At 42.5% G+C, this 500000-nt stretch overlaps 10 protein-coding genes across 22 annotated transcripts in view; 6 read left to right on the forward strand and 4 right to left on the reverse strand.

Annotated features, from left to right (window-relative positions):
- Nucleotides 1–44499, reverse strand: part of nsd1a (nuclear receptor binding SET domain protein 1a) — a 61096-nt gene extending 16597 nt beyond the window's left edge. Inside the window, exons 1-14 of one of the 2 annotated variants that reach the window (XM_061899768.1) lie at nucleotides 44342–44499; nucleotides 43447–43605; nucleotides 34125–34918; nucleotides 26557–26698; nucleotides 22405–22577; nucleotides 16981–18658; nucleotides 16787–16911; nucleotides 11240–11471; nucleotides 11071–11168; nucleotides 7809–7901; nucleotides 7533–7730; nucleotides 7346–7438; nucleotides 892–1015; nucleotides 603–803 (exon numbers count right to left, since the gene is read on the reverse strand). In XM_061899768.1, the coding sequence (XP_061755752.1) occupies nucleotides 603–803; nucleotides 892–1015; nucleotides 7346–7438; nucleotides 7533–7730; nucleotides 7809–7901; nucleotides 11071–11168; nucleotides 11240–11471; nucleotides 16787–16911; nucleotides 16981–18658; nucleotides 22405–22577; nucleotides 26557–26698; nucleotides 34125–34901 (3934 nt within the window). In that variant the 5' untranslated portion in view covers nucleotides 34902–34918; nucleotides 43447–43605; nucleotides 44342–44499. Of the gene's footprint in view, nucleotides 1–602; nucleotides 804–891; nucleotides 1016–7345; nucleotides 7439–7532; nucleotides 7731–7808; nucleotides 7902–11070; nucleotides 11169–11239; nucleotides 11472–16786; nucleotides 16912–16980; nucleotides 18659–22404; nucleotides 22578–26556; nucleotides 26699–34124; nucleotides 34919–43446; nucleotides 43986–44341 lie in introns of those variants that run through there. The other variant, XM_061899769.1, reaches the window with a different exon arrangement.
- A 4640-nt stretch (nucleotides 44500–49139) lies between these two features.
- LOC133552539 (UPF0461 protein C5orf24 homolog) lies at nucleotides 49140–54605 on the reverse strand. Its single transcript, XM_061899770.1, has 2 exons — nucleotides 54405–54605; nucleotides 49140–54263 (listed from the first exon to the last, which is right to left on the reverse strand). Exon 2 carries the CDS (start codon nucleotides 54251–54253, stop codon nucleotides 53597–53599), a length of 657 nt encoding a protein of 218 aa, XP_061755754.1. The 5' UTR covers nucleotides 54254–54263; nucleotides 54405–54605; the 3' UTR covers nucleotides 49140–53596.
- A 3967-nt stretch (nucleotides 54606–58572) lies between these two features.
- atp5po (ATP synthase peripheral stalk subunit OSCP) lies at nucleotides 58573–65063 on the reverse strand. The gene is made up of 7 exons (XM_061899773.1): nucleotides 64956–65063; nucleotides 64608–64658; nucleotides 64417–64527; nucleotides 62915–63044; nucleotides 60346–60458; nucleotides 60181–60267; nucleotides 58573–58845 (listed from the first exon to the last, which is right to left on the reverse strand). Exons 1-7 carry the CDS (start codon nucleotides 65046–65048, stop codon nucleotides 58735–58737), a joined length of 696 nt encoding a protein of 231 aa, XP_061755757.1. The 5' UTR covers nucleotides 65049–65063; the 3' UTR covers nucleotides 58573–58734.
- A 7283-nt stretch (nucleotides 65064–72346) lies between these two features.
- Nucleotides 72347–92979, forward strand: LOC133552540 (serine/threonine-protein phosphatase 2A catalytic subunit beta isoform-like). 2 transcript variants are annotated; one of them, XM_061899772.1, is made up of 8 exons: nucleotides 72353–72509; nucleotides 72598–72716; nucleotides 72784–72993; nucleotides 75899–76072; nucleotides 76144–76233; nucleotides 83895–84056; nucleotides 92383–92501; nucleotides 92618–92979. In XM_061899772.1, the coding sequence occupies exons 2-8, from the start codon at nucleotides 72615–72617 to the stop codon at nucleotides 92688–92690; spliced, it is 930 nt and encodes a 309-aa protein (XP_061755756.1). In that variant the 5' UTR covers nucleotides 72353–72509; nucleotides 72598–72614; the 3' UTR covers nucleotides 92691–92979. The 2 variants fall into 2 exon arrangements, with proteins under 2 accessions (XP_061755755.1, XP_061755756.1); XM_061899771.1 differs by having other exon boundaries at nucleotides 72347–72716.
- Nucleotides 92980–106236: 13257 nt separating this feature from the next.
- LOC133552551 (serine/threonine-protein phosphatase 2A 55 kDa regulatory subunit B gamma isoform) lies at nucleotides 106237–188586 on the forward strand. 2 transcript variants are annotated; one of them, XM_061899791.1, is made up of 11 exons: nucleotides 106237–106384; nucleotides 106584–106892; nucleotides 119016–119172; nucleotides 153841–153938; nucleotides 154162–154327; nucleotides 163056–163168; nucleotides 164392–164569; nucleotides 170279–170443; nucleotides 174063–174232; nucleotides 185713–185804; nucleotides 186599–188586. In XM_061899791.1, the coding sequence occupies exons 3-11, from the start codon at nucleotides 119091–119093 to the stop codon at nucleotides 186894–186896; spliced, it is 1362 nt and encodes a 453-aa protein (XP_061755775.1). In that variant the 5' UTR covers nucleotides 106237–106384; nucleotides 106584–106892; nucleotides 119016–119090; the 3' UTR covers nucleotides 186897–188586. The 2 variants fall into 2 exon arrangements, with proteins under 2 accessions (XP_061755775.1, XP_061755776.1); XM_061899792.1 differs by lacking the exon at nucleotides 119016–119172.
- Nucleotides 186910–188586, forward strand: LOC133552552 (uncharacterized). The gene is made up of 2 exons (XM_061899793.1): nucleotides 186910–187713; nucleotides 187786–188586. The coding sequence occupies exons 1-2, from the start codon at nucleotides 186910–186912 to the stop codon at nucleotides 187825–187827; spliced, it is 846 nt and encodes a 281-aa protein (XP_061755777.1). The 3' UTR covers nucleotides 187828–188586.
- A 13684-nt stretch (nucleotides 188587–202270) lies between these two features.
- Nucleotides 202271–238499, reverse strand: wfs1b (Wolfram syndrome 1b (wolframin)). Of its 3 annotated transcripts, none has more exons than XM_061899780.1 (10): nucleotides 238096–238499; nucleotides 222112–222428; nucleotides 220038–220114; nucleotides 219802–219946; nucleotides 219565–219738; nucleotides 214900–214980; nucleotides 209507–209664; nucleotides 209183–209422; nucleotides 208997–209115; nucleotides 202271–205792 (listed from the first exon to the last, which is right to left on the reverse strand). In XM_061899780.1, the coding sequence occupies exons 1-10, from the start codon at nucleotides 238149–238151 to the stop codon at nucleotides 204280–204282; spliced, it is 2880 nt and encodes a 959-aa protein (XP_061755764.1). In that variant the 5' UTR covers nucleotides 238152–238499; the 3' UTR covers nucleotides 202271–204279. The 3 variants fall into 3 exon arrangements, with proteins under 3 accessions (XP_061755764.1, XP_061755762.1, XP_061755763.1); XM_061899778.1 differs by having other exon boundaries at nucleotides 209507–209667; nucleotides 238096–238496; XM_061899779.1 differs by having other exon boundaries at nucleotides 209183–209419; nucleotides 209507–209667; nucleotides 238096–238486.
- On the forward strand, nucleotides 238119–303221 carry jakmip1 (janus kinase and microtubule interacting protein 1). The gene is made up of 21 exons (XM_061899781.1): nucleotides 238119–238507; nucleotides 261480–261787; nucleotides 264516–264848; nucleotides 265046–265207; nucleotides 266968–267180; nucleotides 267441–267596; nucleotides 267692–267838; nucleotides 269229–269399; nucleotides 275549–275608; nucleotides 276344–276472; nucleotides 276588–276716; nucleotides 279473–279556; nucleotides 284802–284864; nucleotides 292317–292415; nucleotides 293067–293168; nucleotides 293248–293301; nucleotides 293368–293433; nucleotides 294249–294317; nucleotides 296601–296678; nucleotides 298725–298934; nucleotides 303006–303221. Exons 2-21 carry the CDS (start codon nucleotides 261632–261634, stop codon nucleotides 303150–303152), a joined length of 2628 nt encoding a protein of 875 aa, XP_061755765.1. The 5' UTR covers nucleotides 238119–238507; nucleotides 261480–261631; the 3' UTR covers nucleotides 303153–303221.
- Nucleotides 303222–304837: 1616 nt separating this feature from the next.
- Nucleotides 304838–346687, forward strand: LOC133552543 (trichohyalin-like). 4 transcript variants are annotated; one of them, XM_061899774.1, is made up of 18 exons: nucleotides 304838–305643; nucleotides 305866–306031; nucleotides 306133–306246; nucleotides 306361–307068; nucleotides 310158–310556; nucleotides 313772–315037; nucleotides 315899–315985; nucleotides 319596–319751; nucleotides 325527–325643; nucleotides 328212–328331; nucleotides 331733–331789; nucleotides 331856–332311; nucleotides 336479–336682; nucleotides 336743–337355; nucleotides 340609–340739; nucleotides 342689–342742; nucleotides 342841–342949; nucleotides 345516–346687. In XM_061899774.1, exons 3-18 carry the CDS (start codon nucleotides 306214–306216, stop codon nucleotides 345521–345523), a joined length of 4518 nt encoding a protein of 1505 aa, XP_061755758.1. In that variant the 5' UTR covers nucleotides 304838–305643; nucleotides 305866–306031; nucleotides 306133–306213; the 3' UTR covers nucleotides 345524–346687. The 4 variants fall into 4 exon arrangements, with proteins under 4 accessions (XP_061755758.1, XP_061755759.1, XP_061755760.1 ...); XM_061899775.1 differs by having other exon boundaries at nucleotides 336797–337355; XM_061899776.1 differs by lacking the exon at nucleotides 315899–315985.
- A 52700-nt stretch (nucleotides 346688–399387) lies between these two features.
- Nucleotides 399388–500000, forward strand: part of LOC133552547 (Kv channel-interacting protein 1) — a 110297-nt gene continuing 9684 nt past the window's right edge. Inside the window, exons 1-8 of one of the 5 annotated variants that reach the window (XM_061899785.1) lie at nucleotides 445852–445946; nucleotides 446028–446089; nucleotides 447602–447712; nucleotides 489342–489466; nucleotides 489561–489630; nucleotides 493015–493085; nucleotides 493170–493277; nucleotides 498712–498816. In XM_061899785.1, coding sequence (XP_061755769.1) covers nucleotides 489365–489466; nucleotides 489561–489630; nucleotides 493015–493085; nucleotides 493170–493277; nucleotides 498712–498816 — 456 coding nt within the window. In that variant the 5' untranslated portion in view covers nucleotides 445852–445946; nucleotides 446028–446089; nucleotides 447602–447712; nucleotides 489342–489364. Of the gene's footprint in view, nucleotides 399674–437346; nucleotides 437526–445851; nucleotides 445947–446027; nucleotides 446090–447601; nucleotides 447713–452016; nucleotides 452484–489341; nucleotides 489467–489560; nucleotides 489631–493014; nucleotides 493086–493169; nucleotides 493278–498711; nucleotides 498817–500000 lie in introns of those variants that run through there. The other 4 variants (XM_061899787.1, XM_061899783.1, XM_061899784.1 and 1 more) reach the window with 4 other exon arrangements.

The raw sequence follows: 500000 nt of genomic DNA on the forward strand, positions 1-500000 counted from the left end.
CTTTTCTCTAGTGACTCAAAGCGCTTTACATAGTGAAACCCAATATCTAAGTTACATTTAAACCAGTGTGGGTGGCACGGGGAGCAGGTGAGTAAAGTGTCTTGCCCAAGGACACAACGGCATTGACTAGGATGGCGGAGGCGGGAATCGAACCTGCAACCCTTAAGTTGTTGGCACGGCCGCTCTACCAACCGAGCTAAACCGCCCAATCAAAAAACGGGTTATAAACGTGACCGTGGAAAAAAATTCACCCAAAATGTATCCAATAAATATTTAAACCACAAATAATTGTTTTACATGTAGATTATAATCATAATATATCACCTTTAAATAAATGGTAAATGACTCATATGACCTTATACAAAAAAGAAAAGTTCAAAAAAATAAGCCATTTTTTTTAGCAATCACTTTTCCAAAGTTTGTTAGTTTTGTCGTTTTCTAGCGCCACAGAAGCCATGACGTGGCGCTCAGTTGCTGACTCCCACCCATGTCAAGACATTTTGCTTTCAAACAATAAAAGCATGGAGTTGTGTGAGAAACTTCAATTCCATCCAGCTTATATGGTCAAACTTTTGGGGTTTACCAACAGCGCCGCTTCTTACCTTTGGTACAGCAGGAATTGAGAGGATTGGTGATGTGACACGACAGACACACATGTAAGGGGCAGCGAAAGGTTTTGTTATGTGGCTGCGTGGCAGAGAAGGTCATGATGCAGTCGGTGTGATAGAACTTCCCGCACAGTGGGATCATGCACCGCTTCACACCATTGTCAGACTTCTTACACACAAAGCAAGTGAGAACGCCTGTAAAAAAAAAACGAAACAAAGAAAATGATGCGCATTCAGTTGATTAAAGACAAACATATTCATGGCAAAAATTAGGCGCACCCACCTGAGGTGCATTGTTGGCAGCGGAACTTTCCCTTGGGCGCCTCAGAAAAACCAATGCACTGTGGGTGAAAGGCTCCATAGCAGTGGCCGTCACAGAGCAGAAGGTCTCCGGTTCTCTCACACACCTACACAAATGTATCATAAGACACATGGTCAAGTGCATCTTAAAATAATGTATACCGTATTTCCTTGAATTGCCGCCGGGTATATAGTATGCGCCTGCCTAAAATTACTGCCGGGTCAAACTCGTTTCGCAAAATAATTAGCATATACCTCGAATTAAAAGCGTTACTAAAACGGCCTTCTTTCATCTCCGTAATATCGCTAAAATTCGCTCCATTTTGTCCACTAAAGACGCTGAGATCATTATCCATGCGTTTGTTACGTCTCGTCTCGATTACTGTAACGTATTATTTTCGGGTCTCCCCATGTCTAGCATTAAAAGATTACAGTTGGTACAAAATGCGGCTGCTAGACTTTTGACAAGAACAAGAAAGTTTGATCACATTACGCCTGTACTGTATATACCTTTATATACATATATACATACATATATACCTGTACTGTATATACCTTTATATACATATATACATACATATATACCTATACTGGCTCACCTGCACTGGCTTCCTGTGCACTTAAGATGTGACTTTAAGGTTTTACTACTTACGTATAAAATACTACACGGTCTAGCTCCAGCCTATCTTGCCGATTGTATTGTACCATATGTCCCGGCAAGAAATCTGCGTTCAAAAGACTCCGGCTTATTAGTGATTCCTAGAGCCCAAAAAAAGGCTGCGGGCTATAGAGCGTTTTCCGTTCGGGCTCCAGTACTCTGGAATGCCCTCCCGGTAACAGTTCGAGATGCTACCTCAGTAGAAACATTTAAGTCTCACCTTAAAACTCATCTGTATACTCTAGCCTTTAAATAGACCTCCTTTTTAGACCAGTTGATCTGCCGCGTCTTTTCTTTCTCCTATGTCCCCCCCTCCCTTGTGGAGGGGGTCCGGTCCGATGACCATGGATGAAGTACTGGCTGTCCAGAGTCGAGACCCAGGACGGACCGCTCGTCGGGACCCAGGATGGACCGCTCGCCTGTGTATCGGTTGGGGACATCTGTACACTGCTGATCCGCCTCCGCTTGAGATGGTTTCCTGTGGACGGGACTCTCGCTGCTGTCTTGGATCCGCTTGAACTGAACTCTCGCGGCTGTGTTGGAGCCACTATGGATTGAACTTTCACAGTATCATGTTAGACCCGCTCGACATCCATTGCTTTTGGTCCCCTAGAAGGGGGGGGGGGTTTGCCCACATCTGAGGTCCTCTCCAAGGTTTCTCATAGTCAGCATTGTCACTGGCGTCCCACTGGATGTGAATTCTCCCTGCCCACTGGGTGTGAGTTTTCCTTGCCCTTTTGTGGGTTCTTCCGAGGATGTTGTAGTCGTAATGATTTGTGCAGTCCTTTGAGACATTTGTGATTTGGGGCTATATAAATAAACATTGATTGACATTGATTGATTGATTGAATTTCCGCCAGGTCAAACTCGAGTGACACTTCACCTGTCATCATTTTCAAAATGGAGGAGGCTGATTTCAATAATTTGAAATCGCATAAAAGGGAAGAAGATTAAGAGCTATTCAGTAGGATTTAAGGTCCAAGCTATTGAATATGCTAAAAAAAACAGTAAGCAGCTATGTTTTATTAATATACCGTAGCCGCGTGTGTCAAATATGAGTCATTAAATGACTCCCGCCTCCTGGTGGTAGAGGGCGCTAGTGATCCTTCTTGCAACTACTCGGCTGCAGAAGAAGTGACAACAAGCAGCAAGTTTATTTTTATTTTTTCCCTTTCGCTTGCACTTTTAACATGGAGGATTACATATCTAAAATGAAACCGTTTTCTAAACTGGACTTTCAATCGAAGCAGAAGGTAATAAAGTAAGATCTCCATCGAGACAGAGAGACTTTTAAAACTGAAGAAAGATAAGGAAGACTTATATAAACAAGTTATCGATGCTTTTGATCAGAAGGAGCTGCGCATGGACTTCATTTATAAGTAAAGGTAAGACCATAATAAAGTTGTTTTTATTAAATGTGCTTTTCATGATGGTATCCTTGCCCTTTTGTGGGTTCTTCCGAGGATGTTGTAGTCGTAATGATTTGTGCAGTCCTTTGAGACATTTGTGATTTGGGGCTATATAAATAAACATTGATTGATTGATTGATCCTTACATCACACTCAAATTTTTAAGAGCAGGCCTAAATTTACCGCATGCCTTTGGTAGGTGCCGGAGTGAGAAGAGATTTTAAAATAATTAGCGCATGCTTGCCTTTACCGCGTGCCTTTGGTGAACACCGGAGTGAGAAGAGGTTTTAAATTAATTAGCGCCCCCGGCGGCAATTCAAGGAAATACGGTAAGTATAAAAAGGCAAGATAAAATGTTTAAGTCGGCACAAAGAAAATAAATTTAAAAATCCACTGCAGCCACGTACAAGATCGTTACTTGACAGATCATCTCCCTCACTCAGCCGCTCTGACTCAGAATGTTATAGACGGGAAGAAACAAGCGGCAGTAAACGGTGTGTGTGGAACGTTGTTCGTAACGTCTTGACGTTTGTTTACTGGGATGGTCACTCGTCTGTAACTTAATGGCTAACTTTGTCAGTGTTCTGAATAACAACACTAGCTAATATGTTTTGTCATATCAGTGGATTGAACCCAGAATAGGTGACAGCATGCCCAATTATCAGTGAGCTTGAGTATCAGATTTGAGAGGTATCACTCCTATTCATTTATGTTGGCCAAACGGTTGCAGTGAACAACATTGTGTTGTTGGAGAAGAACAAATGTGTGTATTAGACTCCATCCTAATTGGCCAAACTGTCTTGTGCTTTAAACTGATAGTAAAAGGTAAACATGTTTTTTTTGGGGGTTTTTTTTTCGTTATTTCGTAACAGTTCGAGATGTTACCTCAGTAGAAGCATTTAAGTCTCACCTTAAAACTCATCTGTATACTCTAGCCTTTAAATAGACCTCCTTTTTAGACCAGTTGATCTGCCGCTTCTTTTCTTTTTCCTCCTATGTCCCCCCCTCCCTTGTGGAGGGGGTCCGGTCCGATAACCATGGATGAAGTACTGGCTGTCCAGAGTCGAGACCCAGGATGGACCGCTCGTCGGGACCCAGGATGGACCGCTCGCCTGTATCGGTTGGGGACATCTCTACGCTGCTGATCCGCCTCCGCTTGAGATGGTCTCCTGTGGACGGGACTCTCGCTGCTGTCTTGGATCCGCTTTGAACTGAACTCTCGCGGCTGTGTTGGAGCCACTGTGGATTGAACTTTCACAGTATCATGTTAGACCCGCTCGACATCCATTGCTTTCGGTCCCCTAGAGGGGGGAGGGGGGGGGGGGGGTTGCCCACATCTGAGGTCCTCTCCAAGGTTTCTCATAGTCAGCATTGTCACTGGCGTCCCACTGGATGTGAATTCTCCCTGCCCACTGGGTGTGAGTTTTCCTTGCCCTTTTGTGGGTTCTTCAGAGGATGTTGTAGTCGTAATGATTTGTGCAGTCCTTTGAGACATTTGTGATTTGGGGCTATATAAATAAACATTGATTGATTGATTGATTTGTGCTGCTTCGCCTGTCACTTTTCCCGACGGTGTTCCGGTAAGACGTGCCCCCCAATGGAATTCATGCAGCTCCTGTCAGTATGCGGAAATGTACTGTAATTGCGCATTAAAGGACTATTTCACATTTGTACAATCGGTACATTAAATAATGCTATATTTTGTACTTTAATGTACATAATTGACACTAGGGGGACGGCGTGGCACGGTTGGGAGAGTGGCCATGGCAGCAACTTGAGGGTTCCTCGTTCGATCCCCACTTTCTCCCAACATTGTCACATCCGTTGTGTCCTTGATCCTGATGGGTTGTGGTTAGCGCCTTGCATGGCAGCTCCCGCCATCAGTGTGTGAATGGGTGAATGTGGAAATAGTGTCGAAACGCTTTGAGTACCTTGAAGTTAGAAAAGCGCTATACAAGTATAACCCATTTACTAGGGGTGTAACGGTACACAAAAATTTCGGTTCGGTACGTACCTCGGTTCAGAGGTCACGGTTCGGTTCATTTTCAGTACAGTAAGAAAGCAATAAAATATAAATTTTTTGGTTATTTATTTACCATCCATCCAACATATTCCGCCTATCCGAGGTCGGGTCGCGGGGGCAACAGCCTAAGCAGGGAAACCCAGACTTCCCTCTCCCCAGCCACTTCGTCTAGCTCTTCCCGGGGGATCCCGAGGCGTTCCCAGGCCAGCCGGGAGACATAGTCTTCCCAACGTGTCCTGTGTCTTCCCCGTGGCCTCCTACCGGTTGGACGTGCCCTAAACACCTCCCTAGGGAGGCGTTCGGGTGGCATCCTGACCAGATGCCCGAACCACCTCATCTGGCTCCTCTCGATGTGGAGAAGCAGCGGCTTTACTTTGAGTTCCTCCCGGATGGCAGAGCTTCTCACCCTATCTCTAAGGGAGAGACCCGCCACACGGCGGAGGAAACTCATTTGGGCCGCATGTACCGTGATCTTATCCTTTCGGTCATGACCCAAAGCTCATGACCATAGGTGAGGATGGGAACGTAGATCGACCGGTAAATTGAGAGCTTTACCTTCCGGCTCAGCTCCTTCTTCACCACAACGGATCGGTACAACGTCCGCATTACTGAAGACGCCGCAGCGATCCGCCTGTCGATCTCACGATCCAGTCTTCCCCCACTCGTGTATTTATTTACCAAATTTGCTAAATATTCCAAAAGTATTTTTCTTAGTGGAATATTTGATGTGAAGTAATCGGAACTGTTTTGAGCAATGACAGTTTGAAAGAAAAAAAGACAGCTTTGTTTTATTGCTCAACGTTGCAACTTTTTCTAAATTACATTTAATATTTAAGGTTTTTTATTTCACTTTTCTTTATGTTTTTGTTGATTTTAATAGTATTTTTAGAATCTGCCGTGGGCCTCTAAAACATTAGCTGTGGGCCGCAAATGGCCTCCGGGGCACACTTTTGACACCCCTGCTATAGATAATAAAAAATTTAATCTGATAAATCTATGGGTAAAAAGCAGAGCCTGGAGATGCATGCGGGTTTATCCTAACTCTCTCGCTCTCGGCCCCTCCCTCAAGAATGCTGCTGCTTCTTAACTCTGAACGTACATTGAAAAAACACGCAACCGTAACTTAAAATGCCAGACATTTGAGGCATTTAAGAAACTCCACCCGGACAGCCCCGCAAAAGAGGACTTATCCGGTGAAAAGAGGAGGTCTGGTCAGTCTATCGTAGCCCGGTCGCTGCTAGTATGCCGTGTGTTGTGCCTAGATGTGCATTGTTTACACAACGTGCAGCATGCTACTTAATATGTCCGTGTGGAAACTCGTTCGGTACACCTCCGAACCGAACCGAACCGAAACCCCCGTACCGAAACGGTTCAATACAAATACACGTACCGTTACACCCCTACCATTCACTACAATGTATGACTAAGTCAAGAGGGGTCAATTTCTGAATGTGGCCGGTTTGTATAAAGCCAAGCAAAAAGTCATTACATAATAAAAGAATACAGCTAAAACCCGTAAAGGAAAGCCACAAAATGTTGATAAGCCAGTGTGCAAAAAAGTAAGGTAGTACTTGAAATCTGATCTTTACGATGACCTTTGACATGTTAGTAAAGCTTTGGTTTCAAACTTATTACTGATGTTATCGTGGTCAGCGGCCAGGAAACACTTGAAAGAAAAATGCTTGAAAACAAACAAAAAAAAAAGACCTGCGTGTTCTTGTCTTTCATGATGATAGTGAACAATAGGGAAAATTCCCAAAAAAAGTGCAGTACCCCTTGAAGTCGAGAAAATGTAAAATAATTTCAGGCCCCTCTATTACGTTAAGAAATTACCAATATAATAAGTTTACATGTTTGTTTGTGACTTAAGTGTCATTTTCTCTCTTAAAGTCCAAAAATTAAGCAAAGAAAAGTAACACAGCAATAGATCTTGTTTATTTTCTGCACTACCTCAGATAGAAGCGTGTTCGCATCGTTTCTTTTGTAACGTTTATAATTTAACGCTGTGGTTCTGTTAACTGCTGCATGTTATAAACTGAGTTTTAACTCTGTCCTCCTATTCTGGGTCAGTACCGCCTATCAAGCAAAACCTTTTGGCTTGTTTGGGACTCAGCAAATAACTATCAATAAGTAATTGACCATTTGCCAATTCATTGTAAGACTTTGGGACTATATGTAACCCACAAATGCTAGCACGTCTTACAAATGATTTTAAGCATATTATGATTCTTAGGTTGGGTATGAAACATTACACCTGACCCGCTGTCCTGGCTTTCCCTTACATGGTTGTATTTGATTTTAGATCTTTCATTGTGCAATTTATAAATATTCATAAGCATCATCTCACCTGACAGACATTTTCCTTTAAGGAAGTAGCACTTATTTTCCCTTTAATATCCACTTGGGAAGACAGGCTGTCAGACAAACTGTTAGAAAGCACCTGTAGAAACAGAGACATTGCATTAAGTGTCCATCCTAAACAACAGATGGTCACACTACAATACGAAGTGAAAAAGACGATACGACATGTTCACCTCAGTTTTAAGATTTTCTGTGTTAAGTTTCTCTTCAGTGCTGCAGGGTGTCACTTTGTTCTCCTGTTTAGGGGACTTTGGTTCACAAGAGACGGGCAGTGTTTCGGGAGTGAGATCTCTGGTGTCCTCTTTGGCCTCGGAAATTGGAGAGGCAGTAGATTTGCTGGGGACAGGTTTGTCTTTCTTTAGGGGTTCATCCTGTCCAGAACAAAATGTAAATTTCTTTGAGATTGTGTATGTATATGCTACATTTGAGAGTTTAGGAGAAATACTGACCACGTATTCTTTAAGTTTGTGCTTTGGAAGTATCACAGTTTTCTTGACCAACACTTTTACTTCAGTTAAAAGTCCAAGGGGGCACTTTGGCTCCTGCATGGAAATGTGTTAAATATCACCCATCAAAGACTTTCAAATACAATATGGGGCACATTAGACTTGAACATTACATCCATCACCCATCAGATTATGATGGGATACAATCATGGTAACAATAATAACACTGAAACTGAAGATTGCTTAGACATTTACTTGTGACTTTCACCAGGGATAAGGGGAAAACAGTCAATAAAGCACTTTTGAACCAACATTTAGTGACATCGTTTTTTTTCCACATTCACAGCGACCCCCCGCGATCCCAAAAGGGACAAGCAGTAGAAAATGGATGGATGGATACTGTATTTTTCTTCTTCAGATTTTGTGCAATATATTACTCACTAATTTAGTTGATAGATAATAGAGTGTTATAACTTTGTTAAGTGCAGTGGTTAGGGTTTGTCATCCTATAAATTTGGACGATTCCTGTTCCAATTCCACGTTTCGATTCAAATTCCCAACGATTCTTGATAAAAAAAAATGTAAGAGGCAGTGTCAAATGTTCACTATGAATGTCTCACATAGCTATTTTCAACTACCGTAAAAGTCGCTCCGGAAAATGCATAATAAAGAAGGAAAAAAACATATATAGGTCGCACTGCAGTATAAGTCGCATTTTTTGGGGAAATTTATTTGATAAAACCCAACAACAAGAATAGACATTTGAAAGGCAAATTAGAATAAATAAAGAATAGTGAACAACAGGCTGAATAAGTGTAGGTTATATGAGGCATAAATAACCAACTGAGAAGGTGCCTGGTATGTTAACCTTATATATTATGGTAAGAGTCATTCAAATAACTATAACAAATAGAACATGCTATACGTTTACCAAACAATCCGTCACTCCTTATCGCTAAATCCCATTAAATCTTATACGTCTAATCTCTTACGTGAATGAGCTAAATAATATTTGATATTTTACGGTAATGTGTTAATAATTTTAAACATAAGTCGCTCCTGAGTATAAGTCGCAACCCCGGCCAAACTATGAAAAAAACTGTGACTTATAGTCCGAAAAATACGTTATAGTATATAAATATCAAACCTTTGAGCTTGAATATAAATGTTATGAAGTTCCTTGCCACAATAGTGGAAGACAAAAATATAAGTACAATTTGGGAGATTAAACTATTGATCATATACTGACACTACCTTTGGTTTAAACTAGAGATGTCCGATACTAATCGAACTGCCGATAATTGTGTTTTAATAGGGACATCGGAAATGATCGGTATCGGTTTAAAAAAGTAAAAATAATGACATTCTAAAACACCGCTGCATGGAGTGGTACACGGAGGTAGGAAGAACAGAGCATGATGAACCTTAACGGCACTGCTTTTGCGTGCCGGCCCAATCACAAAATATCTACGTCTTTTCACACACACAAGTGAATGCAATTCATACTTGGTCAACAGCCATATAGGTCACACTGAGGATGGCTCTATAAACAACTTTAACACTGTTACAAATATGCCCCACACTGTGAGCCCACACTAAACAAGAATGACAAACACATTTCGGGAGAACATCCGCACCGTAAAGACCTAAACACAACGGAACAAATACCCAGAACCCCTTGCAGCACAAACTATTCCAGGACACTTCAATATACACCCCCCGCTACTCCCTACCCCGCCCACCTCAACCTCCTCAAGCGCTCTCTGGGACGGTATGTTCCAAAAAAATAATACACTTTGTGACTTCAATAATAGATAGGGCAGTGCCATGTTGGCATTTTTTCCGTAACTTGAGTTGATTTATTTTGGAAAACCTTGTTACATTGTTTAATGCATCCAGCGGGGCATCACAACTAAATTTGGCATAATAATGTGTTATTTCCACGACTGTATATAATCGGTTGATATTGGAATCGGTAAGTAAGAGTTGGACAATATTGGAATATCGGTAAAAAAGCCATTATCGGACATCTCTAGTTTCAACATAATTTATGGATTGATACATACTCCCCTTTGCGAATGGTCGACAGTGGCTACTAAAGAGCAACCCAACAGTTGTTATATTATCATCCCTCTAGACCATGAGTGTCAAACTCTGGCCCGCGGGCCAAATATGGCCCGCCGTGTGATTTAATTTGGCCCTTGAGGCAATATCAAATTAACATTACAGCTGGCCCGCCGTTATTACACAGCAGCGGTGCCGCTGTAACACCGCAATTTCTCACACTTGCCAATGCTCCCGAAGTTTAGTGCCCCTCCCGAAAATCTCTCAGGGCAAGCATTCTCCAGATTTTCACCTGGACAACAATATTGAGGGCGTGCCGTAAAGGCACTGCCTTTAGCATTCTCTACAACCTGTCGTCCCGTCCGCATTTCCTCCATACAAACAGCGTGCAGGCCCGCTCGTATAATATATGCGGCTATTACACACACATAAGTGAATGCAAACATACTTGGTCAACAGCCATACAGGTCACACTGAGGGTGGCCGTATAAACAACTTTAACACTGTTACAAATATGCGCCACACTGTGAACTCACACCAAACAAGAATGACAAACACATTTCGGGAGAACATCTGCACTGTAACATAACATAAACACAACAAAACAAATACCCAGGACCCCTTGCAGCACTAACTCTTTCGGGACGCTACAATATATTTTGATATTTACCTCAGAAGGCTGCAGATAGAAAAGAGGCATTACATTCGTATTTAAATTTTATTTGAAAAGACATTGATATATTTTTTAAATATTATTATTATTATTTGAAGCTCGATTTTGCATGTCACTATAAAGTTACTGTATATAAGCTTTGCTTGTTCAATGTTCAATGCAAAACTTGTTTGGGTCCCTATTAAAAGGTTAATTTGTTCAACCTTGGCCCGCGGCTTTGTTCAGTTTTAAATTTTGTCCCACTCTGTATTTCAGTTTGACACCCCTGCTCTAGGCTCTTATTAATCAACCTTACTTTCTGTTGTAATACAGTTCCATCTACACTTCTTAAACTTCTCTAAACAGTGAATTATTGTGTTGTTCCAAGCTATTTTATAGGCTAGTTTCGCAATTAACAAAGTGATAGCACAACTTAACAAATCGCAAGCCACATTTTTTGCAAAGAGAGATTTTATAACACATCCGTACTGGCTACAATCCCACCTGTGGCTAGTGAGTACGTATGCACAAACGTCGGACACCGCTTACCTCCTTCTTCACAGGAACAGAGACTTCTTCAATGGTACAATCCAAAACTTTGTGCGACAGCTTCCGAGGCCTCTTTCTTTCTGCTGTTAAGTCTGTAACTAGGGGCAAAATAGTTTTTTTTTAGTAACCAAGAACGTGATGAACAGACTTGGTTAAAACACTGAATTACCAGAATTGAGAGGTAGATCAGCTTCTTTGGCTGTGTCAGTGTCTAAATGGGGCTGACTTGTGGCTGAGGATGAGGAGGGCCCTTCAGGGGGACATTCATCTTGAGATGGATTATGCGATTCTGTTGCCGCAGGTGCAGAGGGCGCTATTGAGGGTGACAGTGAGGTAATGGTCTCCGGTTTGATGTTGGTATCCGGGTGCAGCGATACAATTTCACCGGTGTCACTAGGATCCTGAGACACAAACATGTTTATTTAACAACATTCATCAATCTGACCTCTGACATCAACTATTTTAAGCATAGCAATGCTGAAATCCGAATTTCAAGCTATACAATAAGCAAATTAGGAGACAAGCTCAAAATTAGCTAATGAAAAGCAATCTGTTGGTTTTGCCTGATATCGTTCCAAATGAGTGGGGGTTTTGCATTGACTGAAAATAAACCCTGAATGGTTTAAGAAGATTGGTTGAAAAGGCAGAGAGCTGCAAAAGGGAAAATGAACAAAAGCAATGGAACAGCAGACCGTGACATCTAATATGTAAGACAATATGATCGATAAATACTGTGTGAACATTACACTTTAATCTCAATTTACAAACCCCACTATTTACAAACTTTTAGATCGAACAATGTCTGTGTAGGAACGCTTCATTCATTCATTTTTTTTGTGTCCCGCCAACAGACTAAAGCATTTTTGGGGAGGCGGAGCCCTTCACAGTACACTATTAGTCACTATTAGGGCGGTTTAGCTCGGTTGGTTGAGCGGCCGTGCCAGCAACTTGAGGGTTGCAGGTTCGATTCCCGCTCCCGCCATCCTAGTCAATGCCGTTGTGTCCTTGGGCAAGACACTTTACCCACCTGCTCCCAGTGCCACCCACACTGGTTTAAATGTAACTTAGATATTGGGTTTCACTATGTAAAGCGCTTTGAGTCACTAGAGAAAAGCGCTATATAAATATAATTCACTTCACTTCACTTCACTTCTTAGAGCTTCAGCATGTGTGCCTTTTATGTGGGTTTTTTGTCACCTTTTGATAAGTTTTGTCAATTTTGCTAACTCAATGAGTCCTACAAAGACAACAGACTAACATGGAAAAAAGGAGTGAATCACTGTGCGGTTAAGGAAAAAAAGACTATTTGCGAGGAGTAAATCAATGGCACTCACAAGTGAATTGTGAATTAGTGAATTATATTTATATAGCGCTTTTCTCAGGTGACTCAAAAGCGCTTTACATAGTGACACCCAATATCTAAGTTACATTTAAACCAGTGTGGGTGGCACTGGGAGCAGGTGGGTAAAGTGTCTTGCCCAAGGACACAACGGCAGTGACTAGGATGGCATAAGCGGGAATTGAACCTGCAACCCTCAAGTTGGCGGCACGGCCACTCTACCAACCGAGCTATGCCGCCCCACTAAGTATGGAAGAATGTACCATAGCAAGTTTTAATTGAGATGATATCGGACTTTTCTGGAAAAAACGCAAAACCAGACGTATTTCACAGCGGGAGAGAAGGGCTACTCTTAGCCAGCGGCGCCTCTTTCACGGCGCCAACCCCCTGCTGTCCCTCCGTCTTTTCCCGTCAGCTCCTCCTTTGCCAATAGTAATGTACATGGATTTTACTTTTTTAAATGTCGAATATTGTAGAAACATGCTTGTAAAAGTAAAGGATTTTTGTTATTTCTGATCGTTTGTGAGGGCACCAAACGGTCTTGTGTGTGTGTGCACGTGTTTGGCAGAGCAGCTTGTTGATTTGACTTGTTAAGAAATAAATAGTTGATCCATCATCTTCTTGTTATGATTGATATACAGTACTGTGTAGCACTTAACATGTTCAAAGTGTACAAACTTCTCTAAAATATGGACTTTTGTCGAGGCTGAAACTCATTCACATTTAAATAGTTTCTTAAGTTAGAGTACCAATGGTTGTCTCACACACACACTAGGTGTGGTGAAATCCGTCCTCTGCATTTGACCCATCCCCTTGATCACGCCCTGGGAAGTGAGGGGAGCAGTGGGCAGCAGCAGTGCCGCGCCCGGGAATCCTTTATGGTGATTTAACCCCCAATTCCAACCCTTGATGCTGAGTGCCAAGCAGGGAGGCAATGGGTCCCATTTTTATAGTCTTAAGGAAAAATTTGCTTCATTATACGAATTTTTCGATTTACAAACCCTGTGAAAGAACTAAATTGAGGTTCCATTGTACATAAGTATATGCAGTAAATAATAGGATGTGACTCCGACAACAACTCAATTAAATCCGATAATGATTCTAGGGGCGCCAATTCCATTTAGAATTGATTCTCGATTCATATTCACAATGTATTATCTAGTATATAAATTAGAATGAAACCTTTAGAAAACATGCCAGAGGACGCAGATGTATGATGTGTAACATGCCTGGGCCGAAAACCATCCATCCATCCATCCATTTTCTACCGCTTATTCCCTTTCGGGGTCGCGGGGGGCGCTGGCGCCTATCTCAGCTACAATCGGGCGGAAGGCAGGGTACACCCTGGACAAGTCGCCACCTCATCGCAGGGCCAACACAGATAGCCAAAAACCAATAAGTCAATTATCCATCCATCCATCCATCCATCATCTTCCGCTTATCCGAGGTCGGGTCGCGGGGGCAGCAGCCTAAGCAGGGAAGCCCAGACTTCCCTCTCTCCAGCCACTTCGTCTAGCTCTTCCCGGGGGATCCCGAGGCGTTCCCAGGCCAGCCGGGCGACATAGTCTTCCCAGCGTGTCCTGGGTCTTCCCCGTGGCCTCCTACCGGTTGGACGTGCCCTAAACACCTCCCTAGGGAGGCATTCGGGTGGCATCCTGACCAGATGCCCGAACCACCTCATCTGGCTCCTCTCGATGTGGAGGAGCAGCGGCTTTACTTTGAGTTCCTCCCGGATGACAGAGCTTCTCACCCTATCTCTAAGGGAGAGCCCCGCCACCCGGCGGAGGAAACTCATTTCGGGCGCTTGTACCCGTGATCTCATCCTTTCGGTCATGACCCAGAGCTCATGACCATAGGTGAGGATGGAAACGTAGATCGACCGGTAAATTGAGAGGTTTTCCTTCCGGCTCAGCTCCTTCTTCACCACAACGGATTGATACAACGACCGCATTACTGAAGACGCCGCACCGATCCGCCTGTCAATAAGTCAATTAATCGACAAAATTTAAATCAACTTGAAAACTTCGATACATTTTTATGTGCGTGTGTGTTTCCTTCATCTTTTCCAAACATGGTGCCAGAAGTTTCATTCACTGCATTGCTCTCAGCACCGGAGTGTGTTCGTTCAATAGCAGAATTACATGACGTAAACCTTCTTGTCAGTCAGCTGCAATCATTGCCTCTGTGAGTGGAGGCAGGACTGCTTGCTTCTGACAGCAACAGGACCTCTCTAGTTGCAATTTAAAAGCACAGCAATGTAACAAAATTTTGAGGGAAAACTGATGATTGTAAAGTCAGTTTTACTGTTGTGGGAATATTTTGACTTCAAACCGAGCCAATCAACACAGACAAACGAGCCAATATGCCGAATTTACAATGCCCAACTGGGTAAAAATACTGCACTTGAAGATATTCAAAATTAAAGTGCATTTTTTGCAAAGTGGTGCGTCACTACATAAACGGTGTCCCATCACATTGCTGAAGATGTGTTTGCAGTTCTAACAGTAGGGAAAAAAACAGACTTAAAAAGCTGCTGTAAATAAATGATAAATAAATGGGTTGTACTTGTATAGCGCTTTCCTACCTTCAAGGTACTCAAAGCGCTTTGACACTACTTCCACATTTACCCATTCACACACACATTCACACACTGATGGAGGAAGCTGCCATGCAAGGCGCCAACCAGCATCCATCAGGAGCAAGGGTGAAGTGTCATGCTCAGGACACAACGGACGTGACGAGGTTGGTACTAGGTGGGAATTGAACCAGGGACCCTCGGGTTGCGCACGGCCACTCTACCACTGCGCCACGCCGTCCCACATATAGTTAACTTGTTGTATTAACTTTGCAGTCACAACTATTTTGCCTAAGAAAAACTGAAGTTTCTGCGGACACTTAAAAATTCCTATTAAACCAAGCAGTTTTTTATATTTTGCTCTTTTTGTGGTTTTATTAGCTAGGGATTTTAGTACAGCTAAAGTTTTGTTTTACAGAACATTGAAGATTATATTTTACATTTCTTATATTTCGTAAAAACATTTCATTTGTAGGCCATTTCTATTTACTATTTTTTAATGTGAATTAAACTTAATTTAAATAGTTACTTGGTTACTCATGCTAAGTATTTCTTTCAATAAAACTAAAAAAAACAACTACGCATGTTTTCCTTTGACTTAGCATAAACTTACTTTACGGGGAAAAATATTGCGATATATGCTGTGTATCGATATCCAGCCAAAATACACCATGATATGAGTTTTGGCCCATATCGCCCAGTTCTACTCTCAGCTAATTGTTATGCTTTAAGCTGCTTGAAAAAATTTGAGTTACAGGCATTGCCGCCAATAGTTGGCATAGAAAATGTCAAAAGGAACCTCGTAAGTTTCGCCCAAAACATCTGGCCTTACTCATGAGCTATAGCTCACAGCTAAAATGGACTTCATTTTCCCAAGCATGGGACGGACCAAAGTGAGTGAACGGCAGTGCTAAGTGAAGCGATGCTGTTCATTGATTTAAAGAAAGAAATCATCAAAAACACAACCAAGCGTGTTGCCAACTTAAAGTAATTTGAAGCAGAATAGTCTAACGCCAGCCAAGAATGTTAATATAACATCCAAACGGGGGACATTTATCCATGAAAATATGGAAATACTGCTGATGGTGTGTTTGATGGAAAAGTAGCTTGAAGGAGATAGTGTAGAAATCTGCTCTACAAAGTAAATGCTGTACATTATTAACGTAATACAACATGTCTGTCTATCTGTGTTGGCCCTGCGATGAGGTGGCGACTTGTCCAGGGTGAAATGCCTTCAGCCCGATTAGAGCTGAGATAGGCGCCAGCACCCTCCGCGACCCCAAAAGGGAATAAGCGGTAGGAAATGGATGGATGGATGACCTACTGTAGTTAGTAGCACATATTATATATTTTCTATACAAAATCAAAACATTTGTTTTCCTTTTTAAAGGCATGTTCCATATTAAAATTGTGCTGTTTTGGGGATGTCAAGCAACAATGAAATTGATTTCAATGGGAGACGTTGACTTGAGGTACACGAATTATGACTTAAGAGCTCTGTCACAGAACCAATTGAGATACTACTGTACCAGGATTTCCACATAAGTACGTCTGTCAATCTGTGACTTCACAAATAGCTCGCTGTTAAAAAGACTGCAAAACACAGGGCAACTAATACTTCACATGAACCTTAGGATTTGACACTCCGACATTGTTTAACTAGAGTATCCAACAATGTAACACAATTTCAGACAGTCAGAAATGAGAAACATTGCCATAAGTCTCCTGTAAGAATTAGGTAAATACTTATTGTATTTACAACATGTTCAAATTGTACAGAAAACAAAATTGCAACATCTTACCGCATCAGACAACTCCAATGTGTGTTTCTTGTTTTTCTTTATCGGGGTAAATATTTGTTCATATTCCTCAGTGGACTCCAGGAGCCTTTTTGTTGGTTTACGGAGGCGTTTGTTCTCCCAATTTCCTGTGTAAACACAAAAGGTTTGGTATTTTTTAAGCAATCTCCTGTATGCAGCAGCAGTTTGCATCTCACCGGTTGCAGTGCTCGACTCAGAGAAAGAGTTGTTCTCTAGCTGCCTCTCAGGTTCCACGAGAACATCTGGAGATGTTTTTAAAGTGTCCGATCCGTTCATCTCAAAATTTACGCCGGCCACGTTCTCCTCGACCAGCTGCCAGCGTTTCTTTGGGGCCAAGGGGGATTCTGTGATCTTGTCGAGGTAGTTGGCGGTGGGATCATCCGCAATGGGGTGTTCGGATCCAGCTAAATCAGCGTGGCCACTGACAAACTCCCTGCCGAAAGCCAAGTCGGCCATGTTACAGGAAGGACCAGGTCGTTGAGGCTTCAGTTTGGCAGGGAGTCTCTGTTTCCTCCGTTGTTTGTCTGCGTTCCCCATGTGTAATGCAAAATCTTCGCCATGATAAGTGTCTGCTGACATGATAGATTTTGTCTTGGACTTAGTTTTTACCTTCGAAAATTCTCCTAATTGTCCAAACTCCGTTTTGATGCCTTGGCTGACGGAAGACCCCCGCAGTGGATCGGCCCATGTAGGAGAAGGCATAACCAGCGGTTCCTCCTTGATGAGGTTCGGGGATGGTGGAACAAGCAGAGGCCTACCTTCTTTCTGTCTGGTGTCATGCATGTCTTTGAGGAGCATGAGGAATGTACTGAACTTATAATTAGAATCGGGATGAAATGAGTTCCCCTGGGAGTCGGTGTTGTCTTCCACAAGCGACTTAAAGGTGATTTCCTTCATATCCTGGATAGCGTCAATGGGACACAATGCAGAGGACGACGACGACGGGTCCGAGCTAACATTCTCGGTCTTAATTCGAACCGGTTGTGTAAAGGAGACACCCTGGCCTAAATTTGAGCCGATCGTGATTTTTTTCGTGTCTGGTTTCCTCGTACGCCTCTTTGGAGAGATGTGATTTACAGTGAAAGATCGATCAGAGATTGAATCCCAACAGGGAGACTTTTTAGTTTTTAACCGAGCTGCATCACTTGTGGTTTCGGTACGACAATCAGAGGTGGGTAAGGCCAGGTCATCTTGGAGATCATCCTCTTCCCTTGTTTCAATGGCTCTTATGAGGCGACCACTAGCATGAAGGCTTGTGCTACACCCATGTGCTGTTTCTTCTTCATCCATTGCCTGATTTCTACAGTCCAAAGGGACACCCCTAATAACACTGGCAGAATGATGAATTTGTGTGACCGTTGTTTTTACTTGACTGTAAGGTCCGTCTAGTTCCTGCAATGGGGGAACTGCACTACGTTTTGGACAATGTAACACGGGAACTGATTCCAGATCTGTATAGGGCGAGTTCTGTGGTTCTTGTTTCGGTGTGTGGATTGTTGTATAAAGGTCCATTGTGTCCTTGCTGGCTAAAGACTCTTGTGACCCACTGATAATATGGCCAAATATGTCCGACAGACATTTCTTTTTCTTTCTGCAGGTTTTTTTATTCAACGGCGTGTCTGCAGAGTTTTTGAATACTTGTTGCTCATGTCCCCTGGGGGGTGGGAGCAGAGTTGCGTCCAGACTGAAAGAAGGGTGCTCCTGCTGTGTGTCAGGATGGAGCGGGCGGAGTGCAAGCTCCTCTCCATTGAGAGACATTCCAGGCAAACACTTAGCATTAAATTGTTGAACGGAGCAGATCCGCTCAGCTTCTGCCACACTGACGTTCCACGCAGACCGCAAACTTTTGGGTATCTGCAAAGGGCAGAGAAGACAAAATCATGCATATTACGGTGATAGGAGATTGTAAATTGCCCATAGGTTTTGATTGATTGATTGATTGATTGATACTTTTATTAGTAGATTGCACAGTTCAGTACATATTCCGTACAATTCACCACTAAATGGTAACACCCCAATAAGTTTTTCAACTTGTTTAAGTCGGGGTCCACGTTAATCAATTCATGGTACAAATATATACTATCAACATAACACAGTCATCACACAAGTTAATCATCATAGTATGTACATTGAATTATCTACATTATTTACAATCTGGGGGGTGGGATGAGGAGCTTTGGTTGATATCAGTACTTCAGTCATCAACAATTGCATCAACAGAGAAATGTGGACATTGAAACAGTGTAGGTCTTATTTAGTAGGATATGTACAGCCAGCAGAGAACATAGTGAGTTCACATAGCATAAGAACAAGTATATACATTAGAAGTACATTTGAGTTGTTTATAATCCGGGGAGATGGGATGTGAATGGAGGAGGGTATTAGTAAAGTGTTGAAGTTGCCTGGAGGTGTTGTTTTAGAGCGGTTTTGAAGGAATATAGAGATGCACTTACTTTTATACCTGTTGGGAGTGCATTCCACATTGATGTGGCATAGAAAGAGAATGAGTTAAGACCTTTGTTAGATCGAAATCTGGGTTTAACGTGGTTTGTGGAGCTCCCCCTGGTGTTGTGGTTATGGCGGTCATTTACGTTAAGGAAGTAATTTGACATGTACTTCGGTATCAAGGAGGTGTAGCGGATTTTATAGACCAGGCTCAGTGCAAGTTGTTTTACTCTGTCCTCCACCCTGAGCCAGCCCACTTTGGAGAAGTGGGTTGGATTGAGGTGTGATCTGGGGTGGAGGTCTAAAAGTCACCCGACTAGCTTGTTCTGGGATGTTTTCGGAGTCTAGATTTGAGGGTTTTGGAGGTGCAAGCGTAATGGAAAAAGGGTTGAATGAGAGTTCCAGCTAGAATCCTCAAGGTGCTTTTGTTGACCAGAGAGGAGATTCTGTAGAGGAATCTCGTTCTTTGGTTGACCTTTTTGATCACCTTGGTTGCCTAGGTGTGAATGGTTGTTTGTCTACATGTGCCCTGTGACTGACTGGCGAGGCAAACATTTCAGGAAGCAGCCCGTTTTGCACAAAGTCATCTAGGATTAGGGACGGGAATCGAAATAAACGGTTCTCTTTTAGAGCTAGTTCCCAGTGTAGTTGCCAATTTTTCAAACGATTCCTTATGAAATTCAACTACTTGGTGCGTTTGCAAACAGCTAAAATTATGTACAAAGCAAACTATAACCTGCTACCCAAGAATGTAAAACAATTATTTTCAACAAAAGGAGAAATATAAACACAGAGGAAAATGTAATTTAAAAGATTTGTATGCTTGTACAACACTTAAAACCCTTAGCATATCCGTATGTGGAATTAAATGATGGAATGGATTAACTAAAGCAATCAAACAAAGCACCAATATGATTCAGTTTAGGAGACTTTTCAAACTACAAGTGTCCACAAAGTACACAGAACAATAATTATGATGAACATCATGAACCCCTTTTTTATTGAGACAAAGGCTACTTATGCATTTAATATCAGCTTGTATATTATTTATTTATTGTTCACTGTTCTGTTACAGAGAACAAGAAAATTGGATAAAATTGCTATGGTATGAAAAGGGGTAGGATTAAATAAGATCTGCTTCTTCCTACTCTGTATCAAAACAACTGGGAATATATGTGATGTATTACATTATATAGTATGCATGTTTAAAATAAACTGAAACTGAACTGAACGATGCCAAAGATTGGGATGACGTTATTCCGTAACGTACGTAGTGATGTCAGATGTCAAAATAGCTTGGCTCCAAGTTCCATATTTATACAGCCAGAATTACTTTTAACCCCGCTCTCCCGGTTTCAGTCTGCTCCAACGTCTCACCCTTCCTTCGTGCTGGCTTCTATAAGCAGCAGTATATTTAGCTTCAAAGGTATAAGGTTGTAAATCCTCATTTGTCCAAAAATAGTCTGCCATGATTAGAAAACACTTTTGTTTGATTCCGGAAGTAGGAACACACATGTTGCTGGAAGTCAGATGTGCGCTGCTATGGAAACAGAAAGCAATGCGTGGAATAAATCTGTCCCGGTAATTATTAAAATGATAAAAATACGGTACATATTGAACATGTTACATATTGTTATGAACGTGTCTGTTACTACATTATATATAGACTTGCTTGCTGGAGGGTTTTCAAAATTGTTGGAGAGGGCTTTGAAGGCTACAACGGTGACTCTTTCAAGCGTTTCATCTTTAAAATATTCAAAACCAAAAAAAAAAATGTGTTCGTCTCTCCTAATGATTGTAAACGATAGGAAAAATTCTCAAAAAAGTGTAGTTTCCCTTTAAAATCTCACTGTTAGCTTTGTAAGGTCATGTTAACTCTATACTAAACTGATGCTAATCCACCTTTTTCTTCCTTTTTTTACCAAAATAATCAATAATAGAAACACTAAGGCAGGGGTGCCCACACTTTTTCTGCAGGCGAGCTACTTTTCAATTGACCAACTCGAGGGGATCTACCTCATTTATATATATCATTTATATTTATTTATTTATTTATGAAAGAGACATTTTTGTAAACAAGTTAAATGTGTTTAATGATAATACAAGCATGTGTAACACATATAGATGTCTTTCTTTCACAAAGACAAGAATATAAGTTGGTGTATTACCTGATTCTGATGACTTGCATTGATTGGAATCAGACAGTAATGATGATAACGCCCACATTTTCAAATGGAGGAGGAAAAAAGTGGTCCTTTCTGTACAATACCACATGAAAGTGGTTGGTTTTTGGCATCTAATTCATCCAGCTTCCATACACTTTACAAGAAAAACATTGGCGGCAAATTCCGTAGCTTGCTTGATTGACATTCACGGCACCCGAGGGTCTTGTGAGATGACGCTGGCTGCTGCCAGTTCATTATTATGAAAAAATGACAGAGAGGAAGGCGAGAAACACTTTTTATTTCAACAGACTTTCGCGCCGTCCCTTCCGTCAAAACTCTAAAGGCCGACTGCACATTTCCTATCTTCACAATAAAAGCCCTGCTTCATGCTGCCTGCGCTAACAAAATAAGAGTCTCGGAAAGCTGGCGTGCACAAATGATGTGCACGCCAGCTTTCTGAGGGATCGCTTGTGCACGCCAGTTTTCCGAGACTCTGTATTTAGTTAGCGCAGGCAACATGAAGCAGGGCTTTTATTGTGAAGATAGGAAATGTGCAGTCGGCCTTTAGAGTTTTGACGGAAGGTACGACGCGAGAGTCTGTTGAAATAAAAAGTGTTTCTCGCCTTCCTCTCGGTCATATTTTCATAGTAATGATCTTGCAGCAGCCAGCGTCATCTCACAAGACCCTCCGGTACCGTGAATGTCATTTAAGTGACGTCTTGGTGAAGATAGATGATCACTACATTTTAGGTCTATTTTTTTTAAAAGCCTGGCCGGAGATCGACTGACACACCCCCCACGGTCGACTGGTAGCTCGCGATCGACGTAATGGGCACCCCTGCACTAAGGAATCAAATTGTAAGTAGAATCGAAAGTGGAATTGGAACAGGAAAACTATCAATTCCCATCTCTAGCTAGGATGAGATCAAGCTCACCGGTGCCCCAAATGAGGACAAGCAGTATAAAAAAATGAATAATGTGTATTGTTACCGTGTACTTGTAGTCTTTCTCCTTCTGCTTGCCTCGCCGCCGAAGCACGGGCAGGTCGTCAAACTCATAGAGTCCATGGAAAGGAAAAATGGCGTTCCCGGGGACCCAGGCTGACTCCACAATCTCTCCAATGGTCACCAGAAAATACATGCGACAGGGACGAGGACTAGGAACTGGGGCAAAAACAAAATATTGATTTAAATACCGTCAACCTGCTTCCTATTAAAGATATATCTGTTTACGGTCTTCTTTTAATTGATTTGATTATAACAAAAATAATATAAAATGAAGTCTCCATGAAGAGACTTTCAAACAAAATTGCAAAGACAAAAATCACTCAGAAGACAACAAAAAACAAGGGGTGAGTCTGAAAAGAAACATAAGATTATGATGTCCTGCCCTATCACTCGGATCACCTTATTTCAAAACCAAAATATATATTGTACATCATGTTTGAAATACAATTGCCAGACTGATTATTACATGCACCAACACAAGACACAAGAACACAAAAATATACAAAAGACTGTATAGCTAAAACACACACAATAATGCAGTTGGGATGAAATTTCACCAGAATTAAAATGTGACAATAGTATTTTAGAGAAAAAGCTGTCTCGTGAGAGGGGTTAGTGCGTCTGCCTCACGATACGAAGTTCCTGCAGTCCTGGGTTCAAATCCAGGCTCGGGATCTTTCTGTGTGGAGTTTGCATGTTCTCCCCGTGAATGCGTGGGTTCCCTCCGGGTACTCCGGCTTCCCCCCACTTCCAAAGACATGCACCTGAGAATAGGTTGATTGGCAACACTAAATGGTCCCTAGTGTGTGAATGTGAGTGTGAATGTTGTCCGTCTATCTGTGTTGGCCCTGCGGTGAGGTGGCGACTTGTTCAGGGTGTACCCCGCCTTCCGCCCGATTGTAGCTGAGATAGGCGCCAGCGCCCCCCGCGACCCCGAAAGGGAATAAGCGGTAGAAAATGGATGGGATGGATGGACTGGACACGCAAAATGGATTGGAACCAGATCTAGTAAGATCCAAATACTACGTGCTAAACAGCGTGCGCAACCTAGTTGTTTGACATGTGTGATCTACAAAGACCGTGTGTACAATTGATAACAATTGCAAAATTGGTGCAGCCTTATTTAATTGAGGTTTTTATGTGTACTCCATGGCTTTCACCATTGAGACACTTATATAATGCACATTTCTGCTCATGTTCTCATGCTCCTATCTGTGGCGTTTTGCCATGTTTTACCATGAATTGACTAACGTGGACCCCGAATCAAACAAGTTGAAAAACTTATTGGGGTGTTACCATTTAGTGGTCAATTATAAGGAATATGCACTGTACTGTGCAATCTACTAATAAAGGTCACAATCAATCAATCAATTGAAACATGCAGCAGGCATGCACCACTTTTTCTGGGTGTTTTAGAGGCAGTCCTGCAGTGCATTTACAACAGAACCCGCTCAAGAGTGCTGAAGGGACGCTTCGGGAGATGCTGGTACCAACTGGGAACAAGCACTAGAATGTCCCAGATGCAAGAAAATGGATATTGCAATACGTTTTTTTTCATACAGAAAATATGTTAATGATTAAAAGGAATGTCATGGAAAAAATGTCAGCAGACCCTAAAACACACTAACTGAATTTGTTTTAATCGGTCCCTTAAGTCATCCAGCTACTAAACTATAAAATGATAATGCTAAATGGACGATATGTCTTATATTTTTTTGTTTTTGACAGTCCGTATGTGTTGACTAGCATTCGTAGGACGGAGTTGGAGCGCTATCCCCTCCTGTCTCACAGCTATTTCTGCACAATTGCCAGTTTGCATGCACATTTCAGACATGCTTATATATATACACACAAAACATGTCCCGCAATACAGTTTGAGTCTTGATAAATCACGGTGTGTGTGATAAATAATAAAATTTGAATTTTCCCATCCCAGTATTGTGACCGTTCTGATGATCAGCATATATTCACCACATTCAAGAACACGGACTTGCTACCTATTTGGATAACTTAAGAGACACAATCCTCTGCGCATGAGCTTAGTAGTTCAGCTTCAGAATCCCAATCAGGTTTATTTGGCCAAGTATACTTGCACATACAAGGAATTTTGTCTTCAGCAGTTGTTAGCTTTCTAAACATACAACAAATAGACAAGTATACATTCACTGGGCAAGCAAGTACTCGAGGAGAATACTTTACAGCAAGACGTACTAGTCACCTATCAACATTATATACAAGACTATGCAAGATTTAGTTTTTAATTTTCCTGATCGAACTCTCCTGAAGGGATCAATAAAATACTATTCATTAGGGGTGTAACGGTACACAAAAATTTCGGTTCGGTACGTACCTCAGTTTAGAGGTCACGGGTCGGTTAATTTTCGGTACAGTAAGAAAACAACAAAATATAAATGTTTTGGTTATTTATTTACCAAATTTGTAAACAATGGCTTTATCCTTTTAACATCGGGAACACTATAATAATTCTGCCCACGATAATCCACATTAAACTGCTTCAACGTGTTGCTCAGATTAAATAAAATGACAAAACTTTTCTTCTACATATAAAAAGTGCAACAAACACTTTCAGGTCAACTCATCATGCTTAATTTATTACAGCATTTGGGAAGCCTGTTGATTTTTATTATGTAAATGTTATATTTGTATCAACATGTGATAGCAGGGACCCTGCCATTCAAAAACTGCTACATTACTAATGATTAATGTAACTATAGCTGAAAAAATAGCACAATAGCAATAGGAGAGACTAATTCATCCCTGAACATCATGGAGTTCATGTAGGCTTTATGATGCACTTACATTATTTTATCAACTATCAGAGACAGAAACTTTTCATTTAACATAATGTCTTTTCTTGCTGCTTCAACACACCTCAATCAACACACACACACACAGACAAACACACACACTAAAATGAGCTAACGTTACGCTAAAAGCTAACTAGCCTTCACCTAAAGCCAGGACTGCGAGTGAGAAGGTCAAAGCGCTCATAGTGATGTTGGTAGTAGTTGACTCGGAAGTGTTTAGTATAATTTGGGGAGAGTCCGCTGCTCACCTGCTAAACCCCTATCTGCTCGACGCTGAAACACTGACTACATGCGCTCTGAATGCGCACTGCTGATTGGCTGTTACCGCTACGGTTGTAACCATTCAGATGGTTGTGTGGGTGGGACAATGCTGGGTGCTGTGCAGGAGACAGAGGTACAACGGAGCAGAGCAGCTTATTAAGACTTTAGCATAGGCGGCTACTTCATATGTTCATGTGGAAACTTGTTCGGTACTCCTCCGCACCGAACTGAACCCCCCGTACCGAAACGGTTCAATACAAATACACGTACCGTTACACCCCTACTATCTATCTATCTAGTGCAAAGTACAAATATGTGCATAAGAGAGATATATTGTGTGCTATATCTTGTGTGCTATCAAGTTTGCACATGTTTTAGTACACGCAAACCTTTTGTAGATCAGTCACTGGGTGTTCTGCATACAGATAAAACAGAGCTAGCAAACAAAGCTAGCGAATAGAACACGCAGCAGGCTAAACTCTTGATGAAGGATACAACAGAGAAGCACTCCGGACACACTGAAATGCTTCCCGCAGCAACAAGATCCCACTACAGCAGCCCAGAGATAAGACAAAACAGCCATATCACTGACGCACTTGACAGCTGTGATATCGACTCTCTTTCAAAAAGCTATTGAATTATTTTACTTTGTGTTAACATTCATCATCTTTTATGTGTCTTAATTGATGGAATACGTTCTGCAGTTAAAAGCTCATGCATGCAAAGACTTCCAAGTGCATCTGCATTGTTTTTTGGACCCAGCCAAATTAAAACAATGTTTTCTCGTCCAATCAAAAACCTTGGCGAGGTAGATTACCTAAAATACAGGGGTGCTTTTAGATTATTTTTTTTTAACCATGACTTCCCCCTCCACCCACCCGCACACACAGTACATGCAGGTCGGGATGCCCTTGGAATTGTCACAACCTCACATGGCGCCCCTGCTTGGAATTATTGTTAAAATCTTGTCTCGTTCTTGGGAACCCAATATTTTTGTACTCTCCCGTCTTGACAAAACAACAAGAATGTTTTAAATGAAAGCTTACTTTTCATCTTGGTGTGGAGGCCCAGTTGAGGGTCGCAGAGAACTCGGCATGGCCACCAGGGCCGTCTGTTGAACTTAGCCCATACCACATCGCCTTCCACATGTTGCACCGATGGAGCAAGTCTTTTCTTTGGGCTGTTGGACTGAGCAAGAGAATGACACAATTAACATTTAACACATTTGATCTAGAATGGGATTGTGCTGAAAATGTTTATTTCCACTCCGGGATTAATAAAGTATTTCTGATTATGATTCTGATAATGTCCTAACTGACCAGAGAAAAGCATTTTTTTTTAGGGATGCACCGATTAATCGGTAACCGAATATATTCGGCCGAATATGGCAAAAAAAGACACATTCGGCCTTCGGTGGAATGAGTTAAAAACAAGGCCGAATAGTGGCGTGTGACGCAAGTTTTTGATGCGGTGACGCAATCAACCAACGTGCAGTGACGTTGGGATATGTTGTGTACCTGTATAAGTGTATGAGGTTACAAGCACACACTTATTGAGATTTAGTGGGGCCTCTGTTTACATTATTAGCCTGTTGTGTAGGCTACCTGTATAAGTGTATGAGGTTACAAGCACACACTTAATTGAGATTTACTTGAGCCTTCTGTTTACATTATTAGCATATCTACTGTGGCTAAGCAGACTTTTGCCAAAAGGACAATAATTCATTTGTTGTGGGTTTATCCACTTTAATGCACTTTATTTTTTTTGGGGATGCATATTTTGTTTGAAGGCCTAATATAAATGAAAAACTGTGCTTTATTTGAAAAGCAAAGACTACTGGAATATTTAAAAAATGTCAATATTCAATAAAAAATTACTTTATTTGAAAAACATGTGTAAATATTTATTCTAGGCTATTTATGCAATATTAAAAAAATTGTGAAAAACTGCATTCATTCGGTATTCGGCCAAGCGTTTAAATTTTATTCGGCTTCGGCCACAAATTTTCATTTCGGTGCATCCCTCATTTTTTTTATTGAAGATGTATACCGTATCAGGCAGGGGTTTCCAACTACCATCACTATTAGGGCTTCTTTGACATAAAGAAAAAAAGAGGTTATGAATGGCAACATTGTAAATGCAGTTCATTTACAACGCCAATGATATTGTGTGTTAGTCTGTCAACAAATAGTGGCATAATGCCTGAATACGAAGGTTGTGTAGTTTACCCTTTGGTGAGCTACTCAAAATCAGGTGGTGCTCTACAGGTCACAGGTAAGTCACAGGTAAGACCCCTGGAATAGGGCTTTGTGCATTTATTATGACTTTACGGTATACCCTTTCATGTGGCGTTATGTTTAAACAATTCATATTGTCCAAAATTCTGAGTTTTGGCGATTTTTGTGTTGAATAGCTACCTTTAACTGGAAATGACGTACCGTCTGCAGACGTGTGAGCTGTAAGTTTGATCATTTACTTTTCTTTCAGCAAGGAGGCTAACCTACCACGATGTTGCTTTTTAAAAAAGTGGCTGTAATGTTAGCACTGTCACTCACATAGCTATCCGTGAGGGCCTCATCAGTGCGTATTAACCAATCAATCAATCAATGTTTACTTATATAGCCCTAAATCACTAGTGTCTCAAAGGGCTGCACAAACCACTACGACATCCTCGGTAGGCCCACATAAGGGCAAGGAAAACTCACACCCAGTGGGACGTCGGTGACAATGATGACTATGAGAACCTTGGAGAGGAGGAAAGCAATGGATGTCGAGCGGGTCTAACATGATACTGTGAAAGTTCAATCCGTAATGGATCCAACACAGTCGGAAGAGTCCAGTCCAAAGCGGATCCAACACGGCAGCGAGAGTCCCGTTCACAGCGGAGCCAGCAGGAAAAGTCTAAAAACTAAATTGTCCTACATGTACATCATCAAAATTGATATTGGGACCCCCTTAGGAGCCCAGTAGTTACTGACAGTGGTTTTGGTAGTTTTAAGCCAGTAATTTCCAGGAGTTATCTAACCCTCTGAGACATGCTATCTTAGTGTTGCTACAGTTTGTGACCTATCATCGCACCCCTAATGTTACATTGATGTATGTGATATAACGCATCTATTAAAGGCCTACTGAAATGAGATTTTCTTATTCAAACGGGGATAGCAGGTCCATTCTATGTGTCATACTTGATCATTTCGCGATATTGCCATATTCTTGCTGAAAGGATTTAGTAGAGAACATCGACGATAAAGTTCGCAACTTTTGGTCGCTAATAAAAAAGCCTTGCCTGCACCGGAAGTAGCAGACGATGTGTGCGTGACGTCACTGGTTGTAGAGCTCCTCACATTGTTTACAATCATAGCCACCAGCAGCTAGAGCGATTCGGACCGAGAAAGCTAAAAATGTCCCCATTAATTTGAGCGAGGATGAAAGATTTGTGGATGAGGATAGTGAGAGTGAAGGACTAGAAAAAAGAAATAAAGAAAAAAAATAAAAAAGTAAAAAAAATAAAAATAAAGGCGAGGGCAGTGGGAGCGATTCAGATGTTATTAGACACAATGACTAGGATAATTCTGGAAAATCCTTTATCTGCTTATTGTGTTACTAGTGTTTTAGTGGGATTATATGGTACCTGAAAGTCGGAGGGGTGTGGCCACCGGTGTGAAGTGAAGTGAATTATATTTATATAGCGGTTTTCTCGAGTGACTCAAAGCGCTTTACATAGTGAAACCCAATATCTAAGTTACATTTAAACCAGTGGGGGTGGCACTGAGAGCAGGTGGGTAAAGTGTCTTGCCCAAGGACACAACGGCAGTGACTAGGATGGCGGAAGCAGGAATCGAACCTGCAACCCTCAAGTTGCTGGCACGGCCACTCTACCAACCGAGCTATGCCGTGTGGTGACCACCAGTGTCTCTGAGGGAAGCCACGCAGCTGCAGGAGGACGCAGGCTCCGCTCATAACTACGGTAAGAGCCGACTTATTACCACAATTTTCTCACCGAAACCTGTCGGTTGAAATATGGTCGGGAACCACGTTCGCTTGACCGCTCTGTTCCATAGTAAAGCTTCACCTTCGGGAATTTTAAACAAGGAAACACCGGCTGTGTTTGTGTTGCTAAAGGCAGCTGCAATACACCGCTTTCCACCTCCATCTTTTTACTTTGACTTCTCCATTATTAATTGAACAAATTGCAAAAGATTCAGCAACACAGATGTCAAGAATACTGTGTAATTATGCGATTGAAGCAGACTACTTATAGCTTGGATCGGGCTGGAAAAAAATGTCTGCTACAACCGGTGACATCAAACGCAAGCGTCATCATACCGCAACGTTTTCAACAGGACACTTCGCGGGAAATTTACAATTGCAATTTAGTAAACTAAAAAGGCCGTATTGGCATGTGTTGCAATGTTAATATTTCAACATTGATATATGAACTATCAGACTGCATGGTCGCTAGTAGTGGGTTTCAGTAGGCCTTTAAGTGTAGAGTTACAGTGTATGTGTAAAAAGTGGACAAAATTGCTTCTTGGAGCCACACTGTGTCAGACACACGTGTAAACAAACAGTTCATTAGCATAAGAGCTACACACACTAAAAATAACATATTCTCAGTGGGACTAACAAGCAATTTAAGCTGTCTGAATACCAGAATCAAGGCCAGATTTTGGACAACCTTCTTGAAATGCGCTTTTGTGGGACATCTGAAACATATTTAAGATAAAGTACAGTAGTGCCGCAACTAACGAGTGTTCAGGGATACAAATAGTCACTCTGGTGCTTTACGTCGCGATCTCCTTGCCCGCCCTTGAGTGAAGTAGTACTGTCCACAGTCCACAGTTAGAGATCGACATAATCCGCGCAGGAGAAGAAGCAGATGACCAAATATAGAGAAACAAGCCATTAAAAACATGTCCAGGAACCTCACTCTGCATCACACAAGCCACAGCCAGCGTTTGTGGCATGCAGCCAAAAGCATCCAGACAACAAACATTTCTCTATTAAACCATGGAAAAACTGCCAATGCTGTTTGACGTGTTTCAGTTTGTCCCGTCTCCGGACTCAACCGGACAGTCAAGCATTACCTTTTGTACACAGACACAGTACATAATATTTGCGGTCACCATGAATTGATTTACGTGGACCCCGACTTAAACAAGTTGAAAAACTTATTTGGGTGTTACCATTTAGTGGACAATCGTACAGAATATGTACTGTACAATCTACTTCTAAAATTTTCAATCAATCAAAATCTCTTGACGATTTCCTAGTTAGTATTGTTACACGACGGAGAAGCAGTCTGTAGACCACACATACAAAAGTCTGCTCCCCAAGGTGAACGTTCAAAAGAATTATTACATTATTTTCTAACATAACTGTAGTTCTTTGTAGTACATGCTACTTTACTGTTTTTCAATCAGTATGTCTTATTTAAAAGTTTGTTTTTAATTTTAAATGACATGTTACATGTTAAAATTGTGGCATTTTGGAAGGGCCAAGCACACAGTTAATAGTGATTTTAATTAACTTCAATAGGAGGGGCTGGTTTGAGATACAAGTGCTTTGAGTTTAGAGCTCTGTCGTGGAACACATTGAGCTTGTAAGTTGAGGTACCACAGTTGTTGAATAAAAGCATAATAGTATTGGACGTTTGAAGGAGTCTTATTATGCAAAACCAACTTTTCTTAGCTCTTGGCACCCGTTTATGTATTTGAGATCACCATAACTCGGGAAAATTTTAATCCAAACCGTGGAGGCCTTTCGGAAATATTAAAACACTTTTTCCTTAGTTACGTTGGCGAATATCTCTTTATATGGTAGCGGTTTATCCGTAAAGCTTTGTGCAAGTCTGACATTTTTATTCGATTGTAGTCAGTAAGTTCGCTATTTTACTCTAACCTCTTGTTTTGGGGCAGACTGTCTCATACAAACATGCTAAAATCCTCTGCTGTTGCCATTACTAATGAAAAGTAGGGCAAAGATCTAACTCATATCTGTTGGAAGACTCTATATGGAAGCGCTAAAAACTACAACATGGCGGACAGGGTAGAGACACAGTCCAGGGTGGATTGGCCTTGAGGAGGGCCTGGGCACATATAAATAAGATTGCCCTGACAAGACAGCCAGAAAGCGGCTAAAAGATGATCTATAGAACAAAATGTATGCAAAACTTTAACCATATTACCACCATAACATGTTATGTGGACCTTGAGGAAATGTTTTAGATCATAATTATAACCATAACATGGCACCTTTAAAGGCCTACTTAAACCCACTACTACCGACCACGCAGTCTGATAGTTTATACATCAATGATGAAATATTAACATTGCAACACATGCCAATACAGCCGGTTTAGTTGAATAAATTACAATTTTAAATTTCCCGTGGAGTTTCTTGTTGAAAACGTCGCGGAATGATGACGCGTGCGCGTGACGTCACGGGCTGTAGAGGACATAGTAGCGCAGCACCATTTGTGGCAATTACACAGTATTCTCCACATCTGTGTTGCTGAATCTTTTGCAATTTGTTCAATTAATAATGGAGAAGTCAAAGTAGAAAGATGGAGGTGGGAAGCTTTAGCCTTTAGCCACACAAACACACGGTGTTTCCTTTTTTTACATTCCCGGAAGTGAAGCTTTACTATGGATCAGAGCAGTCAAGCGAACATGGTTCCCGACCACTTGTCAACCGGCAGGTTTCGGCTAGAAAATTGTGGTAAAAAGTCGCCTCTTACCGGAGATCAGTCGAGCTTGCGCCGTCCATGCAGCTGCCGTCGACTTCCCTCAGAGACTGGCGTCAAGACACCCGTGGACACGCCCCTCCGACTATCAGGTACTATTTAATCTCACTAAAACACTAGCAACACAATAGAAAGATAAGGGATTTCCCAGAATTATCCTAGTAAATGTGTCTAAAAACATCTGAACCCGTCCAAATGCAATCGCCTTTTTTTTTAGTCCTTTGCAATCAATATCATCATCCATGAATCAAATCAATCAATCAATCAATGTTTATTTATATGGCCCTAAATCACAAATGTCTGAAAGGACTGCACAAACCACTCAGACTACGACATCCTTGGAAGAACCCACATAAGGGCAAGGAAATCTCACACCCAGTGGGACGTCAGTGACAATGATGACTATGAGAACCTAGGAGAGGACCACAAATGTGGGCAACCCCCCCCCCCTCTAGGGGACCGAAAGCAATGGATGTCGAGCGGGTCTAACATGATACTGTGAAAGTTCAATCCATAGTCGATCCAACACAGCCGAGAGAGTTTAGTTCAAGCGGATCCAAGACAGCAGTGAGAGTCCCGTCCACAAGAAACCATCCCAAGCGGAGTTTGATCAGCAGCGTAGAGATTTCCCCAACCGATACACAGGCGAGCGGTCCATCCTGGGTCTAAACAAGCGGTCCATCATGGGTCCCGACTTTGGACAGCCAGTACTTCATCCATGGACATCGGACCGGACCCCCTCCGCAAGGGAGGGGGGGACAGCGGAGAAAAAGAAAAGAAGCGGCAGATCATATGGTATAAAAAGGAGGTCTATTTAAAGGCTAGAGTATACAAAAGAGTTTTAAGGTGAGACTTAAATGCTTCTACTGAGGTAGCATCTCGAACTGTTACCGGGAGGGCATTCCAGAGTACTGGAGCCCGAACGGAAAACGCTCTATAGCCCGCAGACTTTTTTGGGGCTATAGGAATCACTAATAAGCCGGAGTCTTTTGAACGCAGATTTCTTGCCGGGACATATGGTACAATACAATCGGCAATATAGGATGGAGCTAGACCGTGTAGTATTTTATACGTAAGTAGTAAAACCTTAAAGTCACATCTTAAGTGCACAGGAAGCCAGTGCAGGTGAGCCAGTACAGGTATATATGTATGTATATATGTATATAAAGGTATATACAGTATAGGTATATATGTATGTATATATGTATATAAAGGTATATACAGTACAGGTATATATGTATGTATATATGTATATAAAGGTATATACAGTACAGGCGTAATGTGATCAAACTTTCTTGTTCTTGTCAAAAGTTTAGCAGCCGCATTTTTTTTTTTAATCTTTCATCCTCATTCAAATAATGGGGAAATTGTTGTTTTTTCGGTCCAAATAGCTCTTGCTGCTGGAGGCTCCAATTATAAACAATGTGAGGACATGAAGAGCCCCCACCCTTGTGACGTCATCGTCTGTGACTTCCGGTAAAGGCAATGCTTTTTTTATTAGCGACCATCGTCGATGTTCTCTACTAAATCCTTTCAGCAAAAAAATGGCCACATCGCGAAATGATCAAGTATGACACATAGAATGGACCTGCTATCCCCGTTTAAATAAGAAAATCTAATTTCAGTAGGCCTTTAAGTAGTATAGCTCAAATTTAAGTACATAAGCAAACTGGTCTGAGACCATAGACATGAAGAAAAAATAGCAAAGTGTGTCCTTGCATGGAGTTCTGTTTTTAGAAACTTGCTAAAATGACAAACTGAGCACGGACGAGGAAGGCAGCATACATAAAGGCCTCGAAAAGTAACTGGAATAATTGTTACTATACTTCCTGAATTGTTAAAAAAAAATCAGCAATGTTTGCAACTCACATTGGAGTTGGTGCCAGCCGGTGAAACAATCCCTGGTTCAGGAGACGCAAGCTCTCCATCACTTTCTGATCCTTCGTCCATGCTCCACCCGTCTCTCATGGTGATGTCTGGAAGTGCGCTGGGGCTCAGAGTGGGGTTGAGCTCCGATATAGTTTTGGACATGAGATTAAAAACGGTAGGTTTGTAAGTCCTTTTGTCCGAGCTCGAACAGCTCGGCGTTCTTGAGCTGGCAACAGTGTGTTCCCATGTCCGGTGAAAGGGGATGAAGTTCTCGCTGGGTTTGTGCACCCCCTGCTCATGCTGCTGCTTAACCTCGCCACTGTCAAACAGCATAGAGCCAAAATGCAGGTAGCCGTTGTTGGTGGGAGAACATCGCTTTCGGCCGTCCGGATTGTGAGTGGGGAAGCCGATTCTGTGGACAAGTGGCAGAGATTCGAATGAGTCCGTGTCACCGTTGCATGGCGAGGTAGGCAGAAGGACCGACGGCGGCTCAAACTCGTCGTCGTCATTGTCACTGATTGGGCTTGAAGAGTGCAATATGTTCCGATCATGGAAGTCCGCCTTTCTGACTCTCACGTTAAAGTCATGCAGCCTCTTCAGCGGGCTGTAAGAGTTGGGCCGCTCCGATTGTATTCCCAAGGGCTGCTCCGACCCGAGCCTGGCCTTGCCGCATTGACTCCTGTAGGAACTGCCCATGAGGCCATTGTGCGGCCTCGGCTCCGGCTGGCCGGGGGAGCCGAACGCCGAGCGAAAAGCCGGTCTGTAAGACTGACTCATGTTGTCATGGCTCGGCCCTGTCAGGAAAGAAAGGGGGGCGGGGGGGAAAAACATGCCGTTTTAGTTGCCAAAAGTGTAGACCAGGGGTTTTCAAACTTTTTCCACTGAGGGCCACAGACTGAAAAATCTAAGTATGCCATTTTGATATTTTTCTTTTTTTAAAAGCAATACAATAGTTGTTGTTTTTTTAGCTTTATGGCTTTCCAAAAGTCTGGTCCCCGGTCTCCGGAAGGGTCTCAGTCATAAAAATGTTAGAAATAAAGTCATAAATTATTTTTCTTTTCATTTAACGCTTGAATCTCGAGATCAACTTCAGGTCTGTCTGTCATTGTAAAAAAAATTAAAATTGTGTTTTTTATGTTTACGGCCTTTATGTAAAAACCTTTATTTATATGGCAAACAAACTATGCAACATTTTCCCCCTAAACATTTCAAAGTGGAATACCGTATATCCTTGAATTGTCACCTGGGGCCGGAGGCGCTAATTAATTTAAAACCTCTTCTCACTCCTGCGCTTACCACAGGCATGCGGTAAAAGTAAGCATGCGCTAATTATTTTAAAACCTCTTCTCACTCCGGCACTTACCAAAGGGATGCGGTACAAATTTGAGTGTGATGTAAGCTTGGACCTTAAATCTTACTGAATAGCTCTTAATCTTCTTCCTTTTATGCGATTTCAAGTTACCGGTATTGAAATCAGCCTCCTCCATTTTGAAAATGATGACAGGGGAAGTGTCGCTCGTGACGTCACGAGTTTGACCAGGCGGTAATACTAAGCATGCGCTAATTATTTTACGAAGCGAGTTTGACCCGGCAGTAATTCAAGGCAGGCGCATACTATATGCCCTGCGGCAATTCAAGGAAATACGGTATTTGACGTGAAGTAATTGGAACCTTAAATAGGTCAATAATTCATAACCAAAAAAAAAAATGAGTGTTGAAAATAAGCCAAATGTATATTTATATTTTTTTACTTTTAACGCTTAAGTCTGTAGATCTCTTGATTATAAGATTTTATCATTTTTCTCATACTTTTTTGTTTGTTTGATGCCCTTTTTGTGTAAGAAAACTCTGTTTTGCACAAAATATGCAATATTATCCCTCCAAAATATTTGAAAGTGAAATTGTTCCAGTGAAGTAATTGGAGCCTGTAGCAGGTCAATAAAAGTCCGCATGGCAGCTTTGTGTTATCAGTGTCAACATTGCAACTGTTTCTTGATACATGTCACTGTTTACTCTTTTATGTTTTACATTTTTATTATAGTATTTTTTAGAATGGGCCGGGCTTCACGGTGGAAGAGGGGTTAGTGCGTCTGCCTCACAATACGAAGGTCCTGAGTATTCTGGGGTTCAATCCCGGGCTCGGGATCTTTCTGTGTGGAGTTTGCATGTTCTCCCCGTGAATGCATGGGTTCCCTCCGGGTACTCCGGCTTCCTCCCACTTCCAAAAACATGCACCTGGGGATAGATTGATTGGCAACACTAAATTGTCCCTAGTGTGTGAATGTGAGTGTGAATTAGAGATGCGCGGATAGGCAATTATTTCATCCGCAACCGCATCACAAAAGTCATCATCCACCCGAACCAACATTTTATCAAAACCACAACCGCCCGCCCGTTGTTATATATCAAATATAGACGATGCAAGGCATTAGTGAGGTTAGAAAGTGTAACTCCCTCCAAATAGCACGGACACAATGGCTTTCTTGAACTGATTTATTTGAAGGCTTCCTTTCCCTTCAAATTCACCGTGAAAACTATAATAAATAAAGCACGTTACAAACGTAAAAATAATAACATGCGCAGCATGTTGATCAAACATTTTACCAAGTAAATTACCAACAAGGGCTTCACGGTGGAAGAGGGGTTAGTGCGTCTGCCTCACAATACGAAGTTCCTGCAGTCCTGGGTTCAAATCCAGGCTCGGGATCTTTCTGTGTGGAGTTTGCATGTTCTCCCCGTGGTTGATTGGCAACACTAAATTGACCCTAGTGTGTGAATGTGAGTGTGAATGTTGTCTGTTTATCTGGGTTGGCCCTGCGATGAGGTGGTGACTTGTCCAGGGTGTACCCTGCCTTCCGCCCGATTGTAGCTGAGATAGGCGCCAGCGCCCCCCGCGACCCCGAAAGGGAATAAGCGGTAGAAAATGGATGGATGGAATTACCAACAAATGACAAACAAATACCTTGTTGGCCATACCCGGAAGTAGCTTCCTTACATCCGTCGACAGACCAAACGAGACACTTCAAAATAAAAGTATGCCCACATACTGTTTCAAAGACTGCTGCTCGTTTTTCGTATGTGGGTAACAACATTTAACTATTTATAAACGGTTGATTTATATAGGCTAGCAAGGTAAAGTGTTGTACCTGACAAGTTTGGGCTACCTTCGCTTCTGCAGCCTTCATCAGAGGTGTCACGTGACGTTGTCTGTGACGTGTTACATGGATTGTACCGTCAAGTGTTGTCAGGTACAACACTTTACCTTACTAGCCTATATAAATCAACCTGTTATAAATACACATCAGTAGGCTAAATGAACCTCTTCAACATAACATTTAACTATGTATATTAGAGATGCGTGGTTTACGGTCACAACCGCGGAGTCCGCGGATAAACCGCGGGTCGGGCGGCTGACATGACGAAAAAATTGATTTTAAATAGATTCGGGCGGGTGGCGGTTGAACCAATTCGGAAATATATATATTGTAATAATCCCAGGAATGTAGGCTCATACAACTTCTTCGTTTGTCTTGTCTTTATTGCACAAGATGTAATACAACCACACAACAGCTCTCATGTCTCTAACGCTTTTCCCGGGAGAACTTGAACTCTTACTTCCTGTTGACAACGTCACTTCCCTATCTCTCCCGGAAGTCCCGCCCCCCAGCCAAAGTCATTGGCTAACACCCCGTAGCCAGCCGCTACATTATACATAGTTAAATGTTATGTTGACGAGGTTCATTTAGCCTACTGACGTGTATTTATAACAGGTTGATTTATATAGGCTAGTAAGGTAAAGTGTTGTACCTGACAACACTTGATGGTACAATCCATATAACACGTCACAGACAACGTCACGCTAACATCACGTGACGCCCATGATGAAGGCTGCAGAAGCAAGGTAGCCACTTTACCTTACTAGCCTATAGAAATCAACCGTTTATAAATAGATAAATGTTGTTACCCACATACGAAAAACCAGCAGCACTCTTTGAAACAGTATGTGGGCATGCTTTAATTTTGAAGTGTCTCGTTTGGTCTGTTGACGGATGTAAGGAAGCTACTTCCGGGTATGAGTACACTTTTTTTTGATGTAATGAGAAGGGTGAAAGACTAAAAAGTATCACAAGGACTTTAAGCGTTTGGGCTATAAGAGCCACAAGATCACAATTTCCTCCTAAAAGAAGCATGCAGGCCAACGAGGTATTTGTTCGTCATTTGTTGGTATTTTATTTGGTAAAATGTTTGATCCACATGCTGTGCATGTTATTATTTTTACGTTTGTTACGTGCTTTATTTTTTACAGTTTTCACGGTGAATTTGAAGGGAAAGGAAGCCTTCAAATAAATCAGTTCAAGAAAGCCATTGTGTCGGTGCTATTTGGAGGGACTTACACTTTCTAACCTCACTAGTGCCTTGCATCGTCTATATTAGATATATAACAATGGGCGGGTGGCGGGCGGTTGTAGCTTTGATAAAATGTTGGTTCGGGTGGATGGTGGGTGGATGACCACTTTAGTGATGCGGTTGCGGATGATATAATTTCCTATCCGCTAGGGGTGTAACGGTACACAAAAATTTCGGTTCGGTACGTACCTCGGTTTAGAGGTCATGGTTCGGTTCATTTTCGGTACAGTAAGAAATCAACAAAATATACATTTTTTCGTTATTTATTTACCAAATTTGTAAACAATGGCTTTATCCTTTTAACATTGGGAACACTATTATAATTCTGCCCACGTTAATCCACATTAAACTGCCGCAAGTTGTTGCTTTGATTAAATAAAATGAAAAAACCTTTTTTCTACATATAAAAAGTTTAACATTGAAACTGTTCAATGTCAACTCATCATGCTTAATTTATTACGGCATTTGGGAAGCCTGTAGTTGACTTTTTTTATGTAAATGTTGTATTTTTATCAACATGTGATAGCAGGGACCCTGCTATTCAAAACTAGGCCGCTACATTACTAATGATTCATGTAACTAGCTGAAAAATAGTACAATTGCAATGGGAGAGACTATTCATCCCTAAACACAATGGAGTTCAATGAAATAACAGACAGACAGGGCTTTGCTGCCCCTAAAACACGCACACGCACGCACACACACACACACACACAGAAAAATTAGCTAACGTTACGTTAAAAGCAAGTTAGCCTTCAACTCAAGCCTATACTGTGAGCGAGCTGAGCAGCAGTTTAAGTTTCTAGAAGGTCAACGGGCTCATAGTGATGTTTGTAATAGTTGTGACTGGGAAGTGTTTAGTATAATTTGGGTAGAGTCCGCTCCTCTCCTGCCAGACGAATATCTGCTCGACGCTAAAGCATTGACTACATCGCTCTGAAGTCTGAAAACGCACTGCTGATTGGCTGTTACATCGCTCTGAATACGCACTGCTGATTGGCTTTGTATGTAACCAACCAGATGCTTGTGTGGGCGGGACAATGAGGCAGAGACAGAGGCAGAAAGCAGAGCAGCTTGTAAAGACTTGATGATGATGATGATGGATTAGATTTATATCGCGCTTTTCTATTGTTATATACTCAAAGCGCTCACAGAGAAGTTGGAACCCATCATTCATTCACACCTGGTGGTGGTAAGCTACATCTGTAGCCACAGCTGCCCTGGGGTAGACTGCGTGGCAGCCAGTTTGCGCCTATGGCCCCTCCGACCACCAACAATCATTCATTCATCATTCATTCACCGATGTGAGCGGCACCGGGGGCAAAGGGTGAAGTGTCCTGCCCAAGGACACAACGGCAGCGATTTGGATGTCAATAGGTGGGAAGCGAACCTGCAACCCTAAGGTTTCTGGCACGGCCGCTCTATCCACTACGCCATGCCGCCTCGAACTTCTGCTTCCGAACTTGTTCGGTACGCCCGCGTGCCGAACCAAAACCCCCGTACCGAAACGGTTCGATACAAATACACGTACCGTTACACCCCTACTATCCGCGCACCTCTAAAGTATATATATTTCCGAATGGTTCAACCGCCACCCACCCATTTTTTCGTCATGTCACCCGCCCGAGACCGCAAATCGTGCATCTCTAGTGTGAATGTTCTCTGTCTATCTGTGTTGGCCCTGCGATGAGGTGGCGACTTGTCAATCAATCAATCAATCAATGTTTACTTATATAGCCCTAAATCACTAATAAATGATAAATGGGTTGTACTTGTATGGCGCTTTTCTACCTTCAAGGTACTCAAAGCGCTTTGACACTACCTCCACATTTACCCATTCACACAGATTCACACACTGATGGAGGGAGCTGCCATGCAAGGCGCCAACCAGCACCCACCCGTTGTGTCTTGCTCAGGACACAACGGACGTGACGAGGTTGGTACTAGGTGGGATTTGAACCAGGGACCCTCAGGTTGCGCACGGCCACTCTCCCACTGCGCCACACCGTGTCTCAAAGGGCTGCACAAACCACAACACGAAGCACTACGACATCCTCGGTAGGCCAGACTTGTCCAGGATGTACACCGCCTTCCGCCCGATTGTAGCTGAGATAGGCACCAGCGCCCCCCGCGACCTCAAAGGGAATAAGCGGTAGTAAATGGATGGCTGGATGGGCCGGGGGCAGAGGTGGGTAGAATAGCCAGAAATTGTACTCAAGTAAGAGTACTGTTACTTTAGAGATTTATTACTCAAGTAAAAGTAAGTAGTCACCCAAATATTTACTTGAGTAAAAGTAAAAAGTATGTTGTGAAAAAACTACTCAAGTACTGAGTAACTGATGAGTAACCTTTTCGTTTAATAATTACGGCAACAAATAATGCACAAAAACAAGAAATAGCAATGAGCAAATTCAGAGCCAGGAATATCTCTTAAGCAACTAAAACAATAATATATATTAAATAATAGTACATTAAAATAAAATAAAAAAATGGCACATTGAGCCACAATAACTTAACAGCACCAAAGCCTCAGTAGGCGTTGATTGATTGATTGAAACTTGTATTAGTAGATTGCACAGTACAGTACATATTCCGTACAATTGACCACTAAATGGTAACACCCCAATAAGTTTTTCAACATGTCGGGTTCTACGTGTGACGGTCACGTGACCGCCAGGCTCTGTTTGATTGGTCCAACGTCACCAGTGACTGCATTTGATTGGTGAAACGCAGGCATGCGTAGTTCCTACTTTCAAAGCGTGTCTGACAATATCAAAACAAACAAAGCGTGCATTAACAGATCGATAAAAAAAAGTAGCGAGTAGCGACCTGATTGCAGATAAATGGAGCGTAGTAAAAGTAGCGTTTCTTCTCTATAAATATACTCAAGTTAAGGTGGGCAGCCTCAGGGTGGAAGACAGAGTAAAACAACTTGCACTGAGCCTGGTCTATAAAATCCGCTACACCTCCTTGATACCGAAGTACATGTCAAATTACTTCCTTAACGTAAATGACCGCCATAACCACAACACCAGGGGGAGCTCCACAAACCACGTTAAACCCAGATTTCGATCTAACAAAGGTCTTAACTCATTCTCTTTCTATGCCACATCAATGTGGAATGCACTTCCAACAGGTGTAAAAGTAAGTGCATCTCTATATTCCTTCAAAAGCGCTCTAAAACAACACCTCCAGGCAACTTCAACACTTTACTAATACCCTCCTCCATTCACATCCCATCTCCCCGGATTATAAACAACTCAAATGTACTTCTAATGTATATACTTGTTCTTATGCTATGTGAACTCACTATGTTCTCTGCTGGCTGTACATATCCTACTAAATAAGACCTACACTGTTTCAATGTCCACATTTCTCTGTTGATGCAATTGTTGATGACTGAAGTACTGATATCAACCAAAGCTCCTCATCCCACCCCCCGGATTGTAAATAATGTAAATAATTCAATGTATATACTATGATGATTAACTTGTGTGATGACTGTATTATGTTGATAGTATATATTTGTACCATGAATTGATGAACGTGGACCCCGACTTAAACTAGTTGAAAAACTTATTCGGGTGTTACCATTTAGTGGTCATCCATCCATGCATTTTCTACCGCTTATTCCCTTTCGGGGTCGCGGGGGACGCTGGCGCCTATCTCAGCTACAATCGGGTGGAAGGCGGGGTTCACCCTGGACAAGTCGCCACCTCATCGCAGGGTGGGTGTGAATATTGTCTGTCTATCTGTGTTGGCCCTGCGATGAGGTGGCAACTTGTCCAGGGTGAACCCCGCCTTCCGCCCGATTGTAGCTGAGATAGGCGCCAGCGCCCCCCGCGACCCCGAAAGGGAATAAGCGGTAGAAAATGGATGGATGGATGACCACTAAATGGTAACACCCGAATAAGTTTTTCAACTTGTTTAAGTCGGGGTCCACGTTCATCAATTCATGGTACAAATATATACTATCAAACAAGTTGAAAAACTTATTCGGGTGTTACCATTTAGTGGTCATCCATCCATCCATTTTCTACCGCTTATTCCCTTTCGGGGTCGCGGGGGGCGCTGGCGCCTATCTCAGCTACAATCGGGCGGAAGGCGGGGTTCACCCTGGACAAGTCGCCACCTCATCGCAGGGCCAACACAGATAGACAGACAACATACCATTTAGTGGTCAATTGTACGGAATATGTACTGTAAATAATAAATGGGTTGTACTTGTATAGCGCTTTTCTACCTTCAAGGTACTCAAAGCGCTTTGACACTACTACCACATTTACCCATTCACACACACATTCACACACTGATGGAGGGAGCTGCCATGCAAGGCGCCAACCAGCACCCATCAGGAGCAAGGGTGAAGTGTCTTGCTCAGGACACAACGGACGTGACAAGGTTGGTTCTAGGTGGGATTTGAACCAGTGACCCTCGGGTTGCACACGGCCACTCTGCCACTGCGCCACGCCGTCCCTGTACTGTGCAATCTACTAATAAAAGTATCAATCAATCAATCAAAGTAAAAGTATGTTGCATAAAAAATACTCTTAGAAGTACAATTTATCCCAAAAGTTACTCAAGTAGACGTAGCGGAGTAAATGTAGCGCGTTACTACCCACCTCTGGCCGGGGGCCATTAAGAAATTAGCTGGGGGCCACAAATTGGCCCTAGGGCCGCACTTTGGACACTCCTGGTGTAGTCAGATGGTATCTGGGCACTACACACAAGAGCAAAGCCAAGCAGATTCTGTGCATGACACCTTCCATTCATAAAAAACAGAGACAATAGAGAGAAAGAAGCTGTTGTGGGGCCATGGAGGAGGCTGTGGAAGGAGGTGGTGACACCGACACACACAAGCAAGAAGGAGGAAGCCATACTCTGATCGAAGGTTATAAAAAAAAAAAAAACTCACCTTATGGTGATCGGTCACCGGGAAACCAATTGGTGATTGTGTAGCACAAAGCAAGTGTTTGTGCGCAGCTGTGCACAATCCCAGCAGCAGCGGTCCCGAGTAGGCCGAGGCAAGGCGCTCATTCTCTGCACCACCGGCCCTTTCCACCAAAGTGCCACTCTAGGAAGACAACAAAAGTAGCACTTCTGATAACATACAACAATAATTTAAAAATAAAAAAATAAAAAAAAAGGGTCGGTGCGTGACGGCGACGCTCGTCAGCGAGCCATCGGCGGTTTCCCCCACCCCCTGTGGAACTGCTAGCTTATTGACTACATGATCCCCGCCTGCTGTCGAGGTGCTGGCCTCCGGTTTGTGTTGAAACAAGCCCGGAGAGCGACCGAGTGTGTGGGTGAGCTGCTAGCCAATCAGCACCCGGTCTGCACGGGGCCGTGACACCCAAGCCTTGCGCGCGCACACGCACACACATTGAAGGCGCGCGCACGCACACACACAAACTTGAAGGCGAACTCGCGCACGCGCACCCAGGTAACTCACTACGACATAAAATAAGATTTAATAAGAAAACGAAAGCTCTTGTTACTTCCATGAGTGTCCCCCACGCTGCCCACACTCGAGGCCCGTATGTATGTATGTGTGTGTGTGTGTAATTTGGACAAACAGCGGCCGCCATGTTGCTTTCCCAACACGAAGTCAGGAGAGAGGCCCGCTTGGCAACACACGACAAAAAAAAACAAAAAAACAAACCAATAATTCATAAATGGTCGACATTTGCCGAGTTTAAGTAGGTATTCGTCGAGTTTGGTTTCATATCCAGACAGGTTTGAACGCGCCAACTGCAGAAAAAGTCCATGTCGGGCCCGCAAGACGAGACAAAGACAAGGAGACAACTTACCTCCATTCAGATCTATTTCACACGCTATGGTTCACTACTAAAACCGGCTGGTGTCTTTTTTGTTATGTTTGTTGTTTATGAACTTTATCATCGCCACTTGCCAATTACGTCGTGTTGGTTATTTTATGGTTAGTTCGATGTAATTAAACAAGGTTTTTCTTACAGGGTATTTGTTCCTTTTTTTTTTAAAACGGGCATCGTGGCCCCCTGGTGTTCAAAACTAGAAATTGCACCCTTTTAATTTCACAAAAAGGGGCATATTTTTTGTTCACTACCTTAATCCATCCATCCATCCATTTCCTACCGCTTATTCCCTTTCGGGGTCGCGGGGGGCGCTGGCGCCTATCTCAGCTACAATCGGGCGGAAGGCAGGGTACACCCTGGACAAGTCGCAACCTCATCGCAGGGCCAACTACCTTTATTTAGGAACTAAATATTAGGGGTGTGGGAAAAAAATCGATTCTAATACAAATCGCGATTCTCACGTTGTGCGATTCAGAATCGATTCTCATTTTTTTTTAAAAACGTTTTATTTTTATTTTTTAAATTATATATATATATATATATATATATATATAATATTGTTATCAATCCAACAAACCATCCATCCATCCATTTTCTCTCGCTTATTCCCTTTGGGGTCGCAGGGAGGGCTGGTGCCTATCTCGGCTACAATCGGGCAGAAGGCGGTGTACACCCTGGACAAGTCGACAGACAATATTCACACTCACATTCACACACTAGGGACCATTTAGTGTTGCCAATCAACCTATCCCCAGGTGCATGTCTTTGGAAGTGGAAGGAAGTACCCGGAGGGAACCCACACATTCACGGGGAAGATATGCAAACTTCACACAGAAAGACCGAGCCCGGGATTGAACCCCAACTACTGAGGACCTTCGTATTGTGAGGCAGACACACTAACCCCTCTTCCACCGTGAAGCCCTCCAACAAACCAATACACAGCAATACCATCCATCCATCTATCTATCCATTTTCTACCGCTTATTCCCTTTGGGGTAGAGGGGGGCGCTGGTGCCTATCTCAGCTACAATCGAGTGGAAGGTGTGTACACCCTGGACAAGTCCCAAACTCATCGCAGGGCCAACACAGATAGACGGACAACATTCACACTCACATTCACACACTAGGGACCATTTAGTGTTGCCAATCAACCTATCCCCAGGTGCATGTCTTTGGAGGTGGGAGGAAGCCGGAGTACCCGGAGGGAACCCACGCAGTCACGGGGAGGACATGCAAACTCCACACAGAAAGATACCGAGCCCGGGATTGAACCCCGGACTACTGAGGACCTTCGTATTGTGAGGCAGACGCACTAACCCCTCTTCCACCGTGAAGCCCTCCAACAAACCACTACACAGCAATACAAAAACAATGCGATTAAATTCCAAAACCAAACCTGAGCCAGCAACACTCAGAACTGCAATAAACAGAGCAATTGAGAGGAGACACAAACACACGACACAGAACAAACCAAATGTAGTTAAACAAAAATTATTATTATCAACAACAGTATCAATATTAGTTATAATTTCAGCATAGCAGTGATTAAAAATCCCTCATTGACATTATCATTAGACATATATAAAAATTAAAAAAAATAACAAGTGTCACAGTGGCTTACACTTGCATCGCATCTCTTAAACTTGACAACACAATGTGTCCAATGTTTTCACAAAGATAAAATAAGTCATATTTTTGGTTCGTTTAATAGTTAAAACAAATTTACATTATTGCAATCAGTTGATAAAACATTGTCCTTTACAATTATAGAAACTTTTTAAGAAAAATCTACTTCTCTGTTAGCATGTCAGCAGACTGGGGTAGATCCTGCTGAAATCTATGTATTGAATGAATAGAATCGTTTTAAATCGGGAAAAAAATCGTTTTTGAATCGAGAATCGTGTTGAATCGAAAAAAATCGATATATAATCGAATCGCAACCCCAAGAATCGATATTGAATCGAATCGTGGGACACCTAAAGATTTGCAGCCCTACTAAATATGATTTAATGTTGCCTTTATTCATAACTGAAGTTATCTTAGCAGATTTGAAAATAAACTTTTTCTGTATATGTCTCAAGCTGCTGCCTCTCCTATACGTTCACACCAGTGATTCTCAACCATTTTTCAGTGACGTATCCCCTGTGAACATTTTTTTAATTCAAGTACCCCCTAATCAGAGCAAATCATGTTTGGTTGAAAAAAAAGAAATAAAGAAGTAAAATACAGCACTATGTCATCAGTTTCTGATTTATTAAAATGTATAACAGTGCAAACTATTGCTCATTTGTTGTGGTCTTTCTTGAACTATTTGGAAAAAACTATATAAAAATAAGTGATTCAAATATAAATAAAGATTTCTACACAAAGAAGTAATCATCAACTTAAAGTGCCCTCTTTGGGGATTGTAATAGAGATCCATCTGGATTCATCAACTTAATTTTAAACATTAAAAAAAATAAAAAATCTTTAACATCAATATTTATGGAACATGGCCACAAAAAAATCGAGCGGCAACACTGAATATTGCATTGTTGCATTTTTCCACAGTTTATGAACTTACCTTCATATTTTGTTGAAGTATTGTTCAATAAATATATTTATAGAAGATTTTTGAATTGTTGCTATTGTTGGAATATTTAAAAAAAACTTTCACGTACCCCTTGGCATACCTTCAAGTACCCCCAGGGGTACGCGTACCCCCATTTGAGAACCACTGTTTACTCCAAGCCTGGACAATTATTTGACTCGGGGAGCCAGATTTAGATAAAAATCTGTGTCTGAGGGCCAGTATATCTTTCTTTAGGAACACTAACACAAAACCTCACAATAATGATTGGAAGCGAAAAACGTTATGACAGACCGCCTTAAAAAATGGAATGGAATTTGACATTTTTTTACTGAATGAGACACCCAGAATGTACATGAAAATAAAGAATGTGGGATTTACAATATTATCTATGAAGGATAAAACACTGAATATTGACAACATATTTTAGAATCAGCCGAAACACAACCAAAATGCAACAAACATAGTGAAATATGAACGCGAAGGGTAAAAGTGAAGTGAAGTCAATTATATTTATATAGCGCTTTTCTCTAGTGACTCAAAGCGCTTTACATAGTGAAACCCAATATCTAAGTTACATTTAAACCAGTGTGAGTGGCACTGGGAGCAAGTGGGTAAAGTGTCTTGCCCATGGACACAACGGCAGTGACTAGGATGGCTTAAGCGGGAATCGAACCTGCAACGCTCAAGTTGCTGGCACGGCCACTCTACCAACCGAGCTATACCGCTTACATTTTGAGCTATCTCATAGTGACCAAAGTAACTGATTAGATGACCATAGTAACTAATTGGATGACCATTGGAACTACTGTATCATGCAGATTCCAAGCATTGAAAGACTTAGTATCGTTGAACACTTAAGGTCATTAGAAAACATCACTGTGCATTATAAACTACTCAGTGGCTTAGTGGTTAGTGCAGGGGTGCCCATTACGTCGATCGCGAGCTACCAGTCGACCGCGGGGGGTGTGTCAGTCGATCGCCAGCCAGGTTTTTAAAAAAAATAGACCTAAAAATGAGTGATCATCAATCTTCACCAAGACGTCACTTAAATGACATTCACGGTACCGGAGGGTCTTGTGAGATGACGCTGGCTGCTGCAAGATCATTATTATGAAAATATGACCGAGAGGAAGGCGAGAAACACTTTTTATTTCAACAGACTCTCGCGCCGTACCTTCCGTCAAAACTCTAAAGGCCGACTGCACATTTCCTATCTTCACAATAAAAGCCCTGCTTCATGCTGCCTGCGCTAACTAAATACAGAGTCTCGGAAAACTGGCGTGCACAAGCGATCCCTCAGAAAGCTGGCGTGCACAGCACTTGTGCACGCCAGCTTTCCGAGACTCTTATTTTGTTAGCGCAGGCAGCATGAAGTAGGGCTTTTATTGTGAAGATAGGAAATGTGCAGTCGGCCTTTAGAGTTTTGACGGAAGGGACGGCGCGAAAGTCTGTTGAAATAAAAAGTGTTTCTCGCCTTCCTCTGTCATTTTTTCATAATAATGAACTGGCAGCAGCCAGCGTCATCTCACAAGACCCTCGGGTGCCGTGAATGTCAATCAAGCAAGCTACGGAATTTGCCGCCAATGTTTTTCTTGTAAAGTGTATGGAAGCTGGATGAATTAGATGCCAAAAACCAACCACTTTCATGTGGTATTGTAAAGAAAGGACAACTTTTTTCTCCTCCATTTGAAAATGTGGGCGTTATCATCATTACTGTCTGATTCCAATCAATGCAAGTCATCAGAATCAGGTAATACACCAACTTATATTCTTGTCTTTGTGAAAGAAAGACATCTACATGTGTTACACATGCTTGTATTATCATTAAACACATTTAACTTGTTTACAAAAATGTCTCTTTCATAAATAAATAAATATAAATGATATATATAAATGAGGTAGATCCCCTCGAGTTGGTCAATTGAAAAGTAGCTCGCCTGCAGAAAAAGTGTGGGCACCCCTGGGTTAGAGTGTCCGCCCTGAGATCAGTAGGTTGGAGTTCAAACCCCGCCCGAGTCATACCAAAGACTATGAAAAAAAAATGTGACCTATTACCTCCCTGCTTGGCACTCAGCATCAGGGGTTGGAGTTGGGGTTCGGATCACCATAAATGATTACCGGGCGTGGCCACGGCTCCCCTCAGAGTGTCCCTTTAACATTAATGGGTCTTCACATACACTAGGAGAAGAAACCAATTCCGCAAAGATTTCATTAATTTATTTTCAAATCCAGTAACATAAACTTTAAGTGATTGACACATAACGGAGTTCATATTCAAGAGTAAACAATGTGTTTTATTATTAAACTGGCTCAAACTAACACGCACGAGAACACCAATACAACAATGTATCCCACCAGACATCCTCCATACTGTATCAGCTACAACATTATGACATGGGATCCAATACAGGAGCGTTTTAAAAAATAAAAATACAACTACAAAAGATGAGAGAAACGTGTCATTCATCCATCCATTTTCTTCTGCAGTTTCAGTTGGGGTGCTTCAAATTCCCCCAGCCCACCTCCTCTAGTCCCACTGGGCTGTGGGACATCGTCCCTGTGATGTGTCCGAAAATGGATGTCCGACTCTGGATCCCTCCTGGATGATCTCTCCAAGTGTGAGTAATATTTGCAAGACGTAATAACCACATACTAACACAGTCAGTGGTGATGAGAGTTAATAGTAAAACATGTAAAAAAAAAAGTGAAAGAGATCTTGGTCCAATGTGCCGAGGTGTTGAACAATACATTGACAACATGCTGCCGAGTGCATGTTTGTGAAAGGGACTTTGGTCACGTCAACAAGACTGCACTTCAAGGTGGGCGGCTCGATCCAAATATGGATATCAAAATGTATTGGATGACGATGCCATCGATGTTTTTCTGTTGTCTTCTGTTTATTTTATTATTATTTTTACATATGTTCAAATATGTATTCATAAGGGCTGTCAAAAACAGAGTAAACTCATGAGATTAATGATAAAAAAAATAGTGCGTTAATCATGTATAGACGCAGATGAATCAAGCCATTAAATGGACCTTTTACCGTAACTGTGGATGGTTACACAAAAGGGTGTTACACGGTCAGTACAAAGATAAGTGAAGAGACTCCGACTCTTGTGCTCGCTGGTGAATTTCACTCTAAAACAGTGATTCTCAAACTGTGGTACGTGGGCTCCATCGATAGTGGTATGCCAAATAATCACTTGTTTAAATATTCAAACAGTGTTACTGTTCAAACTGTGTGTAATGTGGCCAAACATATTGAATATCCTTGTTAAATAAAACCTCTGCCTTGTTTTTAATGATTATTTAGGCCTACTACGCTACTGTATTTTCATGTACGTCATTATCGTGGTGCTTGGCGAGCCACGTGTTTTCTGAGGTGGTACTTGGTAAAAAAAAGTTTGAGAACCCTCCATCCATTTTCTACCGCTTATTCCCTTTCGGGGTGGCGGGGGGCGCTGGCGCCTATCTCAGCTACAATCGGGCGGAAGGCGGGGTACACCCTGGACAAGTCGCCACCTCATCGCAGGGCCAACACAGATAGACAGACAACATTCACACTCACATTCACACACTAGGGCCAATTTAGTGTTGCCAATCAACCTATCCCCAGGTGCATGTCTTTGGAAGTGGGGGGAAGCCGGAGTACCCGGAGGGAACCCACGCATTCACGGGGAGAACATGCAAACTCCACACAGAAAGATCCCGAGCCTGGATTTGAACCCAGGACTGCAGGACCTTCGTATTGTGAGGCAGACGCACTAACCCCTCTGCCACCGTGAAGCCAAGTTTGAGAACCACTGTTGTAAAAAAAACACCCTGACTGGACTTTAGATACAACGTTAATTATTGAACATCCATCATTATAGAAGGCCTACTGAAATAGAAATGCATATTATTGGCAATTTATAATGTGCTAGGCTACCAACTACCAAAAAAATTAATTCAAGAGTACACGTTGGAACTTTAAGGATGTATGAAATGATTTAGGAAATGGTTAAGGATCTAAGAATGTGGAAATGTTACTAATGCTGTACCTTATTATCTTACATGTACTGTATTGGGACCCCTGCTTATAAGCTATTACAGCTTCCTGGGAGAACTTACAAATCATATACAGTTGTTAAGTGTATGGACTTTTGTAATGTTTTGTAAATAAAGACATAGGATCATGCCGGGCCATCAAGTAAAATATTAGACAAAATCTGTGTGACATTCTTACAATAAAATGGCATGTGTGTCCAAGTATTGGGGTCTTTTTAAAGTTTAAATTATGCAAGCAAGTAATAAATTGTGATTAATCCAAATATAAAATTGGGGATTAATTTGACTAAAAATGTTATCATTTGACAGCACTAATATTTATGTTGATTACAATGTAAGTGAATATGTTTTCTACACGAACTTGAAGAGCCAATAGCAATTTTTGCTTTTGTTGTCACTCAATTGTACATAATAAAATTGATACAATGCATTATTTTGTTTATATTGCTAGACTGCCTTATATTGTTGAATTAAAGGCCTACTGAAAGCCACTACTAGCGACCACGCAGTCTGATAGTTTATATATCAATGATGAAATATTAACATTGCAACACATGCTAATACGGCCTTTTTAGTTTACTAAATTGCAATTTTAAATTTCCCGCGAAGTGTCGTGTTGAAAACGTCGCAGTATGATGACGCGTCGTTTGACGTCTCAGGTTCATTATTTTCCAGCCCGATCCAAACTATAAGTAGTCTGCTTTAATCACATGATTAAACAGTATTCTGGACATCTGTGTTGCTGACTCTTTTGCAATTTGTTCAATTAATATTGGAGAAGTCAAAGTAGAAAGATGGAGGTGGGAGCTTTTATCCTTTAACCACACAAACACTGTCGGCGGTGTTTCCTTGTTTAAAATTCCCGAAGGCGAAGCTTTACTATGGATCAGAGCAGTCAAGCGAACATGGATCCCGACCAAATGTCAACCAGCAGTTTTCGGTGAGAAAATTGTGGTAATAAGTTTGCTCTTACCGGCGACACGAGCGGAGTTTCCAGCAGCGTGACTTGCCACAGAGACTCTTGAGTCAACACACGTACCACACCCCTTCGACTTTAGGTACAATTTAATCCCTCTAAAACACTAACACTATGGGAAGATAAGGGATTTTCCAGAATTATCATAGTAAATGTGTGTAATAACATCGCCTTTTTTTTTTCTCCTAGTCCTTTAGTCTCAATATCCTCATTCACGAATATTTCATCCTCGCTCAAATTAATGGGAAAATTGTCGTTTTCTCGGTCGGAATAGTTCTTTCTGCTGGAAGCTCCCATTAAAAACAATGTGAGGACGTGAGGAGCCCTCACCCTCGTGACGTCATCGTCTGCGACTTCCGGTAAAGGCAAGGCTTTTTTATTAGCGACCTAAAGTTGCGAACTTTATCGGCGATGTTCTCTACTAAATCCATCCATCTTCTTCCGCTTATCCGAGGTCGGGTCGCGGGGGCAACAGCCTAAGCAGGGAAACCCAGACTTCCCTTTCCCCAGCCACTTCGTCTAGCTCTTCCCGGGGGATCCCGAGGCGTTCCCAGGCCAGCCGGGAGACATAGTCTTCCCAACGTGTCCTGGGTCTTCCCCGTGGCCTCCTACCGGTTGGACGTGCCCTAAACACCTCCCTAGGGAGGCGTTCGGGTGGCATCCTGACCAGATGCCCGAACCACCTCATCTGGCTCCTCTCGATGTGAAGGAGCAGCGGCTTTACTTTGAGTTCCTCCCGGATGGCAGAGCTTCTCACCCTATCTCTAAGGGAGAGGAAACTCATTTCGGCCGCTTGTACCCGTGATCTTATCCTTTCGGTCATGACCCAAAGCTCATGACCATAGGTGAGGATGGGAACGTAGATCGACCGGTAAATTGAGAGCTTTGCCTTCCGGCTCAGCTCCTTCCTCACCACAACGGATCGGTACAACGTCCGCATTACTGAAGACGCCGCACCGATCCGCCTGTCGATCTCACGATCCACTCTTCCCTCACTCGTGAACAAGACTCCTAGGTACTTGAACTCCTCCACTTGGGGCAGGGTCTCCTCCCCAACCCGGAGATGGCACTCCACCCTTTTCCGGGCGAGAACCATGGACTCGGACTTGGAGGTGCTGATTCTCATTCCGGTCGCTTCACACTCGGCTGCAAACTGATCCAGCGAGAGCTGAAGATCCCGGACAGATGAAGCCATCAGGACCACATCATCTGCAAAAAGCAGAGACCTAATCCTGCGGTCACCAAACCGGAACCCCTCAACGCCTTGACTCTACTAAATCCTTTCAGCAAAAATATGGCAATATCGCGAAATGATCAAGTATGACACATAGAATGGAGCTGCTATCCCCGTTTAAATAAGAAAATCTCATTTCAGTAGGCCTTTAAATGTCAATTTGTTCCACCTATAAGTGTGTCAATACAACTATATTTACGTGTTTGCCTAAATTATTCGTACTGTAATCATGATTGACAAAAGAAAGGTAAACATCACAAAATCATTCGGTGATCTTGGAAAAACGTCAGAGTAAAAAGTATCGGCGATATTGTCTGGTATTATATCGATCCCAATGACTGTGGTATCGCCCACCTCCGATGCACAGTGACAATATGGTCAGGACTCTTCAGCGGTTGGCTAGTTGGTGTCGGCCGCTTTAACAAGAGGCCCACACAAGTCTCTCTTCTCCAGCATGGAATAGTCAAGCAGCGGAACATCGCAGGCGGTGAATTCCAGTTTGTTAGGACTGGTGCAGATGCTGAAGTCTAGTTTCTTGGCAGCATCGCCCCCGTGTTCCTGCACCTTGAGCCGAGCCGGGCTCTTGACGCTACCCGGGGGCCGGCCAGGACTCACCTTATACCCCGCAGCTCTGGTTGTACCCACAGGCCTGCCGGGGCTGGTTTTAAAGCCAGCGGCCCTCGTGGTCCCGGGTGGACGCCCAGTACTGGTGCGGTAGCCTGCTAACTTCGTGGTCCCCGGCGGCCTGCCTCTCTTCCCCGACTTCCCTTTAGCTGTGTTTTTCTTGGCGCCTGCAGCCGCCTCCGTGTTGGTTCTCAGAGGCTGAAGATGAAAGGGATTCTGGGTATCGTGGAACTGAGCTGGCATCATCCCCTTGTGCATGCTCTGTGGCAAAGGGGCCAAGCCTGCGAGCGACAGGTGCAACCCAGACGTTGTTGGGTAGAACTTGTTGGACTGGAGGCTGTATAGATCAAAACAGCTTGCAGGGTGAGAGTCCTCTGCAGGTCCACTCATACAGTAGTCGCTGCTGCTGCCACAGGTCACGTGATGCATCATTTTCGGTTTTCTGTGGGGTGTGTACCAAAATAACACCAACACCGATGTTACACACTGACTGAGTATTGCCACATAATGTCAATGGAACTTAGTGAGTTAGCTCATATAACAATATAAACATTTTTTTTTACAAAAACAACGTTAACCGTACCTCAGTCGATGGAGGACAATACGCGAGAAAAGGGTAATGTCGCGTGGTCAACAACTGGCATGTCTGCTAACTACGGCCAGGCGTCCGCCATCGGAAGGGAGCGACGTTCGCATATCTTTTATTCCTTCAGGCTGTGGGCGAGAAGATGAGACAGGAAGCCATTTTTTGCCTAAAAAAAAAGAAAAATCAATGGAACAAGATGCGTTAACCACGCATGCGCGTAAATCTGACTTCCGGTGGGGAGGATGAACGAAGAGTTCTATTACAACGTTGCATTGGATTTGGAATAAAAATGCGTGCGTTCATTTACAGCAGGGGTCACCAACCTTTTTGAAAGCAAGAGCTACTTCTTGGTTACTGATTAATGCGAAGCGCTACCAGTTTGATTCACACTTAAATAAATTGCCAGAAATAGCCAATTTGCTCAATTTACCTTGAATTGCCGCCCGGGCGCTAATTAATTTCAAACCTCTTCTCACTCCTGCGCTTACCAAAGGCATGCGGTAAAAGTAAGCATGCGCTAATTATTTTAAAACCTCTTCTCACTCCGGCACGTACCAAAGGCATGCAGTAAAAATTTGAGTGTGATGTAAGCTTGGACCTTAAATCATACTGAATAGCTCTTAATCTTCTTCCCTTTATGCGATTTCAAATTACCGGTATTGAAATCAGCCTCCTCCATTTTGAAAATGATGACAGGGGAAGTGTCACTCGTGACGTCACGAGTTTGACCAGCGGGTAATACTAAGCATGTGCTAATTATTTTGCTAAGCGAGTTTGACCCGGCAGTAAATGGGTATTTCTGTCAGTCATTCCGTCGTACATTTTTTTTTCTTTTTACGGAAGGTTTTTTCTAGAGAATAAATGATAAATGATAAATAAATAAATGGGTTGTACTTGTATAGCGCTTTTCTACCTTCAAGGTACTCAAAGCGCTTTGACACTACTTCCACATTTACCCATTCACACACACATTCACACACTGATGGAGGGAGCTGCCATGCAAGGCGCCAATCAGCACCCATCAGGAGCAAGGGTGAAGTGTCTTGCTCAGGACACAACGGACGTGACGAGGTTGGTTCCAGGTGGGATTTGAACCAGTGACCCTCGGGTTGCGCACGGCCACTCTCCCACTGCGCCAAAAAAACACTTAATTGCACAGTTTACAAGAGGAGAAAACACAAAAAAATGAAAATAAAAATTTGAAACATAGTTTATCTTGAATTTCGACTCATTAAAATTCAACATTCAACCGAAAAAAATTAAGAGAAAAACTAGCTAATTCGAATCTTTTTTTAAAAATAAAAAAATTAAATTATGGAACATCATTAGTAATTTTTCATGATTAAAATTAATTTTAGAATTTTGATGACATGTTTTAAAAAGGTTAAAATCCAATCTGCACTTTGTTAGAATATATAACAAATTGGACCAAGCTATATTTCTAACAAAGACAAATCATTAATTCTTCTAGATTTTCCAGAACAAAAATTTTAAAAGTAATTCAAAAGACTTTGAAAAAAGATTTAAATTTGATTCTACAGATTTTCTAGATTTGCCAGAATAATTTTTTTTGAATTTTAATCGTAATAAGTTTGAATAAATATTTCACAAATATTCTTTGTCGAAAAAACAGAAGCTAAAATGAAGAATTAAATTAAAATGTATTTATTATTCTTTACAATAAAAAAAAGAAAATACTTGAACATTGATTTCAATTGTCAGGAAAGAAGTGGAAGGAATTTAAAAGGTAAAAAGGTATATGTGTTTAAAAATCCTAAAATCATTTTTAATGTTTTATTTTTTCTCTAAAATTGTCTTTCTGAAAGTTACAAGAAGCAAAGTAAAAAATAAGTGAATTTTTTTAAACAAGTGAAGACCAAGTCTTTAAAATATTTCTTGAATTTTCAAATTCAATTTGAGTTTTGTCTCTCTTACAATTAAAAATGTCGAGCAAAGCGAGATAAGCTTTCTAGTAAATAAATACAATTTAAAAAATAGAGGCAGCTCACTGGTAAGTGCTGCTTTTAGAGCTATTTTTAGAAAAGGCCAGCGGTCGACTCATCTGGTCCTTACGGGCGACCTGGTAACCCCTGATTTACAATATTAAATTAAACTTTTCTCCTTATGGTTATAGACGAAAAATGAAAATAATAGAAAAGGAGTTCAACAACTGTTGGTGATGTCAATCAAAACCCAGCATTATGTTTTTAAAATGTTTGATACAGCTTTTATAAACTGGATGTCAATGAATTGCACAGGTCGAAAATGCAAATAAGGACATTATTTTACATTACAACATTTTTCCTAGAAAAAGGATGGATTTACCCACCTCCAACAACAAAGCAAAACTGCAAACCCCAACAAAGAATTCTATTCACAGGCTCCTTCTCAACATTTGTGTTTGAGAGATTTTCTTTTTTTGTCCACCTGCAATGAGGTGGCGATTTGTCCAGGGTGTACCCCGCCTACCGCCCGAATTATAATCATAATACCATGAATTGATTTACGTGGACCCCGACTTAAAGTTGAAAAACTTATTGGGGTGTTACCATTTAGTGGTCAATTGTATGGAGTATGTACTGTACTGTGCAATCTACTAATAAAAGTTTCAATCAATCAATCAAAACGCAGCTGAGATAGGCTTCAGCGACCCCCCGCGATCCCAAAAAGGGACAAGCGGTAGAAAATGGATGGATATCTTCCAACATTGGATTTATTAAAATCTGTTAGAGATCAATCCGGAATGTGTCTGACCCTGCTCTTCTTTAGATAAGGACAAGTCTATACTTTGTCAAGCATTTAAACCAGGGGTCGGGAACCTTTTTGGCTGAGAGAGCCAAGAATCCAAATATTTTGAAATGAGTCGAAACAAATGTTAGCTTCAGAATAACATTGTTATTCTGAAGCTAACTGTGGAGGGGGCGTGGCCTTTAGGCCTGCAGCGAAGCGGGGTGTTGCTAGGAGCGGACTCGAAATCAGCGACAGGTGCGTAGATGGCCCACCTGGGCCTTGTTATCTAATCACCTGTCGCGCTGTTTATAAGCAGCAGCCAGGAGGAGAGACGGGGTTGGGGATACAGCCAGAGTGCGAGCGAGAACGGAAGAGAAAAATAGAAAAAGACAATTGCTGGAAAGCAACTGAGAGACTTTTTGAAAAATAAAACAATATCGTAACCCTGAAACAGGCTCTCATGTCGGTGCTTGGTGGTCTGAAGAAACCCCAGGAAGGCAAGCCCCACACTAACCAATAATAAATAACTTTTTACCATTCACGCAACTTCTTGAACAGGTGCGGTAGAAAACGGATGGATGGATTAAAAATGCATGAGAATGTTTTATATTTTCAACATTTTTAACACTGTGATTACAAGTGGAATTATTCATTACTTATCGTGTTGAGCAATGTCAGCTCAGATATATCCGAGAGCCAGATGCGGTCATCACAAGAGCCACATCAGGCTCTAGAGCCATATCTGGCTCTAGAGCCATAGGTTCCCTACCCCTGGTTTGGACAAATGTTTTCTTTGGCAGCTGCATCTATCAGTTTTGAAATTTGATTGAAACGTTTATTAGTAGATAGCACAGTACAGTACATATTCCGTACAATTGACCACTTAAATAGTAACACCCCAATAAGTTTTTCAACTTGTTTAAGTCGGAGTCCACGTTCATCATCCATTTTGAACCGCTTATTCCCTTCGGGGTCGCTGGAGCCTATCTCAGCTACAATCGGGAAGAAGGTGGGGTTAACTCTGGACAAGTCTCCACCTCATCGCAGGGCCAACACAGATAGACAGACAACATTCACACTCACATTCACACACTAGCTCCAATTTAGTGTTGCCAATCAACCTATTCCTAGGTGCATGTCCTTGGAAGTAGGAGGAAGCCGGAGTACCCGGAGGGAACCCACATCGTCACAGGGAGAACTTGCAAACTCCACACAGAAAGATCCCGAGACCGGGATTGAACCCAGGACTACTCGTATTGTGAGGCAGACGCACTAACCCCTGTCCACCGTGCTGCCCCCACGTTAATGAATTCATGGTAATACAGGTTATGGTCTTAAACTTTTTCACATGGAAGGTTAAAACCTAGAAAGGACAGCAAAATACAAACGTTACCCAGGAAAAAATAGACAGGTATAATAAAACACAAAACAACACTTTTATCATGGAGAGCGTTTATTAAAATCCATAGGAATTTAAGGACAAACACTGGCTTTCTGCAGCAACTGCAGTGCTAGAACAAATATCAATTTACATTTATCAGTGATATTTCTCCTGATGGTCACTTCCAAAATGGATCCAAGATGAAGTCCACAGGACTTAAGATTCTTTCATGAGCTTGGTCAACTTCTGAATCTTCGTCTTCGTGGACATGTCCACGTACTTGTCGCCGATACTGACAACCATGCCGCCCAGGATTGATGGATCAGACTGTTAGGAACACGACATTTTAAGTCAAATCATACATAGTAGTTTAAATAAAAGGCAGACCATAGCTACGTACTATTAATCTGATTAAAAGCAGACCTGGGCAAAATGTGGCCCTTTATGATTTTCAATCTGGCCCATTGGACGTTCTACATTTTTTTTTTTTACCTTTAACATCAAAACTGTCAACACCATTATAATTTGCAGGGCTGTTTTTAAATGACCGTAAGTCTTGAACTACAGAAAGTATTTCAATGGCCGAAATCTGCGCTTTTGGGTGTTGTACGAGTTATTACAGTAGCTCAGACGAGGGTTTGTTTCCAGAGCAGCTAGCCTGAAACGCATGTGTCAGAAACAGATGCAGAAGCAGATTTTTTTGTGATATCATATTGTAGGTGTTCATTACACTTTACATTCATATTTTGCTGTTTTTTTTTAAAATATTTTTGTTGTGTTGGCAACACTAAATTGGCCCTAGTGTGTGAATGTGAGTGTGAATATTGTCTGTCTATCTGTGTTGGCCCTGTGATGAGGTGGCGACTTGTCCAGGGTGTACCCCGCCTTCTGCCCGATTGTAGCTGAGATAGGCGCCAGCGCCCCCCGCGAGCCCGAAAGGGAATAAGTGGTAGAAAATGGATGGATGGATGGATGTTGTGTTTTGCTTGATTGTAAAAGATTAACAACTATCGAGGAGCTGGTCTGAGAAGAAAGGAGCGACGTTCATATTCTGTTAATATTCAGTGTTTTATTGTTCATAGTTAATATTGTAAATCCCACTTTCTTTATTTTAATGTGCAATTTGTGTGTCCAATTCAGTAAAAAACTGTAAAATTCCATTCCATCTTTTTGAGGTGGTCTGTCATAACGTTTTTAGAACTCTATTGGACATTGTGACTTTTGGTATTAGTGTTCCTGATAAAAGGGGGCCCAAACACACATACTGTACAGCAGATGTTTACACATACATCTTGGCCCCCAGACACATTTTTTTCTCACAATGGTAACCCCAACCCCGAGTCAAAATATTTGCTCAGCTCTGCCTTACCGGAATAAAATAGCTTCATGTAAACACGCCATTCGATCACACGTTTGGATCAAAATTTAATTCCGATCGAGACGGGTGATTTATGCCGATAGTCCTAAAATTTGGCTCAGAAATTATCCTTACTGCGCATGTCTTTGATGTCAGCTATACTTTAATAGTCACGGAATGAAGCGATTGCCTTGCTGCTGTCTCCCCCGTATATACTGATGCACTGTATAGCCCGGAAAATATGGTAATTCAAATTGATGTGTGAAAAAAGTAGACAATGGGATCTTTAAAACTAAAAATTGTACCTTGGTTTCCAGCTTGATCGTTTCACCCTTCTGAATAAATCCATTGAGTGCGACTTTCAGCTCCGCAAGACTAGCCTGATCCAAAGGCTGAAATGATACAACATTGAGTAAATTGGACAGGGTGACGATAAAGACTAAAAAGACAGCAACATTTGTACGACATACCTGAGCAGTGGTAACGGTGCAGCTCACCTCACCGCGGTGTGCACTCATCATCTTGCCGAAAGCAGCGATGACGTCCCCAGTTTTAGTCAGACGACCATTGTCGGCTAAAACATCTGCAGAAACGGACAATATAATCGATTAACACTACATCTAAACAAGAATGCAAGGCATACATGTTAAAAGGAGACTGAAGCATCTAAAGCCTGTGTCAAAGTCAAGGTCCGCGGGCCAGATCCGGCCCACAAATGAATTATATGATGGTATTTGATCAGTATTAGAACCGGCCCGCAGGCCACAGACGCCGGCTGCCGTTTTACATGCACCAATACTCCATCAGTGTTGGCGCTAGGTCCCAGGGACCCCATCAAGTCCAAAAAATGGGGTCCCACAGTAAATTTTGGGGGATCCCACTTCTTTGTAACCGTTTTGAAAACAAATGATAAAAGTATGCATTATCCTGTTATATCTCACATTCCATATTGTGTTTTGGAAAAAGGTGGTCATAAACATTATTTAATTTATTAAAAATAATAATACAAAAGACAACACATTTTTATGCATAAGTAAATCTATTCAGTTAGAAACATTCATTTACTTTCTTCTTTCCTACATTGATCTAAACTTTACCGCTGCCAGTATTTTTTTCTATATTTTTATTGTAATATTTTCAGAATGTGTTTGTTCTATTTTTGGCCAAAGTAGGACAAAGAAAACAATTTGAAGTGGTCTTTAGTTTTTAGTAGGGGTGGGCAAATTAATGCGTTAATTATGAGTTAACTCATAAATCTATTAACGCCGACAATTATTTTATCGCACATTTGCGTATGTTGTTTACATGCTTTTATTTTGTTAACGCCTTTTCTTAACAAGATGGCGTCGCCCGGCGTCAAGGGGCTCTTGGTAAAGATGGAACATTTGGCAAAAATACCGGACAATTCTGCAAATTTCATGGCTGGCTTACAGCGTGGTCACTCCGGGATCACTTACGACCGCCAGACAATTCTGGATGTGGATAGATCGGGCCGTTTTGGACTGAATGACGCGTACTTGCTAGACCGGCTAGCTAGCATGGGAATACTTTGCCGGCTACATCCAGCGGCCTGTGAAGCAGCGGAGTATATGTGTTGTCTGTCTATTTATGAATAATGCAGACCAGGAGTGTTGGCTGAGTTCTTAACGTTTGCTTTCAGAGCGTGCATATCACAACATACAAGATGCCGTCATGGCGACACAACCTATACCGGGCTACCGCGCATGCTCCTCACTCCTGTTGCATGCTGGGTAGGGTAGTTCTTTTATTCCCTGGCTCATAACATCACAATATAGTACCATGTATATGATGCGTTCAGTTTATCAAAGCACCAAGCAAAGTATCGGAAAATTCCCATCATATCAATTCCTAGATATGGTCATAATTATTTTAAGTGCACTACGCAGAATAAACACAACATTATTAATATTGCTACTACGGATAATTTGATCAAAAATTCCCTAAAACAGCCCACTACCTATAATATAGGTTTTTTGAACATAAGATCCCTGATAAAAAAAATGTTTCTGCTGTTACCTCAGAAATTGCCTGTTCAGATGTTATGATTGTGGCTCAGAGATTTGTATGTAGATTATATTTATTTTCCATAACAAACAGGATAACTTAAATACCCTGGTAGTGGCAATAAGCTTAAATGTTTGTATTTACATTTTTTGAAGTTATTTTCATAAAATATGCTATTTAACTGCTACTGTTTAACAAGGACTGATTTAAATTGTGTTTGCACAACAAATGTTTTAGCGCTTTTGTTCATGTGGGAGAATATTCCAATAAAGGTGCACTACACACTACTTTTGAATTCATTATTGGGCTTTGCGTATACAATGCAGTTAATCACGATTAATCGAAAAATAGTGCGATTAACTTCGATTAAAATTTTTAATCGTTGCCCAGCCCTAGTTTTTAGTTTTGATGCCATGATTTTAATAAGCCGGCCCGTGTGTGCACAGATTTTCCTCCATGCGGCCCCTGAGCTAAAATGAGTTTGACACCCCTGACCTAAAGGATTAGTAACTCTGCAAGTGTTTTTCTCATTTTATGTAGCATTCCACCACAAAACCACTGGTCAATAAATGAAAATGAACTCGATAACAATAAGTTTTCTTCATCTCTGGCTTTCAAACAGGGTGCAAGAGGGTTCACTTGGTGCATATATCTCGGCACCTGGGCGCGTTGAATAAATTCTACAATAAACGAGCAGAGTGAATTAGGGCTGGGCGATTATGTGATTGAGATCGATGGTTGTGTGGAGCAGCTGTTAGCAAATATTACAGCGATCAAACATGGCAGAAATGTCTGTTCGAAGAAGAGGGAAAAAAAACTATTTTTGGTATACTCCTGCACGGAAAAATCTGCCTTTATAGACCATGATCCTGTGTGTGTCTGTGAATGTATGTGTGTACGTTTGCGTGTGTGTGTGTGCACAATCATCCCGTTAAAAGTTTGGACGCACGACTATATATATCATCCTGCAAAATTCCATACTGGCCCAAGCCTATGTACTGCGTGACAACTCACTAATGAGGTTCATGGTGATCGGGGAGGCTTTGGCCTTTGTAAGGGCATCGGCGAAGATCTTCTGCTTGATGCTACGCTTCACAATAGGGTTCATTACCACACTGGAAAATTTAGGATCCTTGATGAGGGTCTGTGGAACAAAAAGTAAAGACACAGTAAAGACACACGCACGCACAAGCATGCCTGAATACAAAAAATTGGTACCGGGCCGCAGAAGAGTTTTTTATTCATTTTTATAAAAAATAAAAAATAAAAAAATGTTTTTTAAAATTTATTAAATCAACATAAAAAACACAATATACACTTACTATTAGTGCACCAACCACAAAAACCTCCCTTTTTAATGACAAAAATGTCCCTTTTTCATGACAAAGAAAAAAAAAAAAAAAAAAAAAGATTATTGTGAGGTAAAGACACACGCACGCACAAGCATGCCTGAATACAAAAAATTGGTACCGGGCCGCAGAATAATTTTTTATTCATTTTTGTAAAAACAAACAAAAAAAAAAAAAAAAATTGTTGTTTTTTTATTTATTAAATCAACATAAAAAACACAATATACACTTACAATTAGTGCACCAACCACAAAAACCTCCCTTTTTAATGACAAAAATGTTCCTTTTTCATGACAAAGAAAAAAAAAAAAGATTATTGTGAGGAGCAGAAACTGGAGCCTGTTCATGCCTACCGTCAAGCATGGTGGTGGTAGTTTTATGCGCTGGGCCTGTTTTGCTGCCAATGGAGCTGGTGCTTTACAGAGAGTAAATTGGACAATGAAAAAGGAGGATTACCTCCAAATTCTTCAGGACAACCTAAAATCATCAGCCCAGTGGTTGGGTTTTGGGCGCGGTTGGGTGTTCCAACAGGACAATGACCCCAAACACATGTCAAAAGTGGTAAAGGAATGGCTAAATCAGGCTAAAAATAAGGTTTTGGAACTGCCTTCCCAAAGTCTTGACTTAAACGTGTGGATAATGCTGAAGAAATTCACTAGAGGTGGGAATCTTTGGCCACATCATGATTTGATTACGATTCAGGAGCTACGATGCAATTATTAATCGATTATTGATGTATATTATTGCTGTTTTACAAATCATTTTTGTTTCACCAAATGAAAATTTATCACCTACAATTTTTAAAAACAGTGCATTTGTAAAAATGAATTAGCATCAGATTTATTCAATTCATGGAAATGTGTGCAATTGGGCGACATAGCTCGGTTGGTAGAGTGGCCGTGCCAGCAAATTGAGGGTTCCAGGTTCGATTCCCGCTTCCGCCATCCTAGTCACTGCCATTGTGTCGTTGGGCAAGACACTTTACCCACCTGCTCCCAGTGCCACCCACACTGGTTTAAATGTAACTTAGATATTGGGTTTCACTATGTAAAGCGCTTTGAGTCACTAGAGAAAAGCGCTATATAAATATAATAAATATAATAAAAAAAAAAAAACAGCAATTCAAGCGGACATTCAGACCAAATCACCTTCACATCCTTGACTTACATTTACTTTACCCAGCTCCTGTTCCACTTGGTCCAGTTTCTTCTGCTTGCTAGCAGCTGAGAACAGAGCTATGGCATAACGGCCCTCCACTCCATAGACCTGAATGGGAGGCTTGAATAGGAAAGTAAAAAAATCAAAAAAACGGTCATTTAACAATTCAATAGGGTGTCATGTTGTATATCATGTTGTACCTTAACCAGCTTGGTTGCAGGTCGGACAACTGATGTGCTAAACTGGCGGGCCTGCAGAAACAAATCGCATAACTTTGACATGAAACAATACGTAGGGGAGAGAGTACACATTTAGTTTGGGAAAGGGACAAGCGGTAGGAAATGGATGGATGCATTACTGCTCGCTGCTAGGCTAACACTTTAGCAGTCATTCAAGTGCAACGCCGCGTGTGTTACTCATGCATGTCAAAGTCGACAGAAGGTTCCCCGGAAAGGTTATGGCGTGTTAGACGGACTTTGCAATATACAAATATAGACTTTTAACTATTTTAAACGTGACAAAATTGGTAAAATCATTGAACGTGTTACCTGCTGTCCTAGCATGAGTGCTGCCATTTTCTCCTCCAGCTGTCTTGAGCAAAAGTATCGAGTGCGCATGTGCACGGGGAGGAAACTGTTCATGGGTCATGGGTAATGTAGTCCTAAAGCAAATCTATTAGATTTAGTCTAGCGCTTCACGGTGGAAGAGGGGTTAGTGTGTCTGCCTCACAATACGAAGTTCCTGCAGTCCTGGGTTCAAATCCAGGCTCGGGATCTTCCTGTGTGGAGTTTGCATGTTCTCCCCGTGAATGCGTGGGTTCCCTCCGGGTACTCCGGCTTCCTCCCACCTCCAAAGACATGCACCTGGGGATAGGTTGATTGGCAACACTAGTGTGTGAAAGTGAGTGTGAATGTTGTCTGTCTATCTGCGTTGGCCCTGCGATGAGGTGGCAACTTGTCCAGGGTGTACACTGCCTTCCGCCCGATTGTAGCTGAGAAATGGATGGATGGATAGACCAGAGGTCACCAACGCAGTGCCCGCGTGCACCAGGTAGCCCGTAAGGACCAGATGAGTCGCCCACTGGCCTGTTCTAAAAATAGCTCAAATAGCAGCACTTACCAGTGAGCTGCCTCTATTTTTTAAATTGTATTTATTTACTAGCAAGCTGGTCTCGCTGTGTTCGACATTTATAATTCTAAGAGAGACAAAACTCAAATAGAATTTCAAAATCCAAGAAAATATTTTAAAGACTTGGTCTTCACTTGTTTAAATAAATTCATAATTTTTTTAACTTTTGCTTCTTATAAGTTTCAGAAAGACAACCTTAAAAACCTTTTAAATTCATTCCTCTTCTTTCCTGACAATTTAAATCAATGTTCAAGTATATGTATTTATTTTATTGTAAAGAATAAAAAATACATTTTAATTTAATTCTTCATTTTAGCTTCTGTTTTTTCGACGGAGAATATTTGTGAAATATTTCTTCAAACTTATTATGATTAAAATTAAAAAAAAAAAAAAATTCTGGCAAATCTAGAAAACCTGTACAATCAAATTTAAATCTTATTTCAAAGTCTTTTGAATTTCTTTCAAAATTTTTGTTCTAGAAAATCTAGAAGAAATAATGATTTGTCTTTGTTAGAAATATAGCTTGGTCCAATTTATTACATATTCTAACAAAGTGCAGATTGGATTTCAACCTATTTAAAACATGTTATCAAAAATATATATTTATTGTGAGAAATCATTGAGATGATCAGTGTATCCACAAAGATAAATATCATTAATTATTAATAATAACATCGAGTTAAAGGTAAATTGAGCAAATTGGCTATTTCTGGCAATTTATTTAAGTGTGTATCAAACTGGTAATCCTTCGCATTAATCAGTATTCAAGAAGTAGCTCTTGGTTTCAAAAAGGTTGGTGACCCCTTGGCATTCAAATTTGAACTTGACAGTACAGATAAGAACGGAATTTCGTTGCATTAGTTCATGGTAGTGCAGGATATAGATAGATAGAGATAGATGGATAGTACTTTATCTATTCCATCAGGAGAGTTCCTTCAGGAAAATTACAATTTTCAGCACAATCCCATTCAAGATCAGACAAACATTACAGGGAGACAGAACAGGATCGCTATAAGGTGCAGATATGAAATAAATAGATTACTGTACAGATAAATTGATGGATTGATTGAAACTTTTTTAGTAGATTAAACAGTTCAGTACATATTCCGTACAATTGAACACCCAAATAAGTTTTTCAACTCGTTTAAGTCGGAGTCCACGTTAATCAATTCATGGTAATATATTGCACTTGTGCATATGCATCCAGGTATATGGATGTATGTTATATTGTCTTTTATATTCCGGCGAGTTAATCCAGTTTTGGGGGGAATTGAGAGGATGCATTTAAGAGTTATACGGGCTGGGGGAAGTAGCTGGAGGTTCTGCTTCAGAGGCTGCGGAACCTCTTTCTTGAGTCTAGCAGTGAAGACAGTCCTCAGTGGTGGGTGGGAGGAGTCTCTGCAGATTTTTTGAGCCCTGGTCAGGCAGCGGCTTTTTGCGATCTCCTGGATAGGAGGAAGAGGAGTCCTGATGATCTCCACTCTCTGGAGAGACTTCCAGTCTTAGGCACTGCAAGCGACAGTCCAGACAGAGATGCTGTTGGTCAGTAGGTTCTTTATAGTGCACCTGTAGAATGTGGTAAGAATGGGGGGAGGGAGCTGTGCTCTATTCATCCGATGCAAAAAAGTGCATGCGCTGCTGAGCTCTTTTTACAAGAGCTCTGGTGTGTAGGGACCAGGTCATATATATTGTCAGTTATCTGCACCCCCAGGAACTTGGATTATGATAGTACAGTAGATAAAAGCATTGCTACATAATTAGATTTGTAAAAAAAACAACAACAAAAACTCTCCCAGCATTGTTTGGATCGCACGCGAGCTACCACGGTGTCTACCAAAACGTTTGATTTCACAGACATTGTAATTACGTATGTTCTTTTATGTACATTTAACGTGTAGATCCTTAGCCATATTATATGTTTCTATCGTTGTGAAAGCATAGTTTGTGTTCGAGGTTCCACTGCTGCTAACCTTAGACATTTTATAAGTAGACGCAGCATCGAGCACTACTGCCTACTGGCGCTGACGAGACGCGGGGCCGCCATCTTGGAGTGGTGATCCGCTCCACTCAGTGCAATTCATTTGGCAGGAGCAATGAACTGTCAGCGTGTTTAGTTCATCTTATCTCACTGAATACCACTCATTTTCACGCGGTTGGATGTCCGAGATCAGAACTGGGAATATAATCCCAGAAAGGGCGGGGGAAAAACGGTCAGCTATTTTTAAATTGAAGAAACAATGTGATTAGGTTATCCATCCATCCATCCATCCATTTCCTACCACTTATTCCCTTTGGGGTTGTGTGTATATCCTACATAAACAATGTATGAATATATTAGATATCTATATATCTTAAGGACCTATAGACTGTATCTCTGTTGCTAGTGCAGCAGATAGTTTATCCTGTCTTGACACTTTGTATTGATATTTTCTATTACATTCTTCCCTTAAATGATAATGTTTACAGTGATTGTTTTGCATGTATTTTTTATGTACAGTATGTCGCTTTGGATACAAGCGTCTGCCAAATACTTAAACATAAACATATACAATGACCTGAAAGTCTTTATATCGGGGAAAACCACCAATCTGTTTCACTGGATTCAGACTAAAAACTAATTCTGTTTACACCAACAAGATTAGTATTTGAATATTGTTACTTGAAGACTTTTTCCTGGTTACAATTATACTGTTAAGAAATGATTGTGTTATACTTTGCCTAAAATGAGAATGCATCATAATCAGTGGCGGCTGGTGAATTTTGTTTTAGGTGGGGTTGAAAGTTTGTAAACCAAACCCCTGTAGGGGGTCATCCTCCCCCAAAAGCATTCGGACAAAATAGTGAAGACAAAATAAAACATTTCATAGGTTTGCAGAGAACTATATACAATATGCACACTGAAGGCATGATCCCACCATAGGTTTGCAGAGAACTATATACTGTATATGTATTATATAAATATTGAATATGTACTTCTCAACTCTGTGGTAATATTCTTTTCACAAAATACAACCAGTAGCACGTTAATGTTAAATCTTACTTGTGAAATGTTGTTCGAAAACTGTTCGAGAATTTGCTTACAAATTGGTGACCCTCGCCCCATCCTTGTTTGTGAATGACTTAGCATTTCATGGAATCAATCAATCAATGTTTACTTATATAGCCCTAAATCACTAGTGTCTCAAAGGGCTGCACAGACCACCACGACATCCTCGGTAGGCCCACATAAGGGCAAGGAAAACTCACACCCAGTGGGACATCGGTGACAATAATGACTATGAGAACCTTGGAGAGGAGGAAAGCAATGGATGTCGAGCGGGTCTAACATAATACTGTGAGAGTTCAATCTATAATGGATCCAACACAGTCGCGAGAGTTCAGTCCAAAGCGGATCCAACACAGCAGCGAGAGTCCCGTTCACAGCGGAGCCAGCAGGAAACTATCCCAAGCGGAGGCGGATCAGCAGCGCAGAGATGTCCCCAGCCGATACACAGGCGAGCAGTACATGGCCACCGGATCGGACCGGACCCCCTCCACAAGGGAGAGTGGGACATAGAAGAAAAATAAAAGAAACGGCAGATCAACTGGTCTAAAAAGGGAGTCTATTTAAAGGCTAGAGTATACAAATGAGTTTTAAGGTGAGACTTAAATGCTTCTACTGAGGTGGCATCTCGAACTGTTACCGGGAGGGCATTCCAGAGTACTGGAGCCCGAACGGAAAACGCTCTATAGCCCGCAGACTTTTTTTGGGCTTTGTGAATCACTAATAAGCCGGAGTCCTTTGAACGCAGATTTCTTGCCGGGACATATGGTACAATACAATCGGCAAGATAGGCTGGAGCTAGACCGTGTAGTATTTTATACGTAAGTAGTAAAACCTTAAAGTCACATCTTAAGTGCACAGGAAGCCAGTGCAGGTGAGCCAGTACAGGCGTAATGTGATCAAACTTTCTTCTAATGTTATTTCATCAAAACGAGAAAATAGATCTATCTATCTATCTATCTATCTATCTATCTATCTATCCATCTATCTATCTATCTATCTATCTATCTATCTATCTATCTATCTATCTATCTATCTATCTATCTATCTATCTATCTATCTATCTATCTATCTATCTCTCTCTCTTTACACATATATATATATAATATAGGGACGAAGTGGCGCAGCTGCTTTTATACCCAATCATGGCACCCACCTGTTCCCAATTAGCCTGCACACCTGTGGGATGTTCCAAATAAGTGTTTGATGAGCATTACTCAACTTTATCAGTATTTATTGCCAACTTTCCCAACTTCTTTGTCACGTGTTGCTGGCATCAGATTCTAAAGTTAATGATTATTTGCAAAAATAAAAATGTTTATCAGTTTGAACATCAAATACGTTGTCTTTGTAGCATATTCAACTGAATATGGGTTGAAAATGATTTGCAAATCATTGTATTCTGTTTATATTTACATCTAACACAATTTTCCAACTCATATGGAAACAGGGTTTATATATATATATATAAAAGATAAATGGGTTGTACTTGTATAGCGCTTTTCTACCTTCAAGGTACTCAAAGCGCCTTGACACTACTTCCACATTTACCCATTCACACACACATTCACACACTGATGGAGGGAGCTGCCATGCAAGGCGCTAACCAGCACCCATCAGGAGCAAGGGTGAAGTGTCTTGCTCAGGACACAATGGACGTGACGAGGTTGGTACTAGGTGGGGATTAAACCAGGGACACTCGGATTGCGCACGACCACTCTGCCACTGCGCCACTTCGTCCCTATATTATATATATATATATATATATATATATATATATATATGTGTGTAAAGAGAGCGAGAGAGAGCGATAGATAGATGGATAGATAGATAGATAGATAGATAGATAGATAGATAGATAGATTTTCTCGTTTTGATGAAATAACATTAGAAGAATTGTTACAACGTGTAAATGGAATAAAACAAACATGTTTATTTGACCCTCTTCCTGGGAAACTTATCAAGGAGCTCTTTGTATTATTAGGTCCATCAGTGCTAAATATTATAAACTTATCACTAACCTCGATCCTGAACTCATGATAAACTACCGACCGGTGTCTCACCTTCACTTTATTTTGAAAATCCGAGAAAAAATTGTTGCAGAGCAGCTAAATGAACACTTAGCGTCTAACAATCTATGTGAAACCTTTCAATCCGGTTTCAGGGCAAATCACTCTACTGAGACAGCCCTCGCAAAAATGACTAATGATCTATTGCTAACGATGGATTCTGATGAGTCATCTATGTTGCTGCTCCTCGATCTTAGTGCTGCTTTCGATACCGTCGATCATAATATTTTATTAGAACGTATCAAAACACGAATTGGTATGTCAGACTTAGCCCTGTCTTGGTTTAACTCTTATCTTACTGACAGGATGCAGTGCATCTCCCATAACAATGTGACCTCGGACTACGTTAAGGTAACGTGTGGAGTTCCCCAGGGTTCAGTCCTTGGCCCTGCACTCTTCAGCATCTACATGCTGCCGCTAGGTGACATCATACGCAAATACGGTGTTAGCTTTCACTGCTATGCTGATGACACCCAACTCTACATGCCCCTAAAGCTGACCAACACGCCGGATTGTAGTCAGCTGGAGGCGTGTCTTAAAGAAATTAAACAATGGATGTCCGCTAACTTTTTGCAACTCAACGCCAAAAAATGCTGATTATCGGTCCTGCTAGACACCGACCTCTATTTAATAATACAACTGTAACATTTGACACCCAAACAATTAAACAAGGCGACTCGGTAAAGAATCTAGGTATTATCTTCCACCCAACTCTCTCCTTTGAGTCACACATTAAAAGCGTTACTAAAACGGCCTTCTTTCATCCCCGTAATATCGCTAAAATGCGCTCCATTTTGTCCACTAACAATATGTGGTCCTCTCCAAGGTTCTCATAGTCATCATTGTCACCGACGTCCCACTTGGTGTGAGTTCTCCTTTCCCATTGTTTGTGTGTTTTCCTTGCCCTTATGTGGGTTCTTCCGAGGATGTCGTAGTGGTTTGTGCAGCCCTTTGAGACACTTCAATCAATCAATGTTTACTTATATAGCCCTAAATCACTAGTGTCTCAAAGGGCTGCACAAACCACCACGACATCCTCGGTAGGCCCACATAAGGGCAAGGAAAACTCACACCCAGTGGGACGTCGGTGACAATGATGACTATGAGAACCTTAGAGAGGAGGAAAGCAATGGATGTCGAGCGGGTCTAACATGATACTGTGAAAGTTCAATCCACAATGGATCCAACACAGTCGCGAGAGTCCAGTCCAAAGCGGATCCAACACAGCAGCGAGAGTCCCGTTCACAGCGGAGCCAGCAGGAAACCATCCCAAGCGGAGGCGGATCAGCATCGCAGAGATGTCCCCAGCCGATACACAGGCAAGCAGTACATGGCCACCGGATCGGACCGGACCCCCTCCACAAGGGAGAGTGGGACATAGAAGAAAAAGAAAAGAAACGGCAGATCAACTGGTCTAAAAAGGGAGTCTATTTAAAGACTAGAGTATACAAATGAGTTTTAAGGTGAGACTTAAATGCTTCTACTGAGGTGGCATCTCGAACTGTTACCGGGAGGGCATTCCAGAATACTGGAGCCCGAACGGAAAACGCTCTATAGCCCGCAGACTTTTTTTGGGCTTTGTGATTTAAGGCTATATAAATACACATTTTTTTCCATAAATGTGGCCACCGAGTCAAAATAATTGCCCAGGCCTGCACTAGGGCCAATTTAGTGTTAAATGGTGGGCAGTTCCGAGATTTGTCCAGCAGAGGGCAGGCGACGCGTCAACTCCAAAACACATTAAGGCACGTTAACTGTTAGCATATTTGTGAGAGAGAGAGCACGTCAGGCTCACATACATTTAATGATGTAAAATACGAACACACGATGACAAAATCCCCCTTTGAAGTGATGACGCCGGGGTAGATATTAAATGAATTATACATGCAGTCTGTTAGGACGTAGCTAGGCCGACTCATGTGCTCATGCTTCTCCTTTGGGATTTGAAAGGAGGCCTCACATTAAACATGGATGACAGGTCAGCCAGCAAAGAGTTGGAAGGATGGATCGAGCAACTCAATGCGTGCAAGCAGCTCAGTGAAAACCAAGTCAGGGTGCTCTGTGAAAAGGTAAGGTCACATCAAACACACCTTGCATCTTGGCGTCAACAACCCTGCTGTGTTGACTTGTGTCAAGGCCATAGAGATCCTGGAGAAGGAGTCTAATGTGCAGGAAGTCCGATGCCCAGTGACAGTCTGTGGAGATGTTCACGGTCAGTTTTATGACCTCATGGAGCTTTTTAAGATAGGCGGGACCCCTCCAGACACCAACTATCTCTTCATGGGAGACTATGTTGACAGAGGCTATTACTCAGTGGAGACAGTGACACTCCTGGTTTGTCTGAAGGTACACAACCTCTGCATCACACTGAGGCAGACCTGGGCAAATTTTGGCCCCGGGGGCCGCATGATGTCATGAGATTTTCCTATTTAAACGGGGATATCAGGTCCATTCTATGTGTCATACTTGATCATTCTGCGATATTGCCATATTTCTGCTGAAAGGATTTAGTAGAGAACATCGACGATAAAGTTCGCAACTTTTGGTCGCTAATAAAAAAAGCTTTGCCTGTACCGGAAGTCGCAGACGATGTGCGCGTGACGTCACGGGTTGTCGATTTCCTCACATCCTCACATTGTTTATAATCATGGCCACCAGATGTTAGAGCGATTTGGACCGAGAAAGCGACAATTTTCCCATTAATTTGAGCAAGGATGAAAGATTCATGGATGAGGATAGTGAGAGTGAAGGACTAGAAGAGAAAAAAAAACAGACGAGGGCAGTGGGAACGATTCAGACGTTATTAGACACATTTACTAGGATAATTCTGGAAAATCCCTTATCTGCTGATTGTGTTACTAGTGTTTTAGTGAGATTATATAGTCATACCTGAAAGTTGGAGGGGTGTGGTGACCACCAGTGTCTCTGAAGGAAGCCATGGAGGAGCCAAGAAAGTCGCAGCTCCGTTCATGTTTACGGTAAGAGCCGACTTATTACCTCAATTTACTCACCGAAACATGTGGTAGAGAAACATGTGGTAGAGAAACATGTTTGCTTGACCGCTCTGTTCCATTGTTTTTATTTTTCCCATTTTTGTTGTGTTTCGCTTGATTGTAAAATATGTCGATCGAGAGGGGGTGTGACGTTCATATGTTGTCAATATTCAGTGTTTTATCGTTACTAGATAATATTGTAAATCCCACATTCTTTATTTTCATGTACATTCTGGTTGTCTCATTCAGTAAAACATGTTTTAATTCCATTCCGTTTTTTTAAGGCGGTCTGTCATAACGATTTTAGCATTCAATCAGAAATTATTGTGAAGTTTGGTATTCGTGTTCCTAAAATTAGATATACCGGCCCCCAGACAAGTTTTTTTCTCAAAATTTATTACGATATTTCAGATTGTAGGTGGGTTTATTTTTTTAATCTTTCCCATTTTTGTTGCGTTTCGCTTGATTGTAAAATATGTCGATCGAGAGGGAGTGTGACGTTCATATGTTGTCAATATTCAGTGTTTTATCGTTCCTAGATAATATTGTAAATCCCACATTCTTTATTTTCATGTACATTCTGGTTGTCTCATTCAGTAAAACATGTTTTAATTCCATCTGGTTTTTTTAAGGCGGTTTGTCATAACGTTTTTAGCATTCAATCAGACATTATTGTGAGGTGTTGTATTCGTGTTCCTAAAAATAGATATACTGACCCCCAGACCGTTTTTTTTCTCAAAATGTATTATGATATTTCAGATTGTAGGTGGGTTTATTTTTTTTATTTTTCCTATTTTTGTTGCGTTTCGCTTCATTGTAAAATATGTCGATCGAGACGGGGTGTGACGTTCATATGTTGTCAATATTCAGTGTTTTATCGTTCATAGATAATATTGTAAATCCCATATTCTTTATTTTCATGTACATTCTGGTTGTCTCATTCAGTAAAACATGTTTTAATTCCATTCCGTTTTTTAAGGCGGTCTGTCATAACGTTTTTAGCCTTCAATCAGACATTATTGTGAGGTGTTGTATTAGTGTTCCTAAAAATAGATACACCGGCCCCCAGACAAGTTTTTTTTCTCAAAATGTATTATGATATTTCAGATTGTAGGTGGGTTTATTTTTTAAATTTTTCCCATTTTTGTTGCGTTTCGCTTGATTGTAAAATATGCCGATCGAGAGGGGGTGTGACGTTCATATGTTGTCAATATTCAGTTTTTTATCGTTCCTAGATAATATTGTAAATCCCACATTCTTTATTTTCATGTAAATTCTGGGTGGCTCATTCAGTTAAACATGTTTTAATTCCATTCCGTTTTTTAAGGTGGTCTGTCAAAAAGTTTTTAGCATTCAATCAGACATTATTGTGAGGTTTTGTATTCGTGTTCCTAAAAATAGATATACCGGCCCCCAGACTGTTTTTTTTCTCAAAATTTATTATGATATTTCAGATTGTAGGTGGGTTTATTTTTTTTATTTTTCCCATTTTTGTTGCGTTTCGCTTGATTGTAAAATATGTCGATCGAGACGGGGTGTGACGTTCATGTGTTGTCAATATTCAGTGTTTTATCGTTCCTAGATAATATTGTAAATCCCACATTCTTTATTTTCATGTACATTCTGGTTGTCTCATTCAGTAAAACATGTTTTAATTCCATTCCGTTTTTTTAAGGCAGTCTGTCATAACATTTTTAGCATTCAATCAGACATTATTGTGAGGTTTTATATTCGTGTTCCTAAAACTAAATATACCGGCCCCCAGACAAGTTTTTTTTTCTAAATGTATTATATTTCAAATTGTAGGTGGGTTTATTTTTTCTATCTTTCCCTTTTTTTTGGCGTTTCGCTACATTGTAAAATATGTCGATCGAGACGGGGTGTGACGTTCATATGTTGTCAATATTCAGTGTTTTATAAGTCATAGTTAATATTGTGAATCCCACATTCTTTATTTTCATGTACATTCTGGGTGGCTCATTCAGTAAAACAACTTGAAATTCCATTCCGTTTTTAAAGAGAGTCTGTCACGTTTTTAGCATTCAATCAGATATTATTGTAAGGTTTTGTATTCGTGTTCCAAAAATCAGATATACCGGCCCCCGGACACGTTTTTTCCTCTAAATTTGGCCCCACGGGGTCAAAATAATTGCCCAGGCTTGCTGTAACATAACAAAATGTGGAAAAAGTGAAGCTCTGTGAATACTCTCAGGAGGCACTGTAGATTTCTCTGGCTACTTTCATTTTGCCTCACACAGGTCAGGTTTCGTGAAAGAATCACCCTTCTGAGAGGGAACCACGAGAGCCGACAGATCACATACGTGTACGGCTTCTATGACGAGTGCCTGATGAAATACGGAAACGTCAACGTTTGGAAGTACTTTACGGATCTTTTCGATTATCTGCCCCTGACTGCGCTGGTGGACAACCGGGTGAGAGTCTCTCGTGCACATTCCAGGCAGTGACATCATGTGATGTACGACATTTCGCTCTTCTCTTTTAGATTCTGTGCCTACATGGAGGATTGTCTCCTTCAACAATCACACTGGAACACATCCGAGACCTGGATCGCATGCAGGAGGTTCCTCATGAGGTACAAATGTCCTGTTCAGTGGAACTTCTTAAAAATCAAAACCGAAACACCGATCCTCCAATTTGTTGTGTAACGTAAATGTCTGCGTCACTTTTATTAACAGTACAGGTAAAAAAAAAACACTTATTTATTTAGTTACAAGTCAAGTCAGCTTTATTTGTCAATTTCTTTACATGTAGGACATACAAAGGAATCGAAATTTTGTTTCGCACTCTCCCAAGCGTAGACAAAAAGAAAAGAAAACACAACAGTAAAGTGCAATGTAAATATGTCTACCTACTAAAATAACAATATAAATATATAGTTCCTGTTGTTTTTAAATAGGATATGGCTGTAAACAATGAGTGTTTCATCAGTAGTGCAAATACTTGTGATATAGCAGCAGATGTGTGCAATTTTGCATAGTCGTTTTTTTCTGTGGTTCATGGGGTTTAGAGTTCAGGTTGTTCCAGGGAGGGGGATTTCAAAGTCCTGACAGCCTGTTGGATCGGGCGGAGATGGGGAGAGAGAGTTCAGCAGCCTAACAGCCTGGTGGTGGAAGCTGTTGGTGAGTCTGGTGGTGCGAGAGTGGAGGCTCTTGTATTGTCTTCTAGACCAGGGGGGTCAAACTCAAACACAGAGTGGGCCAAAATTTAAAACTGAACAAAGCCGCAGGCCAAGGTTGAACAAATGAACCTTTTAATAGGGACCTAAACAAGTTTTGCATTAAATATTGAACAAGCAAGGCTTATATAACTTTAGTGACATGCAAAATCCAGTTTCAAACAATAACAATTAAAAGAATATCAATGGCATATCAAATAAAATGTAAATAAAAATGCTATGTCTTTTTTTCTATTTGCAATCTTCTGAGGTAAATATCACATTTTTTCCACAGGCTAATAATACATTTTAAAATAAAATAACAATAATGAATGAACCAAACATTCATTCAAAATGCATGAATAAAACGTTAATTATTGGTCAGTTTGCTGGAAGTTTCCCGGAAGTGTTAGTGCTGCAAGGGTTTCTGGGTATTTGTTCTGTTGTGTTACGGTGCGGATGTTCACCCGAAATGTGTTTGTCATTCTTGTCTGGTGTGGGTTCACAGTGTGGCGCATATTTGTAACAGTGCTAAAGTTGTTTATACGGCCACCCTCAGTGTCTAATGATAACGTCAATGAAGGATTTTTAATCACTGCTATACTTAAAATTATAAATAATATTGGTTACTGTTGTTAATATAAATTTTTGTTTCACTACTTTTGGTTTGTTCTGTGTTGTGTTTGTGTCTCCTCTCAATTGCTGTTTATTGCAGTTCTGAGTGTTGCTGGGTCAGGTTTGGTTTTGGAATTGGATTGCATTGTTATGGTATTGCTGTGTAGTGGTTTGTTGGATTTGGATTGATGATAAAAAAAAAAAAAAAAAAATTAAAAAAAAAATCTATTCTGAATCGCACAACGTGAGAATCGCGATTCAAATTCGATGCGATTTTTTTCCCACACTCCTAATATATATATATATATATATATATATATATATGTGGCGACTTGTACAGGGTGTACCCCACCTTCCGCCCGATTGTAGCTGAGATAAGCGCCAGCGACCCCAAAAGGGAATAAGCGGTAGAAATGGATGGATGGATGGATGGATATATATATATATGTATATATATATCCATCCATCCATCTTCTACCGCTTATTCCCTTTGGGGTCGCGGGTGGCGCTTGTGCGTATCTCAGCTACAATCCGGCGGAAGGCAGCGTACACCCTGGACAAGCCGTCACCCCATTGCATATATATATATATATATATATATATATATATCCATCCATTTCCTACCGCCCACGACCCCAAAGGAAATATATATATATAATATATATATATATATATATATATATATATATATATATATATTCATTTTATTTGGCATTTATTTATAAAAACTAGAATAGAATGGACTTCATTGTCATTATATTTTCATATAATGACATTAAGGACTCCAATTTAAGGTGCGGTATCCATCCATTTTCTAACCCTTTTTCCCTTTTGGATATGCGGTGGGCGCTGGTGCCTATCTCAGCTACAATCAGGCGGAAGGCGGGATACACCGTGGACAAGTCGGCACTTCATCGCAGGGCCAACACAGATAGACAGATAGTGAGAACAAATATGGGATAAAAATAAATTACACAAAATGTAATAAAGAATTTAAATAAACTGACTGCTATCCAATACAAATAATAAGGAATCATGTACAATATACAAAATACTGTACAACATACAGAACAAGACAAGAGTACCGGAGTAATAACAATCAGTTATTATGTATTGCACTCGAAGGGTAATATTGCACAGTAGGGTATTAGGGTAGGATATTGTATAGGGTAAATAATAATAAAACCATGTCTATTAACCAAATTTCTTCTGCGCCTAGGAATTTATTTCCCGAGTTTGTAAACGGTAACAAAAACGACACAAAGGTGTTTAGATATTAAAAAATGTCGATCCAACCACTGTAGTGTGGACCACATACTAATTATGATATACTTGGTATCATTAGTGGAGATATTTCTATCGATTTTTCCACCTTTGTTTACGTTCAAGAGCTACACCTTGCGGTTAGCGGTTATCATATCCTCCTACGGTTTGGAGTATAGCGTGTTTTGCTTTTTCTTGAGATTGCTGACTTTGAAGTGGCTTAGCCTTTGGCAAGAATGCTACCATGTTTTGTCGAACCGGTCATTCGACAACAGCTTGTCGCTGTCAAGTTTGCAGACATGGCTAGTTGGGCTGCGAATCTTTGGGTGTCCCACGACTCGATTCGATTCAAAATCGATTTTTTTTTTTCAATTCAACACTATTCTCGATTCAAAAACGATTTTTTCCCCCGATTTAAAAGGATTCTCTATTCATTCAATACATAGATTTCAGCAGGATCTACCCCAGTCTGCTGACATGCTAGCAGAGTAGTAGATTTTTGTAAAACGCTTTTATAATTGTAGAGGACAATGTTTTATCAACTGATTGCAATAATGTAAATTTGTTTTAACTATTAAACGAACCAAAAATATGACTTATTTTATCTTGGTGAAAATATCGGACACAGTGTGTTGTCAAGTTTAAGAGATGCGATGCAAGTGTAAGCCACTATGACACTCTTATTCTTTTTATTTTATTTTTATAAATGTCTAATGATAATGTCAATGAGGGATTTTTAATCACTGCTTTGCTGAAATTATAACTAATATTCATACTATTCATTTTTTGTTTCACTACTTTTGGTTTGGTCTGTGTGGTGTTTGTGTCTCCTCTCAATTGCTCTGTTTATTGCAGTTCTGAGTGTTGCTGGGTCAGGTTCGGTTTTGGAATTGGATTGCATTGTTATGGTATTGCTGTGTATTGTTTTGTTGGATTGATAAAAAAAAATACTAAAAAATCGATTAAAAAAAGAAAAAGAGAATCGATTCTGGATCGCACAACGTGAGAATCGCGATTCAAATTCAAACCGTTTTTTCCCACATCCCTAATGGCTAGAATATGTCATCAACACACATTATCCCAACATAAATATAGTATTAAAAGTTGTATCGTATAATATATGTTATTTGTATCTTATATATTGCGCAACCCTATGTCACAACTATAAGCTAAGCAAAACGGTGTTTGATGCACAGATTGTCAAATATTATTCATTTTGGATTGTTAGCCCTTCCTGTTGGGGTTGCAGAGCTTGAAAGCTCAGTCTGACTCCATGTCTTGACTCCAGAACTACTCATCTTCTTATACTCCCCGTTTATAGTACAGGCCAAAAGTATGGACACACCTTCTCATTTAATGAGTTTTCTTTATTTTCACGACTATTTACATTGTAGATTGTCACTGAAGGCATCAAAACTATGAATGAACACATGTGGAGTTATGTACTTAACGAAAAAAAGGTGAATTAACTGAAAACACATTTTATGTTCTAGTTTCTTCAAAATAGCCACCCTTTGCTCTAAATACTGCTTTGCACACTCTTGGCTTTCTCTCGATGAGCTTCAAGAGGTGTTCACTTCACAAGTGTGCCTTATCAGGGTTGATTAGTGGAATTTCTTGCTTTATCAATGGGGTTGGGACCATCAGTTGTGTTGTGAATGAGAAGGTGTGTCCAAATGTTTTTTGGAGGTGTAAACTCTATTAGAGTAACTGTCATAATTTATACCTTATTTTTTTAACATTCAGTAAGAACTAGAGTTTATTAAGTAAAATTAAACATTGTATTAACTAGGGCTGGGCAACGTTTAAAAATTTTAATCGAAGTTAATCGCACTATTTCTCCGATTAATCGCGATTAACTGCATTGTATACGCAAAGCCCAATAATGAATTCAAAAGTAGTGTGTAGTGCACCTTTATTGGAATATTCTCCCACATGAACAAAAGCGCCAAAACATTTGTTGTGCAAACACAATTTAAATCAGTCCTTGTTAAACAGTAGCAGTTAAATAGCATATTTTATGAAAATCAACTCCAAAAATGTAAATACAAACATTTAAGCTTATTGCCACTGCCAGGGTATTTAAGTTATCCTGTTTGTTATGGAAAATAAATATAATCTACATACAAATCTCTGAGCCACAATCATAACATCTGAACAGGCAATTTCTGAGGTAACAGCAGAAATTTTTTTTTTATCAGGGATCTTATGTTTAAAAAACCTATATTATAGGTAGTGGGCTGTTTTAGGGAATTTTGGATCAAATTATCCGTAGTAGCAATATTAATAATGTTGTGTTTATTCTGCGTAGTGCACTTAAAATAATTATGACCATATCTAGGAATTGATATGATGGGAATTTTCTGATTGTTTGCTTGGTGCTTTGATAAACTGAACGCATATACATGGTGCTATATTGTGATGTTATGAGCCAGGGAAAAAAAAGAACTACCCTACCCAGCATGCAACAGGAGTGAGGAGCATGCGCGGTAGCCCGGTATAGGTTGTGTCGCCATGACGGCATCTTGTATGTTGTGATATGCACGCTCTGAAAGCAAACGTTAAGAACTCAGCCAACACTCCTGGTCTGCATTATTCATAAATAGACAGACAACACATATACTCCGCTGCTTCACAGGCCGCTGGATGTAGCCGGCAAAGTATTCCCATGCTAGCTAGCCGGTCTAGCAAGCACGCGTCATTCAGTCCAAAACGGCCCGATCTATCCACATCCAGAATTGTCTGGCGGTCGTAAGTGATCCCGGAGTGACCACGCTGTAAGCCAGCCATGAAATTTGCAGAATTGTCCGGTATTTTTGCCAAATGTTCCATCTTTACCAACGCCATCTTGTTAAGAAAAGGCGTTAACAAAATAAAAGCATGTAAACAACATACGCAAATGTGCGATAAAATAATTGTCGGCGTTAATAGATTGATGAGTTAACGCGTAATTAACGCATTAATTTGCCCACCCCTAATATTAACGTAATACATGAATTATGGGGGAAAAGTAAGATTTACTTATGTTTCCTCATACTATTTAAATGTTTAATAGTTGTACGTACATAAACCTAAAAATATTACATAAACATTACTCTGAAAATCTAGTGTTTTGAAACGCATGCGCACAGCACAACAGGCTCTGGCCGACTGGCTCTGCTCCGGCCGTCAGGATCACTTCACAGAGCACTGCAAGGTGGCATTATGGGTAATTCTTATCTCGCGTTTATAATGTGTTACCGAGTCGATGTTTATCAGAAATGTATTTGGTGTGGGTTCACAGAGTGTGGCGCATATTAGTAAGAATTTTAAAGTTGTTTATATCACAACCGTCAGTGTAAAAGGTATGGCTGTTGAGCAAGTATGCATTGCAATCTCGTTTTGGAAACAGCGAAACGTATGCTTCCTTCCAGCACGTAGACAGCACGGTGTAAAATGGGGCGCGATGACATGCTGAAGAACAGTGGTCCCAAACCACCGTGCTGTGGCCACAGAATAATTGTTGGTTAAAGTCCTTACAATTACACTAATTTTTATCCTGCACGCCATTAAAAAGCGCAGGAGTGAGAAGAGGTTTTAAAATAATTAGCGCTCCGATGGCTATTCAAGGAAATATGGTATATAAAATGTACTTAAAGGGGAACATTATCAGCAGACCTATGTAAGCATCAATATATACCTTGATGGTGCAGAAAAAAGACCATATATTATTTTAACCGATTTCCGAACTCTAAATGGGTGAATTTTGGTGAATTAAACGATTTTCTGTTTATCGTTCTTTTTGCGATGACGTCAGAATGTGACGTCGCCGAGGTAAAACAGCCGCCATTTTCATTTTCAACACATTACAAACACCGGGTCTCAGCTCTGTTATTTTCCGTTTTTTTTGACTATTTTTTGGAACCTTGGAGACATCATGCCTCGACGGTGTGTTGTCGGAGGGTGTAACAACACTAACAGGGAGGGATTCAAGTGGCACCACTGGCAAGAAATCTGCCGCCAGACCCCCATTGAATGTACCAGAGTGTCTCCACATTTTACCGGCGATGCTAAGACAGACATGGCACAGAGATGTATGGATAACCTGCAGATGCATTTGCAACGATAGTCAACAAAATCACAAAGGTGAGTTTTTTTTATGTTGACTGCCAACTAATCGATGCTAACATGCTATTTACCGGCGGTGCTAAAGCAGACATGGCACAGAGATGTATGGATAACCTGTAGATGCATTTGCAACTATATTACGTTTCCTTCCACCCACATTTAATGCCAAACAAACACTTACCAATCGACGGATTTAAGTTGCTTCAGTGTCAAAAGATGCAAAAGTCCTGATCGTTTGGTCCGCACATTTTACCGGCGATGCTAACCCAGCTATTCGGCCATGCTATGGCTATGAATAGCGTCAATAGCTATTCGCTCAATAGCTTCAGTTTCTTCTTCAATATTTTCATATTCCAACCATCTGTTTCAATACATGCGTAATCTGTTGAATCGCTTAAGTTGCTGAAATCCGAGTTTGAATCCGAGCTAATGTCGCTATATCTTGCTGTGGTATTCCCATTGTTTGTTTACACTGACAGCACTGTGTGACGTCACAGGGAAATGGATAGTGGTTTCGAAGATAGCGAAAATAAGGCAATTTAAAGCTTTATTTAGGGATATTCCGAGACCGGTAAAATGTTGAAAAAAACTTTAAAAAATACAACAAGCCACTGGGAACTGATTTTTATTGTTTTTAACCCTTTTGAAATTGTGATAATGTTCCCCTTTAAAATGTTGAGTAAAATTATGTTCCTGCCGATGAAAAATAAGTAGACTTGACTTAATTTGTTTAGATAAATATAACTTAAAACTTGGATATAATTAAGTAACTGTTACTTAATATCTTCACAACTGTTATGTTATATGGTAAGTAGAATTGACTTGATACTGGCAAGGGTGTGTTACTTGATATTGCAATATTAAATTTTACTTAAATCATTTGCGTGCGAATACAATCATTTTTCAAAGTAAATCTTATGAGTTATTTTTTTCAGTGTGGATCTAAAACTTAGGCTGCAGTTTTCTGGGTGAATCTTTCATTTCAGAACAGGTCTGATTTGAGGGGATTCTTGTTTTTTTATCATTCGTTTTATATCCTTTACATGTGAACAGCAAACCACACTTTTGTCCACCTTTTTTTTTTTTTAACTTAGGGTCCAATGTGTGACTTGCTGTGGTCCGATCCAGATGACCACTATGGATGGGGCGTCTCTCTACGTGGCGCCGGTTTCACCTTCGGCCAGGACATTTCAGAGACTTTCAACCACGCCAATGACCTCAGTGTGATTTGTCGAGCCCACCAGCTGGAGATGGAGGTGATCATTTCTGATACTGCTTTTATGTTGGATGTTATATTTGCTCACAATGTCATGGCTTATACAGTATCTCCTGGAAGTGTTTACACTCCTCAAATGACCCAATCTGGACATGTGAGGCGTACTCACTTGTGTTGCCAACTGTTCAAGCAGTAATGTTTGTGTTGTGTCTCATCTACTCACCAGTCTTGGAGGATGTTCATTCAGTCTCATTTTGTAGAAAAAAGGCAGATCAATCAATGTTGACCTATATAGCCCTAAATCCCGAGTGTCTCAAAGGGCTGCACAAGTCACAACGACATCCTCGGCTCAGATCCCACATCAGGGAAAGAAAAAAAACTCAACCCAATGGGATGACATTGAGAAACCTTGGAGGGGGGAGAGATAACAGACAGACACAAAACTACAATAATTTCAAATGTCAACTTTCTAGCTTTAAGAAACACTAAAATGAATCAAGAATATCGATTGTGGTGGTCAGCAATAGTTTAGTTTTTTTTTAAGCAGAGTAAAATAATTACTCAGGATCCGCTTGAGATGGTTTCCTGTGGACGGGACTCTCGCTGCTGTCTTGGATCCGCTTGAACTGAACTCTCGCGGCTGTGTTGGAGCCACTATGGATTGAACTTTCACAGTATCATGTTAGACCCGCTCGACATCCATTGCTTTCGGTCCCCTAGAGGGGGGGGGGGGTTGCCCACATCTGAGGTCCTTTCCAAGGTTTCTCATAGTCAGCATTGTCACTGGCGTCCCACTGGATGTGAATTCTCCCTGCCCACTGGGTGTGAGTTTTCCTTGCCCTTTTGTGGGTTCTTCCGAGGATGTTGTAGTCGTAATGATTTGTGCAGTCCTTTTGAGACATTTGTGATTTGGGGCTATATAAATAAACATTGATTGATTGATTGAATTATGGAATCACCCTATATATATATATACAGTTGTGATCAAAATTATTCAACCCCCACACAATTTTGGTGTTTTAGCAAGTTGGACATTTATTCCGTATTTCGTTTATAGTCATATCAAATAAAGATGTGTCAAATAGAAAAATGCATCTTAAATTGGAACACTGTATTTATAAAAAAAAAAAAAAAAAGGACATTTTTCTTAATATCTCATTGACAAAATTATTCAACCCCTTGAAGATCATAACTCTTAAGAACAGAATTCGAATAAGGTATTTTTAATCAGGTGTAGAAAACACCTGTAGATGTGATTATATATATATATATATATATATATATATATATATATATATATATATATATATATATATATATATATATATATATATATATATATATATATATATATATATATATATATATATATATATATATATATATATATATATATATATACGATACCACGTCATCGATTGGAAAATGTATTTTTAGACAATGTGATTTGCCTGAGCGGCTAGGAGACTCTGAGAGTAACAAGCGGTAGAAAATAGATTAAAAAGGACAGATTTAAAAAAAAATAAAAAAATTTTTATTATCTTGTGACTTCCCGCGGGCCAGATCTGGAACGCTGGCGGGTAAGCCAGCCGCGTATTTCTTTAATCTCCGGCACTTAACTTTGTATGACAGGGGTCCCCAAACTACGGCCCGCGGGTCAGATCTCGAACGCTGGTGGGCCGGATCTGGCCCGGGGGCTGTAGTTTGGGAACCCCTGCCATACAAAGTTAAGTGCCGGAGATTCAAGAAATACGCGGCCATGCAAAAAAATTTCTGAGGAGGGGACCTTAAACGCTGGTTTAGTGTGGCCGAAACGGGACTTAGGCTAAACAATTATTTGTTTAAGGGGGTCAAACGACTTAGTGTAGACGAGGCCTAAACAGAAAAACAAGGTGAGAATGTGTTACGTAAAAGTAATGAAAGTCATATTCAGTGATGAACCACAAATCTGCATTGGGCAAAGTGATGATGTTGGAACTTTTGTTTGTTCTTGTTTTAATGAGATTTATGAAGACGACTGCCTGAAGAAAACATGCAAATTGTCACTGAGGATATGTGGCTACATGACTCTCACTATTATGTTAAATCCACTATGGACTGGACTCTCACTATTATGTTGGATCCACTATGGACTGGACTTTCAAACTATTATGTTAGATCCACTATGGACTGGACTTTCAAACTATTATGTTAGATCCACTGTGGACTGGACTCTCACACTATTATGTTAGATCCACTATGGACTGGACTCTCACTATTATGTTAGATCCACTATGGACTGGACTCTCACTATTATGTTAGATCCACTATGGACTGGACTCTCACTATTATGTTAAATCCACTATGGACTGGACTCTCACTATTATGTTAGATCCACTATGGACTGGACTCTCACTATTATGTTAGATCCACTGTGGACTGGACTCTCACTATTATGTTAGATCCACTATGAACTGGACTCTCACTATTATGTTAGATCCACTATGGACTGGACTCTCACTATTATGTTAGATCCACTCTGGACTGGACTCTCACTATTATGTTAGATCCACTATGGACTGGACTCTCACTATTATGTTAGATCCACTATGGACTGGACTCTCACTATTATGTTGGATCCACTATGGACTGGACTCTCACTATTATGTTGGATCCCCTATGGACTGGACTCTCACTATTATGTTAGATCCACTATGGACTGGACTCTCACTATTATGTTAGATCCACTATGGACTGGACTCTCACTATTATGTTAGATCCACTATGGACTGGACTCTCACACTATTATGTTAGATCCACTATGGACTGGACTCTCACTATTATGTTAGATCCACTATGGACTGGACTCTCACTATTATGTTGGATCCACTATGGACTGGACTCTCACTATTATGTTGGATCCCCTATGGACTGGACTCTCACTATTATGTTAGATCCACTATGGACTGGACTCTCACTATTATGTTAGATCCACTATGGACTGGACTCTCACTATTATGTTAGATCCACTATGGACTGGATTCTCACTATTATGTTAGATCCACTATGGACTGGACTCTCACTATCATGTTGGATCCACTATGGACTGGACTCTCACTATTATGTTAGATCCACTATGGACTGGACTCTCACTATTATGTTAGATCCACTATGGACTGGACTCTCACTATCATGTTGGATCCACTATGGACTGGACTCTCACTATTATGTTAGATCCACTATGGACTGGACTCTCACTATTATGTTAGATCCACTATGGACTGGACTCTCACTATTATGTTAGAGCCACCATGGACTGGACTTTCACAATATTTTGTCAGAACCACTCGATGTCCATTGCATCCGGTCAGTCTCGAACGGCCCACTGGGTTTTGAGTTTTTCCTTGTCCTTATGTGGGCGCTGATCTTCGGATGTCGTTGTGGCTTGTGCAGCCCTTTGAGACACTTGTAATTTAGGGCTATATAAATGAACATTAATTGATTGATTGATTGAACTAATGGCAACTCTATCTACTTCAGTGTTTTTCAACCTTTTCTAAGCCCAGTCACATTTTTTTTCATTTAAAAACTCTCGAGTCACACCACCAGCAGAAAACATTAAACAGGAAACTCAACAGCCGATATTGACAGTCAAAAGTCGTTCTCGCAATTGTCGCATATGAATTCAAACCATAACCAAGCATGCATCACTGCAGCTCTTGTCTCAAAGTAGGTGTACTGTCACCACCTGTCACATCACACCCTGACTTATTTGGAGTTTTTTGGGGTTTTCCTGTGTGTAGTGTTTTAGTTCTTGTCTTGCGCTCCTATTTTGTTGTTGATTTTCATGTCATGTACGGATGTACTTTGTGGACGCCGTCTGCTCCCCACGCTGTAAGTCTTTGCTGTCGTCCAGCATCCTGTTTTTGTTTACTTTGCAGCCAGTTCATTTTAAGCTTTGTTTTGCACAGCCATCCCTAATCTTCAATGCCTTTTCTTAGCAGCACTTACCTTTTATTTATTTTTGGTTTAAGCATTAAATACCTTTTTACCTTCACGCTGCCTCCCGCTGTCGTCTGCATACAGTTGTGATCAAAATTATTCAACCCCCACACAATTTTGTTGTTTTAGCAAGTTGGAAATTTATTCCGTATTTGGTTTATAGTCATATCAAATAAAGATGTGTCAAATAGACGACTTAAATTGTAACACTGTATTTTACAAAATACCAAAAAAGGACATTTTTCTTAATATCTCATTGACAAAATGATTCAAGCCCCTAGTTCCATGCATCTTTAGTACTTAGTAGAACAGCCTTTGGCAGTAATGACATCCTTCAAAGGTGATACATAAGCGGACACAAGCTTCTTGCAAGCATCTACAGGTATTTTAGCCCAAAGGCCTCCAGTTCATTCATATTCTTGGGCTTGTGTGCTGCAACTGCCTTCTTCAAGTCCCACCACAGCTTTTCTAGAGGATTTAGGTCTGGCCACTGTGAAGGCCACTCCAGACTCTTCCAGCACTTCTTCTGCAACCACTCTGATGTTGATTTGGAGCTATGCTTGGGATCCTTGTCCTGTTGGAAGGTCCAACGTCTCCCAAGCCTCAGCTTCCTCACTGACTTCATGACATTTGCAGCTAATATATCCTGCTAGGAAATAGAATTCATAATGCCTTGAACGCGCTGGAGATTCCCGGTACCTGAGGCAGAGAAACAGCCCCAGAGCATGATTGACCCCCCACCATGCTTAACAGTAGGCAAGGTGTTCTTCTCTTTCTAAGCTTCATTTTTTCTCCTCCAGACATAACGTTGATTCATAGGCCCAAAGTGTTCCAGTTTTGTCTGATCACTCCATAGAACAGTTTCCCAAAACCTTTGGGGTTTGTCCAGATGATTTTTGGCATACTGGAGTCTATTTTCTTGTGCCTGGTAGTCAGAAGTGGGGTGCGCCTAGGAGTTCTGGCATGGAGGCCTTCATCTCGTAGTGCATGCCTTATTGTCTGGGACGAAACCTGCGTTCCCCCCTCTGCAATGTCCTGTTGTAGTTCCTCAGCTGTTACCTGGGGGTTTTTCACACAGCATCCTCTTTCTACCACGCCCAGGTAGTGCTTCCACTGGGCCTTTAGCTTTAAACTTGCGAAATATGCTCCCAACTGTGTCTCTTGGAATGTGTAATGTCTTTGCTATTTTCTTACATCCATATATCCTTTCTTATGAAGAGAAATGACCTCCTCTCTTGACTTCTTTGACCACTCCCTGGACTTCACCATGTTGCAAATACACCATTGACCATCTACAAGAAGCTGAGCGTCACAGTCTTTTTCAATCCGTTTAATTGTTGCTCGTTATGGTTGTAAACACATATACAGGTGTTTTCAACACCTGATTGAAAAGACCTTAATCAAATTCTGTTCTTAAGAGTTATGATCTTCAAGGGGGTTGAATAATTTTGTCAATGAGATATCAAGAGAGATGGCACTGTTTGGTATGTTACAAAATAAATTGTTGTAATTCAAGTTGCATTCGTCTATTTAATGCATCTTTATTTGATATAAATGATAAATGGGTTGTACTTGTATAGCGCTTTTCTACCTTCAAGGTACTCAAAGCGCTTTGACACTACTTCCACATTTACCCATTCACACACACATTCACACACTGATGGAGGGAGCTGCCATGCAAGGCGCCAACCAGCACCCATCAGGAGCAAGGGTGAAGTGTCTTGCTCAGGACACAACGCACGTGACGAGGTTGATTCTAGGTGGGATTTGAACCAGTGACCCTCGGGTTCCCCACAATTTTGGTGTTTTAGCAAGTTGGACATTTATTCCGTATTTTGTTTATATGACTATAAACAAAATACGGAATAAATGTCCAACTTGCTAAAAATACGGACATTTATTCCGTATTTTGTTTATATGACTATAAACAAAATACGGAATAAATGTCCAACTTGCTAAAACACCAAAATTGTGGCGGTTGAATAATTTTGATCACAACTGTATTGTGATCATTACAAACCATGTTCCCGACATCTACAAAGCAATGAAATACCTGCTGCCACCTACTGATATGGAAGAGTATTACACGGTTACTCCGCCGATCTCTAGACAGCACCGACACTCAACAATAGCACATTTGCGGATTATAATTACTGGATTACAAAAAATATTTTTAACCCAATTAGATGAAATTACATAATCTCCCATGGCACACCAGACAATATCTCACGGTACAACAGTGTGCCGCGGCACAGTGGTTGAAAAACACTGCTCTACTTGATCTGAAAATGTAACTAGTTTCTGACTACAATAACTGATATTCTCGATTTATTTTAGTGTTTCTTAAAGCCTGAAAGTTGACATTGAAAATGATTATACTTCTGTGTCATGTCTGTTGTGTTCTTTTTTTTTTTTTTTTCTTCGACTGAATGAGATTCTCTAGGACCGGTGATGACGTGGCGCGGTTGGGAGAGTGGCCGTGCCAGCAACCTGAGGGGTCCTGGTTCGATCCCCACCTTCTACCAACCACGTCACGTCCGTTGTGCCCTTGAGCAAGACACTTCACCCTTGCTCCTGATGGGTCGTGGTTTAGGGCCTTGCATGGCGCAGCTCCCGCCTTTAGTGTGTGAATGTGTGTGTGAATGGGTGAATGTGGAAATAGTGTCAAAGCGCTTTGGGTACCTTGAAGGTAGAAAAGCGCTATACAGGTGCTGTTCATATTATTAGAATATTATGAAAAAGTTGATTTATTTCAGTAATTGTATTCAGAAGGTGAAACTTACATGTTATATCAATTCATTACACACATAGTGAAATATTTGAAATGTTTATTTCTTTACATTTTGATGATTAGTACTGACAATTACTGAAAATCCCAAATTCAGTATCTCAGAAAATTTGAATATTAGTTACGACTAGTACCAAAAAATATTTTTTAGGAATGTGGGCCAACTGAAAAGTATGAACATGGAAAGTTTCAGCATGTACGGCAATCAATACTTAGTTGCAGCTCCTTTTGCCTGAATGTCTGCAGCAATACGGCATGGCATGGAGTCCACCAGTCTGTTGCACTCCTCAGGTGTTATGAGAGCCCAGCTTGCTTTAATAGTGGCCTTCAGCTCTTCAGCATTGTTGGGTCTGGCATCTGGCATCTTCCGCTTCACAATTCCCCATAGCTTTTCTATGGGGTTAAGGTCAGGTGAGTTTGCAGGCCAATCAAGAACAGGGATACCATGGTCCTTAAACCAGGTACTGGTAGATTTGGCACTGTGTGCAGGTGCCAAGTCATGTTGGAAAATGAAATCTTCACCTCCGTAAAATTGGTCCTCCGCAGGCAGCATAAAGTGTTGTAAAACCTCCTGGTAGACTGCTGCATTGACCCTAGACCTCAGGAAACACAGTGGACCAACACCAGCAGATGACATGGCACCCCAGACAATTACCCATTGTGGAAATTTGACACTGGACTTCAGGCAACGTGGATTCTGTTCCTCTCCTGTCTTCCTCCAGACTCTGGGACCTTGATTTCCAAAGGAGATACAAAATTTACTTTCATCTGAAAACATAACTTGGGACCACTCAGCAGCAGTTCAGTCCTTTTGTCTTGAGCCCAGGCGAGACGCTTTTGACGTTGTCTCTTATTCAAGAGTGGCTTTACACAAGGAATGCGACAGCTGAAGCCCATGTCTTGCATACGTCGGTGCGTGGTGGTTCTTGAAGCACTGACTCCAGCTGCAGTCCACTCTTTGTGGATCTCCGCCACATTTTTGAATGGGTTTTGTTTGACAATCCTCTCCAGGGCGCGGTTATCCCTCTTGCTTGTACACTTTTTTTCTGCCACATCTTTGTCTTCCCTTGGCCTCTCTATTAATGTGCTTGGACACAGAGCTCTGGGAACAGCCAACCTCTTTGGCAATGACCTTTTGTGTCTTGCCCTCCTTCTTTAAAGTATCAATGGTCATCTTTTGGACAGTTGTCAAGTCAGCAGTCTTCCCCATGATTGTGTGTCATACAGAACCAAAACGAGAGACCATTTAAAGGCTTTTCCAGGTGTTTTGAGTTAGTTAGCTAATTAGAGCGTGGCACCAGGTATCTTCAATATCTGACCTTTTCACCATATTCTAATTTTCTGAGATGTTGAATTTAGGGTTTTCATTGGTTGTCAGCTATAATCATCTCCTTTTTGGCAAAAAACACTTGAAATGTATCAGTCTGTTTGAAATGAATGTATACATTCTACAAGTTTGACTTTCTAAATGGAATTAATGAAATAAATCAACTTTATCATGATATTCTAATAACATGACCAGCACCTGTACAAGTATAACCCATTTACCATTGTTCCGTGACCAATGTAGGCTGATCATGTGACTCTCATCATTCAGGGCTTCAACTGGCACCATGACAAAAACGTCGTGACCATCTTCAGCGCCCCCAATTATTGTTATCGCTGTGGCAACAAGGCGGCGATCATGGAACTTGAAAACACACTGAAATGCTCCTTGTAAGTCACACCTTTTCTTTCCTCACGTAAATATGTTGGCTATGTGGCGCAAGTGAATCAATAAAGACACTTCCTGATTATAACACCGACTGACAAAAGATGGCTTTGTTTGCCAGCCAACAGTTTGATCCCGCCCCCCGCAAAGCAGCGCCCCAAGTGTCATGGCGATCTCCGGACTACTTCCTTTAAAGATCTAAAGCTGGTGGCTACACACATCAACTGGGGAGCCGGCGCTGAAAACAATCTGATTGGCAAAACAAATGGGAGGAACAATCAGAAATCTTTTCTGTTTGTGCGGTATTCACTTTGCAGTCACACAGTGCATTATTGCAATGCTTGTTGCCAACAACAGCAATATTCAGTATATTCTGTTTTGCAGGCACAAATACACTAAGTGGAAGACAAAGGCTTCATCAATAAATAGTTTGTCTATCGTGTTAAAATAAGTGCTAATATAAATAAAACTGCTCTAAATGGGTTATACTTGTATAGCACTTTTCTACCTTCAAGGTACTCAAAGCGCTTTGACACTCTCCCCACATTGATGACGAGGCCCTAACCACGACCTAAGACGGGGATCGAACCGGGAACCCTCACTGCCGCTCTACCAACCGAGCCAGGCCATGTTTGCAAGCCTTAAAAAAAGCATTTGTTTTGAGTAAAACTCACACGGATGCATTATTTCAGGCATTATTAGCCATTTTTTATGTGTGGTTTAGGAGTTATGTTTAAATAATGAGTGTGGCAGTTACACTGTCATTATGAGTAAAACCTAATTTTTGTATTTGTATCCTTACCAAAATGTCTGATTCTAGTAAAAGTCACATAGATATAATATTACAGTTAATTTTTGACAGTGCATGTTTTATGTTTGTATAACTTTCAGATATAGTATGACAGTTATACTGTCATATTGAGTAAAAAAAAAAAAAACTTGTGTCTTTGCAAACCTTACAAAAGAAATTGTTTCTAGTAAAACTCACAAAGATATATTTCTTTACGCATTTTTAGCCATTTTGCATGTTTGGTTTAAGTGTTAGAGTGGGGCAAAAAAGTATTTAGTCAGCCAGCGATTGTCATCATTTTAAGTGGGAGAACTTGCACAGAGGTCTGTAATTTTCATCATAGGTACACTTCAACTGTGAGAGACAGAATGTGAAAAAAAAATCCAGGAATTCACATTGTAGAAATTTTAAAGAATTTATTTGTAAATGATGGTGGAAAATAAGTATTTGGTCAACCATTCAAAGCTCTCACTGATGGAAGGAGGTTTTGGCTCAAAATCTCACGATACATGGCCCCATTCATTCTTTCCTTAACACGGATCAATCGTCCTGTCCCCTCAGCCCCAAAGCATGATGTTTCCACCCCCATGCTTCACAGTAGGTGTGGTGTTCTTGGGATGCAACTCAGTATTCTTCTTCCTCCAAACACCACCAGTTGAGTTTATACCAAAATGGATACATGGATGATACAGCAGAGGATTGGGAGAATGTCATGTGGTCAAATAGAATTTTGGTACAAACTCAACTCGTCGTGTTTGGAGGAAGAAGAATACTGAGTTGCATCCCAAGAACACCATACCTACTGTGAAGCATGGGGGTGGAAACATCATGCTTCAACTGGTTGTAGCAAAACTCACATAGATTCAATAATATTTTAGGCATTTTTAGACATTTTGCATGTTTGGTTTAGGAGTTGTGTTTGAAAATATTTTCATTGCTTTTTTCGCATTATCTCATGATTCTAAGAACATTACTGTCATATTGTGTAAAAAAAATATTTTTTTATGTTTGCAAGCCTTAAAAAAGCATATATTTGGAGTGAAACTCAAGAATATGCATTATTTCAGGCATTATCATGTGTGGTTTAGGAGTTATGTTCAAATAACTGTCAGATTGAGTGTGGCAGTTATACAGTCATGAGTAAAACCTAATTGTTGTATTTGTAAACCTTACCAAAATGCCGGAATGTAATAAAACTCACATAGATACAATAATGCAGGCACTTTTAGACATAATGCATGTTTGGTTTTTGAGTTATCTTTTTATAACAGATTTTTTTTTTTTACACCTGAAATAAGTCGACGACTTCAGCCCAACAGGCCAAAAGTTTGGACACACCTTCTTATTCAATGGGTTTCTTTATTTTCATGACTATTTACATTGTAGATTGTCACTGAAGGCGTCATAACTATGAATGGACATGTGGAGTTATGTACTTAACAAAAAAAAAAAATAGTTTTATATTCTAAATTTTTCAGACTAGCCACCCTTTACTCTGATTACTGCTTTGCACACTCTTGGCATTCTCTCCATGAGCTTTAAGAGATGGTCAATTGAAATGATTTTCACTTCCCAGGTGTGCCTAAATGTTCAGTACTTAAATGTATAAACCAGGGGTGTCCAAAGTGGGTGTCATATATATATATATATATATATATATATATATATATATATATATATATATACACACACACACACACTTAAGAGTCAAAGCAAGCAGGGACCATTTCAGTTTTTATCACGTATTAGGGGTGTGGGAAAAAATCGATTCGAATACGAATCGAATCAAATACATTGTGCGATTCAGAATCGATTCTCATTTTTTTTTTAATCGTTTTTTTTTTTTTTTTAATCAATCCAACAAACCACTACAGAGCAATACCATAACATCCATCCATCCATCCATCTTCTTCCGCTTATCCGAGGTCGGGTCGCGGGGGGCAACAGCCTAAGCAGGGAAGCCCGGACTTCCCTCTCCCCAGCCACTTCGTCTAGCTCTTCCCGGGGGATTCCGAGACGTTCCCAGGCCAGTCGGGAGACATAGTCTTCCCAACGTGTCCTGGGTCTTCCCCGTGGCCTCCTACCGGTTGGACGTGCGCTAAACACCTCCCTAGGGAGGCGTTCGGGTGGCATCCTGACCAGATGCCCGAACCACCTCATCTGGCTCCTAGCTCCTAACAATAACAACAATGCAATCAAATTCCAAAACCAAACCTGACCCAGCAACACTCAGAACTGCAATAAACAGAGCAATTGAGGAGACACAAACACCACACAGAACAAACCAAAAGTATTGATTGATTGATCTGCAAGCAAGACTTTCTCGTGTGTGTGTGTGTGTGTGCGTGTGCGTGCGTGCGTGCGTGCGTGCGTGTGTGTGTGTGTGACTGATAGAAAATTTGGCTGCTGTTGGATTTTTGATTGACGTGATATATATATTTTGCAATCATAAAATAGTAACAAAGAAATAGTCTTGACCATGCAATCATTTAAAAACAGTTCATATGTTGTAGTATTGTTTATATCTTAAGCGTGTTCCTGCACCTCCAAATCCGAGTCTATGGTTCTCTCCCGGAAAAGGGTGGAGTGCCATCTCCGGGTTGGAGGGAAGCTCTACCCCAAGTGGAGGAGTTCAAGTACCTAGGAGTCTTGTTCACGAGTGAGGGAAGAGTGGATCGTGAGATCGACAGGCGGATCGGTGCGGCGTCTTCAGTAATGCGGACGTTGTACCGATCCGTTGTGGTGAAGAAGGAGCTGAGCCGGAAGGCAAAGCTCTCAATTTACCGGTCGATCTACGTTCCCATCCTCACCTATGGTCATGAGCTTTGGGTCATGACCGAAAGGATAAGATCACGGGTACAAGCGGCCGAAATGGCGGGTCTCTCCCTTAGAGATAGGGTGAGAAGCTCTGCCATCCGGGAGGAACTCAAAGTAAAGCCGCTGCTCCGCCACATCGAGAGGAGCCAGATGAGGTGGTTTTGGGCATCTGGTCAGGATGCCACTCGAACGCCTCCCTAGGGAGGTGTTTAGGGCACGTCCAACCGGTAGGAGGCCACGGGGAAGACCCAGGACATGTTGGGAAGACTATGTCTCCCGGCTGGCCTGGGAACGCCTCGGGATCCCCCGGGAAGAGCTAAACGAAGTGGCTGGGGAGAGGGAAGTCTGGGCTTCCCTGCTTAGGCTGCTGCCCCCGCGACCCGACCTCGGATAAGCGGAAGATGATGGATGGATGGATGGTTTTTGATTTTTTATCAATCCAACAAACCACTACACAGCAATAAGTGAAGTGAAGTGAATTATATTTATATAGCGCTTTTCTCTAGTGACTCAAAGCGCTTTACATAGTGAAACCCAATATCTAAGTTACATTTAAACCAGTGTGGGTGGCACTGGGAGCAGGTGGGTCAAGTGTCTTGCCCAAGGACACAACGGCAGTGACTAGGATGGCGGAAGCAGGAATCGAACCTGCAACCCTCAAGTTGCTGGCACGGCCACTCTACCAACAGAGCTATACCGCCCCATAACAATACCATAACAATGCAATCAAATTCCAAAACCAAACCTGACCCAGCAACACTCAGAACTGCAATAAACAGAGCAATTGAGGAGACACAAACACCACACAGAACAAACCAAAAGTATTGATTGATTGATCTGCAAGCAAGACGTTCTCATGTGTGTGTGTGTGTGTGTGTGTGTGTGTGTGTGTGTGTGTGTGTGTGTGTGTGTGTGTGTGTGTGTGTGTGTGTGTGTGTGTGTGTGTGACAGAAAATTTGGTTGCTGTTGGATTTTTGATTGACGTGATGTATATATTTTGCAATCATAAAATAGTAACAAAGAAATAGTCTTGACCATGCAATGGTCCGGTCCGATAACCATGGATGAAGTACTGGCTGTCCAGAGTCGAGACCCAGGATGGACCGCTCGTCGGGACCCAAGATGGACCGCTCGCCTGTATCGATTGGGGACATCTCTATGCTGCTGATCCACCTCCGCTTGAGATGGTCTCCTGTGGACGGGACTCTCGCTGCTGTCTTGGATCCGCTTTGAACTGAACTCTCGCGACTGTGTTGGAGCCACTATGGATTGAACTTTCACAGTATCATGTTAGACCCGCTCGACATCCATTGCTTTCGGTCCCCTAGAGGGAGGGGGGTTGCCCACATCTGAGGTCCTCTCCAAGGTTTCTCATAGTCAGCATTGTCACTGGCGTCCCACTGGATGTGAATTCTCTCTGCCCACTGGGTGTGAGTTTTCCTTGCCCTTTTGTGGGTTCTTCCGAAGATGTTGTAGTCGTAATGATTTGTGCAGTCCTTTGAGACATTTGTGATTTGGGGCTATGTAAATAAACATTGATTGATTGATTGAATCATTTAAAAACAGTACATATGTTGTAGTATTGTTTATATCTTAAGCGTGTTCCTGATGTGGCCACAATTCCACCTTGAAGGTATGTTTGGACGACATTGCTGTCTCACTTTGACAAATTCTGAGCAGGAATTATGATGTTTTTTTCCCCCCCGGCAGGCTAAAGAGACTTGGATGGATGCTACAGTAGAAAAATGACTTCTTTTCCCTGAGGGTCAGCCAATATCTCTGTTGCTCTCCTCAAGATGAACTGCAAAGTGAGGTAAACACTTGTTTCAATTGATTAAAATGATATTTGATAGTGTTTGTGTCACTCTAATAAGGTCCATTTCAGAACTACAAATATGGCATGTTCGTGTATCTGGAAAGTATTCCCCGCACTCCATTTTTTGGAGTGCTGGGAATGGAATACATTTGTTTTTGTCCTTAAAATTCTGCTGACAATACCCCTTTTTTTTTTTTTTTTTAATGAGCAAAAGTTTTAAAACTATTCATGTACATACAGTAAGTAGTCCCAGCACTTTGTTGATGCACCTTGTATCTTTGGGCACTTTGACCCTTTCCTCTTTTCTGAAGCTCGGACGATGAAGTGAAGCGAATTATATTTTTACAGCGCTTTTTTTCTCTAGAGACTCAAATCAATCAATCATCATTCAATCAATGTTTATTTATATCGCCCTAAATAACAAGTGTCTCAAAGGGCTGCACAAGCCACAGACATCCGAGGTTCAGCGCCCAGATTTTTTTACCGAGTCACCTTGTTTTATTATTTGGTTGTCAAATGTTAAAGTTGCTTCACGGTGGAAGAGGGGTTAGTGCGTCTGCCTCACAATACGAAGTTCCTGCAGTCCTGGGTTCAAATCCAGGCTCAGGATCTTTCTGTGTGGAGTTTGCATGTTCTCCCCGTGAATGCGTGGGTTCCCTCCGGGTACTCCGGCTTCCTCCCACCTCCAAAGACATGCACCTGGGGATAGGTTGATTGGCAACACTAAATGGTCCCTAGTGTGTGAATGTGAGTGTGAATGTTGTCTGTCTATCTGTGTTGGCCCTGCGATGAGGTGGCGACTTGTCCAGGGTGTACCCTGCCTTCCGCCCGATTGTAGCTGAGATAGGCGCCAGCGCCCCCCGTGACCCCAAAAGGGAATAAGCGGTAGAAAATGGATGGATGGATGGATGTTAAAGTTGTATTATTAAATAGAGGTCGGTGTCTAGCAGGACCGATAATCAGCATTTCCGTTTTTTTTGGCGTGGAGTTGCAAAAAGTTAGCGGACATCCATTGTTTAATTTCATTAAGACACGCTTCCAACTGACTACAATCCGGCGTGTTGGTCAGCTTTGCTGTAAAGCTCAATACTGACGCAGATTTGAGTACTTTCGGCAGGCCTCGCGGTGGCTTTGCAGTATTTTCTGTTTTATACATTTATTTATATGTCATCTCCTTTCTGCTCTAAGCTGGAGGAGGAGAGGCAACAAATGAACAAGTGACCACATGGAAGGACTGACCATTTATCAATACAATAATGTTGTGTTTTCTTTCCCTCTGGCATTGAGTAATAGTAGATAATAGGGTTTAATGGCCTAGTCCTTCAGTGCAGCTGGATATGGTGCAATAATGTGTCAATATTGTCATAATCATGCTTCTCCTGTACGGCTACACAGCTTACCTTTTTATGGCCCATGTTTCTGTTTGTTTCCCCCCCCCCCTCTGGCTGATGCCTTAATTCCCCAGTGATGTAGAAAAAAACACTCAACCTCCTACCTTTGAGCCATAGTGTCATTTCATCACCATTCTGTAGTGTAAAATGATCGCCAGTTATTGCTCCCTTCTCCCAAATATGTCACGCTGGTGGGAAATGAGAGGGACTATTTACCCATTGGTGACATGCACGCCTCTTAACATGGTCCACATTTTCTTTAATGCAGCTCTCCCTCTGGTGACGCCAATGCTCGGGGGCTTCTGATTATAATCTGCGTTTCTCCTTGTCCCCTGGGACTTTTGCTTTTATGTGGCCAGCCTTGGTTGTTGTGAAACCCCTCTTTGAAGGATTACCACGCTGACAGCATTTCATGTGCTAATATTGTTAGCCTGGCTCTTAATCACCTTATTGATGAGTAGTCACAAAATAATACCATTTTAATTTCATACCTAGCACCAACCTCGTCACGTCCGTTGTGTCCTGAGCAAGACACTTCACCCTTGCTCCTGATGGTTGGTGGTTGGCGCCTTGCATGGCAGCTCCCTCCATCAGTGGGTGAATGTGGAAGTAGTGTCAAAGCGCTTTGAGTACCTTGAAGGTAGAAAAGCGCTATACAAGTACAACCCATTTATCATTTATTTAGTATAGTCAAGATGTTTGCGCGATTAATCAGAGAAAAGCGCTCGCTTAGAGTAGGGGTCGGCAACAAAACATTGAAAGAGCCAAGAAACAAAACTGTCTGGACCCGCAAAAAATGAAGTCTTATAATGAAGGCAGGGCTTCACGGTGGAAGAGGGGTTAGTGCGTCTGCCTCACAATACGAAGGTCCTGCAGTCCTGGGTTCAAATCCAGGCTCGGGATCTTTCTGTGTGGAGTTTGCATGTTCTCTCCGTGAATGCGTGGGTTCCCTCCGGGTACTCCGGCTTCCTCCCACTTCCAAAGACATGCACCTGGGGATAGGTTGATTGGCAACACTAAATGGTCCCTAGTGTGTGAATGTGAGTGTGAATGTTGTGTGTCTATCAATCAATCAATCAATGTTTATTTATATAGCCCCAAATCACAAATGTCTCAAAGGACTGCACAAATCATTACGACTACAACATCCTCGGAAGAACCCACAAAAGGGCAAGGAAAACTCACACCCAGTGGGCAGGGAGAATTCACATCCAGTGGGACGCCAGTGACAATGCTGACTATGAGAAACCTTGGAGAGGACCTCAGATGTGAGCAACCCCCCCCCTCTAGGGGACCGAAAGCAATGGATGTCGAGCGGGTCTAACATGATACTGTGAAAGTTCAATCCATAGTGGCTCCAAGACAGCAGTGAGAGTCCCGTCCACAGGAAACCATCTCAAGCGGATCAGCAGCGTAGAGATGTCCCCAACCGATACAGGCGAGCGGTCCATCCTGGGTCCCGACGAGCGGTCCATCCTGGGTCTCGACTCTGGACAGTCAGTACTTCATCCATGGTCATCGGACCGGACCCCCTCCACAAGGGAGGGGGGGACATAGGAGAAAGAAAAGAAGCGGCAGATCAACTGGTCTAAAAAGGAGGTCTATTTAAAGGCTAGAGTATACAGATGAGTTTTAAGATGAGACTTAAATGCTTCTACTGAGGTAGCATCTCGAACTGTTACCGGGAGGGCATTCCAGAGTACTGGAGCCCGAACGGAAAACGCTCTATAGCCCGCAGACTTTTTTTGAGCTCTAGGAATCACTAATAAGCCGGAGTCTTTTGAACGCAGATTTCTTGCCGGGACATATGGTACAATACAATCGGCAAGATAGGCTGGAGCTAGACCGTGTAGTATTTTATACGTAAGTAGTAAAACCTTAAAGTCACATCTTAAGTGCACAGGAAGCCAGTGCAGGTGAGCCAGTAGAGGTATATATGTATGTATATATGTATATAAAGGTATATACAGTACAGGCGTAATATGATCAAACTTTCTTGTTCTTGTCAAAAGTCTAGCAGCCGCATTTTGTACCAACTGTAATCTTTTAATGCTAGACATGGGGAGACCCGAAAATAATACGTTACAGTAATCGAGACGAGACGTAACAAACGCATGGATAACGCATGTCTATCTGTGCATGTCTATCTGTGTTGGCCCTGCGATGAGGTGGCGACTTCTCCAGGGTGTACCCCGCCTTCGGCCCGATTGTAGCTGAGATAGGCGCCAGCGCCCCCCCGCGATCCCAAAAGGGAACAAGCGGTAGAAAATGGTTGGATGGATAATGAAGGCACCATATGACTAAAGGTGGCATAGTTCGGTTGGTAGAGTGGCCGTGCCAGCAACTTGAGGGTTGCCGGTTCGATTCCCGCTTCCGCCATCCTTGTCACTGCCGTTGTGTCCTTGGGCAAGACACTTGACCCACCTGCTCCCAGTGCCACCCACACTGGTTTAAATGTAAGTTAGATATTGGGTTTCACTGTGTAAAGCGCTTTGAGTCACTTGAGAAAAGCGCTATATAAATATAATTCACTTCACTTCACTAAGTGTCTATATTAGCTATAATAGCTAGGCTGACCATAATGTGAAACCCACAAAAGAGGACACACACACACACACACATGTATATATATATATATATATATATATATATATATATATATATATATATATATATATATATATATATATATATATATATATATATATATATATATATATAGGGTGGAATACCATCTCCGGGTTGGGGAGGAGACCCTGCCCCAAGTGGAGGAGTTCAAGTACCTAGGAGTCTTATTCACGAGTGGGGGAAGAGTGGATCGTGAGATCGACAGGCGGATCGGTGCGGCGTCTTCAGTAATGCGGACGTTGTATCGATCCGTTGTGGTGAAGAAGGAGCTGAGCCGGAAGGCAAAGCTCTCAATTTACCGGTCGATCTACGTTCCCATCCTCACCTATGGTCATGAGATTTGGGTCATGACCGAAAGGATAAGATCACGGGTACAAGCGGCCCAAATGAGTTTGGGTCTCTCCCTTAGAGATAGCGTGAGAAGCTCTGTCATCCGGGAGGAACTCAAAGTAAAGCCGCTGCTCCTCCACATCGAGAGGAACCAGATGAGGTGGTTCGGGCATCTGGTCAGGATGCCACCCGAACGCCTCCCGAGGGAGGTGTTTAGGGCACGTCCAACCGGTAGGAGGCCACGGGGAAGACCCAGGACACGTTGGGAAGACTATGTCTCCCGGCTGGCCTGGGAACGCCTCGGGATCCTCCGGGAAGAGCTAGACGAAGTGGCTGGGGAGAGGGAAGTCTGGGCTTCCCTGCTTAGGCTGCTGCCCCCGCGACCCGACCTCGGATAAGCGGAAGAGGATGGATGGATGGATGGATGTGGTTTATATACTGTATTTGTGAAGCTGGGTGGGTTTTGTGGAGCACTGTGCGGAACCAAAGGCACCAGCGTGTGTGGAACCCATCAGTGGGTTAAGTCCAGATCGAGGGAAGGCAGGCATTGACGGCATGCTCAGAGGAAGTCAGATAAACAGTTCTACTTGTGTCCTACTGTGGCGGGGGTTTAGTGCCTTGTGGCCGTCGTCCAGCACTAGTGATGGCACCAACTGTTACTGGCAGCCACAATAATGTGTGTGTGGGGGGGGGGGGGGAGGTTGTGTACTAATTTGAAGTGATTCCCGGTCTGCTGGTGCTTTGTTGGACTGCAATCATCAACCTAATAATGAGGAATTTTCACGTTATCAATTTTGGCAGAAATATACCCAGCGTACAGACACCTGGAAGTTAAATGTAAGGGTTTATGTAGGCAAGGCAACTTTATTCGTGTAGCACTTTTCATACACAAAGCAGACTCAAAGTAATTCACAGACAACAAAGTAAAATGAAAGAAAATCAATCAATCAATCAATGTTTACTTATATAGCCCTAAATCACTAGTGTCTCAAAGGGCTGCACAAACCACCACGACATCCTCGGTAGGCCCACATAAGGGCAAGGAAAACTCACACCCATTGGGACGTCGGTGACAATGATGACTATGAGAACCTTGGAGAGGAGGAAAGCAATGGATGTCGAGCGGGTCTAACATGATACTGTGAAAGTTCAATGTACTATTATTTAATATATATTATTGTTTTAGTTGCTTAAGAGATATTCCTAGCTCTGAATTTGCTCGTTGCTATTTTTATGTTGTTGTGCATTATTTGTTGTCATAATCAGGTTACTCAGTACTTGAGTAGTTTTTTCACAACATACTTTTTACTTTTTCGCAAGTAAATATTTGGGTGACTACTCCTTACTTTTACTTACTTTTATTATCTTCCACCCAACTCTCTCCTTTGAGTCACACATTAAAAGCGTTACTAAAACGGCCTTCTTTCATCTCCGTAATATCGCTAAAATTCGCTCCATTTTGTCCACTAAAGACACCGAGATCATTATCCATGCGTTTGTTACGTCTCGCCTCGATTACTGTAACGTATTATTTTGGGGTCTCCCCATGTCTAGCATTAAAAGATTACAGTTGGTACAAAATGCGGCTGCTAGACTTTTGACAAGAACAAGAAAGTTTGATCATATTACGCCTGTACTGTATATACCTTTATATACATATATACATACATATATACCTGTACTGTATATACCTTTATATACATATATACATACATATATACCTATACTGTATATACCTTTATATACATATATACATACATATATACCTGTACTGTATATACCTTTATATACATATATACATACATATATACCTGTACTGTATATACCTTTATATACATATATACATACATATATACCTGTACTGGCTCACCTGCACTGGCTTCCTGTGCACTTAAGATGTGACTTTAAGGTTTTACTACTTACGTATAAAATACTACACGGTCTAGCTCCAGCCTATCTTGCCGATTGTATTGTACCATATGTCCCGGCAAGAAATCTGCCTTCAAAGGACTCCGGCTTATTAGGGATTCCTAGAGCCCAAAAAAAGTCTGCGGGCTATAGAGCGTTTTCCGTTCGGGCTCCAGTACTCTGGAATGCCCTCCCGGTAACAGTTTGAGATGCTACCTCAGTAGAAGCATTTAAGTCTCACCTTAAAACTCATTTGTATACTCTAGCCTTTAAATAGACCTCCTTTTTAGACCAGTTGATCTGCAGCTTCTTTTCTTTCTCCTATGTCCCCCCCTCCCTTGTGGACCATGGATGAAGTACTGGCTGTCCAGAGTCGAGACCCAGGATGGACCACTCGTCGGGACCCAGGATGGACCGCTCGCCTGTATCGGTTGGGGACATCTCTACGCTGCTGATCCGCCTCCGCTTGAGATGGTTTCCTGTGGACGGGACTCTCGCTGCTGTCTTGGATCCGCTTGAACTGAACTCTCGCGTCTGTGTTGGAGCCACTATGGATTGAACTTTCACAGTATCATGTTAGATCCGCTCGACATCCATTGCTTTCGGTCCCCTAGAGGGGGGGGGTTGCCCACATCTGAGGTCCTCTCCAAGGTTTCTCATAGTCAGCATTGTCACTGGCGTCCCACTGGATGTGAATTCTCCCTGCCCACTGGGTGTGAGTTTTCCTTGCCCTTTTGTGGGTTCTTCCGAGGATGTTGTAGTCGTAATGATTTGTGCAGTCCTTTGAGACATTTGTGATTTGGGGCTATATAAATAAACATTGATTGATTGATTGATTGACTTGAGTAATAAATCTCTAAAGTAACAGTACTCTTACTTGAGTACAATTTCTGGCTACTCTACCCACCTCTGTTCACTGCACACCGTAGGACAGTGGTTCCCAACCTTTTTTCAGTGATGTACCCCCTGGGAACATGTTTTTAATTCAAGTACCCCCTAATCAGAGCAAAGCATTTTTGCTTGAAAAAAAGAGATGAAGAAGTGAAATACAGCACTATGTCATCACTATGTCCCAAGTGGAGGAGTTCAAGTACCTAGGAGTCTTGTTCACGAGTGAGGGAAGAGTGGATCGTGAGATCGACAGGCGGATTGGTGCGGCGTCTTCAGTAATGCGGACGTTGTACCGATCCGTTGTGGTGAAGAAGGAGCTGAGCCGGAAGGCAAAGCTCTCAATTTACCGGTCCATCTACGTTCCCATCCTCACCTATGGTCACGAGCTTTGGGTCATGACCGAAAGGATAAGATCACGGGTACAAGCGGCCCAAAGGAGTTTGGGTCTCTCCCTTAGAGATAGGGTGAGAAGCTCTGTCATCCGGGAGGAACTCAAAGTAAAGCCGCTGCTCCTCCACATCGAGAGGAGCCAGATGAGGTGGTTCGGGCATCTGGTCAGGATGCCACCCGAACGCCTCCCGAGGGAGGTGTTTAGGGCACGTCCAACCGGTAGGAGGCCACGGGGAAGACCCAGGACACGTTGGGAAGACTATGTCTCCCGACTGGCCTGGGAACGCCCCGGGATCCCCCGGGAAGAGCTAGACGAAGTGGCTGGGGAGAGGGAAGTCTGGGTTTCCCTGCTTAGGCTGTTGCCCCCGCGATCCGACCTCGGATAAGCAGAAGATGATGGATATATATATATATATATATATATATATATATATATACACATACATACACATAATCACATACATACACACATGTATGTTTGCTTTTTATGGTGGAGGTGTGGACCAGGAAAAAACATTTGTGTGTGTGTGTGTGTGTGTGTGTGTGTGTGTGTGTGTGTGTGTGTGAGACCCCCATTAGTCTCATGTACACCCGCTCTATGTCCAGTTAATAGCTCCTTAAAGGACACTGTCACTTCCGCCACTCCTGATCTTTTATAACCTGTGGTCAGGCAAGGTTCCCCGCTCCCTCACCATTGGTCGCGCTAAGTAGTGGGCGTGGCCTGGTTTGATGCATCGCGCTCACACACACCATCTCCTACGCTCGCTCGCTTCCTCTTTGACTCCCTCCCCCTCTCGCTCTACCTTTTACTCCGCCAGAGTGCCGACTGCAGCAGGACCAGCCGCCTCGCCGCCTCAACAAGAGACGTGTGTGTTTTTTCCAGTAGGATCTTCCCAGGGTTTCCTGGTTGCATTGCAGAGAGTGCAGGTGTGTGTGTGTGTGTGTGTGTGTCCATGCTTGGGAGTTTACTGCAGGAACATCATCACTGCGGAGAGAGACACCAACCAGCAGCTCATCTCCCCTCCCCCCACCCCTCCCCTCCTCTCCTGTAGCATCCATATGTTCATACACTCATTATTCCTCTGCATTTCCCCGGGATTCAATCAAGTTTCCACCCCCAATCTAGGTTGACGTCTGGGCGCTGTCAGGACCCTGCCGCAAGCTTTTGGAGCCATCCCAGCCCAGCCCTTCATCCTGGTCTGCTGTAGGATGACTGCGCCCCTGTGCTGACGAGGTGTCTGCAAGTAGCAGTGATGGGCGTTCTGCTGGCCGGCGTCCCCACAACCCCCTCAGACACCGCTCCGCCAGCGCCACCGCCGCACCGCCCCCCCAGGACGGGCGCTCCCCTCAGCCCCGCCGATGGGCGAAGACACTGACACGACCCCCACGCTTAACCACCCCGGCTTCCTCCCCGACCACAACTATGTGACTGAAGGTAAGTGATGTCATGTGCGTTTTGTGCAGGGCTGTCAGAACTTTTTGACTTGGGGACCAAATTTGGGGCGGAAGTTGACTGCCCGTAAAGTAACAATGTGTATGTATACAGGGCGGCATAGCTCGGTTGGTAGAGCGGCCGTGCCAGCAACTTGAGGGTTGCAGGTTCGATTCCCGCCTCCGCCATCCTAGTCACTGCCGTTGTGTCCTTGGGCAAGACACTTTACCCACCTGCTCCCAGTGCCAACCACACTGGTTTAAATGTAACTTAAATATTGGGTTTCACTATGTAAAGCGCTTTGATTCACTAGAGAAAAGCGCTATATAAATATAATTCACTTCACTATACAGTGTGTGTGTGGATATATATATATATATACATATATATATATATATATATATATATATATATATATATATATATGTGTATATATATATATATATATATATATATATGTGTGTATATACACACGTATATATGTGTATATATTTACATATATATATGTTTGTTTATATATATATACACACACGTGCATACATATGTATGTGTATAATATATTTATGTACATCTGTCTTTATGTGTGTATCTATGTACAGCATGTATGTATATGTGTGTGTGTGTATATATGTATGTATATATATATATCAATCAATCAATGTTTACTTATATAGCCCTAAATCACTAGTGTCTCAAAGGGCTGCACAAACCACTACGACATCCTCGGTAGGCCCACATAAGGGCAAGGAAAACTCACACCCAGTGGGACGTCGGTGACAATGATGACTATGAGAACCTTAGAGAGGAGGAAAGCAATGGATGTCGAGCGGGTCTAGCATGATACTGTGAAAGTTCAATCCATAATGGATCCAACACAGCAGCGAGAGTCCCGCTCACAGCGGAGCCAGCAGGAAACCATCCCAAGCGGAGGCGGATCAGCAGCGCAGAGATGTCCCCAGCCGATACACAGGCAAGCAGTACATGGCCACCGGATCGGACCGGATCGGACCCCCTCCACAAGGGAGAGTGGGACATAGGAGAAAAAGAAAAGACACGGCAGATCAACTGGTCTAAAAAGGGAGTCTATTTAAAGGCTAGAGTATACAAATGAGTTTTAAGGTGAGACTTAAATGCTTCTACTGAGGTAGCATCTCGAACTTTTACCGGGAGGGCATTCCAGAGTACTGGAGCCCGAAATGAAAACGCTCTATAGCCCGCAGACTTTTTTTGGGCTCTAGGAATCACTAATAAGCCGGAGTCCTTTGAAGGCAGATTTCTTGCCGGGACATATGGTACAATACAATCGGCAAGATAGGATGGAGCTAGACCGTGTAGTATTTTATACGTAAGTAGTAAAACCTTAAAGTCACATCTTAAGTGCACAGGAAGCCAGTGCAGGTGAGCCAGTATAGGTATATATGTATGTATATATGTATATAAAGGTATATACAGTACAGGTATATATGTATGTATATATGTATATAAAGGTATATACAGTATAGGTATATATGTATGTATATATGTATATAAAGGTATATACAGTATAGGTATATATGTATGTATATATGTATATAAAGGTATATACAGTACAGGTATATATGTATGTATATATGTATATAAAGGTATATACAGTACAGGCGTAATGTGATCAAACTTTCTTGTTCTTGTCAAAAGTCTAGCAGCCCCATTTTGTACCAACTGTAATCTTTTAATGATATGTATATATATATACATATGTGTGTGTGTGTATATATGTGTATAATATACAGTATTTATTTATATCTGTCTTTATATATGTGTATATATGTACAGTATGTATGTATATGTATATATATATACATATTTGTGTGTGTATTTATGTGTTAATATATGTGTATTTTAATGTGTATGTATGTTTATGTATGTATGTGTATACATGTGTGTTTACATATGTATGTATGTATGTATGAATTGATATAAACATAATGGATGTATAATTGGTAAGTAATATAATTGGATATTAAAAGTATGTGGGAGTTTTGCAATCAGTCAGAAATATCAAGCAGCGAGGATGTAGAGGAATTGTTTTGCATTCTTCCCGTCATGCATTGGAGGGGATTTAAACAAGTGTGATTTTGAATGATGTGTTGTGCTTTGACATTTTTTTTCTAAAATGCCCACACAGGTCAGTGAGCACAGTGTTGACACTTTGTGTTAGTTTGTTTGCGCAGTGAGTGGGAAAGGTTGTATGGATTGAGTTATATACTGTAAATAAAAAGGCTGAGTGTATATTTCACTTGAAAGTGCAATAATATCCACAAGATCTTAGTAAAGGTGCAGAGATTATACTGGCAGGTGTTTGTAATTAAATTGACAGCACCCTGTGGGTTGGGTTATTTATTATTATTTATAAGTTGAACAGGTCGGTGGGCCACAGTTTGGGCAGCCCTGTAGTAATGTAATACTTACATAGTGTGTGTGAGAGGGTCAGGACTGCCCCCTGATCTTCGTGTAAATCCGCCTTGACTGGTGAAGTGCTGACAAAGCAGCAAAAGCCGTACAAGCCCAATTTACAAAATGGACTTCCAGCCAGGGGCGTCGCCAGACATATTTTGAGTAAGCATGTGTGAGTTGAGTGCTTCTCAAATGGTTTTATCTTCGGGAAGAAAAACATTTTTCCATATCATCAAGTCGTGAGCCAAATTTTTAAATCATTCAAGTTTATTTCACAGAAAAATAGCACTGTAGACTTGTCTTGTTCATCGGTGCGACTTTGACTAAAATAATCTTGTTTTGAATGGGACCGGACCCCTTCCCTTGTGGAGGGGGTCCGGTCCGATGACCATGGATGAAGTACTGGCTGTCCAGAGTCGAGACCCAGGATGGACCGCTCGTCGGGACCCAGGATGGACCGCTCGCCTGTATCGGTTGGGGACATCTCTACGCTGCTGATCCGCTTGAGATGGTTTCCTGTGGACGGGACTCTCGCTGCTGTCTTGGAGCCACTATGGATTGAACTTTCACAGTATCATGTTAGACCCGCTCGACATCCATTGCTTTCGGTCCCCTAGAGGGGGGGGGGTTGCCCACATCTGAGGTCCTCTCCAAGGTTTCTCATAGTCAGCATTGTCACTGGCGTCCCACTGGATGTGAATTCTCCCTGCCCACTGGGTGTGAGTTTTCCTTGCCCTTTTGTGGGTTCTTCCGAGGATGTTGTAGTCGTAATGATTTGTGCAGTCCTTTGAGACATTTGTGATTTGGGGCTATATAAATAAACATTGATTGATTGATTGATTGATCTCAACGCTGCTGATCCGCCTCCGCTTGGGATGGTTTCCTGTGGACGGGACTCTCGCTGCTGTCTTGGATCCGCTTTGAACTGAACTCTCGCGGCTGTGTTGGAGCCACTATGGATTGAACTTTCACAGTATCATGTTAGACCCGCTCGACATCCATTGCTTTCGGTCCCCTAGAGGGGGGGGGGGGGTTGCCCACATCTGAGGTCCTCTCCAAGGTTTCTCATAGTCAGCATTGTCACTGGCGTCCCACTGGATGTGAATTCTCCCTGCCCACTGGGTGTGAGTTTTCCTTGCCCTTTTGTGGGTTCTTCCGAGGATGTTGTAGTCGTAATGATTTGTGCAGTCCTTTGAGACATTTGTGATTTGGGGCTATATAAATAAACATTGATTGATTGATTGATTGATCTCAACGCTGCTGATCCGCCTCCGCTTGGGATGGTTTCCTGTGGACGGGACTCTCGCTGCTGTCTTGGATCCGCTTTGAACTGAACTCTCGCGGCCGTGTTGGAGCCACTATGGATTGAACTTTCACAGTATCATGTTAGACCCGCTCGACATCCATTGCTTTCGGTCCCCTAGTGGGGGGGGTTGCCCACATCTGAGGTCCTCTCCAAGGTTTCTCATAGTCAGCATTGTCACTGGCGTCCCACTGGATGTGAATTCTCCCTGCCCACTGGGTGTGAGTTTTCCTTGCCCTTTTGTGGGTTCTTCCGAGGATGTTGTAGTCGTAATGATTTGTGCAGTCCTTTGAGACATTTGTGATTTGGGGCTATATAAATAAACATTGATTGATTGATTGATTGATCTCAACGCTGCTGATCCGCCTCCGCTTGGGATGGTTTCCTGTGGACGGGACTCTCGCTGCTGTCTTGGATCCGCTTTGAACTGAACTCTCGCGGCTGTGTTGGAGCCACTATGGATTGAACTTTCACAGTATCATGTTAGACCCGCTCGACATCCATTGCTTTCGGTCCCCTAGAGGGGGGGGGGGTTGCCCACATCTGAGGTCCTCTCCAAGGTTTCTCATAGTCAGCATTGTCACTGGCGTCCCACTGGATGTGAATTCTCCCTGCCCACTGGGTGTGAGTTTTCCTTGCCCTTTTGTGGGTTCTTCCGAGGATGTTGTAGTCGTAATGATTTGTGCAGTCCTTTGAGACATTTGTGATTTGGGGCTATATAAATAAACATTGATTGATTGATTGATGGTTTTGTCACCAGAAAAATGGCTACAGCTAAAGCATCTGGTTTTGTTTCCAGAAAAAATAGTAACATTTCTGTATTTGTTTTCAGAAAGATGGCTGAAAATATCGGGTTTTGTTGCCTCATTTAGATTTAAAAAAATATATATTTCCATGTCTGTCCTGAGTCCTCCTCCAACTTGTTAGTCGGTTTGCCTTTTGCTAAAATACTCACTAATAGTCACTAGAAAAATGGCTAAAAATATCTGGTTTTGTTGCCACAATTGGATTTTTTTCTCCTGAAACTTTTTTTTTTTCATGCACACATGTGACTGAAAATGACACACAATCCACTTTTATGTCGCGACCCAGCAGTTGGGAACCACTGGTCAACTGTATAACAGTTACTGTAATATTTCCATGTCTGTCCAGAGTGATTGACCACTTTGCAAAAATGAAAAAGAGACATTACAGTTTACTTCTCAGAAAATGATTCCCTGAACAGACACACAACAGTTGTTCATTTATTCTACTACTGTGGCTTTATTGTTTTGTGTATATTTTACAGTTTTGTGTATCTGAAATAGGATTAGCCACATTGCCATAAATGGAAATTAAATAATATAAAAGAACCCAGAGATGTAGGGGTGCTTTATTTTTTTGTTTTACTTTTGTAGATGTTAAATTTGCAGATGATTACTGCAATAAATATTTCAAAAAGATTCATTGCTCTTCCTTTTTGCTTTTACCAGTAGCAGTTTAGAAGTCTGGAGTAAAAAAAGTGCACAAGTAGGTCAAATGCATGAGTTAATTTCAGGTGGTTCATCAACGATCCATACAACATCATCTGATATGATTTCATAGTTTTAAGCACTATTTATGTATTTTTTATGATAAATAAGTGCTAAAAATGTTTTTGCTTGCGCGCTTTGCACGCTCACATGAATTATTTGTGCCCCAGGTGTGCCCCAGGTGTGCCCCAGTACAGTATTAGGTCTAGTGACGCCCCTGGTTCCAGCATGGATCTCTTATGTTTGGGCGAGGCAAAGGTCAGAGAGTTTGTGTGTTTTTTTTAAATTCCCAAACACAGGTGCATCGTCTCCTCCCAAACGGTCAAATTGAATAGGTAGCATATCAGATTTAAAGACGGGGGCCAGCTGCACACGCACCAGATTATTTAGTTTGCTGCTCCCCCACACACGTTCAAAGGACTCCGGCTTGTTAGTGATTCCCAAAGCCCAAAAAAAGTCTGCGGGCTATAGAGCGTTTTCCGTTCGGGCTCCAGTACTCTGGAATGCCCTCCCGGTAACAGTTCGAGATGTCACCTCAGTAGAAGCATTTAAGTCTCACCTTAAAACTCATTTGTATACTGTAGCCTTTAAATAGACTCCCTTTTTAGACCAGTTGATCTGCTGTTTCTTTTCTTTTTCTTCTATGTCCCACTCTCCCCTGTGGAGGGGGTCCAGTCCGATCCGGTGGCCATGTACTGCTTGCCTGTGTATCGGCTGGGGACATCTCTGCGCTGCTGATCCGCCTCCGCTTGGGATGGTTTCCTGCTGGCTCCGCTGTGAACGGGACTCTCGCTGCTGTGTTGGATCCGCTTTGGACTGGACTCTCGCGACTGTGTTGGATCCATTATGGATTGAACTTTCACAGTATCATGTTAGACCCGCTCGACATCCATTGCTTTCCTCCTCTCCAAGGTTCTCATAGTCATCATTGTCACAGACGTCCCACTGGGTGTGAGTTTTCCTTGCCCTTATGTGGGCTCTACAGAGGATGTCGTGGTGGTTTGTGCAGCCCTTTGAGACACTAGTGATTTAGGGCTATATAAGTAAACATTGATTGATTGATTGATTGACCTTCCACTCATGTCAATTATCCCGCTTATCCAATCTTTCCTTTCTGTCTGTGTCACCTGAACTGAGGTTTTCAACCTCCGCTGGTGCTGTGAAACCGTCACTTCTCGGAGAGACTACAGCCTGCTGACATTTGTGCAGGCGCACGGTGTTTATCGGAGCCTTTTCCTGCTCTTTGTAATTAATACCCGCCTTTGTCGGCCAAGACACAGAGCTGCAGGAAGTCATCGCTAACATCCGTCACCTGCTGCAACCCTGCGTTATTGCCATAGCAACAGACCGTGATAAAAACATGCTGCTCTTCATGCTTGGCCAGTATGACTGACGGGACGTGGCCGCCCACCAATAATGGCAGGATTAATTATTCCCCGCCCCTCGGACAGGCACTATTCAGCTTGAATTACTGATGAGCGTTCAGCATGGCAAGCACACATGAACACACACACACACATTCTTGTATTTCTCACCTTCTTGAGACCTGAGAAAAATGCCTACCTCTTTCAGACCACCCTTTCTTGATGTATAAAGATTTGTATTTACAACATCAATAATATATAAAAACGATGCAAATACATCAATTATTTGTTTGTAATTGTCAGGTTTAAACATCGATTAAACAAGACAAGAAGCAAGGAAATAAACAAAGACAGAATTCAATTTGGCTCAATTTGAGGAGAAACGTGTCGACCTGTAACCTCTTACGCGCTAACGGAAAAAAGGTTCACGTCTTTTATTTGGATATTCCCAGACCGCATGTCCACAGCTGCTTCCAAAGGGACGGGGTCATAAACAGCTGACAGAAAAGGTCGTAAAACAGTTCAAAAAGGGGTCGTCTGGAACTCTGGCAGATCCTGCCTTCTCTCCGCTTTGTAGTTCTTGGGTTCAAACAATATCTTTCTGTTGATTACAATACATGAAAGAAACAGAAACACCTTCATGTTGCTTCCCCCCCCCTACACAGCAGAGTTTTAGAAGCCTTCTTGGTAGCTTCAAAGACAGCTTTTGGTCTTCTTGCTGGGAACTCATTTCAACACAAAGTTTTTGTGATAACTTAGAAACAATTGGCCCTGCGATGAGGTGGCGACTTGTCCAGGGTGTACCCTGCCTTCCGCCCGATTGTAGCTGAGATAGGCGCCGGCGCCCTCCGCGACCCCGAAAGGGAATAAGGGGTAGAAAATGGATGGATGGATAGAAATAATTATTTTAGCAGTAATTGTTTTTTTAATCTTCATTATTTAGACTTAGACTTATACTTCCTTTTTATTGTCATTTAAATTTGAACTTCACAGTACAGATAAGAACGAAATTATGTTGCATTAGTTCATGTAAATGCAGGATAAAAAAAGAGTAAGGTGCAGATATAAATAAATAGATTACTGTACAGATAAATATATTGCACTTTTGCATGTGCATCCACGTTTATGGATGTATGTTATATTGTCTTTATATTCCAGCCAGTTAATTCATTTTTGTGGGGGAATTGAGGGTTTTATTATAGTAAGATTAGATTTACTTCAAGTTATTATAGTATGTCTCTATATACATATATTTTAAATACATTTTGGCCGCATTTCAATTTCTTACACACACTTGTAATTGTGTGAATGCACCAAAATTAATCTATTTATTCTTCAACTTGAAATTCTTCTTCTTCTCCAGATTTTGGCACACTCTATCTTCTGCATTTTTTCGCCTGATTCAAACCGTTCCACCTCCAACACATCCAACTCATCCTGGACATTCAAACTAGCATTTTTCCACATCCAACAAAATTCCAGGACTTCCCTCCCGTTTTATGGTAACCTAGTTCCACCTTTTTTTAAGTTCAACTACTCCTTTCGCATTTTTCAACCCATTTCAGCTCTCCCACCGTCAAAACGCAACTAATATTCAGGAAAAACAAACAAGTTGGTTAAGGAACTAGAAAAATTCCCTTTTTTTCCCGGAATTCCAGGAATTTCTCAATTAAAAACTGTTAATTATTCAACATTTCTTGACCGATTTAAACAATTCCAACACCAACCAATTCAGTTCATTTAGAACAGGGGTGCCCACACTTTTTCTGCAGGCGAGCTACTTTTCAATTGACCAACTCGAGGGGATCTACCTCATTTATATATATCATTTATATTTATTTATTTATGAAAGAGACATTTTTGTAAACAAGTTAAATGTGTTTAATGATAATACAAGCATGTGTAACACATATAGATGTCTTTCTTTCACAAAGACAAGAATATAAGTTGGTGTATTACCTGATTCTGATGACTTGCATTGATTGGAATCAGACAGTAATGATGATAACGCCCACATTTTCAAATGGAGGAGAAAAAAAGTTGTCCTTTCTGTACAATACCACATGAAAGTGGTTGGTTTTTGGCATCTAATTCATCCAGCTTCCATACACTTTACAAGAAAAACATTGGCGGAAAATTCCGTAGCTTGCTTGATTGACATTCACGGCACCCGAGGGTCTTGTGAGATGACGCTGGCTGCTGCCAGTTCATTATTATGAAAAAATGACAGAGAGGAAGGCGAGAAACACTTTTTATTTCAACAGACTTCCGCGCCGTCCCTTCCGTCAAAACTCTAAAGGCCGACTGCACATTTCCTGTCTTCACAATAAAAGCCCTGCTTCATGCTGCCTGCGCTAACAAAATAAGAGTCTCGGAAAGCTGGCGTGCACAAGTGATGTGCACGCCAGCTTTCTGAGGGATCGCTTGTGCACGCCAGTTTTCCGAGACTCTGTATTTAGTTAGCGCAGGCAGCATGAAGCAGGGCTTTTATTGTGAAGATAGGAAATGTGCAGTCGGCCTTTAGAGTTTTGACGGAAGGTACGGCGCGAGAGTCTGTTGAAATAAAAAGTGTTTCTCGCCTTCCTCTCGGTCATATTTTCATAATAATGATCTTGCAGCAGCCAGCGTCATCTCACAAGACCCTCCGGTACCGTGAATGTCATTTAAGTGACGTCTTGGTGAAGATTGATGATCACTCATTTTTAGGTCTATTTTTTTTAAAAGCCTGGCTGGAGATCGACTGACACACCCCCCGCGGTCGACTGGTAGCTCGCGATCGACGTAATGGGCACCCCTGTTGTAGAACAATGAGTGCATCAATGTCAGAGGACCACTCAGTCAGTTCCTGTCACAAACAAACTAAATGATTCATTACCTGCCTCATCTTCATGTGTGCGGGCCACTCCCCTTCCTCCATCCCCCGCTCTCTATCTCCCCTCATTGCACAGTCCTCAAAGTATCTGTGCGTGCATACGAGTATGTCTGAAGATCTTCCTATGGGGGGTTTCCTGGCCTTCAAGGCCAACAAAGAAAGGGTACTTAACCTTCCTCCAGCATTCCTACCCTCCCCACATCTCTCCATCTCTTCTACCTTCCTCTCTTTATTCCCTTGTCCTCTCCTCAGTAGCTACCTTTGTTGCGCCGCGCTCTGACTGGAGTCAGAATGATCTCCGGGGATGGATGAGGCTTTGCTTTAAATGCTCAGAAAGAATTAGTCATCCAAATATTTAGCCTCTATCCACTTTTGAGGGTACATTATTCATTATTTATTTGAAAAAAGCTCAGTATTGTGTGCCATAGAAGGGTAACAATCCCAAATGTTGCTCTATTGCAGGTTCTTTTTTTTTTTTTAGTGCCATGGCCGTGATTTCCTAGCTTTAGAGCGCACCGAAATATAAGCGGCATCCACCTCATTTTTGGACACATTTATATTTTGTACATATATTAGCTGCATTCACATATAAACATGAAATATTTACACAGGCACTTGTGTTTATTGACATTTAACAAAGGACATTGTCTGTGACACAGTATACGTAGCCTTCCGGAGAGGTCATGGAGTCCAGTCTTTGTCCTTCGTTGCGCAAGGATCGTTATTGGTGATGGGATTCTTGTTTTGTACGTTTTCATTTTTTTTCCCGATGGCCGGGTTGACCGTCTCCGGTTTTGGGGCTGCGTTGTGTGCATTTGGTCGTGTCTTCTCCATGATGAGGGTGAGTCCTTAAAGTGCGAAAGGGCTGATGGAATTCTTGAATTGAATGCATTTATCTGCTCAGAGATAGCTTCAGTTTTATCCAAAGTACCGTATGGGTGTATTTTATAGTATACATTTTCCAGCGGGCACACAAATCAGAGTCTCCTCATTCTGCATCTTTGACGTAGACATTTACCCGATCCCTGACCCCAAAACAACTTGCTCCGTTTTTCAGGTAACCGTTTGCGATTACAGTGACGGAGAATATGCAGTCCCCAAAAAATGTATCTGCTTTTATACATGATTTAAGCCAGGGGTGCCCATTACGTCGATCGCGAGCTACCAGTCGACCGCGGGGGGTGTGTCAGTCGATCTCCAGCCAGGCTTTTAAAAAAAATAGACCTAAAAATGAGTGATCATCAATCTTCACCAAGACGTCACTTAAATGACATTCACGGTACCGGAGGGTCTTGTGAGATGACGCTGGCTGCTGCAAGATCATTATTATGAAAATATGACCGAGAGGAAGGCGAGAAACACTTTTTATTTCAACAGACTCTCGCGCCGTACCTTCCGTCAAAACTCTAAAGGCCGACTGCACATTTCCTATCTTCACAATAAAAGCCCTGCTTCATGCTGCCTGCGCTGACTAAATACAGAGTCTCGGAAAACTGGCGTGCACAAGCGATCCCTCAGAAAGCTGGCGTGCACATCACTTGTGCACGTCAGCTTTCCGAGACTCTTATTTTGTTAGCGCAGGCAGCATGAAGCAGGGCTTTTATTGTGAAGATAGGAAATGTACAGAGTTTTGACGGAAGGGACGGCGCGAAAGTCTGTTGAAATAAAAAGTGTTTCTCGCCTTCCTCTCTGTCATTTTTTCATAATAATGAACTGGCAGCAGCCAGCGTCATCTCACAAGACCCTCGGGTGCCGTGAATGTCAATCAAGCAAGCTACGGAATTTGCCGCCAATGTTTTTCTTGTAAAGTGTATGGAAGCTGGATGAATTAGATGCCAAAAACCAACCACTTTCATGTGGTATTGTACAGAAAGGACAACTTTTTTTCTCCTCCATTTGAAAATGTGGGCGTTTTCATCATTACTGTCTGATTCCAATCAATGCAAGTCATCAGAATCAGGTAATACACCAACTTATATTCTTGTCTTTGTGAAAGAAAGACATCTATATGTGTTACACATGCTTGTATTATCATTAAACACATTTAACTTGTTTACAAAAATGTCTCTTTCATAAATAAATAAATATAAATGATATATATAAATGAGGTAGATCCCCTCGAGTTGGTCAATTGAAAAGTAGCTCGCCTGCAGAAAAAGTGTGGGCACCCCTGTCCTAAATATTTAATGGATCAAAATCAAGATGCCTTCCTTCTTTTGTATTCGAGATAATACCCCCCCCAAAAAATACCAACTGTATTTATATAGTGTCTGTGGAGGTTCATTTTCTCAGCTGAGAGAGTACTTCATGTTTATTATTAGAGTTAAGGAACACGCCCCAAGTGATTTATTGAAGAAATGGGGCTTATCTGATGTACATTATTTTGGGAGGGAGCCACCATGAACTTCACAAATGTTCATTTAGCTTCTTCTACTGTATGTGTCTACCCTGCATGACTTTCTCCTCCCCATGCAAAACCTAAAAAAAAACCCCAACACCACTTGAGTCTTATGATCATAAATACACCGCCTCTCGGTCTTCTTTGGTGAGTACTCATGACCAAATATGGTAATGTAGTAACTCCGACCCCATCCCCCTTTCCCTTTGCACCTATCCTCCCCTCCATCCTTGCTCCTCTTGCAGGGCTGCTCCTGGCTATAGCCTGAAGAGCTCCGCCCATCCTGTCCACCCCTCTCCACCCCGGAGTCCTCCCCCAGGATGTTGAGTCCCATCCAGGTGCTGTGCTCCGACATCACTACCCTTTCTCTGGAGCCTGAGCCGTTTGCCTCTTACACTGAAGGTGTGTGCTCTATACTCTTCTCTTCCCGAAAAGTCGCACAGCCACATGAGTTTGGGGGCGTGGAGCTTTTGTGTCGTTCATTTCTCCTGCCGCTATTTCTGTACCAGCCTTGGTATTTTTAACCCAGATGGTGTGCGAGAGTGAGATTGATTCCTTTAAATCAGGGGTGCCCACAGTTTTTCTGCAGGCGAACTACTTTTCAATTGACCAACTCGAGGGGATCTACCTCATTTATATATATATCATTTATATTTATTTATTTATGAAAGAGACATTTTTGTAAACAAGTTAAATGTGTTTAATGATAATACAAGCACGTGTAACACATATTGATGTCTTTCTTTCACGAAGACAAGAATATAAGTTGGTGTATTACCTGATTCGGATGACTTGCATTGATTGGAATCAGACAGTAATGATGATAACGCCCACATTTTCAAATGGAGGGGAAAAAAAGTTGTCCTTTCTGTACAATACCACATGAAAGTGGTTGGTTTTTGGCATCTAATTCATCCAGCTTCCATACACTTTACAAGAAAAACATTGGCGGCAAATTCCGTAGCTTGCTTGATTGACATTCACGGCACCCGAGGGTCTTGTGAGATGACGCTGGCTGCTGCCAGTTCATTATTATGAAAAAATGACAGAGAGGAAGGCGAGAAACACTTTTTATTTCAACAGACTTTTGCGCCGTCCCTTCCGTCAAAACTCTAAAGGCCGACTGCAGATTTCCTTTCTTCACAATAAAAGCCCTGCTTCATGCTGCCTGCGCTAACAAAATAAGAGTCTCGGAAAGCTGGCGTGCACAAGTGATGTGCACGCCAGCTTTCTGAGGGATCGCTTGTGCACGCCAGTTTTCCGAGACTCTGTATTTAGTTAGCGCAGGCAGCATGAAGCAGGGCTTTTATTGTGAAGATAGGAAATGTGCAGTCGGCCTTTAGAGTTTTGACGGGAGGTACGGCGCGAGAGTCTGTTGAAATAAAAAGTGTTTCTCGCCTTCCTCTCGGTCATATTTTCATAATAATGATCTTGCAGCAGCCAGCGTCATCTCACAAGACCCTCCGGTACCGTGAATGTCATTTAAGTGACGTCTTGGTGAAGATTGATGATCACTCATTTTTAGGTCTATTTTTTTTAAAAGCCTGGCTGGAGATCGACTGACACACCCCCCGCGGTCGACTGGTAGCTCGCGATCGACGTAATGGGCACCCCTGCTTTAAATAGTTTGACGAGATGAGGCGCCGTCTCCTTTTTTATAATTCTTCTTCAGTCTCATTTTTAGACTTGCTCTCCAGTGTTGAGCGGCTCAGTCAAAGATACCAGAGGATTACATTCTACTATGTGCACGTGATCAGACTTTTCAATATCCTCAGTGGCTAAATTGGGGCGTAAATCCCTAAGCGCTTAATCTTTTTTTTTTTCAATAGTAGTCTTGCAAATCTGTTGAAATGTATTTGTTTACCCAACATGACTCATTTCATTCAGCATTGAGCGTCCATCAAATTCAGGCATGTGAAAATCCTCAATCCTCAAATCCGCGTTTTGATGAATGAAATATCAAAAAATAGAATCCAAAAATTTGTGAATGCTCGCCTCAGTCTGTTTTCTTGCGTAAACGGCGTAGTGAAATGCAGGACAGGGAGACGATCAGGGGCGCCGAAACAAGCTCGCTAGTTAGCACTTTTTTTCCCTAACTTATTTGAAAGAGGGACAGATACAGAAACAGATATTTGCAACAGTTATCCAATTTGCAGCCAAAGCTAATTTACAACACTTGGGGCTTCACGGTGGCAGAGGGGTTAGTGCATCTGCCTCACAATACGAAGTTCCTGCAGTCCTGGGTTCAAATCCAGGCTCGGGATCTTTCTGTGTGGAGTTTGCATGTTCTCCCCGTGACTGCGTGGGTTCCCTCCGGGTACTCCGGCTTCCTCCCACTTCCAAAGACATGCACCTGGGGATAGGTTGATTGGCAACACTAAATGGGCCCTAGTGTGTGAATGTGAGTGTGAATGTTGTCTGTCTATCTGTGTTGGCCCTGCGATGAGGTGGCGACTTGTCCAGGGTGTACCCCGCCTTCCGCCCGATTGTAGCTGAGATAAGCGCCAGCGCCCCGAAACCCCAAAAGGGAATAAGCGGTAGAAAATGAATGGATGGATGTCCCCAACAACAACGCTTGATTCACTCTGCGATCAACAACGACGGCTTTCTACAAAACCCAAAACCAGTGAAGTTGTCACGTTGTGTAAATGGTAAATAAAAAGAGAATACAATGATTTACAAATCCTTTTCAACCTATATTCAATTGAATAGACTGCAAGGACAAGATATTTAATGTTCCAACTGGAGAACTGTTATTTTTTTGCCATTATTAGCACATTTGGATAAAGCCTTCCCGGTAAGGTTTATTCAGGTGTACTGGAGAGGAGGCTACGCCGGATAGTCGAACCTCGGATTCAGGAGGAACAGTGTGGTTTTGGTCCTGGTCGTGGAACTGTGGACCAACTCTATACTCTGGGCAGGGTTCTTGAGGGTGCATGGGAGTTTGTCCAACCAGTCTACATGTGCTTTGTGGACTTGGAGAAGGCATTGGACCGTGTCCCTCGGGAAGTCCTGTGGGGAGTGCTCAGAGAGTATGGGGTATCGGACTGTCTTATTGTGGCGGTCCGATCCCTGTATGATCAGTGTCAGAGCTTGGTCCGCATTGCCGGCAGTAAGTCGGACACATTTCCAGTGAGGGTTGGACTCCGCCAAGGCTGTCCTTTGTCACCGATTCTGTTCATATTTTTTATGGACAGAATTTCTAGGTACGGTCAAGGCGTTGAGAGGATCTGGTTTTGGTGGCTGCAGGATTAGGTCTCTGCTTTTTGCAGATGATGTGGTCCTGATGGTTTCATCTGGCCAAGATCTTCAACTCTCACTGGACCGGTTCACAGACGAGTGTGAAGCAACTGGGATGAGAATCAGCACCTCCAAGTCCGAGTCCTTGGCTCTCATGGGTGGAATGCCATCTCCGGGTTGGGGAGGAGACCCTGCCCCAAGTGGAGGAGCTCAAGTACCTAGGAGTCTTGTTCACGAGTGAGGGAAGAGTGGATCGTGAGATCGACAGGCGGATCGGTGCGGCGTCTTCAGTAATGCGGACGTTGTATCGATCCGTTGTGGTGAAGAAGGAGCTGAGCCGGAAGGCAAAGCTCTCAATTTACTGGTCGATCTACGTTCCCATCCTCACCTATGGTCATGAGCTTTGGGTCATGACCGAAAGGATAAGATCACAGGTACAAGCGGTCCAAATTAGTTTCATCCGCCGTGTGGCGGGGCTCTCCCTTAGAGATAGGGTGAGAAGCTCTGCCATCCGGGAGGAACTCAAAGTAAAGCCGCTGCTCCTTCACATCGAGAGGAGCCAGATGAGGTGGTTCGGCCCGAACGCCTCCCTAGGGAGGTGTTTAGGGCACGTCCAACCGGTAGGAGGCCACGGGGAAGACCCAGGACACGTTGGCCTGGGAACGCCTCGGGATCCCCCGGGCAGAGCTAGACGAAGTGGCTGGGGAGAGGGAATTCTGGGCTTCCCTGCTTAGGCTGTTGCCCCCGCAACCCGATCTCGGATAAGCGGAAGATGATGGATGGATGGATGGATGGATGGAAGTTGAGGAATGCTCATCAAACACTTATTTGGAACATCCAGGCTAATTGGGAACAGGTGGGTGCCATGATTGGGTATAAAAGCAGCTTCCATGAAATGTTCAGACATTCACAAACAAGGATGGGGCGAGGGTCACCACTTTGTCAACAAATTCCTGAGCAAATTGTCCAACACTTTAAGAACTTACACATCTGTGAAGGCACCATTAAAGTTACATACAGGTTTTGGAGAAACATATGTTGCCATTTCATGGAATCCCCTGTTCTTTTCAGCAAGCCATGTGTTACAACAGCATGTCTTCATAGTACAAGAGTGCTGGTACTAGACCGGCCTAGACCTGTCTCCCATTGAAAATGTGTGGCACAATATGAAGCCTAAAACACCACAAGGGAGACCCCGGAATGTTGAACAACTTAAGCTGTAAATCAAGCAAGAATGGGAAAGAATTCCACCTGAAAAGCTTCAATAATGTGTCTCCTCAGTTCCCAAACCTTTACTGAGTGTTGTCAAAAGGAAAGGCCGTGTAACACACTGGTAAAAATGCCCCTGTGACAACTCTTGCTATCTGTTTTTATTTACAAATTATACAACATGCCAACTTCACTGGTTTTGGGTTTTCTACTTTGCTGCTAATCATATTCGGATGATTACAATCCAATCACTGTTAGTTCCGAACCAGTTGTAGTTCTAGAGTACCATTACCATAGGGGGCGTGGCTTCAGGGTTGAGTTGCTAAATGGGAAACATTTTCTCAATTCTTTGCATGTGTGTTGTATCATTTTAAATGACATTTTCAATAATTAGGGATGTCCGATAATATGGACTGCCGATAAATGCTTTAAAATGTAATATTGGAAATGATCCAATTGACCCCAGGTCAATTGAGTTGGAGACCCCTGCTTTAATGCATCCAGGGGGGCATCACAACAAAATTAGACGTACTAATGTGTTGATTCCACGACTGTGTATATCTGTATCGGTTGATATCGGAATCGTTAATTAAGAGTTGGACAATATCGGAATATCAGCAAAAAAGCCATTGTTAGACATCCCTAATATTTAGTCACCAATAACACAAAGCTGAAACAAAATTTGTTTTCAGCAGTTCTTAAAATAAAAATAATATCGATATGGCCACCACATATTTTCACTTTTGAGTGTGGCCTTTGGCTGAAAAAGTTTGGACACCCCTGAACTAAAGTATCAAAAGTATCAATATGTTGATTTAAGAATCGATATTAGAGCATAAAGATCTGGTATCAACTAGAGACGTCCGATAATTTCAGACTAACGATATTTTCGACCGATAAATGCTTTAAAATGTAATATCGGAAATTATCGGTATTGGTTTCAAAAAGTAATATTTATGACTTTTTAAAACGCCACTGTGTGCACGGACGTAGTGCACCAATAACAACCGTAAAGGCACTTTTTTTACATAATATTTACGGCTTTTCCAACACACAAGTGAATGCAAGGCATACTTGGTCAACAGCCATACAGGTCACACTGAGGGTGGCCGTATAAACAACTTTAACACTGTTACAAATATGCGCCACACTGTGAAGCCGCACTAAACAAGAATGACAAACACATTTCGGGAGAACATCCGCGCCGTAACACAACATAAACACAACGGAACTAATACCCAGAACCCCTTTCAGCACTAACTCTTCCGGGACGCTACAATATACACCCCCTGCTAATCCCTACCCCCCACCTCAACCGTCTCAAGCTAAATTCCAAGCTGCTGTTTTGAGGCATGTTTAAAAAAATAACGCACTTTGTGACTTCAATAATAAATATGGCAGTGCCATGTTGGCATTTTTTTCCATGACTTGAGTTGATTTATTTTGTAAAACCTTGTTACATTGTTTAATGCATCCAGCGGGGCATCACAACAAAATGAGGCATAATAATGTGTTCATTCTACGGATGTATATATCGGTATCGGTAATTAAGACTTGGACAATATCAGAATATCGAATATCGGCAAAAAAGCCATTATCGGACATCTCTAATAATAATGTTGGTAAATGATGTCGTAAATCAGGGGTGCCCACACTTTTTCTGCAGGCGAGTTACTTTTCAATTGACCAACTCGAGGGGATCTACCTCATTTATATATATCATTTATATTTATTTATTTATGAAAGAGACATTTTTGTAAACAAGTTAAATGTGTTTAATGATAATACAAGCATGTGTAACACATATAGATGTCTTTCTTTCACGAAGACAAGAATATAAGTTGGTGTATTACCTGATTCTGATGACTTGCATTGATTGGAATCAGACAGTAATGATGATAACGCCCACATTTTCAAATGGAGGAGAAAAAAAGTTGTCCTTTCTGTACAATACCACATGAAAGTGGTTGGTTTTTGGCATCTAATTCATCCAGCTTCCATACACTTTACAAGAAAAACATTGGCGGCAAATTCCGTAGCTTGCTTGATTGACATTCACGGCACCCGAGGGTCTTGTGAGATGACGCTGGCTGCTGTCAGTTCATTATTATGAAAAACATGACAGAGAGGAAGGCGAGAAACACTTTTTATTTCAACAGACTTTCGCGCCGTCCCTTCCGTCCAAACTCTAAAGGCCGACTGCACATTTCCTATCTTCACAATAAAAGCCCTGCTTCATGCTGCCTGCGCTAACAAAATAAGAGTCTCGGAAAGCTTTCTGAGGGATCGCTTGTGCACGCCAGTTTTCCGAGACTCTGTATTTAGTTAGCGCAGGCAGCATGAAGCAGGGCTTTTATTGTGAAGATAGGAAATGTGCAGTCGGCCTTTAGAGTTTTGACGGAAGGTACGGCGCGAGAGTCTGTTGAAATAAAAAGTGTTTCTCACCTTCCTCTCGGTCATATTTTCATAATAATGATCTTGCAGCAGCCAGCGTCATCTCACAAGACCCTCCGGTACCGTGAATGTCATTTAAGTGACGTCTTGGTGAAGATTGATGATCACTCATTTTTAGGTCTATTTTTTTTAAAAGCCTGGCTGGAGATCGACTGACACACCCCCCGCGGTCGACTGGTAGCTCGCGATCGACGTAATGGGCACCCCTGCTTTAAATAAACAAAAACGTCAGTGGTACATTTACATGGGACATGTCGGTGTCAAAAAGACGGCCAAAAGAGGTTAGAAGCTGAGAATAGAAAGGCACCCAATTGCGGGAAATGTACTCATCATTTTCCAAACTTTCAGGGCTTGTGTGGCAGCAGATAGAAATGTTCTTCTTTTTTTTTTTCGCTAGCGTTGCCTGAGCACAATTAAACTTGTTTTTCAAGCATGCTGCTTGCAATGGTTTGAGTCCATTAAGTCACATTAGGATCACATCAGTTCTGCTTCCCCGTCTTGTGCTGTCTCTAAATCACTCCTCACTCTCTTAACACACACACTCCGTTTTTCCCTGATAACAACAAAACTGCAGGACAGGGATCAATTTCACCCCCCCCCCCCCCCCCCACTCCCTGTTTGTTTCTTTATTTCTCTACAGGGTCATTAAGTACACACACTTGTGCACACCTCCACAGGAAGAAAGTATGCCGGGTGCACGTGCTACACACACACACACACACACACACACACACTGGCCAGCACATGTACACAAACATCTCCTGCTGAGCGAGGCCTTCTCCTCTCTTTCAAGGCGTGTGTGTTTTTGGCCAAGCTTTAATGGCCGATGTTTTCCCAAAGCTGACATATCCGTAATTGGGACGGTGGGGCGTCTGCTCCATTCCTTGTCCCTATTGTGGCTCTCCTCATGAAAGAAGGGAGTTCCCACTCCCTCTGGTGCATACACCCACTCTTCCCCCCCCACCCGAGTCATGACGAAGATTGTATATTTTGTCCAAAAAAAAACACTCGGCTATGTTTAGGCAGTGGAAGCTGTGAAGTTTACCGTAATATCTTTGGTTTTTCCATACAGAAAATAGAAATGTATTAACATTCCTAACCCTCGGACCAGTGGTTCTCAAATGGGGGTACTTGAAGGTATGCCAAGGGGTACCTGAGATTATTTAGAAAATATTCTAAAATAGCAAAGAGTCAAAAATCCTTTATAAATATATTTATTGAATAATACTAACATAATAGTGAGAGTCCAGTCCATAGTGGATCTAACATAATAGTGAGAGTCCAGTCCATAGTGGATCTAACATAATAGTGTGAGAGTCCAGTCCATAGTGGATCTAACATACTAGTGAGAGTCCAGTCCATAGTGGATCTAACATAATAGTGAGAGTCCAGTCCATAGTGGATCTAACATAATAGTGTGAGAGTCCAGTCCATAGTGGATCTAACATAATAGTGAGAGTCCAGTCCATAGTGGATCTAACATAATAGTGAGAGTCCAGTCCATAGTGGATCTAACATAATAGTGAGAGTCCAGTCCATAGTGGATCTAACATAATAGTGAGAGTCCAGTCCATAGTGGATCTAACATAATAGTGAGAGTCCAGTCCATAGTGGATCTAACATAATAGTGAGAGTCCAGCCCATAGTGGATCTAATATAATAGTGTGAGAGTCCAGTCCATAGTGGATCTAACATAATAGTGTGAGAGTCCAGTCCATAGTGGATCTAACATAATAGTGTGAGTCCAGTCCATAGTGGATCTAACATAATAGTGTGAGTCCAGTCCATAGTGGATCTAACATAATAGTGAGAGTCCAGTCCATAGTGGATCTAACATAATAGTGTGAGTCCAGTCCATAGTGGATCTAACATAATAGTGAGAGTCCAGTCCATAGTGGATCTAACATAATCGTGAGAGTCCAGTCCATAGTGGATCTAACATAATAGTGTGAGTCCAGTCCATAGTGGATCCAACATAATAGTGAGAGTCCAGCCCATAGTGGATCTAACATAATAGTGTGAGAGTCCAGTCCATAGTGGATCTAACATAATAGTGAGAGTCCAGTCCATAGTGGATCTAACATAATAGTGAGAGAGTCCAGTCCATAGTGGATCTAACATAATAGTGAGAGTCCAGCCCATAGTGGATCTAACATAATAGTGTGAGAGTCCAGTCCATAGTGGATCTAACATCATAGTGAGAGTCCAGTCCATAGTGGATCTAACATAATAGTGAGAGTCCAGTCCATAGTGGATCAAACATAATAGTGAGAGTCCAGTCCATAGTGGATCTAACATAATAGTGAGAGTCCAGTCCATAGTGGATCTAACATAATGGTGTGAGAGTCGAGTCCATAGTGGATCTAACATAATAGTGTGAGAGTCCAGTCCATAGTGGATCTAACATAATAGTGAGAGAGTCCAGTCCACAGTGGATCTAACATAATAGTGAGAGTCCAGTCCATAGTGGATCTAACATAATAGTGAGAGTCCAGTCCATAGTGGATCTAACATAACAGTGAGAGTCCAGTCCATAGTGGATCTAACATAATAGTGTGAGTCCAGTCCAAAGTGGATCTAACATAATAGTGAGAGTCCAGTCCATAGTGGATCCAACATACTAGTGAGAGTCCAGTCCATAGTGGATCTAACATAATAGTGAGAGTCCAGTCCATAGTGGATCTAACATACTAGTGAGAGTCCAGTCCATAGTGGATCCAACATAATAGTGAGAGTCCAGTCCATAGTGGATCTAACATAATAGTGAGAGTCCAGTCCATAGTGGATCTAACATACTAGTGAGAGTCCAGTCCATAGTGGATCTAACATAATAGTGTGAGTCCAGTCCATAGTGGATCTAACATAATAGTGAGAGTCCAGTCCATAGTGGATCTAACATAATAGTGTGAGAGTCCAGTCCATAGTGGATCTAACATAATAGTGTGAGAGTCCAGTCCATAGTGGGTCTAACATAATAGTGTGAGAGTCCAGTCCATAGTGGATCTAACATAATAGTGAGAGTCCAGTCCATAGTGGATCTAACATAATAGTGAGAGTCCAGTCCATAGTGGATCTAACATCATAGTGAGAGTCCAGTCCATAGTGGATCTAACCTAATAGTGAGAGTCCAGTCCATAGTGGATCAAACATAATAGTGAGAGTCCAGTCCATAGTGGATCTAACATATTAGTGAGAGTCCAGTCCATAGTGGATCTAACATAATAGTGAGAGTCCAGTCCATAGTGGATCTAACATACTAGTGAGAGTCCAGTCCATAGTGGATCCAACATAATAGTGAGAGTCCAGTCCATAGTGGATCTAACATAATAGTGAGAGTCCAGTCCATAGTGGATCTAACATACTAGTGAGAGTCCAGTCCATAGTGGATCTAACATAATAGTGAGAGTCCAGTCCATAGTGGATCTAACATAATAGTGAGAGTCCAGTCCATAGTGGATCTAACATCATAATGAGAGTCCAGTCCATAGTGGATCTAACATAATAGTGAGAGTCCAGTCCATAGTGGATCTAACATAATAGTGTGAGTCCAGCCCAAAGTGGATCTAACATAATAGTGAGAGTCCAGTCCATAGTGGATCTAACATAATGGTGTGAGAGTCCAGTCCATAGTGGATCTAACATAATAGTGAGAGTCCAGTCCAAAGTGGATCTAACATAATAGTGTGAGTCCAGTCCATAGTGGATGTAACATAATAGTGAGAGTCCAGTCCATAGTGGATCTAACATAATGGTGTGAGAGTCCAGTCCATAGTGGATCTAACATAATAGTGAGAGTCCAGTCCATAGTGGATCTAACATAATAGTGTGAGAGTCCAGCCCATAGTGGATCTAACATAATAGTGTGAGTCCAGTCCAAAGTGGATCTAACATAATGGTGTGAGAGTCCAGTCCATAGTGGATCTAACATAATAGTGAGAGTCCAGTCCATAGTGGATCTAACATAATAGTGAGAGTCCAGTCCATAGTGGATCTAACATAATAGTGAGAGTCCAGTCCATAGTGGATCTAACATAATAGTGTGAGAGTCCAGTCCATAGTGGATCTAACATAATAGTGTGAGTCCAGTCCATAGTGGATCTAACATAATAGTGAGAGTCCAGTCCATAGTGGATCTAACATAATAGTGTGAGTCCAGTCCATAGTGGATCTAACATAATAGTGAGAGTCCAGCCCATAGTGGATCTAATATAATAGTGTGAGAGTCCAGTCCATAGTGGATCTAACATAATAGTGTGAGAGTCCAGTCCATAGTGGATCTAACATAATAGTGTGAGAGTCCAGTCCATAGTGGATCTAACATAATAGTGTGAGAGTCCAGTCCATAGTGGATCTAACATAATAGTGTGAGAGTCCAGTCCATAGTGGATCTAACATAATAGTGAGAGTCCAGTCCATAGTGGATCTGACATAATAGTGTGAGTCCAGCCCATAGTGGATCTAACATAATAGTGAGAGTCCAGCCCATAGTGGATCTAACATAATAGTGTGAGAGTCCAGTCCATAGTGGATCTAACATACTAGTGAGAGTCCAGTCCATAGTGGATCTAACATAATAGTGAGAGTCCAGTCCATAGTGGGTCTAACATAATAGTGAGAGTCCAGTCCATAGTGGATCTAACATAATGGTGTGAGAGTCCAGTCCATAGTGGATTTAACATAATAGTGTGAGTCCAGTCCATAGTGGATCTAACATAATAGCGAGAGTCCAGTCCATAGTGGATCTAACATAATAGTGTGAGAGTCCAGTCCATAGTGGATCTAACATAATCGTGAGAGTCCAGTCCATAGTGGATCTAACATAATAGTGTGAGAGTCCAGTCCATAGTGGATCTAACATAATAGTGAGAGTCCAGTCCATAGTGGATCTAACATAATAGTGAGAGTCCAGTCCATAGTGGATCTAACATAATGGTGTGAGAGTCCAGTCCATAGTGGATCTAACATAATCGTGAGAGTCCAGTCCATAGTGGATCTAACATAATAGTGTGAGAGTCCAGTCCATAGTGGATCTAACATAATAGTGAGAGTCCAGTCCATAGTGGATCTAACATAATAGTGAGAGTCCAGTCCATAGTGGATCTAACATAATGGTGTGAGAGTCCAGTCCATAGTGGATCTAACATAATAGTGAGAGTCCAGTCCATAGTGGATCTAACATAATAGTGTGAGAGTCCAGTCCATAGTGGATCTAACATAATCGTGAGAGTCCAGTCCATAGTGGATCTAACATAATAGTGTGAGTCCAGTCCATAGTGGATCTAACATAATAGTGAGAGTCCAGCCCATAGTGGATCTAATATAATAGTGTGAGAGTCCAGTCCATAGTGGATCTAACATAATAGTGTGAGAGTCCAGTCCATAGTGGATCTAACATAATAGTGTGAGAGTCCAGTCCATAGTGGATCTAACATAATAGTGTGAGAGTCCAGTCCATAGTGGATCTAACATAATAGTGTGAGAGTCCAGTCCATAGTGGATCTAACATAATAGTGAGAGTCCAGTCCATAGTGGATCTGACATAATAGTGTGAGTCCAGCCCATAGTGGATCTAACATAATAGTGAGAGTCCAGCCCATAGTGGATCTAACATAATAGTGTGAGAGTCCAGTCCATAGTGGATCTAACATAATAGTGAGAGTCCAGTCCATAGTGGGTCTAACATAATAGTGAGAGTCCAGTCCATAGTGGATCTAACATAATGGTGTGAGAGTCCAGTCCATAGTGGATTTAACATAATAGTGTGAGAGTCCAGTCCATAGTGGATCTAACATAATAGCGAGAGTCCAGTCCATAGTGGATCTAACATAATAGTGTGAGAGTCCAGTCCATAGTGGATCTAACATAATCGTGAGAGTCCAGTCCATAGTGGATCTAACATAATAGTGTGAGAGTCCAGTCCATAGTGGATCTAACATAATAGTGAGAGTCCAGTCCATAGTGGATCTAACATAATAGTGAGAGTCCAGTCCATAGTGGATCTAACATAATGGTGTGAGAGTCCAGTCCATAGTGGATCTAACATAATAGTGAGAGTCCAGTCCATAGTGGATCTAACATAATAGTGTGAGAGTCCAGTCCATAGTGGATCTAACATAATCGTGAGAGTCCAGTCCATAGTGGATCTAACATAATAGTGTGAGAGTCCAGTCCATAGTGGATCTAACATAATAGTGAGAGTCCAGTCCATAGTGGATCTAACATAATAGTGTGAGTCCAGGCCATAGTGGATCTAACATAATAGTGTGAGTCCAGTTCATAGTGGATCTAACATAATAGTGTGAGAGTCCAGCCCATAGTGGATCTAACATAATAGTGTGAGAGTACAGCCCATAGTGGATCTAACATAATAGTGAGAGTCCAGTCCATAGTGGATCTAACATAATAGTGAGAGTCCAGCCCATAGTGGATCTAACATAATAGTGTGAGAGTACAGTCCATAGTGGATCTAACATAATAGTGAGAGTCCAGCCCATAGTGGATCTAACATAATAGTGTGAGAGTACAGCCCATAGTGGATCTAACATAATAGTGAGAGTCCAGTCCATAGTGGATCTAACATAATAGTGTGAGAGTCCAGCCCATAGTGGATCTAACATAATAGTGAGAGTCCAGTCCATAGTGGATATAACATAATGGTGTGAGAGTCCAGTCCATAGTGGATCTAACATAATAGTGAGAGTCCAGTCAATAGTGGATCTAACATAATAGTGAGAGTCCAGTCCATAGTGGATCTAACATAATAGTGAGAGTCCAGTTCATAGTGGATCTAACATAATAGTGTGAATCCAGTCCATAGTGGATCTAACATAATGGTGTGAGAGTCCAGTCCATAGTGGATCTAACATAATCGTGAGAGTCCAGTCCATAGTGGATCTAACATAATAGTGTGAGAGTCCAGTCCATAGTGGATCTAACATAATAGTGAGAGTCCAGTCCATAGTGGATCTAACATAATAGTGAGAGTCCAGTCCATAGTGGATCTAACATAATGGTGTGAGAGTCCAGTCCATAGTGGATCTAACATAATAGTGAGAGTCCAGTCCATAGTGGATCTAACATAATAGTGTGAGAGTCCAGTCCATAGTGGATCCAACATAATCGTGAGAGTCCAGTCCATAGTGGATCTAACATAATAGTGTGAGTCCAGTCCATAGTGGATCTAACATAATAGTGAGAGTCCAGCCCATAGTGGATCTAATATAATAGTGTGAGAGTCCAGTCCATAGTGGATCTAACATAATAGTGTGAGAGTCCAGTCCATAGTGGATCTAACATAATAGTGTGAGAGTCCAGTCCATAGTGGATCTAACATAATAGTGTGAGAGTCCAGTCCATAGTGGATCTAACATAATAGTGTGAGAGTCCAGTCCATAGTGGATCTAACATAATAGTGAGAGTCCAGTCCATAGTGGATCTGACATAATAGTGTGAGTCCAGCCCATAGTGGATCTAACATAATAGTGAGAGTCCAGCCCATAGTGGATCTAACATAATAGTGTGAGAGTCCAGTCCATAGTGGATCTAACATACTAGTGAGAGTCCAGTCCATAGTGGATCTAACATAATAGTGAGAGTCCAGTCCATAGTGGGTCTAACATAATAGTGAGAGTCCAGTCCATAGTGGATCTAACATAATGGTGTGAGAGTCCAGTCCATAGTGGATTTAACATAATAGTGTGAGAGTCCAGTCCATAGTGGATCTAACATAATAGCGAGAGTCCAGTCCATAGTGGATCTAACATAATAGTGTGAGAGTCCAGTCCATAGTGGATCTAACATAATCGTGAGAGTCCAGTCCATAGTGGATCTAACATAATAGTGTGAGTGTCCAGTCCATAGTGGATCTAACATAATAGTGAGAGTCCAGTCCATAGTGGATCTAACATAATAGTGAGAGTCCAGTCCATAGTGGATCTAACATAATGGTGTGAGAGTCCAGTCCATAGTGGATCTAACATAATAGTGAGAGTCCAGTCCATAGTGGATCTAACATAATAGTGTGAGAGTCCAGTCCATAGTGGATCTAACATAATCGTGAGAGTCCAGTCCATAGTGGATCTAACATAATAGTGTGAGAGTCCAGTCCATAGTGGATCTAACATAATAGTGAGAGTCCAGTCCATAGTGGATCTAACATAATAGTGTGAGTCCAGGCCATAGTGGATCTAACATAATAGTGTGAGTCCAGTTCATAGTGGATCTAACATAATAGTGTGAGAGTCCAGCCCATAGTGGATCTAACATAATAGTGTGAGAGTACAGCCCATAGTGGATCTAACATAATAGTGAGAGTCCAGTCCATAGTGGATCTAACATAATAGTGAGAGTCCAGCCCATAGTGGATCTAACATAATAGTGTGAGAGTACAGTCCATAGTGGATCTAACATAATAGTGAGAGTCCAGCCCATAGTGGATCTAACATAATAGTGTGAGAGTACAGCCCATAGTGGATCTAACATAATAGTGAGAGTCCAGTCCATAGTGGATCTAACATAATAGTGTGAGAGTCCAGCCCATAGTGGATCTAACATAATAGTGAGAGTCCAGTCCATAGTGGATATAACATAATGGTGTGAGAGTCCAGTCCATAGTGGATCTAACATAATAGTGAGAGTCCAGTCAATAGTGGATCTAACATAATAGTGAGAGTCCAGTCCATAGTGGATCTAACATAATAGTGAGAGTCCAGTTCATAGTGGATCTAACATAATAGTGTGAATCCAGTCCATAGTGGATATAACATAATGGTGTGAGAGTCCAGTCCATAGTGGATCTAACATAATAGTGAGAGTCCAGTCAATAGTGGATCTAACATAATAGTGAGAGTCCAGTCCATAGTGGATCTAACATAATAGTGAGAGTCCAGTTCATAGTGGATCTAACATAATAGTGTGAGAGTCCAGTCCATAGTGGATCTAACATAATAGTGTGAGAGTACAGCCCATAGTGGATCTAACATAATAGTGAGAGTCCAGTCCATAGTGGATCTAACATAATAGTGAGAGTCCAGCCCATAGTGGATCTAACATAATAGTGTGAGAGTCCAGTCCATAGTGGATCTAACATAATAGTGAGAGTCCAGTCCATAGTGGATCTAACATAATAGTGTGAGTCCAGGCCATAGTGGATCTAACATAATAGTGTGAGTCCAGTTCATAGTGGATCTAACATAATAGTGTGAGAGTCCAGTCCATAGTGGATCTAACATAATAGTGAGAGTCCAGCCCATGGTGGATCTGACATAATAGTGAGAGTCCAGTCCATAGTGGATCTAACATAATAGTGTGAGTCCAGTTCATAGTGGATCTAACATAATAGTGTGAGAGTCCAGTCCATAGTGGATCTAACATAATAGTGAGAGTCCAGTCCATAGTGGATCTAACATAATAGTGAGAGTCCAGTCCATAGTGGATCTAACATAATAGTGAGAGTCCAGTCCATAGTGGATCTGACATAATAGTGTGAGTCCAGCCCATAGTGGATCTAACATAATAGTGAGAGTCCAGCCCATAGTGGATCTAACATAATAGTGTGAGAGTCCAGTCCATAGTGGATCTAACATACTAGTGAGAGTCCAGTCCATAGTGGATCTAACATAATAGTGAGAGTCCAGTCCATAGTGGGTCTAACATAATAGTGAGAGTCCAGTCCATAGTGGATCTAACATAATGGTGTGAGAGTCCAGTCCATAGTGGATTTAACATAATAGTGTGAGAGTCCAGTCCATAGTGGATCTAACATAATAGCGAGAGTCCAGTCCATAGTGGATCTAATATAATAGTGTGAGAGTCCAGTCCATAGTGGATCTAACATAATCGTGAGAGTCCAGTCCATAGTGGATCTAACATAATAGTGTGAGAGTCCAGTCCATAGTGGATCTAACATAATAGTGAGAGTCCAGTCCATAGTGGATCTAACATAATAGTGAGAGTCCAGTCCATAGTGGATCTAACATAATGGTGTGAGAGTCCAGTCCATAGTGGATCTAACATAATAGTGAGAGTCCAGTCCATAGTGGATCTAACATAATAGTGTGAGAGTCCAGTCCATAGTGGATCTAACATAATCGTGAGAGTCCAGTCCATAGTGGATCTAACATAATAGTGTGAGAGTCCAGTCCATAGTGGATCTAACATAATAGTGAGAGTCCAGTCCATAGTGGATCTAACATAATAGTGTGAGTCCAGGCCATAGTGGATCTAACATAATAGTGTGAGTCCAGTTCATAGTGGATCTAACATAATAGTGTGAGAGTCCAGCCCATAGTGGATCTAACATAATAGTGTGAGAGTACAGCCCATAGTGGATCTAACATAATAGTGAGAGTCCAGTCCATAGTGGATCTAACATAATAGTGAGAGTCCAGCCCATAGTGGATCTAACATAATAGTGTGAGAGTACAGTCCATAGTGGATCTAACATAATAGTGAGAGTCCAGCCCATAGTGGATCTAACATAATAGTGTGAGAGTACAGCCCATAGTGGATCTAACATAATAGTGAGAGTCCAGTCCATAGTGGATCTAACATAATAGTGTGAGAGTCCAGCCCATAGTGGATCTAACATAATAGTGAGAGTCCAGTCCATAGTGGATATAACATAATGGTGTGAGAGTCCAGTCCATAGTGGATCTAACATAATAGTGAGAGTCCAGTCAATAGTGGATCTAACATAATAGTGAGAGTCCAGTCCATAGTGGATCTAACATAATAGTGAGAGTCCAGTTCATAGTGGATCTAACATAATAGTGTGAATCCAGTCCATAGTGGATATAACATAATGGTGTGAGAGTCCAGTCCATAGTGGATCTAACATAATAGTGAGAGTCCAGTCAATAGTGGATCTAACATAATAGTGAGAGTCCAGTCCATAGTGGATCTAACATAATAGTGAGAGTCCAGTTCATAGTGGATCTAACATAATAGTGTGAGAGTCCAGTCCATAGTGGATCTAACATAATAGTGTGAGAGTACAGCCCATAGTGGATCTAACATAATAGTGAGAGTCCAGTCCATAGTGGATCTAACATAATAGTGAGAGTCCAGCCCATAGTGGATCTAACATAATAGTGTGAGAGTCCAGTCCATAGTGGATCTAACATAATAGTGAGAGTCCAGTCCATAGTGGATCTAACATAATAGTGTGAGTCCAGGCCATAGTGGATCTAACATAATAGTGTGAGTCCAGTTCATAGTGGATCTAACATAATAGTGTGAGAGTCCAGTCCATAGTGGATCTAACATAATAGTGAGAGTCCAGCCCATGGTGGATCTGACATAATAGTGAGAGTCCAGTCCATAGTGGATCTAACATAATAGTGTGAGTCCAGTTCATAGTGGATCTAACATAATAGTGTGAGAGTCCAGTCCATAGTGGATCTAACATAATAGTGAGAGTCCAGCCCATAGTGGATCTAACATAATAGTGTGAGAGTACAGCCCATGGTGGATCTAACATAATAGTGAGAGTCCAGTCCATAGTGGATCTAACATAATAGTGTGAGAGTCCAGTCCATAGTGGATCTAACATAATAGTGAGAGTCCAGTCCATAGTGGATCTAACATAATAGTGTGAGTCCAGGCCATAGTGGATCCAACATAATAGTGTGAGTCCAGTTCATAGTGGATCTAACATAATAGTGTGAGAGTCCAGTCCATAGTGGATCTAACATAATAGTGAGAGTCCAGCCCATGGTGGATCTGACATAATAGTGAGAGTCCAGTCCATAGTGGATCTAACATAATAGTGTGAGTCCAGTTCATAGTGGATCTAACATAATAGTGTGAGAGTCCAGTCCATAGTGGATCTAACATAATAGTGAGAGTCCAGTCCATAGTGGATCTAACATAATAGTGAGAGTCCAGTCCATAGTGGATCTAACATAATAGTGAGAGCCCTGTCCATAGTGGATCTAACATAATAGTGAGAGTCCAGTCCATAGTGGATCTAACATAATAGTGAGAGTCCAGTCTTTAGTGGGGCCAGCAGCGCAGAGATGTCCCCAACCGATGCACATGCGGGTGGTCCACCCCGTTGGGTAGACTATGTCTCCCGGCTGGCCTGGGAACGCCTCAGGATCCCCCCCGGGAAGAGCTGGTTGAAGTGGCTGGGGAGAGGGAAGTCTGGGCTTCCCTGCTTAGGCTGCTGCGACCGGACCTCGGGTAAGCGTAGCAAGATGGATGAAAGTTGAGAATGGTAACTTTTAGATTGACTGAGGTCTGACATGTTTAACAACTTTACCGGTGGCGGTGTGTAACTGACCACCCGGATGTGACACACTCACCGACTTTCTAATTGGTCAAACGGTGGAGGGGAGGGGCATGGAGATGAAAACTTTTCGGAGCTGCAAGTCTAATTTTGAAATGAACATGAACGACTGTCGTCAGTTCTAGAGAAAATTATTTAATAATGCCTCATCAGGGCCATTTAATGATGACTCGACATTATACATATGGCTCCTTTAAATGCGTGTATGGGTGTCTGGCGGGCCTTTTGGTTGATGGCTGTTGGTGTTGCATGGCGGACACAGCAGTGAGTCAGTCCAACCGTGGGAGGCCGGTGCTGTGCAACGTGCACACGACACATTGACGGTCCCACACACACTTCTCCTGACCTCACACACTTCTCCTGACCACACACACGTGTCCAGGTCAACTTTCCGCCGGACGTGGGAACTAGAAAACCCCCACCGTTTTGTTTTTTTAAACCGAGAGAGATCAGGAGAACGTGCGCTGCATATTTTATGTCTTGTGCCGCTTTTTGCTTAGCTGGGCTTTTTGTCTCCGACACTGCGCCAGGACGCCGTTGTCCCAGCTCCGCCGTAACGGAGCGACTCCTGGAAGCCACGAATCCCCGCCTTTCGATATTCTACCACTCTTCTTCTCCCCGCTTTGATTAATCCCACTTCCTCCGAGCGCTCATACACGGCAAACCGTGTCGAGTACCGCTGCTACTCCAGCCTGTTGCCACGGCAACCAACCCCCGCCTCCGCTTCCCTCTCCATCCTTCCCATTTTTGCCACAAGCCGGGCTGCAGAGCGGCGGTGGGGGGGATGGAATGTGGAGAGAGCGCCACAGAGATGAGAAAAGCGTGGAATCCGAGCCAGGACGACAACGTCTGATGGCGCCGTGTGTTATGAGCGAGGACGAGTGTGTCGTAAATTCAATCTCGGTCAAGGCCGCGGCAAAATTGGCAGAGTTGCAGTTTTTTTTTGAATCCCCCGCATAGTCTCAGTAAACGATCCCCCCGCGCTCCGCTTTCATTACGAGCGCAGCTGATGGACGTCTGCTGTCTTTTCTAACTGAACTCGGCGGACTCCTTTTCTGTTGAAAGCGCGGCAGGAGGCGGCCTGGAACACGAGTGGCGTTGTTTCCAAAACCTCATTGATGACCTCTTAAAAATCATTCTCGGTCCGTTTGAATGAGCAGGTTCTTACTTTTAATCAGTGATGTGCGGATCGATACTGAAATATCAATACCGTTGATACTAGGGATGTCCAATAATGGCTTTTTTGACGATATTCCGATATTGTCCCACTCTTAATTAACCATACCGATATCAACAGATACCAACATATACCGTCGTGGAATGAACACATTATCATGCCTAATTTTGTTGTGATGCATTAAACAATGCAACAAGGTTTTCCAAAAGAAATCAACTCAAATGATGGAAAACAATGCCATATTTATTATTGAAGTCACAAAGTGCATTATTTTTTTTTAACATGCCTCAAAACAGCAGCTTGGAATTTGGGACATGCTCTCCCTGAGAGAGCATGGGCGGGGTTTTGGGGTAGGAGGTAGCGGGGGTAGTTATTGCTGCAAGGGGTTCTGGGTATTTGTTGTGTTGTGTTTATGTTCTGTTACGGTGCGGATGTTCTCTCAAAATGTGTTTGTCATTCTTGTTTGGCGTGGCTTCACAGTGTGGCACATATATGTAACAGTGTTAAAGTTGTTTTATACGGCCACCCTCAGTGTGACCTGTATGGCTGTTGACCAAGTATGCCTTGCATTCACTTATGTGTGTGAAAAGCTGTAGATATTATGATGGACGACTGCTGTCTTTTCTAACTGAACTCGGCGGACTCCTTTTCTGTTGAAAGCGCGGCAGGAGGCGGCCTGGAACACGAGTGGCGTTGTTTCCAAAACCTCATTGATGACCTCTTAAAAATCATTCTCGGTCCGTTTGAATGAGCAGGTTCTTACTTTTAATCAGTGATGTGCGGATCGATACTGAAATATCAATACCGTTGATACTAGGGATGTCCAATAATGGCTTTTTTGACGATATTCCGATATTGTCCCACTCTTAATTAACCATACCGATATCAACCGATACCAATATATACCGTCGTGGAATGAACACATTATCATGCCTAATTTTGTTGTGATGCATTAAACAATGCAACAAGGTTTTCCAAAAGAAATCAACTCAAATGATGGAAAACAATGCCATATTTATTATTGAAGTCACAAAGTGCATTATTTTTTTTTAACATGCCTCAAAACAGCAGCTTGGAATTTGGGACATGCTCTCCCTGAGAGAGCATGGGCGGGGTTTTGGGGTAGAAGGTATATTGTAGTGTCCCGGAAGAGTTATTGCTGCAAGGGGTTCTGGGTATTTGTTGTGTTGTGTTTATGTTGTGTCACGCTGCAGATGTTTTCCCGAAATGTGTTAGTCATTCTTGTTTGGCGTGGCTTCACAGTGTGGCACATATATGTAACAGTGTTAAAGTTGTTTTATACGGCCACCCTCAGTGTGACCTGTATGGCTGTTGACCAAGTATGCCTTGCATTCACTTATGTGTGTGAAAAGCTGTAGATATTATGATGGACGACTGCTGTCTTTTCTAACTGAACTCAGCGGACTCCTTTTCTGTTGAAAGCGCGGCAGGAGGCGGCCTGGAACACGAGTGGCGTTGTTTCCAAAACCTCATTGATGACCTCTTAAAAATCATTCTCGGTCCGTTTGAATGAGCAGGTTCTTACTTTTAATCAGTGATGTGCGGATCGATACTGAAATATCAATACCGTTGATACTAGGGATGTCCAATAATGGCTTTTTTGACGATATTCCGATATTGTCCCACTCTTAATTAACGATACCGATATCAACCGATACCAATATATACCGTCATGGAATGAACACATTATCATGCCTAATTTTGTTGTGATGCATTAAACAATGCAACAAGGTTTTCCAAAAGAAATCAACTCAAATGATGGAAAACAATGCCATATTTATTATTGAAGTCACAAAGTGCATTATTTTTTTTTAACATGCCTCAAAACAGCAGCTTTGAATTTGGGACATGCTCTCCCTGAGAGAGCATGGGCGGGGTTTTGGGTTAGGAGGTATATTGTAGTGTCCCGGAAGAGTTATTGCTGCAAGGGGTTCTGGGTATTTGTTGTGTTGTGTTTATGTTGTGTCACGGTTCGGATGTTCTCCCGAAATGTGTTTGTCATTCTTGTTTGGCGTGGCTTCACAGTCTGGCACATATTTGTAACAGTGTTAAAGTTGTTTTATACGGCCACCCTCAGTGTCTGAGTCCAGTCCATAGTGGATATAACATAATAGTGTGAGTCCAGTCCATAGTGGATCTAACATAATAGTGAGAGTCCAGTCCATAGTGGATCTAACATAATAGTGAGAGTCCAGTCTTTAGTGGGGCCAGCAGCGCAGAGATGTCCCCAACCGATGCACATGCGGGTGGTCCACCCCGTTGGGTAGACTATGTCTCCCGGCTGGCCTGGGAACGCCTCAGGATCCCCCCCGGGAAGAGCTGGTTGAAGTGGCTGGGGAGAGGGAAGTCTGGGCTTCCCTGCTTAGGCTGCTGCGACCGGACCTCGGGTAAGCGTAGCAAGATGGATGAAAAATGAGAATGGTAACTTTAGATTGACTAAGGTCTGACATGTTTAACAACTTTACCGGTGGCGATGTGTAACTGACCACCCGGATGTGACACACTCACCGACTTTCTAATTGGTCAAACGGTGGAGGGGAGGGGCATGGAAATGAAAACATTTCGGAGCTGCAAGTCTAATTTTGAAATGAACATGAACGACTGTCGTCAGTTCTAGAGAAAATTATTTAATAATGCCTCATCAGGGCCATTTAATGATGACTTGACATTATACATATGGCTCCTTTAAATGCGTGTCTGGCGGGCCTTTTGGTTGATGGCTGTTGGTGTTGCATGGCGGACACAGCAGTGAGTCAGTCCAACCGTGGGAGGCCGGTGCTGTTCAACGTGCACACGACACATTGACGGTCCCACACACACTTCTCCTGACCACACACACGTGTCCAGTTCAAGTTTCCGCCGGACGTGGAAACTAGAAAACCCCCAGCGTTTAGTTTTTTTAAACCGAGAGAGATCAGGAGAACGTGCGCTGCATATTTTATGTCTTGTGCCGGTTTTTGCTTAGCTGGGCTTTTTGTCTCCGCGACTGCGCCAGGACGCCGTTGTCCCGGTTCCGCCGTAACGGAGCGACTCCTGGAAGCCACGAATCCCCGCCTTTCGATATTCTACCACTCTTCTTCTCCCCGCTTTGATTAATCCCACTTCCTCCGAGCGCTCATACACGGCAAACCGTGTCGAGTACCGCTGCTACTCCAGCCTGTTGCCACGGCAACCAACCCCCGCCTCCGCTTCCCTCTCCATCCTTCCCATTTTTGCCACAAGCCGGGCTGCAGAGCGGCGGTGGGGGGGATGGAATGTGGAGAGAGCGCCACAGAGATGAGAAAAGCGTGGAATCCGAGCCAGGACGACAACAACGTCTGATGGCGCCGTGTGTTATGAGCGAGGACGAGTGTGTCGTAAATTCAATCTCGGTCAAGGCCGCGGCAAAATTGGCAGAGTTGCAGTTTTTTTTTAATCCCCCGCATAGTCTCAGTAAACGATCCCGCCGCGCTCCGCTTTCATTACGAGCGCAGCTGATGGACGACTGCTGTCTTTTCTAACTGAACTCGGCGGACTCCTTTTCTGTTGAAAGCGCGGCAGGAGGCGGCCTGGAACACGAGTGGCGTTGTTCCGAAAACCTCATTGATGACCTCTTAAAAATCATTCTCGGTCCGTTTAAATGAGCAGGTTCTTACTTTGAATCAGTGATGTGCGGATCGATACTGATATATCAATACCGTTGATACTAGGGATGTCCAATAATGGCTTTTTTGACGATATTCCGATATTGTCCCACTCTTAATTAACCATACCGATATCAACCGATACCAATATATACCGTCATGGAATGAACACATTATCATGCCTAATTTTGTTGTGATGCATTAAACAATGCAACAAGGTTTTCCAAAAGAAATCAACTCAAATGATGGAAAACAATGCCATATTTATTATTGAAGTCACAAAGTGCATTATTTTTTTTAACATGCCTCAAAACAGCAGCTTTGAATTTGGGACATGCTCTCCCTGAGAGTGCATGGGCGGGGTTTTGGGGTAGGAGGTAGCGGAGGTCTATATTGTAGTGTCCCGGAAGAGTTATTGCTGCAAGGGGTTCTGGGTATTTGTTGTGTTGTGTTTATGTTGTCTTACGGTGCGGATGTTCTCCCGAAATGTGTTTGTCATTCTTGTTTGTCGTGGCTTCACAGTGTGGCACATATATGTAACAGTGTTAAAGTTGTTTTATACGGCCACCCTCAGTGTGACCTGTATGGCTGTTGACCAAGTATGCCTTGCATTCACTTATGTGTGTGAAAAGCTGTAGATATTATGATGGACGACTGCTGTCTTTTCTAACTGAACTCGGCGGACTCCTTTTCTGTTGAAAGCGCGGCAGGAGGCGGCCTGGAACACGAGTGGCGTTGTTTCCAAAACCTCATTGATGACCTCTTAAAAATCATTCTCGGTCCGTTTAAATGAGCAGGTTCTTACTTTTAATCAGTGATGTGCGGATCGATACTGAAATATCAATACCGTTGATACTAGGGATGTCCAATAATGGCTTTTTTGACGATATTCCGATATTGTCCCACTCTTAATTAACGATACCGATATCAACCGATACCAATATATACCGTCGTGGAATGAACACATTATTATGCCTAATTTTGTTGTGATGCATTAAACAATGTAACAAGGTTTTTCAAAAGAAATCAACTCAAATGATGGAAAACAATGCCATATTTATTATTGAAGTCACAAAGTGCATTATTTTTTTTAACATGCCTCAAAACAGCAGCTTTGAATTTGGGACATGCTCTCCCTGAGAGAGCATGGGCGGGGTTTTGGGGTAGGAGGTATATTGTAGTGTCCCGGAAGAGTTATTGCTGCAAGGGGGTTCTGGGTATTTGTTGTGTTGTGTTTATGTTGTGTCACGGTGCGGATGTTTTCCCGAAATGTGTTTGTTATTCTTGTTTCGCGTGGCTTCACAGTGTGGCACATATATGTAACAGTGTTAAAGTTGTTTTATACGGCCACCCTCAGTGTGACCTGTATGGCTGTTGACCAAGTATGCCTTGCATTCACTTATGTGTGTGAAAAGCTGTAGATATTATGATGGACGACTGCTGTCTTTTCTAACTGAACTCGGCGGACTCCTTTTCTGTTGAAAGCGCGGCAGGAGGCGGCCCGGAACATGAGTGGCGTTGTTCCGAAACCTCATTGATGACCTCTTAAAAATCATTCTCGGTCCGTTTAAATGAGCAGGTTCTTACTTTTAATCAGTGATGTGCGGATCGATACTGAAATATCAATACCGTTGATACTAGGGATGTCCAATAATGGCTTTTTTGACGATATTCCGATATTGTCCCACTCTTAATTAACGATACCGATATCAACCGATACCAATATATACCGTCGTGGAATGAACACATTATCATGCCTAATTTTGTTGTGATGCATTAAACAATGTAACAAGGTTTTTCAAAAGAAATCAACTCAAATGATGGAAAACAATGCCATATTTATTATTGAAGTCACAAAGTGCATTATTTTTTTTTAACATGCCTCAAAACAGCAGCTTTGAATTTGGGACATGCTCTCCCTGAGAGAGCATGGGCGGGGTTTTGGGGTAGGAGGTAGCGGAGGTCTATATTGTAGTGTCCCGGAAGAGTTATTGCTGCAAGGGGTTCTGGGTATTTGTTGTGTTGTGTTTATGTTGTGTCACGCTGCAGATGTTTTCCCGAAATGTGTTAGTCATTCTTGTTTGGCGTGGCTTCACAGTGTGGCACATATATGTAACAGTGTTAAAGTTGTTTTATACGGCCACCCTCAGTGTGACCTGTATGGCTGTTGACCAAGTATGCCTTGCATTCACTTATGTGTGTGAAAAGCTGTAGATATTATGATGGACGACTGCTGTCTTTTCTAACTGAACTCAGCGGACTCCTTTTCTGTTGAAAGCGCGGCAGGAGGCGGCCTGGAACACGAGTGGCGTTGTTTCCAAAACCTCATTGATGACCTCTTAAAAATCATTCTCGGTCCGTTTGAATGAGCAGGTTCTTACTTTTAATCAGTGATGTGCGGATCGATACTGAAATATCAATACCGTTGATACTAGGGATGTCCAATAATGGCTTTTTTGACGATATTCCGATATTGTCCCACTCTTAATTAACGATACCGATATCAACCGATACCAATATATACCGTCATGGAATGAACACATTATCATGCCTAATTTTGTTGTGATGCATTAAACAATGCAACAAGGTTTTCCAAAAGAAATCAACTCAAATGATGGAAAACAATGCCATATTTATTATTGAAGTCACAAAGTGCATTATTTTTTTTTAACATGCCTCAAAACAGCAGCTTTGAATTTGGGACATGCTCTCCCTGAGAGAGCATGGGCGGGGTTTTGGGTTAGGAGGTATATTGTAGTGTCCCGGAAGAGTTATTGCTGCAAGGGGTTCTGGGTATTTGTTGTGTTGTGTTTATGTTGTGTCACGGTTCGGATGTTCTCCCGAAATGTGTTTGTCATTCTTGTTTGGCGTGGCTTCACAGTCTGGCACATATTTGTAACAGTGTTAAAGTTGTTTTATACGGCCACCCTCAGTGTCTGAGTCCAGTCCATAGTGGATATAACATAATAGTGTGAGTCCAGTCCATAGTGGATCTAACATAATAGTGAGAGTCCAGTCCATAGTGGATCTAACATAATAGTGAGAGTCCAGTCTTTAGTGGGGCCAGCAGCGCAGAGATGTCCCCAACCGATGCACATGCGGGTGGTCCACCCCGTTGGGTAGACTATGTCTCCCGGCTGGCCTGGGAACGCCTCAGGATCCCCCCCGGGAAGAGCTGGTTGAAGTGGCTTGGGAGAGGGAAGTCTGGGCTTCCCTGCTTAGGCTGCTGCGACCGGACCTCGGGTAAGCGTAGCAAGATGGATGAAAAATGAGAATGGTAACTTTAGATTGACTAAGGTCTGACATGTTTAACAACTTTACCGGTGGCGATGTGTAACTGACCACCCGGATGTGACACACTCACCGACTTTCTAATTGGTCAAACGGTGGAGGGGAGGGGCATGGAAATGAAAACATTTCGGAGCTGCAAGTCTAATTTTGAAATGAACATGAACGACTGTCGTCAGTTCTAGAGAAAATTATTTAATAAAGCCTCATCAGGGCCATTTAATGATGACTTGACATTATACATATGGCTCCTTTAAATGCGTGTATGGGTGTCTGGCGGGCCTTTTGGTTGATGGCTGTTGGTGTTGCATGGCGGACACAGCAGTGAGTCAGTCCAACCGTGGGAGGCCGGTGCTGTGCAACGTGCACACGACACATTGACGGTCCCACACACACTTCTCCTGACCTCACACACTTCTCCTGACCACACACACGTGTCCAGGTCAACTTTCCGCCGGACGTGGGAACTAGAAAACCCCCACCGTTTTGTTTTTTTAAACCGAGAGAGATCAGGAGAACGTGCGCTGCATATTTTATGTCTTGTGCCGCTTTTTGCTTAGCTGGGCTTTTTGTCTCCGACACTGCGCCAGGACGCCGTTGTCCCAGCTCCGCCGTAACGGAGCGACTCCTGGAAGCCACGAATCCCCGCCTTTCGATATTCTACCACTCTTCTTCTCCCCGCTTTGATTAATCCCACTTCCTCCGAGCGCTCATACACGGCAAACCGTGTCGAGTACCGCTGCTACTCCAGCCTGTTGCCACGGCAACCAACCCCCGCCTCCGCTTCCCTCTCCATCCTTCCCATTTTTGCCACAAGCCGGGCTGCAGAGCGGCGGTGGGGGGGATGGAATGTGGAGAGAGCGCCACAGAGATGAGAAAAGCGTGGAATCCGAGCCAGGACGACAACGTCTGATGGCGCCGTGTGTTATGAGCGAGGACGAGTGTGTCGTAAATTCAATCTCGGTCAAGGCCGCGGCAAAATTGGCAGAGTTGCAGTTTTTTTTTGAATCCCCCGCATAGTCTCAGTAAACGATCCCCCCGCGCTCCGCTTTCATTACGAGCGCAGCTGATGGACGTCTGCTGTCTTTTCTAACTGAACTCGGCGGACTCCTTTTCTGTTGAAAGCGCGGCAGGAGGCGGCCTGGAACACGAGTGGCGTTGTTTCCAAAACCTCATTGATGACCTCTTAAAAATCATTCTCGGTCCGTTTGAATGAGCAGGTTCTTACTTTTAATCAGTGATGTGCGGATCGATACTGAAATATCAATACCGTTGATACTAGGGATGTCCAATAATGGCTTTTTTGACGATATTCCGATATTGTCCCACTCTTAATTAACGATACCGATATCAACAGATACCAATATATACCGTCGTGGAATGAACACATTATCATGCCTAATTTTGTTGTGATGCATTAAACAATGTAACAAGGTTTTCCAAAAGGAATCAACTCAAATGATGGAAAACAATGCCATATTTATTATTGAAGTCACAAAGTGCATTATTTTTTTTAACATGCCTCAAAAAAGCAACTTTGAATTTGGGACATGCTCTCCCTGAGATTTTGGGGTAGGAGGTAGCGGAGGTCTATATTGTAGTGTCCCGGAAGAGTTATTGCTGCAAGGGGTTCTGGGTATTTGTTGTGTTGTGTTTATGTTCTGTTACGGTGCGGATGTTCTCCCAAAATGTGTTTGTCATTCTTGTTTGGCGTGGCTTCACAGTGTGGCACATATATGTAACAGTGTTAAAGTTGTTTATACGGCCACCCTCAGTGTGACCTGTATGGCTGTTGACCAAGTATGCCTTGCATTCACTTATGTGTGTGAAAAGCTGTAGATATTATGATGGACGACTGCTGTCTTTTCTAACTGAACTCGGCGGACTCCTTTTCTGTTGAAAGCGCGGCAGGAGGCGGCCCGGAACATGAGTGGCGTTGTTTCGAAACCTCATTGATGACCTCTTAAAAATCATTCTCGGTCCGTTTGAATGAGCAGGTTCTTACTTTTAATCAGTGATGTGCGGATCGATACTGAAATATCAATACCGTTGATACTAGGGATGTCCAATAATGGCTTTTTTGACGATATTCCGATATTGTCCCACTCTTAATTAACCATACCGATATCAACCGATACCAATATATACCGTCGTGGAATGAACACATTATCATGCCTAATTTTGTTGTGACGCATTAAACAATGCAACAAGGTTTTCCAAAAGAAATCAACTCAAATGATGGAAAACAATGCCATATTTATTATTGAAGTCACAAAGTGCATTATTTTTTTTTAACATGCCTCAAAACAGCAGCTTTGAATTTGGGACATGCTCTCCCTGAGAGAGCATGAGGAGGTTGGATGGGCGGGGTTTTGTGGTAGGAGGTAGCGGGGGTGTATATTGTAGTGTCCCGGAAGAGTTATTGCTGCAAGGGGTTCTGGGTATTTGTTGTGTTGTGTTTAGGGACGGCGTGGCGCAGTGGGAGAGTGGCCGTGCGCAACCCGAGGGTCACTGGTTCAAATCCCACCTAGAACCAACCTCGTCACGTCCGTTGTGTCCTGAGCAAGACACTTCACCCTTGCTCCTGATGGGTGCTGGTTGGCGCCTTGCATGGCAGCTCCCTCCATCAGTGTGTGAATGTGTGTGTGAATGGGTAAATGTGGAAGTAGTGTCAAAGCGCTTTGAGTACCTTGAAGGTAGAAAAGCGCTATACAAGTACAACCCAATTATCATTTATTTATGTTGTGTTACGGTGCGGATGTTCTCCCGAAATGTGTTTGTCATTCTTGTTTGGCGTGGCTTCACAGTGTGGCACATATTTGTAACAGTGTTAAAGTTGTTTATACGGCCACCCTCAGTGTGACCTGTATGGCTGTTGACCAAGTATGCCTTGCATTCACTTATGTGTGTGAAAAGCCGTAGATATTATGTGACTGGGCCGGCACGCAAAGGCAGTGCCTTTAAGGTTTATTGGTGCTCTTTACTTCTCCCTACGTCTCTGTACAGCGGCCTTTTAAAAAGTCATAAATATTACTTTTTTAAACCGATACCGATAATTCCCGATATTACATTTTAAAGCATTTATCGGCCGATCATGGCAGCAGTCCGATAATGGACATTTGCAGTTGATACCAGATCTTTATGCTCTAATATCGATTCTCAAATCAACATATTGATACTTTTGATACTTTAGTTCAGGGGTGTCCAAACTTTTTCCACCAAGGCCACATACTGAAAAGTCAAAATATGTGGTGGCCATATTGATATTATTTTTATTTTAAGAACTGCTGAAAACAAATCTTGTGTTAACTTTGTGTTATTGGTGACTAAATATGTTATTGTTTATTATTAGTCAGAACATTTCAGCTATTTGTCATTGCATACCAATTATTTTGCTCTTTTTTTCTTGCATTTTTACTTTTGTCTTTTTCTCCTGTATGAAAAAAATGCAAGTATTCTGATTGTGTAGCTGCATAACCTAGTGCAGGGGTCCCCAAACTACAGCCGTGGGCCAGATACGGCCCGCCAGCGTCCAAAATTCGTCCCAAGGTAAAAAAAAAAAAAAAAATGTATTTTTTTAGTTTTTCCAAGAAATATTTTTTAATTATTATTTTTTTAAATCTGTCCTTTCTAATCCATTTTCTTATTGCCGCGCATGCAACTCATATTGTGTAAAAATGCTTTTTCCCATCGAAAACGTGACATCGGCAAGTGCGCGCTGTTTCAGTCAATTAGTGCGTATATATATATATATATATATATATATATATATATATATATATATATATATATATATATATATATATATGTATATATATATATATATATATGTATGTATATATATGTATGTATATATAATGTATATGTACATATATATTCATATGTACATATATATGTACATGTGTATATATATGTACATATATATGTACATTAATTTTTATACATATATAGTGCATATATATATATATATATATACATATATATATATACATTATATATATATACATATGTATATATATAATGTATATATATTTATATATATATGTACATATATATGTACATATATACATATATACATTATATATATACATATGTATATATGTACATATATATATATATACATATGTACATATGTATATATATATATGTACATATATATGTACATTATATATATATGTACATGTATATATGTACATTATATATATATATATGTATGTACATATATATACATATGTACATATATATATGTACATATATATATATGTACATATATATATATATATATACTTGTATATATATATACTGTCATGGTCAACAGTTTACATACACGTGAAAAGAACATGATGTCATGGCTGTCTTGAGTTTCCAATCATTTCTAAAACTCATTTTTTTGTGATGTAGTGATTGGAGCACATACTTGTTGCTCACAAAAAAGATTCATGAAGTTTGCTTCTTTTATAAATTTATTAAGGCTCTACTAACAGACACTTGGGCTTCACGGTGGAAGAGGGGTTAGTGCGTCCGCCTCACAATACGAAGGTCCTGAGTAGTCGTGGGTTCAATCCCGGGCTCGGGATCTTTCTGTATGGAGTTTGCATGTTCTCCCCGTGAATGCGTGGGTTCCCTCCGGGTACTCCGGCTTCCTCCCACCTCCAAAGACATGCACCTGGGGATAGGTTGATTGGCAACACTAAATGGTCCCTAGTGTGTGAATGTGAGTGTGAATGTTGTCTGTCTATCTGTGTTGGCCCTGTGATGAGGTGGCGACTTGTCCAGGGTGTACCCCGCCTTCCGCCCGATTGTAGCTGAGATAGGCGCCAGCGCCCCCCGCGACCCCAAAAGGGAATAAGCGGTAGAAAATGGATGAATGGATGGATGTATGTGCATATACCGTATTTCCTTGAACAACCGCCGGACATGTAATATGCGCCTGCCTTGAATTACTGCCGGGTAAAACTCGCTCACAAAATTAATAAGCGCATGTTTACTTTTACCGCCGGGCCAAAGTCGTGTAGTCACGAGTGATGCTCTTCCTGCCGTCGTTGTCAGAACGGCTGGAGGAGGTTATTATAGCCTTTACTGTGTGTAAAGCAGGGGTTTTGTTCCACAGTCATTTTAACACTCTTACTAATATGCGCCACACTCTGTGAACCCTAACCAAATAAGAATAACAAAGACATTTCTGGAGAGTATTGGCTCTGTGGCACATTATAAACGCAGCATAGGGATTACCCATAATGCCGTGCATCCGTGACTCTTGGATATATTCGGTTAAAGGGACGGCGTGGCGCAGTGGGAGAGTAGCCGTGCGCAACCCGAGGGTCCCTGGTTCAATCCCCACCTAGTACCAAACTCGTCACGTCCGTTGTGTCCTGAGCAAGACACTTCACCCTTGCTCCTGATGAGTGCTGGTTAGCGCCTTGCATGGCAGCTCCCTCCATTAGTGTGTGAATGTGTGTGTGAATGGGTAAATGTGGAGGTAGTGTCAAAGCGCTATACAAGTACAACCCATTTATCATTTATTTATATTAGATTAGATTAGATAGATTAGATAGTACTTTATTTATTCCGTCAGGAGAGTTCCTTCAGGAAAATTACAATTTTCAGCACAATCCCATTCAAGATCAGACAAACATTAAAGGGAGACAGAACAGGATCGCTGACGGGTCTGCCGGCTTCCAGCGCCCCTTACAAAAAAAGATGAGATGCAGGTAAACAAGGGGGGGAGAAAAAAATAGAAGATTAAAACAAAATAAAAAAATCGGTCCTAGCCTGGGCCCTGGAGAGGGGGTGCAGACTGAGGCCAAGGGGGGAAAAAAAACAACAACTCATAGCCATAGTACACATCCCTCTTACATGTGTGTAAGAGGGAGACCTTTTATAAACGTGCCCAGCAGTGTCATCCGAGGACAACATGAAATGTGTGACCTTTCGGTCAAAGAAAACTTCCCTTAATACTCCTGATAATCCTTGCTAATTTGCTCCATTAATTTTTCCAAGCCTCCACAGCAGCTCTGAATGAGATAAAAAACATGCTCTTGTACGAGTGAAGGGAGAGCTATCATCAAGCCTGAAGGGGCTCTCCTTGAAAAGTGTGTTACATACTCTGTGGGGCAAAGTCGGTGTCGGAACATGTCAGACCAAAGCTAGAGACAGGAGACATTAACAAGCATATGCAAATAAACACCTTTTGGATTGTTGTTCAAGCTGAAACACTTCCTGGAGAACTGAAGTGACACTATTATGGGCTGGAGTGCAGCCCGATCTATCAATGTCTACTTACATAGCCCTAAATCACCAGTGTCTCAAAGGGCTGCACGAGCCACAACCACATCCTCGGCTCAGCTCCCACATCAGGGCAAGGAAAAACTCGACCCAATGGGATGCCGATGAGAAACCTTGGAGGGGAGCGCAGGTGTGGTGGGGTTTGGGTGTTTTTCCATCAAATCCACAGAGTTCAGTAAGCAGGTTGTGTGTTGACCTTCACATTTCCTTTTCCCACCATGACCAGGGAAGATTGTCTGGATTGGGTCATATAAGTACATGCTGTGCTATCTTTTAAAGTACATTCAAGGTTCATTAAGTTGATTTACTCACATTATTCTCAAGGGTGGTCGCATCTGATTGGGGCTTAGTGAGCAGATTGTAGGGTTAGGGTAACCCTAATCCACTTCCTGTAAGATCAGAGTCAGAGCTTGGTCCGCATCGCCGGCAATAAGTCGGACATCTTTCCAGAGAGGGTTGCTCTTTGTCACCCATTCTTTTTTTTTAACCTTTATGGACAGAATTTGTAGGCGCAGTCAAGGCTTTCAGGACAAGGTCTCTGCTTTTTGCAGATGATGTGGTCCTGATGGCTTCATCTGGCCAGGATCTTCAGCTCTCACTGGATCGCTTCGCAACTGGGATGAGAATCAGTACCCCCAAGTCCGAGTCCATGGTTCTCGCCCGGAAAAGGGTGGAGTGCCATCTCCGGGTTGGGGAGGAGACCCTGCCCCAAGTGGAGGAGTTCAAGTACCTAGGAGTCTTGTTCACGAGTGAGGGAAGAGTGGATCGTGAGATCGACAGGCGGCGTCTTCAGTAATGCGGATGCTGTATCGATCCGTTGTGGTAAAGAAGGAGCTGAGCCGGAAGGCAAAGCTCTCAATTTACTGGTCGATCTACATTCCCATCCTCACCTATGGTCATGAGCTTTGGGTCATGACCGAAAGGACAAGATCACCAGTACAAGCGGCCCAAATGAGTTTGGGTCTCTCCCTTAGAGATAGGGTGAGAAGCTCTGCCATCCGGGAGGAACTCAAAGTAAAGCCGCTGCTCCTCCACATGGAGAGGAGCCAGATGAGGTGGTTCGGGCATCTGGTCAGGATGCCACCCGAACGCCTCCCTAGGGAGGTGTTTAGGGCACGTCCGACCAGTAGGAGGCCACGGGGAAGACCCAGGACACGCTGGTCTGGGAAGGCCCCAGGATCCCCCGGGAGGAGCTGGATGAAGTGGCTGGGGAGAGGGAAGTCTGGGCTTCTCTGCTTAGGCTGCTGCCCCCACGCCTCGACCTTGGATAAGCGGAAGAAAATGAATGAATGAATGGATGGGTGTATTGTAGCAATTCCTAGCATTCAGTGACCGCCTGGTATTTCACATTCATTTGAGCGCGATGCTTTATTGAACTCATGACGTGTTGCGGGTCAAAATGAAGACGCTGGCGGGCTGTGGTTTGGACCCCCCTGGTGTAGATGCTCTCTGACTTTGTCTTTTTCTCTGCCCCCCCCATGCAGCTGACGTCATCTCTACTGTTGAGTTCAACCACACGGGAGAGCTCCTGGCCACCGGGGACAAGGGGGGGCGAGTGGTCATCTTTCAGAGGGAACCTGAGGTAGAGGTCACCTGACATACACACCAGGATTGTAGTCTGGCCAGAGAAAACCTGGTCTTCCCTGCAGCTGCAGTCTAGTTTGATGGATGGTTGTGTTGTTGTCAGTTGCCATCACTACAGTTGTGCTTCTCTCAGATGGAGTTCACCGCAGAAATGCTCCCCCCCTCGCCTATTCTCTCTTCTACGCCGTCAGCACCATTTTTTGTCCGTCCCCCCCCCACAGAGCAAAACCGAGCTGTTCTCCCAGGGCGAGTACAACGTCTACAGCACTTTCCAGAGTCATGAGCCAGAGTTTGACTACCTCAAGAGTCTGGAGATCGAGGAGAAGATCAATAAGATCCGATGGCTGCCTCAGCAGAACGCCGCGCACTTTCTCCTCTCCACCAACGGTAAGTTTGGCCATATTATCTCTAAATAAAGTGCATCCATATTATCTCTAAGTACAGTGTATCCGGAAAGTATTCACAGCACTACTACACTTTCTCTACATTTTGTGATGTTACAGCCTCTTCCAAAATGTAATACATTTATTTTTAGACAAAGACAAACTTTAATGATCCACAAGGGAAGGTGTCCCACACATTAGCTCAGTTACAAAGGATGGAAAGGACAATGCAGTATAAAATAGACTAAAAATGTACCTTAGTAGCAATTTAGACACGGCACATGAGCCAAGCGTGCAGTTTTTAACAAAGTGTTTAATGTACGTACGTTTTTATCAAAGTCTTTCTCCCGCAGAATGTGACTTTTCAGTCACGTCCGTATCCTCTCCCCTCTCCTGCTCCCGGCCGCTTACTGTAAAAGACAACAGGTGATTAGATTAACACATACTACCTGTGAAGTCCAATCACCTGCCAGCTGTGTCTCACCGTCAGCACTGCCACGCCCCCCCCGTCTGGTAGTGCTCTGTGCTCAGCGTCCTGGGACAGAGGTGGTGACCTTTAATCCTGCAGGCATTACCTCACAAATGACTGACTTTTAATGTAATTAAATAAAAAAACAGACTACACAAAGTTAAATTAAAGTATTTTTATAGACTTAGACAAACTTTAATGATCCACAAGGGAAGGTGTTCCACACAGTAGCTCAGTTACAAAGGATGGAAAGGACAATGCAGTATAAAATAGACTAAAAATGTACCTTAGTAGCAATTTAGACACGGCACATGAGCCAAGCGTCCAGTTTTTAACAAAGTGTTTAATGTACGTAGGTTTTTATCAAAGTCTTTCTCCCGCAGAATGTGACTTTTCAGTCACGCCCGTATCCTCTCCCCTCTCCTGCTCCCGGCCGCTTACTGTAAAAGACAACAGGTGATTAGATTAACACATACTACCTGTGAAGTCCAATTACCTGCCAGCTGTGTCTCACCGTCAGCAATGCCACGCCCCCGTCGGGTAGTGCTCTGTGCTCAGCGTCCTGGACAGAGGTGGTGACCTTTAATCCTGCAGGCATTCCTTCACAAATGACTGACTTTTAGTGTAATTAAATAAAAAACAGACTACACAAAGTTAAATTAAAGTATTTTTATGGACTTAGACAAACTTTAATGATCCACAAGGGAAATTGTCCCACACATTAGGTCAGTTACAAAGGATGGAAAGGACAATACAGTATAAAATAGACTAGAAATGTACTTTAGTAGCAATTTAGACACGGCACATGAGCCAAGCGTGCAGTTTTTAACAAAGTGTTTAATGTACGTACGTTTTTATCAAAGTCTTTCTCCCGCAGAATGTGACTTTTCAGTCACGTCCGTATCCTCTCCCCTCTCCTGCTCCCGGCCGCTTACTGTAAAAGACAACAGGTGATTAGATTAACACATACTACCTGTGAAGTCCAATCACCTGCCAGCTGTGTCTCACCGTCAGCACTGCCACGCCCCCCCGTCTGGTAGTGCTCTGTGGTCAGCGTCCTGGACAGAGGTGGTGACCTTTAATCCTGCAGGCATTACCTCACAAATGACTGACTTTGAGTGTAATTAAATAAAGAACAGACTACACAAAGTTAAATTAAAGTATTTTTATAGACTTAGACAAACTTTAATGATCCACAAGGGAAATTGTCCCACACATTAGCTCAGTTACAAAGGATGGAAAGGACAATGCAGTATAAAATAGACTAAAAATGTACCTTAGTAGCAATTTAGACACGGCACATGAGCCAAGCGTGCAGTTTTTAACAAAGTGTTTATTGTACGTAGGTTTTTATCAAAGTCTTTCTCCCGCAGATTGTGACTTTTCAGTCACGTCCGTATCCTCTCCCCTCTCCTGCTCCCGGCCGCTTACTGTAAAAGACAACAGGTGATTAGATTAACACATACTACCTGTGAAGTCCAATCACCTGCCAGCTGTGTCTCACCGTCAGCACTGCCACGCCCCCGTCGGGTAGTGCTCTGTGCTCAGCGTCCTGGACAGAGGTGGTGACCTTTAATCCTGCAGGCATTACCTCACAAATGACTGACTTTTAGTGTAATTAAATAAAAAAACCAGACTACACAAAGTTAAATTAAAGTATTTTTATAGACTTAGACTTAGACAAACTTTAATGATCCACAAGGGAAATTGTCCCACACATTAGCTCAGTTACAAAGGATGGAAAGGACAATACAGTATAAAATAGACTAAAAATGTACCTTAGTAGCAATATGAAATATAAAATATATGTAATATTTACATTATATATATATATATAAATATATATATATATAGTCCTTTGCCATGGGCCAAGGACCCTATTGAAACTGCTGTGTTTTATTATTATTCCGCACCTACGCGCTGTAATTTGACCCCCTTAACATGCTTCAAAACTCACCAAATTTGACACACACGTTGGTATAGCAAACCTTCCCAACATATTAAGCAACCAATCCCCCAAAATGAAAATTGCGCTCTAGCGCTCCCTAAGAAAAAATTACAGACAAAACTGCATGTAACTTCTGTTAGGAAATGTCATAGCGACATGAAACAAAAACTCCTATGTAGGTCTGACTTAGACCCAATTTTCATACACTCACTTCTTTCAGCAAAAATCTACAGGAAGTTGGCAAAAAACCCTTCAAAATAAAATTTTCGCAAAAAATGCAATTTTTGCCTCTTTGCGCTGTAATTTGACCCCCTTAAAATGCTTCAAAAGTCACCAAGCTTGGCGCACACATAAGGACTGGCAAATATTGCGATCCAATGAAAAAAAACAAACCCTAAAACTCAAAATTGTGCTCTAGCGCTATTTTTAAATAAAACGCTGAAAAAACTGCTCTTAGGAAGAAAACACAGACAAAATTGCTTGTAACTTCCGGTAAGAATGTCGGAGAGACATGAAACAAAAACCTCTATGTAGGTCTCGCTTGGACCTACATTTCATAGATTGACAACCCCCAACAAAAATCAACAGGAAGTTTGCAATCCCCCCTTCAAAACAAAAGTTTTGTAAAAACCGGTCACCTTTCTTCACACATTATCTCCTCTGAGTGCGTTTGTTGTTTTGGCTTCAAACTCGCACAGGAGAGAGATTGAACCCTTATGATTAAAAGTATAGAACAGAGTTTTGATAAGTTCTCAGGTTTTGATTTTACGTGCCTTCAAAGAACCCCTGTGCAAAGTCTCCTAAAAAATGTCATTTTTGCCTCTTTGAGCTGTTATTTGACCCCCTTAAAATGCTTCTAAACTCACCAAACTTGACACACACATCAGGTCTGGCAAAAATTGCGATCTGATGAAAAAACCTAACCTCAAAAATGAAAATTGCGCTCTACCGCCCCCCTAGGAATACAACACGGACAAACTGCTCCTAGGAAGAAAACACAGACAAAACTGCTTGTAACTTCCGGTAGGAATGTCAGAGAGACATGAAACAAAAAACACTATGTAGGCCTCGCTTAGACCTACAATTCATAAATTGACAACCCCCAACAAAAATCAACAGGAAGTTTGCAATCCCCCCTTCAAAACAAAACTTTTGTCAAAACCGGTCACCCTTCTTCAAACATTATCTCCTCTGAGCGCGTTTGTTGTTTTGGCTTCAAACTCGCACAAGAGAGAGATTGAACCCTTCTGATTAAAAGTGTAGAACAGAGTTTTGATAAGTTCTCAGGTTTTGATTTTACGCGCCTTCAAAGAACCCCTGTGCAAAGTCTCCTAAAAAAATTAATTTTTGCCTCCTTGAGCTGTTATTTGACCCCCTTAAAATGCTTCTAAACTCACCAAACTTGACACACACATCAGGTTTGGCAAAAATTGCGATTTGATGAAAAAAACCTAACCTCAAAACTCAAAATTGCGCTCTACCGCCCCCCTAGGAATACAACACGGACAAACTACTCCTAGGAAGAAAACACAGACAAAACTGCTTGTAACTTCCGGTAGGAATGTCAGAGAGACATGAAACAAAAAACACTACGTAGGTCTCACTTAGACCTACATTTTAATAATTAACATACTTTAGCAAAAATCAACAGGAAGTTTGATATTTTCTCTTCAATACAACAACTGCATTACTTTCACAATGCATTAGATTCTCAAAATAGTGGCTCCAAGGCGTCTTCTAACGCTTATCCGGCCGTGGGTCTCGGGGGCAGCAGCCAAAGGCCGACCCGACCGACGCTGCTTGCAGCTTTAATTATTTATTATTTTTGATACATTTGCAAAATTGAAAAATAAACTTTTCTTATTGTCATAATGGGGTTTTGCATGTGGAATTATGAGGATAAAGGAATGAATGTCATTTATAAATAAGACCAAATGTGGAAAAGGTGAAGTATGTTCTCCTGCTTGTATCACAGCACCTTTAGGGCTTATGGTCTGTGGCTCACTGGTCATGTGACAAAGTAGAGGAATACATGCTATTAAGGCTACGTTGGAATCAGAAGTTATTAAACCTAAGTAGATTTCAACACCGATAAAGAGGTTTATTAGCTTTGCACTGCGCTAAAAGGGGATTTTCATGTTGCACAGCATGCGTTTTCTTGGAAGAAGACGCGTCTTTAGCTCCGTGTCAACAGCTCCCGGGTGCTTTCAGGGAGCACAGATTTAGCACGAATGCCCACTTATTGATTTATTTAAGTGCAATATTCTTTATAATCGTAGGCGCTTGGCGTAAGAGTTGGCTAATGCTGCTGCTGGAATAATGTCAGCGTTGATTAAGCTGACATCGCTGGAAGTTCTCATCGGTCTTTACAGCAACTAAATGAAACCTTGTTAAATGTAAAGTTAGGTTTGCTGTGATAGGGAATATAATATTTGTTTAGGGGGAAACCAAGCTTGGTTATAGCAATCATACACTGCAAAAACTGCAATCTAAGTAAGATGAAATATCTCAAATAAGGGTGATATTTGCTTATTTTCTGTCTGATAAGATCATTCTTCTCACGAAGCAGATTTTATGTTAAAGTCTTTTACTTGTTTTAAGTGTGTTGGTTCTAAATGATGTCCGTAATCTATTACAGCTTGTTGCTGAGATGTGATGACTTATATTGAGTAAAAGATGCTTGAAAGTAGAATATCAAGTGTTGCAAAGCTGTGTCATCAACACTCACAAGTTATACAACTGCTTTTCCAAAGTAATCATTTCTTATTTCAAGCATGGAATAAAAAATCATGACTTTGACACAATTGTGTCTCATAATTAAAACAGATGACAGCCAAATGGACTTTTGCAGTTTTATTTTCAAAGAAACAATAGAAATTAAAGCTGCAAGCAGCGTTGGTCGGGTCCGCCTTTGGCTGCTGCCCCCGAGACCCACGGCCGGATAAGCGTTAGAAGACGCCTTGGAGCCACTATTTTGAGAATCTAATGCATTGTGAAAGTAATGCAGTTGTTGTATTGAAGTGAAAATATCAAACTTCCTGTTGATTTTTTCTAAAGTATGTTAATTATTAAAATGTAGGTCTAAGTGAGACCTACATAGTGTTTTTGTTTCATGTCTCTCTGACATTCCTACCGGAAGTTACAAGCAGTTTTGTCTGTTTTCTTCCTAGGAGCAGTTTGTCCGTGTTGTATTCCTAGGGGGGCGGTAGAGCGCAATTTTCATTTTTGAGGTTAGGTTTTTTCATCAGATCGCAATTTTTGCCAGACCTGATGTGTGTGTCAAGTTTGGTGAGTTTAGAAGCATTTTAAGGGGGTCAAATAACAGCTCAAAGAGGCAAAAATGACATTTTTTAGGAGACTTTGCACAGGGGTTCTTTGAAGGCACGTAAAATCAAAACCTGAGAACTTATCAAAACTCTGTTCTATACTTTTAATCAGAAGGGTTCAATCTCTCTCCTGTGCGAGTTTGAAGCCAAAACAACAAACGCACTCAGAGGAGATAATGTGTGAAGAAAGGTGACCGGTTTTTACAAAACTTTTGTTTTGAAGGGGGGATTGCAAACTTCCTGCTGATTTATGTTGGGGGTTGTCAATCTATGAAATGTAGGTCTAAGCAAGACCTACATAGAGGTTTTTGTTTCATGTCTCTCTGACATTCCTACCGGAAGTTACAAGCAGTTTTGTCTGTGTTTTCTTCCTAGGAGCAGTTTGTCCGTGTTGTATTCCTAGGGGGGCGGTAGAGCGCAATTTTCATTTTTGAGGTTAGGTTTTTTCATCAGATCGCAATTTTTGCCAGACCTGATGTGTGTGTCAAGTTTGGTGGGTTTAGAAGCATTTTAAGGGGGTCAAATAACAGCTCAAAGAGGCAAAAATTACATTTTTTAGGAGACTTTGCACAGGGGTTCTTTGAAGGCACGTAAAATCAAAACCTGAGAACTTATCAAAACTCTGTTCTATACTTTTAATCAGAAGGGTTCAATCTCTCTCCTGTGCGAGTTTGAAGCCAAAACAACAAACGCACTCAGAGGAGATAATATGTGAAGAAAGGTGACCGGTTTTTACAAAACTTTTGTTTTGAAGGGGGGATTGCAAACTTCCTGTGGATTTTTGTTGGGGGTTGTCAATCTATGAAATGTAGGTATAAGCAAGACCTACATAGAGGTTTTTGTTTCATGCCTCTCTGACATTCTTACCGGAAGTTACAAGCAGTTTTGTCTGTGTTTTCTTCCTAGGAGCAGTTTTTTCAGTGTTTTATTCAAAAACAGCGCTAGAGCGCAATTTTGAGTTTTGGCGTTTGTTTTTTTTCATTAAATCGCAATATTTGCCAGTCCTTATGTGTGCGTCAAGTTTGGTGACTTTTGAAGCATTTTAAAGGGGTCAAATTACAGCGCAAAGAGGCAAAAATTGCATTTTTTTGCGAAAATTTTATTTTGAAGGGGTTTTTGCCAACTTCCTGTAGATTTTTGCTGAAAGAAGTGAGTGTATGAAAATTGGGTCTAAGTCAGACCTACATAGGAGTTTTTGTTTCATGTCGCTATGACATTCCTAACAGACGTTACATGCAGTTTTGTCTGTAATTTTTTCCTAGGGGGCGCTAGAGCGCAATTTTCATTTTAAGGGATTGGTTGCTTAATATGTTGGGAAGGTTTGCTATACCGACGTGTGTGTCAAATTTGGTGAGTTTTGAAGCATGTTAAGGGGGTCAAATTACAGCGCGTAGGTGCGGAATAATAATAAAACACAGCAGTTTCAATAGGGTCCTTGGCCCATGGCAAAGGACTCCACAGGAGTCCTTTGCCATGGGCCTGCGGACCCTAAATATATACTCCAGTAATACAGTTGGCACAGTACAGTAAACTGTATTAAACTGTGTTTAATATTTAACAGTTGACATTTCTAGCAATTTTGAACAGAAATAGTTCATGCACATTCACATGAATTCTTCAAAATTACAATGAAATAAAAAAATGTGTCCAAGGGCCGGCTATATATACATATATATATATGAATGTCCTGTATATATATGTATGTATGTATACCTTATTTCCTTGAATTGCCGCCGGGTCAAACTAGCTTCCCAAAATAATTAGCGCATGCTTAGTATTACCTTCGGGTCAAACTCGTGACGAGTGACACTTCCCCTGTCATCATTTTCAAAATTAAGGAGGCTGATTTCAATACCGGTAATTTAAAATTGCATAAAGGAAAGAAGATTAAGAGCTATTCAGTAGGATTTAAGGTCCAAGCTTACATCACACTCAATTTTTTTACTGCATCCCTTTGGTAAGTGCCGGAGTGAGAAGAGGTTTTAAAATAATTAGCACATGCTTACTTTTACCGTTTGCCTTTGGTAAGCACAGGAGTGAGAAGAGGTTTTAAATTAATTAGCGCCCCGGTGACAATTCAAGGAAATACGGTATATATATATATATATATATATATATATATATATATATATATATATATATATATATATATATATATATATAACACACACACCACAGTATATATATATATATATATATATATATATATATATATATATATATATATATACATATATATATATGTGTATATATGTATATATATATGTGTATATATGTATATATATGTGTATATATGTATATATATGTGTATATATGTATATATATGTGTATATATGTATATATATGTGTATATATGTATATATGTGTATATATGTGTGTATATATATATATATATATATATACATGTGTGTGTATATGTGTGTGTGTATATATGTATATGTATATATATATATATATATATATATATATATATATATCCGAGAAATACTTGAAATATACCTGAATTCGGAGGTCTCAAGGTTGGCAAGTATGGTGTTAATTTGTAATTAAGTTAAAGTAGCAATGATTGTCACACACACACACACACACACACACACACACTAGGTGTGTTGAAATTATTCTCTGCATTTGACCCATCCCATTGATCACCCCCTGGGAGGTGAGGGGAGCAGTGAGCAGCTGCGGTGCTGCGCCTGGGAATCATTTTTGGTGATTTAACCCCCAATTCCAAGCCTTGATGCTGAGTGCCAAGCAGGGAGGTAATGGCTCCCATTTTTATAGTCTTTGGTACGACTCGGCCGGGGTTTGAACTCACAACCTACCCATCTCAGGGCGGACACTCTAACCACTAGGCCACTGAGTAGGTTGTGCAGCCCTTTGAGACACTGGTGATTTAGGGCTATATACTGTAAGTAAATTGATTGATTGATACTATATGTGTTTGTTGAAGTTCCACATTGCCTCAGTCGAGCGCTCTTCTCCCCCCCAGACAAAACCATTAAGTTGTGGAAGGTGAGTGAACGAGACAAACGGCCGGAGGGCTACAACCTGAAAGATGAGGAAGGTCGCATGAAGGACTTTTCCAATGTCACCTCCCTACAGGTAAGTCATGACCTCCTGCTGTGGTAAACATCTGTACTCATGTCAAATAGTTGCATTAAGCAGTCATGAGTGGCAATGAACAACACAGAAGTTGTCTTGTATCACAAACTCACTAAATGTGCTTTTTCCTCCATCAAGGACGACATTGGCACTCAAATTAATGAATTCGGGCTCTAGCGTGAAATCTATTATTAATACCCTTGGAGGCAGACGGGGAAATATTAATTCATTAATCCACTTGGATTTATTCAGTTTGTCTTCTCTTCTGTTTCCAGTGAGGGTTGGACTCCGCCAAGGCTGCCCTTTGTCACCTATTCTGTTCAGAACTTTTATGGACAGAATTTCTAGGCGCAGTCAAGGCGTTGAGGGGATCTGGTTTGGTGGCCGCAGGATTAGGTCTCTGCTTTCTGCAGATGATGTGGTCCTGATGGCTTCATCTGGCCGGGATCTTCAGCTCTCACTGGATCGGTTCGCAGCCGAGTGTGAAGCGGCTGGGATGAGAATCAGCACCTCCAAGTCCGAGTCCATGGTTCTCGCCCGGAAAAGGGTGGGGTGCCATCTCCGGGTTGAGGAGGAGACCCTGCCCCAAGTGGAGGAGTTCAAGTACCTAGGAGTCTTGTTCAGGAGTGAGGGAAGAGTGGATCGTGAGATCGACAGGCGGATCGGTGCGGCGTCTTCAGTAATGCGGACGTTGTACCGATCCGTTGTGGTGAAGAAGGAGCTGAGCCGGAAGGCAAAGCTCTCAATTTACCGGTCGATCTACGTTCCCATCCTCACCTATGGTCATGAGCTTTGGGTCATGACCAAAAGGACAAGATCACGAGTACAAGCGTCCCAAATGAGTTTGGGTCTCTCGAAGCTCTGTCATCCGGGAGGAACTCAAAGTAAAGCCGCTGCTCCTCCACATGGAGAGGAGCCAGATGAGGTGGTTCGGGCATCTGGTCAGGATGCCACCCGAACGCCTCCCTAGGGAGGTGTTTAGGGCACGTCCAACCGGTAGGAGGCCACGGGGAAGACCCAGGACACGTTGGGAAGACTATTTCTCCCGGCTGGCCTGGGAACGCCTCGGGATCCCCCGGGAGGAGCTGGACGAAGTGGCTGGGGAGAGCTTAGGCTGCTGCCCCCGTGACCCAACCTTGGATAAGCAGAATAAGATGGATGGCTGTCTTCTCTTAATCAGTCACATCAGAGACTAAAGGTCTCCTTTTTTTCTGTTCGCTGAGGTTCCCATTTTGAAGCCCATGGACTTAATGGTGGAGGTGAGCCCCCGGCGAGTGTTTGCCAACGCCCACACCTACCACGTCAACTCCATCTCAGTCAACTCCGACCACGAAACCTACATGTCGGCCGACGACCTGAGGATCAACCTTTGGCATCTGGACATCACCGACCGCAGCTTCAGTATCTTTTCTTGTTTAGTTGGCCAGAAGACAAAATGCCAGAATGAAAGATGCATCTTTATGTTTCACGGGTTACATTTCGGAATATCACTCGGTTACATTCTGTAAAGGAGTGTGAAAAAGCGGAATTGACTTGACCATACACCTTCACCACATCTATGACTGACAATTACAAATGGGGGTATTTTTCTGCACATTTAAGTTCAAACTTAAAGTAGCAATTTTCACCACACACTAGGTGTGGTGAAATGTGCCCTCTGCATTTGACCCATCCCCTTGTTCCACCCCCTGGGAGGTGAGGGGAGCAGTGAGCAGCAGCGGAGGCCGTGCCCGTGAATCATTTATGGTGATTTAACCCCCAATTCCAAGCCTTGATGCTGAGTGCCAAGCAGGGAGGTAACGGCTCCCATTTTTATAGTCTTTGGTATGACTCGGCCGGGGTTTGAACTCACAACCTACCCATCTCAGGGCAGACACTCTAACCACAAAGCCACTGAGTCGGTGCAATCGTACGTTTTATTTATTTTTTTATTTTATATAACCTATTTTTAAGTGCTATCGCAATTTAATCAAGCAAGCGTTGTTAGCATTAGCTAGGATGCCAACACATTTACCGGTATGGTATGGTATGCGCTTTATTGCCATTGCGTCAGTCCAACGGAATTAAGTTTTCACCACAAACGTGTTCATAATTAGACAAACAAACATTGTAGGGGGAACTGCACGGGAACGGCGATGGGCCACTGTCTATTAAACGAGACAAGAAGCAAGGAATCAACCAGAGACAGGATTCAATTTAGCTCATGAGGAAAGCGCGTGTGTGCTGTGTCACCCCACCGCTCTGAGGAAAGGGTTCCACGCCTCCGCATTTATTTGGGCATTTTCTGATTACCTCGCTGCAGCTGCTTCCAAGGGAAGGGGGTCATAAACCTCTGCGGGTGTTTGTCATCACAATCAGCTAATAGACTTAGACAAACTTTAATGATCCACAACGGAAATTGTTCCACACAGTAGCTCAGTTACAAAGGATGGGAAAAATGGAAAGGACAATGCAGGTATAAAATAGACTAGAAGCAATATAAAATATAACACATATACGTAATATTTACAATATATGACAATTACCATGTACAATATTACAGTATATGTATGTATGTAATACACCAACTTATATTAATGTCTTCATGAAAGAAAGGAATGTGTTGAACATGCTTGTATTATCATTCAATCAATCAATCAATGTTTACTTATATAGCCCTAAATCACTAGTGTCTCAAAGGGCTGCACAAACCACTACGACATCCACGGTAGGCCCACATAAGGGCAAGGAAAACTCACACTCAGTGGGACGTCGGTGACAATGATGACTATGAGAACCTTGGAGAGGAGGAAAGCAATGGATGTCGAGCGGGTCTAACGTGATACTGTGAAAGTTCAATCCATAATGGATCCAACACAGTCGCGAGAGTCCAGTCCAAAGTGGATCCAACACAGCAGCGAGAGTCCCGTTCACAGCGGAGCCAGCAGGAAACCATCCCAAGCGGAGGCGGATCAGCAGCGCAGAGATGTCCCCAGCCGATACACAGGCAAGCAGTACATGGCCACCGGATCGGACCGGACCCCCTCCACAAGGGAGAGTGGGACATAGAAGAAAAAGAAAAGAAACGGCAGATCAACTGGTCTAAAAAGGGAGTCTATTTGAAGGCTAGAGTATACAAATTAGTTTTAAGGTGAGACTTAAATGCTTCTACTGAGGTGGCATCTCGAACTGTTACCGGGAGGGCATTCCAGAGTACTGGAGCCCGAACGGAAAACGCTCTATAGCCCGCAGACTTTTTTTGGGCTTTGGGAATCACTAATAAGCCGGAGTCCTTTGAACGCAGATTTCTTGCCGGGACATATGGTACAATACAATCGGCAAGATAGGATGGAGCTAGACCGTGTAGTATTTTATACGTAAGTAGTAAAACCTTAAAGTCACATCTTAAGTGCACAGGAAGCCAGTGCAGGTGAGCCAGTACAGGTATATATGTATGTATATATGTATATAAAGGTATATACAGTACAGGCGTAATGTGATCAAACTTTCTTGTTCTTGTCAAAAGTCTAGCAGCCGCATTTTGTACCAACTGTAATCTTTTAATGCTAGACATGGGGAGACCCGAAAATAATACGTTACAGTAATCGAGACGAGGCGTAACAAACGCATGGATAATGATCTCAGCGTCTTTAGTGGACAAAATAGAGCGAATTTTAGCGATATTACGGAGATGAAAGAAGGCCGTTTTAGTGTGACTCAAAGGAGAGAGTTGGGTGGAAGATAATACCCAGATTCTTGAACTTGTTAACAAAAACCTCTCTTTAATAAATAAATGAATATCAATCATATACAGGAATGAGATGGATCCCCTCCACTTGCTCAATTGAAAAGTAGCTCGCCGGCTGTGAAATAACACGATGAGATTTCACTTAGCGGCACAAAGAAACACAGCATTGGGGGAGGGGGTGTTATTATTCCTGGGGAGTGAAAATGTATCTTATTGAATAATTCAACAGCCGCATAAATATTTCAGATGCTGTCTGGGCTTTTATTGCGGCCCGATATTGCACAGGACTGCCTCAGATCTGACCTGGGCCAGTTTTATAATACCACAAATACAATTTCTCTATATTTGTATTGCTTTTGCAGGTTTGTCTCCCTGGTAATGATGTATAAATATCATTCAAAATATAATCGCTTGGCATTTACATTCACGTAATACCGTCACTTCTTGTATTTATTGTGAACGAGTGGGGATTTTCTAATTACTTTCCGAGGGACTCGTTTAGTGAGTAAAAACCCTTGGCTTAATAGAAGAATGTGCAAAAACAATCCCGATTGATTGATTGATTGATTGATACTTATTAGTGATTCCTAGAGCTCAAAAAAAGTCTGCGGGCTATAGAGCGTTTTCCGTTCGGGCTCCAGTACTCTGGAATGCCCTCCCGGTAACAGTTCGAGATGCTACCTCAGTAGAAGCATTTAAGTCTCATCTTAAAACTCATCTGTATACTCTAGCCTTTAAATAGACCTCCTTTTTAGACCAGTTGATCTGCCGCTTCTTTTCTTTCTCCTATGTCCCCCCCTCCCTTGTGGAGGGGGTCCGGTCCGATGACCATGGATGAAGTACTGACTGTCCAGAGTCGAGACCCAGGATGGACCGCTCGTCGGGACCCAGGATGGACCGCTCGCCTGTATCGGTTGGGGACATCTCTACGCTGCTGATCCGCTTGAGATGGTTTCCTGTGGACGGGACTCTCACTGCTGTCTTGGAGCCACTATGGATTGAACTTTCACAGCATCATGTTAGACCCGCTCGACATCCATTGCTTTCGGTCCCCTAGAGGGGGGGGGTTGCCCACATCTGAGGTCCTCTCCAAGGTTTCTCATAGTCAGCATTGTCACTGGCGTCCCACTGGATGTGAATTCTCCCTGCCCACTGGGTGTGAGTTTTCCTTGCCCTTTTGTGGGTTCTTCCGAGGATGTTGTAGTCGTAATGATTTGTGCAGTCCTTTGAGACATTTGTGATTTGGGGCTATATAAATAAACATTGATTGATTGATTGATTGATTATTAGTAGATTGCACAGTACAGTACATATTCCGTACAATTGACCACTAAATGGTAACACCCCAATAAGTTTTTCAACTTGTTTAAGTCGGGGTCCACGTTAATCAATTCATGGTACAAATATATACTATCAACATAATACAGTCATCACACAGGTTAATCATCATAGTATATACATTGAATTATTGACATTATTTACAATCTGGGGAGGTTTGTTTGATATCAGAACTTCAGTCATCAACAATTGCATCAACAGAGAAATGTGGACATTGAAACAGTGTAGGTCTTATTTAGTAGGATATGTACAGCCAGCAGAGAACATAGTGAGTTCACATAGCATAAGAACAAGTATATACATTAGAAGTACATTTGAGTTGTTTATAATCCGGGGAGATGGGATGTGAATGGAGGAGGGTATTAGTAAAGTGTTGAAGTTGCCTGGAGGTGTTGTTTTAGAGCGGTTTTGAAGGAATATAGAGATGCACTTACTTTTATACCTGTTGGAAGTGCATTCCACATTGATGTGGCATAGAAAGAGAATGAGTTAAGACCTTTGTTAGATCGAAATCTGGGTTTAACGTGGTTTGTGGAGCTCCCCCTGGTGTTGTGGTTATGGCGGTCATTTACGTTAAGGAAGTAGTTTGACATGTACTTCGGGATCAAGGAGGTGTAGCGGATTTTATAGACTAGGCTCAGTGCAAGTTGTTTGACTCTGTCCTCCACCCTGAGCCAGCCCACTTTGGAGAAGTGGGTTGGATTGAGGTGTGATCTGGGGTGGAGGTCTAAAAGTAACCGGATTAGCTTATTCTGGGATGTTTGGAGTCTAGATTTGAGGGTTTTGGAGGTGCTGGGGTACCAGGAGGTGCAAGCGTAATCGAAAAAGGGTTGAATGAGGGTATTAGTAAAGTGTTGAAGTTGCCTGGAGGTGTTGTTTTAGAGCAGTTTTGAAGGAATATAGAGATGCACTTACTTTTATACCTGTTGGGAGTGCATTCCACATTGATGTGGCATAGAAAGAGAATGAGTTAAGACCTTTGTTAGATCGAAATCTGGGTTTAACGTGGTTTGTGGAGCTCCCCCTGGTGTTGTGGTTATGGCGGTCATTTACGTTAAGGAAGTAGTTTGACATGTACTTCGGGATCAAGGAGGTGTAGCGGATTTTATAGACCAGGCTCAGTGCAAGTTGTTTGACTCTGTCCTCCACCCTGAGCCAGCCCACTTTGGAGAAGTGGGTTGGATTGAGGTGTGATCTGGGGTGGAGGTCTAAAAGTAACCGGACTAGCTTATTCTGGGATGTTTGGAGTCTAGATTTGAGGGTTTTGGAGGTGCTGGGGTACCAGGAGGTGCAAGCGTAATCGAAAAAGGGTTGAATGAGGGTATTAGTAAAGTGTTGAAGTTGCCTGGAGGTGTTGTTTTAGAGCAGTTTTGAAGGAATATAGAGATGCACTTACTTTTATACCTGTTGGGAGTGTATTCCACATTGATGTGGCATAGAAAGAGAATGAGTTAAGACCTTTGTTAGATCGAAATCTGGGTTTAACGTGGTTTGTGGAGCTCCCCCTGGTGTTGTGGTTATGGCGGTCATTTACGTTAAGGAAGTAGTTTGACATGTACTTCGGGATCAAGGAGGTGTAGCGGATTTTATAGACCAGGCTCAGTGCAAGTTGTTTGACTCTGTCCTCCACCCTGAGCCAGCCCACTTTGGAGAAGTGGGTTGGATTGAGGTGTGATCTGGGGTGGAGGTCTAAAAGTAACCGGACTAGCTTATTCTGGGATGTTTGGAGTCTAGATTTGAGGGTTTTGGAGGTGCTGGGGTACCAGGAGGTGTAAGCGTGATCGAAAAAGGGTTGAATGAGGGTATTAGTAAAGTGTTGAAGTTGCCTGGAGGTGTTGTTTTAGAGCGGTTTTGAAGGAATATAGAGATGCACTTACTTTTACACCTGTTGGGAGTGCATTCCACATTGATGTGGCTTAGAAAGAGAATGAGTTAAGACCTTTGTTAGATCGAAATCTGGGTTTAACGTGGTTTGTGGAGCTCCCCCCGATAAGCCGATTGCAATTTTCTTTTTTTTTCCTGAGCTCTTTTCCCCCCCGTCTCAGACATCGTGGACATCAAGCCGGCCAACATGGAGGATCTGACGGAGGTGATCACATCGGCAGAGTTCCACCCGCACCACTGTAACCTCTTTGTGTACAGCAGCAGCAAAGGCACCTTGCGCCTGTGCGACATGAGAGAGGCGGCGCTGTGCGACCAACACTCCAAACGTGAGTCAAAGTGCTTTGAAAGCAGACAATAACGTGATGGCCTTCAACTGCTGCGCCATTTGTTTTATTCAGTCTGCGTTTTTTTTTATTCGTCTTACTTGTTTGTGATCCATATTGCAGTGTGGAGGCCGACTCCCATCTGACTGCTGATTGGTCAGCTGCTGTCACTACTGACACTGATAACAGGAAGCTGCCGGGCAGGCTGGGCTTTACCCTATTTCCCGGACTATAGGGCGCGCTTCAAATCCTTTTTTCCCCTCAAAACTCGACGGTGCGCCTTATATATACACTTGCAAAAAGTCAGTGTTCAAAAACAAGGGGGAGAAAAATACAAAAATGAGGGGTATTTGACTTGAACTAAGCAAAATGATCTGCCAGTAAAACAAGAACATTTGGCTTGTCAAGACTTTCCAAAACAAGTCAAATGAGTTAACCTCAATGAACCCAAAAAATACCTTAAAATAAGTACAGTTTGTATATTCTCACTAATAACATTCTTAATATGTTGAAAAATATTCTTAAATGAAGTAAATGCTTATAATGACATGCGCTCGTCATTACATTTCTTGAAACCAGCAAACCTACACTAAAAAGTAGTTTATTGTTCTTAATGGGAAGGCAACAAGGCGACCGCTTGTTACTCTCGAGGTCTACTAGATGCTCAGGCTAAACATATGCTCTAAATTTGCATTTTCCCATCCATAACATGACATCATCGCGTGCTCTTTCAGTCAATTAGTGCGCGAGGAGTGTGTATATATATATATATATATATGTATATATATATATATATTGAAAATGTGGTATCAGAAATGATGTAATGTTCCATATTTGCATTGGAACATATAAAATGTTGGTGTTGTTAGCTGGAGTCATATTGCAGTCTACACATATCTCTTATGTGTGACTGCCATCCACCGTTCACACTTATCATTACATCATGTACCAGATAAAATAGCTTTGTGGTCGGTAAACAAAACCAGAATTATTCCGTACACTGCAGCGGCGGCGATGACCAAGAAGAACGCCGAGTTGGAATATAATTACAACACTTTATGTACATATTGATATAGATATTTACATATTTATTTAATAGAAGTTGGGAAAGCTGGCAATAAATACTGATAAAGTTGAGGAATGCTCATCAAACACGTATTTGGAACATCCCACAGGTGTGCAGGCTAATTGGGAACAGGTGGGTGCCATGATTGGGTACAAAAACAGCTTCCCAAAAAATGCTTAGTCTTTCACAAGAAAGGATGGGGCGAGGGTCACCACTTTATCAAATTGTCAAACAGTTTTAGAGCAACATTTCTCAAAGAGCTATTGCAAAGAATTTAGGGATTTTACCATCTACGGTCTGTAAAATCCTCAAAAGTTTCAGAGAATCTGGAGAAATCCCTGCACGTAAGCGATGATATTGCGGACCTTTGATCCCTCAGGCGGTACTGCATCAAAAACAGACATCAGTGTGTAAAGGATATCACCACATGGGCTCAGGAACACTTCATAAAACCACTGTCAGTAACTACAGTTGGTTGTTACATCTGTAAGTGCAAGTTAAAACTCTACTATGCAAAGCCAAACCCATTTATCAACAACACCCAGGAACGCTGCCAGCTTCGCTGGGCCCGAGCTCATCTAAGATGGACTGATGCAAAGTGGAAAAGTGTTCTGTGGCAGGGTTTCCCACACATTTATTTGTGGCGGCCTGCCATGAAAGAAATTACGGCCGCCACAAATAAATACATTTTTTATTTTTTTTAATTATTTAAAAAATATATTTTTCTTTCTTTTTTTTTCTTTTTTTCTGGCTTTTGACTCGCTCGACCGCTCATAAAAGCAATGGGACTCTGTCTGTGAATGGAGCTTGTAGTTATATATTATATAAATATGTAAATATCTATATAAATATGTACATAAAGTGTTGTAATTATATTCCAACTCGGCTGCAGTGTACGGAATAATTCTGGTTTTGTTCACCGACCACAAAGCTATTTTATTTGGTACATGATGTAATGATAAGTGTGAACGGTGGATGGCAGTCACACATAAGAGATATGTATAGACTGCAATATGACTCAAGCTAACAACACCAACATTTTATACCACATTTTGAAGCATTTATCGGCCCATAAGGTCGTCAGTCGGATATTATCGGACGTCTCTAGAAGTACCATTAAATTAGTGTGTGCCGCTACTATACCTTCGAACAGGGGTGCCCATTACGTCGATTGCGAGCTACCAGTCGACCGCGGGGGGTGTGTCAGTCGATCTCCAGCCAGGCTTTTAAAAAAAATAGACCAAAAAATTAGTGATCATCAATCTTCACCAAGACGTCACTTAAATGACATTCACGGTACCGGAGGGTCTTGTGAGATGACGCTGGCTGCTGCAAGATCATTATTATGAAAATATGACAGAGAGGAAGGCGAGAAACACTTTTTATTTCCACAGACTTTCGCGCCGTACCTTCCGTCAAAACTCTAAAGGCCGACTGCACATTTCCAAGCGATCCCTTTCCGAGACTCTTATTTTGTTAGCGCAGGCAGAATGAAGCAGGGCTTTTATTGTGAAGATAGGAAATGTGCAGTCGGCCTTTAGAGTTTTGACGGAAGGGACGGCGCGAAAGTCTGTTGAAATAAAAAGTGTTTCTTGCCTTCCTCTCTGTCATTTTTTCATAATAATGAACTGGCAGCAGCCAGCGTCATCTCACAAGACCCTCGGGTGCCGTGAATGTCAATCAAGCAAGCTACGGAATTTGCCGCCAATGTTTTTCTTGTAAAGTGTATGGAAGCTGGATGAATTAGATGCCAAAAACCAACCACTTTCATGTGGTATTGTACAGAAAGGACAACTTTTTTTCTCCTCCATTTGAAAATGTGGGCGTTATCATCATTACTGTCTGATTCCAATCAATGCAAGTCATCAGAATCAGGTAATACACCAACTTATATTCTTGTCTTCGTGAAAGAAAGACATCTATATGTGTTACACATGCTTGTATTATCATTAAACACATTTAACTTGTTTACAAAAATGTCTCTTTCATAAATAAATAAATATAAATGATATATATAAATGAGGTAGATTCCCTCGAGTTGGTCAATTGAAAAGTAGCTCGCCTGCAGAAAAAGTGTGGGCACCCCTGCCTCGGAACATATGAAAACGTGTAATATTTTACTTTGGATACCACCCAACTAACTCATACCTCTGCACATCAGATCTGACCGGCGACTTTTTCATTTTTCTTTACTCAAGGTGCACTTTTATTGTTTTGAAGTTTCGCTGAGTTGCAGTATTTTATTTTTTATTGCAAGTTTCATTAGAGGAATGACAAATAAACACATTGATTCTTTAAATCCGTGCAGTCAGGTTGTGATGGATTTTTTTCCTTCAAAAATGCTTTTCTTCAAGGACTACAATTAATGAGGCTTTCTGCATCCACTGATGAACTTGCCTCCAGTCATTACTGTATCACTTTATTCAGCAGCATTGGCATCCGTCACAATCCTTGTGGATCACATGCGGTCCATCTTACTTAATTAGTGGCCTCGTCGTGCATCCGTCTCCGCTTTGCCCCGTTTGCCTTCCTCACCGCCTGCCGTCCTCCTCGCAGTGTTTGAGGAGCCGGAAGACCCCAGCGCTCGCTCCTTCTTCTCCGAGATCATCTCCTCCGTGTCCGACGTCAAGTTCAGCCACAGCGGCCGGTACCTGCTCACCAGAGACTACCTGACCGCCAAAGTGTGGGACCTCAACATGGAGAGCAAGCCCCTGGAGACCTACCAGGTGAGTCCCTTTTTAGAGCGCCTTCAAATGCAGGGACGCGGCTGAAATGGCTAATTAAAGTAAACGAACACGTTTGAAATACATACTACATTTTCCCGACTGTAAGGGGCGAATGTGTGTGTGAATGTGGAAGTAGTGTCAAAGCGCTTTGAGTACCTTGAAGGTAGAAAAGCGCTATACAAGTACAACCCATAAGTTCATAAAATCCGTTTTTTTCCTCAAAACTCGACAGTGGGCCGAACATACGGAATAATTCAGGTTTTGCTTACCGACCTCGAAGCAATTTCATTTGGTACATGGTGAGTGTGACCAGTAGATGGCAGTCAAACATAATATATATCCTCTTCCAACCTCCGAGGACAAAGCTACGAACTATCAATCAATCAATCAATGTTTACTTATATAGCCCTAAATCACTAGTGTCTCAAAGGGCTGCACAAACCACTACGACATCCTCGGTAGGCCCACATAAGGGCAAGGAAAACTCACACCCAGTGGGACGTCGGTGACAATGATGACTATGAGAACCTTGGAGAGGAGGAAAGCAATGGATGTCGAGCGGGTCTAACATGATACTGTGAAAGTTCAATCCATAATGGATCCAACACAGTCGCGAGAGTCCAGTCCAAAGCGGATCCAACACAGCAGCGAGAATGTGGAAGTAGTGAATGTAAATGTGGAAGTAGTGTCAAAGCGCTTTGAGTACCTTGAAGGTAGAAAAGCGCTATACAAGTACAACCCATAAGTTCATAAAATCCGTTTTTTTCCTCAAAACTCGACAGTGGGCCGAATATACGGAATAATTCAGGTTTTGCTTACCAACCTCAAAGCAATTTCATTTGGTACATGGTGAGTGTGACCAGTAGATGGCAGTCAAACATAATATATATCCTCTTCCAACCTCCGAGGACAAAGCTACGAACTATGGGCGGAACAGTCTGTGAAACGCTTTCCCTGACCACCTGAGGGCAATGCAGACTGTGGATGCTTTTAAAAAAGGTTTTTAAAAACCCTCTTTTTAAAAAAGCCTTTTTTTTTTTTTAAATATATACGTACTAGTTCTAGCTATTAGGCTGTTCTAGTTTTTATTTTATAATTATGTTTTTATTTATTTTTTATTTACATTTTTTTAATAGGGCGGCATAACTCGGCTGGTAGAGTGGCCGTGCCAGCAACTTGAGGGTTGCAGGTTCGATTCCCGCTTCCGCCATCCTAGTCACTGCCGTTTAACTTGTTTACAAAAATGTCTCTTTCATAAATAAATAAATATAAATGATATATATAAATGAGGTAGATCCCCTCGAGTTGGTCAATTGAAAAGTAGCTCGCCTGCAGAAAAAGTGTGGGCACCCCTGGTCTAGATGCTAAAAACGTAATGACAGAAAATAATATAATTTGAAATAGTTTTTACTGAATGAGACACCCAGAATGTACATGAATATAAAGAATGTGGGATTTACAATACTAACTATGAAGGATAAAATACTGAATATTGACAACATGTAAACGTCACATCCCCTCACCATACACATATTTTACATTCAAGCGAAACGCAACAAAAATGCAACATAAACAGCGAAATATGAAAGCAAAGGGTAAAAAAAAAAAACCCCCACCTACAATCTGATATATGTGATATATCACTAAGCTTTACAACTTTGTTGTAAAAATCTCCTTCTGCGTCCGACACCTGCATCTCAGACTCTGTGGAAACGCTCCCCACCCACACTGCTTGGTGCCTCCTCTCAGCTGCTGTGACTTAGATGACCATAGTAACTAATTAGATGACCATAGTAACTAATTAGATGAGCATAGTAACTAATTAGATGACCATAGTAACTCATTAGATGAGCATAGTAACTAATTAGATGACCATAGTAACTAATTAGATGAGCATAGTAACTAATTAGATGACCATAGTAACTAATTAGATGACCATAGTAACTAATTAGATGACCATAGTAACTAATTAGATGAGCATAGTAACTAATTAGATGACCATAGTAACTAATTAGATGAGCATAGTAACTAATTAGATGACCATAGTAACTAATTAGATGAGCATAGTAACTAATTAGATGACCATAGTAACTAATTAGATGACCATAGTAACTAATTAGATGACCATAGTAACTAATTAGATGAGCATAGTAACTAATTAGATGAGCATAGTAACTAATTAGATGACCATAGTAACTAATTAGATGAGCATAGTAATGGTAAATAATAAATGGGTTGTACTTGTATAGCACTTTTCTACCTTCAAGGTACTCAAAGCGCTTTGACACTACTTCCACATTTACCCATTCACACACTGATGGAGGGAGCTGCCATGCAAGGCGCCAACCAGCACCCATCAGGAGCAAGGGTGAAGTGTCTTGCTCAGGACACAACGAACGTGACGTGGGTGGGAGAAGGTGGGGATTGAACCAGGAACCCTCAGGTTGCTTGCATGGCCACTCTTCCAACGCGCCACGCCGTCCCCAAAAACTAAAATAAAAACATTCAAAATCAAATAACCAGAAATATCCCGGTGACATAAAAAGACTTTACAAGAGTGTGTCACACCAGCTGGGGTAGGCTCCAGCTCCCATGTGACCCTACTGTGGGTGAAGTAGTTGTTAGATGTCATTATGGGGAAGAACAAAAACATTTAAGTCAACTAATACAGTGCAGAATCCGAAAGAAGAACTTACTCAAGGCAACAAACACCAAATAATATACATTAAAGGCTCAAAAGAGATGTTTCCTCAAGGTTTGTTCTTAAATGTCTCTTTTGTGAGTGGAGTTTGGCGGGCAGAGCTGTTGGGAGACAAGACTGGGAGAAAACAGCCCTTTAACCCAAATGAAGGTTGGCTCCTTCACTAGTTCATCCATCCATCCATCTTCTTCCGCTTACCTGAGGTCAGGTCATGGGGGCAGCAGCCTAAGCAGGGAAGCCCAGACTTTATTCTCCCCAGCCACTTCGTCTAGCTCTTCCCGGGGGATCCCGAGGCGTTGGGGTGGCATCCTGACCAGATGCCCGAACCACCTCATCTGGGTCCTCTCCATGTGGAGGAGCAGCGGCTTTACTTTGAGTTCCTCCCGGATGGCAGAGCTTCTCAGCCTATCTCTAAGGGAGAGACCCAAACTCATTTGGGCCGCTTGTACCCGTGATCTTGTCCTTTCAGTCGTGACCCAAAGCTCATGACCATAGGTGAGGATGGGAACGTAGATCGACCGGTAAATTGAGAGCTTTGCCTTCCGGCTCAGCTCCCTCTTCACCACAACGGATTGATACAGCACCGATCCGCCTGTCCATCTCACGATCCACTCTTCCCCCACTCGTGAACAAGACTCCGAGGTACTTGAACTCCTCCACTTGGGGCAGGGTCTCCTCCCCAACCCGGAGATGGCATTCCACCCTTTTCCGGGCGAGAACCATGGACTCGGACATGGAGGTGCTGATTCCCTCACTTGTATAGTAATTAATTAGATGACCATAGTAACTAATTAGCCAAACATAGTAACTAATTAGACAACCATAGCAACTAATTAGATGACCATAGTAACTAATTAGATGACCATAGTAACTAATTAGACAACCATAGCAACTAATTAGATGACCATAGTAACTAATTAGATGACCATAGTAACTAATTAGATGACCATAGTAACTAATTAGACAACCATAGCAACTAATTAGATGACCACAGTAACTAATTAGATAACCATAGCAACTAATTAGATGACCATAGCAACTAATTAGATGACCATAGTAACTAATTAGATGACCATAGTAACTCATAGATGACCATAGTAACTAATTAGATAACCATAGCAACTAATTAGATGACCATAGCAACTAATTAGATGACCATAGTAACTCATAGATGACCATAGTAACTAATTAGATGAGCATAGTAACTAATTAGATAAGCATAGTAACTAATTAGATGACCATAGTAACTAATTAGATGAGCACAGTAACTAATTAGATGACCATAGTAACTAATTAGATGAGCATAGTAACTAATTAGATGAGCATAGTAACTAATTAGATGAGCATAGTAACTAATTAGATGAGCATAGTAACTAATTAGATAAGCATAGTAACTAATTAGATGAGCATAGTAACTAATTAGATGAGCATAGTAACTAATTAGATGAGCATAGTAACTAATTAGATGACCATAGTAACTAATTAGATGACCATAGTAACTAATTAGATGAGCATAGTAACTAATTAGATGAGCATAGTAACTAATTAGATGACCATGGTAACTAATTAGATGACCATAGTAACTAATTAGATGAGCATAGTAACTAATTAGATGAGCATAGTAACTAATTAGATAAGCATAGTAACTAATTAGATGAGCATAGTAACTAATTAGATGAGCATAGTAACTAATTAGATGAGCATAGTAACTAATTAGATAAGCATAGTAACTAATTAGATGACCATAGTAACTAATTAGATGACCATAGTAACTAATTAGATGACCATAGTAACTAATTAGATGAGCATAGTAACTAATTAGATGAGCATAGTAACTAATTAGATGACTATAGTAACTAATTAGATGACCATAGTAACTAATTAGATGAGCATAGTAACTAATTAGATGAGCATAGTAACTAATTAGATGACCATGGTAACTAATTAGATGACCATAGTAACTAATTAGATGAGCATAGTAACTAATTAGATGAGCATAGTAACTAATTAGATAAGCATAGTAACTAATTAGATGAGCATAGTAACTAATTAGATGAGCATAGTAACTAATTAGATGACCATAGTAACTAATTAGATGACCATAGTAACTAATTAGATGAGCATAGTAACTAATTAGATGAGCATAGTAACTAATTAGATGAGCATAGTAACTAATTAGATGACCATAGTAACTAATTAGATGACCATAGTAACTAATTAGATGACCATAGTAACTAATTAGATGACCATAGTAACTAATTAGATGACCATAGTAACTAATTAGATGACCATAGTAACTAATTAGATGAGCATAGTAACTAATGAGATGACCATAGTAACTAATTAGATGAGCATAGTAACTAATTAGATGACTATAGTAACTAAGTAGATGACCATAGTAACTAATTAGATGAGCATAGTAACTAATTAGATGACTATAGTAACTAATTAGATGACCATAGTAACTAATTAGATGAGCATAGTAACTAATTAGATGAGCATAGTAACTAATTAGATGACCATGGTAACTAATTAGATGACCATAGTAACTAATTAGATGAGCATAGTAACTAATTAGATGAGCATAGTAACTAATTAGATGAGCATAGTAACTAATTAGATGAGCATAGTAACTAATTAGATGACCATAGTAACTAATTAGATGACCATAGTAACTAATTAGATGAGCATAGTAACTAATTAGATGAGCATAGTAACTAATTAGATGACCATAGTAACTAATTAGATGACCATGGTAACTAATTAGATGACCATAGTAACTAATTAGATGACCATAGTAACTAATTAGATGACCATAGTAACTAATTAGATGACCATAGTAACTAATTAGATGACCATAGTAACTAGAATATCATGCAAAAGCACAGAATCCAAACATTGAAAGACTTAGTATAGTTGAAGACTTACAGTCATTAGAAAAGATGAGTTCACATCATAATGGCAGCTACACTTTCCATCTTAAAGATCTGAAAAAATGATTTGGGAATGTCCAGCAGGCCAGATTAAAAAGCTTAAGGTGCCGCATGCGACCCCCGGGTCTTCATTTGCTCAGGTGTGGTCTGAAGGCACCTTTTGGGAACATGACTATTGGGGCTATGTAGGAGGGAATTGGGCAATAAAGCACATGGTTTGTGCGTAGTTTTTTTTTACAATGAGTGAAGGTGTGAGTCTTACTGATTGTGTGCGAGGGCCCAGGGGGGCCAGGAGGTGCTGTTTACTGTCTGAGGAAGTGGCCTTCCTTCTACTCCACATCTGCAATGCAGCAGGGAGGAGGAGGAGGGGAGGGAAGCGCGTGAGGGCTGGACTGCGAGTGCGGCCAGAAGAAGACTTTTCAGGACGTGGCAGGAAGACGGCCATACCCGCCTCAAGGGGACTTGAGGGCAGCGAGGAGAGTAAAAAAAAAAAGTCCTGTTTTGGTCCTCGTAGAAGTTGAAATCAGGAATATAAATGAGAACAAACCTGGGTTTGATCTCACACTTTTTTAACAGGTGAGCTACTTTCTAAAAGTCGAACGGAACTACCTCGTACATATTTATGATTTTGTATTTATTTATTTGTGAAGCAGACATTTTTTTTTGTTAACATGTTTAATTAAAGTAGAAGTATGTATAATATAGAAATAAGAAAATACTAATGTTTTTGGGATTATAAATCGCAGTTTTTTTTCATAGTTTTCATCATAGGTGTGACGTATACTCAGGAGCGATTTATGTCAATCAATCAATCAATGTTTATTTATATAGCCCCAAATCACAAATGTCTCAAAGGGCTGCACAAATCATTACGACTACAACATCCTCGGAAGAACCCACAAAAGGGCAAGGAAAACTCACACCCAGTGGGCAGGGAGAATTCACATCCAGTGGGACGCCAGTGACTATGAGAAACCTTGGAGAGGACCTCAGATGTGGGCAACCCCCCTCCCTCTAGGGGACCGAAAGCAATGGATGTCGAGCGGGTCTAACATGATACTGTGAAAGTTCAATCCATAGTGGCTCCAACACAGCCGCGAGAGTTCAGTTCAAGCGGATCCAAGACAGCAGCGAGAGTCCCGTCCACAGGAAACCATCTCAAGCGGAGGCGGATCAGCAGCGTAGAGATGTCCCCAACCGATACAGGCGAGCGGTCCATCCTGGGTCTCGACTCTGGACAGCCAGTACTTCATCCATGGTCATCGGACCGGACCCCCTCCACAAGGGAGGGGGGGACATAGGAGAAAGAAAAGAAGCGGCAGATCAACTGGTCTAAAAAGGAGGTCTATTTAAAGGCTAGAGTATACAGATGAGTTTTAAGGTGAGACTTAAATGCTTCTACTGAGGTAGCATCTCGAACTGTTACCGGGAGGGCATTCCAGAGTACTGGAGCCCGAACGGGGCTCTAGGAATCACTAATAAGCCGGAGTCTTTTGAACGCAGATTTCTTGCCGGGACATATGGTACAATACAATCGGCAAGATAGGATGGAGCTAGACCGTGTAGTATTTTATACGTAAGTAGTAAAACCTTAAAGTCACATCTTAAGTGCACAGGAAGCCAGTGCAGGTGAGCCAGTACAGGTATATATGTATGTATATATGTATATAAAGGTATATACAGTACAGGTATATATGTATGTATATATGTATATAAAGGTATATACAGTACAGGCGTAATATGATCAAACTTTCTTGTTCTTGTCAAAAGTCTAGCAGCCGCATTTTGTACCAACTGTAATCTTTTAATGCTAGACATGGGGAGACCCGAAAATAATACGTTACAGTAGTCGAGACGAGACGTAACAAACGCATGGATAATGATCTCAGCGTCTTTAGTGGACAAAATGGAGCGGATTTTAGCGATATTACGGATATGAAAGAAGGCCGTTTTAGTAACGCTTTTAATGTGTGACTGAAAGGAGAGAGTTGGGTCGAAGATAATACCCAGATTTTTTACCGAGTCACCTTGTTTTATTATTTGGTTGTCAAATGTTAAAATTGTATTATTAAATAGAGGTCGGTGTCTAGCAGGACCGATAATCAGCATTTCCGTTTTTTTTGGCGTTAAGTTGCAAAAAGTTAGCGGACATCCATTGTTTAATTTCATCAAGACACGCTTCCAACTAACTACAATCCGGCGTGTTGGTCAGCTTTAGGGGCATGTAGAGTTGGGTGTCATCAGCATAGCAGTGAAAGCTAACACAGTATTTGCGTATGATGTGAAATTATTAACACATTACTGTAAAATATCAAATAATATTATTTATCTTATTCGCGGAAGAGGCAAAGAAAATGTCAGCAATCGCCACACACACGTCAACCAATAACAATTGTGCGGGGGAGGGTCATGGCAGAAGTGCATTGTGGGTCATGGGATGCTAACTGCTATATGCTATATGCTACTGCCATAGCTATTAAAATGGATCATTTCAACGTTGGCGGTAACTTATAAAAAGTGAGAAGGGCTGAAGAAAAATGGCGTTGAAAAGGAAATCATGTAGTGCAGATTACAAGCTGGACGTAGTGAAATATGCAGCAGAAAAGGACAAGAGGAAGCGGCGCATACCTTTGGAGTTGGCAGAGTTGTTTAGAAGCCACATCCAGGAAGAAGATTTCATGGCATTTATGGATTAGGAGTGAGAGATAGTTTGGTAAAGGTATAGCATGTTCTACAGTATATGTTATAGTTATTTGAATGACTCTTACCATAATATGTTAGTTTAACATAGCAGTTGCTTATTTATGCCTCATATAACCTACACTTATTCAGCCTTTGTGGACTTGGAGAAGGCATTGGACCGTGTCCCTCGGGAAGTCCTGTGGGGAGTGCTCAGAGAGTATGGGGTACCGGACTGTCTTATTGTGGCGGTCCGCTCCCTGTATGATCAGTGTCAGAGCTTGGTCCGCATTGCTGGCAGTAAGTCGGACACGTTTCCAGTGAGGGTTGGACTCCGCCAAGGCTGTCCTTTGTCACCCATTCTGTTTATAACTTTTATGGACAGAATTTCTAGGTGCAGTCAAGGCGTTGAGGGGTTCCGGTTTGGTGACCGCAGGATTAGGTCTCTGCTTTTTGCAGATGATGTGGTCCTGATGGCTTCCTCTGACCGGGATCTTCAGCTCTCGCTGGATCGGTTTGCAGCCGAGTGTGAAGCGACCGGAATGAGAATCAGCACCTCCAAGTCCGAGTCCATGGTTCTCGCCCGGAAAAGGGTGGAATGCCATCTCGGGTTGGGGAGGAGACCCTGCTCCAAGTGGAGGAGTTCAAGTACCTAGGAGTCTTGTTCACGAGTGAGGGAAGAGTGGATCGTGAGATCGACAGGCGAATCGGTGCGGCGTCTTCAGTAATGCGGACGTTGTACCGATCCGTTGTGGTGAAGAAGGAGCTGAGCCGGAAGGCAAAGCTCTCAATTTACCGGTCGATCTACGTTCCCATCCTCACCTATGGTCATGAGCTTTGGGTCATGACCGAAAGGATAAGATCACGGGTACAAGCGGCCCAAATGAGTTTCCAGGTCTCTCCCTTAGAGATAGGGTGAGAAGCTCTGCCATCCGGGAGGAACTCAAAGTAAAGCCGCTGCTCCTTCACATGGAGAGGAGCCAGATGAGGTGGTTCGGGCATCTGGTCAGGATGCCAACAGAACGCCTCCCTAGGGAGGTGTTTAGGGCACGTCCAACCGGTAGGAGGCCACGGGGAAGACCCAGGACACGTTGGGAAGACTATGTCTCCCGGCTGGCCTGGGAACACCTCGGGATCCCCCGGGAAGAGCTGGACGAAGTGGCTGGGGAAAGGGAAGTCTGGGTTTCCCTGCTTAGGTTGTTGCCCCCGCGACCCGACCTCGGATAAGCGGAAGAAGATGGATGGATGGATTATTCAGCCTGTTGTTCACTATTCTTTATTTATTTTAAATTGCCTTTCAAGTGTCTATTCTTGCTGTTGGCTTTTATCAAATACATTTCCCCCCAAAAATGTGACTTACACTCCAGTGCGACTTATATATGTTTTTTATCTTCTCATATTGTGCATTTTCGGCCGGTGCGATTTATACTCCGAAAAAAATATGGTAAACCATACTTGCCAACCCTCCTGAATTTTCCGGGAAACTCCCGAATTTCAGTGCCTCTCGCAAAAATCTCCCAGGACAAACATTCTCCCCAATTTCTCCCAAATTCCAGCCGGACCTGAGTGAGGAATGAACACATTATTACGTCTCATTTTGCTGTGATGCCCCGCTGGATGCATTTAACAATGTAACAAGGTTTTCCAACGCCATCCAATCCATTTTCTACCGGTTGTCCTTTTTGGGGTCGCCGGCGGCGCTGGTGCCTATCTCAGCTGCATTCGGGCAGAAGGTGGAGTAGATAGATAGATAGTACACCCTGGACAAGTCGCCACCTCATCACAGATAGACAGACAACATTCACACTCTCGGGACCATTTAGTGTTGCCAATCAAACTATCCCCAGGTGCATGTCTTTGGAGGTGGGAGGGGCCTATCCCCAGGTGCATGTCTGTGGAGGTGGGAGGGGCCTATCCCCAGGTGCATGTCTTTGGAGGTGGGAGGGGCCTATCCCCAGGTGCATGTCTTTGGAGGTGGGAGGGGCCTATCCCCAGGTGCATGTCTGTGGAGGTGGGAGGGGCCTATCCCCAGGTGCATGTCTTTGGAGGTGGGAGGGGCCTATCCCCAGGTGCATGTCTTTGGAGGTGGGAGGGGCCTATCCCCAGGTGCATGTCTGTGGAGGTGGGAGGGGCCTATCCCCAGGTGCATGTCTTTGGAGGTGGGAGGGGCCTATCCCCAGGTGCATGTCTGTGGAGGTGGGAGGGGCCTATCCCCAGGTGCATGTCTTTGGAGGTGGGAGGGGCCTATCCCCAGGTGCATGTCTTTGGAGGTGGGAGGGGCCTATCCCCAGGTGCATGTCTTTGGAGGTGGGAGGGGCCTATCCCCAGGTGCATGTCTGTGGAGGTGGGAGGGGCCTATCCCCAGGTGCATGTCTTTGGAGGTGGGAGGGGCCTATCCCCAGGTGCATGTCTGTGGAGGTGGGAGGGGCCTATCCCCAGGTGCATGTCTTTGGAGGTGGGAGGGGCCTATCCCCAGGTGCATGTCTTTGGAGGTGGGAGGGGCCTATCCCCAGGTGCATGTCTTTGGAGTTTGACCCGGCGGTAATACTAAGCATGCGCTAATTATTTTGCGAAGCGAATTTGACCCGGCAGTAATTCCAGGCAGGTGCATACTATATGCCCGGCGGCAATTCAAGGAAATACGCTATTTTTTAATTTCCTCGCTGGCGATGGACTGACACACCCTCTGCCATCCACCGCTAGCTCGCCATCCACGTAATGGCCACACCCCTTTTTCCGCAGCAACAATGCCACCTCAGCTTGGGAAGGCTGTTGACTCCATGCAGAATGTGAGAGAGGCTGCTGACACTGGCAGCTTGCATTTAAACACGAGGGAGAAGGAACTGTTTGTGTGTGTGTGTGTGTGTGTGTGTGTGTGTGTGTGTGTGTGTGTGTGTGTGTGTGAGACGGTGAGTGATACTAGCAGGATGTTAATGGAGATAGATGCAAATCTATTCCTCCTCCTTCATATTGCTGTTGTGTGTTATTAGTGTTGCCTGCAGGGAGGTTTGTGTTACAAGACTTGAATACGCTGAGTCTCTCCTATGTTTAACACAACATCTGCAAATGAAGCAGACATTTTTTTTTTATCACAATGTATTTGACCCCACATGAAAATGAGAAGAAAATCAACCCATGATGAAATGTGTTTGTGTCCATGTCGCCAGGTTCATGATTACCTCCGCAGCAAGTTGTGCTCCCTTTATGAAAACGACTGCATCTTCGACAAGTTTGAGTGTGCCTGGAACGGCTCAGACAGGTGCCTGTTTTTTCTTCTTTTTTTCCTTCCCCCTAAACCTCTTGGCCAAAATGCATTTGTTACTAGGTGCGTGCAACCCAGATCATGTGTTGTGCTGCAGAAGAATGTATTTTTACCCATTCATATCATCAATGAACCTGTTCAAGACTGTATCTGATTAAATTAGAGCCAGTATAAAAGCCAGACTTAATCAATCTGCACGATTTGAGGAGATTGAGGCGCTTGTGGAAGCTGGTTAGCTTGAATGCTAACATAGCAGCAGTTTTATCGGAACGACAAAAGCGTGAAAAGAACAATGTTTCGCCCGCGATTGTGTTCATTGTTTGTCCAGAGAGAGAGAGAGGGAGGGAATTCACACGGCCCTGTTTGTCACGCTTTACCTGACACATGAAACGTGACAAATTGTCTGCTTTCGTTGCCAGATGGCGGTAGAGTGTTGAATATGTAAAAGTGTGTGTTTCTGGCAATTCCAACTTTGACCAGTTGCTGTGAGGAGTGGCGCTTTCCATTATATTCAGCAGACTACATTGCAAAATGATGAATATTTGTTTCTATATTCAAAGTGTTACTGTTCAAACTGTATTATGGCCAAAAACATTAAATAAAAGCCCTGTTTTTATTGAATACTTAAGCCTACTACTCTACTGCACTCTAATGTGGGTCATTATGGTGCAACTTGGAGGGCCAAGTGATCAAAGTTTCATCCCCACTCACCTTCGTGTGTGTGTGTGTGTGTGTGTGTGTGTGTGTGTGTGTGTGTGTGTGTGTGTGTGTGTGTGTGTGTGTGTGTGCAGCGTGATCATGACAGGCGCCTACAACAACTTCTTCCGCATGTTCGACCGCAACACCAAGCGTGACGTCACCCTGGAGGCGTCGCGGGAGAGCAGCAAACCGCGGGCGGTCCTCAAGCCGCGCCGGGTGTGTGCCGCCGGGGTCAAGCGGCGCAAGGACGACATCAGCGTGGACAGCCTGGACTTCACCAAGAAGATCCTGCACACGGCGTGGCATCCACACGAGAACATCATCGCCATCGCCGCCACCAACAACCTCTACATCTTCCAGGACAAACTCAACTCGGAGATGCACGCCTGAGACAAGAGCACGAATGTACACGGACGTGGTTCTTCAGCTTCTGTACACCCGGACCACAGACGTGGTTCTTCAGCTTCTGTACACCCGGACCACAGACGTGGTTCTTCAGCTTCTGTACACCCGGACCACAGACGTGGATCTTCAGCCTCTTTACACCCGGACCACAGACGTGGTTCTTCAGCCTCTATACATCTGTACCACAGACGTGGATCTTCAGCCTCTGTACACCCGGACCACAGTTGTGGTTCTTTCCCTTCTTTCGACCCGGACCATAGACGTGGTTCTTCTGCCTCTCTACACCCGGACCACAGACGTGATTCTTCATCTTCTTTACACACGGACCAGAGACGTGGTATTTCAGCCTCTGTATACCCGGACCATAGACGTGGTTCTTAAGCCTCTGTACACCCAGACCACAGATGTGGTTCTTCTGCTTCTCTACACCTGGACCACAGACGTGATTCTTCATCTTCTTTACACATGGACCAGAGACGTGGTATTTCAGCCTCTGTACACCCAGACCACAGACGTGGTTCTTCAGCTTCTGTACACACAGACGTGGTTCTTCAGTCTCTTTACACACAAAACCAGAGACGTGGTTCTTCAGTCTCTGTACACCCGGATCACAGATGTGGTTCTTCAGCTTCTTTATACACAGACCACAGACGTGGTTCTTCAGCCCCTGTACACCCTGACCACAGACGTGGTTCTTCAGCTTCTGTACACACAGACGTGGTTCTTCAGTCTCTTTACACACAAACCAGAGACGTGGTTCTTCAGTCTCTGTACACACAGACCAGCGACATGGTTCTTCAGCCTCTGTACACCCGGACCACAGGCGTTGTTCTTCAGCTTCAGTACACACGGACCAGAGACATGGTTCTTCAGCCTCTGTACACCCGGACCACAGACGTGGGTCTCCAGCCTCTGAGGACTGAAGGACCTCACGGAGGGAGAGATGTTTACATGTTATTTTTCCTTTCAGCCTCTTCTTTTCTTCCATGTGTTCTAACTTTCTCGATCACGTGACGATGTCCCAGACCGAATGTTCTTCTAACTTCTGGATCGCGTGACGATGTCCCCGGACAGACTTCCCAGTAAGATCTGCAGATCTTCTGGCAGATCCTGCTTTTTTTTGCTACTTTAAAACGGCGAAAGCGAGACCGAGCTGCATGTGGGACAGATTGCGTCTCCACTCGGCTGCCTTCAAACATTTCCACCTGGCTGTACAAACGCTTGCAGCCGCAGGAAAAAAACTAACAGACGGCGAAACTTTCCTTGGCATGTCTACCAAGTGCTGCACCTGCGACTGACCAGGAACCCGCTCAGTGAGAAGGAGACGCGGAAGTTTCCGGTCCACGTCCAAAAGAAGCCTCATTGACGTCTGTATGTTATAATTCATGTTTTTTTCTTTCTTAAATCCATAAAAGACTTGATGATCTACCAGATGTTTGCCTCCAAAGTGACAGCAGAGATGTTTTGTTTTCATCTCCTCGGCCTTCCACTCCTTTACTTTGCTGCTGTGCACAACTCTTTCTTTTTTTTATGTCTTCTTTTCTTTCCCTTTTGGAATACTGCAACAAAGAAAATGTTTTTCTCCTTGTGTTCACCAAAACTTATTGTTTGTGTTCATGTATGTTAATAATCTTTTATTTTTGTTTTGAATAAACATTTCAACACTTGCACCCATCGACTGTTCTGTTCCTTTAAGTCAGGGCTCCTCAAACTACAACATAAAGGCCCAAAATGGCCCACCTATGGCGACAATTTTGGCCCATCTGTAGTTAAAACATGTCTTTTTTTATTTTTTTAAATCACTCAATCAATCAATGTTTACTTATATAGCCCTAAATCACTAGTGTCTCAAAGGGCTGCACAAACCACTACGACATCCTCGGTAGGCCCACATAAGGGCAAGGAAAACACAGTCGCGAGAGTCCAGTCCAAAGCGGATCCAACACAGCCGCGAGAGTCCCGTTCACAGCGGCGCCAGCAGGAAACCATCCCAAGCGGAGGCGGATCAGCAGCGCAGAGGTGTCCCCAGCCGATACACAGGCAAGCAGTACATGGCCACCGGATCGGACCGGACCCCCTCCACAAGGGAGAGTGGAACATAGAAGAAGCGGCAGCATGTAGATGCTGAAGAGTACAGGGCCAAGGACCGAACCCTGGGGAACTCCACACGTTACCTTAACATTGTCCGAGGTCATACTCTTATGGGAGACGCACTGCACCCTATCAGTAAGATAAGAGTTAAACAAAGACAGGGCTAAGTCTGACATACCAATTCGTGTTTTGATACGCTCTAATACAATATTATGATCGACGGTATACATGTCTTAAATGTATTTCTACATGTAATTATTTCTATATTGATTTCTTCCAACATGTATTTATATCCACATTTATTTATTATTACCAGCTCCCCCAGCCTTCCTTTTTAATGCTGCCCTCCCCAAACTCAGCGAGGTGGCAGAGGTCGTCCAGAAAGCAAGAGCTGCCTCAGCCCCAGGCCCCCATGGAATACCATACAAGCTGTATAAGTACTGCCCAGGGGTCCTGAGACATCTCTGGAACCTACTGAGAGTGGCCTGGAAAAACAAGTCATCCCTTCAGAATGGCAAAGAGCAGTTCCAATTTTCATCCCAAAGGAGCAGAACTCCAGCATGATCAGCCAGTTCAGGAGCATCTCCCTCCTAAATGTCGGAATTTCTTCTCCATCCTGGCCAAGAGGTTGACCAGCTACTTCACATCGACACCAGCTGCCAGAAGGCAGGCGTGCCAGACTTCCCAGGCTGCGTGGAACACTCTGCAGTAATATGGGAGCAGATCCAAAGGGCGAAGAGAGAGAGAGGTGACCTGCATGTCGTGTGGTTGGACCTTGCCAACGCATACGGGTCTGTCCCGAGTTGGCCCTGGACTTCTTCCATGTACCAGTCTGCATCAGAGCCCTGGTAGCCAAGTACTTTGGAGACCTCCAGTTGTGCTGCACTCATTAGGACTTCACAACAGGCTGGCAACAGCTGGAAGTAGGCATCACCATGGGATGTTCAATCTCGCCCATCCTGTTCGTTGCTGCCTTCGAGATCATCCTCATGGGGGCTAGGAAGATGGTCGGAGGAGAGAAACTGCCTTCCGGAAAGAGGCTCCCAGCAGTGAGAGGCTACATGGATGATCTCACCACCATATTTCAGACAGCAGCATGTACAACAAGACTGATGAAGAGGATCGACGAGCTTGTGGGCTGGGCGAGGATGAAGATCAAACCCCCCCCCCCCCCCCCCCAATTCCAGTAGTCTGTCTATCAGGAAAGGAGTCAGAAGTGACAACACCATCTTTGTCGCAGGCGGTGAGAACATCCCATTGCTGAGGGATCAACCCCTTTGTAGCCTGGGTCGCACCTACACAGCAGAGCTCTCTGACAGGCAGATGGCGGAGACGGTGAGGAAGCAGCTCGCAGATGGCCTGGCCAAGATCAACCAAAGCCAACTCCCTGGGAAGTACAAGGTATGGTGTTATCAGTTCATTCTGTACCAAAGGGTGATGTGGCCACTGAAGATGAGCGAAATCCTCCCCTCAGTGGTAAGCAAGATGGACTGGCTGGCAAACTCCTTCATCAGAAAGTGGCTGGGACTTTCAAAGGTGCCTCTCAGACATAGACCTCTTTGGTAGGAACTCGCTTCAACTACCACTGCGATCCATCAGCCTGGGATACAAGCAAGAGAAGGCTCGGCTGGTGCTGGAGCTGAGGGAATCCACTGACCAGCTGGTGAGAGCAGCGGGCACCCAGATAAGAACAGGCAGAAAGTGGAAAGCCCAAGAAGAGGTCGACACCGCAATCTGCAGGCTGAAGCACCGTTAAGTGGTCGGCAGAGTTCAGGAAGGCCGTGCAGTCCTTGGGAGTGGCAAGGCTCCCTTTTTCTAGTCAAAGGCTTCCGAAAAAGACCGGAGAGCCATTGTGGTGCCAGAAGTGGCAAGAACTGAGCAGGAACGCCCAAACATCAAAGCAAAGTCATTGGAAATCGTGGGAAGGTCTCAGAGACAGGTCTATGTCCTGGTCGGACCTGTGGAAGATCCCCCAAGCCAGGTTCAGCTTCCTGATCAGAGCAACGTACGACACCTTGCCTTGTCCCCGAAACCTCCACCGATTGTTTGGTGCCGAAAAGACCTGTCCCCACTGCAACACCATCAATGCAAGCCTCCAGCACATCCTGTCAGGCTGCATGACAGCGTTGTCGCAAGGCCGCTACAGATGGTGACACGACCAAGTCTTGAGGAAGCTGGCAGAGGTGTCAGAGACCTGCAGAAAGGAGGCGAATAGCAGACCTTCCGCTCCAGCCAGACATCCAATCCAGTTTGCGAGGGCGCAAACCCCCCTGCCAGAGATCTACCGCGAGACACGTCTCAACCAGGAAATGAGTGGAGCATGAGGGACGACCTGGGGAACAGCTCCAGTTCCCCAGGGAGATCGTCGAAACATCGCTACGGCCAGACCTGGTCTTCTGGTCAGAGGCTTGCAAGACGGTTCTTCTGGTCGAGCTCACTGTCCCATGGGAGGGAGGGTTGGAGGCTGCTTATGAGCGGAAGCGAGCCAAGTACTCTGACCTGGCAGCAGAGTGCAGGGAGACTGGCTGAGAAGCTGTCATCTGCCCTGTGGAAGTGGGGTGTAGGGGCTTCGTTGGTTCCTCAACTGCCCGCCTTCTTCGAGACATTGGATGCACAGGAGCTGGGCATCGGAAAGCCATGAAAGAGATGTTAGAAGAGGCGGACAAAGGCAGCTTCTGGCTGTGGCTAAGGAGGAAAAATAAGAGTTGGGGTGCAAACACCTAGGGCAGGGGTGCCCATTACGTCGATCGCGAGCTACCAGTCGACCGCGGGGGGTGTGTCAGTCGATCTCCAGCCAGGCTTTTAAAAAAAATAGACCTAAAAATGAGTGATCATCAATCTTCACCAAGACGTCACTTAAATGACATTCACGGTACCGGAGGGTCTTGTGAGATGACGCTGGCTGCTGCAAGATCATTATTATGAAAATATGACCGAGAGGAAGGCGAGAAACACTTTTTATTTCAACAGACTCTCGCGCCGTACCTTCCGTCAAAACTCTAAAGGCCATCCATCCATCCATCCATCATCTTCCGCTTATCCGAGGTCGGGTCGCGGGGGCAGCAGCCTAAGCAGGGAAGCCCAGACTTCCCTATCTCCAGCCACTTCGTCTAGCTCTTCCCGGGGGATCCCGAGGCGTTCCCAGGCCAGCCGGGAGACATAGTCTTCCCAACGTGTCCTGGGTCTTCCCCGTGGCCTCCTACCAGCTGGACGTGCCCTAAAGACCTCCCTAGGGAGGCGTTTGGGTGGCATCCTGACCAGATGTCCGAACCACCTCATCTGGCTCCTCTCCATGTGGAGGAGCAGCGGCTTTACGTTGAGTTCCTCCCGGATGGCAGAGCTTCTCACCCTATCTCTAAGGGAGAGACCCGCCACCCGGCGGAGGAAACTCATTTCGGCCGCTTGTACCCGTGATCTTATCCTTTCGGTCATGACTGCACATTTCCTATCTTCACAATAAAAGCCCTGCTTCATGCTGCCTGCGCTAACTAAATACAGAGTCTCGGAAAACTGGCGTGCACAAGCGATCCCTCAGAAAGCTGGCGTGCACAAGTGATGTGCACGCCAGCTTTCCGAGACTCTTATTTTGTTAGCGGAGGCCGCATGAAGCAGGGCTTTTATTGTGAAGATAGGAAATGCGCAGTCGGCCTTTAGAGTTTTGACGGAAGGGACGGCGCGAAAGTCTGTTGAAATAAAAAGTGTTTCTGGCCTTCCTCTCTGTCATTTTTTCATAATAATGAACTGGCAGCAGCCAGCGTCATCTCACAAGACCCTCGGGTGCCGTGAATGTCAATCAAGCAAGCTACGGAATTTGCCGCCAATGTTTTTCTTGTAAAGTGTATGGAAGCTGGATGAATTAGATGCCAAAAACCAACCACTTTCATGTGGTATTGTACAGAAAGGACAACTTTTTTTCTCCTCCATTTGAAAATGTGGGCGTTATCATCATTACTGTCTGATTCCAATCAATGCAAGTCATCAGAATCAGGTAATACACCAACTTATATTCTTGTCTTTGTGAAAGAAAGACATCTATATGTGTTACACATGCTTGTATTATCATTAAACACATTTAACTTGTTTACAAAAATGTCTCTTTCATAAATAAATAAATATAAATGATATATATAAATGAGGTAGATCCCCTCGAGTTGGTCAATTGAAAAGTAGCTCGCCTGCAGAAAAAGTGTGGGCACCCCTGACCTAGGGCATCAGCAGGGGGTGGCAGGGAGACATCCCTGCCATCGCTCCGCCACCATGAGATGTTCTGGGGTTAAAGGAGCGAAACGTTGATGAATGGTGGTCCCCAGCTGGTGACCCGTTAATGTCCACTGAGGTGTTCGGTGGGGTGTAACAGCACACCCGTCAAAAGGCACCGGAGGAGGTGTGTCAGCCAGCAATGCCCAGCAGGAATTCCATCACCTGTATCTTAATATCTGTTCATATTGTTATTTACACATTTATTTAGACATTTACTTATTTGTGTCCCTTTAATTACCAGTTTTTGTTTATTCACATATTTATTTATTCATTTATTAATTGTGAAACATATTTATATAGCGCTTTTCTCTAGTGACTCAAAGCGCTTTACATAGTGAAACCCAATATCTAAGTTACATTTAAACCAGTGTGGGTTGTACTGGGAGCAGGTGGGTAAAGTGTCTTGCCCAAAGACACAACGGCAGTGACTAGGATGGCGGAAGCGGGAATCGAACCTGCAACCCTCAAATTGCTGGCACGGCCGCTCTACCAACCGAGCTATGCCGCCTCGTTCTTTTATTTTGTTTACATAAATACTGGAATAAATAAATGTGTGAATAAATCAATAACTGGTGAGTAAATAAGTGTGATTAAATATAATAATTGAATATCTTAAATATATTTGTACATATATTGATTTCCACATTTATTTAGACATTCACTTATTCATGTCCCTATTTATAAGTTTTAATTTATTCACACAAATATTAATTATTCTTTTATTTCAGGTATAAATAAATAGTGGAATATATAAATGTGTGAATATATCAATAAATTGTAAATGAATAAATACAAAATATAATTGTCTTAAATGTATTTGTACAGGTATTTATTTCCACATGAATTAATGTGTACATTTTTTTCTATTTCTGCTTTTATTTAGTTATTTACTTATGTCCTTTTTAATTATCAGTTTTTATTTATTCAATATTTAATTGTTTGATTTTAATTATAAATACTGGAATAACTAAATGCGGGAGTAAATCAATAACTGTTAATTAAATGGTGTATCTCTACATGTATTCATTTTTTTCGTCCATTTATTTGTACATGTATTAATTTCCACATTTATTTATTCGTGTCCCTTTTATATATCAGTTTTTATTTATTCACACATTGAATGATTTATTCATTCTTTAATTTATTGATACTTTTGTCAGGTGTCGTCCTCCAGGTGTGCTTGAAGTCACCGGGCTTTGGCGCCCTCTAGCGTTCTTACGCTCTCACTACTTCAGCTGACAAAACAGGGACGCCAAGTCTTTACACAAACTCACGATTCAATTCTGATTCAGAGCCAATTCTACATTTTAAACCAATTCTCCAAAATGTTCTTTTCAAAGACGTCAGTGCCGAGATGGCTGTCATATATGGCGTTACTCAGCTCACAGGACAATACCGGAACCATTGTAAGGGGAACTTAAGGGCGGGGGACCACAGGATATGACGACATGTGTTGCGTATTGGACGCCCGGAAGTGGAAGAAGTAAGAGCGGGAATAAAAGGCAGAAAAAGACAATATAATTTCTTGGTGTTTTTAAGTTTAAAGTGCATTAATTAACTTAGGAGTGACAACGATGGCCTGAATTGGGTTTTTAAATAATAATGAAAATAAAAATATGTTAAATACAGTCGGTTCATTTTGTCATTGAGTACAGACGACCGTTTTCTTCACATTTTTAACAGTAAAGTCACCTATTTTAATAGCGATGCAACCAATTTTATGGACTTGGCTCTTTGGGATGTTAAGTTCCTGTCATAAACTGTATTACATGAATTGATTAACGTGGACCCCAACTTTAACAAGTTCCCACTCCCCTTTGAGACAATCTTGACATCCACATGTAATATTTACAATGTCGGTGTAAATATATATATTTATTTTGTATTTTGTGTCATTCTTAATTTGCATGGCTCAAAATAAACCATTCATTCATTCAAAACTTATTGGGGTGTTACCATTTAGTGGTCAATTGTACGGAATATGTACTGTACTGTGCAATCTACTAATAAAAGTATCAATCAATCCATCAATATATAGTATATGCCTTCAGCTCTTATTTTGAAGGCGCGAAGAGTGGAAGTGCTGACACCCCAATACGTTTTTCAACTTGTTTAAGTCGGGGTCCACGTTAATCAATTCATGGTACAAATATATACTATCAGCATAATGCAGTCATCACACAGGTTAATCATCATAGTATATACATTGAATTATTGACATTATTTACAATGATTTACATTATTTACAATCCAGGGGGTGGGATGAGGAGCTTTGGTTGATATCAGTACTTCAGTCATCAACAATTGCATCAACAGAGAAATGTGGACATTGAAACAGTGTAGGTCTTATTTAGTAGGATATGTACAGCCAGCAGATAGCATAAGAACAAGTATATACATTAGAAGTACAGTTTCTCTTGTTTTGAGGAAATAACGTTAGAAGGATTGTTACAACGTGTAAATGGAACAAAACAAACAACATGTTTACTTGACCCACTTCCTGGGAAACTGATCAAGGAGCTCTTTGTATTATTCGGTCCATCAGTGCTAAATATTATAAACTTATCACTTTCCTCGGGCACTGTTCCCCTAGCATTCAAAAAAGCGGTTATTCATCCTCTTCTTAAAAGACCTAACCTCGATCCTGACCTCATGGTAAACTACCAACCGGTGTCTCACCTTCCCTTTATTTCAAAAATCCTCGAAAAAATTGTTGCGGAGCAGTTAAATGAACACTTAGCGTCTAACAATCCATGTGAAACCTTTCAATCCGGTTTCAGGGCAAATCACTCCACTGAGACAGCCCTCGCAAAAATGACTAATGATCTATTGCTAACGATGGATTCTGATGCGTCATCTATGTTGCTGCTCCTCGATCTTAGCGCTGCTTTCGATACCGTCGATCATAATATTTTATTAGAACGTATCAAAACACGAATTGGTATGTCAGACTTAGCCCTGTCTTGGTTTAACTCTTATCTTACTGATAGGATGCAGTGCGTCTCCCATAACAATGTGACCTCGGACTATGTTAAGGTAACGTGTGGAGTTCCCCAGGGTTCGGTCCTTGGCCCTGTACTCTTCAGCATCTACATGCTGCCGCTAGGTGACATCATACGCAAATACGGTGTTAGCTTTCACTGTTATGCTGATGACACCCAACTCTACATGCCCCTAAAGCTGACCAACACGCCGGATTGTAGTCAGCTGGAGGCGTGTCTTAATGAAATTAAACAATGGATGTCCGCTAACTTTTTGCAACTCAACGCCAAAAAAACGGAAATGCTGATTATCGGTCCTGCTAGACACTGACCTCTATATAATGATACAACTTTAACATTTGACACCCAAACAATTAAACAAGGCGACACGGTAAAGAATCTGGGTGTTATCTTGATTGAACTTTCACAGTATCATGTTAGACCCGCTCGACATCCATTGCTTTCCTCCTCTCCAAGGTTCTCATAGTCATCATTGTCACCGACGTCCCACTGGGTGTGAGTTTTCCTTGCCCTTATGTGGGCCTACCGAGGATGTCGTAGTGGTTTGTGCAGCCCTTTGAGACACTAGTGATTTAGGGCTATATAAGTAAACATTGATTGATTGATTGATTAATTATTTACATTAGGTTATTTATAATCCGGGGAGATGGGATGTGAATGGAGGAGGGTATTAGTAAAGTGTTGAAGTTGCCTGGAGGTGTTGTTTTAGAGCAGTTTTGAAGGAATATAGAGATGCACTTACTTTTACACCTGTTGGGAGTGCATTCCACTTTGATGTGGCTTAGAAAGAGAATGAGTTAAGACCTTTGTTAGATCGAAATCTGGGTTTAACGTGGTTTGTGGAGCTCCCCCTGGTGTTGTGGTTATGGCGGTCATTTACGTTAAGGAAGTAGTTCGACATGTACTTGGGTATCAAGGAGGTGTAGCGGATTTTATAGACCAGGCTCAGTGCAAGTTGTTTTACTCTGTCCTCCACCCTGAGCCAGCCCACTTTGGAGAAGTGGGTTGGAGTAAGGTGTGATCTGGGGTGGAGGTCTAAAAGTAACCGGACTAGCTTGTTCTGGGATGTTTGGAGTCTAGATTTGAGGGTTTCGGAGGTGCTGGGGTTAGGGATAGGGTTTTGAAGGAGGATAGAGATTGCACTTACTTTTACACCTGTTGGGGGTGCATTCCACATTGATGTGGCATAGAAAGAGAATGAGTTAAGACCTTTGTTAGATGGGAATCTGGGTTTAACGTGGTTTGTGGAGCTCCCCCTGGTGTTGTGGTTAGTTATGGTTGTTGAAAACAAACGTGTACAAATGATGTTTAATATGTAACCGAGGGTTGATATACGTCGCCTATACTGTAGAAAACTACCAAATAACCACCACAAAGGCTCCAGTTTTACACGAGGACCACTTAGTTGATTTCCTTTGTTTTGAAAACACTGCTCAACTACATCAATCAATCAATCAATCAATGTTTATTTATATAGCCCCAAATCACAGATGTCTCAAAGGACTGCACAAATCATTACGACTACAACATCCTCGGAAGAACCCACAAAAGGGCAAGGAAAACTCACACCCAGTGGGCAGGGAGAATTCACATCCAGTGGGACGCCAGTGACAATGCTGACTATGAGAAACCTTGGCGAGGACCTCAGATGTGGGCAACCCCCCCCTCTAGGGGGCCGAAAGCAATGGATGTCGAGCGGGTCTAACATGATACTGTGAAAGTTCAATCCATAGTGGCTCCAACACAGCCGCGAGAGTTCAGTTCAAAGCGGATCCAAGACAGCAGCGAGAGTCCCGTCCACAGGAAACCATCTCAAGCGGAGGCGGATCAGTAGAGATGTCTCCAACCGATACACAGGCGAGCGGTCCATCCTGGGTCTCGACTCTGGACAGCCAGTACTTCATCCATGGTCATCGGACCGGACATCGTGTCACCACTTCCGCTGTTACCGCCTTCAAAATAAGAGCTCAAGGCATATACTTTATAACAGAACCTTAATGTAACCTATTTTATGGACGAGCCTCTTTAGGGCTTTAAATTCTGTTATACAGTATATGCCTTGAGTTCTTATTTTGAAGGCGCTAAGAGTGGAAGTGGTGACACGGTTTGGTGGAGCAGAAGTTTTGAAAAGAAAGGTCGTCGTGTAAAACTGGAGCGTCAGTGTTTATTGTGTCATTTTATACAGTAGAGTTGGCAAGTCAGCAGTGAGTTGCAGAGCACACTCCAGGCCTGAAGGGGCAACAGTGAGCATCTCCACCTGCTTCCACCCAGATTGGCTTGATTGAGTTCACCTGTTCACCTGTTCACCTGCACACCTGTTCACAACGTCTGAGCTTCAGTCAGTCAGCTTGTCAACATGCTGCTAAGAGGAAGGAAGACAGCTCCTGTGTGGACTCGGAAGACACAACTGGTGAGAAAAGCAAAGCAAAGAAGTGTTTGTTGTCTTCTTTGGATTGACTGGAATGTTGACAGAAAATCATTTCACTGGTTTAAATGTTTCAAGGACATCATTTGACTGATTTTTACTAAATTGATTAAGTTGACAAAGTGAATTCCAAAAAGTTATCAGTGATGTTTAAGTTTATTCTTGGATTGTTTAAATTTAATTTCAATCATCCATCCATTTTCTACTGCTTATTCCCTTTTGGGGTCGCGGGGGGCGCTGGCGCCTATCTCAGCTGCAATCGGGCGGAAGGCGGGGTACACCCTGGACAAGTCGCCACCTCATCGCAGGGCCAACACAGACAACATTCACACTCACATTCACACACAATCAACCTATCCCCAGGTGCATGTCTTTGGAAGTGGGAGGGGCCTATCCCCAGGTGCATGTCTTTGGAGGTGGGAGGGGCCTATCCCCAGGTGCATGTGTTTGGAGGTGGGAGGAAGCCGGAGTACCCGGAGGGAACCCACGCATTCACGGGGAGAACATGCAAACTCCACACAGAAAGATCCCGAGCCTGGATTTGAACCCAGGACTGCAGGAACTTCGTATTGTGAGGCAGACGCACTAACCCCTCTGCCACCGTGAAGCCCCTAATTTCAATCATAGCTCGGTTGGTAGAGTGGCCGTGCCAGCAACTTGAGGGTTGCAGGTTCGATTCCCGCTTCCGCCATCCTAGTCACTGCCGTTGTGTCCTTGGGCAAGACACTTGACCCACCTGCTCCCAGTGCCACCCACACTGGTTTAAATGTCACTTAGATATTGGGTTTCACTATGTAAAGCGCTTTGAGTCACTCGAGAAAAGCGCTATATAAATATAATTCACATTATTGGAAATGTTTAAGTTTATTCTTAAACCTAGTCCCTATCATCCATCCATTTTCTACCGCTTATTCCCTTTTGGGGTTGCGGGGGGCGCTGGCGCCTATCTCAGCTACCATTGGGTGGAAGGCGGGGTACACCCTGGACAAGTCGCCACCTCATCGCAGGGCCAACACAGATAGACACAGACAACATTCACACTCATATCAGTGGAAATTAATTTGGGTTGAATTGATTTAAAAGGAAAGCAAAGCATGTGTTATGAAGTATGTTTAAGAAACTGTGTTCTTTTTTCTGTTTGATTAAGACGATCAACCTAATCAACTACCACCAATTATTCAACTAATCGGCTACTCAACTATCCACTCAACTATTCTACTATCTAACTAGCGACTATTCATCCATTTATTAACACAGATAACCCAGTTTATTTGACTGCTTCCTTCCATCCATCCATCTTCTTCCGCTTATCCGAGGTCGGGTCGCGGGGGTAGCAGCCTAAGCAGGGAAGCCCAGACTTCCCTCTCCCCAGCCACTTCGTCTAGCTCTTCCCGGGGGATCCCGAGGCGTTCCCAGGCCAGCCGGGAGACATAGTCTTCCCAACGTGTCCTGGGTCTTCCCCGTGGCCTCCTACCGGTTGGACGTGCCCTAAACACCTCCCTAGGGAGGCGTTCAGGTGGCATCCTGACCAGATGTCCGAACCACCTCCAATCAAACATCAATAAATGACAAGGAAAGAGGATTGAGTTGTCTCTTTCTGTCCTTCTTGAGTCCCACTGGCCTTTCAAGTTTGGGCACAGCTGTAAAAAAACCTGAAGAACTTGACAATATCAGTGGTTCTCAAATGTGGGGGGGGGGGGGGGGGGGGTGTACCCCTGGGGGTACTTGAAGGTTTGCCAAGGGGTGCGTGAAATTTAAAAAAATAGCAACAATTCAAAAGTCCTCTATGAATATATTTATTGAATAATACTTCAACAAATGATGAATGTAAGTTCATAAACTGTGAAAAGAAATACAACGATGCAATATTCAGTGTTGACAGCTAGATTTTTTGTGGACATGTTCCATAAATATTGATGTTAAAGATTTCTTTTTTTGTGAAGAAATGTTTAGAATGAAGTTGATGAATCCAGATGGATCTCTATTACAATCCCCAAAGAGGGCACTTTAAGTTGATGATTACTTCTATGTGGATTCAGGAGGAACAGTGTGGTTTTGGTCCTGGTCGTGGAACTGTGGACCAGCTCTATACTCTCCGCAGGGTTCTTGAGGGTGCATGGGAGTTTGCCCAACCAGTCTACATGTGCTTTGTGGACCTGGAGAAGGCATTGGACCGTGTCCCTCGGGAAGTCCTGTGGGGAGTGCTCAGAGAGTATGGGGTACCGGACTGTCTAATTGTGGCGGTCCGCTCCCTGTATGATCAGTGTCAGAGCTTGGTCCGCATTGCCGGCAGTAAGTCGAACACATTTCCAGTGAGGGTTGGACTCCGCCAAGGCTGTCCTTTGTCACCCATTCTGTTCATAACTTTTATGGACAGAATTTCTAGAAGCAGCAAAGGCGTTGAGGGGTTCCGGTTTGGTGGGTGCAGGATTAGGTCTCTGCTTTTTGCAGATGATGTGGTCCTGATGGCTTCATCTGGCCGGGATCTTCAGCTCTCACTGGAGTGTGAAGCGACCGGAATGAGAATCAGCACCTCCAAGTCCGAGTTCATGGTTCTCGCCCGGAAAAGGGTGGAATGCCATCTCCGGGTTGGGGAGGAGACCCTGCCCCAAGTGGAGGAGTTCAAGTACCTAGGAGTCTTGTTCACGAGTGGGGGAAGAGTGGATCGTGAGATCGACAGGCGGATCGGTGCGGCGTCTTCAGTAATGCGGACGTTGTACCGATCCGTTGTGGTGAAGAAGGAGCTGAGCCGGAAGGCAAAGCTCTCAATTTACCGGTCGATCTACGTTCCCATCCTCACCTATGGTCATGAGCTTTGGGTTATGACTGAAAGGACAAGATCACGGGTACAAGCGGTCCAAATGAGTTTGGGTCTCTCCCTTAGAGATAGGGTGAGAAGCTCTGCCATCCGGGAGGAACTCAAAGTAAAGCCGCTGCTCCTCCACATGGAGAGGAGCCAGATGAGGTGGTTCGGGCATCTGGTCAGGATGCCACCTGAACGCCTCCCTAGGGAGGTGTTTAGGGCACGTCCAACCGGTAGGAGGCCATGGGGAAGACCCAGGACACGTTGGGAAGACTACGTCTCCTGGCTGGCCTGGGAAGGCCTCGGGATCCCCCGGCAAGAGCTAGACGAAGTGGCTGGGGAGAGGGAAGTCTGGGTTTCCCTGCTTAGGCTGTTGCCCCCGCGACCCGACCTCGGATAAGCGGGAGATGATGGATGGATGGATGGAGAAATCTGCATTTATAATTGAATCACTTGTTTATTTTTCAACAAGTTTTTAGTTATTTTTATATCTTTTTCCCCAAATAGTTGAAGAAAGACCACTACAAATGAGCAATATTTTGCACTGTTATACAATTGAATAAATCAGAAACTGATGACATAGTGCTGTATTTTACTTCTTTATCTCTTTTTTCAAGCAAAAATGCTTTGCTGTGATTAGGGGGAACTTGAATTAAAAACATGTTGACAGGGGGTACATCACTGAAAAAAGCTTGAGAACCACTGTTGTAGGCGACCATCACTTACATGATCCCACCTTCTATATTGCATAAAAATGCACAATAACGAACACGGAGGCTCCAGTTTTACACGAGGACAACTTTATTTATTTTGTTGTTCAAAACTCCGCTCCACTGCAACGTGTCACCACTTCCGCTCTCAGCTCCTTCAAAATAAGGGCTCAGGGCAAATACTTTAATACAGTTCATAACGGGAATTTAACATCCCAAAGAGGCAAGTCCATAAAAATAGGTTACAGCAACATTTTCTAAATTCACGGTAAAGCTTTACAATCATGAAAATAAAGCAAGTGTTTTTTGACATATTTTATGGCTCACAATTGAAAGATGATCCTGGTTTAAACGTAATCGTTCAGCAAGTTGACTTCCTGCACAGCAGGCTTTTGAACACAAGCAATGATAAACACAATAAATAATCGGAATAGTGACGTTCAAAATGTAAAAGACTCCATAAATGCAGAAATGCAAACGACTCTGTAAATGTTTAGTGTGTGTGAAATTAGTTTTTAGGCCATCTTGAACAAAACATGACAATGCTGGGTAATAACAACAACAACAATAATAATACCAAGAGTGTAGTGAATATGATCAACTTTAGCAGGTTTAGTGTTGAAAAATTAATCAAATGGAATTCCAAAAAAACAATCATCCTTATTGTAATCGCTATTAATCAGCCACTAAATAGGAATTATTTATTATAAATCCAGTGTTGTATTTCCAACATTATGCAGCCCTCTTCTCGGTATGAAAGAACACTTTAGTTTAACATAGTTGGGATTCTCTAAGTGGTGCACAGGCTCCATCTAGTGGCGCGTCAAAGAATGACTTAAGTGCAGCGTTTCATATTCTTATATTCAAACACAGTGTTACTGTTCAAGCTAGAGGCGGGGAAATAAAACATTTTAAATTGGGTTGCAATTCTGACATGGACGATTATACAAATCAATTAGTAAACAATCAATGTTTTTATCGTACATAAGTCATGCAGACAGTTGTAAAAGGTGTCTGACTGCAACTAGTCGCCTCACCAAAGATCCCACCAGCTGCTTTATTTTATGGCACTTGTGCTCCAGTTTTGTAGACTTTGCATTAACTTAATAAATGTGGGAATTAAATGAACTGTTTCTTTTAACAAATGCACTATTTTTAAAGTTGCAATTAACAAACACTTATTCAGTAAAAGAAAAGTAAAACTGCATCAACATACAGTTCAGGCCAAAAGTTTGAACACACCTTCTCCTCATTCAATGTGTTTTCATGACTATTTACATTGTAGATAGTCACATCAAAACTATGATTGAACATGTGGAGTTATGTACTTAACAAAAAAAAAAAAGGTGTAATAACTGAAAGCATGTTTTATATTTTAGTTTCATCAAAATAGCCACGCTTTGCACATTGGCGTTCTCCTGATGAGCTTCAACAGGTAGTCACCTGAAATGGTTTTCACTTCACAGGTGTGCTTGAAGCTCATGGAGAGAATGCCAAGAGTGTGCAAAGCAGTAATCGGAGCAAAGGGTGGTTATTTTGAAGAAAGTAGAATATAAAACATGTTTTCCGGTATTTCACCTTTTTAACTCCACGTGCTCATTCATAGTTTTGATGTGACAATGTACAATAGTCATGAAAATAAAGAAAAGGCATTTAATGTGGAGAGGGTGTCCAAACCTTAGGCCTGTACTGTAAATAAATCAAAGCTGCATAAATGATGCAAAGATTCCCACCTCTCGTTCAAACTGTGGCCAAAGAAATAAACGTGTTTGTTAAACCCCTGCCTCGTTTTTAATGACTGCCTAGGCCTGCTACGCTACTGCATTTTACATGTGGGTCATCATGGTGGTGCCAAGTGTTTTCTGAGGTGAGAAAACAAGACTGCAATGGAGGCTGAGCCAATCAGAGGCCGCCACGCTGAGGCGTGCACTGTGATTGGTTTAGTGTCGTCGGGGGGGCCATCACTGCTGTAGTCTTGATGTTTTTAGTCCACATAGCCATCTTTATGCCTCAACAAGTAATACCGAAATCTGCCAGGACCATCACAAACACATTTTGGTTATTTTTGTGCGGTTTTCTAGCCCTCCTCTGTGGCAAGGTCAGCGTCAGCGTCAGACGGCAGTCGTGCGGTCAGGAAAGGCTTGAAGAAGAAGTCGAAGCCAAACTGCAGCGAGCTGCGAGCGGCGCGCCGCCAGTCGTGTTCGATCTTGTACTGGCGGCGGTGGGGCAGGTGGGCGTCGCCGCAGGACAGGCAGCGGATGGCTTTGAGTTCGAAGACGGGCCACTTGGAGCCCAGACGGCCTTCCAGGACGGTGCTGAACTCGGCCACGCTGCCCGTGTTCAAGTGCAGGAGCAGCGACTTGAACTCGTTGCTGGCGTGCAGCACGATGTCCTTGGTGGCGTCCTCGTCCTCCACCAGCGTGCCGTCCCTGCTCTTCCTCTCCAGCGGCATGCCCACGGTGACCTCGAACTTGTAGCGGTCGAAGCGCTTGACGTGGCAGTCGTGCTTGGCAAGCGCTTTGAGTCGGCACAGGGGGTCGTGCGGGGGGAACGGCCGAGGCCCCGCCGAGGTGGGATTCCCGCAGGCGGGATACGGCTGGCCGTAGAGACAGCGCATCCAGTCGCCTACGAGCGCGGGCAGCAGGTTGATGGCCGCCTGCGCCCCGTTCTCGATGTCGGTCACGCGCACGTACTTGAAGCGCCCCGTCCAGGTGACGCGGTGCCCCTCCAGGTGCGAGCAGGTGATCTGGGTTTGCGCCATGTTGGACTCTTTCCACGCCGCGGGCCCGCAGAGGGCGCTGTACTGCGGCCAGGTGAGGGTGGAGTTGTAGACCTTCATGCCCTCGGACCTGTACACGTACATCCAGCAGAAGAGGACCACGGCGCTGAGCCACACCAGGATGAGTTTCACCACGCTGCTCCTGGACAGCGAGCGGAAGACCACGATGGGGTTCAAGCTGAAGCGCGTCCAAAGCCTCAAAACCACGGGCACCGAGCAGACGGTCAGCGTCACAACCATCTTGGTGATCTCCAAGGCCAGGAACCAGTGCAGGAGTTGCAGGACCAGCACGGCGGCCAGGCCTAAGGAGAGAACAGGAAGGGCGAACAGGAAGAGGAGGTAGCCGGCGCAGGTGCGTATGAGGCCGATGGCGGTGGCGTGATTGAGGAACACCAGGCAGAGCTCGCACCAGGTGAAGCAGACCAGGTAAGGCACGAGACACAGGTAGGTCCCCTTGAAGCCTCTCAGCTGGGCCATGCGGAACAGAAGGTAGACCAGGTGGGCGTAGAGGACGCACGGCACGCCCACGTTCAACGCTAAGGCCTCGCCCACAGGCACCGACACAAACGTCCTGCCCAAGACCCTCAGGGGCCACAGGGCGTCCGGCAGCAGGTGAGCCAGGGAGCACGCCCCCGAAAGAACATGGCTGAGCACAGCTCGGCGGGCCAACAGCTTGGCGGAGGCGTGGAGGCTGAGGAAGGCGGTGACCGTGAAGAAGAACGCCACCGCCGCCATTTCCGAACACGGGATCCACGACTTGTCCGCCACGGGGAAGGAGAACACCACGAAGACCGCGGACAGCAAGAAGTACCTGAGGAAAGGTGTGTGCAAGTGGAAATACAATTCATGGATTATTTTAATACTTCACTTCTTCAGAGCATCGACATGACACAGTTGCACATAATATACACTCAAATATCAATGTTTTAAAGACATTCACTATCATAAAAAATATTAAAAATATTTTAAGATATTTTAATAATTATAAAAATGATACATATTTAAAGATGCATAAAAACAATCCGAAAAAATATTAAACCTTTTTAAGCTATACTAATAATTATAAAAATATAATCCGCAAATCACACTTTTTTTAAGAATAATAAAACCTTTTTAAGCAATAATTATAAAAATAAGTACACATTTTTAAACTACAATTATAATTAAAAAAGCAATAAAAAAAATGTTAAGATATACTAATGAAAATTATTAAAAATACCATCCACAAACAAAAATCATACCTTTTTAAGAACAATCAAACCTTTTTTTAAGCTGTATTAAATTACAAAAATAATTACATTTTAAACTACAATGCTAATTAAAACAATAAAAATAATTTAAAATATACTAATGAAAATGATAAAAAAAATATCATCCACAAACAAAAATCCAACATTTTTAAAAACAATCCAACCTTTTTCAAGCTATATTAATTATAAAAGTTATTACACATTTTTAAGCTATAGTGATATTTATATAAAAAACATGTTAAGATTTTCCAAATTAAAATAATACACGCTTAAAGGTATAATTTTAAAAACAGTTATGCTTTTTTTTGTTGTTAATTGACCACATTTAATAGTTTTTAGAGGGGTTTCATTTTTTCCTGAATTTTGTAGGTTCACTAAATATGGTTAAATATAAATTGTAAAAATCAAATGGAAAACATATATATATATATATATAATTTTTTAAATAATAGATTTCTATTATTTCAAACACACCGATTATGTGAGGGTTCAGATTTTGCATTTCAATGATTACCCTATGAATGGTTGGATTCAAATAACTAATTAAGATTCAATAAAAGATGTTTATTTAAAAGAAATGTGCGGATTATCACCATGATTAATTTTGGGAGGATACCTTCTCATTGTAGGTCATGCATTTTAATATGATGTATAAAAAATGTTATTTAATAAGTACAACAAGGAGGAGTATACATACAATGTCTTCAGGATGTAATTTATACATATATATATATATATATATGTATATATACACAGTGGGGCAAAAAAGTATTTAGTCAGCTAGCAATTGTGCAAGTTCTCCCACTTAAAATGATGACCGAGGTCTGTAATTTTCATCATAGGTACACTTCAACTGTGAGAGACAGAATGGGAAAAACAAATCCAGGAATTCACATTGTAGGAATTTTAAAGAATTTATTTGTAAATGATGGTGGAAAATAAGTATTTGGTCAACCATTCAAAGCTCTCACTGATGGAAGGAGGTTTTGGCTCAAAATCTCACGATACATGGCCCCATTCATTCTTTCCTTAACACGGATCAATCGTCCTGTCCCCTTAGCAGAAAAACAGCCCCAAAGCATGATGTTTCCACCCCCATGCTTCACAGTAGGTGTGGTGTTCTTGGGATGCAACTAAGTATTCTTCTTCCTCCAAACACGACGAGTTGAGTTTATACCAAAATGGATACATGGATGATACAGCAGAGGATTGGGAGAATGTCATGTGGTCAAATGAAACCAAAATAGAACTTTTTGGTATAAACTCAACTCGTCGTGTTTGGAGGAAGAAGAATACTGATTTGCATCCCAAGAACACCATTCCTACTGTCAAGCATAGGGGTGTAAACATCATGCTTTGGGGCTGTTTTTCTGCTAAGGGGACAGGACGATTGATCCGTGTTAAGGAAAGAATGAATGGGGCCATGTATCGTGAGATTTTGAGCCAAAACCTCCTTCCACCAGTGAGAGCTTTGAATGCTTGACCAAATACTTATTTTCCACCATAATTCACAAATACATTCTTTAAAATTCCTACAATGTGAATTCCTGGATTTTTTTTTCACATTCTGTCTCTCACAGTTGAAGTGTACCTATGATGAAAATTACAGACCTCTGTCATCATTTTAAGTGGGAGAACTTGCACAATCGCTGGCTGACTAAATACTTTTTTGCCCCACTGTGTGTGTGTGTGTGTGTGTGTGTGTGTGTGTGTGTGTGTGTGTATATATATATATATACATACATATATAAACTACAGTTAAAGAAATGATGAGTTGGTTTACTATTGTACACATACATGGATGAAACCCTTTAATTATATATTAAATATTATGTCAGATCATTAAGTATTGTTATTCATTATATCTGATTGAAGGGGCAGGACTTTAAGCTTTTGCCTCTCCTTGCATCTTTTCAAACATTCCCTTTTTTAATTTTATTTTAATATGTTTCTTCAGAGAGTATTCAATTGGAAAAGCTATTTTGTTGAATTGTGGACAGAGGGTATTTGTTTTTGGTTTATTGTGATCGAAATCAAACAGATGGACAAAAAGTACTAAGCATCAATCACCAAACCAGTGACACAAAATTACAACAAAATCATAAGAACGACAAAAACTTTTTGGCATTTACTATCCATCCATCCATTTCCTACCGCTTATTCCCTTTTGGGGTTAGGTGGGGGGGTGCTGGTGCCTATCTCAGCTACAATAGTAAATCCACCCATCCATCCATTTCCTACCGCTTATTCCCTTTTGGGGTTAGGTGGGGGGGTGCTGTGCCTATCTCAGCTACAATAGGGCAGAAGACGGTGTACACCCTGGACAAGTCGCCACCCCATCACAGGGCCGTGTTGTCTACGGTATAGCTCGGTTGGTAGAGTGGCCGTGCCAGCAACTTGAGGGTTGCAGGTTCGATTCCCGCTTCCGCCATCCTAGTCACTGCCGTTGTGTCCTTGGGCAAGACACTTTACCCACCTGCTCCCAGTGCCACCCACACTGGTTGAAATGTAACTTAGATATTGGGTTTCACTATGTAAAGCACTTTGAGTCACTAGAGAAAAGCGCTATATAAATATAATTCACTTCACTTCACAATAGTAAATCCTTCTTTGTAATAGTCCCGATATTAGATATAGCTCAATAGCTGGTTGCAACCAGGTAGTGCACTCAATTGCTGCACAATGTGATGAATCAACAATTAATTCCACACAATTATGTAATGTTGATTATTGTTGTTTTTATGTCCACAATGAGCTTTACTTACAAATAAGGCTCCAAGTGAGTCCAACCAAAGTTGGTCTCAGCCTGCTCCACATCCAGACCAGGTTCAAAGTGAGCCAGCAGGTCAGTCAGAGCTCGGAAGTTCTCCCAAGCTTTGGAATTCTGTGAGAAAAGACACTGTTAGATCTCCTCTTCTTGTCCATTGTGAGGCAAGTAGAAGATGGCTGACCTGGAATACCCGCAGTGTGCAGATGACCATGGAGAAGAAGGAGAGGTAGAAAACCAGCAGAGGGATGAGGAAGATGAAGAACTCAATGGTGAGGTTGGAGATGATGAAGAAGAAGAGGAGTGCGTTGACGTGATGCGTGGGGATGAGGGCGCTCAGCCACTGCATGCCAGCACGAGACGCCCAGTCGATCAGGTGCTCCTTGATCTCCAGGAGGGCGTGCAGGGGGAACTTCAGCAGCTGCTTCCAACATGGAGGAGTAAGGGAGTCATCATGAACTTCTCACTTCTTTGGAACCAAAACAAAACCCCCCCACAACATTTAAACCTTTTGATGTAAGGGCAGCTCGTCTGGATTCTTGACAACATCGTCGTCCTCGTCGTCTTCATCGCTGGTGGACACGGCCGCCATGGCGGGAGGCGGCGCTAGTCCCTGAGCGTACTTCTTTGTCATCTCTACAAATTCATCCATCCCAACATGGGAGACGGCTGCAAAGACAGGAACATCCGTTTTCCGTTCGGGCTCCAGTACTCTGGAATGCCCTCCCGGTAACAGTTCGAGATGCCACCTCAGTAGAAGCATTTAAGTCTCACCTTAAATGCTTCTACTGAGGTAGCATCTCGAACTGTTACCGGGAGGGCATTCCAGAGTTCGGTCCTTGGCCCTGCACTCTTCAGCATCTACATGCTGCCGCTAGGTGACATTATACGCAAATACGGTGTTAGCTTTCACTGTTATGCTGATGACACCCAACTCTACATGCCCCTAAAGCTGACCAACACGCCGGATTGTAGTCAGCTGGAGGCGTGTCTTAATGAAATTAAACAATGGATGTGCGCTAACTTTTTGCAACTTAATGCCAAAAAAACGGAAATGCTGATTATCGGTCCTGCTAGACACCGAACTCTATTTAATAATACAACTAACATTTGACAACCAAACAATTAAACAAGGCGACACGGTAAAGAATCTGGGTATTATCTTCGACCCAACTCTCTCCTTTGAGGCACACATTAAAAGCGTTACTAAAACGGCCTTCTTTCATCTCCGTAATATCGCTAAAATTCGCTCCATTCTGTCCACTAAAGACGCTGAGATCATTATCCATGCGTTTGTTACGTCTCGCCTCGACTACTGTAACGTATTATTTTCGGGTCTCCCCATGTCTAGCATTAAAAGATTACAGTTGGTACAAAATGTGGCTGCTAGACTTTTGACAAGAACAAGAAAGTTTGATCACATTACGCCTGTACTGTATATACCTTTATATACATACATATATACCTGTACTAGCTCACCTGCACTGGCTTCCTGTGCACTTAAGATGTGACTTTAAGGTTTTACTACTTATGTATAAAATACTACACGGTCTAGCTCCATCCTATCTTGCCGATTGTATTGTACCATATGTCCCGGCAAGAAATCTGCGTTCAAAGGACTCCGGCTTGTTAGTGATTCCCAAAGCCCAAAAAAAAGTCTGCGGGCTATAGAGCGTTTTCCGTTCGGGCTCCAGTACTCTGGAATGCCCTCCCGGTAACAGTTCGAGATGCCACCTCAGTAGAAGCATTTAAGTCTCACCTTAAAACTCATTTGTATACTCTAGCCTTTAAATAGACTCCCATTTTAGACCAGTTGATCTGCTGTTTCTTTTCTTTTTCTTCTATGTCCCACTCGCCCCTGTGGAGGGGGTCCGGTCCGATCCGGTGGCCATGTACTGCTTGCCTGTGTATCGGCTGGGGACATCTCTGCGCTGCTGATCCGCCTCCGCTTGGGATGGTTTCCTGCTGGCTCCGCTGTGAACGGGACTCTCGCTGCTGTGTTGGATCCGCTTTGGACTGGACTCTCGCGACTGTGTTGGATCCATTGTGGATTGAACTTTCACAGTATCATGTTAGACCCGCTCGACATCCATTGCTTTCCTCCTCTCTAAGGTTCTCATAGTCATTATTGTCACCGACGTCCCACTGGGTGTGAGTTTTCCTTGCCCTTATGTGGGCCTACCGAGGATGTCGTGGTGGTTTGTGCAGCCCTTTGAGACACTAGTGATTTAGGGCTTTATAAGTAAACATTGATTGATTGATTGATTGATTAAAACTCATTTGTATACTCTAGCCTTTAAATAGACTCCCTTTTTAGACCAGTTGATCTGCCGTTTCTTTTCTTTTTCTTCTATGTCCCACTCTCCCTTGTGGAGGGGGTCCGGTCCGATCCGGTGGCCATGTATTGCTCGCCTGTGTATCGGCTGGGGACATCTCTGCGCTGCTGATCCGCCTCCGCTTGGGATGGTTTCCTGCTGGCTCCGCTGTGAACGGGACTCTCGCTGCTGTGTTGGATCCACTTTGGACTGGACTCTCGCGACTGTTGGATCCATTATAGATTGAACTTTCACAGTATCATGTTAGACCCGCTCGACATCCATTGCTTTCCTCCTCTCCAAGGTTCTCATAGTCATCATTGTCACCGACGTCCCACTGGGTGTGAGTTTTCCTTGCCCTTATGTGGGCCTACCGAGGATGTCGTAGTGGTTTGTGCAGCCCTTTGAGACACTAGTGATTTAGGGCTATATAAGTAAACATTGATTGATTGATTGAACATCCGAGCATGCTTCCAAACATGGCGGCCATCTTTCACCATGAAGCACATCACTCCAACTACGGTGGATCTTGAATTACGAAGCCACTCCTTCTACCAATTTTTCAATTTACGAACCACCAACTGAAAGAAAATGTGCGCACCTAGCATGTGTCGTGTATGTACGCAGCGCAGCCATTTTGTGCCCGGCAGCACATCCATTGTGCGCAAGGTGATTGTTCTCCGGTGCTTATTCAGTCCTGTCGTTAGCTGCTGTGCTCATTGCTACGTTGTGTGCTTTTTCAGTGTTTTCTTGTCTTTTTATAGCATTTTCTCGTTTTGCTAGCTCAATACGAGTCCAAAGAAAGCAATGGCCAAGCGACGTGTGGATTGAAACATTCAGGAAGTATCTACTGCCCCTCCCTTGTACCAAAAAGATAAACAAATAAGGTTAAGTGCTTCACGGTGGCAGAGGGGTTAGTGCGTCTGCCTCACAATACGAAGTTCCTCCAGTTCTGGGTTCAAATCCAGGCTCGGGATTTTTCTGTGTGGAGTTTGCATGTTCTCCCCGTGAATGCGTGGGTTCCCTCCGGGTACTCCGGCTTCCTCCCACTTCCAAAGACATGCACTTGGGGATAGGTTGATTGGCAACACTAAATGGTCCCTAGTGTGTGAATGTGAGTGTGAATGTTGTCTGTCTATCTGTGTTGGCCCTGCGATGAGGTGGCGACTTGTCCAGGGTGTACCCTGCCTTCCGCCCGATTGTAGCTGAGATAGGCGCCAGCGCCCCCCGTGACCCCAAAAGGGAATAAGCGGTAGAAAATGGATGGATGGATGGATGTTAAAGTTGTATTATTAAATAGAGGTCGGTGTCTAGCAGGACCGATAATCAGCATTTCCGTTTTTTTGGGCGTTAAGTTGCAAAAAGTTAGCGGACATCCATTGTTTAATTTCATTAAGACACGCTTCCAACTGACTACAATCCGGCGTGTTGGTCAGCTTTGCTGTAAAGCTCAATACTGACGCAGATTTGAGTACTTTCGGCAGGCCTCGCGGTGGCTTTGCAGTATTTTCTGTTTTATACATTTATTTATATGTAATCTCCTTTCTGCTCTAAGCTGGAGGAGGAGGGGCAACAAATGAACAAGTGACCACATGGAAGGACTGACCATTTATCAATACAATAATGTTGTGTTTTCTTTCCCTCTGGCATTGAGTAATAGTAGATAATAGGGTTTAATGGCCTAGTCCTTCAGTGCAGCTGGATATGGTGCAATAATGTGTCAATATTGTCATAATCATGCTTCTCCTGTACGGCTACACAGCTTACCTTTTTATGGCCCATGGGTATTATCTTCGACCCAACTCTCTCCTTTGAGGCACACATTAAAAGCGTTACTAAAACGGCCTTCTTTCATCTCCGTAATATCGCTAAAATTCGCTCCATTCTGTCCACTAAAGACGCTGAGATCATTATCCATGCGTTTGTTACGTCTCGCCTCGACTACTGTAACGTATTATTTTCGGGTCTCCCCATGTCTAGCATTAAAAGATTACAGTTGGTACAAAATGGGGCTGCTAGACTTTTGACAAGAACAAGAAAGTTTGATCATATTACGCCTGTACTGGCTCACCTGCACTGGCTTCCTGTGCACTTAAGATGTGACTTTAAGGTTTTACTACTTACGTATAAAATACTAGACGGTCTAGCTCCATCCTATCTTGCCGATTGTATTGTACCATATGTCCCGGCAAGAAATCTGCGTTCAAAGGACTCCGGCTTATTAGTGATTCCCAAAGCCCAAAAAAAGTCTGCGGTCTATAGAGCATTTTCCGTTCGGGCTCCAGTACTCTGGAATGCCCTCCCGGTAAAAGTTCGAGATGCCACCTCAGTAGAAGCATTTAAGTCTCACCTTAAAACTCATTTGTATACTCTAGCCTTTAAATAGACTCCCTTTTTAGACCAGTTGATCTGCCGTTTCTTTTCTTTTTCTTCTATGTCCCACTCTCCCTTGTGGAGGGGGTCCGGTCCGATGACCATGGATGAAGTACTGGCTGTCCAGAGTCGAGACCCAGGATGGATCGCTCTTCGGGACCCAGGATGGACCGCTCGCCTGTATCGGTTGGGGACATCTCTACGCTGCTGATCCGCTTGAGATGGTTTCCTGTGGACGGGACTCTCGCTGCTGTCTTGGATCCGCTTGAACTGAACTCTCGCGGCTGTGTTGGAGCCACTATGGATTGAACTTTCACAGCATCATGTTAGACCCGCTCGACATCCATTGCTTTCGGTCCCCTAGAGAGGGGGGGTCGCCCACATCTGAGGTCCTCTCCAAGGTTTCTCATAGTCAGCATTGTCACTGGCGTCCCACTGGATGTGAATTCTCCCTGCCCACTGGGTGTGAGTTTTCCTTGCCCTTTTGTGGGTTCTTCCGAGGATGTTGTAGTCGTAATGATTTGTGCAGTCCTTTGAGACATTTGTGATTTGGGGCTATATAAATAAACATTGATTGATTGACTGATAGGCGCCAGCGCCCCCCGCGACCCCGAAAGGGAATAAGCGGTAGAAAATGGATGGATGGATGGATTTAATTCTTTATTCCTAATCATTGGGGACATGCAGTTTTAAGAGTGCACCACATGGCTAGTGACAGTGTGTGCGTGTCAGAAGAGCGGCTGAAAAGGAGGACAGTTCAGCTATTTCTTGTTGTGTTGGATTTGTTATTAAATAGAAACAGGACAGCGCCCCCCGCGACCCCGAAAGGGAATAAGCGGTAGCAAATGGATGGATGGATGGATGGATGGAGGATCTGTCCCCTCCTTGCTATGTTTGTTTGATATACAGTACTGTGTAACGCTTTTTATTGTGTTCAAAGTGTACAAACCTTTCCTAAAATATGGACATTTTCAAGGATGGAACCCATTACTCATGTTTACATTTCTTATGAAGAAATGTGCTTCAATATATGAACTTTTCTATTTACGAACCGATTTTAGTTTTTACATCGAGGTTCCACTGTAGCAGCTGCCTAACAGCGTCAGTCAAAACCAGGCATTATCTTTTTAACGGAGAACATCTGATACAACGGGTACCTACTGAAGTGTCCACAGAGCCTGAAAAGTAGTACAGTATTTTGGATGCTACTTACACTCGCTGGTGACCATGGTCTCCAGCACTCTCCTTTGTTTCTTAGCGGAGCTGTTCAGAGGCCCTGGGGCGACTGGTTTGTCTAGAATGAGAGGAAAATAGCACAACATACTTCAAAGAGGTCAAAATGTACCTAAAAAGTTAAATAACCAGACTTTTTCCTGCGTTCAAAATTGCGTGGCGGCCGCCTCCAGCTAATTATGTGCTGCCCTCAGCCAGAGTGATTGATATCGCTCAACACAGCGTAAAGCTCCAGCTGTGTTGATTGAGCCATTGATGTCCATCTGCGGAAGATACGTGTTTTAACTGCAGTTGCAGCGTTGCGCCACAATAGACCCGCTTGAAATACCTGCCAACCCTCCCGATTTTCCCAGGAGACTCCCGAATTTCATTGCCTCTCCCGATTTCCACCCGGACAACAATATTGGGGGACTTTTAGTGTCCTCTCTCACTCCTTAACAACCGCATGCTGTCCAGATATCCGCTTTTCCTCCATACAAACAGCGTGCCGGCCCAGTCCCATCATAATGTAACGTTGGACGGGTTTAACAACGGTCTTTACTCGAAGATGTCAAGAAACGCTGACACATGGTATGATCTTTTAACTAGATTAATGATGAGGTTAATTCCAAGCACACACCATACTTGCCAACCTTGAGACCGCCGATATCGGGAGATGGGAGGGTGGGGGGGACGTGGGGCGTGGTTAAGAGGGGAGGAGTATAATTCATCAACTGGAGTATTTCATATATACCATATTTCCTTGAATAGCCGCCGGGCATGTAATATGCACCCGCCTTGAATTACTGCCGGGTCGAACTCGCTCCTCAAATTTATAGGCGCATGCTTACTTTTACCGCCGGGTCAAAGTCGTGACGTCACGAGTGACGCTTCCCCTGTTGTCATTTCCAAAATGGCGGAGGAGTTTTTTTTTTAACTTTTACTATGTGTAAACCAGGGGTCTTGTTCCACAGCCATGCAAATCACACTAATGGTTGTGATATAAAACAACTTGTCTTTAACATTCTTACTAATATGCGCCACACTCTGTGAACCCACACCAAACACATTTCTGGAGAACATTGGCTCTGTAACACATTATAAACGAAACATAAGAATTACCCAGAATTCCAATGCAGCCATGACTCTTGGCTATATTATACACCGCGCTAGCACCAAACCCCAGTCCCCCCCCACCCCCCTCCTTGCGCCAGTTGAGGTGGGCGGGGTTGGGGGCGCGTGTATAATATAACCAAGAGTCATGGATGCATTGGAATTCTGGGTAATTCTTATGTTGTGTTTATAATGTGCTACAGAGCCAATGTTCTCCAGAAATGTGTTTGGTGTGGGTTCAGAGTGTGGCGCATATTAGTAAGAGTGTTAAAGTTGTTTATATCACAACCATCAGTGTAAAAGGTATGGCTGTTGACCAAGTATTCATTGAAATCTTGTATGAGAAGCAGCGATATGCATGCATCCAACCAGCACACAGATAGCATGTTGTAGAGCAGTCGTCCCCAACCATCAGGCCACAGTCGCAGAATAATTATTATTATTATTTTTTTTTTTTACATCACACTCAAATTTTTACTGCATGCCATTGGTGAACGCAGGGGTGAGAAGAGGTTTTAAAATTATTAGCGCCTGCTTACTTTTACCGCATGCCTTGAATAAGCTCAGAAGTGAGAAGAGGTTTTAAATTAATTAGCGCCCCGGTGGCTATTCAAGGAAATATATATATATATATATATATATGTATGAAATACTTGACTTTCATTGAATTCCAGCTATATATATTTATTTTATTATATACATAAATAAAATAAATAGTTGAATTTCTGACTGCACCTATCATAAAAACAGTTGTTCTACTAACTGTACTGTGCTTGCTGGTTACTAAAAAAAAACAACAACAACACTTACCTTTCACTATTTGAGTAACCTTTGTTCTCCCATTTGCATATTGGCGAGCGAAATCCCAATCCGGGAACATATCCTTCACGGATTTATTGTAGACGTCCGCAAATGAGAACGGGATGTTGCTTCCAGCTATCAGCATAGCCATCTTTGTCTCAGCATAAGTTACACCATTGGGTCTCCATTTTGCGAGGTGGCCCATAATACTGGGTTGTGAACGATGCTGCGCTGCGGACGCTTTGTGCTTCGCTGACTGACCGTTCATGACTAAATATCCGTTCGGCCGCCGTTTTCAATGGAGAAGTCTGTTCTACAAAATTTACAGGCAACATACCCCTTCCTCTTCGAAGTCTCCTGGAGAAACTGAAATTCTTGTTTCCAATCGTTCTGGAACTTGCAAGCATATTTCTTCATTTTGCTCGTCGACGGTGTAATATATTGGGTTGGAGTCAATAACCAGGCGACGTGATGACGTTACGTTTTTTTACTGTGGGCTTCAGAACAGACTCCCTAATGCATGTTCCTTGACTGCACTTAAATGTAGAATATATTTACATTCTATTATATTCTATGTACAGTAGATGGCAGTATTGTCCTGTTTAAGAGGGTCACAACATTGCTGAGTCAGGTTCTCATGGAGCTGGAGGCCACGCCTCCTCCAGCTCCGCCTGAATTTCAGGAGATGTTCGGGAGAAAATTTGTCCCGGCAGGTTTTCGGGAGAGGCGCTGAATTTCGGGAGTCTCCCGGAAAATCTGGGAGGGTTGGCAAGTATGGCATACACACACACACACACACACATGTGAATGCAAGCATACTTGGTCATCAGCCATACCGGTCACACTGAGGGTGGCCGTATAAATAACTTTAATACTGTTACAAATCTGCGCCACACTGTGAACCCACTTCCAAACAAGAATGACAAACACATTTCGGGAGAACATCCGCAATGTACCACAACATAAACACAACAGAACTAATTCCCAGAACCCCTTGCAGCACTAACTCTTCCGGGACGTTAGAATAACATCTACGGCTTTTGGAGCTCAGTGAACAATTGCGCACACAACAAGAAGGAGACGAAGCAGAAGAACCAAGAAGAGACATGGCGACGACGAGTAGCAAGAAGAAATACGCTTGCAAATTCCAAATTGGAAAAAATAATTTCATTTCATCCAGGACAGCTCGAAGGGGAAGGGGTATGCTGCCTGCCCCTCAACCCTGCCCACCACATCATTCAAAGTGGCCCCACCACACAAGCTAGGAGCCCATTACTCTCTTATGCAAGTGCTTAGGCCACAGGTGTCCAACTCATGGACCGGGGGCCAGACCTGGCCCGCCACATCATTTTATCTGGCCCGCAAACACCTGGAAATGATTTGTATCAATAAAGTACTTCATATTTTCTTACTAAATGTAATGGATTCTTTTCATTTGGACAGAAAAAAAATTATGTACTGCTTGAAATTGCATGCCTTTTAAACTTTAATAGTATCCATTATTGCAACAAATATTACAGTATATTATACTTCCCAAACATGTTTTGTCTAAACAAAAATAAATACTTAAATATGTGCTTGACTTCTGATTTTACAGCAAACTACCCATCCAATGAATAAAAATGACAATACATTTTACGGTGTTTTTTACAGCATATTACTGTAAATAAAATAAAAAAATCAAATTTTGGGCATTAAAACTTTGGCGCATGGTCAGGATTGTACCACCTCCACCTCAATTTGAGGCAGGAAAAACCCTGTAAAAGTGTGCAGTTATGAAGCACAACAACATCCACCTTTCATCCAGTACATGACCTGCATCCACATGTTTTGATTGATACCGACTTTGTAGTGGTATCGAAAAAGGCAGCCTGGGGGTTTGATTTTTTCCATTCAGCAAAAAATGAAATTATACCAAAAAAAACTCCCAACAAAAAAGAATGAAGAGAAAAGGCTGAAATGTAACAGCTGTCCTGATACCGTTAATGAGATTGGACCGAGGTCTGGTATTAGCGACCTGTGCTGTGGATGCCGTGCCGGCACAAAGATGAAGGAGCACAGGAGAAAATTTAAGCCTGCAATTCCCTCTGTACTCATGGGGAACGTGCGGTCTTTGGCAAATAAATTGGACAAATTCTTCGACCTCCAAAAGGAGTAGGCCGTGTGCAGCATCATGTGCTTTACGGAGACTTGGCTGCATGCGGACTTCCACAACATATCTCTACCTGGCTTCACAACCTCACGGGCAGACAGAGACACACTCCTGAGCGTTAAGAAGAAAGGCGGTGGGATTGCCATGTTGATGAACGAGAGGTGGTGTAATCCTGGACATATTACTGAGTGTGTTTGTATGCTGGACATCCAACTTCTGGCTGTTGGAATTACAACATATTATTTACCAAAGGAGTTTACTTCTGTAATTTTCATCGGAGTGTACATCCCTCCTTCTGCAGACCAGGCTGCTGCTTGCGACACCATTCGTGCCGCTGTTGCTAAGCAACAGACCAAACACCCCGATGCCCTTACTCATTTCGGGTGACTTAAATCCTGCTACTTTGGACTCAATTTTACCCACTTTTTACCAATATATGCGGTGTGCTGTGTGTTTTTTTTTTTAACTATTTCTTTTGTGGATAATTAAAGTTTGTCTAAGTCTAAGTCTCATACTGAAGGACGTTACTAATATTTGGCCCCCTCGTGCTCCACCACCAAAATTGCAGAAAGCCCTCTGAGTTACCTCCTATCATCATACCTTGATCTGTGCGGACGTGTTCTACGTTCTCAAGCATCTCTGCAACAGCCACCGACTTCTTCCTTTCCGGGTTCAACTTCCAGTACATGAGCAGGGCCGCTTTCCGAACTCCCCTCTCAAAGCGTGTTTCCATGCACAGCTTCCTCACCTCGTTGTAGTTTTCTAGAGTGATGCCTAGAAAGCAGGACAACGTCAGCAGCACATTGAGAAAGTGAGAAGAGGACATCTTTGGTGTACCTTTCCTGGAGCCTAAGCACTGTTGCAGCAGCTTCACGGCGTCCTTGCGGCCCTGTTTGGCAGCCTGGACCAGCCAGGTGACGGCGGTGCAGTTGTTCAGCTCCTCATCTCTATCTTGTGCCAGAGCCAGGAAGACGCGGCCCATCTGGACGCACCCAAGGACACGTTAGCGGTCGCTCTGGAGCAACACTCGTGATGAACTGGCACAGCAAGTCCGCCATATGCTTGATACTGACCTTGGTCTGCGATTTAGCATCACCTGACTTTGCCCTCTCCGCCACGTCCTCAAGACTGACCTCCTCCTCTGGATCCTCTGACAGGACACAGAGAATGATTGCAGTGAAAACTACATTAAACATACCGTAAATTCCGAACTAAAAGCCGCTACCTTTTTTCCTAGGCTTTGAAACCTGCGGCCTATAAAACAGTGCGACCTATTTTGGGATTTTTCTTCACTAACAGCCGTAATAGTTTCATAAACACAAGCAAAAACACTGAAAACATGCATTATTATTTGTGCTATCGCACCATCTTTTGGACAAGTTTGTTCACTCCAAGTGCCGCAATCTACAGTATTTCTTCCGTTTAGTGCAGGGGTCGATCGACTGGTCGATCTCGGAGGGTGTGTAAGTCGATCTCAAGCCAGGCATTAAAAAATAGACATAAAAATGAGCAATCATCAATCATACCAAGACTTCACTTTCGTCAGTTGTTTGACATTCTCGGCACCCGAGGATCTTGTGAGAGGATGCTGGCTGCTGCGAGCTCATATTTAAGAAAGAAATCACTAACAGGGCGGACGCAGAGAAACACATTTTATTTCTAGAGACTCCGTACCTACTGTCAAAACTCTAAAGACCGACTGCACAGTTCCTGTCTTCACCATAAAAGACCTGTTTCATCCTGCCTGTGCTAACAAAATAAGAGTCTCAGAAAGCTAGCAAGCTACGGAGTTTGATGCCAATGTATTTCTCCCCCGCCCTCAGCGACCGCTTTCTCACTTGCTTGCCCACCCGCACACTCACTGACGTCACTCACCTGCTGCCAGACATTAAAGGGCCACACACATATGCTACTCTCATAACAAAGTGTTTAAAAACGAGTATGCAAATTGGACAAATGAGATGCCAAATCCAACCACTTTCATGTGGTATTGGACGGAAAGGAGGACATTTTTTTTTCCTCCATTTGAAAATGCGGACATTAGCACCACTGTCTAATTCCAATCAATGCAAGTCATCAGAATCAGGTAATACACCAACTTATATTCTTGTCTTCATGAAAGAAAGGAATCTATGTGTGTTAAACATGCTTGTATTATCATTAAACACCATTAACTTGTTAACAAAAATGTCTCTTTCATAAATAAATAAATATAAATTATAAATATAAATCAATCAATCAATCAATGTTTACTTATATAGCCCTAAATCACTAGTGTCTCAAAGGGCTGCACAAACCACTACGACATCCTCGGTAGGCCCACATAAGGGCAAGGAAAACTCACACCCAGTGGGACGTCGGTGACAGTGATGACTATGAGAACCTTGGAGAGGAGGAAAGCAATGGATGTCGAGCGGGTCCAACATATATTGTGAAAGTTCAATCCATAATGGATCCAACACAGTGTGCCATGTGCCAAATGAGGTAGATCTCCTCGACTTGGTCAATTAAAAAGTAGCTCGCCTGCAGAAAAAGTGTGAGCGGCCCTGGTTTAGTGCTTTGAAGTACCGTTCCATCTTATAATCATCCATAGCATTTCTACTTGTATGACTCCTTTTCAATGGAACATTTTAAATGTTGGTGTTGTTTACTGGAGTCATATCGCCTTCGTCGTGCAATCTACACGTCCCCTTATGTTTGACTGCCATCTACTGGTCACACTTATCATTACACCATGTACCAAATAAAGTTGCTTCGAGGTCGGTAAGCAAAACCAGAATTATTCCGCATATAAAGCGCACTGTCGAGTTTTGAGAAAACAGAATTTTAAGTGGGCCTTATAGTTCGGAAAATAAGCCTCGTTAATAATCTTAGTGATGGTTTCATATCATTTGACAAGGTTTACACTGTTAAACTGTAAGTATGTATATATTCATGAAATATATAATTATTGAATACAATTACAACCAAGAGTAAGATTACTAAATCAATGTTAATATTTGAGTGGGCCCAGGGCCCTTACGTAGTGGAAAAGTTGGCCTTTGGGGTCAAAACTTTTAAGAACCCCTGGCTTACAGCACATCAGATTTATGTACAGATCATCTTTTTAGGAACCATGACAAAGCAGAATTACATTTCCTTGCTCACCTGTTTCAGGCGAGGTAGGCGCTCCAGCACTGACGGAAGAGGCCGCGTTGAGCTGAGCTCTCCCCAGCTGAGAGGGGCTTCTGACAGGCCAGCGCAGCGGAGAAGAAGTCGGCGTGGAAAGCGAGGAGGAGCGGGAACACAGACGCGGTGTCGTCGAGAAGCATGGTGACGAGGAGGAGGATGGTGTCGGTGTGGAGAGGTTTGTGGTCGTCTTATTTGGGGATGGTGGGCTGGCGGACGGCCTTGGAGGCAGGGAGTCTGTTCTCACTGTGGTGGGAGGAGAGCGGCCGGGATGTGTTGGGGATGCTTCCATATCTCTAACGAGCACAACACAGTGAGAAAACTCATGAGAAGGTAATGGGAATTCTATTTTTAAGAAAGAAAATGAATTAACATTTTTGTCATAATACTTTCACACTAAAAGAAAACACACTTCTTGATGATCATTTCAAATGATCTATTTTACTTAGTGCTTATAAATAAATGTATCATTATTAGTAATATTACTACTACCACTTGTACTGCTAGATAAAATGAATCAGAAATCTCATGTAAAAAATAAACAACATTAAGTAGCAAGAAACACCAATAAGAAATAAAGCAAAACATCTTCTAGATCAAAAATCACTTCATATTCTCTACTGCTCACTAGTGTCACATATCTGAGTTATTATGTAGAAATATGGGAAACAACTACAAATGTGCGCGTCATTCACTAACTGTGTTACAAAAAAGATCAATTAGAATAATACATAATGTTGGATATGGAGAACATGCAAGCACCTTATTTATCAAATCACAAATATTGAAATTCAACGATTTGGTGCATTTGCAATCGGCTAAAAATATGGATGAGGCAAACGATAACCTGCTAGCCAAGAATCTACAATAATTCTTCTCAACAAAATCACAGAAATATAACCTTAGAGGAAAATGTAATTTAAAACATTTTTAAGCAGGTACAACACTTAAAACCTTTAGCATATCCATCCATCCATCCATCCATTTCATTTCCTACCGCTTATTCCCTTCGGGATCACGGGGGGCACTGGAGCCTATCTCAGCTACAATCATATCAGTATGTGGAATTAAAACATGGAACACATTAACCAAAGAAATCAAACTAAGTACCAACAGGATTCAGTTTAAGTTAAAGTAGCAATGATTGTCACACACACACACACACTAGGTGTGGCGAAATTATTCTCTGCATTTGACCCATCACCCTTGATCACCCCCTGGGAGGTGAGGGGAGCAGTGAGCAGCAGCGGTGGTCGCGCCCTGGAATCTTTTATGGTGATTTAACCCCCAATTCCAAGCCTTGATGCTGAGTGCCAAGCAGGGAGGTAATGGCTCCCATTTTTATAGTCTTTGGTATGACTCGGTCGGGGTTTGAACTCACAACCTGCCCATCTCAGGGCGGACACTATACCCACTAGGCCACTTAGGAGACGGTTCAAACTTCATGTGTTCACAAAGTACACAGAAGAAGAATTATGATGGACATCTTCAACCCTGCCCCACAATACGAAGGTCCTGAGTAGTCCTGGGTTTGGTCCCGCTCGGTTTTAAACTCGGGGTCTTTCTGTGCGGGGTTTGCATGTTCTGCGTGGGTTACCTCCGGGTGCTCCCCACTTCCAAAGACATGCACCTGGGGATAGGTTGATTGGCAACACTAAATGGTCCCTAGTGTGTGAATGTTGTCTGTCTATCTATGTTGGCCCTGAAAGTGCATGGGGAAGGTTGTATTGAAGGGTCCTATTTCTGCAGGTGTATAGTACGTTCCATTTAAAAGGTAAACAGTGCTGCACACTGGTATATTTTTGCAGGTGTATACTGTAGTATGTTCCATTTAAAGCTAAACAGTGCTGCAGACTGGTATATTTCTGCAGGTGTATAGTATGTTCCATTTAAAAGGTAAACAGTGCTGCACACTGGTATATTTTTGCAGGTGTATATTGTAGTATGTTCCATTTAAAGGTAAACAGTGCTGCAGACTGGTATATTTCTGCAGGTGTATAGTATGTTCCATTTAAAAAGGTAAACAGTGCTGCACACTGGTATATTTTTGCAGGTGTATACTGTAGTATGTTCCATTTAAAGGTAAACAGTGCTGCAGACTGGTATATTTCTGCAGGTGTATAGTATGTTCCATTTAAAGGTAAACAGTGCTCCAGACTGGTATATTTCTGCAGGTGTATAGTATGTTCCATTTAAAAGATAAACAGTGCTGCAGACTGGTATATTTCTGCAGCTGTATAGTATGTTCCATTTAAAAGGTAAACATTGCTGCAGACTGGTATATTTCTGCAGGTGTATAGTATGTTCCATTTAAAAAGGTAAACAGTGCTGCACACTGGTATATTTTTGCAGGTGTATACTGTAGTATGTTCCATTTAAAGGTAAACAGTGCTCCAGACTGGTATATTTCTGCAGGTGTATAGTATGTTCCATTTAAAAGATAAACAGTGCTGCAGACTGGTATATTTCTGCAGGTGTATAGTATGTTCCATTTAAAAAGGTAAACAGTGCTGCACACTGGTATATTTTTGCAGGTGTATACTGTAGTATGTTCCATTTAAAGGTAAACAGTGCTGCAGACTGGTATATTTCTGCAGGTGTATAGTATGTTCCATTTAAAAGGTAAACAGTGCTGCAGACTGGTATATTTCTGCAGGTGTATAGTATGTTCCATTTAAAAGGTAAACAGTGCTGCAGACTGGTATATTTCTGCAGCTGTATAGTATGTTCCATTTAAAAGGTAAACAGTGCTGCAGACTGGTATATTTCTGCAGGTGTATAGTATGTTCCATTTAAAATGTAAACAGTGCTGCAGACTGGTATATTTCTGCAGGTGTATAGTATCTTCCATTTAAAGGTAAACAGTGCTGCAGACTGGTATATTTATGCAGGTGTATAGTATGTTCCATTTAAAGGTAAACAGTGCTGCACACTGGTATATTTCTGCAAGTGTATAGTATGTTCCATTTAAAGGTAAACAGTGCTGCAGACTGGTATATTTCTGCAGGTGTATAGTATGTTCCATTTAAAGGTAAACAGTGCTGCAGACTGGTATATTTCTGCAGGTGTATAGTATGTTCCATTTAAAAGGTAAACAGTGCTGCAGACTGGTATATTTCTGCGAGTGTATCGTATGTTCCATTTAAAAGGTAAACAGTGCTCCGGACTGGTATATTTCTCCAGGTGTATTGTATGTTCCATTTAAAAGGTAAACAGTGCTCCAGACTGGTATATTTCTGCAGGTGTATAGTATGTTCCATTTAAAGGTAAACAGTGCTGCAGACTGGTATATTTCTGCAAGTGTATAGTATGTTCCATTTAAAGGTAAACAGTGCTCCAGACTGGTATATTTCTGCAGGTGTATAGTATGTTCCATTTAAAGGTAAACAGTGCTGCACACTGGTATATTTCTGCAAGTGTATAGTATGTTCCATTTAAAGGTAAACAGTGCTGCAGACTGGTATATTTCTGCAGGTGTGTAGTATGTTCCATTTAAAAGGTAAACAGTGCTGCAGACTGGTATATTTCTGCAGGTGTATAGTATGTTCCATTTAAAGGTAAACAGTGCTGCAGACTGGTATATTTCTGCAGGTGTATAGTATGTTCCATTTAAAGGTAAACAGTGCTCCGGACTGGTATATTTTATCAGGTGTATACTGTAGTATGTTCCATTTAAAGGTAAACAGTGCTCCAGACTGGTATATTTCTGCAGGTGTATAGTATGTTCCATTTAAAAGGTAAACAGTGATGCACACTGGTATATTTCTGCAGGTGTATTGTATGTTCCATTTAAAAGGTAAACAGTGCTCCAGACTGGTATATTTCTGCAGGTGTATAGTATGTTCCATTTAAAAGGTAAACAGTGCTGCAGACTGGTATATTTCTGCAGGTGTGTAGTATGTTCCATTTAAAAGGTAAACAGTGCTCCAGACTGGTATATTTCTGCAGGTGTATAGTATGTTCCATTTAAAAGGTAAACAGTGCTGCACACGGGTATATTTCTGCAGGTGTATAGTATGTTCCATTTAAAAGGTAAACAATGCTGCACACGGGTATATTTCTGCAGGTGTATAGTATGTTCCATTTAAAAGGTAAACAGTGCTGCAGACTGGTATATTTCTGCAGGTGTATAGTATGTTCCATTTAAAAGGTAAACAGTGCTGCACACGGGTATATTTCTGCAGGTGTATAGTATGTTCCATTTAAAAGGTAAACAGTGCTGCACACTGGTATATTTTTGCAGGTGTATAGTATGTTCCATTTAAAGGTAAACAGTGCTGCAGACTGGTATATTTCTGCAGGTGTATAGTATGTTCCATTTAAAAGGTAAACAGTGCTGCAGACTGGTATATTTCTGCAAGTGTATAGTATGTTCCATTTAAAAGGTAAACAGTGATGCACACTGGTATATTTTTGCAGGTGTATAGTATGTTCCATTTAAAAGGTAAACAGTGCTGCAGACTGGTATATTTTTGCAGGTGTATACTGTAGTATGTTCCATTTAAAGGTAAACAGTGCTGCAGACTGGTATATTTCTGCAGGTGTATAGTATGTTCCATTTAAAAGGTAAACAGTGCTCCAGACTGGTATATTTCTGCAGGTGTATAGTATGTTCCATTTAAAAAGGTAAACAGTGCTGCAGACTGGTATATTTCTGCAGGTGTATAGTATGTTCCATTTAAAGGTAAACAGTGCTGCAGACTGGTATATTTCTGCAGGTGTATAGTATGTTCCATTTAAAAGGTAAACAGTGATGCACACTGGTATATTTCTGCAGGTGTATAGTATGTTCCATTTAAAAGGCAGACTGGTATAGACTGCAATGCTAAATGGAGAAGGTGACATTTGGCTGGGAATCTCCCTCCACGTCGGTCAGACTGACGACACACAAATGGCCCTCATTTCAAGCCAACAAGTGAGGTAGACTTCAAAAGTTAGTTATCATTATATCTGACATAATATGAAAATACAAATGACATGTAAAACATTTTTTACAAGAACTGAGGTAGACTACAAAAGTGTGTTATCATTCTATCTGACATAATATAAAACTACAAATGTACCACGTGACGTTTGCGTTAAAGTTGTGTTGTTGCTAATGCTAATGCTAGTGTAGCCGCGACTCTGCAGAATATTCAGCTCACCTTTCATTAGAGAGACAAACACGCCTGGATTATTCTGTTTCTTTCCAAAAGAGAAACACAAAAGAGATAAAGAAGTTTCCCTCCAGCTCCTAAATCATTTTGGGGGTCGGTGCTCAGAGAAGACCTGCACACTCCCAACCAGACACTCTAGTCTGACAGCTGGTTACCGCCCCTTTATAAAACTCCGTCTTGTGATTGGACAGAAATGAAAAGGACTCTCCCGTCACGGGTTACAATTGGCTACACAATCCGGAAGTTTACAGTTGGCCTTTCAGGCAAGAGCAATCGATTTTAAACTGGCAACATATGTCTGGAGTTATCGAACGGGTTTTTTTTTTTTTTTTTAACCGTTTATTAATTTTACATTTTAATGTATGAATACATTTTTGAGTACATCTGGTTCAAGACTGTGCCGAACGTTGCTTGTGCTTTGGGGAAATTAGTTTTATCACAGGTTTACCAATATTTTGCCAGGAGATGGCAGCATTGTTTACATTCATCAATTATTTTTCTTTTTTTCCCTTTTTATTTTTATTGACGATTTGACGTCCAGCATCAGACATTGCTATCCATCCATCCATTTATCCATTTCCTACCGCTTGTCCCTTTTGGGATTGCGGGGGTTGCTGGAGCCTATCTCAGCTGCATTTGGGCGGAAGGCGGCATACACCCTGGACAAGTTGCCACCTCATCGCAGGGCCAACACAGATAGACAGACAACATTCACACTCACATTTACACATCCATCCATCCATTTACTACCGCTTATCCCTTAAGGGTCGTGGGAGGCACTTGAGCCTATCTCAGCTGCATTAGGGCGGAAGGCTTCTACACCCTGGACAAGTCGCCACCTCATCGCAGGGCCAACACAGATAGACAGACAACATTCACACACTAGGGACCACTTAGTGTTGCCAATCAACCTATCCCCAGGTGCATGTCTTTGGAGGTGGGAGGGGCCTATCCCCATGTGCATGTCTTTGGAGGTGGGAGGGGCCTATCCCCAGGTGCATGTCTTTGGAGGTGGGAGGGGCCTATCCCCAGGTGCATGTCTTTGGAGGTGGGAGGGGCTATGGTTATTGACCATGTGTCTCCCTCCGGGAGTTTATTTTCCTTTGTCAAGTCACACATGCATGCATACAACATGATGCATCACACATGCATACAACATGATGCATCACACATGCATGCATACACCATGATGCATCACACATGCATACAACATGATGCATCACACCTGCATGCGTACACCATGATGCATCACACATGCATGCATACAACATGATGCATCACACATGCATGCATACAACATGATGCATCACACATGCATACAACATGATGCATCACACATGCATGCATACACCATGATGCATCACACATGCATACAACATGATGCATCACACATGCATGCATACACCATGATGCATCACACATGCATGCATACATGATGCATCACACATGCATGCATACACCATGATGCATCACACATGCATACAACATGATGCATCACACATGCATGCGTACACCATGATGCATCACACATGCATGCATACATGATGCATCACACATGCATGCATACACCATGATGCATCACACATGCATGCATACATGATGCATCACACATGCATGCATACAACATGATGCATCACACATGCATGCATACACCATGATGCATCACACATGCATGCATAGAACATGATGCATCACACATGCATGCATACAACATGATGCATCACACATGCATGCATGCAGCATGATGCATCACACATGCATGCACACACCATGATGCATCACACATGCATGCATACAACATGATGCATCACACATGCATGCATAGAACATGATGCATCACAATTTCCAGTTCCTCTATTCAACATGTTGGAAAAGGAGTAGGAAGAAGCAGATCTTATTTAATCCTACCCCTTTTCCTTTGCATAGCAGTTGCTAAAACTTGTGTTGACTTCCTGTTCTCAATGTATTTACAATATACTCCAAAAGTAATATCAATAAAAATAAACAAATAATAAAATAATAATTACTGAAGTAAGTTATAGTTCCTATGTTGAGATGAGTAAGATTATCTTGAAAATGAATGGACGGATGAAATAAATTCAGAATGTTTATCATGGTTCTTATTCTTTGTACTTTGTAAACACTTTAAGTTTGAAAAGTTTCTTGAAGTGGACCATATTAGATATGTTATTAAATATGTTACTGTGAATATGTTAAATCCAAGACGTACACTCCAGTAATGAAGTAATTGCTGAGACATCCTACTCCCCTTTGGCAGTTTTAATCCTGCAAGTGTGACCATATTATTGTCATTTTGTCAAGCATGCCATTACTATGCAGCATTGAGGCTGTAAAAGTAATTGGGGCTGCAGCTGCACTGATGCTGTTATGCAAATGGTTCTTGATTAGTAGATTAGCACAATCCAGTTGAGAGGATAAGGCGGGGCCCCTCTACTGTTTTTCTCGGCACACACGTCCAGTTTCCATCCACCCATCCATCCATTTTCTACCGCTTATTCCCATGGGGTCGTGGGGGGCGCTGGTGCCTATCTCAGCTACAATCGGGCGGAAGGCGGGGTACACCCTAGACAAGTCGCCGCCTCATCGCAGCACTTCCATTTTATACAAAGCAATCTTTTCCACATGTGCCAATTAGATCTTTTATCTTACCTGTGGATGTGTATTACATGAAGTTGTTATGCAAAGGTGGGCATATTGTGTCCACCTACTATTTAGTTTACTGGGTTTTAGTACCTTTGTTGACATTTTAGGACACAAAAGTACTACTTCTATAAAATACTACATGGTCTAGCTCCATCCTATCTTGCCGATTGTATTGTACCATATGTCCCGGCAAGAAATCTGCGTTCAAAGGACTCCGGCTTATTAGTGATTCCCAAAGCCCCAAAAAAGTCTGCGGGCTGTAGAGCTTTTTCATTTCGGGCTCCAGTACTCTGGAATGCCCTCCCGGTAACAGTTCGAGATGCCACCTGAGTAGAAGCATTTAAGTCTCACCTTAAAACTCATTTGTATACTCTAGCCTTTAAATAGACTCCCTTTTTAGACCAGTTGATCTGCCGTTTCTTTTCTTTTTCTTCTCTGTCCCCCCCTCCCTTGTGGAGGGAGTCCGGTCCGATCCGGTGGCCATGTACTGCTCGCCTGTGTATCGGCTGGGGACATCTCTGCGCTGCTGATCCGCCTCCGCTTGGGATGGTTTCCTGCTGGCTCCGCTGTGAACGGGACTCTCGCTGCTGTGTTGGATCCGCTTTGGACTGGACTCTCGCGACTGTGTCGGATCCATTATGGATTGAACTTTCACAGTATCATGTTAGACCCGCTCGACATCCATTGCTTTCGTCCTCTCCAAGGTTCTCATAGTCATTATTGTCACCGACGTCCCACTGGGTGTGAGTTTTCCTTGCCCTTATGTGGGCCTACCGAGGATGTCGTAGTGGTTTGTGCAGCCCTTTGAGACACTAGTGATTTAGGGCTATATAAGTAAACATTGATTGATTGATTGATACTTGTGGCTTATCTGAAAGCCACAGTCATTGATGACAGCCCATAATTGAGACACACATGCATTTAGTTCCTCTTTTCATTCTCCTTTGCTTCTGTTAAACAGGTTCCCTAAGTTTCCCCATTTCTTAAGGGTGCTAAAGACTCCCACCCACAGGAAAATAAACTCCCGGAGGGAGACACATGGTCAATAACCATGGCAACCAGACAGCTGTCTGAAATTGGACATATCGTTGATACTTGCATCACTATGGTAGCACATTATTTATTGCAACGTTTCCACACTGCACACTAAAAAATACTAGGTTATTTTTTTTAACCCAAATGCTGGGTTGAGCCTGTTGAGTCATATTTATGGGTTATTTCTAAGTTGGCTAGTTTTTGTCACCCAACCAGTAGCCCAGTATCTTAAAAATACTACAAGTTGCAATAATGAACTCTGCCTGTTGGCGTCATAAGTCGTTATGACATTTGGACTACAAAAAAACTGAAAATAACTTGGTTATTTGGTAGAATTGACCCAGCATTGCAGTGAGAATGACCCAGCATTTGGGTTGAATATATAACCAATCTAGCTGGGTCAAATTAACCCAACGTTGGTTTGGTCCAGTACGGGGGTCAACGACCCCAGCGGCTCTCGAGACGCATCGGCTCTTTAGTGCCGCCCTAGTGGCTCCACGGAGCTTTTTAAAAAAAGGATTGAAAATGGAAAAATATTATTTTTGTTTTAGTATGTTTTTGTTTGAGGACAAACATGACACAAACCTTCCCTATTGTTAGAAAGCCCACCCTTTAATATGTTTGTGTTTATGCTTCACCGATGAGAGTATTTAGTGAATATCATTTTGTACTACTAATTTCGGCGGTTCTTGAACACACCATAATGTGGACTGTGACTCAACAGTTTGTTTACAATTGTAAAATCTTCCAATCCTTCTTTGTCTCATTTTATCCACCAAAAGTTTAATGCTGTGCGTGAATGCACAAAGGTGCGCTTTGTTGATGTTATTGACTTGTTAGAGTTCTAATCAGGCATATTTGGTCAGTACATGACTGCAAGCTAATCAATGCTAACATGCTATTTAGGCTAGCTGTATGTACATATTGCATCATTATGCCTCATGTGTAGCTATATTGGAACTCATTTAATATCCTTTACTTGTATCTTCGTTGAACATAAATTATATTTGCATGTCTCATGACACATTATCTGCATGTAATATTGCCTTCATTTCTGATAGTTGTTTGTGTGCCATGTTGTTCCAGACCACAGTAAATGTTACCTAGCTTGCCAAAGATTGTAATAAATCTATTAAAAGAAGACAGGCTGCCGCTTCCTTTAACTTGGACACACACATCTATACACTTGGCCATTAAAAGCCAGTAATTTCCAGGAGTTATCTCACCTTCAGAGTAGCCCCTTATTCACTAACGGTTTCTAATGTTGAGAAGAAGGCTAAAATAAATGTTAAATTTCAACATTTCAGTCAACGAAGATTTGCTTCACCCCGCGACACATAGTCATTTTGATAGTTGGCTGCTAATATAGACACTTAAGTCATTTGTTGCCTTCATTCTAACACTGATATCTTATATACGGTTTTTCATTTTTTGCGGCTCCAGACAGATTTGTTTTTGTATTTGTGGTCCGATATGGCTCTTTCAACGTTTTGGGTTGCCGGCCCTTGGTCCAACAGTTACCCAGTTTTTAGAGTGTGCCAGAGACTAAACACATTGTGACCATGCAGGATTTTGACACAAACATGGCCGTCTGTCTCTCTCTTATTCTGTTGCTTGCTTCCTGATGCTGCTTTGTTGAGATTTGTCTTGGGGAATGAAGATGGAATATACTACTCAAACTTTTAGTGACTCACTGTGGTGAGTCCCACCCAGAATAATCACCTTCAGCTGAAACGGCAACGTCACAATCAGCACTCTGGGCTGGGAGCACGGCTAAGAAGAAATAGGTCATTTACATTTACATGACTTAACTGGAAAATATATATTGAAGTCCCCACTCCACCCTATGGAGTATAGTATATGGCTTAATGTGTTCCTCATTTAATCTCTTAGACCTCTGTGAATACCAAATGTCATTAGGATACCTTTAATCTGCTAGGCGCCGTGAATATGTTGAGCTTATTATGGCCAGCTCATATGGAAAGTGAAAAGAGTCACATTCCAAGGAGCTGGAAATAGGCTTACTGACATATTAGCAAGGAGTGGAATCAGGCTTTTTCCACGTGTCAGAGGTCTCTTCACAATAATCTCAGAAACAAGAGCTGGAATGGTGCTAATACTAGCTTTTGTTGACAGAAAAACCTGCACGCAAATTATCAATCAATGTTTACTTATATAGCCCTAAATCACTAGTGTCTCAAAGGGCTGCATAAACCACTACGACATCCTCGGTAGGCCCACATAAGGGCAAGGAAAACTCACACCCAGTGGGACATCGGTGACAATAATGACCCAGTGGGACGTCGGTGACAATGATGACTATGAGAACCTTGGAGAGGAGGAAAGCAATGGATGTCGAGCGGGTCTAACATGATACTGTGAAAGTTCAATCCATAATGGATCCAACACAGTCGCGAGAGTCCAGTCCAAAGCGGATCCAACACAGCAGCGAGAGTCCCGTTCATAGCGGAGCCAGCAGGAAACCATCCCAAGCGGAGGCGGATCAGCAGCGCAGAGATGTCCCCAGCCGATACACAGGCAAGCAGTACATGGCCACCGGATCGGACCGGACCCCCTCCACAAGGGAGAGTGGGACATAGAAGAAAAAGAAAAGAAACGGCAGATCAACTGGTCTAAAAAGGGAGTCTATTTAAAGGCTAGAGTATACGAATGAGTTTTAAGGTGAGACTTAAATGCTTCTACTGAGGTGGCATCTCGAACTGTTACCGGGAGGGCATTCCAGAGTACTGGAGCCCGAACAGAAAACGCTCTATAGCCCGCAGACTTTTTTTGGGCTTTGGGAATCACTAATAAGCCGGAGTCCTTTGAACGCAGATTTCTTGCCGGGACATATGGTACAATACAATCGGCAAGATAGGATGGAGCTAGACCGTGTAGTATTTTATACGTAAGTAGTAAAACCTTAAAGTCACATCTTAAGTGCACAGGAAGCCAGTGCTGGTGAGCCAGTACAGGTATATATGTATGTATATATGTATATAAAGGTATATACAGTACAGGCGTAATATGATCAAACTTTCTTGTTCTTGTCAAAAGTCTAGCAGCCACATTTTGTACCAACTGTAATCTTTTAATGCTAGACATGGGGAGACCCGAAAATAATACGTTACAGTAGTCGAGGCGAGACGTAACAAACGCATGGATAATGATCTCAGCGTCTTTAGTGGACAGAATGGAGCGAATTTTAGCGATATTGCGGAGATGAAAGAAGGCCGTTTTAGTAACACTTTTAATGTGTGACTCAAAGGAGAGAGTTGGGTCGAAGATAATACCCATATTCTTTACCGTGTCGCCTTGTTTAATTGTTTGGTTGTCAAATGTTAGAGTTGTATTATTAAATAGAGTTATTAAATAGAATTAGCAGCAAACCCTAAAAAAATCTTAAGGCAATGCTACCAACAGAATGACTGTTTACCACTTCTGACACACATTTGCTCTCTGAGTCAATACCCCACCAAAACAAACCATCCTTCTCTGCCTTCCACTTCAGTGATTTTAACCCTGGGCTGCCACGAAGGTTGACCTGAGCGTAAAATGTGAATAGAAGCATTGAGATACCTCCCCTGTGTCTGAGGCTAATATGAATAACATGGAAGCCCAGTCCACAGTGCAATCAGGGTGGGAAATGATGGATCCTGTCCTCAAAGTGAGCACTTCCTGTGTAGACTTGGAATTGGCTGCACATGTTTGTGAATGGCAGACGCTCAGACACGCTGTTGTAGGGAGGCAGAGGCGAGCATCTGTGCGGAAATAATGCATCTGTGCGGAAATAATGCATCCGCTTGAATCTGGGTCACACTCCCTGCGTGCACTTTTATGTTGTTACATTTCTTCACCGACTTATTTGACATGTCAAGTCGCTTAATGAAGGACTACTACTGTTTACCACAACATATTATGTTCATTCTGTGTGACACAGAAAAGAACAACAATATTTGATCATGACTCTGTGGTGATGATGATGTCTGATGGCAACATACAGTCTGTCTGCACTATTATGGCAATCTGCTCGAATGGAAATGACACTGCAACAAAAGCCCTCGCACAAACTCATGTGTTCCAATAAAAGATCTGCATCAAATATTCTGCCTTCGTAAAGACAATGACTTAGGACAGTGGTTCTCAACTTTTTTTCAGTGATGTACCCCCTGTGGACATTTTTTTTATTCAAGTACCCCCTAATCAGAGCAAAGCGTTTTTGGTTGGAAAAAAAGAGATACAGAAGAAAAATACAGCACTATGTCATCAGTTTCTGATTTATTAAATTGTATAACAGTGCAAAATATTGCTCATTTGTAGTGGTCTTTTTTCAACTATTTGGAAAGAAAGATATACAAATAACTAAAAGCTTGTTGATAAATAAACAATTGATTCAAGTATAAATTAGGATTTCTCCACATAGAAGTAATCATCAACTTAAAGTGCCCTCTTTGGGGATTGTAATAGAGATCCATCTGGATTCATCAACTTCATTCTAAACATTTCTTCACAAAAAAAGAAATCTTTAAGATCAATTTTTATGGAACATGTCCACAAAAAATCTAGCTGTCAACACTGAATATTGTGCATTGTTGCATTTTTTTTTCATTGTTTATAAAGTTACATTCATATTTTGTTGAAGTATCCATCCATCCATTTTCTACCGCTTATTCCCTTTCGGGGTCGCGGGGGGCGCCTATCTCAGCTACAATCGGGCGGAAGGCGGGGTACACCCTGGACAAATCGCCAGCTCATCGCAGGGCCAACACAGATAGACAGACAACATTCACACTCACATTCACACACTAGGGACCATTTAGTGTTGCCAATCAACCTATCCCCAGGTGCATGTCTTTGGAAGTGGGAGGACGCCGGAGTACCCGGAGGGAACCCACGCATTCACGGGGAGAACATGCAAACTCCACACAGAAAGATCCCGAGCCTGGATTTGAACTCAGGACGCACTAACCCCTCTTCCACCGTGAAGCCACTTGTAATACATCTTGATTTAATTGTATGAAAATCAAGTGAATATATTTTTAATGTACAAAGCGGTAGGAAATGGATGGATGGATATTTTGGAAAAGTTTACAAAAGATTTGGCTTATTTTTATGTGAATAATTTTGCCGTTTGGAAAGACGGTGTTTGTTTTGTTCGGTAAAATTGCCTCATCCTGTGAGAATCCTGCGGATTATAACAACAACAATAGAGCAATATTTATACTTAAATAATTACAATAATTACGTGTTTGCATTAATTTTATGGTCCTTATAAATAAAGCTCACCATTATTAGCATTATAAAACACAAAAGTGTTGAAAGTGTCAGTCCAAATCATATTAAGCCTTATTTGTTTATACCAGCTCTTGTAATACATCTTGATTTAATTGTATGAAAATCAGGTGAATATATTTTTAATGTACAAAGCGGTAGGAAATGGATGGATGGATATTTTGGAAAAGTTTACAAAAGATTTTGTTTATTTTTATGTGAATAATTTTGCCGTTTGGAAAGACGGTGTTTGTTTTGTTCGGTAAAATTGCCTCATTCTGTGAGGATCCTGCGGATTATAACAACAACAAAACGGAAATGCTGATTATCGGTCCTGCTAGACACCGACCTCTATTTACCAATACAACTTTAACATTTGACAACCAAATAATAAAACAAGGTGACTCGGTAAAAAATCTGGGTATTATCTTCGACCCAACTCTCTCCTTTGAGTCACACATTAAAAGCGTTACTACTAAAACGGCCTTCTTTCATCTCCGTAATATCGCTAAAATTCGCTCCATTTTGTCCACTAAAGACGCCGAGATCATTATCCATGCGTTTGTTACGTCTCGTCTCGATTACTGTAACGTATTATTTTCGGGTCTCCCCATGTCTAGCATTAAAAGATTACAGTTGGTACAAAATGCGGCTGCTAGACTTTTGACAAGAACAAGAAAGTTTGATCATATTACGCCTGTACTGGCTCACCTGCACTGGCTTCCTGTGCACTTAAGATGTGACTTTAAGGTTTTACTAATTACGTATAAAATACTACACGGTCTAGCTCCATCCTATCTTGCCGATTGTATTGTACCATATGTCCCGGCAAGAAATCTACGTTCAAAAGACTCCGGCTTATTAGTGATTCCTAGAGCCCAAAAAAAGTCTGCGGGCTATAGAGCGTTTTCCGTTCGGGCTACAGTACTCTGGAATGCCTTCCCGGTAACAGTTCAAGATGCTACCTCAGTAGAAGCATTTAAGTCTCACCTTAAAACTCATCTGTATACTCTAGCCTTTAAAAAGACCTCCTTTTTAGACCAGTTGATCTGCCGCTTCTTTTCTTTCTCCTATGTCCCCCCCTCCCTTGTGGAGGGGGTCCGGTCCGATGACCATGGATGAAGTACTGGCTGTCCAGAGTCGAGACCCAGGATGGACCGCTCGTCGGGACCCAGGATGGACCGCTCGCCTGTATCGGTTGGGGACATCTCTACGCTGCCGATCCGCCTCCGCTTGAGATGGTCTCCTGTGGACGGGACTCTCGCTGCTGTCTTGGATCCGCTTGAACTGAACTCTCGCGGCTGTGTTGGAGCCACTATGGATTGAACTTTCACAGTATCATGTTAGACCCGCTCGACATCCATTGCTTTCGGTCCCCTAGAGGGTGGGGGGGGGTTTGCCCACATCTGAGGTCCTCTCCAAGGTTTCTCATAGTCAGCATTGTCACTGGCGTCCCACTGGATGTGAATTCTCCCTGCCCACTGGGTGTGAGTTTTCCTTGCCCTTTTGTGGGTTCTTCCGAGGATGTTGTAGTCGTAATGATTTGTGCAGTCCTTTGAGACATTTGTGATTTGGGGCTATATAAATAAACATTGATTGATTGATTGATAACAACAACAATAGAGCAACTGTATGCATGTTCCAAATAACCTGATGAACTGAAGATAAAAGTGTCGAAAGTGTCAATCGAAACCGAATAAATTATATTATTCTAAGGGGATATATTTAAAACAGTTTTTGAAATATATCTCAATATCACCTTCTGTTCAAAAACATGTGTCGCTTGTATCACTAAATTAAAACCCTACGACAAAGAAAGAAAGAAAAGTATAAATACGGTAACAGTTCCGCCATGGAGTCTGATGACGTCACTGCCCGCACCGGCGGTGTCATTCTCCGACAGGCAGTCAGGTGTCGCGCTTCTTGGACGCTGCGGCGACGCCCGCCCGCCTCACATCTTTAGCGGGGCGACTAACATCACCACCGCCGCCCCCCGGAGACTCTTCAATGTCCACGCGTGACGTGGAGACGCAGGGCCGGTAACAACGCGGGTGGCCTGACGACGTGTAGCTGCTAAGCTAGCGGATCTTGGCGCGCTTTGGCCGGCAGGAGAACATGAAATGAAGGCCGCCTCGTGGGAAGTGACGCACAAGTCTTGCACGTCTTGCCAGTTAACCATTGAGGCGAGTTGACCACGCACGAGTCTCGTCTCCTCCCGTCCAGCGCTAACATCTCCGGACCTCATTCAGGTGAGTCGCCGTTCTGTGATGCTTGACAACTTCTGGAGGCTAATTAGTAGTAGCTGATGGTGAGAATCCATCTTTAATTAGTAGTAGCTGTGTTGGAGCTGCAAAGCACAGGCAGGGTCAGCCCAACTACCATTCTTGATGATGATGATGATAATCCATCTTTAATTAGTAGTAGCTGTGTTGGAGCTGCAAACCACAGGCAGGGTCAGCACAACTACAATTCTTCAATCAATCAATCAATCAATGTTTACTTATATAGCCCTAAATCACTAGTGTCTCAAAGGGCTGCACAAACCACAACAGAAACCACTACGACATCCTCGGTAGGCCCACATAAGGGGCAAGGAAAACTCACACCCAGTGGGACGTCGGTGACAATGATGACTATGAGAACCTTGGAGAGGAGGAAAGCAATGGATGTCGAGCGGGTCTAACGTGATACTGTGAAAGTTCAATCCATAATGGATCCAACACAGTCGCGAGAGTCCAGTCCAAAGCGGATCCAACACAGCAGCGAGAGTCCCGTTCACAGCGGACCCAGCAGGAAACCATCCCAAGCGGAGGCGGATCAGCAGCGCAGAGATGTCCCCAGCCGATACACAGGCAAGCAGTACATGGCCACCGGATCGGACCGGACCCCCTCCACAAGGGAGAGTGGGACATAGGAGAAAAAGAAAAGAAACGGCAGATCAACTGTTCTAAAAAGCGAGTCTATTTAAAGGCTAGAGTATTCTTGATGGTGATGATGATAATCCGTCTTTAATTAGTAGTAGCTGTGTTGGAGCTGCAAACCACAGGCAGGGTCAGCCCAACTACCATTCTTGATGATGATGATGTTGATAATCCATCTTTAATTAGTGGTAGCTGTGTTGGAGATGCAAACCACTCAGCCCAACTACCATTCTTGATGGTGATGATGATAATCCATCTTTAATTAGTAGTAGCTGTGTTGGAGCTGCAAACCACAGGCAGGGTCAGCCCAACTACCATTCTTGATGATGATGATGATGATGATAATCCATCTTTAATTAGTAGTAGCTGTGTTGGAGATGCAAAGCACAGGCAGGGTCAGCTCAACTACCATTCTTGATGATGATGATGATGATGATAATCCATCTTTAATTAGTAGTAGCTGTGTTGGAGCTGCAAAGCACAGGCAGGGTCAGCCCAACTACCATTCTTGATGATGATGATGATGATGATGATAATCCATCTTTAATTAGTAGTAACTGTGTTGGAGCTGCAAAGCACAGGCAGGGTCAGCCCAACTACCATTCTTGATGATGATAATCCATCTTGAATTAGTAGTAGCTGTGTTGGGTCAGCCCAACTACCATTCTTGATGATGATAATCCATCTTTAATATCCTGCCTGTCTTCCACTTCCTGTGCAGTGCAGTCACGTTGCAAGGAAATGGCAGAAGTGGGTTTGCCAGCAAACATTGCAGGCTATTATGCAGGTTAAGACATGAGAGCTTGCAGGCTGCAAGGACAGCCGACCCGCGTGGATGGAAATGATGATGATGCTGCAGCAGACCAAGTATCTCCATGGGGTGTGGTTGCTGTCAGTTGCAGACTTGCATCTCCCAGTTGACTGCCTCCTCTTATGCTGCAGATCAAGCAAACAAATCTGCCCTTCAAAAAACAAACAAAGAAAAATCAGCAATGCATGCATACAGTGTGCGAGTGCTTCATGATGATGCAACCCAGTAGAACAACTAACGTGTGTTGCACATTTATTTAATCCTAAAGGCGACGCTGCAAAAAGAAGCTTCATGCCGGTACTCAAAAAAGCAGCATTTTTAACACCAGGATGGCAATATCTTGTTATAGTGCAGGGCTGGGCAATTAGTTTGACTCAGCGTGCTGAATTTAGAGAACAAAATGTGTCTGGGGCCGGTATATTTATCTAAGTGTGTGTGTGTGTGTGTATGTGTGTATATATATATATATTTATATATATTACGGGTGTGGGCAAAAATCGATTCGACTGCAAATTGAATCGAATACGTTGTGCAATTCAAAATAGATTCTCATTTTTAAAAAAATCACATTTATTTTTTTTTATTTTTTTGTTTTCATTTTTTTTTTATCAATCCAACAAACCAATACACATCAATACCATAACAATGCAATTCAATTCCAAAAGCAAACCTGAGCCAGCAACACTCAGAACTGCAATTAACAGAGCAATTGAGAGGAGACACAAACACCACACATAACAAAACAAAAGTAGTGAAACAAAAATGAATATTATCAACAACAGTATAAATATTAGTTATCATTTCAGCATAGCAGTGATTAAAAATCCCTCATTGACATTATCATTAGACATTCATAAATATAATAAAAAAGAACAATAGTGTCACAGTGGCTTACACTTGCATGGCATCTCATAAGCATGACAACACACTGTGTCCAATGTTTTCACAAAAATAAAATAAGTCATATTTTTGGTTCGTTTAATAGTTAAAACAAATTTACATTATTGCAATCAGTTGATAAAACTTTGTCCTTTACGACTATAAAAGCTTTTTTTTTTTTTTTTTAAATCTACTACTCTGCTAGCATGTCAGCAGACTGGGGTAGAACCTGCTAAAATCCTATGTATTGAATGAATACAGAATCCTTTTGAATCGGAAAAATATTGTTTTTGAATCGAGAATCGCGTTGAATTGAAAAAATCGATATATTATCAAATCGCGACCCCAAGAATCGATATTGAATCGAATCGTGGGACACCCAAAGATTCACAACCCTAATATGTAGGTATGTGTGTGTGTGTGTGTGTGTGTGTATATGTATATATGTGGGTGTATATATATTAGGGGTGTAACAGTACGTGTATTTGTATTGAACCATTTCGGTGCGGAGGACTACCGAACGAATTCCACATGAACATATGAAGTAGCCGCCTATGCTAAAGTCTTAACAAGCTGCTCCGCTCCGTTCTGCCTCTGTGTCTGTACACAGCACCCTGCATTGTCCCTCCCACACAGCCCTCTGATTGGTTACAACAGTAGCAATAACAAGCCAATCAGCAGTGCGTATTCAGAGCGCATCTAGTCAGCGATTCAGCGTCGAGCAGATAGGCGTTTAGCAGGTGAGCAACGGACTCTTCCCAAGTTATACTAAACACTTCCAAGTCAACTACTTTCTAAACATCACTATGAGCCTGTTGACCTTCTAGAAACAAACTGCAGCTCAGCTCACTCGCAGTCCTGGCTTTAGGTGAGGTCTAGTTAGCTTTTAGCATAACGTTAGCTCCTTTTGCGGTGTGTGCGTGTGTGTGTGTGTGTGTGTGTTACGGACAGTGTTGATTGAGTTGTGTTGAATCAGCAAAAAAGGACATTATGTTAAATAAAGAGTTTCTGGCTCTGATAGTGTATATAATAATGTAAGTGCATCATAAAGCCTACATGAACTCCTATTGCTATTGTACTAATTTTTGGCTATAGTTACATGAATCATTAGTAATGTAGCAGCCTAGTTTTGAATGGCAGGGTCCCTGCTATCACATGTTGATACAAATATAACATTTAAATGGGGGACGACGTAGCAAAGTTAGTAGAGGGGCTGTGCCAGCAGTCTGAGGGTTACTGGTTCAATCCCCACCTTCTACCATCCTAGTCACGTCCGTTGTGTCCATGGGCAAGACACTTCACCCTTGCTCCTAATGGGACCTGGTGAGCGCCTTGCATGGCAGCTCCCACCGTCAGCGTGTGAATGGGTGAATGTGTAAAATACTGTCAAAGCGCTTTGGGCTCCTTAAATTGGGTTAGAAAAGCGCTATACAAGTACAACCCATTTACCATTTACATAATAAAAATTCAACTACAGGCTCCCCCAATGGTGTAATAAATTAAGCATGCTGAGTTGACTTGAAACTTTTTAATGTTGCACTTTTTATATGTAGAAGAAAAGTTATGTCATTTTATTTCATCTAAGCAACAACTTGAGGCAGATTAATGTGGGCAAAATTATTATAGTGTTCCAAATAGAGATGCGCGGTTTGCGGTCTCATCCGTGGAGTCCGTGGATATATTGCGGGTCGGGCGGAGTGACATGACGAAAAAATAGATTTTAATCAGATTCGGGCGGGTGGCGGTTGAACCATCCGGAAATATTTAATATACATGGTTCTGGGATCGGTATCCTTTGCCATTCAAAGAGCCATTTAAGACCCGTGTCACAAAGCGAAGAAGACAATAGGAGACGCTAATATTCTGTAGAATGTCTGCCGCCAGTCACCCAGATAAGTATTAGGGCGTGCTATGAAGTCATTGACTTTGTCGCCTTCTACAACATGTACGATCTGCATGTCAGTCCAGCATCATGTTGTGTGTGGCTTCCGCGGAAACACGCACACGACTGCAAGGCGTGCTGGGTGACACAGAGTACACTAATGGTTGTGATATAAACAATTTTAACACTCTTAGTAATATGCGCCACACTGTGAAGGCAGACAATACAATATTGACAAACACATTTCGGTAGAACATCCTCACACTAGCACAACATAAAACGCAACACAACAAATACCCAGAATCCTTTGTATCCGTGACCGTTCCTGACTATTTTATACACCCCGCTAGCAGCAAACCCCTCCACCCCCACCCCCCGTGCGTCGGTAAGGTGGTCGGGGTTGGGGGCGCAGGGTTGTAAAATATTTCCAGGAATTGTCACGGATACAAAGGATTCTGGGTATTTGTGGTGTTGCGTTTATGTTGTGTTACTGTGAGGATGTTCTCCCGAAATGTGTTTGTCAATCTTGTTTGGTGTGGCTTCACAGCATATATATAGTGTTAAAGTTGTTTATATCACAACCATCAGTGTACTCTATCACCCAGTATGCCTTTCAATCTTGTACGTGTGATTGCGAAAGCTGCACACATGTTGCCGGACTAACAAGCGGATCGTACATGTTGTTGAAGGTGTCAAAGGCAATGGCTTCACAGCACGCCCATATTCTTTTCATCAGGATGAACGCTATTGGATAGTCGCGAGAACGTTAGCGGCTCCAATTGTCTTCATTACTCTGTGAAACAGGTTTAAATAACTCTGTGGGTAGTAAAGGCGGCCGACCTCTGATGTATTTCAGCGGGCGGTTGGCGGGCGGGTACGGTTCTGATAAAATGTTGGTTCGGGTGGACGGCGGGTGGATGACGACTTTGGTGATGCGGTTGATATAATTGCCTATCCGCGCATCTCTAGTTCCCAATGTTAAAAGGATCAATTGCGATATACGATATATATTATGATATTTTGCCTTGGCCTTAAATTAACACTTGATGCATATAATCACAGCAGTATGATGATTCTATGTGTCTACATTCAAACATTCTTCCTCATACTGCATTCATATATGCTACTTTTAAACTTTCATGCAGAGAGGGAAATCACAACTAAGTCAACTGAACCAAAGTGTATTTATTAAAGTTATTAAGCAATGGCACAAACATTCAAGTAATTTCCAAAACATAAATTGCAAGATTTATTATTATTATTAGCTTGCCGAACATGAGTCTGAACTTCAAATTTTATAAGGTAATGATCGGACATTACTTTAGTATACGGGAGTATCGTAACTTTGGAAACGGTGATACCTCTGACAAGCACTAGGTCTATCGTATTACCGCTGCGATGCGTCGGTTCATTTATTGTGTAAGGACACAGCTATCAATTATAGTCAGGAGCGCCAATCACGGTGGGTCAGATGGGGTATTCATATTGATAATTAAGTCCACCATTATAATTATATTATCGGCGCGCGTCACTAGATCAGCAACAAACTCTGAGAATTCACTTATAAAGTCCAAATAGTGCCCTGGGGGCAGTAGATAACAGTCAGGCACAGAGGCAGCAGTGTGGCAGACCTCATAGAAAGCACTTCAAACGATTTATATTTATTATTTAAGTTAGGACTAAAGTTAAAGTTTTTGTTGTATATTAGTGCGACCCCCCCACCCCTTTTAAGGGGACGGGCATTATGCGCATTCGTATAGTTAGGAGGAGATGCCTCATTTATCGCAAAAAAGTCGTCTGGTTTAAGCCAGGTTTCGCTTAGACCGATGACGTTAAGATTGTTGTCTCTAATGACTTCACTAACTAATAACGTTTTGGGAGACAATGATCTGATGTTTAGAAATCCCATATTATAGGTAGTGGGGTGATTTAAGGAGTTTTTCATAAAATTATCCGTATTAGCAATATTAATAACGTTGCGTTTATTATGCGCAACGCACTTAAAATAATTACGACCATATCTCGGAATTGATATGACGGGAATTTTCAGATTGTCTACTTTGTGCTGTGATAAACTGAACGCATCATCATTTGCCACCTCAGTAGAGCGCATGTCTAACTTTGTCATAGTCATAGCAGAAAAAACATTATGTGAGTTGTGTATTCTAAGAAAATTGCTATGTGTACAGGGATTATCCAGCCTGGCGCTGGCTAGTTGTAATTTAACTGACTCCATACCCAGGCTAGCAGGCTCTGTAATTGCCTGTGACCGGGCTTGCTCTAGTGCAGTTAGTCAAATGTGGCTCAATGCGAAATCTATGTTCCGAGACAAGAGGATAGCGCCTTCCTGGTTAGGGTGAAGGCCGTCTCTCCTCAGCAAGCCAGGTTTGCCCCAGAAGGTGGGCCAATTATCAATAAACTCAAATCCCTGTTGTCTACAGGAGCTATCCAGCCACTTGTTAAGAGAGACTAAACTGCTATATCTCTCATCATTGCCTCTCAGACTCCAACCATTGAAAAACATTGTAAAGTTCAAGACTTATGCTCATTTAAAAAACATCTCTTGCACATCATAATGGCAGCTACAGTTTTCATCTTAAAGATCTAAAAAAATAATTTGATAATGTCCGGTGGGCCAGATTGAAAAGCTTAACGGGCCACATGTTGACCCCGGGCCTTAATTCACCCAGGTCTGTTGTTGTGGCTTCATATTGGTAGCCGGAGGAACCGGTTTTTACCGGCCACCTCTCCTCTGCCTGACTTAATCTGCTCTTCTTATTCTTAATTCAAGATTAAGCACAGCTATCAGTGTAATCCCACTAGGCTACACGCACAGGACACCTCATTGGGTACACGTGCGCCAAGAGCAATTACACTACATTATTATGGTTGTCATTTGCAGCTGTGCACATGACAAGGAATGACTGGTCCATCTTGTCTTTCTAAAATGGGTGTATCTCTGCCAACACACACGTAGCAATGCACTTATACCTAAAATACCTGATATAACTTCTAGCATATTGGAGATTTGCTATAACAATATGTGGGGAAATATACTGCAAAAACCACTGTCATCTATCACAGGCCTGGGCAATTATTTCGCCTCGGGGGGCCAAATTTTCAGAAAAAAATGTGTCTATGTATCTATTTTTAGGAACACTAATACAAAACCTCACAATAATGTCTGATAGAATGCTAAAACGTTATGATAGACCACCTTAAACGGAATGGAATTTTACATTTTTTTTACTGAATGAGACATCCACAATGTACATGAAAATAAAGAATGTGGGATTTATAATATTAACTATGAACGATAAAACACTGAATATTGACCACATATGAACGTCACACCCCCTCTTGATCAGCATATTTTACAATCAAGCGAAATGCAACAAACAGCAAAATATGAACGCGAGGCGTAAAAAAACCCCACCTACTATCTGATAAATCTGATATACTGTGTGTCTCTAAGCTTTAGAAGTTTGTAAAAAATGTCCTTCTGCGTCTGTCACCGACACCCGCATTTCAGGCTGACACTGTGGAAACACACCCCACCCACACTGACTTAGATTACCATAACTAGTATATCATGCAAAAGCGCAGATTCCAACCATTGCAATACTTTGTATAGATCAAGACATTTGAAAACATCACTGCACATCGTAATTGCGGCTATAGTCTGGATCTTAAAGATCTAAAAACTTTCTTTGGTAATGTTCGGCGGGCCAGATTGAAAATCTTAACAGGCCTTAATTTGCCCAGGTCTGATCATCACATCACGCTACACCTCAGCCTAATCCCGGGCACGTCTGCTTTGTTTCTACTTTGGCTTTCTAACAATACTCAAAGTATTTGCACAACCATCATTCATGACAACCTGCAAGGCCGTCAGGGTAATTGGCGCAGCGTTTTACCCAGGTCAACTTCAGTTTGCACTACAGTGCCAATTAAGGATGTCAAGAACGTTTTGGTTTCTACATATTTTGTACACCTGTAGGGACATGGAACATGTTAAAAGTGTTACTAAAAATTGTCTGGATAGGCATTTCTATTTTCATTATTTCTTAAGGGAATGATCGTTTCAAAATCGCATCAGAGGTCTACCGGCACCTCAATTTGGAATATATTCAACCATAGAGGTTCTTCTGTGTAATTAAAAAAAAAAATGTTTTAATGAAAGACTAAATCAACATACTATTTGTTATGAATTAAATATAGTAAAGGGGTAAGAAAGACATGCTGTTTATGTACCTGTCTGAGAGGTCCTTCTCTGTCAGGCTGGGGGGACGCCACCTCCTCTTCTGCCCCGCTTTACTGTGGTGTCCCCCAAGGATCTATTTTAGGCCCCATCCTGTTCGCTCTTTATCTCCTCCCTCTTGGAGATATTTTTAAGAAACATGGAGTGTTTTATCACTTTTATGCAGATGACTGCCAAATTTATATGCCGATTTCAAAAAGCCACGGTCCCCTTACACCCCTTCTTAACTGTCTATGTGACGTCAAGGCTTGGTTAGCCCAGAATTTTTTAATAATGAATGAGGGGAAAAACGGAAATTGTAGTTTTTGGTCCGGCCCTTACTGACTTGGGACCATTGCAAAATTTTTTGCGTCCCAAAGTCACCAGCCTTGGCGTCACTATAGACAGCGATTTTAAACTAGAAAAACAAGTCAATGGCGTTTTAAAATCGTGTTTTTATCACCTTCGTCTTCTAGTAAAGGTTAAACCGTTTTTATCTTTTAACCTTTTTGAACAAGTCGTGCATGCTTTTATTTCAAGTGGCCTGGACTACTGCAATGCACTTTATGCTGGCATTAGCCAAAAAGCTCTCTCCCGGTTGCAGTTAGTCCAGAACGCGGCAGCACGACTTTTAACAGGGGCCAGGAAACGCCAGCATATAACCCCAATTCTTCAGAGTTTGCACTGGCTCCCTGTTCATTTTAGAATTGATTTTAAAACATTGCTGTTTGTTTTTAAATCTTTACATGGACTGGCACCTCAATATATCTCGGACCTCATCCAAATTTACATTCCTGCGCGCGCTCTGAGGTCCGAGAGCCAGCTCCAGCTCGTGGTGCCCAAGACCAGACTTAAGACCAGGGGAGACAGGGCCTTCTCTGTGGTCGGCCCTAAGCTCTGGAACACTCTGCCGCTCCATGTTCAAACTGCTTCCACAGTGGAGTGTTTTAAGTCTCGTCTTAAGACCCACTTTTATTCTTTGGCTTTTAACACTACGTGAGTTGTGTTGTCCTCTGTGTTTTTTATACACTTTGATTTTTATTTTACTGTTTTAATTGATTTTACCTTTTAAAATAGTTTTTAATCATATTTGTTTTTATATTGTTTTTATTGGTTTTATTTTTATTCATTTTTTGTTTTATTCAGTCATTGGTGGAGCATAATATTGTTTTTAACATGGCTGTGCAGCACTTTGGAAACTTTATTGTTGTTTAAATGTGCTATATAAATAAAGTGGATTGGATTGGATTGGGTTGACTAATCATTGAGGTCACTAACATGCATCATTTTGCCGGCTGAGTAGTTTTTTTGTAGATCAACTTGTTTTGCACTCAGTTGTTCTTCTCTGACTCTCTGTGGGATTCCAACAGTGTCACTGTACTTAAATGTCTGTTTGTGGCTGCAGTGGATGGATGTTTGCTGGAGTGTAGCCAGACCCGTTCTGACAGTCTGCACTATGTTCATAGAGCTACAATAACAATGTGTGCTCATGAGTGTCATCATGCATGTTGTCAATGTGCAAAGTAGACAAGAATGACTTATTTCTCATTTGTACATACTCAAATTAAGTTTATTGTAAGCCACAGTTTCAGAATTGGGCCCTCTCACATTTATATAGTTAATATTTCACATGCGCTTTAGTGGGTTTGGTCCATCTGTAAATGCTAGTTTAAGCAAGCAACTTGTTTTTATGTCAACATTACATTGTACAGGAGTAGAATTGTCTCAAATGTAATGCTTAAAGTCACAAAGTAGTTATTTTCATAAGATGATTATTTATAAATCAATCAAAAAGTGTCAAACAGTTATGAGTTCTAATACACACAGAGTTTAGTGAGCACAATACCAGACTTTTACAAAACTGGGAAAGTTGTGGTCAGTACCATCACTTCACATCCACTTTGACAATTTCCTAAGTGTTCTGTTTATTCCTGTTTTACAAAGTAGAGCTGGAAATCTGAGGGTACTCCAAAATACAATATGCAATTATATGGCGCAGACAGGCCCTATCTTCCAACAGTAAAGAATCCTTTAAAAAAAAATCCAGACTCCAGATCAACACCCAAACGTAATCAATTCCTGACATTTCATGAACGTTTTATCAAAATACCTTTTGAGTTATGTTGCTAACTAACTACAAAGCATACAAACAAACCCCAGCGAGTTATGTTGCTAACTAACTACAAAGCATACAAACAAACCCCAGCGAGTTATGTTGCTAACTAACTACAAAGCATACAAACAAGCCCCAGCGAATACATAACCCTTTGTCAGAGGTAATTAATGGAAAGTTAAATAAAATTGGCCTGTCCACGCATGTTTGTTTTGTTTGTTTGTCGCTTCCAAACAGGCTGCAAGAAAGAGAGAACCTTTTGTCAGACATCCACTGTTTTTGTCTCTGTGAATGGTGGCGGGGCAGCTAGCATACACACACACACACACACACACACACACACACACACACTGCAAAGTTTAGCCTTGTACTGTAAACTTAAAGGGGAACTGCACTTTTTTGGGGGATTGTCAGGTTCAAACACCGGTGACATCTATTAGACAAGACAAGAAGCAAAGACATCAAACAGAGACAGGATTCAATTTAGCTCATGAGGAGAGCGCCTGGACCTGTACCCTTGTACAGTGTCTTCCCACGCTCTGACGAGGGAGTTCCATGCCTCTACTTTTATTTGGGCCTTTTTTGGTTACATAGCATTACATTATATCACGCAGCTGCTCCTAAGGGGAGGTGGTCATAAAAATCTGTTGCACTCGGTCATAAAGAGTTCACGGTGTCAGGTCCTGCTTCCTCTGCTTTGTAGATTTTGGGTCAGGACAAGGTCTTTCCTGTGGCTGTCAATAGATCAAAGAAACCGACCTCATCGCATACAGTGGAGTTTTATAAGCCTTTTGCTTAATAAGATGGAAGACAGCTTTTGTCTTCTCGCAGGGGACCTTACCTCTATGGAACACAAAGTTGTGTGATAACTTTTATACAATTATTCTGACAGGAATTTTACTGATCGTCCACAATCATTATGAGAGACAAGAAGACAAAAGTTTTTACTTTTTTTGTCTAACATATACAGATCAGCTTGTTCTAGGCGGCTAGCAATGCAGCTAATGGGACCAATCAATTCTACTTCTTAATCACTTAAAAACTGCATCAAAAACCTGTCAACAATTCTTCATTTACATTCTCTAACTCGTATAATAACCAAGCTGTAGCGACATTATTGCAAGAGCAAACTCAAAGCGCTTTGACACTATTTACACACACACACACACACACACACACACACACACACACCCACCCCAATGGCGGGAGCTGCCATGCACAACCCTAACCACGACCCATCAGGAGCAAGGGTGAAGTGTCTTGCTCAAGGATACAACGGACGGGACGAGGTTGGTAGAAGGTGGGGATTGAACCAGGAACCCTCAGGTTGCTGGCACGGCCACTCTGCGCCACGCCGACCCTAGATAAGCTAGCTTCTACAACAACACCAAATTCGTGACGAATGAGTGCTTTGAACTAGGGCTGGGCGATATCGCGTTTTTTAATATCGCAATATTTTTAGGCCATATCGCGATATACGATATATCAGGGGTGCCCATTACGTCGATCGTGAGCTACCAGTCGACCGCGGGGGGTGTGGCAGTCGATCTCGAGCCAGGCTTTTAAAAAAAATAGACCTAAAAATGAGTGATCATCAATCTTCACCAAGACGTCACTTAAATGACATTCACGGTACCGGAGGGTCTTGTGAGATGACGCTGGCTGCTGCAAGATCATTATTATGAAAATATGACCGAGAGGAAGGCGAGAAACACTTTTTATTTCAACAGACTCTCGCACCGTACCTTCCGTCAAAACTCTAAAGGCCGACTGCACATTTCCTATCTTCACAATAAAAGCCCTGCTTCATGCTGCCTGCGCTAACTAAATACAGAGTCTCGGAAAACTGGCGTGCACAAGCGATCCCTCAGAAAGCTGGCGTGCACATCACTTGTGCACGCCAGCTTTCCGAGACTCTTATTTTGTTAGCGCAGGCAGCATGAAGCAGGGCTTTTATTGTGAAGATAGGAAATGTGCAGTCGGCCTTTAGAGTTTTGACGGAAGGGACGGCGCGAAAGTCTGTTGAAATAAAAAGTGTTTTTCTCGCCTTCCTCTCTGTCATTTTTTCATAATAATGAACTGGCAGCAGCCAGCGTCATCTCACAAGACCCTCGGGTGCCGTGAATGTCAATCAAGCAAGCTACGGAATTTGCCGCCAATGTTTTTCTTGTAAAGTGTATGGAAGCTGGATGAATTAGATGCCAAAAACCAACCACTTTCATGTGGTATTGTACAGAAAGGACAACTTTTTTTCTCCTCCATTTGAAAATGTGGGCGTTATCATTATTACTGTCTGATTCCAATCAATGCAAGTCATCAGAATCAGGTAATACACCAACTTATATTCTTGTCTTTGTGAAAGAAAGACATCTATATGTGTTACACATGCTTGTATTATCATTAAACACATTTAACTTGTTTACAAAAATGTCTCTTTCATAAATAAATAAATATAAATGATATATATAAATGAGGTAGATCCCCTCGAGTTGGTCAATTGAAAAGTAGCTCGCCTGCAGAAAAAGTGTGGGCACCCCTGCGATATATATTACGATATTTTGCCTTGGCCTTGAATGAACACTTGATACATATAATAACAGCAGAATGATGAGTCTGTGTCTACATTCAAACATTCTTCTTCATACTGCATTCATATATGCTACTTTTACACTTTCATGCAGAGAGGGAAATCACAACTAAGTCAATTGACCAAAAGTGTATTTATTAAAGTTATTAAGCAATGGCACAAACATTCAAGTCATTTCCAAAACATAACTTGCAAGATTGTCGGAGACATTTTAAGTGTCAAATAAAAATGAGCTGAATAATAGTAAATCAAATGGTATTTCTCCATCACTATGTGGTAGGTTACTACGGACATTATAAAAATTTTTTTATCTCTAGCGAGTGACTTTTCAAATGATGCTACATATTAGCAGTAATGCTACTCTTTATAGCAACACTTTTCCCCCCCACACTTGACAAATTACGGTTGTCTGCCGCATTGTCGGCAGTAAGTCGAACACATTTCCAGTGAGGGTTGGACTCCGCCAAGGCTGTCCTTTGTCACCGATTCTGTTCATAACTTTTATGGACAGAATTTTTAGGCGCAGTCAAGGCGTTGAGGGGTTCCGGTTTGGTGACCGCAGGATTAGGTCTCTGCTTTTTGCAGATGATGTGGTCCTGATGGCTTCATCTGTCCGGGATCTTCAGCTCTCACTGGATCAGTTTGCAGCCGAGTGTGAAGCGACCGGAATGAGAATCAGCACCTCCAAGTCCGAGTCCATGGTTCTCGCCCGGAAAAGGGTGGAGTGCCATCTCCGGGGTGGGGAGGTGACCCTGCCCCAAGTGGAGGAGTTCAAGTACCTAGGAGTCTTGTTCACGAGTGGGGGAAGAGTGGATCGTGAGATCGACAGGCGGATCGGTGCGGCGTCTTCAGTAATGCGGACGTTGTACCGATCCGTTGTGGTGAAGAAGGAGCTGAGCCGGAAGGCAAAGCTCTCAATTTACCGGTCGATCTACGTTCCCATCCTCACCTATGGTCATGAGCTTTGGGTTATGACCGAAAGGATAAGATCACGGGTACAAGCGGCCGAAATGAGTTTCCTCCGCCGTGTGGCGGGTCTCTCCCTTAGAGATAGGGTGAGAAGCTCTGCCATCCGGGAGGAACTCAAAGTAAAGCCGCTGCTCCTTCACATGGAGAGGAGCCAGATGAGGTGGTTCGGGCATCTGGTCAGGATGCCACCCGAACGCCTCCCTAGGGAGGTGTTTAGGGCACGTCCAACCGGTAGGAGGCCACGGGGAAGACCCAGGACACGTTGGGAAGACTATGTCTCCCGGCTGGCCTGGGAACGCATCGGGATCCCCCGGGAAGAGCTAGACGAAGTGGCTGGGGAAAGGGAAGTCTGGGTTTCCCTGCTTAGGCTGTTCCCCCCGCGACCCGATCTCGGATAAGCGGAAGAAGATGGATGGATGGATGTTCGACATATTCCCACTTGAAGCCGAACCACCGCCAGACGATGGAAACCCTGCCGTTTTTATTGGGAATTAAGTCTTCCTTCATTTGTTACCAGGGCCGCACCATCTTTCTCTCATACGGTTACGTTAGCAGCTAACGTTAGCCACGCCGCTACCTCTCTGCTGGGCGAGGGTGTGTATGTGACGTGTGAGGTGACAGTTTGTGACGTGTGTAAGAATGTGCGCCTGCTTGTCTGAAGGAGACACAGGAAAGAGCGAGGAGAGCCTGTAGTGTAAGGCCCGCAGCTAAAAGTCCTGCATGTGAACGTATAATCGAATATTACGATAGTCATTTTCAATATCGCACAGAGACAAATCCTGTATATCGTATATATATCGCCCAGCCCTACTTTAAAGACTTTAACAGATGTATAGATGGAACTGCTTTACAGTGCAATTCATTAGAACGGGACTCTCGCTGCTGTGTTGGATCCGCTTTGGACTGGACTCTCGCGACTGTGTTGGATCCATTATGGATTGAACTTTCACAGTATCATGTTAGACCCGCTCGACATCCATTGCTTTCCTCCTCTCCAAGGTTCTCATAGTCATCATTGTCACCGACGTCCCACTGGGTGTGAGTTTTCCTTGCCCTTATGTGGGACTACCGAGGATGTCGTAGTGGTTTGTGCAGCCCTTTGAGACACTAGTGATTTAGGGCTATATAAGTAAATATTGATTGATTGATTGATTGATTATTGCGCAGAGCAATCAAAATTACAGTTTGTCTTTTAAATTAGTCGACTATTTGAAAAAATAGCCATTAGTGGCATCACTGTTCTTCACTTTTTACTTTTTCTACCGATTCACTGGCGGACTTTGAAGGCTTTTCCATGACTCGATTCCATTCCTTTACTAGATGAAGTCATTTAGCTCCGAGGAGGTGGCGGTTTTTGTTTGCTTCTGTGAGCATTAGACGTTCTCATTAGCTTTTTGGTGGGCTCCTATAAAATGTTCCAGTCTCCCTCATAACATTCCAGGATGTCTTTTACCCTCCATATAGTCTGTATAAGCCTTTTGGCTGTCGTCCCGGCAGATTGTGGCTCCAGGAAGTTTTGGTTTTCCATGTTTAAATGGAAAGACAAACCTGTAAACGACAGCATCTCATAAAAAAACAAAGGCTTGGCAAGCATATCTTAAGGGCCAATATGATATAAGGCTGCGCCTATCCATTAATTTAGTTATTGTGCAAACTGTTGAGTAGTTTGTTCCTTTAATCGAGTAATTGGATAAAACGCCTTAGCCTCACCATGTATTTTAGCGAAAAAAAAGTTGAAATAAATGGGCAGTAAGGTGGAAACGGGGTTAGTGCATGTGCCTCACAATACGAAGGTCCTGAGTTGTCCTTAATAAATGATTTTTCTGCTTAACATATTGTTCACCTTCAGTTTTTTTCGTAATGATAGCACATCATTAACATTGAAATGTTCCTTTTAAACTTGTTTGCATTAGTAAAAATTGACGAACAACAGCACACAGATCACACCACCGCTCTTGTATGCGCAGTGCGAAACTATGTCCGGGTATTTTAAGTTCAGGACACTCAATATTGTTCGTTTTTTGTCAATTTTTCATTGGTTACACTCATTAAATGATTAATCAATGCAACATTATATAAACCAAAGCTATTAAAAAAAAAAAAATCTAATCGATTTCATCTGATTAATCTTTTACTGCCCTATTACTCTATAAATAAAACGTATGTAACTTAAAATAGTTTGTGTACAGCTTCCTGGTGCCAACTAATTGTCATTTACAGCGGGTGGTGAATCTGCACAGTGACTCTAAAGCAGGGGTGTCAAACATATGGCCCGTGGGCCAGATCAGGTCTTATCCGGCCCGCCTGATGAGTTTGCCAAGTATTAAAATGAGTTGCATTTTTTTTTTTTAATGAAAGAAAGTGCTGTTCTGAATGTGTCCACTGGATGTGGGCTCTACCGAGGATGTTGTTGTGGTTTGTACAGCCCTTTGAGACACTGGTGATTTAGGGCTATAAAAATAATCATTGATTGATCGATTGATGTCACAATAGCAATTCTGTTAGGACCAGTAAGAGGTACAAAGTAAAGCGTGGAAACTTAAAACCTGCCGTTTTGTGTCTTCCGCTTCAAACACATCGTTATTTGGCACCTTTACTCCCCAATAATGTCTTTGTGTAAGTTTTAGGAATAGACGCTAGTATCTTGTGTACTCGGATAATCAACTTTTGCCTTGAAAATAATTTTTTTGTCTTGAAAATCAACTTTTACATTGAAAATCCTTTTTTGTCTTGAATATGCCTCGTTGTCCTCTTTTTTTCCATAATAATAACATTAATTTAAATAATAGATGGGTAAAACTCTTTTCTGTACACCCAAAACGGTTCGGAATATCACAGCCACTAGAGGCGGCACATGGACCAAACCGGTGAAATAAGGTGTTCTACCAATGGGTTCTAGGATTACCGCCACAACAGGCGCCAACTAAGGTATGAAAATATTGTGAGAAAACTTAACCCTTTTGAAAAGTTTTACCTCCTATTCTCACGGTTTGTTGAGTTAACTCTGGATTGATACGTGGACATGACAAAGGAGGTGTTTGATACCTCAAAGAGTTTACATGTTGTGTTTTTTGTTCAATCCCAGAAAGACTGTGACTTAAAGTTGAATCCTGGCTTTGTAAATAAACGTCTAAACTCATTGTGTTTTTGAAACTGCACCAATTTCCTCAAAATTTTCAACAATCTTGAAGTGTTTTTCCCAGAGGAAATTTTGTGATTTGTACGTTTTCACAATGTGCTTGTTCTATTTTTGGCCAAAGTAAAACAAAGTAAACAACCTGGAGTTGTCTTTATTTTGAAGTTATCATGCCATGATTTTACCATTCCGGCCCACTTGGGAATGGATTTTCCTCCATGCGGCCCCTGAGCTAAAATGAGTTTGACACCCCTGTTCTAAAGTTTATGCAGGTTTCATTTCTACAACAGTTTCCCTCACATTGAGATATTGCGTAAACAACAACAAACTTAGTCAAGTGATGGACCGCTCGCCTGTATCGATTGGGGACATCTCTACGCTGCTGATCCGCCTCCGCTTGAGATGGTCTCCTGTGGACGGGACTCTCGCGGCTGTCTTGGATCCGCTTTGAACTGAACTCTCGCGGCTGTGTTGGAGCCACTATGGATTGAACTTTCACAGTATCATGTTAGACCCGCTCGACATCCATTGCTTTCGGTCCCCTAGAGGGGGGGGGTTGCCCACATCTGAGGTCCTCTCCAAGGTTTCTCATAGTCAGCATTGTCACTGGCGTCCCACTGGATGTGAATTCTCCCTGCCCGCTGGGTGTGAGTTTTCCTTGCCCTTTTGTGGGTTCTTCCGAGGATGTTGTAGTCGTAATGATTTGTGCAGTCCTTTGAGACATTTGTGATTTGGGTCTATATAAATAAACATTGATTGATTGATTCTCAAATATTGTCTGCTACACCCCCTTTAGGAAGAAAGTAATATTTCACACCCACTCGCCCACTCTCCATCATGATTATTACATGTACGAAACCCAAAACCAGGAAAGTTGGCAAGTTGTGTAAATCGTGAATAAGAACAGAATACAATGATTTGTCCAGAGGACAAAACGTCCACAGTTTCCAAAAACAATTAGAATGTGGACTTGTCAGACCACAGAACGCTTTTCCGCTTTGCATCAGTCTATCTTAGATGAGATCGGGCCTAGCGAAGCCGGCGGCGGTTCTGGGTGTTGTTGATTAATGGCTTTCGCTTTGCATAGTAGAGTTTTAACTTGCACTTACAGATGTAGTGACGAACTGTAGTTACTGACAGTGGTTTTCTGAATTGTTCCTGAGCCCATGTGGTGATATCCTTTACACACTGATGTCAGTTTCTGGTGTAGTACCGTCTGACGGACCGAAGGCCACGGGCATTCAATGGTGGCTTTCAGCTTTGCCGCTTACGTGCAGTGATTTCCTTAGATTCTCGGAACCTTTTGATGCTATTACGGACTGTAGATGGTGAAATTCCTTGCAATAGTTGGTTGAGAAATGTTGTTCTTAAACTGTTTGACAATTGGTTCACGCAATTGTTGACACAGTGGTGACCCTCGCCCCTTCTTTGTTTGTGAATGACTGAGCATTTCGTAGAAGCTGCTTTTATACTCCATCATCAATCAATCAATCAATCAATGTTTACTTATATAGCCCTAAATCACTAGTGTCTCAAAGGGCTGCAAAAACCACTACGACATCCTCGGTAGGCCCACATAAGGGCAAGGAAAACTCATACCCAGTGGGACGTCGGTGACAATGATGACTATGAGAACCTTGGAGAGGAGGAAAGCAATGGATGTCGAGCGGGTCTAACATGATACTGTGAAAGTTCAATCCATAATGGATCCAACACAGTCGCAAGAGTCCAGTCCAAAGCGGATCTAACACAGCAGCAAGAGTCCCGTTCACAGCGGAGCCAGCAGGAAAACATCCCAATTAGCCTGTTCACCTGTGTAAAGTTCCAAATAAGTGTTTGATGAGCATTCCTCAACTTTCTCAGTCTTTTTTGCCAATTGTGCCAGCTTTTTTGAAACAAATTCCAAATGAGCTATTATTTGCAAAAAAATGTCCTTTTACCATTTCGAACGTTAAGTATCTTGTCCATGCAGTCTATTCAATTGAATATAAGTTGAAAAGGATTTTCATAACATTTTATTCTGTTTTTATTTACGATTCACACAAAGTGCCAACCCCGCCTTCTGCCCGATTGTAGCTGAGATAGGAGTCAGCGCCCCCCGCCACCCCAAAAAGGGAATAAGCGGTAAAAAATGGATGGATGGACAACGTGCCAACTTCACTGCTTTTGGGTTTTGTATAGGGATGCACCAAAATGAAAATTTGTGGCCGAAACCGAATAAAATTTGAGCGCTTGGCCGAAGGCCGAATACCAAATACCGAATACCGAATAATAAATGCAGTTTTTCACAACTTTTTTATATTGCATAAATAGCCTAGAATACATTTTTAGACATGTTTTTCAAATAAAGTACATTTTTATTGAATATTGACATTTTTAAATATTCCAGTAGCCTTTGCTTTTCAAAAAAAGCACAGTTTTTCATTTATATTAGGCCTTCAAACAAAACATGCATTCCAAAAAAAAAAATAAAGTGCATTAAAGTGGATAAACCCACAACAAATGAATTATTGTCCTTTTGGCAAAAGTCTGCTTAGCCACAGTAGATATGCTAATAATGTAAACAGAAGGCTCAAGTAAATCTCAATTAAGTGTGTGCTTGTAACCTCTTACACTTATACAGGTAGCCTACACAACAGGCTAATAATGTAAACAGAAGCCCCACTAAATCTCAATTAAGTGTGTGCTTGTAACCTCATACACTTATACAGGTACACAACATATCCCAGGCCAGAACAGATTTGTCAATAACAGTACTTCAGCTTCAGAATAAAAAGAAGGAAACTAACTATGTATAAAACAATTTAAATTTAACACTGCACGTTGGTTGATTGCGTCACCGCGTCAAAAAATTGCGTCTTTGCGTCACACGCCACTATTCGGCCTTGCTTTTAACTCATTCCACCGAAGGCCGAATGTGGCTTTTTTTTGCCATATTCGGCCGAATATATTCGGTTACCGATTAATCGGTGCATCTCTAGTTTTGTATCATTTGTCTATAAAATAGTTATACCTCTGCATACTCTTGTAAGCTTATTAACATTGACGTCTCCCCCCGTGGTTACAGTGAAGAAGAGCGCTACATCCTCTTCATCATATTCTGGTACGGCAACAAAAAGCTGGATCCCTAACCCGCTTCCCCCACCTAGACCAATACCCCTCATCTGCTTTTCTTTGAATGACTTATTAGCAGTTTCCAGTGCTTGCAAGTCACATCTAATGAATCACTGTAAGTACTTTTAATAAGGATTAGCGCACACAAAGCTGCGTCTGGTGCTGGACTTGAATATGTGTCAGCCGAGTGGCTCCCTGATTTTCTGTATAGGTCCAAAGAATGTACGCTTGTTTGGCTGCTTGCTCTGCGACTGAATGAACACTCTCTGCAATCTCTTGTGAAGGAGCGCGAGATCTCCAATTCGCCTCTTCTCGCTCGCTTCTGTTATTACCACGGAGAGTAGTGGGGGTTGGAGAATGTAAGGCCGTCGTGGAGATGCTTGAATCTTTGTGTTTCTGCAGGCTTCTTTCCTTGTCTCTCTATTATTGATATGGGGCCTAACCTTTGTCTGGCTCGCTTCCCCTAGCCAAGCATTGACCATGCACGCGGCGTGTGAGAGCGCCTCTTCGCCCTCCAGCGTTACTGCATTTTTGCTTCTCGGTCAACCTCAGCTTGGAGATGATACCAGATAACACTGCGCTGAGATGCCGGTTTCTTAACATGTGCAAAATCTGTGTGATTTTGCGTCCTCTTGGTTACGTGGAGTGCAAATCTTCATTTTAAAACTTCTTTCTCGTCATGAGACTTTTGAGTGGGTAAGGGTTTCCGTGGCAACTGTTCCTGCCATCTGTGTGCTGTATGTTGTGCGAATGTTGGCTAATATAGCAGCATAGCATAAGTATGGCACGGCATGTGGTTTGAAATACTCTGTTTCAGTTGTTTTTTTTTCTGCAAGGAAGTGATTAGAGGAGACTGAATACTCTCAAAGTATTTCCCTCTCCTGCAGTAGACATATTGTCTCAAATAATTGCTGGAGGCCATGATTGCAGCAAACCTGTTAGATTTAAATCCAATTCAATGTTTATCATCCATCCATCCATCCATCCATGTTATACCGCTTATTCCCTTTCGGGGTCGCGGGGGGCGCTGGCTCCTATCTCAGCTACAATCGGGCGGAAGGCAGGGTACACCCTGGACAAGTCGCCACCTCATCGCAGGGCCAACACAGATAGACAGACAACATTCACACTCACATTCACACACTAGGGCCAATTTAGTGTTGCCAATCAACCTATCCCCAGGTGCATGTCTTTGGAGGTGGGAGGAAGCCGGAGTACCCGGAGGGAACCCACGCATTCACGGGGAGAACATGCAAACTCCACACAGAAAGATCCCGAGCCTGGATTTGAACCCAGGACTTCAGGACATTCGTATTGTGAGGCAGACGCACTAACCCCTCTTCCACCGTGAAGCCCTCAATGTTTATCAATCAATGTTTATTTATATAGGCCTAAATCACAAGTGTCTCAAAGGGCTGCAGAGGCCACAACGACATCCTCGGTTCAAATCCCACATCAGGGCAGATTAATGTTTGATAAAAGTCCCAAATTATTATTTTTCTTTTTCAAATTTAAATATGTGGTTTAATGGAATTATAGCTTTTATTACCAAAAATGTTTGTTACAGTAATTGTCAACGGTGTTATTTTTTGACGGCAGTTTTCAATTTAATTTTAGTCAGTCTTCTGATTGTCATTATGTAGTAATCTAAATTCATTTAGTTTTAGAAAAAAATAGTGAACAACATAAGGAGATAACGTCCGCAGGAACCTACCACATAGAGATGTGATTTCCTATTATGCAGCTCATTTTTATTTGACAGTTATTGAAATATGTATATTGTGTGACATCATGCACAAAAGTGCACTTTTTTTGTTTTAAACTATTGTAGTGGCGTTCTGTACAAAAAGTGCACTTTTATTTAGTGTTTTGATATGTCATCTTAGTGACATCATGCACAAAAGTGCACTCATAGCTGGTTTTAAAATGTCTCTGACAATCTTGCACTTTCTGTTTTGAAATGACATGAATGTTTGTGCCACTGCTTAATAACTGTTTCATAAATACACTTTTGGTCAATGACCTAGTTGTGGTTTCCCTCTCTGCATGAAAGTTTAAAAGTAGCATTTATTAATGCAATATGAAGAAGAATGTTTGAATGTAGACACATGGAATCATCATACTGCTGTGATTATATGCATCAGGTGTTCATTTAAGGCTAAGGCAAAATATGGAGATATATATCGTGTATCGCTATATGGCATAAACATATCAAGATATTAAAAAAAGGCCATATCGCCCAGCCCTACTTGGTACCTCTTTTTGTGTATTTGGGATCTCCGTAAACCCCAAAAATTTGAATTAAAACCATATTTCTAAAACAATCTTGCCTTCTTTCAGACTTGCTCAAATGAGCTGTTTGGATTTTGTCACCATGTTGACTTATTTTGCCTTAGTTACGTCAGCAGATATATCCATATATGATAGAGGTTTACCTGATGAGCTTTGAGTGAGTCTGCCATTTGTATTCAGTTGTAGTTTATACAGTAGTTGCAGTGACTAAGTTTCCTATTTTTCCTTCCCAGTTTTTGCACTGGTAGTAATGTGTTTTTCTTTTTTGTTTTTGCAGCCTCTTGCCTTCTTCAGTCATGATGTAGACTCGGCCAGCGCCGTGATGCTTCAGGTGGAACGCTCTGTGACGAGCAGCAGCGACTGATTCTCTCTCCTTCGGTACACCACACACCTGCCTCTCTATGTCTCCCCCGATTGGCTGGAAGTGCCATGTCGTCCGCCAGACCCCCTGCGGCCCTGCCCCTTAAGAAGGGAAGGAAACTGGAGAAATTAGAGGTGATGGCTGAGCCGGTTCAGGCCACCAATGAGGAGCTGAGAAGCAAAATGATGGACATCCAGATCGAGCTTCAGCAGGAGCGTGGCAAGGTAGGAAAGCACAGTGACAAAAGATATGCAATACGATATTATTAATGTTATCATACTTTTTGGTCTATTTAGACTACCATATTTTTCGGACTGTAAGGTGCGCTTAAAATCCTTTCATTTTCTCAAAAATCGACAGCGCGCCTTATAACCCGGTGCGCCTAATGTAGGGCATAGTTCTGGTTGTGCTTACCGACCTCGAAGCAATTTTATTTGGTACATGGTTTAATGAAAAGTGTGACCAGTAGATGGCAGTCACACACAAGATACACATGTAGAATGCAAGATGAAACCAGTAAACAACACCAAAACTTAATTTATGTTCCATTGAGAATATAGAACATTGATTGATTGAGACTTTTATTAGTAGATTGCACAGTACAGTACATATTCCCTACAATTGACCACTAAATGGTAACACCCCAATACATTTTTCAACTTGTTTTAAGTCGGGCTCCACGTTAATCAATTCATGGTATTACACACGGCACTCAAAGATCTGTCAAAATGTTTTTGGTACGACTTCGGTAAGCTATGACGTTGCAGCGCTTGATGGATTGTCGGCGCGTTAAACATACAAGTATTATTATGGTGCGTGTGTAAGGACCGCAAATAGGCACCTGGTAGCAGACATATTACCTAGAGCAGTGTTTTTCAACCTTTTTTGAGCCAAGGCGCATTTTTTTTCATTGAAAAAATCCCGAGGCACACCACAGGCAGAAATCATTGAAAAATGAAACTCAGTAGACAATAAAAAGTCGCCGCAATTGTTGGATGTGAATTTAAAGCATAACCAAGCATGTATCACTATGGCTCTTGTCTCAAAGTAGGTGTACTGTCATGACCTGTCACATCACGACATGGCTTATTTTGAGTTGTAGTGTTTTAGTTCTTGTCCTGCGCTCCTATTTTGGTGACTTTTCCTGTTGCAATTTTATGTCTTCCTTTGAGCGCTATTCCCCGCACCTGCTTTCTTTTAGCAATCAAGAATATTTAAGTTGTTGCTATTTTTTTCTGTGTGGACATTGTCATGTATGGATGTACTTTGTGGACGCCGTCTCTGCTCCACACGCTGTAAGTTTTTGCTGTCGTCCAGCATTCTGTCTTTGTTTACTTTTGTAGCCAGTTCACTTTTAATTTCGTTCGACATACCCATCCCTAAGCTTTAATGCCCTTTCTTAGGCACAGTTAACTTTTGTTTATTTTTGGTTTAATCATTAGATACCTTTTTACCCGCACACCGCCTCCGGCTGTCGTCTGCTTATTGTGGTCACGACAAACCATCGTCTCACACAACGTGTTCCCAACATCTACAAAGCAATTAGCTACTGGCTTCCACCTACTGATATGGCAGGGGTGCCCATTACGTCGATCGCGAGCTACCAGTCGACCGCGGGGGCTGTGTCAGTCGATCTCGAGCCAGGCTTTTAAAAAAAAAATAGACCTAAAAATTAGTGATCATCAATCTTCACCAAGACGTCACTTAAATGACATTCACGGTCTTTCTTGTCTTTGTGAAAGAAAGACATCTATATGTGTTACACATGCTTGTATTATCATTAAACACATTTAACTTGTTTACAAAAATGTCTCTTTCATAAATAAATAAATATAAATGATATATATAAATGAGGTAGATCCCCTCGAGTTGGTCAATTGAAAAGTAGCTCGCCTGCAGAAAAAGTGTGGGCACCCCTGTGATATGGTATAACATGGTTACTGTGCCGAGGTCAAGACAGCACTGACACTCAACAACACATTATTTGCAGATTATAATTACTGGTTTGCAAAAAATATATTGTAACCCAAATAGGTGAAACTGCATAATGTCCCACGGCACACTGGTGTACCGCGGCACAGTGGTTGAAAAACAAGGACATAGAGTTTTTTTTTTTCACAAAAACAAAACCCAAAACCAACTTTTCTTACCTTCTGGTACCTGCTGATGTTTATTTTGGATATGCATAAGTCCAGGAAAGGTGAGCGCGTCCGTCATTGTAGTCTGTGACGATTACGTAGTCATAAGCTGCTTCTTTTGCTCTACCTTCTTATGTGGCATTCATCTTCCGCTCTTGCCATTTCTAATATAAAGTAGCGTAAAGTTCTTACTTATATCTATCAGTAGACTAGCTATCAAAGTGCTAATAACTGTAGTTGGTTTACATCATTCAACTTTAAAACTTTAATTAGTACAGGGTTCCGGTTGGACTGTTTTTGACGGGACACATTTCCGTTGTTGTTGCACTAGTGAGGCACAGATGAGAAGATGCTGCTTCGTTATTGATTGAAGTAAAGTCTGAATGTCATTAAAACAGTTAGCTCCATCTTTTGACACTTCTTCCACTCCCGTCCTTGCACGCTACACCGCTACAACAAAGATGACGGGGAGAAGACACTGTCGAAAGTGAGCCACGTAAATAAGTCCGCCCACAAAATGGCGCATAGTGAAGAGACGCTCAGAAAGCGACCTGAAAATGGGTCTGCGAAACATCATCTATGCAACACTTTCACCAAAGAACCACCATTACTTGTTATGTAGACCAGACGGAAGTGTTTTAATTTCAGAAATAAATCCTAATTTTAATTCGCCTTATAATCCGGTGCACCTTTTGTATGACAATAGACCTGAATAAACCCGCTCATCGGCAGTGCTCCTTTTCATCCGGTGCACCCCGTGGTCCGAAAAACACGGTACTTGTCACGAATAATGGAAAAGAGTTGTGTATTCCAGGTGTGCAAGCTACGCGAGCGCCTCCAGGAGCAGCGCCAGGCTCGGGAGCTGGAGCAGCACAAACACGCCGTAGCCATCACCGACCTGCGCGCCAAACTCCACGAGGAGAAGCTACGCGAGACGGCGGTGGCGCGTGAAGCCCTCGCAAGGCAGCATGAAGCCGAGCTGGCTAGGACGATAAAGATCCGGGACAACGAAGTCCAGAGACTCCAGGGATTGGTGAACGCCCTGAGGGACGGAGCGGCTGACAAGCTGAAAAACGCCCTTCTCGGCGAGGCTCGAGAGGAGGCCAGGAGAGCCTTTGATGGCGAGAGACTTAAGCTACAACAAGAGGTGTGAGCAGGAATACTGGTCTATGTTGTTGAGGAATGTGGAAGTTATGTACGCATTGAAAACAGGAAGCAGGGCGGAAGAAGTCTTCTGCCAAGCTATTGTTTCTCTGGTCGCCTGCTCAGAGAAACGAGGCTTCTCTCATGACAGCTCTTCAATGTGTTTGTTTACAAATGTGTAAATGTCCGCCCAACTTTCAGATCCAGGAATTGAAAGCAGGCAAGAAGCAGGCCGACGAGGCGCTGACCAACGCACTGCAAGCGGACAAAGCCAAAGCAGCTGATCTGAGGACAGCTTACCAGCAGCACCAGGATGAGGTGCATCGCATCAAACGCGACTGTGAGCGAGACATCCGTCGAGTGGTGAGGCGGAACACAAAAAATAAGCTTCTTTACATTTATTGGAACATCATCAGACAGCTTCTCACCTGGGTGGGTGTAGGAATCGGTGTAACTTGGCCTGTCGCCATCACGTCTCAACCTCGTCACTGCCACCACATTCTGGGGAGCAATAGACTACAGACTGTGGTGAAGTAGGCCGGCTTCGTTGGATGAAGAAGCCTACAACTTTTGGTTGTGTTTTACGCTCCATTTGCTTAATGGCGATATACGATATTTTTTCCCTAAAGTAAAAACCAAACAGTCCTAGTTACCTGAGATAAAAAAATAATGACTTACAAAGTCAAATTAATGACTTACTGTATGTAAGCGTTTCAAAAAAAGAGTTAAAAGTGGGACCACATGCTGACATATGCTCAACTCAACATGCTTAATTTATTACAGCATTTAGGAAGCCTGTAGTTGATTTTTATTATGTAAATGTTATATTTTTATCAACATGTGATAGCAGGGACCCTGCCATTCAAAACTAGGCTGCTACACTACTAATGATTAATGTAACTATAGCTGAAAAAATAGTACAATAGCAATAGGAGAGACTATTCATCCCTGAAAAGCATGGAGTTCATGTAGGCTTTATGATGCATTTACATTATTATATACACTATCAGAGACGGCTTCAGGAAACTCCTGATTTAACAGACAGGGCTTTGCTGGCCGTAACACACACACCAACGTTGCGCTAAAAGCTAATTAGCCTTCACCTTAAGGACTGCGAGCAAGCAGAGCTGCTGCTTATGTTTCTAGTACGTCAACGGGCTCATAGTGATGTTACTAGTAGTTGACCTGGAGGGGTTTATTATAATTTGGGAAGAGTCCGCTGCCCTATGCTCACCTTTCTGCTCAGTCCACCGAAGGAGCACTGATTACATGCGCTCTGAATACGCACTGCTGATTGGCTGTTACATGCGCTCTGAATACGCACTGCTGATTGGCTGTTACCGCTCTGCAGGTAACCAATCAGATGGTTCTGTGGGTGGGACAATGCTGGGTGTTGCAGAGACCTACTGACAAAGGTAGAACTAAGCGGAGCAGCTTGTTAAGACTTTATGTTAGGTGTTGGCTCTTTGTTGTTAAGGCGGCCGCCTCGGGAAACCTTGCCCTTTTACCGTGTGGAGTTTGTGTTGGTATTCGGAATTAAAATCCAGTTGCTTATTAACCACATAACTGCATTTTTCTAACAAAGAGGATTATGAATTTTTTTTTAAGAACAAGTCCCTTGTTCACAGAGCCTTCTGCTCGCTGCGGTCATTAAAGTTAAAGTATGCAGAGGACAAATTTCACCACACCTACTTCCCCTTGTTCACCCCCTGGGAGGTGAGGGCAGCAGCGGTGCTGCGCCCGGGAATCATTATTGGTGATTTAACCCACAATTCCAAGCCTGGATGCTGAGTGTCAAGCAGGGAGGTAACGGGTCCCATTTTTTATAGTCTTTGGTATGACTCGGCCGGGGTTTGAACTCACAACCTACCGATCTCAGGTTGGACATTATAACCACTACGCCACTGAGTAAGCCTTGTAGCCATAATGTAATTGTTACACTTGTCCTGCTGTTCGGTCCGGTGCAGACTGTAGTCGAGGAGCACAGGGAAGACGTTCCCTTCAAGGCCGATGTCATTTCAATGCCCTTTAATTGATAGTTTAACCTTGTAAAATTGTTCTGTCAAAGAACAGTTTAGTGTCAAGCTCACCTTCCTGAGTTTTTCTGTCATCCTTCACCGTAGATAGATGAGCTGAAGGCTAAAGACCGCGTGGTGTGTGCCCTGGAGAGAGAGCTGGGGATGCAGGCCGGCTACACCCAAAGGCTTCAGCTCCAGAAAGAAGCCCTGGATGAGCAGCTGGTTCACGTACGAGAGGCTGAGAGACACAACCATGGCAGCCCAAAGAGAGAGGTGGTGCCTAGGTTAGGGGACAGCACAGACCTCCTCAACAACCAAGTACATATAACTTCATTGATATCATTTGTACTTCAACTGTGTTTTTAAGACTGTTTTTTATGTAGTGCTGCTTTATTTGAGCCCAACAAATTAGTATTTCAGTCCTATTTAAATGACTGGGACATCTGTAATGATACAGCTATGCTAATACTCTATAAAGTCATAGTTGAGCAGCCATCCATCTCATGCTCCACTCTGTCACGCCCCTCTTCCCATCAACCTTCACCACCTGCCTGCATGCATGTCCTCCCCTTGTTCAGTTTGTGTTATCCTCCTCCTCCCCTCTGCCCCCTGCTTCCCAGGAAGCGGAGGAGCGTGACACGAGAAGGTTCCAGCTGAAGATAGCCGAGCTGCACTCCGTCATCAGGAAACTGGAGGACAGGAATGCGCTGCTGGCTGATGAGCGGAATGAACTTGTGAGGGCCGCGCATGCATGTTTGATACATTCACAAATACAGTCATTGACAACCGTAGCAGTATAAAGTACAACAGCGTTGCCTTCATGGTCCAGGTAAAGCGTGTGCGAGAGGCAGAGAGCCAGATGAAACCCATGTTTGAAAAGTCCAAGCGCCTTTCAAAGAAGAACGACGACCTCCTGCAAACGCTGCAGAGGATGGAGGAGAAACTCAAAAACTTGAGCCGTGAAAATGCTGAGATGGTGAGAACCTGTTTTTACTTTTTGTCTTTACATCAAACTCGTTATTATTCAGGGCGCAATTCTAGTTGCCTTCAGAGGGCCTCTTTTAACAATTAATATAAATGAATATGAACATATAATAGCCTCGTTGTTTACAAACATATTTATGGAATTGTTTGATTATTTTATTGTTTACAAACATATTGATGGATAACTTGGTTTGAAATCGTAAAGTCAAGGTGACAAGCAGATATTTGAGTTACCTGTTTGTGTTTAATAACCAAAAAAAGGCTTGGAATATTGTGTTGCATGATCAAATAATATTCAAGTTAAAAAAAATATGCAATTTTATGGCTCACATTTTTGCTGTCAAGAAAAAATATATATATATGTATGCATGTATGTACAGTTGTGGTCAAAAGTTTACCTACACCTGTGAAGGTTACAACGTCACGGCTGTCTTAAGTTTCCAGTAATTTCTACAACTCTATTATTTTTTTTGTGATGTAGTGATTGGAGCACATACTTGTTGGTCACAAAAAACATTCATGAAGTTTGCTTCTTTTATGAATGTATTATGGGTCTTTTATTATAATAAATGAATTATTATATGTCTTTATGTATAATATATATATATATACACACATATGTATGTATGTATACACACATATGTATGTATGTATGTATATATATATACGTATATATATATGTGTGTGTGTATGTATATACGTGTATATATATGTATGTAATGTGTGTGTATATATATGTATATATATATATATATATATACAATATCTCTCTCTTGTGTATATATATATATATATATATATATATATATATATATATATATATATATATATAAAAACAGAAATACTCTATTTATGTATGTATGTAATCAGTATTTCCAGCCTTCTTTCGCGGGCCACATAAAATGACTTGCAAGCCGGATCTTTGACACCTTGAGTTTGACACCTGTGTGTTAGGTCACTGATTCTCAAACTGTGGTACACCAAATAATCACTTAATTCCCGGTAGTTATTTAAACAGTGTTAGTGTGCAAACTGTGTGTCGTGTAACAATGGCAAAAAATATTCAATATACTTGTTAAATAAAACCTCTACCTTGTTTTTAATAATTACTTACGCCTACTTCTCCACTGTATTTTAATGTTGGTCATTTATGGTGGTACTTCGTGAGCCATGTTTTTCCCAAGGCGATAATTGGTGAAAAAGGTTTGAAAACCACTGCATTAGATAATCGATCAGTTCCAAGTTCTTGTAGAAATAATCACTGTCAAATTTTGCTTTAAATAGTTGGGAAATTGGTTATTTTGAACAAGGATGACCTCTAGCGGCTGTTTGAGGAAATGCATTATCAAAATCATCAGGGTTCTCCTTCTCCCTCCCCTTAGAAAGAAAGAGCTTCCTCCTCCCGTCCATCCTTCCCGCAGCAAACCCATCAACCCCAGCTAAAAAGGCCCAGCTCCCTAACAGACTTAAGCCACGCCCACGAGGAGCAAGAAGTCGAGTTTCTCAAACTCCAGATTACGGAGCAACGAGGCATCATCGATGAACTGACTCAGGTAAACATTTACTTTTAGATTTTTATCAAAGATGATTTGAAAATGCTTTTAGAAATTATAAAAATGACAATGAATTGACTGCCTTATTTATGTGCTGGATAGCAAATGTTAAAACTTTTTAGGAAATCTGCTTTACAATTCTTATACATTACAAGAGAGCACAAGGGATTTTTGATTTGTTAAATATTCCTCAAATTGAATAACATGGACCTTTGCTATATGGACTCAATTACCCTTTTCAAACCAAGACTCAAAACACACCTATCCTGACGGCGTATTTACGGTAAATTTTTAGCTATCTTTGTCGTTTTTATTCAATGATTTTTATTGTTTTTGTTGAGCAAAGTCCTTGAGTGCCAGGTGCCTTATGAGTAAAATGTATTATTATTATTAGTACTATAACAAAACCACATTATTTGATAGTTTATTGCCATTTTTCATATACAGCATCGATAAAAAATTTGGAGGCATAGCATGAGAAAGTGTCTCGAACCTGCGTGTTGATTATTCAACAAATACAGCAACATTGCACATATGTCCATCATGCATAAGACCTTAAATAGATAGAAACAAAAATGAATCATGGTTGGACTGTACTAATGAATCAAAAACGGTACTATACTCTGTTTAAAAAGTCCCGGTTCTCGGACATGACCTCACGTCATGACATTGCTGGTTTTACGAGCAGAGGAGCATGTTCGGCAGCGCACAACCACGGAGTACTTACAAGCAGACAGTGTGTAGACAGGAGAAGGAGGACGGACCAATTTTGGCTTAAAAAGTAAAGATGAAGGTGAAGTTATAGCACTGAAACACCCTAAGGAAGAGGTGTTTTAAAACATGGCTAGCTAGCTAGGAGCGAACATCCATCCGCAGTCGACAGTGTTTTAGCTACTTCTAAATCACTAATCCTGGCCTCCATGGCGACAACTAAAGAAAGTTTCCTACAAGCCTCCATGGGGCCCTAAGCAAAATTTGATTTTGGGCCCCTCTATTTCTGCCAATAATATTGATTGTTGATCATTCACACACCTACTATAAACTCATTGTGGCTCTGGCAGTGGTGTTTACATGATCCTATTGTCAGCCTGCCATATCTTTATAAATGACTTGTCATTTATAAAGATATGGGGAATCCTTTTTATTATCATTTTTTTTTTCTTTGTCGTGAAAAAGGGAGATTTTTGTGGTTGGTGCACTAATTGTGAGTGTATATTGTGTTTTTTATGTTGATTTAATAAAAAAAATATATATATAATATATATGTGTATATATATATATACATTTTTAAATAATAATGAATAAAAAATTATTCTGCGGCCCAGTGGTTGGGGACCACTGCTCTAAATCCAACATTATGTATTGTTCTAACTGATCTTTTTTGTAACACTGTTAGAGAATGAAGTGTACTTTTGTAATTATTTCCCCATATTTCTACACATAATAACTCAGATATGTAACACTAGTGAGCAGTAGAGAATATGAAGTGATTTTTGGTGTAGAACAATGGTTCCCAAACTTTTACAGGCTGACGCCCCCTTGGCTCCCCAGTGAATTCCTAGCCCCCCCCCACAGACACATATGGAAACAAACACCTCTTTCTTGATATTTGGTATGCTGCAATTTGAAAAGAGAAAGGTTAAACACAAATGTGTATTTCACAAATAAAACCCAATTTAGTAAACCAATTTATTTTTTAGCAGTTTTAACTGTTTCAGCAACATAGAATGGTAAATAAACATTCCACCAGTAACCTTCATTGTCTCACACTTAATATTAATGGGATGGATGTGCTTGGTGCAGGGACATAAGCTTCTCAACATCAGGCTGGAACTCACTAAGAAGAAGTCGTAGATCCCCGCGGTCAGTAATTTTTCAGTCGGTTTCTTTGCTTGGAAAGAAGCAAGGCGACTGCACTGAAGCCCCGTTCTACTAAATATGATGTTGGCGTGTGGTAACCGGACCCTGATGCGTCGTCCACTGACTCGTCCTGCTGCACGTGTTGTGTACAAATCGTCAAACAAACGTTCGAACTTCTGACTTCGACTTCGGACTGCCGCTCCCCTACCGCCCCCTTCTTCCTCAGCGCCCCCCCAGGGGGGCGGTACCGCCCACTTTGGGAACCACTGGTGTAGAACATTTAGCTTTATTCATTATTGACGTGTTTCTTGTTCCATCCACCCATCGTTTCTTTAATTTCTTCATCCAATTCTTCTTTCATTTATTTATTTTTTAAATTCATAGAGTATTTTTTTGTCGTACCCCTTCTTGATTCCCATCCTGTCCTATGTCCAGTCTCAAGTCTTGTTCCCAGTTGTGTACAGTCTCAAGTCTTGTTCCCAGTCGTGTCCTGTGTCGGCTGACGTTTCAGGATTTCAGTCTTTCCTTTAACTTTTGGCATGGCGGCAGGTCGATGACGTCAGTGCCTCTTGTGTCTTAACAGCAGTTGCTTTGGCGACTCGCGGCACTTATAACTTGTTTGTTTCAACAAATTCGTAACCTTTCGCCGTTCAGAGATCAATTTGAGGTATCAGCCAGTCAACTTGTATCACTCAGCACTTTAAAACAGCTGTAAACTCGCCGTAGCTTTTGGTTGCTAGGCAACCGCTTTGAATTGCGGTAAGACGCTGATGGCTTGCGTGTAACGGCTCTTCCAACTTGTCTTATTTCAGCGTATCAGTGCCTCTACACTGACCAAAATCAGGTGGAAGATGCCAGGTGACTCTCCTGTGGCTGTGATGGCAAATCAGTGGTCAAAAATCTTCAGACTTAACAAAAACTCCGGTAGCAAAAGCGGAGCCTTTTTCCTTGCGTCCTTTCTCATTGACAGGAAGTGTCATCTTGTCTCATCAGTCTTGTACATATTAGTCTTTAATTACTAGTCTATATTGTTAGTTAATTGTTCATATTTAATGTTTACTTTGTACAAAGAGAGCGCAGTCTACTGAAGTTAAATTCCATTGCTTTTGGGGGCCACCTGGAGGCCGCGGGGCCCTAAGCAAGCGCTTAGTTCGCTTATGCCTTGGGCCGGCTCTGCCTACAAGTATCATTATCACTGCAGGACGGGGAATAGCCAAACATGCTTCACTACACACCGTTGGAGGATACAATAGCTCACCGACATCACCGCTAACAAAAGCTAGCACGCCTGAATGTTAACAAATGCCATGGGTAGATCCACACCTGACATCCACTGTAATGATACAAAGTACAATAGCAAAGCCAGTCGATACTACTATGATTACATCAATATATTTTTTTTATCTTCACAAAATGTTTTGGTTTCTTAAAAATTCATATTATGTTTATAAACTCAGGAAATACGTCTTTGGACACATAAGGACTTTGAGTGTGACTGATGTATGAACTACTTGGTATTAGATTGATACCTAAATTTGTAGTATCATCCAAAACTAATGTAAAGTATCAAAGACGAGAAGAATATTTGATTATTACATTTTAACAGAAGTGTATATAGAACATATTAAAACGGAAAATATCAATCAATGTTTACTTATATAGCCCTAAATCACTAGTGTCTCAAAGGGCTGCACAAACCACTACAACATCCTCGGTAGGCCCACATAAGGGCAAGGAAAACTCACACCCAGTGGGACGTTGGTGACAATGATGAGTATGAGAACCTTGGAGAGGAGGAAAGCAATGGATGTCGAGCGGGTCTAACATGATACTGTGAAAGTTCAATCCATAATGGATCCAACACAGTCGCGAGAGTCCAGTCCAAAGCGTATCCAACACAGCAGCGAGAGTCCCGTTCACAGCGGAGCCAGCAGGAAACCATCCCAAGCGGAGGCGGATCAGCAGCGCAGAGATGTCCCCAGCCGATACACAGGCAAGCAGTACATGGCCACCGGATCGGACCGGACCCCTGGGACATAGAAGAAAAAGAAAAGAAACGGCATATCAACTGGTCTAAAAAGGGAGTCTATTTAAAGGCTAGAGTATACAAATGAGTTTTAAGGTGAGACTTAAATGCTTCTACTGAGGTGGCATCTCGAACTGTTACCGGGAGGGCATTCCAGAGTACTGGAGCCCGAACGGAAAACGCTCTATAGCCCGCAGACTTTTTTTGGGCTTTGGGAATCACTAATAAAATAAGCAGTTATTAACAGTAAATGAACAAAATAATTAGTAATTATTTTTTACAGCTCGTCCTTTATAATTTTGACAAAATAATAGAATGATAAATGACACAATATGTTACTGCATATGTCGGCAGACTAATTAGGAGCCTTTGTTCGTTTACTTACTACTAAAATACAAGTTGACTGGTATGTTCAACATTTTATTTAAGGACACAATTGTTCTTTGATAGCAATAAAAAAACACATGTTTCATGTACCGTAAGATATTTTGCTAAAAGAAAGCCACTGTACAAACATACAAATACACATACTTATACATACACTCATGCACATCATCACGTTTCATCAAACATAAATTAACGTTGTTGCCCTAGGGTAAACTGGGTAACACATGGCACACTGACAAAGCTTAACCTATTGTTACTATAACAATCTACAAGGTTAGTATAGGTTGCTTCTCTTTCTTCCCCTGCATTATTTTATATCTGTAGTTATCATTACGTATATGTATTTTTGCATTTGAACAATTGTATGGTTGATAATAGAGGTAAATTATTGGTATTGTTCATTATCAATAGCACTATTTCTATTGGTATTTGTATTTCTGTAGTGTAATAATGCTCATTGTCATTTCTGTATTATTTATTTCACTAAATGCTTCTTTGCTATTACTTTTACCATCATGTTTGTACATATCATATTTGCTGATGTTTCTCTATTGTTGTAGTTATTGTTGTGTTTGCTGTTGTTTTTGTCTCTCTGTTTTGTCCCCACAATTTCCCCCTCTGTCTTCCTTTTTTTCTCTTTCTATCCCCTCCTGCTCCGGCTCGGCTGCACCAAATGATAGTATAAATACATTGAATAAAGTCAAATACAAATAAGGCAACAAGAGAATCAATCAATCAATCAATGTTTATTTATATAGCCCCAAATCACAAATGTCTCAAAGGACTGCACAAATCATTACGACTACAACATCCTCGGAAAAACCCACAAAAGGGCAAGGAAAACTCACACCCAGTGGGCAGGGAGAATTCACATCCAGTGGGACGCCAGTGACAATGCTGACTATGAGAAACCTTGGAGAGGACCTCAGATGTGGGCAACCCCCCCTCTCTAGGGGACCGAAAGCAATGGATGTCGAGCGGGTCTAACATGATACTGTGAAAGTTCAATCCATAGTGGCTCCAACACAGCCGCGAGAGTTCAGTTCAAGCGGATCCAAGACAGCAGCGAGAGTCCCGTCCACAGGAAACCATCTCAAGCGGATCAGCAGCGTAGAGATGTCCCCAACCGATACAGGCGAGCGGTCCATCCTGGGTCCCGACTCTGGACAGCCAGTACTTCATCCATGGTCATCGGACCGGACCCCCTCCACAAGGGAGGGGGGGGACATAGGAGAAAGAAAAGAAGCGGCAGATCAACTGGTCTAAAAAGGAGGTCTATTTAAAGGCTAGAGTATACAGATGAGTTTTAAGGTGGACTTAAATGCTTCTACTGAGGTAGCATCTCGAACTGTTACCGGGAGGGCATTCCAGAGTACTGGAGCCCGAACGGAAAACGCTCTATAGCCCGCAGACTTTTTTTGGGCTCTAGGAATCACTAATAAGCCGGAGTCTTTTGAACGCAGATTTCTTGCCAGGACATATGGTACAATACAATCGGCAAGATAGGATGGAGCTAGACCGTGTAGTATTTTATACGTAAGTAGTAAAACCTTAAAGTCACATCTTAAGTGCACAGGAAGCCAGTGCAGGCGTAATATGATCAAACTTTCTTGTTCTTGTCAAAAGTCTAGTATCCTACACTTCTCTTGTTAAGTAAATCTGAACAGCCGGCAACTATATCAACTATATGATTTGCCTGAGAAGCTGGACAGGACAAAAATAAAAAAATAAAGCCAATAATGCCATTTTTTTGTGGTCCCCTTTATTTAGAAAAGTATCGAAATACTGGTACCAAAATAATTGGTATCGGGACAACCCTAGTTTGTTGTCAGCCATATTTGTAAAAGCCATTCATCTGCTTTGCATTTGTCTTCAGGAACGTGATCGTTGGGTGTTTGGCAAAAAGACAAGAAGAAAACCTGGCAAACTAACCAAAGTAAGTTGATCTAGTAGCTAAGCTAAGAAAAGCAGCGTCTGTGGTTCAGCGATCTCCCGAGTGCTGGAGTGTGTCTGCTTAATTGGGCTCAAGAGACTGGAATGACAGTCAGGCCTTCACGGTTGCACATTTCCTGTTTCCAACAATGCAACTTCAGCACGTCTTTTTTTTTTAATGGGTATATTCCTTTTAAAATCATTATATATTACTTAGTCACCAGCCTTGTGTGAAGCAGGAGTGTGATTTAGTGTGCACGGCAGCACAGAGGCCTAAGTGGGAGAAGTGGAGTAAATGCTAATGCATCAGGGATGTTGCTAGGAGGAGGAGTCCCACATCCCCAGCTGGAAGCAGTTGTTGCCTTGGCAAGGTGGTTACGGTGCTGAGTGCTGCATTGTGGCTTTTGGACTTCCTTGGATAAGAAGCGTATTTTGACGCAATTATCAGAGTTTTGTTTGTATAGCTGGACAGCATCATGACGGAGTACATCCTTCTTATCCTATACTTCTCCGCCTTCATTTGTCTGTGTGCTCTGGTGTGCCTTTACTTCTCTGGTTGCCAGGAGATGACTTATAAACACGATGGTAAGGGCTTAGTGAACTTTACCAATGCTAACCAAAAAAGACAAAATGTTGGTGAACTACTTTTAATCAGGCAGCAACAGATGGGTGTTACAATTTACAGTAGTTTTTTATTTTTATTTTTTTTTATACACGTTTCATCTTTTTTCTTCTACAGAGGCATGTTGTGGAGACATATTTTGGATTTGATGAGGAATCTGTAGAGTCCGAAACCTCCTCCCTGACCTCCTTTAATACCGACCTCACCGACCGTACACCTGCCACACCAGAGGAGGAACTAGAGGAGGTAAGGCTTCATTTTTGTGCTTTTTAAGCAAATGATTAGAAGGGTTCTTTGCAGCATTTGAGGCAAGAAAACAATGGGGCAGTTATTTTATAATAATACTAATCTCTTTTTTTAGACTGTCTCTCGCGAGGAGTCTGAGCTTCGATTCCGTCAGCTAACCAGAGAATACCAGGCTCTCCAGCGGGCTTATGCCCTCCTGCAAGAGCAGACAGGAGGCTCTCTGGATGCTGAGAGGGAAGTCAGGGTGGGTATTGTCAACAATAAACAATCCTACAAACTACGGCTGGGCGATATGGCCTGTTATTAATATCTCCATATTTTGAAGCTATGACACCATATACATCTCCATATTTTGCCTTAGCCTTGAATGAACACTTGATGCATATAATCACAGCAGTATGATGATTCTATGTGTCTACATTCAAACATTCTTCTTCATACTGCATTCATATATGCTACTTTTAAACTTTCATGCAGAGAGGGAAATCACAACTAAGTCAATTGACCAAAAGTGTATTTTTTAAACCGTTATTAAGCAGTGGCACAAACATTCATGTCATTTCAAAACAGAAAGTGCAAGATTGTCAGAGACATTTTAAAACAAGCTATTAGTGCACTTTTGTGCATGATGTCACTAAGATGACATATCAAAACAACACTAAATTAAAGTGCACTTTTTGTACACAACGCAACTACAATAGTTAAAAGCAAATAAAGTGCACTTTTGTGCATGATGTCACACAAGATATTTCAATAAGTGTCAAATAAAAATGAGCTGCATAATAGGAAATCAAATACTGTATGTCCTTCGCTATGTGGCAGGTTCCTGCGGACGTTATTAAACTATGTTGTTGACTAATTTTTTCATATGGTGTCGATCTGGTAATGGTTGCTTCGGCATTTTTTTGGTGTGGCACCGAACAGAGATGTTGACATGTGGAGTTTCAAGCACTCTTCCTTCTCTAGCGGGTGATTTTTAAATGATGCTACTTTTTGTAACCATGCTTTTGCCGCATACTGATGTCTGTTCAACATCTTCCTGCTTGAAGCCAAACCACCGCCAGAAGGTTGAACCCTGTGCTGTTTTTCTTGGGAATTAATTCTTCCGTCATTTGTTACCAGATTCGCACCTTCTCTCTCTCTTGCATTACCACTCGCACCACTCCGCTAACATCACAACTAATGCTATCCATGCCGATGCCTCTTTGCTCAGCGAGGGCGTATGACGTGACAGTGTGTAAGAAGGTGCGCTTGTTTTATGTCTCTGTGAGAAGGTGAGACGCGAAAAAGTGAGAAGAGCCTGTAGTGTAATGCCCGCAGCTAAAAGCAACTGTGTGAGAAGTGAAGTGAATTATATTTATATAGCGCTATTTCCTCAAGTGACTCAAAGCGCTTTACATAGTGAAAGCCAATATCTAAGTTACATTTAAACCAGCGTGGGTGGCACTGGGAGCAGGTGGGTAAAGTGTCTTGCCCAAGGACACAACGGCATTGACTAGGAAGGCGGAAGCGGGGATCGAACCTGCAACCCTCAAGTTGCGGGTACGGCCGCTCTACCAACCGAGCTATACCGCCCCATAAACATATACTCGAATACCACGATATAGTCATTTTCTATATTGTACAGAGACAAACCCGCGATATATCGAGTATATTCCAGCCCTACAACAAACCCAAAAGCAGTGAAGTTGGCACGTTGTGTAAATGGTAAATAAAAACAGAATTCAATGATTTTCAAATCCTTTTCAACTTATATTCAATTGAATAGACTGCAAACACAAGATATTTAATGTTCGAACTGGAAACCTTTTTTATTTTTTGCAAATATCAGCTCATTTGGAATTCGATGCCTGCAACATGTTTAAAAAAAAAGCTGGCGCAAGTGGAAAAAAAGAATTGTCGAACAGTTTAAGAACAACATTTCTCAACGAGCTATTGCAAGGAATTTATGGATTTCACCATCAAAAGGGTCAGAGAATCTGGAGAAATCACTGCACGTAAGCAATGATATTACGGACCTTCGAATCCTCAGGCGGTACTGCATCAAAAAGCGACATCAGTGTGTAAAGGATATCACCACATGGGCTCAGGACCGCTTCATAAAACTACTGTCAGTAACTACAGTTGGTCGCTACATCTGTAAGTATAAGTTAAAACTCCACTATGCAAAGCGAAAGCTATCAACAACACCCAGAAACGACGCTGGTTTTGCTGGGCCCAAGCTCATCTAAGATGGACTGATGCAAAGAGGAAAAGTGTTTAATAGTCTGACGAGTCCACATTTCAAATTGTTCTTGGAAATTGTGGACGTCATGTCCTTAAAGAAGAGGAAAATAATCTGGATTGTCATAGGCACAAAGTTCAAAAGCCAGCATGCTGAAAGGTACATACAGGTTTTGAAGCAACATGTTGCCATCCAAGCAACGTTATCATGGACGCCCCTGCTTATTTCAGCAAGACAATGCCAAGCCACGTGTTGAATCAGCGTGCTTAATAGTAAAAGAGTGCGGGTACTAGACTGGCCCGCCTGTAGTCCAGACCTGTCTCCCATTGAAAATGTGTGGCGCATTATGAAATGTAAAATAGGACAACAAAGACTGTTGAACAACTTAAGCTGGACATCAAGCAAGAATGGGAAATAATTCCACCTGAAAAGATTGTAAAATGTGTCTCCTCAGTTCCCAAACCTTTACTGAGTGTTGTTAAAAGGAAAGGTCATGTAACACACTGGTAAAAATGCCCCTGTGACAACTTTTTTGCAATGTGTTGCTGCCATTAAATTCTAAGTTAATGATTATTTGCCCCCAAAAATATGGTTTCTCAGTTGGAACATTATCTTGTCTTTGCAGTCTATTCAATTGAAAAGAAGTTGAAAAGGATTTGTTGATATTGTATTCTGTTTTTATTTACCATTTACACATCGTGCCAACTTCACTTGTTTTTGCTTTTGTACATATTTAGTGATTTCCTCTCTGAAGCAGATGTTCTTTAACCCCTCAGACACGTGAGCAGCTGCAGGTGGAGCTCAGCGGCTGCCAGGCCAAGATCCTGGACCTGGAAAAGGCTCTGGTGGAGCGGGGGCAGGTAACAAAAACGAGGGAAGGCCGACGCAGCTCTCGCCTTCTCCTCTCACTGGCACTCCTGCATGTCTTTCTGGCTGCACTGCTCCTGGTCTGGCGCTATGCTGACCAGGTCTGCCTCAGGTTCCTGTGATGTCACTTCCTGCATGTATGACTTCTCCACTCAGTACCTGCATGCTTTTTCTGTCCAGGGCTCTCTCTCTTGTCATGCACCTCAGTGTGGAAACCAGCAAAATCATCCTTTATCTTTTCTTTTTTTTTTTTTTTGCTTCTCGTAGATTTGAACTAGGACCAGTATCTTTTTAAATCCAATAACAAGGTATTTATGTTTATTACTTTGTTTGTGTTAGGGATTTTACGGTCAGGATTTTAGCTGTCGATTCCGATACCAATCTTCCATGCGTGAAATCGGCCGATACAGATCACATGTATTTACTGTACATTTTTCTGTATATTAAGAATGTAGGAATATCAACACAATATTTAAAATAGTTCCTTATTGTACTTTATTGCGTACTGTTACATCTCTTTTATCACAAAGTCAATAGTACGCAACACTTAAAACAAAAGTAACAACTACAATCTAATTTAAAGTCCTGTTACTAGGGAATTATTTCCTGAATTTGTCAACATGAAAATAAAAATCTAGATTCCTTAAAATGCTTATTTCTTGTGTTGTTTCAAGCGAGCTTAGCAATTAGCATGTATGCTCTTAAACATGTTTAGCCTCATCCTCCGGTGATAATGATACGTACTTAAGACATTAGGAAATGTTGTTTATTTTCCACAATGGAGGTGAATATATCGACTAAGCTGTAACCGCCTCCGTCAGTCGAGTGACCAAAAAATAAAGTATCTTTCAGAAGTAGGGATGTAATGATTTGAAATTTTCATATCGTGACCAAAATCCATCCATCCATCCATTTTTTTTTTTTTACCGCTTGTCCCTTTCGGGGTCGCGGTCGGTACTGGAGCCTATCTCAGCTGCATTCGAGTGGAAGGCGGGGTACATCCTGGACATGTCACCACCTCATCAAAATGTTCTCGGTTATTACTATCGTCCCGGTATTGTAGAATCTGCTCAAAAAGTACTTATAGGCACACTGAAATCTTTTGACAGAGTTATTTTTTTTAAGTAACTATAAAAATAGAGACTGTTTGTATGTTTTGTGTTTATTATACAAGGAATAAGCCGTACAAAATGGATGGATGGATGGATGGATGGATGGATGGATACTTCACCGAGTGTTTTAGTCTTAGTATTTTATCTTTTGAATGGCTAAACTGATATTATTTTAAATAGTGGTTTGTACCATAGCACTGATTTAAATGAAAAATGTGTGACAAACTACAATTACACAGACAAACTGCTCCTAGGAAGAAAACACAGACAAAACTGCTTGTAACTTCCGGTAGGAATGTCAGAGAGTCATGAAACAAAAACCACTATGTAGGGTCTGACTTAGACCTACATTTGAATAATTAACATACTTTAGCAAAAATCAACAGGAAGCTTGATATTTTCACTTCAATACAACAACTGCATTACTTTCACAATGCATTAAATAGTGAAACCAAGGCGTCTTCAAACCTGGGGCTCGGGGGCAGCAGCCCAAGGCGCGCTCGCACCTTCGCAGCCTAATTTGACCCCCTTACCATATTTCAAAACTCCCCAAATTTGACGCACACATCGGTATGGAGCGGCAGACCAACTTATTAAGCAACCAAACCCCAAAAATGAAAATTGCGCGCTAGGGCCCCCTAGGAAGAGACAAAAAACAGACTGCTTGTAACTTCCGTTAGGAATGTCGTAGAGACATGAAACATGTAGGTCTGACTTAGACCTACATTTCCAATTGACCCTTCTATAGCAAAAATCAACAGGAAGTTGGCAAAAACCCCTTCAAAACAAAATTTTCGCAAAAAAGTAAATTTTTGCCTCTTTGAACTGAAATTTGACCCCCTTAAAATGCTTCAAAACTCACCAAACTTGGCACACACATCAGGACTGGCAAAAATTGCGATCTAGTGAAAAAAACCAAACCTTAAAACTCAAAATTGCGCTCTATTGCAATTTTTGAATAAAACACAGAAAAAACGGTTCCTAGGAAGAGGAAACAGATAAAACTGCTTGTAACTTCTGGTAGGAATGTCGGACAGACATGACACAAAAACCTCAATGTAGGTCTCACTTAGACCTACATTTTGACGATTGGCATCTTTCAGTTAAAATCAACAGGAAGTTGGCGATTACCCCTTCAAAATAAAAGTTTTGTAAAAAGCCGTCACCTTTTTCTAGACAAAACTGCTTTTAACTTCTGTTAGGAATGTCGTAGAGACATGAAACAAAGACCTCTATGTTGGTCTGACTAAGACCAGGGCTTCAGTCGCGGGGGCAGCAGCCGAAGCGGAGCAGCCAAAGGCGGACCCGACCAACGCTGCTTGCAGCTTTAATTATTATTATTTCTGGTGGTCGTTGTGGTGTCCAACTCTGGTCAGTGGTCCTCGAACGCACCGTATAAACACCTTTTTCTTGTATTCCCCTGAGTGTAGAACCATCACACTGTTTTAAGAGAGCACAGCTTGTAGGTTCAGTGTGCACGGATACATAGATTTGCTGCTCAATGTGTTTGTATAAATCAAGATTGGGCTGTGTTGTTTTTTAATGGGGAAAGATGTTAATAACTCTTGTTTTCATGTTAGTATTTAAGCGAGTAAGCTGGCGCCTGTCAGTCAGTGCAGTTATCAATCACAGTTTTTCAATTTAAAACGGTAATACTTACTAGAGATGTCTGATAATATCGGACTGCCGATATTATCGAGCCAAAAATGCTTTAAAATGTAATATCGGAAATTATCGGTATCTGTTTCAAAATAATTGGTATTTTTGTCAAAATTATCGGTATCTGATTCAAAAAGTAAAATGTATGACTTTATAAAGAAGTACAGAGCGCCAAAAAACCTTAAAGGCACTGTCTTTGTTTGCCGGCCCAGTCACACACACAAGTGAATGCAGCGCATACTTGGTCAACAGCCATACTGAGGATGGCTGTATAAACAACTTTAACACTGTTATAAATATGCGCTACACTATGAACCCACACCAAACAAGAATGACAAACACATTTCAGGAGAACACCTGCGCTGTAACACAACGTAAACACAACAGAACAAATACCCAGAAGCCCTCGCAGCACTAACTTTTCTGGGACGCCACAATACACACCCCAAAACCCCGCCCATCCAACCCCAGCCACCTCAACCTCCTCATGCTCTCTCAGGGAGAGCACGTCCCAAATTCCAAGCTGCTGTTTTGAGGCATGTTAAAAAAAATAATGCACTTTGTGACTTCAATAATAAATATGGCAGTGCCATGTTGGCATTTTCTTTCCATAACTTGAGTTGATTTATTTTGGAAAACCTAGTTACATTTTTTAATTCATCCAGCAGGGCATCACAACCAACTTATCCATAATAATGGGTTGATTCCATGACTATATATATCGTTATCGGTTGATATCGGTAATTAAGAGTTGGACAATATTGGAATATCAGACATTGGCCAGAAAGCCTTTATCGAACAACTCTACTACTTACCGTCAGGAGTTTACTCTGGTTATCATTAATTCCATTTATCTTTAATTTGAAAGTCATCAATCAGCTTGGTCCGATGTCATACTTAAAAAAACAAAAACCGTGAAAAAAACGTTCGATGCCGATAATTGGCACACACCTGTGCAAAACCACATGCATACTTTATGTCAGGGGTGCCCACACTTTTTCTGCAGGCGAGCTACTTTTCAATTGACCAACTTGAGGGGATCTACCTCATTTATATATATCATTTATATTTATTTATTTATGAAAGAGACATTTTTGTAAACAAGTGAAATGTGTTTAATGATAATACAAGCATGTGTAACACATATAGATGTCTTTCTTTCACAAAGACAAGAATATAAGTTGGTGTATTACCTGATTCTGATGACTTGCATTGATTGGAATCAGACAGTAATGATGATAACGCCCACATTTTCAAATGGAGGAGAAAAAAAGTTGTCCTTTCTGTACAATACCACATGAAAGTGGTTGGTTTTTGGCATTTAATTCATCCAGCTTCCATACACTTTACAAGAAAAACATTGGCGGCAAATTCCGTAGCTTGCTTGATTGACATTCACGGCACCCGAGGGTCTTGTGAGATGACGCTGGCTGCTGCCAGTTCATTATTATGAAAAAATGACAGAGAGGAAGGCGAGAAACACTTTTTATTTCAACAGACTTTCGCGCCGTCCCTTCCGTCAAAACTCTAAAGGCCGACTGCACATTTCCTATCTTCACAATAAAAGCCCTGCTTCATGCTGCCTGCGCTAACAAAATAAGAGTCTCGGAAAGCTGGCGTGCACAAGTGATGTGCACGGCAGCTTTCTGAGGGATCGCTTGTGCACGCCAGTTTTCCGAGACTCTGTATTTAGTTAGCGCAGGCAGCATGAAGCAGGGCTTTTATTGTGAAGATAGGAAATGTGCAGTCGGCCTTTAGAGTTTTGACGGAAGGTACGGCGCGAGAGTCTGTTGAAATAAAAAGTGTTTCTCGCCTTCCTCTCGGTCATATTTTCATAATAATGATCTTGCAGCAGCCAGCGTCATCTCACAAGACCCTCCGGTACCGTGAATGTCATTTAAGTGACGTCTTGGTGAAGATTGATGATCACTAATTTTTAGGTCCAATTTTTTTTAAAAGCCTGGCTGGAGATCGACTGACACACCCCCCGCGGTCGACTGGTAGCTCGCGATCGACGTAATGGGCACCCCTGCTTTATGTAGTAGCCATAAATAAAGTTATGTTATTTTGACTGAATTTTGATAAGATATTTATATACAGTAGTGTTACTCTTTCTCAGGACCTTTATCTGTGCATGATCCAGCTCTGTCTTGTGATTTGCTGCTCTGCTGCATTTCACCCCAGACAGCCTTCTGTTTCTCCTGTGACTTTTATGACCAGGACTTTCTCAGCATGCTTTCACCGTTATCTCAAGATACTGCTTCCTTTCAATGGATCAATAAACATTTGCTTCTGGCAGTCTGCTCTTCTTTCTTTGTGTCTATATTGTGTTTGCATGTGTCGTTTTCAATGAAAGGCGCCATCTGGCTGATTGATTTTCTCTCTTACCTATGTGCTCCTTTCTTCTTCCTCTGCTCCTTATGTGAGTGTCATGTTGTTCTGATGTTGTGCTTGGTTGCTGTGACAGGACTCCAAGTGGGTGGAAGAGAAGCAGCACTTGCTCAGGACAAACCAGGAACTTCATGAAAAGGTAATTTGCAGTCTAGCTAGAGTCTCGCTTGGGGAAAAGTCACTTGGCGCCACTTGGTTATTTACATATATACCGCTTTTTTTTTTCTAATTATAAATCGCTCCGGAGTATACGTCGCACCGGCCGAAAATGCATAATAAAGAAGAAAAAAAACATATATAAGTCGCACTGGAGTATAAGTCGCATTGTTGGGGGAAATTTATTTGATAAAAGCCAACAGCAAGCATAGACATTTGAAAGGCAATTTCAAATAAATAAAGAATAGTGAACAACAGGCTGAATAAGTGTAGGTTATATGAGGCATAAATAAGCAACTGCTATGTTAACCTAACATATTATGGTGAGAGTCATTCAAATAACTATAACATATAGAACATGCTATACCTTTACCAAACTATCTCTCACTCCTAATCCATAAATCCCATGAAATCTTATACGTCTAGTCTCTTACGTGAATGAGATAAATAATATTTGATATTTTGCGGTATGAAAGCGCTAAAGTTGTAGTGAGTTTACAATAATCACCCACGAAACATTAGTTATTAGAGGGACACAATTCATGCGTTGTTGTACTAGTGAGCCACGGATGAGGAGATGCTGCTTTGTTATTGATTGAAGTCTGAATGTCATTGAAAAAAGTTAGCGCCATCTTTTGACACTTCTTCCGCTCCCGTCCTTGCACGCTACACCACAAAGAAATAGAGGCAAAGGACAAACTAAAAAATAACATGTTAAACAGAAGTGAAATTTACATTTAAAAAGCAAATACAAATTACCCTAAGAACAATTTGTTAGATAAAAAGCAGTTAAAACAATTAAATGTATAGTTTCCTTGAGCCTTCAAAGTGAAATAAGTGAAGAACTTTTAAACAATATTGTCATTTATTTACATGTACGTTTATAGTGTAGTAATATTGTTTAACTCATTTGAAGAACAGGTGACCTTATTTTTTGGAGTATAAGTCGCACCTGCCGAAAATGCATAATAAAGAAGGAAAAAAAAACATATATAAGTCGCATTTTTGGGGGGACATTTATTTGATAAAATCCAACAGCAAGAATAGACATTTGAAAGGCAATTTAAAATAAATAAAGAATAGTGAACAACAGGCTGAATAAGTGTAGGTTATATGAGGCATAAATAAGCAACTGCTATGTTAACCTAACATATTATGGTAAGAGTCATTCAAATAACTATAACATATACCAAACTATCTCTCACTCCTAATCCATAAATCCCATGAAATCTTCTTCCTGGAGGTGGCTTCTAAACAACTCTGCCAACTCCAAAGGTATGCGCCGCTTCCTCTTGTCCTTTTCTGCTGCATATTTCACTACGTCCAGCTTGTAATCTGCACTACATGATTTCCTTTTCAACGCCATTTTTGTTCAGCCCATCTCACTTTTTATAAGTTACCGCCAACGTTGAAATGATCCATTTTAATAGCTACAGCAGTAGCATATAGCAGTTAGCATTACATGACCCACAATGCACTTCTGCCATGACCCTCCCCCGCACAATTCTTATTGGTTGACGTGTGTGTGACGATTGCTGACATTTTCTTGGTCTCATCCGCGAATGAGATAAATAATTTTATTTGATATTTTACGTTAATGTGTTAATAATTTCACACATAAGTTGCTCCGGAGTATAAGTCACACTCCCGGCCAAATTTTGAAAAAAAAGTGCGATTTATAATCCGAAAAATACGGTAACTCACTGGAGCCCAGATAGAAGATGACTCCTCTTTCTGAGCCTCTCTGTCAAGGGGGAAAAGAATAAAAATAAATAAAGAATAAACCTATCTTTTGAGACACTATTTAAGTCATTACAGTGGGGGACATGTTTTATTTTCAGAGGTAGATTGTTCTACAGCTGTCTAGCCACAGCAGAGAAGGCTCGATCCCCTCTGGATTTCAATCAGTTTTTTGGAAAGACAATGAGAATCTCAAAGAACTTGTGGGGGAGTAGACTTGTATTAGGGCCGCAATATTAATCTTTGAAAATGTATTATTTTGCCGTCAAATATCTATGAATTTTACTGTTTGTTAAATGTTGTGGTGGCGAACTGCACTATATTTTATATATATTTAAATTTTCCTGAAGGAACTCTCCTGAAGGAATCAATAAAGTACTATCTATCTATCTATATTATTCACCTTTTTCTTATATTTTGTCCCTTATGTTGCTATACAAACACCTCAATGTGAAGCAGCGTCCAAACCTCTGCATAAAGGTTTCACTTAAAAAAAACAACGTTCTAATGCAGGGATGTCAAACTGAAATAGAGAGTGGGCCAAAATTTCAAATTGAACAAATTAACCTTTTAATAGGGACTCAAGTTTTGCATTGAATATTGAACAAGCAAGGTTTACATAACTTAAGTGATATGCAAAATCGAATTTCAAATAATAATAATAATAATAATTAAAAAATATCAATGGCATATGAAATGAAATGCAAATACAAATTGAATGCCTCTGTTTTGCAGCCTTCTGATGTAAATATTAAAATAAACTTTTTCCACGGGCTAATACATTTGAAAATAAAATAACAATAATGAATGAATCAAACATTCAAGCCTTGGTGTAGCAAGAGAGAGTGCATGAATAAAATGTTAATTATTGCTCAGTTTGCTACACTGAGTTGCTTTAACACTGAATATGGAACAAGCAACGCTTATCAAATCAAATCAACTTTATTTATAAAGCTTATATAACTTAATAGTGCAAAATCAACTTTCAGAAAACAAACGTAAAAACAACGGTATATTAAATAACATTTAAATAAAAGAATCGAATGCCTCTTTTCTATTTGCAGCCTTCTGAGGTAAATATCAGCATTAACTTTTTCCACAAGCTAATAAATCTGAATATAAAATAATGAGGTGGCGGGGGGTAGAGTTAGTGCTGCTGGGTATTTGTTCTGTTGTGTTTATGTTGTGTTACGGTGCGGATGTTCTCCCGAAATATGTTTGTCATTCTTGTTTGGTGTGGCTTCACAGTGTGGCGCTTATTTGTAACAGTGTTAAAGTTGTTCATACGGCCACCCTCAGTGTGACCTGTATGGCTGTTGACCAAGTATGGCTTGCATTCACTTGTGTGTGAAAAGCTGCTTATGTTATGTGACTGGGCCGGCATGTAGTTTGAATGGAGGAAAAGTGGACGTGACGACAGGTTGTAGGGGGCGCTGAAGGCAGTGGCTTTAAGGCACGCCCCCAATATTGTTGTCAGGGTGGGAATCGGGATAAATTCGGGACAATGGTTGCCAGAAAATTTTTGGGAGGGGCACTGAACTTCGGGAGTCTCTTGGGAAAATCGGGAGGGTTGGCAAGGATGAGTACTAGCGGTGAATGCGGTCTTACAGCGACACCTTCACTGTATAATAGTGGAGGGCCAGCTCTAATCTTAATTTGATATTGCCTCAAAGGCCAAATGAAATTACACGGCGTTTGACACCCATGTTCCAATGCATTGTAGGGCTGTTCGGTATACCGGTATTAATAAAGTATCGCGGTGTTTATCAATTGTAATCGGTACTACACCACCTTTTGAAAAGTACCGGTACCGTTCTTTCATCGGAGGCGGTGACTGCAGAGCCGAGGCACACAAAGCGCATACAAGCAATAACAGCTTGGAGAGGAAAAATGTCCGTCCATCCATCCATCCATCCATCTATCTTCTTCCGCTTATCCGAGGTCGGGTCGCGGGGGCAACAGCCTAAGCGGGGAAACCCAGACCTCCCTCTCCCCAGCCACTTCGTCTAGCTCTTCCCGGGGGATCCCGAGGCGTTCCCAGGCCAGCCGGGAGACAGTCTTCCCAACGTGTCCTGGGTCTTCCCCGTGGCCTCCTACCGGTTGGACGTGCCCTAAACACCTCCATAGGGAGGTGTTCGGGTGGCATCCTGACCAGATGCCCGAACCACCTCATCTGGCTCCTCTTGATGTGAAGGAGCAGCGGCTTTACTTTGAGTTCCTCCCGGATGGCAGAGCTTCTCACCCTATCTCTAAGGGAGAGCCCCGCCACACGGCGGAGGAAACTCATTTGGGCCGCTTGTACCCGTGATCTTATCCTTTCGGTCATGACCCAAAGCTCATGACCATAGGTGAGGATGGGAACGTAGATCGACCGGTAAATTGAGAGCTTTGCCTTCCGGCTCAGCTCCTTCTTCACCACAACGGATCGGTACAACGTCCGCATTACTGAAGACGCCGCACCGATCCGCCTGTCGATCTCACGATCCACTCTTCCCTCACTCGTGAACAAGACTCCTAGGTACTTGAACTCCTCCACTTGGGGCAGGGTCTCCTCCCCAACCCGGAGATGGCATTCCACCCTTTTCCGGGCGAGAACCATGGACTCGGACTTGGAGGTGCTGATTCTCATTCCGGTCGCTTCACACTCGGCTGCGACCCGATCCAGTGAGAGCTGAAGATCCCGGTCAGATGAAGCCATCAGTACCACATCTGCAAAAAGCAGAGACCTAATCCTGCGGTCACCAAACCGGAACCCCTCAACGCCTTGACTGCGCCTAGAAATTCTGTCCATAAAAGTTATGAACAAAATCGGTGACAAAGGACAGCCTTGGCGGAGTCCAACCCTCACTGGAAATGTGTTCGACTTACTGCCAGCAATGCGGACCAAGTTCTGACACTGATCATACAGGGAGCGGACCGCCACAATAAGACAGTCCGATACCCCATACTCTCTGAGCACTCCCCACAGGACTTCCCGAGGGACACAGTCCAATGCCTTCTCCAAGTCCACAAAGCACATGTAGACTGGTTGGGCAAACTCCCATGCACCCTCAAGAACCCTGCCGAGAGTATAGAGCTGGTCCACAGTTCCACGACCAGGACCAGGAAAAATGTCAAAAATGACAATTCCACTGGTTAATAAAGAGTATGGTGAAGTACAATATGGTGGTATTTGGGCTTCAAAACTAACAATAAAGGTGAAGCTTTAAACAGGGAGGCACTGCATTGCAAGTACTGTTTTACACCTTTCCTGCCGTGGTCGAGGAGAACAAGGGAGACCTTTCACTTCACAATGCGTCTGTAAAGCTGCGCTCTTAGGCCAGAATGATGAGGACGTCGATTAGTTACAACATGGTCACTTTGTTTATCATTTCCACAGGGCACAAGCGGACATCCACCATCCTTTGGCACTCCTCCACATGCAAGCGCTACCTCTCCTTACTTGCCCACTCACTTACTTATGTCACTCACCCCACATTCTGCCATTCTTAAAGGAGCACACACACACACACACACACACACACACACACTACTCTCACAACAGCTGCTTTAGACTTAGACTTCCTTTTTGTCATTCAAATTTGAACTTTACAGTACAAATAAGAACGAAATGTTGTCTCATTAGCTCTTGGTAGTGCAGGATAAAAAAAAAAGCAATAAGGTGCAGATATGAATAAATAGATTACTGTACAGATGAATACATTGCACTTTTTCACATGCGTCCATGTTTATGGATGTATGTTATATTGTCATTTTATTCCAGCGAGTTAATCCATTTTAGAAGGAGTTGAGGGGATAATTTAATTATGATGCGTTCAAGAGTCTTACAGCCTGAGGGAAGAAGCTGTTACAGAACCTTCATCATTACAGGGAGACAGAAAAGGATCAAACATTACAGGGAGACAGAACAGGATCAAACATTACAGGGAGACAGAACAGGATCAAACATTACAGGGAGACATAACAGGATCAAACATTACAGGCAGACAGAACAGGATCAAACATTACAGGTAGACAGAACAGGATCATACATTACAGGGAGACAGAACAGGATCAAACATTACAGGCAGACAGAACAGGATCAAACATTACAGGCAGACAGAACAGGATCAAACATTACAGGGAGACAGAACAGGATCAAACATTACAGGGAGACAGAACAGGATCAAACATTACAGGGAGACTGAACAGGATCAAGCATTACAGGGAGACGGAACCGGATCAAACATTACAGGGAGGCGGAACCGGATCAAACATTACAGGGAGGCGGAACAGGATCAAACATTACAGGGAGACAGAACAGGATCAAACATTACAGGCAGACAGAACAGGATCAAACATTACAGGCAGACAGAACAGGATCAAACATTACAGGGAGACAGAGCAGGATCAAACATTGCAAGCAGACAGAACAGGATCGCTGACGGGTCTGCCAACTTCTGGCGCCCCTTACAAAAAAAGCCATCAATCAATCAATCAATGTTTATTTATATAGCCCCAAATCACAAATGTCTCAAAGGACTGCACAAATCATTACGACTACAACATCCTCGGAAGAACCCACAAAAGGGCAAGGAAAACTCACACCCAGTGGGCAGGGAGAATTCACATCCAGTGGGACGCCAGTGACAATGCTGACTATGAGAAACCTTGGAGAGGACCTCAGATGTGGGCAACCCCCCCCCCCCTAGGGGACCGAAAGCAATGGATGTCGAGGGGGTCTAACATGATACTGTGAAAGGGAGGGGGGGACATAGGAGAAAGAAAAGAAGCGGCAGATCAACTGGTCTAAAAAGGAGGTCTATTTAAAGGCTAGAGTATACAGATGAGTCTTAAGGTGAGACTTAAATGCTTCTACTGAGGTAGCATCTCGAACTGTTACCGGTGAGATACAACTAAACAAAGGGGGGGATAATAAAAAAAATAAAACAATAAATAAAATCGGTCTAAGCCTGGGCCAAGGGAAAAAACTAAAAGAACAACTCATAGCCATCCCTCTTACATGTGTAAGAGGGAAACATCAAAGGACATTAAAGACATTATACAACCAGCCACGTCTACATTCAGCTATGAATACAAATAAAGACAAACATATACACTGTGGTGGCCTGCAGATAGCATAAGAACAAGTATATACATTTGATTAATTACAATCTGGGGAGGGTGTTAGTCTAGGGTTGTAGTTGCCAGGAGGTGGTCTTTTAGTGAACTTTTGAAGGAGGGTAGAGATGCACTTTTACACCTGTTGGGAGTGCATTCCAAAATGATGTGGCATCGAGAGTCTTTGGTATGACTTGGCCAGGGTTTGAACTCACAACCTACTGATCTCAGGGCAGACACTCTAGCCACTAACCTACTGAGTAGGCCTGGTAGCCATAATGTAGTTGTTACACTTGTCCTGCTGTTCGGTCCGGTGCAGACTGTAGTCGAGGAGCACAGGGCAGACGTTCCCTTTAGGGTCGATGCCATTTAATTTATATTTTACCCTTGTAAATGTGTTCTTTGACAGTGAGTGTTTAATGTAGTGTAATTTTAATAATTGAATAAAGCCGATATTGAATTTTTTCGTATTTCCCTTTATTTGGAAAAGTATCAAAGTATTGGTACCGGTACTAAATGATTTGTATCAGGATAACCCTAATGCAATGCGTGCCACACCACAAACCGTGGCCTAATGACTTTCTCTTATCTGCAGATGTGCAAAATGCTGCAGGTGGAGTCCGGGCTGCAGGCCGAGGTTCAGGATGCACGGGACCAGAACGAGCTCCTGGAATTCCGGGTTCTGGAACTGGAAGTAAGAGACTGTACCATGGTCAAACTGTCACCAGGAGGCGACAAGAAGTTCAGCCCCAGATGCCTTCAGAGCTACATACAGTGACCCCACTATACACACAAGTAGCTCCATCCCCATTGACAGCCATGTTATGTTGAAGTATGCACACCTGTCTCCCTGTTCCAATGAAAGAATCTTGTTATATGCTCATCATCATTTTACTTTAATAAAATGTATTTAAGTTCACCCTTCAAACCCTCACATTTAATTTTTTATGCATGAATTTTGTTTGACTTTTTCACCAACCTCGTACGAGGATGATTTATATTTTACCTTCCGATTTATATTGCCCGTTTTAGCAGTCACCTGCATCTGTTTATGTTCCAGGTCTGGCAGAGAGGCAGATGTCATTACAAATTTTAAGTTTCAGCATGAGTTGCATACGTAATCCCTTGTTGGTTTTAAATGTGTCACTTTCCACCTCCCTCATTTTGGATGGTCCAGTTCATGTTTCTGTATCGTAAGTAAACCCATCATTCAGTGCCTTTACAATAAGTACGTGTTCATATTTTTTTTTTCTTGCACTCATCACTTTCCAAGGCTGTGAGGAAAATTAGTTTTGATAAAAATGATTAAGTGTGTTTGTTGAATTGTGATGTCGGTGCTGTGCAGGAGAGAGAGCGCAGGTCTCCAGCCCTCAATCTACACATGTCTGCGTTCCCTGAGAACAGCAGCAGTGCACTGCAGCTTTACTGCCACCAGGAGGGAGTCAAGGTAAAAGCCACCCACTCAAACATCAATTAAAAGTCACCCTCTCAGTGCAATGTCCTCTAACGGTTCAACATTCTCACAGGATGTCATCATCCCAGAACTGATGAAGAAACTGGATATCCTTGGAGATAACGGGGTGTGTAGGAGGACAAATATACTTGCGCTCTTAATGACTCATCCTTGTTATGTTATGCCTGTGTAGAATCTGCGAAATGAGGAGCAGGTAGCAGTGATCCAGGCAGGCACAGTGATCTCTCTGTGTGAGAAGGTCAGCCCAACCATGTCCCATTTAACCTTCGTCTTGTGTTAGGGTCGGCACTGACCCATTTTAGTTTTCAAATGCATAAAAAAACACATAAAAGACTTTTTGACTTTGTCAGGAACCTCTATTTTAACAAAACAAAACATTTTTTTGTGTTTCACTAAATTATAAAATGCTCTGGTTGAAATTATGACCTTGGTGTTGTTAGGGTCGGTTTTGACCCAATTATAAAAATAAGATTTTCCAGCAATAATTACAGCTAAAACTAAACACACTGACAGCCAGCTCCTCTCCCAATCATGTGAGCTTTAGGGGATTCTCATTTTACCTTGTTATCCAGTACAAAAACAAACAAAGACGGGCATATCCAGACATGTGAGGTCAATTCAGTATAAAATGATTAAAATGAAAACATAAATACAATTTATTTAAGAGATGTGTTCTAATATCCCTCAGTTATAGTCAAGTAACAACATTTTATTTATTTATACAATTCTCTTGAGGTACATTTTACCATTTTTTTTTTATTGAAATCGTGGGGTATACTGACAAAAAACAGGCCCAATGGCCCACACCAAAAATATTAAAAACCAATATTTTCATGGATTAGGAAGACTAGCAAGGCAACCAAGAGATAAAAAACAAATTGGATGATAGATCATTGTTTTTAGTGTATTTTACAGCTGATTTAAGACATGGGTCGAAACCGACCCGTTAACATAAGAGATGGTAACAGGAAGCTAACACAAGAGGAAGGTTAAATGTTGCACACTGTGTTGCACTAACATGCAGAATTCACTGTGCGCTTCCATTTCTCTCAGTGGTTAAAACAGGTCGACAACACCGAGGCCGCTTTGACACAGAAGATGATCGATTTGGAAAATGACAAGGTAACATCTCTTGGGATGACGAAATGAACAAAGTCCCAAATATTGCCTTTTTTTGTATTTTTTTAAAGCATTTTCTACAATAATTCTGCCCTCAATTTAGTATTTTCAAGCATTATTATTGCTTAACTACAGTAGTATTGTCCACGAGATTGGTGTTTGTTTACCATAGAGCCGCCCATTTTTGGGCCCAAAAAATTGTGTTTCTCATCTGTAGCCGTATGAGCCGCAACTCAGTGGGCTTCACGGTGGAAGAGGGGTGAGTGCGTCTGCCTCACAATACAAAGCTCCTGCAGTCCTGGGTTCAAGTCCAGGCTCGGGATCTTTCTGTGTGGAGTTTGCATGTTCTCCCCGTGAATGCGTGGGTTCCCTCCGGGTACTCCGGCTTCCTCCCACCTCCAAAGTCATGCACCTGGGGATAGGTTGATTGGCAACACTAAATTGGCCCTAGTGTGTGAATGTTGTCTGTCTATCTGTGTTGGCCCTGCGATGAGGTGGCGGCTTGTCCAGGGTGTACCCTGCCTTCTGCCCGATTGTAGCTGAGATAGGCATCAGCGCCCCCCGCGACCCCGAAAGGGAATAAGCGGTAGAAAATGGATGGATGGTAATACACTATTATGTATTATCAATAGCATACTGTATACCCCCATTATTTATTATACATAACACATACCCCCATTATTTACCTTTTTACTTTTTAAATTATATCTCCATTCTGTACACTGCTGCTGGTATTTAAATTTTCCTGGGGGTACTCTCCTGAAGAAATCAATTATCTATACTTTTACACCACTTGTGGCAGTAATGATAGTATCAAACAAACAGAAATAAATAAATATGTTTTGTGGCGCAAAGATGATTACCAAAGTCGCACTTTAATTTTGTTGACTGTTTTGTGAAGAAATGTCTATTATTAATTGTATTTATTTTGGCACATAATTTTTCGCAAATTATCTTTGAGTTCCTTTCTATGCTGTATATCTGGCTAGTACTTACTTTTCTAATCAGCCTGACCCAAGCCTAAAGTTAATGTGATAGATAACTGATCATCTTTGTGGTTAACACATGGTTTCGTATAGTAAACTGTAAGTAGGTTAGATTTAATACAAATATAATCAAGAGTAAGAATACTAATTTAGTGATAATATTTAAATGGGCCCTGGGGGCCTCTGTGGTAGAAAACTTGGGCCCTGAGGTCAAAAAGGTTAGGAACCCCTGCACGAGATGACACCAAAGCAGTCAGAGCAGGCTGTTTAGTACTGTGGCCACTGATTGGCTCAGCCTCAATCAATCAATGTTTATTTATATAGCCCTAAATCTCCAGTGTCTCAAAGGGCTGCACAAACCACAACGACATCCTCTGTAGCGCCCACACTAGGGCAAGGAAAACTCACCCTAGTGGGACGTCGGTGAAAGTGACTGATGACTATGAGAAACCTTGGAGAGGACCGCATAGGTGGGACACCCCCCCCTCCCATAAGGGGGAGAGGGGTTGCCAGGCAACATTACAACATTGGATTAAAATAGTGTAAAGGTTCATGTCTTGAGGGTTCTCAGAATTGCAAAAACATTATATCGAAGGTCGTAAACAGACTCTTTTTATGCTGAAGCTATGAAAATATTACATTTATAATATATTAGGGACGGCGTGGCGCAGTGGGAGAGTGGCCGTGCGCAACCCGAGGGGCCCTGGTTCAAATCCCACCTAGTACCAACCTCGTCACGTCCGTTGTGTCCTGAGCAAGACACTTCACCCTTGCTCCTGATGGGTGCTGGTTGGCGCCTTGCATGGCAGCTCCCTCCATCAGTGTGTGAATGTGTGTGTGAATGTGGAAGTAGTGTCAAAGCGCTTTGAGTACCTTGAAGGTAGAAAAGCGCTATACAAGTACAACCCATTTATCATTTATTATTTATAATAATGGATTCCGACATTCCTAATCATCTATTGCGGTCATGTTTGGAACCGATTTTAACAGCAATACAGTTTATTTTTACTGATGTTTTAAATGTAATTGTGTATTGATATACTTATGGACGATATTTTCGATGTAGATTTTGCAATATTTTTCAAATACTTGACGTGTTTAACGTGTACATTATTTGTTCTTGGCGTACAGTCTGTACTGTGTTATTAACTGTAAGTGTTGGTAGTAATTGATGATTTATAGGCAAGTGACAGGGTTTTTTAATGCTAATGTGTCACACTTTGAAAATATATGGAAAAAGGCTTTATCCTTTTAAACAGTTTGACATTATTGTTAATGTACACAATGACATCTATCGCAGGAGCTGTTCAGCAAGCAGAAAGGCTTCCTTGAGGAGGAGCTGGACTATAGGAAGCAGGCCTTGGACCAGGCTTACATGGTACAGAACCACACCAGCATTTAACGATGGCAGAAAGTGCTTTCAGATAGGCTTAATACACACGCTTTAACAAAGACAATAAGTGTTCATGTCAATCAGGAATGCAGGGGTGTGCCATTTCCATTTCAGCATGAGACATTTGAATGCAACACTCCATAAAGGTTAGATAAGTCCCAAAACTGTGTCGGGATACTGCATCTTTTACTATAATATTACCAATTTTTTTGTAATATCACCAAATTTGCAGAAGGGTCTCTTATCCTTCCAGGTAGTCTTTTTACCCTGCAAAAGTATGAGTATTTGAAATTGTTTTGGAGAGCTTTTAGCACATTGAAAATCATGATGAATGCCATTTTCTATACCTCACTGATATTTACTGGAGTCTAAACTGTGATGTAAGCATTTTATTTTTATATATAGCAACTCAGGCATTAGAATAAAACCTACCGAAGAATAAAACAATGTTTTATATACAGTACAGACCAAAAGTTTGGACACACCTTCTCATTCTATGTGTTTTCTTTATTTTCATGACTATTGTAGATTGTCACTGAAGGCATCAAATCTATGAATGAACACGTGGAGTTATGTAGCATTTTTATTTTAACTTTATTTTATTTTTTTGTGTCCTGTCCAGCTTCTCAGGCAAATCATATAGTTGATGTAGATGTAGATGCCCATATTGGCTGTTCAGATGTACTTTGCAAAAGAGAAGTGTAGGGTACTTCTCTTGTTGCCTTATTTGTATTTGACTTTATTAAATGTATTTATATTATCGTTTGGTGCAACCGGGCCGGAGCAGGAGGGGATAGAAAGAGAAAAAAAGGAAGACAACAAGGAAGCAACATCAGCACATAGGATATGTACACATATAATGGTAGAAGTGATAGCAAAGAAGCAGTTAGCCAAATAAATACTAATACAGAAATAACAGTTGGAGTTATGTACTTAAAAAAAGGTAAACTAACTGAAAACATGTCTTATATTCTAATTTCTTCAAAATAGCCACCATTTTCTCTGATTACTACTTTGTATTACACTCTTGGCATTCTCTACATGAGCTTCAAGAAGTTATCACCTGAAAAAGTTTAACAGCTCATGGAGAGAATGCCAAGAGTGTGCAAAGCAGTAATCAGAGCAAATGGTGGCTATTTTGAAGAAAATAGAATATAAAACATGTTTTCAGTTATTTCACCTTTTTTTTTGTTAAGTACACATCTGTTTGTTCATAGTTAAAGAGAAAGTAGCAATGATTGTCACTCACACACACACACACACACACACACACACACACACACACACACACACACACACACACACACTAAGTGTGGTGAAATTTGTCCTCTGCATTTGACCCATCCCCTTGTTCACCCCCTGGGAGGTGAGGGGAGGGGTGGGCAGCATTGGTGCCGCGCCCAATTCCAACCCTTGATGCTGAGTGCCAAGCAGAGAGGGGCGGCGTGGCGCAGTGGGAGAGTGGCCGTGCGCAACCCGAGGGTCCCTGGTTCAAATCCCACCTAGTACCAACCTCGTCACGTCCGTTGTGTCCTGAGCAAGACACTTCACCCTTGCTCCTGATGGGTGCTGGTTGGCGCCTTGCATGGCAGCTCCCTCCATCAGTGTGTGAATGGGTAAATGTGGAAGTAGTGTCAAAGCGCTTTGAGTACCTTGAAGGTAGAAAAGCGCTATACAAGTACAACCCATTTATTTATTTATTTAATAGGTCCCATTTTTATAGTCTTTGGTATGATTCGGCCGAGGTTTGAACTATTGATGCCTTCGGTGACAATCTACAATGTAAAATAGTCATGAAAATAAAGAAAAGGCATTGAATGAGGAGAAGGTGTGTCCAAACTTTTGGCCTGTACTGTATACTGTGGTACATAAAAACCCTGAAGTGGTCTAGTGTTTCCCATATCACAGCGATGTGTGTGTGCTTCATGTTGATTTTCGTGCATGCCTTTTGAGTGATTATGCATCTGCATGTGCATGCCCTTATGTTCTCGTGTGTGTGCTGTGTTTGTGTGTATGTGGCTGGCTGTGCAGAGGATCGAGGAGCTGGAGGCCACGCTGTATAGCGCTCTGCAGCAGGAGCAGCCGTCATGCCAGGCGGTGGCCGAGTCGCTGACAGACAGGCAGAAGGAGGAGCTGAGGCTCGCCGTGGACAAGCTGCGGCGCCAGATTCTCAGGCAGAGCCGGCAGTATGACAGTCAGATCTTACAGGAGCGTATGGAGCTCCTTCAGCAGGCCCAGCAGGTAAGGCTGAAAGCAAACGGTTAAGGCCCTCCCTCAATCTGACCCTCTGTCGCCTGTCAGACCACCAGAGGTCTGGTGCTGTATAAAAGATGCAGTATCCTTGTCTCTACCTTACCTGTGATTATGTACACCGTAAAACAGAATGACTGTGGGTGTGAGTGCATCATTGTGACGAGACCCCACTCCTGCACAATACTGTATGTTCCTCACCTTGATTCTCATTGTAATCACTAACAAATCACCCTCCACAACATCACTTTTCAACTAATCAGATACATTTACCTACGTAACATTAGTACAGTGCTTCTCCAATAATGGGGCCGGATAGTAATAGTGGGCCCATCAAGGTGTCAGCGGGACTTGGGACTTGCAGCACCGGCGTCATTATTCATGCTCGGATGATGCTCGAATCAAACAGGCTGACCGAGAAATAGGACGAAATATTCATAGCCTTTTGGTTTACTCCGTATATGCTACTTAAGCTATAGCTCAACACATACAGAGAAATACATAGATAAATACAGTGGTACCTCGGTTTTTATAATCAATTCCGAAAGGTCTGTTAACAATTATCATCGGAAATAATGTTAATCACAATCAATTCCAGACACAAACATATGTTCAAACTCAATCCATCCATCAAACTTTTTTTTTTAAAAGTGCTTATCACACATAAAAGAAATGCATTGCAAAGTGCTTTACAAAGTTAAAAACAATACCCTGGTGACCCATATCCTCCATTATCACATACATACGTACGCACGGACAGATACCAAGCACAAACACTAACACACACACACACACACACAATATACACACTTTTGCAACTATATGGACACAAGATTGCCTGGCTGGGTACAGAGGAGACATGTGAGTAAACACTATCACAGTGTCATCTGCACCAGGAGGTCATCAAACCTTGGCCACCAGGACACTGACACAAAAACGCCCCCACAAGAACGGCTGGTAACCCCTGAGGCAGATGGCTCATCTGAGGAATGTTGGAAAATAATAATAAAACTTCTAATATAATACGAATCATGAATAGAATACAAGTAAGACATATGAAGATTGATAGAAAAAAAAATATCCATCCATCCATCATCTTCCGCTTATCCGAGGTCGGGTCGCGGGGGCAGCAGCCTAAGCAGGGAAGCCCAGACTTCCCTCTCACCAGCCACTTCGTCTAGCTCTTCCCGGGGGATGCCGAGGCGTTCCCAGGCCAGCCGGGAGACATAGTCTTCCCAACGTCTCCTGGGTCTTCCCCGTGGCCTCCTGCCGACTGGACGTGCCCTAAACACCTCCCTAGGGAGGCGTTCGGGTGGCATCCTGACCAGATGCCCGAGCCAGCTCATCTGGCTCCTCTCGATGTGAAGGAGCAGCGGCTTTACTTTGAGTTCCACCCGGATGGCAGAGCTTCTCACCCTATCTCTAAGGGAGAGACCCGCCCCACGGCGGAGGAAACTCATTTCGGCCGCTTGTACCCGTGATCTTATCCTTTCGGTCATGACCCAAAGCTCATGACCATAGGTGAGGATGGGAACGTAGATCGACCGGTAAATTGAGAGCTTTGCCTTCCGGCTCAGCTCTTTCTTCACCACAACGGATCGATACAACGTTCGCATTACTGAAGACGCCGCACCGATCCGCCTGTCGATCTCACGATCCACTCTTCCCTCACTCGTGAACAAGACTCCTAGGTACTTGAACTCCTCCACTTGGGGCAGGGTCTCCCCCCCAACCCGGAGATGGCACTCCACCCTTTTCCTGGCGAGAACCATGGACTCGGACTTGGAGGTGCTGATTCTCATTCCGGTCGCTTCACACTCGGCTGCGAACCGATCCAGTGAGAGCTGAAGATCCCGGTCAGATGAAGCCATCAGGACCACATCATCTGCAAAAAGCAGAGACCTAATCCTGCGGTCACCAAACCGGAACCCCTCAACGCCTTGACTGCGCCTAGAAATTCTGTCCATAAAAGTTATGAACAGAATGGGTGACAAAGGACAGCCTTGGCGGAGTCCAACCCTCACTGGAAATGTGTTCGACTTACTGCCGGCAATGCGGACCAAGCTCTGACACTGATCATACAGGGAGCGGACCGCCACAATAAGACAGTCCGGTACCCCATACTCTCTGAGCACTCCCCACAGGACTTCCCGAGGGACACAGTCCAATGCCTTCTCCAAGTCCACAAAGCACATGTAGACTGGTTGGGCAAACTCCCATGCACCCTCAAGAACCCTTCCGGCTCAGCTCCTTCTTCACCACAACGGATCGATACAACGTTCGCATTACTGAAGACGCCGCACCGATCCGCCTGTCGATCTCACGATCCACTCTTCCCTCACTCGTGAACAAGACTCCTAGGTACTTGAACTCCTCCACTTGGGGCAGGGTCTCCCCCCCAACCCGGAGATGGCACTCCACCCTTTTCCTGGCGAGTACCATGGACTCGGACTTGGAGGTGCTGGAAAAAAAATAGAACTAAGTAAATACAATCTTGCATAAATAATGTGATAAAAAGTAAAATACAAATTACTTCAATAAAATAATGAATATTCGGTAAAAGACAAATCAAAAAGGTGGGTCTCAAGCCTGCTCTTAAAAAAATGAACGTTCGCCGCAGCTCTGAGGTCCTCCGGCAAGCTGTTTCATAGACGGGGGTCTTAATGGTGGAAAGATGCCATCCTGTGACTTTGTGTCCTGACTTTTGCGATAATTAGTAGATGAGTGCTGAAGGTTCATAAGGTAAAGGCAAATCTGAAATACCTTAAGCACATTTATAAACCATAAGAAGAACCTTAAAATTGATCCTAAGGAACACACAGGGAGCTCATGTAGAGATTTTAAAACTGGTGTAATGTGAGCCCGCCTTCTGGTCTTCGCCAGGACACGTGCTGCTGAATTTTGGATTAATTGCAAAGGTGTAATAACCTTTTAAGGAAGACCAAAATGCAGGGCCTTGCAATAATCTATACGACTTGTAATACACGCATACATTAGTGTCTCCCTGATGCAACACTTTTTTTTTTTTAATAAAAAAAAACAGTGCAATATGAATGATAAAAGAACGTTTAGCATCACTTTTTCCTTCATTGAATACTTAAGGGTGATGACTGTGAGCACTCTTGTTATATCCAAGTATGCACTGACAACAGCGGTGGGCACACATTACTATTTTTACATCAACTAGTATGAACCAAAACTACGGCGGCGGACAGCTGGTAATCACCTTATTACTACCCTTGATTGATTAACGCTTTAGCATATAGATGTGTTTAGTCTCTAAGACTCTCCTTTACTTTGACTGCTCTATTACTGTTAACACAACTCTTATTTGGCTCTATTCTACTCATACTCAATACAAAACCAGTCACCAATGTTTGTTTAATCAAACTAAAACAGTGCATATAAATCCAAACTTTTTATTTGGTTGAAAATATTCACCTTAAATTGTGAACTGTTGCCTGTGCTATTATTTTTTATGACAAAAACATGGTGTCGCTGTTGTTAAACCCCAGAGTTTGACTTCAGAAGTCAGATAGACTTGAAATTTCTCGCACAACTCTGTGTTCTAGAAGCTGGTAACTGCTCAAATTTGGTACCCACTTATTGAGAGATTGATTGGTAAACATATCGCCGTCAAGCAAAGTGTTTTTACAAAACTTGGCAACTAATTGTCCTTGACCAATCGTTTTAAGATAATAAAATGTTGAGGACATCGTATTACATTTATGCTAACATGTCTTCAAATAGCATTTTAAGTCTTACTTTTTTCCTCTTGACTGAAAACTGAAAAGTTTAAGAATATTATGGTTGTCCCAGTTTATTGATTTTAATACTCTGCATATTTCCAAAGCAAAAAGAGGACAAGGGTCTATTTATATTCCGCTCACGTTTAATGACTTTTATTTTGACTGGGCGTCCATTATTCACAGTTGGCTCCTCTATAGTTCCCATGTTGGCTTATTCTTACACAGCAGCTGTGGCATTACAGCGGGGAAAGAAGTAATATACTTGCAAATACAATAGTTGAATATCTGACTACAATTATTTTGTCCCCGGCAGAGAATTCGAGAGCTGGAGGACCGGATCGACTTGCAAAAGAGGCAAATAAAGGACATTGAGGAAAAGGTACTCTTGTCTTATGTTACAGCAATGTGGTGGTTGCATCTTGTCAAAAGTAACATGTATCTTTTTCTTCTCTTCTTTTAAAACAATGAACCCTTTCGTTTTAGTTTTTGTTCCTTTTTTTGTTCTTCTCTTTAGCCTTTATTCTCTGGCCTTAATAAACATGACTGTGGAGCCACGTCAGGTACAGCAAATATGCTTCTGAACGTCATGTCACTGTAAATCAGGGGTGCCCATCACGTCCATCGCCAGCCAGCCAATAAAAAATACAACTAAAAATGAGCTATCGTCAATCTTCACTAAGACGTCACTTGAGGGTCTTCTGAGATGTTGCTGGTTGCTGCTAGATCATTATTAAGAAAAAATGACCGACAGGAAGGCGAGAAACACTTTTTATTTCAACTGACTCTCGTGCCGTACCTGCTGTCAGAACTCCAAAGACAGACTGCACAGTTCCTGTCTTCACAGTAAAAGCCCTGCTTCATCCTGCCTGTGCTAACAAAATAAAAGTCTCGGAAAGCTAGCATGCACAGGCTAGCAAGCGACGGAGTTTGCCGCCAATGTATTTTTTGTAAAGTGTATAAAAAGGAGAATGGAAGCTGGAAAAATAAGATGCCACAAGGCAAGCACTTTGTTTTTTTTTTTTTGTCCTGTCCAGCTTCTCAGGCAAATCATATAGTTGATGTAGATGTAGATGTAGATGCCCATATCGGCTGTTCAGATTTACTTTACAAAAGAGAAGTGTAAGATACTTCTCTTGTTGTCTTATTTGAATGTGACTTTATTAAATGTATTTATATTATCATTTGGTGCAGCCGGGCCGGTGCAGGAGGGGATAGAAAGAGAAAAAAAGGAAGACAGAGGGGGAAATTGTGGGGATAAGAGGGGGGTTAGACAGAGAGACAAAAACAGCAAATACAACAATAACAACAACAACAATAGAACAACACCAGCACATACGTAATATGTACAAATATGATCGTAAAAGTGATAGCAAATAAGCAGTTAGTGAAATAAATAATATAGTAATGACAATGAGCATTTTTACACTAAAACTGGAGCAATACAAATACCAATAGAAAAAGCGCTATTGATCATGAACAAAACCAATAGATTACCTCTATTATCAACAATAAAGTTGTTCAAATGCAACGATACGTATACATAATGATAGCTAGAAAGATAATAAAAATTAAAAAAAGAAAAGAAAAAAGAAAAAAAAGGAAAAAAGAATAAGGAATACCGAAAGATGAAAGGGAAGAGAGAGAGGCAACCTATATTAATCTTGTAGATTGTTATAGTAACAATGGTTTAAGCTCTGTCAATATGCCTTGTGTTACCCAGTTTACCCTAGGGCAACAGCATTGATATATGTTTGATGAAACATGATTATGTGCAGTGAATGTATATGTACATGTATGTGTATATGTATGTTTGTACAGTGAATGTATATGTACATGTTTGTGTATATATATGTTTGTACAGTGAATGTATATGTACAGTATATGTATGTTTGTACAGTGAATGTATATGTACATGTATGTGTATATGTATGTTTGTACAGTGAATGTATATGTACAGTATATGTATGTTTGTACAGTGAATGTATATGTACATGTATGTGTATATGTACATGTATGTGTATATGTATGTTCGTACCGTGAATGTATATGTACAGTATATGTATGTTTGTACAGTAAATGTATATGTATATGTATGTTCGTACCGTGAATGTATATGTACAGTATATGTATGTTTGTACAGTAAATGTATATGTATGTTTGTACAGTAAATGTATATGTACAGTATATGTATGTTCGTACCGTGAATGTGCGCGTGGATGGATGGACTTGGAGTATGTAGATATGTAATGTATTTGTGTATGTGGAATTGGACAGAAAGGAGGACTTTTTCTCTTCTCCATTTGAAAATGTGGACGTTGTCATCACTACTGTCTGATTCCAATCAATGCAAGTCATCCCAATCAGCTATAGAACAAGCGGTAGGAAATGGATGGATGGATGGATATATATATGAATGAGGTAGATCACCTCCACTTGGTCAGTAGAAAAGTAGCTGGCTTGCAGAAAAAGTGTGGGCACCCCTGATCTAAATTCATTGTCCTCCTGCTGTAATTGAATATCTGTTGTTTTTTTTTTCAGGTGTTCAGTTGCTGCTGAGGCAATGGAGGACAAAACAATTGTTTTTTATGAATTTCTAAACCGCTCGTGAAAACCTAAAGGCCTTTTTGATAAATAGTGCACTTTTTTTGCAGATGAAACACCTGCAAACACGTGAAACAAATACCTATATGTACATTTACATGAGATGCAAGATTTATTCTTAAATGACTACTGATTGACTGCTCTATTGATCCTTGGACCTGCAACAAAAACATTCACTCTACAGACGATTTAAAAAAAAAAAAAGCCACAATAGTAGAGCGAGAGGGGTTCCAGCTCAGGGCAGAAGATTCTGGCAAAGTATAACTTCTGTGGCGTTCCTACGGCAACAGCAGTTTACAAAGCCGCCGGGGTGGAGGAGAGGGAGCTGTCGCCACAGTGCAACATATGAGGTTATTAACCTTTTGCTTTTTTTCTTTACGGGGTGTTTGTTAAGATGAAAAAGAGAAGAAGGCGGTGTAACCTGAGAGATTGCTACAACTTGCCACCAAGCTGTTGACTAGATCAATAATGGATGACTGTAATCAATACCCGATGAAACACAACTGTCTACATATTTCTAAAGTGGGTTTGTTTGTTTTTGTGGCACCAAAACACAATTTTTTTCTTCCTAGAGGATAACTCGCCGAAGGATGATCACATGACCGACGGAGATGGGGAGAACCAAAAACAGTCCTGTTACCATGGTTACAGTAGAAGGTGACACATTTCGTGGTGCGCATGGGAGAGTTGAGGGCCTTTGAGGGGAGTCCAAGTTCAACCATCCAGTCACAGTAGCAGGTGAGGGGGATCTGATGACACATTCCAACACCTACAATTGATCAAAATGATGTTATTTTTGTCCCAAATACTTTGACCTTTCATGTTTGTTGTTGTTGCAGGATCATAGAGCAAAAGAGAAGAGCAGGGAGGAGCTTAAAGAAGCTGCAGCTTGTCACCCGACTGCCTCCCACTCGGGCAGGATGGAAGAGAACACGGAGGAGGTTAGGACCATGGTGAGTTCGAAGAGAGCTGTCTGTGTTTGTGTGCAACAAAAGCCTGCAGCGTTTCTTCTACTGTACGTGTTCCTGTGGCAGAGAAGTGACAACAAACTATTTTGTCCTACTCAGACTCGGGAGGACGTGTGGCGAGAGCGACTGCAGCGCTCTCAGAGGCAGCTGAAGGCCAAAGAGGACGAGATGTGTTGGCAGTGCCGGTACTTTGACAACTTTAAAGCGCAACTCCAACACAAGGCGAGCCTGGCCAGGGACAGAGAGGAGAGTCTACAGAGACGCGTTTACACGCTAGAGAAGCAGCTCCTGGATGTGACCGTGAGCGCCGCCACCGATGTGTCGGCGTTAAGTGCGGTGAGAATTACAGCCAAGAGGGCAACGCACTGGAAGGAGCATGAGAGACTACCTGGTGCTAGAGGAGAAGGTGAAGGAGAAGAGGAGAGAAATCAAGGCAGGAGGCAGCTAAACGTAGGAGCTCAAGGAGACGGCGCACGTGAAGACAAAGGAAGGAACGTAGACAACAATGTGAGGCTGCAAGGTTTCATCGTGAACCTGCAGGAGGATCTCAAGGTGCTGCTGGAGAGAGAAGAAAGCGGAGTGTCCGAGCGGCGGAGGCTAACGGAGCAGCTCCAGGAAGCTCAGGAGAGCCGTCAGTTGCTGTGCTGCAAGGTCCAGGAGATGGAGGAGGAGATACAACAGCTGAAGTTGTCTGAAGGCATCCTTGTCAAGGAGATGGAAGCGCTTCAGTGTGACCTTAGCAGTCAAACTAAACCAACTCCCTGTCACTTAACCAATGGACATCATTCAGAAGAAAGCCCTGGAAAGGTGAGACTTCTTCTAGGATTTAAACAAGTGTGGTTCCGCTTGGATAGATGGATAGATGGATAATACTTTATTGATTCCTTCAGGAGAGTTCCTTTAGGAAAATTAAAATTCCAGCAGCAGTGTACAGAGTTGAGATCAATTTTAAAAGTAAAAAGTAAATAATGGGGGTATAAATGGAAACAAAATAGAGAAGTATTACAATAATCCATCCATCCATCATCTTCCGCTTATCCGAGGTCGGGTCGCGGGGGCAACAGCCTAAGCAGGGAAACCCAGACTTCCCTCTCCCCAGCCACTTCGTCTAGCTCTTCCCGGGGGATCCTGAGGCGTTCCCAGGCCAGGCGGGAGACATAGTCTTCCCAACGTGTCCTGGGTCTTCCCCGTGGCCTTCTACCGGTTGGACGTGCCCTAAACACCTCCCTAGGGAGGCGTTCGGGTGGCATCCTGGAGGAGCAGCGGCTTTACTTTGAGTTCCTCCCGGATGGCAGAGCTTCTCACCCTATCTCTAAGGGAGAGCCCCGCCACACGGCGGAGGAAACTCATTTCGGCCGCTTGTACCCGTGATCTTATCCTTTCGGTCATGACCCAAAGCTCATGACCATAGGGGAGGATGGGAACGTAGATCGACCGGTAAATTGGGAGCTTTGCCTTCCGGCTCAGCTCCTTCTTCACCACAACGGATCGGTACAACGTCCGCATTACTAAAGACGCCGCACCGATCCGCCTGTCGATCTCACGTAATAAAAATAAAAAGCAACAATGTGAATGCAAATGTAACCGTAAAATAAAACTATAACAAGAGAAACTAGGCAGGGTTACAAAACGAGGCACTTAATGAGAGGAATGAGAGTTAGTGATGTAAAATCCCTGTTCCTTTGTAGAAAAAACATTTTTACAAAATGTTTTTATTCTGAGTATTAAGTACTGCATTACATAACCACTGGTTCCTTTCTAAATGCTTATGAACCTCTAAAGGCCTTAGTGGCCAAAACTATGTACACTACTGAATTGGGGTCTTATGGCGGCTTATGTGGACACTTGTACTGCCATCTGGTGGTGTCAGAAGAGTATAACATACAAACCCCGTTTCCATATGAGTTGGGAAATTGTGTTAGATGTAAATATAAACGCAATACAATGATTTGCAAAGACTTTTCAACCCATATTCAGTTGAATATGCTACAAAGACAACATATTTGATGTTCAAACTGATAAACTTTTTTTTTGCAAATAATGATTAACTTAGAATTTCATGGCTGCAACACGTGCCAAAGTAGTTGGGAAAGGGCATGTTCACCACTGTGTTACATCACCTTTTCTTTTAACAACACTCAATAAACGTTTGGGAACTGAGGAAACTAATTGTTGAAGCTTTGAAAGTGGAATTCTTTCCCATTCTTGTTTTATGTAGAGCTTCAGTCGTTCAACAGTCCGGGGTCTCCGCTGTCGTAATTTACGCTTCATAATGCGCCACACATTTTCCATGGGAGGCAGTCTGGACTGCAGGCGGGCCAGGAAAGGACCCGCACATTTTTTTTAGGAAGCCACGCTGTTGTAACACGTGCTGAATGTGGCTTGGCATTGTCTTGCTGAAATAAGCAGGGGCGTCCATGAAAAAGACAGCGTTTAGATGGCAGCATATAGCGTTCCAAAAGCTGTATGTACCTTTCAGCATTAATGGTGCCTTCACAGATGTGTAAGTTACCCATGCCCTGGGCACTAATGCACCCCCGTACCATTACACTTGCTGGCTTTTCAACTTTGCGTCAATAACAGTCTGGATGGTTCGCTTCCCCTTTGGTCCGGATGACACAATGTCGAATATTTCCAAAAACAATTTAAAATGTGGACTCGTCAGACCACAGAACACTTTTCCACTTTGCATCAGTCCATCTTAGATGATCTCGGGCCCAGAGAAGCCGGCGGCGTTTCTGGATGTTGTTGATAAATGACTTTTGCTTTGCATAGTAGAGCTTTAACTTGCACTTACAGATGTCGCGACCAACTGTATTAAGTGACAGTGGTTTTCCGAAGTGTTCCTGAGCCCTTGTGGTGATATCCTTTAGAGATTGATGTGGTTTTTTGATACAGTGCCGTCTGAGGGATGGAAGGTTTACGGTCATTCAATGTTGGACGTGGAGTGATTTCACTAGATTCTCTGAACCTTTTGATGACATTATGGAGCGTAGATGTTGAAATCCCTAAATTTCTTGCAATTGCACTTTGAGAAAGGTTGTTCTTAAACTGTTTGACTATTTGCTCACGCAGTTGTGGACAAAGGGGTGTACCTCGCCCCGTCCTTTCTTGTGAAAGACTGAGCATTTTCATGGAAGCTGCTTTTATACCCAATCATGGCACCCACCTGTTCCCAATTAGCCTGCACACCTGTGGGATGTTCCAAATAAGTGTTTGAAGAGCATTCCTCAACTTTATCAGTATTTATTACCACCTTTCCCAACTTCTTTGTCACGTGTTGCTGGGATCAAATTCTAAAGTTAATGATTATTTGCAACAACAACAAAAAATAAAGTTTGAGTTTGAACATCAAATATGTTGTCTTTGTAGCATATTCAACTGAATATGGGTTGAAAACGATTTGCAAATCATTGTATTCTGTTTATATTTACATCTAAAACAATTTCTCAACTCATAGAAACAGGGTTTGTACACTACTGTATTGGGGTCTTATGGCCACTTATGTGGACACTTATACTGCCCTCTGGTGGTGTCAGAAGAGTATAAGAGAATTTGGGGGGAAAAAAGTGTAAAAATAAGAATTAGCATGTCACTAAACATGAACGACACGTTTGTTACTTATGGACTAAGTACATCATATAAAAAGATGATTCTTAGTTTTTAGTCTAATTAGTGTCCAATAAGCCCAAATAGCAAAGAGAAATAAAAAAAAGCATCTAAACAAACAGCTTGGGCTTTAAGAGGTTAAGTCTGTGTGCAGCACTTAAAGCTGCTCTCGTTGGTTACTATTCTGTGAAGATATACAACTAATCTCATCGTTTTCTTTAAAAAATAGTTTATTTTTTGGCCACTAAATCACATTTTGCTCTTACAATATGTGTTTTACTACTAAGGTGCTGAATGAGAAGGATGCAGTTCCAGTTGATCAGCACCAGGCGGCAGCAGGGAGCACAAAGCTCGGCCAACCAGCTCCCATCCTTGGTGCCAAACACGCATCTCAGCGTTCATCTAAGATGTGCTCTTTTCCTGGCCTCCGTCTCCAGTCACTAGACGACTGGGGCTCTACAAGGGACTTCAACGTGGAGGAAATGCCCAGCGAGGAATCTGATGCCCTGAGGGAGGCGTACAGGAGCTTGGGATTGGGTGGGGACATTGAGGGTCTGAAAGAGCAATATGAGCGTCTGGAGGCCACCCTGCAACTCTCACAAGAGCAGCTGCAGGTGATGGCTCAGGAGAATGAGCAACTGAAATTGCTACTGCGGAGTCAAGCCGGAGAGAAGTTAATGCAAAAGGTACGTTATGTCTCATGTCTATTGATCCACTTACAGGTCCCATAATATACTATACCTCACCAATCAAGTCCCATAGTAGTGTACTGCCCAAACTCTAGCCTTAATGCTGAAATTAACACCATTTAAAAGTGCTTTTGTAAAACCTGTTAACTCAACATTTAGTGTCTTTGTGATTTTTTTCTACATTTGAAAACACTTCCTTTTGTACGACATCAGTGTTTCTTAACCACAGGGCCCATTGGTGGGCTGCGAGTACCCCCGAGAGCAGACCTGGGCAAATTAAGACCTGGGGGCCGCATGCGGCCTGTTAAGCTTTTCAATCTGGCCCGCCGGACATTCCCAAATAATTGTTGTTTTTGTAAAATGGAAATTGTAGCTTTCATTATGATGTGCACTCATCTTTTAGATTAGATTAGATTAGATTAGATTAGATAGTACTGTATTTATTCCGTCAGGAGAGTTCCTTCAGGAAAATTACAATTTTCAGCACAATCCCATTCAAGATCAGACAAACATTAAAGGGAGACAGAACAGGATCGCTGACGGGTCTGCCGCCTTCCAGCGCCCCTTACAAAAAAAGATGAGATACAGGTAAACAAGGGGGGGAGAAAAAAAATAGAAGACTAAAATAAATAAATAAAAATCGGTCTTAGCCTGGGCCCTGGAGAGGGGGTGCAGACTGAGGCCAAGGGAAAAAAACAACAACTCATAGCCATAGTACACATCCCTCTTACATGTGTGTAAGAGGGACACATCAAACATTAAAGAACACAGAGGACGTTAAAGACATTAAAGCAGCAGATACAACCAGACACTTCTACATACAGCTATGAATAAAAAGTTTTCTAATTTTCTAATGACCGTAAGTATTAAAGTTTTGCAGTGGTTGGAATCTGCGCTTTTGCATGTTAAACTAGTTACTGTGGTCATCTAATTAGTTACTATGGTCATCTAATTATTTAGTTAGGGAGGAGGCTGGATAAACACAACTATTAGAAAAGAAAACAAAGATAAGCAAGCAAGAAAAGAAAGAAAAAGAATAAAGAAACACTAAGGGCAGGGTCTGTTTGGAAAGGCTAGTGTGAAGAGGTGAGTTTTTAGGGTGGTTTTGAAGGTAGGGAGGGAGGGGGCATCTCTGATGTGCCTGGGGAGAGCGTTCCAGAGAGAGGGGGCAGCCACGGAGAAGGCCCTGTCGCCCCAGGTTCGGCTTTCGCTTTGCATACTAGAGTTTTAACTTGCAATTACAGATGTAGCGACTAACTGTAGTTACTGACAGTGGTTTTCTGAAGTGTTCCTGAGCCCATGTGGTGATATCCTTTTCACACTGATGTTAGTTTTTGATGCAGTACTGCTTAGGGATCGAAAGTCATGGGCATTCAATGTTCGTTTTCGGCCTTGCCGCTTACGTGCAGTGATATCTCCAGATTGTCTGAACCTTTTCATGAGATTACGGACCGAAGATGGTGAAATCCCTAGATTCCTTGCAATAGCTCGTTGAGGAATGTGGTCCCAGGATCAGACTCCTCAGCCTTCCCGGTAAGGTCTATTCGGGTGTACTGGAGAGGAGGCTACGCCGGATAGTCGAACCTCGGATTCAGGAGGAACAGTGTGGTTTTGGTCCTGGTCGTGGAACTGTGGACCAGCTCTATACTCTCGGCAGGGTTCTTGAGGGTGCATGGGAGTTTGTCCGACCAGTTTACATGTGCTTTGTGGACTTGGAGAAGGCATTGGACTGTGTTCCTCGGGAAGTCCTGTGGGGAGTGCTCAGAGAGTATGGGGTACCGGACTGTCCGCTCCCTGTATGATCAGTGTCAGAGCTTGGTCCGCATTGCCGGCAATAAGTCAGACACGTTTCCAGTGAGAGTTTGACTCCGCCAAGGCTGTCCTTTGTCACCCATTCTGTTCATAACTTTTATGGACAGAATTTCTGGGTGCAGTCAAGGCGTTGAGCGGTTCCGGTTCTGTGGTCGCGGGATTAGGTCTCTGCTTTTTGCAGATGATGTGGTCCTGATGGCTTAATCTGACCGGGATCTTCAGCTCTCACTGGATCGTCCGCAGCCGAGTGTGAAGGGACCGGAATGAGAATCAGCACCTCCAAGTCCGAGTCCATGGTTCTCTCCCGGAAAAGGCTGGAGTGCCATCCCCAGGTTGGGGAGGAGACCCTGCCCCAAGTGGAGGAGTTCAAGTACCTAGGAGTCTAGTTCACGTGTGAGGGAAGTGTAGATCGTGAGATGGACAGGCGGATCGGTGCGGCGTCTTCAGTAATGCGGACGTTGTACCGATCCGTTGTGGTGAATAAGGAGCTGAACCGGAAGGCAAAGCTCTCAATTTACCGGTCAATCTACATTCCCATCCTCACCTATGGTCATGAGCTTTGGGTCATGACCGAAAGGATAAGATCACGGGTACAAGCGGCCCAAACGAGTTTCCTCCGCCGTGTAGCGGGTCTCTCCCTTAGAGATAGGGTGAGAAGCTCTGCCATCTGGGAGGAACTCAAAGTAAAGCCGCTGCTTCTCCACATCGAGAGGAGCCAGATGAGGTGGTTCGGGCATCTGGTCAGGATGCCACCAGAACGCCTCCCGAGGGAGGTGTTTAGGGCACGTCCAACCGGTAGGAGGCCACGGGGAAGACCCAGGACACGTTGGGAAGACTATGTCTCCCGGCTGGCCTGGGAACGCCTCGGGATCCCCCAGGAAGAGCTGGACGAAGTGGCTGGGGAGAGGGAAGTCTGGGCTTCCCTGCTTAGGCTGCTGCCCCTGCGACCTGACCTCGTATAAGCGGTAGATGATGGATGGATGGATGGATGCAATCTACTAATAAAAGTCTCAATCGATCAAAAAAAAACACCTGTTCCCAATTAGCCTGTTCACCTGTGGGATGTTCCAAATAAGTGTTTGATGAGCATTCCTCAACTTTCTCAGTCATTTTTTGCCACTGGTGCCAGCTTTTTTAAAACATGGTACAGGCATCAAATTCAAAGTGAGCTAATATTTGCAAAAAATAAAAAAAGTTTACCAGTTGGAACGTTCAGTATATTGTCTTTGCAGTCTATTCAATTGAATATAAGTTGAAAAGGATTTGCAAATCATTGTATTCTGTTTTTATTTAGCATTTACACAACAAGCCAACTTCACTGCTTTTGGGTTTGTACATTTTTCCTTTATGGGGTATCTTTAATAAACTTCGATAACTCGGTTCTATATTTTTCTTTTAAGGTTAGCACATCAGCCAATGATGGAGATGATGCTCGCCAGTCGTCGCCTGTCCAAGATAACATCACCGACAGCGATCTTCTCCAGGCTCTAAATCAGGAGAACCGTGCCCTGGCTGTCCGGATCCAGGAGCTTCTGGCTCACATTGAGCTGAATGAGGAAGACATGAAGCGCGAGCGGTCTCAGCTGAGGGCGCGTGTTTTATGTCTGGAGGAAGACAAAGCCAAGCTGGAGCAGGAGAAGGAAGAGCAAGGTTGCCTGGTCACGGAACTCACCAAGAAGACCGAAGATGATCTAAATACTATCTTGGAGCTGCAGCAGAAGCTAGAAGAAGTGAGGGCGGAGCGGAGTGAACAGAAGAACATAATGTGTGGCGGTCAGAACCCAGCCACAGTTTCAGGGAGATGTCAAGAGAACAAACCAGTGGAATGTTTGGTGCAGAGTGAGGAGCAACTACCTCAATTGACATCAAGCCAACAAGTAGATGACATGTGCACATGTTTAAAGCCTGTTTGCCAACAGGACCTGCAGAGCCTAAGAGGAGAGCAGGAGGAGCTGACCTCCTCTGTGTTTTCACTCCGACGACAAGAAGAAGACGTCTCTCTGTCAGTCCGAACACAAACTGAAGAGAAACAGCACTTAACTCGGACAGTCTGGGCGCTGAAAGAGGAGAAAGATGGGCTCTGTCGTGTTTTACATGATCTCAAGCAGGAGCGGGAGCATCTAATCAGGGAAGTCAGTGGGGTGAAGGACGAGAAAGCTTACCTGCTCAAATCTGTAAGCGAGCTAAAAGAAGCGAAGGAGAAACTCATGGAGTGTTTTCCAGCCCTTGAAAGAGAAAAGGACAAACTGTTAGAATTGCTCTTAAGTGGAAAAGAGGAGAGCAAAGACATTGGAGAGTCGGTACAACATTTACAACAGTCAAGTCAGAGCGTTCTCACTTGGACACCGGAGTTATTGAATCTGACCGATTCCCTCAAGCGTCTGAACGAGTTGCCAGATCAGCCGCCACCGCTCTGTAATCTGCAGCAAGACCGTGACAGGCTGCTGAAGTCAATTAGCACTTTGAAAGAGGAAAAAGACCCAAATGAACATCCTGTCAGGTGCTTAAAACTGGAGGAAGCACAGACGATTCAATCACTCCAAGTTTCAAGAGAAGAAAGAATTGATCAACACAGACTGACACAAGAGAATAAAACCGACTACAGAGTGACTGCGCAGGAAAATAGACAACATGTGACAAGAAGCTTCAATGGAAACATTGTGCAGGTACCAACGTACATTTCATTTAAACTTTCAATAATATAGACCAGGGGTGCCCACACTTTTTCTGCAGGCCAGCTACTTTTTAACTGACCAAGGGGAGGGGAGCTACCTCATTCATATATATCATTTATATTTATAAAAGAGACGTTTTTGTTAATGATTTAAATGTTTAATGATAATACATGCATATTTAACACATAAAGGTTCTTTTCTTTCATGAAGACAAGAATATAATTTGTTGTATTACCTCATTTTGATGACTTGCATTGATTGGAATCAGACAGTAGTGATAATAATGTCCTCTTTTTTTAAATGGAGGAGAAAAAAAGTCCTCCTTTCTGTCCAATACCACATGAAAGTGGTTGCTTTTTGCCATCTTATTTGTCCAGCTTCCATAAACCTTTTTACACACTTTACGAGAAATACATCGGCGGCAAACTCCGTAGCTCGCTAGCTTGTGCATGTTAGTTATCTGAGACTCTTATTTTGTTAGTGCAGGCAGGATGAAGCAGGGCTTTTATTGTGAAGACAGGAACTGTGCAGTCGGTCTTTAGAGTTCTGACAGCAGGTATGGTGCGAGAGTCAGTTGAAATAAAACGTTTTTCTCGCCTTCCTGTCGGTCATTTTTTCTTAATAAGGATCTGGTAGCAGGCAGACCCTCGGGTGCCGTGAATGTCAATCATGTGACGTCTTGGGGAAGATTGAAGATCACTAATTTTTAGGTCTATTTTGTTAATGCCTGGCTGGCGATGGACTGATATACCCTCCGCCATCGACCGCTGGCTCGCAATTGGCGTGATGGGCACCCCTGATATAGACTAATAAGGCACCAATTCTCACGCTAAGTGTTTCCAATCATTACAGGAGCAAAGTAACCTGGTGAGCGAGGTCAGAATTTTGACAGAAGAACTCCCAAAGTCACAAGAAGAATTGGCAAAAAGACACAAGGAGGTCAGTTTCTACTGTTTATTAGGGCTACTCAGCTGGCAGCCCAGGGGCCAAATGCGACCAGGGAATGACAAAAAAACTGTCCAACGAGTTATTTTAAAACTTGGGAGTCAAATAGCAGATTAAAAAAAAAATACAAAAGGCTATATAGAGGAACAGATCATTACTTAGACTTAGACAAACTTTAATGATCCACAAGGGAAATTGTTACCCACAGTAGCTCAGTTACAATGATGGAAAGTGTAAGGATGGAAAGGATAATGCAGGTATAAATAGACTAAATATAGCCATATAAAATATAACATATGTACATATGTACTTAATATATGTACAGTATATTATATATACTGATACATTATGTCTGTATCATATTGAATGAATGAATGGTTTATTTTGAGCCATGCAAACAAAACAAGAGAATGACATAAAATACAAAAGAAATATTTACACCTACATTGAAAACATTACATGTGACTAATCTTTTGTAGATGTCAAGATTGGCTCAAAAGGGAGTGGGAAGAAGTAAACTTATTAGGTCCCACCCCCATACATATACAATATATACAATATATAATACAATAATATATATAATATAATTCAATTCAGTGGTTGCTGCTATATATTGTCTATATAAAATACATTTAAATTCACACACACTTACATATATACATATGTACACACACATATGTACACAACACACACATATATACACACACATATATACAATTTATATATATATATACACACACATACACATAATCACATACATACACACATGCATATACACAGACACACACACACCTAATATAAATACTATAAATATAATAGTATATATAATATACACTTTTGTCTAAACATTATTAACAGTTTATGGTGCCTATGGGAACAAGCTTTCCTTTTGACTGTGATATTAGTGGTTAATAGTGGATCTGTGGCTGTGGAGCTACTGCCCCTGATCAACAGGACCTGAGGACCACTCTTGCTATGTGTCCTATGCTGTGCATTAAAAGAGACGAGGGGAGCCCCCTGCCAGAGGAGTTATCCACGAACATAAGATCCCCCACTCGCCTGCCCTGTACTCCAGATAGTGTACCCAAATCCCTTTTCTTAGTTTCCATCGGCACCAATTCTTTAGTCAGAATTCATATTTGTTTTTACATTTGCAGAAAATTAGTATTACTCAAATTGCATATAGGATTGTTTGTGCACACGCACACACACACACACACACACACACACAATTCAATGTATTCCTCTTGTTGATACTAATTCATATAGTTTAACTAGTTATATTTACAATATATAACAATTACCATATTTTTCGGATTATAAATCGCAATTTTTTTCATAGTTGGGTGTGACTTATACTCCGGAGCGATTTATGTGTGAAATTATTAACACATTACCGTAAAATATTAAATAATATTATTTATCTCATTCGCGGAAGAGACCAAGAAAATGTCAGCAATCGTCACACACACGTCAACCAATAAGAATTGTGCGATGGAGGGGCATGGGATGCTAACTGCTATATGCTATATGCTACTGCCGTAGCTATTAAAATGGATCATTTCAACGTTGGCGGTAACTTATAAAAAGTGAGAAGGGCTGAAGAAAAATGGCGTTGAAAAGGAAATCATGTAGTGCAGATTACAAGCTGGACGTAGTGAAATATGCAGCAGAAAAGGACAAGAGGAAGCGGCGCATACCTTTGGAGTTGGCAGAGTTGTTTAGAAGCCACATCCAGGAAGAAGATTTCATGGCATTTATGGATTAGGAGTGAAAGATAGTTTTTTAAAGGTATAGCATGTTCTATATGTTATAGTTATTTGAATGACTCTTACCATATGTTAGGTTAACATAGCAGTTGCTTATTTATGCCTCATATAACCTACACTTATTCAGCCTGTTGTTCACTATTCTTTATTTATTTGAAATTGCCTTTCAAATGTCTATTCTTGCTGTTGGCTTTTATCAAATTAATTTCCCCTAAAAATGCGATTTATAATCCAGTGCGACGTAAAAATGTTTTTTTCCTTCTTCATTATGCATTTTCGGCCGGTGCGACGTATACTCCGGAGCGACTTATAATCTGAAAAATACGGTACAATGTACAATATTACAGTATATGTGACAGCTTCAGCATAAAATAGAGAGTAAATCCAGCAGAAAATAGACATTAAAAACAAAGAGAAGTAGCTAACATAGGTGTGAGGTTATAGATATCATCTATTGCTGCATGGTGAGTGATTATACAGCTGGATGGAGTGCGGAATGAATGAGATCTGTAATCAAAAACGGTGGGAACGATGCTGAAGGAGCCTGTTGGAGTATGAACTCCGCTGTCCCTCAATTGTCTGCTGGAGTAGGTGGCCAGGATAGTCCATGATGGCCAGCAGTTTGTCCAGTGTCCTCCTATCCCTCACTGACACAAACGCTTCCAACGGTGTGCCAATAGTTTGGCCGGCTTTCCGGATCAGTTTGTCAATCCGGTTTGAGTCTCTTTTGCTGGTGCTGCTCCCCCAACAAAGCACTGTGAAGTGCAGGGCACTGGCCACAACAGACTGATAAACGATCTCCAACAGCTTGCTGCACAAATTAATGAACCTAAGCTTCCTTAGGAAAAAGAGTCTGCTCATTCCCTTCTTGTAAACAACAGCTTTCCAGTCTTACATTACAGCCTTACATTGACATTTTAACCTTGCTATAGCATACATTTGCATAACTGAGGTGTTCCTCAAGGTTCCATCTTAGGTCCCCTCTTTTTCATTATTTGGCCTATTCATGCATCCATCCATTTCCTACCGCTAATTTCTTTTGGGGTGGCGGGGGGCACTGGTCCCTATCTCAGCTACAATCGGGCGGCAGGCAGGGTACACCCTGGACAAGTCGCCACCTCATCACAGGGCCAACATAGATAGACAAGACAACATTCACACTCTCGGGACCATTTAGTGTTGGCAATCAACCTATCCCCAGGTGCATGTCTTTGGAGGTGGGAGGGGCCTATCCCCAGGTGCATGTTTTTGGAGGTGGGAGGGGCCTTTCCCCAGGTGCATGTCTTTGGAGGTGGGAGGAAGCCGGAATACCCGGAGGGAACCCACGCAGTCACGGGGAGAACATGCAAACTCCACACAGAAAGATCCCGACCCCGGGATTGAACCCAGGACTACTGGACCTTCGTGTTGTGAGGCAGACGCAATAACCTCTGTCCCACTGTGCTGCCCTTGGGCTATTCAACTAGTAAAATAAATAAATGGCCTGTGGGTTCAATTAAAAATTAAAAATAATTTGAGTGACTTAGATTCTTAAAACACTAGAGTGCTGCCATATATACGTTACCATCTTTGACAAGCTTTTTTGCAGAAGATCCTTAAAAACAGCAACCCGTAACTCTGAGAAAATAAATAGACCGATATCAAATGTCTACGGTCGTGGAGGCCGGTTCTTCGGAATATATAAAATAAGAATAACAATGAAGGGAGGACTTCAGGTCAATAGTCCTTTAACTTTCTGGAAATGTGGCCCCCAAAACAATTGAGTTGAATATCTCTGTTTTGTACGCTATTTAAATGTGGTTGTTAACGTTTTATGTGTGTTTGTGTGTGTGCAGACTGCAGATCTCCACAGGCAGCTGAGCCAATCAGAAGCCACCAGGCAGGATGCAGAGAGGATTGCAGCTCAAGCAGTTGACGAGGTGGAGAGACTGACCCGTTTAATGGCGCAAACAGAAGACATCAGCAGGGAGAATGGCCACCTCACCACACAGGTACCCATGCTGCTATATTGCAGGGGACATTCCAAAAACTACAATATCGTGCAAAGTTGGTTTATTCCAGCAATTAGATTTACAGGTCGAAACTAATATATGACTGTGGAGGTTGCCCTCCGGTGGGTTCTTTGGACCACCAAGCATTGAGAGTCCAGGTCATATTCACAATGACGTTTTATTTTTGCCAAGTACAGTCTTTTCTCTCGCTCTCGCTCCAACTCCCACTCCAACCCCTCTCTCCTTCCAGCTGCTGCCTTTTAACAGAGTGACAGGTGATTAGATAATCAGGCCCAGCTGGGCCATCTACGCACCTGTCGCTGATTTCGAAGCCTGCTTCGCTGCGTGCCCACAGGCCACGCCCCCCTCAACAATGACATATATGCAATCCTAGATATTTCAAGCCCTCTTTTGATATCATTTTAAATGGGTTGTACTTGTATAGCGCTTTTCTACCTTCAAGGTACTCAAAGCGCTTTGACACTACTTCCACATTTACCCATTCACACACACATTCACACACTGATGGAGGGAGCTGCCATGCAAGGCGCCAACCAGCAACCATCAGGAGCAAGGGTGAAGTGTCTTGCTCAGGACACAACGGACGTGACGGGGTTGGTTCTAGGTGGGATTTGAACCAATGACCCTCGGGTTGCGCACGGCCACTCTTCCACTGCGCCACGCCGTCCCCATAATTTTGATGATTATGGTTTGCAGCTTACAAAAACCTTGAAATGAAATTCTCAGAAAATGTTGTGTGTTAAAAAACTATAAGCCAATATCATTAAAATTATAACAAAAACATATCTCACTTGTGTTATAATTAGGGTTGTACGGTATACCGGTACTATTAAAAGTATTGTGGTATTTACTCAGTGGCCTAGTACAGTCAAAAGAACAATTTTACAAGGTTAAAATATGAGTGAAAAGGCATTGAAATGGCATCGGCCTTGAAGGGATGGTCCTCCCTGTGCTCCTCGACGACAGTCTGCACCAGACCAAACAGCAGGACAAGGATTCAGTGGCCTATTGGTTAGAGCAGGGATCACCAACCTTTTTGAAACCAAGAGCTACTTCTTGGGTACTGATTAATGCGAAGGGCTAACAGCTTAATACACACTTAAATAAATTGCCAGAAATAGCCAATTTGCTCAATTTACCTTCAATAAATAAATCTCTCTATATATATATATATATATATATATATATAAAAAAAAAAAAAAAAAAAAAAAAAAAAAATGGGTATTTCTGTCTCCTCTCTGAGCTGCAACCTTATCGTGGTAGAGGAGTTTGCGTGTCCCAATGATCCTAGGAGCTATGTTGTCCGGGGGCATAAAGCCCCCTGGTAGGGTCTCCCAAGGCAAACAGGTTCTAGGTGAGGGATCAGACAAAGAGCAGCTCGAAGACCTTTATGAAGAAGAAACATCATGGACCCAGATTTCCCTCGCCCGGACGCGGGTCACCGGGGCCCCCCTCTGGAGCCAGGCCCGGAGGTGGGGCACGATGGCGAGCGCCTGGTGGCCGGGCCTGTTCCCATGGGGCCCGGCCGGGCACAGCCCGAAGAGGCAACGTGGGTCACCCCTCCAATGGGCTCACCACCCATAGCAGGGGCCATAGAGGTCGGGTGCATTGTGAGCTGGGCGACAGCCGAAGGCAGGGCACTTGGCGGTCCGATCCTCGGCTACAGAAGCTAGCTCTTGGGACGTGGAACGTCACGTCACTGGGGGGGAAAGAGCCTGAGCTAGTGCGCGAAGTCGAGAAATTCCGGCTGGATATAGTCGGACTCACTTCGACGCACAGCAAGGGCTCTGGAACCACTTCTCTCGAGAGGGATTGGACCCTCTTCCACTCTGGCGTTGCCGACAGTGAGAGGCGACGGACTGGGGTGGCAATTCTTGTTTCCCCCCGGCTCAAAGCCTGTACGTTGGAGTTCAACCCGGTGGACGAAAGGGTAGCCTCCCTCCGCCTTCGGGTGGGGGGACGGGTCCTGACTGTTGTTTGTGCTTACGCACCAAACAGCAGTTCAGAGTACCCACCCTTTTTGGAAGCGCTCGAGGGAGTACTGGAAAGTGCTCCCCCGGGTGATTCCCTTGTCCTACTGGGAGACTTCAACGCTCACGTTGGCAACGACAGTGAAACCTGGAGAGGCGTGATTGGGAAGAATGGCCGCCCGGATTTGAACCCGAGTGGTGTTTTGTTATTGGACTTTTGTGCTCGTCACGGTTTGTCCATAACAAACACCATGTTCAAACATAAGGGTGTTCATATGTGCACTTGGCACCAGGACACCCTAGGCCGCAGTTCCATGATCGACTTTGTAGTTGTGTCATCGGATTTGCGGCCTTATGTTTTGGACACTCGGGTGAAGAGAGGGGCGGAGCTTTCTACCGATCACCACCTGGTGGTGAGTTGGCTGCGATGGTGGGGGAGGATGCCGGACAGACTTGGGAGGCCCAAACGCATTGTGAGGGTCTGCTGGGAACGTCTGGCAGAGTCTCCTGTCAGACAAAGTTTCAATTCCCACCTCCGGAAGAACTTTGAACATGTCACGAGGGAGGTGCTGGACATTGAGTCCGAGTGGACCATGTTCCGCACCTCTATTGTCGAGGCGGCAGATCGGAGCTGTGGCCGCAAGGTAGTTGGTGCCTGTCGGGGCGGCAATCCTAAAACCCCTTGGTGGACACCAGCGGTGAGGGATGCCGTCAAGCTGAAGAAGGAGTCCTATCGGGTCCTTTTGGCTCATAGGACTCCGGAGGCAGTGGACAGGTACCGACAGGCCAAGCGGTGTGCAGCTTCAGCGGTCGCGGAGGCAAAAACTCGGACATGGGAAGAGTTCGGGGAAGCCATGGAAAACGACTTCCGGACGGCTTCGAAGCGATTCTGGACCACCGTCCGCCGCCTCAGGAAGGGGAAACAGTGCACTATCAACACCGTGTATGGTGCGGATGGTGTTCTGCTGACCTCGACTGCGGATGTTTTGGATAGGTGGAAGGAATACTTCGAAGACCTCCTCAATCCCACCAACACGTCTTCCTATGAGGAAGCAGTGCCTGGGGAATCTGTGGTGGACTCACCTATTTCTGGGGCTGAGGTCGCTGAGGTAGTTAAAAAGCTCCTCGGTGGCAAGGCCCCAGGGGTGGACGAGATCCGCCCGGAGTTCCTTAAGGCTCTGGATGCTGTGGGGCTGTCTTGGTTGACAAGACTTTGCAGCATCGCGTGGACATCGGGGGCGGTACCTCTGGATTGGCAGACCGGGGTGGTGGTTCCTCTCTTTAAGAAGGGGGACCGGAGGGTGTGTTCCAACTATCGTGGGATCACACTCCTCAGCCTTCCCGGTAAGGTTTATTCAGGTGTACTGGAGAGGAGGCTACGTCGGATAGTCGAACCTCGGATTCAGGAGGAACAGTGTGGTTTTCGTCCTGGTCGTGGAACTGTGGACCAGCTCTATACTCTCGGCAGGGTTCTTGAGGGTGCATGGGAGTTTGCCCAACCAGTCTACATGTGCTTTGTGGACTTGGAGAAGGCATTCGACCGTGTCCCTCGGGAAGTCCTGTGGGGAGTGCTCAGAGAGTATGGGGTATCGGACTGTCTTATTGTGGCGGTCCGTTCCCTGTACGATCAGTGCCAGAGCTTGGTCCGCATTGCCGGCAGTAAGTCGAACACATTTCCAGTGAGGGTTGGACTCCGCCAAGGCTGTCCTTTGTCACCCATTCTGTTCATAACTTTTATGGACAGAATTTCTAGGCGCAGTCAAGGCGTTGAGGGGTTCCGGTTTGGTAACCGCAGGATTAGGTCTCTGCTTTTTGCAGATGATGTGGTCCTGATGGCTTCATCTGACCGGGATCTTCAGCTCTCGCTGGATCGGTTCGCAGCCGAGTGTGAAGCGACCGGAATGAGAATCAGCACCTCCAAGTCCGAGTCCATGGTTCTCGCCCGGAAAAGGGTGGAGTGCCATCTCCGGGTTGGGGAGGAGACCCTGCCCCAAGTGGAGGAGTTCAAGTACCTAGGAGTCTTGTTCACGAGTGAGGGAAGAGTGGATCGGGAGATCGACAGGCGGATCGGTGCGGCGTCTTCAGTAATGCGGACGTTGTACCGGTCCGTTGTGGTGAAGAAGGAGCTGAGCCGGAAGGCAAAGCTCTCAATTTACCGGTCGATCTACGTTCCCATCCTCACCTATGGTCATGAGCTTTGGGTCATGACCGAAAGGATAAGATCACGGGTACAAGCGGCCGAAATGAGTTTCCTCCGCCGTGTGGCGGGGCTCTCCCTTAGAGATAGGGTGAGAAGCTCTGCCATCCGGGAGGAACTCAAAGTAAAGCCGCTGCTCCTTCACATCGAGAGGAGCCAGATGAGGTGGTTCGGGCATCTGGTCAGGATGCCACCCGAACGCCTCCCTAGGGAGGTGTTTAGGGCACGTCCAACCGGTAGGAGGCCACGGGGAAGACCCAGGACACGTTGGGAAGACTATGTCTCCCGGCTGGCCTGGGAACGCCTCGGGATCCCCCGGGAAGAGCTAGACGAAGTGGCTGGGGAGAGGGAAGTCTGGGTTTCCCTGCTTAGGCTGTTGCCCCCGCGACCCGACCTCGGATAAGCGGAAGATGATGGATGGATGGATGGGTATTTCTGTCTGTCATTACATCGTACATTTCTTTCCTTTTACGGAAGGGTTTTTGTAGAGAATAAATGATGAAAAAAGACTTAATTGAACGGTTTAAAAGAGGAGAAAACAGGAAAAAAATTAAAATTTAATTTTGGAACATAGTTTATCTTTAATTTCGACTCTTTAAAATTCAAAATTCAACTGAAAAAAATTAAGAAAAAAACTAGCTAATTCAAATCTTTTTGAAAAAATAAAAAAAATAATTTATGGAACATAATTAGTAATTTTCCCTAATTAAGATTAATTTTAGAATTTTGATGACATGTTTTAAATAGGTTAAAATCTAATCTGCACTGTGTTAGAATATATAAATTGGAACAAGCTATATTTCTAACAAAGACAAATCATTATTTATTCTAGATTTTCCAGAACAAAAATTTTAAAAGAAATTCAGAAGACTTTGAAATAAGATTTAAATTTGATTCTACAGATTTTCTAGATTTGCCAGAATAATTTTTTTGAATTTTAATCATAAGTTTGAAGAAATATTTCACAAATATTCTTTATCGAAAAAACAGAATCTAAAATGAAGAATTTAATTACAATGTATTTATTATTCTTTACAATAAAAAAATAAATTTACTTGAACATTGATTTAAATTGTCAGGAAAGAAGAGGAAGGAATTTAAAAGGTAAAAAGGTATATGTGTTTAAAAATCCTAAAATCATTTTTAAGGTTGTATTTTTTCTCTAAAATTGTCTTTCTGAAAGTTATAAGAAGCAAAGTAAACTTCACCATGTTGCAAATACACCATTGACCATCTACAAGAAGCTGAGCGTCAGTCTTTTTCAATCAGTTTAATTGTTGCTCGTTATGGTTCTAATCACATCTACAGGTGTTTTCAACACCTGATTGAAAAGACCTTAATCAAATTCTGTTTTTAAGAGTTATGATCTTCTAGGGGTTGAATAATTTTGTCAATGAGATATTAAGAGAAAAGACACTGTTTGGTATGTGTGTATTTATATATATACATATATATATTTGTGTGTGTATATATTTGGAAGCACTAATTTATACACCAATTGATCATTAAATGTGGTGCCTTTGTGGGCTTCTTGATGTTTAGTTTGTGAAGTTCTGCTCGGTGCAAAACATTGCTTGTTGGTTGCAGGTTAAAGCGCTGCAGAGCAAAGTGGACGTCCTCGTCAGGGAAAAGGCCATCATTCTGTCACTGAAGTCCGACATTGAAGGTCAATACAATATCCTCACAGCACAGCTGAAAGCCAAGGTAATAAGCAAGAACATACAATATCAACTATATGATAATCAAGTGCAGACCTGGGCAAATTAAGGCTGTTAAACTTTTCAATTTGGCCCCGCCGGACATTCCAAATAATTTTTTTTAGATCTTTAAGATGGAAAGTGTAGCTGCCATTATGATGTGCACTCACATTTTCTAATGACCGTAAGTCTTCAACTATACTAAGTCTTTCAATGCTTGGAATCTATGCTTTTGCTTGATATACTAGTTACTATGGTCATCTAATCAGTTACTATGGTCATCTAATTAGTTACTATGGCCAACACGCCGGATTGTAGTCAGCTGGAGGCGTGTCTTAATGAAATTAAACAATGGATGTCCGCAAACTTATTGCAACTCAACGCCAAAAAAACGGAAATGCTGATTATCGGTCCTGCTTGACACCGAACTCTATTTAATAATACAACTCTAACATTTGACAACCAAACAATTAAACAAGGCGACACGGTAAAGAATCTGGGTATTATCTTCGACCCAACTCTCTCCTTTGAGTCACACATTAAAAGCGTTACTAAAACGGCCTTCTTTCATCTCCGTAATATCGCAAAAATTCGCTCCATTTTGTCCACTAAAGACGCTGAGATCATTATCCATGCGTTTGTTACGTCTCACCTCGACTACTGTAACGTATTATTTTCGGGTCTCCCCATGTCTAGCATTAAAAGATTACAGTTGGTACAAAATGCGGCTGCTAGACTTTTGACAAGAACAAGAAAGTTTGATCACATTACGCCTGTACTGTATATACCTTTATATACATATATACATACATATATACCTGTACTGGCTCACCTGCACTGGCTTCCTGTGCACTTAAGATGTGACTTTAAGGTTTTACTACTTACGTATAAAATACTACACGGTCTAGCTCCATCCTATCTTGCCGATTGTATTGTACCATATGTCCCGGCAAGAAATCTGCGTTCAAAGGACTCCGGCTTGTTAGTGATTCCCAAAGCCCAAAAAAAGTCTGCGGGCTATAGAGCGTTTTCCGTTCGGGCTCCAGTACTCTGGAATGCCCTCCCGGTAACAGTTCGAGATGCCACCTCAGTAGAAGCATTTAAGTCTCACCTTAAAACTCATTTGTATACTCTAGCCTTTAAATAGACTCCCTTTTTAGACCAGTTGATCTGCCGTTTCTTTTCTTTTTCTTCTATGTCCCACTCTCCCTTGTGGAGGGGGTCCGGTCCGATCCGGTGGCCATGTACTCCTCGCCTGTGTATCGGCTGGGGACATATCTGCGCTGCTGATCCGCCTCCGCTTGGGATGGTTTCCTGCTGGCTCCGCTTTGGACTGGACTCTCGCGACTGTGTTGGATCCATTATGGATTGAACTTTCACAGTATCATGTTAGACCCGCTCGACATCCATTGCTTTCCTCCTCTCCAAGGTTCTCATAGTCATCATTGTCACCGACGTCCCACTGGGTGTGAGTTTTCCTTGCCCTTATGTGGGCCTACCGAGGATGTTGTAGTGATTTGTGCAGCCCTTTGAGACACTAGTGATTTAGGGCTATATAAGTAAACATTGATTGATTGATTGATTGATCTTATTAGTTACTATAATAATATAATTAGTTACTATGGTCATCTAATTAGTTACTATGGTCATCTAATTAGTTACTATGGTAATTTAATTCGTTACTATGGTAATATAATTAGTTACTATGGTCATCTAATGAGTTACTATGGTCATCTAAGTCACAGCAGCTGAGAGGAGGCACCAAGCAGTGTGGGTGGGGAACGTTTCCACAGAGAGTTTCCAGATTGGCCAGTCTGGGTGTCAGGGACAGACGCAGAAGGAGATTTTTACACCAAAGTTGTAAAGCTTAGTGATATATCACATATATCACATTGTAGATGGGGTTTGGTTACCCTTCACTTTCATATTTTGCTATTTGTTGCATTTTATTCGCGTTTTGTTTGATTGTAAAATATGTGGATGGCGAGGGGGTGTGGCATTCATATGTTGTCAATATTTAGTGTTTTATTGTACATAGTTAATTTTGTAAACCTCACATCCTTTATTTTCATGTACATTCTGGGTGTCTCATTCAGCAAGCAAATTTAAAAATCCATTCCGTTTTTTTAAGGCGGTCTGTCATAACGTTTTTAGCATTCAATCAGACATTATTGTGAGGTTTTGTATTAGTGTTCCTAAAGATTGATATAAAGGCACCAAGAAAAAATATTTTCTCTAAATTTGGTCTAATGAGAGATTTAAACAGTTAACAGTAACATTTGATCGGCATTGTCTGACATCAATAGTTTGCAGGGGTGCATTTAATATTCATACTATTGCTATTTTAATATTCATTATAAGTCTGTCTATCTGTGTTGGCCCTGCGATGAGGTGGCGACTTGTCCAGGGTGTACCCCGCCTTCCGCCCGATTGTAGCTGAGATAGGCGCCAGCGCCCCCCGCGACCCCGAAAGGGAATAAGCGGTAGAAAATGGATGGATGGATGGATATATATATACTCCTGATCTTGCTGATTGGACTAATCTGTCATGTGTGATGCATGTGCAACCCCAAAGACGGTGGCTCTAGATGAGCTGAATGCTGAGTACATCAATCTGAAAAAAGGGCGTGACAAGGAAGACGACCTGAGCGCTCTCGTGTCCCTCCGCACACGTTACAACGACATCCGAGCCAAGGTGGGTCAAATTGTGCGTCAACTAGGGCTGGGCGATATGGCCTCTTTTTAATACCTCCATATTTTTAGGCCATGTCACCATACACCATATATATCTCCATATTTTGCCTTAGCCTTGAATGAACACTTGATGCATATAATCACAGCAGTATGATGATTCTATGTGTCTACATTCAAACATTCTTCTTCATACTGCATTATTATATGTTACTTTTAAACTTTCATGCAGTGCGGGAAATCACAACTAAAAGTGTATTTATGAAACAGTTATTAAGCAGTGGCACAAACATTCATCTCATTTCAAAACAGAAAGTGCAAGATTGTCCAAGACATTTTAAAACAAGCTATGAGTGCACTTTTGTGCATGATGTCACTAAGATGACATATCAAAACAACACTCAATTAAAGTGCACTTTTCGTACACAACTCCACTACAATAGTTTAAAACAAATAAAGTGCACTTTTGTGCATGATGTCACACAAGATATTTCAATGAGTGTCAAATAAAAATGAGCTGCATAATAGGAAATCAAATAGTGTATGTCCTTCACTATGTGGTAGGTTCCTGCGGACGTTGGTCACCATTTTTTTCATACGGTGTTGATGTGGAAATGGTTGTCTTGGCATTTTGTTGGTGTGGCACCGAACAGAGATGTTGACATGCGCAGTAAATAAATAAATAAATGGGATGTACTTGTATAGCGCTTTTCTACCTTCAAGGTAGAAAAAAAACCTTGAATTTACCCATTCACACACACATTCACACACACTGATGGAGGGAGCTGCCATGCAAGGCGCCAACCAGCACCCATCAGGAGCAAGGGTGAAGTGTCTTGCTCAGGACACAACGGACGTGACGAGGTTGGTACTAGGTGGGATTTGAACCACGGACCCTCGGGTTGCGCACGGCCACTCTCCCACTGCGCCACGCCGTCCCCAGTAAGCACTCTTCATTCACGGGTGACTTTTCAAATGATGCTACACATTAGCAGCATGCTACTTTTTACCAACGCTTTTGCCCCACACTTGACAAATTACGGTTGTCTGTTGGACATATTCTCACTTTAAGCCAAACCACCGCCAGACGGTGGACCCCCTGCTGTTTTTCTTGGGAATTAATTCTTCATTTGTTACTAATTCAGCACCTTCTCTCTCTCGTATTACCACTCCCAACACAGCTGACATTACCCATGCTGCTACTTCTCTGCTCCGCGAGGGCGTATATGTATATGTGACATATGAGGTGACAGCATGTGACTTATGAGGTGATGGCATGTGACGTATGAGGTGATGGCATGTGACGTATGAGGTGATGGCATGTGACGTATGAGGTGATGGCATGTGACGTATGAGGTGGTGGCATGTGACGTATGAGGTGACGTATGAGGTGACAGTATGTGACGTATAAGGTGACAGTATGTTACGTGTGAGGTGACAGTATGTGACGTGTGAGGTGACAGTATGTGACGTGTGAGGTGACAGTATGTGAGGTGTGAGGTGACAGTATGTGACGTGTGAGGTGACAGTATGTGAGGTGTGAGGTGACAGTATGTGACGTATGAGGTGACAGTATGTGACGTGTGAGGTGACAGTATGTGACGTATGAGGTGACAGTATGTGACGTGTGAGGTGACAGTATGTGAGGTGTGAGGTGACAGTATGTGACGTATGAGGTGACAGTATGTGACGTGTGAGGTGACAGTATGTGAGGTGTGAGGTGACAGTATGTGAGGTGTGAGGTGACAGTATGTGACGTGTGAGGTGACAGTATGTGACGTGTGAGGTGACAGTATGTGAGGTGTGAGGTGACAGTATGTGACGTGTGAGGTGACAGTATGTGAGGTGTGAGGTGACAGTATGTGACGTATGAGGTGACAGTATGTGACGTATGAGGTGACAGTATGTGACGTGTGAGGTGACAGTATGTGAGGTGTGAGGTGACAGTATGTGACGTGTGAGGTGACAGTATGTGACGTGTGAGGTGACAGTATTTGAGGTGTGAGGTGACAGTATGTGAGGTGTGAGGTGACAGTATGTGACGTGTGAGGTGACAGTATGTGACGTGTGAGGTGACAGTATGTGACGTGTGAGGTGACAGTATGTGACGTGTGAGGTGACAGTATGTGAGGTGTGAGGTGACAGTATGTGACGTGTGAGGTGACAGTATGTGACGTGTGAGGTGACAGTATGTGACGTGTGAGGTGACAGTATGTGACGTGTGAGGTGACAGTATGTGAGGTGTGAGGTGACAGTATGTGACGTGTGAGGTGACAGTATGTGACGTGTGAGGTGACAGTATGTGAGGTGTGAGGTGACAGTATGTGACGTGTGAGGTGACAGTATGTGAGGTGTGAGGTGACAGTATGTGACGTATGAGGTGACAGTATGTGACGTGTGAGGTGACAGTATGTGACGTATGAGGTGACAGTATGTGACGTGTGAGGTGACAGTATGTGAGGTGTGAGGTGACAGTATGTGACGTATGAGGTGACAGTATGTGACGTGTGAGGTGACAGTATGTGAGGTGTGAGGTGACAGTATGTGAGGTGTGAGGTGACAGTATGTGACGTGTGAGGTGACAGTATGTGACGTGTGAGGTGACAGTATGTGAGGTGTGAGGTGACAGTATGTGACGTGTGAGGTGACAGTATGTGAGGTGTGAGGTGACAGTATGTGACGTATGAGGTGACAGTATGTGACGTATAAGGTGACAGTATGTGACGTGTGAGGTGACAGTATGTGAGGTGTGAGGTGACAGTATGTGACGTGTGAGGTGACAGTATGTGACGTGTGAGGTGACAGTATGTGAGGTGTGAGGTGACAGTATGTGAGGTGTGAGGTGACAGTATGTGACGTGTGAGGTGACAGTATGTGACGTGTGAGGTGACAGTATGTGAGGTGTGAGGTGACAGTATGTGACGTGTGAGGTGACAGTATGTGACGTGTGAGGTGACAGTATGTGACGTGTGAGGTGACAGTATGTGACGTGTGAGGTGACAGTATGTGAGGTGTGAGGTGACAGTATGTGACGTGTGAGGTGACAGTATGTGAGGTGTGAGGTGACAGTATGTGACGTGTGAGGTGACAGTATGTGACGTGTGAGGTGACAGTATGTGAGGTGTGAGGTGACAGTATGTGACGTGTGAGGTGACAGTATGTGACGTGTGTAAGAAGGTGTGTTTGCTGTCTGTGAGAAGGAGAGACAAGAAGGAGTGGGAGGAGCCTGTAGTGTAATGCCAGCAGCTAAAAGCAATATTCTCGAATATCACGATATGGTCATTTTCTGTATCGCACAGAGACAAACCCGCGATATATCGAGTATATCAATAAATCGCCCAGCTCTAGCGTCAACTGTCATTTTTGCCCTGAGTGTTTTGCCTCATATTGTTGTTTTTTTTGTAGTACGATGCACTCCTAAAAGCGAAGACCTCTGCAGATAAGGATGTAGTTCCATTAAAGGTGAGCAAATGCTTACATAGCTGTCACTGAGTTGATTTGATTGACAGATGTGTCGTCCAATGACAGGCCAAGCTCTCCTGTCTGCTGCTGAAGTGTCAGGAGAGAAACAACCTCTTGGCGCAGACCATGAGAGCCCTGCGTGAGCACGGCCCCGTGGACGCCACGCTGACCCAGCAAGTCAATCAACTGCTGGCCGACGCGGTGCTGCTTCACTACACTGCTGCATTCACACATGCAGGCTTTACTAAGGACCCAGACCAAGGACTGACAACAGGATCCATGATCAATTTTCAAAAGTACACTTGCTCCGCAGACCCCGGAAACCATCGACATCAAGAGGATGATTTCCACACAGAGCAGAAAAGAAAAGAAAGCACCAGCACAGTTGATGCCAAGTGTGTGCCAGCTGTTCGAAGAAAGAAAATTGCCATCTCACCTGTGCCAACCCTGCAAGAGGACATCAAGGTGCCATCATCGCCTGACCCAAAACCCAAAGAAGTGTGTAGTCTTGACACAACCCGGGTGAGTGAAAAACATTTTTAAGGCCGCGTGATTAATCAAATCCACAGCGAGGTTTTAATGAATGTAATTACATAGCCTCAAATGGCTGAGGTTTTTTTCTTTTTTAAATCTTTCTCCGCCGTTTTTGTGACAGACATGTTTGCCAATCAGAATTTTTGAGCCTGGCATTTCTTCCTCGCTTCAAAAGGGGAAAAAGAAGTCACACTCTCTCAGCACCTGAGCATTTACTTAACAGTAGAAGTAAGTGAATGCAGTGAGCCCTCTTTTTAGGCATTCACAATCTTTGTCTCGGTGAGCACACACAGGAAGCACAGATGGAGAATTCAGCAAAGTAACACAATTTAGGAGGAAAAAAAGTACGTTTACAAAGTCCGATGCCGTGGTAATATTTCAGCTTCAAATATAAAGGCAATATGAGCCCATCAATACGGACTAAACGAGCAAGAATGCTGTGCGGACTAAACGAGCAAGAATGCTGTGATCACGGGATGGCAACAAACAAAAAACACCCGACCTAGTTTTTACAACTAGGTGAAAAAAAAGCATTTTAAGATATTCAGTATTTATTTAACTCAAAATTTTACTGACAAAAACGAGAGTCCATTTAATTTTTTTGTTCATTTGTTGCGGATAACGTTATTTATCTTCCAATTACAGTACAATGGAAAACAACTGTACCGTAATGACAAATAAAAATGTATATATCCTTATTAAATGCTTACTTAATTAGTATTATTATTATATATTATAATTAGACACACTTTATAGTTTTAATGTATGATTTCTTTAGTTTAAGAGCATGATGAAGCTCAGGGATGTCAAAGAGGTTTTCATTGAGGGCCACATAGCAGTCATGGCTGCTTGGAACACTCAATCATGGAGGAATTTGCCTCTGGATTTCATTATTAATTATGTACTAAGTAGACTGATTTTACAGTAAAAACTTTACATTTACAAAATGTTACTGTAAAATTGTGCTGTTGTTTTACAACGTTTTACAGTAAATGTAAAAACTGTACTCTGGCAGCTCAGTCAACAGAATTTTCACAAAAAGAAAGTAGTTTTTTTCAATTTACAGTGATATGCTGTTAAGAACAATGTCAAATTGTATTGTAATTTTTATAAATTTGATGGGTAATTTGTTCTATCAATCAATCAATCAATGTTTACTTATATAGCCCTAAATCACTAGTGTCTCAAAGGGCTGCACAAACCACTACGACATCCTCGGTAGGCCCACATAAGGGCAAGGAAAACTCACACCCAGTGGGACGTCGGTGACAATGATGACTATGAGAACCTTGGAGAGGAGGAAAGCAATGGATGTCGAGCGGGTCTAACATGATACTGTGAAAGTTCAATCCATAATGGATCCAACACAGTCGCGAGAGTCCAGTCCAAAGCGGATCCAACACAGCAGCGAGAGTCTCGTTCACAGCGTAGCCAGCAGGAAACCATCCCAAGCGGAGGCGGATCAGCAGTGCAGAGATGTCCCCAGCCGATACACAGGCAAGCAGTACATGGCCACCGGATCGGACCGGACAAGGGAGAGTGGGACATAGGAGAAAAAGAAAAGAAACGGCAGATCAACTGGTCTAAAAAGGGAGTCTATTTAAAGGCTAGAGTATACAAATGAGTTTTAAGGTGAGACTTAAATGCTTCTACTGAGTTGGCATCTCGAACTGTTACCGGGAGGGCATTCCAGAGTACTGGAGCCCGAAATGAAAAAGCTCTACAGCCCGCAGACTTTTTTGGGGCTTTGGGAATCACTAATAAGCCGGAGTCCTTTGAACGCAGTTTTCTTGCCGGGACATATGGTACAATACAATTCAAAAGTTGAGTATTTTTATTTATTATTCAGACAAAACATTTTTGGGAAAATACAATATACTGTAACATTTCTTGCAATATTGGATACTATTAAAGTTGAAAAGGTATGCAATTTCAAGCAGTACATATATTTTTTCTGTCAAAATGAAAAAAAACAATTACATTTAGTGAGAAAATATGAAGTACTTTATTGACATTTATCATTTGTGCGCCAGACAAAATGTGGCTGGCCAGATCTGTTCCCCTTGAGTTTGACACCTGGGATGTCGACAAAAGCTCAGAGTCTGTCTGCAAAAACAGCAAATGTGTTGCATATTGTTCTAATGTGTGGCACTTTTAGACAAGGATACGTTGATTGACACTCTAAAAGTAACATGTCTTTCTTCACTCGTTATTTTTTCAGATTAATATGTATAGAATATATAAAAGAAATGGCAAATGGAATCGCAACCACAATTTTGGAGAGTACAATCGCAATTAGGCTTTTTCTCCAAGTCCTGCAGCTGTATTGAGTGGTTTGTATTTATGCCTTTCTTCTCTCTGATTTAATTTTGAAGAAAGGGGCTCTTAAGTAAACTGCTTCAGTACAAAATAACATTCTTACCTGAAAATTGAGCAGCACAATTGAAGCATGAAGTATTTGCTTCCCAAAATTGTTTTCTCCAAACACAATTCAATGGTCCTGCAGCAAAATCTTCTCTCATTATTTATTAGCATAGCAGGGAACCGCCAAATACAAAGAGGACAGAGTTATTGGAGGCATGCTATAATTTGAGGCTGTTTTGTTGTCGGAAATGACATACAATTCAAAAACTTTTTATTTTAAACAATGACTGTTTAACAGCAAACTGTTCATCCATTACTGGGTTGAGTTTTTCCTTGCCCTGATGTGGGATCTGAATCGAGGATGTCGTTGTGGCTTGTGCAGCCCTTTGAGACACTTGTAATTTGTGAAGTGAAGTGAATTATATTTATATAGCGCTTTTCTCTAGTGACTCAAAGCGCTTTACATAGTGAAACCCAATATCTAAGTTACATTTAAACCAGTGTGGGTGGCACTGGGAGCAGGTGGGTAAAGTGTCTTGCCCAAGGACACAACGGCAGTGACAAGGATGGCGGAAGCGGGAATCGAACCTGCAACCCTCAAGTTGCTGACACGGCCACTCTACCAACCGAGCTATGCCGCATTGATTGATTGATTACTGCTGACTTTATTGTAAAGAGTATATAGCAAATAACGCCCAAGAGTTTCACACCAACAGTTAATTAAGATACTAAACACATGCAAAGGTCAAGTAGAAATAAAACCCCTCTTCATACTTTAAATGCGGCTACTGCCATCTTGTGGAGGTAATAAAAACCTACATCAGGAGGTTGCTTACAACCACAGCCAACAATAGCAATAGCTTGAATAGTTTCCCTTTGTCTTTTTTTGTCTTGTTTTTATATTCAGACCAGTTTGTCGCGTATAATGGAAATAATTTGACCTGCGCTAAAGGTAAAATAACGACCAATGTTTTTGACCTAATTCTGGAGTCTTTAAGCTTTTAGCTTTTGTTTCACTTTTCTCTGCAGCCCGTCTAGGTGACACTAATAATAATAATAATAATAATGGATTAGATTTATATCGCGCTTTTCTATTATTAGATACTCAAAGCGCTCACAGAGAAGTGGGAACCCATCATTCATTCACACCTGGTGGTGGTAAGCTACATCTGTAGCCACAGCTGCCCTGGGGTAGACTGACGGAAGCGTGGCTGCCAGTCTGCGCCTACGGCCCCTCCGACCACCACCAATCATTCATTCATCATTCATTCACCGATGTGAGCGGCACCGGGGGAAAAGGGTGAAGTGTCCTGCCCAAGGACACAACAGCAGCGATTTGGATGTCAATAGGTGGGAAGCGAACCTGCAACCCTCAGGTTTCTGGCACGGCCGCTCTACCCACTACACCTACGTATCCTTGTCTAAAAGTGCCACACTGAAGTCAGGTTAAGTCTGTGGGACGGCGTGGCACGGTTGGGAGAGTGGCTGTGCCAGCAACCTGAGGGTTCCTGGTTCAATCCCCACCTTCTACCAACCTTGTCACGTCTGTTGTGTCCTTGAGCAACACTTCACCCTTGCTCCTGATGGGTGCTGGTTAGGCACTTGCATGGCAGCTCCTGCCATCAGTGTGTGAATGTGGAAATAGTGTCAAAGCGCTTTGAGTACCTTGAAGTTAGAAAAATGTGATTCAAGTAAAACCCATTTACCATTTTATATCCCTCAGACTTTTTTTTCCGAGTACTGAAATTTGAACAAAACACTGATGTATTATGTTTGACCTCTACCTAACAGCTGCAGCCCTCCGATGATAAACCAGAAAAAACGTCTCCCCTGAACAAAAGACCGGTGTCCTCCAACGTGTCGGACCGGTGCAGGTCTCACCAAAGTCCTGCACCTCCTCTCTCAGTCAGCCCCGTCAGGAGGAGGCTGAGCAGTCCTGAGAAAATCCTCAACCTGCAGGAGCAACTGCAGCAGACCATGTTGAGTGTCCCTCGGGTAAGATCGACATCATCTTCACCTTGTGTTCACTTCTAAATACATGTGTATGTCTCCAAGGCTTCTGGAGAAGAGTCCAGAGGAAGTATTTCCTTCTCAGCTCCATCCTTGCAGACAAAGCTAGAGAGCGCCTGTATCACTGCTCCACCTGCTGGCCCTCTCCCACCCTGCACAGCGTCCAGCCTGGCCAAACCCCCTCTAGCCCCGACAACCACAGCTGCTGCAAGAAGAAATCAGCCGCCAGCGCTTTTTAACGCAGTCGCAGCAAGATGCACCAACAAGCTCTTCACACCTCATTTCTTGGCTAACCATCACTTTAAAACTCCTCCCTCGCTCTCTGCTAGCGTGTTCCTTGGTAAGGCTTTATCAAGCAAAGTCAAACCCAGCGCAGGCGGCGACACTAATGTACCGACAACTCCTAAACTGAAAAGTGCTGATGCCCAAACCACATCTCCTGTAACGACAGCCATCTTTAAAGCTAGTGACTTCACTGCCTCAGACACAAGTGCCCCAAGTCAAGAGAATGTCCACGACGAGGTGGATGTCAGCCTGGCATCAGAGCCTAGTGGGGCTGTGGAGATCACTGCACTCCACTTCCCTGAGAGACCATCCAAGTCTGCACCACGGTCCCACAGTGCTCCTGGCAAGATGAGACCTTCAAGACCCAGAGCAGGTAAAATGAAACTGTGAGCAAACACCTTAGACCCCAAATGTTGAAATAGCCATATTGGAGCAGAAACCTGCTCAGTGGCCTCGTGGTTAGTGTCCGCCCTGAGGTTGGTAGGTTGTGAGTTCAAACCCCGGGTGTTTGAGTTGGGGGTTAAATCACCAAAAGGCTTCCCAGGCGCGGGCCACCGCTGCTGCTCACTGTTCCCCTCACCTCCCGGGGGGGGTGAGCAAGGGGATGGCTCATATGCAGAGGACACTTTTCTCTCTCTCTCTGTGTGTGTGTGTGTGTGTGTGTGTGTGTGTGTGTGTGTGTGTGTGTGTGTGTGTGTGTGTGTGTGTGTGTGTGTGTGTGTGTGTGTGTGTGTGTGTGTGCGTGCGTGCGTGCGTGCGTGCGTGCGTGCGTGCGTGCGTGCGTGCGTGCGTGCGTGCGTGCGTGCGTGCGTGCGTGCGTGCGTGCGTGCGTGCGTGCGTGCGTGCGTGCGTGCGTGCGTGCGTGCGTGCGTGCGTGCGTGCGTGCGTGCGTGCGTGCGTGCGTGCGTGAGACAATCATTGGTACTTTAACTAACTAAATAAAAATCTGTCTGGAGCCACAAAAAACTAAAAGTCTTATATAAGTGTTATAATGAAGACAACACATGATGTAAGTGTCTATGTTAGCCTACTATCAAAATGACTTTAAAAGTCTTCTATAAGTGTTATAATGAAGACAACACATGATGTAAGTGTCTGTTAGCCTACTATCAAAATGACTTTAAAAGTCTCATATAAGTGTTATAATGAAGACAACACATGATGTAAGTGTCTGTTAGCCTACTATCAAAATGACTTTAAAAGTCTTATAATGAAGACAACACATGACATAAGTGTCTATATTAGCCTACTATCGAAATGACTTTAAAATACTTATATAAGTGTTATAATGAAGACAACACATGATGTAAGTGTCTATATTAGCCTACTATCAAAATGGCTTTAAAAGACTTATATAAGTGTTATAATGAAGACAACACATGATGTAAGTGTCTGTTAGCCTACTATCAAAATGACTTTAAAAGTCTTCTATAAGTGTTATAATGAAGACAACACATGATTAAAGTGTCTATGTCAGCCTACTATCGAAATGACTTTAAAAGACTTATATAAGTGTTATAATGAAGACAACACATGATGTAAGTGTCTGTTGGCCTACTATCAAAATGACTTTAAAAGTCTTCTATAAGTGTTATAATGAAGACAACACATGATTAAAGTGTCTGTTAGCCTACTATCGAAATGACTTTAAAAGACTTATATAAGTGTTATAATGAAGACAACACATGATGTAAGTGTCTGTTAGCCTACTATCAAAATGACTTTAAAAGTCTTCTATAAGTGTTATAAGGAAGACAACACATGACTATGTGTCTATGTTAGCCTACTATCAAAATGACTTTAAAAGACTTATATAAGTGTTATAAGGAAGACAACACATGATTTGTCTATATTAGCCTACTATCAAAATGACTTTATAAGTCTTATATAAGTGTTATAATGAAGACAACACATGACTATGTGTCTATGTTAGCCTACTATCAAAATGACTTTAAAAGACTTATATAAGTGTTATAATGAAGACAACACATGATGTGTCTGTTAGCCTACTATCAAAATGACTTTAAAAGTCTTATATAAGTGTTATAATGAAGACAACACATGATGTAAGTGTCTATGTTAGCCTACTATCAAAATGGCTTTAAAAGTCTTCTATAAGTGTTATAATAAAGACAACACATGATGTAAGTGTCTATGTTAGCCTACTATCAAAATGACTTTAAAAGACTTATATAAGTGTTATAATGAAGACAACACATGATGTAAGTGTCTATGTTAGCCTACTATCGAAATGACTTTAAAAGACTTATATAAGTGTTATAATGAAGACAACACATGATGTAAGTGTCTGTTAGCCTACTATCAAAATGACTTTAAAAGTCTTCTATAAGTGTTATAATGAAGACAACACATGATGTAAGTGTCTATGTTAGCCTACTATCAAAATGACTTTAAAAGTCTTCTATAAGTGTTATAATGAAGACAACACGTGATGTGTCTGTTAGCCTACTATCAAAATGACTTTAAAAGACTTATATAAGTGTTATAATGAAGACAACACATGATGTAAGTGTCTATGTTAGCCTACTATCAAAATGACTTTAAAAGACTTATATAAGTGTTATAATGAAGACAACACATGATGTAAGTGTCTATGTTAGCCTACTATCAAAATGACTTTAAAAGTCTTTTATAAGTGTTATAATGAAGACAACACATGATGTAAGTGTCTATGTTAGCCTACTATCAAAATGACTTTAAAAGACTTATATAAGTGTTATAATGAAGACAACACATGATGTAAGTGTCTATATTAGCCTACTATCAAAATGACTTTAAAAGTCTTTTATAAGTGTTATAATGAAGACAACACATGATGTAAGTGTCTATGTTAGCCTACTATCAAAATGACTTTAAAAGACTTATATAAGTGTTATAATGAAGACAACACATGATGTAAGTGTCTATGTTAGCCTACTATCAAAATGACTTTAAAAGTCTTATATAAATGTTATAATGAAGACAACACATGACTATGTGTCTATGTTAGCCTACTATCAAAATGACTTTAAAAGACTTATATAAGTGTTATAATGAAGACAACACATGATGTGTCTGTTAGCCTACTATCAAAATGACTTTAAAAGTCTTATATAAGTGTTATAATGAAGACAACACATGATGTAAGTGTCAATGTTAGCCTACTATCAAAATGACTTTAAAAGTCTTATATAAGTGTTATAACTTTTGAGCATTCACGCACAGCATAAAACCTTTGGGGGACAAAATGAGACAAAGAATGAGTGGCAGCATCGGAGAAACTTGTACATGTAAACAAACTATGATGAGTTGAAGGATCGCTGAAATTAGTAGGACAAAACGCTGGTATAACATAAACAGTGGGCTTTCTAACAATTTGAAAGGTTTGTGTCATGTTTGTTCTACAAAATATATATTGAAACAAAAATGTTATTTTTTCTTCATCATTTTCTATTTCCACACATCTCTGAAAGAAGTCCAGGGAGCCACTAGGGCGGCGCTAAAGAGGGTTGCTGACCCCCCGCCTGAGACACAACATTGCATTTTACAGTTCTGGGGACTGCAGTTGCTGAATTGTTGTCAGAAAGGCAGCGTGTGTAAGACGTGTTTTGTATGATTATCTGCAGAATGTCCAGCAGAGGTGCTCTCTGTGGAGGTCATCAAACAGGTGGGTCACAGCAGCCTCCTGATTGGCTGGGAGAGGCCTCCTCTGGACGAGCTGGGCTGCAGTCACGGCACATTCGTGTATGGATACAGGGTACGAACTTCAGATATATACATACATACATACATACATGCAGTACAGGACAAACATTTGGACACACTTTCTTATTCAATGTGTTTTCCTTATTTTCATGACTGTCACTGAAGGCATCAAAACTATGAATGAACACGTGGTGTTATGTACCTAACAAAAAAAAAGATTAAATAACTGAAACATGTTTTATATTCTAATTTCTTCAAAATAGCCACCCTTTGCTCTGATTACTGCTTTCGGTGTGGAGTTTTCATGTTTTCCACTGTGACTGCGTGGGTTCTCTCCTGGTACTCCGGCTTCATCCTACCACCTAAGACAGGCACCTGGAGATAGGCCCCTCCCACCTCCAGAGACATGCAACTGGGGATAGGCCCCTCCCACCTCCAGAGACATGCAACTGGGGATAGGCCCCTCCCACCTCCAAAGACATGCACCTGGGGATAGGCCCCTCCCACCTCCAAAGACATGCACCTGGGGATAGGCCCCTCCCACGTCCAAAGACATGCACCTGGGGATAGGCCCCTCCCACGTCCAAAGACATGCACCTGGGGATAGGCCCCGCCTACCTCCAAAGACATGCACCTGGTGATAGGCCCCTCCCACCTCCAAAGACATGCATCTGGGGAAAGGCCCCTCCTACCTCCAAAGACATGCACCTGGAGATAGGCCCCTCCCACCTCCAGAGACATGCAACTGGGGATAGGCCCCTCCCACCTCCAGAGACATGCAACTGGGGATAGGCCCCTCCCACCTCCAGAGACATGCAACTGGGGATAGGCCCCTCCCACCTCCAGAGACATGCAACTGGGGATAGGCCCCTCCCACCTCCAGAGACATGCACCTGGGGATAGGCCCCTCCCACCTCCAGAGACATGCAACTGGGGATAGGCCCCTCCCACCTCCAGAGACATGCACCTGGGGATAGGCCCCTCCCACCTCCAGAGACATGCACCTGGGGATAGGCCCCTCCCACCTCCAAAGACATGCACCTGGGGAAAGGCCCCTCCCACCTTCAAAGACATGCACCTGGGGAAAGGCCCCTCCCACCTCCAAAGACATGCACCTGGGGATAGGCCCCTCCCACCTCCAAAGACATGCACCTGGGGATAGGCCCCTCCTACCTCCAAAGACATGCACCTGGGGATAGGCCCCTCCTACCTCCAAAGACATGCACCTGGGGATAGGCCCCTCCCACCTCCAAAGACATGCACCTGGGGATAGGCCCCTCCTACCTCCAAAGACATGCACCTGGGGATAGGCCCCTCCTACCTCCAAAGACATGCACCTGGGGATAGGCCCCTCCCACCTCCAAAGACATGCACCTGGGGAAAGGCCCCTCCCACCTCCAAAGACATGCACCTGGGGATAGGCCCCTCCTACCTCCAAAGACATGCACCTGGGGATAGGCCCCTCCCACCTCCAAAGACATGCACCTGGGGATAGGCCCCTCGTACCTCCAAAGACATGCACCTGGGGATAGGCCCCTCGTACCTCCAAAGACATGCACCTGGGGATAGGCCCCTCCCACCTCCAAAGACATGCACCTGGGGATAGGCCCCTCCTACCTCCAAAGACATGCACCTGGGGATAGGTTGATTGGCAACACTAAATGGTCCGGAGAGTGTGAATGTTGTCTGTCTATCTGTGTTGGCCCTGTGATGAGGTGGCGACTTGTCCAGGGTGTACCCGCCTTCCACCTGATTTTAGCTAAGATAGACCAGCGGTAGAAAATTGGATGGATGGATGGAAGGTGTGCCTTATCAGGGTTGATCATCAATGGGTTTGGGATTGTGAAGGAGAAGGTGTGTCCAAATGTTTCCTGTACTGTACTGTCAACATTGTATAAAAAAAAAGATAATGGCTTATTTTGACAGACACATTATTAGTTTAATATGTGGTAATAATTCAATGTATAGGTGAGAGTATTTTTCAATGATATGGCATTTTAGGTGTTTGTGGATGGGGAGTTCTACAAGTCTGTCATGAGTTCTGCGTGCACCAAGGTAACTATCAGTTATGTTTTGGAGGACATATTTAAAACCAGAATATTGTAACTTTTAGTTTACACCAACAATCATGTGCCCCCTTCTTATTTTTACAGTGTGTACTAGAAAATGTGGATTTGACGGAAGCAGTGGAGATTGGTGTTCAAACACTCGGCTCTAATGGGCTGCTTTCAAACAGTGTCCACACCTTTTACACCTGTCCAGGTGGGTCAGGTCACCTCTGAATCGCAGGTGCCAGATGTGGCAGACATTTGGTTTTATTTGCCTCACGAAATATGTATCAATAAAGTACTGTAACTTACTTTCTTTCTATTTTGGGAGAAAAATAACTCCAAGTAATCACAAATTATGTTAATTTAAATCATGTCTAACAATGCAAAAATATATCAAACATTCAAACCATGTTTTAAGTAGAAGTAAATACTGATAATATTGATTTCAAAGCAAGTTGTCCATCAAACTGCAATGTAAAAGTAGCAATGGATTTCATAGTAAAATTGTGAGATATGCTGTTTTTTAGTGTTTTTCTGTAAATGGAAAAAAAAAATCTGTACTTTTTTTTTTTTACTGTAATACGCTGATGCTGTTTCGGGATATACAGTAATGCACCGAAAAATCTGCAGTTGTTGATTTGCGGTAAAAAAAACAAACTAACAAACTGGCAGCAAAAATTTAACAGTTTTATTATACATAGTAAAAAACTAATGTAAATTTTACAGTACAATTCTGGCAACTGAGCTGCCATTTTCCATCCATTTTCTACCGCTTATTCCCTTTCGGGGTCGCGGGGGGCGCTGGCGCCTATCTCAGCTACAATCGGGCGGAAGGCGGGGTACACCCTGGACAAGTCGCCACCTCACCGCAGGGCCAACACAGATAGACAGACAACATTCACACACTAGGGCCAATTTAGTGTTGCCAATCAACCTATCCCCAGGTGCATTTCTTTGGAGGTGGGAGGAGCCTATTCTCAGGTGCATGTTTTTGGAGGTGGGAGGAGCCTATTCTCAGGTGCATGTCTTTGGAGGTGGGAGGGGCCTATCCCCAGGTGCATGTCTTTGGAGGTGGGAGGAAGCCGGAGTACCCGGAGGGAACCCACGCATTCACGGGGAGAACATGCAAACTCCACACAGAAAGATCCCGAGCCTGGATTTGAACCCAGGACTGCAGGACCTTCGTATTGTGAGGCAGACGCACTAACCCCTCTGCCACCGTGAAGCCCGATCTGCCATTTTTTACCATAAAAACAGCAGTACTGTTTTTCCATTTACAGTAATATACACTACATTTTGAGGTGATATTATTGTAACTTACCATTTTTTTTTTACATTTAAGTTTTTAAAAAAATCTACTAATAAAATGCATTAAAAAGTTGTGTAATAATAGTAAACAAACTATATTGCCACCTGCCTTGACTCACATGTGAACTAGAAGTGCCATCCCATTGAATTGTCCAAAATGTTTTGGTATCCTTGAGCATTTCAAGTTCCTTTCACTGGAACTAACCTAAAAAAACAACCCCACACCATAATTCCTCCTCCACCAAACTTCACACTCTGCACAATGTAGTCCGAAATGTAGTGTTCTCCTGGCAACCTCCAAACCCCGACTGGTCCATCCGATTGCCAGATGCAAAAGCGTGATTCATCAGTCCAGAGAAGGTGTCTCCACTGCTGTCTATAGAGTCCAGTGGCGATGTCCTTTACACCACGTTTTGCATTGGACTTGCTGATGTGTGGTTTGGATGCAGCTGCTCGGCCATGGAAACCCATTCCATGCAGCTCTCTGCGTACTGTACGTGGGCTAATTGGAAGGTGACATGAAGTTAGCAGCTGTGTAGCAAGTGACTGTGCAGAAAGTCTTTGCACTATGCTGACCTCATGGTCACTTTACCTGGCCTCCCACTTGACTTTGGAATATTTAGGAGCAAGGAAATGTCACGACTGGATTTGTTGCACAGGTCTACGTTCCCATCCTCACCTATGGTCATGAGCTTTGGGTCATGACCGAAAGGATAAGATCACGGGTACAAGCGGCCCAAATGAGTTTGGGTCTCTCCCTTAGAGATAGGGTGAGAAGCTCTGCCATCCGGGAGGAACTCAAAGTAAAGCCGCTGCTCCTCCACATCGAGAGGAGCCAGATGAGGTGGTTCGGGCATCTGGTCAGGATGCCACCCGAACGCCTCCCTAGGGAGGTGTTTAGGGCACGTCCAACCGGTAGGAAGCCACGGGGAAGACCCAGGACACGTTGGGAAGACTATGTCTCCCGGCTGGCCTGGGAACGCCTCGGGATCCCCCGGGAAGAGCTAGACGAAGTGGCTGGGGAAAGGGAAGTCTGGGTTTCCCTGCTTAGGCTGCTGCCCCCGCGACCCGACCTCGGATAAGCGGAAGAAGATGGATGGATGGAGGTGGCATCCTCTGACATTTCCACGCTAGAAATCACAATTTTACTTCTTCAAACCGAAACCGATAATTTCTGATATCACATTTTAAAGCATCCATCGGCCGATAAATTGATAGTTTGATTGTTTCCTCCCCTTTCCTCTTTCAAAAAAATCAATAAACTTTGTTTGTTTTTTTTACATTTAATGATAATTTATTGACATCAAACCATCTCTTAAATTTAATCATTTCCTGTTCAATAATGTTTGATAACGCTTTTAAGTCATGTCCCGAACTACAAAAGTTGGCGTCGTCCGCAAAAGATACAAATGTCAACAACTTCGATAGCTCACATATATCATTAATATATACTTCCTCACCCCATGCAGGATCATGAAGGGCCGTGGTCCTAACTTCAGTCTGGACCAGCTCAACAGTAAGTTGGTCACATGGTCATGGCGTCCACTGAGCAAATGTGCTGAGGCTGCTTTGCCTGACCTCACAGCCAGCAAACTAAAGACGGACTAAAACACAGAGACGTCAAAGCAGGTGAACATCTTGTCTTTTGCACCAAGATATTTTGACGCCACCTGTTGGATTCAACATTTTGACATCCTGTCAGTTAAATCCTCCCCAAAAAAAGCTGTCCCTCCCTTGCAAAGAAGCCAAGAACTTGATCAACTAAGACTCCCGGGTGATTGTTTACACTGCGGTCAACACAGACCGACCTCGTGTGTCGTACTAATTCACTGAAGAACTTCGGATGCTCGCGAAATCTTCAAATCCACACACTCCATCATGTTGGCACACATTCTACTTCTTTTTACTCGGAAAGCCAAATATGAGAGACTAAAATGAACTCCAAAGACTATTTCCTGGAAGACATGGAACACAAAATCTATTTCAGAGTTAGATGACATGTTTGCACACTTTTTGATTTGGTGACAAATCCCATAACGTTTGCCACGTCTACAGTATGCGGCTGTAGAGGAACTAAATTATTTTTCTAAGGCTGGGTTGGATTGTTTACTCCTCACAGATGTACAGAGAATAAATGTTTCTATGTACAAGACAGCATTGCAATGTGTCTAGCTGCAACGCTCCACTTTCAACACTAGGGGGCAGCCCTTTTTGCTCTGAGGGCTTTTGGCATCCCAGATTTAGAGAAAGGATGTTGATCTCGCACAAGAAAAGAAGCAGGAGCAAAGAGCCATGAATCACTTGCTGTGCTGGACACTTTTGTGTTGCTGTTTGCTGACGAGCAGCAGAAAGTGCTGTGATTGGCTTTCTTCAGCCAGGAAAGGTGCTTAGCTCACCTAAACTTCTACAAACGTCTTCTACCTCTGTGACCTTTTGTCTTCTTTTCATGCTGCTCTTCTTCTGATGTCAAACAGTGGCTGAAGATGGACGCTCACTCCAACTAAATCTAATAGAACAGGACAAACCTAACCTTGCAAGTACGGTAAATCACTCCAATGTTATCCTTTTTTTATGTCATTGATCAATGCCAATGTTCCGTCTGTCTGTCAGTTGGCAAAATAAAACAAAGTTTTGAGCAGAATTTCATAAAACTTTTAGGAAAAAACAAGGTCACCTTAAAGAATCACAGGTACTTTATTAATCCCAGAGGGGGAAATTGAGATTTTCAGCACAATCCCGTTCAAGATCAGACAAACATGACATAGGATCACTGACGAGTCTGCCAACTTCTGGCACCCCTTAAAAAAAAGGTGAGAAACCGGTAAACTGGACTTTCACAATATTATGTTAGATCCACTATGGACTGGACTCTCACACTATTATGTTAGATCCACTATGGACTGGACTCTCACTTTTATGTTAGATCCACTATGGACTGGACTCTCACTATTATGTTAGATCCACTATGGACTGGACTCTCACACTATTATGTTAGATCCACTATGGACTGGACTCTCACACTATTATGTTAGATCCACTATGGACTGGACTCTCACTATTATGTTAGATCCACTATGGACTGGACTCTCACACTATTATGTTAGATCCAGTATGGACTGGACTCTCACTATTATGTTAGATCCACTATGGACTGGACTCTCACACTATTATGTTAGATCCACTATGGACTGGACTCTCACTATTATGTTAGATCCACTATGGACTGGACTCTCACTATTATGTTAGATCCACTATGGACTGGACTCTCACTATTATGTTAGATCCACTATGGACTGGACTCTCACACTATTATGTTAGATCCAGTATGGACTGGACTCTCACTATTATGTTAGATCCACTATGGACTGGACTCTCACACTATTATGTTAGATCCAGTATGGACTGGACTCTCACACTATTATGTTAGATCCAGTATGGACTGGACTCTCACTATTATGTTAGATCCACTATGGACTGGACTCTCACACTATTATGTTAGATCCACTATGGACTGGACTCTCACACTATTATGTTAGATCCACTATGGACTGGACTCTCACACTATTATGTTAGATCCACTATGGACTGGACTCTCACACTATTATGTTAGATCCACTATGGACTGGACTCTCACACTATTATGTTAGATCCACTATGGACTGGACTCACACTATTATGTTAGATGCACTATGGACTGGACTCTCACACTATTATGTTAGATCCAGTATGGACTGGACTCTCACTAGTATGTTAGATCCACTATGGACTGGACTCTCACACTATTATGTTAGATTCACTATGGACTGGACTCTCACTATTATGTTGGATCCACTATAGACTGGACTCTCACACTATTATGTTAGATCCACTATGGACTGGACTCTCACCCTATTATGTTAGATCCACTATGGACTGGACTCTCACACTATTATGTTAGATCCACTATGGACTGGAATCTCACTATTATAGTAGATCCACTATGGACTGGACTCTCACCCTATTATGTTAGATCCACTATGGACTGGACTCTCACACTATTATGTTAGATCCACTATGGACTGGACTCTCACACTATTATGTTAGATCCACTATGGACTGGACTCTCACACTATTATGTTGGACCCACTATGGACTGGACTCTCACTATTATGTTAGATCCACTATGGACTGGACTCTCACACTATTATGTTAGACCCACTATGGACTGGACTCTCACTATTATGTTAGATCCACTATGGACTGGACTCTCACTATAATGTTAGATCCATTATGGACTGGACTCTCACACTATTATGTTAGATCCACTATGGACTGGACTCTCACACTATTATGTTAGATCCACTATGGACTGGACTCTCACTATTATATTAGATCCACAATGGACTGGACTCTCACTATTATGTTAGATCCACTATGGACTGGACTCTCACACTATTATGTTAGATCCACTATGGACTGGACTCACACTATTATGTTAGATGCACTATGGACTGGACTCTCACACTATTATGTTAGATCCAGTATGGACTTGACTCTCACTAGTATGTTAGATCCACTATGGACTGGACTCTCACACTATTATGTTAGATCCACTATGGACTGGACTCTCACTATTATGTTAGATCCACTATGGACTGGACTCTCACACTATTATGTTAGATGCACTATGGACTGGACTCTCACACTATTATGTTAGATCCACTATGGACTGGAATCTCACTATTATAGTAGATCCACTATGGACTGGACTCTCACCCTATTATGTTAGATCCACTATGGACTGGACTCTCACACTATTATGTTAGATCCACTATGGACTGGACTCTCACACTATTATGTTAGATCCACTATGGACTGGACTCTCACACTATTATGTTAGACCCACTATGGACTGGACTCTCACTATTATGTTAGATCCACTATGGACTGGACTCTCACACTATTATGTTAGACCCACTATGGACTGGACTCTCACTATTATGTTAGATCCACTATGGACTGGACTCTCACTATAATGTTAGATCCATTATGGACTGGACTCTCACACTATTATGTTAGATCCACTATGGACTGGACTCTCACTATTATGTTAGATCCACTATGGACTGGACTCTCACTATTATGTTAGATCGACTATGGACTGGACTCTCACTATTATATTAGATCCACAATGGACTGGACTCTCACTATTATGTTAGATCCGCTATGGACTGGACTCTCACACTATTATGTTAGATCCGCTATGGACTGGACTCTCACACTATTATGTTAGATCCACTATGGACTGGACTCTCACTATTATGTTAGATCCACTATGGACTGGACTCTCACTATTATGTTAGATCCACTATGGACTGGACTCTCACTATTATGTTAGATCCGCTATGGACTGGACTCTCACTATTATGTTAGATCCACTCAACGTCCATTGCACCGGTCACCCAGGGGGTGGAAGGGTCCCACATCTGCGGTCCCCTCCAAGGTGGGAGCAGGTGGTAGAGTGTCTTGCCCAAGGACACAGCAGCAGTGACTAGGATGGTGGAAGCAGGGATCGAACCTGGAACCCTCAAGTTGCTGGCACGGCCCACATACACCGTTGTGGTGAAAGGATTGTTCCGGAAAGGGAGCAGCAGATGAGAGAGGGGATGTCGGCCATCACTGACTGCAGCTTTCCAGTCAGGTTGTGGGTTAGAGTCCACTCTGCTGAGCCTGAGTTCTAAAGTGTGGCGACTGGCCAGACGCCTCTCAGTGCTTCAATCTTTCAACGCTGAGGGCCTTCTTACTCTATCAGGCCTGATTTGATTATACTGTGTTTCCTTCAATTGCCGCCAGGTTTATGTTATCTGCATGCCTCCTTTCAAACTTGTCACGTCAAGAGTGTGTAACACGGGTGGGAAATAAGACATATTTCCTCCTCATGGCATCCCCTCATATAGACTTAGACAAACTTTAATGATCCACAAGAGAAATTGTTCAACACAGTAGCTCAGTTACAATGATGGAAAGTGTAAGGATGGAAAGGACAATGCAGGTATAAATAGACTATGTATAGCAGGGGTGCCCATTACGTCGATCGCGAGCTACCAGTCGACCGCGGGGGGTGTGTCAGTCGATCTCCAGCCAGGCTTTTTCAAAAAAATAGACCTAAAAATGAGTGATCATCAATCTTCACCAAGACGTCACTTAAATGACATTCACGGTACCGGAGGGTCTTGTGAGATGACGCTGGCTGCTGCAAGATCATTATTATGAAAATATGACCGAGAGGAAGGGGAGAAACACTTTTTATTTCAACAGACTCTCGCCCCGTACCTTCCGTCAAAACTCTAAAGGCCGACTGCACATTTCCTATCTTCACAATAAAAGCCCTGCTTCATGCTGCCTGCGCTAACTAAATACAGAGTCTCGGAAAACTGGCGTGCACAAGCGATCCCTCAGAAAGCTGGCGTGCACAAGTGATGTGCACGCCAACTTTCCGAGACTCTTACTTTGTTAGCACATGCAGCCTGAAGCAGGGCTTTTATTGTGAAGATAGGAAATGTGCAGTCGGCCTTTAGAGTTTTGACGGAAGGGACGGCGCGAAAGTCTGTTGAAATAAAAAGTGTTTCTCGCCTTCCTCTCTGTCATTTTTTCATAATAATGAACTGGCAGCAGCCAGCGTCATCTCACAAGACCCTCGGGTGCCGTGAATGTCAATCAAGCAAGCTACGGAATTTGCCGCCAATTTTTTCTTGTAAAGTGTATGGAAGCTGGATGAATTAGATGCCAAAAACCAACCACTTTCATGTGGTATTGTACAGAAAGGACAACTTTTTTTCTCCTCCATTTGAAAATGTGGGCGTTATCATCATTACTGTCTGATTCCAATCAATGCAAGTCATCAGAATCAGGTAATACACCAACTTATATTCTTGTCTTTGTGAAAGAAAGACATCTATATGTGTTACACATGCTTGTATTATCATGTCTCTTTCATAAATAAATAAATATAAATGATATATATAAATGAGGTAGATCCCCTCGAGTTGGTCAATTGAAAAGTAGCTCGCCTGCAGAAAAAGTGTGGGCACCCCTGGTCTAGATGCTAAAAACGTAATGACAGAAAAGAATAGAATTTGTAATAGTTTTTACTGAATGAGACACCCAGAATGTACATGAATATAAAGAATGTGGGATTTACAATACTAACTATGAAGGATAAAATACTGAATATTGACAACATGTAAACGTCACATCCCCTCACCATACACATATTTTACATTCAAGCGAAACGTAACAAAAATGCAACATAAACAGCGAAATATGAAAGCAAAGGGTAAAAAAAAAACCCACCTACAATCTGATATATGTGGTATATCACTAAGCTTATTTTGTTAGCGCTAGTTTTTGTTTTCAGAGCCAAGCTTTGCACCTCCACTGTGAGCGCCTTTTGTTTATACCCTTTGTTTTTGTAGTACTATCGAGGTAATATTAAATGATGTCGTTACCTTCACGTTGTGTTTGATCCAGTCGCTTTGTACCACGGGAAAACAAACCTCAACAAAGTCCACGTCATGACAGGCAGCTCCCGCCATCAGTGTGTGAATGGGTGAAAGTGGGGAAAAAAAGGGCAGCACGGTGGAACAGGGGTTAATGCGTCTGCCTCACAATACAAAGGTCCTGAGATGTCCTGGGTTCAATCCCGGGCTCGTTATCTTTCTGTGTGGAGTTTGCATGTCTTCCCCGTGACTGCGTGGGTTCTACTCCAACTTCCTCCCACCTCCAAAGACATGCACCTGGGGATAGGCCCCTCCCACCTCCAAAGACATGCACCTGGGGATAGGCCCCTCCCACCTCTAAAGACATGCACCTGGGGATAGGCCCCTCCCACCTCCAAAGACATGCACCTGGGGATAGGCCCCTCCCACCTCCAAAGACATGCACCTGGGGATAGGCCCCTCCCACCTCCAAAGACATGCACCTGGGGATAGGTTGATTGGCAACACTAAATGGTCCCTAATGTTGTCTATCTGTGTTGGCCCTGTGATGAGGTGGCGACTTGTCCAGGGTGTACCCCTCCTTCCGCCTGAATGAAAGCCAGTTTGACTTCCCTGACGCTGGGCAACTGATTCCTGCGTCTATGAGGATTGGAGGATGAAAATTGAATCTGCATTTACATTTTTTGTGCGCATTTTCCTGCTGAGTGTGTTGGTACCTAACACTTATGCTGGAATACTGCTGTTACACTGTATATGTGTATATATATATATATATATATATATATATAGTGTGTGTGTGTGTGTGTGTGTGCACCCATTAGTCTGCACTCCCAGATAAAGTCCGGGAATGAAGAATGGTTCATGCTGGGTTGGTGTTGGTATCATCAGCCCATCTTGCAGCTCCTTATATTTAGAAGTCAAAGCGCTATCTGAGCTTACAGATGGCCGCCTCTGTGATTTAATTCTGACAACATTACAAGCAGTATACTCAGCCCCCCCATCTCCTACTCTTCTGCCCCCACTACCACCACCTTTTCTGTCATTTTTAACCTTTGAGTAACTCCAGCTGCTTTTTATAAGATCTTGTGCATCCCCCACTCCCTCACTGCCTTATGCATTGAAAGCTTCTTATTTCCTTCTTGCATCTTTACTATTTTGGGCTCTCGTACTCGGCACAAACGTAAACAGGAACAGATCAGTCTAAATACCTTGAATGTTCGGAGGTAACTCTCCATGACAATGTGCATTAAATATGAATGAATGTGAAAAATAGTCCATATCAAGCAATTTAAGGGGCTTTGTACCGATTAAGAGCTATTTATGTGTCCTTAAGACATCCATCCATCCATTTTCTACCGCTTATTCCCTTTCGGGGTCACGGGGGGCGCTGGCGCCTATCTCAATCAATCAATCAATCAATGTTTATTTATATAGCCCCAAATCACAAATGTCTCAAAGGACTGCACAAATCATTACGACTACAACATCCTCGGAAGAACCCACAAAAGGGCAAGGAAAACTCACACCCAGTGGGTAGGGAGAATTCACATCCAGTGGGACGCCAGTGACAATGCTGACTATGAGAAACCTTGGAGAGGACCTCAGATGTGGGCAACCCCCCCCTCTAGTGGACCGAAAGCAATGGATGTCGAGCGGGTCTAACATGATACTGTGAAAGTTCAATCCATAGTGGCTCCAAGACAGCAGCGAGAGTCCCGTCCACAGGAAACCATCTCAAGCGGATCAGCAGCGTAGAGATGTCCCCAACCGATACAGGCGAGCGGTCCATCCTGGGTCTCGACTCTGGACAGCCAGTACTTCATCCATGGTCATCGGACCGGACCCCCTCCACAAGGGAGGGGGGGACATAGGAGAAAGAAAAGAAGCGGCAGATCAACTGGTCTAAAAAGGAGGTCTATTTAAAAGCTAGAGTATATATATCTCAGCTACAATCGGCTGGAAGGCGGGGTACACCCTGGACAAGTCGCCGTCTCATCGCAGGGCCAACACAGATAGACAACATTCACACTCACATTCACACACTAGGGACCATTTAGGTGGAAGAGGGGTTAGTGCGTCTGCCTCACAATACGAAGGTCCTGCAGTCCTGGGTTCAAATCCAGGCTCGGGATCTTTCTGTGTGGAGTTTGCATGTTCTCCCCGTGAATGCGTGGGTTCCTTAAGACATACAATTTACAAAAGCAGTGAAGTTGTGTGAATTGTAAATAAAAAGAGAAATAATGATTTGCAAATCCTTTTCAAGCAGTTTAATAGACTGCAAAGACAAGATATTTATTGTTCCAACCGGTAAACTTTGGTATTTTTTTCAAATATTAGCTCATTTGGAATCCGATGCTTGCAATGTTTCAAAAAAAGCTGGCACAAGTGGCCAAAAAGACTGAGAAAGTTGAGAAATGCTCATCAAACACTTATTTGGAACATCCCACAGGTGTGCAGGCTATTTGGGAACAGGTGGGTGCCATGATTGGGTATAAAAGCAGCCTCCATGAAATGCTCACTCATTCACAAACAAGGTCCATGAAATGCTCACTCATTCACAAACAAGGACGGGGCGAGGGTCACCACTTTGTCGACAAATGCCTGAGCAAATTGTTTTAAGAACAACATTTCTCAAGCAGCTATTGCCAGGAATTTAGGGATATCACCATCTACGCTCCGTAATATCATCAAAAGATTCAGATAATCTGGAAAAATCACTGCACGTAAGCAGCAAGGCTGAAAACCAACATTGTATGCTCGTCCCCTTGGATCCCTCAGGCAGTACTACGTCAAACAGCGACATCAGCATGTAAAGGATATCACCTCATGGGCTCAGGAGCACTTCAAAAAACCACTGTCAGTAACTACAATTGGTCGCTACGTCCGTAAGTAAAAGTTAAAACTCTACTATGCAAACCCAAAGCCATTTATCAACAACATCCAGAAAGATTGTCGGCTTCACTAAGATGGACTGATACAAAGTGGAAAAGTGTTCTGTGGTCTGATGAGTCCACATTTCAAATTGTTTTTGGAAACTGTGAAAGTTGTGTCCTACGGACGGACCAAAGAGGAAAAGAACCATCCGGATTGTTCTAGGCGCCAAGTGTAAAAGCCAGCATGTGTGATGGTACGGGGGTGCATTAGTGCCCAAGGCATGGGTAACTTACACATCTGTGAAGGCACCATTAATGCTGAAAGGTACATACAGCTTTTGGAACAACATATGCTGCCATCTAAGCAACGTTATCATGGACGCCCCTGCTTATTTCAGCAAGACAATGTCAAGCCACATTCTGCACGTGTTACAACAGCATGGTTTCGTAGTAAAAGAGTGCGGGTACTAGACTGGCCTGCCTGTAGTCCAGACCTGTCTCCCATGGAAAATGTGTAGCACATTAAGAAGCATAAAACAGAGACCCCAGACTGTTGAACAACTTAAGCTGTACATCAAGCAAGAATGGGAAATAATTCCATCTAATTCCATTAGTGCCCAAGGCATGGGTAACTTACACATCTGTGAAGGCACCATTAATGCTGAAAGGTACATACAAGTTTTGGAACAACATATGTTACCATCCAAGCAATGTCTTTTTCATGGACGCCCCTGCTTATTTCAGCAGGACAATGTCAAGCCACGCGTTCCAAATTGAGGCTTCGTAGTAAAAGAGTGCAGGTACTAGACCGGCCTGTTTGTAGTCCAGACCTGTCTCCCATGTGGTGCATTATGAAGCCTAAAATACCACAACAGTTGAACAACTTAAGCTGTACATCAAGCAAGAATTGGGAAAGAATTCCACCTGAAAAGCTTCAAAAATGTGTCTCCTCAGTTCCCAAACATTTACTGAGTGTTTTTAAAAGGAAAGGCCATGTAACACACTGGTAAAAATGCCCCTTTGACAAAGTTTTGCAATGTGTTGCTGCCATTAAATTCTAAGTTCATGATTATTTGCCAATAAATACGTATATAGATATATCTTATCTTTGCAGTCTATTCCATTGAATATAAGTTGAAAAGGATTTGCATATCATTGTATTCTGTTTTTATTTAGCATTTACACAAAGTGACGACTTCACAGCTTTTGGGTTTTGCACCAGCAGCCTCTTAGTGCTGCAGTACAGTTGTGCAAACAACAAACACACTAACAGCTGCCTGACAAAACCGAGCATTATTATTTATTTTTTTGTAAAAGCTGAATTTATGAGGCATTTTTTTCTGCACAAGTAGCTAATAAATATTGGGTTTTTTTTCCATTTGTCCTTTGATTCTTTTCTCCCAGAGAACAAACTTTGACGCATTTCTAATTTTAGGCAGATCCAAGCAATTAGCTGCTTTTACATCCTGGAATCCACAAGCCAAGGAGACCTGAGTCCCATTCATCCTAAACAATGGGGGGCTCATAGAGGCACATGTTTATGCAAATCTCTGCAGCCACACACACACACACACACACACACACACACACACACACACACACACGTTGTTGTCGTGTTCGGGCCTCCCTGTAATATTTGTCTCGGTGAAGTATGAGCGATCGAAGCATGAATCCAAGACCCCGCCAACCTCTCACTTTCACAGCCGACACTGGGCTGATATCAGACATGATGTTCCACTTCCCCTCTTCACCTCCATCAACACTGTGGCTTTATTTACTTCCTCCTGCACTTTCATCTGCATTTTTATGGTTCATCGCTCTTCTCTGCCGTTGCAGTGATGGTTTTAATCCTCCGTTTTTCTTTACAAACCCCGTTTCCAAACGAGTTGGGAAATTGTGTTAGATGTAAATATAAACAGAATACAATGATTTGCAAATCCTTTTCAACCCATATTCAGTTGAATATGCTACAAAGACAACATATTTGATGTTCAAACTCATAAACTTTTGCTTTTTTTGCAAATAATAATTAACTTAGAATTTCATGGCTGCAACACGTGCCAAAGTAGTTGGGAAAGGGCATGTTCACCACTGCGTTACATCACCTTTTCTTTTAACAACACTCATTAAACATTTTGGAACTGAGGAAACTTAATTGTTGAAGCTTTGAATCAATCAATCAATCAAACAATCAATCAATGATTATATAGCCCTAAATCACTAGTGTCTCAAAGGGCTGTACAAACCACAACAACATCCTCGGTAGGCCCACATAAGGGCAAGGAAAACTCACACCCAGTGGGACATCAGTGACAATGATGACTATGAGAAACCTTGGAGAGGACCGCATATGTGGGGAACCCCCCCGTTGAAAGTGGAATTCTTTCCCATTCTTGTTTTATGTAGAGCTTCAGTCGTTCAAATGTCCGGGGTCTCCGCTGTCGTATTTTAGGCTTCACAATGCGCCACACATTTTCCATGGGAGACAGGTCTGGACTGCAGGCGGGCCAGGAAAGTACCCGCATTCTTTTTCTACCATGTTGTTGTAACATGTGCTGAATGTGGCTTGGCATTGTCTTGTTGAAATAAGCAGGGGCGTCCATGGAAAAGATGGTGCTTAAATGACAACATATGTTGTTCCAAAAGCTGTATGTACCTTTCAGCATTAATGGTGCCTTCACAGATGTGTAAGTTACCCATGCCTTGGACGCTAATGCACCCCCATACCATCACACATGCTGGCTTTTCAACTTTGCGTCGATAACAGTCTGGATGGTTCGCTTCCCCTTTGGTCCGGATGACACGATGTTTAATATTTCCGAAAACAATTTGAAATATGGGCTCGTCAGACCACAGAACACTTTTCCACTTTGCATCAGTCCATTTTAGATGATCTCGGGCCCAGAGAAGCCGGCGGCGTTTCTGGATGTTGTTGATAAAGGGCTTTCGCTTTGCATAGTAGAGCTTTAACTTGCACTTACAGATGTAGCGACCAACTTTATTTAGTGGCAGTGGTTTTCTGAAGTGTTCCTGAGCCCATGTGGTGATATCCTTTAGAGATTGATGTCAGTTTTTGGTAGTAGATGGAAGGTCACGGTCATTCAATGTTGGTTTCCGGCCATGCCGCTTACGTGGAGTGATTTCTCCAGATTCTCTGAACCTTTTGATGATATTATGGAGCGTAGATGTTGAAATCCCTAAATTTCTTGCAATTGCACTTTGAGAAAGGTTGTTCTTAAACTGTTTGACTATTTGCTCACGCAGTTGTGGACAAAGGGGTGTACCTCGCCCCATCCTTTCTTGTGAAAGACTGAGCATTTTTTGGGAAGCTGTTTTTATACCCAATCATGGCAGCCACCTTAGCCTGCACACCTGTGGGATGTTCCAAATAAGTGTTTGATGAACATTCCTCAACTTTATCAGTATTTATTGCCACCTTTCCTAACTTCTTTGTCACGTGTTGCTGGCATCGTATTCTAAAGTTAATGATTATTTGTAAATAAAAAAAATGATTATCAGTTTGAACATCAAATATGTTGTCTTTGTAGCATATTCAACTGAATATGGGTTGAAAACGATTTGCAAATCATTGTATTCTGTTTATATTTACATCTAACACAATTTCCAAACTCATATGGAAACGGGGTTTGTATTTAGAGTCTTTCTCCAACTAAGAATATATCCTGGAAGAACATTACGAGATGATCACATTTTGGAGAAGGTCAGCAGCGTATTGACTGGCATCCTCATTGATTGATTGATTGATTGATTGATTGATTGATACTTTTATTAGTAGATTGCACAGTACAGTACATATTCCCTACAATTGACCACTAAATGGTAACACCCCAATAAGTTGTTGTTTAATCAATTCCTGGTATTTATTCCTAGCAGTCAGTTGATGAGAGGGTCAATGCCATCAATGGAGTGAAGGTCCTTAAAGATCTCCACACCATGTAGACCAGTTTTTGTTGGACCAGGTCATGTATTTTGGCATAATTACTTATTCATGCCAGGAATTGCAAAACCTAAAAGTGTGAAGTTGTCACGTTCTGTAAATGGTAAATAAAAACAGAATACAATGATTTCAACAAATCCTTTTCAATAGACTGCAAAGACAAGATATTTCATGTCTATCCATCCATCCATTTTTTTACCGTTTGTCCCTTTTGTGGTCGTCTCAGGTGCTGGAGTCTATCCCAGCTGCATTCAGACGGAAGGCGGGGTGATGTTTAATGTTCCAACTGTACATTTGTTTTAATTTTTTTGCCAAATAATCATTAACTTAGAATTTAATGGCAGCAACACATTGCAAAAAAGTTGTCGCCGTGGCATTTTTACCAGTGTGTTACATGGCCTTTCCTTTTAACAACACTCAGTAAAGGTTTGGGAACTGAGGAGACACATTTTTGAAGCTTTTCAGGTGGAATTCTTTCCCATTCTTGCTTGATGTACAGCTTAAGTTGTTCAAGAGTCCGGGGTCTCTGTTTTATGCTTCTTAATGCACCACACATTTTCAATGGGAGACAGGTCTGGACTACAGGCGGGCCAGTCTAGTACCCATGCTCTTTTACTATTAAGCACGCTGATTCAACACGTGGCTTGGCATTGTCTTGCTGAAATAAGCAGGGGCGTCCTTGATAACATTGCTTGGATGACAACATGTGTTGCTCCAAAACCTGTATGGACCATTCAGCATTAATGGTGCCTTCACAGATGTGTAAGTTACCCATGCCTTGGCCACTAATACACCCCCATACCATCACACACGCTGGCTTTTACACTTTGTGCCTATAACAATCTGAATGGTTCTTTTCCTCTTTGGTCCGGATGACACGATGTCGAATATTTCCAAAAACAGTTTGAAATGTGGACTCGTCAGACCACAGAACACTTTCCCACTTTGCATCAGTCCATCTTAGATGATCTCGGGCTCCCAGAGAAGCCAGCGGCTTTTCTGGATGTTGTTGATAAATGGCTTTTGCTTTGCATAGTAGAGTTTAACTTGCACTTACAGAATGAATGACAAACTGTAGTTACCGACAGGGGTTTCTGAAGTGTTCTTGAGCCCATGTGGTGATATCCTTTTACACACTTTTTGATGCAGTACTGCCTGAGGGATTGAAGGTCACAGCCTTGCTGTTTACATGCAATGATTTCTCCAGATTCTCTGAACCTTCTGATGATATTACAGACTGTAGATGTTAAAATTCCTCGCAACAGCTGGTTGAGAAATGTTGTTCTTAAACAATTTGCTCACGCATTTGTTGACAAAGTGTTGATCCAACACGTAAGTTGGTGTTTTGTTCCTGAGGGATGCATATTTCTACATGTCAACCAACGTTTGATGCCAGTTGACCAGCAAGTGAGCTTCTCTTCCTGCCACTCACACTCTTACGGAACAGAGGAGTCCAATTCAAGACAATATTAGCAACCACGTTATTTCCTCTCTGCGATGAGGTGGCGACTTGTCCAGGGTGTACACCGCCTTCCGCCCAATTGTAGCTGAGATAGGCGCCAGTGCCCCCCCGCGACCGCGAAAGGGAATAAGTGGTAGAAAATGGATGGATTATTTCTTCTTTCCACATCCGCTTCTATGTCTTTCATCACTCTTTCCCTCTTTGCTAGAAGTGGTAAACCTCAGGGTGAACACCTGCTGGTAATGAACATTCATGCATCTTACATTCCTAACACCTAAAGACTGCTTTAGGAACTACAAACAGCGACTTAGGGAATTTCATGGTATTGCAACATAAAAAAAAATAAAAAATGAGTGAGTGTGGGAGGGGTTGAGGGTGTGTGTGTGTGTGTGTGTGTGTGTGTGTGTGTGTGTGTGTTCTTGTATAAGTACCCTTCTTGAGACGTCAAGAAGGAAAAGTAGCTTCCATATGAGGAGGTGTGAACAAGTGATGACATAAATCTTGGTCCCAATACGGAGAAACATTGCATCTAATAGAGAATGTCTCATTTGCACCCCTGCTGGTGAAATCCATCAAAATGAGGGCGGTCCCAAAAAGGAGGGATTTTTCAAATTGACTTTGTGTCGCTTTTTAAAGTGTTCCCTCTGGTCAACATATGAAATAACAAGTGTGTGTGAAAATGTGAAGTGCGCCCCCTCTGGTCAACAGAAGTGTGTGTAAGGAATTGAAATGTGCGCCCTTTGGCCACAATTTACTAACAAAAAGGAAATCAATCAATCAATCAATGTTTATTTATATAGCCCCAAATCACAAATGTCTCAAAGGACTGCACAAATCATTACGACTACAACATCAAAAGGGCAAGGAAAACTCACACCCAGTGGGCAGGGAGAATTCACATCCAGTGGGACGCCAGTGACTATGAGAAACCTTGGAGAGGACCTCAGAAGTGAGCAACCCCCCCCCCTCTAGGGGACCCAAAGCAATGGATGTCGAGCGGGTCTAACATGATACTGTGAAAGTTCAATCCATAGTGGCTCCAACACAGCCGCGAGAGTTCAGTTCAAGCGGATCCAAGACAGCAGCGAGAGTCCCGTCCACAGGAAACCATCCCAAGCGGAGGCGGATCAGCAGCGTAGAGATGTCCCCAACCGATACACAGGCGAGCGGTCCATCCTGGGTCTCGACTCTGGACAGCCAATACTTCATCCATGGTCATCGGACCGGAGCCCCTCCACAAGGGAGGGGGGGACATAGGAGAAAGAAAAGAAGCGGCAGATCAACAGGTCTAAAAAGGAGGTCTATTTAAAGGCTGGAGTATACAAATGAGTTTTAAGGTGAGACTTAAATGCTTCTACTGAGGTAGCATCTCGAACTTTTACCGGGAGGGCATTCCAGAGTACTGGAGCCCGAAATGAAAATGTTCAACCGTTCTTGTAAAATTGCAACTGAAATTGGGTAAAATTCCAACTTTTATCTTAATATTGCACACATGTTTTCTTTGAACCTTGGATTCAGGAGGAACAGTGTGGTTTTCGTCCTGGCCGTGGAACTGTGGTCCAGTTCTATACTCTCGGCAGGGTTCTTGAGGGTGCATGGGAGTTTGCCCAACCAGTCTACATGTGCTTTGTGGACTTGGAGAAGGCATTGGACCGTGTCCCTCGGGAAGTCCTGTGGGGAGTGCTCAGAGAGTATGGGGTACCGGACTGTCTTATTGTGGCGGTCCGCTCCCTGTATGATCAGTGTCAGAACTTGGTCCGCATTGCCGGCAGTAAGTCGGACACATTTCCAGTGAGGGTTGGACTCCGCCAAGGCTGTCCTTTGTCACCCATTCTGTTCATAACTTTTATGAACAGAATTTCTAGGCGCAGTCAAGGTGTTGAGGGGTTCCGGTTTGGTGACCGCAGGATTAGGTCTCTGCTTTTTGCAGATGATGTGGTCCTGATGGCTTCATCTGACCGGGATCTTCAGCTCTCACTGGATCGGTTCGCAGCCGAGTGTGAAGCGACCGGAATGAGAATCAGCACCTCCAAGTCCGAGTCCATGGTTCTCACCCGGAAAAGGGTGGAATGCCATCTCCGGGTTGGGGAGGAGACCCTGCCCCAAGTGGAGGAGTTCAAGTACCTAGGAGTCTTGTTCACGAGTGAGGGAAGAGTGGATCGTGAGATCGACAGGCGGATCGGTGCGGCGTCTTCAGTAATGCGGACGTTGTACCGATCAGTTGTGGTGAAGAAGGAGCTGAGCCGGAAGGCAAAGCTCTCAATTTACCGGTCGATCCACGTTCCCATCCTCACCTATGGTCATGAGCTTTGGGTCATGACCGAAAGGATAAGATCACGGGTACAAGCGGCCGAAATAAGTTTGGGTCTCTCCCTTAGAGATAGGGTGAGAAGCTCTGCCATCCGGGAGGAATTCAAAGTAAAGCCGCTACTCCTCCACATGGAGAGGAGCCAGATGAGGTGGTTCGGGCATCTGGTCAGGATGCCACCCGAACGCCTCCCTAGGGAGGTGTTTAGGGCACGTCCAACCGGTAGGAGGCCACGGGGAAGACCGAGGACACGTTGGGAAGACTATGTCTCCCGGCTGGCCTGGGAACGCCTCGGGATCCCCCGGGAAGAGCTAGACGAAGTGGCTGGGGAGAGGGAAGTCTGGGCTTCCCTGCTTAGGCTGCTGCCCCCGCGACCCGACCTCGGATAAGCGGAAGATGATGGATGGATGGATGTTGTTTTTTTTTCTTCTCAAATTTTGACCTGCGCTGAGTAAAATGTCGACTTTTATTATAACACAGCCGAAATTTTGAGTTTTTCCTGCGGAATTGTGACCTTTTTCTTGTGGAATTCCAACTTGATATTCACAACACCCTTTTTTTATATTTGCATAGTATGTATATATTATTAATATAATATTATATTATATATATTCCAAAGACATGCACCTGGGGATAGAATGTGAGTGTGAATGTGGTCTGTCTATCTGTGTTGGCCCTGCGATGAGGTGGCGACTTGTCCAGGGTGTACCCCGCCTTCCGCCCGATTGTAGCTGAGATAGGCGCCAGCGCCCCCCGCGACCCCGAAAGGGAATAAGCGGTAGAAAATGGATGGATGGATGGATGTATATATTATTCATGTTGTAAATACACATCTTTATATATCTAGAAAGGCTGCTCCTAAAGAGGTAGGCATTTTTCTCAGCTCTCAATAAGGTAAGAAATACATGTGTGTGTGTGTGTGTGTGTGTGTGTGTGTGTGTGTGTATAAAGTGTGGGGGGGGGGGGGACACACACACACAAGCGTCTTTGCTTGCTTTGCATGTTGCGGAGCTGTCCAGTGTCCGTGGTGCTGAACGTGCTTGTGCTTAAAGAGGCAGGATGGCGTGAGAACAACAATCGTTTACGTCTTCACGCTGCAACCCCTGAAGCTCACTGACTGTAAGTTTCTAACACACTGTACTCGTGTTAGTTCTTTTTTTTTCTTCCCCTTATCCCTTCTCCTGCTAGAGGAGGAGGAGGAGGAGGAGAGCGGGGTTAAAGGGAAAGAGAGGAACATAACTCTTTATTTTTTCTCTCCCATCCATGCAGAAAGGAGCTTCTCTGAACATGAAGTTGCATTGATTTCCAACTGGGAGTACTTTTACTACGACTACTACGACTACGACTACTTACCCTGCATCTGGTTCTGCTCCGGTTCTGCCAGGATGGCTGGCTGTGCCAAGCGCTGCAAACGAGCCGTTGTCAAGTTTGTTGTGTCCGTGCACAAACTGCTCACCGGCACCCTCATAAAAGGTGAGTACTTTTAACCAGCTCTTCATTTTTGCGGCTCGGCTGCACGACGTTGCGACTTCTTTATGTGCCATAAAAGCTCTTTATCTTTCATCCGCAACTTGTTTTTTTTTTCCTCCTCTGGTGCACCGCTGACCTCCTTCTGGTCCGCTCTGCAGAACTTGTTCAGGGTCCAAAGAAGGCTAATAGAGAGAAGAATAAAGTTGATGTAGCACATTTGTGATGAATGTGAGTAATAACACTGGATGTGTGTGTGTGTGTGTGTGTGTGTGTGTGTGTGTGTGTGTGTGTGTGTGTGTGTGTGTGTGTGTGTGTGTGGTTACAGTAGGCTTTTTTTTTTTTATCACATTGTAGGAAATGACAGAAAAGGAGCTGCCTGTAGGCGCACACGTATAGAATAATTCTCTTTCAGCCACTGGACACTTTGTGTGCCCGGATGGCGCACATGAAAAATGGCACACACACACACACACTAGTAAGAAAACACATTATCGTCAATTGCCCTCCAGGTCTCTGTACGACACACACTTTGTGGGGGTCGTGTAACAGCCCCCCCCCCCCCCCCCCCCCCCCCCCAAACCTTTTTTTTGCTCCAGGGTCCAGTTTAATGTCGGCATTATTGTCATGGACTGGCCAATAAATATAGCAAATAAGTGCATAAAAAATGAATACATAGACAAACTCGTCATAAGGGACGGCGTGGCGCAGTGGGAGAGTGGCCGTGCGCAACCCGAGGGTCCCCGGTTCAAATCCCCACCTAGTACCAACCTCGTCATGTCCGTTGCGTCCTGAGCAAGACACTTCACCCTTGCTCCTGATGGGTGCTGGTTGGCGCCTTGCATGGCAGCTCCCTCCATCAGTGTGTGAACGTGTGTGTGAATGTGGAAGTGGTGTCAAAGCGCTTTGAGTACCTTGAAGGTAGAAAAGCGCTATACAAGTACAACCCATTATTTTTCCTTTTTTCCAAAAAAAAAACAAAAAACCCTCTCCATAGACTTTTGGGGTTTTACTCACTCTGACGGCTTAAAGGTGATACATCACATTCAAGGAGAAGAGCATGGATATATCCATCCATCCATTCTCTACCGCTTATTCCCTTAAATGAAAAGGTGATGTAACACAGTGGTGAACATGCCCTTTCCCAACTACTTTGGCAAGTGTTGTAGCCTTAATTCTAAGTTAATTATTATTTGCAAAAAAAAAATAAAGTTTTGAGTTTGAACATCAAATATGTTGTCTTTGTAGCATATTCAACTGAATATGGGTTGAAAAGGATTTGCAAATCATTGTATTCTGTTCATATTTACATCTAACACAATTTCCCAACTCATATGGAAACAGGGTTTGTAATTGTAAACTTATAGGTGCCGACCGTCAGGGCCGAGTTGCGACGAAAGAGTGTGTCGATCTTGAGATATTAAGCTGTGTTGGTAAGTGAATTTGTTTGCTAATAGTAGCTACTAGCCGTACCCATGTATTTTCTATGGGCGGTTAACATCGGGTTTTAATCCCGTTTCCGCCAATGTTTCTGATCTGATTGAATTTATATTTATGGCAAGCTTTTATTTTGGGTACTTAAATATGGTGACTGGGTGTTGTGGCGTTTTTAAGGCCATCTGCATTTTTTATGCTACAGTAAAGACAATGAATGAACATGGCCGCTGGAGCGCAGTTACACAATGATGTCATTGTGACAACACTGTGTTACACCCGTGACAGTATGTGACGTATGAGGTGACGTATGAGGTGACGTATGAGGTGACAGTATGTGACATGTGAGGTGACAGTATGTGACGTATGAGGTGACAGTATGTGACGTGTGAGGTGACAGTATGTGACATGTGAGGTGACAGTATGTGACGTATGAGGTGACAGTGTGTGACGTGTGAGGTGACAGCATGTGACGTGTAAGGTGACAGCATGTGACGTGTAAGGTGACAGCATGTGACGTGTGAGGTGACAGTATGTGACGTATGAGGTGACAGTATGTGACGTGTGAGGTGACAGCATGTGACGTGTAAGGTGACAGCATGTGACGTGTGAGGTGACAGTATGTGACGTATGAGGTGACAGTATGTGACGTGTGAGGTGACAGCATGTGACGTGTAAGGTGACAGTATGTGACGTGTGAGGTGACAGTATGTGACGTATGAGGTGACAGTATGTGACGTGTGAGGTGACAGCATGTGACGTGTAAGGTGACAGCATGTGACGTGTGAGGTGACAGTATGTGACGTATGAGGTGACAGTATGTGACGTATGAGGTGACAGTATGTGAGGTGTGAGGTGACAGTATGTGAGGTGTGAGGTGACAGTATGTGACATGTGAGGTGACAGTATGTGACGTGTGAGGTGACAGTATGTGAGGTGTGAGGTGACAGTATGTGAGGTGTGAGGTGACAGTATGTGACGTGTGAGGTGACAGTATGTGACGTGTGAGGTGACAGTATGTGACGTGTGAGGTGACAGTATGTGAGGTGTGAGGTGACAGTATGTGATATGTGAGGTGACAGTATGTGACGTATGAGGTGACAGTATGTGACATGTGAGGTGACAGTATGTGACATGTGAGGTGACAGTATGTGACGTATGAGGTGACAGTATGTGACGTATGAGGTGACAGTATGTGACGTGTGAGGTGACAGCATGTGACGTGTGAGGTGACAGTATGTGACGTATGAGGTGACGTATGAGGTGACGTATGAGGTGACAGTATGTGACATGTGAGGTGACAGTATGTGACGTATGAGGTGACAGTGTGTGACGTGTGAGGTGACAGCATGTGACGTGTGAGGTGACAGCATGTGGCGTGTGAGGTGACAGTATGTGACGTATGAGGTGACGTATGAGGTGACGTATGAGGTGACAGTATGTGACATGTGAGGTGACAGTATGTGACGTATGAGGTGACAGTGTGTGACGTGTGAGGTGACAGCATGTGACGTGTAAGGTGACAGCATGTGACGTGTAAGGTGACAGCATGTGACGTGTGAGGTGACAGTATGTGACGTATGAGGTGACAGTATGTGACGTGTGAGGTGACAGCATGTGACGTGTAAGGTGACAGCATGTGACGTGTGAGGTGACAGTATGTGACGTATGAGGTGACAGTATGTGACGTGTGAGGTGACAGCATGTGACGTGTAAGGTGACAGCATGTGACGTGTGAGGTGACAGTATGTGACGTATGAGGTGACAGTATGTGACGTATGAGGTGACAGTATGTGACGTATGAGGTGACAGTATGTGAGGTGTGAGGTGACAGTATGTGAGGTGTGAGGTGACAGTATGTGACATGTGAGGTGACAGTATGTGACGTGTGAGGTGACAGTATGTGAGGTGTGAGGTGACAGTATGTGAGGTGTGAGGTGACAGTATGTGACATGTGAGGTGACAGTATGTGACGTATGAGGTGACAGTATGTGACATGTGAGGTGACAGTATGTGACATGTGAGGTGACAGTATGTGACGTGTGAGGTGACAGTATGTGACGTATGAGGTGACAGTATGTGACGTGTGAGGTGACAGCATGTGACGTGTGAGGTGACAGCATGTGACGTGTGAGGTGACAGTATGTGACGTATGAGGTGACAGTATGTGACGTGTGAGGTGACAGCATGTGACGTGTAAGGTGACAGCATGTGACGTGTGAGGTGACAGTATGTGACGTATGAGGTGACAGTATGTGACGTGTGAGGTGACAGTATGTGACGTATGAGGTGACAGTATGTGACGTGTGAGGTGACAGCATGTGACGTGTAAGGTGACAGCATGTGACGTGTGAGGTGACAGTATGTGACGTATGAGGTGACAGTATGTGACGTGTGAGGTGACAGCATGTGACGTGTAAGGTGACAGTATGTGACGTGTGAGGTGACAGTATGTGACGTATGAGGTGACAGTATGTGACGTGTGAGGTGACAGCATGTGACGTGTAAGGTGACAGCATGTGACGTGTGAGGTGACAGTATGTGACGTATGAGGTGACAGTATGTGACGTATGAGGTGACAGTATGTGAGGTGTGAGGTGACAGTATGTGAGGTGTGAGGTGACAGTATGTGACATGTGAGGTGACAGTATGTGACGTGTGAGGTGACAGTATGTGAGGTGTGAGGTGACAGTATGTGAGGTGTGAGGTGACAGTATGTGACGTGTGAGGTGACAGTATGTGACGTGTGAGGTGACAGTATGTGACGTGTGAGGTGACAGTATGTGAGGTGTGAGGTGACAGTATGTGATATGTGAGGTGACAGTATGTGACGTATGAGGTGACAGTATGTGACATGTGAGGTGACAGTATGTGACATGTGAGGTGACAGTATGTGACGTATGAGGTGACAGTATGTGACGTATGAGGTGACAGTATGTGACGTGTGAGGTGACAGCATGTGACGTGTGAGGTGACAGTATGTGACGTATGAGGTGACGTATGAGGTGACGTATGAGGTGACAGTATGTGACATGTGAGGTGACAGTATGTGACGTATGAGGTGACAGTGTGTGACGTGTGAGGTGACAGCATGTGACGTGTGAGGTGACAGCATGTGGCGTGTGAGGTGACAGTATGTGACGTATGAGGTGACGTATGAGGTGACGTATGAGGTGACAGTATGTGACATGTGAGGTGACAGTATGTGACGTATGAGGTGACAGTGTGTGACGTGTGAGGTGACAGCATGTGACGTGTAAGGTGACAGCATGTGACGTGTAAGGTGACAGCATGTGACGTGTGAGGTGACAGTATGTGACGTATGAGGTGACAGTATGTGACGTGTGAGGTGACAGCATGTGACGTGTAAGGTGACAGCATGTGACGTGTGAGGTGACAGTATGTGACGTATGAGGTGACAGTATGTGACGTGTGAGGTGACAGCATGTGACGTGTAAGGTGACAGCATGTGACGTGTGAGGTGACAGTATGTGACGTATGAGGTGACAGTATGTGACGTATGAGGTGACAGTATGTGACGTATGAGGTGACAGTATGTGAGGTGTGAGGTGACAGTATGTGAGGTGTGAGGTGACAGTATGTGACATGTGAGGTGACAGTATGTGACGTGTGAGGTGACAGTATGTGAGGTGTGAGGTGACAGTATGTGAGGTGTGAGGTGACAGTATGTGACATGTGAGGTGACAGTATGTGACGTATGAGGTGACAGTATGTGACATGTGAGGTGACAGTATGTGACATGTGAGGTGACAGTATGTGACGTGTGAGGTGACAGTATGTGACGTATGAGGTGACAGTATGTGACGTGTGAGGTGACAGCATGTGACGTGTGAGGTGACAGCATGTGACGTGTGAGGTGACAGTATGTGACGTATGAGGTGACAGTATGTGACGTGTGAGGTGACAGCATGTGACGTGTAAGGTGACAGCATGTGACGTGTGAGGTGACAGTATGTGACGTATGAGGTGACAGTATGTGACGTGTGAGGTGACAGCATGTGACGTGTAAGGTGACAGCATGTGACGTGTGAGGTGACAGTATGTGACGTATGAGGTGACAGTATGTGACGTATGAGGTGACAGTATGTGACGTATGAGGTGACAGTATGTGAGGTGTGAGGTGACAGTATGTGAGGTGTGAGGTGACAGTATGTGACATGTGAGGTGACAGTATGTGACGTGTGAGGTGACAGTATGTGAGGTGTGAGGTGACAGTATGTGAGGTGTGAGGTGACAGTATGTGACATGTGAGGTGACAGTATGTGACGTATGAGGTGACAGTATGTGACGTATGAGGTGACAGTATGTGACGTGCGAGGTGACAGCATGTGACCGTGTGAGGTGACAGCATGTGACGTGTGAGGTGACAGCATGTGACGTATGAGGTGACAGTATGTGACGTATGAGGTGACAGTATGTGACGTATGAGGTGACAGTATGTGAGGTGTGAGGTGACAGTATGTGAGGTGTGAGGTGACAGTATGTGACATGTGAGGTGACAGTATGTGACGTGTGAGGTGACAGTATGTGAGGTGTGAGGTGACAGTATGTGAGGTGTGAGGTGACAGTATGTGACGGATGAGGTGACAGTATGTGACTTGTGAGGTGACAGTATGTGAGGTGTGAGGTGACAGTATGTGACGTGTGAGGTGACAGTATGTGACGTATGAGGTGACAGTATGTGACGTGTGAGGTGACAGTATGTGAAGTGTGAGGTGACAGTATGTGACGTATGAGGTGACAGTATGTGACATGTGAGGTGACAGTATGTGAGGTGTGAGGTGACAGTATGTGACGTGTGAGGTGACAGTATGTGACGTATGAGGTGACAGTATGTGACATGTGAGGTGACAGTATGTGACATGTGAGGTGACAGTATGTGACGTGTGAGGTGACAGTATGTGACATGTGAGGTGACAGTATGTGACGTGTGAGGTGACAGTATGTGACATGTGAGGTGACAGTATGTGAGGTGTGAGGTGACAGTATGTGACGTGTGAGGTGACAGTATGTGACATGTGAGGTGACAGTATGTGAGGTGTGAGGTGACAGTATGTGACATGTGAGGTGACAGTATGTGACATGTGAGGTGACAGTATGTGAGGTGTGAGGTGACAGTATGTGACGTATGAGGTGACAGTATGTGACGTGAGATGACAGTATGTGACGTGTGAGGTGACAGTATGTGACATGTGAGGTGACAGTATGTGAGGTGTGAGGTGACAGTATGTGACATGTGAGGTGACAGTATGTGACGTGTGAGGTGACAGTATGTGACATGTGAGGTGACAGTATGTGAGGTGTGAGGTGACAGTATGTGACGTGTGAGGTGACAGTATGTGACATGTGAGGTGACAGTATGTGACGTGTGAGGTGACAGTATGTGACGTGTGAGGTGACAGTATGTGACATGTGAGGTGACAGTATGTGAGGTGTGAGGTGACAGTATGTGACGTATGAGGTGACAGTATGTGACGTGTGAGGTGACAGTATGTGACGTATGAGGTGACAGTATGTGACATGTGAGGTGACAGTATGTGACATGTGAGGTGACAGTATGTGAGGTGTGAGGTGACAGTATGTGACATGTGAGGTGACAGTATGTGAGGTGTGAGGTGACAGTATGTGACATGTGAGGTGACAGTATGTGACGTATGAGGTGACAGTATGTGACATGTGAGGTGACAGTATGTGAGGTGTGAGGTGACAGTATGTGAGGTGTGAGGTGACAGTATGTGAGGTGTGAGGTGACAGTATGTGACATGTGAGGTGACAGTATGTGGGGTGTGAGGTGACAGTATGTGAGGTGTGAGGTGACAGTATGTGAGGTGTGAGGTGACAGTATGTGAGGTGTGAGGTGACAGTATGTGACGTGTGAGGTGACAGTATGTGACGTATGTAAGAAGGTTTGCTTCCTGTCTGTGAGAAGGAGAGACAAGAAGGAGTGGGAGGAGCCTGTAGTGTAATGCCAGCAGCTAAAAGCAACTGCCTGAGAACATATACTCGAATATCACGATACAGTCATTTTCTATACCACACAGAGACAAACCTGCGATATTTCGAGTATATATCGATATATCGCCCAGCCCTACTTCACCTTCATATTTTGCTTTGTTTGTTGCGTTTTTGTTACATTTCGCTTGATTGTATGTTGTCAATATTTAGTGTTTTATCCTTCATAGTTAATATTGCAAATTCCAAATAAGTGTTTGACGAGCATTCCTCTACTTTCTCTGTCTTTTTTGCCACTTGTGCCAGCTTTTTTTGAAATGCCTTGCATGGAATCAATTTCCAAATGAGCTTATATTTGCAAAAGGATAACTAAAAAGAGTCAGGTGAAAATGTGACGACTCCCTGGAATAAACGCTTCTTGTCACATCTTAAAAGCACAAACATCTTTTAAACCCCCGAGTCTCCTCTTGAAAAACGACTTGTTCCGAGAGGCACACAAAAATATAAAAAAACAGCATTTTTTTCTTGTCTTGCATCATGTTACGCTAATAAAGTGTTTATGTTTGAGGTCAAATCGAATTCATGCTGACCAAGAGGACATTTTTGTCATTCACATTTACGTCTCAGTGAGTGTTTTGAGACAAATGACAGCAATATTCAGCTTTTTGCACCATCCATCCATCCATTTCTACCGCTTATTCCCTTTCGGGGTCGCGGGGGGCGCTGGCGCCTATCTCAGCTACAATCGGGCGGAAGGCGGGGTGCTTTTTGCAGCACTTTGACATTATTTTCTTCCCTGGAGGAAGCTGGTTTGCGCACTCAGAACAACACTGACCTCTGCTGGCAGGATGGAGGAAGTGCAGCGTGAAGAACATTATACTGTGCAGAATGTATCCCTCCATCCATTTCCTACCGCTTATTGTAGCTGAGCATTTATCCATTCCAATATTAAATAGACAAAAAAAAAAAAAATTAAGAATGATTCTATGAGATAAAATCTAATTATTCTGTTAGTTGATGACATTGTAAAATATAAACATATTAATACAACTATTCATTTAAAGTAGTAGTAAATTATATTTATATAGCGCTTTTCTCTTGTGACTCAAAGCGCTTTTACATAGTGAAACCCAATTTTTAAGTGACATTTAAAGCACTGGCAGCAGGTGGGTCAAGTGTCTTGCTCAAGGACACAACGGCAGGGACTAGGACGGTGGAAGCGGGGATCGAACCTGGAACCCTCAAGTTGCTGGCACGGCCACTCTAGCAACCGAGCTATACCGCCCCTACTTTTATGTTTTTATATTTGATTATTCAATATAGCTTAAGTTTAATGTAATTTATGTATTTTTTAAAAAAAACTTGAATATTTGTTTGTGTTTTCTATTTTTACTTATAAATGTCTAACCAATGAAAGCCACGCCCAGATTGTTATTCCATCAATCAATCAATGTTTACTTATATAGCCCTAAATCACTAGTGTCTCAAAGGGCTGCACAAACCACTACGACATCCTCGGTAGGCCCACATAAGGGCAAGGAAAACTCACACCCAGTGGGACGTCGGTGACAATGATGACAATGAGAAACCTTGGAGAGGAGGAAAGCAATGGATGTCGAGCGGGTCTAACATGATACTGTGAAAGTTCAATCCATAATGGATCCAACACAGTCGCGAGAGTCCAGTCCAAAGCGGATCCAACACAGCAGCGAGAGTCCCGTTCACAGCGGAGCCAGCAGGAAACCATCCCAAGCGGAGGCGGATCAGCAGCGCAGAGATGTCCCCAGCCGATACACAGGCAAGCAGTACATGGCCACCGGATCGGACCGGACCCCCTCCACAAGGGAGAGTGGGACATAGAAGAAAAAGAAAAGAAACGGCAGATCAACTGGTCTAAAAAGGGAGTCTATTTAAAGGCTAGAGTATACAAATGAGTTTTAAGGTGAGACTTAAATGCTTCTACTAAGGTGGCATCTCGAACTGTTACCGGGAGGGCATTCCAGAGTACTGGAGCCCGAAATGAAAAAGCTCTATAGCCCGCAGACTTTTTTTGGGCTTTGGGAATCACTAATAAGCCGGAGTCTTTTGAACGCAGATTTCTTGCCGGAACATATGGTACAATACAATCGGCAAGATAGGATGGAGCTAGACCGTGTAGTATTTTATACGTAAGTAGTAAAACCTTAAAGTCACATCTTAAGTGCACAGGAAGCCAGTGCAGGTGAGCCAGTACAGGCGTAATGTGATCAAACTTTCTTGTTCTTGTCAAAAGTCTAGCAGCCCCATTTTGTACCAACTGTAATCTTTTAATGCTAGACATGGGGAGACCCGAAAATAATACGTTACAGTAATCGAGACGAGGCGTAACAAACGCATGGATAATGATCTCAGTGTCTTTAGTGGACAGAATGGAGCGAATTTCAAAGGGCTGCACAAGCCAGAACTACATTCTCGGTTCAGAACCCACATGAAGGCAAGGAAAAACTCACAACCCAGTGGGATGTTAATGTGAATGACCGTGAGAAACCTTGGAGAGGTGCAGTTGGATTAAATAAGCTTTGCTTCTTCCTACTCCTTTTCGGACATGATGTATTGTGTATTGCGAAATGATGAATTTAACTGATGTATAATGTTTTATGTATGTCATGTTCCAAATAAACTAAGAAAATAAAAAAATAACGTGCATCAATCATTTTTGGGTCTCAACTGCGGGGCGCCCCCTAGTTAAATCTCCACTCTGAAACAGTACTGCATCTTATATTTTCTACTGCAGAAGACATCACGTCCTGCGTTTTGTTTATTTATTGATTTTGTCCCTCCATGTTGTGGAAGTAGCCAGTGGGTGGCGCTGATGAGGCGGTTTCGGATGTGAGCGGCGGCCGGCGACAAAACGTGCCGACGTCTTCTAAGCGCCGCATGAAATATTCAGCAACGTCTTCCTCCGGCAGAACCCTGGTGGGACCAGACGACACTTTTGTCTAGGATTCTGCCGAGGAGGAGGAAGTAGGACGGATGTGGCGGACAAACCGGAGGATTGAAGTGTGTGTCGGGCAGTTTTCTACCTTTTCTGAGCGCAGGCGAATTGTTTTCTATCTAAAAAAAAATGCGGAGGCACAACACCTGCGGAAATCATTAAAACATGAAACTCAGTTGACAATAAAAAGTCGTTGCAATTTTTGGATATGACTTTAACCTTCGTCTTGTGTTAGGGTCGGCACCGACCCGTTTTAGTTTTTAAATGCATAAAAACACCACATACATTTATTTTTTTGCATCAAAGCTTTTTGACTTTGTCAGGAACCTCTTTGTCAACAAAATAAAACATTTTAATTTTTTTCACAAAATTATAAAATGCTCTGGTAGAAATTATGCCCTTGGTGTTGTTAGGGTCGGTTTTGACCCAATTATAAAAATAAGATGATAAAGCAATGATAAGAGCCAAAACTGAACACACTGACAGCCAGCTCCTCTCCCAATCATGTGAGCTTTAGTGGATTCTCATTTTACCTTGTTATCCTGTACAAAAACAAACAAAAGACGGACACTAAAAGTGTCACTTTTTGCCACTCTGATTTTGTTTTTTTATTAGTTTTGGAACTAGTAATCTATTTCTCTTGGTTTCATTTGCTTGATTGGTTGTTGGTTGTTTGATGTTGGATTTCTGTTGCTGAAAAAACTACTTTTTAGCCTTTTTCTTGAAGTAAATATATATGGGTCGAAATTGACCCGTAACACCATAGATGTTACTATAGTTAAAATTCTTAAAATGAAAAAATAAATAAAACACGTTTATTTAAGAGATGTGTTCTAATACCCCTTAGTAATAGTTAGGTAACACAACAACCTTTTTTTATTTATATGATTCTCTTGAGGTTCGTTTTACCATTTTTAAAAATTGAAATCGAGGGGTATACTGACAAAAAAAGGCCCAATGGCCCAAACCAAAAATATCAAAACCAATATTTTCAAGGATAAGGAAGCCTAACGAGGTAACCAAGAGATGAGAAACAAATTGGATGATAGATAATTGTTTTTAGTGTATTTTACAGCTGATTTAAGACATGGGTCAAAACCGACCCGTTAACATAAGAGATGGTAACAGGAAGCTAACACAAGAGGAAGGTTAAAGCATAAGCAAGCATGTATTACTATAGTTCTTGTCTCAAAGTAGGTGTACTGTCACCACCTGTCACATCACACCCTGACTTATTTGGACTTCTTGCTCCTATTTTGATGACTTTTCCTGTTGCAGTTTTATGTTTTCCTTTCAATCAATCAATCAATCAATGTTTATTTATATAGCCCCAAATCACAAATGTCTCAAAGGACTGCACAAATCATTACGACTACAACATCCTCGGAAGAACCCACAAAAGGGCAAGGAAAACTCACACCCAGTGGGCAGGGAGAATTCACATCCAGTGGGACGCCAGTGACAATGCTGACTATGAGAAACCTTGGAGAGGACCTCAGATGTGGGCAACCCCCTCCCCCCTCTAGGGGACCGAAAGCAATGGATGTCGAGCGGGTCTAACATGATACTGTGAAAGTTCAATCCATAGTGGCTCCAACACAGCCGCGAGAGTTCAGTTCAAGCGGATCCAAGACAGCAGCGAGAGTCCCGTCCACAGGAAACCATCTCAAGCGGATCAGCAGCGTAGAGATGTCCCCAACCGATACAGGCGAGCGGTCCATCCTGGGTCCCGACGAGCGGTCCATCCTGGGTCTCGACTCTGGACAGCCAGTACTTCATCCATGGTCATCGGACCGGACCCCCTCCACAAGGGAGGGGGGGACATAGGAGAAAGAAAAGAAGCGGCAGATCAACTGGTCAATAGTCTTTGAGCGCTATTCCCCGCACCTGCTTTCTTTTTGGCAATCAAGAATATTTAAGTTGTTGCTATCTTTTTCTGTGTGGACATTGTTGTCATGTATGGATGTACTTTGTGGACGCCGTCTCTGCTCCTCACGCTGTAAGTTTTTGCTGTCGTCCAGCATTCTGTTTTTGTTTACTTTGTAGCCAGTTCACTTTTAGTTTCGTTCGACATAACCATCCCTGAGCTTTAATGCCTTTTCTTAGTGGCACTTACCTTTTGTTTATTTTTGGTTTAAGGATTAGATACCTTTTTACCTGCACACTGCCTCCCGCTGTCTGCTTATTGTGATCACGACAAACTGTCATCTCACACGACGTGTTCCCGACGTCTACAAAGCAGTTAGCTACCGGCTTCCACCTACTGATACTGACACTCAACAACACACCTACTCAGTGGCCTAGTGGTTAGAGTGTCCGCCCTGAGATCAGTAGGTTATGAGTTCAAATCCCGCCGAGTCATACCAAAGACTATAAAAATGGGAGCCATTACCTCCCTGCTTGGCACTCAGCTTTAAGGGTTGGAATTGGGGGTTAAATCACCATAAAAGATTCCAGGGCGCGACCACCACTGCTGCCCACTGCTCCCCTCACCTCCCAGGGGGTGATCAAGGGTGATGGGTCAAATGCAGAGAATAGTTTTGCCACACCTAGTGTGTGTGTGACAATCATTGCTACTTTAACTTTAATTATCTGCGGATTATAATGATTGGTTTGCAAAAAGGCTTCACGGTGGCAGAGGGGTTAGTGCGTCTGCCTCACAATACGAAGGTCTTGCAGTCCTGGGTTCAAATCCAGGCTCGGGATCTTTCTGTGTGGAGTTTGCATGTTCTCCCCGTGACTGCGTGGGTTCCCTCCGGGCACTCCGGCTTCCTCCCACCTCCAAAGACATGCACCTGGGGATAGGCTCCTCCCACCTCCAAAGACATGCACCTGGGGATAGGCTCCTCCCACCTCCAAAGACATGCACCTGGGGATAGGTTGATTGGCAACACTAAATGGTCCCTAGTGTGTGAATGTGAGCGTGAATGTTGTCTGTCTATCTGTGTTGGTCCTGCGATGAGGTGGCGACTTGTCCAGGGTGTACCCCGCCTTCCGCCCGATTGTAGCTGAGATAGGCGCCAGCGCTCCCCGCGACCGCAAAGGGAATAAGCGGTAGGAAATGGATGGATGGATTGTGTGTGTGTGACAATCATTGGTACTTTAACACTTTTCCACTTTGCATCAGTCCATCTTAGGTAAGCTCGAGCCCAGCAAAGCCGACAGCGTTTCTGGGTGTTGTTGATAAATAGCTTTGGCTTTGCATAGTAGAGTTTTAACTCGCACTTACAAATGTAGAGACCAACTGTAGTTACTGAGAGTGGTTTTCTGAAGTGTTCCTGAGCCCATGTGGTGATGTCCTTTACACACCGATGACGCTTTTTGATGCAGTACCCGCCTGAGGGATCCCAGGTTAAGACTGGGTTGAACGTGCTTTGTGGAGCTCCCCCTGGTGTTGTGGTTATGGCGCTCATTTACGGCGAGTTTTTTTCTTGCCCTGATGTGGGATTTGAAACGAAGATGTCGTTGTGGTTTGTCTATCTGTGTTCGTCCTGTGATGAGGTGGCGACTTGTCCAGGGTGTACACTGCCTTCTGCTCGATTGTAGCTGAGATAGGCACCAGCGCCCCCCGCAACCCCAAAGGGAATAAGCGGTAGGATGGATGGATTGCAAAAAAATATTTTTAATCTAAATAGGTGAAACTGCATAATCTCCCACGACACACCAGACTGTATCTCACGGCACACTAGTGCCGCGGCACAGTGGTTGAAAAACACTGCTTCAGGTAGTCTTGGACATTCTTAATAAGATTCAAGCAACTTTAGTCATTAAAACAAGAATTACAGTATGACATGCACCTGGGGATAGGCTTTTTTTTTAAACGATTGCAACTTTTATTAGTAGATTGCACAGTACAGTACATATTCCGTACAATTGACCACTAAATGGTAACACCCCAATAAGTTTTTCACTATGGTGCCGCAGCACAGTGGTTGAAGAACACCGCGCTAATGAGTCTCCGCACTTTGATGCGTGCATTTGTTTGTGTGGCTTTCAAACCTGCTGTCGTGTCACTTTTGATGCGCCATTTGGGAGGCGGGGAATGTTGAGTGGAAAACACAAAAGCTGTAATAACTCAGGCATAAAAAGTGTCTCTCAGGGGAGGCCAGATCAATCCTTCCATCGTCCACAGAACAACACTTCAGACTGACAGATAGTCGCACCTTGGGTCACTTCCACAATTAGAGAAACAAACACGTGCACGGGTGTGATTTATTTATTTAATTTTTTACATCATTAGGAAGATTAAAAGATTACAGTTGGTACAAAATGCGGCTGCTAGACTTTTGACAAGAACAAGAAAGTTTGATCACATTACGCCTGTACTGTATATACCTTTATATACATATATACATACATATATACCTGTACTGTATATACCTTTATATACATATATACATACATATATACCTATACTGTATATACCTTTATATACATATATACATACATATATACCTATACTGGCTCACCTGCACTGGCTTCCTGTGCACTTAAGATGTGACTTTAAGGTTTTACTACTTACGTATAAAATACTACACGGTCTAGCTCCATCCTATCTTGCCGATTGTATTGTACCATATGTCCCGGCAAGAAATCTGCGTTCAAAGGACTCCGGCTTATTAGTGATTCCTAGAGCCCAAAAAAAGTCTGCGGGCTATAGAGCTTTTTCCGTTCGGGCTCCAGTACTCTGGAATGCCCTCCAGGTAACAGTTCGAGATGCTACCTCAGTAGAAGCATTTAAGTCTCACCTTAAAACTCATCTGTATACTCTAGCCTTTAAATAGACCTCCTTTTTAGACCAGTTGATCTGCCGCTTCTTTTCTTTCTCCTATGTCCCCCCCCTCCCTTGTGGAGGGGGTCCGGTCCGATGACCATGGATGAAGTACTGGCTGTCCAGAGTCGAGACCCAGGATGGACCGCTCGCCTGTGTATCGGTTGGGACATCTCTACGCTGCTGATCCGCCTCCGCTTGAGATGGTTTCCTGTGGACGGGACTCTCGCTGCTGTCTTGGATCCGCTTGAACTGAACTCTCGCGGCTGTGTTGGAGCCACTATGGATTGAACTTTCACAGTATCATGTTAGACCCGCTCCACATCCATTGCTTTCGGTCCCCTAGAGGGGGGGGGGGGTTGCCCACATCTGAGGTCCTCTCCAAGGTTTCTCATAGTCACTGGCGTCCCACTGGATGTGAATTCTCCCTGCCCACTGGGTGTGAGTTTTTCCTTGCCCTTTTGTGGGTTCTTCCGAGGATGTTGTAGTCGTAATGATTTGTGCAGTCCTTTGAGACATTTGTGATTTGGGGCTATATAAATAAACATTGATTGATTGATTGAAGATATTTCGATCAAGTTGTTGAGCTCAAAGAAAATATTTTATGGGGATTCTTGATGGTGCTCACAGAGCAGGCCTGGGCAATTATCTTGCAGTTGTTGGATATGATTTTAAAGCATAAGCAAACATGCATGACTATAGTTCTTGTCTCAAAATAGGTGTACTTTCACCACCTGTCACATCACACCCTGACTTATTTGGACTTGTCTACTGTTTTCATGTGTAGCGTTTTACTTCTTGTCTTGCGCTCTTATTTTGGTATTTTCCTGTTGCAGTTTCATGTCTTATAAGACTCCGGCTTATTAGTGATTCCTAGAGCTCAAAAAAAGTCTGCGGGCTATAGAGCGTTTTCCGTTCGGGCTCCAGTACTCTGGAATGCCCTCCCGGTAACAGTTCGAGATGCTACCTCAGTAGAAGCATTTAAGTCTCATCTTAAAACTCATCTGTATACTCTAGCCTTTAAATAGACCTCCTTTTTAGACCAGTTGATCTGCCGTTTCTTTTCTTTCTCCTATGTCCCCCCCTCCCTTGTGGAGGGGGTCCGGTCCGATGACCATGGATGAAGTACTGACTGTCCAGAGTCGAGACCCAGGATGGACCGCTCGTCGGGACCCAGGATGGACCGCTCGCCTGTATCGGTTGGGGACATCTCTACGCTGCTGATCCGCTTGAGATGGTTTCCTGTGGACGGGACTCTCACTGCTGTCTTGGAGCCACTATGGATTGAACTTTCACAGTATCATGTTGGACCCGCTCGACATCCATTGCTTTCGGTCCCCTAGAGGGGGGGGGTTGCCCACATCTGAGGTCCTCTCCAAGGTTTCTCATAGTCAGCATTGTCGCTGGCGTCCCACTAAATGTGAATTCTCCCTGCCCACTGGGTGTGAGTTTTCCTTGCCCTTTTGTGGGTTCTTCCGAGGATGTTGTAGTCGTAATGATTTGTGCAGTCCTTTGAGACATTTGTGATTTGGGGCTATATAAATAAACATTGATTGATGATTGATGTCTTCCTTTGAGCGCTTTTCCCCGCACCTGCTTTCTTTTAGCAATCAAGAATATTTAAGGTGTTGCTATCTTTTTCTGTGTGGACATTGTTGTCATGTCATGTATGGATGTACTTTGTGGACGCCGTCTCTGCTCCACACGCTGTAAGTTTTTGCTGTCGTCCAGCATTCTGTTTTTCTTTTACTTTGTAGCCAGTTCACTTTTACTTTTGTTCGACATAACCATCCTTAAGCTTTAATGCCTTTTCTTAGGGGCACTCACCATTTATTTATTTTTGGTTTAAGCATTATATACATTTTTACCTGCACCTTGCCTCCCGCTGTCGTCTTCTTATTGTGATCACGACAAACCATTGTTGTCTCACACGACGTGTTCCCGACATCTACAAAGCAGTTAGCTACCATCTTCCACCTACGGATATAATATAACATGGTTACTCTGCCGAGGTCAAGACAGCACTGACACTCAACAACGTTGCATTATTGTCAGATTGTAATTACCGTTTAGGTAGTCCAAGACTACCTAAACACTAGTTTAGGTAGTCTTGGACATTCTAAATCAGGGGTGCCCACACCTTTTCTGCAGGCGAGCTACTTTTCAATTGACCAACTCGAGGGGATCTACCTCATTTATATTATCATTTATATTTAATTATTTATGAAAGAGACATTTTTGTAAACAAGTTAAATGTGTTTAATGATAATACAAGCATGTGTAACACATATAGATGTCTTTCTTTCACAAAGACAAGAATATAAGTTGGTGTATTACCTGATTCTGATGACTTGCATTGATTGGAATCAGACAGTAATGATGATAACGCCCACATTTTCAAATGGAGGAGAAAAAAAGTTGTCCTTTCTGTACAATACCACATGAAAGTGGTTGGTTTTTGGCATCTAATTCATCCAGCTTCCATACACTTTACAAGAAAAACATTGGCGGCAAATTCCGTAGCTTGCTTGATTGACATTCACGGCACCCGAGGGTCTTGTGAGATGACGCTGGCTGCTGCCAGTTCATTATTATGAAAAAATGACAGAGAGGAAGGCGAGAAACACTTTTTATTTCAACAGACTTTCGCGCCGTCCCTTCCGTCAAAACTCTAAAGGCCGACTGCACATTTCCTATCTTCACAATAAAAGCCCTGCTTCATGCTGCCTGCGCTAACAAAATAAGAGTCTCGGAAAGCTGGCGTGCACAAGTGATGTGCACGCCAGCTTTCTGAGGGATCGCTTGTGCACGCCAGTTTTCCGAGACTCTGTATTTAGTTAGCGCAGGCAGCATGAAGCAGGGCTTTTATTGTGAAGATAGGAAATGTGCAGTCGGCCTTTAGAGTTTTGACGGAAGGTACGGCGCGAGAGTCTGTTGAAATAAAAAGTGTTTCTCGCCTTCCTCTCGGTCATATTTTCATAATAATGATCTTGCAGCAGCCAGCGTCATCTCACAAGACCCTCCGGTACCGTGAATGTCATTTAAGTGACGTCTTGGTGAAGATTGATGATCACTCATTTTTAGGTCAATTTTTTTTTAAAAGCCTGGCTGGAGATCGACTGACACACCCCCCGCGGTCGACTGGTAGCTTGCGATCGACGTAATGGGCACCCCTGCTCTAAATAGACATTTATGATGTCATTAAAAAAAGAATTACAGAATGACATGCACCTGGCTTTTCTGATTGATTGAAACTTTTATTAGTAGATTGCACAGTACAGTACAAATTCCCTACAATTGAGCACTAAATGCTAACACCCCAATAAGTTGTTCAACTTGATTAAGTCGGGGTCCGTGCTGATTAGCCACACCAAACTGGCCCTTGTGTGTGAATGTTGTGTCGGCCCTGGCGGGAGGTGTACAGCTGGGATAGGCTCCAGCCCCCCATATATTTTAATCATTGGAAAAATTATTCAGTAAATAACGAGAATGTCCTTTTTGAACTGGAAAAACTGGCGTGCAAAAATGACAAGGAGAGAAAAGCCTGAACAGAAAGTGGGTATAACGAAAGATAAATAGCGACATCTCAATGGTAGACTTTTCCCCTCGTAACAAAAATGTCCTACTTTTTCATCTAACCTTGAAAGCTTCCACCTTGGTGGCGTGGAATCGTCAAAAAAAGGAATGTTGTTTGTTGTTCTTTGAGACCTTTAAAGGCTTACTGAAATGAGATTTTCTTATTCAAACGGGGATAGCAGGTCCATTCTATGTGTCATACTTGATCATTTCGCCATATTTTTGCTGAAAAGATTTAGTAGAGAACATCCACGATAAAGTTCGCAACTTTTGGTCGCTAATAAAAAAGCCTTGTAGCAGACGATGTGCGCGTGACGTCACGGGTTGTGGAGCTCCTCACATCTGAAAATTGTTTACAATCATGGCCACCAGCAGCGAGAGCGATTCGGATCGAGAAAGCGACGATTTCCCCGTTAATTTGAGCGAGGATGAATGATTTGTAGATGAGGAAAGTGAGAGTGAAGAACTCGAAAAAGAAAAAAAAAAAGGCGAGGGCAGTGGGAGCGATTCAGATTTTATTAGACACATTTACTAGGAGCGGTTTAGCTCGGTTGGTAGAGTGGCCGTGCCAGCAACTTGAGGGTTGCAGGTTCGATTCCCGCTTCCGCCATCCTAGTCACTGCCGTTGTGTCCTTGGGCAAGACACTTTACCCACCCGCTCCCAGTGCCACCCACACTGGTTTGAATGTAACTTAGATATTGGGTTTCACTATGTAAAGCGCTTTGAGTCACTAGAGAAAAAGCGCTATATAAATATAATTAATTTCACTTCAGACTTAGCATAAACCCTTCCCTCTTCTTGATGCTTTGTTGACCACCAGAGGGCAGCAGAAACACTGTTAGGACACAACACAACACTGGCTTATAGTTGGATGCCTGCCTTAAATCATTCAGAAAATATATTTTTTTAAGTCTTTTCTTATTTTTTTATTTTACTATTGACTAAATGAATCCTGCTAATGCTAAGTGTTAGCCGCTGGTGTCTACATGTTCACGCAGGCTAAGGGGGGGACAAGTTTTTCTTTTTTTGAACTTTTCTTCTATTTTGGGGGGGAAAAACCATGCATCTCGTCTCATTGAAAAGAACAAGTGTATTCATTTGACTATTTACATTTGATCATTGACATTTAGTTGTTTACATTTCAGGGAGATGGGATGTGAATGGAGGAGGGTGTTAGTAAAGGGTTGAAGTTGCCTGGAGGTGTTGTTTTAGTGCAGTTTTGAAGGAGGATAGAGATGCACTTACTTTTACACCTGTTGGTCCCTAGTGTGTGAATGTTGTCTGTCTATCTGTGTTGGTCCTGTGATGAGGTGGCGACTTGTCCAGGGTGTACACCGCCTTCCGCTCGATTGTAGCTGAGATAGGCACCAGCGCAACCCCAAAGGGAATAAACGGTAGAAAATGGATGGATGGATTGTGTGTGTGTGACCATCATTGGTACTTTAACATTAACACTTTTCCACTTTGCATCAGTCCATCTTAGGTAAACTCGAGCCCAGCAAAGCCGACAGCGTTTCTGGGTGTTGTTGATAAATAGCTTTGGCTTTGCATAGTAGAGTTTTAACTCGCACTTACAAATGTAGAGACCAACTGTAGTTACTGAGAGTGGTTTTCTGAAGTTTTCCTGAGCCCATGTGGTGATCTCCTTTACACACTGATGTCGCTTTTTGATGCAGTACCCGCCTGAGGGATCCCAGGTTAAGACTGGGTTGAACGTGCTTTATGGAGCTCCCCCTGGTGTTGTGGTTATGGCGCTCATTTACGGCGAGTTTTTTCCTTGCCCTGATGTGGGATTTGAAACGAGGATGTCGTTGTGGCTTGTCTATCTGTGTTGGTCCCGTGATGAGGTGGCGACTTGTCCAGGGTGTACGCCGCCTTCCGCTCGATTGTAGCTGAGATAGGCACCAGCGCCCCCCGCAACCCCAAAGGGAATAAGCGGTAGGAAATGGATGGATGGATTGTGTGTGTGTGACAATCATTGGTACTTTAACATTAACACTTTTCCACTTTGCATCAGTCCATCTTAGGTAAGCTCGAGCCCAGCAAAGCCGACAGCGTTTCTGGGTGTTGTTGATAAATAGCTTTGGCTTTGCATAGTAGAGTTTTAACTCGCACTTACAAATGTAGAGACCGACTGTAGTTACTGAGAGTGGTTTTCTGAAGTGTTCCTGAGCCCATGTGGTGATATCCTTTACACACTGATGTCGCTTTTTGATGCAGTACCCGCCTGAGGGATCCCAGGTTAAGACTGGGTTGAACGTGCTTTATGGAGCTCCCCCTGGTGTTGTGGTTATGGCGCTCATTTACGGCGAGTTTTTTCCTTGCCCTGATGTGGGATTTGAAACGAGGACGTCGTTGTGGCTTGTGCAGCCCTTTGAGACACTGGTGATTTAGATCTATACAAGTAAACTTTGATTGATTGATTGTTAGGCAAAATTCCCCTTTTAAAAAGTCTGTTGAACTCATGCGATGCTGTCAACTTTGATTTCGGGGGCCTAATGAAGTGTTGCAGAGCTCTCTGGGTAAAATTACCAAAGTGAAACTGAGACCAGCGTCTATTTCCACAGTTCAATTGAATGTCGTGATATCCTCAGGCATCGTTTAATCGGGCTGAGAGAGCGAGAGAGAGGGAGAGAGAGAGAGATATCAGTCTGTTTAAAAAGCAAAAAGCCATTCATCAGCAGACACGCCGGATCAATAATTTCATGCTTCTCAGTCCGGCTGACAGAAAGTCCTGCATATTTCATTTGTGTTCAGACATCTGTGGAATATTCTGGCATGGACGTGTGCAAAATAATTATGTATCAGGGTGAAATATGCTCGACGACAGCTACAGGTCCTTCTGGTTTGGAGCGGATCCAGACGTGTTCCAAGTGGTTAAGGGCGTTATGTCCAGCCTGCCCAGTAGCCTCATGAATGCTGATGAGGGGCTGAGTGCTCCCTCGTCATCCATGAGTTTACACAACAGGACGCTGGCAATAACAAACATGGCCGCTTAGTCTGCTTGCATAATCTGAGGGGTCAAGATGAGGAAGGAGGAGATGAAGAAGGAGGAGATGAGGAAGGAGGAGATGAAGAAGGAGGAGATGAGGAAGGAGGAGATGACGATGGAGGAGATGAGGAAGGAGGAGATGAGGAAGGAGGAGATGAGGAAGGAGGAGATGAAGAAGGAGGAGATGAGGAAGGAGGAGATGAAGGAGGAGATGAGGAAGGAGGAGATGAGGAAGGAGGAGATGAGGAAAGAGGAGATGAGGAAGGAAGAGATGAGGAAGGAGGAGATGAGGAAGGAGGAGATGAAGAAGTAGGAGATGAGGAGAGGAGATGAAGAAGGAGGAGATGAGGAAAGAGGAGATGAAGAAGGAGGAGATGAGGAAGGAGGAAATGAGGAAGGAGGAGATGAAGGAGGAGATGAGGAAGGAGGAGATGAAGAAGGAGGAGATGAGGAAGGAGGAGATGAAGAAGGAGGAGATGAGAAAGGAGATGAGGAAGGAGGAGATGAGGAAGGGGGAGATGAAGAGGGAGGAAATGAGGAAGGAGGAGATGAGGAAAGAGGAGATGAAGAAGGAGGAAATGAGGAAGGAGGAGATGAGGAAGAAGGAGATGAAGGAGGAGATGAGGAAGGAGGAGATGAGGAAGGAGGAGATGAAGAAGGAGGAGAGGAAGGAGGAGATGAGGAAGGAGGAGATGAAGGAGGAGATGAGGAAGGAGGAGATGAGGAAGGTGGAGATGAGGAAGGAGGAGATGAAGAAGGAGGAGATGAAGAAGGAGGAGATGAGGAAGGAGGAGATGAAGAAGGAGGAAATGAGGAAGGAGGAGATGGAGAAGGAGGAGATGAGGAAGGAGGACATGAAGGAGGAGATGAAGAATGAGGAAATGTGGAAGGAGGAGATGAAGTAGGAGATGAGGAAGGAGGAGATGAAGAAGGAGGAGATGAGGTAGGAGGAGATGAGGAAGGTGGAGGTGAGGAAGGAGGATATGAAGGAGGAGGAAATGAGGAAGGAGGAGATGAGGAAGGAGGAGATGCGGAAGGAAGAGATGAGGAAGGAGGAGATGAAGAAGGAGGAGATGAGGAAGGAGGAGATGAGGAAGGAGGAGATGAAGAAGGAGGAAATGAGGAAGGAGGAGATGAAGAAGGAGGAAATGAAGAAGGAGGAAATGAGGAAGGAGGAGATGAGGAAGGAGGAGATGGAGGAGATGAAGAAGGAATAAATGAGGAAGGAGGAGATGAAGGAGGAAATGAGGAAGGAGTAGATGAAGGAGGAAATGAGGAAGGAGGAGATGAGGAAGGAGGATATGAAGAAGGAGGAAATGAGGAAGGAGGAGATGAAGGAGGAGATGAGGAAGGAGGAGATGAAGAAGGAGGAAATGAGGAAGGAGGAGATGAGGAAGGAGGAGATGAAGAAGGAGGAGATGAGGAAGGAGGAGATGAGGAAGGAGGAGATGAAGAAGGAGGAAATGAGGAAGGAGGAGATGAGGAAGGAGATGAGGAAGGAGGAGATGAAGAAGGAGGAAATGAGGAAGGAGGAAATGAAGAAGGAGGAAATGAAGAAGGAGGAAATGAAGAAAGAGGAGATGAAGGAGGAAATGAGGAAGGAGGAGATGAAGAAGGAGGAGATGAAGAAGGCGGAGCTGAAGAAGGAGGAGATGAGGAAGGAGGAGATGAAGAAAGAGGAGACAAGGAAGGACGAGATGAGGAAGGAGGAAATGAGGAAGGAGGAGATGAAGGAGGACATGAAGAAGGAAGAAATGAGGAAGGAGGAGATGAAGGAAAAGCTGAAGGAGGAGGAAATGAGGAAGGAGGAGATGAGGAAGGAGGAGATGAAGAATGAGGAGATGAGGAAGGAGGAGATGAAGGAGGAGATGAAGGAGGAGATGAGGAAGGAGGAGATCAAGAAGGAGGAGATGAGGAAGGTGGAGATGAAGAAGGAGGAGATGAGGAAGGAGGAGATGAGGAAGGAGGAAATGAGGAAGGGGGAGATGAGGAAGGAGGAGATGAAGAAGGAGGAGATGAGGAAGGAGTAGATGAAGAAGGAGGAGATGAGGAAGGAGGAGATGAGGAAGGAGGAGATGAAGGAGGAAATGAGGAAGGAGGAGATGAGGAAGGAGGAGATGAAGAAGGAGGAGATGAGGAAGGAGGAGATGAAGGAGGAGATGAAGAAGGAAGAGATGAGGAAGGAGGAGATGAAAAAGGAGGAAATGAGGAAGGAGGAGATGAGGAAGGAGGAGATGAAGAAAGAGGTGATGGAGTAACAAGGATCAGTTGGTGTGGTCTGAGTCGTCACAGTCAGATTGAATCAGTAGACGGGACCTGGGCGAGGGTTGATCTCAGTGATCCTGACAAGACAAGACAACGCGTCTCCAACATCAATCAATCAATGTTTACGTATATAACCCGAAATCACCAGTGTCTCAAAGGGCTGCACAAGCCACAACGACATCCTCGGCTCAGATCAGGCCAAGAAAAAATTCAACCCAATGAGATAACAATGAAGTGGATCTAACTTAATATTATGAGAGCAACATATGTTGCCATCCAAGCAACTTGATCATGGACGCCCCTGCTTATTTCAGCAAGACAATGCCAAGCCACGTGTTAAAACAGTGTGGCATCATAGTAACAGAGTGCAGGTACTAGACTGGCCTGCCTGAAGTCCAGACATGTCTCCCATTGAAAATGTGTGGTGCATTACGAAGCCTAAAATACCACAATGGAGACCCCGGACTGTTGAACAACTTAAGCTGTACATCAAACAAGACATGCACCTGGGATAGGCCCCTCCCACTACCAAAGACATGCACCTGGGGATAGGCCCCTCCCACCTCCAAAGACATGCACCTGGGGATAGGCCCCTCCCACTTCCAAAGACATGCACCTGGGGATAGGCCCCTCCCACCTCCAAAGACATGCACCTGGGGATAGGTTGATTGGCAACACTAAATGGTCCCTAGTGTGTGAATGTTGTCTGTCTATCTGTGTTGGTCCCGTGATGAGGTGGCGACTTGTACAGGGTGTACACCGCCTTCCGCTCGATTGTAGCTGAGATAGGCACCAGCGCCCCCCGCAATCCCAAAGGGAATAAGCGGTAGAAAATGGATGGATGGATTGTGTGTGTGTGACAATCATTGGTACTTTAACATTAACTTGAACACTTTTCCACTTTGCATCAGTCCATCTTAGGTAAGCTCGAGCCCAGCAAAGCCGACAGCGTTTCTGGGTGTTGTTGATAAATAGCTTTGGCTTTGCATAGTAGAGTTTTAACTCGCACTTACAAATGTAGAGACCAATTGTAGTTACTGGGAGTGGTTTTCTGAAGTGTTCCTGAGCCCATGTGGTGATATCCTTTACACACTGATGTCGCTTTTTGATGCAGTACCCGCCTGAGGGATCCCAGGTCCGTAATATCCTTGCTTACGTGCAGTGATTTCTCCGGATTTTATGAACCTTTTGATGTTATTATAGACCGTAGATGGTAAGATCCCTACATTACTTGCGATAGCTCTTTGAGAAATGTTGTTCTTAAACTATTGGACAATTTGCTCAGGCATTTGTTGACAAAGTGGTGACCCGCGCCCCGTCTTTGTTTGTGAATGACTGAACATTTCATGGAAGCTGTTTTTATACCCAATCATGGCACCCACCTGTTCTCAAATAGCCTGTTCACCTCTGGGGTGTTCCAGATAAGTGTTTGATGAGCATTCTTCAACTTTCTCCGTCTTTTTGCCCCATGTGCCAGCTTTTTTGAAACATGTTGCAGGCATCAAGTTCCAATTGAACTAATATTTTCAAAAAATATCAATTTGAAATGTGGACTCGTCAGACCACAGAACACTTTTCCACTTTGCATCAGTCCATCTTAGGTGAGTTGGAGCCCACCAAAGCCAGCGGCGTCTCTGGGTGTTGTTGATAAATAGCTTTGGCTTTCCATAGTAGAGTTTTAACTTGCACTTACAGATGTAGCGACCAACTGTAGTTACTGACAGTGGTCACCCATGTGGTGATATCATTTACACACTGATGTCGCTTTTTGATGCAGTACCCGCCTGAGGGATCAAAGGTCCGTAATATCATCGCTTATGTTCAGTGATTTCTACAGATTCTCTGAACCTTTTGATGATATTATGGACCGTAGATGGTGAAATCCCTAAATTCCTTGCAATAGCTGGTTGAGAAATGTTGTTCTTAAACTGTTGGACAACTTGCTCACGCATTGGTTCACAAAGTGGTGACCCTCGTCCCGTCCTTGTTTGTGAATTACTTAGCATTTCATGGAAGCTGCTTTTATACCAAATCATGGCGCCCACCTGTTCCCAATTAGCCTGCACACCTGTGGGATGTTCCAAATAAGTGTTTGATGAGCATGCCTTAACTTCCTCCGTCTTCTTTGCCACTTGTGCCAGCTTTTTTTCAAACATGTTGCAAGCATCAAATTCCAAATGACATAGTATTTGCAAAAAAAAAAAAAAAAATTTAGCAGTTGGAAAATGAAATATCTTGTCTTTGCGGTCTATTTAATTGAATATAAGTTGCCAATCATTGTATTTTTTTTTAAATTTACCATTTACACTGCTTTTGGGGTTTGTACAAGGCTATCGGGCAAGAAGTTCTGGAAACGCAAACAAATCTGGTTTTATTGTCATTTATAGGCTATAGGGTAGAACAGGGGTGCCCACACTTTTTCTGCAGGCGAGCTACTTTTCAATTGACCAACTCGAGGGGATCTACCTCATTTATATATATCATTTATATTTATTTATTTATGAAAGAGACATTTTTGTAAACGAGTTAAATGTGTGTAAAGGTGAAATTAGATCATCTCCCACGCGGCACAGTGGTTGAAAAACACTGCCTTCCAGCATGTTTGTGTTGTGCTCTCGCACAGATTGTTGGCTCGTGTGGAAAGGAAAATAGAAAGAATGAAAGAAAAAACCAAAAACAAACAAAAAGAAGTGGAAGTGTGCTTTGGGAGTTGCCGCTGCAAACAAGTCATCATTAAGTCGCTCTTGGCAGCTCGCGGCCTTCCACGCCTTCCTCGCCGCCGCTCTGTCGCTGGCTTTGATTGGCAGCCAATAGCTGCTCGTGAAAGTGTCAACACCTGGTGGCGCCACCTTTTAACTCATTTTCTGGACTAAAAACTTTCCCGACCGTCTCACTCAAACCTGCTTACATTTTGTATAAAATATACAGAGAAGGCATTCAACTGCTGCAGGTGTTTACCCTCATGACGTTTTTTCTGGTGGTTTCCTTGCATATGTCGCTTTTTTTTTTGCTGAGCTCTTCAAACTCTGCCTAGCAACAAACCTAATACTGAGAAATGTGTTGCTCAACGTCAGGGATAGGGGTGTACGGTATCAATCAATCAATCAATCAATGTTTATTCATACAGCCCTAAATCACAAGTGTTTCAAAGGGCTGCACAAGCCATAACGATGGTTCAGATCCCACACAAGGGTAAGGAAAAACTCACAACCCAGTGGGATGTCAATGTGAATGACTGTGAGAAACCTTGGAGAGGACTGCAGATGTGGGTGACACATCCTCCAGTTGGTGGCTATTAGAAAGAAAATTTTCAGGCAATGTACATTTTACATGCAATAAAAATATGACCTATGTATATTGAGCAACTAATTAATCAGTTTTATTTAGAGCAGTGATTTTCAACCACTGTGCAGTGAAACAGTCCGGGGTGCCGTGGGAGGTGATCTAATCTCACCTATTTGGGTTAAAAATATTTTTTGAAAACCAGTAATTATAGTCTGCAAATTATGTGTTGTTGTTGAGCTGGGGAGGGTAATACTCTTCCATGTCAGCAGGTGGCAGCAGGTTTGTAGATGTCGGAAACAGCAGTAAAAAGTTATCTAATGCTTAAACCAAAAATAAACAGAAGGTGAAAGGCATTGAAGCTTTGGGAAGGCTATGCAGAAAGAAACTAAAACTGAACTGGCTACAAAGGGGGAAAAAAACGAATGCTGGACGACAGCAAAGACGTCGTCCACAATGGACGAACATGACATGACAAACAACAATGTCCCCACAAAGGGATAAAAACAACTGAAATATTCTTGATTGCTAAAACAAAGTAGATGCGGGAAATATCGCTCAAAAGAAGACATGAAAGGAAAATAGCAAAAACCTTAAAACAAGTCAGGGTGTGATATGACAGGTGGTGACAGTACACCTACTTTGAGACAAGAGCTATAGTGATGCATGCTTGCTTATGCTTTAAAGTCATATCCAACAATTGCCGACGACAAATTTTGAGTTTAATTTTTTACTGATTTCTGCTGGTGGTGTGCCTTTTGGATTTTTCCGACCCCAAAAAATGTGCCCTCCCTCCAGAAGACTGGAGAGAGGGAACCCTCATCAAGATCCCAAAAAAGGGTGATCTCACCAGCTGCAACAACTACAGAGGAATAACCCTGCTTTCAGTCCCAGGAAAAATTCTCAACCGCATACTACTGGACAGGATGAGCAAAGCTGTGGACCCTTTCCTGAGAGACCAGCAAGCCGGATTCCGAAGCAACAGATCCTGCACAGACCAGATCTGCACTCTCCGCATCATTGTGGAACAATCTATTGAATGGAACTCTTCCCTATATGTAAATTTCGTAGACTATGAAAAAGCCTTCGACAGTGTGGACAGGGAGACACTGTGGAAACTACTGCGGCACTACGGGATTCCAGAGAAAATCATCAGCCTGATTCAGAAAACCTACCAAGGAATGACATGCAAGGTGCTACATGCAGGCCAAGTGTCTGATAGTTTTGAGGTCAGGACCGGAGTTCGGCAAGGATGCCTCCTATCACCCTTCATGTTCCTATTAGTTATTGACTGGATCATGAAGAACACAACATCAGGAAAGAAAAACGGTATTCAGTGGACCCTGTGGACACAACTGGATGACTTAGACTTCGCAGACGACCTGGCGCTCCTCTCGCACAACCACAGGCAGATGCAGGAAAAGACCACCGAATTGGTCAAGACATCTCTAGGCGTAGGGCTAAGGATAAACAGGAAGAAGACCAACATAATGAAGTTTAATAACTTGACCAACAATCCAATAGTAATAGAAGAGGAAATTATCCAGGAAATAGACTCCTTCACCTACTTGGGCAGCATCGTGGATAAACAGGGTGGCACCGACAAAGATGTAACAGCAAGAATTGGAAAAGCAAGAGCAGCCTTCATCATCCTGAAGAGCATCTGGTCCTCCAAGGAGATATCTATGACAACCAAAGTCCGGATCTTCAATTCAAACATAAAATCCCTCCTTCTCTACGGCTCTGAAACGTGGAGGATGGCAAAGAAGACCGTACAAAGGTTACAAACGTTTATTAACAGTTGTCTGAAGAGGATTTTCAGGATTTGGTGGCCAAACAAAATCAGCAACGAGGAACTCTGGAGGAAAGGGAATCAGGAGCCAGTGGAGAAACAAATACTAAGGAGAAAGTGGGGTTGGGTTGGGCACACCCTTAGGAAACCAGCAACTACCATCACACGGCAAGCCTTGACGTGGAACCCACAGGGAAAGAGGAAGAGGGGACGGCCTGAAAACACCTGGAGGCGGGACTCTGAGGCGGAGCTGAAGAGGTTGGGAACCAGCTGGGGAGAGGCGGAAAGGACAGCCCAAAACCGTGCTGCATGGAGAGGAGTCATTGATGGCCTATGCTCCATTGGGAGCGATGGGCCTAAGTAAGTAAAGTAAGTAAAAAATGTGCCATTGCTCAAAAAAGTTTGAAAAACACCGATTTAGAGGGCCTTAGAATCACGGTGTGATGATAGCCAGGCGGAACCTTTCAATTGGCATTTGTCTACGGCCGGATGCTTGGAATCGTACATCCCCCATCTCCATCAGAAGTGGGGATGGGGGTAAAACCCTTGGCCGGCGGACCAAGATGCCGTAGCTGTATGGCCAGCCTTTGCACTCGCAAAGGCTGGCCATACACCAAAGGTGGCGAGGAAGACTGCAGGTCTTTCTTGGGGGAAGTCCGCAGCCCCGGCCTCACCCAAGGGAGTTTGTCTACCCAAGCGCTGTCTTTTAGGGACGCCTTGAGCGCGGCCTTCATGGATTGGTGAAGCAGCTCCCACATACCATTTGCCTGCGATAGAGTTTCAGTCCCAAGATCTCTGCCACAGCAGCCCAGAGCTGAGAAGTGGACTGGGATCCCAGTCGGATGATATGCTTGATGAGGTACTGAAACAGTCAACCCACGTCCCAATGATTGCGAGCACCAACCCTGCAGAGGTGGCTGACGTCAGAGGTACCGCCTCCGGCCATCGGGTAGTCCGGTCATCCATCTTGAGGAGGTATGTGCAGCTGCTTGAAGATGGGAGAGGCCCGACCAGGTCCACCATGACATGGTCAAAACAGCGCTCCGGAAGCGTAAACGTGTTGCAGTGCACTTTTGAGCGCTCAGTTCCTAACGTCCTTTTTCAGTCCACGGCAGAGAAATATTGCAGCTACCAGCCGCTTGTAAGGTTTCCTCCCAGGGTGGAAAAGACCGTGTATCGAGTCAAACACCCGCCGCCTCCGACAGGCGGGCACAAGAGACCGTGGCCGACCCGACAGAGGAGCGTAACCCCTGTGTCCTCAAAATGAACCTCAGACAACCGTAGCCCTGTGACTGCAGCCTTCAGAGCTGGGTCGTCGGCCTGGTCAATTTCCACCTGTGCAAAAACAAGCCCGCATGGACAGCGCCCGTGACGGCTCGGGAGAGGCAGTCAGCAACGACTTTGCACTTACCAGCAAGGTCACTGGACCTCCGTTGTAAACTCGGAGACGTAGGAGTTGTGCCTCTGTTGCCGAGCCGACCACGGTTCGAGTGTCAGGGCCGTCGCGAAAGTGAGGGGTTTATGGTCCACAAAAAGCTGGGTAAGGCCGTCCTTCAAGGTTGTGCATGACGGGAGAATGGGAAGCTACAATTTTTGGCCAAAGTTTCAGTAAACCCAGACTGGCGTTCTGCGGCATGTTCGATCAGACATTTAAACTGTGGGCATCAACACGGTAAAATCACAGCTAGTCACAAGTCGGAGATTAAAGACAGGCGGCATTTTACTGTGCCAATTTTTTGGGGCATGACCAACAAAGCCAACACAACGGTCCAACTACCACTACAGAAAAATAAATGAATAGAAATACATTCTCGGATGAAACAGTCAAAATTACCATAGTCGAATGCAAATTGTAACCTTTTGACTATATTTAATAATCATACTCAGTAGGACGTGGGCATTTAATTAGTTTGAAGTGGCAATAAAAATGGCATTAAAAGGCACTCAATTAGAATTGCTGATTCCTGTAGAAACTCTGATTAAAGACTTGTATTGTTTATTCTCTAATAGAGAACGTGAGCTGGGTTTAACTTTAGACCGTGGTGAGACCGGTTAGTTCTACCCTATTGAAAATGTGCTGGTGCAATAGTAATATTGCTATTACTATGGATTACATTGTCTCTCCACGGTCTAGTCCAGACCTGGGCAAATGAAGGCCCGGGAGTCACATGCGGCTCGTTAAGCTTTTCAATCTGGCCCGCCGGACATTCCCAAATAGTTACTATGGTCATCTAATTAGTTACTATGGTCATCTAATTAGTTACTATGGTCATCTAATTAGTTACTATGGTCATCTAATTAGTTACTATGGTCATCTAATTAGTTACTATTGTCATGTAATTAGTTACTATGGTCATATAATTAGTTACTATTGTCATGTAATTAGTTACTATTGTCATGTAATTAGTTACTATTGTCATGTAATTAGATACTATGGTCATATAATTAGTTACTATGGTCATTTAATTAGTTACTGTTGTCATGTAATTAGTTACTATGATCATCTAATTAGTTACTATGGCCATCTAATTAGTTACTATGCTCATCTAATTAGTTACTATGGTCATCTAATTAGTTACTATGGTCATCTAATTAGTTACTATGGTCATCTAATTAGCTACTATGGCCATCTAATTAGTTACTATGGCCAACTAATTAGTTACTATGGCCATCTAATTAGTTACTATGGCCAACTAATTAGTTACTATGGCCATCTAATTAGTTACTATGGCCATCTAATTAGTTACTATGGCCATCTAATTAATTACTATGGTCATCTAATTAGTTACTATGGTCATCTAATTAGTTACTATGGTCATCTAATTAGTTACTATGGCCATCTAATTAGTTACTATGGTCATCTAATTAGTTACTATGGTCATCTAATTAGTTACTATGGCCATCTAATTAGTTACTATGGCCATCTAATTAGTTACTATGGTCATGTAATTAGTTACTATGGTCATGTAATTAGTTACTATGGTCATGTAATTAGTTACTATGGTCATCTAATTAGTTACTATGGTCATCTAATTAGTTACTATGCTCATCTAATTAGTTACTATGGTCATCTAATTAGTTACTATGGTCATGTAATTAGTTACTATTGTCATGTAATTAGTTACTATGGTCATGTAATTAGTTACTATGGTCATCTAATTAGTTACTATGGTCATCTAATTAGTTACTATGCTCATCTAATTAGTTACTATGGTCATCTAATTAGTTACTATTGTCATGTAATTAGTTACTATTGTCATGTAATTAGTTACTATGGTCTTCTAAGTCAAAATCAAAGTGTTTTATCCTTCATAGTTAATATTGTAAATACCATATTCTTTATTTTCATGTACATTCTGGGTTTCTCATTCAGTAAACATTTTTTTTAATTCCATTCCGTTTTTTTAAGGCGGTCTGTCATAACGTTTTTAGAATTTAGACATTATTGTGAGGTTTGGTATTAGTGTTACTTACACATATATGTTAGTATACATCTATAAATATGTACGTGTGTGTGTACATATATGTGTATATGTACATATATATGTATACATAACCTTCTCAGTGGTTAGTTAGTGGTTAGAGTGTCCGCCCTGAGATGGGTAGGTTGTGAGTTCAAACCCCGGCCGAGTCATACCAAAGACTATAAAAATGGGAGCCATTACCTCCCTGCTTGGTATTCAGCATCAAGGGTTGGAATTGGGGGTTAAATCACCAAAAATGATTCCCGGGCGCGGTACCGCTGCTGCCCACTGCTCCCCTCACCTCCCAGGGGGTGATCAAGGGTGATGGGTCAAATGCAGAGAATAATCTCACCACACCTAGTGTGTGTTTGTGAGAATCATTGGTACTTGAATTTTAACTTAAACATTCACACTCATATTTACACACAAGGGCCAATTTTAGTGCTGCCAATCAACTTGTCCCCAGGTGCATGTCTTTGGAGCTGGGCGGGGCTTATCCACAGGTGCATGTCTTTGAAGGTGGGAGGAAGCCGGAGTACCTGCGATGTCGCTGGGAGAACGCGCAAACTCCACACAGAAAGACCCTGAGCCTGGGGATTGAACCCAGGACCTTGGTATTGTGAGGCACATGCACTCCCCCCCTATACCACCGTGCTGCCCAAGTAGTGAAATATTTCTCCATTACCACCCCTTCCACATTGGTGCGGTATTTATTGCAATATGTCTGTTCGCATGACTAGGGTAGTGTGTTTGACAAAAAAGCAAGCTGGGGCAGACTTGGGACACCGCGACGGTTTGTGCACAAATGCACGATTTTTGACCTGTGCAATCAACCAAAAAGGAGTCAGCCCATCTTCTTTCTGTCAAAATAATTGTATAGAAGTTATCACACAACTTTGCGTTCCAGTGGGGTCAAGAAATCTCCACTGTGTGCGATGGGATGCGACATGGAGGTGTCGGTTTCTTTGATCTATTGAGAGCCACACAGCGAGACCTTGTCCTGACCCGAGATCTACAAAGCGGAGAGTCGGGAGGACCTGACACCGCTCCAGGCACCTTTTTCTTTGAACTGTTTATGACCCACCTCCCCTTAGGAGCAGCTGCGTTATAGATAGATAGATGGATAGTACTTTTTTGATTCCTTCAGGAGAGTTCCCGCAGGAAAATTAAATGTAATGTCATCAGAAAATGGCCAAATAAAAGAGGAGCGCGTTGGGACTGCCTTCAGAGCGTGGTGGGTGACTGTACGAAGTTGCATCCCCAGACTTTTCTCCTCATGAGCGAAATTGAATCCTGTCTCTGTTCTCTAATAGATGTCATCGGTGTTTGAACCTGACATTATCCACCGCAACAAGGCACACTTTACCACCTGCAGTCCTCACACCATGTCTTTGAAGCATTTAAGTCTCACCTTAAAACTCATCTGTATACTCTAGCCTTTAAATAGACCTCCTTTTTAGACCAGTTGATCTGCCGCTTCTTTTCTTTCTCCTATGTCCCCCCCCTCCCTTGTGGAAGGGGTCCGGTCCGATGACCATGGATGAAGTACTGGCTGTCCAGAGTCGAGACCCAGGATGGACCGCTCGTCGGGACCCAGGATGGACCGCTCGCCTGTATCGGTTGGGGACATCTCTACGCTGCTGATCCGCCTCCGCTTGAGATGGTTTCCTGTGGACGGGACTCTCGCTGCTGTCTTGGATCCGCTTGAACTGAACTCTCACAGCTGTGTTGGAGCCACTATGGATTGAACTTTCACAGTATCATGTTAGACCCGCTCGACATCCATTGCTTTCAGTCCCCTAGAGGGGGGGGGTTGCCCACATCTGAGGTCCTCTCCAAGGTTTCTCATAGTCAGCATTGTCACTGGCGTCCCACTGGGTGTGAATTCTCCCTGCCCACTGGGTGTGAGTTTTCCTTGCCCTTTTGTGGGTTCTTCCGAGGATGTTGTAGTCGTAATGATTTGTGCAGTCCTTTGAGACATTTGTGATTTGGGGCTATATAAATAAACATTGATTGAATGCTTTTTGCAGATGATGTGGTCCTGATGGCTTCATCTGACCGGGATCTTCAGCTATCGCTGGATCGGTTCGCAGCCGAGTGTGAAGCGACCGGAATGAGAATCAGCACCTCCAAGTCCGAGTCCATGGTTCTCGCCCGGAAAAGGGTGGAGTGCCATCTCCGGGTTGGGGAGGAGACCCTGCCCCAAGTGGAGGAGTTCAAGTACCTAGGAGTCTTGTTCACGAGTGGGGGAAGAGTGGATCGTGAGATCGACAGGCGGATCGGTGCGGCGTCTTCAGTAATGCGGACGTTGTACCGATCTGTTGTGGTGAAGAAGGAGCTGAGCCGGAAGGCAAAGCTCTCAATTTACCGGTCGATCTACGTTCCCATCCTCACCTATGGTCATGAGCTTTGGGTTATGACTGAAAGGATAAGATCACGGGTACAAGCGGCCGAAATGAGTTTCTTCCGCCGTGTGGCGGGTCTCTCCCTTAGAGATAGGGTGAGAAGCTCTGCCATCCGGGAGGAACTCAAAGTAAAGCCGCTGCTCCTTCACATCGAGAGGAGCCAGATGAGGTGGTTCGGGCATCTGGTCAGGATGCCACCCGAACGCCTCCCTAGGGAGGTGTTTAGGGCACGTCCAACCGGTAGGAGGCCACGGGGAAGACCCAGGACACGTTGGGAAGACTATGTCTCCCGGCTGGCCTGGGAACGCCTCGAGATCCCCCGGGAAGAGCTAGACGAAGTGGCTGGGGAGAGGGAAGTCTGGGTTTCCCTGCTTAGGCTGTTGCCCCCGCGACCCTACCTCGGATAAGCGGAAGATGATGGATGGATGATTGAATGATTGATACTGTATGTGTGTAGATTAACTGAAGTGTGTGTTACCGTAAATGTTGAATGAGGAAGCAGACAAAACCAAAGAGGGCAAGGCAAAAGGAGTCCAAATTCCACGAGGGGTCCGTGGGGCAGAGAGAGAGACGTCAGATCCCGGGGGTGAGCGAGGAGTCGTCAAACGAGGGAGGCAGCGTGTCTTCCATCAGCAGGGTGATCAAAAACGGCCGACAATTATTCGCGAAATGCCGCATAATTAGAATTAAACCCCAAAGTCTTGCTAAGGGCGGAAGTGCCCCCCACCCTACCTCCTTTTAAATCCCAGTTCTCCCCCCCCCCCCCCCCCCCCCCCGCTCTCGGACCGCTAACCTCGTCGCAAGGCTGTGCTAACAGCGTGAGACGCTTCGCTCTTTGCCAGACGGCGAGAGGAAAAGATGCATAAAGAGGCGCGGGGGGGCTGACGGAGCGAGCGAGCGAGAGGGAGGGTAGAGAGAGAGGCGGCTTCAGTCGCGGCGTAGACAAAAGGTAGCTTCAGAGCAAGAGTTCATTCACTCTCTTTCACACACACTTGGAGACGCTGGGCGGGAGATGCGAGGCGTCGAGCAGGCGGCACGAGCAGCTGATGGACTAACTTCGCCACACCTCCATTGCACGCCACGCTCGGGTCAACATGGGTCTTGTGATGGGCACCTTCTCCATGCAGTCCAAGCAGGTCAGCTACCTCAAAGGTAAGCTCTGGCCACCTCCTCCTCCAGGCTGAGTTTGTGCGTTCGCAACCCACGAGACCACGTAAAGTTGGCCTGAGAAAAGTCATCCATTCACCATCTGTCCGCTTGTTTGAACCGCCGATTTGGAAAGGTGGGGTTTTTGTAGCGTGCCACCCGCCATGTCTATAAAAGGTGAAAGTATTTACCTCCGCCTGCTCGCCAAGCCAACCTGTTTCCTGTCTGCTGCGCCTGTTTGACAAGAGAGAACTGGCAGCGGCTCTTTCTGCATTTTCAGGGGATGACTTCATAGAGATGGTCCTAAAACCTCCTTGTTTGTGTCAGCCGCTGGCCTTAAAGTGCGCCGTGAAAGTCCTTGAAGAGATTCCCTGTTCTGATTCCACATTTGGCGGGAGACTTCTGCCGAGCGCCAGTGAAATAGGAGCATGTATAGATTCCCGCGTGGGTTGTTTATTTTCATTTCCAGCCGGCGCATCGTTTTAGTGCATGGCAACAGCTCTCGGCAGATGTCTCAGATGGCTGCTGGAACCATGCGCCCGGGGCTCCTTTTCAAGGTGGATGTTTCTCTCCTGGTTACACCATCCATCCATCTTCTTCCGCTTATCCGAGGTCGGGTCGCGGGGGCAACAGCCTAAGCAGGGAAACCCAGACTTCCCTCTCCCCAGCCACTTCGTCTAGCTCAGTGGTTCCCAAAGTGGGCGGTACCGGGCGGTGGAAAGATCTGGGGGGGCGGCAGTCCGAAGTCGAAGTCAGAAGTTCGAACGTTTGTTTGACGATTTGCACACAACACGTGCAGCAGGACGAGTCAGTGGACGACGCATCAGGGTCCGGTTACCACACGCCGCTCTGGCCCAGTCAGATCCGACGGCATAGACTACAAAAGAAAAAGCTCAGGTTTGTCATTTCAAGCTTGTAATGTTCAGAATTTTATCTTCTAATAAAATCCGCATTCTGGCGGTCAATATCATCTTGAGTTCAAGTCAACATGAAATTGGGGACTCGCCAGAACGCGCCGTGTTGTGTTGTGTTGTGTTAATTTAGATATTACATAGAATAAGAAAAATATTGTTACCATCCATCCATCCATCCATCAACTTCCGCTTATCCGAGGTCGGGTCGCGGGGGCAGCAGCCTAAGCAGGGAAACCCAGACTTCCCTCTCCCCAGCCACTTCGTCTAGCTCAGTGGTTCCCAAAGTGGGCGGTACCGGGCGGTGGAAAGATCTGGGGGGGCGGCAGTCCGAAGTCGAAGTCAGAAGTTCGAACGTTTGTTTGACCATTTGTACACAACACGTGCAGCAGGACGAGTCAGTGGACGACGCATCAGGGTCCGGTTACCACACGCCGCTCTGGCCCAGTCAGATCCGACGGCATAGACTACAAAAGCAAAAGCTCAGGTTTGTAATTTCAAGCTTGTAATGTTCAGAATTTGATCTTATAATAAAAACCGCATTCTGGCGGTCAATATCATCTTGAGTTCAAGTCAACATGAATTTGGGGACTCGCCAGAACGCGCCGTGTTGTGTTGTGTTGTGTTAATTTAGATATTACATAGAATAAGAAAAATATTGTTACCATCCATCCATCCATCCATCATCTTCCGCTTATCTGAGGTCGGGTCGCGGGGGCAACAGCCTAAGCAGGGAAACCCAGACTTCCCTCTCCCCAGCCACTTCGTCTAGCTCTTCCCGGGGGATCCCGAGGCGTTCCCAGGCCAGCCGGGAGAAATAGTCTTCCCAACGTGTCCTGGGTCTTCCCCGTGGCCTCCTACCGGTCGGACGTGCCCTAAACACCTCCCTAGGGAGGCGTTCGGGTGGCATCCTGACCAGATGCCCGAACCACCTCATCTGGCTCCTCTCCATGTGGAGGAGCAGCGGCTTTACTTTGAGTTCCTCCCGGATGACAGAGCTTCTCACCCTATCTCTAAGGGAGAGACCCAAACTCATTTGGGCCGCTTGTACCCGTGATCTTGTCCTTTCGGTCATGACCCAAAGCTCATGACCATAGGTGAGGATGGGAACGTAGATGGACCGGTAAATTGAGAGCTTTGCCTTCCGGCTCAGCTCCTTCTTCACCACAACGGATCGGTACAACGTCCGCATTACTGAAGACGCCACACCGATCCGGTTACACCAAAAAGGAAAAAAGAAAGAAGCAAGAGCTGCATGAAGATAAATGAAATGGCTCGGCTGTGTGGAAGTGGGGCGCGTACATGCTTACGGAGCGGGAGAAAGATGTATTTTGGGCGTTTGCGTGTGTGTGTGTGTGTGTGTGTGTGTGTGTGTGTGTGTGTGTTTGAAAGGAATCTCTCCGCTGGCTGTGTCAAACACTTTGAAGTGAGCAGTGTGTGATGGATGCAGGCCATGAGTAGATGAATCAAGGAGAGAACATTTGAGAAAAAGTTGAGAGAGGAGGCGAGGTTGCTCCTTTTAGTTCATGCGTGTGTGTGTGTGTGTGTGTGTGTGTGTGTGTGTGTGTGTGTGTGTGTGTGTGTGTGTGTGTCCGACCATCTGCTGCTTGGTTGCAAAAAAAGTGGTCGGATGAAAGCAGAGCAGCACTCTTTTTGGCCCATCTTAGACTTAGATCATAGGTCCCCAAACTACGGCCCACCAGTGTCCAAGGTTTAAAAAATAAATATACACAGTGGGGGGCCAAAAAAAGTATTTAGTCAGCCAGCGATTGTGCAAGTTCTCCCACTTAAAATGATGACAGAGGTCTGTCATTTTCATCATAGGTACACTTCAACTGTGAGAGACAGAATGTGAAAAAAAAAAATCCAGGAATTCACAATGTAGGAATTTTAAAGAATGTATTTGTAAATTAGGTGGAACATAAGTCACTTCAAACAAGGCTCTCACAGACCTGTAACTTCTTCTTTAAGAAGCTTTTCTGTCCTCCACTCGTTACCTGTATTAATGGCACCTGTTTGAGCTTGTTATCTGTATAAAAGACACCTGTCCACAGCCTCAAACAGTCAGACTCCAAACTCCACTATGGCCAAGACCAAAGAGCTGTCGAAGGACACCAGGAAAAGAATTGTAGACCTGCACCAGACTGGGAAGAGTGAATCTACAAAAGGGAAGCAGCTTGGTGTGAAAAAAATCAACTGTGGGAGCAATTATCAGAAAATGGAAGACATACAAGACCACTGATAATCTCCCTCGATCTGGGGCTCCACGAAATATCTCAGCCCGTGGGGTCAAAATGATCATGAGAACGGTGAGCAAAAATCCCAGAACCACACGGGGGGACCTGGTGAATGACCTGCAGAGAGTTGGGACCAAAGTAACAAAGGTTACCATCAGTAAGACACTACGCCGACAGAGAATCAAATCCTGCAGTGCCAGACGTGTCCCCCTGCTTAAGCCAGTGCATGTCCAGGCCCATCTGAAGTTTGCCAGAGAGCACATGGATGATACAGCAGAGGATTGGGAGAATGTCATGTGGTCATATTAAACCAAAATTTAACTTTTTGGTATAAACTCAACTCGTCGTGTTTGGAGGAAGAAGAATACTGAGTTGCATCTCAAGAACACCATACCTACTGTGAAGCATGGGGGTGGAAACATCATGCTTTGGTGCTAAGGGGACAGGACGATTGATCCATGTTAAGGAAAGAATGAATGGGGCCATGTATCGTGAGATTTTGAGCCAAAACCTCCTTCCCTCAGTGAGAGCTTTGAATGCTTGACCAAATACTTATTTTACACCATAATTTACAAATAAATTCTTTAAAATTCCTACAATGTGAATTCCTGGATTTTTTTTTCACATTCTGTCTCTCACAGTTGAAGTGTACCTATGATGAAAATGACAGACCTCTGTCATCATTTTAAGTGGGAGAACTTGCACAATCAGTGGCTGACTAAATACCTATATATATATATATATATATATATATATATATATATATATATATATATATATATATATATATGTGTATATATATATATACTGGGGATAGGTTGATTGACAACACTAAATTGGCCCTAGTGTGTGAATGTTGTCTGTCTATCTGTGTTGGCCCTGTGATGAGGTGGCGACTTGTCCAGGGTGTACGCCACCTTCCGGCCAATTGTAGCTGAGATAGGCTCCAGCGCCCCCTGCGACCCCAAAAGGGAATAAGCGGGAGAAAACGGATGGATATATATATATATATATATATATATATATATATATATATATATATATGTGTATATATATATACTGCGAGGAGGTGCCTACTTGTCCAGGGTGTACACTGCCTCCCGCCCAAATGCAGCTGAAATGGACTCCAGCACCCCCCCAACATATGAACGTCACACCCCCTATCCATCCACATGTTTTACAATCAAGCGAAACACGACAAAAACGCAACAAACACAGCCAAATATGAACGTGAAGGTTAAAAACAACAACCCAGCTACAATCTGATATATGTGATATATCACTAAGCTTTACAACTTGGTTGTAAAAATATCCTTCTGCGTCTGTCCCTGACACCCACATTTCAGGCTGACACTCTGTGGAAACACTGCTTGGTGCCTCGTCTCAGCTGCTGTGACTTAGATGAGCATAGTAACTAATTAGATGACCATAGTAACTAATTATATGACCATAGTAACTAATTAGATGACCATAGTAACTAATTAGATGACCATAGTAACTAATTAGATGACCATAGTAACTAATTAGATGACCATAGTAACTAATTAGATGAGCATAGTAACTAATTAAATACGGTATTAGCTTTCACTGCTATGCTGATGACACCCAACTCTACATACCCCTAAAGCTGACCAACACGCCGGACTGTAGTCAGTTGGAGGCGTGTCTTAATGAAATTAAACAATGGATGTCCGCTAACTTTTTGCAACTCAACGCCAAAAAAACGGAAATGCTGATTATCGGTCCTGCTAGACACCGACCTCTATTTAATAATACAACTTTAACATTTGACAACCAAACAATTAAACAAGGTGACTCGGTAAAGAATCTGGGTATTATCTTCGACCCAACTCTCTGCTTTGAGGCACACATTAAAAGCGTTACTAAAACGGCCTTCTTTCATCTCCGTAATATCGCTAAAATTCGCTCCATTTTGTCCACTAAAGACGCTGAGATCATTATCCATGCGTTTGTTACGTCTCGCCTCGATTACTGTAACGTATTATTTTCGGGTCTCCCCATGTCTAGCATTAAAAGATTACAGTTGGTACAAAATGCGGCTGCTAGACTTTTGACAAGAACAAGAAAGTTTGATCACATTACGCCTGTACTGTATATACCTTTATATACATATATACATACATATATACCTGTACTGTATATACCTTTATATACATATATACATACATATATACCTGTACTGGCTCACCTGCACTGGCTTCCTGTGCACTTAAGATGTGACTTTAAGGTTTTACTACTTACGTATAAAATACTACACGGTCTAGCTCCATCCTATCTTGCCGATTGTATTGTACCATATGTCCCGGCAAGAAATCTGCGTTCAAAGGACTCCGGCTTTTTAGTGATTCCCAAAGCCCAAAAAAAGTCTGCGGGCTATAGAGCTTTTTCATTTCGGGCTCCAGTACTCTGGAATGCCCTCCTGGTAAAAGTTCGAGATGCCACCACAGTAGAAGCATTTAAGTCTCACCTTAAAACTCATTTGTATACTCTAGCCTTTAAATAGACTCCCTTTTCGGACCAGTTGATCTGCCGTTTCTTTTCTTTTCCTCCTATGTCCCACTCTCCCTTGTGGAGGGGGTCCGGTCCGATCCGGTGGCCATGTACTGCTCGCCTGTGTATCGGCTGGGGACATGTCTGCGCTGCTGATCCGCCTCCGCTTGGGATGGTTTCCTGCTGGCTCCGCTATGAACGGGACTCTCGCTGCTGTGTTGGATCCGCTTTGGACTGGACTCTCGCGACTGTGTTGGATCCATTATGGATTGAACTTTCACAGTATCATGTTAGACCCGCTCGACATCCATTGCTTTCCTCCTCTCCAAGGTTCTCATAGTCATCATTGTCACCGACGTCCCACTGGGTGTGAGTTTTCCTTGCCCTTATGTGGGCCTACCGAGGATGTCGTAGTGGTTTGTGCAGCCCTTTGAGACACTAGTGATTTAGGGCTATATAAGTAAACATTGATTGATTGATTGAATTAGATGACCATAGTAAGTAATTAGATGACCATAGTAACTAATTAGATGACCATAGTAACTAATTAGATGACTATAGTAACTAATTAGATGACCATAGTAACTAGTATATCATGCAAAAGCACAGATTCCAAGCATTGAAAGACTTAGTATATTTGAAGACTTACGGTCATTAGAAAAGATGAGTTCACATCATAATGGCAGCTACACTTTCCATCTTAAAGATCTAAAAAAAATGACTTGGGAATGTCCGGCAGGCCAGATTGAAAAGCTGAACGGGCCGCATGCAGGTCTGGTGTATGATTTATACAATATATAACAATTGCCATGTACAATATTACAGTATATGTAACAGCTGCAGCATAAAAAAATGGTCGATCCAGCAGAAAATATACATTATAAACAAAGAGAGGTAGATAACATAATATACATTATAAACATAACATAATATTCATTATAAACAAAAAGAAGTAGCTAACATAATATGCATTATAAACATAACATAATATACATTATAAACATAAAAATATACATTATAAACATAACATAATATACATTATAAACACAACATAATGTACATTACAAACATAACATAATATAGATTATTAACAAAGAGAAGTAGCTAGCAAACATCATGTATTGATGTATGGAGAGTGATTATGCAGCTGGATGGGGCGTGGAATGAAGGAGTCTTGATCACAGCTCCAGAAGTAAACATTGGTAATTAATCAACACCATCACTGTGACTCATAAGACTTAGACTTCACATGTGCTCATTGTTGGTGTCAAACTCGTTATCGTGGTTGATTTTGTGTGGTGTTTTACTGTACATAATTTGAGTCATATTCACTCATTAGGCAGCAAGGAAATCTCCGAAAGTTCAACGCAGTCAATCAATCAATCAATGTTTACTTATATAGCCCTAAATCACTAGTGTCTCAAAGGGCTGCACAAACCCCTACGACATCCTCGGTAGGCCCACATAAGGGCAAGGAAAACTCACACCCAGTGGGACGTCGGTGACAATGATGACTATGAGAACCTTGGAGAGGAGGAAAGCAATGGATGTCGAGCGGGTCTAACATGATACTGTGAAAGTTGAATCCATAATGGATCCAACACAGTCGCGAGAGTCCAGTCCAAAGCAGATCCAACACAGCAGCGAGAGTCCCGTTCACAGCGGAGCCAGCAGGAAACCATCCCAAGCGGAGGCGGATCAGCAGCGCAGAGATGTCCCCAGCCGATACACAGGCAAGCAGTACATGGCCACCGGATCGGACCGGACCCCCTCCAAAAGGGAGAGTGGGACATAGGAGAAAAAGAAAAGAAACGGCAGATCAACTGGTCGAAAAAGGGAGTCTATTTAAAGGCTAGAGTATACAAATAAGTTTTAAGGTGAGACTTAAATGCTTCTACTGAGGTGGCATCTCAAACTTTTACCGATATTACGATATTACGGAGATGAAAGAAGGCCGTTTTAGTAACGCTTTTAATGTGTGCCTCAAAGGAGAGAGTTGGGTCGAAGATAATACCCAGATTCTTTACCGTGTCGCCTTGTTTAACTGTTTGGTTGTCAAATGTTAGAGTTGTATTATTAAATAGAGGTCGGTGTCTAGCAGGACCGATAATCAGCATTTCCGTTCTTTTGGCGTTGAGTTGCAAAAAGTTAGCGGACATCCATTGTTTAATTTCATTAAGACACGCCTCCAGCTGACTACAATCCGGCGTGTTGGTCAGCTTTAGGGGCATGTAGAGTTGGGTGTCATCAGCATAACAGTGAAAGCTAATACCGTATTTGCGTATGATGTCACCTAGCGGCAGCATGTAGATGCTGAAGAGTGCAGGGCCAAGGACCGAACCCTGGGGAACTCCACACGTTACTTTAATGTAGTCCGAGGTCACATTGTTATGGGAGACACACTGCATCCTGTCAGTAAGATAAGAGTTAAACCAAGAAAGGGCTAAGTCTGACATACCAATTCGTGTTTTGATACGTTCTAATAAAATATTATGATCGACAGTATCGAAAGCAGCGCTAAGATCGAGGAGCAGCAACATAGATGACGCATCAGAATCCATCGTTAGCAATAGATCATTAGTCATTTTTGCGAGGGCTGTCCATTTGTTTTGATTTTAAAACAATGTTTCTATCATGATCCCACATGACTTAGTTTTCCTGTGTTTGTATCACTTGTACAGTAAATCAATCAATCAATCAATCAATCAATCAATGTTTATTTATATAGCCCTATATCACACGTGTCTCAAAGGGCTGCACAAGCCACAACGACATCCTAGGTTCAGATCCCACATAAGGGACAAGGAAAATGAGAATGACTATGAAAAACCTTGGAGAGGACCACAAATGTGGGTGAACCCCGTAGAGCAGGGGTGTAAACTCAAACACAGAGTGGGGCCAAAATTCAAAACTGAACAAAGCCGCGGGCCAAGGTTGAACGAATGAACCTTTCTTGTTTGGTGTGGGTTCACAGTGTGGCGCATATTTGTACCAGTGTTTAAGTTGTTTATACGGCCAACCTCAGTGTGACCTGCGTGGCTGTTGACCAAGTAAGCCTTGCATTCACTTGTGTGTGTGTACAAGTCGCTTACATTATATGACTTGGACGGCACGCTGTTTGTATGGAGGAAAAGCAGACGTTACGACAGGTTGTAGAAATTGCTACAATATTGTTGTCCTGGTGGAAAATCGGGAGATATTCGGGATGAAATGGTTGCACTGGGAGGTTTTCGGTAGGGGCACTGAACTTCGGGATTCTCCCGGGAAAATCGGGAGGGTTGACAAGTATGAGTATTTGCGATGAATGTGGTGTTACAGTGGCACCGCCACTGTATAGTACCGACGGGCCAGCTCTAATGTTAATTTGATATTGCCTCAAGGGCCAAATGAAATTACATGGCGGGCCAAATTTGGCCCGCGGGCCAGAGTTTGACACCCATGCCATAGAGCAGGGGTGCCCATTACGTCGATCGCGAGCTACCAGTCGACCGCGGGGGGTGTGTCAGTCGATCTCCAACCAGGCTTTTAAAAAAAAAAATAGACCTAAAAATTAGTGATCATCAATCTTCACCAAGACGTCACTTAAATGACATTCACGGTACCGGAGGGTCTTGTGAGATGACGCTGGCTGCTGCAAGATCATTATTATTAAAAATGACCGAGAGGAAGGCAAGAAACACTTTTTATTTCAACAGACTCTCGCGCCGTACCTTCCGTCAAAACTCTAAAGGCCGACTGCACATTTCCTATCTTCACAATAAAAGCCCTGCTTCATGCTGCCTGCGCTAACTAAATACAGAGTCTCGGAAAACTGGCGTGCACAAGCGACTCCTCAGAAAGCTGGCGTGCACATCACTTGTGCACGCCAGCTTTCCGAGACTCTTATTTTGTTAGCGCAGGCAGCATGAAGCAGGGCTTTTATTGTGAAGATAGGAAATGTGCAGTCGGCCTTTAGAGTTTTGACGGAAGGGACGGCGCGAAAGTCTGTTGAAATAAAAAGTGTTTCTCGCCTTCCTCTCGGTCATTTTTTCATAATAATGAACTGGCAGCAGCCAGCGTCATCTCACAAGACCCTCGGGTGCCGTGAATGTCAATCAAGCAAGCTACGGAATTTGCCGCCAATATTTTTCTTGTAAAGTGTATGGAAGCTGGATGAATTAGATGCCAAAAACCAACCACTTTCATGTGGTATTGTACAGAAAGGACAACTTTTTTTCTCCTCCATTTGAAAATGTGGGCGTTATCATCATTACTGTCTGATTCCAATCAATGCAAGTCATCAGAATCAGGTAATACACCAACTTATATTCTTGTCTTCGTGAAAGAAAGACATCTATATGTGTTACACATGCTTGTATTATCATTAAACACATTTAACTTGTTTACAAAAATGTCTCTTTCATAAATAAATAAATATAAATGATATATATAAATGAGGTAGATCCCCTCGAGTTGGTCAATTGAAAAGTAGCTCGCCTGCAGAAAAAGTGTGGGCACCCCTGTGATAGATAGTCTAGAGACGATTTTTGGTTGACATGGACTTCCCATCACACAAACCTAAACAAAAACATTTTGCTGGACGACAGCAAAGACTTACAGCATGTGGAGCAGCAGACGGCGTCCACAAAGTACATCCGTACATGACATGACAATCAACAACAAAATAGGAGCGCAAGACAAGAACTAAAACACTACACACGGGAAAACACCCAAAAAACTGGAAATAAGTCAGGGTGTGATGTGACTGGTGGTGACAGTACACCTACTTTGAGACAAGAGCTATGCTTGCTGATGCTTTGAGTTTATATCCAACAATTGCAAAAACAACTTTTTACTGAGTTTCATTCTTTTATATGTTTTCTGCTGGTGGTGCGCCTCGGGATTTTTTCAGTGAAAAAAAATGTGCCTCGGCTCAAAAAAGGTTGAAAATCACAGATGTAGACCACAAGGACGTCTTTTACATGTAGAACAAAAACCAAATAATAATATGTCTCCTTTAATCCGTGTTTTGCACGGAAATAGACCTGAATAGACCCACTCATCGGCAGTCCGCCTTATTATCCGGTGCGCCCTATGGTCCGGAAAATTCGGTGAATACATTTTGATTGGTTATTGGAGTCAGCAGGTGGCTTTAAAGTCAGCACCACTTCCCTGCCGTCACCAGTAGAGGGCGCCTTGGAGCAAGGGAGAGACTAAGTTGTTCCTGAGTGATTTAGACTTGGACTTCCTTTTTTATTCTCATTCAAATTTGAACTTTGCAGTACAGATAAAAACAAAATTCCGTTGCATTAGCTCATGTAAGTGCAGGATAAAAGAGCAATAAGGTGCAGATATCAATCAATCAATCAATGTTTATTTATATAGCCCCAAATCACAAATGTCTCAAAGGACTGCACAAATCATTACGACTACAACATCCTCGGAAGAACCCACAAAAGGGCAAGGAAAACTCACACCCAGTGGGCAGGGAGAATTCACATCCAGTGGGACGCCAGTGACAATGCTGACTATGAGAAACCTTGGAGAGGACCTCAGATGTGGGCAACCCCTCCCCTCTAGGGGACCGAAACCAATGGATGTCGAGCGGGTCTAACATGATACTGTGAAAGTTCAATCCATAGTGGCTCCAACACAGCCGCGAGAGTTCAGTTCAAGCGGATCCAAGACAGCAGCGAGAGTCCCGTCCACAGGAGACCATCTCAAGCGGAGGCGGATCAGCAGCGTAGAGATGTCCCCAACTGATACAGGCGAGCGGTCCATCCTGGGTCCCGAGGAGCGGTCCATCCTGGGTCTCGACTCTGGACAGTCAGTACTTCATCCATGGTCATCGGACCGGACCCCCTCCACAAGGGAGGGGGGGACATAGGTGAAAGAAAAGAAGCGGCAGATCAACTGGTCTAAAAAGGAGGTCTATTTAAAGGCTAGAGTATACAGATGAGTTTTAAGATGAGACTTAAATGCTTCTACTGAAGTAATACATATATTACTGTGCGGACAAATATATTGCACTTTTACATATGCATCCACGTTTATGGATATATGTTATATTTTCTTTATATTCCAGCCAGTTAATGGGGGAAATGAGGCGATTGTTTTAATGCATTCAAGAGTCTTACGGCTTGAGGGAAGAAGCTGTTACAGAAGCTGGAAGTTCTGCTACAGAGGCTGCGGAACCTCTTTCTAGAATCCAGCAGCAAAACTATTGTTTCCTCTATGAAGCTGCACATAACAGCACCGTGCTGCAGTCCTCAGCCCCAGGCTCAAAGAGAACATGCAAACAGCTTGTGAGACATTCCTCACACGTCACTGTGCTAGAAATAACAACACCTTCACTTCTCGTCACTTTCTTTGTTTTTTTTGGGCCCCCTAGCTGGCCTCTCTCTGCCAAGTGGATTCTTGACACTTATTTTTGGCTTTCACGGATCAGATCAGATGATCCGAATTGCTTTATTAATCCCAGAGGGGGAAATTAAAATTTTCAGCACAATCCCGTTCAAGATCAGACAAACATTACAGGCAGACAGAACAGGATCAAACAGAATGTGAAAAAAAAATCCAAGATTTCACATTGTAGGAATTTTAAAGAACATTACAGGGAGACAGAACAGGATCAAACATTACAGGGAGACAGAACAGGATCAAACATTACAGGGAAACAGAACAGGATCAAACATTACAGGGAGACAGAACAGGATCAAACATTACAGGGAGACAGAACAGGATCAACCATTACAGGGAGACAGAACAGGATCAAACATTACAGGGAGACAGAATAGGATCAAACATTACAGGGAGACAGAACAGGATCAAACATTACAGGGAGACAGAACAGGATCAAACATTACAGGGAGACAGAACAGGATCAAACATTACAGGGAGACAGAACCGGATCAAACATGACAGGGAGACAGCACAGGATCAAACATTAGAGTGAGACAGAACAGGATCAAACATTACAGGGAGACAGAACAGGATCAAACATTACAGGGAGACAGAACAGGATCAAACATTACAGGGAGACAGAACAGGATCAAACATTACAGGGAGACAGAACAGGATCAAACATTACAGGGAGACAGAACATGATCAAACATGACAGGGAGAAAGAACAGGATCAAACATTACAGGGAGACAGAAGAGGATCAAACATTACAGGGAGACAGAACGGGATCAAACATTACAGGGAGACAGAACAGGATCAAACATTACAAGGAGACAGAACAGGATCAAACATTACAGGGACACAGAACAGGATCAAACATTACAGGGAGACCGAACAGGATCAAACATTACAGAGAGACAGAACAGGCTCAAACATTACAGGGAGACGGAAGAGGATCAAACATTACAGGGAGACAGAACAGGATCAAAGAGTACAAGGAGACAGAACAGGATCAAACATTACAGGGAGACAGAAGAGGATCAAACATTACAGGGAGACAGAACAGGATCAAACATGACAGGGAGACAGAACAGGATCAAACATGACAGGGAGACAGAACAGGATCAAACAGTACAAGGACACAGAACAGGATCAAACATTACAGGGAGACCGAACAGGATCAAATAGTACAAGGAGACAGAACAGGATCAAACATTACAGGGAGACAGAAGAGGATCAAACATTACAGGGAGACAGAACAGGATCCAACATTACAGGGAGACCGAACAGGATCAAAGAATACAAGGAGACAGAACAGGATCAAACATTACAGGGAGACAGAACAGAATCAAACATTACAGGGAGACAGAACAGGATCAAACAGTACAAGGAGACAAAACAGGATCAAACATTACAGGGAGACAGAACAGGATCGCTTACAGGTCTGCCAACTCCCTGCGCCCCTTTCCAAAAAGGTGAGATACAAGTAAACAAGTGGGGGTGGGAGGAAAAAAGCCTGGACCCCTGGAGAGGGGGTCCAGACTGAGGCCAAGGGACAAAATAACAACTCATAGCCATAGCACACATGCCTCTTACGTGTGTGTAAGAGGGAAACATCAAAGAACACAAAGGACATTGAAAACTGATTGATTGATTGATACTTTTATTAGTAGATTGCACAGTACAGTACATATTCCCTACAATTGACCACTAAATGGTAACACCCCAATAAGTTTTTCAACTTGTTTAAAGGGGAACATTATCAGCAGACCTATGTAAGCGTCAATATATACCGTGATGTTGCAGAAAAATAGACCATGTGTTTTTTTAACCGATTTCTGAACTCTAAAAGGGTGAATTTGGCGATTTAAACGCCTTTCAATTGTTCGCCTGTCGGAGCAATGACCTTTCACCCGTGACGTCACGTCGTGAAGCGACCCGCCATTTTCTCAAACACATGACACACACCAAGTCAAATCAGTTCTGTTATTTTCCGTTTTTTCGACTGTTTTCCGGTACCTTGGAGACATCATGCCTCGTGGGTGTGTTGTCGGAGGGTGTAACAACACCAACAGAGATGGATTCAAGTTGCAACAGCGGTCAAAAGATGCCAAAGTCCCTGGTTTGTTCCGCACACTTTACCGACGACAGCTATGCTACGACAGAGATGGCAAGAATGTGTGGATATCCTGCGACACTCAAAGCAGATGCATTTCCAACGATAAAGTCAACGAAATCACAAAAGTGAGTTTTGTTGATGCTATTGACTTATGTGGAGTGTGCTAATCAGAACTTATTTGGTCACGGCATGACTGCAAGCTAATCGATGCTAACATGCTATTTAGGCTAGCTGTATGTACATATTGCATCATTATGCCTCATTTGTAGCTATATTTGCATCCAGCCTTTCCATCCACCCACATTTCATGCCAAACAAACACATACCAATCGTTGGTTAGAATGCGATCGCCGAATTTGTCCGCGCTTCTTCCCGTGTTGCTGTCTGTCGTGATATGGCTCAAAAGCTTCTGTTTCTTCTTTAATTTCGTTTTCGGTACCTGACTTCCCACTCCAACCATCCGTTTCAATACATGCGTAATCTGTTGAATCGCTTACGGCCCTGAAATCCGAGTCTGAATCCGAGCTAATATCGCTATACCTTTCTGTAATATCCACCATGTTTGTTTCTGTGTGGTCACGCAGTCACGTCACAGGACAATAGACGGGTGGATATATATAAATATATATATATATATTTATAAATATATATATATATATATGTGTGTACAAAATTATATATATACAAGAAATATATACTATATATATATATATATATATATATATATATATATATATATAAAGAAAGAAATACTTTAATTTCAGTGTTCATTCATTTACACATATAAACACACAACACTCTACTCATTGTTTTTAAGTATTTCTTATATATATATATATATATATATATATATATATATATATGAAATAGTTGAATTTCAGTGTTCATTAATTTGCACATATATACACACATAACACTCCTGTACTCATTGTTGTATTTGAAAGTGCAATACTTTGCAGCCAGTAGCACAGCCTTTGAAGGAGCATAGGTATGGGCAGCATCCGTCACATTTCATTTGCAGGAAAGGAGTGAGTCTAGGGTGAATTGTCCGTCCTTGTTTTATTCTCTGTCACTACTCTCTAACCATGCTGAAACACCCTCGCTGATGATGCATTGCTGTGTGGCGCGTACAAAAGTGCCTTCATCAAATACACCAGAGTCTGGAATCTTCCATCATTCTCTGCAAGCGTACTTCTTCTTTTTACTCGTTGTCGCCATGACTGTCTCTGAAACACTTCAATTTTTAGTGAACTCTAGCTATACTTATACTTCTCTACCTTAGCCCCGCCCACCTCACACCCCACCAATCTCCCGAATTCGGAGGTCTGAGGTTGGCAAGTATGAAGCAGACACTTCTACACACAGCTATGAATGAGAGTAAAATAAACATGTCCACTGTGGTTCCAGAGACAGGAGCAGACCCAACAAAGCAACCAAGTGAGCCGACTCCTCTCTCGGCCGCCAACCAAATCTCATTTCATCTCCACGCCTTTAAAGTTTTCGCGCTTATCTTCCCCCCCCACCCCTCGCCGCCCTCGCTGTGATCTGCGCCGGTTCTCAGTTTGTTTATCCGGCGTGTCTTTCATCCCGTCAAATTCAGAGCACATATTTCTTTCCAACGTCCCTCTCCGCTTTGAAGCCGTGTTTGGACGGCGAGTGTGCGAGAGTGTGAGCCGCGGGCTAAAGACTCGCAATTTAGTGGCTTAAATAGGCTTTTATAGTATCCACCCCCCGGCTCTCCTGTCCGCACACATCAAAAGAAGCGCGCCGAAAGGACCAATTATGGCGGCAGAGGGCCTTTAAGAGCATAAAAAGCAGGTTTCTCGGGATTACGGCCAGCCTGAGAGAGCACAGTCAGTATTTACGATCTTTAGGAAGCATCAAGTCCAATGATTTATTTAGGACAATCCGTCACTGTTTCATCTTTTTAGCGCCTACCAATGGATTCACATTCAGATTTAATGGCAAACGTCAACATTCCGCTCACAAAACATTTGCATAATATTGGCAAACAAGTTCTTTGTGGTGTTTATTAAAGAAGAGCAACATTTTTTTTTGTGATTTATTTCCGGAGACAGCTCGGCTTCAAGCCTTTTTCTGAGAGGCCAGGCGAGGAGGGAAGAGTGACAACAAGTGTCGACTTTTACCTTTTTTCAACCTGTAGGGCGCTTTTATGTTGTGTGTGTGACACGTGCAATGTCACACGCAGCAAAATGTGTCACAACAAACACATAACAACCATTTTAAGTATAAATGCTCAGATCCACAACAATGATTTAAAAAAAATGGGACTTAAATGGGACTTAAAATCTATGAAATAAAATGTAATATAAATTGAACACAATTCAAAACATAATAAAACAGAATGTAGTAAGATAGCTTAATGCATTTAAAATAAAATACATTGGATTAATATGGATTTATGTAAAATAGTAAGACAAAATAAAATACACATTTAATAAGATATTGTAAAAAGAAGAAACACAAACCAACAAATAAAAATATACATGAAATAAAAATATTTAAAAGCTATGATCAATTCAAATAATGAAATACATAATAAAACTGATAAAATTGTATAAAATATATTCAAAAACTATGATAAAACAATGGTACAATAAATATAATAAAATAAGATGTAATAGTAATAACACACAAAGAGTAGAATAAAATAAGATCATTGGTATCAACAAAATGTAATGAAATAAAATAAAATAATCATCCATCCATCCATCCATTTTCTACCGCTTATTCCCTTTGGGTCGCGGGGGGCACTGGTGCCTATCTCAGCTACAATCGGCGGAGGACAGGGTACACCCTGGACAAGTCACCACCTCATCGCAGATCAAATAAAATAATCTAATTATATAAAAATTCCATATAATTAAATCAAAACAAATCTATTTCATGACATACAATGTTATCAAATACAACATTAAAATAGTAAAATATAACGAAATAGCATTTAAAAGACAAACCATAAATATACTATATAAAACCAACAAACAAACAATCAAAAAATAATAAAATGGAATCAAATGCAGAGAGAGAGGCTCCAGCACCCCCGCCACCCTAAGAGGGACAAGCTGTAGAAAATGGATGTATGGATGGATAATAATAATTAATAATAATAACACAAGACGAGTAGAATAAAATAAGATAATTGGTATCAAACAAATAAAATGTAATGGAATAAAACATATACCTAAAATAAAATGATCAAATTATATAAAATTAAATATAATTTTTTATAATAAAATAAAAACAATCCATTTGATTACATACAATGTTATAAAATACAACAATAAAAAACTAAAATATAACAAAATAGCATATAAGAAACAAAACAATAAATATACTATATAAAAAAAACGATCACAATAATAAATGGAATGGAATGCAGCTGAGAGAGACTCCAGCACCCCGCCTGCCACCCCAAGAGGGACAAGCGGTAGAAAATGGATGGATAATAATAATAATAATAACACAAGACAAGTAGAATGAAATAAGATAGTTGGACTCAAATAAACAAAATGTAATGAAATAAAACATATACCTGAAATCCAAATATTCAAATGACATAAAATTAAACATAATTTCTATAATAAAGTAAAAACAATCTTCATAATGACATAATATGTTATAAATACAAAAATACAATAGTTAAATATAAAAAAATAGCATATAAAAAAACAAAACAATAAATATACTATAAAAAAAACGAACAATCAAAATAATAAAATGGAATCGAATGCAGCGGTAGGAAATGGATGGATGGATGGATGCTGAGATCCACAACAATGTTCACATGCAGGACCGGACTTACATTCTAGAAAATAAAATGTAATATAAATTGAACACAATCAAAATATAATGAGACAGAATGTAGTAAAATAGGATAATACAATTAAAATAAAATACATTGGAATAATATGCATTTATGTAAAATAGTAAGACAAAATAAAATAAAAGTGATGATAAAATGAGATGTAATAATATAACAATATAAATGTAATAAAATATTGTATAATGAAGAAATACTAAGAAAGAAAGAAAAAATAATTAATAAATAGACATATATATGAAATAAAATATTTCAGACAATGTCATCAATTCAAATAATTGGATAAATAAAAAAACAGAATACAATTTTTATAAAATAAAGAAAAAATATAATAAAGTAATACTACAATATGTTAAAATATAATAATAATAGCACAAGACAAGTAGAATAAAAAAAGATCATTGGAGTCAAATAAACAAAATGAAATGAAATAAAACATATACCTAAAATTAAACAATCAAAGGATATAAAATTAAATAGAATTTATATAATAAAATAAAAACAATGTATACAATGTTATAAAATAGTAAAATATAACAAAATAGCATATAAAAAAATAATCAAATTAATAATATGGAATGGAATGCAGCTAAGATAGGCTCCAACACCCCCCGCCACCCCAAGAGGGACAAGCGGTAGAAAATGGATGAATAGATGATGAAATAATTGTATAAAAGATTAATAAATATATTAAACTGACAAAAATAAACCTCAATATCTGGAGATGAATCTCTCCCGCTGCCCTCCCATCAGCCCTGGCAAATATTCCCGCTTTCATTCATTCATTCATTCATTCATTCAATATTTGCATCCTAATCCGAGCAAGCAAGGCAGGAGCAACAAAAACGCAATTTCTATTGATTGAAGAAAACAAAGGTCCGCCTCTGTCAAGTCAGATAAAACCTCTGGAGAAATAAATGGATGTGCTGAGAAAGAAGAGAAGAAAGTTGTGCTGCATGCAACGTTGCTCTCGTTTAGCGCTGAAAAAAAAACAACATCCAGTTGCCAGCATGGGATTGATTTTTATGAAATAAACAAAACAAGATCGACTTACAAACGTAGAACATAAAGATAGGATGTCATTAAATAAATACAATACCACCTCAACCATTCCGCTTATATTTCACCAATCATGGGAAGGAGGCTTAAATTATGAAAGGAAACCTGAAAAGTTGCTTATGCAAAACTTAATGTGACATCAGGATGCGATACAAGGAGTTAAATATCAACTAGGGTTGTATCGCAGTACTACTAATAAAAAAAATGATACAATACTCTGTTTGAAAAGTACCGGTTCACGTTGTCACGTCATGACATTGCTGGTTATACGAGCAGGGGAGCATGTTTGGCAGCGCACACAAACTGAGTACTTCCAAGCAGACACAGTGTGTAGACAGAAAGAGGAGTCGGACACATTTTGGCCCAAAAAACTGACGATAAAGGTGAAGTTATAACACTGGAACAACCTCAGGAAGAGTTGCTTTAACCTTCCTCTTGTGTTAGCTTTCTGTTACCATCTCTTATGTTAACGGGTCGGTTTTGACCCATGTCTTAAATCAGCTGTAAAATACACTAAAAACAATTATCTATCATCCAATTTGTTTCTCATCTCTTGGTTACCTCGTTAGGCTTCCTTATCCTTGAAAATATTGGTTTTTAATATTTTTGGTTTGGGCCATTGGGCCTTTTTTTGTCAGCATACCCCTCGATTTCAATTTTTAAAAATGGTAAAACGAACCTCAAGAGAATCATATACATAAAAAAAAAGGTTGTTGTGTTACCTAACTATTACTAAGGGGTATTAGAACACATCTCTTAAATAAATGTGTTTTGTTTATTTTTTTCATTTTAAGAATTTTAACTATAGTAACATCTATGGTGTTACGGGTCAATTTCGACCCATATATATTTACTTCAAGAAAAAGGCTAAAAAGTATTTTTTTCAGCAACAGAAATCCAACATCAAACAAACAACAACCAATCAAGCAAATGAAACCAAGAGAAATAGATTACTGGTTCCAAAACTAATAAAAAAACAAAATCAGAGTGGCAAAAAGTGACACTTTTAGTGTCCGTCTTTTGTTTGTTTTTGTACAAGATAACAAGGTAAAATGAGAATCCACTAAAGCTCACATGATTGGGAGAGGAGCTGGCTGTCAGTGTGTTCAGTTTTGGCTCTTATCATTGCTTTATCATCTTATTTTTAGAACTGGGTCGAAACCGACCCTAACAACACCAAGGGTATAATTTCTACCAGAGCATTTTTTAATTTAGTGAAAAAAATTAAAATATTTTATTTTGTTGACTAAGAGGTTCCTGACAAAGTCAAAAAGCTTTGATGCAAAAAAAAAAAAATGTATGTGGTGTTTTTTCTGCATTTAAAAACTAAAACGAGGTCGGTGCCGACCCTAACACAAGACGAAGGTTAAGACATGGCTAGCTAGTTAGCGGCTAGCGTCCAGCCGGAGTCGGCAGTGTTTTAGCTACTTCTAAATCACTAATCCTCGCCTCCATGGTGAAAAACACATTAAGTTTCTTACAAGTACCATTATCACTGCAGGACGAGGAATAGCTAAACATGCTTCACTACACACTGTAGGAGGATACAATCTGCACCTGACATCCACTGTACTGATACCAAGTACAGGAGCGTATCTAGTCGATACTACTACGATTACGATCCATTTTTTTTATGGTCACAAAATCTTTTTTTGTTTTTTTTTATAAACTCAGAAAATACATCCCTGGATACATGGGAACTTAAATTATGACCCATGTATGATCCTGTAACTACTTGGTATCAGAATGATACACACGTTTGTGGTATCATCCAAAACTAATGTCAAGTATCAAAAAAGAGAAGAACAAGTGATTATTACATTTGAACAGAAGTGTAGATGGAACATGTTAAAACAGAAAATAAGCAGATATTAACAGTAAATGAACAAGTGGATTAACAATTCACTTTCTACCGCTTGTCCTTAATAGTGTACAAAAAAAATAGGTGTATAAATGACACAATATGTTACTGCATACGTCAGCAGACTAATTAGGAGTCTTTGATTGCTTATCCATCCATCCATTTACTACCACTTACTACTAAAAGACAAGTTGTCCAGCATGTTCAACATTTTATTTAAGGGCTAAATTGCAATAATAAACATATGTTTCATGTACCGCCAGATTTTTTATGTCAAAATAAAGCCAATAATGGTATTTTTTTGTGGTCCCCTTTAATTAGAAAAGTACAGAAAAGTATTAAAATACTTTTTGGAACTGGTACCAAAATACTGGTATCGAGACAACCCTAATATCAACTCTGTATTACAACTTATTTTCACCAATGAGATGCTGCATCTATATAGATATATATATGTATATATATATATATATATATATATATATATATATGTCTTGATTGGATTATCCAGAGAATAGTGCTCGATACCGTGGTATGTGTGGGAAAAATCACAAGACTACTTCATCTCTACAGAACTGTTTCATGAGGGGTTCCCTCAATCATCAGGAGATTTTAATGGAAGCATTCACATACAATGGTCTATATAGGGCACCGAGTGGGTGGGTACAGGCAGGCGTAGGGGCGTGGTGATTGGCTCATGTGTTACCTAGGAGGTGTTTCCGTCTGTGGCGGCATGTTGAAATGATTTCACTGCGCTTGTTGAGGGATGACAGTATGCAAAACCGAACTGGACATTGAGGACAGGGTGGACGCCACAGCCAACAAGGAAGCCTTCATCACATTGAAGGACCACAAACCCAACTTCGCAAATAAACCAACATGCCGACTAATAAACCCAACTAAATCTGAAATAGGAAAAAATCAGCAAAATAATCCTGGACAGAATCAACACAAAAATCTAGGACAAAACACCACTCAACCAATGGAGAAATGCAGCAGCAGTAATCAAATGGTTTAACAACATCCAAGACAAACAACAACACAACTTTATCTCCTTCGACATCGAAGAATGTTACCCTTCCATCACGCAAGACCTACTGACCCAAGCACTAGACTTCGCCTCGGACTACGACTCAATCACAGGCAACGAAAGAAACATCATCATCCACGCAAAGAACTCCATACTCATCCGCAACAGTACACCATGGCAAAAAAAGAACAATTCAACATCCATCCATCCATCTTCTTCCGCTTATCCCAGGTCGGGTCGCGGGGGCAACAGCCTAAGCAGGGAAACCCAGACTTCCCTCTCCCCAGCCACTTCATCTAACTCTTCCCGGGGGATCCCGAGGCGTTCCCAGTCCAGCCGGGAGACATAGTCATCCCAACGTGTCCTGGGTCTTCCCCGTGGCCTCCTACCGGTTGGACGTGCCCTAAACACCTCCCTAGGGAGGCGTTCGGGTGGCATCCTGACCAGATGCCCGAACCACCTCATCTGGCTCCTCTCGATGTGGAGGAGCAGCGGCTTTACTTTGAGTTCCTCCCGGATGGGAGAGCTTCTCACCCTATCTCTAAAGGAGAGCCCCGCCACACGGCGGAGGAAACTCATTTGGGCCGCTTGTACCCGTGATCTTATCCTTTCGGTCATGACCCAAAGCTCATGACCATAGGTGAGGATGGGAATGTAGATCGACCGGTAAATTGAGAGCTTTGCATTCCGGCTCAGCTCCTTCTTCAACACAACGGATCGGTACAACGTCCGCATTACTGAAGACGCAGCACCGATCCGCCTGTCGATCTCACCATTCACTCTTCCCTCACTCGTGAACAAGACTCCTAGGTACTTGAACTCCTCCACTTGGGGCAGGGTCTCCTCCCCAACCCGGAGATGGCATTTCACCCTTTTCCGGGCGAGAACCATGGACTCGGACTTGGAGGTGCTGATTCTCATTCCGGTCGCTTCACACTCTGCTGCGAACCGATCCAGTGAGAGCTGAAGATCCCAGTCAGATGAAGCCATCAGGACCACATCATCTGGAAAAAGCAGAGACCTAATCCTGCGGTCACCAAACCGGAACCCCTCAACGCCTTGACTGCGCCTAGAAATTCTGTCCACAATTCAACATTTGACGTTACTATGGGGAGTTTTGACGGAGCAGAAACGTGTGAACTCGTTGGGAGTTTCCTCCTCTCCCAGCTTGCTAGCCTCAACCTGAAACTTGGTATTTACCGTGATGACGGACTGGCAGTGTGCTGCGCCTCGCCAAGGAGCAGCGAGAATACCAAGAAGCGCATATGCCAAATCTTCAAAGAAAATGGCCTACGGATCACGATTGAAGCCAACAAGCAAACCGTCAACTTCCTCGACGTCACTTTCAACCGGAGAAATAACAGCTACCAACCATTCACGAAACCCAACACAACACTCCAATACGTGCACCATGACAGCAACCACCCACCCACCACCACGAAAAGAATACCTACCGGAATTAATAAAAGGCTATCGATGCTGTCATTTAGCAAAGCCGAATTCGACCAAGCAACCCCCCCCCCGTACCAGAAAGCACTTGATGAAAGCGGATACAACTTCACCCTCACCTATGAACCCACTCCAAAAAAACAACCAAAAAAGAGCAGAAAACGAAACATCATCTGGTACAATCCACCATTCAGCAAAAACGTCTCAACCAATATCGGCCACAAATTCCTCACTCTGATCGACAAACACTTCCCCAAAGGCAACACTCTAAGAAAAATATTCAACAAGAACAACATTAAATTGAGCTACAGCTGTATGAATAACATACAACAAATCATTTCAAACCACAACAAAGCAATTGCAAAAGGACTGCCCACCCCCAGACTAAACGACTCTGAAACCAATAAGGAATGTAACTGTCGCAAGAAACCTGATTGCCCTCTCAACGGGGGGTGCTTACAGACATCAGTCGTTTACCAAGCAAAGGTAACACGCAAGGACATTAACACATCCGACACGTACGTAGGATTAACCGAAGGAGCATTCAAAACCAGATGGAATAATCACAAGGCCTCCTTTAGAAACCAGACTTTGCGGAATTCTACAAAACTCAGCAAGCACATTTGGAACCTCAAAGACAATAATGTTGAATATTCAATAACATGGCAAATTCTTGCATCCAGCACACCTTACAACAGTGGTAATAAAAGATGCAACCTATGCTTAAAAGAGAAACTGTTTATTATATATCATCCAGATCTGTCATCCCTCAACAAGCGCAGTGAAATCATTTCAACATGCCGCCACAGACGGAAACACCTCCTAGGTAACACATGAGCCAATCACCACACCCCTACGCCTGCCTGTACCCACCCACTCTGTGCCCTATATAAACCATTGTATGTGAATGCTTCCATTAAAATCTTCTGATGTTTGAGGGAACCCCTCATGAAACAGTTCTGTAGAGATGAAGTAGTCTTGGGATTTTCCCACACCTACATATATATATATATATATATATATATATTTTTATATATATATATATATATATATATATATATATATATATATATATTTATTTATATATATGTGTGTGTGTGTGTGTGTGTATATGTATGTATGTGTGTATATATATATATATATATATATATATATATATATATATGTGTGTGCGTGGGTATATATATATATGTGTGTGTGTGTGTGTGTGTATACATATATATATATATATATATATATACATATATATATATATATTTATATATATATATATATATATATATATATATATATATATATATATGCATCCATCCATCCATCCATTTTCTGCCGCTTATTCCCTTTTGGGGTGACGGGGGGCGCTGGTGCCTTTCTCAGCTACAATTGGGTGTAAGGCGGTGTACACCCTGGACAAGTCGCCACCTCATCGCAGGGCCAACACAGATAGACAGACAACATTCACACTCACTTTTACTATATATATGTATATAAAATAAATTATTTTTTAAAATAAATGTCTGTAATGATGTCAATGAAGGATTTTCAATTATTACTATGATGCAATTGTTACTAATAATGATACTGTTGTGGATAATATTCATTTTTGTTTCACTACTTTTAGATTGTTCCGTGTCATGTTATCTCAATATAATGACAAGGTTTTTCATTGCCATCCCACTGGGTTGAGTTTTTTCTTGCCCTGATGTGGGATCTGAGCCGAGGATGTCGTTGTGGCTTGTGCAGCCCTTTGAGACACTCGTGATTTAGGGCTATATAAGTCAACACTCATTGATTGATTGATAATATTGAAAGAATACAACACTTTGAGAACAAGTCCTTTTTTTTTTTTGCACGTGCAAACCAGCAGGTGGTGCCAAATTACTTCTTCTCAAACTCGCCAGAGCATTTCTTCCTGTCACTCACACACAGCAGTGACCAGATAGCCACAGATGAAGAAAAGACGAAGCTGGGTGGTCTTATATTCGGGGTTCTCTTATATCTCTCTTATAATGGTGATGAAAAGGCACTGTTTGTCTTTTTTGCAGACACCCCTCCAAAATAAGAGCGGGGTCTCCAGGCGATCTTCTCCACATCCTGTCTTCCCTTTGCGGTGTGATGAGAGATCAATAGCAGTGCGACCATTAGTTATTCCCTTTCTTAATAACACCACGGACGCGGGAGACTCGTTCTAATAAAACTACAGAGATGTTGAGTGAGAAGTTTCTTATTGATTCTGCTGATGGATAATATGCGGACGTGTTGGAGTCTCCTTCTTTTCTTGTACAGATGTGATACTTTTTCATCCTCATTTTCGGCCTAGAAACGCGACGTTTTTCACGTCCCACTTGCTCTCTCCTCCGCCTCGGCGCTGGCTCTTTGCACACTTTTCTGCATCAGGCTCTAATCTCCCCCTGGAAGCTTCCTTGGCCTCCTTCCTCCTCCTTTCTTCCCCAGTCTTCTTCTTCTTTTGCCAAAAAAAAAAAAAAAAGAGAAAATGTTTGCTCCTTTTCCCGTCCTCCACATCTCATCTTCTCTTTGTTCCATTTTCCATTAAAGAAGTGACTCGCACGGACTTAAATTCTTCCGTCCAGTTTACAGACGTGCACACTGCAAAAAGTCAGTGTTCGAAAACAAGGAAATAAAATACAAAAATGAGTGGTATTTTACTTGAACTAAGCAAAATTATGAGCCAACCGAACAAGAAAATTTGGCTTGTCAAGACTTTCCAAAACAAGTAAAATGAGCAAACCTCAATGAACTCCAAAATACCTTAAAATAAGTTTATTCTTGTCAAGTTGAAACAATGATGACATCTTTTAGTCAGACAAGAAGCAAGCTAGTTCAATTTAGCTCATGAGGAGAACGCATGGAGCTGCACACTTAGTCACAGTCTCGCCCTACGCTCTAAGTTTCAGCTCCCGCGTCCCTCTATTTATTCAAGAGTTCCACACAGTCAACATCACTGAGGCCGCCTCTAACAGGAGTGGTCACATATATTATGCAAAGCAGGTCCAGGACGCACAGTACGTGACAGAATGGGCTGGGGGTCTTGTGATTTTGCTTTGTCCCCACTTCGTCCGCGTGTTGTCATCTTATCTTCGTTGAGGTCCTTGAAGTCTGTCTCTCGTCTGCGTCATGTCATTTTATCTTCGTTGAGGTCCTTGAAGTCCTTGGCTGTTAGCGGGCTAACACAGGTGGCAGAGGCCATCCCTTAGACAAGAAGTTTTGTCTTTGCATAGATTAGAAAAAGTCTAACCTGAGCACAATAGCTAATAACTAAAGCAACAGACTTTAAGCATACTAAAGTTAGTGTGATAATATATACATAATTATTCCAACAACAGCCATACAGGTCACACTGCAGGTGGCCGTATAAACAACTTTAACACCGTTACAAATATGCGCCACACTGTGCACCCACACCAAACAAGAATGACAAACACATTTCGGGAGAACATCCGCACCGTAACACAACATAAACACAACAGAACAAACACCAGAAACCCCTTTGCAGCACTAACTCTTATTATTGTCATTATTATTAACTCTAACTCAGCACTATATTGCAGCGTCCCGAAAGAGTTAGTGCTGCAAAGGGGTTCTGGGTGTTTGTTCTGTTGTGTTTATGTTGTGTTACGGTGCGGATGTTCTCCCGAAATGTGTTTGTCATTCTTGTTTGGTGTGGGTTCACAGTGTGGCGCATATTTGTAACGGCGTTAAAGTTGTTTATACGGCCACCTGCAGTGTGACCTGTATGGCTGGTGTTAAACTCTTTCGGGACGCTACAATATGTTGGCATCTTTTTCCATAACTTGAGTTGATTTTTTTTGGAAAACCTTGTTACATTGTTTAATGCATCCAGCGGGGCATCACAACAAAATTAAGCATAATAATGTGTTCATTCCACCACTGTATATATCGATATCGGTTGGTATCGGTAATTAAGAGTTGGACAATATCAGGATATCGGCAAAAAAAGCCATTGTTGGACATCTCTAGTGTTATCTGAATCCCTGCCTTCCCCGGTGTGTCATTTTAGAGCAGAGCCACACCAAGTCCGGATAGGTGGATGAAGACGTGGTAAACATCGGGTGGAGGATTTGAAGCCAGCGCCACTCTGCCAGCCGAGATAGGTGCAGATGGCGGAGAAAAAAGAAACACATTCCCAGATAAGCGGGTGCAGCAGAGAGAGGATGGTGGTTGGAGGCTGAAGATTGGAGTCAGGTTGTTGACGATGTGGAAGAAATCCTTTTGATTGGCTGTAAGTTCCTGGAGGTCCAAGCGGCGACACAGCAAGGCGTGTTTGATGTGCTGCTGGCCGCTCGGGGGGGAATAGCCACCACATTCCAGAGCAAATATTTCTCGACAAGGGAAGATGTCCAGTCCAGCGATATGTTCCCTGCAGGACTGTGCTGCGGAGAGATGTTACTCATGGAGTCAGACCTCGGCTTTCACACGCCCTCTTTTTAGCTCAATAATGTGTGTCCGTGTCAGCACTTTAAGCGCGATTTGGACTTTATTTATTTACACAGCAGGACTAAGTGGCCCGGCTGACTGTTTATACTGCAATTCAATGTGCTTTCATTCACACTCCAGTGGAAACATGCACCTAGGCCCCAACATGGCACTGATGTGGCCCCATTATGGCACTGATGTGGTCCCGATGTAGCCTTGATGTGGCCCCGATGTGGTCCCGATGTGGCCTTGATGTGGCCCCGATGTGGTCCCGATGTGGTCCCGATGTAGCCTTGATGTGGCCCCGATGTGGCTCTAATGTGGCCCCGATGTGGTCCCGATGTAGCCTTGATGTGGCCCCGATGTGGCTCTAATGTGGCCCCGATGTGGTCCCGATGTAGCCTTGATGTGGCCCCGATGTGGCTCTAATGTGGCCCCGATGTGGTCCCGATGTAGCCTTGATGTGGCCCCGATGTGGCTCTAATGTGGCCCCGATGTGGTCCCGATGTAGCCTTGATGTGGCCCCGATGTGGCTCTAATGTGGCCCCGATGTGGTCCCGATGTAGCCTTGATGTGGCCCCGATGTGGCTTTGATGTGGCTCCAATGTGGCCTCAACGTCACTTGCATGCACAGTTCTATGAAGTGAAGACAAAGGAAAAATTCCCATATTTATATACATATAAATATGTGTGTATATATATATTTTTTTAGACATATACATATATAAACATATATATATATACATATATATATTTATGTTTTCTTGACTGTTTTGAGTGCATTTACACAGTACGGGTCAAAACGACCCGCAACATAATCAATGTTATTTTTTCTCAACATAATACAAGGGTTAAATAGATAACAGTTTTTTAACAGTCCTAATTATGAAATAATTAATTTGAAAAATTACAACAATAATACAGTCAAGCAATATTAAATGTGTAACTTAACAATAACTGTTTTGTACAGGCAGAATATTTGACACACTAGATTGTACAGTAACAAAAATCGTAATATTACAAATGTAATATTCTATTCTTACAGGGGGAAAACAACAGTAAAAAGGGGGGAAAACAAAAGAACAGAATGTAAAGAGAAAAAATTGAAAAGTCTAAATAATAATAATAATATACTTAGCCATCTATAACAGAGGCCTGACACAAAGTTGTGTCTTTAAATATATATTACATCTTTTATTTTTTTACCATTATTTTTAAAATATCAAAAAGGGCCCCACATACTGTGACTTTTCAGTATCGGCCCTTGGTCTAAAGCGTTTGGCCACCCTGATTTAATTGTAAAAAAAAATAAAATAAATTAAACCACTTTTAATAATGAAGCATATAAACAATAAATAAGTCAAAGAAAAAGCTAAATACTATTCATCTTGAACTGAGATCCTGCAAGATTTGCTGACGTGATATTCTGACACCTTGTCATCCATGCTGGCCGTCCAACTTATGTTGCTCAAAAAGCCAAAGAAAAAGCCAAACCCATGCCCACAGGCTACCATTGGAAGCAATCCAAAGCAAGTATTAATATCTTTCTGCAGGTCTACCCAATAAAGTGCCCAGTGAGGGGACAAAAAAGTGCACTGGCTGCCACTTTCCACATGAAAAGTCCAGCAGCCTGCAGACATGACCCAGTTTACAACAGGTAGCGAGTGGGAATCATCTGCTGCGATGCCACCGCAGGATGTAAACATGTTGCCGCCTCCACACTTCCACTCCGCTGCAACATAAAACCACATAATGGAGTTTCCACAGCTCGGGTAAAGCAGAACTTTGGCTTTAACTGCCAAGTGGCAGACGAGTGCTCCTTTATTGTCACCACACATGCCTTCAGAAACACTCCAGACTTGGAATATGGGGCGTGCATAATTAATGAAGCATGATTGTCAGAAATATTGAAGTCATTATTTAGTATGGCGAGCAAAGTTTGGTTCGCTAGTATGTGGAAATACAGGGCGACCTAAGGTTGGGTTCCAAACTAAATCATACTGTAATTTAACAAAAAAATTCCCATATTTACATACATATAAATATGTGTGTATATATATATTTTTAGACATATACATATATAAACATATATATATATATATATACATATATATGTATATATTTTTTATACATATATAGACATATACATATAGATATATATACATATATACATATATACATATAAATATGTGTGTATATATATTTTTAGACATATACATATATAGACATATATATATACATATATATAAAATACATATAAACATATATATGTATATATGTAAATATATACAAACATATACATATGTATATATATATATTTAAATGTGTATATATATGTATATACGAATACATATGTATATACACATATATATACATATATACATACATATACATTTATAGATAATTACATACACACATATATGTATACATATAAATATGTGTGTATATATATATTTTTAGACATATACATATATAGACATGTATACACATACACATGTGTGTGTGTATATATATATATATATATATATATATTCATATATATATGTATATATATATATATTTTATACATATACATATATAGACGTATATATATACATATGTATATACATATTTTATATATCATCATTTTCAGATTTTTTTGCTCTTTTTTTATTATTGACATTCTCACTGTTGTTTGTTTTCCAACAATAGTCTGCGGGCCAACAAGCATCAGATGACATCGGCCTGCATCTAAAATATCCGCTATGTCCTCCAATAAACTTGCCAGATTGGTCTTTTTTAGTTAAGAAGTTTACAAATGGTAAACATGGTAGGCTACAGGCTGATACAAGCTAACAACTACACATTAGCTAAGCAAACAATAACACAAGCTATACATATGTAATAAGTGTCTTTTATTGAACAAGATTACAGTCTAAAACAAGAAATGTGTCAATGTGAGCTAGTATCAGGTAATTGTAGTTGCATATTACTAACAGGTACAATGTCTTCAAGACAGAAACTTATGAGAAAGTATCCAGTAACAAAAGTGTCCGTATTATTCAATTCACTTCGCCATGAGCTACATATTATCATAACCACCAGGTGGCCCCCAAAAAAATCACTACTTCACTTCAATATAATTAAAGGGGACATATTATGCAAAACCAACTTGCCTTACCTACCGATACTTTCTGTTGTCTATTTGGGGTCTGCAAATGTTACTGTGTTGAGTTTTTCCTTGCCCTGATGTGGGATCCAAACCGAGGGTGTCGTTGTGGCTTGTGCAGCCCTTTGAGACACTTTGATTTAGGGCTATATAAGTAAACATTGATTGATTGATTGATTGATTGACATCAAACCGTGGAAGCATGGCGGATACATTTATGAAATAATCTTTCTTTCTTTCACACTTCCCTCAAACGAGCCATTTGGAATTTGAAAGTGGTTGTTTTCTGGCATTTTATTTGTCCAGCTGCCATACTCTTTTTTTTCATACACTTTACAAGAAATACATTGACGGCAAACTCCGTAGCTTGTGCACGACAGCTTTCTGAGACTCTTATTTTGTTAGCCCAGGCAGGATGTAGCAGGGCTTTGATTATGAAGACAGGAACTGTGTGCTCGGTCTTTAGAGTTTTGACAGCAGGTACGGCGCGAAGTCTATTGAAATAAAAAAACTGTTTCGCGCCTTCATGTCGTACTTGTGAAAAGTAATCCCCCGATTCCTATTTTCAACAGTCCGCTCATTAGAGCAGGAAAACGCTGAACACCATCTTTGTTTTCTACCTGTCAACGGTCAGTTTAGGCTGCCCCCCGGCTCCTCATCACCACTTCTTGCGTCACAGCAGCCAATGCTGCGTCTACTTATAAGATGTCTATGGTTATAACGTCATTGCAAACACGGCAATCTGTTGCATCCACTGCTGTTCGCTACCTTATTCATACTTTTTGTCAAGTTATTTTTTTTTTTAAGCAGGGTTGCATGAGGTACCTACACATAACGTTACGCTAGTGAATGTATCACACACAGTAACATAACGTTAGGCGGCGGTCAGCAGCATTGCGTATTTTAGTCACCTACAACAAGACAAACATAGTCAAGTAAAGGTCAGTTAAAATGTATACTAAATTAAGAATATGTGTACATGTTGCATCGGGCCTTGACATCTAAAAAGTACAACTCTGTTCATTGTTATGTTCATGTATTTGTTATGTTTTTTATGTGTACGCACACATAAACACACATACAGTATGAAATTAGATCAAATCTGACAAAATAATGAAGACAAAATAGAACATTTCATAGGTTTGCAGAGAACTATATACATTATGGTAATATTCTTTTCACAAAATACAACCAATAGTACGTTCATGTTAAATCTTACTTGTGAAAAGTAATCCCCCGATTCCTATTTTCAACAGTCCGCTCAGTAGAGCAGGAAAACGCTGAACACCATCTTTGTTTTCTACCTGTCAACTGTCAGTTTAGGCTGCCTCCCCCCCCCCCCCCCCCCCCCGGCTCCTCGTCACCACTTCTTGCGTCACAGCAGCCAATGCTGCGTCTACTTATAAGATGTCTATGGTTATAACGTCATTGCAAACACGGCAATCTGTTGCATCCACTGCAGTTCGCTACCTTATTCATACTTTTTGTCAAGTTATTTTTTTTTTAAGCAGGGTTGCATGAGGTACCTACACATAACGTCACGCTAGTGAATGTATCACACACAGTAACATAACGTTAGGCGGCGGTCAGCAGCATTGCGTATTTTAGTCACTTACAACAAGACAAACATAGTCAAGTAAAGGTCAGTTAAAATGTATACTAAATTAAGAATATGTGTACATGTTGCATCGGGCCTTGACATCTAAAAAGTACAACTCTGTCCATTGTTATGTTCATGTATTTGTTATGTTTTTTATGTGTACGCACACATAAACACACATACAGTATGAAATTAGATCAAATCTGACAAAATAATGAAGACAAAATAGAACATTTCATAGGTTTGCAGAGAACTGTATACAATATGGTAATATTTTTTTCACAAAATACAACCAATAGTACGTTCATGTTAAATCTTACTTGTGAAAAGTAATTGTCAGAGTTAGTTTGTGATGAACCCCAAGATGCAGAAACGGAGGCAGGCATTGAACAGGAAAACATTATTTAATTAAAATATTAGAACTAGAATAAACAAAAGGGTCCTAACACAAAGCTTGCACGAGGCGGATAACAAAGAGAGCTAACATGGGAACTACAAAATAAATGAGAATTAGCATGGAAGCTAGCAAGAACAAAAAGACCTAACGTGGAAGCTAGCAGGTATCGACCAAGAAACAGAAGTCGTACATGTAATATGTAAACAAACTTGGAAGCAGAGAACAAAAGGCAGTAAGCTAAAAACTGCGATCAAATAAAGCTTACCGCAACACTGCCTTGACAAGACATGACACGACACGACATGACAGGTAGCAACGACAAGAGCGACATCGACATGACAATAATCCAGCACTGACTGGAAGACAAAGCAGGTACAAATAGGAGAGGGCTGATTGACACCAGGTGTAGCCAGGTGCCAATAAGTCGCAGCTGAGGGTAAAACAGCGCACAGGGAAAAAAACAGGAAACAGACAAAATAAGAGCGCTGACAGGAACTAAAAACAGTAAATACTAAACACACAGAGGAAAAACTAAAACACAAACAAACTGTCAGTGGCAAGCCTGACAGTAATCCCCCGATTCCTATTTTCAACAGTCTGCTCATTTGAGCAAGAAAACGCTGAACACCATCTTTGTGTTTTACCTGTCAACTGTCACTTTAGCATCTTTGTTTTCTACCTGTCAACTGTCAGTTTAGCATCTTTGTTTTCTACCTGTCAACTGTCACTTTAGCATCTTTGTTTTCTACCTGTCAACTGTCACTTTAGCATCTTTGTTTTCTACCTGTCAACTGTCAGTTTAGCATCTTTGTTTTCTACCTGTCAACTGTCAGTTTAGCATCTTTGTTTTCTACCTGTCAACTGTCAGTTTAGCATCTTTGTTTTCTACCTGTCAACTGTCAGTTTAGCATATTTGTTTTCTACCTGTCAACTGTCAGTTTAGCATCTTTGTTTTCTACCTGTCAACTGTCAGTTAAGCATATTTGTTTTCTACCTGTCAACTGTCACTTAAGCATCTTTGTTTTCAACCTGTCAACTGTCACTTTAGCATCTTTGTTTTCTACCTGTCAACTGTCAGTTTAGCATCTTTGTTTTCTACCTGTCAACTGTCAGCTTAGCATCTTTGTTTTCTACCTGTCAACCGTCAGTTTAGCATCTTTGTTTTCTACCTGTCAACTGTCAGTTCAGCATCTTTGTTTTCTACCTGTCAACTGTCAGTTCAGCATCTTTGTTTTCTACCTGTCAACTGTCAGTTTAGCATCTTTGTTTTCTACCTGTCAACTGTCAGTTTAGCGTCTTTGTTTTCTACCTGTCAACTGTCAGTTTAGCGTCTTTGTTTTCTACCTGTCAACTGTCAGTTTAGCATCTTTGTTTTCTACCTGTCAACTGTCAGTTTAGCATCTTTGTTTTCTACCTGTCAACTGTCAGTTTAGCATCTTTGTTTTCTACCTGTCAACTGTCAGTTTAGCATCTTTGTTTTCTACCTGTCAACTGTCAGTTTAGCATCTTTGTTTTCTACCTGTCAACTGTCAGTTTAGCATCTTTGTTTTCTACCTGTCACCTGTCAGTTTAGCATCTTTGTTTTCTACCTGTCAACTGTCAGTTTAGCATCTTTGTTTTCTACCTCTCAACTGTCAGTTTAGCATCTTTGTTTTCTACCTGTCAACTGTCAGTTTAGCATCTTTGTTTTCTACCTGTCAACTGTCAGTTTAGCATCTTTGTTTTCTACCTGTCAACTGTCAGTTTAGCATCTTTGTTTTCTACCTGTCAACTGTCAGTTTAGCATCTTTGTTTTCTACCTGTCAACTGTCCGTTTAGCATCTTTGTTTTCTACCTGTCAACTGTCAGTTTAGCGTCTTTGTTTTCTACCTGTCAACTGTCAGTTTAGCATCTTTGTTTTCTACCTGTCAACTGTGAGTTTAGCATCTTTGTTTTCTACCTGTCAACTGTCAGTTTAGCATCTTTGTTTTCTACCTGTCAACTGTCAGTTTAGCATCTTTGTTTTCTACCTGTCAACTGTCAGTTTAGCATCTTTGTTTTCTACCTGTCAACCGTCACTTTAGCATCTTTGTTTTCAACCTGTCAACTGCCACTTTAGCATCTTTGTTTTCTACCTGTCAACTGTCACTTTAGCATCTTTGTTTTCTACCTGTCAACTGTCAGTTTAGCATCTTTGTTTTCTACCTGTCAACTGTCAGTTTAGCATCTTTGTTTTCTACCTCTCAACTGTCACTTTAGCATCTTTGTTTTCTACCTGTCAACTGTCAGTTTAGCATCTTTGTTTTCTACCTGTCAACTGTCAGTTTAGCATCTTTGTTTTCTACCTGTCAACTGTCAGTTTAGCGTCTTTGTTTTCTACCTGTCAACTGTCAGTTTAGCATCTTTGTTTTCTACCTGTCAACTGTCAGTTTAGCATCTTTGTTTTCAACCTGTCAACTGTCAGTTTAGCATCTTTGTTTTCTACCTGTCAACTGTCCCTTTAGCATCTATGTTTTCTACCTGTCAACTGTCACTTTAGCATCTTTGTTTTCTACCTGTCAACTGTCAGTTTAGCATCTTTGTTTTCTACCCGTCAACTGTCAGTTTAGCATATTTGTTTTCTACCTGTCAACTGTCAGTTTAGCATCTTTGTTTTCTACCTGTCAACTGTCCGTTTAGCATCTTTGTTTTCTACCTGTCAACTGTCAGTTTAGCATCTTTGTTTTCTACCTGTCAACCGTCACTTTAGCATCTTTGTTTTCAACCTGTCAACTGCCACTTTAGCATCTTTGTTTTCTACCTGTCAACTGTCACTTTAGCATCTTTGTTTTCTACCTGTCAACTGTCAGTTTAGCATCTTTGTTTTCTACCTGTCAACTGTCAGTTTAGCATCTTTGTTTTCTACCTGTCAACTGTCAGTTTAGCATCTTTGTTTTCCACCTGTCAACTGTCAGTTTAGCATCTTTATTTTCTACCTGTCAACTGTCAGTTTAGCGTCTTTGTTTTCTACCTGTCAACTGTCAGTTTAGCATCTATGTTTTCTACCTGTCAACTGTCAGTTTAGCGTCTTTGTTTTCTACCTGTCAACTATCAGTTTAGCATCTTTGTTTTCTACCTGTCAACTGTCAGTTAAGCATCTTTGTTTTCTACCTGTCAACTGTCACTTTAGCATCTTTGTTTTCTACCTGCCAACTGTCAGTTTAGCATCTTTGTTTTCTACCTGTCAACTGTCACTTTAGCATCTTTGTTTTCTACCTGTCAACTGTCACTTTAGTATCTTTGTTTTCAACATGTCAACTGTCACTTTAGCATCTTTGTTTTCTACCTGTCAACTGTCAGTTTAGCATCTTTGTTTTCTACCTGTCAACTGTCAGTTTAGCGTCTTTGTTTTCTACCTGTCAACTGTCAGTTTAGCATCTTTGTTTTCTACCTGTCAACTGTCAGTTTAGCATCTTTGTTTTCTACCTGTCAACTGTCAGTTTAGCGTCTTTGTTTTCTACCTGTCAACTGTCAGTTTAGCATATTTGTTTTCTACCTGTCAACTGTCAGTTAAGCATCTTTGTTTTCTACCTGTCAACTGTCAGTTAAGCATCTTTGTTTTCTACCTGTCAACTGTCAGTTTAGCATCTTTGTTTTCTACCTGTCAACTGTCAGTTTAGCGTCTTTGTTTTCTACCTGTCAACTGTCAGTTTAGCATCTTTGTTTTCTACCTGTCAACTGTCAGTTTAGCATCTTTGTTTTCTACCTGTCAACTGTCACTTTAGCGTCTTTGTTTTCTACCTGTCAACTGTCAGTTTAGCATCTTTGTTTTCTACCTGTCAACTGTCAGTTTAAGTTGCCCGCCGGCTCCTTGTCACCACTTCAAGATGGCGGCCTAATTTCTCGCGTCACAGCAGCCAACGCTGCATCTACTTAAAACATGTCTAAGGTCAACACCGTCATCCTTCCGTCCGATTTGTCTTCTTGAACGTAAGACCTTGTTGGCATCGATGGGCTCCTAATTCAAGTGCACTTTCATCCCCTCCCCCACTTTTATCCCACACTTGTCTTCATCCTTCTATTACTCCTCCATTAGATATCTCACTCCTTGGCAATCCCTGGCCTCTCCTAATCTCTCCCCGCTGCCTCGTCCCTCCTCTAAGCTCCTGTCCTGCTGACAATCTCTCTTACTCTCCTTCCTTCCTGCCTCCAGAGCTCATCTGGCCAGCTGGCCGTCCTTCTCCTAGCGTCCCTCCATCACGCTGGCATGATGGATGCGGCGTGTTGATGATGGATGAAAGTGCGGCCTTGTCCCCCTCCCCGCAACAAAACAGGAAGAGACGCATAACTTCGCTCTGTAATCCGTTTTCACTCCTAAATCCTCTTGCGAGTCTGCGCTCATTTGCATATTTGTCATGTTTGAGTGTGAAATGGAACTTTCCCACTGATTGGTGGAGCCTTGTCTTCCATGCAATTGTTATTCAGTCAATGAACTTCCTTGAGGGGAGGAGAGCGAGGAGAGAGACCCCCAAAGAGGGTTGCAGGAGAGAGAGAGAGAGATGGCAGTGAGAGAGGAGAAAGAGGAGGAGCGAGGGGAAGAGATGGAGTGTTAGAAAGCCTAAGAGCTGCTTTCCAGAGAGGAGGAGAGAGAAAAGGGGGATAGGGATAGGATGAGAGTAGAGAAAAAGTGTGGTCGCGTGTGTGTGCGTGTGTAGGTGTGTGTGTGTGTGTGTGTGTGAGTGTGTGTGTGTGTGTGTGTGTCGTCCCAACACGTGACGAAACACATCCAGACTTCAGCATACAGACTGGTGCCTTCGTTTCCACGACGACGTGGCAATCATGGGGGCTGTGGTGGGCACACTGACCATGCAGACCAAGCAGAGGAGGCCGTCCAGGGGTGAGGGACTACACACGCACACACACACACACACACACACACACACACACACACACACACACACACACACACACACACACTCACACACGCGCGACAATGCCGCATGCATGTCTTACAATCATCTCCATTAACACAAGCCACCTTATAATATTGTGCACTTTAAAACACTATTGTCACTCCATTCATGCCCATGCAACACACACACACACACACACACACACACACACACACGCACACACGCGCGACAATTCCACATGCATGTCTTACAATCATCTCCATTAACACAAGCCACCTTATAATATTGTGCACTTTAAAACACTATTGTCACTCCATTCATGCCCATGCAACACACACACACACACACACACACGCGACAATGCTGCATGCATGTCTTACAATCATCAAGCCACCTTATAATATTGTGCACTTTAAAACACTATTGTCACTCCATTCATGCCCATGCAACACACACACACACACACACACACACACACACACACGCACACACACACACACACACACACACACACTCACACACGCGCGACAATTCCACATGCATGTCTTACAATCATCTCCATTAACACAAGCCACCTTATAATATTGTGCACTTTAAAACACTATTGTCACTCCATTCATGCCCATGCAACACACACACACACACACACACACACACACACACACGCGACAATGCTGCATGCATGTCTTACAATCATCAAGCCACCTTATAATATTGTGCACTTTAAAACACTATTGTCACTCCATTCATGCCCATGCAACACACACACACACACACACACACACACACACACACACACGCACACACACACACACACACACACACACACTCACACACGCGCGACAATTCCACATGCATGTCTTACAATCATCTCCATTAACACAAGCCACCTTATAATATTGTGCACTTTAAAACACTATTGTCACTCCATTCATGCCCATGCAACACACACACACACACACACGCGACAATGCCGCATGCATGTCTTACAATCATCTCCATTAACACAAGCCACCTTATAATATTGTGCACTTTAAAAAACTATTGTCACTCCATTCATGCCCATGCAACACACACACACACACACACACACACACACACACACACACACACACACACACGCACACACACACACACACACGCGCACACACGTACACATACACACAAAAACATTTTTGTATTGTTACCTTATAAAGATTTGTATTTACAACATATATATGTATATATATATATATATATATATATATATATATAGCTGTAATTCCCTGAAATTCACAAAAATTCAAGTATTTATTATACACACACATATATATATATATATATATATATATATATATATATATATATATATATATATACATATAATATGCAAATCTAAACAAGTTAAGCTTTTATTTTATATTTTATTTTAAAATTTTTATGTTTGTACTTGGTTTTTTTATCTTCATTATTTACTTCGAGTTATTACAGTATGTCTCCATATACATGTTCATAAAAACATGTTTAATTATGTGTTGGCCAAAGGGGGCACATTGTCTATTTCTTACACACACTTGTTATTTCATAGTTGACCAGCGGGGGCGCACTTTTAAAAGCGACACACAGTCAATTTGAATAATCCCTCCTTTTTGGGACCACCCTCATCGATAGATTTCACCAGCAGGGGTGCAAATGAGATATTTATTTTTTGTTTTTCTTTGTAATGTGCTTAAGGCCGATGGCAGACTGGCCTCTATAGTCTTAGTAGCGTAGTGTATTTGTTCATCCTATGGTCACATATGGGACGCGGGTTGTCTTACGTCAGCACCGGAAATTATAGAGTCAGCTCTTTTTTCGGGGATGAGTAGGGATGTCTTTCATTAGCTGCCGTCTTGTTTGATCATATATTGCTGCCTTTGCACCTGTCAATATTTACTTTTGCATGCGCATTAAATCAACAACAAAAAATCCTGACTTTGGAGCAATGTTCATGGACTTTGGTATTTGGCTCTCCATTAGATGTGATGATTTTTCCAAATTAGGACCATGATTTCAGTCCTAACTTGTTCAGAGGTCCTCATATGGACGAAACTTTTCCTTGTTCATGTCTCAAGAAGGGTAGAAATACAAGAAAACACACACACACACACACACACACACACACACACACACACGCGCGCACACGTACACGTACACACAAAAACATTTTTGTGTTGTTACCTTCTTGAGACCGGAGGAAAATGCCTACCTCTTTAGGACCACCCTTTCTAGATATATAAAGATTTGTATTTACAACACATATATATATATATATATATATATATATATATATATATATATATATATATATATATATATAGCTGTAATTCCCTGAAATTCACAAAAATTCTAGTATTTATTATACACACATATATATATATATATTTACTTTTGCATGCGCATTAAATCAACAACAAAAAATCCTGACTTTGGAGCAATGTTCATGGACTCTGGTTTTTGGCTCTCCATTAGATGTGATGATTTTTCCAAATTAGGACCATGATTTCAGTCCTAACTTGTTCACAGGTCCTCATATGGACGAAACTTTTCCTTGTTCATTTCTCAAGAAGGGTAGAAATACAAGAAAACACACACACACACACACACACACACACGCGCGGACACGTAGACGTACACACAAAAACATTTTTGTATTGTTACCTTCTTGAGACCGGAGGAAAATGCCTACCTCTTTAGGACCACCCTTTCTAGATATATAAAGATTTGTATTTACAACATATATATATATATATATATATATATATATATATATATATATATATATAGCTGTAATTCCCTGAAATTCACAAAAATTCAAGTATTTATTATACACACATATATATATTTACCTTTGCATGCGCATTAAATCAACAACAAAAAATCCTGACTTTGGAACAATGTTCATGGACTCTGGTTTTTGGCTCTCCATTAGATGTGATGATTTTTCCAAATTAGGACCATGATTTCAGTCCTAACTTGTTCACAGGTCCTCATATGGACGAAACTTTTCCTTGTTCATGTCTCAAGAAGGGTAGAAATACAAAAACACACACACACACACACACACACACGCACACGCGCACATGTACACGTACACACAAAAGCATTTTTGTATTGTTACCTTCTTGAGACCGGAAGAAAATGCCTACCTCTTTAGGACCACCCTTTCTAGATATATAAAGATTTGTATTTACAACATATATATATATATATATATATATATATATATATATATATATATATATATATATATATATATATATAGCTGTAATTCCCTGAAATTCACAAAAATTCAAGTATTTATTATACACACATATATATATTTACTTTTGCATGCGCATTAAATCAACAACAAAAAATCCTGACTTTGGAGCAATGTTCATGGACTCTGGTATTTGGCTCTCCATTAGATGTGATGATTTTTCCAAATTAGGACCATGATTTTAGTCCTAACTTGTTCACAGGTCCTCATATGGACGAAACTTTTCCTTGTTCATGTCTCAAGAAGGGTAGAAATACAAAAACACACACACACACACACACACACACGCACACGCGCACATGTACACGTACACACAAAAGCATTTTTGTATTGTTACCTTCTTGAGACCGGAAGAAAATGCCTACCTCTTTAGGACCACCCTTTCTAGATATATAAAGATTTGTATTTACAACATATATATATATATATATATATATATATATATATATATATATATATATATATATATATATATATATAGCTGTAATTCCCTGAAATTCACAAAAATTCAAGTATTTATTATACACACATATATATATTTACTTTTGCATGCGCATTAAATCAACAACAAAAAATCCTGACTTTGGAGCAATGTTCATGGACTCTGGTATTTGGCTCTCCATTAGATGTGATGATTTTTCCAAATTAGGACCATGATTTTAGTCCTAACTTGTTCACAGGTCCTCATATGGACGAAACTTTTCCTTGTTCATGTCTCAAGAAGGGTAGAAATACAAGAAAACACACACACACACACACAATAACATGTATGCATGTGTCATGTGCGGCATAGCTCGGTTGGTAGAGTGGAGCGTTCCAGCAACTTGATGGTTCCAGGTTCGATTCCCGCTTCCGCAGTCCCAGTCACTGCCGTTGTGTCCTTGGGCAAGACACTTCACTTACCTGCTCCCAGTGACACCCACACTGCTTTAAATATAACTTAGATATCGGGTTTCACTATGTAAAAGCGCTTTGAATCACTAGAGAAAAGTGCTATATAAATATATGAGGTACTAGCTCATCAGAGTGTTTAATTCCCTTCCACACTACAATAATAACAATAATCATAACATTAGTGTACATTTTGTAAAAAGATGTAACTTTGTGTCATCCAGGGAGTCTGAAGTCCGGAGTGTGTACATTGCTGGCTTTTCCTCACCGGAAAAATGTGCATGTCAGCATTTTTAAAAATGCACTAAAATATGCACGGAGCAATCATGGCCGCTGCAACACACAATTAACAGGTTGTTGTTGTTTTTTTTTCCTAAAGGAAGAAATAGTCTCAAGGGATAAAGTTTCATCCAAGTAGTCATCAGGTGTGCCTCGGCCCGTCTGGTGCCTTCATGTGCCGCCGGCTACGCTGGCGAAAAAGCACACAGCGGAGGTGTTTGTCACTCTGCTCACGCACACACACGCACACACACACACACACACACGCACGCACGCACGCACGCACGCACACAAGCACACCACTTTTCCGTCTTGCAGTTACCTTGGAAGCACGGTCGCCATGGCAACAAAAGATGTCAGTTTTGGCGTGGGAGGGGTGGTGTTGAGGTGGCGGGGGGGGGGGTCGCTTGATCAGATTTAGGGGGTTTCCTGCGTGTGTGAGATGTGAGGAGGAGGACCTGTTGCCTGCAGGGAATGTTTTACTCCTTTTAGCGCATTTTTGGGTTAAATCCAGGGACATTTCACACATATATACCATCCACTAGTCATAAGTGGGGGCATGTTAAATACAGAGTCTCGGAAAACTGGCGTGCACAAGCGATCCCTCAGAAAGCTGGCGTGCACATCACTTGTGCACGCCAGCTTTCCGAGACTCTTATTTTGTTAGCGCAGGCAGCATGAAGCAGGGCTTTTATTGTGAAGATAGGAAATGTCCAGTCGGCCTTTAGAGTTTTGACGGAAGGGACGGCGCGAAAGTCTGTTGAAATAAAAAGTGTTTCTCGCCTTCCTCTCTGTCATTTTTTCATAATAATGAACTGGCAGCAGCCAGCGTCATCTCACAAGACCCTCGGGTGCCGTGAATGTCAATCAAGCAAGCTACGGAATTTGCCGCCAATGTTTTTCTTGTCGAGTGTATGGAAGCTGGATGAATTAGATGCCAAAAACCAACCACTTTCATGTGGTATTGTACAGAAAGGACAACTTTTTTTCTCCTCCATTTGAAAATGTGGGCGTTATCATCATTACTGTCTGATTCCAATCAATGCAAGTCATCAGAATCAGGTAATACACCAACTTATATTCTTGTCTTTGTGAAAGAAAGACATCTATATGTGTTACACATGCTTGTATTATCATTAAACACATTTAACTTGTTTACAAAAATGTCTCCTTCATAAATAAATAAATATAAATGATATATATAAATGAGGTAGATCCCCTCGAGTTGGTCAATTGAAAAGTAGCTCGCCTGCAGAAAAAGTGTGGGCACCCCTGCCTTAAATAAAATGTTGAACATACTAGACAACTTGTCTTTTAGTAGTAAGTAAAGAAACAAAGGCGCCTAATTAGTCTGCTGACATATGCAGTAACATATTGTGTCATTTATACACTTATTGTTTTGTCAGCCGTATAAAGGACAAACTGTAAAATATTATTATTAATCCACTTTTTCATGTACTGCTAATATCTGCTTATTTTCAGTTTCAACATGTTGTATCTACACTTCTGTTAAAATGCAATAATCACGTATTCTTCTCTTGTTTAGATAATTTACATACATTTTGGATGATACTACAAATGTACTTATCGAACCGATACCAAATCCGGATTGTTCTTGTCCTCTTTGGACAGGACGTCCACAGTTTCTAAAAACAATTTGAAGTGTGACCTTTGGACTTTGCGTCAGACCATTTTAGATGAGCTCGGGCTCCCAGCGAAGCTGTCGGCGTTTCTGGGTGTTGTTGATATATGGCTTTCGCTTTGCATAGTAGAGTTTTAACTTGCACCGACAGATCAAGCGACCAACTGTAGTTACTGACTGTGGTTTTCTGAAGTGTTCCTGAGCCCATGTGATGATTTCCTTTACACACTGATGTCGCTTTTTGATGCAGTACCGCCTGAGGGGTCGAAGGTTACGGGCATACAATGTTGGTTTTCAGTCTGTGATTTTTCCAGATTCTCTGAACCTTTTATTGATATTACGGAGTGTAGCTGGTGAAATCCCTAAATTCCTGGCAATAGCTGTTTGAGAAATGTTGTGCTTAAACAATTTGCTCAGGCATTTGTTGACAAAGTGGTGACCCTCGCCCTGTCCTTGATTGTGAACGACTGAGCACTTCATGAAAGCTGCTTTTATAGCCAATCATGGCACCCACCTGTTCCCAATTAGCCTGTTCAACTGTGGGATGTTCCTGATAAGTGTTTGATGAGCATTCCTCAGCTTTTCTCAGTTGTTTTTGCCACTTGTGCCAGCTTTTTCTAAACATGTTGCAGGCATCAAATTCCAAATGAGCTAATATTTGCAAAAAATAACAAAGTTTACCAGTCTGAAGGTTAAGTATTTTGTCTTTGCAGTCTATTCAAGTTGCCAATCATTGTATTCTGTTTTTATTTACTCATCTGTATACTCTAGCCTTTAAATAGACCTCCTTTTTAGACCAGTTGATCTGCCGCTTCTTTTCTTTCTCCTATGTCCCCCCCTCCCTTGTAGAGGGGGTCCGGTCCGATGACCATGGATGAAGTACTGGCTGTCCAGAGTCGAGACCCAGGATGGACCGCTCGTCGGGACCCAGGATGGACCGCTCGCCTGTATCGGTTGGGGACATCTCTACGCTGCTGATCCGCTTGAGATGGTTTCCTGTGGACGGGACTCTCGCTGCTGTCTTGGATCCGCTTTGAACTGAACTCTCGCGGCTGTGTTGGAGCCACTATGGATTGAACTTTCACAGTATCATGTTAGACCCGCTCGACATCCATTGCTTTCGGTCCCCTAGAGGGGGGGGGGGGTTGCCCACATCTGAGGTCCTCTCCAAGGTTTCTCATAGTCAGCATTGTCACTGGCGTCCCACTGGATGTGAATTCTCCCTGCCCACTGGGTGTGAGTTTTCCTTGCCCTTTTGTGGGTTCTTCCGAGGATGTTGTAGTCGTAATGATTTGTGCAGTCCTTTGAGACATTTGTGATTTGGGACTATATAAATAAACATTGATTGATTGTGTGGAGTTTGCATGTTCTCCCCGTGAATGCGTGGGTTCCCTCCGGGTACTCCGGCTTCCTCCCACTTCCAAAGACATGCACCTGGGGATAGGTTGATTGGCAACACTAAATTGGCCCTAGTGTGTGAATGTGAGTGTAAATGTTGTCTGTCTATCTGTGTTGGCCCTGCGATGAGGTGGCGACTTGTCCAGGGTGTACCCCGCCTTCCGCCCGATTGTAGCTGAGATAGGCGCCAGCGCCCCCCGCGACCCCGAAAGGGAATAAGCGGTAGAAAATGGATGGATGGGATGATTGATTGATTTGCCATTTACACAACTTACAACTTCACTGCTTTTGGCTTTTGTATGAAAGCTACCTGTCACTACTCCCTTTTGAATGCGAGATGCATGAAATAAGAAAAGTGTAAGGTTGCATGTGACAGGTGAAGGCTAACAGGAGGTGTTGAAGGTGACCTCTCCTGCTCATTCCAAGGCTTTTAAAATAATATTGGCTCTCATGAAGCAAGTTATTTTCAGCAAATACTCGGTATAGCTCGGTTGGTAGAGTGGCCGTGCCAGCTACTTGAGGGTTCCAAGTTCGATCCCCGCTTCCGCCATCCTAGTCATTGCCGTTGTGTCTTTGGGCAAGACACTTTACCCACCTGCTCCCAGTGCCACCCACACTGCTTTAAATGGAACTTAGATATTGGCTTTCACTATGGAAAGTGTAACGCAGGTGTCAAATACAATCGCGGAGACTATTAAGCTCTTGTCTTTCTATTTACTCTTTGCGCACTTCCTAGTCACGTGACGGCCACAGTCCAATCAGCTGTAGGCATATACCGGTAGTTAATCTTTGGCAACTCGGCGCACTCCTCCCTTGTCACGTGACCGCCGCGGTCCAATTGGCGGTGCTTATAAGCCGATAGCAGGAAGTAGCCAGGAGACAGGACATGAGACATCGATTACATTTCTGCTGGAGGTTAGTTTTTAAACCTTGTTTTCACCTGAAATATTGTGCGGACGGTTTTTTAAACTACATGCCTATTTTGTAACTTTATAGAGCCGACTTCCAGCGCCGGATTCTTTGTCATGAAGCTTTATTTGACTGTAGAAGCTGAGTTGGTGAGTCCATATTTATGACAATAGCATCTTTGTTCTTTGCAACATCTTTCTGGAATATTCTCAATCCTCCTCATAAAAGGTTTATGACTTCAACTAATGATCATATTTGTGTATTGAATGTACATTTATGTGTTTAGATCAGGGGTGCCCACACTTTTTCTGCAGGCGAGCTACTTTTCAATTGACCAACTTGAGGGGATCTACCTCATTTATATATATCATTTATATTTATTTATTTATGAAAGAGACATTTTTGTAAACAAGTTAAATGTGTTTAATGATAATACAAGCATGTGTAACACATATAGATGTCTTTCTTTCACAAAGACAAGAATATAAGTTGGTGTATTACCTGATTCTGATGAATTGCATTGATTGGAATCAGACAGTAATGATGATAACGCCCACATTTTCAAATGGAGGAGAAAAAAAGTTGTCCTTTCTGTACAATACCACATGAAAGTGGTTGGTTTTTGGCATCTAGTTCATCCAGCTTCCATACACTTTACAAGAAAAACATTGGCGGCAAATTCCGTAGCTTGCTTGATTGACATTCACGGCACCCGAGGGTCTTGTGAGATGACGCTGGCTGCTGCCAGTTCATTATTATGAAAAAATGACAGAGAGGAAGGCGAGAAACACTTTTTATTTCAACAGACTTTCGCGCCGTCCCTTCCGTCAAAACTCTAAAGGCCGACTGCACATTTCCTATCTTCACAATAAAAGCCCTGCTTCATGCTGCCTGCGCTAACTAAATAAGAGTCTCGGAAAGCTGGCGTGCACAAGTGATGTGCACGTCAGCTTTCTGAGGGATCGCTTGTGCACGCCAGTTTTCCGAGACTCTGTATTTAGTTAGCGCAGGCAGCATGAAGCAGGGCTTTTATTGTGAAGATAGGAAATGTGCAGTCGGCCTTTAGAGTTTTGACGGAAGGTACGGCGCGAGAGTCTGTTGAAATAAAAAGTGTTTCTCATCTTCCTCTCGGTCATTTTTAATAATAATGATCTTGCAGCAGCCAGCGTCATCTCACAAGACCCTCCGGTACCGTGAATGTCATTTAAGTGACGTCTTGGTGAAGATTGATGATCACTCATTTTTAGGTCTATTTTTTTTAAAAGCCTGGCCTGAGATCGACTGACACACCCCCCGCGGTCGACTGGTAGCTCGCGATCGACGTAATGGGCACCCCTGGTTTAGATAATAAGCACATTTAGTGCACTGACTGCTTTGTGTTGGTCATAATTATGCTGCTAATGCTTATTTTAGCATTTTATTGCATATTGTGATTCTGATTTGTTTATTGATTTATATTGTACAATATTGAGGAAAGAATTACAAATGATTGAATATTTATTATGAATACTTGATAATATATTATTGAATAATATATTATGAATACTTGATGGTATATTGTTGGATAATATATTATGAATACTAGATAAAGCAATTTAGTGTTATTTAATGAAGATTTGTGTACACATGGATGTATAAGAATGGTTCTGGCTCTTACACAGGCCAGGCTTCTCTTTTTGATGGCGAGCTAAGGAAAATAATCACCTAGTCCAAGGATCGGTTTTGGAAGATTCCAGCCAGGAAGCTGAGCACCACCTGCTCTGTCTGGGCTGGTAGGAGACTCTCCAGCCAACCCTTTACAATTCTCACTTTACCTGCAGCACATGACTGTACTGCCATCCTTTTTTTACCCAAGAACTATTATCTGAACTGAGATTTAAACAAGATCCAGAGACACTGATTAGTTTAAATGGAATCGTATATATGTATATAGTACTTGTGTTTTCTCTTTAAATTGCTTTCATGTTGAATGGCCATTCAACTCATGGTGTGTGTATATATCTGCTGTCTATCACTAATTCTCTAATACACACTGTCAACCAAACTACAATTCAAGCTCTGCCTCTCTCTACGAGTTGAAACTAGTCTTCTGTTCCTAGCCCATAACACCCTATATATATATATATTTATTGCACTGCTTTGTAGCACGTATAGGTTACAAAAGCGCTTAGAGTCGCTCAAGAAAAATCGCTATACAAAAATAATTCAATTCACTTGACTTGGTTCCATACATATCCAATTGCCAGGATGCCAAACATACTCAGACACTTTTGAGGATTTTTTCTTTTTTCCCAACGTGAACAAAAATGGTTGTAAATTTGAGTTTGACTTTATTTGGAACATTCAAGCATACAACATGATGCATCACACATGCATGCATACAGCATGATGCATCACACATGCATGCATGCATACAACATGATGCATCACACATGCATACATACAACATGATGCATCACACATGCATGCATACAACATGATGCATCACACATGCATGCATACATGATGCATCACACATGCATGCATACAGCATGATGCATCACACATGCATGCATACAGCATGATGCATCACACATCCATGCATACAACATGATGCATCACACATGCATGCATACAACATGATGCATCACACATGCATGCATACAACATGATGCATCACACATGCATGCATACAACATGATGCATCACACATGCATGCATACAACATGATGCATCACACATGCATGCATACAACATGATGCATCACACATGCATGCATACAACATGATGCATCACACATGCATGCATACAACATGATGCATCACACATGCATGCATGCATACAACATGATGCATCACACATGCATGCATGCATACAACATGATGCATCACACATGCATACATGATACATCACACATGCATGCATGCAAACATGATACATCACACATGCATGCATGCAAACATGATACATCACACATGCATGCATGCAAACATGATACATCACACATGCATGCATGCAAACATGATAGATCACACATGCATGCATGCAAACATGATACATCACACATGCATGCATGCAAACATGATAGATCACACATGCATGCATGCAAACATGATGCATCACACATGCATGCATACAACATGATGCATCACACATGCATGCATACAACATGATGCATCACACATGCATGCATACAACATGATGCATCACACATGCATGCATGCATACAACATGATGCATCACACATGCATGCCTGCATACAACATGATGCATCACACATGCATACATGATACATCACACATGCATGCATGCAAACATGATACATCACACATGCATGCATGCAAACATGATACATCACACATGCATGCATGCAAACATGATGCATCACACATGCATGCATACAGCATGATGCATCACACATGCATGCATACAACATGATGCATCACACATGCATGCATACAACATGATGGAAAAGGAGTAGGAAGAAGCAGAGCTTATTTAATCCTACCCCTTTTCTTTTACATCACAGTTGCTCAAACTTTTGTTAACTTCCTGTTCTCAATGTATTCACAATATACTCCATAAGTAATCACAATAAAATACATAAATGAATAATACTCGGTGCAGTAAGTTATATATCCTACAGTTAGATGAGTGAGATTATTTTGAAAATGAATGGATGGTTGAGATAAATTCAGAATGTTTATCTTCTTCTTTGTACTTTGTAAACATATGGAATAGTTTCTTGAAGTGGATCATATTAGCACATTGTTTGTTTTATTTGCTTAATTATTTCCATCGTTTCATTCCGCAGACTGATTTACTGAAAGTCTTAAGTGTTGTACGTGCGTACAAATGTTTTAAATAACATTTTTCTCTAAGACTACGTTTCTCCTCTTTCTATCTGCTTATATGAATGCAGTGTAAGCGGATATAACTTATCAATAGCAGCGCCTCATTGGTCGATCAATGCCTGCCAATGACATCTACACTGTGCGTGTGCGTGTTGGTGTGTGTTTGTGTTTGTGTGTGTGTGCGCGTGCGTGTGTATGTGTCCAGTAGATGTAAACACAGTAACGAGACAATCAACAACATTGCATCAAGGCACACAAAAGGCGGCCATAGTGGATTTTCAGTTGTTTTGTAATTGCTGGCACTGATTGTCTCAGGCTGTGTGGAACCTCATTTGCAGCATTGTGTGTGTGTGTGTGTGTGTGTGTGTGTGTGTGTTCTGGCAATGCTGCCTTAATGTGGACATCGCTCTGTTTACACAGTCACCTGTAGGGGACCTCTGGCGGTATGGGGACAAAAAAACAGGTCCCCTAAAGGGTGAACCTTTTTAAAGGACGTTAATCATTTAAAAAAAGTTCAACCATTAATAGTACTGTATTCTGTATCCATCCTTACTTAAAACCAGAGGTGGGACCAAGTCATTGTTTGGCAAGTCATAAGTAAGTCTGAAGCCTTTGCCCTCAAGTCAAGTCCAGAGTCAAGACTGGAAAGTCCCAAGTCCTGCATTTGGAGTTTTGAGTCCTTTCAAGTCTTTTTAACCACAGAGTAATACATTCACACAGATTGTGTATGTTTTTTTTAAAACGCTGTATTTATTCATCAAAACAAGTGAATTTGAATTTGCAGGGAAAAAATAGTGCTGACATTGCACTTCATAATAGCACTATCAACCAGTCTTTGTAAACATTTACCTCATTCCTTTACACATTTTAAAAAACAAGTGTTATTTGCACCAAAGTGTTAACAATGTATTTCCATGGCACATTGCATTGGAATTAGTTCCACAGCAGTTTCTATCCTGTTCTTCTCTTATCTCATTGATCTCATCTCGTACTGTATTTGTGTTTAAAAACATAACGAATACATGAACAAAACAACAAACAAATTTGTACTTTTTAGATGTCAGGGCCCTATGCAATATATACACATATTGTTAATATAGTGTACATTTTAACTGAACTTTATTTGACTATGTTTGTCTCTTTGTAGGTGGCTAAAATACGCGGCGCTGCTGACCGCCGTCTAACGTTACGTTACTGTGTGTGATACATTCACTAATTTAACATTATGTGTAGGTACCTCATGCAACCCTGCTTAAAAAAAAAAATCACTCAACGAAAAGTATGAATAAGGTAGTGAACCGCAGTGGACGCAACAGATTGCCGTGTTTGCAATGAGTTATAACGTTAACAGTGAGTTTACATCCTCACTGATTTCACTACACAGCAAATAAAAGTTATGTTACTTAGTCAAAACGTTAGCTTACATTCAAAACTTAGCGTTGTTTGTGCAACTTCAAATGTCAAACGAAGTTGGAAGTTGTTGCGTCTCCATCTGTAATCTTCGAACTGCATGTTTTGCATACTGCAATTCCTTTTTTCTTAGAATAGAATAGAATACAATATATCTTTGTCATTGTACATTGTACAACGAAATTGTATCCAAACTAATTTAGTGAAAAAAACACAAGAACATAAATAAATAGATAAAAAATACCAAGCATACAGCTCACATGCACAGTCATCTTGTGTTCAGCGACACTATTGCTCTCGGGTAAAAAGTGTTTTCAAAACGGTTTGTCTGGCATTTTTTTGTCCTGTATCTCCTGCCTGAGGGCATCAGTTCAAAAAGTTTATGTCCAGGGTGAGATGGGTCCTTTATGATGTTTTGGGCCTTTTTGAGGCACCTGGCACTGTACAGTTCATCTAGGGAGGGGAGAGAGCAGCCAGTGATCTTCATGGCAGTTTTTTGACCCTCTGAAGTGCATTTCTCTCTGCCACCGTGCAGCTGGCGTACCACACACATGCAGTATGTCAGCACACTCTCTATTGAGCAGCGATAGGAGGACACCAGCAGTTTTTGAGACGGATTGTTCTTTTTGAGGAGTCTCAGAAAGTAAAGTCTTTCCTGTGCTTTTTTGATGGTGACTGAGGTGTTCATAATCCACGACAGGTCTTCCTCGATCTGAATGGCCAGGAACCTGAAGTTAGAGACCCTTTCCACATAGTCCCTGTTAATGTACAGTGGTTGGATGTTAATTGTTTTTTTCTTCCGGAAATCCATGATCAGCTCCTTCGTCTTGGTGGTGCTAAGGACCAGGTTGTTTTCCTTGCACCACCCAGTCAGCCGCTCCGCTTCATTTCTGTAGGCAGACTCATCCCTCTCAGAAACGAGTCCAACTACTGTTGTGTCGTCTGCAAATGTAATGGTGGTATTGCTGGCATGAGCAGGGGTGTTGTCATCACCAACTCGTAGTTTTTATACCCAGACAAAACTCTTTGGTATCATTTTTTTTTTTCACAGGCGCATCGTTTGACAGCTCTTCTTTGTTGGTTGTCCTGCAATTTGATCGGATGAATGCTGTCAAAGTGTCAAGGAGGAGCGGCCTGTAACAAGGCCGGAATGGCGTGGAGCCCTCCTCGGATGGAAAAGTCAGGATTGTTGGCATAAGTGTAATAGGAGATGGAAGTCAGGGGGAAAAAGCTGAAAATATGACAGAGTCTAGCAGGGTGTCCCTTCCAGGAGGCCCACCGGCCCTGGATCACCACCCAGGTAAGAAACATGAAAAAAGTCCCTCTATTTAATGGAAGTCAGCCACAAAAAGCTGAAAATATGACAGAGTATCTAGGAGGGTGTCGCTTCCAGAAGGCCCACCGGCCTTGGATCGACACCCGGTTAAGAAACAGGAAAAAAGTCCCTCTATTTAATGGAAGTCAGCAACAAAAAGCTGAAAATATGACAGAGTATCTAGGAGGGTGTCGCTTCCAGAAGGCCCACCGGCCTTGGATCGACACCCGGTTAAGAAACAGGAAAAAAGTCCTAACCCTAACCCTAACCAGGCTTCACGGTGGCAGAGGGGTTAGTGCGTCTGCCTCACAATACGAAGGTCCTGCAGTCCTGGGTTCAAATCCAGGCTCTGGATCTTTCTGTGTGGAGTTTGCATGTTCTCCCCGTGAATGCGTGGGTTCCCTCCGGGTACTCCGGCTTCCTCCCACTTCCAAAGACATGCACCTGGGGATAGGTTGATTGGCAACACTAAATTGGCCCTAGTGTGTAAATGTGAGTGTGAATGTTGTCTGTCTATCTGTGTTGGGCCTGTGATGAGGTGGCGACTTGTCCAGGGTGTACTCCGCCTTCCGCCCGATTGTAGCTGAGATAGGCGCCAGCGCCCCCCGCGACCCCGAAAGGGAAAAAGCGGTAGAAAATGGATGGATGGATGGATGGATGAATGCTGTTGGATGAAAACAGCGTGGATGTAATTTGATCGGATGTTTTACCGACAGCTCACACGCTGACAGACTTTCTAATAACTTTGAATAACTTTTTAATCTTTGGGTTTTGAGGAAAGTAGCAAGTCTTGTCAAGTCAAAAGGCTCAAGTCCAAGTGAAGTCACAAGTCATTGATGTTAAAGTCTAAGTCCAGTTGCTAGTCTCTTGCAAGTCAAGTCTGAAGTCATCAAATTCATGACTCGAGTCCAAGTCATGTGACTGGAGTCCACACCTCTGGTTAAAGCTAATATATTTTCCAAAAATAAAACATCTGGTTTAGTGTTCCTTAGGGGATGATATTTTCATACAGCATGATTATAAAACATTAGTACCTTTTTTAAAGTATGATTCATAATTTTCCATCCTTCTATAGATGGTAGTTGGAGTTGCAGACGACTTCATTCCTGCTAAGTAGCAGTTTTCAGTCATGTCACAGAAGATGCAGGATTTGCTTTAAGAGGAAAGCTGTAGTGCTGTATTCTGAGCATCATGTCATATTTCATTTGAATTTTTAAAAAACGTTTTAATGGTCCTCAGTAGTCACGTACAAATGTGTGTGAATTATGCAAAATTATTTCAATTTGGTCCCCATGAAGCATATTAAGTCTTTTTCCCCCAGGGTCCCCAGTAAGTCTGATCAGCACAAAATTTCATCAATCCAGAGATTTAAAGACGTGTATGAGCTAACTCTGCAGTGGACATTTTACACCATTTAGTTTATGACTTCACAACCTGTAGAAAGGCTGGTCCCCACAAGTCATGTGTGTGTGTGTGTGTGTGTGTGTGTGTGTGTGTGTGTGTTCTGGCAATGCTGCCTTAATGGGGACATCGCTCTGTTTACACAGTCACCTGTAGGGGACCTCTGACGGTATGGGGACAAAAAAACAGGTCCCCTAAAAGGGTGAACCTTTTTAAAGGACGTTAATCATTTAAAAAAGTTCAACCATTAATAGTACTGTATTCTGTATCCATCCTTACTTAAAACCAGAGGTGGGACCAAGTCATTGTTTGGCAAGTCATAAGTAAGTCTGAAGCCTTTGCCCTCAAGTCAAGTCCAGAGTCAAGACTGGAAAGTCCCAAGTCTTGCATTTAGAGTTTTCAGTCCTTTCAAGTCTTTTTAACCACAGACTAATATATTCACACAGATTGTGTATGTTTTTTTAAAACGCTGTATTTATTTATCAAACTAAGTGAATTTGAATTTGCAGGGAAAAAAACAGTGCTGACATTGCACTTCATAATAGCACTATCAACCAGTCTTTGTAAACATTTACCTCATTCCTTTACACATTTTAAAAAAACAAGTGTTATTTGCACCAAAGTGTTAACAATGTATTTCCATGGCACATTGCATTGGAATTAGTTCCACAGCAGTTTCTATCCTTTTCTTCTCTTATCTCATTGATCTCATCTCATACTGTATTTGTGTTTAAAAACATAACGAATACATGAACAAAACAACAAACAAATTTGTACTTTTTAGATGTCAGGGCCCTATGCAATATATACACATATTGTTAATATAGTGTACATTTTAACTGAACTTTATTTGACTATGTTTGTCTTTTTGTAGGTGGCTAAAATACGCGGCGCTGCTGACCGCCGTCTAACGTTACGTTACTGTGTGTGATACATTCACTAATTTAACATTATGTGTAGGTACCTCATGCAACCCTGCTTAAAAAAAAAAATCACTTAACGAAAAGTATGAATAAGGTAGTGAACCGCAGTGGACGCAACAGATAACTAGAATGTGTGTGTGTGTGCGCCTGCGCGCGTGCATGTGTATGAGTGTGTGCGTGTGTGTGTGTTTGTGTGGTGTTGGGACATGCTATGTGTGCTGTGTTATGTTGTGAGATGACATTCCTCCATGATGGATACTGCGTGCAGAAAATCGTTGCTGCTCTGACCTCAGTATCGTCATTTTCTACGTGACTTGTTTGGTGATATTTTTGTGTGTGTGTGTGTGTGTGTGTGTGTGTGTGTTTGTGTCTTCTTTATACCTTTTGTGATGTTTCCCCCCCTGCAGCCGTGATCATCTCCCACTCGTCTGGCACTTCTTCATCTTGCTGTCTTCTCACCCTCAGTTTTTCGTTCTTTGTGTTTTTCCACCTTTTGCTGCCACATTCCCACTCCGCAGTCTGCAGGCAGCGCCCTCATCTTCCCATTATGCCTCCATTCTTTCTCCCATCTTCCCCCCTTCCTCCATCACCCACGCTGCCATTAGCTGCTGTGAGTGCTAATTAAGTCCTCCCGTCATCCTATTGGAAACCGGTAGTTATGTGAGTCTGTTGTTTTCTCAAGGCCTCCATCCATTCCCTTTCTATGAATGTTGATATATTGCCATGGTGACATATTCCATTAGCTCTATGGTGGTATTGATTATTGCTGGAGGGTTGGTGTATGATGTAACATTCATTACACAAATGAACAATTGGAATCATAGACGGCCAGATTTTCATCACTGAAATAACTTAGTTTGGTGTTTGAACCTAACAATCTATTACACGAGACAAGAAGCAAGGAATCATGCAGAGACAGAGTTCAATTCAGCTCATGAAGAGAGACGTTTGGGGCTGCACACTCAGTCACAGTCTCCCACCACGCTCTAAGGTTAAAGTTAAGTTAAAGTACCAATGATTGTCACACACACACTAGGTGTGGTGAAATATGTCCTCTGCATTCAACCCATCCCCTTGATCAACCCCTGAGAAGTGAAAGGAGCAGTGAGCAGCAGCGGTGCCACGCCCAGGAATCATTTATGGTTATTTAACCCCCAATTCCAAGCCTTGATGCTGAGTGCCAAGCAGGGAGGTAATGGCTCCCATTTTTTGACCGGGTTTTTGAACTCACAACCTACCCATCTCAAGGCGGACACTCTAACCACTAGGCCACTGAGTAAGTAATGTAAGGGTACAGAGCGTGGTGGGACCCAGGATTACTCAGGACTTTTGTATCGTGAGGCAGACGCACTAACCCCTCTTCCACCGTGCTGTCCACTTATATATATATATATATATATATACACAGTACATATATACATATAAATGTATATGTGTATGTATCAGTGACGTGCGGTGAGTTTCATGGCTGGTAAGGCACTGACGTCATCACAGTCATATTTATAAACATGAACCCTAAAGAGTATCTTATTCACCATTTGATCGGCAGCAGTTAACGGGTTATGTTTAAAAGCTCATACCAGCATTCTTTACACATACAAACTGTAGCACACAAAAAAAAGCACATTTAATAAAAATACGTTATTATGGTCTCACCTTTACTTATAAATGAAGTCCATGCGCAGCTCCTTCTGATCAAAAGCCTCGATAACTTGTTTATAGAAGTCTTCCTTATCGTATATACGGATTATGTATATATGTACATATATACATACACATGTACTTTATATATATATATATATATATATATATATATATATATATATATATATTGAAATCTATCTAAAATAGATTTTAGATAGATTTGGGCGGGTGGCGGTTGAACCATTCGGAAATATTTAATATACATAATTGAGAGTTTGGCAACCTTTACCACTCAAAGAGCCATTTTGACCTGTGTCACAAAGTATAGAAGACAACAGGAGCCGCAGACATTCTCGCGAATATTTGCTGGCGGTCACCTAGTGAAGGAGAATTAGGGCGTGCTATGAAGCCATTGCCTTTAACACCTTCTACAACATGTACGAATCGATTGTTGGTCATGTGTACAGCTACCGTAATTACACGTTCAAGATTGAAAGGCATGCTGGGTGATACAGAGTACACTGATGGTTGTGATATAAACAACTTTAACATTCTTACTAATATGCGTCACACTGTGAACCCACACCAAACAACAATGACAAACACATTTCGGGAGAACATCCTTACAGTAACACAACATAAACGCAACACTACAAATACCCAGAATCCTTTGCGTCAATGACTCTTCCAGACTATATTATACACCCCCGCTAGCACCAAACCCATACAATTTGTAGGGGGCGTCAAAGACAAACACGTCAGTGCACGCCCTTATTCTTATTATCTGGATGAGCACCAGCAAATATCCGCGAGAATGTTTGCGGCTTCCATTTACTTAGTATCCGCTTTGAATCTGAACTCTCGCGGCTGTGTTGGAGCTACTATTGATTGAACTTTCACAGAATCATGTTAGACCCGCTCGACATCCATTGCTTTTGGTCCCCTAGAGGGGGGGGGGGGGGGGGGGGTTGCCCACTTCTGAGGTCCTCTCCAAGGTTTCTCATAGTCAACTGGCGTCCCACTGGATGTGAGTTTTCCTTGCCCTTTTGTGGGTTCTTCCGAGGATGTCGTAGTCGTAGTGATTTGTACAGTCCTTTGAGACATTTGTGATTTAGGGCTATATAAATAAACATTGATTGATTGATTGATTGACTTTACACTGTGACACGGGTCAAAATAACTCTTGGAGTGGTAAAGGTTGTCGACCCCTGATAGATGACAACGGGCGGGCGATTGCGGGTTTGACAAAATGTTGGTTCTGGTGGATGGGGGGTGGATGATGACTTTAATGATGCGGTTGCGGATGATATAATTGCCTATCCGCGCATCTCTAATATATATACATTAAAATATACGCCTTTTGCATGAAAACAGACCTGAGTCCACCTGTCATCGGCAGTGTTCCTTCTAATCCGGTGCGCCCTATGGTCTGGAAACAAATGGCACTTGAAAAGGAATTAAAGGCAACAAGAAGTCCAACAGCAATTCTTTTTAATGACTTCACAAGTCTTAACATTACGGACGGGGGCTTCCCCATGCAATCTCCCCCTCCATTACGGAGGGACGACGAGCTGCTTCTTCACCTCATGTCTGGCAACTCCTCAGCGTGGAGGTTGAACACACTCCACAGGTGCAACACTCCAGCGGTTGCCAGGTCCTTAACTCCTGTCTCTTATCTTCGCCGCTGCTGCTCCATGGAGCTTTCAAGGTTATTGTGTTCATAAATCCAGTTTATGATGGTCCACCAAACCGAAGGTTGGCCTTTGCGGTTTCTTCAACACTGATATGGAGGCCTGATAAATGAAGTTTTTACTCCGGAGAGCTTACCTTAAGACGTGTCTCAGTACATCCCCTTATCGGACTTGAAAGCCAACAAGTAGAACGAGGCCTGCTGGCGGACTCGTCAGGCTTTATCTCTCTGCCGGGTTGTAATGCTCACTCAGCCCTGTGTGTGTGTGTGTGTGTGTGTGTGTGCGCACAATCAATGTCAGTCCCTAACAAGGTCATGCGGAGCCACGCTGAGCCCAGCTGTACGGAGCTTTAGTGCTTGGCGCCACCACTTGATTGGCTCCTCATTAACTCTGCCCTTCATCGTTAACCACTCCCAAGTCAAAGACAGGGAAAGATTATGTTCTGCGCACATCTGGGGGGGGGAAAAAGTGAAATGTAATGGCGTGTCAAATACTCTCATATCTTTTTGGTATTCTTTTAAAATACAAAAAAGCCAAAAGCAGGGAAGTTGGCAGGTTGTGTAAATGGTAAATAAAAAGAGAGTCCGACTTATATTCAATTGAGTAGACTGAAAAGACAACATATTTCATGTTCACACTGAAAAAAATTCATTTTTTTTTTGCAAATCATCCATCCATCCATTTTCTACCGCCTATATCAGCTACAATCAGGCGGAAGGCAGGGTACACCCTGGACAAGTCGCCACCTTATCGCAGGCAAATAATCATTAACATAGAATTTAACGGCAGCAACACACTGCAAAGAAGTTGTCACAGGGGCATTTTTACCAGTGTGTTATCAATCAATGTTTATTTATATAGCCCCAAATCACAAATGTCTCAAAGGACTGCACAAATCATTACGACTACAACATCCAACATACATTTTAGAGCAGGGGTGCCCACACTTTTTCTGCAGGCGAGCTACTTTTCAATTGACCAACTCGAGGGGATCTACCTCATTTAAATATATCATTTATATTTATTTATTTATGAAAGAGACATTTTTGTAAACAAGTTAAATGTGTTTAATGATAATACAAGCATGTGTAACACATATAGATGTCTTTCTTTCACAAAGACAAGAATATAAGTTGGTGTATTACCTGATTCTGATGACTTGCATTGATTGGAATCAGACAGTAATGATGATAACGCCCACATTTTCAAATGGAGGAGAAAAAAAGTTGTCCTTTCTGTACAATACCACATGAAAGTGGTTGGTTTTTGGCATCTAATTCATCCAGCTTCCATACACTTTACAAGAAAAACATTGGCGGCAAATTCCGTAGCTTGCTTGATTGACATTCACGGCACCCGAGGGTCTTGTGAGATGACGCTGGCTGCTGCAAGATCATTATTATGAAAATATGACCGAGAGGAAGGCGAGAAACACTTTTTATTTCAACAGACTTTCGCGCCGTCCCTTCCGTCAAAACTCTAAAGGCTGACTGCACATTTCCTATCTTCACAATAAAATCCCTGCTTCATGCTGCCTGCGCTAACTAAATACAGAGTCTCGGAAAGCTGGCGTGCACAAGTGATGTGCACGCCAGCTTTCTGAGGGATCGCTTGTGCACGCCAGTTTTCCGAGACTCTGTATTTAGTTAGCGCAGGCAGCATGAAGCAGGGCTTTTATTGTGAAGATAGGAAATCTGCAGTCGGCCTTTAGAGTTTTGACGGAAGGTACGGCGCGAGAGTCTGTTGAAATAAAAAGTGTTTCTCGCCTTCCTCTCGGTCATATTTTCATAATAATGATCTTGCAGCAGCCAGCGTCATCTCACAAGACCCTCCGGTACCGTGAATGTCATTTAAGTGACGTCTTGGTGAAGATTGATGATCACTAATTTTTAGGTCTATTTTTTTTAAAAGCCTGGCTGGAGATCGACTGACACACCCCCCGCGGTCGACTGGTAGCTCGCGATCGACGTAATGGGCACCCCTGTTTTAGAGCATTTATCTGTCGGTAATATCGTCAGTTCGATATCATTGGACATCTCTGGGGGTCAGCCACATCTGCGGTCCTCTCCAAGGTTTCTCATTGTCATCCACATTGACATCCCACTGGGCTGTGAGTTTTTCCTTGCCCTTATGTGGGCTCTGAACCGAGGATGTCCTTGTGGCTCGTGCAGCCATTTGAGACACTTGTGACTTAGGGCTACGTAAATAAACATTGTTTGATTGATATACTTGTTTTCAATATCCCACAAAGACAAACCGGCGATATATGGAGTATATTCCACATAAGGTTTATTCAGGTGTACTGGAGAGGAGGCTACGGCGGATAGTCGAACCTCGGATTCAGGAGGAACAGTGTGGTTTTCGTCCTGGTCGTGGATATGTGGACCAGCTCTATACTCTCGGCAGGGTTCTTGAGGGTGCATGGGAGTTTGTCCAACCAGTCTACATGTGCTTTGTGGACTTGGAGAAGGCATTGGACCGTGTTCCTCGGGAAGTCCTGTTGTGTACCGGACTGTCTTATTGTGGCAGTCCGGTCCCTGTATGATCAGTGTCAGAGCTTGGTCCGCATTGCCGGCAGTAAGTCGGACACATTTCCAGTGAGGGTTGGACTCCGCCAAGGCTGTCCTTTTGTCACCCATTCTGTTCATAACTTTTATGGACAGAATTTCTAGGCGCAGTCAAGGCGTTGAGGGGTTCCGGTTTGGTAACCGCAGGATTAGGTCTCTGCTTTTTGCAGATGATGTGGTCCTGATGGCTTCATCTGACCGGGATCTTCAGCTCTCACTGGATCAGTTTGCAGCCGAGTGTGAAGCGACCGGGATGAGAATCAGAACCTCCAAGTCCGAGTCCATGGTTCTCGCCCGGAAAAGGGTGGAGTGCCATCTCCGGGTTGGGGAGGAGACCCTGCCCCAAGTGGAGGAGTTCAAGTACCTAGGAGTCTTGTTCACGAGTGAGGGAAGAGTGGATCGTGAGCTCAACAGGCGGATCGGTGCGGCGTCATCAGTAATGCGGACGTTGTATCGATCCGTTGTGGTGAAGAAGGAGCTGAGCCGGAAGGCACAGCTCTCAATTTACCGGTCGATCTACGTTCCCATCCTCATCTATGGTCATGAGCTTTGGGTCATGACCGAAAGGATAAGATCACGGGTACAAGCGGCCCAAATGAGTTTCCTCCGCCATGTGGCGGGGTTCTCCCTTAGAGATAGGGTGAGAAGCTCTGCCATCCGGGAGGAACTCAAAGTAAAGCCGCTGCTCCTCCACATGGAGAGGAGCCAGATGAGGTGGTTCGGGCATCTGGTCAGGATGCCACCCGAACGCCTCCCTAGGGAGGTGTTTAGGGCACATCCCACCGGTAGGAGGCCACGGGGAAGACCCAGGACACGTTGGGAAGACTGTGTCTCCCGGCTGGCCTGGGAACGCCTCGGGATCCCCCGGGAAGAGCTAGACGATGTGGCTGGGGAAAGGGAAGTCTGGGTTTCCCTGCTTAGGTTGTTGCCCCCGCGACCCGACCTCAGATAAGCGGAAGAAGATGGATGGATGGATGGATGGATATTCCACATATGGCCCAGCCCTACTGTACACAAGCTTATTCTTATATTCTTCATTGTTAAAAGCGGCCGTCTGAGGGCCACCATAACTGCGATGTGGCCCTCAATGAAAAGCAGTTTGACATCCCAGTCTTACACGCATTACTTCTGCATCTTATTGGGCAAAAGTGTGCCTACTATGTCCTTGGACTACTTGAGTACAGTATATACCGAGCTGCAGCCTTTGGATAAAAAAAAACTCAATATGATTCGCTGGGGAATCAGCGCTAATTGCCAGCCTGCAGCCATCATGACTCTCTGGTGGCTGTGTTTTTAAAAATGTCCATTCAGGATGTGATATTTAACTCACAAAGGGCAGATTGCAGCGATGATCAGGTCAAGATGGTCTGCTGTGCTTCCTAGATGGTCGCATTAGACTGGCAGTGAAACACCTGCAGCTTCCTTAGTCAATTATCCTCCTCCATCAGTGAAAACTTTAAAAAAATAAACTGCAAAGCGGGACCTTTTCATTGTAAAGCTGAAGCATATTCTTTTAATGAGGCGCTTCTACTATCCTCCGCCATTGCAGTGACAGCCAGCCTTGTTTGTGCTGTCCTTTGCTCTTTTTCAACCACTGACTTCACCTAATTGGTCCAAAAATGATAATAATTATAATCAGACACCGTTAACCACGCTATACTGTTGGATAAGCTCAGAGCAATCGGATTGGATAAAACCTCATGGAGCTGGATGCAATCTTACTTGGAGGGAAGGAAACAGGTGGTAGAGGTGTCCCCTCCCCTCTCAGTAAGCTGTGGAGTCCCCCAAGGCAGTATACTAGGACCTTTACTGTTCCTAATATACCTAAATGACATGCCATCAGCATGCCACTGTGAATTGTTCCTGTTTGCAGATGACTCGGCCCTGCAAGGACAAGTCACAGGTGGAACAAATCCTCAGTGCTGAACTCCTTAATATTTGCACCTGGCTCGCTGACAACAAGCTATCCATATATTTAGGTAAAAGGGAATCCATCCTATTTGGGTCCCACATCCATCCATCCATCCATCTTCTTCCGCTTATCCGAGGTCGGGTCGCGGGGGCAACAACCTAAGCAGAGAAACCCAGACTTCCCTTTCCCCAGCCACTTCGTCTAGCTCTTCCCGGGGGATCCCGAGGCGTTCCCAGGCCAGCCGGGAGACATAGTCTTCCCAACGTGTCCTGGGTCTTCCCCGTGGCCTCCTACCGGTTGGACCTGCCCTAAACACCTCCCTAGGGAGGTGTTTAGGCCGAACCACCTCATCTGGCTCCTCTCCATGTGAAGGAGCAGCGGCTTTACTTTGAGTTCCTCCCGGATGGCAGAGCTTCTCCCCCTATCTCTGAGAGACCCAAACTCATTTCGGCCGCTTGTACCCGTGATCTTATCCTTTCGGTCATGACCCAAAGCTCATGACCATAGGTGAGGATGGGAATGTAGATGGACCGGTAAATTGAGAGCTTTGCCTTCTGGCTCAGCTCCTTCTTCACATCAACGGATCGGTACAACGTCCGCATTACTGAAGACGCCGCACCGATCCGCCTGTCGATCTCACCATCCACTCTTCCCTCAGTCGTGAACAAGACTCCTAGGTACTTGAACTCCTCCACTTGGGGCAGGGTCTCCTCCCCAACCCGGAGATGGCACTCCACCCTTTTCCGGGTGAGAACCATGGACTCGGACTTGGAGGTGCTGATTCTCATTCCGGTCGCTTCACACTCGGCTGCAAACCGATCCAGTGAGAGCTGAAGATCCCGGTCAGATGAAGCCATCAGGACCACATCATCTGCAAAAAGCAGAGACCTAATCCACATCCCACATCAACCTTCTTAAAGTCCTAGACTTCACTATAAAAGTGGGTGACATTGTTATCACCAGGAAGGACGAGATCACCTACCTAGCTTCCATTCTAGAGGCTAATCTTTCCTGTGATAAAATGGCAACCAAGGTGATCAAAAAGGTCAACCAAAGAACGAGATTCCTCTACAGAATCTCCTCTCTGGTCAACAAAAGCACCTTGAAGATTCTAGCGGGAACTCTCATTCAACCCTTTTTAAATTACGCTTGCACCTCCTGGTACTCCAGCACCTCAAAAAGAACCCCTCAAATCTAGACTCCAAACATCCCAGAACAAGCTAGTCCGGTTACTTTCAGACCTCCACCCCAGATCACACCTCAATCCAACCCACTTCTCCAAAGTGGGCTGGCTCAGGGTGGAGGACAGAGTCAAAGAAAGCGATTAGAATTGTAACTTATGCGAATTATCATGACCATACCAAAGCTCTGTTCATTAAATTAAAAACATTAAAACTGCACGATCTTGTTGACCTCAATACTACTATTGTGGCTTTCAAAGCTCATAACCACATGCTGCCTGGGTGTTTACAAGTGAGATTTTAAACCCAGAGAGAATCCCTATTGTCACGTGGGGGTCGCATTTTAATGCGGGATCGTTCCTCCAACGCAAACATAGACACTCCGGACAACAACTAAAAGGTAAGAATGATTTAATAACAAAACACTGGTACAAAAACAGACGAAAAGAAACGCGTGGCGAAAGCACAGAAGCTAATGCTAACACTAGCACAGGATCAGGTAACAAGAAATCTAGAATTACCAACGAAACAGTTGCATACCGCAAACTAGGGACCAAGACCGACTGACGGGACAAGGCAGGCTTAAATAAGGAAGTAATTAACAAAAACAGGTGTGCGTCTGGAACCCTCAGTAGGTGAAATTAATATGTTGCCATGGTGACCAAACTGACTCACAAAAAGGTACACAAACAACAAAGGGAGTCCAAACTAACAGAAAATAACTAAACTAAACATGATCCAGACTACGGATCATGACACCTATGACCTCAGAGGTTCAGCATTCTTTCAGAAAGCAAAAATAAGAACAAGCTTAAAAAGTAGATGTGTTTCTGTTAGAGGAGTTCAACTGTGGAACAGCTTGGATGATTCCTTAAAATGTTCCAGTTCCATTCACACATTTAAAAAACACTTTGAGACCAATGTCTTGAAAAAATATATCACTCTTGAATTAACATTGTAGTTAATACTATGATTAATGTTAATTAAAAATCAAACATGAGATATAAATAATAATAGAAGGTCTATATGTACACAGTGATATTTCACATGCCTGTACTGTGTATAAAATTGAACTACGTTCATGTTGTTTATAATGTGTATTTATAATAAGTTGTGCAAAGGACATTTTATAACTTTCGGAAGTTTATTTTGTACTTAAAATTGTCTATAGGGTTAGGCGCAATAAGTGTTTAACTTCAGCCTAAACCCTTTCGGTCTGTAACATTTTTTATTTTCAATCTATGAATGTACAACTGTTTGTTTGCTTTGTTGACCATTGACCGAAGAACAATAAACTTGAAACAACTTGCACTGAGCCTGGTCTATAAAATCCGCTACACCTCCCTGATACCCAAGTACATGCCAAACTACTTCCTTAACCCCAGATTGTAAATAATGTCAATAATTCAATGTATATACTATGATGATTAACTTGTGTGATGACTGTATTATGTTGATAGTATATATTTGTACCATGAATTGATTAGCATGGACCCCGACTTAAACAAGTTGAAAAACTTATTGGGGTGTTACCATTTAGTGGTCAATTGTACGGAATATGTACTGTACTGTGCAATCTACTAATAATAGTTTCAATCAATCAATCTGCAAATATTGTGCCGTTGCTTAGTGTCTGTGCTGTGTAAAACTCGGGAAGGGTCACCACGTAATAATCCTCCATGTCAGCAGGTGGCAGCAGGTAGCTAATCGCTTTGTAAAAGTCGGAATGCGTCGGGTGAGACGGGGATGCTTTGTCGTGATCCCAATATGCAGACCGACAGCGGGAGACAGTGTGCAGGTAAAAAGGTATCAATCAATCAATCAATGTTTACTTATATAGCCCTAAATCACGGGTGTCTCAAAGGGCTGCACAAGCCACAAAGACATCCTCGACTCATATCCCACTTCGGGGCAAGGAATAACTCGACACTATGGGACAATGAGAAACCTTGGAGAGGACCACAAATGTAGGGACCCCCCCTATCCCCCTAGCCTCCTAGGGCGACAGATGCAATGGAAGTTGAGTAGATCTAGCATAATAATGTGAGAGTCCAGTCCATAGTGGTCGGGGGTGTGGTTGGAGCAGGGGCGTGGTTGGGGGCGTGGTTAAAAGGGCAGGAGTATATCTAAAGCTAGAATACACCAAGTCAAGTATTTCATATATATATACATATATATAACAAATACTTTACTTTCAGTGAACTCTCGCTATATATATATATATATATATATATATATATATATATATATATATATATATATATATATATATATATATATATATATATATATATATATATATATATATATATATATATATATATATATATATATATCTCCATCCATCCATCCATTTCCTACCACTTATTCCCTTTGGGGTCGCGCTGTAGCCTATCGCAGCTACAATCGGGCGGAAGGCGGAGTACACCCTGGACAGGTCGCCACCTCATCGCAGCAGTTAACACCACCAAAACTTTAAATGTTCCCTTTGGGAATATAGACCCAGATCAGGGTTCTAATAGAGTTTTTAGTCATGATTGTGCCGCCGTTTGTGGTATAGCTCGGTTAATAGAGCACTTGAGGGTTCCAGGTTCGATCCCGGCTTCCGCCATCCTAGTCACTGCCCGTCATGTCCTTGGGCAAGACAATTTACCCACCTGCTCCCGGTGCCACCCACACTGCTTAAAATGTAACTTAAGTATTGGGTTTCACTATGTAAAGCGCTTTGAGTCACTAGAGAAAAGAGCTATATAAATGTAATTCACTTCACTGCTTTCCAGCAAGTGTCCTCTTGCTCCCGGTAACAGGTCATTAGATAACTCGGCCCAGCTGGGCCATCCACACACCTGTCGCTGATTTCGAAGCCGGTTCTGGCACACCCCGTTTTGCTGCAGGCTCGCAGGCCACACCCCCTCCACAGACCTGCTCCTGAGGGCGTTTCAGTATTATAACTTCACCTAGGTTTCTCATAGTCATCATTGTCATTGGGTGAGTTTTCCTTGCCCTTATGTGGGTTATTCCGAGGATGTCGTAGTGGTTTGCACAGTCCTTTGAGACATTTGTGATTTAGGGCTATATAAATAAACATTGATTGATTAATCTTTACTTTTTAAAGCCAAAGTGGGTCCGTTCTGTTGTGTTTTGTCATTTCCCCGCCTTCTCTTTAATGGTGTCTGTTTTCTTCAGTTAATTATTCCCCAGCGAGGCACACCTGCAACAAATCTCTACCTAGGAGTATTTAAGCTCGTCACCGACAGCTTGGTCCTGCCGGTTATTGTCTCCTGCACTTCCCACGTGCATGCGCCTGCTTCACTTGTTGTCTCTCCTTAGTCCTGTAATCCCTCACCTCTTTGTGTTTACGTCCAAGCCTCCCTGAGGTAAAGAGGATTCAGTGTTGGACTTTTTGCTGCGCTCAGTGCACCCTGGCCTTTTCCCCCCTGCCAACCACTGAGGAACCGGTTTTTGTTTGTTTATTCATGGTGTGCACTTCTGCCCCATCGCCTTTTGTTACACTTTTTGGACTTATTAAATCTTTCCCTTTTTGTAATTCTACTTCTGCATCCGGGGTCACCTCCCTGATCAGGTCCTAACATGTTCTCCCTTTTCTGTCTACACTCTGTGTCTGCTTCTAAGTACTCTGTGTGTGTGCGCTGCTGAACATGCCCCTTTGCTTGTAAAACCAGCAATGTCATGACGTGGAACTGGTACTTTTCAAACAGCATAGTGCCGTTTTTAATTCATTAGTACCGCGATACTACACCAGTACCGGTATACTGGACAACCCTACATGGAAGAAAGTTGTCTTGATGGAAAAGTTGTGCGTGAGTGGATTTCTGCAGAAGGGAAGCGACAGGCGGTCCTTTCTATGCAGAGAGTCAAGACGCTGCTTTAATCCCTCCAACAGGCGCCTGCAAAAAAAAAAAAAATATGAGTTGAGAATTTCGGTCACAGTGTAAACTCCACAGCTTATATTAGCTTTTGCAGCAAATGTCGGAGCGGCTTTAGCTGCGGTTCATTCTGGAACACCAATTCCAGCCAGTCTCGCCTGCCATTTGGTGGAAGTTTGCTTTCATTTCCTGCAAGCTGCTGCAGGTAACACACTTGGCATACCAAATATTCATCACACTCCGAAATGATTCGCCATTTTTTTTTTATCAGCCATTTGCTCGTCAGTATCCATGAATGAGTTAGTGATTGCACCAAGACTCCTGATGTGGAGACTTCAAGCATTAATCACTTGTGTTTATGAGTGTGTGTGTTTATGTGTGTGTCGCTATCCTCAAATGATAGCCCATTTAGTCCCGCATTGTTAGTCAACAAAACACTGGGCCGAGTGACACGATGTCTTCCCGTGTTTAATAACAATACAACCATATAAAAATGATTCATGTTTGGCTTCCAGGGAATACGTGCTGCCAGACGACCGCAACTTTTGATAGATTATTCGCAGCGTCACAATTTAGATGAGAAATGACCGATGTTAAGTGGTGATGAATGCAAATGAAGGCGTTTCATGGCACGAGCAAACAGACTCGGGAAGGAAGGGAACACATGAACACATGTTTGGGAAACAGATTTAACATCATGTTCATGTTAAGAGAGAACCTTTGTACTAGCTAGGGTTCTACAGTGTACCGGTACTAGTCTAGTATCACGGTACTAAGGAATCAAATACGGTACTACACTCTGTTTGAAAAGTACCGTTTTCCGGGGCATTGCTGGTTTTACGAGCGGAGGAGCATGTTCAGCAGCGCACACACACAGAGTACTTACCAGCAGACACAGTGTGTAGACAGAAAAGGGAGAATGGACGCATTTTGTCTTAAGTTAAGATTAAGGTGAAGTTTTATCTCTGAAACACCTTCAGGAAGAGCTGCTTTAAGACATGACTAACTAGCTAGTTAGTGGCTAACATCCAATGGCAGTGGTTCAGCTACTTCTAAATCATTAATCCACTGGTAGTAGTAGTAGTAGTAGTAGCAGCAATAATAGTAGTAGTAGTAGTAGTAGTGGAAGTGTTAGTAGTATTAATAATAGTAGTAGTAGTAGTACTAGTATTAGTAGTAGTAGAAGCAGTAGTAATAGTAGTAGTAGTAGTAGTAGTAGTAACAGTAGTAGTGGAAGTGTTAGTAGTATTACTAATAGTAGTAGTAGCAGTAGTAGCGGAAGTGTTAGTAGTATTAATAGTAGTGGTAGTAGTAGTACTAACAATAGTAGTAGTAGTGGTAGTAGTAGTAGCGGTAGTTGTAGTAGTAGTAGTAGTAGTAGTAGCAGTAGTAGTGGAAGTGTTAGTAGTATTAATAATAGTATTAGTACTAGTAGTAGTAGTACTAGCAGTAGTAATAGTAGTAATAGCAATAGTAGTAGCAGTAGTAGTGGAAGTGTTAGTAGTATTAATAATAGTAGTAGTAGTAGTACTAGTATTAGTAGTAGTAGAAGCAGTAGTAATAGTAGCAATATTAGTAGTAATAGTAGTAGTAGTAGTAACAGTAGTAGTGGAAGTGTTAGTAGTATTACTAATAGTAGTGGTAGTAGTAGTACTAACAATAGTAGTAGTAGTGGTAGTAGTAGTAGCGGTAGTTGTTGTAGTAGTAGTAGTAGTAGTAGCAGTAGTAGTGGAAGTGTTAGTAGTATTAATAATAGTATTAGTAGTAGTAGTACTAGCAGTAGTAATAGTAGTAATAGCAATAGTAGTAGCAGTAGTAGTGGAAGTGTTAGTAGTATTAATAATAGTAGTAGTAGTAGTAGTAGTAGTAGTAGCAGTAGTGGTTGAAGTGTTTGTAGTATCAAAAGTAGTAGTAATAGTACTAACAATTGTAGTAGTAGCGGTAGTAGTAGTAGTGGTAGTACTAGTAGTAGAAATAGTAGTAGTAGTCCCAGTAGTAGCAGTTGTAGTAGTAGTAATAGTAGAAGCAGCAGTAGTAGTAATAGTCACAATAGTAGTAGTAGTAGTAGTAGCAGTAGTAGTAGTAGAAATAGTAAAAAAGTATGTAGTAGTAGTAGTAGCAGTGGTAGTAGTAGTAATAGTATTAGTAGTAACAGTAGTAGTAATAACAATAGTAGTACTAGCAAAGGTAGTACTAGTAGTGGTTGTAGTAGTAGCAGCAGCAGTAGTAGTAGTGGTAGTAGTAGTCATAGTAGTAGTAGTGGAAGTAGTAATAGTAGCAATGGTAATAGTAGTAGTAGCAATAGTAGTGGTTGTGGTAGTAGTAGTAGCAGTAGGAATAGTAGTAGTAGTAGTATTATCAGTAGTAGTAGTAGTAGTAATTGCAGTAGTAGTAGTAACAGTAGTGGTAGAAGTAGTAGTGGTATTTGTAGTAGGAGTAGTAGCAGTAGTAGTATTAGCAGTAGTAGTATTAGTGGTATTACTAGAAGTGGTGGTAGTAGTAGTAATTGTAGTAGCAGTAGTAGTAGTAACAGTGGGGATAGTAGTAGTATTAGTAGTGGTATTTGTAGTAGCAGTAGTAGTAATAGTAGCAGTGGTAGTAGTAACAGTAGTGATAGTAGTAGTAGAAGCAGTATTAGTAGAAGTAGTAGTAGCCGCAGTAGTAGTAGTAGCAGCAGCAGTACTAATAGTAGTAGTAGCAGTAGTAGTAGTAACAGTGGTGATAGTAGTAGTATTAGTAGTGGTAGAAGTAGTAGTGGTATTTGTAGTAGCAGTAGTAGTAATAGTAGCAGTGGTAGTAGTAACAGTAGTGATAGTAGTAGTAGAAGCAGTATTAGTAGAAGTAGTAGTAGCAGCAGTAGTAGTAGCAGCAGCAGTACTAATAGTAGTAGTAGCAGTAGTTGTAGTGGTAGTAGCAGTAGTAGTAGTAGCAGCAATACTAAAAGTAGTAGTAGTAGTTGTTGTTGTAGTAGCAGTAGTAGCAGTAGTAGTAGTAGTGGTAGAAGTAGTAGTGGTATTTGTAGTAGTAGTAGTAGTAATAGTAGTAGTAGTAACAGTTGTGATAGTAGTAGTAGAAGCAGTATTACTAGAAGTAGTAGTAGCAGCATCAGTACTAATAGTAGTAGTAGTAGTAGTGGTATTAGCAGTAGTAGTAGTAGCAGCAGTACTAATAGTAATAGTAGTAGTAGCAGCAGCAGCAGTACTAATAGTAGTAGTAGCAGTAGTTGTAGTGGTATTAGCAGTAGTAGTAGTAGCAGCAGTACTAATAGTAATAGTAGTAGTTGTAGTAGTAGTAGTACCAGTAGTAGTAGTAGCACTAGTTGTAGTGGTAGTAGCAGTAGTAGTAGTAGCAGCAGTACTAATAGTAGTAGTAGTAGTTGTTGTAGTAGTACCAGTAGTAGCAGTAGTAGTAGTAGTGGTATTTGTAAAAGAAGTGGTAGTAGTAGTAATGGTAGTACTAGTAGTATTTGCAGTAGTAGCAGTAACAGTAGTGATAGTAGTAGTAGTAGTGGTATTTGTAGTAGCAGTAGTTGTAGTAGTAATAATAGTAGCAGAAGTAGTAGTAACAGTAGTGATACCAATAGTAGTAGTAGTATTAGTAGTAGTAGTAGTAGTAACAGTAGTGATAGTAGTAGTAGTCGTAGTAGTGGTATTTGTCGTAGCAGTAGTAATAGTAGCAGTAGTAGTAGTAGTAGTAGTAGCAGCAGCAGTACTAATAGTAGTAGTAGTTTTATTAGCAGTAGTAGTAGCAGCAGTACTAATAGTAGTAGTAGTAGTAGTAATAGTAGCGATAGTAGTAGTAGTGGTATTTGTAGTAGCAGTAGTTGTAGTAGTAATAATAGTAGCAGAAGTAGTAGTAACAGTAGTGATACCAATAGTAGTAGTAGTAGTAGTATTAGTAATAGTAGTAGTAGTAACAGTAGTGATAGTAGTAGTAGTCGTAGTAGTGGTATTTGTCGTAGCAGTAGTAATAGTAGCAGTAGTAGTAGTAGTAGTAGTAGCAGCAGCAGTACTAATAGTAGTAGTAGTTTTATTAGCAGTAGTAGTAGCAGCAGTACTAATAGTAGTAGTAGTAGTAGTAATAGTAGCAGTAGTTGTAGTAGCAGTAGTAGTGGTAGTAGTAGCAGCAGTACTACTAGTAATAGTAGTAGTGGTAGTAGTAGTAGCAGCAGCAGTACTAATAGTAGTAGTAGTATCAGTAGTACCAGTAGTAGTATCAGTAGTACTAGTAGTAGTGGTAGTATCAGTAGTAGTAGTAGTAGTAGTAGAAGCATTAGTAGTAATAGTAGTTGTAGTAGCAGTAGTAGTAGTGGTAGTATCAGTAGTAGTAGTAGTAGTAGAAGCATTAGTAGTAATAGTAGTTGTAGTAGCAGTAGTAGTAGCGGCAGTACTAATAGTAGTAGTAGTAATAGCAGTAGTAGTGGTAGTTGTAGCGGCAGTACTAATAGTAGTAGTAGTAATAGCAGTAGTAGTGGTAGTAGTAGCAGCAGTACTACTAGTAATAGTAGTAGTAGTAGCGGTAGTAGTAGTAGTATCAGTAGTAATATTAGTATCAGTAGTACTAGTAGTAGTCGTATTAGTAGTAGTAGTAATAGTATCAGTAGTAGTAGAAGCAGTAGTATACAGGTTGGAGCAAGTCTTTAATTTGTCATACACAAATTTGGTTTGCTTTCCAGCAATATTTACCCAAGTCTTTTCAGTCCGGTGTGTCTTAGCTCTTGGCTCCAACTCCAACTCCAACCACAAGTCTCGTCCGGCTGCTGCTATTAAGGGCGACAGGTGATTAAATAATCAACTCCAGCTGGGCAATCTACTCACCTGCTGCTGGCTTTGAGGCCGGGCCATACACACCCCATTCCTGCAGGAGGCGCGCTGACCACGCCCCCTCCACAGTTATAGTTCCAATCACTCTTTATTACTGTTACACTTGCATCGTCTAAAATAATTTTCAAAAAGATTCCAATATTTTGACACAAATAAAATTTTATTGCCAAAACTTCATACAAAAAAACATGTTTTTTTCATTGTTTTACTTGTCATCTATTTGCTCACAACTTAAACATTTTAAATGAAGTCCATTCAGGATGTATTTTAAAGGGAAATTTGCCAGCAAGCAAAAAAGTCGGAGTCTGCATTTGGGTTGTCTCGATACCAATGTTTTGGTACCGGTACCAAAATGTATTTCGATCCTTTTTGGTACTTTTCTAATTAAAGGGGACCCCAAAAAATTTCATTATTGCATTCATTTTAACAACAAATCTTCGGGTGTATTAAACAAATGTTTATTATTGTAATTTAGTCCTTAAATAAAATGTTGAACATACTTGACAATGTGTCTTTTAGTAGTAAGTAAACAAACAAAGACTCCTAATTAGTCTGCTGACATATGCAGTAACATATTGTCTCATTTATACATCTATTATTTTGTCAACATTATAAGGGACAAACTGTAAAAAAATAATTATTAATCTACTTGTTCATTTACTGTTAATATCTGCCTATTTTCTGTTTCAACATGTTCTATCTACACTTCTGTTCAAATGTAATAATTAGGGGGAAAAAAAGCCTTCACTTTGCCTCGTCGAGAAACGTGGCTTCCCTCAGAGACACTGGCGGTCACCACACACGTGGCCACACCCCTCCGACTTTCACTAAAACACTAGTAACACAATAAGCAGATAAGGGATTTTCCAGAATGATCCTAGTAATTTTTTCTGAATTGCTCTGCCGACTAGTTTTTTTTTCTCCTAGTCCTTCACTCTCACTTTCCTCATCCACAGATCTTTCATCCTCGCTCAAATTAATGGGGAAATTGTCGCTTTCTCGGTCCGAATCGCTCTCGCTGCTGGTGGCCATGATTGTAAACAATGTTCAGATGTGAGGAGCTCCACAACCCGCGACGTCACGCGCACATCGTCTGCTACTTCCGCTACAGGCAGGGCTTTTTTATTAGCGACCAAAAGTTGCAAACTTTATCGTCGATGTTCTCTACTAAATCCTTTCAGCAAAAATATGGCAATATGGCCAAATGATGAAGTTTGACACATAGAATGGACCTTCTATCCCCGTTTAAATAAGAACACCTCATTTCAGTAGGCCTTAAGCACTATTTTTGACAACCCCAGTTGAAGTACTAAGGACCCCACAGACGCAGGCGTCCCAATAAAAGAGCAGTTTGACCAGCTCCCAACTATTGCAAACGGCAGATTGCTAAACAGCCGTGGCAGGCGAGCATATCTGATAGCAGAATAGCTCAACCTTCTATTTCCATCTCATTCGCCCGATCCCCCCGATGTACAATCTGCCCATCTATCACCCCCCCATACAGCCCATTAGCCACAAAATTGCTTCACGCGCGTATTTTTACTTCCCGTCTTTGACACACAAGCGACATCACTGTTTTGTCGTCTTGTGTCGCGACAATCCTGGCACCAGAGTGTGTTGCAGACTGGTGAAAAACAACAACAACAACGAAACAGATGTCTACTGGCGCCAATGCGGAACGCATTTAAGCGTCCTAATTAAGTGGTATTTATGCGCCTGAGCATGGTTTGAATGCCTGTCAAATGCTGCCCCTGGTACAACATTAGGCTGGAGACAACGTTAGAAAGGAAGTCGAGCCTCCATTGATGCAGAAAAGGGCTTCAGTGTAAAGAGATGGTGATGCAACAGGGCCCCCTGCTGGCTGCTCTCGAACACTGCAAGCCTGGCAGGAATTGGACTTTTATGAATACCAATGACAGGCAGCACGGTGGTGAGGGGTTAGTGCATGTGTCTCACAATACGAAGGTCCTGAGTAGTCCTGGCGTCAATCGTCCTGGCTTCAATCGTCTTTCTGTGTGGAGTTTGCATGTTCTCCCTGTGACTGCGTGGGTTCTACTCCGGCTTTCAACAGACTCTCGCGCCGTACCTTCCGTCAAAACTCTAAAGGCCGACTGCACATTTCCTATCTTCACAATAAAAGCCCTGCTTCATGCTGCCTGCACTAACAAAATAAGAGTCTCGGAAAACTGGCGTGCACAAGTGATCCCTCAGAAAGCTGGCGTGCACATCACTTGTGCACGCCAGCTTTCCGACACTCTTATTTAGTTAGCGCAGGCAGCATGAAGCAGGGCTTTTAGTGTGAAGATAGGAAATGTGCAGTCGGCCTTTAGAGTTTTGACGGAAGGGACGGCGCGAAAGTCTGTTGAAATAAAAAGTGTTTCTCGCCTTCCTCTCTGTCATTTTTTCATAATAATGAACTGGCAGCAGCCAGCGTCATCTCACAAGACCCTCGGGTGCCGTGAATGTCAATCAAGCAAGCTACGGAATTTGCCGCCAATGTTTTTCTTGTAAAGTGTATGGAAGCTGGATGAATTAGATGCCAAAAACCAACCACTTCCATGTGGTATTGTACAGAAAGGACAACTTTTTTTCTCCTCCATTTGAAAATGTGGGCGTTATCATCATTACTGTCTGATTCCAATCAATGCAAGTCATCAGAATCAGGTAATACACCAACTTATATTCTTGTCTTCGTGAAAGAAAGACATCTATATGTGTTACACATGCTTGTATTATCATTAAACACATTTAACTTGTTTACAAAAATGTCTCTTTCATAAATAATTAAATATAAATGAGGTAGATCCCCTCGAGTTGGTCAATTGAAAAGTAGCTCGCCTGCAGAAAAAGTGTGGGCACCCCTGCTCTAACCTCCAGGCCACTGAGTAGGTCAACAATGACACGACGTGACGTCGGTGGAAGTGTGGCGGGTGGTGGGCCGGTACTTTTTAGAGCTGGTATACGACTGAATATGATTTATTAGTACCGCGGTACTATACTGACACCAGTATACTGTACAACCCTGCCCTCTAGTGGGCTTTAACGGTCACAGCAGCCTACACAGTAGTAGAGATCAGAGGGTCATGGTGTCTAATAGCTGTAATTACTGCTTTGGGGAAGACAAGAGTGACTTTGTGGTAAATGAAGTGTCCCTGCGTCATAATGGAGACCATTCATCAAGCACACACCTGCCCTGAGAGTTTGTTATTGTTACAGTTTGTTCAGGTCAGACCCTGCGGTTCCAGCCGTGTTCCAAAGAGCGAAGGACGCGGGACTAGGGTGGGGAGGGGAGGAGTTGGGACACGCTCACCGGGATAGAACCAAGGTCAGAGCAGGAAATGCCCTGCAGACTGCAGGGCTAGAAAGACCGGGGATGGAGCCGGGGCTACAAAGTAGTCAGACAGTGGTGAGAAGTAGCGGAGGTGGCAGTTTGCAAGTAAGGATTGCGGATTAGTGAAGAGTGTAGACGGAGAAGAAGGAGAGTGATGGATGTGGAGAAGAAGGAGCATGGTGAACACAGCTTACAAGCCATAGCCGTCCTGCTGCTCTGCTGTGGGATGCTCAAGATGTTGCACCTGCTGGGAGTCATCTCTGTAGAGGGTGAGTGGCCGCAGACCACCCCAGTACTCCAACTTGTCTCTTTGGACTGTTTTCTATACCTATGTCATGATCTTGCTGTTACGCTGCCTCACTGTTTTTTTTTTTAGAATAGAATAGAAAGTACTTTATTGATCCCTGGGGGGAAATCCAGCAACACACTTCGCTTACAATAGACAATAAACACTTGGGTATTTTTACATGTGAATAATATAAATACAGGCTATTATACGGCATTATTCACATGTGAATAATATAAGTACAGACTATTGTACAGCATTATTTGCATGTGAATACTATAAATACAGTCTATTATACGGCATTATTCACATGTGAATAATATAAATACAGTCTATTACACAGCATTATTCACATGTGAATACTATAAATACAGTCTATTATACAGCATTATTCACACGTGAATACTATAAATACAGTCTATTATACGGCATTATTCACATGTGAATAATATAAATAAGGTATATTATACAGCATTACTCACATGTGAATAATATAAATACAGTCTATTATACAGCATTATTCACATGTGAATAATATAAATACAGTCTATTATACGGCATTATTCACATGTGAATAATATAAATACAGTCTATTATACGGCATTATTCACGTGTGAATAATATAAATACAGTATATTATACAGCACTATTCACATGTGAATAACATAAATACAGTTTACTATACAGCATTATTCACATGTGAATAATATAAATACAGTCTATTATACAGCATTATTCACATGTGAATACTATAAATACAGTCTATTATACAGCATTATTCACGTGTGAATAATATAAATACAGTCTATTATACAGCATTATTCACATGTGAATACTATAAGTACAGTCTATTATACAGCATTATTTGCATGTGAATAATATAAATACAGTCTATTATACAGCATTATTCACGTGTGAATAATATAAATACAGTCTATTATACAGCATTATTCACATGTGAATAATATAAGTACAGACTATTATACAGCATTATTCACATGTGAATAATATAAATACAGTCTATTATACAACATTATTCACATGTCAATAATATAAATACAGTCCATTATACGGCATTATTCACATGTGAATACTATAAATACAGTCTATTATACAGCATTATTTGCATGTGAATAATATAAATACAGTCTATTATACAGCATTATTTGCATGTGAATAATATAAATACAGTCTATTATACAGCATTATTCACATGTGAATAATATAAATACAGTCTATTATACAGCATTATTCACATGTGAATAATATAAATACAGACTATTGTACAGCATTATTCACATGTGAGTAATATAAATACAGTCTATTATACAGCGTTATTCACATGTGAATAATATAAATACAGTCTATTTTACGGCATTATTCACATGTCAATAATATAAATACAGTCCATTATACGGCATTATTCACATGTGAATGATATAAATACAGTCTATTGTAGAGCATTATTCACACGTGAATAATATAAATACAGTCTATTATAAGGCATTATTCACATGTGAATAATATAAATACAGTCTATTATACAGCATTATTCACATGTGAATGATATAAATACAGTCTATTATACAGCATTATTCACATGTGAATAATATAAATACAGTCTATTATACGGCATTATTCACATGTCAATAATATAATTACAGTCCATTATACGGCATTATTCACATGTGAATACTATAAATACAGTCTATTATACAGCATTATTCACATGTGAATAATATAAATACAGTCTATTATAAGGCATTTTTCACATGTGAATAATATAAATACAGTCTATTATACAGCATTATTCACGTGTGAATAATATAAATACAGTCTATTATACAGCATTATTCACATGTGAATAATATAAATACAGTCTATTATAAGGCATTATTCACATGTGAATAATATAAATACAGTCTATTATACAGCATTATTCACGTGTGAATAATATAAATACAGTCTATTATACAGCATTATTCACATGTGAATAATATAAATACAGACTATTGTACAGCATTATTCACATGTGAGTAATATAAATACAGTCTATTATACAGCGTTATTCACATGTGAATAATATAAATACAGTCTATTTTACGGCATTATTCACATGTCAATAATATAAATACAGTCCATTATACGGCATTATTCACATGTGAATGATATAAATACAGTCTATTGTAGAGCATTATTCACACGTGAATAATATACATACAGTCTATTGTACAGCATTATTCACATGTGAATACTATAAATACAGTCTATTATACGGCCTTATTCACAAGTGAATAATATAAATACAGTCTATTATACAACATTATTCACATGTCAATAATATAAATACAGTCCATTATACGGCATCATTCACATGTGAATACTATAAATACAGTCTATTATACAGCATTATTTGCATGTGAATAATATAAATACAGTCTATTATACAGCATTATTTGCATGTGAATAATATAAATACAGTCTATTATACAGCATTATTCACATGTGAATAATATAAATACAGTCTATTATACAGCATTATTCACATGTGAATAATATAAATACAGACTATTGTACAGCATTATTCACATGTGAATAATATAAATACAGTCTATTATAAGGCATTATTCACATGTGAATAATATAAATACAGTCTATTATACAGCATTATTCACATGTCAATAATATAAATACAGTCCATTATACGGCATTATTCACATGTGAATGATATAAATACAGTCTATTGTAGAGCATTATTCACACGTGAATAATATAAATACAGTCTATTATAAGGCATTATTCACATGTGAATAATATAAATACAGTCTATTATACAGCATTATTCACATGTGAATGATATAAATACAGTCTATTATACAGCATTATTCACATGTGAATAATATAAATACAGTCTATTATAAGGCATTATTCACATGTGAATAATATAAATACAGTCTTATACAGCATTATTCACGTGTGAATAATATAAATACAGTCTAATATACAGCATTATTCACATGTGAATAATATAAATACAGACTATTGTACAGCATTATTCACATGTGAGTAATATAAATACAGTCTATTATACAGCGTTATTCACATGTGAATAATATAAATACAGTCTATTTTACGGCATTATTCACATGTCAATAATATAAATACAGTCCATTATACGGCATTATTCACATGTGAATGATATAAATACAGTCTATTGTAGAGCATTATTCACATGTGAGTAATACAAATATATTCACATGTGAATAATATAATTACAGTCCATTATACGGCATTATTCACATGTGAATGATATAAATACAGTCTATTGTAGAGCAGTATTCACACGTGAATAATATATATACAGTCTTTTATACAGCATTATTCACATGTGAGTAATACAAATATATTCACATGTGAATAATATAATTACAGTCTATTATACAGCATTATTCACATGTGAATAATATAAAAACAGACTATTGTACAGCATTATTCACATGTGAGTAATATAAATATATTCACATGTGAATAATATAATTACAGTCTATTATACAGCATTATTCACATGTCAATAATATAAATACAGTCCATTAAACGGCATTATTCACATGTGAATACGATAAATACAGTCTATTATACAGCATTATTTGCATGTGAATAATATAAATACAGTCTATTATACGGCATTATTCACGTGTGAATAATATAAATACAGTATATTATACAGCACTATTCACATGTGAATAGCATAAATACAGTTTACTATACAGCATTATTCACATGTGAATAATATAAATACAGTCTATTATACAGCTCCTCTCTGAGCTGCTACCTTACCGTGGTAGAGGAGTTTGCGTGTCCCAATGATCCTAGGAGCTATGTTGTCTGGGGGTTTTTATGCCCCCTGGTAGGGTCTCCCAAGACAAACAGGTCCTAGGTGAGTGATCAGACAAAGAGCAGCTCAAAGACTTCAATGGAATTACAACGAAATGAACCCAGATTTCCCTCGCCCGGACGTGGGTCACCGGGGCCCCGCTCTGGAGCCAGGCCCGGAGTTGGGGCACGATGGCGAGCGCCTGGTGGTCGGGCCTGTTCCCATGGGGCCCGGCCGGGCACAGCCCGAAGAGGCAACGTGGGTCATCCCTCCAATGGGCTCACCACTCATAGGAGGGGCCATAGAGGTCGGGTGCATTGTGAGCTGGGCGGCAGCCGAAGGCAGGGCACTTGGCGGTCCGATCCTCGGCTACAGAAGCTAGCTCTTGGGACGTGGAACGTCACCTCACTGGGGGGGAAGGAGCCTGAGCTAGTGCGCGAGGTAGAGAAGTTCCGGCTGGATATAGTCGGACTCACCTCGACGCACAGCAAGGGCTCTGGAACCAGTTCTCTCGAGAGGGACTGGACCCTCTTCCACTCTGGCGTTGCCGGCAGTGAGAGGCGACGGGCTGGGGTGGCAATTCTGGTTGCCCCCCGGCTCAAAGCCTGTACGTTTGAGTTCAACCCAGTGGACGAGAGGGTAGCTTCCCTTCGCCTTCGGGTGGGGGGACGGATCCTGACTGTTGTTTGTGCTTACGCACCAAACAGCAGTTCAGAATACCCACCCTTTTTGGGTACACTCGAGGGAGTACTGGAAAGTGCTCCTCCGGGTGATTCCCTTGTCCTACTGGGAGACTTCAACGCTCATGTTGGCAACGACAGTGAAACCTGGAGAGGCGTGATTGGGAAGAATGGTCGCCCGGATCTAAACCCGAGTGGTGTTTTGTTATTGGACTTTTGTGCTCGTCACAGTTTGTCGATAACAAACACCATGTTCAAACATAAGGGTGTCCATATGTGCACTTGGCACCAGGACACCCTAGGCCGCAGCTCCATGATCGACTTTGTAGTTGTGTCATCGGATTTGCGGCCTTATGTTTTGGACACTCGGGTGAAGAGAGGGGCGGAGCTTTCTACCGATCACCACCTGGTGGTGAGTTGGCTGCGATGGTGGGGGAGGATGCCGGACAGACCTGGCAGGCCCAAGCGCATTGTGAGGGTCTGCTGGGAACGTCTGGCAGAGTCTCCTGTCAGAGAGAGTTTCAATTCACACCTCCGGGAGAACTTTGAACATGTCACGAGGGAGGTGCGGGACATTGAGTCCGAGTGGACCATGTTCCGAACCTCTATTGTCGAGGCGGCTGATTGGAGCTGTGGCCGCAAGGTTGTTGGTGCCTGTCGTGGCGGTAATCCCAGAACCCGTTGGTGGACACCAGCAGTGAGGGATGCCGTCAAGCTGAAGAAGGAGTCCTATCGGGTTCTTTTGGCTCATAGGACTCCGGAGGCAGTGGACGGGTACCGACGGGCCAAGCGGTGTGCAGCTTTAGCGGTAGCCGAGGCAAAAACTCGGACATGGGAAGAGTTCGGGGAAGCCATGGAAAACGACTTCCGGATGGCTTCGAAGCGATTCTGGACCACCATACGGCGCCTCAGGAAGGGGAAGCAGTGCACTATCAACACCGTGTATGGTGCGGATGGTGTTCTGCTGACTTCGACTGCGGATGTTGTGGATCGGTGGAGGGAATACTTCGAAGACCTCCTCAATCCCACCAACACGTCTTTCTTTGAGGAAGCGGTGCCTGGGGAATCTGTAGTGGACTCTCCTATTTCTGGGGCTGAGGTCGCTGAGGTAGTTAAAAAACTCCTCGGCGGCAAGGCCCCGGGGGTGGATGAGATCCGCCCGGAGTTCCTTAAGGCTCTGGATGCTGTGGGGCTGTCTTGGTTGACAAGACTCTGCAGCATCGCGTGGACATCGGGGGCGGTACCTCTGGATTGGCAGACCGGGGTGGTGGTCCCTCTCTTTAAGAAGGGGGACCGGAGGGTGTGTTCCAACTATCGTGGGATCACACTCCTCAGCCTTCCCGGTAAGGTTTATTCAGGTGTACTGGAGAGGAGGCTTCGCCGGATAGTCGAACCTCGGATTCAGGAGGAACAGTGTGGTTTTCGTCCTGGTCGTGGAACTGTGGACCAGCTCTATACTCTCGGCAGGGTTCTTGAGGGTGCATGGGAGTTTGCCCAACCAGTCTACATGTGCTTTGTGGACTTGGAGAAGGCATTCGACCGTGTCCCTCGGGAAGTCCTGTGGGGAGTGCTCAGAGAGTATGGGGTATCGGAATGTCTTATTGTGGCAGTCCGCTCCCTGTATGATCAGTGTCAGAGCTTGGTCCGCATTGCTGGCAGTAAGTCGGACACGTTTCCAGTGAAGGTTGGACTCCGCCAAGGCTGTCCTTTGTCACCGATTCTGTTCATAACTTTTATGGACAGAATTTCTAGGCGCAGTCAAGGCGTTGAGGGGTTCCGGTTTGGTGGCCACGGGATTAGGTCTCTGCTTTTTGCAGATGATGTAGTCCTGATGGCTTCATCTGGCCGGGATCTTCAGCTCTCACTGGATCGGTTCGCAGCCGAGTGTGAAGCGACTGGAATGAGAATCAGCACCTCCAAGTCCGAGTCCATGGTTCTCGCCCGGAAAAGGGTGGAGTGCCATCTCCGGGTTGGGGAGGAGACCCTGCCCCAAGTGGAGGAGTTCAAGTACCTAGGAGTCTTGTTCACGAGTGGGGGAAGAGTGGATCGTGAGATCGACAGGCGGATCGGTGCGGCGTCTTCAGTAATGCGGACGTTGTATCGATCCGTTGTGGTGAAGAAGGAGCTGAGCCGGAAGGCAAAGCTCTCAATTTACCGGTCGATCTACGTTCCCATCCTCACCTATGGTCATGAGCTTTGGGTCATGACCGAAAGGATAAGATCACGGGTACAAGCGGCCGAAATGAGTTTCCTCCGCCGGGTGGCGGGGCTCTCCCTTAGAGATAGGGTGAGAAGCTCTGCCATCCGGGAGGAGCTCAACGTAAAGCCGCTGCTCCTCCACATCGAGAGGAGCCAGATGAGGTGGTTCGGGCATCTGGTCAGGATGCCACCCGAACGCCTCCCTAGGGATGTGTTTAGGGCACGTCCAGCTGGTAGGAGGCCACGGGGAAGACCCAGGAACCGTTGGAAAGACTATGTCTCCCGGCTGGCCTGGGAACGCCTCGGGATCCCCCGGGAAGAGCTAGACGAAGTGGCTGGAGATAGGGAAGTCTGGGCTTCCCTGCTTAGACTGCTGCCCCCGCGACCCGACCTCGGATAAGCGGAAGATGATGGATGGATGGATGGATGGATTATACAGCATTATTCACATGTGAATAATATAAATACAGTCTATTATACGGCATTATTCACATGTGAATTATATAAATACAGTCTATTATACGGCATTATTCACGTGTGAATAATATAAATGCAGTATTATATAGCATTGTTCACATGTGAATATTGTAAATACAGTCTATTACACATTTAAGTACAGTCTAAGGAAGATATGCATTATACAGTCTGATGGCTGTCGGTATGAAGAACTTCCTGTGTTGTTCCGTGTTGCATTTTTGGAAGTCCGAGCCTTCCACTGATCTCATTACTTTGCAGCTCTCGCAATGAGGCATCGCTCCACCACGCCTCTGCAACAATAAACACATTGCTCAGTGAACACCTCTCTGGGAATTAACACTGAGCATCGGTTATTATTGGTGGTGACAACTCATGTAGATTGTGCAAATGTACGTAAATGTATGTCAGATGAATGCATTTCAATTAAACATTGGAGGGTTTTCAAATAACAGGAAATAGCTCACGACGCCAAAAAGGGACAAGCGGTAGAAAATGGATGGCTGTCAGTGTAATGCTGTGCAGTTCAACACTATCTTTTAAAAGTTGTCTTATGAACGTTGTATTGCTATAATGTGACAGTAAAAACTCAGTTTCTTTATTTTAATTTTTACGATATATTATATCACAGTATTTCATAGGCTGTTATAACTATGTGACAGTATTTTATTTGCCTATTCTTAATATCAGATAAAATAGTGTTATAGTTCACTGTGTTATAAAAACATTTTGTTTGCACTTATTTTAAAAGTTACGCATTATTAATATTATTATTGCTGTTGTTATTTTGGTTCATTGTTTTCCTGGAACTATTGATAATAACACTAATAATAATAGTATATTTTATTATGTAAACTATTTTTATAAATCCGTGACAGCATTAATAGAAACACAGTTACTAATTTTAATTTGTACAATTATTTATTACAGTATTTCATAAACTATTGGCAATACCTCCGTGGCACTTTTAACAAAACTAATAATACAAAGGGGTCAAGCGGTAGAAAATAGATGGATTTTAATTATTTACCGTTATTGAAAAAAAAAAGTGTATTAACATGTTCTATTGTTGTTGCTATTATCATAAATATGATTCTTAATTAGCCCAAAATAGGCCCCGGGTTGCACTTTAGCACACCTTCCCTTGCAGTGTTCTATTCAAGAAGGGCACATCAGCAAATGTGCATGAGGGTTGACCTGCAGGGGTGATAGAAATGCTTTAGTGTCAGGACGTTGGACAGACAATTCATGGACTTGCTGCACAGATGATTTTTGTATAGCCAAAAGTGCAGAATCAATTAACTTTGACCCCTGGGACAGTTAAGTGAAGCGGAAGAGGGGACACCTCTGGACAATGAGACTCTATAGAATGAAGGTACATTCATTACACCCACAGGGACTTTTTGTATGGCACAGGGGACAATAAGGTTAGTTGTCCTACTCACACCTCACCACCAGAGAGCGCCATTTTTAACATTTTAATATATATGAAGAGTACAGACACAAAATCTGTCTGCTTTCTTTGTTTTGAGTAAGTCAATGTTTTTGTGGAGCTTGTGTTTAATGAAACAACCATCCTGCTGATGCGGGTTGCAATTTAATATGCTTAACAATCAAAACAAAAGTCTCAATTTCGAAGAAAAAAAAAACAACACACTGAAAGAAATTATTAACTCATGTTATGTTCTACATATGGTGAATAATTATATTCACCTTGGAGAAAGCGAACCACCAAGTTTAATTAAATAGTGGTATTTCAGTTTCAGCACGTGATAAGATGAGGGCCCCAAGTTTGAAATTTGCAGGTGGATTGGATCACTTCTCGTAGGAAAAAGAGGCTCTGATTGGGACCTCGGAATGCAGAAGTGATAGCCCTACACTTGAGAAAAGACTAAAGTTAAGTTAAAGTTAAAGTGCCAAAGTTTAATTAAATAGTGGTATTTCAGTTTGAGCACATGACAAGATGAGGCCCCAAGTTTGAAATTGGCAGGTGGATTGGATCATTTTTCGTAGGAAAAAGAGGTTCTGATTGGGACCTCGGAATGCAGAAGTGATAGCCCTACACTTGAGAAAAGACTAAAGTTAAGTTAAAGTTAAAGTGCCAAAGTTTAATTAAATAGTGGTATTTCAGTTTGAGCACGTGATAAGATGAGGGCCCCAAGTTTGAAATTGGCAGGTGGATTGGATCACTTCTCGTAGGAAAAGAGGCTCTGATTGGGACCTCGGAATGCAGAAGTGATAGCCCTACACTTGAGAAAAGACTAAAGTTAAAGTTAAAGTGCCAAAGTTTAATTAAATAGTGGTATTTCAGTTTGAGCACGTGATATAATGAGGCCCCAAGTTTGAAATTGGCAGGTGGATTGGATCACTTCTCGTAGGAAAAGAGGCTCTGATTGGGACCTCGGAATGCAGAAGTGATAGCCCTACCCTTGAGAAAAGACTAAAGTTAAGTTAAAGTGCCAATGATTGTCACACACAATAAATTATTTTCTGCATTTCACCCTTGATTACCCCTGGGAAGTGAGTGAAGCATCATGTGTGTGTGTATATATATATATATATAATATATATATTTGTGTGTGTATGTATGTATATATATATATATGTATACATGCATATATATGCACATATATACACACGCATATATACACACACATATATATATATATATATATACATACATATGTGTGTGTACAGTGGGGCAAAAAAGTATTTAGTCAGCCAGCGATTGTGCAAGTTCTCCCACTTAAAATGATGACCGAGGTCTGTAATTTTCATCATAGGTACACTCTCAACTGTGAGAGACAGAATGTGAAAAAAAAATCCAGGAAATCACATTGTAGGAATTTTAAAGAATTTATTTATAAATTATGGTGGAAAATAAGTATTTGGTCAAGCATTCAAAGCTCTCACTGATGGAAGGAGGTTTTGGCTCAAAATCTCACGATACATGGCCCCATTCATTCTTTCCTTAACACGGATCAATCGTCCTGTCCCCTTAGCAGAAAAACAGCACCAAAGCATGATGTTTCCACCCCATGCTTCACAGTAGGTATGGTGTTCTTGGGATGCAACTCAGTATTCTTCTTGAGTTTATACCGAAAAGTTCTATTTTGGTTTCATCTGACCACATGACATCTCCCAATCCTCTGCTGTATCATCCATGAACCCATTTTGGTATTTTTTTTTATTTTTTTTTGCATATTTGAAATTAAAAATATATCAATCAATCAATCAATCAAGAAGAAGATACACAAAAATAAGAGAAACGCATCAAAAAAATACTCTCCAAAACGGCCAATGTCCAGCCTGGGCCATCAAAGGAGGGGGACAACAAGTTAAAAAAAAAACAAGGAAAAGAGAACAAAGGAAAAAACCCAAAGAAAAACCTGGAATGAAGAACATCAGGAGAATAACTGAACACAAAAACTAGACAGTTATTTGTACATCCCAAAGACAAAATAGAACAAGACAAGAAATGCAACAAAATTGACAAAGTCCCACGTAAATCCTGCGAAAAAATGGTACATGAAAGAAAAAGGTAGGACATTCAACACAAGCAAGAAAGAAAGAACATCAGAAACAATGCGAATGTCAGGTGACGAACCCCAAGATGCAGAGATGGCAGATTTGGTGCAGGAAAACAAGATTTAATGTCCAAACAAATGCAGGAAAAACACAAACCAGGAACTGGGAGACAGGAAACAGGATACCAGGGAAACAGGTGAAATGGAAACAGCAAACAGGAAAACTGGAGACAGCAAGTCGTAGCTTACAATCGTTGGCGATCACTCGAAACGAGTATGATTGTCCTCCTATTGGTGGGACTGCCTTCAGTAGAATCTTTCAAAGTAGGGGAGACTGGTGCACAGACAGCCACCACACTGTCCTTGGCAAAGAGAAGGCCAGGGTCCAATGGTATGGAGACAAAGACAATTGGGCGTCCATCTTTGCTGCAGCCTTCCTCCGCTTTTGTGACCGTTGTGGAGCTGCTATGCAACCCTCGCCCACTCCGCCGTTGAGGTCTTTTTCGACGAGGGAGAAGCGCACACTCCAATGTCACTTCTTCGCGGTGGCGAATTGTATCGGTGGCAAGAGAAACTCAGGACGACCGGCACCTCCTAACAGCTGGAGGAGGCTGCCGGAGCTAAGGTCTGTCGGAGGAGCTCATATGGTGCGCCTACCAGCACTTACTTTTCTCTCAAGGAGTGCTCGCCTAGGCTTTTGTCTCCCCAGACTAAGCCACAAGGCAGCGGGTTACAATACTCCAGTACTGACTAGAGGGTGAGGCAGGTTTAAATAGTAGCCTGATTGGCATTTTCCACCAGGTGTGCCAGACTCAGGGACAGATGAGGGAAAACAGCGCTCGGGGAGACAAGCGGGAAATCAACACCAAAATAAGAGCGCTGACAGGAAATAAAAACGCAGAGAGAAGACTAAAACGTATAGCCAAACTGTCAGTGACAAGCCTGACAGCGAAAAAGAGACAATTGGAATGTTTACAAGAAGCATACTCTCCAAACCAACATTGGAACTATTTGACTAGCCTCAACGAAATTGACAAGATCTTGGGTTTAGGAGAATCTGTTTGTTTGTGACGGAGCGGTTGTTGCTGGAAACACCACGGACTCTTGGGAGAAGAAGGAGTGCCACGTGCCTGGCGAGCCTTTTCAGTCGAGGACGTGAAGATATCCACCTATTGGGAATGATGACAACAGGACAGCTGCTGATTGGAGTAAGCCTTGCTCTGGTTTGTCCACAAATTGGAAGTTGCGGGCAGTCTTCCAAGTAGCCCAAAGCTGCCCACAAATGATTGGAGGATACGGGAAGAACTGTGGACACTTGTGATTTTGGATCACATCGGACTGTCTGCCCTGCAGTGTGAATTTGAGGACCAGTCAAAGACGATTTAAAGTGAAAAGCAAATTTTATACTCACTCGCATACAAAACACTCTAACTTGGATTGTTTCCCTGGCTTTGAAACTCTCCTGAAGGACAGTGCAGCAAAGACACAACAAACTCCCTTCTTGTCTCTCATGGACACACACCGGTTGTTGTTGTTGACTTTGGACTAGCGACTGCACAAGATCAAGGCCGCAGAACAGAGACACACTGCAGGCTTACACACAAACATGCATCCACAAAAATATACGCCACACATAGTGAATTAAGTGAATTATATTTATATACATACCCCACGGCCCTCCAATCCAACGCCGACGACGCAAATCCCATAGGGGTGATGAAAGGCTGAGCCCTACCACCATGACCCCGCACTCCCTTCCTTCTGTTGCTAGATATCTCGAGATGTACAATGTAATATGTATACGTATATACTTTGCTATGGAGGTTTTTTCCCCACTCCAGACTGGGATCCCTTAGGAGATTGTATTTTTTTTACTCATCCTTTCCCAGCGTTTTACCTTTTTCCCCCATCTTTTACGGGGGGCGCCTTGTGGCCACCCATCAGCGTTCCTATTCTGTAACCCTGTACACTGTTTCATTGTCTTATCTTGAACGGGTTTGTGCTGAAAACAAAGTTTTGTTGTACTTGTGCAATGACAACAAAGACCTATCTACCATAAAACAAAAATCCAAATGGGGAATCTTAGAATCAGCCATATCAGATCATTGCGAAATAAAAACCCACATCATGGACCGAGACAACGGTATAATCATCGGCGCAGAAAGTAACACATTCAAATGATGGATTAAGGAGGCGATCGAATTAAGGAAGCGGCCCGAGGAAACCATCAATCAGGATGAGGGAGCATTCATGCTCTCGCATACCTGGGACTCCTCTAGTAACCATCAAGCCAACCAGCTAGACTTGAGGCCTATAATAAGAGTTGATAGGCAACATGTCACAGTGGTCAGTCCTCCACCTCTCTTGTTCTCTTCCGAGCCGTCCAACGCGACTCCCGTACTCGCACGCCGTGTCAATAACGTTGTCTCCTGTGCTTCCCCAGACAAAGCTGAAGATGACCTGGAGATGACCACGGTGTGTCATCGACCGGAGGGCCTCCACCAGCTGGAGGCTCTGACCAAGTTTAGTAAACAAGAACTCCAAGTGCTCTACAGGGGCTTTAAGAACGTACGTTATGACAACTGTTAGCGAATGTCTCACGTTTATTAGCGTTTTGGAAAAAAATAACGAGCTGTTGTTGACGATTGTGCATTTTCTCCAGGAGTGTCCAAGTGGAATCGTCAGCGAAGAAACCTTCAAGCAGATCTACTCCCAGTTCTTTCCTCACGGAGGTCCGCCTCACTTACCGTCAAGTAGGGTTGCAAAGGGGTGGAAATTTACCACGGGGAGTTAAGCTATGGAAGTTGGGAAATTTTGACCATTTTTTGATTATTCAAAGTTGGACGCCGTCCGTCATATTCTGTAGAATAAGATGGTCGGCTTGTAAAAGACTAATGCAATGCCACACACGGACATAAATAGTCAGCTAAAAAATTGGAGTAGTCTTTCGAAATATTTGACTGATGGACAAATGAATAGCAATAGGCTAGATCAGGGGTGCCCACACTTTTTCTGCAGGCGAGCTACTTTTCAATTGACCAACTCGAGGGGATCTACCTCATTTATATATATCATTTATATTTATTTATTTATGAAAGAGACATTTTTGTAAACAAGTTAAATGTGTTTAATGATAATACAAGCATGTGTAACACATATAGATGTCTTTCTTTCACAAAGACAAGAATATAAGTTGGTGTATTACCTGATTCTGATGACTTGCATTGATTGGAATCAGACAGTAATGATGATAACGCCCACATTTTCAAATGGAGGAGAAAAAAAGTTGTCCTTTCTGTACAATACCACATGAAAGTGGTTGGTTTTTGGCATCTAATTCATCCAGCTTCCATACACTTTACAAGAAAAACATTGGCGGCAAATTCCGTAGCTTGCTTGATTGACATTCACGGCACCCGAGGGTCTTGTGAGATGACGCTGGCTGCTGCCAGTTCATTATTATGAAAAAAATGACAGAGAGGAAGGCGAGAAACACTTTTTATTTCAACAGACTTTCGCGCCGTCCCTTCCGTCAAAACTCTAAAGGCCGACTGCACATTTCCTATCTTCACACTAAAAGCCCTGCTTCATGCTGCCTGCGCTAACAAAATAAGAGTCTCGGAAAGCTGGCGTGCACATCACTTGTGCACGCCAGCTTTCTGAGGGATCGCTTGTGCACGCCAGTTTTCCGAGACTCTGTATTTTGTTAGCGCAGGCAGCATGAAGCAGGGCTTTTATTGTGAAGATAGGAAATGTGCAGTCGGCCTTTAGAGTTTTGATGGAAGGTACGGCGTGAGAGTCTGTTGAAATAAAAAGTGTTTCTCGCCTTCCTCTCGGTCATATTTTCATAATAATGATCTTGCAGCAGCCAGCGTCATCTCACAAGACCCTCCGGTACCGTGAATGTCATTTAAGTGACGTCTTGGTGAAGATTGATGATCACTCATTTTTAGGTCTATTTTTTTTAAAAGCCTGGCTGGAGATCGACTGACACACCCCCCGCGGTCGACTGGTAGCTCGCGATCGACGTAATGGGCACCCCTGGGCTAGATGAATAAACAAACACTCGATCAGCATGCTAAATCAAACTATAATCCACATTCTGGTACGACAACAGAATGGCTAGCAGAACAGAAGGCAGAGGAAACTACACCTTTTCATTTGCTCGTTCAACTTTACAGATCACAAAGAAAACATAAATTCGTATCGCTAACGTTGTTAGCATAAATGAATGGGATTTTTTACACAGAGAAAATTAGCATCATGGCTAACGAAGAAATATTTTTGGTTGATTATGAGACTGGTGGTGGTACATAAACCTAGCTAGCTAAAGATATTGGCCCCAAAATCATTTAACAAGTACAGGAACAGCTAGCTAGCTTGAGTGGAAGTCTGCTGGAGTAGTCTACAGTCATCCATCCACCCATCCCAATCATCCATCTTCTTCTGCTTATCTGAGTTCGGACCACGGGGGCAGCAGCCTAAGCTGGGATGCCCAGACTCTCCTCTTCCCACCCACTTGATCCAGCTCTTCCCGGGGGATCCCGGGGCGTTCCCAGGCTAGTCAGGAGACATAGTCTTCCCAACGTGTCCTGGGTCTTCCCCGTGGCCTCGTACTGGTCGGACGTGCCCTAAACACCTCCCTAGGGGGGCGTTCGGGTGGCATCCTGACCAGATGCCCGAACCACCTCATCTGGCTCCTCTCGATGTGGAGGAGCAGCGGCTTTACTTTGAGTTCCTCCCGGATGGCAGAGCTTCTCACCCTATCTCTAAGGGAGAGACCCAAACTCATTTGGACCGCTTGTACCCGTGATCTTATCCTTTCGGTCATGACCCAAAGCTCATGACCATAGGTGAGGATGGGAACGTAGATGGACCGGTAAATTGAGAGCTTTGCCTTCCGGCTCAGCTCCTTCTTCACCACAACGGATCGATACGGCGTCCGCATTACTGGCGACGCCACACCGATCCGCCTGTCGATCTCACGATCCACTCTTCCCTCACTCGTGAACAAGACTCCCAGGTACTTGAACTTCTCCACTTGGGGCAGGGTCTCCTCCCCAACCCGGAGACGGCACTCTTTTCCGGGCCAGAACCATGGACTCGGACTTGGAGGTGCTGATTCTCGGTCGCTTCACACTCTGCTGCGAACCGATCCAGTACGGACATACAGTAAGAAGCAATTACACCTCTATTCAACTTAAATACCATAGATCTAATATATTTACCCCGGTAATATCATCAAAACTTACCTGACTTTGCACTCAAATACTAGTGTGGCCTGTAGTGTGGAGCATGCTGGGAATTATCTGTGCATGTGATGGAAAGATGCACTGCACGTGTGATGGAGGAATGCACAGTGCAGGGTTGAAATTCAACTGAATTTGCATTGAATCAGATGGTTTTAACTAATAATCATCTAGCATGTTACATTCAATGTTTATTCCTCAGTAGAAGCATTTAAGTCTCACCTTAAAACTCATTTGTATACGCTAACCTTTAAATAGACTCCCTTTTTAGACCAGTTGATCTGCCGTTTCTTTTCTTTTTCTCCTATGTCCCACTCTCCCTTGTGGAGGGGGTCCGGTCCGATCCGGTGGCCATGTACTGCTTGCCTGTGTATCGGCTGGGGACATCTCTGCGCTGCTGATCCGCCTCCGCTTGGGATGGTTTCCTGCTGGCTCCGCTGTGAACGGGACTCTCGCTGCTGTGTTGGATCCGCTTTGGACTGGACTCTCGCGACTGTGTTGGATCCATTATGGATCGAACTTTCACAGTATCATGTTAGACCCGCTCGACATCCATTGCTTTCCTCCTCTCCAAGGTTCTCATAGTCATCATTGTCACCGACGTCCCACTGGGTGTGAGTTTTTCCTTGCCCTTATGTGGGCCTACCGAGGATGTCGTAGTGGTTTGTGCAGCCCTTTGAGACACTAGTGATTTAGGGCTATATAAGTAAACATTGATTGATTGATTGATTCCCATTAAGTCCCAATAATTTCCATGGAAAGTTTCCATCTTTGAATATTCCCGGGAATTTTGCAACCCTAGCGTCATGTTTGCTGTCGTTTTTTAAACCGGGCAGTGAAATTGTGTGTCTTCCGCCGCGCCCGCAGACGCCAGCGCCTACGCACACTACCTGTTCAACGCCTTCGACTCGGCACAGACAGGATCCATAAAGTTTGAGGTTTGGGAAGACTTTAAAAAAAAAAATGGTGACTCTGTGTGGGTTTTTCAGCTTGTCTGAGACTTGTTTCCCCGTCCCCATCAGGACTTTGTGACGGCTCTGTCCATCCTGCTGAGAGGGTCCATCACAGAGAAGCTCCAGTGGACCTTTAACCTCTACGACATCAACCGAGACGGGTACATCAGTAAAGAGGTGTGGGTTTTTAGTAAACTGGAGGGAAATGCAACAACATCTAAAAAAGAGAATGCAATGATTTGCAAAACCTTTTCAACTTATACTCAACTGAATAGACTGCGAACACAAGATATTTAATGTTGGAACTGGGTCAAATGTGTTATTTTTTGCAAATATTAGCTCATGTGGAATTTGATGCCTGCAACATGTTTTAAAAAAGCTGGCACCAGTGGCAAAAAAGAGTGAAAAAGTTGAGGAATGCTCATCAAACACTTATATGGAGCATCCCACAGGTGAACAGGCTGATTGGCTATAAAAGCAGCTTCTAGTCATTCACATACAAGACCAGGGTGAGGGTCACCACTTTGTCCACAAATGCGTGAGCGAATTGTCCAACAGTTTAGGATCAACATTTCTCAACGAGCTGTCGAAAGGAATTTAGGGATTTTACTATCTACGGTCATATCATCAAAAGGCTCAGAGAATCTGTAGAAATCACTGAACATAAGCGATGATATTATGGACCTTCAATCCCTCAGGCGGTACTGCATCCAAAAGCGACATCAGCGTGTAAAGGATATTACCACATGGGCTCAGGAACACTTCAGAAAACCACTGTCAGTAACTACAGTTGGTCGCTACATCTGTAAGTGCAAGTTAAAACTCTACTATGCAAAGCCATTTATCAACAACACCCAGAAAGGCTTCGCTGGGCCCGAGCTCATCTAAGATGGACTGATGCAAAGTAGGAATAGTGTTCTGTAGTCTGACAAGTCCACATTTGAAATTGTTTTTGGAAACTGTGGACGTCGTGTCCTACGGGCCAAAGAGGAAAAGAACAATCCGGATTGTTATAGCCGCAAAGTTGAAAAGCCAGCATGTGTGATGGTATGGGGGTGCATTAGTGCCCAAGGCATGGGTAACTTACACATCTGTGAAGGCACCATTAATGCTGACATGTAAATACAGGTTTTGGAACAACATATGTTGTCATCCAAGCAATGTTATCAAGGACACCCCTGCTTATTTCAGCAAGACCATGCTAAGCATACTTGCCAACCTTGAGACCTCCGATTTCATGAGGTGGGGTGTGCGGGGCGTGGTTCGTGGTTAAGAGGGGAGGAGAGTAACACCGCAATAAGTTTTTCAACTTGTTTAAGTCGGGGTCCACGTTAATCAATTCATGGTACAAATATATACTATCAACATAATACAGTCATCACACAAGTTAATCATCATAGTATGTACATTGAATTATTTACGATCCAGGGGGTGGGATGAGGAGCTTTGGTTGATATCAGTACTTCAGGCATCAACAATTTCATCAACAGAGAAATGTGGACATTGAAACAGTGTAGGTGTGACTTAGTAGGATATATACAGCCAGCAGAGAACATAGTGAGTTCACATAGCATAAGAACAAGTATATACATTAGAAGTACATTTGAGTTGTTTATAATCCGGGGAGATGGGATGTGAATGGAGGAGGATTAGTAAAGGGTTGAAGTTGTCAGGAGGTGTTGTGGTGCATGTACAGTAGATGGCAGTATTGTCATGTATAAGAGTGTCACATGCTGTTTACGGCAGACGAACTGCCTTACGGTAGACGTAAACGTGACTGCTGTTGTTGTGTGTTGTTACTGCGCTGAGAGGACGTTAATGAAACTGCCTAACAATAAACCCACATAAGAAACCAAGAACTCGCCCTCGATCATTCTACAGTTATAACGTCATCGGGCAGACAGGCTCTGACACGTCACTCAGGTCCTCATAGAGCTGGGGGGGGCGTGGCCTCCAGCTCCGCCTTAATTTCGGGAGATTTTAAGGGGGAAAAGTTGTCCCAAGAAGTTTTCGAAAGAGGCGCTGAATTTTGGGAGTCTCCCGGAAAATCCGGGAGGGTTGGCAAGTATGATGCTAAGCCATGTGTTACAACAGCGTGGCTTCATAGTAAAAGAGTGTGGGTACTAGACTGGCCTGCCTGTAGTCCAGACCTGTCTCCCATGTGGTGCATTATGAAGCCTAAAACGGAGGCCTTGAACTGTTGAACAACTTAAGCTGTACATCAAGTAAGAATGGGAAATAATTCCACCTGAAAAGCTTCAAAAATGTGTCTCCTCAGTTCCCGAAACCTTTACTGAGTGTTGTTAAAAGGAAAGGCCATGTAACACACTGGTAAAAATGCCCCTGTGACAACTTTTTTGCAATGTGTTGCTGCTGTTATATTTAACTTAATGATTATTTCCCAAAAAAAAGTCAGTTTCTCAGTTCGAACGTTAAGTATCTTGTCTTTGCAGACTATTCATTTGAATACAAGTTGAAAATGATTGGTTGAAATTATTGTATTCTCTTTTTATTTACCATTCACACAACGTGACAACTTCACTGGTTGTGGGTTTTGTATTAATTAAAGTGGTTTGCTAAAAGTTTTGGATGTAAACAAGTGTTCTGGATTTCATTTTTAATGCATAATTTTAATGCACAATGTCTTGATCGTAATCTTGCACAAACGCACAACTCTGGACGCGCTTGCCGCTTTGTCATGATAATAATAACAAATATAACGTTTGGTGACTACCTGTCTGACAGTGGCAATCAAATCCATGCATTATTACCTTGTTCTTCTACTCATAACATGGTGTTCCTAATCAAGTGAGCACATACACCAATATAGGATGGGTGACAGTAAGCGCACACACCAATATAGGATGGGTGACAGTAAGCGCACACACCAATATAGGATGGGTGACAGTGAGCGTACACACCAATATAGGATGGGTGACAGTAAGCGCACACACAATATAGGATGGGTGACAGTGAGCACACACACTAATATAGGATGGGTGACAGTGAGCACACACCAATATAGGATGGGTGACAGTAAGCGCACACACCAATATAGGATGGGTGACAGTAAGCGCACACACCAATATAGGATGGGTGACAGTGAGCGCACACACCAATATAGGCTGGGTGACAGTGAGCACACACACACCAATATAGGATGGGTGACAGTGAGCACACACACCAATATAGGATGGGTGACAGTAAGCGCAAACACCAATATAGGATGGGTGACAGTAAGCGCACACACCAATATAGAATAGGTGACAGTGAGCACACACACCAATATAGGATGGGTGACAGTGAGCTCACACACCTATATAGGATGGGTGACAGTAAGTGCACACACCAATATAGGATGGGTGACAGTAAGTGCACACACCAATATAGGATGGGTGACAGTAAGCGCACACACAATATAGGATGGGTGACAGTAAGCGCACACACAATATAGGATGGGTGACAGTGAGCACACACACCAATATAGGATGGGTGACAGTGAGCACACACACACCAATATAGGATGGGTGACAGTAAGCGCAAACACCAATATAGGATGGATGACAGTGAGCGCACACACCAATATAGGATGGGTGACAGTAAGTGCACACACCAATATAGGATGGGTGACAGTGAGCACACACACACCAATATAGGATGGGTGACAGTGAGCACACACACCAATACAGGATGGGTGACAGTAAGCGCACACACCAATATAGGATGGGTGACAGTGAGCGCACACACCAATATAGGATGGGTGACAGTGAGCACACACAAACCAATATAGGATGGGTAACAGTAAGCGCACACACCAATATAGGATGGGTGACAGTGAGCGCACACACCAATATAGGATGGGTGACAGTAAGCGCACACACAATATAGGATGGGTGACAGTGAGCGCACACACCAATATAGGATGGGTGACAGTGAGCGCACACACAAATATAGGATGGGTGACAGTGAGCACACACACACCAATATAAGATGGGTGACAGTGAGCGCACACACCAATATAGGATGGGTGACAGTGAGCACACACACCAATATATAGGATGGGTGACAGTGAGCGCACACACCAATATAGGATGGGTGACAGTGAGCACACACACCAATATAGGATGGGTGACAGTAAGCGCACACACCAATATAGGATGGGTGACAGTGAGCACACACACCAATATAGGATGGGTGACAGTGAGCACACACACACCAATATAGGATGGGTGGCAGTGAGCACACACACCAATATAGGATGGGTGACAGTGAACACACACACCAATATAGGATGGGTGACAGTGAGCACACACACCAATATAAGATGGGTGACAGTGAGCACTCACACACACCAATATAGGATGGGTGACAGTGAGCACACACACCAAAATAGGATGGGTGACAGTAAGCGCACACACCAATATAGGATGGGTGACAGTAAGTGCACACACCAATATAGGATGGGTGACAGTAAGCGCACACACAATATAGGATGGGTGACAGTGAGCACACACACCAATATAGGATGGGTGACAGTGAGCACACACCAATATAGGATGGGTGACAGTGAGCACACACACCAATATAGGATGGGTGACAGTGAGCACACACACCAATATAGGATGGGTGACAGTGAGCGCACACACCAATATAGGATGGGTGACAGTAAGCGCACACACAATATAGGATGGGTGACAGTGAGCACACACACCAATATAGGATGGGTGACAGTGAGCACACACACCAATATAGGATGGGTGACAGTAAGCGCACACACCAATATAGGATGGGTGACAGTGAGCGCACACACCAATATAGGATGGGTGACAGTGAGCACACACACACCAATATAGGATGGGTGACAGTGAGCACACACACCAATATAGGATGGGTGACAGTAAGCGCACACACCAATATAGGATGGGTGACAGTGAGCGCACACACCAATATAGGATGGGTGACAGTAAGCGCACACACCAATATAGGATGGGTGACAGTAAGCGCACACACCAATATAGGATGGGTGACAGTAAGCGCACACACCAATATAGGATGGGTGACAGTAAGCGCACACACCAATATAGGATGGGTGACAGTAAGCGCACACACCAATATAGGATGGGTGACAGTGAGCACACACACCAATATAGGATGGGTGACAGTGAGCACACACACACCAATATAGGATGGGTGACAGTGAGCGCACACACCAATATAGGATGGGTGAGAGTAAGCGCACACACCAATATAGGATGGGTGACAGTGAGCACACACACCAATATAGGATGGGTGACAGTAAGCGCACACACCAATATAGGATGGGTGACAGTAAGCGCACACACCAATATAGGATGGGTGACAGTGAGCACACACACCAATATAGGATGGGTGACAGTGAGCATACACACCAATATAGGATGGGTGACAGTAAGCGCACACACAATATAGGATGGGTGACAGTAAGCGCACACACCAATATAGGATGGGTGACAGTAAGCGCACATACCAATATAGGATGGGTGACAGTGAGCATACACACCAATATAGGATGGGTGACAGTGAGCGCACACACCAATATAGGATGGGTGACGTGTGGGTGTTGTTGTCGCAGGAGATGACAGACATCGTCCGAGCCATCTACGACATGATGGGGAAGTACACTTACCCGGTGTTGAGAACAGACGCCCCCAAGCAGCACGTTGATGCTTTCTTTCAGGTATGCAACATCCACTCTTGTACGGCAAGCTCACTATTTCCGTATATTTCCTCCAATTATGGCATCCATGCAATAATTGCCAACATTCCTCCATTTGCTAACTCTCGTTCATTAAACTGACATTTAATTGACTTACACTAATAAAGAACATTATGAATTTATTGTGGCTCTGCTGAAAATGTGCTGGGTCAAAAGTATACGTACAGCAATGTTGATATTTGCTTACATGTAACTTGGCAAGTTTACCTGCAATAAGTGTTTTAGTAGCCATCCGCAACCTTCTGCTTACATTTTTGACTACTCTTCTTGGTAATATAGGTACAGTTCAGCTAAATGTGTTTGGACTTGTTTCTTCAGCATTGTCCACACGTTTAATCAGGACTTTGGGAAGGCCATTCAAAAACTGTCATTCTAGCCTGATTTAGCCATTCCTTTACCACTTTTGAGGTGTGTTTGTGGTCATTGTCCTGTTGGAACACCCAACTGTACCCAAGACCCAACCACCCATAGATCGATCGATCAATCTATCTTTGTATCTATCCATCTATCTATCGATCCATCCATCTATCTATCTATCCATCTATCCATCCATCTATCTATCTATCTGTCTATCTGTCTATCTGTCTATCTATCTATCTATCTGTCTATCTATCTATCTATCTGTCCGTCCGTCTGTCTGTCATCTATCCATCTATCTATCTATCTATCTATCTATCTGTCCGTCTGTCTGTCATCTATCTATCTATCATCTGTCTGTCTGTCTGTCCGTCTGTCATCTATCTATCTTACTATCTATCTATCTGTCTATCTGTCTATCTGTCTATCTATCTGTCTATCTATCTGTCTATCTATCTATCTATCTATCTGTCCGTCTGTCTGTCATCTATCTATCTATCCATCTATCTATCTATCATCTATTTATCTGTCTGTCTGTCTGTCCGTCTGTCATCTATCTATCTATCCATCCATCCATCTATCTATCTATCTATCTGTCTGTCATCTATCTATCTATCTATCTATCTATCTATCTATCTATCTATCTATCTATCTATCTATCTGTCTGTCATCTATCTATCTATGTATCCATCTATCTATCCATCTATCTATCTATCCATCCATCAATCAATCACATGGACGAAGATAAGACCTTCTGGGGGAAAGTTCTGTGGTCAGATGAAACAAAA

Source organism: Nerophis ophidion, linkage group LG05, assembly GCF_033978795.1.
Source record: "Nerophis ophidion isolate RoL-2023_Sa linkage group LG05, RoL_Noph_v1.0, whole genome shotgun sequence".
In the NCBI taxonomy this organism is placed as follows: domain Eukaryota; kingdom Metazoa; phylum Chordata; class Actinopteri; order Syngnathiformes; family Syngnathidae; genus Nerophis; species Nerophis ophidion.

Bases quoted from the DNA above. Each gene is read 5' to 3' on its own strand.
- LOC133552539 (XM_061899770.1), bottom strand. From the start codon at position 54,253: ATGATGCATCACGTGACCTGTGGCAGCAGCAGCGACTACTGTATGAGT.
- atp5po (XM_061899773.1), bottom strand. From the start codon at position 65,048: ATGAACAGTTTCCTCCCCGTGCACATGCGCACTCGATACTTTTGCTCA. The intron at 64,659-64,955 runs GTAACACGTTCA...TTGTTTCTGCAG, and splicing joins CACTCATGCTAGGACAGCAG to GCCCGCCAGTTTAGCACATC. The intron at 64,528-64,607 runs GTACAACATGAT...TTCCTATTCAAG, and splicing joins CTGCAACCAAGCTGGTTAAG to CCTCCCATTCAGGTCTATGG.
- LOC133552540 (XM_061899771.1), top strand. From the start codon at position 72,573: ATGCTTCTCCTTTGGGATTTGAAAGGAGGCCTCACATTAAACATGGAT. The intron at 72,717-72,783 runs GTAAGGTCACAT...ACTTGTGTCAAG, and splicing joins TCAGGGTGCTCTGTGAAAAG to GCCATAGAGATCCTGGAGAA. The intron at 92,502-92,617 runs GTAAGTCACACC...TTTGTTTGCCAG, and splicing joins AACACACTGAAATGCTCCTT to CCAACAGTTTGATCCCGCCC.
- LOC133552551 (XM_061899791.1), top strand. From the start codon at position 119,091: ATGTTGAGTCCCATCCAGGTGCTGTGCTCCGACATCACTACCCTTTCT. The intron at 154,328-163,055 runs GTAAGTTTGGCC...TCTCCCCCCCAG, and splicing joins CTTTCTCCTCTCCACCAACG to ACAAAACCATTAAGTTGTGG. The intron at 164,570-170,278 runs GTATCTTTTCTT...CCCCCGTCTCAG, and splicing joins CATCACCGACCGCAGCTTCA to ACATCGTGGACATCAAGCCG.
- LOC133552552 (XM_061899793.1), top strand. From the start codon at position 186,910: ATGTACACGGACGTGGTTCTTCAGCTTCTGTACACCCGGACCACAGAC. The intron at 187,714-187,785 runs CTCTGTACACCC...TGGTTCTTCAGC, and splicing joins CAGCGACATGGTTCTTCAGC to CTCTGTACACCCGGACCACA.
- wfs1b (XM_061899778.1), bottom strand. From the start codon at position 238,151: ATGACACCGCCGGTGCGGGCAGTGACGTCATCAGACTCCATGGCGGAA. The intron at 209,668-214,899 runs GTAAGTAGCATC...CTGTCTTTGCAG, and splicing joins GACCATGGTCACCAGCGAGT to CCGTCTCCCATGTTGGGATG. The intron at 209,423-209,506 runs GTTTAAATGTTG...CCATGTTGGAAG, and splicing joins AGCTGCCCTTACATCAAAAG to CAGCTGCTGAAGTTCCCCCT.
- jakmip1 (XM_061899781.1), top strand. From the start codon at position 261,632: ATGTCGTCCGCCAGACCCCCTGCGGCCCTGCCCCTTAAGAAGGGAAGG. The intron at 267,839-269,228 runs GTGAGAACCTGT...CCCTCCCCTTAG, and splicing joins GCCGTGAAAATGCTGAGATG to AAAGAAAGAGCTTCCTCCTC. The intron at 275,609-276,343 runs GTAAGTTGATCT...TTTCTTCTACAG, and splicing joins AACCTGGCAAACTAACCAAA to AGGCATGTTGTGGAGACATA.
- LOC133552543 (XM_061899774.1), top strand. From the start codon at position 306,214: ATGGAAGAGAACACGGAGGAGGTTAGGACCATG. The intron at 319,752-325,526 runs GTACCCATGCTG...TGTTGGTTGCAG, and splicing joins ATGGCCACCTCACCACACAG to GTTAAAGCGCTGCAGAGCAA. The intron at 328,332-331,732 runs GTGGGTCAAATT...TTTTTTTTGTAG, and splicing joins ACAACGACATCCGAGCCAAG to TACGATGCACTCCTAAAAGC.